The sequence below is a fragment of the Antechinus flavipes genome, chromosome 1 (assembly GCF_016432865.1).
Source record: "Antechinus flavipes isolate AdamAnt ecotype Samford, QLD, Australia chromosome 1, AdamAnt_v2, whole genome shotgun sequence".
Taxonomy (NCBI): domain Eukaryota; kingdom Metazoa; phylum Chordata; class Mammalia; order Dasyuromorphia; family Dasyuridae; genus Antechinus; species Antechinus flavipes.
The window spans coordinates 697,615,620-698,159,430 of NC_067398.1; the positions used below are offsets into that span (position 1 = coordinate 697,615,620).

At 38.9% G+C, this 543,811-nt stretch overlaps 4 protein-coding genes across 8 annotated transcripts; 3 read left to right on the forward strand and 1 right to left on the reverse strand.

Annotated features, from left to right (window-relative positions):
- Positions 1–51,168: 51,168 nt before the first annotated feature.
- RPH3A (rabphilin 3A) lies at positions 51,169–399,057 on the forward strand. Of its 5 annotated transcripts, none has more exons than XM_051972819.1 (21): positions 51,169–51,263; positions 271,073–271,168; positions 294,014–294,157; positions 324,743–324,872; positions 325,331–325,417; positions 334,138–334,303; positions 334,919–334,951; positions 339,313–339,351; positions 340,680–340,850; positions 347,819–347,902; positions 349,722–349,802; positions 351,010–351,258; positions 357,047–357,126; positions 366,398–366,472; positions 369,375–369,484; positions 374,595–374,721; positions 383,487–383,543; positions 386,088–386,242; positions 394,103–394,184; positions 395,080–395,176; positions 395,618–399,057. In XM_051972819.1, the coding sequence occupies exons 2-21, from the start codon at positions 271,092–271,094 to the stop codon at positions 395,746–395,748; spliced, it is 2,175 nt and encodes a 724-aa protein (XP_051828779.1). In that variant the 5' UTR covers positions 51,169–51,263; positions 271,073–271,091; the 3' UTR covers positions 395,749–399,057. The 5 variants fall into 5 exon arrangements, with proteins under 5 accessions (XP_051828779.1, XP_051828781.1, XP_051828778.1 ...); XM_051972821.1 differs by lacking the exon at positions 51,169–51,263 and adding an exon at positions 180,265–180,283; XM_051972818.1 differs by lacking the exon at positions 51,169–51,263 and adding an exon at positions 222,558–222,835.
- A 2,125-nt stretch (positions 399,058–401,182) lies between these two features.
- OAS1 (2'-5'-oligoadenylate synthetase 1) lies at positions 401,183–425,753 on the reverse strand. Its single transcript, XM_051975969.1, is given in 8 exon segments — positions 401,183–404,409; positions 405,241–405,394; positions 407,104–407,333; positions 409,192–409,370; positions 415,810–416,098; positions 416,356–416,414; positions 416,417–416,586; positions 425,698–425,753. Coding segments are annotated over 8 exon segments (1,191 nt in total). The 3' UTR covers positions 401,183–404,355.
- A 1,155-nt stretch (positions 425,754–426,908) lies between these two features.
- Positions 426,909–475,593, forward strand: OAS3 (2'-5'-oligoadenylate synthetase 3). The gene is given in 22 exon segments (XM_051975979.1): positions 426,909–427,163; positions 427,398–427,686; positions 428,882–429,057; positions 429,443–429,672; positions 430,736–430,889; positions 441,199–441,732; positions 443,329–443,611; positions 445,104–445,312; positions 445,892–446,106; positions 446,597–446,750; positions 447,845–448,035; positions 448,038–448,209; positions 449,931–450,213; positions 453,798–453,973; positions 455,373–455,620; positions 457,120–457,264; positions 457,814–457,987; positions 468,587–468,869; positions 471,848–472,023; positions 472,786–473,024; positions 473,572–473,719; positions 474,116–475,593. Coding segments are annotated over 22 exon segments (4,689 nt in total). The 5' UTR covers positions 426,909–426,965; the 3' UTR covers positions 474,128–475,593.
- Positions 475,594–486,739: 11,146 nt separating this feature from the next.
- Positions 486,740–520,303, forward strand: OAS2 (2'-5'-oligoadenylate synthetase 2). The gene is made up of 11 exons (XM_051975984.1): positions 486,740–487,343; positions 491,238–491,469; positions 495,324–495,514; positions 497,066–497,301; positions 498,570–498,723; positions 500,218–500,391; positions 501,589–501,901; positions 503,905–504,086; positions 515,334–515,572; positions 516,803–516,956; positions 518,472–520,303. The coding sequence occupies exons 1-11, from the start codon at positions 487,065–487,067 to the stop codon at positions 518,559–518,561; spliced, it is 2,244 nt and encodes a 747-aa protein (XP_051831944.1). The 5' UTR covers positions 486,740–487,064; the 3' UTR covers positions 518,562–520,303.
- The last annotated feature ends 23,508 nt before the right edge of the window (positions 520,304–543,811 follow it).

Genomic DNA, 543,811 nt, shown 5'->3' on the forward strand with positions numbered 1-543,811 from the left:
GACAAAAGAATTCTATGCATCCTTAGGCCAGGGATGGAGAGAAGGACTGGACCTGTGACTACAATAATATAGGGAACTCCTGCATAAAGAAACTCCTTCCACAAATGTAGGTTTAACCTTCTCTGAAATATAATAGCTAACATTTATATAATACTAGCTATTAAATATTTTAGAATTATAGATAAACATTACATTTTATTTATAGATAATATACATTATATATTATAGAATTATATCATAAATAGTACACATTATGTATTGTAGAATTATAGATATAGATTATATAATTTGATATCACACATTATCAAATTCTATAATGTGATGCTTCTTACATATTATATAATTCAGCTTGCAAAAATACTTTACAAATGTTATCTTTATTTATCTACGTGATAATTCTAGGACAAAGTGCTATTCTAATCCCAATTTTACAGATAAGGAAACTGAGACTCAGAGAGGTTAAGAGTGTCTTGACTCAAGTTGCATAACAGAAAAAATGTCTGAGGCAGAATTTGAACTTCCTGGCTCCAAGTCCAGTGCTCTTCCCACCTGCTGCTTCTTAGAAAGTTGTCTAGACTTGAAAGTTTAGGGACTTGCCCAGGATCACCTAGCCATTCTGTGTCAGAGGAAGATCTTGAATACTGATCTTTCTGTCTTGGAGACCAATTCATTATCCACTACAACATGACCAGTCTTATTTTACAGCCCTTACTGACGGGATCTTTTATTTTATTTGTATAAGCTCCCAGGGTATCCTTCTACCAGTACAGGTCAATATTTGCTCTTCTACTGATGGTGTAATGGAGTTGCCTTGAGCCTGTAGGTTCAGCCATACTAAGTCACACAGCCACTTGGGAAGCATGGAGTGGATAGAGAGCTTTGGAGATCCAAAGTGGCTCCATCCAAGATGGCTCCATTCAAGGTTGCTCTGTCCACTTCTTCCTGTTGCTTATCACTTGAGAGCCATTCTAGTTATCTGGTCCTGACCCTTCTTTGGGTCAAATGTCCTTAGTTCCGACAATCAGTCCCCCATATAGCATACTCTTGGGGACTTCTAGAATGCTGATCGCATTCCTCTGGAGGCTCTTCAGCTTGTCCATATCTTCCAAAAACGTGTTCCCCAAAACAGAATCCCCCATCTGGGATATCGCTAGGAGAATGTACAGACTGTTTCCTTCTTAGGTCTTTTCAAATGTGTCTTAGTGGAATTTTAACTTTATTCCCCCTGCCCTTTTCTGTCATACTTCTGAGTTTTATTGAACTTGGAGTCTATTCAACCAGATGGATTATAGTTTAACCATCATGCCCCATCTTGTACAGGTGATATTTTTTAACTCAAGCAAAAGATCTTATATATGTTATTGTATTTGATTGAACTCCCTGGATTAGCCTATCAACAAGACGTTTTTGCATCCTACTTGTTTTGTGCCATAGGCAGCTTTGATAAATGGATCTTCTATGCACTGAACCAAGTCATTGATAAAAACATTAAAGAGCATATGGCACGCACAGAACCTTTTGGCGTTCCATTGGAGACCTTCCAAACTGAAATCAAACCACCAGCGAATGACTGCTTCTTTGGTCATTCCACTAGTTCTTAACCTAGCTAATCATACCATTGTTTAATTTACATCTCTCATTTTCTTCTAGGATATGATGGGGGATGTTTTCCCCAAAATGCTTTCCTATAATTTATATAAATTAAATTTACAGCATTCTCATAATCCAGCAATCTTATAGCTCTGTGAGAAAAGAAAATGAGTTACTCTGGCATGAGCTGTTCAATTTTTAAATTAAACTATTTATTAAAACCTTAATATTGAGCAGCAATACAACTAATTAAACTTGCTTAGCAACTATTTACATTGACATTATTTAATTTTAACTCATAAAATGTCATAACTTTCTAGCCACTCCTTTAAGCTTCCAAGATTTTATTTGAACTCATTCATTTGCATTCACTTTTCCACTGGCGTGGTTACTGCGTGCTCTAGCCTTCAGATTCTGCTTTTGTCCTTTTATATTACATTTATTTTCTTTGTATATACTATCAGAGAGCAGAAAGGCATTTCAGAGTCCATTTAACTTAACCCTATCCTTTTACAAATGAAAAAGGAAGTGAGAAAGCATTGAAAGAAGAGAGCTCAGAGAGGGAGAAGAGAGGAGGAAGAGGGGAATAGGGAAAAGAGAAGAGGGAGGGAAAGAGAGAAGGAGAAAGAGAGTGGGAGAAAAATGAGGGGGGAGAGACAGAGACAGAGAGACAGAGACAGAGAGAGACAGAGAGACAGAGAGACAGAGACAGAGAGACAGAGAGACAGAGAGAGAGAGAAAGAGACAAAGAGACAGAGAGAGAGACAGAGACAGAGAAACAGAGAGAGAGACAAAGAGACAGAGAGAGAGAGACAAAGAGAGAGAGAGAGACAAAGAGACAGAGAGAGAGACAGAGAAAGAGAGAGACAGAAAGACAGAGAGAGAGAGACAGAGAGAGACAGAGCTAGACAGAGAGACAGAGAGAGACAAAGAGACAGAGAGAGACAGAGAGACAAAGAGAGAGAGAGAGAGAGAGACAGAGAGAGAGAGACAGAGAGAGACAGAGATAGACAGAGAGAGAGACAGAGAGAGAGAGACAAAGAGACACAGAAAGACAGAGAGAGAGACACAAAGAGACAGAGAGAGAGACAGAGACACAGAGAGAGAGACAAAGAGACAGAGAGAGAGACAGAGAGAGAGAGAGACAAAGAGAGATAGAAAGAGAGGGAGACAAAGAGAGAGACAGAGAGAGAGAGAAAGACAAAGAGAGACGGAAAGAGAGGAAGACAAAGAGAGAGACAGACAAAGAGAGATAGAAAGAGAGGGAGACAAAGAGAGAGACAGAGAGAGAGAGAAAGACAAAGAGAGATGGAAAGAGAGGGAGACAAAGAGAGAGACAGAGAGACAGAGAGAGAGAAAGAGAAAGAGAGAGAGAGCGAGAGACACAGAGAGAGAGACAGAGACAGAAAGAGAGAGAGAGACAGAGAGAGAGAGAGAGAGAAATTTGCTCAAGGCTAATCCCCACACAGGTATAGTAAGAGGATTGGAACCCAGGTCCTTTTGACTCAGAAGCAGTGCTTCCTATAGAGAGGCATTGGGTAGCAATTGCATCACAGTGATACATTTCATTTTGCCAATTCTCCTACGGTCAGATATTTAAGTTGCTTCCAAGTTTTAAAAATTGCGTATAAAGCTCTCAGTGGAAAACTTTGGAGAGACAACCCTTTTGTTGGTTGTTTTGTTATTTGCTGTTCTTTCCCCTTATTTGCAACATTGGAGCAACTTTTGCTTTTCTCCATTACAGTACTTGTCTCATTTTCTGTTGTGATGACCATGTATTTAAAATCAGCTGGAGTCAGGAATTTATGTTAAGGAGAAAATCTTCAATCTTTATTCTTTTTGAGGTGAAGGGGGATTGTGATAGCAATATGGGCAGCTGAGACAGGAAGCCAGCCAGCAGAGGTGAAGGGGGATTGCAGGTGAAGAGAGGTCGCGATAGCAATGCGAGTAGCTGTGTCAAGACGCCAGCCAGAAGTCTCTCTTTCCATTCCCCTGCCTCCACCCACCAAAATCGTCATTTCCTATACAACACATCAGGACTTGCACAAAGAGTGGGTGGGGGCCATTCTTTCTCCAAGCTTATATATTAATAGAGTATGGTCCAATTACTATTTAGCCTCACGTGCTTGGGATCTCAGTGCATCAACTCGAGCCTCAGCCCATTATACTCTGTATCTTGTAATAATCATTGACAGTGGAGATGCAGCCAAGATAATGGATCATGAGGGCAAATTAAAACCTGGCTGCCCCCACACCTGTTTCTGCAATGATCTAAGAGTGGTGAATGGGAAATTAAAAGAGATCATTTTTCTAGCCTAATATCACAAATTTGACTCACAGGCAAAGTTATCAATGCAGGTTCTAGGGAACGGGGATACAGAAACATCACAGGTACCCAGTATTCAGAGCTCCAAGAGAGATCAATAGAGTAGAGCAAAAAATAAATAAAACATTATAGTAGAATGAAGAAGAATTGATTCAGAAAAACAGAGTAAAATAATACATAAGGAAAAAAAAACTTAATGAGGATTAATGGACCTTCCAAGAATTTCTGATGAAAAATTTGGTACTTGGTGGAAACTTTGAAGAATAAAAACTGAAGTAAAGAGAAAGCAAAAAGATGAATACAAATGAGCAATTAGAAATGACTTCATAAGGATGAAATGTTTGCATTGTGCTCAGGAAGGCCGGGGTCAGAGGATATGGGGGAATGATACAAACTTCTAAGCTTCATGATGTCAGCAGGGATTAGAGAGGGAATCAAAATGTGGGTTGTGGAAGTGATTTTTGTTATATTTTGATGTTCATAAAGGAGAAAGGAAAGGAGAGAAAAAAGAGGAATGAGAGGGGACAGCTCACATCATCAGTGTCACAAGTAGGAGTCTATACAAATGAGGAAGGAGTGGGGGGGGGCTAGAATAATTTGAACATTACTTTGATGCAGAATGAAATGAGTAGAATCAGGAGAAAAATTTATATTATAACAACAACACTGTGAAAGTGAGCAATTTGAAAACTGTGATCAAAATAGGAGCAGCCAAGATTCCAGAAACCTGATGAAGGGGAATGCTTCCTATCTCCTAGCCCGGCTGGTAATGAATTAGATATGCAAAGTGAGACCTACATTTTTGGAGGTGGCCAGATTCTGCAAGTTTTCTTTTTCTCATGTGTGGTGTGAGATAGGGGAAAGGAAAGGTGGATACTTGTTAATTGAAAAAAAATCTAATTAAAAAAAATCCCAACAATGGATCCTTGACAGTGGCGTAACAATCCCATCAGCCATTTTTTTTTCTCCTGGTGCCGTGGAGGTGGTTCCTTTGGACCTGGAGACTTGAAGTCATCAGGAGCAATTGGGTACTCCCATACTGTTTTCATACTTGTCTTGGGTATTGATTCCTCATTAGAAATGTTTGTTATGCCATTTCCAGTTCAAAGATCTTTCAACTTTGAAAGGAAAATAAAAAGCAAAAGGATTGAACAGCCAGTGACTTGGATCCAATTCTATAAACTATGATTTATTAGCTGTATGATTATGAACAAATCACTTGACCCTAATAGGACCCAATGTTCCCTACTTTATAGGATTATTTTCAGACTCAAATGAGATAATCATTCAGATCTTAAACTTAACTCTACATGCCTCAGTTTCTTCAGCTATAAAATGAGTTGGAGAAGGAAATGAGAAGCCACTCTATTATCTCTGCCAAGAAAATCCAAATGGGGTTATAAAGAACCAGGCAGGATTGGAAAATGACTGAATGACGACTTCTAGTGCACTGAAAAAATTATTCACCAGTTTCTGTTGCCTTTTTTATGTGATTTCTTAAATAAAATGCCAATGTCTTTGCAAACTTTAAAGCACTATATAAATGCTAGCTATTATTATTAACTTTTTCCTGGGCCTCAGTTTCCTTATATGTCAAGAGGGTATTTATTTTTATTGTGTCATTTTTAATTAATTTGTTCAATCAACAAAAATCTGCCTATTTCTTTCTTTCTGACTTCTCTACTAATTGAGAAAGAAAAACATACCCATTACTAACATATATAGTTTAATTCTGCAAGGCAAATTCCTACATTGATCATGACCTCCCCAAATGTGTCATTCTACACTTTGACTCCCTCACTTCTCTGTTAGGAGATGGAGAGCATGTTTCATTATGATTCTTCTGGGATCATGGCTGGTCATTTCAACATTCTAGAACAGGGGTCCTGAAACTTTTTAAATAGGGGGCCAGTTCACTGTCCCTCAGACTGTTGGAGGGCCGGACTATAGTAAAAACAAAAACTTTGTTTTGGGGTTTTTAAATAAAGAAACTTCATAGCCCTGGGTGAGGGGGAACAATGTCCACAGCTGCTGCATCTGGCCCGTGGGCCATAGTTTGAGGACCCCTGTCTAGAGCCTTTTAAGACTGTTTGTCTTCACTGTGTTGTCTTCTTCCCTCCCTCACTTCCTTCCTTCCTTCCTTCCTTTTTTCCTTCCTTCCTTCCTTCCTTCCTTCCTTCCTTCCTTCCTTCCTTCCTTCCTTCCTTCTTCCTTCCTTCCTTCCTTCCTTCCTTCCTTTCTTCCTTCCTTCCTTCCTTCCTTCCTTCTTTCCTTCCTTCCTTCCTTCTTTCTTTCTTCTTTCCTTCCTTCCTCCTCCTTTTCCTCCTCCTTCTTCTCCTCCCTCTGTTCCCCCCCCCCTTCCCAAGTGAAAATGTCCTCATGTATATTAAGAACCATCATATATGAAGACTCAGCTTTGTTTTGCTCAACCTCAGAGGACAGAAGACAGGACCAGGAGAAATGGTGGGAGGCCCATAGTTAAGTGGTATAGTGGATAGAGCACTAGTACTGAAGTCAGAAGGACCTGAGTTCAAATCTAGATAAGCTGTGTGACATTAGGCAAGTCATTTAACCCCAATTGCCCCAAAAAAGGAAGGGAAGGAGGGAGGGAAGGAGGAAGGGAGGAAGGAAAGAAAGAAAACAGGGGATGGAGAGAGGAGAAGGTGCTTTTTCCTGAGTCATAGCACTGGCTTCTGAATAGCTCCTGAAAAATGCGACCTGGCAGTTGTCCTGCCTGGGGCTCGGTTGGCTGATCCATGGAGGAGCAGCTGGCAGAGTGTCAGCGCTTTTCCAAGTCTCTACCTCCGGTGCTTCCCACTTCAGGGAACAGTCAGTTTTTGTCAGTCTCAGAGGTCTTGCGTGAGTCTTCCGAGTGCCCAGCTAGAATGTTCGGTGGGAAGAACCAGTGGTTATCATCACACCCCCTCTACGTGCATCATGGTAGCTAGAGGCTTCTTGGGAAGGGCAAGAAGAAGTTCTTACGCCAAGGAAGGGAGCTAGGAGTAGAGGCTAAAATGGAGTCTGCAGAAATGGATGAGGCAGAAGTCCTGAACCTTTAAGAAGATGTAAGGAAGATAGAGGCCCAGGTATGCACACTGTGGACACTTAGGACGTGGTCCAAATTAGGATAAAGTCAAGTGTCTGGTAGAATGTAAGCTCCTTGAGAGCAGGGACTATTACCTTTGTATCCCCTAGTACAATGGCAGTAGCAAGAGCCCCAGACTTGGAGTCAGGAAGACTTGAGTCCAAATCCAGTCTCAGACATTTACTAGCTCTGTGACCTTGTATGCCTCAGTTTACTCATTTGTAAATACATACACACATAGGCACATATATGAGTTATCCTGGAAAGAATTCAATTGAATTGAAGTGGTGGGAGAGTCTGTGCATTATAATGAGTAGTCATGAATCTTCATTCTCAGATATTTAGTAATTGTTTAGCCTAATTGGTCTCCCAGCCTTAAGTCTCTTCTTACTCGAATCCCTCTTCCATTGAGCTGCTAAAGTGATTTTTCTTTTCTTCCTTCCTTTTCCTACCCCCCCTTCCTTTTTTGGGGACAATTGGGGTTAAATGACTTGCCTAGAGTCACACAGGTAGTCTCAGGTCCTTCTGACTTCAGGACTGGTGCTCTACACTGTACCATGCGTGTCCCAAATAGATTTTTCTCTGTGTAACTATCCTATTCAAGAAGCTCCAGTGGCTTCTCAGATTAAATACAAAATTTGACTTTTAAAGGCATTCACAACCAGATCCTTCCTATCTTCCCAGAATTCTCACACTATTTCTTTTCATGTACTTTGTCATTCAAGTCATAAAGTCCCTCTTGTTCTTCCTTGGACAAGACCAGCTGTGGGTTTCTCCCATCCTTGTAAAGCTCTTCTTCAAGCCTGCCTTCAGGATCGCAGAACTGGAGAATATTAAGGTACCTCAGGGACCATCCGGTTCAAACCATCCCTGAAAGTCATCTACTACAACATATGTGACAAATTGTCATCCAAGTCCCTGCTAGACGGTCGCTAGTGAGGGAGAGCTCATCACCATCCAGGGTAGCTAATCTATTCCTCATTGGAGCATCTCTCTTTGGTGGGAAGATTTTCCTGGCATCCAGCTTCTTTTTGCTCTTGTTTCATCTTTCATCTGCTACTCCTGATTGTATCCTCTGGGACCCAGCAGAATAAGTGTAATGCTTATCTGGATGAGCATGATGCCTTTTTCATATGAAAGCCCTTCAGATACTTGAACATAGGACCTCCTAGTACCTTCTTCTCCAGGCTCAAGATCCTAATTTCCTTTAACTGAACCTGGGGCATGGACTGGAGGTCCTTCACCAACCTGGTTGGTCCATAATTCAATGAGTAGTAATTGTTAGAGATTGTACTCATACCTCTGTTGACTGCAAATTTATTGCACTTGATTTCATTGTTTATAAAATATCAAGATGCACACAATACCACTGATGGAGAAAGATACTTTCTTTGCCCATGTCTTTTTCTTTCCATTCTTTTGTTTATTGATTTGCAATAACTTTCTCCAAATGATCTGACCTTCTCCAAGTGAGCAGTCCACACAGTAGTACCAATTGGTGATACCCATTTCACAAGGAATGCAAATTTTGTTCAATATTTTTTATAAAAACAAAACTTTTTTTTTAGCAAAATCTCATTTTCCTTTTTAAAAATTTCACTTATTTTTCCATTTTCCTTATAAAACAGCCATTTCATTAGCATCTCTTATTCCTTCAACCAAAAGCAAAGGGTGCTCCAGGATTTATCTCTATTTTATTGGGCACCTCGTGTGGGGACAAACCTAGAGTTTTGCACAGAGCGGTTACTTAAGAAATGTTTCTTGAATTGCTCACTAAATACTTAACAATGATATCTATCAGGATGTCAAAAATTTCTTGGTGTCTCATTTTTAGTTTAATTTAGAAAAAACCTAAACAATATATGTGATTAATTCAAATAGACAACTCCTTAGAAGTTCTCTGTCATCCCATCCTGAGTTTCCTCAAGATTCCCTTTGGGTATCTGTGCAATTAATCATTGGAGGAGCTAAGTGACAACTCTTATGCAATAATTTGGGGTAAATTAAATCCAATCAGTCATAGAGCCACCTGCTCCAGCTATCAGAAACTGATCAGATCCAAACTCCATGATGGTAAAAATGGGGATAGCATGATGAGGGAGGTCCGGCTCCATCTGGAGGGTTGTTTATTTCTGGGCACCATGGATTATGGGTACTGGTATGCTGGGGAGAGAGTGGCCCTAAGAGGGAAATTATGAGTTCATGTTTTCAGAGGATTGGTTAAAGGAACTGGGAGTATTTAGCAGGAAGAAGACTGGGGAAGGGAGAATAATTATGAGAGTTGTCTTCAAAAATTTGAAGAGTTTTTATCTAAGGGATAAGCCTTAATCTTCTTGGAGCCAGAGTAAGGTAGCAAGAATAATGGAAGTTGATGGGAGTGGAGTGGGAGTGTTGGGAAATGGCAAGGATACAATTTAGGCTAGACAGAAAAAGTGAGTCCCCATCACTGGAGATGGTCAGGCAGAGGCTGCATGACTCTGCTTTGTGTGCATTATAGAGGGGATTCTGGATCTGTCACAAATTCAATCAGATGGTCTCAGAAGTCTTTTCTATCTCTGAATATCAGAGAGAATCAAATGGACTTTTCTCTGGGGACTTCAAAGGAGTGATTTGGTAAAATGGGACCACTTGGACTTTGATAATATGATCTTATTTTGGATTCTTTTTGTCATTCTTTGTATTTCCAGCCATTAGGACATAGTAGGTACTTAATAAATGCTTGTTGTTTTGACCTGAATTTGCCACTGACAAGCTGGATGAACTGGGTCATTTTTTTCCTTCTTTGCCTTTGTTTCCCCAGTTATTAAAATGGAAGTAGCCTTGCTATATTATCCTCACTCTGGCATTTAAAGTTCTCCTGCCATCTGGCTCCCACCTACTTTTCTAGCTTTCTTTTATATTACTCCCCCTCACAAAATCTCTTGATTAAACTGGTCTCCATATATGATGTTCTATTTCCCATTTCCATGTCTTTGTCCAAGATGCCTTCCGTGTCTGGGATCCACGTGCTCCTCAACTCCATCTTTAGCCATCTCCAATGAAAGGCTGTTCTTCATCTATCTAATTATTAAACAGTTTCTCCCTCTTAAAATGCAAGAGAATAGTTAGCATTTACACAGCCGCTAGGTGGTGTCATAATGCACAGAGCTCTGGAATCAGAAAAATTAATCTTTAATTCAAATCTGGTCTCAGATACTTACTAGCTATGTGATCCTGGACAAGTCAACTTACCTCAGTTTTTTCATCTGTAAAATGAGCTTGAGAAGAAATAGCAAGCCACTCCAGTATCTTTGCCAAGAAAACCTCACAAAAAGCTGGACACAATTGATCAATAATAGGTGTTTATATTGTGTTTTTAGGTTTGCAAAGCACTTTATAAATATCTACTATCCACCCTGGAGATAAGTGCCATTAGTTCCATTTTATTGATAGGGAAATTGAGGAAAACAGAAGTTAAGTGACATTTGTAAAATGGAAATAACAACAGCACTTACCTCCAGCCTTGGAGATGGGGAAACCGAGGCAAGTAGCTTCTAAATCTCCAAGGCTGGATTTGTATTCTGATTTATCCTGACTCTAGGTCCAACACTACCCACTGTGCAAACTACTTGCCTCTGCTTTGTATCTATTTAGTTGTATATATAGTATTCCCCCAATAAAATGTAAGCTCTTTGAGGACAAGGATCGTCTTTCATTTTGTCCACGTATCCCCAGCTACTTAATAAACGTTTGTTTCATCAAATGAAAAGTTTTAGGATTCTGTAACCCATTCTTCAGAGACCAGTTTTGATATTTAGAGATAATTTCAACCAAGGAAAACACTGAGTTATTAATAAACGGTTTGCAGTAAAGTGGGAAGAGAGACTTTGGAACTCTTCAATTGAAAAAGCTACTGTTGATGGCTTCCAAAATAAGCCCCTATTTAGCATTCCATTCAGCTCATTTGCAAATTAAGAGAAGCATTGTTTTAAAAATAATTGAATCTAATTTTGTACATTTGGTATATGGGTCTCCACTGACTTAAAATCCTTATTTTTTGTGATGCTCTGAATACAGAGTAATCTCTTTCACTGAATGTCTGCTGTTTTAAATAATCTTCAAGAGGAAGTGTAGGTTTAAGGAAGATAAAATCATGCTGGGTTAGAGGTGTGGAGGGGATGGCATTTGTCTTTTTGGATTAAAATGCAAATAAAAAATAAAATTTGTTATACACAAAAGACTGAAGTCCTTGGTTATTCTGAGATATATCACGTCTAGGCATTAAATCATGAAATCGTAGCAGCATGCTACAATGGAAATGGATGTAGAGCTCCAAGGACCTGAGTTTGAATTCCAGCTCTGTCACTTACGAGCTGTGTGATTTTAAAGACATCACCTGATCTCTCTGGGCCCCCATGTTATCATTTGTCAAATGAGGGAAGGTGACTACTTGGGCTTCTAAAGTCTTTTCCAGCTCCAAATATGTGATTCTCTATGAATCTTGGACTTGGCAATGACCACAGATGTCTTCTGAACCACTTTTATCTGAAGTTCCCAGAATCCATTCAATTATTGGTCATTGGATGTGGTGACATATGCCTGTAGTCTCTGTTACAGAGACTATATCAGACTATGAATGCCTTGAGATTGAGGATTTTTTTTGGGGGGGTATCACCAGCTTTTGGAATAGGGCTTAGCTTAATAAAGTGTTAGTTGATTGAGTGATCCACTGAATGGGGAGCTGGATTACTTGATCCCAAGAGCTCTGAATTGGCTAAAGGCAATCAGGTGTCTACATATATGTATATATATTCATACACACAAATGCATTTGTATTTTGGAGTTTTCAAATACAGATTAGATTTTATACACATATCTATGCATGTGCACACACATGCAGAATCTAACCTCCATTTGCAAATTTCAAAGTCAAGGGTTCTTCATTTTTTGGGGGTCATGGCTTTTTGGCAGTCTGGTGAAATCTATGTATCTCTTCTCGGAACCATAGTTTGTTGCATATCAATTTAAGGAAATGTTTTTAACTAGAGGTTAATAAAAATAAAGATGTAATTTCCCTTAATCCAATTCATAGACCTCCCCTGAAACTTATCCTCTCTGGGTCCATGAATCCCAGATTAGGAGCCCATCACCTCCCAAGGTAACCCATTCCACTCTACCCATCCTCGAATTGTTAAATAGCTTTTCTTTCTATACCTTTCTGCAGCTTTGTACACCCTCCTCCCCTTCCCCTGCCATAGATATTTGTTCTGACTTCTAGGGACCAAAGAGAATAAGTCTCATCCCTGTGTTATGATAATCCTTCAACCCTTGAAGAAATCTGTTATTTCTTTTCTTCTCCACATTAAACACCCCCAATTCCTTTACTTGATTCTCTTTTGGTATGAATCTGAGATTCTCCACCATCTTGGTATCTTCTTAGATATTCTCCCATTAGTATTTTTCCTAAATTGTGGGATTCAATACAATACTTCCAATGTGGTCTGATCAGTTCAGATTAGAGTGGGAGTGGGATCATCACCTTCCCAGTTCCCTATAATATATCTCTTTTCATGAAATCTAAGGTCAAGTTTTTTTTTTTTTTTTTTTGGTTGTTGTTGTTGTTCTCCCTATCATGGTCTTGATTTATATAGATCCTATAATTTATGTGTGGTACCCAGAACTGAAATGGATAGGGACTGTTCCTGTGACTTCATTGGTTTGGGGAACTGTCCAATGAAGGGGAACTGTCCAATGAAGACTCCTTTTCTACCATGTGACTTCATTGGTTTGGGGAGCTGTCCAATGAAGAACCCTTTTCTACCATGTGACTCATTGGTTTGGGGAACTGTCCAATGAAGAACCCTTTTCAACCAATGTTATTTGACACCTTCTTTGCAACTTAGTTTTAGAGACATGCATAACTGATACATGTGAAAGATGGTACTTGAACTCTGGGACTGGTCTTCTATCTACCATACACTACCAATTTGCCTCTGTAAATCATTATTTTAGATTTATTCCTTTTCATGTTTTGAGCCATGTTCCTTGATGATTAGAAAGCTGGCCTTTTGTTCTTCCAGATTTATTTTGTTATTTTTTCTAGGTCAGTAAAATAGTTTCAGTCTGATTGGCATAGCACTAAATAAATAGATTAGTTTGGGTAGTATTGTCATCCTTATTATATTTGCTCGACCTCTCCAAGAGCACTTGATATTTTTCTAATTGTTTAGATCTGACTTTATTTGCAGGCAAAGTGTTTTGTAGTTTTGCTCATATAATTGAGCTCTTTTCTATTTTCCTCTTGTTCTCGTGTCTTGTGCTGCCTCTGAAACTTAGGCTAGACCTCCAGCTTCACCTCTCATCTCTATCCACTCAGGCCCTCTCTTCCTTCAAGACTGACCCAACTCAGATGTCCCTATTTCCTTTTTTCTTTTTAATTAATGCTTTTTATTTTTCAAAACATATACATGGATAATTCTGTGACACTGATCTTTGCAAAACCTTGTGTTCCAGTTCCCCCCTCCTTCGTCCACCCCTCCTCTAGGTGGCAAGTATTCCAATATATGTTAAACATGGTAGAAATATATGTTAAATTCATTATATGTATACATATTCATACAATTATCTTGCTGCACAAAAAAATCAAATCAAAACAGAAAAAATGAGAAAGAAAATAAAATGCAAGCAAACAATAACAAAAAGAGTGAAAATGCTATGTTGTGAACCACACTCAGTTCCCACAGCCATCTCTCTGGGTGTAGATGGCTCTCTTCATCACAAGATCATTAGAACTGGTCTAAATCATCTCAGTGATATCCCTATTTCCATCATCATTCCACCATATTGTCAGCCCAGATGAGAATCCTTGTGGTCTTATCAGTCAGTCCATTGGATTTGTTAAGCACCTACTATGTGCCAAGCACTGTGCTAGGTACTGGGGACCTAGATATCCAAAGTGACACACCTCCTGCTCTTAAGAAGACCATATTCCAACAAAGTCCTTTTTTTTTTCCCCTGGAGCTCTCCTTTGACCTATCACCTTTGACTGTATTATATTAATGTCTGTATATGTAATATCCACTCATTAGAAAGCAGTGGTTGTATAACAGCCATCTTTGTAACCTTGATGACTGTATATAGGTATATGAGACACTTAATGTTTATTGAATTTGAATTGGTTCATTCAACTAACATTTATTAAATGCCTTCTAAATACAGTACTTTGTGCCTGCAGCTGAGGGAGCGATTGAGATGAATTTGATGCAGTCTCTGCCTTCAAGGAGATGATAATATAGTATCTTGACATAGAATTGACAGGGTTTACTCAGGTAATGGTGAGGAGAGAGGCCGGGTGCTGGAATATTGCAATAAGATCTATGTTTCTATCCCATGATTCTCACTAGCTCAGAGACCCCGGGGAAAGATTATAATCTCTTTGAACCTCATTTTCCTCATTTGGAAAATGGGGACCCTAATAGCTCCCCAACTCAAGAGTTACTGAGTGAATCAAATAAAAACATATATATCAAACGCTTTGCAAATTTTAAAAGTGCTGTGTAAAGCTAGCCATTATCATCGAGGAAGGGATGAATTAGGGGGATGTTAGTAATCTTCTCATTAAGGCAATTTCAGGAGAAAATAGCCCTCCAAATATTGAAATGAAGCTTTCAGGTCACGGAACACGCATGCATGCATATGTAATAAGTGAGCCAGAATGACCATATGGTGTACGGTGTGAGGGAAAGTAAACTGGCTATAGTGGCCCCCAGCTTTGCCACTGGCAGGCTGTGTGACCTTGGCCAAGTACATTCCCTTCTCTGCCCGGCACATTAGAGATGCCTAATAAATGTTTATCGACTGAGTCTCTGTGCATCAATTTCTTTCTCTCTAAAATGAGGGGATTAGATTAGTAGCTTCCATAGTCCTCTTGGTTCCAGCAGTCTCTATTTTAAGGTCCCTCCCAGCTTTGACATTCTCTGTTTTAAGACTCATCCTAATTTGGCATTCCATGTTCCAAGGGCCCCAGCTTTAACATTTTCCTTTCTAAGGTCCCTCCTAGCTCTGACATTTCTGTTCTGAGGCTCTTCCCAAGTAGATCTCTCTCTTTTCTAAGTCTCCCCCCACCCCCAGTCCTGTTCTTTCCACTCCAGTTCTGCCATTCTATGATTCTTGGCTTTCATTATTCAGGAATACTTGAAGTGTCTACACATTGGGCTTTGCTGAACCCAGGACACTGAATCCTTTCCCTTCTTTGTTTGGGAGGAGATAGTTGTGGGGACAGGTGAATGGGGACATTGAGATGGGGGTTGGTTGGTGATAGAGTATCATGGACCTCTGGGATAGGAAACACACACACACAAACAGAGGGGGGGAGAGAGAGAGAGAGAGAAAGAGAGAAAGAGAGAGAGGGAGAGTCAGACAGAGACACAGAAAGAGGTTATGAGAGAAAGGGAGAGACAGGGAGAGAGAAAGAGAGGGAAGAAAGGATGGAGGGAAGGAGGGAGAGAGACAGAAAGAGACAGAGATGGAGAAAAAGAAAGAATGAGAGACAGAGATAGAAATAAAAAGACAGAGACAGAAAGATTGAGAAAGAGACAGAGAGAAACAGAGAGAAATTGGGAGAGACAGAGATAGAGAGACAAAGAGACAGAGATGGAAGTAGAGACAAAGAGACAGAGGAAGGAAGGGAGAGAGAAATATAGAGACAGAGAGAGAGAGAAAGAGAGAGACAGAGGGAGAGAGACAGACACAGAGACAAAGAAAAAGAGACAGAGACAGAGACAGAGATACAAAGAGACAGGCAGAGATGGAGACAGAGACAAAGAGACAGAGGAAGGAAGGGAGAGAGAAATATAGAGACAGAGAAAGAGAGACAGACAGAGAGAAAGACAGAGACAGAGACAAAGAAAAAAAGAGACAGAGACAGAGGGATTAAGAGACAGAGATAGAGACAAAAAGACACAGAGACAGATTGAGAGAAAGACAGAGACAGAGAAATTGAGAGAGCCAGAGATGGAGACAGAGACAAAAAGAAACAGAAACAGAGAGACAGAGACAAAGAGACAGAGGGAAAGAGAGGGAGAGAGAGAGGAGAAAGAGAGAGAGAGAGAGAAAGAGAAAGAGAGAGACAGAAGAGAGAGAGAAATAGAGGGAAAGAGCAGGAGGGAAAGAGACAGAGATAGAAATAAAAAGACAGAGACAGAAAGATTGAGAAAGAGACAGAGAGAAACAGAGAGAAATTGGGAGAGACAGAGATAGAGAGACAAAGAGACAGAGATGGAAGTAGAGACAAAGAGACAGAGGAAGGAAGAGAGAGAAAGAGATAGAGACACACAGAGAAACAGAGAGAGAGGCAGAGACAGAAACAGAGAGAGGAGGGAGGAAGAGAAAGAGAGATACAGAGACACAGAGAGAGAGAGAGACAGAGAAAAAGGAGGGAGAGGGAGAGAGAAAGGGAGGGAGAGTTCTCCTCCCTATGTTAAGGGATAATGATCTTTTAATAACCCAGCTAAATAGCATCACACAGAGTGTGTGATTGTCCTTAACTGAGTAATCTTAGCCCTCTTTCTTAAAGGACCAACTGCGCCCATTCGTCTTTTCCTCCTCATGACAACCCGGGCAGCTGCACAGTGTTATGTATTTTAAATAAAGCGTTTAAAATCTCTCAGAATTTAGCAACAATCACCATGGATACCAATCACTGAAATCCTTTGTTACCATGGCAACATCTCTCCCCCCCCCTCCCATCTTGCCTGTTTACCCTGCAACTGACACATTGGTTATAGTGAATGATGGGAAAGAATTTGAAAGCAACTTCGAAGAGCAAGGAAGCATGAAATTCCTTGTTGGAAATAGGTATTTTTCCATTATGGTAATAAGTATATTCCACTATTTTAGGGTAGTCAGCATATACATGACTAAGATAAGGGTGGGTTGATGAATTCAAGGCAAAACAATCCATTCTATAACAAGTTGCATGTGATTTGAAACAGCATCTTTTATTGAATTGAGAATGTGGCCAATAAGTGTTGGATGTAAACATGTCGAAACCCCAGGATCATCAACCTAAAGCTAAACACAGCAGTCATTTTAGTCACAGAATTACAGGGTCTCAGCTCTAGAACAATCCCTTCATTGGACATATGAAGCAACTGATACCCAGAGAAGTGAGGGACTTATCCAAGATCACAAAAGTAGAAAGTAGAGGATCTGGGATCTGGACCCAGTTATTGTAAATATCCATTCGAAAGCCAGCATTTTCACCACCGAAATAAAATCTGCCTAAAGAGGTCATCTGAATTAGCCACAGCAATGACCAAATTGTGGTCAGTATGAATTAAGAAACAGCAAAGGAAAGAAAGAAAAGGAGAGAAAAGGAATAGAAAAGAAAAGAAAAAATGGAAGGCAAGAAAAGGAAAAGAAAAAAGGGAAGGCAAGAAAAGGAAAAGAAAAAAGGGAAGGAAAGGAAAGGAAAAGAAAAAAGGGAAAGAAAGGAAAGGAAAATAAGGGAAAAAAAGGGAAGGAAAGGAAAAGAAACAGAAAAGGAAAGGCTGAAAGGACTAAGGAATGGAAAAAAGAGGAAAGGAAAAGAAAAGAAAAAAGGAAAGGAAAGAAAAAGGAAAAGGACATAAAGGAGAGGAAGAGGGAAGGAGAAGAGAGGAGAGGAAGGGAGAGGAGAAGAACCAAATATTTATTAAATAGTGATTGTGCTAAGCAGTTTAGAAATATCTCATTTGAGCCTCACAACAATCTTGGGTGATCTGTATCGCTGATGCAGAATAAGCCTGGCCACATCTTTTCATCCTGATGTCTCTCATCCATTCAAGGCACTAAAAACTGGAAAAGGAGATAGAATCAGCAATCAGGAAGCCCTTGGTTGTAACCTCAACTAGCTGTGTAGCCATGAACAAGTCACTTAACCTTTCAAATGCACTCATCCATAAAATGGGGAGAAAAGTGTTTGTATTTACTGTACAAGGTTGTCCTGAGGCTTAAATGGGATCTTGCCTGTAAAGTGCTTTTCCATTGTTAAAGTATAATATTCTACTGTGCTATACTAATATTCTCTCTCTCTCTCTCTCTCTCTCTCTCTCTCTCTCTCTCTCTCTGTCTCTCTGTTTCTATGTCTCTCTGTCTCTTTCTTTCTGTCTCTCTCTCTCTCTGTCTCTCTGTTTCTATGTCTCTCTGTCTCTTTCTTTCTGTCTCTCTCTCTCTGTCTCTCTGTTTCTATGTCTTTCTGTCTGTCTGTCTGTCTGTCTGTCTCTCTGTCTCTCTCTCTCGTATATTAGTATATATACGATACTACTACTATTACTAACATCTCGAAGGCACTGACGTAGCATTCAATCTGTCTTCTACTTACTTTTGTCAATGCAGCTATATGACCAGGCAGTAAGAGAGTACAGTGGATAAAACACTGGACTTGGAAGTAGGAAGATGAGCTTGAATCCTGCCTCAGACACTTATAATTGGGAGACTCTGGGAAAATCACTGTTGTTCATTTATTTTCATTGTGTTTGACTTTTTGTGACCCCATTTGGGGTTTTCTTGACAGAAATACTGGACTGGTTTGCCATTTCCTTTTCCAGCTTATTTTACAAATGAGGAAACTGAGCCAAACAGTAAAATGACTAACCCAGGATCACATTATTATAAGTATCTGAGGTCATATTTGAACTTGGGGTGATAAGTCTTCCTAATATCAGGCTGGCGCTCAGTCTACTGCTCCACCTAGCTGTCCAAGTTTCAGTCTCAGTTTTCTCTGTGAATGTGGATAATAATAGCATCTATCTATCTTAGAAGTTTGTTGTATATATTGGATTACTTGCCATCGGGGGGGGGGGGGGGAAGAAGGGAAGGGGAAAGTTGGAACAGAAGTGATTGCAAGGGACAATGTTGAAAAATTATCCATGCATATGTTTTGGAAATAAAAAGTTATAATAATTTTTAAAATTAATTTAAAAATTCTTTTTGAAAAGAACTCTTGACATTGCTGAAATCATAGATTCAATTTAAAAATAAACAAATATAAACCAAAAAAAAAAAGAAGTTTGTTGTAAGGATCAAATAAGATAACATATGAGTAGCTTTGCAAACAGTTAAGTACTACACAAATCCTGGTTGTTATTATTATATCTTTTAAAGCATTACCTTGTCTTTTGCCTTTCTTTATATACTGAAGCACTTAAGCAGTAGCAGCTAGTAAGTGATTCATAAATGTTTATTCATTGATATATTTTTTCTTTTTTTATTATAGCTTTTTATTGACAGAACATATGCATGGGTAATTTTTCAATATTATTCCTTGCACTCACTTCTGTTCCAACTTTTCCCTTCCTTCCCTCCACCTCCTCCCCTAGATGGCAGGCAGTCTCATACATGTTAAATATGTTAAAGTATAGCTAAAATACAATATATGTGTACATATTTATACAGTTCTCTTGTTACACAAGAATTGGATTCAGAAGATAAAAATAACCTGGGAAGAAAAACAAAAATGCAACTAGTCCACATTCATTTCCCAGTGTTCCTTCTCTGGGTGTAGCTGCTTCTGTCCATCATTGATCAGTTGAAACTGAATTGATTCTTCTCATTGTCTCATTCTAATTTATATCCACTTCCTTCAGAACACATCCTCATACAGTATTGTTGTTGAAGTGTATAATTATTCATTGCTATTAAGAGAGTTATTGAGGATAGTGAAATTGACATTTATTATGATTAATTAGAACAATAAACAATAATGATGGAGGAGCAGCCACGGCAAAGCAGATGGTGGGCTGACTTCAAGTTGGAGAAGACTGGGTTCAAGTGCTGACAGGTACACATCCTGACTGCGTGGTCCTAGGCAAGTCACACAATCTCTCACTGCCTCTGGCCAAAACTTTAAGACTGTAAGTTGCAGCAAAGATATAAACTTGCATTGATGAAGCAAGTCTGGTCACTGGGAACTCCTTAAACTGCAGAAAAATGGACATTTTGAAAGTGCCCTTGAAGTGCAAAGAATTTTAGGGGTGTAACCCTGATCTCTGGTCTCCACTTCCTCGATAGCAAACCTTTCACCCCTTCCCTAGGGTTTCTGGTCCCTTTCTGGGGGACTGGAGTCAGAGGGTATTTAAGTTCTGTCATTGGCTTTTAGGTTTCACTGATGTTGTTTCCCCAAACTTAGATTTACCCACTAACAATCAAATTGACTTTTACAAAGTCCCCCACTTTTACACTTACTCCCCAACATATGAGACGTAATCCCCTCTCTTCCCTTGCCACCACTTCAGTCTCTGGGGTCAGGGAAGGGAATTGGTTTGGTTCAGATGTTAGCTCAGTCCTGTAAAGCACACAATCCCAAGTTCTAAGTCTAAACACTGCCCCAGTCTCAGGTACCTGCCAGAGTCTCAGGTACCCAGGCTTCTCCCGGCTTCCACACCCGGCTGGCTGGCTATACCATTCTTCCTATAATCCTGATTCCAAGGTTATCATGGCTTAAACTTCTAGTCTGCTAGGAATCACAGCTGGCATCTGAAATGGAGGGGAAAAAACTAGAAACAAATCTCTGTAAGCCCATTTCTTGGAGCCAGGGTGAAATGGGGAGGAGGGAGGAGAAAGTTATTCCCACTCGGAGGGGATAAATCCCCATAATGGGGGTCAACTGTGGTCTTTATTTTTGGGGTCACAGCAGGAGAGAACTCACAGGAAAGAAAGAGATCATCCTAATCTGGAGGTTTTTTAAAAGATGCAAACTGTTCTAGTTAAGAAGCTAACTAAAGGAGGCTATTCCCAACCATGTGGTAAGCAAACAGAGGATGCAAGGTGCCTCCATATAAGGTGATCTAGCTGTGCCCGGACAAGCCACTTACACATGTATTAGGTTGCTTGAATCTCACAATAACTCTGTGAGGTAAGTACCACACCACCACCACTATTCTTCTATTTCTTCTTCCTCCTCCTCCTCTTCCTCCTCCTCCTCCTCCTCCTCCTCTTTCTTCTTCTTCTTCTTCTTCTTCTTCTTCTTCTTCTTCTTCTTCTTCTTCTTCTTCTTCTTCTTCTTCTTCTTCTTCTTCTTCTTCTTCTTCTTCTTCTTCTTCTTCTTCTATTGCTACTAATACTGCTACTACTATTAGTACCACTACTACCACCATCACCGTTCTATTACTATTATGACTATTACCACCACCACCACCACTATCATTAGTACTATCATTACTACAACAGTACAACTGTAACTACTACTATACTATTAGGATTCCTCTTCCTTCTCCTCCTCTTCCTTTTCCTCTTCTTCCTCCTCCTCCTGTTACGACTAGACCACTTTTACCACTTGGCCGATGAAGAAACCAAGGTAAAGGACAAAAGTGATTTGGCTATTCTCACACTCATAATAAACTAGAAGCGGGATTTCAACCCAGGTTTCATCTGACTTCTAATCCAGCCCATTGCCGGAGAGTTATACAAAGGGTTTTAGGCAGGAGTGGAATCAGCTCAAAAGGTCTAGAGAGAGTCGATTATTAAATTTTCAGCATGAGCATTTTCACCTCATAAATAGCAAATGCTACTAACCAGGGCTTGACTTTTGTTGATTGTCTAGACTTAAGTGATGAAAATGGAAAGTAAGGGGCAGCTAGATGGCACAGTGGATAGAGCACTGGCCCTGAAGTCAGGAGGACTTGAGTTCAAATTTGGTCTCAGATACAATACTTCCTAGTTGTATGACTCTGGGCAAGTCACTTAACATTTGCCTCAGGGGAAAAAAAAAAGTAAACTTAAGGGGTGTGTCCTTCATAGATTTCTTTCCCTTTCAGAAAGGTGACTGTCAAACATTTACCAGCATATCCCTGACTTAGGGTTGTGTTCTTTCCCACTGTTTTCTGGACTTTATATAGAGGAAAAAGTTAGCTGGCCACCAGTTTGTCTTGGTAACTGTTGGTAGCTCTGATAATAATAATAGCTAACATTTAAACAATTATTCCTCCCACATCTTGACTTTTCCCATTATGGTCTTGATATATCATAGGTCAACATAATAAATTAAATGGGAATTTTTGGGAGTTTTGTGGAAGCTGCAGATAACTTTAAAAAACCAGAAAATAATACAGAAAAAGTTTAGAAACTTAGAAATGTATAAAATATGACAGTGGTATTGTGACCCATGTTACAAAATATAGTTAACCCATATTTTACAATAAGGTACTTATAAACACCCCATAAAAGAAAAAAAATCAGATTTCTTATCTAGTACAAAGGGAGGGTCCAAAATTTTTATGTGATTTTTCTAGATTGTGGGGTTGATGCTGTGATATGGAAGGGATAACTGTATATTATTTAAGGTTCACAAAATATGATCTCATTTGCTCCAATGTAACATTGGACATTAGGTAACATGAATGTGTTCTAATAACCAAAAAGCTCCTTGGGAGCAGGGACTTGTTCTGTATTCCCCCTAGGGCAGACTGACCTTTCTATAGCACTTCAAGGTTTGCAAAATTCTTTACCAAAATTATTTCATTTGAGCCTCACAGCAACCTCATGAGGTAAATATTACAGATCATATTCTTGCCATTTTATGGTTGAGTAAACTGAGATCCAAAGAAATTAAACGACTTGCTGGTAGTCACACATATGATGAATTTCAGTGGCAAAATTACAACTTAGATCTACTTTTTCTTTTTATTATATATATATATGTATATATATACATATATATATATTATTATTATTATGTCAGACCACCTCTTTAGCTCTAAAAGTCCACTCTGGTCCTTCTACCTTTGACCTCAATATTTCTGCTCCCCAAACATCCAAAGTCTTGAAAGGAAACCTTGAAAACATTTTCAGACTTTTTTGCCTTGATAAATGCCCTTTCTACATGGTATACTCAACTTGAAGAGACTTTGAAAAATTGGGACTGGCACATCTTAATGAAATGCCCTTCAAAATCTTGTATAGGGAAGGATATCTTTCCTCAATCTTTTCTCCATAGTTCAATGGTCAAATGTTAATTCTGTCATTTTTGACAGATTCCAGCCTTCATTAAGCTGGTCAGTGAAGAAACCAGACAGTGGTTCCAAATAAATCTTGAGATGTGAGAGTAAGGGGCAGTTTGACACTTAGGACTGAAGCCAAGAAAGAGAGAATGGGCAGTGGGATAAGATGGAGTATAAAGACAAAAATATAGCCTTTAAAATTATTATCCTTTAAAAATCATTATTTCCTCCAGTGCTCAGGAGACTATCCTTTACAAAATAGGTCCTTAGTAATAAATATTTGATGAACGAATTAGTGATTCTTGCTTTGATAATTTAGAAAAGTCATGAATGCCATCTTCTTGAAGGCAGGAACCATTTCCCTTCTTTCCTTCCTTCTTTTCTTCTTCCTTCTCTTCCTCCCTCCCTCCCTTCATTCTTTTCCTTCTCCTTTCTTCCTTCCCTCCCTTTCTCCTTCAGGAAACTGAGGCTTAGAAAGCTGAATATTTTTCATTTGATCCTCACCACCCTTGAGGTATTGCTATTTTTACTCTCGTTTCACAGTTGAGAAAAACTAAGGAAGAGAATAAGGGGCTTTCCTAAGGTGACACAGATAGTAAAGTGTCTGAAGTTGGATTTGAATTCAGATCATCCTGACCAGCTCCAGTGCCATCCTCTGTGCCATCCGCTGAGACAGAGACAAACTAGAAGACTATTGCAATAGTACAGATATAAATAACAGATGTGAAATTTGAACTCGCATCCTCCTAACTTCAAGTCTAGCACTCAGATCCCTTACTGAATATAAACTTCTCAAGGGTAGGAATTATCTGATTTTCATTTTCGTATATAATACTGTAACGCTAGCAAAGTGGCCAATAATCAGGGAGATAAGTCTCAGAGACAGCTAAGTGGTGCCATAGTGTACAGAGTGCCAGTCCATCAATCATGGCGTCCCTGATAGAATGTAAGCTCCATGGGGGCAAGGATCGTATCATTTCTGTTTTTGTTTTACAGAACTTAAAAGAGTGTTTGTCCCAAACTGAATAAGTGCCTTTTGATTGATAGAATACACAGCCAAGCCGTGTTAGCAATCCAGATTTTTAATAAAAAGTTTCCACAGCAAGGCCGATGACAGTTTCTGGGATTTGACTGTGGAGTTGGGTTGAAAGCTGGCTTCTGAACTGACATATGGAGCTGACAGTTTCCACCAACCCAGCAAGGTGGGTCCTGCTGCTTGTTTCTATATAAATTCTTGAGGATGAAATGCTTTAGGTCTCCTATCCCCGGATTTGCCCCACCTGGATCTTTCCCCCAAATCCCTCCTGATCATGGAAAGTGAACAGATCATAATTCTATGAAAAGAACTTGGTTCAGAAAAGGATCAGGAAACCGGGCTTTGAATCACATCCTGGCGATGTGACCATGGGCAAACCGTGTCCTTTCTCCTGGCCTCTGCTTCCAGATTTGCAAAACGAAAGGCCTAAAGGCCTATATCTATGGGGATCCAAAACAGAAAGGTCCCATATATCCCAGCATCGTCAGTAGGGACCTGTAAAAATAGTTGTCTTGAGATAACAGGAATGGGTTGCTATGTTTTTTTGAAAGAATTCAGATTCACTGATTTTCTTGAGCAGCAAGAGAATTGTATAAATATGTACACATATGTTAGATTTAACATATATTTTGACGTTTGACATATATTGGATATTACTTGCCATCTAGGAGAGGGGAAAATTTGGAACACAAGGTTTTGCAAGGATCAATGTTGAAAAATTATCCATACAAATGTGGATTTTTTTTTGTACTTTTAAGTATTTTTCCTTTTTTATTTTTAAAGCTTTTTATTTTCAAAACATATGCATACCCGTATGCATATGTTTTGAAAATAAAAAGCTTTAATAAACAAAGAAAGAATTCAGATTCAGACTGTCTTCAAACCAAGCAAATGAATTTATTTGGAATAGTGCACCCAATGGGCTCTTCTCCTTAAGGAAGGCAGCAGTCCAGCTGGGGAGAAAATGGTTCCTTTATAGAGCAAGAGTGCCTAGGATTGGCTGATGAAAAAGGCAGCAAGCCACTGATCAAAAGGACTATGAAATTTCTCAGGGGTATTACTTTTCTCCTTTAAGAAGGGGAAGGGATCACAATGCTAATTATATATTTATAAACCTAAGATCACTAAAAAGTTGGCTCTGCACACGTACCATTTTGGGGAAATTCTTTCTGTGGTTTTGTGGCCAATATCCTAGTTAAGCTATATAGCCACTGGCCAGATCATTTCCCTGTTTTTTTTTTTTTTTTTGAGGGGGGATTTATTTTATTTATTTTTAAAAATAAATTTTTTATGAATCATTTTGGGAGAGAAAAATCAGAACAAAAGGGGAAAATTATGGAAGAGGGGAAAAAAACAGTAAAAAGAAATAAACATAGCATGTGATGATTTACACTCAATCTCCATAGTTCTTTTTCTGGATGCAGATTCTATTCAAAGTTCATTGAGATTGCCTTGGATCTGTGCTCTTTATGTAGGGACTGTATGTTTTATCAGTCACAGCAGAAAGACTTTGGTTAGTCTCAACAACTGTTTTAATATATTTTGTTTTTACATTAACTACACTTTCCCCAATATTATATTGCTTTCCTATCCCTCTTCTAGAGAGTTGTTCCTTATAATTAAGAAGAAAAAAGAGGGGGAAATCTATCTAGCAAAGCTAACCAATCCATTGACCAAAGAACAGATGAACAAGTTGTTACATGAATGTAATTAGATATTGTTGTATCTTAAGAAATGATGAATATGATGATTTCAGAGAAGCATGGGGAAACTTATATGGACTGATGCAAAGCAAAGTAAACAGAATCAGGAAAACTTTACACACACACACACACACACACACACCCCCAATAATTTAAATGAAATGAAACAACAGAAAGCTGAAACTGAAAACATTATAATTATTATGATCAAGCTTGTCTCTGGAGAGACCCCCCCCCCCCCATTAATTTTCTCTCTGTCTCTGTTTATCTGTCTTTCTGTCTCTGTTTATCTGTCTCTCTCTGTCTCTGTCTCTCTCTGTCTATCTGTCTGTCTTTCCCTCTCAGAAGAAGTGGGGACTATGGGTATGGAATATTGCACATACTATCATACTTGGTGTTGGTTTATTTTCTGAACTGTTCTTCTTTGTTATAAGGAGCGACTTGATGGGTGGATTGGGAGAAGAGATATATTCAGAAATGAAGAAGATAGAAACACAAAAGTTATAAATAAAAAGGACTGAATAGTGCTGTATTCCCAGACTCCCAGGGTATAGACTCTGAAGAATAGTGGAAATCGGAATAGAAAAAAGAACCTTTCCTGTAATTGCCTCCCAATGGCACTGATGTAGATAATAGATAGAAAAGCATATATTAAATGTTTACTGTTTACCAAGTACTGAGCATACAAAGACAAATAGTGCCTCCCCCTAGTTGTTATATTCTTCTGGAGAGGAGGATACAACATATCTTTGAGCAAATAAATACAAAATAAAACAATTCAAGGATACAGTAGAAATGACTGATGGGTGTGGGTGCATATCCTTCAGCATGTATATAAATGAGAATTAGGAAAAGCCTTATGAAGGAAGTAGTACTTGAGCTCTGCTTTGCTGTAAGTATGGCTCCTATGAGATGAAGTTGAGGGGGCAAGGTAACCATGAGCATATTGTTCTACCTCTCTAAGTCTCATTTTTCTCATTTGAAAAAAAATAGGGCATAACCAGTAGTATGATGAGTAAATATTTAACAGTCAGCTCTGGAATGGTGGTGATAGTGAGGAAACACTTTAAAAAAAAAAGAAACATCTGACCTATTTTTTCTTTTTTTATTTATTTAGTATTTTATTTTTCCCATTTATATGTGAAAACAATTTTTAACATTCATTTTTTAAAACTTTAAGCTCCAGATTCTCTCCTTTCCTCCCCTTTCCCTCTGCCCAATTCGATACAGGTTATACATGTGTAGTGATACAAACCAGTTCCATAATAGTCATGTTGTGAAAGAAAAAAAATAGATCAAAAAAGAAAAAAAGTCAAGAAAAATAAAAAAAGTGTGGTTCAATCTTTATTCAGACACCACCATCAGTTCTTTTTCTGGGAATGGATAACATTTTTCATCATAAGTAGGAAACACTTTGAGTTTTCATTTTTAACATTTTCTCCCATCACTTTCTAAAGTCTAGACAATCAACAAAACATTTGATTTGTAGCATTTGCTAATTTCTGAGATGTAAATGCTCACACCAAACATTTAACACTTAGCTCTCCCATGCCAGCTCCATTATATTTCTGGACCAATAACTATAGTAGCAACCTCACAAGGTTATTTTGAAGTTCAAATGAGTTAAACATGCAATATGTTTTGTAAATTGTAAAGTACTATATAAATGCTAGCTAGCATTGTTATTTGAGGGACTTTGCTGGCTCCTCTTTGGTGCGCTTTAAAAAATGGACCTGATCAACAAACAAACATTTCAATGTGCAAAGAAAATTATAATTGGATTATAAATATACATATAAATAAATATATATTTATGTAAATACAAATAGATTGTGCATGAAACTGTAAACCTTTGTTGCACATAGTTTTTTTTTTAAACAAATATTAAATTTAACAAGGTAGCAAAAAAAATTAACCCGTTTTTGTGCTCTTCTGATTTCCTTGTTTTTTTTTTTTTTTTTGGGGGGGGGTGATGAGGCAATCAGGGTCATACTACTAATAAGCATCAAGTGTTAAACTTAGATCCTCCTGACTCCAAGGTGCATACTTCACTACCTAGTTTGCCCCTGTTTTATTTTTTTTTTAAGCAAAAAATATTGCTCTTTTTTTTCTGTTTTTTTTTTTCTTTTGCATTTCCATTACTATCCCTGGTGACATTTTTTTTTCAGGCACATGTGTCCTCACAGATAAATCTATCTGAATTCTAGAAATGTCAGGGGTTTCATCATCTCTGCTTTGATCTTTTTTTTTTTCTTTAATAAAGGGGGCTTCCAAGCCTTCAGGAAATGCACTGAATTCTATCAGCTCAAGTGTCAGGGACAAGTTTGACTTCAATTAGGACTCTTAGAGCTCAGCAGGTTACCCAGCAGCACTCATTTGGTGAAAGCTCCCATGAGGGGCAGAGAAAGATGAAATTGGGCTCCTTATGTAACACATATACAAGATGGCTTTCTGGTCCAAGGGTCAGGATGGAGAAAGGTTTTGAGTGGAAAAACTCTTAACTACAGCGATTTGGAACTCATCCAGCTAACATCCAATAACAGCTGCTCTGACCCAAGAGAGGTGATCTGGAGCATCTGAGGAGTTGGTCAGTTCTTTTGTGCAGGAAATTTGCTTCTGAACACAGCAGATTCTGTTGAATTTAGACAGTAATGATGCTCCTTTTAAAGAACAGACTGAAACTTTCATGCTGCAGCATTGCTATAATATTGAACATTTTTTTTTTTTGTTTAAATTGAACAATCGAACCCTTTGGCCCAGCCATCCCAGTGACCCAAACTTTGACCCTCTTCCCCAGGTAAAAACCAAAAGAAGGATCTTATATACATCCAAATAGTTATGAGTCCTTTTTTTTTTTTTTTGGTAGTAGCAAAGGAAAAGAAATCAAATCAGGGCCCTCCAATTGGGGGTTGGTTGAACAAATTAGTATATGTGAATATTGAGTTTGAATGCTTGGTATTACCAATGGAATGCTGGTTATACAAAAGTATATATACATATAAAAAGTATACATAAAATATATTATATATGCATTATGTATATATGTGTATTATAGATTATACATCATATATATGTATTACACACATATATATATACATATACATATACTATATGTGTGTTATATGTAATGTGTTATATATAATATAAATTATTTATATTATATATAAATTATATTACATATAATATAATTTATATTATATATAAAACATAATTATATACTTATATATAATATAATACACACCCACACCCACACACATATATATCCACATATAAAGAGTAATTGGAAGGTAATCTTAGCATCTGAGAGAGGAAAAACTATCCCACAGCAAGTGGTATATGAGCTGTTTTAAAGGAAAGAAGGGATTCTAAGAGGCAAAGATAAGGTGGGGAAGTAGTTAAGACATGGGAATCAGCCGGTGTCAAGGCATGAAAACAGGAGTTAGATGGCTTTGTAAAAAGAACAGCAAGGAAGCTCTTATGACTTAAAGAGGGCATAGAGGAAAGTAAAAGATAATGGTGGTGGTAAGGACTCACTTTTTTTTTTAAATGAAACATCTTGCCCAGGGACTCTTTTTATCTTTAATTTAGTTAATTTATTTTTAATTCTTTTTATTTTTTTCTTATCTATTTCACATTTTATTTTTTCCAGTTATATGTAGAAAGCAAAATTATTTAGCATTCATTTTAAAACTTTCAGTTCCAAATTGTCTCCCTTCCTCCCTCCACTCCCTCATTAAGAAGATGAACAATTTAATATATTATGTAAGAAAAAATTACATGAAGAATTCAGAAAAATATAGAAAGCCTTATATGAACTGATTCAGGGTGATATGAGCAAAGCCAGGGAAATAACATAAACTATATTTTTTTGTTGTTCCTGTCATTCAATTGTTTCACTCGTGTCTGACTCTTTATGACCCCATTAAGGTTTTCTTGGTGAAGATATGGGCTGATTTGCTACTTATTTCTTCAGATCATTTTACAGGTGAGTAAACTGAGGCAAACAGGATTAAGTGACTTGCCCAGCGCGCTGTGCACTATGGCGCCACCTAGCATCCAAAGCTATGATTACAGCATGTAAATGGAAAGACAAAAATAATGAATTTGAACATTGTGTAATCAGAATCTCTTTGAAGAAGAGATGAGAAAATACCTTAGTATTCCTTTATTTTTGAGGTGGGGAATGAGTTATGAATGTGGACCACTGATTAGACCAATAGACAGTTATCCTGTGGGTTAATTTTGCTGAATGGATTCTTAATCTTTTTGCTTTTTGGTTATAAGGGATAACGTCTAAGTAATGGGAAAAAATCCTATTTCTCAAGCACTTTAAGATAAAAAGACTTTCGCAGACAGATAGAATACGTACGAAGTGATTGCTATCTCCCAAGCTATGGTGATCCATATAAGCAAATAAGACAGTGTTTGCTTCTTTGAAGTTTATATTCTAATTGAGAGAGAAAACCTGTGAAGAGGAGCTGAAAAGTGAGGTTCAAAGAGAAGATAGTTAGATGGGGGCAAAGCATCTGGTTCAGAGAGTGAGTCAAGCCATGAGAAACATCTGTTGTACCTGCCAGTATCCAGCTGTGTCCAGGAAATCCCTTCTCGCAAGAACATGTGTAGCTGTAATGTGCCTTTATCCCCAGACAGTCATGGGCAATTTCCAGAGTGCAGATGCAGGGAGGTTCAGGCAATGACAGGCTTTCATTATGACCATCCTGTGGGAAATGAGCATAAGAATTATGAACCCCATTATTCAGAAGAGAAAACAGAGACTCAAATGAGTTATCTATCGTGCACAGCCAGTAAATTCTAGAGAGGTTTTGAACTCAGGTCCAGAACTCTTTCCACTGCATTATTCCACCACTAACTATTCTCCTAGGGCCTTCTCAGCTCAACATTCTATGATTTGGCACACATCTATTAAGGGTACCAAATGAAATATTATTTCTAAAGCACTGAGCATGGTGTCTGGCATATAGTAGATGAGAGAGAGAGGGAGGGAGACTGACAGACAGAGACAGACAAACAGACAGAGAAAAAGAAACAGAGACAGAGAGAGAGAGAAAAAGAGATGGAAAGAGACAGAAAGAGACAAAGACAAACACAAGGATAGAGAGATGGAGATGGAGAGAAAGATATAGAAACAGAGAGACAAAAGCCAAATAGGCCCTGCCCTCAAGGAGCTTATTTATTAATTGTTAATATGCTACAAGTTATTAGGAGATCATAGATTTAGAACTGGTCATCTAGTGTAGGCCCATAATTTTATAGAAGAGAAACTGAGACCTAGAAAGATGAAGTATTCAGAGTTGGTCAGTGAGACAATCAATACAAATTATTAAGCATTTGCTATGATTCAGGCATTATTCTAAGCTCTGGGAGTATAAAAGAGTAAAAATCAGTCCTCATCCTCAAGGAACTCACATTCTATTGGAAAAGATAACAAGCATATTGGGATATATATATATATATATATATATATATATATATATATATATATATATATAAAACATGAAAAGTATACACATATATATGTATATAAAGAGTTGGTGGAAGGTAATCTTAATATCTGAGAGAGGGAAAACCTTCCCATAGGAGGTGGTGTATGGGCTGAGTTTTAAAGGAAGGAAGGAATTCTAAGAGGCAAAGCTAAGGTAGAGAAGCAGTTTGGGCATGGGGATCAGCCAGTGATAGATGGCCTTGTAAAAAGAACAGCAAAAAAGCTTTTGTGCCAAACATGGAAGAAAGTAAAGGGTAAAGAAATAAGAAATGGAGAAAGGCTGTGAAAAACTTTGAAGTGCCAAAGAAAATACCTTGCATTTATTTCTGAAGGTATCAGAGAACCACTGGAGTTTATTGAGTAGTGACATGGTAGGAGCCAACTTTTGGGAAAATCCCCTTGGTATCTGTGTGAGATGGATTGGAGGAGAGAATACTTGAGTCAAGGAGATAAATTGTAATAGTGCAGATGAGAGATGTTAAGGCTTGAGGGAGAAATGGGAAGGTCTGACAACTGACTGGATATATGGGATGAGATCCAATGGGGAGTCAAGGATGTTTCTGGGTAGACACAGCGAAGTTCAGAAGAGCAAAGGATTAAACTGAAAGTGAATGAGTTCTATTTTGGGCCTTTTGAATTTGAGACATTCATTTGGGATATCCAAGAAGCAGTTGATAATGTGGGACTGCAGCTTAGTAAAGGGTCTAGGACTGGGTATATAAATCTGTAAATAATCTGCATCAAAGGGATCATCGAATCCAAAGGAACAATGAGCTCACCAAGTGAGCGAATATATAAAGAAAAGTGAAAAGAACCTAAGAAGAGCCTGCTGTTTAACATGTATAATATGAAAATCCAGCGAAGGATACCTAGAAAAAGCAACTCGATTGGTAAAAGGAGAAACAAGAGTGAGCAGCACCATAAAAATCCAGAGATAATGAGTATCTAGAAGGAAATGGAGAACAATCATATGCTGCAGAGATATAACAATAATAGCTTTTGATAGCTAACATTTATGTAGCATCTACTATCTACCAGTCACTGTGCTAAGCACTTTGCAATTATCTCGTTTGATCCTCATTACAGCCCCAGGAGGTAGGTTCTATTATTACCCCCAATTTACAGATGAGAAAACTGAGGCAAACAAAGGTCTAAGTAACTTGCTCGACACCACACAACTAGTAAGTTCCTGAGGTTAGATTTAAGTTTAGGGTTTCTTGATGCCCAGTCCAGTATTTTTATCCATTATGCCACCTAGCTGCCCTGGATTTAAAAAGGATTTTAGAGACTGAGAAAAGGTCATTATATTTGGCTAGAGCAGTTTCAGTTGAATGTTAAAGTTGGAAGACAGATTGCTGAACATTTAGAAGAGAGAGGAGACATGGAGGCACCAAGTATAGATGACTTTTTCAAGGAATTTAAGTGAGAAAGGAAGATGAGATGTCTAATAATAGATAGTAGGGCTCCAGGATCAAGTAGTTTCTTTTTTTTTAAGACAGGGTATACAAGGATGTATTTCTAGGCAGCAGAGAAATAACCAGTGAAAAGAGAAAGATTTAAGAGAGAGTTGGGATGATGGTCAGGGCAATCTGTTGGAGGAGATCAGAGAGAATGAGATAAAGGGCATAAGTAGAAGATTTGTTCTTGGCAAGAAGGGCCCACCTTTTCATCCAAAACAGAAGCAAAAGAAGAGATTGTGGGTAATGATTTCCTTGGTATAAATTTGTAAGTGCATCCAATAAACCTGGTTTTATGGTTTCTTCCAATTCTGTTCTGCCTCATATGAATAAGAAAAAAAGGCAAATGGCAAGAGTAATTGGGTATTGACTTTTCAAGACAAGTCAATAAGGGATTCAAGAGTAAATGAAAGTGTGAAAGGAATGAATGGCTTATATCTTTACTAACTCGTTTCTAGGACAGCCTGCTAGGAGAGTACCTCCCTTTTCATGGCATCTTCTCTTTAATGGCTTTTCCTTCTGGTTAACAGTGCCAGCTTGCCATGGGGATACTACTGCCTTATGTCATCTTTCTCTTTGTTATAGGTAACTATTTTAGGGTGCTAATTCCCTGTTAGTGTTAGTCTACCAATCATTGGTCATAATCCTCTTCTCCTACTAACCCCTTTTGGGGCTAATTTGCTAAGTTTCTTTATGGATTTAACTTGCCAGTCAATGGTGTATTCTCACTTCTTAGCAAATTTAATAGGTTCTTCCTGATTAATTGTGAGTTTTACTAGGGAATTTGTCTTTACTCTTATTAATTGTATTTTTTTTTGGTTGAAGCAATTGGGATTAAGTGACTTACCCAGGTTCACATAGTCAAGTGTCTGAGGTTGGATTTGAACTCTGGTGTTCCTGATTCCAGGACTGATGCTCTATCCACTGTGCCATCTAACTGCCTCTTCCCTTTCTTAATTATTAAAACCGCTTCCCTTGCTAACTCCTGTGAGCTAGTCATATAATAAAATATCAAAACTTTAAAGAAAAGAATTGAAAAAATGAAGGGTTAAGTGTGGAAAAAGAAAAAAAATGTAACTTCAATAGGGGGAAAAATCAGAGGTGGAAGGACTTAAGGTCCACCTTGGATAGAGAACAATGGGATCAGAGATTGTAAGCCACAGGTAAAAATGGGAAGATAAATGGTAATGATCAGATAGAGAAATGGAAGTGGAATATTTTTGGGTGATGGTAAGATCAAAGCTAAGACCATCCTGTGTGTAGAAAAGGTGGAATGGAGAAGTGGGTCATGGGAATTGAGTAGATTAAAGAAATATTTGAAACATGCATTTGAGGGACACACACACACACACACACACACACACACACACACACACACACTGAAGCCCCCTATTGTGAAGGCAGAAATTGGAATGGAAAACTATTAATATAACTCTGAATTTGTTGAGGAAGGAAGGAAAATAAACTGGAGGTTGGTAGATAAGCACCAGTAGGATTTGCATTAGGTAATGAGTTTGGATTGTGTGAATCTCAAAGGAAAAGAAATTGTAGAGTGGTCATGAGTGAGAGATAGAGAAAGACAAATAGACAGAGAGAGACAGAGACAGAGAGACAGAGTTAAAAAAATACAGAGACAAAAAACAGATGGACAGAGAGACACACGCAGAGACAGACAGATACACAGATAGAGACACAAGAAGAGCCAGAGTCAGAGCTAGAGTCAGAGACAGAGACAGACAGATACACAGAGCAGAGACAAACAGACAGATACACAGAGAGATAGAGACTCAGAAAGAGAGGAGAAAGACACACACACACACACACACACACACACACACACACACACACGATAGAGAATCTAGAAGTGGCAAGGGGAAGCAAGGTATTCCTGGCAGATAGTTCCAGGGAAATGGGAATTACACCATTTATTTCAGCAACACTGGAAGAGCAAGGTAGAAGTGTGACTTCTGACTTTTTCTTTTCAATAAACATTTAACAGATCTTTTAAATAATAATACAACATTTAACAGATAACAGAGCTGCCAAACGTGACACCTCAAAACAGTTCATTCTTCTCATTTTCCAGATGTGGAAACTGAGGCTCAGAGATGGAAAAGGGACTCATTTTGAGTTACATAAACTGCATATGCACAGTTTGTTCCAATGAGCTGCTAAGAGACTGCTGGATAATTTGCCTGAAAGCTCAGTGTTTGTGCCCTGATATTTTATAAATATATGTACTGGAATAAGGAATTCATGCATAACTCAAAATGGAAACTTAATGTGACATTTTATTTTCAAGCAATTGGTAAGAGGCTATTTACAAACTATAAAGAATAATGTATAAATAAAAATTTTCTAAAAAAAAAAAAAAAGGAGAAACACCTACAGTTGGCAATAACTAAGGTCGGAAGAAATAAAAACACATTCTTAGTTTTACTGAAACCTTTAGAAATTCTGAAAGAATGGAGCTGAGAAAAATCAGGAGGAGGACTGTGTGTGGGAGAGGCCACTGTCAATTTGCTTTCAGCTAAAAATTTAAATTCTTGTTAAATAAGCCAACAAGTTGGCTTCCAAACCGTACTATTAATAGGAAAGTTCCCTTAAAAAGTATTTCAGTGTAAACAGGTTTTTTCCCCCTCAACAAAATCTTCCTCCACCATGCTGGGACCTCAGACATAGCAAATTTAGACCATAAGGAGAAAAACAGCAAAATAATTTTCAAATCAGGAAAATGTTACTAAGTAGGAGAGTATGGATGGGACCTTGAGATTATCTAGGTCAATCCCCTCATTTTACAAATGGGAAAACTGAGGCTCAGAGAGGAGAATGAACTTATCCAAGCTCACACAGATAGTTAAATAGCTAGGTTCTTTTACTCTAAACCTAAGAGCTGGAGTTGAATCTTTGCTCTCTGATTTACTCAAGAGCTGAGTAATTTGGGCAACTTATCTTATTTCCCTGGATAGTGTTTTCTCATTTGTTGTTCTGCTGCTGTGAGTCTGTGATTTATATGTTGTTTTACTTCCTGGGTCAGGTGAAGATTGAAATTCAAATACTGAATGCGAAATGAGGGAAGAAGAAAAAAGAAATGTACATGTTCACTATTATATATCATATGTAATTTATATTACACATTTAAAAGGAATAGTAAATTGCACATAACAGATTTGCAGTTTCATGTGCAATCTTTTTATTATACTGTGTTATGGAAATGCTTGTTTTATTCCATAAAATAAAACAAATGTGGGGAAAAAAGAAATTCAAATGGTGGTACACTAATTCTGGAAAATGGCAGATAAAAGCTCTCTAACTTAAAGCATCACTTTCTTTCCCTGAGACAATGTTTAGGAGGTGTTGCCATGATATATAAGCTGGTAAATCTAAGACTGACTCATGGAGTTACTTTGGTTGAGTCACTTCATTTTTTGTGTGTGTGCCTAATCTCTAACAAAGGAATAAATTTTTTGGGTCTGATTCAGAGTTGTGAGGCTCAAATGAAATAATTTATGTAGAAGTATTTTTCACAAATCTAAAGTATTATTATTGTTATTATTACTACACTTGTTATTAAAAATAAATGTGATTTCTTTAAAACCGTTTCAATTTTTTGAGCTGATATGTGACCTATAAGTGGGAGTCACAGAATTTGCGTTGGAAGGAACCTCAGAGTCTGCTTAGTCTAATTTGCATGCAGACAAGAAATCCTTTACAGCATCATTGAAAATTGGTCATGCAGGTGTGGTTTAAAGACATCCAGTGAAATGGAACCCACTACCTTCTCCCAGGCATGACATTACACTTTGGGACTACTCTACTTGTTAGGAAAATTTCCCCAAGATCCAAATCTAAATTTGTCTTTCTGTAACTTCTATTACTTCTAGCTCTGCCTTCTAAGGCCAAAAAAGAACAATTCATCTTTCCTATGAATATCTTTCAAATCAAGATATCCAACTATCCATTTATCCATCCATTCGTCTATTATCTATCTATCTATCTATCTATCTATCTATCAGCAGTTAGATGGCACAATGGATAGAGCCCTAAGATTGAAGTCAGGGATACTTGAGTTCATATCCAAACTCAGATTTACTTACTAGTTGTGTGTCTTTACTTATTTAAGAAGTAATAAACTACTTTGTTCATTTATTTTTGGCTGAGGCAATTGGGGGTAAGTGACTTGTCCAGAATCACACATCTAGGAAGTGTTAAGTATCTGAGGTCAAATTTGAACTCAGATCCTCCTGACTTCAGGTCTGGTGCTCTATCCATTGTGCCACCTAGCTGCCCCAAACTGAAATTTATTGAGCAGGGAAGTATAGGGAGTGTCTTGATCATACCTGTTCTTTTTTCCCCATTTCCATATAAGTCATCTTGTGAAAGAAAACATAGACTTCTCCCCTTCCAAAAAAACCCTCAAGAAAAATAAAATGCTTAAATTTGTATTCAGACACAATCAATTCTTTCTGATATAGGGATTGGGAAAAACTTCATGGAGAAGGTGGTGCTTATGCTAAATTTTAAAGAAAACTAGGGATTCCCAGGAGCAGAAATGAGGAGAGAGATATCCCTGACATGCACTGTAGTCATTTGAATGGCACAGAATCGGCAAGGAATTGGAAATTGGGAAATTGTTACCCATCAATTGAGGAATGATTGTACAAGCTGTGAAATATAATGGAATACTATAGTGCAATAAGAAATGGTGAGCAGGCAGATTTCAGAAAAACCTGGAAAGACTTACATGAACCTATGCTGAGCGAAGCGAGCAGAACCAGGAGAACAATGACCACAGTAAAAGCAACATTGTGCGATGATCCACTATGATGGATTTTTTTTTCTATGTTGATCTAGGACATTTCCAATAGACTTATAATGGAAAATGCTATCCACATCCACGATGGAGAGATGAAAGCCTATTTTCACTCTTTCTGTTTTTTCTTTCTTGTGATTTTTCCCTTTTGTTCTAATTTTTCTTTCATAACATAACTAATATGGAAATATTTAAAATAATTTTACTTGTATAAACTATGTAAGATTGCTTGCTATCTTGGGGAGGGGAGAGGAATGGAAGAAAGGGAGACAAATTTGGAACTCAAAATCTTACAAAAATGAATGTTGAAAACTGTACATGTAAATGGAAAAAATTAAAATATTAGGAAGTAAAAAAAAAATTTAAAAAGCAAGGCACAGAATCAGGAGAAGGGATATCATATTTAAGGACCAGTAAAGAGATAAGTATCGTTACAGAGTTCAATTTAATTCAATTTAATATACATTTATTAAGTTCCAGGCACCATGCTAAGCACTGGGGTTATAAATAAAAAGATAATCTTGGTCTTCATAGAACTTACAATGGAATAGATAACACGGGAAGCTGAAAAAGGTGGTAGGGGTAGAACCAGGGGGCACTATATACCAGATCATGATGTACTTTTTGTAGAATATAAACTTAGCAAAATTGAATTTTCAGGTTAATAAAACCCTTAGCTATTTTTCGGATGAGGTCATTTCTTTACACCTACTCCATCTTTTCTTCATGGAATTGACTTTTTGAACTTGACTTTACATTTATCCTTATTAACAATTGGATTTGGTTATACCCCCACAACTCAATAAACCTAAGTGACTCCTTATGACCTGCAAGATCAAATATAAAATTGTTTGGTTTTTAGAGCTCTTCCTAATCTGACCCCTTCCTACCTATTGGTCTTTTTACATATTATTCCCTTTCATTTACCCTATGATCCAAAAGTCTAACCTATTGAAATCTTGTTGGATGCTGAACAGAGGTATGATGTTAAGTATTTAACAACCAGCTCTCTTTTAAAGGTTGTTTGTTGGATATATTTTTAAAAAGATTAATCTGCCTTATTTATATTACCTCACCACTTTAAAAAGTCTAAAAAACCACCAAATGACTAAATTGAGCCTTGATTCATAGTCCCTGTCAATTTCCAAGATGGAAGTGAAAATTTACTGATAAAACTATGAGCTGGAAAGTTGTGAATCTACTCTCACTAGCCAGTTCAAATTGGTTTCAGTGCTCCTCATCTTGACTTCTTAACAATTTTGAGAAAGTTATACTATTCAACAGTAATCCATCTGTTTTTTGTTGTTGTTCAGTTTCAGTTGAATTCCGTGCTTCATGACCCTATTTGGAGTTTTCTTGACAAAAGTACTGGAGTGGTTTGCCATTTTCTTCTCCAGTGTGTCCTCCTTTTATAGATGAGGACACAAGTGAGACAAATGGGCTTAAGTGACTTATCCAGGGTCACATAGCTAATAAATGTCTGAGGTGAGATTTGAGTTCAGATCTTTCTGACTCCAGGCCTGGTGACTTATTACTTCATCACCTAGCTGCCTCTTTATTCAAATCATTGATTTAAATGGTAATTAATTGGATAAAATCAGATGGCATCCTTAAAAAGCTTTCAATGATTTGACTGGTACTGGAAAGTTTGTTTACCTTAAAGTGCACTGATTTTTAAAAAAAGCATTTATTAAGCATATCCTTATTATGTGCCCAGCTGTACTAAACACTATATAAATATCCCATTTGACACTCATAACCATCATAGGAGGTAAATGCTATTATTATTATCCCCATTTTATAGATAAAGAAACTGAGACATATAGAAATTGAGTGACTTTCCCAAAATCACACAGTTAATGAGTGTCTGGGGCCAGATTTGAACTCAGATTTTCATAACTTTAGGCACAGAGTTTTATCCACTGTGTCACTTAGGTAGTTCTGTTCTCTTAATAATTACAATTTTAAACCAGGATTGTGTATAAAAAGAATTTCTTTTTTTTGGGGGGGGGTTATTTTTTTAAAATTAAGGCTTTTTATTTTCAAAACATATGCATAGATAATTTTCAACATTCATCATTGCAAAACCTTGTGTTCCTAATTTTTTTCTTTCCCTTACCCCTATCCTCTCCCTCTGATGGCAAATAATCCAACACATGTTAAACATGTGCAATTCTGTTATACATATTTCTACCGTTATCATGCTGCACAAGAAAAATCAGAACAAAAAGGAAAAAAATGAGGAAAAAAAACCAAAATGTAAGCAAACAACAACAAAAAAATGAAAATACCATGCCATGATCCACACTCAGTCCCCACAATCCTCTCTCTGGGTACAGATGGCTCTCTTCATCAAAAGATCATTGGAATTTGCCCGAATCACCTTGCAAATGGTAGTACTTTGAAAATGGAAGTTTACTGGGAAGAATTATATGAACTGAATCAAAGTGAAGGGAGCAGAACCAGGAGAACATTGTATAAAGCAACAGCAACATTGTAACAATGACTATGAAAGACTTAAATAGTAGCATCAAGACAACCATCCAAGACAATTCCAAATGACTTATAAAAAATGCCATCTACCTTCAGAGAGAGGACTAGTGAAATGAGTGCAGAATGAAGCCTCCTTTTTTACTTTCTTTTTTGTTTTGCAACATAGCTAATATGGAAATATGTTTTGCATAATTTCTATGATTGATATCACCTTTCTTTCCTTTTCAATGAATGGAGAGGGGGAAGAGAATTCAGAGCTCAAAATTTTAAAAAATAATGTTAAATATAAATAAATACTAAATTTATCTTTTAAAAAAAGAAAATGAGATTTAAAAAACTAATCATCATCATTACAAATATTCCTCTGGGAAAAGCAAAGAGGTAACAGAAAGGACAAGTCAGGAAGTCAAGAAGAGCTTGTTGCCATCTATTGCTCAATAACTCCAAGGGCTTCCTATTTATTACCTCCAGGATCAAAGGTTTGGCATTTAAAGCCTTTAGCATCCTGGCCCTTTCTCTTCCAGTCCAGATTTATTCCTTCCCATACACTCTACAGTCCAGCCACAGGATCCTCCTTCCTGTTCCTCATACACAACATTCCATCTCTTCTCTCTCCATCCTTTCATTGGTTGTGCCCCCTGCTGAGAATACCTCCTCCCACCTCCTCTTCTTAGCATCCTTCAAGACTCAAATCCTACCATCTGCAAGAGGCTTTTCCAGATTCCTCTTTCCTCCTTCTAATGCCTTATTCTCTCATCTTACCTTCTCTTTATTCATTATCTTGTTTATAACTATTTAAATGTTTTTCCTTCATTAGATCTCAAACTCCTTAACAGTAGAGGTAGTTTTTGTATTTTTTTTTTTTTTTGGTCTCCCCAGTGCTTAGCACATTTTATTTTACTATTCAGTTGTTCAGTGCTATAGTGGATGACCTCATCTTGGTAAAGATACTGGAATGGTTTGCCATTTCCTTCTCTGGCTCATTTTACATATGAGGAAACTGAGGCAAACAGGATAAAGTGGCTTGCCTAAAGGTCTTATAACTAGTAAGTGTCTGAAATCAAATTTGAACTCACATCCTCCTGATTTCAAGTTCTGATATTCTACCCAGTGTATCACTTAGCTGTCTCCAATAAATTTGTTCCTACTAGCATATAATAGGAACTTAATCAATGCTTATTGACTGATTTACCAGATGGGAGTTCAAATGCTACTTCATATACTTACTAGTTATTCTATCTTGATTAAGTCAAGTCAAATCACTTACCATCTCTTAGCTTCAGGTTCCACAACTATAAAAAAACGGGGGGGGGGGAGGTTGATAATAGTTTTAATACTTAACTCACTGGGTCATTGTATGAATCAAAGGAGATAATATAGATTAAGATCACTGAAAATCTTAAGCATATACAGTTTCCCAAAAAATCTTAGTGAAATTTTAAGCTACAAAAGCTTAAAAAAGAGATTATATATATTACATAATGATATATAATTTATCAAATATTATCTATATCTAGATGTAAACATATTTGGGGAAGGGGTTGGAATATATATGTATATATTTGGGTAGAGTGCTTAGATCAGTTCTTTCCACCAATATCCAGAGTTCCTAGTGAGGAGCTTCCTGCACTAATGCAGATAGCGCTTACACTTCAATTTATTGTCCTAAATCAAAAGGTCTTTACTTGAGTTTAGTAACTTGTTTACATTTTTTAATAACTATATTTCATTATAAGTGATTTTCTTTGTAACCCTATGTGTGTAAAGACTTTATTCTAAAGAAGACATTATTAGTTTCATTAGGTTGTCAAAGTGTCCATGACAACAAAAAAGTCATAAACACTAGGGCTAAAGTAAAGGTTTGCTCGGGTGACTAAGAAGTTAAGTGACTTGTTCAAGGTTACTGCTACTATTTCTGCTGCCACTACTACTGATTCTTCTTTTTCTTCTTCCTCCTCCACTTCTTTTTCCTCTTCCACTTCTTTTTCCTCCTCTTCTTTCTCCTTCTTCTGCTGCTACTACAGTTACTACTACTACTGTTTTTCTACTATTGCTGCTGCTGCTTCTGCTACTACCACTACTGATACTACTGTTATTGCTATTGCTGCTGTACTATTGCTATTTCTACTACAGCTGCTACTATTAGTATTACTATTGTGCTAAGCACCGACAATATAAAGAAAGAAAACTTTTAATTTTTTTCTCAGTAGTATTTCATTTTTCCAAATACACATAAAAGTTTTTAACATTCATTTCTATAAGACTTTGTGTTCCAATTTTTCCCCCTCCCTCCCTTACCTCTCCCCTCCTCAAGACAGCAAGCAATTTGATATAGCTTAAATATGTACAACCCTTTTAAATATAGTTTTATATTTATCATATTTTGCAAGAAAAAATCAGACCAAAAGGGAAAAACCATGACAAAGAAAAAGTAAACGACCAAAAAAGGTGAAAATATTATGCTTTGATAGATATTTAGACTCTGGATGCAGATGGCATTTTCCATCCCAAGTCTACTGGAATTGTCTTGAATCATTGTATTTTTGAGAAGACAAGCCTGTCACAGTTGATCATGCCATAATCTTGCTGTTATTGTGTACAATGTTCTCTTGGTTCTGCTCACTCCATTCAGCATCAGTTCATGTAAGTCTTTCCAGGCCTTTCTGAAATAAGCCTGTTCATCATCAAAGAAAGAAAAACCAGTCCCTACTGTGAAGGAGAGCACACTCTAATGGAGGAGCTAAGCTATACAAATTAGAAATAAACATTATGTTTATATGTGTTGTTTAACATTAATTGGATCACTTGCCGACTGGGGGAGGGGTTCGGGGGAAGGAGATGGAAAAAAGTAGAACACAGGAACATAGGGATGAATGTCGAAAAATTTCCATGTATATATATTAAAAAATTTAAAAAACCTATAATTTAAAAAATAAATGTTTATGTGTATGTGTGTATGAGTGTGTATGTATAGAGTAAATTGCAGCAGAAGATGGAATTTTAGCTGAGACTTGACTGAAGCCAGAAAAGCTAAGATGCAGAGGTGAGTATTTCTAGGCATTGGGGGGAACCAGTGAAAATTTCTGGAGTGAGGAGGTGGAGTGTCTTCTGTGAGGAGCAGTGCTATTGGACAGCTGAGTTTATGGGGGTGAAGAGGGTATGAGAAGACTAGAAATGTACAAAGGGACCAGATTCTTTTCTCCTATAATTTGTAAATTATGAAAAAAAGCAACTTAGTAAGACAAAACATTTTTGTTCTGGTTCTTTCACACCAAGTTATCTCTCATTACTATTTAAAGCTTGTTTAGGGTTCCTGGAAGATGAAATGTATTGCTTCCTGGAAGTAAACTGTTCAGTGACCCTCTATTAATAAACATCAAGTACTTAACTGTACTGGTAGAGAGTTTCCTGTTCTGGGAGTCTCTGTCAGTGAAACCAGAGGTCCAGTCCTAAATAAAAATATAAAATGAGAAATAGACAACAGAAATGCCATTATCACCAATTATAATAATTCCATCCAAAAGTTAAACCAATGTAAATTGTTGTTCATCCTTTATTTATTTTATTTTATTTTTTTGCTGTTAAGTAACTTGCCTAGAGTCACACAGCTAAGAAGTGTTAAGTGTAGCCAGATTTGAACTCAGGTCCTCCTGACTTTAGGAATGGTGCTTTATCTACTGGGCCACCTAATTGCCCCTATTTTCTTTTTTTTTTTTAAATAAAGCTTTTTATTTTCAAAACACATTCATAGATAGTTTTCAATATTCATCCTTGCAAAACCTTGTGTTCTAAATTTTTTTCTCTCCCTTTCCCCCACTCCCCTAGATGGCAAGTGATCCAATATATGTTAAACATGTGCAATTCTTCTATACGTATTTTCACAATTATCGTGCTGCACAAGAAAAATCAAATCAAAAAGGGAAAAAAATGAGAAAGAAAACAAAATGCAAGCAAATAACAAAGAGAGTGAAAATACTATGTTATGATCCATACTAATTCCCACAATTCTCTCTCTGTGTGCAGATGGCTCTCTCCATCACAAGACCATGGGAACTACCCCGAATCATCTAGCTATTGGAAAGAGCCACATCCATCAGAATTGATGTACTTTATTTTCAAAGAGGACCAAAGATAGTGTCTTGATTTTCACCATCAATTGATTTGTGATACAGATTTGCACAAAATCTACAGCCTCACTCCCTCTTCCAGAGTCAATCATCAAAGTCCAGTAGCAAGACAAAAGTCATGATGATTGGTAATGGTCTAGGTTGTAGTGGCTGACCTAGGTGTCTTTTATGTTTGAATTTGTGCATAGACTCCATGGCATCTGCTTCTGCTACCTTCAGGGCTATTGGAACAAATTGTTCTCATCTGCTCATCCTGATGGGGGAAATTTTCATATGGTTGGAATAGACAACCCTGTTGGTTATTCAACTTGGTTTAGCCCATCTTCGGAAATGGGTTTCCTGGGATATGGTAATTAATTGCTATAAGATAGTGCAGAAAAAGAAGTAGATGGGCCCCAAGCTGAAAGGAGAAGGAGAATGGGGCAGCATCGTTCTTGGAAAATCACAGAACATTTTTTTTTTTTTTTCTGTTCCCAAGCTTTCTCTAGTAGCAAAGGTTAACTTTTCAACCTGAATATTTTATCAATTTTTCTATATGACCTTAAGTCCAGGCACATCACTGCTTCCCAAGAAGTAAAATTGAACCTTCTACATAAGGTGATGGAAAACATGCAGTGGATATAAGCAGACTTCAATAAGTAATCAATGGGTAGCTCTGAAGAAGTCCATGAATATAAGATGTCAACAAATCATGGCGGAAAAAAAACGGGATAGTCAGCTGGGGAAAGGGTGAATTGACAGGTGGATGGACCAATAATTTCACAGGCTTCACGATGTGAGGGGAAAAGCTTTCTATATCGTGGGCAGGCAGATTTCCAGTGTCAAACTTCTAGGAGAACATGGATGAGAATCAAACAGGATAGATGGGCAAAGAGTCTGCATCATCAATGGGAATTCCTGAATCATCTGTATATTTGAACATTTGATATGCAGCTCTTTGCATTAAGGATAATTCACTCAACTAATTCATGTTAAGATGTTAATAACTTAGATGAGAATTGTAGCTGACATTTTATATAGTGCCTTAGATTATTTCTTTGGTTTGCAAACTGAAGACCCTACAGATAAGGGGTGGTGTGTTGTCTAGGCTGATGTTGGCCATTGGAAGGTCATCTTTCTCTCAATGTTTCTTCTGATCAGTGGAACATGGATATGAGGACTTCCTCTGAAGTGTGGATTGAAATGTACACTTAACGTTTTACCCCATTTAAGTGATCCTCATATCCTCATCTAAATCTTTACAGGTATTGTAGAGTCTCCTTTGTCCTTTGACATTCCAAGATTACGTAATACTTGGGCTGTTGGGTAGTGCAACAGATAGTAACAGACTGCTGTCAAAGTGATTTGCAAATCCCAAAGCAATATATAAATATTAGTTATTGTTGTTAAATCAATTTTTTAAAAGTTTCTATGCCCAACTGGTCCATTTCTTATTGCTGCCATATATCTATAACTTTTGTGTTGCTGCCTGCTTTTGATTTGTCCCAGATTACATATACCCCTGAGAGATAGCGTTGACCAGTGGATAAAGGGCTGGCCACTGGGGGATGAAGACCTGTCTTCAGGTCCTGCCTCTGACACAATCTGGGACTATGATTTTGAGCCCCTCTCAATGTCCCAAGCAACTTTCTAAGCCGCAAGGGTCCTCAAACTTTTTAAATAGGGGGCCAGTTCACTGTCCCTCAGACTGTTGGAGGGCCAGACTATAGTAAAAACAAAAACTTTGTTTTGTGGGCCCTTAAATAAAGAAACTTCATAGCTCTGGGGGAGGGGGATAAGCTGCTGTATCTGGCCCACACTGTAATTTGAGGACCCCTGAAGGCTATGTGTAATGTCTGGACTAGCTCTCTGGAGGGGCTCAGGATCAGTTAGAGTCAGGATCAGTCAAAGTCTTTGGTCTTTAGGAGGAGAAGTGAAGGAGGCAGGCATGCTACCACATGGCTCCTCAAAGATGGTACCTGGACTCTGGAGTCTGGAGCCTGAAGTCTTTCCTGCTGAGCGTGCTGTGGCAGAGAGACTCTGACTCTCTCCCTTAGCCCTCCAATCCTTCCTTATGATTATCTCACCACAACACATTCAGCAGATGCCAATTGTGAGGAGAGCCATCACATCACCTTATGTTTATAGAACCATTATCTCACATTGAGTAAGTACTTAGCCTTAAATATTTTGCTGTCTTAGATTCCAGTACACCTTTTCAGAGTTCCAGCCCTATATAGCTATGGACATATATCTAAATATCTAAAGATCAGTTTCAGATCATTGCAATAAGATAAATGTATAAATAATTCAAGTCACAAGAACTTTTGGATTTCCCAGTGCATCTAAATGTTATGCTTACACTACACTGCAGTCTTATTAAGTGTGCAATAGTGTTATATCTAAAAAATGTATATACCTTAATTTGAAACTTTTTCAGCCATGTTTGACTCTTTATGATCTGAAGGTTTCTTGGCAAAGATATTAGAGCGGTTAGCCATTTCCTTTTTCAGCTCATTTTACAGATGAGGAAACTGAGGCAAACAGGATGAAGTGACTTGCTCAGATTTCAAACAGCTAGGAAGTGTCTGAGGCCAGATTTGAACTCAGGAAGATGAATCTTCCCGGCTCCAGTCCCAATACTCAATCCACTGTGCCATCTAGTATTTGAAGTACTAGAAAGTGCTTTATAGTTAAAAATGCATCACCTGAGCTTTCAGTGAGTCCTAATCTTTTTCCTGGTGGAGGATCTTGCTTTGATGCTGATGGCTACTGACCGATCAGAATGGTGGTTGTTGAAAGTTGGGACTGTTCAAATAAAACAACAATGAGATTTGCCAAATAGATTGACTTTTTCATGAAAGATTTCTCTGTAGCATGTGATGCTGGCTTATGTTATTGTACCCACAGTAGAAATTCTTTCAAAATTGGAATCAATTTTCTCAAACCCTGCCTCTGCTTTATCAACTAAATTGATGTAATATTCTTCATATTGTTATGTCTCAGGGAATAGGGAGGCCCAAGGAGAGGGAGAAAGATGGGGCAAGGCTGCACAGTGGAGCAGTCAGAACATATATAACATTTATTGCTCAAGTTGCCATTTCGTATGGGTCAAGTTCCTGATGCCCCAAAACAATTAATAATAATAACATCAAAGATCACTGAGCATAGATTACCAAAACATATAATAATAATGAAAAAGTTTGAAATATTGAGAGAATTGCCAAAATGAGAAAGAAATACAATGAGAGCTCGTGTTGTTGGAAAAATGGCGCCATAGATTTGATCAACACAGAGTTGTCACAAGTCTTTAATTTGTTTTCTTTTTAAAGCAATATCTGGGAAGTGCTATGAAGCAAAGAACAATAAAGCAAGGTGTACTAGTGTATCTACTATATACCTTGTACCTTGTGAGAAGCCAACTTCAAGCCCTAAAACTCTTTGCAAATGTCCGTAATTATTATAATGCTTATAAATTGCAGGGAAGTTACTGATCTGCTTTAGAGAAAGGATCTTCCCTCAAATTTTTTGGGTTACAATTCACCATTCTTGAATGAAAAAAAGGAAGAGCATCATGTACCTTTCCTTACTTAGCTGTATGACTTTGGACTCTGGGTTTTAATTTCCTCACCTGTGCATTTATGCTTCACAAGTTTGATTCTTCAGAAATTGTTGAAATTTCACAATTTGCGACTGATCAGCATTGACTGAAGATTATGGCTGTTGTGGCTTTGGTTTCAGGAAGCATAGACCTAGTCAACTAGTCCATTGCCATTTATCAAGCAGCTATTATGTACTAGGGACAGGGCTAAGTATTGGGGATAGACAAGAGTTCCTGTTCTCAAGGAGCTCACAGGCTCATGGGGAGAAAACATGCAAATAGCCAGGAATAAACAAAATAAATCAAGGGTAGCCTCAGAAGAAAGGCACAAAGATTAAGGAGACCTGGAAATGTAGAAGGTGGGATTTTAACTGACACTTAAAGAAAGCCAAAGAAGTCAGGGAGGGAGAGCTTTCCAGGCATGTGGGAAGCCAGAGAAAATTTCCAGAGCCAGAAATGGAGGGTTTTGTTTGAGGAATAGTCAGGAGGCCAATGTTGCTGGGGGGAAGAATTCCTGGCAAAGAGTAAATTATAAGAACACCAGAGGAATGTGTGTGTGTGTGTGTGTGTGTGTGTGTGTGTGTGTGTGTGTGTGTGTGTGTAAATTAAGGGGTAGGTGATGAATCTTGGCAGAAATAGACAGACTATTGGGACTGAAATTAGGAAGACTTGAGTTCAAATCTAGTCTTAGATACTTCCTAGATATGTGACCTTGGGCAAGTCACTTCATTCTGTTTGCCTCAGTTTCCTCATCTGTAAAATGAGATGAAAAAGGAAATGGCTAACCGCTCTGGTATCTTTGCCAAGAAAACCCCAAAGGGTTCACAAGGAATTGGTCACAATTGAAAAATTACTAATCAACTACACAATGAAAGGTTTGGAATGCCAAACTAAAGGTTTCATATCCTGGGGAAAATAAGGAGACACTGAAATTTATTGAATAGTGGGACTAAGATGGTTCAAGATGGGCTTTAGGACAATCCAAACCTGGAAGGGATCCTAGAAGTCATTTTGTAACTCTTTCATTTTACAGAGGAGGAAAAATGAGACCCATTAGAGGTTAGGTTACACACAGGTAGGAAGGGGCAGAGTAGGGATGTACACTCAGTCTCTGGCCCCAGAATCACTGGACCATTTGGAAATTTGAGATCATTGAAAGTATACTCAGAATTTATCAATGCAATTCAGCGTTGGTATCTAGGTTATCAGTCTCCTCAGAGCCTTTTCTGTCTCTTCTCTTCCCCTTGGATCTTAGAACTAGACCTAAACTTTGAATAATAATAATAACTCACACTTACAAAAATCTTTAACATTTGAAAACAATTAAAACATGTTTTCTTATACCAGCCTCATGACAATTCATGAAGTAGGTGCTACTCCTGGGTCTATTTGCCTGATGAGGAAACTGAGTCTGAGAAAGGTGATTCATTCACATTGACACAGCTAATCAGTGTCCAAGCTAGGGTTGGAAGTCGAGTACACCATCATCCATGAGGCATTGTTTGCCCAGTACAGAACACAGTGAAACTTAATTTCTGTGATTTGGAGAGAATCCTGTTCATAGCCCAAGGTTTCCCTCACTTCTTTTTTGAGAGATCAAGTTTTTAAAGTTCTCTGAAGGACTTGTCATATAATACCTTCTGTGAAATACCTTTGGGGCTGGGTTTAGCAATCTGCTATCATAATTTGGTTACAAATCGTAATTAAGTGATGTAAATCCCAGCTCTGTTATTTACTAACTATGAGATTTGGGTCACTTCATATGAGCCTCAATGTCTTTAATCTGTAAAATGGAATGGGTAAAGAAAGTCTGTAGACAGCCTCCAAAGTGGCTTCCAATTTTCAATCCTATGATTGAGAATCTATCTTAATTTTGTGACCCTGGTGAAGGGGATAAGTATAACTTTATTTTCATGCAAGAAGAGTTTTTTAGGACCCATAAGACATTTTGAAAATTAAAATAATTTGAGTCAGGTGGTAAGCCCTGATCCCTAGAAACACTGGTAGAGTGTATTGAGGAAGGAGAGGGAAAAGGTCCTTGGGAAAGGACCTTTAATGAGACTAACACTTCTCTCCTAGTTATTTTTTCTCTCTCTTGCCAACCCTTCCCTCTTCTGTCCTCTCCTGAATTTTTTTCTTTCCCTTTCTTCCTTTTTTACCAAAACCAAAAAACAAAGTATGAACCACTTGCTTCCATCACCCCCCTCTTTTTAATCTTGAGTTAATTTCCTTGAAGGGAGATTAGTGCCACTGATCACCTGAAATTCTTTAGATGTGGAAGCAGGGTTCTGTATGAAACTTGCTCTTTCACTAAGGAAAAGCATTCTCCAGACCTCTCAGAGCCATTGGGTTTTCCACTCAATTTGGACAATAATAGTTCCAGAAGGCACTTTTAATTTATTTGGGGAGTTTGCCTTGGGGAACGGAAGGAAGTTTGTGCACAAGATACTGGGGAGAGTTTTGGGGTAGGGATTACAAGGTTGGCGGAAACCTGAAATTCATTCTTAATGAAGGAAATCTGAACCCTTCACATCTGGCTAAGGTGTGTGTGGGGGATCTAATTACTCAACAGATTCAAAGTGACTATTGGTGATGGTGGGAGGAAGGACAGGAGTTGTGATTCGTCCCTAGATCTGGAAAGAAATTCCCAGCAGAGATTAAGTGACTTGGGATGAATAGGTGGTGAGTGGGAATGTTTGGATTTGAAGTCAGGACTTCTGATCCCAAATCTTGGGTCCTTGATTGGCAACTGACCTAGAGAGGTCCCTTTATTCCTAATTTGGGGGGAGGGGCTCCATGTCAGTTTGGAATCGAGATGGCGTCCTCATTAACCCTATGCGAGCCTCTGATCTTTGTGTAAGGGGAGAGGAGTTAGAGTTTAGAGCCTGGGATCTAAATCTCTCATTAAGGTGTTTTTTTTTTTTTTTTTTTTTTTTGGTTTTGTTTTGTTTTGTTTTTGTTTTTAAACTGGGATGCTAGTGGGGGCCTTTCTGTGCCTGGGATTTAGATACATATCATTAACCCTTTGCTTGCCTTCGTCCCCTGCTGGGGTTGAGGGTGTGCTTACAGCATCTCAGCTCTAAGGACTCATATCTCTCATTAACCCTTTGCTGGACTCAGCTTTCAGATGGGGGCGGGGTATTCGTTCCCCTGAGCTACCTGTGCCTTGTTGGCTCTGGATTGTCCTCTGGGTTCACTCAGGAGGACAGAGACTGGGGGTGGGGATTTCTGCGGGCTCTCCAGAAGAAGACTCTGGACACTGGAGTGGGTTGGGGCACACGGGGACCTCCACAGCACCCCGACCCCCTTTCTCTGGCTCCGAGAACCCCTCCGAGAGCAACAAGTGCCTTCTGCTGGGAGGCTGAGGCCGTCCTTGCCCCGGAGCCAGTGGCCGCGGGTACCATTTGGCCGGCGGGGGGGCGGGATCCCAGGGCCACTGGTGGGGAACTACTTTGGGGGCGGAGCGGGTCCGGGGTTGGGGAGGGGGGGAGCTCGGGAGGCTGCCATGGACGCAGCTGCGGAGAGGCGGGCGGCCGGCCAGACCAGCAGCTAGAGGAGCTGGACGCCGCGGGCGGAGCCCAGCCTGGGAGCAGGGTAAGCGGCCGGCCAGGTGCGCGGGGGGCGGGAGCGACCGCAGCTCGAGGTACCGAGGCAATCGGGGAAGGGGGCGCCCTGGGATGCCCGGGACTCCTGGGTCTCTGCCGCGCCGAGGGAGCATTTGCGGCTGAGGGAGGATGGTGGGTTTGATTCGGAACTCCAATTCCCTTCCCTTCCTTAGCCTGCCCTAGCTTCTTGTTCCCGGCCGTGGCCGGCCCGGGGCGGAGGCAGTCTGTCCTCGAGATCTGGGGGCTGGAGGGGGATTTATGGTCCTCCCGAGGGAGGGGCGGAGAGAGGGGAGCTCCCGGTCCCGGCCCCAGATCCCCGAACAACCCCCGCCCCACCTTCGAGCCCAGGTCCGTCCCGCAGTGCGGCCCGGCAGGGGGAGGCGTCCTCCCTCAGCAGAGGCACAGGTGGCCGGGAGCAGCGCAGCGCCCGGGAGCCGCAGCCTCCTGTTTCCCTTCCCTCCCCCTCCTTCTTCCTCCCTCCTCCCCCGAAATTTCCCAGTCTGAACTGGGGAGGGAGACCCTCGAGGATATTTGCATTCTAGACTCTGGTCATTCTCTTTATCGGTCCCTTTTGTGCGGTCAGTTCCCTTCCTCTCCGGGCCTCAGTTTCCCCCTCTGAAAAGTGAAGAGGTTGGATCAGTTGACCGATGAGGTCCTTTCCAGTGTCAAATCCCTTGCTCTTCCCTAGGCTTCTCCGAGGGGTCCTTCATCATCCCTCCAGGCTGTCCTCTGAATTTCAGACACTATTTTGGGGATGTTAGGGAGCCCTTTCCCCCCCTGGACTCCTGAAGGTCAGGAGAGAAATGACATCCTTACTTAGCAACGTCCTGGTGGAGATGAGAGAGCAAGATCTGAAAGTCTGTACAAGCTTTGATGGCGCTGATGCTGGAGAGCATTTGGCATAGGGTTGAGATTTCCCAGGCTTTTGCAGGTACCAAGCTTCCTGGGGTCCCCAGGGTCTCTCTGGGATCCTTCACAGGAACAGGCTTGCTTCTTATGTTCAGCCGCCCCTTATAACCACACTGAGTGGTTTGGCATAATGAGAATGATTATTGGGGCCAGAGTGGGCCCCAAGTGGTTTCATGGCCATGTTTCTCCATCAGGGCAATAAGTAGCTGGCTGGAGAGTGGCTTCCAAGGGTCTGGACCCAATGAAGCAATAGCTGGGTGAAGTGGACTCAGATCAGCCTATGGCAGGATTCGATTTCTTAGTGGGCCCTAGCAACTCTCAAATCAATAACGCCAAAGTCCACACTGGCCAGATCTTTTTTGGGGGCCCTGAGGAGTCATCTCAAGATCCCAGATTGTTGGAGCTCAGGGAGAATTTGGTTATGATTCTACTCCAGTTCCCTTCTTTGACTGAGGAAGAAACTCAGTTCCAAATGGGAACTCTCAACTGATGAAACGTCTCTACCAATTGCAGCTTAATAGTCTTCAAGAGAGGTCTTAAGCACTTGCCCAGAACCACAGAGCACACGAGTCAGAGTCAAGACTTGAATTCAGCTCTTCTTAACTCCAAGAGCAATTCACACTTTCTCCAAATCTGAGCATACTGCTTTAAAATGCATTGGAAAGCCTCATGGAATAAGTATCATACTCTTTGGAGGTCCTTGGCTTGCAATCTAGAAATCATAACTAAGTTTCCTCAAAGGTTCATGGGAACATAGACAGAGCTAGAAGAGGTTTGGAAGACATCCATTCCAACTTCCTCATTTTACAGATGAGGAAACTGAGGCTCATGGAGAGAAAAAAGTCCCAAAGGTTGTCCCAAGGTAGAGGGTTTTTTTTTTGAAGAGAATGGACTTTGTCAAATATAGACTGACCCATGAACTTGACTTTGCTGGCAGTATTTTTGAAAGGCCAGCTAGGGGGTACCTTAGTACATAGAGCACCAGCCCTGAAATCAGGAAGATGAGTGTTCCTGAGTTCAAATCTGGTCCCAGACACTTACTAGCTATATGACCTTGGGCAAGGCCCTTAACCCTACTTGCCTTAGTTTCCTTATCTGAAAAAAGAGAACTGGAGAAGGAAATGGCAAACCACTCCAGTGTCTTTACCAAGAAATCTCCAACTGGGATCATGAAGAGTCTGCTATGAATGAACAATAATAACATCAATATTCCTGAATGTATTATTGATAGTTAATATCAATTATTTAAAAAGGTAAGCTGTGATCACATGGCTTCATCAAGGACAGCTTTCAAGCTAGCATCCCCTCCTCCTTTTGTGAATGAGTTATTTGACTGGCAGATTAAGAGAATGTTGTAGATGGTTTTCTCAGATGTTAGTGAGCCATTTGATTATCTCTAATTGCTCTTGGGGAATAAACTAGAGAATCATGACCCAGATGACAGTGAGATCAGGTAGATTTGGACCTGATTGAATGACTGACCCCAAAGTGGAGTCAATATATTTGATTCTCACTTGGGAGTGGATCTCTAGTGGAATACCCTAAGAGTTTATATTGAACTGTATGGTGTTTAGCATTATTAGCAATGGTATGGATGTTAATGAAGCATTATAGTGTAGGGGGGAATAGAATACAAAATATGGAGTTACATCTGTATTCAAATCCACCCTCTGACATTTATTAACTCGGTGACTTTGAGCAAATCATCTACTTTCTTTTAGAACAGTTTCTTGATCTGTAAAATGGGGATAATAATGGTCTTCTGACTAATTAGATCTTCTAGGGGTTGGTGTACATAAAGTGCTTTGCAAACGAATATATAAATGTTATTTGTTATTAAATACACCAAACTATGAATAGAACAGAAGATAGGATCCCAAAGAATCTTGATAGGCTAGAAAGAGAATTAGGTTGAATTGGATAAAAGTAAAGTCTTGAACTTGAGCATGAAAAAATCTGTCACATATGTATATGTTGTTAGAGACATGGAATTTCAGCAGTCCCAAAAGGATCTGTTGGTATTAATGGACCTACAAGCTAAATATGAACCAGAAGTGTGATATGGCAGCCAGAAAAGAGAGTATGATGTGGGTTGCATTGGATGGTTCTAGCTGCCAGGGTTATTGATGATCAGACTGCCCTCTATCCTTGTTAGATCTCCTGTGGAATCTTTTGTAGCTCTCACCATAGTTTAAAGAAGGATATTGAAAGCCTGGAGAGCGTCCAAAGGAGGGAAATCAGGAACGTGAAGGGCCTCGGATCTACTTCATATGAGGATGGGTTGAAGGAATTGGAGATGCTTAGTCAGTGACTATACCCATTGATACAGGGGAGGCCCTTAATAAATGCTTATCGATTGACTGATATTTCCTCAAATCCTTGAAGGACTTGATCTTGTTCTACTTGATTCCAAAGGGCTTAACCAACCAAGAGCATGAGTGGAAGAGCCAGATTGGAGCTCGATGAGGGGGAAATCTTCCCTATTCTGAGAGCTGTCCCAGAGTACCCTGGGCTGCCCACAGAGGTAGGGAGCTTCCTGTCACTGGAGGACTTCCAGCAGAGGCTTGATCACCATTTTTTGGCCAGGCAGTAGAGAGGATTCTTGGTCAGTGACATGGCCTCAAAGTTCCCTTTAAACTCAGAGATTCTGGGATTTCTCTCTTGGCCAAATGTTTTCAAGAAGTAGGTTTGGGATGAAAGCTTACTCATTTTTAGGCCCAGAACTATACAGATTCCAGGTTAGATTTTTGGGGAAGGGGACAGAAATAGAGGAGACTATTTAGAAATATCAAGGTAGCCTCTGATCAAGTGGTCTAGGAGCAGGTGCCTTTCAGAATCTGATGAGAACCTTCTGACCTTCTGTACCCTCTCTGAAAGTTAAGGAGTTTCATTTATCTTTTCCTTCTACAGGTATGAAATATTGCCTTAGTGTTGAGGGAGAGAGGAAAGTGGCCCCTGTGGCACAATCTTAAGCCTTGTGCCTTGTAGCAGGTTATTATGTTGCTGTAACTTGGTTTCCCCTCTGATATGACTCCATTGTGTGTGTGTGTGTGTGTGTGTGTGTGTGTGTGTGTGTGTGTATTTTACAAATGGGGAGATTGAATTAGATTATCTTGCCATCTCCTATTCTAAGGCCCTTCCAAGCTCTACCATTCTATGCCTTTCAGATCATTTTCAGCTTTATGATCCTCTGGTTCCCCATTTTGTCAGTTGTAACTTGGATTTATTTTTTTAAACAATATTTCAGCACTTACTATGTGCCCAGGCCTGGTTCTAGGTACTGGGGTTGTAATGCAGAGAGAAAAAATGCCCTCAAGAAGCTTGTGCTCTATGGCCAGCATTTATTTATTTTTTATTAATATGGAAAAAAATCAGGAGTAAAAGCTTTCTCATTACTGTAAGTCTTTTACAGAGGAAAGGAAAACCATTTAGCTTCTGCAAGACTCATATTTGCCCAGATTGTGGGCGTTGAGGTGGAAGCATTTAAGATCTGGGTAGGGGATTGTTCTTCTGCCCTCTCCAAAGGATGAAAATAAGAACTAGTATTTGCCCAGTGCTTTAGTGCTTCACATGCACCATTTTATTAAAGATAGCTATACTTCAATACCAACAATGGTCATAACAACTTATATTTGTAGAGTAATTTATTATATCTTAGCAGGTCTGAGCATTATAACTTGGTGAATTAGATGGAGTGGGGGGTATTGTTATTATTCCTATTTTTCAAAGGAGGAAACCAAAATTCAGAGAGGTTACAAAATTGACTCAAGGTCACAGAGTCAGTGGGTAGGAAAAAAAAGAACTTAAATTTAGATCCTCTCTCCCTAATTCCAGTAGAATGAGTGTTCCAATACAGTGCAAAGGATGCCCTTTCAGAATGTTGCCTCCATGGTTGCAGAAATACTGGAGTGGTTTGCTATTTCCTTTATTTTACAGATGTGGAAACTGAGTCAAATAGGCTTAAATAACTTGCTCAGGGTCACCCAGCTAGATAGTGTCTCAGGCCAGAATTGAACCAATGCTCTGTGCTCTATGTCACCGCCTAGCGGCCCCTTAAGGGATAATTAGCTTCTTAAACAAATAATGGTACCTTGGATAGAGCACTGACTGTGGAAACAGATACCTTTGGCAAGCCTCAATCTCTCTGAATCTGTTTGCTCTTCTATAAAATGAAGGGGAATCATAGGATCATAGCTTTAGAACTGGAAGGGACCTTCAACTCCACTGAATCCAATTGAATCCATTGCCATCTTCTTTTCTAGTTCATTTTCCAGCTGAGGAAACAGACCCAGAGAGTCACACAGTTAAGTATCTGAGGTGGGATTTGAACTTGGGTCTTCCTCACTTTTACTGCAGCACTTGATGTGCCCCTGAGGATCCTTCCAGCCCAGAGCCCATGATTTTAATATGCAAACACCACTTAGAAGGATAAAGCCTCTCAGTCCCTTCATCAGCTTTCCTCTGATACATGCTCACAGGAGCAAGGTGATCCTGGGCCCTTGCCAGGCTGCTCTCCCATTATTGCAAGTGCTCTCACTCTGATGAATTGATAGAAGCTCAAGTTTGGAAGGGATATCAAAAGCCATCTAGCTCAAGCCACGCCTGATTTGAATTCAGGAAGGTTCGGCAAAACAAGGCTTCAAATCCTACCTGATATCTACAGGCAGCTAGATGTGGTTCATGGATAGAGCACTGGGCTTGGCGTAGTGAATAACTATATTAAAATCCTGCCTTGGCTCCTTATGAACTGATGTGATCCTGGTCAAGTCACATCTCTTCATGCCTCAGTTTCCTCATCTGTAAAATGAAGATAACAATAGCATCTCACTCCTAGGGGTATTGTGAAGATAAAATGAGGTAACATTTGTAAAGTGCTTTGAAAACCTTAAAATTATAAGATACATACAAATTATATATATATTAAAGTGATAGCCTGTAAGTTTTATATATATATATAATATATATATATATATATACACATACACATACATACATACGTGTGTGTGTGTGTGTGTGTGTAAATGTATATTAGGAGTATAAAGACAAAATCAAAATAGTCAACTTGGGTTCAGGAAGAATTGAGTTCAAATGTCACCTCTTTCACTCGCTACGTGAAATACTTGGGCAAGTCATTTAAGCACTGCCTCAGTTTCAGCTGTAAAATGAGGACATTAATAAAAGGAAACATCTCCCAGGGTTGTTGTGAAGATCCAAATGACATAATATTTGTAATATACTTAACATTATGTAATATGACTGACCCATAATAGGTGCTTTTTGTTTATTCAGTCATATTCAGACTTTGTCTAATCCCATCTTAGGTAAAGATACTGGAGTGGTTTGCCATCTTCTTCTCCAGTAGATTCATGTTGTTAGGTAACCAAAATTTAAGTGACTTGGCCAAGGTCACCTATTTAGGCTGGATTGGAGCTCAGATTTTCTTGACTTCAGATTCAGATTCAGACTTCTTGAATTCACATTCAGATCTATCCACTAAGCCACTAGCAGCCTTATGTAGGTGCTATATGAATGCTATGATTGTATTTAGTTATATACAAGCTGTGTAAAAATAGATAAGATACGAGGGTAGTTTGCTCACCACCTTTGTAGCTGGGGTAAGTAGAAAGGACTTGTGTCAAAGGGAACACTTGGAGAGAGTTTTCAATCCAACTAGAGATTCAAACTGTGGCATTCATTGCATTTCATTCAATGCAGGTATGGGAAATAGTGAGTGCAAAGCGTCAGACTGGAGACTGAGAGTCAGATAAGAGGGATAGTTGGTGTTTAGTTGTTTTCAGTCATTTCCAACTCTTTGGGATCCCATTTAGGTGATGGTGGTTGTTTTTGGAAGAGAGAGTGGTTTGGCATTTCCTTCTCTAACTCATTTAACAAATGAAGAAATTGAGGCAAATAGAGTTAAGTGACTGACCCAGAGTCACAGGGCTAGTGACTGAGGTCAAATTTGAAATCAGGTCTTCTTGGCTGGGGCTCAGCTGTCTATGCACTGCGCCACCTAGCTGCCCCAAGAACAGTAAGAGGGGCTCTATTCTCTGGATCTTCATGACATTGTTCTCTCTTGTTTCTCCTTCTCTTCCTTTCCTTTGCTTTGCTTTTTTTGCTGCATGAATTAATTTTTTAAAAGAATTTATATTTTCAAAACACATGCATAGACAGTTTTCAACATTCACCCTTGCAAAACCTTGTGTTCCATTTTTTTCTCCCTCCTTTTCTCTACCCCTTTCCCTAGCAATCAATCCAATATACATTAAACGTGAAATTCTTTTATATGTATTTCCATAATTATCATGCTGTACAAGAAAAATCAGATCAAAAGGGAAAAAAGAGAAAGAAAGCAAAATGCAAGCAAACAACAACAACAAAAAGTAAAAATACTATGTTGTGATGTACCCTCAGTTCCCACAATCCTCTCTCTGGGTGTAGAATGGCTCTATCCGTCATTGGAACTGGCCTGAATTACCTTGCTGTTGAAAAGATCCACGTCCATCAGAATTGATCAATGTATAATCTTGCTGTTGCTGTGTACAATGATCTCCTGGTCCTGCTCATTTCACACAGCATCAGTTCGTGTAAGTCCCTCCAGGCCTTTCTGAAATCATCCTGTAACTTTTTATAGAACATTCATATGCCATAACTTATTCAGCCATTCTCCAATGATGGGGATCCACTCAGTTTCCAGTTCTTTGCCACTACAAAAAGGGCTGCCACAAACATTTTTGCACATGTTGGTCCTTTTCCCTTTTTTATGATCTCTTTGGGATATAGACCTAGTATGGGTCACTGGTGGATCAAAGAATATGCAGTTTGATGGCCCTTTGGGCATAGTCCATGTTGCTTTCCAGAATGGACCATTTCTTTTCAATGGCTTTTCCTCTGTCATCATCCATATCACACATACTCTCTATTCCCCAATTCTGGGTATTCTCCAAGAGTTGGTCTAGGTCCTGGCTAGACTATATTGAGTGGCTCAGAAGAAAGTAGCTTTTAATAAGATTTGAATAAGGTTCACAAGTAAGCCTGAGTCCAGGTTGCAAAAGGCTTGTTGCACCAAATAAAGGACTTGACATTTGGTGGTAGAGGTAATAAGGAGTTTAGACTTGAAATTGGAGGGCTTGCTGGGAAGGTATTGTAGAAGTCCCAATTTGACACAGTGAAGTCTTGAGCTAGGTAGTAGCTGTGTGAGTAGAAAGAAAGGGGATATGCGTAAGAAATGGAATGGAAAAGACCAATTAGCATGTAATTGGATTGTGGGGTAAGGGAAAGTGCGGGGCCTAGGATGGCACTGAGGTTGGGTACCCGAAATAGGAAGTTTGTGGGAGGGGCAGAAAAGGTGATTTAAGAGGCAGTGTGATAATGACCCAAAAAACACCGACTTTGGAATTAGAATCCGAGTTCCAATTGTAACCCTGGTGATTACTACCTATATGATCCTGCCCAAGTCACTTGCCCTCTTGGTTTCCTCTTCTGTTAAATGGGAGGGTTAGATTAAAAGCTTCTGAAGCTTTTCAGAGGCTTTTCAAGTTTTTGTTCCATGATCCATTGTCTTATTTTTAACAAGTTGACTTTGCAATACTTATGGGATATCCAGTTTGAAATATCCAATTGCCAATTGACAAATGCAGATCTGGAGCCCAGGAGTGAAATGAAGGCTAGCTAGATATTCTGGGAATCACTCATGTAGAGACAATAGTTGAACCCTTGGATGCTGATGAGGTCACCACATGAAAGAGTTTAAATAAAGGAAAGTACCCAGGACTAACCCTTGTGGAATACCTAGAAGTAGGGAGTATGTGTGATATGGATGATGATAGAGCAAAAGTGATTGAGAAGGATCTAAGAGGGAAGAGGAAGAGAAGAAATGAGAGAGAGAGAGAGAGAGAGAGAGAGAGAGAGAGAGAGAGAGAGAGAGAGAGAGAGAGAGAGAGAGAGAGAATGAATGAATATGAATGAGAATATGTGTCATGAAGACCTAGAGAAGAGTATATTATTGAGGAGAGGATGGTTAATAATGCCAGTAGTGTAGACTAGCTCTGACAGATGAATTTCCACTATATCTTCCATATCATGTCCCAGTTGTTTCCTTCACTGTCACTTCCATTTTGTCATGACTCCCATCTCCCTTCACCTCTGCTCTGATAAGTGAACTTTAGTATGATTTTTGCCTAGAACTTCTCTTTCCAGACTTATTAGCATTTTCCTCTCACCCACCCTCTTGCTGTTTTCTCTCCCTTTTCCCATTTCTGCCTTTGCAAAGGCTATCCCCTATATCTGCCATGTCTCCCACTTGAAATTCCTAGTTTTCTTTTTTATGAAATTCAATTCCATTCCTATCTTCTACCTGAAGCCTTTTCTTGTCTCTCTGATTGGGCAAAAATTAGGGACAGGGCGTAGAAATGATTTCATAAACAGCAGTGACCACTTCAGACAAGTCTTCAGATCCAGGTGTTGTGAGGGAACGTGTGTTTTCTCACCTCTGGTGTTGAATTTCCCCTTGACTGAAGCTATTAGAACTATAGAGCTGAGGTGCTGAAGTGTGCTTCATTGCTCTTGAAAGCTGTGATCTCACCTCTGTTGAAAGGACTAAGGTTTCTGGGAGGTGGGAAAAGTCAGTCCTTTTTATAGGTTTTCGATTCAATCACAAACCACTTGCACCTTGGGAGCCTTGAAATTATCTGTGTGAGCCTCTCATCTCTGGAGGATAAGCCTTTTCTTGGCCCAGGTAATGTGGTTGACTGCAAAGGGCTCTGGGGACGGCATCAGAAGCTTTGAGTTTAAATCACCATTCTTGACACTGATTTCCCACTGGACCTTGAGCACTGGATAATTTCATATGGGATTATAGAGTGAGATCTGGAAGGGAACTTAGAGACCATCTAAACGCCCTCATTCTATAGAGGAAGAAACTGAAGCTCAGAGATCAATTACTCAATACATGAGCATTTATTAAGCACCTCCTATGTACAAGACACTGGACTAGGTAGTAGGGATATCAAAAAAAAAAAAAAGGCCAAAAACAATTCCTGTTTTCAAGGAGCTCACTTTCTAGTAGAGAAAAAAACAAGAAAACAACTCTACAAATAAGACTGATACAGACTAAATTGTATATAATCAACAGAGGGAATCGGAGATTAGAAGGACTCCCCCTGCTGTTTGAGGTCTTTTCTGTCCAGCAGCAGTGTTTCTTGAGTTCCCCATGGGACTATATATGGACACATCTCCTTGAAGGCAAAAATATGGATTTTTGTCTTTGTATATCTGGTGCCAACTATAAAAATCCAGGAATTGAGACTTAGCATAGACTTAGTGTCCATCTAATCTAATCTACACCTGAAAGAAATCCTGTTTAATAGGCTTTGATAAGCCCAGCTTTGGCTTAAAGACCTCCAAGGAGGAGATGCTCATCACTACTTGAGGAAGCCCATTTCACTACAGAAAATTTCTCATTAGGGAGCTTTCCTCACCTGCTCCCCCCAATTTAACCTAAATTGGGCTCTTTGAACTCTTTGTTAACACAGGATCTGGAGCAGAATAGTTGTGTCCTTCAGTCATTTCTGAGCCCATTTGGGGTTTCTAGGCAAAGGTACCAGAGTTTTTTTACTGCTTCGTTCTCCCACTTGTTTTTGCCCACTTGAGGCAAACAAGGTTAAGTGACTTGTCCAAGATCACATAGCTAATAAGTATCTGAGCTTAGATTTGATCCCAAAGGGATGAATCTTCCTGACTTCAAGCTCAGTGCTCTATCCACTGCCCCAGAATAAGGGCTTGTTAATTAAGTGATCAAAAATAACTTGGCAATGGACCTTTATTATGGTAGCTTGGCTGGTTCTTAAGTAGTCAGACTCTTTTTCACTGCAGGTGGAGTAGATAGTATTGAGTCTGAAGGTCTTCGTTCACCGTAGGAGTTTATTAGTTATACGGTCCTGGGTAAGGCACTTCTCTGTGTTTCATTTTTTCTCTTATGTAAAATTGGGATGGCAGGAGCACCTACCTCAGAGGATTGTTGTGAAGATCAAAAGAGAGACTACATTCATAGCACTTGACAAATTTTAAAACTCTTAATGTTAGCTATCATTCTTCTCAATCCCACTGATGAGAGGGACTTTAGCATTCACACAATTCCAACCAGATGTGGATGAGAACGTTCTCTGGAATATTCTTAACAAGCAGACATCTGGTCTCTATCATTCCACTTCTCCTTCTGTCTTGCCTTACTCTTTGTTCACACTGTGACCCATCAGTCCCCGAACCCCTCAGTTCTCTCCCAAATCATCTCTCTTGCACTTTTTCCTTTTCCATTTCCTTTTTTCCAACTTGAGCCTTTGGTGAACTAATTCAGTTCTATTGTTCTCTTTTATTGAATCTCTAGCCTTATTATCATATCACCAATTGTGCCCTACTAAGCCGTGAATAATATCTACCATCACTAGCTTTGCTCCTACACAGATGCCTTTAACTGAGGAAGAAAATCATGCAAATCGTTCTGATTGGACTCACTACAAATTCATGTTATGCAACCTTAATTGGGCTCTCACTGCTTACAGGCAATTTTTCTGCACCTCTTTCATCAACTCACTATCGTGCTCTCCACATTGACTTTTCCAAATCTTTTCATCCTTCCTCAATCATGTCTCCTTCTCCTTTTTTTTATATGAAGAAGGTGGTCCTTCTCCTTGCCAAGACTCACAATTCCAGAAGCACAAATGATTCCATTGCCTTCTTTCTTCTGCAATGGATCGCCTCTTCTCATTCCCATTTAATCACTTATTTTCAACCTCTGTCCATTGCCTCTTTTTTGCTGTCTGCAAACATGAGCATTTCTCTCCCAACTTACTTGATTCTTTTACCACTAATATCACCAGTATCTCTCCTATCTTTTGTGGCTAAACTCCTTGAAAAAGCCTCCTATAACTGATGCTTCCATATCATCTCCTCTCAATCTGACTTCAGACCTCATCATTCCATTGAAACTACTCTCTCCAAAGTTATCTGTGATCTCTCAGTGGTCAAATCCAATGGCCTTTTCTTAACCCTCATTCTCCTTGCTTTCTCTTCTGCCTTTGATACTATCAATCATCCTTATTTTCTTTAGGTTTCGGGACACCATTCTTTCCTGATTGTCCTCCTACTTATGACTCCTCTTTCTCTTCTAGATCATACCCTCTAACTGTAATTGTCCCTCAAGGTTTTGTCCTGGGCCTTGGTCATGTCATCATAATCCTTCTGGCTTGAAATTGTAGTTCTGTTTGACAGGAAGTGGGTTCATATCCCATCTCTGATGATATTAGAAAGTGACTTTACCTCCCTGGTCTTCAATGTCCTCATCTGTAAAATGAGGGTATAGACTAAGATTAGTGATTGAAAGGACTCCCTATAACGACTTGTTGATTTAGAAAACCACAAGTTAACATCTATATAATTGTTTTTAATTTATTTTGCTAAACATTTCCCAATTATATTTTAATCTGGCTCAGACCACTGGGAGGTAATTGATACCTCTGATCTCTGAGGGTCCCTTTCAAGTTCAGAACTATGATCCTAAGAATAGCTCATGTTTCTGTAGTGCTCTAAGATTTGTAAAGTTTATGTAAATTATTTCATTTATCCCTTACAGCATCTCTGGGAGATAAATATCTTGATTTGACAAATGAAGGAACTAAGTCTCAGAGAGGTGAGAGTAATGAAAAGTCATAGTTGTCAGAGTTTTAGGAAAGAGGCCTGACTAATCTCTCTCCCTCCCTCCCTTCTTTTTGTTTTCTTATGGAAATATTTTCAGTCCTGAGAAAATTGTGTTTACCCAAAAAATCAGGTAACATCTATTTTTCATTTGAGTCTGCTGAAGGGAGGGGAGTTGGAGACCTCTTTGAAGCAGCTCAACAAAGATAGATTTTTATTAGTACATTCCAGCAGATTTATTTACAAGATATGTGATTTGACAAAAACTATTAAAATTTCAATCCTCTTGAAGCATTTCCTAATGGACTAGGATGGCAAGTGATAGAAGCAGGTTTTCTTCAAATGAATGACATTGACTTTCCAGTGACCTTTTCTTAGGACTTCATCCATCCCGTGACATAGCAACATGGAGACGGCTGCAACCCAAGCTCTTTGGGGAGCCACCTCTGCTGATGAGAAAGGACCACAGCAGTTAAATTAGAGTTAAGAAAGGGTTCTTTTCTTATTGACTCTTCCTTCTTGGAGGCTCACACACGGGCTGCATTTAATATGTGTTAATTGACTTGAATTAGAAAGAAGTTGTTTGAGGAACTACTTTGCACTAGAGACCCACGTGTATCCAAGTTGATGGAAGGGCTCAGGTGAGCTAAAGTCAGAATGAGTTCCAAACATCAGGAGTTCCATGCGTATGTGTGGGATGGGGAAGAGAGAGAGGGAGAGGAGAAGGAGAAGGAGAAGGAGAGGAGGAGAGAGGAGTAGGGGAGAAGGAGAGAGAAAATAGGGAGAGAATAGGGAAGAGAGAGAGAGAGAATTTCCTTTTTCCCTCCTTCCCTCCTTCCCTTATTTCTTGCCTTCCTCCCTTCTTTCCTCCCTTCCTCTCTTCCTTTCTTCCTTCCTTCCAGTTCTTAGGTCCCTCCTAGCTCTGACAATCTATTTCTCCAATCTTCAACCTTTAAATTTTTGTTGTTGTGTCTGACTTTTTGTGACCCTAGTTGGGGTTTTCTTGGCAAAGATCCTTCTTCAGCTCATTTTACAGATGAGGAAACTGAGTCAGAAAGGGTCAAGTGACTTGCTTGACACACAGCTACTAAATGTCTGAGTTCAGCTCTGAACACGGGTAATTGAGTCTTCCTGATTGCAAGCCCAATGCTTTATCCACTTCTGCCACTTAGCTGCTTCTGAAAATTTAGGATTTTCTAGAAAAAGGAACCTCGTTAGAACCCTCTTATTGCTTTTGTAGGAACAAGTAGATGCCTGCAGTCATGGAAGTAGGACTGCAGGTATCACTGTTATGTAGTAGGAAACCCCTGGCCTCTGTACATTTCTGGGAAATGTTAGGATTACTTTAAAAATAGGCTTCCTAATTAGTCATTCTTGTTTTGTTTTTAACTGGTCTTCAAGGCAGTTGAAGAAATTCTCAGGCGGAGGGAGTGAATAAAAGTGTGAATTACCCCAGGTGGGCAATTATCATCAGAGCTTTGTATAATGATAATGAGACAGGGCCTAGACTATTTGATGTTTTCCCACACCGTGAGATCCACTAATTAACCATCCCCAGGTGAAGATCTTCTATGGGTTGGACTAGGATTATTTTGAATTCTCAAAGGAAATGCTGGCCAGGAGATGAGCTTGAGGGAAAGTCAGTGACTTGTCTTTCCTATGAAATCCCACCATCTTCTAACATTGGCCATCTTACTGTTGTCCCATGCGTGATATCCCATGTTCTATCTCCATGCCTTTGCACAGGCTGACCCCCTGTCTGGAGCACCAATCCTTATCAACTCTGCTTCGTGGATAAGCTTGGTTCTTTTTCACTGTTCGCCTCAAGTACTGTCTTCTATATCAGACTTTTCCTGATTCCCCGATTGTCATTTTTCCCTTATTGCAAAAAAAAAATTGCTTTGTATTTTTTGATATTTAATTATGTGTCCTTGTTCCATTTCCAATCCCCTCTTCCCTCTAGTAGCATTTAATTCTTTCAGAAAAGCACTTGCTTCTCTTACCTAATAGAGTGCCCGACATCCACAAGGCCTTTTGAATGATGTAAAAAAGCACTGACTTGGACCTTTCAGCATTTCATGATGAAGTAGAAGACACTAGGTGGAATAGTGGATAGAGTATTGGGCCTAGAGGTAGAGAGATCTGGTTCAAATCTAACCTTGGATATAATTTTCCCATGTGATCTTGGGTAAGTCACTTCCTCAACTGTAAAATGGGGCTAATCAAATTCCCTGAGTTGTGAGAATCAAATGAGATGATATTTATAAAATGCCTAGTATGATGCCTGGCACATAGTAGGTGCTTTATAAATGTTGAGAGCATCTTGTCCAAAACTCTTATTTTCAGATGAGGAAATTAAGTCCAGAGAAGAATAATGATGATGATGCTATTGACCTGAATGTCTGCCAAGTATGTTTCAAATATTATGCCATCTGAGTCTCACAATAGCCCTGGGAAAGGGGGTGGGAGATTATTAAAAGTATTTTACAGATGAGAAAATGGAAACTTAGTGAGATTAAGTGACTTTCTCAGGAGTGACACAGTAAATATAAAGAGAGGGAAGACTGGAAAAGAAAAGGAGTGATCTGGCCAGTCTTGGAGCTTGGACCAGAACCGGCATCTTCTATCATTCAGTCTAATGCTCCTTCCCCTACACCACTGGGTTGCCCATTTTAATGAAGGCTTTCTCTGAAATCTCAATATCTTACACCCGCTTTCTGGGTACGTATGTGTGTGTTTGGCTTCTCAGGGAGGGTTTCGTGGGAGAGAGATTATATGAGCTGGGCTTCAAAGAATAAATATTTTAGACAAGCAGAGTGATAGGAAGAGGCACGGAAGCCACTGAGATGTTTGGAGGAAAATAGAAATGGATAAGCTGAATGAGACCTTAAAACACAGCTCGATCATTCTTGCACAGTATGATAAATGTGGAAATATGTTTAAAAGAATTGTACATGTTAAACCTATATTGTATTGCTTACTGGCTAGGGGAAGGGGAGGAGAGAAGGGAAGGAGAAAAGGTTTTGCCAGGGTGAATGTTGAAAACTCCTTGCAAGTGTTTTGAAAATAAAAAGCTGTTATTAAAAATTAAAAACGCACGGAGAAATCAGAAGTGAGAGAGACCCAAGAGCAGAGAAGTTCAGAGCGGGGAGAGGCCTGAGAACATGAAATGTCAAAGATTAATGGTACCTTAGAGATGAGAGCAGCATATGGCAGAATAAACTTTAAACTTGGATATAAAATTGTTGTTCAGTCATTTTTTCAGTTGTATCTGACTCGTTGTTGTGACCCTGTTTGGGGTTTTTTGACAGAAAAACTGGAGTGGTTTGGTATTATTTTCCCCCAATTCATCTTACAGATGAGGAAATTAAGGCAAGTAGGGTCAAGTGCTTTGCTCAGGGTCACATAGCTACTAAATGTCTGAGACTGGATTTGAATTCATAAAGATGAATCTTCTTGACTCCAGACTTGGTACTCTATTCATTGTGCCACTTAGGAAACTAGTTCAAATAGTGGTTCTGGTACTTGCTATGAATGCTTTGTATGAATTCATCTCTCTGGGCCTTCATTTTTCTGTCTGAAAAATAAGAAAGCTGGCTTAAGTGATTCTTCTCAGCTCTGACATCCCCTGTTCTAAGACCCCTCCCAGCTCTGACATCCCCTGTTCTAAGATCCCTCCCAGCTCTGACATCCCCTGTTCTAAGACCCCTCCCAGCTCTGACATCCCCTGTTCTAAGACTCCTCTTTTCATCTCTAACATTTTCTATTCTACGTTTCTCCCCCAGCTTTGCCAGTCTGCGAGCTGAGTCATATTTTCCATGTGGTTTTGGATTAGCTGTACCTGGCAACTCCAAATCCCCTCTGCAGGTCTAAGGTTTTTGGCTGCCCTCCCTCTCCAGAGTTTAATTTGATTTCTTCTTGAATTGAAGCTAGAAGGGAGAACTTGGTGGTGGCTCTGCACTGAATGCGAGCTCAACAAATATTTGTGTACTGAATAAAGGGGTGGAAATGATCCTTTTGCACATATCATTAAATGAGTGGGATTATGCAAATGGTGGTAAAGAGCTCTGTGCCCAGATCTATTATTTAGGACATACAGGCCCTGTTCCCTCTCTTTATCTTCCTCAATCTCCTAGTTTCTGTTAATAAAATGATCACAAATAGATCTTGGGTATTATATTGGGAGGTTGGTACCGGCTTTGTCTAGGGCCCTGGAGAGCAGTTTCTGCTCTGTAGGATGGACAGAATGCATTCACTTTAAAAATACATTCAAGGATTGTTCTCAGATCTTCCCCAATTTACTTGAACTAGTGGTATCTTCCATTATATTACAGAACTGGGTGGGGCTGCATAAGTGGGCCCTAGCCACCTTTCTACTTGTATCCAACTGGCTAATCGTGGGAAATGTAGTTGCTTTAGAATCAGAAGGTCTGAGTTTGAAGGCCTCTTCCAATATCTTTTTCTGTGTCATCATGGGCAAATCATTTTACTTCTCTGGGCCTCAGTTTCCTTCTCTGTAAAACCACTAATTTAGTGGGTATGACTTTTTTTTTTTCTGAGGCAATTGGAGTTAAGTGACTTGCCTAAGGTCACACAGCTGGGAAGTGTTACGTGTCTGAGGTCAAATTTGAACTCAGATCCTCCTGACTTCAGGCTGGTGCTCTATCCACTGCACCAGCTAGCTGCCCCAGTGGGCATCACCTTTGGTAAATTATCCCACTGCTTTGGATTCCAGTTTCCTCATCTGTTAAATGATAAGAAATAAACTTGATTAATGCTTAATCCTGGCATCCTTTAATACAAATATTTGTTACAAGTAACCTGAGTAAGGCTGAAGTCTAAGTTGGGTTTGACCTTATTAAAATTTTTTTTAAATAGTACCTTTTTATTTTCAAAATATGTGCAAAGATAGTTTTCAACATTCACTCTTTCAAACCTTGTCCCTTAGACAGCAAGTAATCCAAGATATGTTAAACACGTACAATTCTTCTATACATATTTTCACAATTATTGTGCTGCATGAGAAAGATCAGATCAAAAAGGAAAAAAATGAGAAAAAACAAAATGCAAGCAAACAACAACAAAAACAGTGAAAATGCTATGTTGTAAACCATACTCAGTTCCTTTAGTCTCTCTCTGGGTCTAGGTGGCTTCTTCATCACAAGATCATTGGAACTGGCCTGAATCATCTTGTTGAGAAGAGCCACGTCCATCAGAATTGATCATTGTATAATCTTGTTGCCATGTATAATGATCTCCTGGTTCTGCTCATTTCACTCAGCATCACTTCGTGTCTCTTTGGGCCTCTTTGTATTCATCCTGCTGGTCGTTTCTTACAGAACAATAATATTCTATAACATTCATAATCAGCCATTCTCCAACTGATGAGCATCCGCTCAGTTTCCAGTTTCTGGCCACTACAAAAAGGCTGCCACAAACATTTTTGTACATGGGAGTCCCTTTCCCTCCTTAATGATCTCTTTGGAATACAAACCCAAAGAAATGCTGCTGGATCAAAGGGGATGCACAGTTCGATAGCCCTTTGGGCATAATTCTAAATTGCTCTCCAGAATGGCTGGATCAGTTCACAACAACATATATTATTATTATTATTATTTTTTTTTACATAGCTTTTTATTTGCAAGTTATATGCGTGGGTAATTTTGCAGCATTGACAATTGCCAAACCTTTGTTTGTTCCAATTTTTCCCCCTCCTTCCCTCTCCCCTCTCCCCCAGATGTCAGGTTGACCAATACATGTTAAATATATTAGAGTATAAGTTAAATACAATATATGTATACATGTTCAAACAGTTATTTTGCTGTACAAAAAGGATCAGACTCTGAAATAGTTTACAATTAGCCTGTGAAGGAAATAAAAAATGCAGGCGGACAAAAATAGAGGGATTGGGAATTCTATGTAGTGGTTCATAGTCATCTCCCAGAGTTCTTTCACTAGGTGTAGCTGGTTCAGTTCATTACTGCTCTATTGGAACTGATTTGTTCATCTCATTGCTGGAGATGGCCACGTCCATCAGAATTGATCATCATATGGTATTGTTACAACAACATATTTGTGATGAAAACAACATCAGTGGTTTCTGGAGTCAGAAGACTTGAGTTCCAATTCTACTTCTGTGACCATGGGCAAATGATTTCTGTCACCAGAGCCTCAGTTTCCTTCATTTGTAAAAGGAGCAAATGTGTGTCTGAGATGCTTTCCAACTCTAAATCAATGACCTTTTAACCTTTCTGGGTCTCAGTTTCCTTTCTGTAAAATGAAAGTTGTACTAGATATCCTCTGAGGTACCTCCCAGTTCAAACTTGATGACATTACGTGGGTCCTTTGCCTCAACTCTTACATTCTGGTAAAGGATCAAAGTTGTGTTTTATCTACTGAACTGTGCCAAGAGCAGGGTAAATTTTGAGCCCGGGTTCCCATAGTTCTCTTGTTATAGACAGTGTATTGATTGTGTCCTTGGATTTACGCACTTAACTATTTATTTTATTTTATTTTTAAGTGCTTTTCCACTTGGCTAAATCACTGGCAATGATCTTTAGTCCCTTCAGGAACATGGAGATCAGCAGAGCTCTGGGTTTAATTTGAGAACTCAGCTCTCTGTTGGACAGTCACTGATCTCTTCCTATTTGGGTTTTTTATGTCTTGGAACAATAGCAGTAATAATGATAATAGGGTTAGAGAATGGATTCTTGATTTTACTGGGACATGGGATTTCTGATTGATGACAGATATTCCCTCTATCAAAGCAAGTTCATATCCTCTTTGCAATTTGTAATTTTGGAGAATTGCCCAGGGCACTCAAAGGTAAAGTAATAATAATAACACTAATTTTTATTTATATAGTGCTTACTATATATCAAGTACGTGCTAATTATTTTCTAAATATGATCTCATTTGCTCCTCAAAACAACCCCAGGAGGTTAAGTGCTATTTATTCTTATTTTGTAATTAAGGAAACTAAGGCAAATAGAGGTTAAGTATCTTGATCAGGATCATACACTAATAACTGTCTGAGACTGAATTTGAATTCATTTCTTCTTGACTTCAGCCCCAGTGGTCTATGCGTCATACCACCTAGCTGTTTAAATTGCCCCGGATCATACTATAAGATAGTAGTCAATGGAGCCAGTTCTTTTTGACTCTGAGACCACTCTCTAGTCACTAAGCCCTGATGTCTCTATGATGATGAAGAGGAGGAGGATGACAATAAACTTTTTTGGGGAGTATTGATCTGTGATTTTATTTTTGTAGAGAATATCAAGCTAGAAAACTGCCTCTAACTTACATGAACTGGTGCTAAGTGAAATGAGCAGAACCAGGAGATCATCATACATGACAACAACAAGATTATATGATGAGCAATTCTGATGGATGTAATTTTTCTCAATAAGATGATTCAGGCCAGTTCCAATGATCTTGTGATGAACAGAGCCATCTATACCCAGGGAGAGGACTGTGGGAACTGAGTGTGGATCACAACGTAACATTTTCACTCTTTTTGTTGTTTTTTCCTTGCATTTTATTTTCTTTCTCATTTTTTTCCTTTTTGATCTTATTTTACTTGTGCAGCAAGATAATTCTATAAATATGTATGCAGATATTGGATTTAACATATATATATATTTTTTACCATGTTTATTTGCCATCTAGGGGGGAGATGGGAGAAGTGGGGGACAAATTGGGACATAAGGTTTTGCAAGGATCAATGTTGAAAAATCATCCATGCATATGTTTTGAAAATAAAAAGCTTTAATTAAAAAAAAACCTGCCTCTATAGTGCAGGTGAAAAATTCCTTTGCATTTTATGATCATATTCCAATGATTGGAGCCCACTTTCTGCTTCTTTGAATTCTTTGGGTCCCTTCAAAGCTCAACTCAAATGCAATTTTCTAAACGAAGTCTTTTCTGACTCCTCCCTCCTCTCATCAGTGTTTACCTCCCTTTAATTTATCCTGACTATATTTTGTGTGTGTGTGTGTGTGTGTGTGTGTGTGTGTGTGTGTGTGTGAGAGTGAGATATGGACATGCTGTCTCTTTTGAGGTAATGTAAACTCCTTGAGAGCTGATGATTTTCCTTTTTTAATACTCTGCTTGATATCCAGTGAATTCCATGTTGATGATGAGGGTAAAATGGAAGCAGGAGGGGCAATATGGGATAGTGGCAAGAGAGCTGGCTAGAGGCAGGAGGATCTGCATTCATTATTTTGTTGTTGTTTATTCTTTTTTTCTTGAAGAGGATCATCGCATCAGGGAGGTGACACCATGGCATGTAAATGAATTGGATTTAAGTGAGGGAGGATGTGCAAAGTTACCTACTTCACTTTCTCCTCTGGAATCATCTGGATCTAGGGGCCAGATATAGATCAAGATGATTGGAGATGGCCCTGGATGCAGGGGGAGGCTTTGGTGTTTTTTGGGTGTGATCCTGTTAATCCCTTCACCTTGGTAGGTCACTTCACTTTTCAGTGCTCTAGGCAACTGAATATAAATCTCAGATGAGTTTCTGATCTCTTTTCTTTGTCTTCAAAGGAAAAAAAACTTAAGTCAGACTCTTGGGGAGAGCTCCCTTTGTCCCATTATCCCTCATCTTGGAAAAAACCCTCAAAACAAATTCTATTTTGGCAGGATCTAAACAATCCTTCACTTCTATAACAGCTTTGTGAGGCTAGCAGGCAGTTATCATCATTATCGTCATAGTCATCGCCTCCAGCACCACCGCCATCATCATTAATGTAGCCTGACTGTCTAAAATAGTCCCCCTGCTCCAGCCTGCACTCACAGATGTGTAGCTTGAGTCCCAAGGTGATGACTACCTTCAGCTTCTAGGAGTCCCCATATTGGTCCATCCTTCCAAAATGCTAAGTGACAAGTCCCCGCTGACGTGGTTAGCTCCTAGCAAATGCTTTTACCCAGATGATATAACTACAAAATATAAATCTGGGGTGTTCTACCTCACTAATTTGTACAGCGTCTGAGGGAAAAGTACTTATAGACTTGCAACTCACTACATTAGGTACTTTAGTGCCCATGATTCCTTCCAGCCCTTCTTAGCTCTTGGGCCATAAAGAAACAGACAACAATCTGGTTTTGATTCAAGGAAAAGACTTTTCTGATCCCTGATGTTGTGGCGTAGTCTTTTCAGTCATGTATGACTCTTTGTGACCTCATTTGCAATTTTCTTGGCAAAGATACTGAAGTAGTTTGCCATTTCCTCCTCCAGCTCATTTTACAGATGAGGAAACTGAGACAAATAGGGTTAACGTGGCCCATGGTCCCGAAGCAAGTGTCTGAGGCTGGATTTGAATTCATGAAGATGAGTCTTCCTGACTCCAAGCCTGGCACTCTATCCACTGTATCCTGATAATCCAATCCATACTTGCCCAAGGATCTCTTCTACAACAATCTCCATAAGTTACTTAACTATCCAGGCTCTGTTTCAAGATCTCTAATGACAGGAAACTCATCCCTTCTCAAAACAGCTCATTCTGCTTTGGACTAGATTTTATTATTAGGTTTTTTTCCCTAACATCCCTACTCAGTTTCTCTCTTTATGACTCCTGAGCATTGTTCTTAGTTCTCCTCTCTGGGACCAAGAGGAGAAATCTAATCCCAAATCCAAGTGACAACTATTCAAATACTTGAAATAGCTATCATGTTCCCCACGAAGGCTTCTTTTCTCTAGGTTAATCATCTCCTATTCCTTCAGTTGATCCTCATGGGGTACAATCTGTAGGTACCTGACTGCTCCAGTTGCCTTATTTTGGAAACTCTCAGGTTTATCAAGGTTCTTCCTAAGTAACCGAATTCTGTCCAGAATTATAGAATCCACAGCTTGAAAGGTCCTTAAAGTCAAACTCTTTCACATTACACAGGACCAATCTGTAGTTTAAAGAGATTATGTGACTTGTCCAAGGTCACAGAGATAATATTGGATAAAGAATTAAAACCAAGGTCCTCTTGTTTTCTCGGGAAGAACTATATAACACTATACTTAACTCTTTATAATAAAGACTAAAATAGATCAAGACAGTAAATGCCATATGGGGAGAGACTTCTGAAGGTGGGGGAGGGGGATGGGGGAGATGTCTGGGGGGATGGGTGTCAACTTCCTAGAACAAGAGGAATGTGTGCTAGAATATGACTTTGTCCCCAGAGGCACACCATTTCTTTTTTTAAATTTCTTTTTCTTTTTTAAAAATTAATTTTTTAAGCATATTATTTCTTGGGGGAAAAAGGATGCTGAAGGAATCCAATAATTGCTTTAGCTGCAAAGAAAAATAAAATAACAAGAGAAAAAAAGCCAGCCTTCTTCCCACATTGGCCTCTTAGACTTAGCATGTAATTAGAATGGTTCCTATGTTCTATTAATTGCAGCCATTGTGATTTTTGAGATCTGAGGGTTAATTGGTAATATGGGTGTCTAACAGCATCCTGCCAGATATTTCAGCTTACATTAATTAACCTCCTGGTTCTGGGGCCCAGACATGAATCATCTGTCTTCCTCGAGTCCCCTTCCCCACCAGGATCTTTTTGCATCTCCTTTGGAATCAATTCTGATGTTTTATCCAAGTAGACATGAAAAGTGTGACAGAGCATAATCGAGTTGATAGAGCATGATAGAGTTCTTTGGTCAATCCAAAGTCTCCTTTTCTTAATTAGACGAGGATAACAGACCCATGTTTTTCATCAGAATTCTCCTTCTGTAAAGGTTCTGAAGGCTACTAGGTCTTAGTCAATGCAGAGGCTGTGTAGTTAGTAGCAAGAACACTGGTTTTAGTGTGAGAGAGACTGTATTTGAATTCCAGATCTTATCTCTGTGATATTAGATGAATCATTTAACTCATTTGGATCTATGTAAAATGAGGGGGTTTAGACTGGATGGCCTTCCTTTCTTCCCTCCTTCCTTTCTCCCTCCCTTCCTCCCTCTCTCCCTTCCTTCCATCTCCCTCCTTCCCTCCCTCTCTTCCTCCTTCCTTCCCTCCCTCCCTCTCTTCCTCCTTCCTTTCCTCCCTCCCTCTCTTATTCCTTCCTTCCCTCTCTTATTCCTTCCTTCCCTTTCTTATTCCTTCCTTCCTTCTTTCCTCCCTCCCTCCCTCTCTTCCTCTCTTCCTTCCTTCCTTCCTCCCTCCCTCCCTCCCTTCCTCCCTTCTTCCCTTCTTCCCTCCTTCTCTCCTTTTTTCATTCCTTTCCTTCTTTCCTCTCTTCTTCCCTTCCTTCCTCTCTCTCCGAGTCTCTGTCTCTTTCTTTATCTCATCTATTTCTCTATAAGAGGAATGACATTGAGGAGCTAGCAAGTGTTCAGATAAGGGCGACCAGAATTCTGAAAGTCTATACCATAGGAGGATTGGGTGAGGAAACTGAGGAAGCTTAGTATGTGGAATGGGAGCTTTGGATTCATTGGCTCCCAAGGTTCCTTCCAGGTATAAATCTATGATCCTTTGGGAAGACTCTGGTGGAAGGGGAACAACATGAGATCAGTCTGTCATACTGAAGAAGGGCTGGCTTTGTCCTCCAGCTTGGCCCGCAGAGGGTAGAATTAAGAGCAAAAGAGGGGAGGCAAAGCTCACTCAAATGTGTGTGTGGAGGAAGACTGACCATTACAGCTCTCTTTATCCAGTCTCTATGGGAGGATCCCCTTCACTAGGGGAAAAAACTCCTAAGAAGTTCTTAGGAGAACCTGGATGGCCACTTTTAAAGAGGACTCTTGTCTAGATACAGACAAATTTCCTTCCTGCTCATCTATCAGGTTCTCCACAGACATTTTGAGAAGGCATTCACTGCGTCCTCTATCTTCTTTGCCTAGGAGAATTTTAAGAAATTGTCCTCCAGAATTAAGAAAAGAACAGGGAAATGGGAAGTCTGTTTTTGCATACTGGGAGAGCTTAATATGAGTGTGCCCATAATTACCTTCTGAACCATTTGGAGGACATGTTAAAAATGAACAGTGGCGTTTCCACCAGTGCTTAGAGCCATCTAATGTAGTTGCCTGCAATTTCCAAAGCTTGTAACAAAGTGTGGCTAAAAGCAAAAGAAAACCACTCATCCTTTGAAAGTGCTGCTTAATTACCTGCTTACCTGAATTTGAGTGCTGGATGGCTTTTTTCTGCTTCTGCATCCTTGATTCTCAAGGCTAAAGTAGGTCTGTTGTGGAACTGGGCATGAAACTTCCACATCATTCTCTAGTTGGATGAGCAGTAAGGACAGCTGTTATTTCTAATTGCTTTTCAAATGAAGCTACTGAAGTCCAGAGAAGAGAAGGGTCATAGGGAAGGTCTGCTCTCCTGATAAGGTGAGTCCTGGTCAGGATCCATATTAAATAATAATAATGATAATAATAGTGGGCATTTATATAGAATTTTAAGATTTACAAAGTGCTTTAAAATATTAGCTCATTTGATCCTTACAACAGTCTTGGGAGGGAGGTGCTATTATTATCCCCATTTTATGATTGGGGAAACTGAGACACAAAGAGGCTAAGTGACTTGGCCAGGGTCACACAGCTAGTAAGTGGGGGAGGCTAGGTTTGACTCGGGCCTTCTAGACTCCAGGGCATGTTGCTCTGAGCACTCTGGGGCCACCAGAGGAGGAGCTCCAGTCATGCTTACTTCATGACCCTCTTAGTTCATCCTCTGTACTTTCCCACCTCCTCATCAGACTTGTCTCCACTGGACTGCTCCTCCCCTTCCAGATCTTGTTTATTTTTTGTCTTCTTCTAAATAAGCTTTCTGGGAGGGACTGGTTTGATATTTTTGTATTTGCATCCCCAGTATTTTGCACAGTGTTCAACTTTTAGTAAGGTCTTAATTAATGTGCTCTTAGTCTTTCTGTCACTCCCTTTCTTAATCCCTTCCCTTCCCCTCCTCCCTCCTTTCCCCCCTCCCTCCCTCCTTCCCTCCATCCCTTCCTTCCTTCCTTCCTTCCTTCCTTCCTTCCTTCCTTCCTTCCTTCCTTCCTTCCTTCCTTCCTTCCTTTCATTCTTTTCCTTCCTTTCCTTCCCTTCCTCTCCTTCTTCTTCTTTCCTTTCTCTTTCCTTTCTTTCTCTCTCTCCAAGTCTCTGTCTCTTTCTTTAATTTATCTATTTGTCTATAAGTATTTATATTCCAGGCACTTTGCTTAGCACTAACATACAAAGAAAGGCAAAGCCATGATCCCTGACCTCAAGGAACTTACGCTTATCCCCAACACTGAATTTTCCTGGCTTCTTTTGAGGTTCACCTCAAGTCCCAACTACCGCAGAGATCCCAGCACCTTCAGATGTAAGGCTACTTTCTATCAACTCTGGATGTATCTTGTATGTTCTATTTAGATTTAGCATTCCCTCCTTTGCCTGTCTCTCCCCTAAGTAAATATGAAGGCAGGAACAGTTTCTTCATTTTTGTCTTTATATCCTCAGCCCCAACACTGTGTGTAGCAGTAGGTGCTTATTAAGTGCTTTTAAGATGAATGAATGGATTGATGTCCATGAAATATGAAAATTGGAAGTAGGCATTTTGTATGTTCTGGGGAACATCCTTTGTATAAGATTCATGGAAAAATAAGGGCAAGAATTATGTAGGAGGAAAGGGTAAAGAGGGATTGTGATTTGTACCCTTTGGGAGAACCTAGCAACATTCTGTGACGGCAACTTTTAGTCTCCCCACTCTTTTTTTTTTTTTAACAGATGAGGAAACTGAGGCTCAGAACAATTATAAGATTAAGTTCTAGATTAAAAATAAATTATGAATTCTAACACTAGAGACCATCTAGTCCAAGTGATTTGGCCAAGATCATGCAGTAATAAGCATCAGAAATTCGCTGATTCCAGAGTCAGTGCATTTCCTTTAATACTTGTCAGAAATAGGATTTGATCCCAGGGCTTCCTGAGTGCAAAGTACCAACTCCACCATGTATACTTTAAGAACTTTGGGTAATCTGAACTTGTGTGCAAAGGCTTGGTGCAAGTAGCCTTCAGAAAGGTATCTTTGTTCCCCATTGTTAATTAGAGTGCTGTTCTTTGTACAGGTCCATTATCAGCAGGGTACTCATTGCAAATTTTTGCCTCTGGCGGGATCTGCATCTATTTATCCATAATCTTGATTTTGTCTCTTTGTGACCAATGGCCTCAGTGTCTATGACAGCTGGTCAAGGTTCATGGAGCACATTTGTGATTCTAGAATAGAGGAAGCTCCCAGACCCACCACAGGGATCGAACCGGTAAACTTACTCTCATTAGCTCCATGCTTCAATCCCTCAAAACTTGTTTAAGTCTCTGAAGGGTTAGACCACTCAGAAGTTGATTTGAAGGAGAGAAAGCCTGTGTATGCAGTGCTGAATGAGGCTCCATGTGTCTTCTCTTTTGTATTGCCCTGGAATACATGACCATGTTTGTTACATACACTGCCGTGGGAACTGCAAAGATCACGCCTCTCTTTAAAACAATGGGCTGGCATTTTCCCTCCTAGTGTCCATTACATAACTAATGTCCTCTTCGAATGTCTGTAGGACTCTCTAGTGGAAGAAGATTTCGTTTTGTTCCCCAGAGGGGAAAACTAGAAGTAGTGACTGAATTACAAAAGATCAAGTTAGGACTCAAGTCAGGAAAACCAATCTAACAATGAGACTGACTCATTTCCCTTCCCTTGGAGGTGTTCAAAGGACTGGGGTACCATTTGTCAGGCGTTCCTTTCAAGTAGGAGTTAGACTAGATGGCCAGCAAAGTCAATTCTCGTTTTCAGGTTCTGTGATTCTTTGATCCTTACATGGGATTCTTTTCTCTAGAGGAGAAGAGGAGAAAAGAGATGGAGGAAGGGTGGTAAAAGGGAAAGGAGAGGGGAAGGGAAGGGAAGGACAGGGGAGGAGAGGGAAACAGAAAAAAGAGGGAAGGAAGAGAGGGGAGAGGGGAGAAACAGAGAGATTGAGAAAGAGAAGGGGGAAGAGAAGAGAGGAGAGGGAGCTAGGAAAGGGGGAAAAGGGGGATGAGGAAGGGGGAGACTTTTAAGTTCTCTTTCAGATCTAGATCTATGATCTAAGACCTCTTGTCTTCAGTTTCCTTCTTTGTAAAATGAAGGGGTTGGCGTTGATGGCCCCACAGGGTTTCTGCCAGCTATCAAACTATGGTTCAATGATGGTAATTGCTAAGGATAGTTAAACAGGCAGCCTCCTAATGCTTTTTGGTCTATGGCCTGGGTGGAAATGGAGCTGAGGATGGATGGATGTCTTGAAGCATTCCCCGCCTGTCCAAAGTGCCTGGAAGCCTTTTGGATGCCCCTGGCCTGATACTTCTGTGGTCAGCTGGAGGGTTTTTTTTATTTATCTTTTTAAAGCTGTGATGGAACCCAGAGGGAAGGTACAGCAGAGAAGATGATTCAGCTTTGGGGATCATGGGAATGGAGAAAGGCAATGCTGCTCTCCCCTTTCCATACTTGAAGAACACACGTTCCTTCAGCATAATAGAGAGCATCGAGCTGTCTGCATGAGACAAACAACCACCTGCCTGAAAACACCTTCCTTTCTTTCAGGGTCATCTTCCTAGATTCCCAAAGCAATTTGCAAGAGTTAAACTCCCCGTTGAAGAGATGCTAAAAGAAAGTCTTTTTTGCTTCCATGTGATGTTAGAGCCTATCTTTATAGGAATAGGGATTTAGAGCTACGAGGGGATACTAAGACCATCTAGCCCAACTGCCTTATTTTACAGAAAAGGAAACTGAGGCTAGATAGGTAGCTTACCCAAAGGTCACCCAGCTGAGAAGTAGCAGGAATAGAATTTGAATCCAAGCCTTTGCCTCCAAATCCAATGCTCTTTCAACAGTATCTAGCGCTGAGCTATAGAATCTTAGAGCTGCAGCAGACCTTGGAGAATCACTAGTCCAACCCTCCCTTTTTTTTTTTTTTTTTTAAAGAGGAGGCTCAGACAAATGAAGTGATTTGCCCATGGTCACACTGCTAGTGAGTATCTGGGGCCATATTTGACCTTCTTGATTCCAGACCCAGTGATCTATTCACTGCAGATCTTATAATGTTGAAAAACACTGTAACAATCAGCAACACATTAAAGTGGCTTAGATTGCATCTGGAGATATTTAAAGTATTCCCTAAAGGTCTTCAAGCAAAGGCTGGGTCCCTAGGTGAACTTATTGTAGAGAGGATTCTTGCTCAGACAGGGGCTGGACTGAAGGGAGTTTTCTTCCCACTCTGAGATGCTGAGATTCCTTGATGGTAGAATGACCTTAAAGAGCCTGTTCAGAATCCAAAGGCTTTGTACACGGGCAGGGGGTTGGATTAGATGGCCTTCCAAGTTTTCAGAGTCTAGGAAAGTGGCACTTGCATGCCTCCCTGAATCTACCAAGTAGGTCTCTGAGAGGTTGACAAGCTTAATATACCATGTGTCAAGTTATAGTTCGATTTTGGGAGTTTTGGGAGAAGTGAAGTCCTGTGGAAAGCAGCTTGCTACTCCTTGGGGGCAGTCAATCACCATAAGCCCACGTTTATTGCCAAACACTAACATTTGTGTCTTGGTTCATGAACCTCAGACTTATTTTTAGTGGGTTTGAATTGATTTTTAAAAAAATGTTAGCTTTAAAGAAACACAAAAGTACTGTTATTAAAAATCATAGTAACTTTTATACACATATACATGTAACATATATATGGATATATAAACATACACACAATGTACATGTATATACACAATGCATATTAATATACACATATACACATATAGGCATATACATATAGGTATATATGTATATGTTATATATATATATCTTCAACTGAGTGGTACAGTGGATAGAGTACTGAATTTGGAGTCAGAAATACCCAAAATCATATCTTGCTTCAGAGGTATATTTGCTATCTAAATAATGTAGACCATGTGTGTGTATGTTTGTGTGTGTGTGTGTGTGTGTGTGTGTGTATACACACACACGTACACATCCATATGTCTATCTATCTATATATAGCTATATATATATCTTCAGCTGAGTGGTACAGTGGATAAAGTACTGAATTTGGAGTCAGAAATACCCAAAATCACATCTTGTTTCAGAAGCTTATTTGCTGTCTTAATCATTTAGCCTCTTCCAGTCTCAGTTTCTTCATCTGTGAAATGGGGATAATAATAGCACCTACTTCCCAGAGTTGTTCTGAGGATCAAATAAGATAACATATATAAAATATTTTCCCTGTCTTAAAGTGTTATAGAAATGCTAGTTATAATAATAATAATAATAATAATAATAATAATAATAATTAGTAGTAGTGCCAAAAGCCCTGGACTTGGAATCAGGAGAGAGAAGGGTTTAAAGTCTACCTTTGACACTTCTTAACTATGGGACTCGGGTCACTTCATCTCTCCAAACTCTCTTCTATACAATGAAGCTAATAACAGTTGCATCTCACAGCCTTTTTGTGAGTTTCACATGAAAAAGTCTGTGTAGTATCCTTTGAAATCAATCAGTTTATTAAGAAGCTTTTATTGTGTATCTTCCGTGTGCCAGACACTGTGCTAAGTGCTGAAGACACACAAAGAAATATGATAACATGATTCCTGCCCTCGGAGAAATTATTTTAGAGAAGCAACCTATGTATAAGTAAATATAACATGTATACAAAGTAGATATAAGATGCCTCGGGGGTGGGGGAAGAAGGGAGGGAGCAAATCAGGAGAGAAGAAAGAGGTAAAGAAGTACCAGATATTGAGCTGAGCATTTTCAGGAATCTGAGGATGCTAAGAATTGGAGAGGAGAGGAGAGTCCTGATTCAGTCTGTCAGTGAGTGAACCAATCAGCATTTATCACGTGCTACAGTGTGTCAGGCGTTGTGCTAAGTGCAGGGATACAAAGAAAGGCAAAAAGGCAATCCCTTCCCTATCCCAGTGAGGGAAACAACATGCAAATGTGGAACTATGTGTAACTATGCTCTAGAAAGAATAAAGAGGTAAGGAATAGAGGAAAGACACTAGAATTAAAGAGGACAGAGAAAGACTTCCCGGAGAAGGTAGGATTTTAGCAAAGACTTGAAGGAAGACGAGGATGTCGGGTGATAGAAATGAGGAGAATGTTACTGGCCTAGGGGACAGATCCAAAAGGAGTCACTGTGTCAATGCTCAGTGTGCTGCCTAAATGTCAGCTGTTACTGTTATTGAGAGGCAACCTTGGACTCAATAAACTTGGGGGTCAAGCTCCATCTCCCACATGTACTGATTGTATAACCAGATAAGTGTCTACAACTAAGTTAAGTTACAAACAAGTTGTTCTGTATCCATGGGGAATTTCCATCTTGGGAGCTGTTCATAATGGTAAATATTGGGAATTCTTTGCAATAATAATATCACTTGAAGTGATTCAAGCTGATTCAATAGATTGTGATGGAAAATGTCATCTGTAGCCAGAGAGAACTATGAAGACTGAATGAGGGGCAAAGCATAGTATTTTCACTTTTTTTTTTGGTTGTTATTTGCTTGCTTATTTTCCCCCCTTTGGATCTGATTTTTCTTGTGCGGCAAGATGAATATGGAAATGTGTTTAGAAAGATTGCACATGTTTAACCTATATCTGATTGCTTGTAGTCTTGGGGAGGGAGAAGGGGGAAGGGAGGGAGAAAAATTTGGAATACTAGGTTTTACAAAGATGAATGTTGAAAACTATCTTTGCATGTATATGGAAAAATAAAATAATACTAAAAATAAAAAAAATAATGAAATTACTTAAGGGTTTCCTCACAAAAGCTCATGGAAGGAGGCAGTATGAGACATCCCCATTTTGTAAAGAAGGAAACCAAGGTTGAGTCCAAGAAATTGGTTTCAGGCTACCCAGCTCTAAATGAAGGGGAGCCAGGAGTTTATTTGGGGTTCAAATGAATGTCTTCCAATCCAATATGGCTTTTTTTTCATTGCCACATAATGCTTCATCAGGAAGAAAGGAAAAAAAAATGAGTGTTAATGAAGTTAGCAAACTGTAGCAGAGAGGAGTATTTCTGCTTTTTAATTCAGGTGAATGTACATCTGGCGCCATGCCCAATACAGCAGGTTTCCTCAGCATCTTGTTTGTTCCAGTCTTTCTACTTCTGCAGTATTCCTTCATTCTTGGAATCATAATTGAATCAGCACTGAAACCCTCCCCCCCAACCTCCCAATGTGGGGGTGAGGGAGCCCCACTCAGAAAAAAATATAACCCCAACCTCCTTCTGTATCAACCCACACCCTGCTTTAAATAGACAGCCAAGTCTATTGAATATCTCCAGTTTGTCCAAATATTGTTTGGGGGTGGCGGCGGTGGGCTTTCAGCTTGGAAGGACTCCAGTACTTCTAATTGCAGGCTTTGCGAGGCTTTCAGGATTGGGCTGGGCTTGTGTTCTTCCCAGTACCAGAGTTTGGAAAAAAAAATCCCCATCAGCATAATTGGAGATCTGTGTACTGTTGTCCCAAGCTTCTATGAAAGCAGAGGTCTAATTGGTGTGGGAATCAGGGCAGAAAGCTCATAAAAGGAAAAAGAAAAGAGAGCGATAGGGAAGGCAAGAGAGGAGGGAAAGGGAAAGAGGAGGGTGAGAGGGAGGAGGAAAGAGAAAATGAGGGAGGGAGGAAGAGGGGGGAGAAAAGGGAAGGGAAAAAAGGAAGGAGAGAGAAGGAGGATTAAGATTGGGAGAGAGAAGGATAGAAGGAGGAAGAGGAAGAGAAAAAAGGAAAGAGACAGAGAGAGAGGGAGAGGGAGAGGAAGAGGGGGGAGAAAAGGGAAGGGAAAAAAGGAAGGAGAGAGAAGGAGGATTAAGATTGGGAGAGAGAAGGATAGAAGGAGGAAGAGGAAGAGAAAAAAGGAAAGAGACAGAGAGAGAGAGGGAGGGAGGGGGGAGAGAGAGAAAGAGAGAGAGACAGAGAGAGAGAGAGAGAGAGAGAGGAGAGAGAGAGAGAGAGAGAGAGAGAGAGAGAGAGAGAAGGAAGAAAGGAGGGAGAGAGGGAGAGGAAGAGAGAGGGAGGGAGGGAGGAAGAGAGGAAGAGGGAGAGGGGAAGATTGCATTTTTCTGCCCCTCAGTAAGTTTCTAGCACTTTGTTCATGTGCCATTGAGTTCCTTTACTGGGCAGGGGCCCTCCTTCTGGTTAAGTTCCAATTCTCTGTGTTGTCTTTGAGCCCAGATCTTGTCAGGGAAGTAGGAGAGTGGGACTTTTCTACTTATACACAGAAATTTTAGTTATCTGGGGAAGAACCCCCCCCCCCCCCCCATTGTTCAGACATCCACCTTATGCTTGAGGGGAATATAAAGGAGATTTATCAGTACCTTTGGCTTGCTGTCAAGCTTCAGCTTTCTCTTTTCTTCTAATGATTTTAATAATAATGATTAATAATAATACTTCTCATGTCTATAAGACCCTTTAAGGCTTACAAAACACATTATAAGGAGGGAGAACTACTGGAAGTTGGCATTTTTCTCTCCCTTTCTTTCCCTCCTTTCCTCTCTTCTCCTCTCTCTGTCTCCTTTTCTCTTTTTCTCTATCTCTATTTCTCTGTCTCTCTCTGCTTCTCTCTCTCATCTCTCTGTCTTCCTTCCTCCCTCCTCACCTCACACTCTCCCTCTCCCTTTCTTTTCTGTCATTGTCTCTCAGTTTCTCTGTCCCTTGTGATTATTATATTGTAAGTCATCTGTAAATGGTGCATTATTATGGGCACTTAATATATAAAGAAACTGGTACCCTGAAAAGTGAGGTGACTTACCCAGGGTCATTTACCTGTAAGTATCTGAGCCAGGATTGGAAGTTGTTGATGGCAAGAAGTCTTGCCCAAGGGACTCATCATAAAAGTTTGGCATTCCTGCGGGTCAGAGCCCATCCAGTGTTCACCCTCCCCTGGGGCTAAGGATGTTTTCATTGCTACGGGAGAAGAAACTTAGAACAAAGCAGCCCTACTTTGTCATGCACAAGCTGCTGCTGCTTGTGTGACAAGGCCTTGTCCTGCTCTTTCTGAGGTCAGCCACATGGACTCTCTAGGCCTGAAGCCACAGCCTCAGGTCCTTCCTGGCATCCCCTTCTCTAGTTTTGGCATTTCTCTTTGGACACTGGGCCGGTAGGAGATGGGATCTCCATGGCAACAACACCAGGGGGCATTGTGGCCAGCAAGAGATGATGTTCAGATGCACACATATACACAGAAAGAGAGACAAATAGAGACATGAAAAGAAAGAGAAAGAGAGGGAAAGAGAGAGAAGGAGGGGAAGAGAGGGAGAGGGAGAGGAAAGGGAGAGAGAAAGAGAGAGAAATAGAAAGAAAAGGACAGTACATAAGACACATATACAGACATGAAGACACTCCCACATACACATAAGAGGGAGAATCATAGGATACACAGAGCTGACAGAAAGGAGAGAGGGCCAGCCTCCAATGCTTCTCTCTCTAAGACCCACTTGATCCCATGAGAATCATTTCTTGGTCTGCAACAGATATCTTAAGCCAGAAATTAGGGCAAAATCAGGCAGCTTGGAAGCTTTTCTCTGGAGCCTTCTCCTTTCTCTCTTCTGATTCCCTCTCCCTCCTTCAGGCCTCCTACATTATCTCATTTGATCCTTACAGTTATCCCCACTACAAGTGCAATGGGTATCATCCTCATTTTCATTTTGTTGTTGTTCAGTCATTTCTCAATCGGGTTCGATGTCTTGTGCTTACATTTGGCATTTTCTTGGCAAAGATACTGAAGATTTCCTTCCCCTTCTCATTTGACAGATGAGGAAGCACACAAGGTGAAGTGATCTGCCCAGGGTCACATAGCTAGTAAGTGTCCAAGGCTGGATTTGAACTCAGGAAGAGGAGTCTTTCTGATTCCAGCCATGACGTTCAGTGCATCATGGCGCCACCTAGCTGTCCCAACTTAGGATAATGGAAATCTGTCCATAGAGAGTCAGCCAGAGATGTTGGCCAGAATTTTACTGAAAATTGAAAATATTAAATGAGAATTACAGATGAGGAAACTGAGGCATACAGGTTAAGTGACTTGCCCAGTGTTGGAGCTAGTAAGATTTGGAGGCCAGATTTGAACTCAGGAAGATAAGTTTTCCTGATTCCAATCATGGCACTCTATGTACTATGGGGCCACCTAGTGCCCCCATTTTCATTTTAGGGAGGAGGGAAGGTGCTTACAATCATGATTTGCTCATCATCACAGAGCTGGTTGAAGTCAGAAGCAGAATTAAAACTTTCTGACTCTAATGCAGTGCTTTGTGATGATAAGATACCTTTTGGCAGGATATAGGAAGGAAGGAAATAAGTATCTATTAAGCCCTTCTTACATGCTAGGCACTATGCCGGTGACTCCCAACAGCTTGGAAGGCAAATGATATGATGATCCCCATTTTAGAATTGAGGGAATTGAAGCAGACAGAGGGGAAGTGACTTGCCCAGAATCACACACATGGCAAGTATATGAGGCTGATTTGAAGTGACTTTGTCTTATGGTTCTTCCCACTGCTCCATCTATCCATTACAAGAATATAATGAATGGAGCACTGGATTGAGATTCAGAAGATCTGTATCTGAATCCAGAGGACACTTGAATTTCTTGGGACAAGACTCTTTGGCTCAGTTTCCTTATCTGTAAAAAAAGTGGTTGAACCATATAATCTCTAAAGGCCCCTTCATTTATTTATTTACCCATTTGCTTATTCATTTACCTATTCATTCATTCATTCACTTATTCATCCATTTATTTATTTATTTTGCTATTCATTTGTTTATTTATTTACTTCCTTATTCATTTATTCACCTATCCATTTATTTATTTATTTATTTGTTTTGCTGAGGCAATTGGGATTAAGTGACTTGCCCAGGGTCACACAGGTAAGAAGTGTTAAGTGTCTGAGGTCACATTTGAACTTGGGTCCTCCTTACTTCAAGGCTGGTGCTCTATCCACTGTATCACCGAGCTGCCCCAGAGTCCCCTTTATTTATAAATCTTATGATTCTTTCTTTATTCTTCTTCTAGACTCTGAAGTGCCATGAGGACAGACTCTACTTTATTAAAATGGGCATCTTCCCCAGTACTCTACCCATAATAGGTACTTAACAAGTCATTGTTAACGAAAAGTTAATAGTAAATCTAATAATTTAAGGTCAGAAGAATAGTTTATATATATTATCCCTTTTGATTCTCAAAATAATGCCATGAGGTAAGTTAATATTATCCCCATTTTACATATGAAGAAACTGAGGTGAAGAATTTAATCTGGGTCACATGACTAGTAGAGTCTGAGGTAGGTTTCAAATAAAAATCTTCCCAATTTCAAATCCAGTTCTTGTTTATCTTTGTTTCATCCTTTTTTTCTCCCCCCCTCAAGGAGGCACAAGAGCTCAAGACAGAAACCCCTATTTTTTTCTCTGAGGTAATCATAGTTAAGTGACTTGCCTCAAGTCACATAGCTAGTACATGTCTGAAGCTAAATTTGAACTCAGGTCTTCCTCACTCCACTGAATCCATTGTACTATCTAGCTTCCCCTAACCACCAAATCGGAGTAGTTGCTCAGTCTAACATCCTGTAAGCCTTTTGTTCATGACCTATGAAGACTGAGAAAAGTTGTCTAACATGGAGAAGATTTAGTGGTAGGATAATACTCTATGACCAAGTGGATTTTATACCAGGAATATAGGGCTGCTTCAACATCAAGAAAACTATCAGCATAATAAATCAACAACAAACCTAGCAGAAATCATACAGTTATCTCAATAGATAACAGAAAAAGCATTTGACAAAATACAGCACATGTTCCTAATAAAAACACTAGAGAGCATAGGAATGAATGGAGTTTTCCTTAAAATGATAAATAGCATCTATCTAAAATCATCAGCAAATATTATATATAATGGGGATAAACTAGGAGCATTCCCAGTAAAGTCAGGGGTGAAACACTTGGTGGAGATGGAGGCAAGAGAGAGAGAACCAAATGACTGTATCTTAGTGTTTGAAAGGCTGTGACCTAGACAAGAGATTAGCTCAATTCTTCTTTGTCCCAGAGCACAGAACTAGGAGGAATGGGTGCAAGTTTCATTTCTGCTTAGTGAAAGGAAATGCTTCCTAACAATTAGAGCTAACTCTCAGTAGAGTCCTTCATGAAGGAGGGAATGGCTGTCTCCTGACTGGAGCTCTTCATGAAGTAGGGAATGGCTGTCTCCTGACTGGCATCCTTCATGAAGGAGGGAATGGCTACCCATTGTCTCTTGGTAAAGGAGATAAGGTTGGGGTTGAACTGGATGGCTTTCTGAGAATGTGTTTTTGCCAATAAAGTTGCATATAATTAAGACTTGTAAAGCTTGAGCACCCAGCTGTTGGCTCTGACCTAATTAATCTCAGACACCTTGGGGTGTCTTAGTCTTCCAAAATGACAGCTCAGTCCTTCATTTGGCCAATAGGGGTCAAATGCTGGAGCCTGGTATCTGCGGCACAAATTCAAGCCATTTTTTTCTTTGTGTTCAGCTAGATGTTTGGGAGCTTCCCGTTATATGTGGGGCAACAAAATGACTATATGCAGTAGAACTGCCAGGAATATGAAGGAAACAAGAAATAATCCCTACTCTCGAGGAGCTTACTTTCTGATGTATGTTGGGGGGCATGGTGGAGAGAGGGTATAATGTATAAAGAAAGGAGGGAGAAGTAATGACTGATGAAATCAGGAGAGGTTTCCTGGGGGAGGTGGTCCATGAGTTGAGCCTCCAAGAAAGACATCATCTTGGTTCTTGAATCAAATTCACTAACATATATTGATGACCTACAACGTATAAGGAACTTACACTGAATATGACCAAAACAAAACTAATTATCTTTATTGACAGATTATCTCATATCTGGAGGCCTGCAGATAGATGTTAGTTGACTTGTGCTTGGACCTATAATGCCAGGTATAGGATCACATGGGATCACACACACTTGTTTGTATGTATATGTACATATATATGTGTATGGATATAAATACATACTCATATGTATATATTTATATGCACATATATAATATTCTCCTACATATATATGCACACATATTCTATGCATATATAAATGTATCTATTGTCTGTATATATAAATACATATTACATAAATGTAAAATCCATGCCTGAAATGCCCTTCCTCCTCACTTCTGTGGCAGAGAATCCCCAGTTTCCTTCAAATTATAGCTCCCTGTCAGGGATTCTTAACCTGGGATGCATGAACTTAAAAAAATAATTGGTTTGTATTTTCAGGTCCAAATTGTTTTCCTCCTTCTTCTCTTCCCACTCCCATTGAGAAGACAAGAAATATGAAGTCCATTATAGATAAGAAACATGCAAAACATATTTCCACATGAGCCATGCTACAAAAAAGGAAAACAAAACAAAATAAGAAAAATAAAGTAAAAATAAAATGCTCCATTCTGCCCTGAATTCATTAGTTCTTTCTCTCTCTCTGGAGGTAGGTAGCATTTTTCATCGTGAGTCCTTTGGAATTACTTGAAGGTAAAAACATTTTTGAAAACCATATTTCAGCATAATTGGTTTCCTTTGTAATCCTATGTACGTTACTTTGTGCATGTAAAATATTCTGAAAAGAGGTCCACAGATTTCACCAGACTGCCAAATGAATCTATGAAACAAATAGATAAAAAAAAACAATCTCTGGTGTACATGAAACCTTTTTTTTTTTTTTTTGAATCTTCAACAGCTAGGACCTTTTCCCATTCCCATTATTTTATATATTTTGTATTGTATTATACTGTATGTGTAGGTGGACCAGTAAATAAAGCACTGGACCTGGAGTCAGGAAAATGAGTCTTCCTTAGTTCAAATTGGCCCCAGAAACTGATTAGCTCTGTGATCCTGGGCAAATCACTTCACTATGTTTGCCTCAGTTTCCTCATCTTTAAAACGAATGAGGGAAGGAAATGGCAAACTGCTCCAGTATCTATTCCAAGGTAATCCAAATGAGACATAACTGAAACCAACAACTGAACAACAACAATTGTTTCTCTGATAGAATAGAAGCTCCTTGAGGGCAGAGGCTGTTTCCTTTTTTTGGTGTTTGGATCCCCAGAGCACGATTGGGGCTAACAATATAATAACTTTCCAGTAAGTTTCCCTGCCTCTAGTCTCCTTCCACTCAATCCAATAAGCAATGAGCTTGTTGATTCATTGACTAGAGTGGGATCTAGGGTACCTTCCGACACTGGGCATCTATAAATTATTGTTGCTGTTGAACTTGGGCATTTGTAATATTGAGAATAACATGGATTTAAGATTTGGAAGACTTTAGAGAGAAGGGTTAGGGGAGGGGTGAAGGGCAGGAACACAAAGCCGAGGTGGGCAGGGCATAGTGTGGGAGAAGGGACTACTCTGATTGAAAGCTAGGAAGATTAAACTAGATAAGACAAGGCTCACGGAACAGTAAAGGGAGGACCACCCTAGATCGTGCTCCCCTTTGGCCATCTCTTCCCCTCCTTGATTTGGCCTGATACCTCACTCCTAACAAAGTTTCTCTGCAGATTGTTCCAGTGTTTGAGGATAAAGGGAAATTGTGCTGAGCATTCTCATCTGGCAAAACAAATCATAAATAATGGAAGTGCCCAATCAGATACCAAGTGGGAACCCGGAGACATTTATCGACTGTGCATTGATCTATAAGGCAGAGATTTTTTTAATACTCATTAATAAATGCTGGTCTAGCTGCTCTTGGATCCTGATACGCATCATATTTCATCTCTTTGTGGGAAAATCTTTGCTTTTCTTCCTTTAAGGAATCAACTACCTTCTCTGGGCCTAAGATTAACATCACCCCAGCAGTGAGAGAGGGCTGGACGTCCAGAATCTTAGGTTGGAAGGGACATCAGTAGCCATCTAGTTCGAACCATAAATGAATAAAAATGCTCTCACCAACATCTGATGAGTAACTTTTGTTTGAAGACTTCAAACACTAGGATACTAGACTCTGAAGTCAGGACACTTGGCTTTAATTACTTATTGGGGGCAGCTAGGTGGCGCCATAATGGATAGATAGTTGGATCTGGAGGCAAATTTGACTTCAAACACTTGTTGTGTGATTCTGAGCAAGTCTCATCTCTGTTTCAAGTTTCTTCTTCAGTAAAATGGGGATAATAATAGCACCTACCTTCCAAGATTGTGAGGATCAAATGAGGTAATAATTGTCAAGTGCTTAGTGGAGTTCCTGGAAAATGGCGAGTGCTGTATAAATGTTAGCTATTCTCCTTTTCCTTCTCCTTCCTCTCCTCTTCCTCTTCTTTATGACCCTAAATAAATAATTTAAATTTTCTGGACCTCAGTTTCCTTAATTATAAAACAAGATAATAGGATTTGATGATCTTTATATCTCCTCCCAGAGCTAAACTTATGATTCTAAAAAGATCAACTCTGTTAATTTCAGGCTGGGTGACCCCAGATAAATCATGTCTGTTCCTAGACCTCAGTCTCCTCATCTGTAAAATCTGCTTTAAAAAAATGGGCATTTCCTTTCAGGGTCTTCTCAGCCTTCAATCTGGGATCTGACGACTTCCTGAGGCAGCCTACTGGATAATTCTAATTGTTTAAAAGTTTTTCCTGGCTTTCTGCCTCCTCTACTCATCTTTTCCAGTTTTGCCCTCTGGAGCTAAGTGGAATAAATCAAATCCCTCTTCCAGGTTGACAGCCCTTTAAATCCTTCAAGACGGCAATCTTCTCCAGGCTAAACCACTCCAGTATCTTCCACGGGTTCTCAGAGGGCCTTATCTTGAGGCCCTTAGTCATGCCAGCTGCCCTCCTCCACACACTCTTCACAACTCTAAATCTTTTCAAAAATGAAACATCCAGCACTAGATACAAGACTCCAGGGGAGGTCTGACACTTCATGGAGAAATATAAATATCCATTTCATTTCATAGATTCGAGCTGGAAGGAGCCTTCAGGCTTCTCCGGCCCTGCCTCTTCATTTTACAATACCAGTTATCAAGCAGCACCAGGCTAATCTCTCTTCCACACGACAACCCTTCAAATGCTTGAAGTCAACTCTCACGTCCTTCCTTCCCGAGTCATCTCTTTTCGACTTCTTTTAAATGATTATTCCAGGTGATTTTAGAATGTGGATTTTTGTAGCCGCCTACCATTTTAAGCTTTTGCTTTTGAATTTTCAAAATGAGCCCTTTTTTGGATTCACCTCATATTTTCTCTCTACCTAGACTCTATCTTACATCTTCTGTTGAGATTATAAACTCATTGAGCAGAGTTCTTTGGGAGATACATACCACCCATGTCTTATTAGTTGTAATAATAGTGATTATTAGAAGCAAATTTGTAATTACTGACAAGTAGTGCTAGTACTTATTAACAATAATAAGGTACAGTAGGTGGTGTAGTAGATTAGAGTACTGGGTTTGGAGTCAGGAGGCCCTGAGTTGAAATCTATTTTCAGACACTGACAAACTGTGTGACCCTGGACAAGTCATTTAGCCTTGTCAGTCTCAGTTTTCTCATGTGTAAAATGAGCTGGAAAAGGAAATGGCAAATCACTCTAGTATCTTTATCATAATAAACCCCAAATGGATCATGAAAAGTCAGATAGAACTTAAACAACTGAACATCAACCTCTACAAAAATAATAATAGCTAACATTTATATTGCATCTACTTTGTGCCAGATACTTAATAAATATTATCTCGTTTGATCCTCACAACAGCCCTTGAGGTAGAAGCTCTTCCCCCTTCTCTCCAATAATTCCATTCCCATAATTCTCTTTAACCTTTTATCTTTCCCTGTAGTCAAGTCAGTTACTCAATATACATTTATTAAGAAATTACTATATGTCAAACACTCTGCTAAAGACAGGGAATGTGAACAAAGGCAAAAAGAGAGAGTGTGTGACCTCAAGGCTCTTATAATTTTTTTTGGTGGTGTTATTTATATTAAAAAATTCCCATTTTAACTTAAATTTTTTAAAATTTTATTTTTTAAAAAATTTCAAAAACATATGCATTGATAATTTTTCAACATCAATCCTTGTAAAACCTTGTGTTCCAATTCTCCCTCTTTCCCCCTACTCCCTCCCCTAGATGGCAAGTAATCCAAAATATATTAAACATGGGAAAAATATGTTAAATTCAATATATGCATAAATCCAAATCAGTTATCTTGTTGCACAAGAAAAATCAAATCAAAAAGAAAAAAATAAGAAAAAAAGAAAGCAAACAACAACAGAAAGAATGAAAATGCTATGTTGCGATCCACAATCAGTTCCCACAGTCCTCTTTCTACATTCAGATGTCTCTCTCCATCACAAGACCATTAAAATTGACCTGGATCATCTCACTGTTGAAGAGAGCCATGTCCATCAGAATTGATTATCATATAGTCTTGTTGTATTGTGTACAATGATCTCCTGGTTCTCATTTCACCCAGCATCAGCTCACGTAAGTCTCTCCAGGCCTCTATGTAATCATCCTGCTGGTTGTTTCTTATAGAACAATAATATTCCATAATATTCATATATCATAACTTGTTGAGCCATTCTCCAACTGATGGGCATCTACTCAGTTTCCAGTTTCCTTCCATTACCAAAAGGGCTGCAACAAACATTTTTGCATATATGGGTCCTTTTCCCAAGGAACTTATAATCTAAGAGGGGAAGACAACATATACAAGGAAGCTGAAAAAGGAGTGTTGGAAGTTGGAATTGGTGGCTCCATTGTCCAATCAGAGAGGAAGAGGATGGTGATAGAGTACCAAGGCTGATGGAGAGGGGGAGGACAGTCAGAGAAGTCCCACAGAAATATAGCCAAGTGAGATAAGGAATAAAAGTTTCTGGATCATACTCCCTTTGAGCAGCTCATGCCATTTCCATGAATGGTAGATTACTGACTCAATGATAATTTAATTTTATGACTTAACCAAACCAATTGGCAAAAACTAACCCAGATACCAACTTAATCTGACATTGATACTATGTTTCCACAGCATCTTTGAAATGAAAGAAGGCTGGTGCCTTTTCTCATTTCTTTTCTTGGGTCAAGCTTGGTCATTATAATTATAATCTTCAATTTCTTTTAGAATTATTTAAAAATTAATATTTATCTTTTCTCTACCCCACTTCTCATTTTCGTTTTTCTTTTCTTTTTCTTTTCTTTGGCAATTGGGGTTAAGTGACTTGCCTGGGGTCACACAGCTAGAGAGTGTTAAGTGTCTGAGACCAGATTTGAACTCAGGTCCTCCTGACTTCAGAGTTGATGCTCTATCTACTGTGCCATCTAGCTTTCCTACCACTTCTTATTTTCCTTGAAAAGAACAAAACAAAAATATTTGCAACAAATATTTGTAGTTAAACAAAACAAATCCCCATCTTAGCTATGTTCAAAATTAATTTCAGTCTATATCTTAAGTCATCTCTTGGTCAGGAGGCAAAGATTGTGGATTATTATTATTTTTTGGAAGAAATTGGGTTAAGTATCACACTGCTAGTAAGTTTCTGAGATAGGATTTGTTCTTCTGGAAACTTCTGATCCCAGGGCTGGTGTGCTATTTACTCTGCTACCTAGTTTCCCCAGGGAGTATGGATTATTAACAATTTTCTGAAATCATGGCTGGTCATCTCATTGATCAGGGTTCTCAAGTTTTTCAAATTTACTCATTTTAAAAATATCATTAATAATATATAAATTGTGCTCCAGGTTCAGCTCACAGAACAGCACCTCCATATTGGTCTTTCTATTTTCTCTACTTTGATCCCTTTGGACATTTCTTACATCTCAAGAGTATTCCATTCCATTTATATATCATAAGTCATTCAGCTATTCCCCTTAGCTTCCAATTCTTTGCCACCATAACAAGAATTGCTATAGATATTTTTGGTACACATGGATCCTTTCCCCTCTTTTTTGATCTCTTTGGGGATGTAAACCTAAGACTAGTGTTAATGTTTCAAAAATTTAGTAACATCTGTTATATCACATTTCTTTGATGAAAGTCACATTTTCAAGCTACATAAGGAAATTATTTAAATTGATAAGAAAAAGAACCATTCCTGTTTGACAAGTGGTCAAAGTGAAAAATGATCAGTTTTCAGTTTTTTTCCCATTTATATTATCATTATTATATTTATTATTTTCCCTGTTCTATTGACTTCTATCTGTATCTAGTCATATAAGTCTTCCCCTGCTTCTCTGAATTCTTCATTTCTTACAGCAGAGTAATTTTCCATTACAGTCATGTATCACAACTTGTTTCCATAAAATATTCCATTATATTTCTGGTTCACAACTTGTTTTGACATTCCCCAATTTATGAGTAGTTAGTTCATTTCCAGTTCTTGGCAACCCCCAAATATTGCAGCTCTCTTTTTATCATATGGTGCTTTTTGAGCTCTGGATTTTTTCATTCCTCTTCCTATTTTGCTGGGGGATAGAATGAGGGAATTGCATTTGAAAGTAAGATGTGCAATCATTTGCCTGGGAAAGCACAGGCTTGGTGCAGTCTAATTAGGGTGCTGCTCTGCTTTCTGGGCACCCAGAATCCTCACTCTATAAATTTGATAATAAAATATGATAAAGGTTTTGCTGAATCTCAAGGCTAGAATTTGCAATTGGAAAAGCAAATGTAAAAAAAAATGACTGACATTTGATTTTTGCTTCTCTGTCCCAGTCTATGTTTCCATTCTCTTCGATGGAAAACTATCTGGAAAAGGCACACACCGATTGCTAGCTTAGCTTTTGAAAGACTAGGATGTCAGAGCTAGGTAGGATCTTTTAACTTCCTCATTTTATATATAAAGAGCTGAGGTCCAGAGGTGAGAAGTGACTCCTGTAAGGTCACACAGTGACTTAGTGGAGAGCTGGGACTCAAACTCAGGTGTTTGGACTGCAAAGCCATCCCATTTTCCAGTGTGCTATACTGCTTGCTTATCTGATGACAATGGGAGTGTCTGAAGACAGTGTGGGGCAGTGGAGAGTTGAGAGTTGAACCCTGACTTTACCACTTACCTGTGTGATTTGGGACAACTCTTTTAAGCTCACTAGGTCTCAGTTTCTTTATCTGTAATGTGTTGGAGAGGGATTGGACTATCTGACTTTTGAGGTCCCAGTTCCAAATTTGTGATATGGTTCCCAGTACCTGAATGACCTGAATAGAAGAAAGGAAATAAGCTTTTAAAGCACTTACTATATTCCAGGCACTGTGTTTTACACATATTATTCTCATCTGATCCTTATAACAATCCTATATGCCGTGGTCAGAGTTGCCATTAGGATAGAACCCTGAACTTGGACTCAGGAAAACTTAGTTTTGAATCCTGACTCAGATATTTACTATGTGCATAACCCTGTGCAAGTGACTTAACTTCTTTGGACTCAGTTTTCCCAAACATAAAATGGGAACATTAATAACACTCACCTTACAAGGTTGTTATGAAGAAATGAGAGACCATATGTAAAGTGCTTTGCAAACTTTAAAGTATGTAATAAATGCCAACTACTACTAATAAAATCAATCATGTTTAATAATAATTACATTTAAATGTATTTTATAAACAATAACTATTATTTATAAATAATGTAGAATATTATTTATATTTATAAATGTATTTCTATTTATAAATTCTATTTATATTCTATTTATAGAATTTATTTTTTTCTATATTCTTTTATTTATTCTATATCATTTGAAAGAAAGCACTTTACAGATATTATTTCATCTTTTCTTCAGACAACCCAGAGAGGTGGGTGTTTGTTATTATTTCCATTTTACAATCAGAGAAACTGAGGCAGATAGCAGTTAAATGACTTGCCCAGAATCACACAGTTATTAAATGTCTGAGGCCAGATGAAAGACCTGAAGACCTCCTTCTAGTGGTGGGATTTTCTACTAATGAAGATTTGAAACTTAAGCTTTTTAGAGGGTTGCCTAAGTCAACCTTTCAGTTTTATTAAAATTAGGACTTAAAATCAGATCTTTAAAATTCTGAGGTCGATTCTCTGTGTACTATACCGTACTATTTATAATTCTTAATTCATGTTAAAAAAGACTTTTAGATTGGATTGTTGATCTCTGGCAAGTGGTAGGAAGCAGTCAAGTGCACTATATTTTTCCAAAGTGGGGAAAATGAGCACTATGCTAATAAACAAGTCTCTTTATGAGTTATTAATATTAAAATTAGGTCATCAATATTTTGTATTTTTGATAGCCTTGGGGGGAAAAAAACCTTTGTCGAAGCCCTTCCACATCTGTTATGTTATTTATTTTTACAACATCCCTGCAAGGTCCCACAGCTAGCAAAACCAGGACTCACACAGAAACTCAGAACTGGAATGGGTGTCAGGGGCCATTTTCCAGCCATTCTCTACAGAAATATTTCCACTACAACATATCCAACAAATCGACAATCTGCTTCCGGATCATGAGTGAGATGCTCTCTTTTACCATCCAAGGTAGTTCACAAACAGCTCTCCTTGTGAGGAAGTTTTGTGTTTGTTGTTGCTGCTCTTGCTGCTACAGGAAGCCAAAATTTGCTCCGGAAACTTTCTTTGATTAGTCTCAGTTTTGCCTTCTGGGGCCAAGTAGAACAAATCTCATTCATTTCCCATAGGATAGCCTAAATACTTGAATACGGGTATTATGTGTCCTCCCCCTTCCCTTTGTGCCCCAATCCTTCTCTTCTCTGGGATAAACATCCCCATTTGTCTCAATCAATTCTCATATGACATGACTTTGAGGCCTTTCAGTATCTTGGTCGTTCTCCCCTGAACACTTCCAATTTATTAACAATTAATTTAACAAAACTAGAACCCAGGTCTTCTGACACCCAATGCAATGTTCTTTTCCCTGTACCAATCTACCTTTTTTATTGCAAATCCAGGATTTGTTGAAGTATTAGGATTACCATGTTGAACTGAGGTGCATTTTGAAGTCATAAAAAAGGGAGAAATCAGTACCTAGATATCACTATAAAGGTTTACATAGATTGGAGTTCTTCAAACTGTGTGTTTGATGCCATATTGGATATTATGGATTCAATGATGAAAAGTAACTTAGTTGGGGCAGCTAGGTGGTGCAGTGGATAGAGCACCAGCCCTGAAGTCAAGAGGACTTGCGTTCAAATATGACCTCAGATACTTAACACTTCCTAGCTGTGTGACCCTGGGCAAGTTACTTAACCCCAATTGCCTCAGCAAAACAAAAAGCCCTAAACTGAAAAGTAACTTAGTCCTTACCCTCAAGGGAGCTTATATTCTACTAATTGTGAGGATATGACACTTTTATGGGATAAGTATAATATATTGATGGGGATTGAGAAATCCAAGCAAAATACCCTAGGGAAATTTGAGCAGAAAGTCTTACAACTAGGTCAGAGCAACTAGAAACTTGTAGGACATTGAAATTTAAAGCATCTTTATCTATTTCGCCCAAATAATTTATTTTATATTTGGAATTAATTGTTTTTTAAATGTTTGGTAGAATTTACTTCTAAATCTATTAAGTTCTGCATTTTTTCCCTTAGGGGGCTCATTTATAGGTTGTTCAATTTCTTCTTCTTTTTAAATAAGGTTATTTAAATACTTTTCTTTGTCTTTTGTTGATCTGGGAAATTTATATTTTTGTAAATATTTATTTATTTATTTTGTATTGTCAGGTTGTTTTTGACATATTGTTGAGCAAAATAGCTCCCAATAATTGCTTTAATTTCATCTTCATTTATGATGCATTGGGTTGAATGTAATTTTTTATTGCATTATGGCCTGCATTTTATTGCGTTTGCTATTAAATAACAAATTATTAAATTAAAATGTTAATTAATTTATGAATTTGTGTCCTTTTACACGTTTTGTGAAGGTGCCTTGCACAACTCAGAACAAGTATACTTCTTTGCATTACCATTCAAAATTCTACAAAGATTTATGATATCTATCTTTTCTAAAATTCAGTTCTACTTTTAAATTTTCTTCTTGTTTATTTTATGGTTACATTTATCTAAGTTTGAGAAAGATAAATTGAAGTCCCACCAGTTTTACTGTTTACTTTCTCCTGTAACTCATTTAACTTTTTCTTCAAGCATTTGGATGCTATGTCATTTGGTGCTTATATGTTGAGAATTGAAATTAATTCATTATCGGTGGTTTCTTTTTTAGCAAATGTCATTTCCCTGATCCTCTCTTTTAGTTAAGTTGGTTTCTGTTTTTGCTTTGTCTGAGATAATGATTGATACTCTTTTTTTGTTTTATTTTTGCTTCAGCTAAAAAATAATAGATTTTGTTCCAGCCCTTTATTTTAACATTGTGAGTATCTTTCAAATGTGTTTCTTGTAAACAACATATTATTGGATTCTTGTTTCATTCCATCATACCATCTTCTTCTACTTAATCTTTTATCTCTTTTATCACTATCCCCCTTTCTCGTAACCCCTTTCTTTCCTACTTCCCTATCAGATAATATGAATTTTTATATCCATCTTCTCTCTGTATTTCTATCTCTGTGCTAGTCTCTCTGTTGCTCTCATTCTCACTCTCTCTCCTTTCATCCGTTAGCCAGTACATATGAGGATGAAGTTCAAATCTTGTCTCCCCTTTCCCTTTCATTGTAGCAACTCTTTATTATACATTCTTCATTGCACAATTCTTTTATATAAAACAATTCCCCCAATTCTTCTTCTCAATTCCCCCTTCTCCAAGAACGTCTTATTCTCCTTTCTATTTTTGAGATCATCCCAACATAATAGACTCAAACTCATACTCTTTGTATAAGTAGACTTCTTCTGACTGTCCTAATAATGATAAAGTTCTTATGTATCCCCTTTTCATCTAGGAGGTAAAAGTTTAATATTATTAAATCCTTTGTTTTTTCTCATTAATATTTGCTTTTTTATATTTTACTTCAGTCTAGTGTTTGAATGTCAAGTTTTCTTTTTAGCTCTAACATTTTCATTAGGAATGCTTGAAGGTCCTCTATTTCATTAAATTACCATTCTTCTGCCCCCTGTAGGTTTGCTGGGTAGCTTTTTAAAATTATAATCCCAGTTCCTTTGCTTCCCAGAATATCATATTACAAGCTTTCTACTCCTTTATAGTGATAACTGCTAAATTCTGTATGATCCTAACTGTGGCTTTATGTGATTAGAACTCTTTCTTCCTGGGTGTTTTCAGTATTTTATCCTTGATTCAGTAGTTCCAGAACTTGGCCATGGTATTCCTGGGAGTTTTCATTTTGGAGTTTGTTTTAGGAAGCAGTTGGTAGATTCTGTTAATTTCTACTTTGGCTTCTGGTTCTAAGATATTCATAAAGTTTTCCTTTATAATTGAAAAAAATTATCAGGAATAATTCTTAAGGTATTTATCCTTCACTTGTAGTTAAGGTCAGTTGTTTTTCCTCTGAGATATTTCAAATTTTCTATTTTTTTCAGTCTTTTGACTTTATTTTATTCTTGATATCTAATGAAAACATGAGCTTCCGTTTGACCAATTCTAATTTTTAAGGATTTATTTTCTTCATGATTTTTAAGAAGTTATTTTCTTTAGTATTTTTTGTTCTTCTTTCACCAATCTATCAATTTTCTTTTCATAATTCCCTTGTACATATTTCATTTCTCTCCCCAATTTTCTTTACTCTTCTTATTTGATTTTAAAAATTTTTTATTTTTTTATTATAGCTTTTTATTTACAAGATACCTGCATGGGTAATTTTTCAGCATTAACCCTTGCAAAACCTTCTGGTCCAACTTTCCTCCTCCTTCCCCTCACCTTCTCCCCCAGATGGCAGGTAGATCAATATATGTTAAATATGTTAAAGTATATGTTAAATATAATATATGTGTACATATCCATACAGTTATTTTGCTGCACAAGAAGAATCAGACTTTGAAATAATGTAAAATTAACCTGAGAAGGAAATCAAAAATGCAAGCAGACAAAAACAGAGGGATTGGAAATGCTATGTAGTAGTTCACACTCATTTCCCAGAGTTCTTTTGCTGGGTGTAGATGGTTCTCTTCATTGTTGAACAATTGGAACTGATTTGGTTCATCTCATTGTTGAAGAGAGCCACATCCATCAGAATTGATCCTCGTATAGTATTGTTGTTGAAGTATATAATGATCTCCTGGTCCTGCTCATTTCACTCAGCTTCAGTTCATGTAAGTCATCCTGTTGATTATTTCTTACAGAACAATAATATTCCATAACATTCATATACCACAACTTATTCAGCCATTCTCAACCTGATGGGCATCTACTCAGTTTCCAGTTTTTGGCCACTACAAAGATAGCTGCCACAAACATTCTTGCACATACAGGTCCCCTTCTGTTCTTTAAGATCTCTTTGAGGTATAAGCCCAGTAGTAATACTGCTGGATCAAACAATATGCACAGTTTGATAACTTTTTGAGCCTAGTTCCAAATTGCTTTCCAGAATGGCTGGATGTATTCACAATTCCACCAAAAATGTATCAGTATCCCAGTTTTCCCACATCCCCTTCAACATTTATTATTATCTTTCCTGTCATCCCAGCCTCTTATTTGATTTTTAAAACTATATTTTTGCTTGCTCTCTCTAAAAAAAAGCTCTTTTAGCTATTCTTCTTGGACTTATGTCCAATCTTCATCTTTCTTTGAGACTTTGAGTCTTTGTCTTCTTTTGAGTTTGTGATTTGAGCTTCCTTGTCATCCTAAGAGCTTGTTATGGTTAGGTTCTTTTTTTGTTTGCTCATTTCCCAGCCTACAATCGGCTCACCTCTGACTGGGAGATAACTGGCTTGAGTTTCAGTTTTTTATATTCTGCTGCTGCTTTCATGGTTAGGTCTGAGAATCTAAATTTTCCTTGCTTCCAAAGTGTTATGAATTGGAGAAAGATCTGGTTGCTGCCCTCCTGATCTTCATGCTGGTCCTTATTCATAGAAGACCCCTGCTCCCTCTCAATCACAACTGCTCCTCTCCACTTTGGTGCTGTGACCTGGAACTAGATAATAAGTGAAAAAGTTCCAAAGTGCATGCACCCAGCGCTAGCACAGAGGTACCCTGAATTTTCCTTTTAAACAGGTATTGAGTCTCCTTATCATCCTTGGGTCCTTGGTGCTTCCAGTGCCACCACTCCTGCTGCCTCTAAGACCCACAACTGTTGCTGCTTCCCCTAATCCAAACTTTCAGCCAACTCCTATCCCAGTGTCCCACAGATCTCTCTTTCTGTCTTGCTAAATCGCCCTGCATTGGAAAAATCACTCCCCATGACTTTGTTGGCTTTTTTGCTCAGAATTCAGTCAGATGCATTTTTAAATGTTGTTATAGAAAAGTGTGTTGGGAGAGCTTGGCAAGAATACTGATCTCTCTCCACCATTCTGGCTACCTTCCCCTCCCCTGCTTTGATTCGAGGGCACATTTTGTGCTGCTTACCTCAGTGCTAAAATAGCTAGCTTGTTCCTGCATCCCAGGAACTCTTAGCTTAATCTCAGGCTGAGCCAGGAGGGATATGGGTACAAAATATGAGAAAATATTTCTGTCTCTGATATGTCAAAGCTGAATATAAATGATGATCCATTCTCTTTGTGCTTTTTCAGTTCTCTCTTTCAAACAGTGGAATGGATGATCCCAGAGGGCCCTTTCTCTTCAGAGCTTAGCAAAGTACTGGGCCAGGAGGAGATAATAAATGCTCAGATTTGGCAGATTGGTTGCATCTTTAAAATGGGGACATTTTTTCTCTTCTAATAATTTCTTTGATCATGGAAATATTGTGAGCATTGCTTGAAAAAATTCTGGGAAGCTGTTTTGAGTTTCTAATCCTACTTTTGATATGTTCTTCATAATAATTTGGGCACTTCCATCAGCCTGTGCTTTTTTTTTTTGCCTGGAAAACTACTTTAAGGTCAGCAAATTTCACAAATCTTTTCTCATTTGAAATCATCAGCAAATTATTTCTAGGATCTTTAAAAATGTTTTGTTTTTCTTTCTTTTGACCCTGACCTCGGATTTCATTAGCTGGTGTTCATTGGTGTATTCCTGATAAAGAAACTCCTCTTGAAACATACCTGCTCTGTGACTTAGTTTTTAAGGGAGTTGACTAGCTTGCAGTGTTATTACTAAAGAGGTAGCCTCAGAGCCAGGAAGATCTGGATTCGAGTTTCATTTCTGATCTACTGGCTATGTGACCTGATATACTGGTTGTGGAGGTAGAATTGCCAAGACTTGGAAACTGAGGAAATATGGGGGAGAGGTGAAGGAGAGTGGAAATCACAACATAAGACACAGTAACTTGGAGTACTAGATCTAGAATCTGGGAAAGTTGAATTTAAATCTTGCTATAGATAGTTACCAGATTTTTGATCCTGGGCAAGTAAGTCACAACCTCTGCCTTAGTTTTCTCACCTGTGAAACAGAGCTAACTTCTCAGTGTATCCCAACACTTTTCCAAGACCAAAGTATGGCAAAGATAGCAGTCTGCCTTAGTAGAAGAAGTTTTCATTTGTGATGAAGTCATAGATAGTGATCTTCCTCCCCCAAAGTCAAAATAATATATTATTATAATTATTAATGGAGCATAACTGAAAGATTGCTCGCCTGGGAGTCCAGGTGCCTGGGTGATAGTCGGTTCAGTGAATAGAATATTAGACTTGGAGTCAGAAAAACCAAATTCTGCCTTAAATGCTTACCAGTTCTGTGACTTTGAATGAATCTCTTGACTTATTGATACTTCAGTTTTCTTCCTGGAAAAAGAAGGTAATACTAGTTCCTACTTCCCAGGGTTGTTGTGAGGATTGAATGAGATAATATTTGTAAAGAATTTTGCAAATATTAATGTACTCTATAAACACTACTATTATTATAGTATATATAAATAAAACTATTTTTATTTTTATTATATATATAAAATATTATGTATATAACTATATATTTGTAAAAATAGTATTATGGTAGAATTTAGAAGTAGTAGTTATAGTTATTATTAGTAGTAGTTTTTTTTTTTTTTTTTTTTTTACTATTTAGCTGTGGGATCTTTGTGGTAACCTCTCTAAACCTCATTTTTTCCCATCTGTAAAAGGAAGGGCTGAGTTCTTCTCTGCTCTTTCACTTTTTGACTGCTCTGCACCTAATATCCACCCATTCACTTCTGGGAACAGGTTAAGTTTGACATTGCCCTGCATCGGGTTATGTAATACCTCTTCTCTCCAGTAGGGCTTAAATGTTCCCTCAGGTTCACAAAATAATCCAATACTCTCAACAGCCAACTGTATCTTTGTTAGTCAGATGACTATCATATCTGGCGTCTATTTTGGATTTTCTGGGTGCTTGGAAATAGGTTTTTAGGAAGGTTTTCTGGATCTGGCACACCCTAAGTGGCTTTTTTTGGAATGGATGCTGATGTTGGATTCTTGAGCTGGCAGAGAGCTAATGGGCAGAGCACTAATCAAATTGAGGTACCGTTTCCTAGAAGTTCACGGACTAGAATCGGGTATAAAGCACTTCAAAACAAAGTAATATAGTATATAGGGTATTAAAACTTGGAGGCGGGAAGATTTGGGTTCAAATTCTGCCCTTAGAAATTGCCTTAGCTCTGGTAACCCTGAATAGAGGGTCAGACCTTTCTGGGCCTCAGTTTCCTTATTGGTAAAATGAGGAGGTTGGATTCACTGAAGTTTCTTCCAGTCCTAAAACTATATTTCAGTGATCTGAATCCGACTTGAATGCTACCTTCTACATGAAGCCTTTTGTGATTTTTCTCTAGCACCTAACGTTCCCTCTCTTTCTCATTATGTGTGATGCCTTTTGCTCATACCTGATAGGTGCTTAATAAGTCAACTAAATGGCACAAGGGATGAAGTTCTGGACCTGGAGTCAGGACAACTAGAGTTCAAATCCAGTTTCAGATACTAACTAGTTGTGTGACCCTGGGCAAGCCACCTAATCTCTGCCTGTTTCCCCATCCCTATCTATAGGGATAAGTTTCCTTCACAGGGTTGTTGGGAGGATTGAGTGAACTATTTGTACAGTGCTTTGTAAACTTAAAAGCATTATACAAATGCCGGTTGATGTTGTTGCTGATTGACTGATTGGTTAGAATGCTATTCTTGGGAGATTCTACTTCCCCAACACAGCTGAAGCCTTAGAATCAAGCCTTAGAGCTGAATCACATCTGGTTGTGATTTCAGAGATCTGCAAAACATCTTGGTGAATTGTCAGGAGATTACAATAATAGCTTCTGGTGTGTCTGATTCACAAGCTAGGGGATGATGTCTGCTCTGGGAATAAATTTGTCATTTGAATGAAATTTTGCAGAGAAGGTGCCCACCCACATGGGTGAATGGAGTTTTCTAACCAGAATGTTGCTTATGCGATGAAATTATAGTTCCAGTTCCTTCCTAGCAGGAGGCAGTTTGTAGTTTAACACTCCTCCCCCTGAGGGTACTAGGGATCCCTTGAATGGAAACTTACTCTGGGGAGAGAGATGCCAAAAATCAATCAAAGAGCAGAGAAATTGGACACTTGAAGTCCAGTGAGGAAGTTGTTGCATTGGTCTAGATAAAAGTGGATATAAGTCTGAACTAGGGACGACAATGTGTGAGTAGAGAGGAGGGTGTGGATTTGAGACATCTGATGTTGTGGAGGTAGAATTGCCAAGACTTGGGAACTGAGTAATTATGGGGAAGGGGTGAAGGAGAATGAAAGTCACAAGATAAGACACAGTGGCCTGAAATACTAGACCTGAAATCTGGGAGAAATGAGTTTAAATCTTGCTGTAGATATTTACCAGCTTTTTGATCCTGGGCAAGTAAGTCACAACCTCTGCCTTAGTTTTCTCATCTGTGACATAGAGCTAACTAGGACTTACCTTCCAGGATTGTCATGAGGAGAAAAGGAGAAAATATATATGTAAAGAACTTTTTAAACCTTACAATGTTATATAAATGTTACCTATGATAGTTATAATTCTGAGAGTATGAAACTGAGTAACTAAAAGCTCCCTCAAAAGAAAATTAGGGAAATTAGGAAAATGGTGGGTTTAAAATGGAAGATAATGGCTTCCTTTTGGACAGTTTCAATGTGACATGTCTATAGAACACACGAATAATGATGTCTAATAGGCAATTGGTGATTGGTGACTGGAGCTTGAGAGAGAAATGAGAATTATCTATGTAGAGATGATAATTGAATTCATGGACACTGATGTCATTATCTTGAGTTAAAGTATAGGAAGAGAACAGGACCCAAGACAGCCTTGGGGAACTCTGATTGTTAAGGAGATATAGAATGACCTAGCAAAGGAGAACAAATAAGAACAGTTAGAGAAGTTGGAAGAAAGTCAGAAGAAAACAGTGTCATAAAGATGAAGAAAGAGAAGAAGGTTGTCAATGATGTCAAATTGCAGAGAAATTAAAAAAGGACAGCTCTTAGACAAAAGATAATCTGATTTCCAGTTAGGTACTGGTAACCTTCAGGCATTGTTTGGATCAGATTACAAAGGACTGGAAAATGAGTTGAAGATTAGGAAGTAGATGTGATGGGTGAACACAATATACCCACCCCTTTTCAGGGAAAAGAGAGAGCTGGAGAATTTCTTGATTATCCAAAAGAGGAGAGATATAGGATAATAGTATGAGAGGTTCAAGTGGAGAGTTTTTTTTAAAAGATGGGAGAGACCTGGGGATATTTGGAGGCAACAAAAAAAGGATTCTGTAGATAAGGAGACTGATGATGAGAGAGATGGTAAAGATGAGTAAGAAGGAAAGTTCTAGGGGAGGATGATATAAAATCTATAAACTGTCTTTAACAAGGCAAAAGACTAGGTTTTTTCTGTGACAGCAAAAAAGAGCTTAGAGAATGATGCTGATGTGATTGGTTGTATAAATAATACTCCATACTTGTCACTCCCCCAACTTTTCTAATAAAACAAAGGAAGAATTTCCTTATCTTTTCTCTGGCGCTCAAATGGGTCTTTACAATTACTCAATATGCAGCTCCATTTTATGTATTTTTAAAAGACTAAGTAGGGACTGCTAGGAGGCACAGTGGATAGAGCACCAGCCCTGCAGTCAGGAGGACTGGAGTTTAATTCTGGCCTTAGATGCTTAACACTTCCTAGTTGTGTGACCCTGGGCAAGTCACTTAACCCCAATTGCCTCAGCAAAAAAAACAAGTTGCTCTAGCTATCATGTATTCTGTTTTCTTTATCTTGGATCAGTTATAAAAATCTTCCAGTTCTTCTTGGATCTGAAATTCTTCTCTGAAGTCATCATTTCTTATTATGTAATAAGTCATCTACATTGATACATCACAGACTGTTTAGCGATTGCTTAAGCAATGGCCACACGTTGTGTTTGAGCTGGAACATTGTGACAGTGTCTCAGGGGCAGAATATGAAAGGAATCCAGGCTGTTGGTTTATTGGGAGAAGGGAGCGAAGGCCTCCTCACCAATGGAATCAAGGTCTCGACATATTTAGGTAACCATGCTCACTATTTTGGGCTCTGAATAAAGAGCTAACACAAGTGATTTTGATGCCCTGGGCAAGCAAGACAAATCATTTCCTCAAACCAGCTAATTCATAATGTGAAAACAACATGAGTTAACTCAAGAAGCTTGTTATGTCTTAGGTACTGTGTTAAGTGTTGGCAATACAAAGAAAGGTAAAAAATGGCTGTTCCCTTCAAGAAGCTTATAGTCTAATGGGATAAACAATATGTCAATATTTGCAAGAAGCAATTTAGATTTATTCTGCAAGAAGCAGAATTAGTTACTGTAGTGGCTACTGAAAGATTGCAGATACTAAATTGGTACCCTGTAAATTTCATCTCTGGGACAAAGTCCTTATTGTCTTGCCTTAGTTACATTTTTGGGGCTAGGTTAACCAGTCTCACAGGTTATTCGTTTGCTGGCCCCTCAGATGGTGGGTCTCAATATCCCTTCCTCCCCCACACACATCAATGCTTTTTCCTGACTTGAGAGTATTTTATTTTCTTATAACTTTATTGAAAATAGGAACATTGTAACCAGGAGATGGAAGGAAGAGGGAAAGGTGGCAATCTTGTGCAGGGTGAAAGCCAGCCAAGCAGCCAGCCCTGCTTCTTAATTCCCTGCACACATTGTTCCTGGGAACTCAGCACAGAGCCTGAGAGCATAGTGTTATCAACATGTCACTGCAGATGAGCTAGGGCTTCATCAAACTTTAATCAGGATCTTTTAGAAAAGCTAATTTTGTGAAGTTTAGACTTCCTGAGATGCACAACAAATTGTACTGTGGTCCCCAAGTGGCAAAATTGAAAAAAAAGTCATTTTCAAAATAAAAAAATGCAATTCACTGTTCACTGTGGTTCTCAAAGTACATGGAAAGTGCTTACAAATCATTTCTGATGTTTGGACTTCTTTTAGTATTCAGACTTGGATCATGGGCTTATAAATGTTGAGATGGAAGGAGCCATTGAACTAAATGCTTTCATTTTACAGATGTGGAAACTGAGGCCCGGAAAGCATTCCCTCTTTGTTGACCTGTTCTGCAATCACATCGTTAGTAACATGTCTTTTTAGTGAAGCACAAACTCAGGTAGGCTTTATGGTGGTGGGAAAACTTGGAGTAGGTGAATAGTTAATGTCTGTTTTCCAAGGCCCAATCTTGATAAATGCAGATAGGATTTTAGATTCAGAGATCTATAACTGAAAGGAGTTTCAGAGGCATCTCAGATAGAGAGGAATAAAGACACAGGAGTATAAAATGACATATCCAAGGTCACTCAGATAATGTTTGGAATCTGAATCCACGTCCTGTGACGGCAGAGTGAATGTTCTTCCCAATGCGCCAGTGGAAGTTGTAACTGTCATTATCTTGAATTGGAGCCTCAATTATATGTTTAATAACATTGACACAAGCTCAATCAGGTTCACGTTCATTTCATAATCTTTGTCATGATTCATGAGCTTTGGGGATTTTATTTTTTACTCTTGTAAAGTAATTTGATGTGAAGGATAGAATTTGAGTTACTTTCAAAATGTAACTTTGAAATAAACAGCAGGTGATTTGCTGCCTGTTGTTAATAATGATGGTAACTGACATTTATATAACATAGTTTGGTTTGCAAAGCATTTTACATCCTTTATCTTATTTGAGCCACAACGGTCCTGGGAGGTAGAAAGAAAGGAAAGAAGGAAGGAAGAAGGGAAGGAAAGAAGGAAGGAGGGAAAGGAACTAAGGAAGAAAAAAAAGAAGGGGAGAGGGAAATAAGAAAGGATGAAGGAAAAAAAGAGAAGAGAAAGGGGAAAGGAGGAAAGGAAGGAGGGAAGACAGGGAGAAATGAAGGAAAGGAAAAAGAAGGGAGGAAGGAAGTTTAGGAGGGAGAGAGGGAAGGGACAAAGGAAAGGAAAGAAAAAGGAGAGAAGGAAGGAAGAAGAGACAAAGAAAGGAAAGAGGGAATGAAGGAAAGACGGGGATGGAGGGAAGAGACAAAGGAAGGGAAGGCAGAAAGAAGAAAGAGACAAATGAAGGAAGGAAGGTGAAAGAAAGGAAGGTAGGAAGAAAAGGGAAGAGAAGGGATGGGAAGGATGAAGAGAAGGAGAAAAGGAAGGAAGAAAGGAAGAAATGAAACAGGAAGAAAGAAAGGGTGGTAGAGAGGGAGGGAAGAAGAAAGAAAAAAAATTCTTGGAATCTTAGAATGTCTAATAATACTATACTAGGAACAAGAGACATGGATAAAAAAAAATGACTGAGGTTTAGAGAGTTATAAGATAGCTAGATTATCCAGTGGATAAGGGCACTTGAACATGGAGTCAGCTAGACCTGAATCCAAATGTGACCTCAGATACTTATTAGTTGTGTGACTCTGGACAAATCACTCAGCCTGTCAGTCTTTCTCATCTGTTAAATGGGGATAATAACAGTTTTAGTTCTCAGGGTTGCTCTGAGGATAAATTTGTATTTTTTTCAGACTTTAAAGCACTTTGTAAATGCTGTTATGATTATTATTTTTATTATCACTCAGGATCACACATGAAGTATCAAAAGCAGAATTTGGACTCAGATTTTACAGAATCTAAGTCCAGTGCTCTATCCACTGAATCATACTACCTCTCTCTGTCTGTCTCTCTCTCTTTCCTCCCAATATTCATAAGCTCACAGATCTGGTAATTAGAAATAACTGAATCCAATCTTCCAATTTTACGGAGGTGGAAACTGAGGCCCAGGGAAGTTAAAAGACCTGGCCAAAGTCACACAAGTGGTAAGTGACAGAGCTGGCATCTGAACCTGGGACCTCTGGTTCCAAGTCTAGTGCCTTTCCATCATGCTGCACTGCTTTTTACTGAAGTCCATGAAAAAGTGCCAATTTACCAAAAGACTATGTTGCTTTCACATTCTTTGGGGGCATAATTACCCATAGATCTTTTCTGTGGTTAACTTTTTTATATTTTGAGATTCTGAGCAAAAAAGAAAAGGCAACACTAAAGGGGGAGCCTGCCAAGTGGCACTTGTTATCTGTATGACAGCGATGGAGCAGGGACATTAATCAAAATATTTATTTGTTTGGGGAGTGACACCGGCTTTGAAATATAGCAGAAGGTGGAGAGGAAGCCTCTTGGACCTGAAAGCCTTGTGTTGACTTAACCTTCCCCTTTTGTGCCTCATTGCCCACCCAATACATTTTTCAAAGGATGGGATGGTTTAGATGGAAATCCATCAAACCAATTTAGGGGGAGAGCAACATTTCTATAGTTTGGATTAATTAGAGAATAATGAGGGTTATTGATGGGGTGGAAATGAAATGGAATATTTGAGACACACAATCATCAGTTAACAAGCATTTACTAACTAAGCACTTATTGTGTGCTAGGAACTGGGCTAGGTGCTGGAGAAACCCAGAAAAGTAGGTTGGATTCTTTGAGTGTCAAAACACAAGAGTTTGCTTTTGATCCTGGAGGAAATAATGAACAACTAGCATTAATCGAGCAGCGAATTCAGATTTGTGGTCAGATTTGTGTTTAGGGAATATACTACTTTGGAAACTAAATGGGGAATGGATTAGAGAAGAGAGGACTCATGTGGGGGCTATGGCAATAGTCTTGGAGAAAGACACTGAGGACTTATATTAGGGTGATGCCCCAATAATGATAATTCATTTTTGTCTAGTAATTTAGACATGGTCAGAAACTGGTTGTGATCTGCACTGGTGGATGGCTTTCTAGCTTGAGAGTCACTCCATGCAAGAAAAATCTAGTCATATCCTCTTATTTCTCTTGCAGTTGGCTCACAGCAATCCCTTGAATTGTAAGTGCTCTTTCCCCCATTTTATAGCTCATGAGCCTGAGGCTATGAGAATGTAAATGCCTTGTTCATGGTCATACAGCTTGCAAGTTCAAAGGTAGAATTTTGATGCAGGTTCTTGTACAATTTAGCTTTATGGATTACAAAATGCTGTATCTTATTTTTGCTCTACAGAAGTGAAATAGTACAAATATTACCATTCTATAGATGAGAAAACTAAAAGTTAATTGACTTACTCATAGTTTGTAGTAGTCTGTGATTCACATCTAGTTCTCCCAGCTCCAGGGACCACACTTTTATCACTCCCAGGAGATAGATTTCTCTAGTGACTCAAGAACCTTCCATCTGTAGGAAGTTTCAGAAGCAGAAAGATTCTAGGGATTTCTTTCTTTCTCCTTCCTTCTTTTCTTTCTTTCTCCCCTTTTTCATTCTTTCCCATCCTTTCCCTTTCTTGCCATGACTGGAAGTAAAGAGACAATTCAGACACCTCACTCCACCACCATTGGATTTTCTTTGATGTTTCTCCCCATTTCCACCTGGGTTATTTCCCTCCCTCCCATCTTTCCCCATGATGATAGCCCTCCATTTCTGGGGTTCTACATCTTGCTGTCAGACTTCCTACAACTCAGAACTCTGGTGCTTAAGAGATCCACCAACCTTCCCAGCAGCAGAACTCACAGACACACATGATTGGTCGGGACAGAAATTTCACAGGATCATAAGGTTTGAGTGGGGAGAGACCCCTTGAGGAGAATTGAGAAAGACCGCCAAGGGCAGACATACCTTGGAAGCTACAAAGAGGCAGATTTAGAATGAGTAGCAGGTGGAAGTTCCTGATAATGAATGAGCTGTCCAGGATGCACCAGGCTACTTCAGGGTGGTAGTAGACCACCTGTTATCGGAAGTCTTTAAGCAGAGCCTTTTGGCAGTAGAGGGCAAATTGGTCCCAGGAGTCCTAGCTATCCCCTGAGATTCTAGAATTAGAGAACATTTACTACAGTCTTATTTTGTAGAGAAAATAGCAATAAAGGGAATGGGAAATTAAATAATGGGTTAAATGACAGATGTAGGAATCTACAGATGGGGGAGAGTCTCTGGGTACAATCAATCAACCAGGAAGCATTTAAAAGCCTACTATGTGCAAGGCACTCTGCTAAGTAAGGGGATACAAAAAAGATAAGAGATAACCCCTGTCCTCGTGGATCTTATGATCTATTGGAGGTTATTACATCTAGTGGAGGACGATGGAGGACAGTACATTCTGGTATAATTGTGCCCCTTAACCCCTGTGGTTTTATTCACTAGTATGGAAAGCTCATGCTAAACCTAACACATGTTATAGACTTCACTTGATTTATGGTCATCAATGGCTCATCCATGGATGGCAGAGAGAGAGTCTCAGATTTGGGATCCGAATGTTGGATTCAAATTTCTGCTCTGTCATCCCAAGCTGAAGGCAAGTCACTCCCCTTGTTTGGGACTTAATTAACGCATCTGTAAAATGGAACAGTTAGGTGGCATAATGGCTAGAGCTCTGGATCTGAAGTCAGGAAAATCTGAACTCAAATCTGACCTCAGACAATTATTAGCTAGATGATCCTGAACAAGTCACGTAACCGTTGCTTTGCTTTTCAACTGTAAAATGGGGAGAATAATATCTATTTCCCAGGGTTGTTGTGAGCATCAAATGAGATAATATTTGTAAGGGTTTTAGAAATCTGAAAGTGCTTTATAAATGCTATTATTACTATTACTATTATTATTATTATTATTACTCAACAATTTAGCAGAGAGAGACATGAAGGAGTTTGTAATAGAAAGTTTCTGGTCAGGTAGATTTGAGTTTGAATCTCATCTCTGATGCTTTTTTAGGTATATGACTTTGGGAAAAACTACTTTCCACTTCTAAACCTCAGTTTCCCTATTTATAAAATGGGTCATGGTGAGAAAAGTTTAAAAAAAAACTTGTAAAGGTACTAAATTATTATATTATTATTATTCTAGTACTCTATCTTTCCCAAGAACACATTGCCTGAGATACCTCCAATCCTAGAGTCTCATTCTCAGGGGAAGAATATTCCCATCATGGAAATTTTTTCAGCCCTTCTGGTTTTTGAGTAATGCACAAGATTGGTTTTCTGGCTGGGAAATTGAAGCTGAATATTTACCCTCTCTTCCTCTATCACTGTTTGGTTATTGGGATGAGGCTGGATGAGAGCCCTGTGTCTACAACGTCAATAACACTCTGTTCTCTCGCCCAGCAGTGATGGAAAAGTTCACATCTATTTCCTTTTGATGAGAACCATAATATTGAGAGGCTGATGCCTCTGATGTTTTCCCATTTTAATTCGCTTTAGAAGATGATAGGATTAGAGGTTTAGAACCTGAAGGAATCTTAGAAACCATTGGGCCAATTCATTTTTTTTTTTTTGGCAGATGAAAAATCTAAAGCCATAGAGGCAACCGATGTCCCCCCAGGCCACATGGGGAGTAAGTGACAGAACTCTGCTCCTTTCCCTTGAAAGCCAATGATTCTTTCCATACAGCAATCCGAAGTATCCTTTCAGTAATTTAATGAGGTTTTATGGAGCTCATCCTCTGGTTGACATAAAGTTATGGGAAGTCAGCAAGAGAAGCACCTAATAGTGTCTCAGCTAGCGTTAAGATTTGTGGGTCAGCTCTGGAACTTTGTTCTGGAACCTCTCTGCAGAACCACTGGAGGGGAGAGGAAGGCAACAGAAGGGAAGGACACTTTGGGGGAAGGGAAAAGATCTTTTGGTCTTTGCATAAAGGGGGAAGAGTTTAAAAGTAGAATAGTAAAGCATTAATGGAACCAAGGAACATGGAAAATGAGTTCTATACTTTGTGTTGGGGGCAGCTAAGTAGCACCAGGGTGCATAAAACACTGGTTGGAGTCAGGAAGACCTGAATTCAAATTTGACCCTGGCCAAGTCACTTAACCTTCCTTGAATCCATCTTCTCATTTGCAAAATGATTTGGAGAAGAAAATGATAAACCACTCTAGTGTCTTTGCCAAGAAAACCCCCAAATAGAGTCACAAAGAGTTGGACCGAGTCAGACATGACTGAAAGGACTGAGCAACAAATACTTTGTGTCAGAGGACCTTGGATAAGTCACTTATTTAACAAGATAGAGATAGGGATATTCTTAGGGATAGAGATGACCACTTTGCACAGTGGATAGAGCCCCTGGACTTAGAGTCAGGAAGATCAGAGTTTAAAGCATGACTTAGATCCTTATTAACTGTGGGACCTTAGACAAAACCACACCCTTTCAGCCTTTGTTTCCTCATTTGGAACGTGGGGATAATGATAGCATTTACTTCATAAAGTTACGAGATGACGTATGAAAAGTACTTGTGAATCTTAAGAAGCCATGGAAATGTTAGCTATTATTATTATCGTCATAGAGTACAGTACTTGGAGTCAGGAAAGCTCGGGTTCAAATTCCATTTCTGAAATTTACTAGCTTTGAGACCTTGGACAAGTCCCATAATTTCTCCAAGCCTCATTTCTCTTTTCTCTAAAATGTGGACTGTGATATCTGCAGCATCCATCATGTTAAAATTTACGAATTAAATTGCTTTGAAAACTCTAAAACACCATATAACTGTCACTTAACATTTAACAACAGTCATGAAGCCTCCAGTGGTAGAGCACTGTTCTTTCTGGGCACTGGAAGAGATACTCGTAAGATAATATGTAAAGTACTTTGCAGACCTTTAAGTCTTCTATCAATGCTCTCATCATCACTGTCATCATCATTATTAATAACATAATTATAAGTAATTGTATTATTAATATTGATATCATTAATAGTTTAATATTACAAAATTAATCACAATTATTAATATTTAATATCACAAAATTTAATATCAATTTTACAAATTAATTAATATTAAAATTATTATTATTAATATTACAAAATTTAGTTAAGACACGGTCCCTTCTCTTTCTGAACTCACAGCCTAGTAGGAGAGCTATGAAGCCAACAGAGAGTTATAATGCACATTACATGATAACTGCATTTAGAGTTGGAGGTCTGAGGGAGAAGGTTGTTATGGTTGGAACTTGAAACTTTCAGAGCCTCAGTTTTCTTACCTGTAAAATGGGAAGAGAAAGAGGGGAATAGTGCAAAAGAGAATGAATTTGAATCTGAATTTGCATCTTGACTCAGATACTTAATGGGTCCACAATGGCACAATAAGACTGATGGAGTCCTACCTCACTGGGCTTCGGGAAGGAAATGTCTTTATTTCCTTAGTGAAATTAATGTATAATGTATGAAAGAAGGCATTGGTCTGGGAAAGAAGAAACCTGGGTTCCAACATTGATTATTTTTTAAACCAACTCACTGTTTATAACATGGACAAATCTCTTAAGTTCTGTCTCCAAAGATGATTGCTTTTCTTTCTGTTAAAAAAAAGATCTGTGATTACGTTCAAAATTATATACATAATCTCTATAAACAGCCTATAAAGTCATGTCCAATTCTCTGTGTCCACAAGGGCGAATCTTTTTCATAATATTATGAAGATATTTTCTTTTCCAATATGGTAAATTTCAAGAGATACAGAGCATATCGGCAAAAGCTCTTTGGAGGAGGATCTGCCACAGTTTTGAGACCCAAAAGACTGAGAAGGGCTGCCGTCTGCTATCAGTCTTGAGGGATGGTTAGAGTACCTGAGAAAGCGAGAGTCCAAATCAAAGGAATTGGTAACAAAAACCAAAAGCACCGGGTCACCCCCTTCTTGCCAATCTTTCCCCTCCCTGTCTTGTTATGGATTGGACTGCAGAGATGGTTTGTATGTACCCAGAATGCCCCCACATCTCAGCACCTGCCCCTCTTGGCTGGCGAGTTCTCTCCCTCTTCTCCACTGTGGAACAAAGCACTTAGTGTGCTGGGGGATGCTTATGTAAGCCTTTTCCCCCTCCCCCCATCCTCCTCTCCGCTCTCCCTTTTTCCCTCCTCCCCTGGCAGGGCCTTTTGGATGACTAGCCAATAAAATGCCCTAAGAAAAAAATGAGCAAGTCAGTCTTCCCTCAAGATTTGTTGTTTATCATCTCATTGATCAGGGGGTAAAATCCATTCTCTGACAGGTGCCATTGGTGCTGGGGTCAGTGTTTTCATAGATCATGTCCTCCTTAAGATGGCTTTGGGATGATAGGATCTTAGAACTGGAAGGCATCTCAGAGATCATCCCTTTCACTAGACTTTATTATTTTTAAACATAAATTTTGAATGATGCATTTGTTGATGTCTTTTGTTTCTTAAGTTAGGGCTCTTTCCCAGTACCCTTCTTCCCTCCTGCCGCTTCCTCATTTTCTCTGGAATGGCGAGCCGTTCTTCCCCTTTGCATGCTCTTTTCATTTACAGTATGGTAGAGACTCTGCATGTCATTGCTTAATTTTTGGCTTTCTTTCCATCCAATTCCTCAGTTTATACAGGTTAATAAAATTAAATGCCCGAAGAGGACAGAAGTGGGGGGGTGGGTTCTGGACTAAGTTTACTCAGGTACAGTATGGTAGGCAAAAATGCTGGATCAGGAAACAAAGGTCCTGGGTTCAAATCCATAACTGATCTGTAATACTACTTTTGTGACTTGGGGCAAGAGATTTTTGCTTTAACCTCATTGTGTCAGTCTATAGATGGATCAGCAGTACGAACTAATCAACTAAGCAGGCTATGCATTCATCTCGAGTGATTTAATAAAGTTTAGTTGTCATTTATTATATTTATATTGAGCCCATCAGCAAATTGGTGGGATGTAGAGAGGGCAGTGGACAGAAAACTGAGGAGAAAATCAGGAACTCAGATCCCACAGTGGAAGGAAGCTACAGGGAATCAGATTTGGGCTCTATTTCAGGAAAATCTGGTTAATGATGACTAAGGGACAGACTGTCTCAGGAGTTCATTCTCAAGGAGGTCTGCTGCTCACACAGAGCAGCAGAGATGCTACAGAGAGATTCTCGAGTTCTGACTCTTCTACTTACCAGTAGTGTAGTGGTCAGTTGTTTCAGTCATGTCCAATTCTCTGTGACCCTACTTGGGATTTTCTTGGCAGAGATAATGGAACAGTTTGCCATTTCCTTCTCCAGCTCATTTTACTGATGAGAAAATTGAGGCAAATGGGGTTGAGTGACTTGCCCAGGGTCACTTAACTATTAAGTGCCTAAGGCTGGATTTGATATCATGAAAATGAGCTTCCTGATTCCACATCCAGTGCATTATTCATTTTGTCACTTTGCTGTCCCTGAAATTAGTTGTGCATCATTGACTAACTCATTTCCCTTCTCTGGACCTCAGTTTCCCCCTCTTTAAAATCATGGGATTAGATTAAATATATTGTAGGATCACTTCTAGCTATAGAATTTTGATCCTATGATGTGTTTCTTTGGAATCCTCATTAATGTAATGCAATTTGGGATTTTCTAGACAAAGATACTAGAGTGATTTGCCATTTCCTTCTCCAGCTCATTTTACAGATGGGGAAACTGAGACAAACAAGGTGTCACAGTTAGTGACAGGGTCACACAGTTAGTGTCTGAGGTCAATTTGAACTCGGGCTCCACAATGAGCTGCTCTCCCACAATGGGTCAGCTAGATGCTAGTGACTGAATGATGAACCAGAGATTAGGAAGACCCAAGTTCAAATTCATCTTCAGATATTTACTATGTGACTTTGTGACAGACCTCTTTCTGCCTTAGTTTCCTTAACTGTAAAGTAGGATATAAAGCAGCATTTATTCTTGAAAGGTTGTTGTGAGGTTCAAATGAGATAATAATTGGAAAGTGCTTAACCCAGTACTTGGTACATAGTAAGTACTTAATAAACATTTCCCCCCTTGCCCTCTTTCCTATTTCTAAAGAACAAAATCTTTCTTTCTTTTTACATTTCCTTTGACTATGGCAATATCATTCTTCTTCTAGCTTCCCAGACTTAAGACCCAGGAATTATCTTCTACTCACCCTCTCTCCTTCCTGCATATCCAATCAGTTGCCCAGGTTTGTCAGACTATTGCAATGGACTCATTGCAGTAGATTAGTTAGCTGGTCTGTTTGCCTTAAGGCTCTCTCCACTCTAGTCTTCCATTCAGTTATCAAATTTATCTTCTTAAAAGTGCAATTCTGACCCTTTCAACCCCCTCTTCGACTATCAACTCTGGCCTCAGACACTAACTGTGTGATCCTGGACAAATCATTTCCCCCAGTTTACCTCAATTTCCCCACCTGTAAAATGAGTTGGAGAAGGAAATGGAAAACCACTTTAGTATCTTTGCCTAGAAAACCCCAAAAGAGGTCATGAAGAGTTGGAGTTGAGTGAAATTTGACTAAAAAACAGCAAAAAATCTCAGCTCAGCAATTTACTACCTATCTGGACTTAGAGAAATTACTTAACTTCCATGTTCCTCAGTTTATTTATCTGAAAAGTGAGATAGTTTGGCTGAGGCCCCCTTGGGGAATGGATTCATTGAATTAGAGGTAGATGGGACCTCAAAAGATCACTTGGTCTGTGTCCTTTTTTTCAGACAGACCATTTTATAGATAAGGAAATTCTAACTTAGAGTAGAGGTTTAGAATATGATGGGGGTAGGAGAGGAGTAGATTTTGGGATCATAAATAGAATTGGAGGAAACTTTAGAGATCAAATGGTTCAATTCACTCATTTTACAGATGAAGAAACTGAGGCCCAGAGAGTTGTCATTCCTCTAAGTCACACAGGCATCATGTTTTGGAGGCAAGGATTTGAACTCAGGTTCTTTCACTTCAGAGATGCTCTCTCTACTTTCTCACACTGGCTCTTATTCTTCCTTCTTTTTTAAAATCATGACTTTTCATTTTCAAAATACATGCAAAGATAGTTTTCAACATGAATCTTTGTAAAATCTTGTGTTCCATTTTCTTCCTCCTTTCTTTCCACTCCCACCCCTAGGCAGCAAGTAATCCAATATAGGTTAAAAATGTCCATTTCTTCTAAACATATTTCCACATTTAACATGCTGCATAAGAAAAATCAAGTCAAAAAAGAAAAAAACGATAAAGAAAAAATTAGTAAACAAACAACAACAAAAAGGAGAAAATACCATGTTGTGATCCATACTCAGTTCCCATAGTTCTCTTTCTGGATGTAGATGTCTCTCTCCATCACAAATCTATTGGAACTGGCCTGAATCACCTCACTATTGGAAAGAGCCACATCCATCAGAGCTGATCATCCATAATCTTGTTGCCATGTACAATGATCTCCTGGTTCCTGTAAGTCTCTCCAGGCCTTTCTGAAATCATCCTGCTGACTTTACAGCACAATAATATTCCCTTACATTCATATCCCATAACTTATTAGCCATTCTCAGCTGATGGGCATCCACTCAGTTTCCAGTTCCTTGCCACTACACAAAGGGCTGCCACAAACATTTTTGCCCATGTGGATCCTTTTCCCTTTTTAATGATCTCTTTGCAATACAGACCCAATGGAAACACTGCTGGATCAAAGAGTACTCAAACTTTGACAGCCCTTTGGGTATAGTTCCAAATTGCTCCCCAGAATGTATATCTCCTCCTTGAGTAGACTCAACACTATGTAAAATTTCAATGACAATCATATCGGTTACAATTTCTCTATTGCTTAGAGATAAGTGAAATGCTTCTTTCTCACAGATTCTATGAGAGAAGTGGGAAAATGGTATTTTTCAAATTCTACATTTGTGGAAATTGAGACCAAGAGAAGTAGATTGATGCCTGAGGCCAAACAGCTAGTTTGGGACAGACCTGGGACTTAAGTTACAGCCCCAACTGTCCTTTCAGTTCCTCCATATTGCCTTTCAAATGAATGTACCAAATTCTCTTGGGGACAATTATGGGGATTTTGAAATGTTTTTCTTTATCAAGATTGATAACTGGTCTCACAGCGGATATTTGAATACACAAAGCCCCAAACGAAACACTACCCAAACCTTCATAAAGAAACAATCAGGATGCATTCTGGGTAGGCAACCAAATGGTGTCGCCATTAGAAAAGTGAGAAAGGTGCAGAGTTATGTTTGAGCATCTTTGGTACAGTTGGAAGAGAACTCCTCTTCCACTTGGTTCTTAAGATATTGGCCAAGTCAATCCATCATTAGCTTCAGTTACCTTATCTGGAAAATGGAGAGGCAAGGATAGATGGCCTTTTAGATCTCTTCTATGTCTAAGCTTATGCACATCAAAGAAAAAATCACCTCCCTATTCATGAGGTAGACAAAATTACTTTCCTTTTGGTTGAATCTTTATGTACCATTATATCTTAGTGTGGAAAGGATATGAAGTTTTTGAAAGGTGCTCAGTTTTCTCTTAAAGTTATTTATATTTCACTAGTTCATTGGCTCCAAGAATGAGCAAAGGGGTGATGTTTATGGGGGAAGCTGCCTTGAAGAATTAGAAAGAGCCAACTGGATCTGTAGGTGGCCAGACAAGCAGACAGACATCTATTCAGGTGTCAATTCTGCCCCTTCCTAGATCTGCGACCTTGAGCAGATTGGTTCATCCCATTTGTAAACATGCCAGATATTCTAATGTTTTCTTACTTCTGGCCCCAGTCTGAAGAGGATGAGGATGGATGCAAGGATCATTCTTCTGGCACAGTTACTCAGGTGATTAGAGGCATTTTCTTTGTCATCTTTAGTGATGCTGACCTAACTGGATGTAGCTTGCAGGGGATGATTGGGATCCTGTGAATAGTCCCCTTTGATGAGCTAGCTGAAAAGGCTTAAGCTCACTGCATATTATTTGGGAGCTGGGGAGGCTTTCATTACATTGCCAATAGACATGAAAGCACTAAATACATTTCTCTTCTTTGTCATGAAGGTAAAATTGAGAGGATTCAAGAAAAAAAATAACAATATGAAGGGGGGAAAATTTAAAACTGAGTGGGTCTGAATATGTTCAATTGATGGCAATTGGACTAATATGAAGTCCTCCTAGTGGGGAGGACTTAAAAAAATTAATTGATAGTTTCATTAGGTTTATTCCCAAATGCATCACTCCACAACATTTCTACCCAAGGAGCTTTAACTAGTACCGAAGACTTAAAAAGAAAGAGGAAAAAGTGACAAAACCAATTAAACCACTGATTTCATCCAACAGTCTACAGACTATATACCATACACATAGCTGTTGCCCTTGCCCTTACCCTATCTCCCTGATGACAGGAAGTACTTTTTCTCTACTCTTTTTAGAACCATGCTTGAGTCAAATAAATACATAGAATTTAGATACATTTTAAATACTACTTATATTTACATGGTTATCATCACTGTATATGTTATTTTCCTAATGTTGCTTACCTCATTCTGTATCAGTTAATTTAAATTTTGTGTATTTTCCTGAATCATTTATATTTGTCAATTTTTAATAGTACATTACTAGTCCATTTCATTTGATTTTCCCAGCTTGTCAGCCATTATCCAATCAATGAGTGTCTAGTTTTTGGCTATCACAATGGAATCTTCTTAGAAAACATGGCGTAATTTCTAAGTTACCTGGACCACATAATGTCAGAGCTATGAGAGCCTCTTTAGAAGAGAGAATGTCACAGCTGGAAAGCAGCTGAGCATATAGATTGTCAAACTCAGAAAGATCTTAAAACATAGAAAGTAAGTTCTAGGAAAGTTCTTAAAATAGGAAATGTGAGAGCTGGAAGAAGTCGAAGAACAGTGTCAGCAATGGGAGGGAACCTTAGAACTGAGAATATCAGATCTGAATATTTGTACCAAAATTGCTGCTGGGTTTGGAGTCGGGAGAGCTGGAGTCAAATTTCTTTGTAGACATTTACTCTCTTTTATACAAGCTGTGTGACTTTGGATAAGTAATTTAACCTTAAAGAGCCTCCATTTCCTCTCTCCTCTGCATAGTTAACACAATAATACCTATATTGTTTATTATGAGGAGAAATTTGAAAATCATGATAGAAATCTTGGTTATTATTAGAATTGAATACCTTAGTTCTGGACAGACCCTTAGAGATCATGCAGTGCAATGGGAAGTTCTGAAAGCAGTAGTTTGTGGTGCCAGCCCCTTTTCAGTGTTGCAAGCATTGGCTTTATTCCTTTTTTCTTTTTTTTTATAAAGGTTTTTATTTTTCAAAACATATATATGGATAATTCTTCAATATTAATCCTTGCAAAACCTTGTGTAGCAGTTTTCTCCACTTCCTCCACACCCTCCCCTAGATGACAAGTAGTCCAATATTTGTTAAACATGGTAGCAGTATATGATTATTTTTTGCCCTGAGGCAATTTGGGTTAAGTGACTTGCCCAGGGTCACACAGCTAGGAAGTGTTAAGTGTCTGAGACCAGATTTGAACTCAGGTCCTCCTGACTTCAGGGCTGGGGCTCTAGCCACTACTCCACCTAGCTGCCCTGCAGTATATGTTAAATCCAATATTTGCATACATATTTATACAATTATCTTGCTGCAGAAGAAAAAGCAAATCAAACCAAAAAAAAAAAAAAAGAAAATAAAATGCAAGCAAACAACCAAAAGAGTGAAAATTCTATGTTGTGATCCACACTCATTTCCCACAGTCCTCCTTCTGGGTGGATATGATTTTCTTCATCACAAGACCATTGGAATTGGTCTGAATCACCTCACTGTTGAAAAGAGCCAGCTCCATCAGAGTTGATCATTGTATAATCTTGTTGTTGCCGTGTACAATGTTCTCTTAGTTCTACTCACTTCTCTTGGAATCAGTTCCTGTAAGTCTCTCCAGGCTTTTCTAAAATCATCCTGCTGATCATTTCTTTTAGAACAACAATATTCCATAACATCCATATACTATAACTTATTCAGCCATTTCCCAACTGATGGCAGCCACTTGGTTTCCAGTTTCTTGATTGGCTTTATTCCAACCTGATGATTCAGACTTAAATTTTTCCTGAACTGTTAACTCAACTTCATGACACTTTCTTGATCTGCAAACAAATACTTTAATGCTTAAGGATTTTTGGCCTTTTAAAGGAACCTGGTGGTGAATTCTTTTATAAAGAGAAGAATTCTTTTGCAATACAAAGCGTCACCTGATTTAACTTTCTAAAAGGTTATATATACATGGACATATACATATATAAATGAACATAGTGTATATTTGTACATATTTGTGTATATACTATTTTTTTCAACATTGCATATAATCTTATACCATAGCCCAATTCACTGAGAGGCAGTATTTTGTAAGGAATAATTGCTTGATTTGGACTCAGGAAGATTTGTGATCTTCAGGATCGATTCTTTAGGAAGATACTGCATAGTTAGCAGTGATTTAACCTTCCTATACCTTGTTCCACAATTCTGTACAAAGGGGCTTAATATTACCCATAGAACCCACTTTGCAAGGCTATTGGGTTATGTGTATGTGCTTTGTGGATACATGTTTATTTTTTATCAACCCATTCATTGGAAGACATTGGGGTAGAATAGGTGGGTTATTGATTTGTGCCAGTCTAGAGGCACATTTATTTTTGGGTAACTAGGTGGCACAGTGGATAGAGCTTTGGTCCTCGAGTCAAATCCAGATTTAAACTCTTACTAGCTGAGTTCTAACCCAGCCACAAATACTAGCTATGTATGTAGCTTACCCTGGGTAAATCTTTTTAACCCCATTTGCCTCAGTTTCCTCATCTGTAAAATGAGCTGGATTAGTAAATGGCAAACTATTCCAAGAAAGTCCCTTAAAAGCTCAGACATGACAGAACAACAACAACAATAATAACAAAGAAGCATCTTGGTGCAATGAAAAATAGTGTTGAATTTGGCATCACAAGACCTGAGTTCAAATCTAGTCTTTGCCTCAGTCTGTAAAATGTTAGATAAATCCCTTAATTTCTTTGGGCCTCAGTTTCCTAATCTGTAAAAAGAGGTGAGTGGATCGATGACTTCTAAGGTCTCTTTTAATGCTAACCTCATCTTTCTTGGTCTCGATTGCTTCATCTATAAAATGGCTTAAAATGAGAGGACTGGACTCAGTGACCCTCCCAGTTCCTGATTTCTCTCTCAGCCACTGATGTTCCTCCTTGAGCCAGAGAAGCAAAGAGATGCTCTCTCTTGTGAACGAGGGGACGGAAGACTTCGGATTCTTTTGCTTTTCTTGGGCTCGGCAGATGCTCTGAGAGAGGCTGCAGTTCCAATCTAGGTCACTATTGTGCTCCCCTACAGACAGAAAATGGAAGCTGAACCTCCCAGGTGCTGTTAAGTGCATTCTAAGGAGATGGGGAGGAGGAGCCTGCAGGGAGATGGAGATGGGCTTGCTCTGGTCCCCATTCTCCCCTCCCTCTTGCTGCCCCCCCTCCCTTGTCAGACTGGTTACCTCATAGCTTCCACTTCATCTTGCAGAATTCATTTCCCAGCAAGAACGCATTGTCACGGTCCCCGTGGCTCCTCATCAGCAATCCCTTTGTCTTCATTTTTGCCTCGCACCATACCTCCTGTTGATTCTGGCTTCGATTTAAAAGCTCTCACCTCCTAATGCAGAGAGCAGATAACCTGTAAACAATATTCAGCTAATCCCCTTCACAGCAGGGATCTGAGGGGGGGAGGAGGGAATGGCCACTGAGGAGGGAAGTAGTCTTGGAACCTCTGGGCAGAATAAGAAATCAAACTCTGCAGAGCTTGCTGGCTCCCATGAAATGGCCAAGCCCCCCCTGCATCCAGGTGCAACCAAAAGAGCAAAGGACTTTCTATCAGAGGGTGTGGATGTGACTGTTGCAGCTGTTACTTACTAGAGCTCTTGGGCAGCAGGGATTCTTTTTATCTTTCTTTATATCCTAGAACTTAACAGCATCTGGCACCTGGTAGGTGCTTAATAAATGCTTGTTGATTGGTATTTTCTGTTACTTAGTTTCTCCATCTATAAATTGGATATTAAAATAGATGGGTTCTAAGTTAACTTTCTGCTATAAATCTCTAAGACTGATAAAAATTTGGAACTCTTGAGTGACCCTTCAGCAACTGAACTCATCAAGACTGGGAGGGACAGCTAATGTGTTGGATGACAGCTAGTATTCAAATGCAAGGAAGTATTTATTAAACGCCTACTGTAGTGAGAAGAAAAGGAGAAATAAGTGCCTGCTATGTGCTAGACATTGTCCTAAGCACTTTATATATATTAACTCATTTGATCCTCACAATCTTTGCAAACTGGGGGCTGTTATCCCCATTGAAGAAACTGAGGTTGAGAATGGTTAAGTGACTTGTCCAGGCCCACACACCTAATAAGTGTCTGAGGCAGAATGTGAACTCAAGGTCAGCCACTCTATATACTGTTTCATTTATCTATTTGGTTCCCTTTCCCTTTCTCTTTTCCCTCTCTTCCCTCCTACATGAGGATGGATTGAAGAAACTGGGGAGGTTGAGCCTGGAGAAAAATAGCTCTATGAGAGCAGGATGGCTACCTTTGCAAGGGTGTTACGATTGGTTCTTCTTGTCCATGGTAGAAGTCTGCAGAGGTGGATTTCAGCTTGATGTAATGAAGTTCCTAACAATGAGTGCTGTTCCCAAATGTCATGGGCTTCTTTGGTGGGTCTGAAGATCTCCAAGGAAAGGTTAAATGAATATCTATTGGTCAATTGGTGTATCACCCGGCATTTTATTAAATATTGTGGGCCATACTCTGTACTTAAGCTTTGAGAATACATTATTTTGTTCAGTTGTTTCAGTCATGTCCTACTCTTTGTGGCTCCCTTTGGGGTTTTCTTAGCAGAGGTAATGGAATGGTTTGACATTTTCCTTCTCAGTTCATTTTACAGATGAAGAAACTGAGACAAACAGGGTTAAGTGACTTGGGAATTTGAGAAAAGACAAAAAGACAGCCCCTGCCCTCAAGAAGCCTATATTCTAACAGAAGAGCCAACATACAAATAACTAGGTTATATAAAAGTTCTAAATAAAGTAGATGGAAAGCACTCTTAGAGAGGAAGGCATTAGAACCCGAGGGATCCAAGAAAAAACCTCCTACAAAATGTAAGAATTAAGCTAAGTCTTTAAAAAAAATTTCTCAATAGTATTTTATCTTTCCAATACATGTAAAGATAGTTTTCAACATTCATTTTTGGAAGACTTTGTGTTCCAAATTTTTCTCCCTTTATCCCTTACCTCCCTTTTTACACATATTTCCCTATTTGTCATGTGCAAGAAAAATGGACCAAAAAGGAAAAAAAAACACATGAGAAAGAAAAAAACAAATGTGTACAGACTATGTATATATTCCTTCCCCTCCTTATTCACTATTTCTGATCAGACTACAATTGGCAGGGGTTGGGCTTCCAGGATGTTGAGCCTAAGGACATTGGTAGGATTTCAACCTCTTATTCCTATTTATGTTGTTGTTGGTGACTGTGTGGATGACACTTGCTGGCTACCCTTGGGTTTGGTCTGAGTCAGGTTAATAGATCAGTTCCCACTCAGGTTCTTAGTCTTTGCTGTCTCTGCTTGGGACTGGCTTCACTCCCCACCAGACAGCCTAAGAGGGACACGTGTGTATTTCTAGAGTGGGGCACATCTACAGGGAGGCTGGTGGAGAAGAGGAGAGGTGGGTGGGTTCCGAAGTTTGCCAGATCTCTCCCCTTTCTGTACTTGCCATCTAGGCCTGCCTGGCCACACGTGGCCCAACTAGCACCCATTTAGCAAGGATGCTTAAAATAGGACATGATCATCCTGTCTCTCTCCTTTCACAGCCAAACTCCTAGAAAAAAGCTGTCTACGTTTCTTGCCTCCACTTCATTGCCTCCCACTCACTTTTCAACCCCTTGCAATCTGGCTTCAGACCTCACCACTAGGCTGATAGCTGTTCTCTCCAGAGTTACCAGTGATCTTTTAATTGCCAAATCCAGTGGAATTTTTCCCTCTGGTCTCATCTTGACCTTTCAGGAATATTTGACACCGTGGTACCTTTTTCCTTTGGTTAGCTGAGTAGTACAGTGGATATAGCTTGGGATATGGTCAGGTAGACCCGAGTTCAAATCCAGCCTCAGAGACTTCCTTACTTCTATCATTCTAGGCAAATTACTTTAACCTGAAGCCTCAGTTTCCTCAACTGTAAAAAGAGGATAATAATAGCAGCTTCCAGTGTTGAGAGGATCACATGAGAATAATATTTGTAAAGTGCTTAGCACAGTGCCTGGGACATGCTAGTTGATTAAGAAAAGCTTGTTTCCTTCCCTCCCATCTCTTTCTCTTGTCAAATTGCTAACATTTCTCTCTTTGCTTCTCCTCTTACCTTTCTGACCAGTTCTTAGTCTTCTTTGTAAGATTATCATCCATGTCTCTCCCTCTAATAATGGGTGTGTTCCAAGGTTCCGTCATGGATCCTTTTCTTTTTCTCTGTGTTCCTTTTCTTGATAACCTCATTTGCTCTCAAGATTCAATGACAATCTCTATGCTAATGACTCTTAGATCTGTATCTGTAGCCTCTTGTCTCTCCTAAGCTCCACTCTTCCATTTCTACCTATTAGATATTTCCATCTAGAAGTCTGTGTAGTATTTTAAATTCAACAAAACAGAAGTCATTATCTCAAATGAACACTCAATCATAAAGCATTTATTAAGCACATGTTGTATGTCCAATAACCGTGCTGTAATTGGGGATACAAGGAAAAAAGTGACATGGCCCCTGCCCTCAAGGAGCTTCTACTCTATTAGATTACATTCACAGTTCTCCTCCTCCAAGTTTTCATATTTGTTGGGGATACCATTGTTTCTTGTCACCCAGATTTTCAATCTCAGGGCCATATCTGACTTTTTCTTCTCCCTTCTCTAACGGGAGTTGCTGTTGTTGGTGAGTCATTTCAGTTTGAGCTGACTTTTCGTGATCTCATTTGGCGTTTTCTTGTCAGTGAGACTGAAGGAGTTTGCTATTTCCTTCTGCAGCTCATTTTACAGATGAGAAAATTGAGGCAAAAATGGTTAAGTGACTTGCTCAGTGTCACTTAGCTACTAAGTGTCTGAGGCTGGATTTGAGCTCATAAAGATGAGTCTTCTTGATTTCAAGCCCAGCATTTTGTACACTATAAAACCATGTAGCTGTAATGACCGCGTATTTAAAGTCAGCCGGAGTCAGGAATTCAGGTTAAGGGGAAAATCTTCAATATTTATTGAAGCGAAGAGGTGAATAAAGATTGCTATAGCAAATATAGGCAAGAAAGATTGCGATAGCAAATATAGGCAGTTGCGACAGGAAGCCAGCTAAGAGAGAGCGACGCGAGCCGAGGCAACCATGGAGGCAACTGTGTCGGCAACTGTGGCAATGGCCGTCCCAAAGGTCTCTCCTCCCCTTCCATCTCCACTCCCCTGCCTCCACCCACCAAAATCGTCATTTCCTATACAACACATCAGGACTTGCACAAAGAGTGGGTGGGGGCCATTCTCTCTCCAAGCTTATCTATTAATAGAGTATGGTCCAATTACTATTTAGCCTCATGTGCTTGGGACCTCAGTGCATCAACTCAAGCCTCAGCCCATTACATGTAGCATTGTTTATTTCTGTCTCTACAGAATCTCTCTCATCTACCTGGACTGTTGTTATAATTTTGACCTCTGATCTTGTCTCTGTTCAGTTTATCTTATACATATTTACCAAATAGTCTTCCTCAAAATACCAGTGTGAACATGGCACTCAAATGCTCAAGAAGCTTCAGTGGCTCCCAGTATCCAATAACCTACAGATAGTGCATTGAGGATAAAATATGAATTTCTTTTGATCTCTATTTCTTCCAATCTCTGCAGCCATTTCTATTACCTATCTATCTGTTGATCTATCTCTCCATTTGTCTTATCTATTTGTGTATTACCATCTATTCATCTATTATCTGCTTATCTATTTATCTACTTCTCTCTCTCTATATATCCAACTATCATCTGTTGATCTCTATTTCTTCCAATCTCTGCAGCCATTTCTATTTCTATTACCTATCTCTCTGTTGATCTATCTCTCCTTTTGTCTTATCTATTTGTGTATTACCATCTATTCATCTATTATCTGCTTATCTATTTATCTACTTCTCTCTCTATATATATCCAACTATCATCTGTTGATCTCTATTTCTTCCAATCTCTGCAGCCATTTCTATTTCTATTACCTATCTCTCTGTTGATCTATCTCTCCTTTTGTCTTATCTATTTGTGTATTTCCATCTATTCATCTATTATCTGTTTATCTATTTACCTACTTCTCTCTCATCTATATATCCAACTATCATCTGTTGATCTCTATTTCTTCCAATCTCTGCAGCCATTTCTATTTCTATTACCTATCTATCTGTTGATCTATCTCTCCATCTGTCTTATCTATTTGTGTATTTCCATCTATTCATCTATTATCTGTTTATCTATTTACCTACTTCTCTCTCATCTATATATCCAACTATCATCTGTTGATCTCTATTTCTTCCAATCTCTGCAGCCATTTCTATTTCTATTATCTATCTAATCTAAGCTATTAATAGGAGAGTGATGACTAGTAATCAAGAAGGTCTGAGTTCAGATCTTCCCTCAGATACCCACTAGCTGTATGGGTCTGGTTAAGTCACTTTACCTCTTAACCCTTCAGCTTCAATTTCCTTATCTATAAAATGGAGATAATAACACCACTCACTCATAGGATTCTTATGAGAACCAAAGAAAATTACACGTGTAAAGTGCTTTGCAAACCTTTGCTATATAAATGCCAGCTATTCTCTCTCCGGTGACTCTGTCTCTGTCTGTCTCTCCCTATCTTCTTGTCTGTTTAACTTTTGAATCGGGGCTAGGGTTTTGCGATGTTCTTCCTGCCCCGATCCTTGAAAGACACCCAAGTATATGCCCCTGGAGTGAGGAATGATGCCAAGTCTCCAGTAAGGTGGCCCATGCTAACCATCTTGGCAGAGTGTTGTAGCTGGTGAAGTGTAACTCCCTCCCAGGGGCATATCTCGTTTTAGTTCTTACCATCTGAGCCACTGAATCAGGACCAGGTTATCTCCACTGAGAGAAAATCTCTTCTCTATTCTAGATGGTTTTAAAAAACCTCAAAGCAAATCAAGAATAACTTGGAACTTTGTCCTAACCAGAATTCTGGGTCACTGGGCAAGTTTAACATAGGAGTCTTTCAATTCCTTTGTCTTTGTCAATAGTGACATAAGGAAAGACAGGCCCTATTCCTCTCTTAAAAGTTTGGGACTCACTTTATAGATGTGATCTTCTCTGATCCAAACTACAAATCTGTGATTTAGTTATCCGTCAATCATATATATATATATATATAGTCCTTTAGAATGTCTTTTTTCATTTTTGTATCTGCAACACTCAACACAGTATCTGGTACATAGTAATCACTTAATAGATGCTTGTTGATGGCACTGGGATATGAAAGCAAAAATAAAACATTCCCTGACCCCAAGAAGCTTAGGCTATATTAGGAAAACAACTACTTATATAACTAGATTTTACACACACACACACACATATACACACACACACACAAAATTTCAATAAGGGACACTAATGATTGGAACGGATCAGAAATGGACTCATTTAGAAGATAGCTTTTGAACTGAGTTATGAAAGAAGCTAAGGATTCTGGGAGGGAGAGGTAAGAAGCTTGGGGGACAGGTCATACAAAGATATGGAAATGGAAGCTTGCATATAATGAAGTAGGAATAGCAAGTTCCTAGTCAAAATCTGGCCCCAGACTCCTATCCATGGGTAAATCACTTAACCTCTGCCTCGGTTTCCTCATCTGTAAAATGGTTTAATAACATTGTGTACCTCTCAGGGTTGTGAAGATAAAGTGAGATAATATTTGTAAAGCACTTCATGGACCTTAAAAATTTATAAATGCTAGTTGTAATGATCATAATGATAATGGTCAATTTTTCTGAAATATAATAACTATAAATACCCTAACTTTACAGACCAGAAAACTGAGGCTCAAAGGTTAAGGGACTTGGTCAGCCAGTATCTGGTAACTATCTGAGGAATCTAGAGTTTACCTTAAATTTAGTATACTTATCCACCATAACACACAACCCCATAGTTATTACTACCATAGACAGATATTGTTTGAATAGCATTTCTCACCTTTAGCCTTTATTACTCGCTATGGGATTTGGAACAAATCATTTTGCTTTTCTGGGCCTTAAATTCTTTTCAAATAAAATGAGGGGATTATCCAAGTTGATCTCGAAGATCCCTTTTTTTATGACTTCAGATCCAGTGCCCTATCCACTGAGTCACCCAGCTGCCAATTGTTGGATATTATTCTTTCTTCGACAGGCAGGGTAGTGTAGTGCACAGAGTGTTAGATTTCGACTCAGAAGGACCTGGGTTCAAGTCTTGCCTTTGACATGTGGTGGTTGTGTGGACAAGTTAGACTAGCTAGTCTCAGATACTTTCTAGCTCTAGATCTCTGTTCCCTCCGCTTCCCAGATTTCCTTACTCAGAAGGCAATTTCCTCTAGTCCTCTAGGCATCTCTCTAAGATTAGAAGGTACCAATCTACACCAGTGGAGGGCTGTTCCACAGCAGGAAGTCCTTTAGTCCTGACTGGAATCACAGGTCCATGATTCCTTTCTTTTCTCTCTTCTCTCCATTTTTTCTCTAAGGAGTAGGAACATGAATAGGATTCTAAGGCATCGCTCTAGTTGGTCGATGAAGGAAATTCAGGGTAACTGAAATGAATATTTCCTGTCTTGGAAATATCTTCAATAGGTTGTAAATTCCTTGAGGAAAGGAAACTTTTTTTTAAATCAAGGCACATAGTAGATGCTTAATCAATATTTACTGAAATGTTTGCAAATATATAAGAACAAGCTAGCATCCAAATCCACTTCTGCCTCCTGGATGGGGCGGGGTGGAGGTGTCTTTCTATTATCTCTTGATCTCAAGAGAAATGTTTTGGACTTTGTGTGAGATGGTAGAATCCCAAGCCTGACTTTCCTCCTCCTCCTCCCCCTGATGCTTTCAGGGAGAGGGTTTCTTAATTGGTTGGGTATGACCTGTCTCCAAAGATCAGTATCTGAATAAGAACTTCCATTCCAATGCGTTGGGGATCAGAGATTTTATTTATGGGGTCCCCTGTGACAGAGTTGCTACAGCAGATAAATCCAATAACGGACAGAAAGTTATAAGGCTGAGTTGTTAAAAATTCACATTCTTCCTCTGGTCGATTTCCTTTCTGGTCTATTTTGAACATCAGATGAAAAGTCCAAGTTAGTTTTTTTTTTTTTTTTTGGCTTGGCCACAGTAATCTCTGAATGCAGAATCCTGAGAGGAAAAATCCCCAGGTGCAGTTGTTCTCTACCTGGAAAGGGATGGCATTTCCTGAGGTTGGCAGAGCTGAGACTTTCTTCCTCCCTTTCATCTCAGAGTTAGAACCACTAGTCAGGCTCCATGCGGCAGAAACCTGATTATAATAATGATGGATAACATTTACCAAGCTCTTTAAGTTTGCAAAGTACTTCACAGGCATCGTTAAAAATATCTTAACAGATAATCCTTGGAGGTAAGCATGCCTTGGAGGTATTGTTATCCCCATTTCATAAATGAGGAAACTGAGGCTTAGAAAGATTTATAGGATTGTATGTCCAGAAGTCATTTAATCTAACTATCTCAAATTAAAGATCTGTCAATCTTTGCTTGACTGTCTACAGGGAGGAGAAACCGCCTAAGGGAGAGGAAAAGGGGAAGAGAACAAACATTTTAACATCCATAAGGTAACATTTCTAAAGCTAGAAGGGAACTCAGAAGCTATTTTCATTTGATAGAAAGAAAATTGAGACTCATTTAGGACAAGTGACTTGGCCATGATCACACAGTTTATCAATGGTGGGGTTGAAATTCAGATGTGTTTGACTTCAAGTAGAGCCCTTAATTCTTTATGTCACTAGAATCTGCTACTTCCCAGACATACGAAATCACCTTTTTTTCCCCCAGTTTGGATCTTGGAGACCTGGAAAGGACCCTAGAGACCATCTGGCCTTGAGTAGGAATGCCTTTATAACATCTCTGCCAAGCAGACAGCCTCTGCCAACCTTTCCTTGAACCTCTACAGTGAGGAAGAGCCCACTGGGGTGCAGGTGAAGAGAACAAACATTGATTAGGTGCCAGGCACTGTGCTAAGTAAGCAATTTGACAAATATTTATCTCATTTGATATTACTACTTCTTGAGGCAGCTTGTTCCACTTTTGGAAAGCTCAGAATAAATTAGGGAGATGGCACCTAGATGGCACCAAGGATAGAATGCCAGACATGGAGACAGGAAGACTCATCTTCCTGAGTTTGAATCTGGTCTCAGACATTTACTGGCTATGTGACCCTGGGAAAGTCACTGAACCCTAGTTACCTCAGTTTCCTTATCTGTCAGATGAACTGGAGAAGAAAATGGCAAACTACTCCAATATTTCTGCCAAGAAAATTCGAAATAGGATCCCAAAGAGTCATACATGACAGAAAAACGACTGAATAACAAACAATAATATTTTTTTAAACCAATCCAACAATCCTTTTTCTTACATAAAATCCAAATTCGCCTCTTTTCAACTTAGCCCTCTAGGACCAACAGAACATGTCTAATCTATCTTTTGTGTGACAACCCTTCAAATCCTAGAAGACAGCTCTCATAGCTCTCCAAAGGTTTCTTCTCCAGATTATAAATATACCTAGTTATTTCAACAGATCATTGGCAAAGTTTCCCATTCCCATCTGTAACAGGAAGCCTGGTTTGCACCTACAGGGCCCAGTTGACCTCAATACTTGTCTCAACCAGTTTATTTAGTCTTTGTGACTTTGCACAGGTCACTTCTTTCTAAGGCCTCAGTTTCCTCAACTGTAAAATGAGGAATAAATGGCAATCTGATGCGAAAAGGGGCAATGGACAAAGTATCAAATGTTTTAAGTTACAGATGTTAAGACCCCATGTAAAAATCAGCCGTTGTGATGACGGTGACTTGATAGCAGAGGTCGCCTTTTTTTTATACTTGTATCCCCAGTGCTTAATAAATGTTTATTGACTATTGATTGTGATTATTTAGCCAGATAGAGGATGAGTACTGCTTCTGGAATGTCCTTTGTAGATGCAGTGAGACACATCGGAAAGTCTCGGCTCAGTAATCAGAGAATCTGCATTCAAATCCTACTCTGATGCTTACTGCCTAGAGCCTCTGATTCTGGGTCTCATTTTCCTTATTTATAAAATTGAAGTGGGGAATGGAATAGATGGCATTAAGCTCCCTTCCAGCTCTAGTTATGTGATTTTAAGATGCAGTGAGATGAACTAGATAAACTAGATTTGATTCTAAGGGCCTGGGTTCAAATTCTAAGTCTTTGGAATGACCTCGACTAAATAATCTGACTTCTCCAGCTCCCAGTTTCCTCATTAGTTAAATGAAGATATTGGCCCAGATGACTTTTCAAGTCTAGAAAGATGATATGAGTTTTCTGAGGACCTTTACTGAGAGAGTAAAGGTGCTGGCCAAGGTGCTGAAGTAATGGGTGGGGTCAGGGCAGAAAGGAGGGGGAAGGGAAGGAGGAAGGAAGAGGAGAAGAGCAGGCTGCAGTCCCTCCTCGCCCTTGTCCAGGCTAGAGTCCACCCACCCCAGTCCTCCAGTGTTTTCTCCAGTCCCTCCCAGATCTGTTTTGTCATATTCTCCAGTCGGGTAATTGCCACTGCGGGGTGATTTGTCCTCTTTATTAGACTCTCTTTACAAGCAAATTAGGAGGAGTTTCCGAGGCTCTTACTTTTTGCAAAATCTGGTGCAGAACCTCGGGGGGAGTCAAGCAGCCGGAAAGACAGTAATTACTCCCAGCCAAGGAACGCCCTGGCTGGCTAATGCTGAAATATTGGAGCAAACTTCAGAAACAGCTTGTTTTCTGGTCTACTCCTGAGTGAACAAGGGAAAGGCTCAGCTCGTCTGCCCTTAAGATGGGAAGACTGGTTCAGCCCTAGGCTGGGAGCTCTGCTAATGAGCCCTAGTACTTTACAAATATCACAAATATATATATTTAAAATACTCATTTCTCTCATCTCTCTGTCTCTCTCTCCCTCCTTTCATATTTTTCTCTCTTTCCCTCCCCTCTTCCTCCTATTTCTGTTTCTTCTCCTATCTGTCTCTTCTTCCCCATCCCCTGTCCCACAATGACACAGCTTAGAGGTATAGGAAGATAAATGCAATAATCCTGGTCACTGTCATCATTATTGTCATTTAAATGGCCAGGGCAAACTGTGATTATGTCACTATAACAGGCAGAATTTTTATGGCTTTTATTTGGAAATTGTCACTGATTTAATGTGAGAGAGAGTGTAGCATAGTGGATAGGGTACTGGATATAGAATCAACTCAATGCAATTCTACTGATCTCCTTTCAATAAATTCAATTTAATTCAATTCAATTTCTTTTAAATTCATTCAACTAAATAATAATTTATTAGGCAACTATTATGTTAAAATGAAATATCATCACAGAAATTCAGCATTTATTAAGTGTCTGCTATGTGCTGGGCACCGTGCCAAATGCTGGCGATACAAAGAAGGACCAAAAACACTATCCCTGCCCACTAGGCATTTACAGTCTGATGAGGATGACTGATAAAGGTACAAACAAGACATATAATTGAAAAAGATGGGGGTATTCATGTGATATGAATGAAGGATAAACATTCACAACAATCCATTGCCAGCCTTAGGATGTTAAGAGAAAGTAAGGGAAGCATTTACTTAGGAGAAGACAGAGTTGCACAGGACAAGTAGGTCTGCATGGGTTGCAATCTGTATCACTGGAGGGAATGTTCACACCCATGAGATCACCAATCTATTGGGAGTATTGCAGGTTAATCACATGATATATAATTACTAGATGCTTACTATGTGCTAGGACACATAGGGATGGTTAGGTAGTGCAGTGGCTAGAGTGCTAGGCCAAGAGTCGGGAGGACCCAAGTTCAAATTTGACCTCAAATAATATCGAAGTGACCTAGGTGACCTTGAGTGTTTGCTTCATTTCCCTCATATGTCAACTGAACAGAAGGAAATGGAAAACCACGCAGTATCTTTGCCAAGAAAATCTAAAATGGGGTCACAAGGGGACGTGACTAAACAATAACAACGCATACCATTATTAGATAAGAAGGAATTGATCCACAGTTAATTTTATGGAAGGAAGACCCAGGTTTGAGTAGTACTTCTCTGATACCTCCTCACTCTGTGAGCAGGGGAGGCTTCCACTTTTTCAGCCTCAGGTACTTCATATGTAAGCAGAGAGTAATAATACTTTTAGATTCTCTTTTCCAGAGTTTTTGTGAAGCTCATATGAGCAATTGTCTATAAAGTGCTTTGCAAACTTTCAAGGATTATGTAAATGTGAGCTATTATTATTTCTTATCAATATCCCTAAGGTTTTAGGGTCTGTTCTGGAACAACCACAAATCAATTGGGATTTGGCTTGGCAGGGACTTAGGGAGCACAGAAAAGAAAATCAAAATCAAAATTTATAAAGTTTGGAGTGAGCTTAGAGAACATTAACTATAACAACAGGACCATAAATATTATCTTGTTTTATGCACATCTATCCTCAATTCTGAGAAATAAGTATTATCATTAGCCCCATTTTACAGATGAGGAAATTGAGGTAACAGAGAGATTGAGTACCTTGTCTATGGTCACTGAATTAGTAAGTACTTGAGGTTGGATTTGAACTCAGGTCTTCTTGACTCCACTTCTTTCTCTAGCCACTGAGCTATCAAACTGCCTTATTTAGTTCTTCCCCTAGACACAGAGTATCTTGTGTATAGGAGATGCTTAATAAAGATCCATTGGTAAAAATAATGTCAAGACAAGTAAGTAAACCTTTGTAAAACCTCTATTATGTGCAAAGTTTGGTGTCAAGCAATGGGAATGAAAAGAAAGGCAAAAGCAGATCTCAGCTTCAAGGAGCTCATGCTCTAATCTAGAAAACAGCATGTAAAATTCTAGGTACAGAGATAACATGTAAGGTAATCTCGGAGTACAACCAGTATCAATCAGTGAACAAACATTGCTTGCCTAGTAGTATGTGCCATCTCTAAGCATCAGGGGTACAGAAAGAGGCAAAAGATAGTCCCTGATCTCAAGGAGCTGACAATCTAAGCAGGCAATTATATACAGGATAAATTATATACAAGATAAAGCAAATTATATAATAAATATAAATAGGATAAATTAGGAATAATCAACAAAGGAAAGGCACTAGAGTTAAGAAGACTTGGGAAACACATCCTGTAAAAGAAGAGATTTTTGTTGGACTTAAAGAAAACCTGGGGCATCAATAGGAAAAGCTGAGGACAGAGAATGTTCCAGGCATGAGGGCAAGCCAGAGAAAATTCTTGGAGCTGAGAGATAGAGTGTCTTGTTTATGAAATAGCCAGGAAGCCAGTGTGACTGGATCGAAGAGTACTTGGAGGGGAACAAAGAACATCAGCGGCTGCCAACTCATATTTCTATGGCATATTAGTGCCTTCTTCCCAACACCCCAGGTTGATAGTAAAAGCATCATTATTTCCATTTTCCAGATGAGAAATAGTGAACTAGTGAAACCACTAAGCTTCTGTTGGCCACAGTTTGCTCCTTTGTAAAATGAGAAGATTGAACTTGATGGCCCTTGAGATCTTTTCAAGTTCTGAATTTATGATAATTATTTTTCATATCCTATGATCATTAGATCATAGAAAAATTGTTGAATTTGAAGTCAAAGGACTTGGATTCAAATTTCTTCTTTATCATTGTGTTGGCTTCAGGCAAATCATTTCACCTTTTTGGCCCCACTTTCCTGATCTATAGAATGAAGGCATGGTAGGAGATGATAACTTCTGAGATTTCTTCCTGCTTGAAATCTATAACCCTGTGATTAGAACTCAAGTTTCTGGACTCTTAGACCAACCCACTTTCTACTTTACTATTTCACCCATTCTGAGGAGCAAGAATATGATAAATGAATCAGAACAGCAGCCTCCTGGTAAGTCTTCTCTTGGGAAGTACTGTCCTGGTGAGGTCAGAGCCTTTTCTGGATTTACTGATTTGTATTTCAGCACCTTGGAGAGCTCTAGCCCTTGGCTCCCTTGTTCTTTCCCTATAAAGAAAGCCCCATTTGGTTTTAACCTCTCTGGGCCCACTCTGGGCTCTGGATTCATAACTGATGAATCTTCTCCATATTTGATCTTGTCTGAGACCCCAGAACACTTCTCTACAGCCATTTTCACTGCTGGGAGGCACATTGGTTGCCCCTCCTCAAACCCTTTTCTCCTTTAACTCTGGAACTAGTAATCACATCAACACCAGCATTACTAGAAAAGTCAGTCATTTGGGGCTCCACAGATTATCTCAGTAACTTTTCTAAATTTGATTCCTCTGTTGCCACTACTCCCTCATCCCCCCCCCCCCAGCCATATGCATTGTTTCCTTGTTAGAATATAAGTTTCTTAAGATCAATTACTAGTTTGCTTTTGCTTTTTCTATCACCAGACTTAACACGGTGTATGGTACATAATAATCATTCAATGAATGCTTTTCCATTTACTCATTCACCCATTATTCTAACTTGGAAAAGAAACTTAGCCTTCCACAACTTAGTTCTTGTATGCCTAAGGGGATGTGCCCCTCGAATAACAGGTCATGGACGGATGGAAGACTTACTTCCCAGCTCATTGCTGTTTTCCCTGCCTGCTATTACCGATGGCTTACCCTGCTATACCCCTCTAAGGAAATGATTTCCTCATACTCCATGCACCAGAAGTGCTGGCCGCCCCTTTGTCTAGGACAAACTCTTTTATTTGTAAATGGATTCCTACTCCCACTTTTTCTATGTCTCACTGTGCATCCCATCCTCCACACCCATTTTTAGCCCAGAGAAGAGAAGATGTAGGTAGGAAATAATAGCTGTGTTCAAATATTTGAAGGGTTGTCATGTGGAAGAGGGATTAGCCTTGTTCTACTTGGCCCCTGAGGGCAGAACTAGAAGTGATTGGGGAAACTGCAAAGTAGAAAATTTAGGCCTGATGTCAGAAAAAAAAACAAAACAAAACTTCCTGGTAGTGAAGACTTTCCTAAAGTGGCAATGAACTAGCTTCAGAGGTGGTAAGCTTCCCGTCTCTGAAGGTCTTCAAGGGGAGGCTGGATCTCACTTATGAAGGATGTTGAAGGGCGATCCTTGTTGAGGTACAGTTGAACTGGTTGGTAGTTGTGGAATCTGCCAATGCTGTGATTCTAGGGCTCAGACCCATTGAATCCCAGCTCATTCTTCACTGTTGACTGGTGCTCTCCAGGCAGTCATTATCTTGTATCATCATTTGCAAGCCAAATGAAGACAGAGCGGGTGTCAGTTACTTTCTATACTGGCAGTCAAAGGCTTTGGGCCTTCTTCAAAGACACACATCTAAGCTGCAACATCCCTAATGGGGACCTATCATCTGATTTGCCTTTCTTCCTTTCCTTCTTCTCTCCCTTTTTTCCCTCCATCCTTTCTTTTTTTCTTCCCTTCCTTCCTCTCTCTATATCTCCCTTCTTTTCCTTCCTCCATCCCTTCCTTTTTTCCTCCCTCCCTTTTTCTCTCTCTCCCTCCTCCCTTTTATCTCTCCTTTCCTTCTTCCCTCCCATTCTTCCTCCCTTCCTCCCTCTCTCTCTTATTTCCTCCTTCCCTCCCTCTCTCCCTCCCTTTCTTGCTCCCCCATCTCTCCTCTCCTCCCTCCCTGTTTTTCCTCCCTTCCTGTCCTTCCTTTTTTTCTGTCCTTCTTTACCCTTGGCATACTGAAAATTTCCTTGTTTTTCCAGGTCCAGGTCAAATTCTGGGTGTCTTCTAAAAAGTCTGCCTTGGTGTCCCCTTGAAAATGATCACTGTTTTCTTGGACCTTGCACTTTCTATTTCTCATGCTGACCTAGTGTGCTATTATTGTACATAGCTCTAGTGAACTTGATGGAGGATAGTACTGAATCCTATCTTGTTCCCTGACATCCTTCATCTTATCCCCAGGAAGCTATAACCTGGCTGAGGTCAGAGATGATAATGTAGTGATTAGAGAATCAAACTTCAAGTCTCAATTGTGTCACTTACTTTGAGTGTTATCTTACCATGCATGCATCTCCATTCATCTTACCACATTTTGTTTCTTTATCCATAAAGCAAGGCTAGATGGGTGCATCAAATGATCTCTTGATGTTCCTTAATTTTTATGCCTTCTCTCTCTTGATTATTTTCATTTTCCTCCATATATAGTTTATTTATACATAGTCATTTGTATTTTTTGGAAGACTCATTTCCCTGAATTCAAATCCAGCCTCACACACTTTCTAGCTGTGTGATCCTAGGCAAGTCACTTTACCCTGTTTGCCTCAATTTCCTCATCTGTAAAATGAGCTGGAGAAGGACACAACAAACTATTGTAGTATCTCTTGCCAAGAAAACCAAAAATGGGGTCACAAAGACTCAGACATGCCTGAAATGATTGAACAATTAGCTCCTTGAGAGCAGACTGTCTTTTACCATTTTTGTGTGTATTTCCAATGCTTAAGTACAATGCCCAGGATTGCATGTAACAAATGCTTATTGACTCTTCTAGCTTCAGATCCCAGTTTTCCAATTTCATTTGCAAAATGATGGAATAGAACTAGATGATCTCAAAATTTCCTCACAATCTTGACATCCCCTGTTCTAAGACTCCTCCCAGATCTGACATTTCCCATTTTAAGGTCCTTTCCAGCTCTGACATTCTCTGTTCAGAGGCCCCTCCCAGCTCTGGTGTTCCTTGTTCTCAGGTCCCTCCCAACTCTGACATCCCCTGTTCTAAGAACCCTTCCAGTTTTGACATCTTCTCTTCTAAGATCTCTCCCTGCTTTGACATTCTCTGTTCTAAGATAACTTCTAGCTGTAACACTTCTATAAAAGTTCTATGATAGTTCCCTGATACAGCATTCATTTTCTAGGGTTCTTTCCATGTTTGACCCTCTTTGTCAGCTGAGTGGATGCTGCCAAGCAGTGAAAAGAATACTAGGCTTGGTGTCAGGAAGACTGGATTAGAATCTTGCCTCTGCCACTTTTACCTAGGTGATCATGGCAAGCCATTCTGGACTTCAGTTTCCTTTTCTATAAAATTGGAGGATTAGATTGAGGTCCCTTTCAGTCTCAAGGAAGCATGATAGAGCTCTGAGTTCAAATTCACTTCAGATATTTATTAGCTTTGTATCTAGAGGCAACTCACTTAATGTCAGGTTTTTCAATTTTAAAATAGAAGTAATAGCAGCATCTCCTTCCTAGGGTTGTTGTAAGGATCAAATGAGATAATATTTATTAAAAAGTGATTACCACAGTTCCTGGAACATAGTAGGTGCTATATAAAAACTTATTACCTTTTCTTTCCCTTCCCCAAGTCTATGATTCTATGATTTTATGTTATCTTCTGTGACCTATCTTTCTATCTCCCCTAGTTTAGAACACTGGGCTCTGCACATAGTAGGTACTCAAGCAGTGAGTGTTAAACGAATGATTAGATAGGAGGCTGCCTCCTCCCTCTTAATACTTGGAGGGAGTCCAGACTGTTGGGGGGACACAATATTGCTGGCAGGGTCCCTAATGCTAGAGGTGGGTAGAATGGCCTCTGGATCATTAGGACTTCAAGCCTCCCATGCCACGGAGTCCCATCTGGAGGCTGGATTCTGCAGCAGCTGCTGGAAACAGCTGCTTCTCTGAGATTTCGTTTGCTTACCCCTCGAGGTTTTTGTAACAAGATGGATAATTGACACCCATCAGATTCTTGTGGTGCTGAGGTCTAAGTGAACCACACAAGGAGTGATGAAAGGCGATTTTGAATGCTATCTTGTCAATAAAAGCCTATCCCTTCCCCCAGTAATGCTACTGAATCCATACTAAGCTTTGAAAGGAAGCAGAGTAAGGAGACAATTCAGATATATTCAATATGATTTGGCAATGACTTAGACAGAAAACTTTTTCTTAGTCCATACCTACTACGTGGAACATTCTCTAGTCTAAGCTCTCTCCTAGCTCTGACATCCCCTGTTCTAAGGTTCCTTCCGTCTCTGACATCCCCTCTTCTAAGGCCTTTCCCTACTCTGACATCCCCTGTTCTAAGATACCTTCTAGTTGCAACACTTCCACATGAGTCCTGTGATATTTCCCTGATCCAACATTTATTTTCTAGGGTACCTTCCATGTTTGACCCTGAGTGGATGCTGCTAAGCAGTGAAAAGAATACTAGACTTGATATCAGAATCTTGGTATTAGAATCGTGCTCCTGCCACTTCCTACCTATGTGACTGTGGCAAGTCACTCCTCTGTCAAATTAGCTAATTGGGTTGAGGTCCCTTTCAGTCTCGAGGCAGCATGGATAGAGCTCTAAGTTCAAATACAGCCTCAGACACTTACCAGCTTTGTGTCCACAGACAAATTACTTAATGTCACTTTTTTCAATTATAAAATGAAGATAATAATGTAGCACCTCTTTCCTAAGGTTGTTGTGATGATCATATAAGATTTGTTAAAAAGCGATTACCCCAGTTTCTGGAACATAGTAGGTGTTATATAAAAACCTGTTCCTTTCTATGTGAAACATTGTCTGTTTTAATGTTCTCCCTAGTTCTGAGGTTATCTGTTTGGAGATTCCTCCTAGGTCTAATATTCTGTATTTCAAGATCTCTCCCAGCTCTGACACTCTCTATTCTTTGATCCTTTGTGCCTCTTGATATTTTTCTATGTTCTAAACTTCCTTTTGGCTCTGACATTTTCTATTTTAAGTCTTTTGCACTTACTCAAATGACTCTCTAACATTTACTATTGTTACTCTTTGATAGACAATTTATAGGACTGGTCCATCTATATATCTATTTATTCATTCCTTTTTCTTATCATTCTATCATTTCTCTCTCTCTCTCTTGCTCTCTCTCACTCTCTTTCTTGCTCTTGCTCTCTCCCTCTCTCCCTCTTTCCCCCCTCTCTTGCTCTCTTCCCCTCTCTCTATTTCTGTCTCTATTTCTCTGTCTCTCTGTGCCTGTTTCTCTCTGTCTCCCATTTCTCTCTTTCTTGAACAAATAAAGAAAGTGGACAATGTGCTGGTCCCAGGACTGAATAGGAAGAAAGCAGGCTTCAGGAAATACCAGAGTCCTTTTCATCATTTTAACTTTTCTCCCGATACCAGGGCTAGTCTTTTACAGAATGGTTGTCTGCTATATGACTATGTTCTATATATCTAGGAGTTGTAAAATATTGCATTCTCCAAAGAACTGAAGTTCTCCCATGACCAAGAGGTCATAGAGAGGCACATGCTGGATGTGAGGAATTTGCACCACATCTCAAATGAGATCAGGAGAAGCATTGTAATGGATGCCAGTAGAGAAAGGTGTGGAAAAAATGGGTCATCAATGTAGTGAGATCACAGGTTGACCAGTGGAGAGATCACTTTCATGATCCATTGGTATCTATACAATGTCAAGAGAGCAGATGGAGGACTCTCAGCACTCTAATAGACCCTCATAGTGGTTTTTTAGAAGGACATGGAGGAGATAGGCTAGTAATGGATGAATTGCAATTTATATATTTGGAGGGAGTGCCCAAACCAATGAGGTCAAAAATCCACATTAGTCTATTGGTAACTGAGAAAAAGATTCCATACAAGTGGCTGGAGGATCCTAAAATTACATAGGGCAAGAAGCTTTAGAGATGCACCTGCTCCAGTGTTTTCTTTTTACTTCTGTGGTATAGAAATGGAAAGTAATTTGTTCTGTAGTGTGATTTTGAGAGAGGGAGAGGGATTGGAGATTAGAAAGGACCCCAATGGTCCTTACCCAAGCAAGTGATCATGCAGATTCTTCTTTGGAAAAGCCAGGGGGAACTCGCTTTCCGGAGAGACCATCTTTGTTGATGCATTTTGTTTTTTCTTTCTCTTCACAATTATTTCACTTTATGCCCTTCCCTTGAATTCACCATTTTAACAGTAAAAAAGTTAAGTAAAATCTATCCAAGTTTTTGCATTTGATAGGGTCTCTTACTTGGAACAATTCCCTTCTCCAGCTCTTTAATAAAGGAAGTGGAAGAAGTTGGTTTCATTAGTCGATTTCATGGTCAGTTTCAAACTCCAGGGATTCATGGTCAGTTTCATTGTTGCTCCTTCTAAGGCAAGATTGACAGTTGTCATTAATCTGAGTGAGGGTGCATTTTAGTGCTATTTTCTGGATATGATCATCAAATGGCTTGTTCTCTTAGGTTTACTTTTTCCAAATTCTATATCAATTCATACAAGTATTTCCATGCCTCCATGAACCTTCCATGTTTTTTTCTTCTTCTGAATGACATCCTGTATAATGGTTCTCGTTTGGACAGTATTGCAGTCTCCTCACATCCACCTTTCTCCATGACCTCCTGGCTGATCCTCAACTTCACTTCTTTGGAGAATACAATGTTCCACAACTCCCAGCCACGTGGAACACATTATCTAGCATATAGTCATTCCATAGAAGACAGGTTTTGGTATCAGAAAGAAAATTAAGATCATTTGTCACTTCTTAGAATATAATGATTTTTTCATTACGTTTACATGGCACCATTTATTCAGCCACTTATTCATATCTTAAAAAAAATCAGAATTGGTCAGGGAGTTTCTTGTGTAGCCACGTCAGTTTCTTTAGACAACTCCCTCTTTCCCTCTTCATCAGCATATGCCCTCCTTCCTATATACAGAGAAAGACATTTCTCATCTACCCTCAGTCACTCTGACCATTATCCTGCTATGCTGCTGCTGCACTGCACCCTCCATTTGGCAATCTAGTGTCTGCATTGGGGCTTTAGGGGATTCCTCAGGGGACTAGGAGACTGCTAGATGGTGCAGTGGATAGAGTTATGGGTCCAGAATCAGGAAGACCTGATTTCAAATCTGACCCCAGATATTTGTTATATATGTGATCGTAAGTGTATCTCTTAGCCTTGAGATAGTATAAAATGGGGATAAGTACAGCATCTACATAACAGGGTTGTTTGAGTTCCTCAAACAAGTACCTGCTATGTGTCAAGCTCTGTGTTAAGTGCTTTATAAATATTATCTCATTTGATTATTACAACAACCTTGTGATGGAGATGCTGTTATTATTCCTCTTTTGCAATTGAGAAAACTGAGACAAACAGAGTTCAAGTGATTTGCCAAATAACAGAGCTACTAAGTATCTGAGCCTGGATTTGAATTCAAGTTTTATCTAACTATCCACTACCAATTAGGTAGTGGCATTTAGCAAATGTTCCTTTCATTTTCTTCCCCTCCCCCACCAATCCCTCTTCTCTTCCCCTCCTAGTGAAAACAAACCATATTTAGGCACTTGGAGGGAGACCTAACATGATGCACTGTAGTCATGGTACTATCCCATCCATTCTCTGCCTCAGTCCTCAGTTTTCTGACTGGTGACAGCTCACCAGATTTAGGCACCCTTAACAATAATACATCCCAACTATGTTCTTATTAGGTACTAGATACTAAGGAAAGTGGTGTACTTTCAGTTAGGAAGACCTAAAGTTTTAGGAAGATAAATATTTACCAAGCAGGTGATCTTGAGTGAGTGGGATTATTCTTATCTGTAAAGTGGACATAATAATAGGATTGCTATGAGGATTAAATGAATTAAGTAACCTATGTGAAGGGCTTCACCAAACTTATAGTACTATATAAATGGCAGTTACTATCATTACATTGCAGTTATTGTTGTTATTATTATTATTACATACCTTGGAGAAGATATGCAAATCAATTGCCTTATTACTCCACTTACTGTTTTTGTGACTTCTTAGATCAAAACCCCATTCTCACTATCAGCACCATTCTCTTGTATATGTTGTTTTCTATTAGAATGTAAGCACTTTGGAATTGTGAACTGATCCAATAATTCTGGAGAGCCATTTGGAACTATGCCCAAAGAGCTATCAAACTGTGCATGTCCTTTGATCCCCCAGTGTCTCTACTAGGTCTGTATTCTAAAGAAATCATAAAAAGGGAAAAAGGCTTTTTTTGTAGTGGCAAAAACTGGAAAACTGAGCAGATGTCCCATCAGTTGGGGAATGGCTAAATAAATTATGGCATGTGATTGTTATAGAATATTATTGTTCTATTAGAAATTATCAGCAGGATGATTTCAGAAAGGCCTAGAGAGATTTACAGGAACTGATACTAAGTGAGGTGAATAGAATCAAGAGAAAATTGTACACAGCAATAACAAGATTATGTGATGATCAATTCTGATGGACGTGGCTCTTTTCAATAATGAAGTGATCCAGTTCCAATAGACTTGAGTTGCAGAGAGCCAACTGCATCCAGAGAGAGGACCATGGAGATTGAATGTGGATCACAACATAGAATTTTTCAGTTCTTTTGTTGTTGTTTGCTTGCTTGCTTTTTGTTTTCTTTCTCACGTTTTCCTTTTTGATCTGATTTTTCTTGTGCAGCATGATAATTGTGGAAATATGTATAGAAGAACTGCACATGTTTAACATTCTGGATTACTTGCTATATAGGGAAGAGGGAAGGTAGGGATGGAGGGAGAAAAATTTGGAAAGCAAGGTTTTGCAAGGGTGAATGTTGGAAGCTATCTTTTCATGTGTTTTGAAAATAAAAAGCTATTATTAAAATTTTTTTAAAAGATAAAAAAACACTTTGAGAACAGAGGCTTCCTTTTTGTATTTGTATCCTCAGTGCTCAGTATAATACTTGGTATATAATAAGATCTTAATAAATCCTTATTCATTCATTATTTTATTAATCCATTTCTTTTTTTTCCAATATAATAATTGCAACTATTTTGGAGGATTGTTGTGAGATGTTATTTGTAAAGCACAGTATCTGGTACATACTAGAGGGTATATAAATGTTTATTCTGTCTCTTCCCTCTCTTACATAACTGCTTATTATCATACAGCTAATAAACAAAGGAGAACAGAATATGAATTTAAGTTTTCTTGACTCGAAACCCAGCATTTCAGCTAATGTATCCCTCTTTCTCTCAGCAAATAAGTGATTGTATTATCTCCTATAACATTGTGCTTGTTGGTATAACATAGGCTCTGAACTCATGACCTCAGTTTTCTCATCTGTAAAATGACCCAAAAGAGGAAATAGTAAATTTCTCCTGTATTTTTGTTTTAAAAAAAAAACCCAAATTGGGTCATAAAGGGCTGGATATGACTCAAAAACGACTGATCAATAACAAAGATAAAATGTATAGTAGGATAAGGACTAAACCTGTGAACTCATTGCTATAAAGCAAAGCTTCTTAAAGTGTGAGTTGAACCCCAGAGGGGACTATGTAACTGAATGTGGGCATCATGAAATGATGATTTCTTATCAGTAAATATTTGATTTGTATATATATTTTATATCCCTATATACCTAGAGTCGTATAAAAATTTCTCAGGCAAAAAGGAGTTGCAAATGAAAAAAGTTGTGTAGAAACTCCCATTGCCAATGAAAATCATTTCCTTCTTTGTAATCAATTGTTTAGACTTCTGACAAGTGGTGACAGAGGATCACAATGCTAATAAGTGGGAGAATCAAGATTTGATTACAGATTATTGGTTTTGAAACCAGCTTTCTCTCTCTCTCTCTTCCCCCCAACCCCACTCTTTGGGATCCCAGTACATATGATATGACACAAAGCCAGCTAGCTTTGATTTCCCATCCAACATCAGGCCATCTTCTCATCTGCCTGCCACAACTGTCTATTCCTCTCCATCTGAACTAGAAACCTCCACCTAGATCTGAAGCCTAGACTTCTCAGTCACTTAGTATTCAGTACTTAGTTCTGGATAAAATAGAATATGAGTCCAGTCTAGTTTATGCTTTTGCTTCACATCCCATTCACCTAAGCCATCTTGCCATCAGCTTACCACAGACCATGGATGCCCCCCACCTTCCCCAGAACAAAACATTGCCAGTCATTGCTTCCCTATATGTGTTGTTTTCCCTATTAAGATGTCAGCTATTATTTTTAAAAAATATTTGCATCTTCAACCCTTAGCATAATGTCTGGTACATAGTGAATATTTAATAAATATTTTTTCATTCATTCACTAAAGATCATAGATCTAGATATCTCAAATATATAGAAAACATGTGGGCTATTTGGGGAGGGAAAGGAAATAAGCATTTATCAAATATCTACTAAGTGCCATACACTGTACTAAGTACTTTCTAAGTTTTTTTCTCATTTGATAGGTTGCAATTGACCACCTATAATTATTTTTCCCTTTTCAAGGGCACAAAGATATCTTTTATCAGTGGTGATGATAATTCTGTGACTATGTAAAACACTTTGCACAGAATTATCTAGTTCAGTGGTTCTGAAACTTTTATTTTAAGAAACTTTATACTATTAAAATTATTGAGGATCTGTCCAAAGAGTTTTGTTTATGTAGGTTATATTTATAGATGTTTACCACATTAGAAATAAGAACTAATTTTGAATTTGTAGATCCTCTGAAAGGGATTCAGAGACCCCCCGCCCCCACTTTCCCCTCTAGGATTTTTTGGACCACTTTTTGAGAATCACTGGTCTTGTTCATCCCTCTCATTTTATAGATGAGGAACCCGAGGCTCAAGGATATGTAATGTTTTCATAATGTAACACAGGGAGAAAGTAGCAGTGTTCTTTCCATGTCATTGTATCAATTCCATGAGATACTTATTACATTAGATGGAGAATATCATTTCCATTTTACAGCAGGGAAAACTGAGACATACTCTGTCAAGTGATTTTTATCCGTGTTGGCTAATCCACAACAGAGCCAAAACAGAATCCTGAACCTCTACCCCTATTTCCACTACCTGTCACTCTTCTCTCTCTCTTCCTAACTCCACATTCATAGACTAAGCCCCATATTATGGAGTAGAGGATATGTCTATGCTGATCTGTTACCATAGGCTGTTGTGCTTTCCCTAGTTACTCTAATCTTAAGCATTTTCCAGCAATTTTGAATCTGAAGATTAAAACTCACCCTGGTACGTGTTGGCAGATGACATTTTCCCTATTCGATTCATAGAATAAAATCCACTTAAGAAGCTTGATCAAAGATAAGATAAGTGAATGAAATTCATTTTTAGAATAGACTGAAAAATGAAAGGCACAAAATTACTCACCTCTAGTGAGTGCTGTGTGTCCCCTATGCCCCATCCACAATGTCACCATTCAGAGGAGTGAGGTGACAGCAGGAGGTAGAGCAGAACATACTTCTTTAAAAAACATCTTCAGTCTAGAGATTCAAAAGCAAATCAGATAAGATCTGAGACCCAAAGGTCAGGGTTTCCTGGAAGGTTTCCCTACTGTGGAATAATATGGAGAAACCTAGTGGGAAGTACCTTAGATATTGGAACTCAGATCTGGAAGGGACCTTTAGGCCATCCATAAGACTATAGGTTTAGAACTACAAGTCACCCTCAAGGTGGGCTAATATACTTTTACAGTATACATATGGGCTAATGTACTTTTACAGATAAAGAAATTGAGGCCCATAGAGGTGAAGTCATTGGTACCACAATTAGCCATATATGACACAGAACCAAAGATATGGAGCAGAAAGGGCCTTTAGCTGTTATTAAATCCAAATTTCTCATTTTGAAGACGAGGAAATTGAGGTCTGTAGAGGTGAGGTCATTGACACTGTCATTAGCCATATATGACACAGAACCAAAGATGTAGAGTAGTAAGAGACTTTAGGTATTATCTAATCCAACATTCTCATTTTGCAGATGAGGGAACTGAGGCACAGATAAAGCCCACCTTATACAGAACTCAAGAAGCAGAGCTGGGATTCAAACTTCTGATTATACACTTAGTACTCTTGCCACTATACTATGCTTTTTATTTAGTTCAACTTGAAACACATATTAAAATACCTACGATATGCCAGGAACTATGCTAACACTGGAGATAAAAAAACAAAAAAAAATCTTGCCTTCAGAAAACTTATTTCCTTTGGTGGAGATGGGGAAGAAAAATCCATATGGACACAAGTTTATGGACAATAATGCCAGGGAATTTTGAAGAGAAAGTGAGGATGACCAACAAGATGGCTTGAAAAAGTCACACTAAGAGGGGCACTGGAACTGTGGTTTTGATGCAACTAGGCATTCTAAAAGGTGTGGATAACCTGGGTATGGGCCATATTGTACTATTCAAAATAAGTAAATAAACCAGTACATTTCCTGGTGAGAAAATTGATTTCTGGAAGAAGAAAATATTAGGTTGTAATCTTAAGTAAAGAGGTAAAAGAAGAATGTGTTTTTAGGGGATGAGGATGACTTTTCTTATCTCATTTAGATGAGAAGCCTGAGATCCCATGTGAGAGAGAGCCTTTCTTTTTTTGTAACCTGCTTTTCTTCAATCTCTTTTGCTCTAATATTGTTTAAACCTGACCTTTTATAATAGAGTTGGTTTCCTCTGGTGTGGAGATAATGCACTGGCCTTCTCCTGTCCAGGGCAGTTATTAAGACACTGTGTAGCATCCACGACTAGATTTATCTGTCCCCCAGGCTGGGATTAAATAGCATGTGGTTGACAAGCTTGAGTGGAAAATATCCTAAGAGCTCATAGGAAAACTTAAATGAATAAAAACAGGTCAATAATGACAGAATCAAGGAAATGTTGCAGGCAATTATAGATGACTTTTGTCCGTTGGTTACTGTTTGGCAGCTGCCCTTTGTCAGCCTGGGGAGGAAGAGGAGTGCCATGTTTGGCTCCTATCCAGTGCTTAAAAATAACTGGAAATTTTATTTTCACTCCAAGGCCAACTTTCGTTTTCTCTGAATTTTCATTTTTATTTTAGCCCATGGCCCAGTGTAATTTTATGACCCTGAAGATAGGATTCATTTTTAGGTCAAAGTGGTTATGAGACCTAGAAATTGAAGAAACTGAATTTCAGATACTCGGAGTTGGAGGGGCCCTCTGTTTATCTATTCTGACTCATACTTGGTCACGAGCCCCCTCTATACTTTTCCTGACAAATGATTCTCTGGCTTTCCCTTGGAAGATAGGGAAGTTAGGCATGTCCCAAGATAGCCCATTTTACTTTTGAATAGGTCTAATTATTAGGAAGATTTTCCTTGCAAAGAATGAAATTAGCCTTTTTCCATCCTTTATCCCCTGGCTTTTGGTTCTGTTGTGTGGGGACAAAAAGATCATCACTCTTAGACTTTAAATTTGGAAAATATCTTTTTAAAATTTATTTATTTAAAACTTAAAAATGAAATAGGAAAGAAAAAATAATACCATGTGCACAGCAGAATATAAGATTCAAAATATGAAACTAAATTTCTATTTCAGGAAAGCCTATTGTGTTCAGAGCTGTCCATCTTTTCTTTGCTTCCTTGTATGTTTTCTTTTGTTCTCTGCTGTGCACTTGGGAAGAATTTTTGACATTTTCCCTGATATACCTCACAAAGCACTTTAATAATTCTTGAATGCCCTTATTATAGATGAGGCCCTATTAGACTGTAAGCTTAGTGAAGACAGGGACTGCAAGGAGACAGCTAGAAGAAAAGATACGATTGGAGTAGCTTAAAGTCTTTCACATGAAAAAAGATTAGGATTCTCTCCCCATGCCCATCTTGGTCTCAGAGAGAAAAACTAGGAAGAAAAAGTGAGGTTCCAAAGAAAAGGTTGAACATTTAGACTTGATGTTAGATAAACTTTTTAAGAATTGGAGCCATCTTCAAATATAATCAGACTTGGAAAGGAATGAGTTTCTCCTTATTAGAGATTTTTATTTTAATTTTTTCACTGGTGGCTTTTATTCCAAGGCTAGAGCACCATTAGTTAAAATTGTTTTTAGAGGGAATTAAATTTTTTTCTTATTTTATTTTCATTCCAAATTCTATCCTCCATTCTCTTATCCTCCATCTATTAAGAAGACAACATGTGATCCTGGGCAAGTCACTTTATCCCGGTTGCCTCAGCAAAAAAGACAAGAAAATAAAGTCCATTACAAATATGTAAACTCCTGCATTAGTTATGTCCAAAAGAAAAAAAGGAAGAAAGGAATGTAGGAAGGAAGAAAGGAAGAAAAATGAAAGAAAGAGAAAGGAAGGAAAAAAGAAAAGAAAGAGAACAAGAATAGAAGGAAGAAAAAAAGGAAGAAAGGAAGAGTGGGAAAAATGAAGGGAGGGGAAAAAGGAAGGGAGAAATTAAGGAAGAAAGGAAGATAGAAAAAATAGAAGGAAGGAAGGGACAGAGGGAGGGAGAAGAAAAGAAAGAAAGGAAGAAAGGAGGGAGAGAAAGAGGGAGGAAGGGAAGGAAAAAGGAAGGAAGGAAAGGAGGAAGGGAGGGAGAAGGAAAGAAGGAAGGAGGAAGAGAGGGAGGGAGGAAGGAAGGAAGGGAAGAAGGATAAATATGTTTTGATCTGAGCTCTGATCTGGTGTTTGAGAAGTTCATCATTTCTCTGCCTGGAGGTAGGAGCATTTTCCATCATGAATTCTTTGAATTGTAGTTGGTCATTTCATCAATCAGTTCTTAAATCTTTTAAAGTTGTTTGTTTTCACAGTGTCATCATTACTGCACAAATCATTCTCCTGGTTCTGTTTACTTCACTTCTCATCAGTCTTCCAAAGTTTTACTGAAACCATTCTTATCACCTTATACATTGATTTAGCAAAATGGTAATGTGCTGCTGAACCTGTCCCTGCAGGGTTGTGAGGGAAGTGAACATTTAAAAATGCTATATATGAATATAGAATATTCTTGTGTGATTTGCTCTGAGGTCTTTTTCATCTCTTAACATGGTGGGAATCCATGACAGGGATTCTAGTGTGTTAGAGGTTAGTGGCTTGTCTGAACTCCAGGAGAAGATTGTTTAAGAGACAAAGTAGAATTTGATGGGATTTCATTGAACTGGAGGGAATTTAAGAATTATAGATTCAGAGGTGGGATGAACCTTATACATCATCTCTTCCATATTTTCCATCATCTCTTCTATGTTCTTAAGCCCCCTCTCATTCATTATATAGGATATGGCATTCATAGGATCTTTGGACCAGAGATCTCAAGCAGGAAGGAACCTCTTAAGCCAGCTGGTTCAACTCCCTCATTTCATATATGAGGAAACTGAGACCTATCGAGGGAAATTGACTTGTATGAGGTCACATAGGTAAAAACATCAAGTCCTTCCAAGTCTAATGTTCCTTTCCTTAAGGTTCTTACCACTCTGATATCCTCAGTTCTAAACTCCCTTCCACCTCTGACATTTCCTGTTCCAAGGCCCCTTCCAGCTCTGACATCCTTTATTCTAAGGATCTTCTCAGTTTTGACCTTCTCTGTCCCTCCCAGCCCTGACATCCCCTGTTCTAAGGCCCCTCCCGGTTCTGACATCCCCTGTTCTAAGGTTCCTTCCAACTCTGACAATCTCCTGTTCTAAGACCCCCAGTCCTGACATTCTTTGTTCTAAAGCCCCCTTTTCAGCTCTGACATTCCTCTTTGTTCCCCTTTCCCTCCAAGATCTGACATTCTTAGTTCTAAGTATCCTCCCATTTTTAACATTCCCTGTTCTAAGATCTCTGTGCTCTGACATTATGAACTACAAGATCTTATGTCAGCTGGGGCAGTCTTATATTCTGCTTTTCTTCCCATTCCCTTTTCTTTTTTTAAGAAGAAGATTAGACCCCAGCTTGTATCACGCTCTTACTTCTGCCCCCAGAGCTGAGACAATAAGCACAGCTTCAAAGATGCCATAAACAGGAAGGGGCCTCTGATATCCAGGGGGGTTATCTGGCAAAGAGCACGGGAAGACAGACCTCAGCCTCTCCTCCTTGGGCTGTAAAGATGCAGGGCCTGGGGCAGGCCCAAGCTTCCTGGCTCACAAGTAGTCCAGGAGGATGGAGGATGTGCCGGTAATCAGAAATGAGTTGTTTTTGCCTGGGAGGAAGGGGACACGCAGGACAAGGGGAAAGAGGGGATGTCACTTGGGAGAAAAGTTGGATGGCATTAACCGGCACCGATGTCCCCTGAATACCAACGACGCTGGGCTTGTGTCTGGAAAAGTTTAGAGGACGAACGTGGAGGCCGGGAGAACTTGGCAGACTTTCAGCAGAATTCGTCCTGCCTGTGGATGGAGAGAAGCAGAGTGGGGAATTTCTGGGCCTCAAGCAGATTCCCAGAATTGAACCTCATGCCTTCTTTCCCGGCAACATCTGGCTCTTTTCCTCAATTAATGAGTAAAGTGTGGGGAAAGTGAGACCCCCCTCCCCACTCCTGATTTCTTTGTCCAAAGCTTAGCCAGAAAATAAAGATCAGACTGGTCAGTGAAACTAATTGGTAAACATATGTAATTACAATTATCGCTATTTATTATCATCATATGTTATCTCATTTAATCCTCACAAACCTGGGATGGAGGCCTATTATCATCCCCATTTTATAGATGAGGAAACTGAGGCAAACAGTGCCCAGGATCACACAGCTGAGATTTGATTTTAGCTCTTTCTGACTCCAAGACCCATGCTTTATCCAGCTAGCTACCAGCTAATAATAGCTAACATTTATATAGTGCTTGCATTGTACTAAATGCTTTACAAATAGAAGGTAAGCTCCCTGTGAGTGATGATGATCATTCCTTGTTTTTTTATTCCCAATGTGTTTTGTGCATACTAGATACTTAATCAATATTTGTTGGTTGACTGACTGATTGAACCAATGGACGAAAGAGAAAGGATTTTGAACCTTGTTTTTTTTCGAACTCTAAGACTGAGTCTCTAGTAACTGTACCCCATTACCTCTCATGGCCTGATAATACCCTATATTATTTTTAATTTTATTTTAATATTTTTGCAGATGAAGAAATGAGGTCTTGAAAACAGGAAGTGTGGGAGATACACTCCTAAAATAATAGCTCTAGAGCCAGCCCTCAGAAGCGGCGTACAACCTCTTCATCTGAAACTCAGATCCAGGGGCTAAGTATTTAATAACTTGTCCCCTCCCATACTCCATTAGATCGGAAGCTCCTTGAGAGCAGGGCTGGAGTCTTTGTATCTTCAGAAATGGTTATAGGCCCTTGCTGAGGGGAGGATTTAATAAATATTTCATGGGATTAAATTATATTTCCATCATCTTCTACAGGTTCCAGAAGTGAGAGGACAACAAATGTCCATCATTTACAATAGCCTGGGCTAATCAGTAACAGGTTATCTAGAGAAGCCCCTTGAAGTCCAACTAGGGGCATTTGTTGAGAATGTGACCTTGTGCTGGGAGCTGAACGTATAGAACTCAATATTCTTACAGTCAGGAATCCTACCTCAGATACTTGGGACCAGAAAGTCATGGGATTCTAGGTCTAGAAGATAGAAATTAGAGAAGGAAGGGCCCTCTTGTTGTATAGTTGGGGGAACTGAGGACTGTTGAAATAAATTGAACAGTGCAAAATCACACAGTGTTAAAGGCAGAATTTGAATCCAGGACCCTTCTTCAAAACTGGTATTCTAGGAGTGGGGGGAAGGAGGGGAAAAGTTGGAACAGAAGGTTTTGCAAGGGTCAATGCTGAAAAATTACCCATGCATATATCTTGTAAATAAAAAGCTATTAAAAAAAACACCACACATCAGCTATATCTTAGAATGCACAAAACAAAACAAAACAAACAAACAAACTGGTATTCTATTCACTAGATCACAAGCTTGTGGTCCCATACAAATTACTTAATAGATTCAGATTCTCCATCTGTTGAATTGGGATAAAAATAACTTACTTACAGAGCATTGATAGGAGATCAAAGGAGATAATTTAATAAGGAGCTATGCAAAAATCTGTGAACTTTAAAGTACTATAGAAAGGTTAGGTTATATTATATTACCATATATAGTTATTGAAAAGACAGCAGAGCAAAGGGGATAGAGAGTTAGCTTCTAAATCAGGGAAACTTGAGTTCAAACTCAGCCTCTGACTCATACTGAGTGACATCGGGTGAGATGCAGAACCTCTCAACATTCTCGACAATTCTTCATGTTGCAGAAAAGTTGCTGACTTTTATTAGCGGAGGGAATTTTTTCACCTGGGATTCCTTTCTCCAACAGGGGTCTTTAAATTTTTTTGGTGTCATGGATGGACCCCTTTGGTGAAATTCTGGGTCCCCATTCAGAATGTTAATTTAAAAATTCATCATTGAAGTAAATTATCAATTTCAATTTGAGTTTAGTGAAAAATGAGGATGTATTTTTTTCTTTTTAAATTCAGGTTCATGAATCCTTTGAATGTGATCTACAGATCATAGGTTAAAAACCCTGCCTATATATTGGTGAAATTATGGGCACAATCCCTATGCTTATAACAACAACAACAACATGATCACTTATTATTTTTGTTAATATTATTATTGGAACCATAATACCTGAATTTGAAGTCACCTGCTGGTGATTGCCTGCATGACTCTGGCCAAGTCATTTTGACTATATGGGTTCCAATTTCTTGGTCTGTAACCTGAATGGGTTGGATTCTGAGATTATTTTCTTCTCAAAATCCTGTGTTACATAGACTCTGGTCTTGGGGAACTTACCGGTTATATAAAGAGACAATTCACAGACACAGTACCAGGCAATCAATCAGAGGACGCAGTGTGGATGGGACCAAGTGTGGACTATAAGTAAAATGAGAAAATTCTTCTGTGGGTTCACGGAACTAGGGGATGGACTTCTGAGGTCACTGAGTCGACCTTCCTCTTGTTGCATGCAGGAAACAGAGCCCAAGAGGGAAAGTAACTTGTGACACAAGTGAATAACTGTCAGAGCCTGGATTCAACTGTAGACCATCTTCCTAAATCTCTTCTCAGGGGGTGGACGGCTTTTCTGGTTATTTAGTGGACTGTCGCAGGTACCAGCTGGAACCAGGACTGGTGCCAGGGATTGATTGGGACTGAGGGATCTGAAAACCCTCTGTGAAAATCCTGGCAGAGTCTGGGTTGGCTGGAACATGCCGGGGAGGAGGCAATGATTTTCTCTTGAGCTTACCTTGACAGCAGCATTAGAATTTGAACACTGGCACAGGTTCTTTCCCACCTCAACTAAGTCAGTGTATGATAATTTCCTGATTATGTATTTACTTGGCCCGGCTAACTCCCTTCTAGGTCTCTGTATCATTAGGGAAATGCTTAAGCTGCTTAGTTTTCTTTTTTCTTCCCCTTTTTTCCCTCTTGTAATAAGTATCAGAATAATATAACATGTAGACAGAATGGATTAGAATAAAGAGACCTAAGCTTGACATCTGGCGTTAACACAATAGTTTTGTGACTCTTGGGGAATTCACTTGGACAAGTATTTATTAAATATTTACTGTATTAAAGGCAATGCAACAAACATTCATTAAATACCTATTGTATTTGAGGCAATTCAACCACATTTATTAAACACTGTATTTGAGACAGTTCAATGAGTATTATATACTTACTGTGTTCAAGGCAATATAATAAGCAATTATTAAACACTTATTGTATTCAGGATAATTCAATAAGCTTTTATTATACACTGCATTCAAGACAATGCAACAGACATTTATTAATTACCTATTATATTCAAGGCAATGCAATGAGCATTTATTAACTACCTACTATATTCAAGGCAATGCAATGAGCATTTATAAGATACTTTCTGTATTCAAGGCAATGTAACAAAAATTTATTAAATGCTTGTTGTATTCAAGGCCTCGAGAAAGAGAGTGTGGAGAAATAGAGAGCTGGCCTAAGAATAATGAAAACCTGAGTTCAAATGCCTCCTGTGTCACATATTGTCTAAATACCTTTGGCAATTACCTAAAACCATAAATTTCACAGAAGATACCAAACTGTACTGGTAGAAAGTTTTCGAAATGAGAATTCCATATCCTGATGAAAGCACATGTCCATTCCTCTCCCATCCCCATGTGCCACTTCCTGTACCAGGCAGTAGGGATTCTAAGATAGAAATAAAAGTACCTGTCTTCAAGGGGTCTGTACTTTATTGGAAGCATACAACATTTATAGAGTCAATTAGAGCAGAAAGAAAGCACTAATGGTGGGGGGGGGCAGGAAGGAGAGGACATCAAGAAAGGCTTCCAAAGAAGTTGACATTTGAAGTGAATCCTAAAAGATGCTAAATATTTTAAGAGGCAGATATGAAGAGGGAGAACATTCTAGGTCTGGAGACCAGTCTGTGATAGGTTCCAGAATAAGAAATGGTTGATTTGATTGGAGTAGACAGTGCAGTGGAGCAATAGGAATACATTTAGAAAAGTGCTCTGGAGCCAGATGAGAGAGGCTTTCTACACTAAGTCCTGTTCTAATACCTGCTTTAGAAATTTTTGTAGAAAGAATAAATAAAAGAATTAATAGTACCATAGAAATAGAGCTAAGATTATTAAAGCATCTTTGGATGTTTGTAAAGTCTAACAATCTCTTTGAATCTTAATTTCTTCATCTATAAAGTGGATACAGTACTACTTATATTACCTACTTTGGCTATGGGCAAAAATTTTTATGAAACACTAGACATATTTTTACTGTTATTATTGACAATCAACCGTGGCTCTTTCCAGTGATACAGTTTGAATTCTCTCTCTCTCTCTCTGTCTCTCTGTCTCTCTCTCTTTCTCTCTCTCTCTCTCTCTGTCTCGGTCTCTGTCTCTCTGTCTCTCTCTCTCTGTCTCTCTGTGTCTCTCTGTGTCTCTCTGTCTCTGTCTCTCTCTCTCTGACTGTATTTTTTAGTTTTTTGGTGAGTCAATCAGGATTACATGATTTGCCCAAGGTTACACAGCTAGTATGTATCTGAGGCCAGGTTCTCCTGATTCCAAGGCCAGTGTTCTATCTACTGCACCACCTAGCTTCCTAAAAAACATTTATTTATTTGTTTATTCATCCATCCATCTATTTATTTATCTATCTGTTTGTTCATTTATGACAATCTTTAAGGTTATGTAGGGGATGAAAAATCCATCCACTTTAGCCAACCTGATGATCATCCTCTCCAAAATGATTTGAACTTTGTCCTTGAATTGCAGACATATTATCCATAATATAAGCCTGAAGACAGTATCTTCAGTTTAGTATCATTGTAAAGTGGAAAAGTCACCACCTGTGGAGTCAGAGGAACTGGATTCAAATTTCATCTTTTATACTACTACAACCTGTGTGATTGTAGGCAAATAACATAACTTCCCTGAATCTCAGTTTTCTTATCTGTAAAATCAAAGGGTTGATCTATGAGGACCCTTATAGCTCTAGACCTAGAACCCCATGATCCTCCATAGTTTTTGCTTGACTGATTAGCTTTTTAAACCTGATGTAACCTCCACACAAAAAAGGAGTCATTGTATAAGGATTTTGGTTGGGATGAGAATAACAACAGCAAATAAGTTCTAGAACAAGCAACCATCATTCTACAGAGCAACAATGAAAACTGATGATAGGCACACATCATCTGATTTATTGAATGTAGCTGAGCACAAATGGAATGTATGAAATGGCTAAGATCCAGGAGTATAACCACCTATGGGTGACATCTGAAAGAAATCAATCAACAATATTGTGCTCAAGAAGCATGGAAAAATGTCAGAGTTGTGAATTTGTTTGCAGAAATGGAAGCATTCATGATAGAGGTTCAGGACTAGGTCACAACCACTAGGGAAAAAAAAAAACCAGAAGTTTTATCCTTAAGGGGCCAGGATTAATGATTGTGGCAGGATTATGCAAGCAAAAGCTAGAAAGTATGCAAAATATCACCAGAGGATGTAAAAACGTCTTACCTACTAAACACCTGAAACAAAATGCCCCTGTGATCAGAATATATATCCAAAGCTGACTATCCTTCATAAATGGACAGATGATGAAAACTTACCTTACAAAAAGACACTAAAACATGTTTGAAAATTTAACAAATAAAACTGTACTAGACCAGAATATTAGTACAGATAAAATCATTGCCAACCATTTTCTACACATAGCATTTATATTCAAATGCTTCAACATGTTTGGGATCTCATTGATTGGACAATTCTTCCCAGGAATTCAGGTCAAGACCCATTCACGCTTGCCTATCCTGGGAAATTCTTGTCCAAGTCTCCCGTAAGTTTCTACAGGGGATCCAATAAATATGCTGGAGACCTTCCTTACACTTGATATCTTCAAGCTAATGATGGTTGTCCATCTGTCATCACTGGCTCTTGCCATTTGACCAACCCATCTTCTCTTCCTACCACATAATTCCTTGGTGATTTCCTTTATTTCTGTATTTCTTTGATGTTCCTCTTTAGTCTGCTCATGTTTACTATGCATCATGCATCTTCCCATTGGCCTCTTTGTGAATGTAGGATCACGAATTTAGAGATGGAGGCGATCCAACCTTCTCAGTATACAAATGAGGTAACTGAGGCCCAGGGTTACACAGCTAGTATGTGAAACAGGATTTAAATTCTGGTCTTCCTGACTCGAAACCCAGAATGCTATCTATTGCATCACATTAATTTTTAATTCTTTGGAGACTCTTGTACCTAGTGCAGGTATTGATAATGACTTGTTGAATTGATCTGAATATATATATATATATATATATATGTTAAATACAGACAGTATGGTGCAAAGGAAAGGGAATCAAACTTGGAGTCAGGAGATATGGATTCAAATCCTATTTTTTCCCTTTCTTGTCCAAGTCTCCCATAAGTTTCTACAGGAAATCCAATAAATATGCTAGAGACCTTCCTTACACTTGATATCTTTAAGCTAATGATGGCTGTCCATCTGTCATTTTTGGGGGTGGGGAGAGGTTAATTCCTTGACTTTTTCTGACCTTCATTTTCTCTTTTAAAAATATACTTGTATTATCTTCCTCCTGGAGTCATTGTGAGGAATATGCAAACTCTAAAGTGCTTGATGTCAACTGTGAGCTACTAAGAACATATAATGGGGAAAGAAAGAAAAATAATGGGGAGAGGACCTGGGCTTATGATTTCATTGGCATAGCAAACTTCTGGGTGAAGAAGCTCTTTCCAGTCAATACAGCTTGACACCTTCTCTTCAACTTAGAGAGTTTCTTAGAGAACTGAGGGGTTAAGTGACTTGTCCAAGGTCATACAGCCAGAATGTGTCAGAGGCAGACTTAGAATCCAAGTCTTCATGGCTTCAAGATCTGCTCTATTGACAAAATCATATTACTTTTTATATTATCATTATATGACATGCTAATAATAATTTCTATTTGTTAGCTTGGTAGTTTGATGGACAGAACCCTAGACTTGAAGTCAAGAAATCCTGAGTTCAAATCCAGTCACAGATACTAGCTATATGAGTCTAGACTAGACAGTTTCCTCATATATAAAATGAGGTTAATTCCTAAGGTTGTTGTAAGAACCAGGTAATATATGTAAAGTGCTTCACAAAACTTAAAGCAATATATAAAAAGCTATTGTTATAACTGATGTTATTGTAAGTGACATCTTCAGAGAGCTTTAAGATTTACCAAGTGTGTTCCATAAAACATCACTGATCTTTTGATCCTTGTGACAATCATGAGAGATTGGGAAGGGAATAAATATTTACTAAGCACCAATAAGGGGTCATGCACTGTGCTTAGCATTTTACAATTATCTCGTATGATAAACACCATGAATGCTATCACTCCCATTTTACAGATGAAGAAACTGCTATAGAAAGGTATTGGATAATGATGAAAAAAGCACAGTCCCTGCACTCTGGGAGTTTCCCTTCTAGTAGCCCTGAAACAAATACCAAGAACAAATTTCTCTTGGAAAAGAAACACCAAGAAAGCAGGAGAAATGTCATATGACTCTCTTTCTCCTGGTTTCCTGATATGCGTCCCATTATTTGGCAGCAGTGGAGTTTTGGCATAAGTTAATGGCAGCCCAGGCAAACAGAAGGAAATGGCCCAGTCCTCTGTGTTCTGCAGCAAGGCTCTCACTAGATTCTAATAGGCAGCCTTGCTTTTTGCTTGACTTCAGATTGATGGAGGGACAACATCCTTTCTTTTTGCCTCTTTGTGGGGATGGTCTGTTGCTACCTGGTAATGGAAAATGCAAATAGAAGTGTGTGTGTGTGTGTGTGTGTGTGTGTGTGTGTGTGTGTGTGTGTAAAATATAAATCTTTTCATTTTTTATGTGATTTTTCTCTTACCTCCTTGTTTTTCTCTGTTACTATTTCTGTTTCTGATTTTCTCCTTTCCTCTCTTCTCTCTGTCTCTTTCTTCTCTCTTTCTTTTTCTCTCTCTCCTTCTTTTCCACTCTTCTCCCTTTCCATCTGTTTCAACCTATGCCTCTGTCTATTTCTTTGTCTCTCTTTCTGTCTCTACTTCTATTCCTTTGTATATGTCTGTTTTTGTCTCAATGTATCTATACTCATTTACTTTTCTCCTTCTCTCTCTCCTTCCTTTTCTTCCTTCCCTCCATTCCTTCTCTTCCTTTCCTTCCCTCCCTCCCTTTTTTCCTCCCTCCCTCCCTTCCTTCCTCCTTCTTTCTTTCCTTTCTTCCTTCTTTCCTTTTCTATTTTCTCCATCTCTCTCTCCTCCTCCCCTCCTCCACTACCTCTCCCTCCCTGTAACCATTTATCTGTCCCTTCCCATATATCTGTATTCATCTCTCTTTCTGCTTCTTCCTTCCTAGCCCTTCCCTCCCTCATTTAGTTTCATTGTTTTTCTTGAAACAATTCAAGATTGGAATGATTCAAATTTGGGGTAAAAAAATCCTTCTTTTTGGTTCTTTAATTAGTGATTCTAGGGATTTGCTGGCATGGTTATATTTGCATGAGTTAGGGCAACTTCTTACCTTGGGGAAGCAGCTTATACATAAGGGTGATGATGAGGAGGGAAAGAGGAGGGCCTGTCGACTTTGGTCAAGTGTTTGAAAGGATTCACAGTAAAAGCCACACTTCATGTTTAAAAGAATACAACTGTTTTTCAAGTTGACTCCTTCACCCAACTTTGCCATCTGCCCCTCAAAAGTTTATTTCTACATATAATTTTAGAAAATATCTTTATTGAAGCCAGTTTGATAATGTGTTTCACAACATATGTAGTTTGGTAGAATAATATCCATCACTATGAAGGAAATACCATATTTGTGAATAAAGAGCTCCTTCAAGGCAAGGTTCAAATCTGATGTGGCCTTAGATATGTTACTTTACTTCTCTGGGATCCAGTTTCCTCATCCTTGTGAAAAGATTGAAATGGACTGGATGGCTTCTGAAATTTCTTTGAGTTCTAGGATGATCCTTAGTGGGGAAGACTGGGGTGGATTTTTCTTCCATTTTTAGTTCTTGCCACAAGACTTGTTTTGGTTATAAAAACAGCAATGACACTCCCCTTCCCCCCCCCCAAAAAAAAAAAAAATCAACCCTTAAAAAATTTCTTCCCTTTCCTTTTCTATCAAAAGGTCAATTCCTATCTGGGTTTTTGGATTCAGTGCTGGGTATCATGTGTCATGAAAGACATTGGTAAATTACAGAATAAGTAAGATGACTTGATGGGGATGGACCTTGAGTTAATGCCTTTATGGAAGCTCCTTGAGGACAGGCACTGTCTCATTTTGTTTCTTCAGCACCTAGCATAGTGTTTGGAACACAGTAGGCCCTTAATAAATGCTTGCTTGCTTGATTAAAGGAACTAAAGATTTTAGCTTAGAGAAAAGAAGCCTTAAGAGATTGGAGGGAGCAGGTGGAGATATTCTAGACATCTCCAGGTACTTGACAAGTTTGTTTACTTGGCCTTAGAGGGCAAGCAAAGGGGAGAAATTGCAGAGAAGCCAGTTTGGCTCGGATGTCAGGAAGAATTTCCCGACAATCAGAGCTGTCCAGGGGTGAGATGAGGTCTTTAAAGAGGGAATAGGTTATGTCTTCCCGGAGGTCTTAAAGCAGAACACTGAATGATGCTTTGTTATAATCACCCACAGTTAAGCACAGTGTCTGGCACATAGTAGGTGCTTAATAAATGCCTGTTGATTTTACTTGTTGGATATGGTTCAGAAGACATTTCTTGGTGAGGTATCTTATTTGATATTCCCCGAAGTCCCTTCCAAACTCCAGGATTCTAAGTCTAACATCTCTCTGCTTGTGTGTTTTTGGTGGGAGGAGGGTGAAGTCTTAGGAAGAGTGGAGATGATTAAATTCTACCTGAGTTCCAGGCTAGTGCTGAGAGTTTAGTAAAAGTTAATCAAAGCAAACATCTGAACACAATACCGGACTCCATGGACTCAGATGGCTTTGGATGCCATATTACAGAGGGCAGGCTGTGTCTGCCGTGTACGTTGTTGAGGGTTTCTGGGACATAGCGGCAATTCGATCAATATTAGTCACAGCTGCTGAGCGAACTGGGTAATAGCTTACATTGCAAGGAAAACATTTATTCAACAAACACTGGGGGGATAGTGGGGCTAGCTGTCTTAAGACTGGGCTCTGACACTGACTAACTGGATGACTTATTAGCCAATTCCTTAACCTTGGTGAGCCTCAGTTTCCTCTTCTATAAAAGAAAAGGCTGAATTGTATTTGTTCAGAGATGAATAGAATACTAATGCTGAGTGTGTAAGAGTACCAATCTATGTCATCAAAAGAGAAAGAACAATATTCACCTGGAGGAGATTTCAAGAAGGAGCTAAGGCTTGCTTAGGAGATCAGGGAGTGAAGTACATGCATTTCAGTTAGAGGGAATAATTTGGTCTTAAATCTGTCCCACTTCTGATACTTACTGTGAGATGATGAGAGACTTATTCTACTTGTCTCAGCCTCATTTTCCTTATCTGCAAAATGGGAGTAACAATATTTTCACTACTTACTTTGCTGAGTTTTTGTGAGGAAAATGTCTTGGGAATAATAATAGCAACTAACACTTACAAAGTGCTTGAAAGTCTGTTAAAGCACTTTGTAGATATTATCTTATTGGAGCACCATAGCAACCTGTAAAGGACTAAGAGTATTACTACTCTCATTTTACAAATAAGGAAATGGAGGCCCAGACAACATAAATGACTTTCTCAGAGTCACAGCTAATATTGGGTAGGATTTGAATCCAGGATTTCCTGACTGGAACTTCAAATAGTACTAATTATGAGAGCAGAATAAGTTATTCTCCCAGGGTAAACTGGGTATTTGAACTTCCAGCTATCTTCCTAAGAAATACCTTCTTCCTTTTACTTCATCAGGAATCGATCAGTTTTAGAACTGGAAAAAAACTTGGAAGATATTTAGTATGACCCTCTCATTTCACAGATAATAAAATTGAAGCCTTAGAGGATGATTTATTCAAGGGCCTACAGATAGAGAGGATTCCAAATTAGCTCTTCTGATTTCGCTGGAGCTATAGTCCACTGAACTATAGTGCCTTTCATTGGATTTGGGAGGAGTTAATGCCCCAACTTTGTTGGAAGTGCTTTACTCACCCAAGAGATCTGGCCCCTGGACAAAGAATAATAAAAGCTAATTTTACATAGCTCTTTAAAGAAGGGGGATCATTTTACATACATTATCCCACTAGAAACTTATAACAGTTCTGCAAAAATATCTACAGATATTTTGCAGATATAGAAACTGCTATTCTGAAAGATCAGGTGATTTGCCCTAATGCAATATTTTCCATCCTCAAAATACCTTGTCTTAGTTTTGTGTGTGTATTTATGTGTGTGTATATACATATATATGTGTATCTTTATATATGTATGTGTGTGTGTACACACATATGTGTATTTACAACTATCATATGAAACACTTTCTCTTCACCCACAAGACATTAGCCTCGTTGGTCAACAGAAATTTATTAAGCACTTAATATCAGCCAGGTCTGTGATAAGGGCTGGGAAACAAGGAAGTTAAAAACCAATCCCTGCTCCCAAGAAACTCATAGTTTAATGACAGAGACAATATATAAATAACTGGGTATGTAAAAATATATATAGGATGAACTAGGGGCAGCCAGATGGTGCAGTGGATAGAGTGTCCCGTCAGGAGTCAGAAAGATCTGAATTCAAAACTGACCTTTAACCTGTTTGCCTCAGTTTCCTCATCTGTAAAATGAGTTGGAGAAAGAAATGGTAAACTGCTTCAATATATTTGCCAAGAAAATCTCAAAAGAGATCATGAAGAGTCAACTGAAAACAACTAAATAGCAAAGCTAGAGATATCCTCAGAGGTAAGGCACTGAGATTAAGGAGGACTTGGAAGGGCTACTTATGGAAGATGGCATTTGAAGTGAGTTTTGAAGTAACTCATCACATCTTTCCTGCACTCTTGCAATAGCTTCTTAATTGATCTTCTTTGTTTCAAGTCTTTCCACAGTTACATAAGTGATTTTCTAAAAGTATAGATCTGACTCTTCTCAATAACCTCCAGTGATTCCCCATTAGCTCTAGGATCCCATATAAATTGCTCTGGTGCTTAAAGATCTTTACAACTGATTTTGTCCTTCCCTATCCAGTTTGCTTACATTTTCATCTTCTCCATATTCAGTTGTGTTGGTTTACTAGCCAACCCTCACACAAAACTCTCTCTCTCTCTCATCTCCATGCCTTAGCATGGGCTGCAATCTCTATCCATGCTTGAAAAAGATGCTCTTTCTTCTTGTTTCTGCCTCTTAGAATTCTTGTTTTTCTTCAAGACTCAGAGTAAACATTGCCTTTTACATGATGTCTTTCCTGTATTCTTAGCTGTTAGAGCCCTCCCCTTTCTGCTTATCTTCATTTACTCTGCATATGTCTTGTATATACCTTTGTATATTCATGTATTTTGGATGGAAAGCAAACTCCTCAAGAGCAAATACTGTTTTGCATGTCTAGTGCTTAGCATAATTATCTCTTTAATATTCTTTAGTAAATTCCTTCTTGGGAAACATGGTGAAAAATTATTTAAATTATTATCTGCCATCTGTGAACATAGTAGGTATTTAATAAATGCTTGTTAATTGATTGCTGAAGGTGTCTGAAGAATGATTTAAAACTGGCTCCTCTTGATTCCATATCTGGAGCTCTAGTCACTATATCATAGAACCTCTTTAAGGAAAGGAAATAAATTGTAAAAGGATCGATGGGAAAATAGAGAGTAGCAATATCTCAGCATATCAATATTTCAGGCAGTGAAAGACAGATGGAAGGACAGATTGAGACTCTACAAGACACTAGGGAATATATTTGTTAACACTACTATATTTAGTTAGAGTTAAATATTTTTTAAATGTTGGTCTAACACATGTAAACAAAATAGTCTTTAAAAAGTTTAAAAAATGAAACAAAGCAAAAATGAAATAGATCGGCATATTTTAATATGCCCTACAATAGTCTGCAAATTACAATTCTATAATGATTTTTAAAAGATGGAACGATGCACCTTAATTTAGCATTCTCAATGCTTTGGCAAGTGCTGCTGGTCTCGGTAATGTTTCTATGAGATGAAGGCGTCAGTAAGGTAAATACAGCAAAGAAATGGTTCTATTAGTTGTTGCCACCTCTTAACAGCTGTGACTGCATGGAGTGAATGGACAATGGCAGGGAGGTGGTGCAGCTTTTAAATACTGTTGAGGAGGAATTCTTATCCCTGTTTTCTTGCTTTTTTCAAATGCTCACATGGATAATCTGAGCTCCCATTAGGCCTGAGGGTAGTAGAAGCAGCTCTGGTTCTTGCTTCAGAAAACTTGAGTTTGAATATCCCCTCTGACCTTTATTTTGTTTATGTCCTTGGACAAATCAGTTTTCCAGGGCCTCAGTTTCCCCATCTATAAAGTATGTGTGGAGGTGGTAGTATTGGACTACCTGGTCATTGAAGTCTCTGCAGGCTGTAGAGCTATATTCTTTTAACAGTGTTTTCCCTTTTTTGACCCATTACCTCCTGCCAAATGAAGGACTTGTTGATCTTAGAGGTCCCTTCCAGCTTTTATTCCCATGTTTTTATGATTCTAAATGTGAGGCAGCACGCTGTGAAAGAACTCTAAGTTTAAAGTCGAAGGACCTTGTTTGGAATCCCAGTCCTGACACTTGCTAACTTCAGGACCTTGGATAGATCACTTCCCTTTTCTGAATCTCCATTTTCTTCATCTTTACAAATAGAATCTTCCTCAGTTCTAGAGCTTTCACTCTGTTCATAGTTTCGTCCATTTAAAAAATTTATCCTGTTTATATCTTGTTTGTATAGATTTGTTTGTGCGTTGTCTCCCCCATTAGATTATGAACTCCTTGAGGGAAGGAACTGTCTTTTGCCTTTCTTTGTATCCCTACTATGCTTAGTGTGCTCTTAGCATATAGTAGGGATTTAAAATACTTACGATCGACTCACCAACTGACTGAGTACCATATGCTCTATAGACCTCACAGGCTTATTGTAGGGACTAAATGAGTTAATGATTTTAAGTCATTTAAGAAAATAAAGCAATTTATTAACATTGTGCAGTGGAAAGAGAAAAGAGAGGGAGGGAGAGAAAGAAGGAAAGATGGAAGAAAGATTAGTTTCTGCTTTCAACGTCAATCTGGTAAATGTAGGGAGAAGTTTCATAAGAGCTTAAGATTCTCAGAATTGGAGGGCAGTGTGGTGTAGTAGAAAGAATACTGGCATGGGAGCCAGAGGACTTAGGATCAACTTCCACATAGAATAAAAACTTCATCTCTGTATCTTACTTTCTTTACCTGTAAAATGAGTAATTGTACTAGCTGGCACCTGAGGTTAATTCTTACTCTAGATTTGAGATCCTATAAGGCCCTACCCAGCATTGACAGAATATATTCAAAGGTCCCTTCCAGCTTAGACAGTTATGTTAGGCAGCTTTCAGAACTTTAATGTTCTCTGTCCTAATGTCATTTCCAGCTTTATTGTTCTATGTCCTAACATCCATTCCAGCTTTAATGTTCTATGTCCTAACATCTTTCCTAGCTTTAACAAAATTCTATGTCCTAATGCCCTTTCTAGTTTTAATATTCTGTGCACTAACATCCTTTCCAGTTTTAAGATCCCTTCCAGTTCTTATATTCTATGTCCTTCTAACTCTGACGTTCTAAGTTTCTTTCCAGTTCTAATAATCTAGGTGCAGAGGTTTCTTCCATTTCTTACTGCTATGCTTCTATTATTATATATACAGTGTCAGAATAGATTTTTATGGAGTTCTAGTTTCAGAGATAATGCTTTCCTCCTGCCTGACTTTTTCCAGATAACAAGTACTCTGCCACCAGATGATACAAAGAAGTGGCCTTCTCACTCATTTCTTTCTCCCAGGTCACCTTTAAAATCAGGACGCTAAGAAAGTGGTGGGTGGAGAGTGGGAAGTACTGCAGAGCCTATGGGGGTAGAGCCATTAGAGACTAGTCAAGGTGTCTGCTACCCAAATGGAAGGATGGTTTAGTGGGTACATCGGCATCTCAAATCATTCTAATTTACTGGCCTTTATCGGGCTGCAACAACCCTCTTGATAATAATTCTAACAGCAGTTGTACCGCATGGCCATAAAACATCAACCTTCTCTGCAATCTCTTCCAAGAATATAGTATAGCAGCATTACAGAACAGCTCCTGGCCAATCATTAATTCCCTTGAAATGCACTGTATCAGGAAGGATAGTGTTATCAAGTGTCAGATCCTGGGGAGGTGGCATGGGGTAGGAAAAATGGAATTGACTTTGGAAGGTGAAAATCTGGGTTGGAGGTCTGGCTTAAACATGTTCTAGCTGTGTGACTTGGTGAATGTTGGATCCCCTTCCTCAGCCTCAGTTTTCTCATCCATCCACTGGGGATAATAATAAGCATTACCTCCTTCACAAGGCTGTCACATAGTAAATGCTTTGTTAACTGTATAATTTACACATTGTTTAAAATTTTTTTTCCATCACTTTTGTCTCCAAATATGCCCTGCCTTCCCCTACCCTTCCCAATGAGCTATCCCTTGAAACAGAAGGAAAAACAAATCAAGTCAGCAAAATTTCCCTGAGTGATACAGTATATATAATGTGTGAACCCATAGTCTCCCATGTCTCTTCAAAGGTGCATTTTCTTACCTCTTTTCTGGGGCTCAGTGATTATAATTACATACGAATCATATATCTCTATAGAACTTTAAGATTTACAAAGTACTGTCTTTATGATAACCTTATGAAGTAGGAAATACATATATTATGTTCCTATTTTCCAGATGAGAAAAACTGAGGCACTGAAAGGATAAATGAGTTACCTAGGATCATATAGCTACTAAGGATCTGAATTTGAATTCAGGTCTTCCTGATTCCATGTACAATGTTTTTTCCTCTATATCATAGTCTTTCTTTTACTTGCAGAATCTGAGGAATGTGCATATGTGTCTGAGCTAAGATTAACAGGAAGTTGAGTCTAAAAGGATCCTTCTCTGCAATGAACTCCTTGTATATTAAACAGTGAGAGAGTGGCAATTGTTCTGTTCCTCTTATAATGTATGCTAACTAAATGCCAACCACGGACAATATATATGCTATTAAACAGTGGTTGAATGTCAGTGATTGTCACACAATTTCTTCTTATTTTATTTATGAAATATCTGTCTTTGAAATCTTAATCAAATGTGTATTCTGAACCTTCATAGCAAAATGCTAATTAGAAAGAGATGCCTTTATTTCTTGTATTTTCTTCCTTTTCCTCTCTTCACTTTTCTTTCCCTCCTTCCCCTTTTCTTCTTTTTCCTTCCTTAACCTTCTCCATTCTCATATTCCTTTTCCTGTATCTTCCTTCGTTCCTTCCTTTGTTCCTTCTTTCCTTCCTTTGTTCCTTTATTCGTTTGTTTGTTCATTCCTTCCTTCCTTCCTTCCTTTTCCTTTTTCCTCCTCCTCTTCAGAAGTGCTCATTAGGGTCACCAAGTATTCCAGGTCTTCTTCTTCATAGCTACCCTCTTCCCTGATTTCTGGTTAGATTATCTGGCCTGAACCATTTGGAGTTTTGTTCCTTGGAAGATTTTCTAATTAAGTCTTCTAGAAGAGTGACATTTCATTATGGCGAGAGCTTCATTTTAAGCTCCAAGGACAACAGACATTTTATTCAAGCCAATGCAGTCTCTGTATTTCTTTCTGTCTCCCTTTTGCTCAGTGAGATGGGAATGGGGAAAAATATTTCCAAAAGAGATGTGTACCTTTTGTGTCTTTACTTAATTACTAAGGTAGGTGTCCATTGAATGATAAGCATTTCCAAGCCCTCCTCATTTATTTCACTAGTGTTGAATCAGATAAACAAGTCCGATTAAACATCCTTTCTAACTCCTTATCAGCATCACCATGTCTCCTTTAATAATGACCTTCTGACCAATTCCCAATCACATGCCCATGTACTTTACAACCTGACCTCTCCCAACAGCTGATGAATCTGTAGGTCTGCTGCAGACCTACAGGAATATTGTGAAGGGAGTGAGAAGCCATTGCCCTAAAGCATGAAGTGACTCTTTGCCTCTCCTGCCCTATAATCAATTAGCCATTGCCAATTAGCAAGAGATAAGCTAAAGAGTGTCCTTGAGTTCATGTTCTCAGTTTCCCTTGCTGCAGAATAAAAAAGCTTTGGCAGAAAACTGCTATTTGTTCTTCTAACTATGCATTGAAGGAACTGGAAATGTTTAGCCTGGAACTGAGAGGTTTTAGAACGGGATATGGTAGATATTTGTAGAGTGGAAAGAGGTTTTAGAGATCATCCTTGCTCCTTGGACTGTACACTGGTCTGTTCTGTACCATGCTTTGTTTGGCTCTTAGTGACTCAGATTCTTCTATAGAATGGATATAATAATCCCTGCCTCCCTCATAAGGAGTGCTTTGGAAAGAGTGAAATATTATTCAAGAGAAGAATGGGTTGCCTTGGGCAGAAGTGTATCCACCCTCACTGGAGAATCCAAGTGCAGACTGGTTGACCATTTGTTGTACAGGGGATTATTTTGATCAGCTACTATGTGGCCTCTAAGGCACCAGTGTGGTAGAGTGGAACTGGATTTGGAGTCCAGATCTTTTGCTTCCCAGTTATGAGTAAGTCACTTCCCTCTATTCCCAACTTCGGTTTTCTCCTCTGTGAAATGAATATGTTGGACCAGATGATCTCTGAAGTTCTTTATAGCTCAAAATCCCATGATTCTGTCTCTTCTAGTACTTTCATCTTGATCTCCATGTATTTGAAACCATTAAAATTCTGAGGTTCTGGATTTCTCCAGTTCTCTTAAGAGTGAATGTTGCCAATATTAAAATTATTTTCAAAAACCTGGGGAAATGCCATACCTCCTAGGAAAAAACCTTCTGGATTCAGGTGGAGAATTGAGGGGGGGGCGGAAAGCAAGGGGGCATCCAGCCCTAGATTGCTTTTATTGTTTTAGTAGGACTGAGAGAATGGGGATTTAGCTTCAAGAAACCATGAGAAAAAACAAGGTCTGAACACAGAGAAGAGATCAGAATAGAATTCAGGGAATTAGTTGTGTGTGGAGGTATAATCTGATTAACTTTCAGGAAGAGGATCTGATTTTATGACCAGGAAGAGAATTTGGATATAGTCAATCCAATTCTCATTTTATATATGGAAAAATGGAGGCTTGGGTTAGAAGGTTAGAAAATCTATGTAGGTTGCTAGGTGAAACAGTGAGTAGAAGACTGGGCCAGGAGTCAAGTAGACCTTTGGATTCAAATTTAGGCTCAGATGCTGTGTGATCCTGAGCAAATTATTTAACTTCTTTTTGCCTCATTTTTCCTATCTGTAAAATGAGGATAATAATAGCACCTACCTAGCAAAGAATTGGAAAAGGAGTGGATGCCCACCGATTGGGGAATGGCTGAACAAGCTGTGATACATGAAGGTAGTGGAATATTATTGTTCTATAAAAATGATGGATAAGCTTCTTATAGAAAAGCCTGGAAAGATTTACATGAACTGATGCTGAACAAAACAAGCAGAACCAGGAATACACTGTACACAAATAACAACAAGAATCTGTGATCTATGACAGGCTTGGTTCTTCTCAGCAGTTCAGTGATCCGAAGCAATCCCAATAGACTTTGGACAGAAAGTGCCATCTGCACTGAGAAAAAGATCTAAGGAGACTGAATGTAAATCAACACATGCTATGTTCACTTCTTTTTTCTATTTTTTTAAAAATCTCTCCCAGGGTTTTTCCCTTGTGCTCTGATTTTGCTCTCCCAATATGATTCATAAAGTAATGGGTTGTAAAAATAAATAAACTTAAAAAAAATAATAGTACCCACCTCAAAGGTAAGTTGTTTTGGGGATTAAATGTGATAATGTTTGAAAAGCACTTTGCAAACCTTAAGATGCTATATAAATATTAAATACTAGTATTATCCAAGGTCACATAGTACCAAGTTGCAGAACTGTGGCTGAAATCCCTATTCTCTGACTCTCTTCACCATATTGTTGTTTCTTTCTGCTTAGAGAAGTTGCAAAGGTTTCCAGAGACTTGTACTGGTATCCTCAAATATGCTGTGAAATTAATTGAAAAGGAAAGGAAATTTTTAAACCCGTAGGGAGAAAAACAGGGGTCCAGAGTCTTCAGGGTCTCTTAAATTTTTTTATAAGCCTCCAGGGTGATTTGGAATGGAATTCAGTCCCAGTCTTCATTACTGCCTTGGTAAAGCTGAAAAGTTCCTTGCAGATAATGATGACATTAAATGCCTTAGGGGCCAGGGCTTGGTGGTATGTTGTGGTACTGCCAATCAGACTTAGAATTTCACATGGAGGGCCATCAGATGTCATTGCTTTGCCAATGGAAGTTAATTGCTTTTTGGATAGGTGCCTACAGAGTCCGCGATGGCAAATGACAGCTTGAATTTGAGATGTTGGTGATGAAAATTCTGGGGTAGTTGGATGAATGAGAGACCACAATGGAGATAGTCAGACCGGTGATCTTAGAGGATCAAATGAGATAATAATTGTACAGTTTTTAGCACAATGCCTGTAGGGCACAAAGTAAGTGCTATATAAATGTTAGTTATCATCATCATCGCCATCATCATCACCCTCACTGAGCTTTACTGTATGTTAACAGGAGCTGAAAAGGAACTTTAGTCCAACCTCTTCATCTTATAGAGGAAGAAACTGAGGCTCAGAAAAATGAAAGGGCTTACTCAGAGCCACTTTGCTAATATTAGACTTTTCCATCACAAGATCCTAACTTTTGAACTGGACAAGACTTCAGTCCATCCTCATTGTACAGATGGGGAAAATAAGTGAGAAAAATAAAGCAATTTGGCCAAGATCATCTGGGCTAGAGCTGAGATCTGAACTGAGAGCTTCTGACTTTATATCCAATATCATTTTAGTACCTGTGACTTCATTGAATTTCTCCAGAACAACCATGAAGTTGATGGACTAACTCAACCAGAAGTAGTCACTTAATATTCCTAGATTTCAGTTTCAAATGAATAAAATGAATAGGTTGAACTAGATTATGTCTAAGGTCCTTTCTAGTTCTAGATTTTAGGGTCCTTTAATCTTGAAATACTTTAACTTCTCTGGGCCTCAGTTTCCCTAGCTGTAAAATTAGAAGGTTAGGGCAGCTAGGGAGCATCACAGTGCAGAAAGTGCTTGACCTGGGGTCAGGAAGACTTCTCTTCCTGAATTCAAATCCTGCCTCAATTTGTATCAATTTGGAATACTCAATTGAGTATTCCAATGGCCTCCATCAAATTTCTCCCTATTCCAATCTCCATGCAGGTGAAGGATACAAGTAGACTTTGCACAAAAGAATTTTCTTACAGATCTGACCGTGTCCTTCCTCTTTTTAATATACCACAATGGCTCTCAATTCTGTACAAAATCAAATACACTCTCCTCTGTTCTTGTTTTTAAAAATATGTGCATTTTCTATGCATTGTGATAACATACATTTCCAGCTTCATCACACATAAAATCCTTTCACAGCACATGACAGCCAAAACGGCCTTCTCTTGGTTCTTCGGGTTAGTGGGAACTTGGGTTAATCTCTGGGAATAATTGTGGTTATTGTGGCCACAGCTGATCTGCCCTCTGCTTCTTAGCTTAGTCTGCTTGGAATATTATTTAAATTATAAAAGGCTTAGGGAGCAATGAAGGATTTGAAGGAGAAGGTTGTCAGAAATATTTTCCTGAGCTCAAATGGCCTGTGGGTCACTTCTTTCAATTCTGGCTCACTGACTGCAAAAAGGAAAATTATGTTTTATAGTTTTCACTCATGTATAATGTATTTTAAAATTTCAATTATTAAAGTAGTTTTAATTGAATTTTATGTTGCAGACTGCCTATTCTGAGATTTTTTGAGGAGAAAAAACCCCAAACATAGAACCTACTGAACCGAGCCACATTTAAGCTTAGCTCACACTACTTCCCTACTGCTGCCTATTGCCTATTTCCGCACTTTTGCGTGAAATGTATTCTCTCCTCACCTCTGCCTCATAGATTTCCCATCTTTCTAGATACAGTTCAAGGACCACCTCCTATACAAAGTTTTTCCTCACAATAATGATAACTAGCATTCATATAGCACTTCATGGTTTATAAAGTGCCTTACAAATTTTATCTCATTTAATCCTCACAACAATCCAGGAAGATAGGTGCTATTATTATTCCCATTTTATAGTTGGTAAAATTGAGGCAAACAACACATAAATTATTTTTCCAAGATTGCATGGCTATGAACTTTCTGAAGCAAGATTTGAACTCACGCTTTCCTGATTCCAGGCACATTATTTTGACATCTAGCTGCCTTAATTTATATTCCTCCCAATATTACCTTGCATCTATTTTTCATTTCTTCTCTATCTATTCATATAGGTACAGGTTGTTTCATTTAATAAAATGGAAGTTCCTTGAAGTCAAGGAAGGTTTCACTTTTGTTCTTATAGTCTCATAAAGCACACAGTAGGCATTCAATAAGTGCTTGTTGATTGAAGGAGAAAATTGCTCAGTATTTGAAAGAATGAAGAATGTATGTTGAAACCATTCTATAATCCAATTTCCGTAGCAGAATGACTTATTCCTCCCAATATGTGTTTGTTGACAGATTAAGGTAATTGCAGAATGGAGCCAGCTTTGCTCATATTATATGTTTAATTGTGCTGAGAGCAGTTTATATTTCTCTTGTGCCTTTCAAACCAGAGGATCGTTATATGCTTGGGTAATCAAATGGGGATGTTTGGGATTTCATAAAAAAATCATTCTCTGAGAAAAGGGCATTATAGATAGAAAATGGAAACATTAAGGGGAAAATAGAACATAAAGAGAAATTAGAATATCCCAAAGCTATTTTTGTAGAAGAAACTGACTTGCCAAGCTCTGATATATACATGTATAAAATTTAAAAGGGATAAATGTAAAATCTTCTGCTTTGGTTCAAAAAATCAATCTTACATCCAGAGGAAGGCTACCAGAATATTGAATGACATTGAGATGATGCTTAAGAAGATCTGTTTCCTGGTGATTTGGGAATGAAAAAAAATAGGAGGGATGGGATAGATATCTTTTTAAAAGTCTCTCTTGGAGAGAGATTAGACTGGTTCTTGTTAAGGTGGTTGGTTGGGGAAAATCTTCCCTAAGAACTAGATAAAAATTAAATGATGCTTTCTTGGGAGGGTGTTAGTTTTCTCCTGTTGGAGGTCATTGAGTAGGGGATGAAGGACCACTTGAGGATTTTGTGGAGGCCATTATTTTTTTCTTTAAAAATTGTTAACAATAGCTTTTTATTTTCAAAACACATGCAAAGATAGTGCTCAATATTTATCCTTGTATAACCTTGTATTCCACATTTTCTCCTTCCCTCTGTCCCATTCTCTCCCTTAGACAGTAAGTAATTCAATATATGTTAAACATGTACAATTCTTTGCAACACATTTCCTCAATTATCAGGCTGCATAAAAAGTCACATCAAAAAGGAAAAAAAAAGAGAAAAAATCAAAAGAACAACAAAAAGGTGAAAATATTATATTGTGATCCATATTCAGTCCCCACAATGCTCTTTCTGAATGCAGATGGCTCTCTCCATCACAAGTCTATCAGAATTAACCTGAATCACCTCATTGTTGAAAAGAGCCGCGTCTATCAGATTGATCATTGCATAATCTTGTTGTTGCTGTGTACAATGTTCTCCTGGTTCTAGATACTTTACTTAACATCAGTTCTTCTAAGTCTCCCCAGGCCTTTCTGAAATCATCCTGCTTATTGTTTCTTATAAAGCAATAATATTCATAACATTCATATACCATAACTTATTCAGTCGTTCCCCGACTGATGGGCATCCACTCAGTTTCCAATTCCTTGCCACTACAAAAAGGGCTGCTGCAAACATTTTTGCACATGTGAGTCTTTTCTCACTTTTTATGACTTTTTTTTTTTGGATACAGACCTAGTAGAGACACTGCTAGAGCAAAGGTTATGCACAGTTTGAAAGCCCTTTGGGCATAGTTCCAAATTGCTCTCCAGAATGGTTGGATCAGTTCACAACTCCACCAACAAAGCATTAGTCTTCAATTTCCCCTCATCTGGAGGCAATTATTTTGAGGAATATGTTGAACTATTCCCTCAAACTCTGAAATTCAGTACAAAGGAGCCTTCAATTCTCTTTGGGGTGGGCAGCTCTCTGTATGACTCTGAATTATCGTTAAGTCATTGATGAACATGGGTGGAAGAAATTTCCATGTTAAGGAGTCCCTCAGGATACACAAGTCTGGGTTAAAAATAAATATGTCGGTTATTATTTTCAATGGAGATATTTTAGAAAGGCAGATTTTGGCTTAATTTAAGGAAGAGTTCCTAGCAAGAATTTTTTTTTTTAACATGGAATGGACTGCTTCAGGAGGTGGTGAGTGATTGATCCCTTGTGATCCTTAAGCTTGGTTGGATGAATGACTTCTTGTTGGAAACTCTATGTATGGGAGTTTTTTTTTTTTTATAAATTTTATTTTATTTAATAATAACTTCACATTGACAGAATCCATGCCAGGATAATTTCTACACGACATTATCCCTTGCAATCACTTATGTTTCGTTTTTTCCCCTCCCTCCCTCCTCCCCCCCCCCCCCAGGATGGCAAGCAGTCCTATATATGCTAAACATGTTGCAGTATATCCTAGATACAATACATATTTGCAGAACCGAACAGTTCTCTTGTTGCACAGGGAGAATTGGATTCAGAAGGTAATAACTCGGGAAGAAAATCAAAAATGCAAATAGTTCACATTCATTTCCCAGTATTCCTTCTTTGGGTGTAGCTGTTTCTGTCCATCATTTCTCCAATGAAACTCAGTTAAGTCTCTTTGTCAGAGAAATCCACTTCCATCAGAATACATCCTCATACAATATCATTGTCGAAGTGTATAATGATCTCCTGGTTCTGCTCATCTCACTTAGCATCAGTCCATGTAGGTCTCTCCAAGCCTCTCTGTATTCATCCTGCTGGTCATTCCTTACAGAGCAATAATATTCCATAACATTCATATACCACAATTTACCCAGCCATTCTCCAATTGATGGGCATCCATTCATTTTCCAGTTTCTAGCCACTACAAACAGGGCTGCTACAAACATTTTGGCACATACAGGTCCCCTTCCCTTTTTTAGTATCTCTTTGGGGTATAAGCCCAATAGAAACACTGATGGATCAAAGGGTATGCACAGTTTGATAACTTTTTGGGCATAATTCCAGATTGCTCTCCAGAATGGCTGGATTCGTTCACAACTCCACCAACAATGCATCAGTGTCCCTGTTTTCCCGCATCCCCTCCAACATTCATCATTATTATTTCCTGTCATCTTAGCCAATCTGACAGGTGTGTAGTGATATCTCAGAGTTGTCTTAATTTGCATTTCTCTGATCAATAGTGATTTGGAACACTCTTTCATGTGAGTGGTAATAGTTTCAATTTCTTCATCTGAAAATTGTCTGTTCATATCCTTTGACCATTTATCAATTGGAGAATGGCTTGATTTTTTATAAATTTGAGTCAGTTCTCTATATATTTTGGAAATGAGGCCTTTATCAGAACCTTTAATTGTAAAGATGTTTTCCCAGTTTGTTACTTCCCTACTAATCTTGTTTGCATTCGTTCTGTTTGTACAAAGGCTTTTTAATTTGATATAATCAAAATTTTCTATTTTGTGATCGGTAATGGTCTCTAGTTCATCTTTGGTCACAAATTTCTTTCTCCTCCACAAGTCTGAGAGATAAACTATCCTATGTTCCTCTAATTTATTTATAATCTCGTTCTTTATGCCTAGGTCATGGACCCATTTTGATCTTATCTTGGTATGTGGTGTTAAGTGTGGGTCCTTGCCTAATTTCTGCCATACTAATTTCCAGTTATCCCAGCAGTTTTTATCAAATAATGAAATCTTATGGGAGTTTTTTTTTAACAAGTACAGCTGCACTTATAGATATCATCTATAGATATATACAGATATAGATGATATACAGATACACTTCTAGATACAGATATAGATGATATATTATATATACATGGTATTGTTTGTTCAGCTTGGAGATTCTGGAGTTATATAACTTCATTATAGCTGGTACTCTCATCTTTCTCTTCTCCAAATCTGGCTACGAAGGGGGTGCAGTGAAGAGAGCACTGGGTCTGGAGTCTGGAAGATCTGAGTTCAAATCCTGGCTCAGACCCTTAAATAGCTTTATGACCCTAGGCAAGTCACTTAATTCCTAATTGCCTCAGTTTCTTCAAATGTAAATTGGGGATGGCAATAGTACTTATTTTCAGAGTTATTATGAAGATCAAATCAGGAAGAGTTGAATTCAAATCCTGCCTTTGATATTTTCTACTTGTGTGACCCTGTCTTCCTCAGTTTCCTCAATTGTAAATTGGGGATAACAACAATAGTTATCTCCCAAGGTTGTTGAGAGGATCAAATGAGATCATACTTTTAAAGCATTTTTAATGCTTTGTCATTGTCATTGTCATTATCTTTCTTTCTTTCTTTTTCTTTTTCCTTAGGCAATTAGGGTTAAGTGACTTGCCCAGGGTCACACAGCTAGGACGTATTAAGTGTCTGAGACCACATTTGAACTCAGGTCCTTCTAACTTCAAGGCTCGTGCTCTCTCTACTGCAGCAGCTAGCTGCCCCTTATTGTTATTTTTCAGTTTTTTTTCAATCATGTCTTAACTCTTTATGACCCTGTTTGGGGTTTTCTTGACAAAGATACTGGAGTGGTTTGTAATTTCCTTTTCTGACTCATTTTCCAGAAGAGGAAACTGAATAAAACAGGATTAAATAACATGTCCAGAGTCACCCAGCTAGAAGGAATCTGAGGTAAGATTTGAATTCAAGTCCTTTTTTATTGTATTCATCCTTTATTCTTTCTTTTTTAAAATAACAGCCTTTTATTTTCAAAATATATGCAAAGATAGTTTTCAACATTCACTCTTGCAAAATCTTGTGTTCCAATTTTTTCTCCCTCCTTTCCCTCCACCTGTTTTTTTTTTCTGCCAAAGTTTTTTACCTTTTTTCTTGAAATACAAACCTAAAAACTGACTCTGGGATTTGGCTCAGGGAGAGTCAAAGATTCTCTCCCTCCCCTCTCCAAGTCCACCCTTGTCCTTTTCACTTCATAAACACTTATTCAGTCCTGCTTTTCTATGATGCTCATTTCCTATGAGTCCTAAAGCAAATCACTTTATTTTCACAGACCTTAATTTCCCCTTATATGAAATAAGAAGTTTTGATAAACTGGTTTCTGAGGTTCTTTTCTGTATTCAATCTAAAATCCCATACAAGACACCTTTATAGACATTGGGGATACAAACAACAATGACCGCTACTGGTCTCTGTTCTCTAAGAATTTATATTTTACTGGCAGTGTAAGAAGTATACAACATGAACACAGAAAATGACTATAGGGAAAAATATGTATATGTCCAAGGAAATAAAACTTACATAGAAAATAAATTGGAGATAATGGAAGACCCAGCCCTAGCATCTGAGGGGGATGGGGTTAAGATCACAAAAGACCTCATGGAGTCCTCCAGGTTAGAGCAGAAGGTCTCAACCCTTTCTTCCAAGCTACTGTTTTCAATGTACCACAAAATTAAGAGAATATTTTCCTGGCTTTTCTGTGTCAGAATCAGTCTTGCTTGCACAATCCTCTTTGTGCCCATTTTGCAGATGAGATAACTGAGGCTGGGGAGCAGAGGGGAAAAAGGGAGAATTATCTCATGGTCTTTTTGAAGATTCCTGGTCCTCACAACATAGCATTTTCACTCTCTCTATTGTTATTTGCTTATATTTTCTTTTCTTTTTCAGTTTTTCTTTTTCTTCTTTCTTGATCTGATTTTTTTCTTGTGTAGAAAGATAACTATAGAAATATGTGTACATATATTGGATTTAACTTGTATTTTAACATATTTAACATGTATTGGACTACCTGTCAGCTAGGGGAGGGAGTGGGGAGAAGGAGGGGAAAATTTTTTTTGTTTTGTATTTATTTTTTTTGTAGGGGCCAATGTTGAAAAAATGAATATGTTTTGTAAATAAAAAGCTTTTAAAATTTTTTTAAAAGAGAAAATTCCTGGTCCTGGAGTCCCTAACCTATTCCCTCAGGTCCTTGACTTTGGCCAGTTTTCTCCTAATAGATGTAAACCAGCTAGAAGGATTGGATGACCCTCTCCTAAGAGTAAAATTAAATTTCTTATTAAAAATTAAGTAGCTGTAGGTTCTGTATTCAGCCACCAGTCCCATTTCACTTGGTCCTTCTTGTTAAGAATTGGGTTCTGGGCAAATATATTATAATGCAACTCCTAAACCAAGGCATCTCTTGGACCTTGCAATGGAAGATCAAATCATCAGGACACTGTGGGGTCACAGGAGGCCCTCTTCTCCCAAAAACCCATGTGCAAAAATAATTACAATAATTTGGCCCCCAAAGCTATAAATTTGCTTTTCACCTAAGCACCAGTTCCCTAAGACAAATGTCAATATAACAGACTGTTTGCTAATTTTAGACTGCTTGCAGACTGTCTTGCAGATATTTCATTCATACTCAGTACAGGAGGGACTTTGGCATCTGTCTGTATCAAAATCAGGAATGAAAAATACTGACCACTGCCCCCTTAGGAGCCTAAACTCTAACCTAAACCTGTCTAGGAAATAGACATCATATTCTAATTAATCAAAACATACTTGTGAGTCATATGTCAATCATCGTTGATCAATTCAATTCCATTCAATTACTGCCTCTTACAATTATTACTTTCCTTAAAAGCCCAGAAGGCTTTTTTTTCTGGTATTCCAGTGCCTCCTCCACTGAAATGATCTTGTATTTATTTTGTCATCCAGTCACACTGACCTTCTTGCTGTTCCTTGAATATGATGTCCCATCTCCCAACTTCAAGTGTTTCCAATGGCTGTCTTCATGTCCACAATTTTTTCCTTACTCATCTCTACTTTCTGGTTTGCTGGGTTCCTTCAAGATTCAACTAAAATCCTTGCTTCTGCAAGAAACTTTTCCCAGATCTTCTTAGTCTTCTTAGCCCTTGTTCTAAAGCTAACATCAATTTAGGCTGCTTTCATCTTGTTTGTATGTAGTTGATTGCATATTGTGTCTGCCCATTAGATTGTGAGCTCCTTGAGGACTGGGTCCCTCTTTAGCTTTGCTTTTCATCCCCAGACTTTAGTATAGTGCCAGGCATATAGTAGGTACTTAACAAATGCTTGTTCATTAATTGGCTATAATTTTTAGTCTCATTCTGTTTGCTCTCAGAGGGCAGAATCAAGACATTGGATAGAAGCTACAAAGACCTCAATTTAGGATAAATGTCAGGACAAACCTGATCCCAGTATGGATACCTTGGAATGGCTTGGGACCCCCTAGCCAGACCTTAAGAAAAGATTGAATGGGGGAATCCCACTTCTCAGGGATGTTATAAAAGATTCTTGCCCATATTTTGTCTGGACTGGTTGGCCCTGGTTTCCATTTCTGTCTCTGAGTTCTTGCGAATTTCATCTAGACAGCCATGCTCCCAAAGACATCTTTCTTGTGGGAGATTTCCCCTCTACTTTATTTTCTATTTAAAAAAAATTCAGCCTGTATCCTGAATAAAGCAACATACAGAAGCATGTCCTGAAGTTCATATAACTTTCTTACTAATGGGACCAAATCCTAACTTTCTAGTTTAAATATCTAGCTAACTGGTCTTCTGAGTTCCAGCTCTCCCTGTTCAAGAAGACATGGAACATGTCTTTAACATATTGTCTCTCTTCAGGAATATACACAGAAAAACGAACAATTAGAGCTGGCCTTCTCCATAATAAATAAATTAAGCAAACTTATTTGAGAAATAGTGAGCTGCCCTCTCTAGAAACATGGGCAGAGACATTATGGAGGAGATTCCTGCATTGGGAAGAAGGTCAGGTCAGATTCAATTAATTTCATTTCTACAATATTCAGTATATATTTTTTAAATTATTAAGCATTTACTTTTCTTCTTCCCTCCTTTCCCCCCTATGGTGGCGGTGAGGAGAAAAACCCTTCTAATAAATAAATATGATTAGGTAAAACAAATTTTTTCATTGGTTACGTCCAAAAAAAAAGTGTTTTATTTTGTAAATCAGTCCATTATGTCTCTGTCAGAAGATGGACACTGGTGTTCTGGAATCATAGTTGATCATCTCAAGTTCTTAAATCTTTCAACATTCAACAGACATTTATTAAGCATTGACTGTTTTAAGATGTTACATTATGTCTTGAGGAAAAAATATTTAATACAATTCCTACACTCAAGAAGCTTACAGTTTAATCTGAGAAGAAATTTAAGGATGAGGATATATTATGTACAAAAATTAAATATATGATACAAAGTAATATATAGTAGGGGAAAAGTAGATGGTAAAAGTGATGCTAATTTGAAAAAATAAAAGAAATAGAGGAAACTATGTTCTTATTTTTGGAGGGGGAGACTACTTTTAACTTGGACTGGGGATTGGGACAGTTTTCATGGAGTAGCTGGCACCTAAGTGAGGCCTCAAAGGAAGGGAAAGGTTTTCTTTAAATGGACAGAAATGGAAGGCTGAATGTATTCCAAACTTGGAAGACTTTGTGGGTAAAGATATGGAGATGGGAGAGAGCAGGATGAATAGAAGAATAGTCTGGATGGCTTTATTTCTTCCATTGCAAAGTATCTAGGATTCTAAGATTTCAGAATTCTAAGGTTATAAGAATCTTAAACTTAGGATTCTATGGCTCTAGAATTCAAAGTTTATAGTTTCACCAGGTTTTGTAATTCTATATTTTTGGTTTTCTTATTTTAAGGATCTAGAATAGTTTGTGTTAGGGTTTAGGATTCTAAGACTCAAGAATTCTAAGATTATAGGATTTTTAGGTTCTAGAATCCTCTATTTCTAGAATGCTAAGGCACTAAGATTCTGATGATCAAGAACTAAAATGTTTATAGGCTCATTGGGTTCTATAGTTCTAGAATTCTATGTTTGTGATATTTCTAAACTTGGGGATTCTAAGGATCTAGAATACCAAGATTCTAGGATTAAAAGGAGATTGTGAGCTTCTAAAGTTCTAGAATCCAGTGATTCCAGAAGCCTACATTTTCAGGATTCCAGGATGATAGAGTTCTAAGATTCCAGGATTTTAAGGTTCTATTGTTGTAAGATCAGGGGTTTATTTTCAGGTCTTGGATTTTTTTTAGTAGGAACATTTCTGCTTAATTCTGCGTTCAGTTTGTATTTTTTCCATGCTCAGGGACCAAAGGATCAGACGTCTCAGCAGTGTTTATTTTAAGCTGAATGACACCAATTTGTTCAGCTGTCTACGCTAGACCACCGTAGGAGGGGGTTGGGAAAGAAGTTATATTACTATGAGCGATTTTCAAGAACCTTCGATGTTGTCTTCACAAGCTTGGGCTGGTTCCAGGCAACTGTGAGAATCAGGCCATCAGCTTTGCCATCAGTATTCTTGATACGTAGCCCATCGCACGTTGCTATGTTCTGTGGGATGGCTTTGGAATTAACAGCTGTGCATCTCCCTGGGAGTTGGGCTTTGATGTTGGAAAAAGTGTCCCTTTCCTTTGGGGATGGAGAGATCATCAGGATCCTCTGTAAGTACCCTGCAGGTTTATAAGCTCTCCTGGGGAGCTCAGCAAAGGCATTTAAATTTTTTCCAATGCCAAGCAGACACACGCTTCACTTTCATAAAAGGCTGTAATAAGCAACAAGCAACTGAAGTTGGTGGGGGTGTTGGTGGAGGGAGTGCAGATAGGAGAGTGAATAAATTAGATCAAAATATATTTCAGAGGTGAGGCAGGGAGGTGGAACTGCCAAAAAATGGAATTACCTTGTCTGAGATTGCCTGTCCAAGGTGACAGTGAGACGTTCCTGTCCCTGGGAACGAGAACTTGGAATCGCAACAACTCTGGAACTAAAAGGGATCTTTGAGAGAATAGGAACAGAGAACTAGAGGTGAAAGATACCTCAGTTATTCAGACCCATCTCCTCCTGAGGTCCAGAGAAGTTAAGGATCACTCAGTAAGTTAGTGGCAGTCAATCGAGTGGAATATAAGCTCTTTAAGGGCATAGATTGTTTTTTCATTTATATCTTTATGTCTGTCCCTAGCACCTAGGACAGTGCTTCGTATGTTGTAAGTTTTAATAAATGTTTATTGAATTATTGAATTGAAACGGGAAAATCCAGGTCTCCAGTCCTATCCTCTTTCTATGACATTTCAATGCCATTTCTGTAGGAACAACAAAGAGAATCATTTCTCTGTTTAGTGGGAGCACTCAAGGATCAGAGACTGAGGCAGAACAGGAGATCAGTCTAGAACATCCTCAGGAAGACATAAGTTTGAATCCTGTATCAGATACTTGCTAGCTGTATCATCCTGGACAAGTCAGTTAACCTATCTCAGTCTCAGTTTTCTCATCAGAAAAATGGAGACAATAATAGCATGGGTCTTAGAGAGTTGTGATAATGTTAAATAGTTTTCAAACCTTAATGATTCATATTTGATAGCTTTTTAAAATTAAGAGCCTTATTCTATGTCACTCCCATAAGCCTCCCCATCCAAGATTGAGTTCCTAGAATGAAGTAGACCTTAGAAGGCTTCTCTTTAAAAAGTCAGGGAAAGGCCTAGTTCTTGTATCTTATGAATCTGCTGTACAAAAATTTCTCTGATGCCAGAGGTTCTTAACCTTTTCTGTATCCTCACACAATCTGTTAATGCCTATGGATCCCTTCTTGGATGCATAAATATAATATACTTAGAATTATAAGGGAAAACAATTATATTTAAGTATAGTTCTTTTTTTTTCCTCCAAATGCATGGCTTTTAGCTTAAAACTTTATGCTCTAAATCCTTACTGAAGGTTTTAAAAACTCATTCATTTATCTATTTATTTAACTTTATCTTTCTACTTATTTATTTATCTATCTTTTTATTGAGAAGAGTAGGACAAATGACAAAAAGAAATAGGAAAAAAATGCTCTGTGACACTAATCTCGGCTCTGATTGCACATGATAAATACTTAGAAAAGGTTTCTTAGCTGAAAGAAATCAGTCTAGTACATAGTGGGTATTTATGTAATGGTTATTGATTAATTGGTTGATGGGAGAGTGAAATGGAAAGGCAGCTGCAGTGGAAATGCTAGCTATCTGGTTGGGGACATAAGCCAGACATTTGTATATATTTTATATAGAATGATCAGATCATAGATTTAGAGCTGAAAGGGTATTGAACCAACCCCCTTCATTTTACAGATGAGGAAACTGAGGCAGAGAGGTGAAATTGCCTAAGGTAATAATTAGTAAATATTTGAGGGAGGAATGGAATTTATGTCTTCCCCACACCCATTTCAGTTCTCTATCTACTATGCCCTACAGCTTCTTGTGTAAAAATATATGTATTTTACGTATATATACATATATATGTATATATAAACATATATACATATGTGTGTATGTATGTTTGTGTGTGCATGTATGAATGGGATATAAGCCTTCTAGAGCAGGAGCTACTTCCTTTTTTTGTATGTCTAGAAACTAGTGTACATAGTAGATATTTAATAAATAAATAAACATTTATTTATTAAAAAAATAAATGCTTGTTATGTTGGATCTATGTATTACTGTTGTGTCTCCCAACAGAATGTAAGCCTCTTGAGGGCAGGGCCTGTTTCTTTCCTATTTTTGTATCCTCAGCATCTAGCAAAGTAGGCATTTAATAAATATTCATTGATTGATGGTACCACATTATTTAGCCACTGTTGCAAAGGACTCTTGGTCAGGATCATTAGTGATTTTTCTCCATTTGAGACCAGCCTCATGCAAGTGGCTGGGTCTCCCTTCCATCTCTGTCTCCTACTTTCTTCCCCACCATGGGCATGTCTGGCCACCCCAAACCCCAGGGGCTGTGTACCAAAGATCAGGAAATGTCTCTGTGCATCTGAGGCCCCAGGTCCGGCTGCTTTCATGTCTCCATTTTATGTATCCCTTTAGTGGCAGAGGCTGAGTTGCTTTGACCACTAGAAAGCCTCTTGTTCGATGGCTTGATTGAATTTAACAGGAGAGAGAGGAGGAGGAGGACAAGAAGGGAGGGAGTGTTTCCTCACGAAGGAGATAGACGTGGCTTGAGTTGACTTTTTGGTTTGGTAATGATGCAAATATTTGAGCTGTTAAAACATTAAAGCCTCCTGATATTTCTATGCTGCATAAGGGGTGACCTTAATTGAGAGGGTAGCAAGTGTACGCTGAGTTAAAATTCAGGCTGAAGATTTGAAATCACCTGGCTCCTCCTTTCACCACTCACAGAGTAGCAATGTGGATAGAGTGCTGAACCTGGCAGCAGGAAATTAGTTCAAATCTTGCCTCAGCACTCACTATGTCACCTTAAGCAAATCACATAAACTCTGGGTCTCAGTTTCTTCCTTGATAAAATGGGGATAATAAAAGCACCTACCTCCCATGGATGTTGTGAGACTCAAATGAGATAATAATTGTAAAGCTCTTAACATGATTGGTATACAGTAGACACTTTGTAAATCTTAGACATGATGATGATAATGATGGATTCTTACACTAGAATGTAAGCTTCTTGAGGACAGGGATTATTTTGGTTTTGACTCTGTTTCCTTCTCCACCTAAACTGGCCTTCTCTGTGCTCATTGAACACATCCCTTCATATCTCATCTCCATACCTTAGCCCTAGCTTGTGTCCATACTTGGGATGCGTTCCACTCTGCCTTCAATTTCATAGAATCATTCTCTCCCTTCAAGACACAGCTTATGCTCCATCTTCTGTATGAAGCCTTTTCCTTACTCTTCCAACCACTGGTACCTTTCCCAGCTCTGATCTTTCTTGATCTAAGATACCTCCCAATTCTGACATTCCATATTCTAAGACCCCTTCCAGTTCTGACTTTCCATGATCCCATCCCATACATCCCAACTCAGATTTTCCATGTTCTTAGGTCCCTCCCAGTTCTGACTTTCCATGACCTAAGACACATCCTAACTCGGATTTTCCATGTTCTCAGGTCCCTTCCAGTTTTGACTTTCTATGATCTAAGGATCCTCCTAGCTCTGACATTCTATGCTCTAAAGTTCTTCCCAGATCTAACATTCTGTATTCTAAAGTGCCTCCAAATGCTGACTTTCTCTTCTCTAAAGGCCTTCTTAGGTCTTTGAAATTTTTTTGATTCTTCAGCACCAGAAAGGAAATCTTTTCCTTTATATAGCAGAACCTAGAAGAGGATTTTATATGAAACTGGGAATCTCCTTTTCTCCCACTTGCTTTTTAAAGAAGGTAATGTCACAATTACACATGTTACTTTTAAAATAGTCCTTCCTGTTCTGTACTTCCTTCTCTTTCCTTCTGTGCACTTAAAAAGTTTTTATGACTCTATTTTGGGGAGTATCATTATTTCTAATCCTTCTTTCACTCACCCCTGCCCCCAATTTAAAACCCAGAGAGGCAGAGAAACTCTTTGAACAGATAAATGTAGCTAAGCAAAAGGAATCTATTCAGTGGCCTCGTCTAGAAATGTGTGGCTCATTCTGCACCTTGAGCAGATCATCTTTTTCTCAGGAGGTGGGCAGCCTGCTTCATTGCCTCTGGAATCATGGCTGGTCATTACCTGGGACAGAGTTCATGAATTTTCCAAAGTTGCTTTTCTTTATAATGCCCTTGCCCTTACATAGATTATTTTCCTAATTTGGTTCTTCTCTCTCAGCCTTAGTTCCTGCTACTCAGGATCTTCTGAAATAGTCTTTCATAATTTTTAATGGAACAAATATATTCCATTAAATTTATATACCTAAGTTTGTTCAGCAATTCTCCATTTATTGGCTATCCCAGTTCTGATGTTCTGTTCTAAAATTTCCCCAAAACTTTGACATTCAGTATTCTAAGACCCTTCTCAGCTTTGACATTTCCTGTTCTAAAGTTGAAATCTCCTGTTCTAACTTGTTCTCTTCCAGCCCTGACATTCTCTAAGATTCCACCGCTTCTGATATTCCCTGTTCTAAGCATCCCCTCACTTCAGACATTCCCTGTTCTAAGGCCTTCCTACTCCTGATATTCCCTTTTCCAAGGCCCCCCCCCACTTTGGACAGTCCCTGTTCTAAGGCCTCTCCCAGTTCTGACACTCGATGTTTTTAATTCCCTTTGAGCCCTGACATTCTGATTTCTAATATTCTGTGCTCCAATATCTCTTGTAGCTTTCTAACACCGTGATTCATAGTACAAAGCAGCTCTTCAGAGCCCAAACACTATTTCAAAGGTAGGAGTCTATTCAGCTTGTGAATTTCCCCAACATTAAGCGGTATACACTATTTTTCCTGATAAAAATCAGTGATTTGTGAATACTGAATCCAGGCGTGGACAGGTTATATGACAATTAATTAAATCAGTAAATAAGTTATTATAATGCAAATCCCATTAACAGGAGAGAAATGGAAGATTAAATCTTTTAGCAATGAACTTAAAAATTAATGGGAGCAATCTTTTGAGGAAGGCCCTCTTTTCATCTCCTCAACAAGAATAATAGTTTGGTTAGAGAGAATGCCACCAGAAGAGAATAAATTAAGCCTTTAACTCTCCAAGGGTGGAAAATACATTTTTAAAGAAGCTTTCCATTTAGTGGAGCTGCTGTTTCTAGCCAACTGCATCCAGATGCCCATGTCTTCAGGAGTCTCTCAATGGGATGCTTTCTTCTCTGGTCTAATTTGTGATCCTGATTCTGGTATCTGGGTATGCAGAGTGGCAGATGAGGGATGAGAGCCCCTCCCTCCATTCTCATTGACAATGAAAGACTAGACTCTGGAGATGGGAAATGCTTTTCATCTTGCCAGAGAGAAGGGACACTGGGCTGGCTGGCAGCATCCTAGATGAATATGTATCAGGACCCGAGCCTAATTAAAAATGATAATAATCATTCATGTGGTCCTTTATGGCTCACCAAAGGCTTTCTCTATATTATCTCATTGAATAATAATAACACATGTTTTTAATAGCACTTTAAAGTTTAAAAAGTACTTTATACATATTATCTTCTTCAAGATTCTCAGAGCATTTAGACGAGACAATGGCCAGATCCCCAGCCTTGGTGTCGGGAAGATCTTCGTGCCACAGACACTTATTAGCTCTGAACTCTGGGTAAATCATGTATTCTCTCTCTGATTTTCTCCTCTGTCATAAAAATAGTAGCAAGAATTTATAGAGTGCTTTAAGGTTTCCCAAATTCTTTACAAATGTTATCTTTTTGATCTTCACAACAACCTTGGGAGGGAGGGACTATTATGAGCCCCATTTTACAGATTAAAAAACCGTGACTAAAATTGTTGCAGAATCACATAATTATTAAATTTCTGAGGTAGGAAAACTCAGGTTTTCCAGACTCCAACTCCAGTGCTGTGACTATAGCACTACCCAACTGTAGGATAGAGGCTTGGACTCAAAGGCTTCTAAAAGGACCAAATGAAAAAAAAAGTATATAGTAAAGAACAAAAGAAAACTTAGAAGGAAGCACCAAAAAGCTTGGTAGCTTTGAAAACAATGTGTAGGTAAAACAAAACAACATCAGTGTGTAATAAATGTCTCATTTTATAAAAAAATGGAAACAGTGAAAGGAACATTTATAGTTTTATATTGAATCCTCTATATTCTGCTGGATACATAGAAATATTCTTTTTTTCTCATTTTGCGTTGAAGTTTAAAATGAATATAGAAAGTATCAAATGAAATAATATTTTAAAGTGTTTTGTAAATTTTAAAATGTTATATAAATTCTGATTAGTAATATTGTTATTACAGAGAAGGAAACCATGTAAGAGAGTTAAGTGAACTACCCAGAGTGACAGAGTTAGTGTCTGAAGTGGGATTTGAACTCAGTTCTTTTTGACTTTAAGGCAAGGATGCTAGCCACTGATCATTCTAATTCTAAATTTACAGTTCCCATGAAGAAGGTATTATAAATATATAGCATGGAATCCTTTGATCATAGGTGTACAATTGGAAAGGACCTTGAGGGATTATCTAAATCCAATCCTTCTATTTTACAGATTAGGAAAACTGAGGCTCAGATTGGTAAAGTAACTAGCCTGAGATTAGTGGTGTTCTTTCTACTGCAGATGAGGAAACCAAGGGTTGGGGGAGCCATGCTAATGAGGTTTTAGAGTCTCAGGGGCTGGATTCAAATCCTGTCCCCCTCTCTTTATCAACAGTGTGACCATAGGTCAGTTATGGACCTTACTGCCCTCATTTGTAGAATCAAAATTTTGAATTATATGATTTCTAAGATCTTTATGGTCATGAATATCAGAGGTAGGTCTTAATCCCAGATCTGCTTTGAAGTCCATTGCTCTTTCTAACACACTACCAAGGCAATGCCATTCCTGCCCTCATGAAGCATTTGTTCTAAAGGACCCTAGTAGACAAATACCATTTTTTTTTACAAATTAGGAGCCAGGAATGTCTTTCTAGGAGGCACAGTGTTACAGATGAAGAATTGGAAATGATCTTGGAGGATATCTGTTCAAACCCCCCTTCCTCATTTTATAGATGAGACAACTGAGACCCAGAAAGGTAAAACAATGACTTATCTACAGCCAGAAGGATAGGAAATGGGAAGAATTATATTTGAAACTAGGTCCTCTAGTTCTAACATATTTTATGACTCTTCTATTTTCTTTCCAATCTTAATTTTCCTTTTGACATTGATGACAGATAAAAGACAGTGAAAAAAGAAAAGGAAAACATTCTGATTTAAAACTGTTTTCTTTCCTTGCCAGTTCTGACCTGGGACTTGGATCCTATCACTACTCAATGCAGCTAAGTAGAGATGTAACTAGGACAGAGCCATGGAGTCTCTGTCCCAGGGTGCTGGAATTTAGAAGTTAGTGACAATATTTACTTTCCTTTCTCAGGTAGAAACAGCTGAGCTTCTCATCTATTTAGTAAGAATAATTGATTAAACCCTGAATCTACCAGATGGATCTTTTTCTCTCATGGGGCAGCCCCCTTCTCCAGCAGGAGTCACCTCAGCATTGTTTTTTTTTTTTTTTTTGGCTCTTCATTCATGGGAGCCAGTGGCTCAGAGTCTATATCTTTCCATTATGTGACAGTGCCTTTCTTCTCCTATTCTAAGGCCTATCTCTAAAACTCCCCATCTCATGAAAGTTTCATTTATCTTTACACAGTTTATTTCAGGATAACTTTCCCACCTGTTGCTTCAGGCAACCAAATGGTCAGTTAGAACTCTTGCAACTAAGTGATAGGGCTTGGAGAAACTCGGTTAAGAAGTCCAAGAAATATGGAGAATTCTCTATCTTTCACAGGGCTGAATGTTAATGCTGGGTGGGCAGTATTTTTGCAAAAAAACAAAAACAAAAACCAAAAACTCAAAGCTCTTGGGTTTTCTAAAATAACATCACAGATTTTCAGAATCAGAATTTCCTGATGATCAGAATAAAGTGGGATATCTGTCCTCTACTTGTTTGTTTAGAACATTTTAGATTTTCGATCAATCAATGAATAAACATTTATCAAGCACCTACTTTGTGTCAGGTACTTTGCTAAGTAAACAGGGGGGATATGCGTATAAAATGAAATGCACTGTTGGTGGAACCTGATCCAACCGTTCTGGGGAAAAAATTGGAACTATAACTCCAAAGCTATTAAGTTGAGCACACTCTTTGACCCGGTGGTGCTACCATTGGGTCTCTACCCCAAAGTGATCAAAGAAAGAGAGAAAGGACCCATTTGTACATAAATATTTATAACAACTCTTTTTATGATGGCAAAAAATTGAAAACTGAAGGGCTACTCATTAATTAGGAAATGATTGAACAAGTATGTGAATGTGATGGCGTGCTATTGTGCTGTAAGAAATAATGAAGGAGATGGCTTCAGAAAAAACCTGAGAAGACTTATTATGAACTGATTCAAACTAGGAGAACAATGTATACAATAACAACAGTAGTGTAAAGATGATCAACTTTGAGAAACTTAGAAACTTTGATCAACACAATGACCAACAACAGTTCCAAAGGACTCACAATGAAAAATCTATCCACCTCCAGATAGGGGATTGATGAACTCAGAGGGAAGATTCAATTATATTTTTTGTCTTTATTTCTTTTTCTTTTTAAAAAAGATATGACTAATGCAGAAATTTGTTTTGCATGACTACACATATTTGATGGATTTAATTTTTTCTTGCCTTCTCAATGGGTGGGGGGAGAAGAGAAAAATTTTTTACAAATGAAAGTAATATAAAATTAAATAAAAAACCAAACCTTCCTCTCCCCTTTTCCCTCTTAGCTTCTCTCTCTCCCTCTCTCCCTCTCTCCCTCTCTCCCTCTCTCCCTCTCTCCCTCTCCCTCTCTCCCTCTCTCCCTCTCCTCTCTGTCTCTGTCTCTCTCTTTCTGTCTCTGTCTCTCCCTCTGTCACCTCTGTCTCTCTCTCTCTCTCTCTCTGTTTCTCTCTCTGTGTCTCCCTCCCTTCCTTCCTCCCTTTCCCTTCCTCTTTCTCTACCTCCTTTCTTCCCTCCCTCCTCAAATACCCAAATGAATTTGTGATTTTAATAATTTGGAAATTCACTCAGTGATGCAGTGATACCTACTCAACTCCTGCCTATCTTTTCTCTAAGTTCATGATGAATGTCTTTCCTCCTTTTATATTATGAGGGTGCCAAAAACACCCTTTGCCTATCCACTTATCATCCCTTGCTCTCAATACTTACTAGCCTATTTTCTCTCCCAGTATAGAATTCACTTATGACACTTTTAATTTTTGCTCTTTTTTAGACTTCTTCATTGAGTTATATGTTGCAGCCCACTTACACTTACCACGTGTCTCTCCATTGTCCTTTACTTGATAATACATTTTTAATTCTTTGGAAATGGCTGCATTCCACATGTTTCTGCCAAATAGTCAACGTTTAAAAAGATGGACCTTTGCTTTTGTGAGATTCTTGGGTTTGTTTTAAAGACTCCATCATTTCCCAAAGGCAAGTTAGGTCTCTTTCTCTAGTTCAATTTTGGGACTAATTCCCATTTATATTATCTGACATCCTTTCCATTTGATCTTCTCTGAAGTCCAACCTATAATCATCATCATCATCATCATCATCCTTAGCCTCCTCCGCCTCCTTCTCATGAATTATAGTGATAATTATGACATTCCCAGAGCAAGTTGGCTGCTGGGTAGTTTTCTTCTCACCAAAGTCCTCTGAGTATTACAGTTTGGCTTCTTCCTGAAACCATTTGTCTTCCCTCTCCCTGATCTAGCTGTTACTTACATCGGCAAAAGGTGTCCTTGTGGAACAATTATGAGATGCACAAGGAAATGGCTTGGTCTCCCTTTGAAGTGAAATCTTTATAGGAAAAAAAGACACAAAGAACCCCCCAGTGAATTCTCTGTAATGAAATTAGTTTTCTAAAACAGATGTGGAAGCTAATTTGTACATTGCTGTCAGCTGGAAGGTTTTCGAATGAATTACTTTGCTAGCCTAGTTGAGAATTTACCACATTACACCTAGAATTGCATCCCTGAATCAAGAATAATAAGAATGAGTGATGGGCATGGCCACTTTAAAATTTGTAAGGTACTTTAAGGGGGAGAAGAAAGAATAGAATAAATATTTATATAGTACCGACTCTGTGCTAGGCATTATGCTAAGCACTTTATAACAACAAGCCTATAAATAATATAGAAATTATTATCCAGTAATTATGCTGCTAATTATCATCTAGTCTGTACAGTGATTAGAGCACAAGGCCTGGAGTCAAGATGGTTTGAGTTCAAATCCAGCCTTACTGGTTATGTGATCCTTAGCAAGTCATCTTGATATCTGCCTTAGTTTCTTCATCTATAAAATGGAGATAATTATAGCACTTATCTTCCAAGGTTATTGTAAGGATGAAATGAGATATTTGTAAAGTGCTTTGCCAACCTTGAAGTGACATATATACATACATACATACATATATATATATGTGTGTGTGTGTATATATGTGTATATATATATATATATATATATATATATATATGCTGGTGATTATTAATCATTATCCCTATTTTATACATGAGACCTTATTTAATATGACTAACTCCAGATCACAAAGCTAGTGAGTATTGGAGGTGGGACTTTTTTGTTGTCAAGTCCAACACTTTATCCTCTTGGTACCAGACCACGATGCTAATCTTATTTCAGGTATTTCTTTGCCCACACCCTCAAGTTCTGGGCAAGAAGTCTGTCTCCTAAGCGAGACACTCACCTCTCTGAGCTTCATTTCCTAGGGCAACAGAATAGAAAAAGCATTGGACTTGTAGTCAGTGGACCCAGTTTTGAATTCCATCTTTGTTGGGGAAGTCTCTTTGCTTTTCTGGATCTTGGTTTTCTCATTTGCAAAACAAAGCAGATGGATTAAATTGGGGCTTCTTGAACTTTTTCCAATTAAGACCCCTTTTCATCCTAGAAATTTTTATGCAATCCAAGATAATAGAGACATATAAAATAAGTATACAAGTCAAACATCTATTGATAATAAATCATAATTTCATGACTCCACATTCAGTTACATGATCCCACAGTTTAAGAGGCTTTGAACTAAATGATGTTTGAGAATCTCTCCATCTCCAAGTACAATGATTTATAAAGTTTATACTGATGTTACTCCTTGAACCATATTCCTTACAGTATCACTATGAGGAAAGGGTGTTCTAACTCATTACTGAGATGTAGGCATGCTCAGAAAGCAGCCAGATATTGGTGGAAAGAGGTCAGGGCTTGAAATCATGAGACTTTGGTTTCAGTTTATTCTCTATCATCCACTCACTATCATTACCATTTTTTGGATCTCAGTTTTCTTCCCTCATTAGTGAGATGAAGAGATTTGACTAGATGATTTCTAAGATTTCTCCAAAATTTAACTCTGTACTTTCTAAGATCTCTTCTACCTTTAGAATACTACATTGAAAAATTCTATCTTCTAACATTGTATGTTCTTAATATCCTTCCAGCTCAACATCAAATATTCTAGGGACCCCTCCTGCTTCTAAAATTCTATATACTAATGTTTCTTCCACTTCTAACATTCTTTTATGTTCAAAGGGTTCTTCTAAAACTAACATTCTTTGTTTTAAGGTCCTTTGTACCTTGAACATTTTATTTTCTATCACTTTTTCTACTTTTAACATTGTATATTCTATCGTTGAGTTGTCTTTGAAGATAGTGGCTTCCTCTTCATAAATAAAGTCTATCAAGCTAAAGATAAACCACTAATTGTTAGATACATGAGCGTAGGATTTATTTTCATTATGGTTTAAACTAAATAGCCAACTCTCAAATTCTAGAATATGAGGACTCTAAAGTTTCTTTTCCTTTGGAATTATCTATTCTAATATTTTGCATCAGTATTCTAGAGTTCAAGGATACCTTCCAACTCTGATTTCATCTGTTCTAAGGACTCTTTCATTTGAAGAAATGCTCTGGGATTGGGGTGTTGTCCTTTTGTTGTATTCCCGAGAACTTAACACTGTGCCTGGCACATAGTAAATAATAAATGCATGTTGAATGTTGACTTACTTTTCCAATTTCTACTGAATCTGGCTTTCTAGAGCCTCAGAGAAGGATTTTAGGAGTGAGTGAGTGAGGGAGGGAGGCAGAAAGAGAGAGAAGGAGAGAGAGAGGGAGAGAGAGAGAGAGAGAGAGAGAGAGAGACAGAGACAGAGAGACAGAGAGAGAGAGAGAGAAAGAGAGGGAAAGAGAGAGAGAGAGAGAGAGAGAGAATGTGTGTGTGTGTATGTGTGTGTGTGTGTAAAGTACAATCACTTATTGTCCCTATCTATTCCCATAGCAATATCAATTAACCAATCAAGACTTAATTAGCTTCTAGAAATGAGTATTTATCAAGGTATATATTGTTTTATTTTTATGAATGCAGGAAAGATTTATTTTACATTCTTGCAAGAATGACTGCCTAGGTGAATAGACACCTTTGAAAGTCCAAAGACAGAATCTTATTTCCTATTCTGAAGTACAAGTCCCTCTCCTGATTCCCATTAATTGGATGTTACAGAAGTTACATGACATCAATCTCCACAAGATGGTATATTGTAAGAAGAGTTGGTACAAGACAATTTTTTTCAAACTGGGGCATGCTCTCCTATAAATACAAATCAAGCCCAGAGGAAAATGGGGTCAAGCTTAGAGCAAATGTAGCAAAGGTAATAACTCCCATATCCTGGGAGAACTTTTGCTGGAATTCTTTCTTTCCCATTCAACCTTTCTGTAGCCCCTTTCCTAGATATCAAGTAATCCAATATATTTAAACATGTGCAATTCTTCTATACATATTTCTACAATTATCATGCTGCACAAGAAAAATAAGATCAAAAAAGGAAAAAATAAGAAAGAAAACAAAAGCAAACAAACAACATCAAAAAGGTAAAAGTACTATGTTGTGATCCACACTCACTCCACATAGTCCCTGCTTTGGATGTGATGGCTCTCTGCATCACAAGTCTATTGGAATCACCTCGATGTTGAAAAGAGCCATACCATCAGTATTGATCATCACAAAATCTTGTTGTTGCTGTGTACAATGTTCTCTTGGTTCTAATTACTTCATTTAGCAACATTTCACATAAATCTCTTCAGGTCTTTCTGAAATCAACTTGCTGATTGTTTCTTATAAAACAATATTTCATTACATTCATATACCATAACTTATTCAGCCATTCCCCAGTTGATGGGCATCCACTCAGTTTCCCTGTCACCACAAAAGGACTTCTACAAACATTTTTGTACATGTAGATGCTTTCCCGCTTTTTATGATCTCTTTGTTATATAGACATAATAGAGATATCACTGGGTCAATTGCTCTCCAGAATGGTTGAATCAGTTCACAAGTCCACTAACAATGTATCAGTATCCCAATTTTCCCACATCCCTTCCAACATTTATCATTATCTTTTCCTGTCATCTTAGCCAGTTTGAGAGGTAGTGGTACCTCAGAGTTGTCTTAATTTACATTTCTCTGATCGATAGGAAGCACTGAGAGATTAAGTGATACAGATAGTAAATATCTGAAACATGATTTGAGGCTAGGTCTTTTCGACTACAGATCTAGTGCCTTTGGGATAGCTTGGTAGCAAAGCGAATAAAGAGATGGGCTTACATGAGAAAGATCTAAGTTCAAATCCAGTCTCAGACATTTGCTGACTGTGTGTCACTTAATCTCTGTCTGCCTCAGTTTCCTCAATGATAAAATGGGAACAATAATAGCATCTACCTTCTAGGGTTGTGGTGAGGATCAAATCAAGTGATATTTGTAAAGTGCTTAACATGACACCTAGAACATAGCAGGCACCTAATAAATGCTTGTTACCCTTCCCATGGGACAGCTAGGTAATACAGTGGATGGATTGCTAGGTACAGAGTCAAGAAAACTCATCTTAGGAAGTTGAAATCTGACTTTAGATACTTATCAGCTGTGTGAATCTGGGCAAGTCACTTTTTTTTTTAAATTTTATTTTATTTAATAATAACTTTGTATTGACAGAATCCATGCCAGGATAATTTTTATACAACATTATCCCTTGCAATCGTTTATGTTTTGTTTTTTCCCCTCCCTCCCTCCACCCCCCCCCAAGATGTGGGCAAGTCACTTAACACATTTGCCTCAATTTCCTCAAATATAAAATGAACTAGAGAAGGAAGTGGTAAACCATTTTAATATCTTTGCTAAGAAAATCCCAAATGGGCTCATGAAGAGTGGCTATGATTGAAATGACTTAACAACAACTCCTTTCCTTTTCTTCCCTTTCCTATACAATATAGCCTCCCTGCTTCAAAATCCAGTTTTTTTTCATGTACTACCTATGTGATCATGGGCAAGTTATTTGCTTTGCTTGTGCCTTGTTTTCTTCCTCTCCTAAATGAGGGAATTGGACTGGATCTCCTTGGTCTATTGTGACTCCAAATCCATAATCATTCTAAGATCTATCTGGAAGTAGGGTGAAAAGCCTAAGATTGAATGATGAATACCAGAGTATCTGCAAAATTCTTTCCCCTGGAGAATTAGTTTTTAATTAGCCACACATAACTTTAAAATATTCCTCCTGTCATTTTCTAACTTAGAAACTTATTTTTAAATTTACTGGATGATAGAACATATTTTGAACTAGGGAATCAAATGAGTTTCCAGTTGTTACTTAGAATGCTTTAATCCCCAGAAGAGAGAGATAGATTAAAGAATGTGTCAGGTTGTTTTCTTTGAAGCTTAATGTTGACAGCCCTCTTTTCCCCGAGTTGGTGTTCCTTTGCAGGTGCCCGATGAGGAAGACCTCCTATCCCTCATCACAGTGTTCAGTGTCTCTGGGGATGCTGGAACAGCTCAGGGACCCAAGAGGTTGAAGGATAGAAAAGGAATGTTGGAAGGGAAAAACCAATTAATGAGCCTGCTTTAGAAAGGAAGGGAACTAGGAAGATGCTGAGCCAAGGAAACGGACAAAGGATGTTACCACAAAGGAATCGGCCTTCTTGTTCAAAAACATAAATAGAGATAGCACCCTTTTTCCTCCTTAATCAAAATGGCAAGGAGCCAAGAAGGACCCGCAAGCTTTCTCTGGGACCTGAGGCAAGCTCACAGCTGGCTTCAGCCTCTGGAAGGCTTTTCTAGCTAAGATGAAATAAAATGTAAGTGAGATGAGATAAGATGGGGAGGGGGTGGAATTCTCCTACCTAGTTGTGGTGTGGGGAGGTAATGTTGCCCAGTGAAAGAGCACTAATTCCTGGACCTGAGTTTATAGCCTACCTCTTTCAATGATTATCTGGATGATATTGAATAAACCATTTAACTTCCTTGAGCATCATTTTTCTCATATGGCACTCTTTTCTAGCTCCAAGTCTGTGGTTGTATGGGCTAATGGACTTCTAGCCACTACCTCCAAACCATTTTACCTGTTTTCCAGCCATCATTCTGTTCTCTTTCCTTTAGGGGAGACATTTACTGAATACTTACTTTGTCCTAGGCACTATGCTAAGATCAGAAACACAAATGCAAGGCATTTCTGCCCTCAAAGAGTTTGTAGTTATATGCTATCCCTCCTCACTAATGTTTTGTTTCTGAGTACCCCTCCCTTAACCAGCCATTTCTTCTATCACCCCTCCTCTCTTCTCTTACCCATTTCTCTTATTGTTTCTGTCCTCCCTTCTATCTAACTCCTTCCTTTTCCTTTCTCCTCCTACTTCCTTATAGCCAACTATTTATGTTATTCCCTTTTAGAGCCAAAACTGATAAGATTAAGCTTCAGACAATGTTCATACTCCTCCTTTCTTTCTCTCTACTGTAACAGGTCTTTTGTCCCTCTAGATGTGACCTAATTTATCCCATTTTATCTCCCCATTTCTTCTTCTCCTCATACACTTTCCCCAACCTTAACGTCTTTTTCTTTAAATATCACCACTTCAGAGTCAACTTATAGCCACATCCTCTGCCTGTACATATGCCCTCTCTAACTACCCTAATAAAGTATACAGTTCTTAAAATTACAAGTATCATTTTCTCATGTAGGTAAGTAAACAATTCAACCTTTAAGTAATATGTTTTTTTTTTCCTTTCCTATTTACCTTTCTATGCTTCTTTTGAGTCTTGTATTTAATTTTCTGTTTAGTTCTGTTTATTTTTTCAATAGAAATGATTCAAAGTCCCCTGCTTCATTGAAAGTCTATGTGTCTCCTTCCCTGAAAGATGATGCTTAATCTCTGGGTAGTTGATTCTTGGTTGTAATCCAAGATCCTTTGTTTTCCAGAATATGGTATTCCAGGCCCTCCAGTAGAAATGGCTAAATCTTGGGTGATCCTGACTGGCTCCTCAATACTTGAAAACTTTTTTTCTGTCAGCCTACAGATTTTTATCTTGAGATTATAGTGCTAGAGTTTTGCAATAATATTTCATGGAGTTTTCCTTTCAAGATCTCTTTTAGGAGGTGAATGATAGATTCTTTCAATGACTATTTTGCTTCTGATTCTAGTGTATCAGGACAATTTTTCTTTATGATCTCTTGAAAAATACTATCCAGGCTCCTTTTCTTAGTCATGACTTTCAGATAATCCAATAATTATTAAATTATCTCTCCTGGATCTATTTTCCAAATCAGCTATTTTTCCAATAGGCTATTTTATATTTTCTTCCATTTTTTCATTTTTTAAAAAAGTTTGGTTGACTGATTGATAGTCATTAGCTTCCATTTCCCCAGTTTTATTTTTCAACGTGTGATTTTCTTCAGTTAACTTTTGTGTTTTCTTTTCCATTTGATTAATTCTACTTTTACAGGTATTGTTTTCTTCAGATTTTTTTTTTATCTTTGATCAATTGTGATTTTTAAGAAAATGCTTTCCTTTTTTAAATTGTTGACTCTTTCTTACATACCTTTCATTTCTTTCCCCAATTTTTATTCTTCTTCTCTTATTTGATTTTTAAAATCTTTTATGAGCTCTTCCAAGAAGGCTCTTTGGGCTTGAGACCAATGCATATCCCCTTTTGAGGTTTTGCATGTGGGTATTTTGTCCTCTTCTCAGTTGGTTTTTGGTCTTTTCTGTAACTATAGTAGATTTTTGTGATTAAGATTCTTTTCTGTTTTGTGTTCATTTCCTTCCTTCCTTCCTTCCTTCCTTCCTTCCTTCCTTCCTTCCTTCCTTCCTTCCTTCCTTCCTTCCTTCCTTCCTTCCTTCCTTCCTTCCTTCTTTTCATCTTTCCTTTTAATTTTATAATCTTTATTTTTTTTTTGAACAGGAACGAGTGTCAATATAATGTAAAATTTTATAATCTTTAAAGTTGATCTCTGCTCTTGAGGCATGAAGGCATTGTTTCAAACTTCGTGTGCCACTTGGAGCCTTGGCTTGAGCACAGGGGTAGCTTGTATTTGGTGACTTGCTCAGAGAGTGAATGCAGCCTGACCTAGTTTTGTTGGTTTGTTTCCTGTTGTTGCTTGATTTCCTGGACTGGCAATTTAACTCCTGGCTGAGACTGGAAATTGCCTAACCTGTCTGCTATGCTTCTGTTTTACTGAGCCAGGACAGAGGGTTTCAGTTGCTGATCTGCTGTGATTAAGACATATCCACTGTCTTTCCTGAACATCATCTGAGCTGGGCTGCACACTGCTTTCACCTTAGTGAGAATGACCTTTTTTGAAGTCCTTCCAATCTATCTTGAGTTGGAAACTTGTTTAATTGCATCTCTTTTTAAGCTCTGTCATTTCAGACTCTGTTCCAAGCCTTGGTTTCATATGGTTTTTGAGGGAAACTGGGAGAGCTTCCTGGCTTTACTTTACCATCTTGGCTCCTAGCCATTTTGGCTTCTAGTGGTGGTCAAGCTTATGTTGTAAAGGGGAATGAAAGCACATAAAGGGATGCTAAAAAGTTGGATAAGAAAAGAGGATAGAATGATGGTTGGAAACTCATTCATGAATTGGATTAAGACAATTTCACAAAGTTATCAGCCTCATTTTCTCCTCTGGAGTTATTGAAATCCAGTGGCAAGACAAAAGTTAAGTTGACTGGCAATGGTCTAGGATCAATGAATGATCTTGGCGTTTTTGATGTCTGACCAAGCTCTAAGCACTCCACTGGACATACTACAGCTGCCCTCCTAGTCATTGAAACAATTTGTTCCCATCCACCCATTCCATTAAGGAAAGTCTTCACATGCTTGGGGTAGACACCCTTCTAACTCACCAATGGGTTTGCGCTCCAACCTTATTTAGCTCTATTTGCTGAGACAGTTTTACTAGGATGTGGTCACTGTGCATGCTATATTTTCTTGGAGTCATGGGTGAGAGTTGAATGAAGACAGACACAAAAAATGAATAAATAGTCCTGAAAAGGGCTCTGTGCCCCTCTCACCAGAGGTGCTAGTACTCCTTGAGCACCCCATCCACTCCACTAAATCTGTAAGAGCTTACAGAGGGGAAATTGAACTTTATTAACTGGAATAGTCATAGAGAAGGTAAGATATAATCTGAGCCATAAAAGTAGGGCAGGATTTAGACAAGAACAACAGAATAATGAATGCCTTTCAGTAATCATAATAATTGCCAACACTCAGATAGCACCTATTATGTGCCGGCTATTGTGCTAAGCACGTTATAATTCTTATATCATTTTATCCTCATAACAACACTAGCAAGTAAATATTATTATTGTTTCCATTTTTTCCCCACAGATGAGGAAAATTGAGACAAACAGATATATGTGTATTGCCCAGGGAGGCAGAATTAGTCAATGTATGCAGCCATATTTGAACTTAGACCTTCCTGATTCCAGGCACTCTGGTGCAATTTAGCTGCTATAATAAGAAGGAATAGCATGAGTGAAACTGTAGCCAGGGTTGTGCAATTCATGGCATAGTTGAGCAGATTAGCTGAAACTTTGGGGGACAATGGGAAATTAAACTAAATGGTTAGGATAAGTGTAGACTGTAGCTAGAAAAAGGTATAGTGGATCATATTCTAGGCTTGGAGTCCGAAAGACCTAAATTAAAATGTGACTCACTTGACCATTCTTTGCCTCAGTTTCTTCATCTCTAAAATGGGGATAATAATTGCACTCAGCTCTTAGGGTTGTGAGGATTAAATAATATAACTGCAAAGCACTTAACACAGTGCTTGGCACATGGTAAATATTATAAACATATTATTTATTATCATTAGATTATGAAGGAATGCTGAGACATTTTATATGTAATGACAGAGGCTATGCAGACATGGATTGCTTAGTTGCCATCTGCATTGATGGGGAAAACTAAGTACCTCATCACAAATAAGTCACATATATATTTGAATTATTGTTCAGTCATTTCAGCCATGTCTAACTCTTTGTGATCTTATTTGGAGCCTTCTTGATTAATATACTGGAGTGGTTTGCCATTTTCTTCTCCAGCTCATTTTGTAGATGAGGAAATTGAGGTCAACAAGATTAAATTTCTTGCCCGTGGTCCCATAGCTAGTAAATGTTTGAGACTGGATCTGAACTCAAGTTTCCCTGACTTCTGATTTGGTGTTCTATTTACTACATCACCTAGTATATGGGATATTCAGGGAGAACTAGCATGTCTAGTATATAGAACCTTTTTCAGGGCTGCTCATCCAACTTTGGTCACTTAATTCTTACCTGTGACTCCAAGAAGCTGTGGCAATGGTAGTAGCCATACATGCTAAAACTGTCTTGGCAGATGGGGCTAAACAAATTTGAGGATGATGCATAGGTCCCAAACCTGTTGCTCAAATAGGGGGATATCTAACCCAAGCACGAGAAGACTTATCCCAGAAGAATAGATTGATGAGAACACTTTGTTCCAATGGCCGTAACATTGGAACAAATGTTCCAATGAGTTTGGAACATTTCATGTTCAAACATTTTCAAAAGTTCAAATGAGTTTGGTCAGACACAAACAACTTAAGATCATCTATTAAGATCAGGCTATTGCCCTTAGTCTTGAGTTCTGTCTTGCTACTCAACTGATGACCTTGGAGGAGAGTAAAGCTGATGACTTAGTGTGACACTGCCTCAGTTAAATTCAGTTCACATATCAGGAAAGACATCACTCTGGTGATGTCATTGGTCTCCTTCGAAGATGAAGGACAAGCAACAATTATAATGAGGTGTAATTTTCTTTGAAAGAAAATATCAGTTAGCTGATTTTTGTCATTTACAGGAGCATAGATTTAGACCTTAGAGGTCATTGAATCTGACTCCCTCGCTTGTCCATCTCCACCTCACTTAAAGATAAGGAAACATTGATCAAGATAGAAAAAGCAATCTGCCCAAGATCACAGATTGAGTTAAATGGCAAAATGGCAGACTGGGATTCAGACTCAGTTCCTTCTACTCCAAAGCTTTAACTTTTTCCTGGGGTAAAAAAGATGTGAGTTCAAATCTGTCCTCATTTACTAGATACATAACCTTGGGCAAGTCACTTGACTTCTTTCTGCCTCAGTTTCCTCAAGTATAAATTGGAGATTATAATAGCATCAACCTTTCACAGTTGATTCAAAGATCAAATAAAATAATACTTATAAAGAATTTATAAATCTTAGAAACAAATAAATGCTAATTATGTAATAATAATAATTGTTAATATTATTATTAATACACCATGATGTTCCATTGAAAGTTAACTCATGTTTTGAAGAAGGACAGAAAGACCCCAAGAAAAACTTCCATTTATTTATTCAAGGAAGATCTGATTTACTGGTTGATGTCTATTAGAACTGGAAGAGATTTTGGAGATTGTCTAGTGTGATAGTTTCATTTTACAGATGAAAAAACAGAAGATTTGACTACATGGAAGATTGAGTGACTTCTCTCAATCTAGCACTGTTGAGACTAAAACCCAATTAATGTGCCATGCAGGGATACACTGAAGGATCTGGGGAGGTTTATCCTAGAGAGAAGTCTTAGGGAAGAACCTAACAGTTAATCTCCAAACATTTAGGCTATCGCTTAAAAGAGAAATTAGACTTGATTTATTTCATCCCAGAACTAAGTTCAATGGGCAAAAGTTCCAGGGGAATATTTAGGCTTAAAGGAAGCAATGAACAATCATTTCTTAAGTACCTGTCATATGTCAGATCCTGTGCTGGGCCCTGGGGCTACAAAATGAAAAGTTCTTGCCCTCAAGAAACTTCCAGTCTATTTGGGGAAGAAAGCATATACATACACAAATAAATACAAAGTGATTTTGAGGGTAAAGTGGAATCAGGGAAGGTTTCTTATAGAGGATGACTATTGAACTAAAGTGAGAGAAAACCCTATAACAACCGGAGCTATGTGAAAGTGGATTGAGTTTTCTTGGAAGATAATGGGATTCTCTCCCTGGAAGTCTTCCAGAAAGCCTGGATAATGATTTGGGGGACCATGTAGGAGAGAGGATTATTGGAGTGGTATGGATTAACTCAAATGGCCCTGAGATCACTTCTGATTCAGAGTTTTCCCATAACCTGAATCTCTCAATTCTCTTAGTCCAATGCTCCTTTCATGCTGTCTCCTAATGTTAATCATGATGTCAGAGAATAATGTTAATGGTTTTACTGCCCCCCTCCCACCATAAGGGAAAAGATTAGGGCAATGTTGCTTCTCTGTATGTGTGTGTGTATGTGTGGATGCATATACATTCTGCCTTCTAATTTTAAGTGAGAATCTACGAGATTTTGTGAGTGAGATTCTTGAGAGATTCTATATTGGAACACAGTGATGACTCAGCGTTCTTCCCTTGTGCTGCAGTCACTGAATTGTACCAGGAGTTTCCAGACTGGCATAGTTGGTTTAGGCTTTAGTTGACATCTCTGTTTACTAATAAACTGAAGGGGTGAGCAAGGCAGTCTTGAGCTGGAGGAATAGGGGGTGATAATCTTCAGGAAAGTCGTTTATTGCAATTTCAACTCTTACCTGGCATTTTCAAAAGGAAATGGGGGAAAAAGTTGGCTTTGGGGCCTTCCCCAATTCACCCAAGTTTGGGGGAGAATAGCAGAAGAGTCTTCTGGGTAGGGAGCCTCATGGTCAAACCTAAACCAGAGAGGCAACCAAGGAAAAGGAAATCATCATTTAAGGTCTACTCTGAAACTCAAGAACTGCCAGAGAGAATGTGTTTATGATTCATCAACAACAAAAAAAATTCAGACAGATTTCCTTCTCTCTTATTTTTAGCAGCAAGCTGTCTAGGTACTCTGAAGAATGGAAATGTGATATATTTAGAAAATCTAATTGTGGGCTTGTTGTCTTTCTTTGGAAAGAAGCTTAGGGTTCCATTGCTCTTTAAATATTTCTTTTCTTCTTTAATCTTGCTGTGTCTCAGGTGATAGTCCCTTTGGGGGTACATGGTGTTTACTAGTGATCCAACCTATTTCATTTTCCTGTTGTCCTTGCCAGGCTGGCTTTCTAAGGACTCCATCTGAGCACAAGGATTCTTAAGGCTGGAGGGGACCTGAGAATGTGCAATATAAGAGCTGGGAGGGAACTGAGAACTTGCAATGTCAGAATCCAGAGTTTCAAAGCTCTAAGGATCCCTATAACACAGAATCTCAGGAGCTGCTGAGAGACTTTTAATCTGCCCCCTTCCCAACTTTTCAGTTTTCTTGTACTTTACTCCATTCAATGCTTTCTACAATTCAGTACTATTGGCCCTTTTGCTTTTCCTTGCACAAGATAATCCATCTCTCATCTATGTACTTTCCCTTCTGGCTGCTTCCTCATACCCAGAAGGCTTTTCTTCCTTAACTCTATCTCCTTATTTCCCTGAACATGCCTCTCAAGTCCTACCTTCTTTTTCAAGAAGCCTTTTCTGGTCCCTACTCAACTTCTAATACCTTCTCTCAGATTATATTCCATCTACTCTATATATATGTTGTTGCTGTTTCATTGTTTTCAAATTGTGTCCAATCCTGTGATTCCATTTGGGGTTTTATTGGCAAAGTTACCAGAGTGATTTGCCATTTCCTTCTTCAGCTCATTTAACAGATAAGGAAACTGAGGAAAACAAGATCAACTTACTCAGGGTCATCCAGTTAGTAAGTGTCTGAGGCTGGATTTGAACTCAGTGGCACTCTATCCATTTTGCACCTAACTGCCTGCCTCCCTGTCCATACATCTATATCTATATATACATATACATACACACATCTATGCATATATATACATGCATAACATACACATATATATATAAATATAAATAAATGTACATACATATACATGTCTGCATATATGTGTATGTATAAAGGTGTATATACAAATACACACACACACACACACACACACACACACACATGCTTTGACCTTATTGTCCCAGGGCTAGATCTTTCACATTTCCCCATCCTCAGGATTCTCTAGTAATCTGAAGAAATTAGGAAGTCTCCCTCTATTTTTGTCATCCAGTTGTGTCCCCATGTTTTACAGGTCCAGTGACTATAAGATCTAGTTCCTTGTAATCCAATTAATATCCAATTAACTTTTACAAAAGGTATTTACTTAACTGCTAGAGCAAGAACAAATGTACCAACATTTGCTCCAACCCTTCAGAAGCATGATTTCGTCTTAATTTTGGAGGTCAGAGTTGGGATTAGGCTCACAGCTTTGTTCAGTTTCCACATAATATTAGTCCTCGCCAAGTTCCCGTACAAAGTCAGTACTGATGCTGGTTTGTGCCGAGCTGGAGGACTGGGTCATTTGTTCTTTAGATCTTGCTACTGAGCTGGCTGCAATAACTAGCCTGGATTTATGGATTCCTAGATCCTCCTGGCTCAAGCTCCTGGGACAGATTGGAGACTCCATTTCCATCCCTAGAACCAGAAAAGAATAAATAAGAATAAACGAACACCCAAGATTCTTCCTTGGAGCCACATGGCCTTAGAAGGAGAAGGAGGCCCTGAGACCTACGGGTCTTTTCCACATAGCCTAAGTAAGCAAATCACTTCCTCTTTTAGACTCTAATGCGAATGCTGCAAAAGGAGAATGCTGCAAACATCTAGCTCAGTGCTGACTCAGACCATTTGAGAGATTCCAAGTGTTCCTGCCATGCAGCCAATGAAAGCATTCTTCCCAGCCATGTGATAGATCAGTGCCTTCAGTCTCCCAGAATTAATCCCCTAGCATCTTACACATGAGCAATGCTTTCTTAAGTGGTTTGGGCATTCACCAGACTCATTGTGCTCCCCCTTCCATAACCTATTATATGTAAGTAGTTATTTACAAGCCGTCTCTCCAATTAAACTATGACCCCCTTGAAGGCATGGATGGTGTGTATCTATGTTTGTGTGTGTGTATGAGAGAGACAGAGAGTCTCTCCAATTAAACTATGACCTCCTTGAAGGCATGGATGGTGTGTGTGTGTGTGTGAGAGATAGAGACAGAGACACAGAGAGAGAGAGAGATCCCTAGTGCATAGAATAGTGCTAGGTACAGTGCTCAGTAAATGCCTATTGCAGTAATAAATGCATTTATTGGACAAGGCATTTCAGAGTTGGGAAGACATTGAGAAATAAACCTTTCCCATGCCTATATTTGTGAGACTTTACCTAAAATCTCCCCTATGTTGGGCACCTGAGTCCCCTGCCTACCCTCTATATTCTGTAGTTTATTTTTTTTTTCCTCCTCCTCAGCTCCTGGAGTTAAAACCTTCTTCTTCCTTAGTCTGAGGATCTCTAAGCTATCATCATTTTTTTTGCTGTGGAATCAGTTCTAATCTGCCCACATTGTTCCTTTTCTTGTCATCAGGCCTCCTTTCTGACTAGTCTTGGTTAATCCAGATCAAATATCTCATCATCCCTCTGGATTCATGTTTTACTGCTTGGTAGTGCCTATTGCTGACCTTAAAGGAGCTTTCCAGAAGAATTGGATGGGTCACTCAATGATGGAAGCATTTTTATTTAATGTATTTAAGGGATGGTCCTAAGGCTTAACTGGAGATATCCAAAGGATCATGGGAGAAGCAGGGCAATGAGGAAAACTGCTAGGACTGAACCAATCTCCTTGTCCAAACTAGAGCTGCTCACCATCCCTCCATATGGATCAGGAATGAGATCTCCAAAGCAAGAAGGACTACAAACAGGAAAAGGGCTAGACAGTCTCTTGAGGCATAAACTGTGGCTTCCTGTGACCTCTGGGATCACATTTAAATTCTTCCATTTGCCCCTTGAAAATCTTTACAACCTGGCCCCTTCCTGCCTTTCCAGATTTCCTACAGTTTACTCCCTTTCCCATATTGTCTTGCTGCTCTTCCTATAGAACTCTTCATCTCTCATCTCTTTGTCTTTGCCTTGGCTGTCCCTCATGCCTGGAATGTTCTCCCTTCTCACCTTTGCCTCAGCTTTCCTAACTTCCTTCAATTACTCATTTTCCCTCTGCCCCTCCCATCCCTTCTGCTAATATCTCCTGTCTTATTTATTTCTTGAACTATGTATCTTATAGGAATCTATGTAAATACTTTGAATCTATATAAATACTTTGTATCTATATATGCTTTGTACCTATGTATACTTTGTACCTGTGTATACTTTGTATCTCTGTGTATACTTTCTAGCTATGTTTACTCTGTATCTATGTGTATACTTTGTATCTATATGGATAATCAGGATCCTTTGTACTCTGGATACTTTGTATCTAAGCCTATCCTTTGTATCTATATGTGTGTATACTTTGTATCTTTGCATATACTTTGTATCTATCTGTCTGTCTGTCTGTCTGTCTATCCTTTGTATCTATGTATAAACATGTTGTCTGCCATTGAAATGCATGCTCTTTGAGGGCAGGGACTGTCTCTGTTTTTTGTCTGTTACCTCAGAGGTTAGTCCAGTGCCTAGCCCACACAAGGCACTAACTGACTGAGAGAATCCAGTCATGGATGTGAAGGAATAGGAAAGAAAGAAAAGAAACCTACACTGCACTAAGCACTTTACTAATGAGATCTCATTAAATTCTCACAACAACTATTAGAGGTAGGTGCTGCTCTTATCCCCATTTTACAGATGGGGAAACTGAGGCATGCAGAGCTTAAAGTAATTAGTTTGCTCAAATGTAAATGACTGAGGCTGACTCCAAACCCAGCTCTCTGTCAGAATTGGGTTATCTAGCTGCCTCTGTTCTTTAAGGCTCATAAAGCATTCACATATATTATCTCATTTGATGCTGGGATATAGAGGGTTCTAGAAGAAGAGTAGACAGAAGAAGGGGCAGACACAGGGCAGAAATGATCCGTGGACAGAGAAAGATGTGTCTAGAAATCTCAGACCACACTGTGTCTACCAAGAAAGCAAGTGCTTCTCACGTATGGGGAGGGTGGAGGGACATAGGTGGATTTCCTGAATGCTACCATATTCCAGGCAGAACCCTGCCTCAGTCCACAGGCCCATTTCATTTGCCCTGGAGGAAGCTGCTAAGCCAGAGGGATGAATCTTCCTCTAATAATGGGACTGTCAGGTAGCAACATTAATTCTTAAGGAGAAGGGAGGCCTTTCCTAAATGTCTTTCAGATTACCATCTTCAGGCTGAGCCAGAACTGCAGAAGACCTCAGGGACCTGCAATTTCGGAAGAAAGAGACATTGAAAATCAGAATGGCGAGGAGGAGGGGATTGGGGGAGGCAAGGGAAATAGTCTAGAGAGAGAGGCATTGATAGAAAGTTGGACTTAGAAAGTTAGGAACAGCTAAGTTCAAATCCTGCCTTTGATATTTACCAACTGTTCGAGTTGAGACAAATCACTTAATGGCTGTGATCCTCAGTTTCCCCACCTTTTAAGTAGAGAGGCTAACAACCCCTCTCACACAGGCCTTTTGTGAGGATCAAGGGACCCGCTGTAAGCAAAACACTCTGCAAATTGTAAAAGTGCTAGAGGAATGTCAGCCATTGACTCTGTCGCAGTGATGGCCCCAGTGATCCTGCCTCTGGCATGTCGGTCCCAGGCAGGGAAAGGAGGGAGGGCATATCCCCCCTCTGCAGCTCGAGGCCCCAGGTGGTGGCTGCTGAATGCTATCTTGGCCTGTCAGAAACTTTGGAAAAGGGCATGGGGGGAGTTTAAAAGCCTGTTGGGGGTTTCTTGGAGGATCTGAGCTCTGCATGTGCCTGAGAAAGAGGCAAGGCCTGGAGCCCAGAGATAGGTAGAGGGGCTTTTCTGTGTCCAATGATTCTCATTCTCTCTTTTTCTCCCTCTCTCCTTTTCTCTCCCTCTCTTTCTTGTTTTCTCCCTCTCCATCTCTTTTTCCATCTCTCTCTCCCTCTCCTTCTCTCTCTTGCAACACACACACACACACACACACACACACACACACACACACACACATGCACGCACACATACAGTCTCTGTCTCTTTGTCTCTGTATATCTCGTTATCTGTCTCTATCTTTCCCCCTTCCTTTCTCCTCTCCCTCTTCTTCTCCCCCTCTCTCTGTCCACCCCTTTCTTTCTCTCTCCATTTCACTCTTGCTTTTGTTCTCTGTTTCTGTCTCTCTCTGTCTCTGTCTCTCTCTCTCACTGTCTCACTCTCTCTGTATCTCTGTTTCTCCAACTCTGTCTTCTCTATTCCTTTCTCCCTTTATCTTTTAGAAATGACAGAATGTCAGGGCTAGGAGGGACTTTAGAACAAGGGATGTCAGAGATGGTTTAAAGTTTGGCATTAACTAGCATTTTTCATCTAGTTTTACAAGAGCATCTTAAATGTGAAAGACAAGAGGTGAGACAATGAACACAGAGCTGACCTTAGAATCAAGAGATCTGGGTTCAAGTTCTTCCTGTAACAAATACTGACTGTGTGACCCTGGTGGAGTGGTGGTGGTCATGCCATTTCTCCCCTGGCTATTCTCCTAGACTACGAGATGCAGAGCAATTGGTAGTGAACATGTTCTCATCATAAAATCCTTTGTCATTGAACCCACAGGTCTAGTCCTGACCCCTATGAGTATGTATGCACATGTATATTATATGTTTAGGGATGTGGACATGCATGTGTATAGGTATAGGTAAGTATATTGTGTATATATACACATGTATGTCTGTATGCATGTGTGTATATGTGTGTATTTATGTATATCTAGAGACTGTCCTAAAATTCTTGGTCCAGTTTTAAGCTTTTATGCTTTAATGCAATATTTATAAAACATTTATACAAACCCTAAGTCCTTATGTGAATGCTCACTATTATTATTACTGCTTTGATAGCTCAAAGTTACACTAAGAATTTTGGGATACCTTCTATGTGTACACACATATGTATTCACACACATGTATATGTATGTGTGTGTACACACACATATACGCACATATAGTTCAATGAAACCAAAACTAGGGGAACTTTATACAGATTATTAATTTATTCGGTTCTGCTTTCTTTAAGATATGTGTCAAATAGCTCGTGGCAAGAAATTGATTTTTTATTACTTCTTTAAATAATAATGATAGTGATACTAGCATTTATATTATGCTTATTATATGCCAGGTACTGAGCTAAGTGTTTTACAATTATTGTCTCATTTGGTTCTCACAAGAACCCTGAGAAGTAGATGCTATTATTATGCCTGTTTTACAGATATTAAACTGAGGCAGACAGGTTAAATGACTTACCCAGAATCACACAGCTAGTAACTTTCTGTGACTGGATTTGAACTCAGATCTTCCCGACTCCAGCCTACTATCTCCACCATGCTTTTGTATATTTCCTTCATTGTTTATTTTTATCGATGGTTATTAAGTTTGTGAAAGGCAGCATGATTTGATAGTCTTAATGCTGGCCCTAGAGGAAGGAAGACCCAAGTTTGAATGCTTTCTCTAACATTTATTAGCTAAGTAAGGAAAGTCAGCTTTAGGCAACTAACTTTCTAAGGCTTTTCTGTTAATCGATGGAGGATTACAATCTGGATGGGCATAGGACACCCCTATTTTGAGCATATTTGGCTCCTCAAATTCTAAGAAGACTTTAAAGATAAGCCATATAATACCTAGCCATATAATAAATGTCCACCTTACATTTGATGATTGGCCAAAAACACTCCTTCAAGAAAGGCATCTTGGCATAGTGGGTAAAACTTTGACCTTGGAGCCAGGAAAACCTGATTTAGATCTTACTTTGGATACTATGTGACCTTGGGTATATCATTTCATCACTGTCTGCCTCAGTTTCCTCATCTGGAAAAGGAGGGAAATAGTACTTAGCTCCTAGGATTGATCCTAGATAGGATCAAATTAATTTTTGCATACCTAAATCACTGTCAATGCTATAATTATTGTTATTATCTGCATAATAGTTTAATTTCTCTTAGTCTTAACTACTTCATCTGTAAAATGGGGATAATCCTAGCATCTACCTCCCAGAGTTGCTGTGAGCATCATATTAAGCAATTTATATAAACTGTTTCGCAAACTTTAAAGTACTAAGTTAATTTAAAGAATATTTTATATTATCACAGTTATTAGTGGAAAGAGTTCTGAATTTGAAGTCAGAGGGGTTTGCTATAAATCCTAACTCTGTGACTTATTGTGTGATGGATGTTAAGCAAGTCATTTAACTTCTCTGGATTTCAGTTTCCCCAATTGTAAAGTAAGACAGTTAGACTAGATTGCCACTTAGATCCCTTCTGGTCCTAGTTTTATTTTTCTGACCTTTTAATATTAATTTCAGAAATATTTTAAAGCATTTGTTATGTACAAGGCCCTGGAGAGCTAAAGAGAATAAAGAGAATGATCCCTGCCCTCAAGGAGCTTACAGTCAGATGAGTAGAGTAGGGGAGTACTTGTTGATTTAATTTGTCTTTGAAAGTTTTTCTTTTCTCCAACATTCCCTGAATAATGCTGTCTATGAAGCAGCCCTTTCTCTTGCCTGGAGACAACTAAGGGTCTTTCCCATTGGGAAGGAGCCGACTGAGCTCACCTCCTGGCCTTGGACCCTTACAGTCCATCTTCTCTCTTGCTCCCCATCTGTTTGCTCCATTTCCTGGCCCAGCCTCTTCTTGATCCTCTGATTATTTCTTTTCTTTTCCTCCCCTCTCATGTCATGATGATGAAATATCCAGGAAGGTTTTAAAAGAGGGGGAGGGAATGGCAGAGAGAATGGGCTGACATCTTTAGTCAGCTCTCTCCTCTCCTCTACAAGTCCTCCTCCTTTCAATCTGATTCAGAGAAATTGGTCTCAAAGTCTCTGATGGAAACCCCAGGGGCAGAAGCTCAGGAAGTAGCTCCTAGAGTGCAGTGTGGAGGGAGGAGACAGCTTTAGCACTCTTAGTGGTAAGTCGAGAAAGGCAGAACTCTGCCAGACTGTCCTGTTTTGCCCTGGGCACTGGATCAAATAAGGGGGTGTGATCATTTGGAAAAGAGGAAAACCTTTTTGGAGGATCTGTGTTATGGTATAAGAAATTTGTGGAGAGCTGGGTTTGTATCACATCTACCATTTATTTCCTGTGTGATGCTGAGCAAGTCATTTAACTTTCCGAGTGGGCCCGTTTGCTAGTGTGTAAAACGAGGGGATAGATTATATTCCTTAACTACTAACTTTATAGAATATTAAATACTTAGAAAGCAAACACTGCTTCATTTCTCTTCTCAAGAAGGGGCAGGTCGGTGGTGCTGTGGATAGAGCCTTGAGCTGGGAATTAGGAAAACCTGACCCCAAATATGTAATCAGATGCTTACTAACTGTGTGACCCATGGCAAATCACTTTATCTTGAGTTTTTGCCTCAGTTTCCTCCTGATAAAATGGGCTGGAGAAGGAAATGGGAAAGCACTCTAGTACCTCTGCAAAAACAAAAACAAAAACAAAAACAAAACTTCTCAAACAACAAAATAACCCAAATGGGATAATAAAGAGTCAGACATGATTGAAAATGACTGAACAATTTCCAAGACATCACAGCCAGACATGTAGTAGATGGACACTCCATCCTTGGTGCTTGATTCATTCTTTCTCTCAAGGACTTTGTTCATTCAGAAAGCATTTATTGTGTTTTTTTTGGGGGGGATAGTTACAAAATCTAGATAAGGTCTGATCTCTATCCTCATGGAACAGTCTAGTAGATGGATGAATGCTATGGCCAGTCCCTTCCAATTCTCAAATGCTTTGATTCTGTGCCTTATGTGTTTGCCAATCTATTGTAAGGTTACTAGGAACCACTCTTTGGCCTGGTGGTGCCCCATGGTTCCATCTCTTATTTTTCTGTTGAAAAATCTCAATTTCCCCCTAAGAATTCTGTCTTCCAGGCAAGAAGAAGGGAATAAAGTGAGCAATGGGGGCTTTATTTTGATTAAATGTAAGTGGTGCATAATGGACAGAATGCTGGACTTGGAGTCAAGAAGGACTGGTTTTGAATCTAACCTTTGATTTTTATTTTCTATGTAACAGCTGCTCTGTGTGGCAGCTGCTCCAGACAATTACCTTCAATTTATCTCAATTTAAGAACAAAGGAACATTTTTTTAAAATTAAGATTAAGATAAAGGAGGAACTTCCTCAAAATCAGAGCTACCTCCAAGTATGGACTGCCTCAGGAAGTAATGAGTTCCTGGATGATTTGGACTAGATGTCTCTCAAACTCTAAGATCTGTGACTCTGTGAAGTACAAAGTTAGGAAAGTTTATTCTATATGGGTGGAAAGAATCTTCCACCCTGGGAATCCTTACAGGGACAAATATCCATTTTCGTCCCATTAGTACCTATAAGAATTTAGGGAAGAGTCCAACAAAGGGCACAGCATGAAACGTTCTACAATACTTCTAGTTGGTATCATGTTATGATTCCCCTGAGAGTTATGGTTACAATAGGTTCACAGGCATCAGCTCATCAAGTCCAACTCCCCCATTTTATATACTAGGAAGCTGAAACCTCAAAAGGGAAATGACTTATTCATATAGATCAAAGCATCATAGATTTCGAATTGGAAGAGATGTTGGATGTCCACTGAGTCCAATTTGTTCAGTTTTACAGATGAATAAACTGAGACCTGGGGAAGAGAAATGACTTACACAATGCAATACAGGCATGATTACAAGATCATAGCTTTAGAGCTAGAAGGAGCTCTCCTTCCCCTTTTCCTTTCCCTAAAGAAAATGAAGTTAACATAGCAACACAGATTTTCTCTGGGCTGTGCAGGTAGTAAATAGCAGAGCTGGGACTTGAGCTAATCCTTTGACTCAGTCCCAGAATCCCATCCCTCATGGGGTGTCATCCATGTGACATGATCATAAGATTTAGAGCAGAAAAATACCTTATAGCTTACCAAATCCAACCTTCTCATTTTACAGGTGGGGAAAATAAGTCCCCAAAAGGTAAAAGAACATTCCCAGGATCCCATAGTTGATAAGGAGCAGAACCAAGGTGTGAACCCTAAATCAAACCCTCTGTCTGTGACATCATTGGAAGGACAGTGAAAAGGAAGCCAAATTTGGAGTCAATGGACTTTTGTTCAAATCTCATCTGGTTGGTCTTAGACAAGTCTCTTAACCTCTGAATATTTAAAAAATTCAACATTATTGTTGGCCAGGAAGTCTGACAGGTTCTTCTGTGGTCTTCTTTTCTCTAATGTCAGTGAAGAGGAAAATGTAGAACTGAGCAACAAAGCATTGGAGCCTTTCACTCTCTAATTCAACTTGCAAAAGCTGGTCCATCTATTTCAGGATCTCTTCCTCTCTTTCCATCATTTGGAAGGTTCAAGCTGACACATGGGATCTGGTATCCAGAGTTGGGGAACTGGCCAGTGCACCTGACCAACACTAGTCCAGGTGAAGAAAGGGAGCATTAAGGAAGCAGATGATGTGAATGGGATTCCCTCCTTTCTAGTTCCTATTGTGTTAGCAAGTGTGTCTTGGGTCCCTTACATAGACTGCTGAAGCCCATGGGCCTCTTCTCAGAATTTTTTGAAGTCCTCTATTTCATTGAATTTCCCCTTTCCCCTTGAATGATTACATTCAGTTTTGCTAGGTATGATTCTTGTTTATAATCCTAACTCCATTGCTCTCTTGAATATCATATTCCAAGTCCCCCAGTCCTTTAATATAGAAGCTGCTAAATATTATGCTATTTTGACTGTGGCTCCATTATACTTGAATTGTTTCTTTCTGAATTTTTGCAATATTTTGTCATTGAACTAGGAATTCCAGAATTTGTCTATAATATTCCTGGGAGTTTTCATTTTAGGATCTCTTTCAGGAGATGATTAGTGGATTCGATCTATTTTACCCTCTGGTTCTAGAATATCAGGACAGTTTTCCTTGATAATTTCTTGAAAGATGATGTCTAGGCTATGTGTCTATATGTCTATGTTTTGATCATGGTGTTCAGGTATACCAAGAATTTTAAACTTATTTCTCCTGGATCTATTTTCCAGATCAGTTGTTTCCTCAATGATATATTTAAAATAGTTTTTTTCTTTTTTTGTTCTTTTGGTTTTGTTTTTATTGTTTCTTGATTTCCCATAATGTCATTATTTGCTCAATTCTAATTTTCAAGGAACTATTTTCCTCAGAAAGCTTTTGCATCTCCTTTATCAATTGGCCTATTTTGCTTTTTAAGGCATTCTTCTCATTAGCATTTTGAATTTCCTTTTGTATTACTCTCAATTCTCTTCCCATTTTTTCCTTCTCTCTTATTTGATTTTCAAAATCCCCTTTGAGCTCTTCCATTCTTATTTTTTTCTTGGAGGCTTTGGATACAGGAAAATATTGTTATCTTCTTCTGAGTGTATGTTTTAATTTTCCTTGTCACCATAGTAACTTTTTATGGTCAGAATCTTTTTCTGTTGTTTACTCATTTTCCTAGCCTATTACTAGATTTTTAACTCTTTGTTAAAGTAGAGATTCATTTCCAGAGTAGAAGATACATTGTCCCAAGCTGTTTTCAGAGATTTTTCCAGGGATCTGACCACAAGAACTCTTTTCTGCTTGGGAACTGTGAGGAGTGTCCCTGATCCACTGTAGCTGTAAGTTCTAGTGTGCTAACACAATACAGTCCTTTCTCAGTATTAGCAAAGAGACCTCCTGTGAGCTGAGAGCCATGGAAGCCACTGCCGCCAATACTGTCCATGCTTACTCTTGTTTTTCTGGTTTCCCAAGGTCCTTTCAACTCTACTGACAGATTTTTCCTCCTGATCTTCCAAGACACCTTTCTTGGTGTCTCTGGGCTGAGAAGTCTAGAAACCTCAAGAACTGCCTCTGATTCAGAGATTGGAAGTGTATTCTTGCTTTGCTGGTTTTGGGGCTGAGTCTGAGGCCAGGGTCAGAGTCAGGGTTGTGCTAGCATGGCCTGCATGAGAGCTGTGGGCTGGAGTCCCTACCATGATGCCACAGACCTTTCCTGCTGTCCTTTTAAATTTTAGACTGAAAAATGTTCCATTCCATCTTTTTGTATGTGGTGAGGCTTTAAAATCAGTTTAGAGTTATTATTGGAAGGAATTTGGAGCAGTTTGGGGAAGAGTTCATTGGGTCTCTGCCTTTACTCTGCTATCTTGGCTCTACCTCCCAGAATTTGTAAATGCATAAAATAAAACATATAAAATCACAAAAGAACCCAACCATAGTCATCAAAATATTTATAAAAAAATTAACTTTACAGACCTCAAGTTAAGAACCTCTCTTTTGGAGGTTAGCATTTATAGATGGTGGTTGAAAGAGATGGTTAGCATGGGATCCCTTCCCTAGAACAGGATAAACATATTGCTAGGATGTCAAGTCAAGAGGAAGAGTTTCAAGTTGGCCTGTATGGAAGAAGGAACGTATTGGCTAAGTTTTGGGTAAGAGTCCCAGAATCTCAGAACTATAGAGAGAAAAGGCCCTGAGAACAAAGATGTCAGAGTTTGGAGAGATGTTAGAGCAGAAAATGTCAGAGCAAAGAATGGGATTGTGGATCGTAGTTAAAATATAGAATGTTGGAACTGGTCAAGACCTGTTGGGCCTTAGAATACAGGATATTAGATCTAGGAAGGACCTTAGAACCTGAAGTGCCAGAGCTAGGAGGGACCTTAAAACATGGAATATTTAGGACCCTTGGAACTTTAGAATGTCACAGCTGAGGAGGAGGAAGGCATTCAGCTCTCATCTTTCAGAAGAGGTAGCTGGTTTAGACTCTCTTTTAACCTTTTTCAGATTTAGATCCTAGAACACTAAATGTTACCACCAGGGTACCTTTTTCTGTTCAATCATTTCTGTCATGCCCGACTTTCCCTGACTGCATTTGGGGTTTGCTTGGCAGAAATACTGGAGTGGTTTGCCATTTCCTTCTCCAGCTCATTTTATAGATGAGAAAACTGAGATAAACAGGGTTAAGTTATTTCCTAGAGTCACCCAGCTAGTAAATACCTGAGACTGAATTTGAACTCAGGAAGATGAACATTATTGATTCTAGGCTGGCATTCTATCCACTGCATTACCTAATGGCCCAATCCAGCTAGCTCCCTGATATGACAGACGAATGAACTGAACCTCAGAAAAGGAAAATGGCTTACTGATAATGATCAGGATTAAAGTAGCCCCTGTGCCTTCTGACTTCCAGGCAAATGGGCTTTGTACCAAATTTTGACACATGTTGGGGAAAGAGTTGAACATGGCCCCAGCTACCCTGAAAGCCCAGTTACCCTTGCTATCAGGTTGCCCACCATACCTACTTTAGCTCTTAAAAATCTTTTAAAGAAGGTAGTCCCTTTTAGCTCTGTGTAGCAGTTGGAAACACATATAGAACTTGATCTAATTATCCACTTAATCCATTGCATCATGCTCCTCTCCTATGGCACAGAAGTCAGTGTTGGGGTTACAAAGAAAAAAATCAGATCATTCCTGCCTTCCAGGAGCTTATGTTCAACAGAGGGAATACCCATTGAAGTAGATACAAAATATATAAAGATAAAACACAGGTTGCCCCAGTGGTATGATTCCCCCTTCCATGATAGCTGCCCAAGGATATTCAAGGTCAAGGACCACTGGGAGCTACATCTGTCCACCAGTTGCCAGCTTTTTCAACTTAGTCATTTCCCTCCATGGTCTGTAGGATTTAGATTCATAGATGCCTCATGAATTTAGAGGTGAAAGGGATCTAAATGGCCATTTTATACTCCCTCCTATAGCAGAAGAGGAATCGAGACATTAAATGTTTTGGCTAAGAGCAGAGCTGAGATTTAAATTCAAGTCTTCTGATACCCAAATCAGGTCTCTTTCCACTGTGCCATATGGCCTTGCCTGAGCTGCTTGGCCAAGTCTAGTAAGTTTCAACAAATCAGTTGAAACTTGTCCCAGTCTCTTGACTTCTGGTTCCTTGAATCCCCTCAGACATTTAATACATGTGTGAGCATAGGGCCTAGAGAGGTAGTATAATGTTGGTGGCTGGGTTTAAATCCCAGCTTGGCCATTTGAAACTTACTTGATCTTGATTAAGTCTTTCCCCTATTAGGGGTCTCAGCTTCTTTATCTGTCAAATGAAGGGACTGAGCCAGATAACCTTGAATGTCCCTTCTAAACCTGCGAGCCTATAACTGAAGTTCCCCAAGAAGAATTTAGAGACTAGGAAACATTTTCACTCCTGCCATCTTTATACCTAAAGCTGGTCGTGGTCTTCTTGAATTTGCCTGCTACCCAAAGGATTTAGCTCCTGGCACGGGGGTCCTCCAAAGAAAGAGCAGGATTTTCAGAGCTATTCTCCATTGTGAACCATTTATCCAGCCTGACTCTGCATCTTCTCGCTGCGCATTGTGAAATCAGAGAAGGCGAGCTATCTGAGGGCAGAGATCTGTGGCTACCTGGAGAGCAGCAGAAATCCAGCCTCAGAAGGGGGGATGTTTCATAGAAAGAAAGCAAACCACTTGTGTCTGAACATAGACTCAGTGAGGGAGAGAGGGTGGGGGGGTCTTTCCAACTCCCTCTTTTGAGGGGAGGAGAACAGCAGTTTGGCTCAGCAAAGGGGGAGCGTGGGGACTCTGCTGATTGCTACCAAGGTACAGTAACACTGAGCTGGGCGGCAGGGACTAATATTAGAATGACTGGGTGGTGGTAGGCAGGCATTCACCCTTCTGTGTGCATGTGGGAGCATGAAGCCTCATTTCAACCCCGACCTCCCCTTTCTCTCTTCATCTGTTCACACTCTCTCCTCTCCAGCTCTAACCACTGAGTATGGTCTCCATTGCTCCAAGGGTTCTAGCCTTTTGGTTTCCTTAATTTCCAATATTTAGGCTTTTGAGCATGAAGTTCATTCCCCCCTCCTCCTATTTTACATATGGGGAAATTGAGGTCTGGAGGAGGGAAGGGATTTACCCAGAGTCACTTGAGGAGCAGGTGGCAAGCCGGGATTTGAACCCAGACCCTCCCCACTTTGGACTTCAGACTCAGATCTCTTTCAATCACATCACACTGTGGCTCTTTCTTTTTTTGGGGGGGGGATGCTACTGCATTCTGCCAACTGTGACCGTGTGCCTTCGTTTGTGCTCTGCCCGGGATCTGTGTGTGGCTCCCCCCACCCGGCTCCCCAGCCCCAGCCCCACCTCCACCCCCTCCTTTCCCAGGCATCTTGCAAATAAATCACGGGTGGTAGACAGGCTTGCCTCACCCTGCGGGGGGGGGGAATTGCTGGTCCACATCTTGGCTGTTTGCACAGAGCTCTGCAGCAGCGGCAGCGGCAGCCCCAGCTTTGGGCACTGGGACGCTATTTATTTGCCTGCTCCCGGCAGTCCCGGAGAGTTGCCTGTGTGAGCGAGAGAGCAAGAGGGAAGGGAGAGGACAGAGTGAGCCAGAAAGGCAGAGGCAGAAGGCTGCTTGGCTGTGCTGAGGGCAACCAGAGGGAGCATTTCTCTTCTTGATCCCGTCTCTGACAGCTGTGCCGACTTTTCCATCGCCACCAGCCAGAGATGTAGAGTAGTGTTTCCTTTTTTTTTTCTTTTGGGTCCTGCATGTCTCGGGGGTAAGGAAGGGGGGATGGGGTTGGCTTGATTTGGAGGAGAGTATAAAGGGACCCCTCCTGAAGCTCCAAGCTGTTAAGGGAGTGATAAGGACACAGCCTCTTCCTTAAGGCAGAGGGGTGGGCAGGTGTTGGCTGGAGACTGGGGGTCACATCCCACCTTCGGTCCTCCGTGCCTAGGTAGCTATCCTTCCTCTCTGCGGGGTAGTGGGCTGGCTTGGAGCGGAGCGGAGGTGGGCAATGGGGCAGGAGGGTTGAAAGGGGGGCGTGGGGTGCATGTGTGTCTGTGTTGATCATGTCTCTTTTAACACATCTGCAGTGTTTTATCACCTGAGAGGCAATGAGAGCCCCGGGGAGATTACTGCCTGCTGTCCGAGGAGATGGGGTGATTTCCTCATGGCTAAATATAAATATATATGTATATGTATATATACATGGCCATACATATACATGTATCTATGTATACTCAAAATAAGCTGTTAAAAGTAAAAGGCAGTTCTCTTAATGCGATGAATGAATTAAATGGTTGGGTGGTGGAGCTGGGAAGTGTAGAGTGAGAGCTATAGACTTTGGTTAGCATGAGAAATGAGAAGATAACCAGAACCCATATAACTAGCTGCTTAACCCTTGCCTGGGTACGTGAGCTCAGCTCGGGAGCCCGTCCTAGGGATAGCCCTATGGGTAAGTTTGTTCAGGATGCTATTTGTGCTATTTGCTAGCAGATGCATGAGGTACCTCTCTTGGTGACCAGTGTCCAGATAGACTGCAGAGGAACTGGATAATGAATGTTCCAGGTTCTGCTTGCTCAGCTCTGGGTTAGCCTTTTCACATAGTGGGTAGGGAGCTTTGGGAGAGTGGTGCTGTCCAAGGTTCTGCTGTGGAGGGAAAGGGGCTTGGGTCAGAGCCCAGATAAGGTTCCAGCCTCTGCCTTCAGATCGGTTTCTCTAGCTTCGATTCTTTCCCTGACCCTCAGAGACATGGCTGGGATCCCAGTGGTGCAGGTTGCACCAGCCTGATTGAGAGAGAGGTTGTGGTCTCCTATAACGGAATCTGAGAATCCCAAATTTAATCTTTAAAAAGAAAAAAAAAGATGCTATTGGCATGAATCTGTGCTGCTTTGAAGCTGGGATTTTATTGTTATTGTTGTTGCTTGTTTCCACCCAACTAATAATTTCAGTCTTTTGAAATGAATGTCCTTTTTAAAAGTGTTTTAGGAATCATCTCAGAGGGTACTTCACCTCTACCTTTCAGCTTTCTACTTTGGTCTTTGTGGGCTGAAGGAACAGAATACTCAACTCTGATGGATGTGAAATGAAGACTATTCATGTGCCTGGTCTTCGTTAATTTTATTCATATCTAAAGCACATTAAAATGCCCAATTTCTAGGATTTGCCATTGTATAGGAAGCTTAGGAAGGCAAATGTTCTTACGGAAAAGGAAAGTGTGGTCTTGTGGTTAGTGCTGAAGATGGAAAATTAGAGCTCCTGGCTCCTATTCTTGACCTCATCAGTGACTTGTTGAGTGACTATGAGATGGCAGTCATAGAGTTTGAGTTGTAAAATCTCCTATCTCTTTCATTTCCCCCTTCTTCCCCTCTATTTTTATCCCCCTGTTCTTGGGGTGGCTAAGCTCCAAAAGGACCTCATCTCCCTCTGTCCCTCCCCCTCACCCAGTTTAAATTGGTGCAGTGTGGTGCATTGGGGAGAGAAGAAATCAAAGAGGCTGCACTGTGTATATGAAGAGAAGTGTCCAAAGACTTAGGGAAACTAGATTCCAGTCTTGGCTTTGCCATTTACTCCCTGCTGGGCTTTAGACAAGTGGGTTCTCTTCCTAGGGCCTCACTGACCCCTGTATACTGGGGATTGGAGGAAATGAGTTTTAGAAATCCTTTCTAGTTTGGATATTCTGAGATTGATTGCAGGGCATATGAGGAAAAGACAGGAACATTTGAGGAGAAGGTCTGGGTGAATCCCAACGCCTCCATGTGCTGCTTCTTTATTCTCACTGCTTCACACACGCCCCAACCCACTTTTCTGGGCTGGAGAGTTAGAATCTGGATGCCATCTCCAGGGTGCTGGTTTACAGATGTTCCATTTGGTCTTTGTCAAATTGCGTGTGTGTTTCTGTATCTGTGTACACATATGTGCACTCATACACTCCCATGTCCAGCATGGAGAACTTGGGATTTCTAATACGAATGATATAGACATATGGACATTTTCTTTGCTCTTTAAATCTTTCAACTGGGGAAATGGGCACAAAATTAGGCAATCTAATAAATGGCAACAAGGCAACAAAAAAGTGAAAATGGTTTATTCCTGTTTAACAGCTGTAGCTTTAACCTAGGATAAAAATAAACTCTAGTTTTGTACACTGGTGGGATGGAGTTGATGAATTTAAATGATTCAATTGACACCGAGAATTGAGAGTTTCGATGGTGCTATAAACAGAGACTTAGGAATTGGTGACTATCACCACACACCTTTCTTATGCATTCTGATGTCAATGAAATACTTATTTTCTCCCCTATCTTCTTGAAGCCATCAGAATTCCCCAACCTCTGGTGGCTGTAGTGAATAACTTAGCCATACAGAATTTCTCCCCCTCTTAGATAGTGCTCCTGCCTGATTCAGAAAGGATCAAGTGGGGAAAAGGGCACAAAGTAGTCCAGTGGAAAGAGTGATCTATTAGCCTCAGAGGGCTTGGGTTCAAATCGTGTTTTTGCTACTGTGTGACAATTGGGTTAATCACTTTACATTTCTAGCTCTTGGTTTTCTCCTTCATAAAATGTAGGGTTAGACTAGTTGATCTTTAAGGTCTCTTCCAGCTCTGACATGCACTGTTCTATGTCAAGTAGTCTAAAATTCTTTCTAGATTTAACATTTTATATTTTAAGGTCTCTTCTGGCTCTCAATCTTTGGTCCTATAGTTCCTTGTTGTAGATGCTATTCTTGTTCAGGTGTAGTTTGATCTAGATGCTCTCATGTCCATCTTCCAAATACACAATTCCATGATTCTATGCTCCTGTCATCACTGTCTCTAAATATCTGAAGGACTGTCATGGGATGAGTAGGTAGATTTATTTTATATGAGTCCAAAGAGAAGGGTTTGGATCAAAGAAGAAAAGTTAATTGAGAGGTGGATAGATAGACACCTGCTCAATACAAGGAAGACTCTCCTATCTGCTAGAGCTGTCCATTGGCTGCATTGGAAAGTGAAAGCATTTAAGCAGTTCCTGGATGACCACTTGTGGGATCTGGTAAAGGGAACTGACTCATACTTCAGGTGGGGGCTGAATCGCCTAAGAATATTTTCTGTCTCTGAAGCTATCTTTGTAATGTTGGATAAGTCATTTAAACTCCTCATCTGTGAAAAAAGAATTGGCATTATGTTTGCTTCTCACTCTATCAGAGCCCTCTGATCCAGTGAATGGCTTGGCCAAGACATTCTACAATGCAGAGAAGTGCCATCATTTGGGCAGTGGTGGAACAATCAAGGAAGGCTTCGTGGGGGAGGTATGACTTGAATCAACTTTATAGGATTGGTTGGGGCTGGATAGATGAAAAAGAAAATAGGAGAGCCTTCCTCATAGGGTAACAGTGTGAGAAAAGGTGTGGAAGCAGAAAAGTTAAAGCAGAAAATTCAGATATGGATACAGTGGACAAAAAGGGTTACTGGAAAATAACAACTAGTAGCTTCAACAACAATGACGTCGTTAATGGTTTCCTTGTCACATCACCAACTGCTGCTCCAAAATTTTATTGCTGTAATCTACTTGGACAATTGGCCCTGTGCTGTTGTAATGGCTTTATATTAGATTATCTGAATTTTAAAATAAAACGACAAACTGTTGTTGCACTATACTTGGCTGAGTACCAGTGGAATTATACCAGATTGATTTGAGTTACAGAAATAAAGTAATATTACCTAGTACTAACAATGATATCAATGATAGTAACAACAGCGACAATGATATGTTGGATTCTCTTAAAAGAGAACATAAGAGGATGGAGAGAGTGTTGGACTTGGAGACAAAAGATCTGAATTTGACCCCCAGTTCAGGTGTATATAACAAATCAAGTTCCTTTCTGTGAACTGCAATTTTGCCCCCCCCCCCCATGAAATGACAATAATAATACTTGGCTTAATCCTTTCATGGGAGTTCTTTGTAAATCTGGAAGTACCATTAGTTATTATGATTATTCTTTCTATAAGTATGGATTGTGTAATTCATCTCTGGGCCTTGAAATAAGACTTTACCTGAAACAATCCTAGTTAATGGATCAATTCATCTCAGAATTGATTCCAGAAGGATCAAAGGAGGAATGTAGCCAATGAAAAATGTGGCAGCAATCTTTAAAAACTTTTGTAAAGAGGATGGGAGGGGAGAGAATTTGGAGGTCTGGACTCTAGGTAATAATAATAATAAGCTCTGCAACTTAGCAATTATATAAATGGGTAATTTGATTCAAGGAATGTTCATTGGGTACCTGCAATATGCAGAGCACTGTGCTATGTATGGGGGATGAGAATACAGAATTTATATAAAACTCAGCCCATTCTCTCAGGGAATCTACAAGGATAGAGTATAGTGCAAAGAGTTTTACATTTCTAGTATTTACTATTGATGTGGCTATGAGTAAGTCACAACCATTCCGAGAACTACTTGTATCTTCAATAGAGAAAGTCTGTTTTTTTTTTTTTAAATAAAAGGATGGGGTTGGGAGTCAGAACTGGGAGTTCTGCCATTCCCTGTTCTAAGGCCCCTCACACTTTTGACATTGCATGTCCTAAGGGTGGTCTCAGCTCTGACATTCCCTATTCTAAGATCCCTCCCACTACTCAAATTCTCCATTCTAAAGGCTCACCTGGCTCCATGCTCTTGTTTCTTCCCAGTTCTGATATAATCTGTTTCTTAGTCATTGAGAGAGTCCCATAGCCCCCTCTCCCCATGGAGACCTGTTCGCAGTTCCCCAGACCACCAAGCTGAACAGATGCCTGGGAGAATTTGGCAGCATATCGGTGTGGTGCAGAGAGCAGAAGTCTGCAGTGGCTCGATGGGCTCCGAGAAGTAATTGTATTGCTGTATTAGACTCAGTGATATCGGGCCTGCTTGGATTACATTGTACTGGGGCTTTGCCAACAACCGAAGGCTGAGCAATCAGAGGTAACACCGGAGCTGGCCTGTTTTTTTTTTTCTCCCCTTCCTTACAATTAATTCACAGGAGGAAACTCATCTGACAGCTCCACAATGATAGGTCTGGGAAGGATTTATTTGGGGGGAAAACTCATCACATCTCACCAACATAATCCTCCATACAGGATAATTCAGCTACCACACCCCTCCCCCTCCACACACCCCCACTTAATAGAAAGGAACCTGCAGAGTGACAGGCATCTTGTGAATGAAAACAGCTTTGGATTCATGCCGTGTTATTTGAGGACATTTGAATACCAGCACCTGGCTCCCTGGCAGAGTCTATAGCTCAAAAAGGGGGAGGGGGAGAGATTTCAGAAAGTTGATTCAGATTTTTGACAAAAGATAATGCCCAAAGGCAGCTCGCTCGCTCTCTCTCTCTCTCTCTCTCTCTCTCTTTCTCTCTCTCTCTCTCTTTCGGTCTCTGTCTCTCGGTCTCCCCTCCCACTCTCGGTCTCTGTCTCTCTTTCCCTCTCTCTCCCTCTCCCCTCTGTCTCTCCCACACACAACCCCTATATTTGTAATCTTACATGCATTGAAACAAAAATAATCTAGGGGAGAAGGCACTCCCAAATCCTTGAGACTCCAGAGGGCTTGGAGACCTTTCCAAATGTAGTTTGAGTACAATGAGCTCAGAGGCTAGAGGATAGACACCATAACTTCTGGAGATCATCTCATACCTTTGCATCCCATGAGTCTTTGGGAAATGAAGGATTTCCCTGTAGCATTTCCCTGCCAAAATCCTACCTTCTAGAGAAAGCATTTCTTAATTCTCCTTAATATTAGTGCCTTCTCACTATTAATTATCTTCAACTTAACCTGTATATATCTAGTTTTTACATAATTCTTTGCTTGTGGTTTCAGTAGATTGTAAGCTCCTTGAGGGCAGGAACCATCTTTTGCCTTTCTTTTTATCTCAGAATTTAATACAGTACTAAGCACATAGTAGGTACTGAATTAATGCTAGTTGGCGTGGAACAGACCATTGGCTATATTCTAATAAGCAGTATAGCACAGGCTATAGTAAGAATACCAGCTTCAAATCGTGTCCCTCCTATTTACTTTCTGGGTTAGTTGTCAGTCAACAAACATTTATTAATACTTTACTGTGACACTGTGCTAAGCATTGGACATACAGAGAAAGGCAAAAGAGTAGACTTCAAAAAGTCTCTTGCCTCCTCTAAGCCATCTCATAATTCCAAATCAAAAGTTACTTTACTCCTCTAAGTCTCAGTTTTTTCTATAAGCCCCAGCTTTTTCTTTAAAATTTTTTTAAATAATAGTTCTTTATTTTCAAAATATTTACAGCCTCAGTTCTTCCTTCCTTCCTTCTTTCCCTTCTTCCTTCCTTCCTTCGAAATTGGGGTTAAGTGACTTGCCCAGGGTCATACAGCCAGGAAATGTTAAGTGTCTGAAACTAGATTTGAACTCAGGTCTTCCTGATTTAAGGGCTGGTGCTCTATCAACTGTGCCACCTAGCTGCCCCAGCTTCAGTTTTTTCAACTGTAAAATGGGGATAATTGTTGTAACATCTATCTCCCAGATATGTTATGAAACATAAGAAATAATGGATTTAAAACAGTTTGAAAACTTAAAGCAAACATAAAACAAATTTAAAAGTAAATATTGTTATTATTATTATTACTTCTTTTACAATTGCTAAGAATGTAGGTAGTTAGTTAGTTAGAATATTTAGAGGGATATAATCCATTCTGGCAACAGACTCAAATAAATCAACAAGCATGGATTGAGCTCCACTATGTGTGAAACACAGTGCTAGATTGTGGGGATGCAGACAAAAATGAAACTGCTCCTACTTTCAAGGAGCTTACATATGATCAGGGGAGACAACCTATATATATATATTCCAATTCTCTACTCTCATCTGTCCCTTGAATTTTCAAGAATTGGCTCTCAAAGTGCTGAATGAGATGTCTTCTAGAAGAATACATTCATAATAATAATACCATTTATATATAATAATATATTATAATGTAAGAACATAATACATAATAATAATAGTATTTATATTAATCATGCTAAGTGCTAAGCACTTTACAAACATTACCTCATTTGATCTTTCAACAACCCTGGAAGCTATGTGCTATTATAATTTCCATTTTACAGTTGAACAGCTGAAGCAAACTCAGGTCACTTGCCCAAGGTCACATAATTATTGACTGAGGCTGGATTTGATTCCATATCCAGTGTTCTATTAACTGTGCTACCCAGCTGCCTAGCTCTGTTTCTACATGCCATGATTGATGGTGAGAATGGGGAAGAAGCGAGAAAATCCTCCGCTTCTCCCCAAAGGTGATGACTGGGCTCTTCCTTGGCTGTTGGCTCCAACTAGACTAATTTTATGTGTAATGCTTAAGCTGACTCTTTAAGGATGTAAAAAGCAGAGGGGAGGAGGGAGTGCATTCTATGCATGGATCACTGCAGAGGCACCTTATAAAGGAGATGGAGCTTCCTATAGGAACAACTGCAATAAGATTAGTTTGTTTGTGTTCTAGAAATTCCATGCACGTGTCCAGGAATTCATGTCATTGGTCACAAGCGGGGCCTGAATGAGAGTATGGGTGGTGGAGTATAATTCCATCCCCACTACTGTGCAATTAATCCAGCAAGAACATCCCAACAAAGAGTAACCTTACCTTTGAGGATTCTATGGGAACCAGGGACGCCGTAAATGAGAATTTCAGAAGTCAGAGAATGTCCCACGAGTGGTAGAAGCAACAGTATATTGTGGAAAGAACATTGAATTTGTAGTCAGAAGACTTGGGTTTGAATCTCACCTTTGCCACTTAATGTCTTTGTGACCATTAACAAAGCACTTGATGTCTCTGGGTCTCAATTTCAACCTCCACAGAATTAAGAGATGAGACTAAAGTCTCCTGCAGCTCAATATCTGTGGCATTTTAGGGAGAGGTTTGCATTAGGAATGGAGGTGTCAGCATGAGGAAAAATGCCAATTGAATAAGGCCGTCCTTCCTAGAAATCCAGCCCTTGTCCCATTAGAGAGAGAGGGAGGTTTCATGTGAGTTCTATTTTCCAGCAAGAGTCAATGCTAAGTTCATCTGTCTGCCAGGAATTAGAATCCCAGAGATTCCACCCCTCCCTCCCCCCCCCTCCCTCTCCCCTCCACTCTCAGCAGTGAAGGTGGAAACAGGGATGAATATCTTGCTATTGCAGGCTCCCAGCCAGCCAGGTCCTTCTCCAAGAGCCAAAGGTTAGTGACTCGTAACAAAGGCTGGTTGGATCCCCTGGCCGAGGTGCTGAGCTGGGACCTTGATGCTGATGATGAAGGGCCGTTTTATTTTTATTATGCCAGCTAAAAATAAATTCAGCCAGAAAGTACATGGCCTCTTGACTAATAGCCAAATTAGGGACTAGTATTCTTGGATCTAGGAATGCTCAGTGTGGATTCTTTACTTTGCTACAGCATCTGGAAGCTCCTGGAAGTCAAAGACTCATTTCGTGGTCTCTGGATCCACAGGGCAGTGCCTGCCATATAGTAGGGATTGAAAAAATGACATTTTTATTTCTGTCTTTCAGTCTTTTCCCGATCTAGTTGGGTCAAATGAGATAATATTTGTAAAGCACATAGCAGAGTGCCAGGCACATAGTAGGCCCTATGGAAATGCTTATTTTCTCTTCTTCTCCTTTCCCCTCTGCTTCCCCACTTCCTTTTGTCAGACAGATAAGTAAGCAAGAGCATTTGATACAAAAACCTTTTCTGATAATGTATACAACATGCTGTCCTAGTTGTCCCCCCTCTCTGCTAAGAGGAGGGACATAGGTTTCATTATTTCTTCTCTAAGATCCTCTCTGGTTTTAATAGGCACTTAAATGGAAATGAACTGAATGAAATTGAACTTTGTGCCCCTGAATGAGAGACACTGGAGAAATGGAGAGGTGGTTAAAGTGACTTAATTGCATTTTAAAACCTTTCTTCCTTCCTTCTTTCTTTCTTTCTTTCTTTCTTTCTTTCTTTCTTTCTTTCTTTCTTTCTTTCTTTCTTTCTTTCTTTCTTTCTTTCTTTCTTTCTTTCTTTCTTTCTTTCTTTCTTTCTTCTCTCTCTCTCTCTCTCTCTCTCTTTCTTTTTCTTTCTTTCTTCTCTCTCTTCCTTCCCTCCATCCATCATCTATCTCCATTCCTTCTTTCTTCTCTCCCTTCCCTTCTTTCTTCTTTCTTTATTCCCTCTCTTCCTCCCTCTCTCCCTACTTCCTTTCTTCTTTTTCTCCCTTCCTTCTTCACTCCCTCTCATCCTCTCTTCCTCCTTTGTCTCTTCTTTCCCAACCTGTGTTGGTTTTCTTCCCTCCTTAGGCAGCATAGGATTCACCATATTGATGTCAGGCTTAGTTCAAACTTTGCTGATGTATATAGCCCATTAAAGCCCAGAAATCCTAAACTCAAGTAGCCATCAACCATGGTCTTCATCGTACCAGGGACTGAAGATATGCACCACCATGTCCAAATAAAGTTGATATTTTAAATATCACTTTATAATGTTATGGCTCCTAAAATTTTACAAAGTCGTGGGCCTCCTTTTTTCAGAAAACTGTGAATAAGCCTGCCAAGTGATGACCAAGTTATTACTTAGTTGTTTTTCAGTCATGTCCAACTCTTCCTGAACCTTTTTGGAGTTTTCTTGACAAAGATACTGGAATGGTTTGTTATTTCCTTCTCCAGCTTATATTACAGATGAGGAAACTGAGGCAAACAAGGTTAAATGACTTGTCCAGGGTCACATAGCTGATAAGTGTCTAAGGCCAGATTTAAACTCAGGTATTCCTGACTCCAGGCTTAGTATTCTATCCACTGTACCACCTAGCTGTCCTGAACAACAATAACACCAACTACTACCACTACTATTACTATAAACTATTACTACTACTACAGCAACATCAACAAAATCAAAGTCTGTGGAGAGATGACAGAGAGTTTATGGTAAATTATTGAGATAAATGTAGAGAACAGAGCTGTAGTTAGAAGTGAAAATAGTTTTACTTCCTGTAATCCAATAACCTTGTGAGGTCATATTATCAGGCTATTTGTACTACTATACACATGCTTTTCTATCCATTTCATAGCTGAGGAAATTGAGGTTTGGAGGGGGTGATATGCCTTTATATTTCTAATAAGGATTAAAGCTGGATTTTGGGTTTGAACCTGGATCCTTCATTTCTCTTTCTGTTATATTATTGTAAGTTTTCTCCACTTAGCTGGGTCCATTCCACGGGGGCTGAGCTGTGGAGTTGACATTGACATGGTTGGTAGTATAAAGCTCTAGGGCAATGTGTGGTCTTCTGTTGGACTGATGACCAGATACGGGGAGCAGAGAATAGAGAGAAGAAGTCCAGAGGAAAAGGTGATGCCAAATGAGATTGTCACCAGAATGGGAATTTCAGTTCCAGGAAGGACAACTGTTCTCAGCTGTAACCATAGCCTTGCGCCACTGTATTTACCTCAATGGATTGCAATTAACTCTCAGTCCTCCTTTGGAAGACTTACTCACATTCTTCTGGAAGAAAAGGCCCATGACTTTTCCCCGTATATCTTTAAAAATTTTAAATCTAAGTTCAATCAACAAAAATGAATTAAAACCATGGTATTATATAAAGCTTTATAATCAAAGCTATTTACAAAATTATAAAGCTTTATAATCAAAGCTATTTACAAAATTATTTAATAAAACCATCACCCAAAATCCCATTTGCTTCATAGTCCCTTTGTGACCTTTTCCCTATCTATGTTTTTAGTTTTAGTTTTGTTGTTTTTTATTTCATTTTTGTTTGCGCTCGACTCTCTTCCTATCTCTACCTCACCCACTTCCCACTCTCTAGTACATCAATTACAGCATATCACAGACAGTTTATGAAAGTGAGAAAAGCACACAGTGTTATTTGGTCAACACAATTTTGGTAAGTCCTTACGAGGTACGAGGAACTATAACAAGTTGACAATACAACAACAGCTGGCTTTTAAATAACACTTTTTAAGGATTGTAAAGAGCTTTATAAATATTATCTCATTTCAGCAGCATAACAACTCTGGGAAGTAAATGCTATGATTACTTCCAATTTACAGATAAAGGAAACCGAGGGAGATAGAGGTTGTCCAGGGACACAGGAAAACTAGTTAAGAATGACTGGAACCCAGGTCATCTGATTTTCAGTTCAGTGTTCTTTCCATTACACTAAATTTTCTTGGATTTCTCCCAGCTTTGCATTCCTCCTTCTAAGGAGGTTTCATGTTTCTGCAATTAGTTTCTTTAAAAAGGCAATTGTTATGTGTTGATATGTGAATTCACATTATATCTGAAAAATTACCTCTACTATGTCCACTGTCCCTCCCCTCCCCCATATGAATAATGATAAATCAACTGTATTTTGGTATGCTCAGAGTCACAGAAGTATAGAATTTTAATGAGATCTCAGTGACCATCAAGTCTAATCCATATCTCAAAAAGAGTCCTTCACTATAACATACTCAACATATAATTACTCAGCTTTTTCTTGAAAAACCTCCATTTAGAGGGAGCCCTTTTTGCTTCTAACACTTATTACTTGTCTGACTTTGGGCAAGTAACTTTCTGGGCCTTAGTTTTCTCATTGTAAAATGAAGGATGTCAGACCTGATGACTCTCTGGGTTCCTTCTAACTTTCTATATTTCTATTGCCTCCTGAGGGATCCCATTATTTTTTGAATAGGTCTAATTAGTGGGAAAATTTCCCTCATATCAAAGCCTTAATCTGCTTTTTGTATCTTCCAATATTCCTCCTAGTTCTGCCCTTTGGGACTAAGAAGAATATATCTCCATATACCAGCTCTTCAGTTACCTGAATACATATCTCAGGTCTCCCCTTTTCTCCAATCTCCTCTTCTATGTAAGGTGGGGGTAAAGTGCAGCCTCTTTACCATTGTCTGGTATTTTATAACTGCTCTGCTCCATCCGTCTATCTTGCAAAGCTGTTGTGAGGTTCAAATGAAGCAATATTAGTAAAGTGTTTAGCATGTGCCTGGAATACAGTTACTAAATAAATGTTTATTTTCTTATAGAAGAGACTCTCTCTCTCTCTCTCTCTCTCTCTCTCTCTCTCTCTCTCTCTCTCTCTCTCTCTTGCTCTCTCTCTCTCTCTTCTCTCTCTCTCTCTCTCTCTCTCTCTCTCTCTCTCTCTTGCTCTCTCTCTCTCTTGCTCTCTCTCTCTCTCTCTGCAGCTCTCTCTTCCTTCTCCTCTTTCTATCCTTCTGTTATCTATCATATCTTTCTTCCTTTTTCTATTCTTCTGTTTGTATGATAAATCTATGTATCTACTTATTTATCTGTCTCATCAACACATTAGCCTTTCAATGGAGCCTATGGCTTGTTCTGGAGTACTAGCACCTCTGGTATGAAGATTTGCTTAACCTTTCAAGACTACTCATCCATTTTTGGTGTTCACTAGTCACTCAACTCTTACCTGTGTCTCAAAGAAGCCATAGCATGCACAATGGCCATACCCTAGTGAAAGCACCTCAGCAGACAAGCTAAAACAGCTAACCAACTGATAATCTTCAAATCCAGTGGTGAATTAGGAAGATGATCTATCTCAAGTATCTGAGGACTTCTCCTGGTAGAATAGAATGAGGACAGTTTGTTCCAATGGCCAGAAAAGTAGCTCAAGCAAATGCTATGGAGAACTTAGAGTTTGGTCACACATCAGAAAGACCAAGGTAATCCACTGCATCCTGGACCACTGGCAATCATCTTGACTTTTGTCTTGCCACTGGACTTTGATGGTTTTGGAAGAGAGATCATGACTGACAACTTTATGCAACTCTTCCTTGCTTAAATCCAATTCACATACAAATCAAGACATCAGCTGTAATCTCATTAGTTCTCTTAAAAAATGAACTGATGAACAATAACAACCCAACACATATTTTACTTTAGCTTTCACTGGGAGTGGGATGGGGAGGAAGAATATGGACAAAATCCCTCAATGTGGCAAACTCTACTAATGGTTCATAAGCCATTTTGAGTAAGTAATGATGAAGTCCTTTGCAATGAAAAGTCTTTGGGATGATGGTACATCTGGATCTTCCATGATATAAGTTCATCTTCTATTATCACTGCCAGACAGATGCTATGGCATATTAACTTTTTAATTCCACCTTTCTATCTTGCTGGACAGCTCCACATGGATGTAATTGACATTTACTAGATATATAAGTCCCTGAACTCTGAGCTATTGTTTTCATCTGTAGCCTGCTGTAGGGATAAAGAGTTGTTCCTTCAGTCAGGAAGACTGAAGTTCAAGTTCTACCACTAGCATACACTAGCTGTATGACCATAAATCAGTGTGGTCTTGAGAAATTCCTGGGGACCTAAGATGCTAAATCAAAGAGGACACATTAACGAGCAACAGGGCATGGAGTTTCCATGTATGGGAGAGGTGCCATTGACTTGGAAGTCAGGCAATTTGAGTTTCAATTCCAGCTTGACCATTTATTTTTTAATAATTTTGAGAAAGTCACTGTAGACCTCAGTTTCCTCTTCTGTAAAAAGAAGGTATTTGATTAGATGAGAAACAGCTGAATTTTCAGGCATCTGACGTGGGTTTGAGTCCTGATTCTGCTTCTTAATCACTGTGTGACCTTGGATAAGAACTTTATCATTCCTCTGTTTCCTTATTTCTATAGTAGAAGAGCTGAATTAGATAACTTCTAAGGTCTACCCCAACTCTTCTTTCCCAGAAATGATCTTTAAGTTCTTTCTCATTTTTTAAACTTTTATTGGTCTTTCCCATTTTTACATAATCTTCATTTCCAGTATGTCCCTTTTCTTCCTTGAGAGTTATCCCTTAGAGCAAAAAAGAAAAAGAAAAAAAACCACTTTACCAAAAATAACCAACATCTCAACCAAGTCTGGCACTATCTATGGTGCTTCATACTGAGGATTGGCCCCCTCTACAAAAAAGGGGGGCAAGAGAAGGAAGTGGTTTTTATTTCTGTTCTTCAGAGCCAAATTTGCTCATCATAATCTCACAAATTTAGTGTCTATTTTCTCTAAAGCAATTTAGAAATGTGTTATCATGATAGACATGTATGTGTATATATTATGCCTATATATTGTTTGTATGGATTTGTGTGTGTCCATGGGTATGATGTATCCTTCTATTCTCCTCTCCCTGTTTTCCATGCCCACATGCCATGATTGGATATCTCCCTTCTCAAGAAGCCCCCTGTGCTTGATCAGGGGGTTGGCTGGTAGGAATGAGTCTCTTTGCTAAATCCTGTCTCCAGAGCTGGGCTTGATCCCTTCTGTCCCCGGACATTCTAATCACAGATGGAACAGAAAATTTCTGTTGGCTCAGAATGAATGGAAAAAATGGAACACTTGGCAAAGGGAAGGAGGTGGGAGAATAAGAAGGCACAGAGTTGCTTGTACTCAACAGCAGGATCTGAGGGGCCTGAAGCACCAGGAAGGGCCAGGCCCTCGGGGAGGAAGCTGTGCAAGAAGCAGCAAACTGAGCAGGGCTCCAAGGCTGCCTGAGGCTGCCTTAGCAGTGAATGAGGGAAGGGAGCTGTAATCCCCAGTGAATTCATGTGGCTAGTTATTATTACTTTATGAAGCTGGGAGGAGACTTAGAACGCAGAATCTAAAATTTGGGAAAATCATCAGATCATAGAGTGTCAGAATTGGAGGAAGAGTTGAACATCAGGATTGAGAAGGATCTTGGAACACAAAATATCAGGAGTGAGAAGGTTCTTAGAACGTAGAATGCCAGAACTAACAGGGGCCTTAGAATGGGGAATGCTAGAGCTGATAATGACCTTAGAACAGGGAATGCCAGAGGTGGGAGAGATCTTAGAACAGGGGCTGTCAGAACTGAAAAGGGCCTTGGAATACGGAGTGCCAGGGCTGGGAGAGACCTTGCAACAGAAAGTGCCAGTGCTGGAAGGGGCCTTAAAACAAAGGATGATAGAGTTGACAAGGGTCCGAGAAAAGGGAAAGTCAGAGGTAAGGATACTTTCTTCCCTTCTCTTGGTCTCAGTTTCCTAGCTGTAAAATACAATATAAACTCCAACCAGAATCACTTTTAAGATATGAGTTGAATTAAATTCTTCTAGAAATTGAGGCTATTTTTCTTAATTCCTCCACCCCTCCCTCCATTCATTCTTTGTTCTCTCCACTTGGGGTGCAATGACTTGCCCTGTGGATTTCCATTCTCATCTCTTTCTGCCCTTATACAGTCTCTTCTCTAGTTCAGACCCTATCACTTCTTATATAGATTTCTGCAAGCCACTGTTTCTTTCCTTTCCTACCTAGTTTCTTTCCTCTCCCCTTCTCCTCCCATTCATCCTCCAGACAATGATCCAAACTGACCTAATAGAAATCCTCTCTCTTCCTTTTTCTCTTGTACCTCTCTAACCTCCCAACTTGGGATAGAGCCGGACATGTCTTGATCAATGGGCTTAGGAAACAGGAAACCAGTGGAGAGAAAGCTATGGAGAACAGAAAGAATTGGACCTAACTTCAAATACCACCTATTAAGTAGATTTACTACCTTGTGATCTTGGACATGTCGTCTTACCTGTCTTTATCTGTAAAAGGATGGGGTTAGACTAGATAATCTTGGAAGTCCTTTACAACTCTAAATCTGTGGGATCAACCCATTCTGATGGTGATGGTAGTAGTGATGATAGTGGTGATGGGAGTGCTTATAATGGTGCTGATGATAATAGTGGTGGGACAGTTCAGTTAATGAATCTAAGTTGACTTTCTAACATGACTATAGTTTGAATCTTTATACCAGGTCTTTTCTGAGTCATGGTAGTCTCAGATCTAATGAGATAATATTTGTCAAATGCTTAACACAAGCATATAATAGGTGCTTAATAAATGTTTGCCCCCTCCACCTATCCCCTCTTTACTTTGATCTGGTTAACTTTATAGACCTATTTAGAATTGTGTTTTTAAATGCATTAAGTAAAAGATAGAGAATTTCAAAGGGAACTAATTATGATGAAAGAGTGATTCAATTATACACATATATACATATACATACACTTACATACATAAATACCTAACTTGTTGCAGAGCATTTGGAGCTCGAATTGGTCTGATCAGCCACCACTGGACACACTAATGATTCTAACATAGCAGTGTTATTTTGATCTTCTTCAAGACTGAAAGACAACAACCGACCAATCAACCTTTATTTAAAGTTCCAGGACTTTAGAGTAAGACCCTCTGCTTGCACAGATTGTGTGTCTGTAGTGGCTATGCTTATGGTAAATATTCAAAAGAGAATTTGAAGTTTCAAATCCAGAAAGGATTTCAAGGATTCTCTACTCCAACCCCATCATTTTTAAGAGGAGGAAACTGAGACTCTCAAAGGGGAAGGGAGTGATCAATAAATGGCCTTACCTTCAGTAGCTTTTCTATTTTGAATCCTGAGCTGTGAATTCCCCAGGATGGCCTCGGTGCTTTTTTGCTAGAGAGAAATTCATGCTGCAGTGGCCTTGAGAATAGCATCTGGAGTCCAAGGACCTGGTTTCAAATCCTGGCTCTTATAGTTACTACTTTTGTGACTTGGGGTTAAATTATTTCCCCTTTCTGGGTCTCCATTCCCTCTCTTCAATGAGGAGGTTGGACTAGAGCATGAGTTTTTGTTTAAAAAAAACATTCTGATAATTATATTTTAATATCATCGGTTTCCTTTGTGATACCACGAGCTTTACTTTAGGCATTCAAATTCTGGGACGGGGTCTGCTGGATTGCCCAAAGGGTCTTGGCCAAATATACAAAAGGTAAAGAATCGGACCCAGAGAATCCTTATGGTCTTTTCCAGCTTGGAATCTATGACCCATTGGGAACACAAGCTGGGAAGAAGCCAAGTTGAGGGCTGGGCCAGCAGGCAAGGGAGCTCTCTATACTCTCCTCCCTGGATTCTTTCTCACCTTTCCCTAAATCATGCTGCAGCTAGCACTGTTCCTGGTGCCAATCCACTCGTCTTTTGGGTCCACTGGCAAATTTCACCCATGAGGACATTGCTATTGTGTTCAATTATTTCTGTATCTGACTCTTCATCATGATCCCATGGATCAGAGCCCACCAGGCCCTCTATCCTCCATTATCTGCTGATCTCTGTCATTGCTTCCATGATACTCTCTATCCATCTCACTCTCTGCCATTCCCTTTTCCTTTTCCCTTCAGTCCTTCCCCACAACATGGTCTTTTCCAATGAGTCCAAAATATTTAAATTTCAACTTCAGTATTTGACCTTCTAGTGAACAGTCTGAATTAATTAATGATTGGCCATGTCCAAACAGCCCCTGCACTTTTGGGGAGGGAGAAACTTGTAAAGGGAAGGGGAGGAGAAGGGAATAAGCAAGTATTGAGTGCCTAATATATGCCAGGTACTGTGCTAAATGCTTTTTACAGATATTTCATTTGATCTTCACAACAAGCCTGAGAAGGTGATGTATTATTATCCCCATTTTACAGCTGGGAAAACTTAAACAGGCTGAAATGAAGTGAGTCGCTTAGAATCACATAGTTAATAAGCATCTGAGGCTGGATTTGAACTCAGTTTCAGGCCTGGGACTGTATTTACTGAGCAACCTAATTGCCTTGTAGGCAAACAGGTCAAGTCACTTGCTCAGGGTCACACAACTAGTAAGTGTCTGAGGCTGGATTTGAATTCAGATTTTCCTGAGTCCAGATCCAACTCTCTATCTGCTAAGATGCTGTCTCTGGGGAAAAAAAAGACACCCTCCCTTGGGGATGACTATTTTGTCATTAGCCAAAGGACCCATTTAGAAAAGTTGGCCTGAAGTAGGTGAGCAAATACAGCATGGAGAAGGTCTCTGCCAACTTCATTCTTCCAGGGTTTTTATATTTTCTCTCTCAAAAGATAAAGGGCTAGCAGGAGTCCTCAAACTTTTAAAATAAGGGGCCAGTTCACTGTCCCTCAGAATGTTGGAGGGCCGGACTGTAGTAAAAACAAAATTTTTGTTTTGTGGGTCTTTAAATAAAGAAACTTCGTAGCCCTAGGTGAGGGGAATAAACGTCCTCAGCTGCCATATCTGACCCACGGGCCGTAATTTGAGGATCCCTGATTAGGTCTGGACTCAGGAAAAACTCAGTTCAAAAGTAGCCTCCAATACTTATTAGCTGTATAACTCTAGGTAAGTCATTTCATTTTAGGCTGCCTCAGTTTCTCCAACTATAAAATGGGGATAATAATAGCACCTACCTCTCAGAGTTGTAAGATAGTATCTATATACAAAGGCTAGTTATTATTAATAGCAGTATCCCAGTCACTTAATAAATGCTCACTTGGTTGTCCCTCCCCATCCTGCATAGTCAGGCAATCTCACAGTCAGTTTATGCTTGGACCAGTCATTTCAAGCCACACACAGTATGGGACCTGGCTCTAGAGCTGGAAGGGTCTTCATATGCCTCCTAGTCCTAGCCCCCTATTTTACAGATGAGGAAACTGAGACCTGGACAGGTAGGATTATTTGCTGAAGATCCCACAGGTAGTACAAGGAAGAGATGTCATTCGAACTCAGGGTCTCTGACTCCAGAGTGCTCATTGAGTTATTTTAAAATAATCTATACATGCAAACAGGGGCGACAAGCTGGTCGGTCCAGAGGTGCTCTGCCGCCCCGTGATCTTATCCTGGCAATGGAGGCAATGATGGAAAAAGGGAAGATCTTTCTGCAAAGCCCACACCACCCCCACCTTTTCCACCTGATTAATCGCATTAAGCTTTTGTCAATAGCAAGATCCCCTGGGCCCCCGGCTGTAGCAGCTGCTGGAGGTGGCAGACTTACTCAGTATTTAAGAAAGCTGCATTGCAGGGCTGAGCGGCCTGGACCAGGGAGCACAGACCCTCGCGATCAGTCAGCTGCCAGCCAGGCAAAGGTGGATAGATGCAGAGAACAGAAGCAGAAAGCTCTGGAGTCTGGGAAGCAGCTGAGACTTAGAGCTGGTCTCTAATGCTGGCTCTGCCCAAATCCGAATGGGGTGACCTTGGGTAAATGGCTCTACCTTTCTAAATCTCAGTTTCTCCACCTGTAAAGTGGGGAGAACAATCAGGGAGGTGCAGTGAAAGTTGAATAGAATTGGGAGATAGAAAACTTGTCTCTTCTATTTACTAACTGATGAGACATCTGGTCATTTTGTGCCTCAGTTTCCTGATATGAAAATTAGTCCCTTCCTATCCTGCATCTATGGTCTTGTGGACTTAATAATGGTGCTGCTTTCCATTTATATTAATAGCACTTAAGGCTGACAAATTGCTTTCACATGTTAAGTCTTCGTCTCTTCCAGCTACTCCTGCTGATGGATGGAGAAGGGATTTTTATCCTCAAGGCCATATTATTACCCCCATTTTGTAGCTGAGGAAACTGAAGTCCAGTGAAATAAAAATGTCTCACCCAGAATCACACAGGCAAGGGGAAGAATTGGGATTTGAACTAGTGGTGGCAAATGGGAAGGAATTAGCATTTGTATAACACCCACAATGTTCTGCAAGGTATCCACTTAGCTATTATCTCCAGTTTGCTTTTGAGGAAACTGAGGCAAACAAGTTAGGTGAGTTGCCCAGTGTCCCATAGTTAGTATCTGAGTCAGGATTCCCCAAACTCTATCCACTGTGCCTTTCTCATCCCTTTTAGCATGTTCAATTGTTTTTCAGTCATACCCAACTCCTTTGGGGTTTTCTTGGCAGAGATACTGGAATGGTTTTCCATTTCCTTCTCCAGCTGATTTTACAGATGAGGAAACTGAGGCGCACAGAGCAAAGTGATCTGTCCAGGGTCACAGAGTCAGGAAGGATTCATTTTACCAATATGTTATTAGTTTTTGGCCCAGATTTATGATCTCATTTGTGTAGGAAATTTCTAACGAGAAAACTACCGCCCCCAACCAATGTAATTGTTCTGTGATTTGTTGTCTTAGAACAGATATTCTTAACCATTTTTGTATCAAGAACTCTTCTGTCAGTCTGGTGCACCCTCCTCTAAAATGATATTCTTAAATGCATAAAATAACATGCATAGGGTTCCATAGGAAATCAGTAATATTGAACTAAAGATGGATTTTTCCCTTATTCAAGTTCATTGATCCCTTGAAATCTATCCATACAGGTGACAAATCTGGTCTCAGATACATTACTAATTGTGTAACCTGAGACAAACCAATCCATTGCTATTTGCCTCAGTTTTCCCAAATGTAAACTAAGGATAATAATTGTACTTGTCTTCCAGGGTTGTTGTGGGGATCAAAGAAGATAATATTTATAAATGCTTAGCACAGTGCCTGGCACATAGTAAGCACTTAATAAATAATTCACTTCTTTTCTTAGAAAGTTACCTTGGGCACTCAGAAATTAATTTGTCTTGAATTGCATAGAGAGTATATGTATCAGAGGCAAGATTTGAACTCAGATTTTCCTGATTCTGAGCCTGATTCTCTATTAACTACACTGCATTGCCTTTGTAATGAATGATGATGATAAATATTGGTCAAATCAGATTAAAACTCTTCCACAAACGGGTTTCTTTCCTGTGGCCATCCTCTGGCCTATCAAAATCTTGCCTTTTTTATTTAAACGTTTCCCTTACTTCTGAGTCACATTCTCTGGGCTTCAGGCGTGGGAGACAATTGAATGAAAAAGCAGAAAAGATGGAATATTGTGGGAGAGAGGGAGAGACTTCACTTCTTTCCTTTCTTTTTTAAAATACAGGGTGACTTTACAAAGCTAGTGAGGGCTCAGGCTCAGCCGCTTGGTAAAGTGGGAAGTGTAGGTCTGATTGATTTGGGAACTCGAACGGGCTTTCTCATCCCTTTCAAGATGTTCAGTTATTTTTCAATCATGCCCAACTCTTCATGAATCCATTTGGGGTTTTCTTGGCAAAGATTATGGAGTGGGTTGCCATTTCCTTCTCTAGCTCATATTATAGATGAGGAAACTGGGGTACACAGGGTGAAGTGACTTTCCCAGGGTCATACATCTAGCCAATGTCTGAAGCTGGATTTTTATTCAGGTCTTCCTCTAGTATCATTGTGTCACTTAGTCACCCCAATCTCATCCTTTATATAGGGAAAATAAGGAGCTAAAGAAACTAGATTTTCTGTGTGCCTCCTTGTCCCCTAAACCCTGCCTCTGTCAGTTCTCTGCAGCCTTCTACCTTGCTTTTTTCTGATCTCAGCTTCCTTCCTCTTCTACTTCCTTCCTTCCTTCCTTCCTTCCTTCCTTCCTTCCTTCCTTCCTTCCTTCCTTCCTTCCTTCCTTCCTTCCTTCCTTCCTTCCTTCTACCCTTCCTCTCTCTCTCTCTCTCTCTGTCTCTGTCTCTCTTTCTCTCTGTCTTGCCACCTATTTATATATCTATCTTTCCACCCATCCTATATCCTTCTATTTCAGTGTAAACTTCTTGACATCCCTCCATTCTTGGAATAGTCTCTCTAGTCACCTCCACTTCTGACTTCCTTCAAAATTCAACTCAAATCCCACTTTCTGCAGGAGGCCTCTCCAGGTCTCAGTGAAATTACTTTCCAAACACCCATATGTAGGTGTACATAATTATTTCATATTGTTTTCCTCATTATTCTGAGAGCTCCTTGAAGGCAGGAACTGTATTTTTTTTTGCCTTTCTCTGTATTCCCACAACTCAGAAACAGTATCTGACACATAATAAACACTATATTCTAGTTATGTAAACCTAGGCAAGTTAATGAAACCCTCAGTGCTCTAGCAGTAACACTAGCATGGTTCTAAGACTCAGTTGCAGCAAAGGTATCCAGTTACCCCGGAGTTCCTGAGTGTGCTTTATATCAGTGAAATCACCCTGTCCCTATTCCTAGCCCTTGTCAATGGTTGAAATGAATGGAATTTTTCCTTCTTGACACCCTTTTACCCAAGAGAAGTCCCACTATGAAAACTGAGACATCATCACAGATTTAGAGCCGGAAGGAGCTGCCTCATTTTACCTCCAGACCAACCCCAGACAGGGAAACTGAAGGCTGTGGAAGGTAAATGACTTGACTGAGATCACACAGATAAAGAGTACCAAAGGCAAGATTTGAACCTAGGCCTTCTGATTCGAGAACCAGGATTCTTTCCCCTCTACCAAGGACACATAAGTAGTAAGCCTCAAAGCATAGAGCTTAGCTTAGCTTTCCAGCAAAGCTAATGCTCTTACCATTAGACCAGACTGTCTCTTTGTCTGGGGATGAACCAGCCTGTGAATCTGGAAAATTAAGCTAATGATTCTGGTTGGGGATGAGCAGTTCCCAGCCGAGATTCCCCCTCCCCGACCACACGGACACCTCCTTACAAATCACTGGCATCTACCACAGAGATGCTGAGTCCCAGGCTCTGGCTTGGCGCGTGGTGCAATGGGAAGGAAGGCATTTGGAAGACAGCTGGCTGTCCAGCCTTGATCCATTACCTGGTGGGGCTCCAGAATGGTGCAGTGCTCAAGAATTCCAGTAAGTTTCCATCTTCGACCTATGAATTCCCAAACCTGTGTATCCCACCAACCATATACACACACCCCAGCAGCTCTCAAGTGCAGCATCTTTCCAACCCCACCCCCACCTCTGCCTCTCTCAGAGTGGCTGAAAGGCACCCTAATTTTTTTTGCTCTGTTTCCTCTAGCATAAAATACGCACTTCTGCTTGATGTTTAAAACCCTTTACCACATGGCTCCAGATTATTCTTCTAATTAGTCCATCTCTAACCTCTGTACTTTTGCCTCCACTGTCTTTTGTTGCCTAATCCTGCCAAAGGTTAGGCTAGTATCTCTGCTTCCTTTCTCCTCTCATTCCCATTGCCTCAGTGGGACTTGGTCTAGCCTTGTGCAGTAATTTCATATCCCTTCTATGGAAGGGGTAGGAATTGAGAAGATCCTAAGAGGAACATGAGAAACACAAGGCAGCATGACAGAGTGGATAGATCAAGTTGGCAAAATTTAGGTTTAAGTCCCGACTTTGACATCCAGAAACACTATGTGGCATAGTGCAAAGAGTGCTGGGACTGAGTTCAAATACACCTTTACTTTCAAGCTGTGTGACTTTGGATAAGTCCTTTTACCTCAGTTTTCATCATTTGTCATCATTACCTCAAAATTCATCAATTTTCAACATGGAAATAATGATAGCACTTACCTTGGAGAATCGTCGTAAAGACCCAATGAGACAATATTTGCAAAAAGTGCTTAGCCTGATGCCTTGCACATAGGAGGCACTATTTAAATGTTTATTTTATTCTCCTGCATAATTTTGCCTCTTAGTAAAGAAGTTCCCATAATGCTAAAGATTTGACTGAGTCCCTTTGAGGCCAAAGGATTGGGAAAGGATGAAAATGATCATACTAGAATAATGTCCAACAGGCTTCAGCCCTTTGGCAGTTACAGGGTTAAGGGAATTGCCACCCGGTGAAATGCTGACTCTTGGGGTGAGAGTTTGTATTGTGGGATGATGGGATTGTAGATTTACAATGTTAGAGACCTCAGAGTCCGACTAATCTAATGCCCTCATTTTCTAGCTGGGAAGCTAAAGCTAATCAAAGTCCCCAAGGTCACTCCATCAGAACTGGAGCTGGGGGCAGGAAGGAGAGAGACGGAGTTTTTCTTTTCCTCAACTTTTTCTTCCCTATTAGTGTAGAGACAAGACAGAAATGGGTAGAGTTGAGGTAGCATTTGGGGGCACAAGGGGTAGGAAATTTCAGATCCACTCAAGGGTCCCATCTTTGCCTCCAAATAACCATTGCCTACAGTGTAGTCTTCATCTATACTGATACTAATGGGTAGAAGTGGGGAAAGGGATGGGTTAAGGCCTGAGGGAAATGGAAGACTGGATGGATGGCAGGAGGAACAGAAATCCCATATCCTGAAAATCTATTATTTATGGGAGTGAAGTTGCTTTCTTCTAGAACATCTCAAATTTCTTGGAATCAACCTGCAGAAGAGCTGGCCTTGGCCTGAATTCAGAATATGGGTTCTCTTCCTATTACCAGAAAAAGAAGCCTACTATAGTGGGGAAAGTACTGAACTGGCAGGCATGGGGACATGAGTTCAAGTTCTGGCTATGTGTAACCTTAACATTTATGAACCTCAATTTCCCCACATGTGAAATAAAAGACTTGGAGTCCCTTTTAGCACTATATAAGACAGCTAGGTAGCACATTGATTGGAATCAGAATGATCTAAGATCCAGCCTCAGACACTTTTCTAGCTGTGTGATCCTAAGCAAATCTCTTTGCCTTAGGTGCCTCATCTGTTAAATGGAACTAGTTTCTTCCCAGGGTTGCTGTGAGAATAAAGTTACATATTATTTGTAAAGTGCTTTGCAAATTCTGAAATGCTGTACAAAAGCTAGCTTCTATTATTATTACAAAGAGGGAGAGAAGCTGAGGTTTAATTATTTGTTCAATAAGTGTCTGAGACAAGATCAATTGAGATAATATACGTAAAGCCCTTTGTGATTTGAATGCCATATAAATGCTAGCCATTAATATTATTATTATTATCATTATTATTATAATAGTAATTATTATGATTCTAACTTGCTTAGTCATCGTGAGTTGGAACAGTTTAGTTAGTGTAGTAGAATAGAACAGCAGGGCTGTAAAGGAAGGGAAAAAAAACAAACATTTATTAATTACCTACTATATGCCAGGCATGGTGCTAAGCACTTTCTAATTATTATCTTAGTTTATCTTCATAATAACTCTGGGAGGTAGGTGCTATTATCCCCTATTTTATATATGAAGAAACTGAGGCAGACAGAAGTAAAGTCATGTGTCCCAGGTGACACAGTTAGAAGTGATTGAGGATAGATTTAAAAAAATTTTTTTATTAAAGCTTTTTATTTACAAAGCATATGCATGGGTAATTTTTCAACATTGACCCTTAGAAAACTTTCTGTTCCAATTTTTTCTCTTTCTCCTTCACCCCCTCCCTTAGATGGCAGGTAGTCCAAAACATGTTAAATATGTGAAATATATGTTAAATCCAATATATGTATACGTATTTATACAATTATCTTGCTCCATAAGAAAAATTGGATCTAGAAAGAAAAAAAAAACCTGAGAAGGAAAACAAAATGCAAGTAAACATCAACAGAAAGCATGAAAATGTTATATTGTGTTCCACACTCTGTTCCCACAGGCCTCTTTCCTCTGATGTATATGGCTTTCTTCATCATTGAATAGTTGGAACTGGTTTGAATTATGTGAATTTAAAAAAATTTATTAAAGCTTTTTATTTACAAAGCATATGCATAAGTAATTTTTCCAACATTGACCTTTGCATAATCTTTTGTTGTAAATTTTCCCCTCTGCCCCCCATCCCCTCCCCTAGCTGGCAGGTAGTTCAATACATGTTAAATATGTTGAAATACATGTTAGATCCAATATATGTATACATATTTATACAGTTATCTTGTTGCACAAGAAAAATCAGATCAAGAAGTAAGAAAAAGAAAAACTGAGAAAGAAAACAAAATGCAAGCAAATAACAATAGAGATAGTGAAAATGCTGTTCACATGGTTCTCTCTCTGGGTTGTAGATGGCTCTCTTCCTCACTGAACAAGAAGAACTGGTATAAATCATCTCAATGCTGAAGAGAGCCATGGTTATCAGAATTCATCATCATATAGTCTTGTTATTGCCATGTACAACAATCTCCTGGTTCTGCTCATTTCACTTTGCATGAGTTCCTGTAGGTCTTTCCAGGCTTTTCTGAAATAATCCTGCTGGTCAATTTTTTTATTATAGCTTTTTATTTACAAGATATATGCATGGGTAATTTTTCAGCATGGACAGTTGCAAAACCTTTTGTTCCAATTTTTCTCCTCTTTTCCCCTACCCTTCCCTCAGATGGCAGGTAGACCAATACATGTTAAATATGTTAAAGTATATGTTAAATAAAATATATGTATACAAGTCCATACAGTTATTTTGCTGCACAAAAAGATTCGGACTCTGAAATAGTGTACAATTAGCCTGTGAAGGAAATCAAAAATGCAGATGGACAAAAATAAAGGGAGTAGTAGTGTTGTGGTTGTGGATCATGTAGTGGTTGATACTCATCTTCCAGAGTTCTTTCCCTGGGGTAGCTGGTTCAATTGATCACTGCTAACTTGCTTAGTCATCGTGAGTTGGAACAGTCTAGTTAGTGTAGTAGAATAGAACAGCAGGGATGGAAAGGAAGGGAAAAAAAACAAACATTTATTAATTACCTACTATGTGCCAGGCATGGTGCTAAGCACTTTCTAATTATTATCTTAGTTTATCTTCACAATAAGTTTGGGAGGCAGGTGCTATTATGATCCCTATTTTATATATGAAGAAACTGAGGCAGACAGAAGTAAAGTCATGTGTCCCAGGTGACACAATTAGAAGTGATTGAGGATAGATTTTTTTAAAAATTGAACTAATTTGGTTCATTTGTTGAAGAGGGCCATGTCCATCAGCATTGATCATCACATAGTATTGTTGAAGTATATAATGGATCTCCTAGTCCTGCTCATTTCACTCAGCATCAGTTCATGTAAGTCTCTCTAGACCTTTCTGAAATCATCCTGCTGGTCATTTCTTACAGAACAATAATATTCCATAGCATTCATATACCATAGTTTATTCAGCCATTCTTCAAGTGATGGGCATCCACTTAGTTTCCAGTTTCTGGCCACTACAAAGAGGACTGCCACAAATATTTTTGCACATACAGGGAAAGGTCCTTCTTAAAGATCTCTTTGGGATATAAGCCCAGTAATAGCTGCTGGGTCAAAGGGTATGCACAGTTTGATAACTTTTTGAGCATAGTTCCAAATTGCTCTCCAGAATGATTGGATTCGTTCACAATTCCACCAACAATGTATCAGTGTCCCAGTTTTCCCACATCCCTCCAACATGCCACATTATTTTTTTCCTGTCATTCTAGCCAATCTGACAGGTGAATAGTGGTATCTCAGAGTTGTCTTAATTTGCATTTCTCTTATTAATAATGTCTTAGAGCATCTTTTCATATGGCTAGAAATAGTTACAATTTCTTCATCTGAGAATTGTCTGTTCATATCCTTTGACCATTTATCAATTGGAGAATGGCTTGATTTCTTATAAATTAGAGTCAATTCTCTACATATTTTAGAAATGAGGCCTTTATCAGAACCCTTGACTGTAAAAATGTTTTCCCAGTTTATTGCTGCCCTTCTAATCTTGTCTGCATTAGTTTTGTTTATACAAAAACTTTCTTATTATAATAACTTTTTATTGACAGAACCCATGCCAGAGTAATTTTTTACAACATTATCCCTTGCACTCACTTCTGTTCCAATTTTTCCCCTCTTTTCCTCCACCGCCTCCCCTAGATGGCAATATATATTAAATATGTCACAGTATATCCTGGATACCATATATGTGTATGCAAAACCGAACAGTTCTCTTGTTGTACAGGGAGAATTGGATTCAGAAGATAGAAATAATTCAGGAAGAAAAACAAAAATGCAAACAGTTTACATTCATTTCCCAGTGTTTTTTCTTTGGGTATAGCTGCTTCTGTCCATCATTGATCAACTGAAACTGAGTTAGGTCTTCTCTTTGTAAAGAAATCTACTTCCTTCAGAATACATCCTCATACAGTATTGTTGTTGAGGTATATAATGATCTCCTGGTTCTGCTCATTTCACTTAGCATCAGTTCATGTAAGTCTCTCCAAGCCTCTCTGTATTCATCCTGTTAGTCATTTCTTACAGAACAATAATATTCCATAACATTCATATACCACAATTTACCCAACCATTCTCCAATTGATGGGCATCCATTCATTTTCCTGTTTCTAGCCACTACAAACAGGGATGTCACAAACATTTTGGCACATACAGGTCCCTTTCCCTTCTTTTATATCTCTTTGGGGTATAAGCCCAGTAGTAGCACTGCTGAATCAAGGGGTATGCACAGTTTGATAACTTTTTGGGCATAATTCCAGATTGCTCTCCAGAATGGTTGGATTCATTCACAACTCCACCAACAATATATCAGTGTCCCAGTTTTCCCGCTTCCCCTCCAACATTCATCATTATTTTTTCCTGTCATCTTAGCCAATCTGACAGGTGGTATCTCAGAGTTGTCTTAATTTGCATTTCTCTGATCAATAGTGATTTGGAACACTCTTTCATATGAGTGGTAATAGTTTCAATTTCATCTTCTGAAAATTGTCTGTTCATATCCTTTGACCATTTATCAATTGGAGAATGGCTTGATTTCTTATAAATTAGAGTCAGTTCTCTATATATTTTGGAAATGAGGCCTTTATCAGAACCTTTAACTGTGAAGATGTTTTCCCAGTTTGTTGCTTCCCTTCTAATCTTGTTTGCATTAGTTTTGTTAGAAAAAACTTTTTAACTTAATATAATAGAAATTATATATTTTGTGTTCTATAATGATTTCTAGTTCTTCTTTGATCACAAATTCCTTCCTCCTCCACAAATCTGAGAGGTAAGCTATTCTATGTTCTTCCCATTTGTTTAAAGTATTATTCTTTATGTCTGGATAATGAACCCATTTCAACCTTATCTGGGTATACAGTGTTAGGTATGGGTCTATGCCTACTTTCTGCCATACTAGTTTCCAATTTTTCCAGCAGTTTTTTGTCAAATAGTGAATTCTTATCCCAAAAGGTGGGGTCTTTGGGTTTGTCAAATACTAGATTGTTATAGTCAGTGGCTATTTTGTTTTGTGAACCTAACCTATTCCACTGTACAGCTTCTCTATTTCTTAGTCAGTACGAAATGGTTACTGCTGCTTTGTAATATAGTTTTAGATTTGGTACAGCTAGGCTGCCTTCATTTGCTTTTCTATTCATTAATTCCTTTGAAATTCTTGAACTTTTGTTCTTGCAGATGAATTTTGTTGTTATTTTTTCTAGGTCAGTAAAATACTTTCTTGGGAGTTTAATTGGTATAGCACTAAATAAATAGATTAGGGAGTATTGTCATCTTTATTATATTTGCTCGACCTATCCATGAGCACTTGATATTTTTCCAGTTGCTTAGATCTGATTTTATTTGTGTGGAAAGTGTTTTGTAATTTTGCTTGTATAGTTCCTGACTTTCCCTTGGCAGATAAATTCTCAAATATTTTATGTTATCAACAGTTATTTTAAATGGAATTTTCCTTTATATCTCTTGCTGTTGGATTTTGTTAGTGAAGTATGAAATACTGAGGATTTATGTGGATTTATTTTGTATCCTACAACTTTGCTAAAGTTGTAGTTATTTCTAATAGCTTTTTAGTTGATTCTCTGGGGTTCTCTAAATATGCCATCATATCATCTGCAAATAATGATAATTTGGTTTCCTCATTACCTACTCTAATTCCTTTAATCTCTTTTTTTCCTCTAATTACCAAGGCTAGCATTTCTAATGCAATATTGAATAGCAATGGTGATAATCGGCAACCTTATTTCACCCCTGATTTATTGGGAATGGTTCTACTTTATTCCCATTACATATGATGCTTACTGATGGTTTTAACTAGATGTTACTGATTATTTTAAAGAAAAGTCCATTTATTCCTATACTCTCTAGTGTTTTTAATAAGAATGGGTATTGGATTTATCAAATGCTTTTCTTTTGCATCTATTGAGATAATCATATGGTTTTTGTTAATTTGGCTATTGATATAGTCAATTATGCTAATAGTTTTCCTAATATTGAATCAGCCCTGCATTACTGGTATAAATGCTACTTGGTCATAGTGTATTATCCTGGGGATGATTATCTGCAATCTCTTTGCTAATTTTTTTTTTTGCATCAATATTGATTAGAGAGGCTGGTCTATAATTTTCTTTCTGTTTTCGCCCTACCTGGTTTAGGTATCAGTATATGTCTGTGTCATAAAAGGAATTTGGTAGGATGAATCATCTGATTGTTGAAGAGAGCCACATTCATCAGAATTGATCATCATATAGTCTTGTTATTGCTGTGTATAATGATCTCCTGGTTCTGCTCATTTCACTTAGCATCATCAGTTCATGTAAGTTTCTCCAGGCCTCTCTGAAATAATCCTGGTGGTCGTTTCTTATAGGACAATAATATTCCAAAACATTCATATGCCATAATTTATTCAGCCATTCTCCAATTGATGGACATCCATTCGGTTTCCAGTTTCTTACCACTAGAAAAAGGGCTGCCACAAACATTTTTTGCACATGTGGGTCCCTTTCCCTGCTTTAAGATCTCTTTGGGATATAAGCCCAGTAGAAACACTGCTGATCAAAGGGTATGCACAGTTTGATAACTTTTTTAGCATAGTTACAAATTGTTCTCCAGAATGGTTGACTTCATTTACAATTCTACCAACAATGTATCAGTGTCCCAGTTTTCCCACATCCCCTCCAACATTTATCATTATCTTTTCTTATCATCCTAGCCAGTCTGACAGGTGTGTAGTGGTATTTCAGAGTTGTCTTAATTTGCATTTCTCTGATCAATAGTGGTTTGGAGCACCTTTTCATATGACTAGAAATAGTTTCAATTTCTTCATCTAAAAATTGTTCATATCCTTTGATCATTTATCAATTGGAGAATGGCTTGAATTCTTATAAATGTGAGTCAATTCTCTACATATTTTGGAAATGAGGTCTTTATCAGAACTTTTGAATGTAAAAATGTTTTCCCAATTTATTGCTTCCCTTCTAATCTTGTCTGTATTAGTTTTGTTTGTACAAGACTTTTTAAATTTAAAATAATCAAAATTATCTATTTTGTGACCAATAATGATCTCTAGTTCTTCTTTGCTAACAAATTCCTTCCTTTGAGGATAGATTTGAACTCAGGTTCAAACTGAGATGACTCCAAAGACAGTACTCTTAGCCACTTAGCTTTGGGATTCTTAGCTGTTGAGTTCTGACATTAATTTACAGAGTGATCCTCAGAGGGAATCACTTTCCTTCCCTGAGACTATTTTCTATTTCATATCATAAAATGGTTGAATAGTCCCTCTGACAGTCTATAAGATATTACATTTTCTATTTTTATGTCAGATATAGAAATTCAATTCACTTGCAAGTATTTATTAAGAACTTACCATGTTCAAGAAATTGTGCTAGGCCCTGAGGATACAAGGGCAAATAATATATTTGCTGTGACTATACATATGTTTTACATAGTCATCATCTCCCTCAGTTGAAAGGACTGAGGGGAAGAATACCAAAGTCTTCCCAATACCTTCCTTTATAGAGAGCAGAAATTGGACATTTTGGCTCACTCCCCTGGACATCTGCTAAGTTTCACTTCCACAGAACAAGATACTACCATATCAGGTCTGCCTAGGTTTCCTGCTCTGCTCCACCTTTCCTATCTCCTTTTGTGTGCTGTCTCCTCTATTAGACTGTAAGCTCTTTGAGAACAGGAACTCTCTCTCTTTTTTTATTTATGGTATCCCCATAGCATAAGCACAATACTTGTCACATAGTAGGTGCTTAATACTTGTTTATTGGATTGGACTTAGTAGATACATAGCATCGATCATATATATGTCAGTACAAGGTTATTTTAGGAAAAAGAGAACTCTAAAAACTGGACAGACTCAAGAAAGGCATTTGATAGAAGGTAGATGTGGGAGTCAACCCTTCAAAGTAGATGAAACAATCATCAATAGGCATTTAGAAAATATCAACTTTGTGCCAGGCACGATGCCAGACCCTAGGAAAACAAAGACAAAAAATGAAACAATTTAGCCTTAAAGAAGCTTGCATTCTTTTTGGGAAAGCAACACACATATATACAGAATTAATAGAAAAGAAATAAGTTGCAAATACTAGATAGACAAATACAGGATAATTCGGGAGGACACTAGAAGTTAGAGGGAGTCAGGAAAGACTTTATGTAGAAAGTAGTACTTGAGTTAATTCTTGAAGGAAGTGAGTGCATTCCAGGCAGAAGGGATGACCCCTGGAAAAGCACATAGGCAGGAGAGGGGATGAATAATTTGAGTCTTCAAAGTGGCTGCCCAGGGGATTTTTTGACTGAATCTAAAGATAATAATGTGAAATAAGTCTGAAAACTGAATGGAGCAAAATTGTAAAAGGCTCTAAATAACAGAGGTGGCGTTGGTGGGTGGTGGTGCTAGTGTTAAGGCAGATAGGAGATGAACTCAGGAAGATTGAAGGAAGGGGACTCTTTGGGAGGTTTTAAAGATGAAGAAGGTGGGAAGATTTCCTGACTTTGAGGGCCCACCTTCTGGATAGGTTTTCAGACACAGGTCTTTAGGGTCTGGTTGGTGTCACCTGGAGAGCTCCTGGTCAGTGTTCTATGCCTATATTCTGAAACTCAAAATTATTTTCTCCCCTTCCTTTCCTTATATCTTTTCCTTCCTCCATGGTTTTTGTCCCTGAGGTTTTGGGTTTTGTTTTCTGCTCCCAAGATTCCACTGAAATTAAAACTCAATTTTCTTTCAGAACTGTCACTTATAAACACTAGGATTGGGTGAGACCTTTAAGCATAGAATGTCAAAACTCAGAGGGTCTTTTGAACATGTAATATCAGAGCTTGGAAGAAGTGTAGAAGAGAAATTGTCTGAAGTAGAAGGAGCCTTAGAATAAGAAATATCAGAACGTAGAGAGCTTTAGAACAGGAAATGTCAGAATTTGGAGGTTCTTAGAACAGGGAATGTCAGAGGTGGATGGGGAGAATCTGAGTTGAAAGAAACCTTAAAACATGGAAATAAGGGTTCAGTACCCTTAGAAAAAAGGACAGCAAAGCTGACGGGGAACCTTAAAACAGAGAATGGTGGCAAAGGACACAATCTTAAGGTTTTATTTGATCTGTCATCTACATTTTATAACTGAGGAACTCAGAGGGAAGGTGATTTGCTCAAAGTCACATAGCTAATTAGTAGCAGAACTGGGACTGGATCCAGGCCCCAATCTTTGACCCTACTGCTGTCTCCTTTACCCTACAAGAATTTTGGCCAGTGGGTATTCTTCCACTTATCTTCAGGTAAGGTATTTTTGTAATGAATTAAAACCTGTGCTCTGATTTTACCCAAATGGGAGTGTCTTCTTGGGGGCAGATAGATGAACCAGCTGCCTTCTGATGGTAGTTTTGAGATATAAGGTAGCATGATTTCAGTGACTGGAACTGAGCTGACTGTTACTGAGTTTTAATAGGGATGGATGTTCTGAAGTCCAAGGCTTGAATGACATCCAGAAACCGTTAAGCTTAATGACTTATTTCAATACCCTAAAGAACCCTGATCACATTTTCTTGTAGGGGACCAGAGAATATAAATCACTTGTTCTACCCTCACCCCCACCCCAAACCATTCACTACCCAGGAACAGTCGCTGAGATAAGGTTAGCTGTAACAGACACAAAAACAAGTTTTTCCTTTATCAGAGGAACCAGGCTCTTTGTTTAGGAGGTAATTGATTTGATTGTTCAGTGAGCCCTGGAGAGATGGGAGCTGTCTTGGCAATGTCCCTGCTGTGCCCCCAGTTGCTGAGATAGGGAGGGCCTCAGGCTGACTCTGCAGAGCTCAGCCAGGCTCTGGATTGTTGAGAACTATGGGAGTATTTATGCTGCCCCTTCCTCAGAGTGGCCTTTTTTCCCAGAAAGAATTAAGAATCTTTATAATTTAATGGAAACAGAGATGAATCTGAAGTCAAGAGGGAAGTTGGATTCAAATTCTCTGATGCTTGTATTTGCTTGTCTCTTCTGAGATTTCCTTTCTTCACTGGCAAAATGGAAATGAGAGGCAGGAAGGCATGGTAGGAGAGGGGGCGGCTTTGGTGTTGGGAGTCAAGCAATCAGCAGCTGGGGATGCAAAGAAAAACAAAAAACAGTCCCTGTCCTCAAAGGGCCTCCATCCAAAGGGAAATAAAATGTGTGCATATCTCAGAGGGGAAGCACTAGCAGCTTAGGGGGGAATGGGAAAAGATCTCCTGCATCTTGATGTTATTGTTGGTGGTGGTGGTCCTTCCTCCTTGAAGAGGACCAATGACATCATGGTGATGTCTTGATTTACTCATAAACTGGATTAATTGAGGCAGAGTTGCACAAAGTTGCAGAGTCATTGAAATCCAGTGACAAGACAAAATTCAGGATGACCAGCGATGGCTCAGGATGCAGTAGATGACCATGGCTTTGCTAAAATTAAGGCCACAGTTTGTCTGAGGCGATGCTGCATTGTGAAGGGAGCCAGGGAGTCTCAGAGGCATAAGTGAGGAGGGGGAGTATTTGGGGAATTGAAGACAGACTTCCTGAGGAAGATGGAGAGTGATGTGTCAGGAACAGTAAAGAGGCAAGTATGATTGTACTGTAGAATATGGAGAACATTAGCAATATAGGAATATAGCAATAAGAATATAGGGGGTGAGAGTAGAGTAGCAATATAGGAAGAGACTAGCTTGGGAGGGACTTTAAATGACAGAAGTTTATGTTTAATTCTAAAGGTAATAGGGAATCATTGGAATTTTATGAGGAGAGAATATTGATGACATGGTCAGACTTTCATGGTCAGAATTTAGGAGCTTAGTGGAGATTGGAGTGGACAGGAAGAGAGCCATTATTTATTAAATTCGGAGGGTGACATGGTCAGAACCAAAGTAGACCTGGATTGTATTGATCCTATCCAATGAATGTTTATTAAGTACCATTGTATGCCAGGGGCTGTGCTAAATGCTGGGGATACAATTAATAAAAAGGAAAGACAGACTCTGCTCACAAGGAATTTACAATTTAATGTAAAGGGACAGCACACAAAAGAAGGCAGGAAAAGGGGGTTCTGGGAGGTACATGACTCAGGGGCCTCTTGTTCTGTGGAGTTGAAACCAGAGAAAGAAGCATAAAGAAAGTAGAGTGAACTGAGGGTCCAGTATCTGTCCTTTCTAAAGGAAGGCATTGGCTACCTTTTAGAGAAGTGGCTGAGGGAAAGAGTGTCAATCAGTGTTAGTGTTAGCAGTGTGGTGGTGAGATTAGAATCGATGAGCTTAACCTGGAAGGGGCAACTTGTTCGATGGAGTCAAAACCAGGCAGATCAATGAATGAGAAGTGCAGGATCTCTGACCCAAATTGGTTATGAAGTATGGTCAAGTCACTTAACTTCATAATATCCCAGTTAAGGCTATTAGTCAGAGTTACAAGCAACTCCCTTCCTTTCAAGGCATCATGATACAATAGAAAGAATGTTCAGCCTGGGATTAAAAGGTCTGGTTTCTAGGTATTGTTTTGATACTTAACTATATTTGTGACAAGTTACTTAATCTCTGTTCCTAGAGTTCTTCACCTATAAAATGAGAGTATTGGGCTCAATGGTCAATATTAGATTTATGATCATATGCTTCATTAAGGCTGCGCATTTTACATGAAGACTCTCAGGATATTCCAATTAAAAAAATTCCTTCAGTCAAAATTTGACTCCTTAAATTTCTAATTATTTATGTCATTCAAAAAATAATGAACTTGGGGGAAACCAGATGGTGCAGTACATAGAGCCCCGGCCCTGGAATCAGTAGGACATAAGTTGAAATTTGGCCTCCGACACTCAATATTTTCAAGCTGTGTGATCTTGGGCAAGTCATGTAATGCCATTTGCCTCACCAAAAATAATAACAGTGTACTTGGACCCTATCATGGATATTGACTCCTATGACAAGCAAACGACACATTAAGGATGTAGTATGTTGGCACTTATGGATGAATTTAGGAAGCACACACCATTCTCTTTGTGTGGATGAAGTGGAAACCGGTGCATATATCAAATTAGAAGCAGGAAAAATAATTAAAATTTAAGTTGAAGGCTAGAATATATAATTTTACTGGACTATTGAACTTAAGTTCAACAAAAATATGATAACTTGAGTTCATTAATTCCATTAAAAAAGGACTTAGTGACAGCAAAATTCAGACCTTCTTTGATTGGAGAAGTTTCTACAATTAGCATTCTCTATTTTCCCAGGAATAAAAGGTTCAAGGTCCAAGGAATAAAAGCAAACGCTGATTGTACTATCTGTGGTACTCACTTTTCTGGGTTGTCGTAAGACTTAAATGAGATCCTGGATAGAAAGTGCCTTATAAATCTTTGAATACAATATATTATTAGCTATTAATATTGAGGCGTGGTTGAGTCCTTAATTTTTTTGATATAGATGATTGAGAGTTGACGGTGTTTACTTCTGTGGTGGTGGATATTCTTACCTACCAAAAATGTAGCATGAATTCTTTGGTAGCTCCTACTTCATAGGGGTCAATGGCTGATACTTCCCAGAATGCTAGATAAGGTTTGCTGTAGACTTCTGGGTAGGCTGTCAAACACTACAAATTGCAATTTGATCTTTGGTCTTGCTAGAGGACTGTAGTATGGAAAGGGCACTGAATCTATAATTGGAGGATTTGGGTTCAACTCCTCTGTTTGATTATTGTCTCTTGTAATGTTCTTCTCTAAAATGTGATGTTCTCTGGGATCAGGTTTCTTGGGGGGCTTCTGAGAGCAGCCTTGGTTTCAGTTCAGAGTAATCACTCCAAATGCAGCCAGGGATTCAAGTTCAAATCCTTTATTGTCTCTTCCAAAATCTTATCTCCTACACTTGGGGCTAGGCTAATTTTCTTAGAGGCCTCTCTCCTTGATTCCTGCTGCTAGTCCTCTGCCAGCTTCAGCTTCTCTTCCTCCGAATGTGTTCGGCCAGCACAAAGGTGGAAGTTGGAATGAATCTGACTCCGCCTTCGAGAGTGGGCTTGTGGGCTTCTGTGTCTGGCCCAGAGAGCTTCTTCTTGCTTATATGCTGTGCACTGAGTATAGTTCAATCATTACATCACTAGGAAACCATTATTTGTTGTAGGATTAAATCAATGCTAAATTAGATTTAACCATTGTCTCCTCAATTCCATTTAATACCTTGTTTCAAGTTCTGGCCCATAACATGTCCTTGTAGGATCGGATCAATCATACTGAACCATGCTAAATTAGATAATTATTGTCTCTATCAATTCCACTGTCTTAGTACCTTGTAAGAATTCTAACAGTCTCTGTGACCTTGGATAAGTCATGTAATTTCCTTTATTTTCAAGTTTCTTGTCTGAAACATGAGAGTATTAGGTTTAGATAGCCTCTGAGATCACTACCAACTCCAGAACTATGGTCCTATATTTCAACATAGACTTCTCAATATCTCAGACTCTCCAGTCTTTTCCTCATAGTGTCATAGACATAAAGCTAGAGTGGCTTACCTAACACAACTCTACACATTTTACAGATGAAGAAACTGAGACTTCTCAAAATTTTGTGGTTTTCTCAAGGTTACACAGGGCATGAGTGGCAGAGCCATGTGTTGTACCCAATTCCACTGGCTCCTAATCATCTCCTTTACATCACTACATTACCTCTTTCTTCTTTCTACTTCCTCAACTATAATGCCTTCTGAAAACATGTCACTTTCTAAAAAGCACATTAGTTTAAAGCGGGCATATAGATCTTTTCTCCTTAATGGAAAAGCCAAACCAGGCTTTTACAAATAAAAAGGAAGCAGAAAAATCCTTTATTGTAATTAATGCCAGCTCTCTCAGTCTAGCTTTTAATGCTTCCACCTCATTTATCTTATTAAGTATTTAGTTTTTTCTTTTAATTAGTTTTGTTTATTGTCACTGAGTTTTAATTGCCTGTACAGTGTTTGAAATGCTTTATGGAGGTCACATAACTACAGTCTCTTGGTCTTTTCTGTGGTTCAGCTGAAGCTGGTTCATCAATGCCAATCAATCAAAGATACTAATTAATTGTTTATATGTAGCAGACACTGTGTTAGGCACCCAGGGATATAGAGACTGAAATGAACTCATATCTTCTCTCAAAGAGCTTGTATTTTGCTGAGGTATCCAGATTTGAAAAGGCTCCTAATGTTCTTTAAATGATTCAGAGAACTCTGGCTGAAGGGGAGGGGACTTACTGGGACATTCCAAAGTAAGAAGTCTGGAGGCAGGGGGCAGGCTGAACTAGTAAATTCAGTAAGAAATAGGAACATCGGGGGCTTTATGTCTAAGTATTTCAACCATCCTCTCTTGAAAAGGAGAGAAAAGGGGGAGCACAGAGTGGGAGATAAAGCTGGCAATCTGTGATGTCAATGAAGCTTGATTTGAGTTCCCATCCCCTCTCTAAGGTTCTCTCCTTCTCCCTGTAGGTAGTTGTCCTCACACATGTGAAACAATAGGGTTAAGCTCGATAACTCCCAAGATTCTTTCCAGCTCTAATAAGATGAATCCTCACACACTGTAGGTGCACTGCTCCACTCCACCCTGAACGATATTTTATATGATAAACTTTATTTCATCAATTTAATTTAATTCAGCTAATATTTATTAAATTTCTTTCCATGTGTCAGACAACCTGAAATAGTGGATAGGGGGGAGTCAGCCTCAGAGGCAGGAAGGCTTGGTTTAAGTCTTAACTCTGACACAAATGGGCTGTATGGCCCTGGGGCATGTTGGGGCAGGTCATAATCTTTTATTGCTCACAGAAAGTGCCAGCTCAAATTAGTACATCGAATTTCTTCACCTAGAAGTTTCTTAAACCGATAAAATCACAGGTCTAGTTTCTATTTCTATTTGCTAAGAACTGAAGTTACAAAGATAAAAGTGATATTCAATGTATTATTTTGTTTGATGGTACTGATTTTTCCTCTTTTTCTTTTTCTTTTGTTACATGGGATAAGTCTCTGGGATGGGGATAGGGAAAGATACTGAGAGAAACTATGATGACATATAAAAGAAAAACATTAATAAAAACAAATTTTAAAAAAGCAAACTTAACTATCCTAAAGATAAAAGTAAAACAGTCCCCAACTTCAAAGATCTTACATTTTATTTGGGAATAACAATTTGTATTTGGAACATTAAAAATAAAATATTTGCAAGGCAGTTTCTAAGTGGAGGGTACTAAAAATGGAAGAAGATTTAGGGATGAGCAGAATAAAATCATAGAATTTAGACCTTAGAAGGGCCATAAAGATCAGTGCCAACAAGATCCCAGAAATGTGTAGTGGAAATAGCACCTGAGTGTCAGGAGACCTGGGTTTAGATTTTAGAGTATTGAATTTAGACTTGGAAGGGACTTTTGAGGTTGTCTGGTCCAATAGTCTCATTTTACAGATGAAGAAACAACTGAAACTCAAGGAAAAAGGATGACTGGACTAAAACCACAAATATAGTAATTAGCAAGATCAGACTTCAAACCCAGGTCTCCAACTCCAAATCCAGCAGTCTTGTGTCTTATCTCTGCTCTGGTACTTACCAGCAGAGGTACTTGCCTCTGGGCCTTTGCTCTCTGAGCCTCAGTTTCATCTTCTTAATATACATTAAGATAATGTTGTATACTTTTATCATCTATCTGAGAGGACTGTTGTGAAAAAAAGCCCTCTCTGAACCTTAAAGATCACAAATCACCTCCTTAGCTCCCTCCTCCTTTCTTTTAACCAGTTGTGGTTCTGGAAAACAATAATAAATTATTATTTGAATAATCTTTGAATAATTTCAATAATAATTTGAGTAAATTATTATTATTTGAAAAAGGATATGTCTTTCTCCCTTTCTGGCCTAAACCAGGTAAGGGGTGTCAAATCCTTAATACTAATGGTTTCAATCAGGTGCTGAAAGAACCTTTGGGTTTCTTAGATGGTTAAAGGGGCTAAGAACCTCTTGGCACGTATCTGAGATTTGTTTTTATAATAAACAGTTTTAGTGCCTTGCATGAATTGGAGTCGGAGGGATGTGAAAGGGTGATGACAAGGGGCTGACCTCATCTCATCCAAACATTATTATGTAGTCGATACAAAAAAGTGAAATTCAACCAGTCAGCACCACGGAGAGCACCCACCACCAGCAACTTGGATCGTTACAAAGAACTGGAGAGTAGCTCTTATCTTTGGAGGATCATCTGCTGCAATTTATAAAGCACTTTCTATAGGCCAGGCCCTGTCTTAAGCACTGAATAACATCAAGATCCTTTTCATCTCTAAGTATTTTATACTATGACCTACTACTATTTTATCCTGGGATGGTAAGCTTTATTCTTATTCATTCTTCCTGCATGAATGAATCCAATCAGAAGAGCAGTGAATTCAGAAGATATACATGTGAATTCTGACTCAGTTACTATGTACTTTAATGTGATCATTTCTGTTCTTTTGGTATTGCTTCCTCACATGTGAAACAATAGGGTTAAGCTAGATAACTCCCAAGATTCTTTCCAGCTCTAATAAGATGAATCTTTGTTATTAGAAATCTCTTAAAATCTCTCCCAGAACCTAAGACTGAGTTTTTCTCATGGTGGCAGGTACCTCCAGAAGAGGCAGAAGTTTGGTTTAAGTGATGGAAAAATGTTCTTGAAGCTGTGGGGCTTAGGTTCAGGTTGTACCTCTGATACATCAGGACTGTAGAATCCTGGGTAGGTCATGCCATTTCTCAGTGTTTTGGGCAATTCCCTAAGATTATAAATTGCAGAACATTTATTGGTCCTTATAATTGAAGTAGTGTTCTCATCAGGAGTTCCTTGAAACAATGAAATTATACCTCTGGATGAAGAAATAAATGTGTATCTAGTGAATACGGATCAAATAAGATTCTTATAGCTTGTGTCCTTCCTTCTCAAAGAGTTCCAAAATGACAATACTGTGTTAGTTAAGGTACATTGGGTCTCATAGGGGCTGAACAGACCAACACCAGCTCAGAAGGTGGTATCAGAGGTTGGGCATAAGTAGTGCATATGAGTATGCAGGGCAGAAATACATCTAAACTTGCACATCTCATTCTTCATTTGAGCTATTGAAGCATAGGAAACTGACTTTCAAAGAGTTGTTAAACACCTTTCCAAAAGGTCATGTAGGAATCAAATGGCAGAGGTTAGATTTGAACCTAGATCTCCTGAGTCCAAAAGCAATGCAGTTCCACTGCATAATAGTAAAATGGTGCATCATATAAAGCAAATTTCTACATTTTGCAACTGGAATCCTGACCATTCCCACAAGCACTATGGGCAACAATCTTAAATAATATAGATGGAAAGTTAACACCTGTACTCTCCTCCCCATCTCCCTTGAACCTAAATGTCTATTTCTTGGACTGAGATGGGATATTTTCCAGTCAAACAGGAGGGAGAGCTGACTTTCACTGGAGTGCTCATTGAACAGGAGTTACTGGACTTTGGCCAAGGAAAATACAACCTCAGACAACCAGGTGTATTCCTTTCAGATGACCCTCCTGTGGTCTGTCATAAAGTTAGCCCAGCCTGCAGAAAGAATACAGCTGTCTGCTGCATGGTGAAATTTTCCTGGGCTATTATGGCTGGGAGTAAGAAAAAAGGAGATGGGACTCTTTGGGAGCTTTTGCAACTAGTGGCTGCAGGTTGTGCTGGGAAGTATTTAACTTTCTCAAAATGAGTTTGGAGATACTAAGGATCTGGAGTTCCAGTTATGGCTTCTAAGCTTCCCACAGAGTACAGTGTCTTTCTTCTTGCAGTCCTGCTGTTCCCTTAAGTGCAGTACAAAACCTTCAGCAGAACAACCTCAGTGAATAAGATTTAAATGCCTGCCACTCCTGAGGAAAGTAAATGGGCTTTAATTAGGGTTTTTCCAGTGGAAACAATCATCATTCCATGGACTCAAAGGTTAGGAGCTAAGGAGAAATGCAAATGAATGTGGATATGGTCATTTGAGAAGGGGCCAAAAGAGCAAAGTTAGCTCTGGTGAAATCATAGAATTAGAGCTGGAAGGGGTCTTTGAGCTTGTGTAATCTACTCCTTGCCTCATTTCCCAACTTTTAAAAATAAATTACTAGTGTAATATGCAATCTCCTTATGGGCAGAAGCTAGACAATTTTGGCTTTATATTCCCAGTGGTTAACATAGTACCTGTTCATTCATTCATTCTTGGATTCAACTCAATACTCTGACCTGTCAGAGGCAGCTAGTTTGGGCAGTGGATAGAGGGATGGGTCTGGAGTCAGGAAAGCTGGAGTTAAAATCTGGACTTAGGTACTTATTAGCTATGTGACCCCGGGCAAGTAACTTGATCCTGTTTGCTTCAGTTTTATCAATTGTAAAATTGATCTAATAATAGCATTTCCCTCCCAGGGATGATGGAGGATCAAATTGAGATAATTTTTGTAAAGTGCTTCCCATAGTCACTGGCACATAGTAGGTGCTTTATAAATCTTTATTCCCCTGTCAAGTCATTTACTGTGTTATCTATGCCTATGTCTTTAAGCTCCTAATTTAAGCCTTTATCCAAGTCATTTGAGGGGGAGGGTTGGCTTGGTTTGGTTTGATTGGATCTGTGGTGCAGGGAATAACTTCCCTACTCCTATAGATTGACAATTTAGAGAATTACCTAGAGCAGAGCTTCTTGAATTTTTTCCACTTCTGACCCCTTTTCACCTCTGAAATTTTTACTTGAGTCTTGGTGTATAGGTATATAAAACAGGTATACAAATCAAATCTTTACTGATATTAAATCATAATTTCATGACTCCCAATTCAGTTATGCAATCCATATGTGGTCCTGACCCGTAGTTTAAGAAGTTTGGCCTAGGGCCCTGGTGGGTTTTGTGGCTGAGACAGGTCCACCCAGCCAGTATAGAATGGAAGCAGAGCTCAAGCCCAGCTCTGCAAAATGTTTAACAGCTGAAGGCATTCCCTGATGCTTCCTCTTGCCTTATTGACATAGAACCATCAGCTGCTACTCATTGAATTCAACCATCCCAGCAGTTATGAACCCATTTAATTATAACATTGTCTAATCCATATTCCTCAATATTCTCCATAAAGATAATATGATTTTATAAAGGAGTTTTGCTAAAAAAAAACTAAGTAAATTTTATATACAAGTAAATTATATGTACAACATTCTCCTTACCTACTAATTTAGATGTCAGAAAAGAAAATGAGCTTAGATCTGCTTGAAGCTATGCTGGGTTTTTTGGTGGGGAGAGGAGAAAATCAGAGTTAAGCGACTTGTCCAGGATCATACAACTACTAAATGTCTGAAGCTGGATTTGAATTCATGTCTTCGTGACTCCAAGGTTGGTACATTGTGCCACCCGGCTGCCCCCATACTAGCTTTTAACAATTATTTCTTCCCTTCCACATATTTGCCAACTATTGCCTTGTGGACACGTTCTAGAGGTTTTTGAGGAATCAAGTCAAGTATATTGAGCTAGACAGGGAGTTCCACTGCAACTTGACATAGTGATTCTTAAAGTGGCACACCATACAAAATCAAGAAAAAATGGCCACAAAGTCTATGGGGAAAATGGAGTTAGGGGCATGATACCCAAAAACTTCACCAGTGACACATTAAAAAAAGATGACCTAATAAAAATATAACAGTTTTATACATGTTAAATAGTTTTTTTTAAAAATCCATTAATAGGGAAATGATGAGCAGGATGCTCTTGGGGAAAAAACCCTGGAAAGTCTTCTGTGAACTCAAACAAAATGAAATGTACTGTCTACAAAATAATAAGAATGTTCTGGGATGACCAGCTGTAAATGACTTTGCTCTTCTCAGCAGTACAGTGATCCACAACTGTGCTGAAGGACTGAGGATGAAAAATCCTATCCATACCCAGAGAAGAAACTCAATGTCTTTGAAAACAGACTGAATCATTCTCTATCTCTGTCACTCTCTCCTCTTCCTCTCTCTCTCTCTCTCTCTCTCTCTCTCTCTCTCTCTCTCTCTCTCTCTCTCTCTCTCTCTCTCTCCTCTCAACTCTATTTTTCTTAAGGTTTTTCGTTAGGGTGGGAGATCTATGTTTTCTTTCATGACGTGGCTTTTATGGAAATGTTTTGTGTAACTTCATATGTGGTTTCTTAGTGAGCTTGGGGGTGGGAATAAGGGAGAGAATCTGGAACTCAAAAATTTTTAAAATGTATGAAAACTGTTTTAAATATAAATGGGGAAATACTAAATAAATAAATAAGATTTTTAAAATAAAAAAACAAAAAATGAAAAATCCAAAAACATTACAACAAAGGGTGGTCACATTGGAGGCCTTGAACTGCTATTGTCATTGCTACTTAGGGAGGACTAATGATGTCATGATCTTGGGGTCAAGATACAGTGGGCTTGATTGTGGCTACTTAATCCAGCCCAAGCTCAGAAGGTTCTCCCACAGGACAGGCACATTAATCCATTTGAACTTTTGGGATGAAGGCATCTCTAGATTTGCTCATCTAACATGTCCTGTGTGCTATTTTGTGCATATATTGCATGGGCAGTTTGGACCAGGGCCCAAACCAGTTGAAACTCCGAGTCTTGAAAAAAGTCAACATCAGAAGGAAAGGACAGCATGAATAGGCCTTTCTCCTTTTCCAGCTCCTATTGCACCAGAAGACATAATACCTATTCGCTTCTCTTTGACCAAGACCTAAAGTTTGCTTGTAGAAATAGGCATTTGTAGAGGCAGCCTGGGAGTTATTGTGAAATGATGCTATTTTCTCCATTCTCACTGTTTCTCATGAAAGAAATTTTGCAGATGCAAACTTAAAACTTGACTCATGCTCAAAGTATTCCCCAATATACCAGTCATTTTGGAGCAAATTTGCATTTTGGAAACATGCAACATAACAGAACTGACTGCAAACTCTTCCTTTTTTAAAAATCAGTACAACACCCTCCATTTTTTTTTTTTTTACAGATGAGCAAATTGAGTCTTGGAAAGGTTTGCTCAAGGCTCCACAATTAGTAAGTGGTGCAGCCAGGACTGAAACTTTCTGACTCCAAGCACAACAGCCCAATTTAATTTAGCTCAACAAGCACTTATTAAGCATCTATTATATTCAAGTCACTGTGCTAGGAAATGGGACTGGATACAGAAAATAATTTTAAAAAGAACCATTCCCTGCTCTCAAGTAAATTACTTACATTCTGCTGGGGCATTACACATATAAAAAGATAAGAAAATGAGGCATAATTTGCAGAAGGAGAATAGACTGACAACTGAGAAGTTCTTTGTAGGAGGTGGCACCTGAATAGAATCTTAAAGGAAAAGAAGGATTTGAAGGCTCTGAGATTAGGAGGGAGAGCATTTCAGGTAGGTGAGATAACCTAAGCAAAGATGTGGGCAGGAGATGGAATGCTGAGTTTAGGAAATTGAAAGTAAGCCAGTTGGGTTGGAATGTTGAGCGTGTAAAGGGAAATAATACAAAATAAATCTGGAAAGTCAGCCATTGTAAACCTTCGAATGCCAAGAGGAAGAGTCTGTTTTTTATCCCAGAGGCAATAGGTAGCCATTAAGAATTCTTGAGCAGAGGAGTAATGATTAAACCTGTGTTTTAGGAAGATTAGATTGGCAGCTGTGTAAATCAATTAGAGAAGAGAGGATTTAGAAAGCTGGAGTCCAATTTAGAAATTATTGCAGCAATCCAGGTGAGAAGTGATAAAGATCTAAGTTAAAATGGTGGCCATATGGACAGAAAGAAGAACATAAATGTGGGTATCTCAATGGGTCATATTAGGTATACTCAGCAGGTACTATTTGTTTATAATTGCATTAGCTAGTATTATGTTTTTAGATTTGAAAAATTCTTTTACAAGTAGTGAATCATTTTATTTTCAAAATAATCCTGGGAGATAAGTGATATTATTATCCCCATTTTACAGAAGAGGAAACTGAGACAGATCAAGTTACATAACTTGCTGAAGATCATATATCTAGGAAGTGTTTATCCCTTTTGAGAGATGGAGTATCCAAAGTATAGAGTGGATGAACAAATGCCTCAAGCTTGTTAAAAGCAGAATTGGATCTGGGCTACATATCTGAGTACTTTATCTAAACAGAACAATACTGAGAGCTCAGGAGTTTTCCTTAACTCTCAGCCCAACTGTTCACATTTGCTTATGGACAAGCTACCTAATCTGGAAAGATTTCCACAATTATAAAAATAATGCAGATTGCCCCTAGCATTTTCCAAATGTTGAAATGAACATCTGTATCTTTATCACTAAATGAGCTGGTATTTTATGTTAAAGGTAACAGGGGACCAAATTAGGTCCTTGAGCATAGGAGTAACATGGACTGAACACAGGGCCAACCATGTGAGGGCCTTGGAGAGTCTCCAGAGGCAAATGTAGCTATTTTTTTTAGGGTCTGTGGTACCCAAAGCCTAGCATATGCACTACCCATTCAGAGGAGCTTAGAATGGAGCCTTGTGTGTAGGAGAGATGCTGGGATGCTTTCCTAGTTGGGCAGGGTTCTGTGGAGATGGGGCCTCTGTGGAGATGGGGCCTCTGGGAGTCTTTCTGAGCTCTGCCAGAGGTGCTTGATTTCTACTGCAAACTGGAAGCAAGGCAGTTATATATAGAGGCTCAAATCAGAAAACAATCTTGGCAACCTGATCTTGATTCATTGCAGGGTCCCTCAGCTCTCAGTTTCTCCAGAGATGGGAGGAGACACCAGGGGCCAGGAGGAGTCTTTTTCTTTTATCTCCAGAGAAAATGAGATGCTGAGATTCATTTCACCAGATTTTAATCACTATAGAAGAAACTCTTCTAACTTGCTATCAATCATATGCAGCTGAATCCATCTTCCTAAAGCACTTCTTTGATTGCTCCCCTCTCTCTCAAGGGTCCTCAAACTATGGCCTGCAGACCAGATGCGGCAGCTGAGGACGTTTATCCCCCTCCCCCAGGGCTATGAAGTTTCTTTATTTAAAGGCCCACAAAACAAAGTTCTTGTTTTTACTACAGTCTGGCCCTCCAACAGTCTGAGGGACAGTGAACTGGCCCCCTATTTAAAAAGTTTGAGGACACCTGTAAGAAAGCTCAGAGTTTTATATTAGCCCCACCCCCATAGACCTTGTAATTAAGGCAAACTGTGGGCTACTTACTTTTCCCAAGTACATCTTGTCCTTCCTTTCCTCTAAACTTTTTCTTACACTACCATGCCATTATGGAATGCCCTCCTTATCTCCTTTTATTATCCCCCTTCCTCATTTCCACTTGTTGAATTTTTACATGTCCTTCAAGGCTCAGATTCCTCCAAAAAACTTCCTCCGATCTTCCATCTCCCGAAGGGAATCTTTCCTCCCCTTAAAGCCCAAGCACACTCTATGGCAATTAGCTTTTTTTTGTCATTTCCTTGATGAACTCCAAATAGAACACTTTTTCAACCAATGCAGATCTCCAGCTATTCCGAAAATTATAATCTTAGGAAGCTGCCTCGAGTGCTAAGAAAGTCAAGTGACCCACATTCATTATGCCCGTAGATGATAAAGGTCAGACTTGAGCCAGGTCCTACTGGGACAGTTAGGGTCAGCTCTCTCCACTAAACCAAGTGTTTTCATCATTTTACATATCCTAACTTTGATCGGAGTAATTATTTTATCTCCTCATTGTCTGAAAGCCCCATAAGGGCACTATTAGTGCCTTATTTCCTTAATAGAATTTAAACTCCTTGAGGGAAGGGCAGGCTTACTTTTTTATACTTGTATTTCCCAGTGTCTAACCTAGTTCCTTGCACATTGTTGTTGCTGTTGCTATTCAGTCTTATCTGATTGTAAACTCATGGATCATAGCAGGCCCTTCTATCTTCCATTATCTCCCCAAATCTAAATTCGTGTTAGTTGTTTCCATGATTCTCTCTACCCATGTCATCCTCTTCTCCTTTTGCCTTCAATCTTTCCTAACATCAGCGTCTTTTTCCGATGAGTCCCGTTTTCTCGTATGTAGCCAAAGTATTTAACCTTCCACTCTCAATATTTGCCTTTCCCAAGAATAATCTGAATTAATTTAAGTGTTGACTGATTTGATCTCTGTCTTATACATGTTTGGTGCTTAATTAATATTTGTTGAATTGAATTCTACTTTTTTGTATAAGCAAAAATCCATACGTGTCTAGTAAATACTTGCTGAGTAAATGAGTGAGTGAATGAATAAAAAGAAAGGAATGAGTGAATGAATAATTTCATGAGTGATTACTTATTTTTCTCATGTTATTTCTTTCAGAAAGCCCTAGCATCTGGCTATGACAGACACAGTACTTAGCAACAGTTCTGATCGCTGGATGTGCCCCAATGATAGATCCATGGCTCTCCGCACAAGGTAAGCAATTGTTTATTCTTGGTTATGATTGGGGGAGGGGGCATAGATTTTAAAAAAGAAATAAAGATTATCTTCTCCAGAGCAAGACTCTTCAAAGTAGGAAGACTTTTTGCAGTGATAAGTGAATCCTAATTTCATGCTAGTTGTATGGCTTTAAAATGTATTTCAGTTCACTATCAGGGTCCTAAATTTTAATCCTGGAATTTCAGTAAAAAGAGAGATCAGTAGAAGGAAAAAAAAAAAACTACTGCACTGAGAGTCTGGATACTTGGCTTCCAGTCTTGCTAAGTTACTTCTTGTTAAACTGGAGGGTTTCCCTAGAGTCTAGGAGTGGGCAATGAAGATAGTGAAGGATCTCAGTTCAGTCATTTCAATCATGATTCCTTTTGGGGTTTTCTTGATGAGGATATTGAAGTGATTTGCCATTTCCTTCTCCAGTTCATTCTACAGATGAAGAAACTTAGGTAAATAGTATTAAGTGACTTGCCCAGGATCATACAACTGTAGTAAGTGTCTAAAGCCAGATTTCACTCATCTTCGTGACTCCTGACCCAGCTTTCTATCTACTGCACTTCCCAGCTGCCCTTGTATTATATAAGGATTGGTTTGGGCTTCTAGGAATGTTTAGCTTAGAGAAGAGAAGGGTTGGGATGGTGGCAAGGGTACTTGATAACTATCTTCAAGTATTTGAAGAGCTATTTCATGGAAGAAGAATGAAATTTGTTGCATTCAGCCCATTCAGAGAGCAGAACTGGAAATAATAGGTAGAAGTTGAAGAGAAGCAAATTTAGGCTTGATGTGTGAAAAGTTTCCTAACAATGAGTTATCCGGAGTGAAATGGCTCCCTTGGCAGGTGTTAGGTTCCTTTTCCCTGGAGGTCTTGTTGAAAATTCTATAGAGAAATAAATTTCAGATAATAATTGGAATAAAGGATCTTTGAAGAACCTTTCAACCCTGAGATTGTGTGCTAGTCGTTGACTTTGAAACTTGTTTGCTGATTAAGCCAGGCAAGTCATTCTCTCATTCTGGATTTCAGTTAATTCTCCCATAAAATGAAAAAAGGTTAAGCTAGCAGATGATGATGATGATGATTAACAACAACAATAATGATAATCACATGAAGTAGCTATGATCCAAGAGTATAGTCAAAAAACTCTGCAAAGGTGACATTCCCATGAACTCGACCAATGATATTTTGATAAAAAATCAAACAAATGGACCAACCAAGCATGTTTGTTTATAGAAATGGAAGGATTAGGGCAGCTATATGGCTGCCTATCAAAGTGGATCGCACACTAGCCGTGAAGTCAGGAGGACCTGAGTTCAAATCTGGGCTCTGACACTTAAGACTTCCTAATTGTGTGACTCTGGGCAAGTCACTTGACCCCAATTGACTCAGCAGAGGAAAAAAAAAGAAATGGAAGGGTTTATGATACCAAATTAGGATGAGATTGTTGCCACAAGAAATTACAGATAGATACCTAGATTTATTGGTTATTCCATATTATGCAGGAAAACAATAGAAATTATATTACGTGACTACTGGATACCAAATGTCTAACAAGATATATCCTGGTGGCTAGGATCATATGCCAGAAGTTCAATAACTTTCTTTCATAAACCAAACAGACGAGAAATCCATGTTCTGCAATTAATACCTTCAAAATATGTTTGAGAATTAAAGAGATGAACTGTACCAGGTCAAGAGCCTCAATATCTGTAAATCTGTTATCCAGACACAACAAATTGACCGACAACTGTTGAAACATATCAAATAATCATAATCTCCAGGCAACATAGAAAGAAAGTATCTCAAAATATAGAACTCTGGGAAACTGGAAGTATGATTAAGATGAAGTACATATCTTTCCTCTTGGTTTTTTTGCTGCTGGAGTTTTCCTAAGGAGGTTTTCAGTAAGTCTGCAGAAGATGAGTATAACAATCTAACGCTTTCATTCAGTTACAGAAAGCAGTTATTTTTTCTGCCTTTGCAAAAGTCCGTAGAGTATTCAATATAAAAGAATGATAACAGGATAGAAGCTTATCCCAGGATCATTTATATCTGAGCCCAATGGAAAATAGATGAGGTTGAGATAATAACAACAGTAATAATAAATCAAAGACACATTGAAACAGGACGAGGTATATGTCATCCCTAGCATCCTCTGCTACTGAAGCAGTCCCAAAAATGCTTTCAGTGATCCTACAAAAGACAATCTTACCTCCCAACACTTTTAATGAAATGAATATATGAATAAAGCATTTATTCAGTGCTTACTAATGGCAAAGCATTGAAGATTCAAATAGAAAAGTCAGATAGCCCTTGTTTTCAGGGAGCTCGCAATATAATTAGAGAGATGACACATATGGCAGGTTTTAGCTATAAATCAGATGGAAAAATCCCATGGTCCTTAGGATGCAGGGACAAAGCTCTTCTTTAATGTCATTTCCACTGATAAAATCCTAGCAGCTTCTGACAAGATCCATTTACCAAGATCAAGGACTTTAGTGATAAGAACTTTTTTTTTTTTTCTGGATCTCTAGTGGTTGTGGCCAATGCAACTATGGGAACAGTGGCAAGGCTGCATCTCCATAGGAGCTGCTTTCTAGGGTGATAACTGAGAACACTGGGCTAGATGCATTGTGATTCGCAAGACTCTTGGCTTTAGGATCATGAGTTTCATCCATTAGAATCTGAGAGAAGATCTGATTGTAGTGATGAAGAAGAGAGGATCCTTCCTCAATAATCACTTTGTTGATGTACCAAATTTTTAATTAAAATATCAATGTACATATACATATAGGATATATACACATAGAATTGTACACATATACATATAGAATTATATGCATACATATTATATATATACATAGATATATATCTTTTATATATCTATGTATCTATATATCTATATATCTATATCTATAACTATCTATCTATATATCTATATCTTTTAAAAATCCAGTTTGAAGAGAGAAGAAAACTGGAAACCAAAATGATCTTATGATCTTGTGGTCCACATCAAATTACAGGTAATAAATTGCCATGGAAAAGAACATCATCTCAAAAATAAATGGCTTAGAAAACCAAGATGTCCTTCTATAATGAAACACACATTCAAGTGAATAGAGTATTAGATCGCTGGCACGCTATAATCTATGTCACATAGCACAAAATGAAGCAAACAGAAGGACATCTCTCTGTAGTATTCTGCATAACACTAAATTAAAGGATGATAGCAGGATAACAATTTTTTCTGGGTGTGTTTCTATATGAATTGCTTCAAAAAATATGGAAGTAAAATAATAATACTAATGAAAACAACAACAATAATGCTATCTGACATTTCGTTGGTATTTTAGGGCTTACAAAGTGCTTTACAAATATCTCATTTGATCTGTACGGTAACCTGGAAGGTAGGTGCTAATATGCTCATTTTTCAGATGAAGGAACACAGAGAGATTGAGTGACATGTCTCCAGTCACACAGCTAATAAGTATTGGAGTCAGAGTATGAATCCAGTATGATTCTGCCTTTCTATTTTGATTAGGTCTTGTTAAAAGAAGCTTTCTTCCAGGGCTGTTAGAAGGTGCACTGGTTAGAACACCAGCCCTGAAGTCAGGAGGACCTGAGTTCAAATCTGGTCAGAGACATTTAATACTTCCTAGCTGTGTAACCCTGGGAAAGTCATTTAACCCCAATTATCTTAGCAAAAAAAAAAACAAATTAAATAAAAACAAAAGTAAGCTTCTCTCTGAAAACAAAGTAGGTTCCTGGAGCCTGCAATGGGGTTCAATATAACGTTAAGATAACATCTTACCAACTGAAAAAATGACCATTAAATTAAATGACCAACTGTTCAAAGGGCAAACAGGATTAAAGATGGATTTACTTTAATAAATGCCAGACAAGTAAAATCCCATACTTCAGGATTGTGTTTAGCCAATATGAAACCCAACAATTGCTTTCCATTTATATTGAGATAATTCAAACAGTCCACGACTAACTTCATGAATATGTTCCTGGGAGCCTACTGAACATCTTGACATTCTAAATTTCTCCAGTCACTCTTGATTGCCATTGCTTTTTCATCAGATATTAAAATTATTTTTCAATAGATGCTAATGGCTAAATAATAGCTATTATGTATGACGCCAGAGTTGGTGCAGTAGTAATGGATAATGCAGACATTTCTAATGTCTTTTTCAAGTGAATTGAGAAACTCAGATTTAATTAACATCCAGCGGAACAGACTTGCAACTTATACAATTACCAAGTGTCTTCATTTCTCTGCTGCTTTTGATCCAGCACTTTGACCTCCTGATCATTCCTGAAACTGATGGCTAAGGGCATGCAGAATCCCAGAATCACAGCATTGGAAGGTCCCTCAGACATCGTCTAATTCGACCCATTCCTATACAAGATTTGCCACAACACCACCCCCAATAAGGGATCCTTCAGCCTTTGTTCAGAGGACTCCAGTGGGAGAGCCATTCCTAGATAGTCCTTCCCATTCATGACTCATTTTCATTTTCAATGGATTGAAAGCTTAGATTTGCTTCTTTGTATTTACTATATGTTGTTTCTGGTTTTGCCTGGTGGAACCAAATGGAAGAAACCTATTTCCTTTTCCACAAGATAAGCCTACAATTTGAAGACTACTCTTGTATTCCTTCTCCCCCCAGTCCTCTCCAGGCTAAGTATTTCTACATGTGGCTCATTCTTAACTTCCTTGACCAAGTTGTTGGTTGTATTCCTTTGAGTATTCTCTAGCTAAGTGGTACAGTAGATAGAGCACTAAGTTCAAATCTGATTTTAGAAGCTTATTAGATGCGTGACTCTGGGCAATTCATTTAATTGTTCTTTGCCTCAGTTTCCTTTGCTGTAAAATGGGGAAAATAATAGTACCCATCATCCAGGGGTTTTATGAGGATCAAGTAAAATAACATTTGTAAAGCATTTAACATGATGCCTGGCACATAGTAGGTGCTATATGAATGCTGGATCCTGTTTTTGCTGGTTATTGGTTTATCAGCGTTGACAATAAGTGTGATACAGTGGTTAGAGATACAGATTTGTATCCCTATCTGTACCAAATCTGTATTGATGGATATGTATTTAAATCCCATTACTGACTTTTATTTCCCATATCACTTTGGACAAGTCATTTGTCTCCTCTGACTTTTTTCTTCTTTTGTAAAATAGAGGTGTTATAATTGGTAGTGTCCAAAGTCTCCTAAAACTCTGAATAAATGATCCTGTGATCGTTTCCAAAGTTCCTCTCCCAAAGTGAACATAATACTTTAGAAGTGGTCTAGGGCATGGTAAAATAGCCTTTTTTTCAATTCTATCTTTGTTTCCCTAGATTTCTTCAAAACTCAATTTAAATCTTTCTTTTTATACAAGCCTTTTTTCACTTTCACTACCATTAGTACCTTTCCTCTGAGATTACATTCGATTTGCACTGTATACAGTTTGCAAGAACAATCATGTCTATGGTTTCTCTCCCATTAGAGTGTAATCCTCTTGAGGTCAGAGACTAGGGATTGCCTTTCTTTATATCTCTGATATTTAGCACACATAATGGTCTTGGCAAATAATAAGCTCTCAATTAATTCTTGTTGATTGATTGGCTCTCATTTCTTTATTGCTGGAAGTTAGCTAACCCTTTCCCAGAAGAGGGAAGACATAATGCAAATAGAATGGTATATCCAGGTTATGCTGGTTCTGGAAACAAAGGGACTTTCCCCTAGCTATAAGACAATCATCTGGTCCATTACTATACCCTAGAAAATTACACCCAAAACTTTGATGTTCCCTGTTGTGCATTGGTAACAAGAATGTGGTTCATCTCTAGGAAGTCTCTGGGCTTGTTCTGTTCCCAAATTATAAAATCACAGAGTATAAGAGCTAGAAGATTATTTTAGACATTATGTATTTCACTCAACATAGATTGGAAAATGAGAATCAGAGCAAGTAAAGAACTTGCTCATGGACATAGCATTAGAGAATAATAGAACTAAGACTGGACCTGAGATCTCCTCACTCCTAGTCAAATCATTTTTTCATTTTATGGGACAGCTACCCTCTATCTTTAGAGTATGGAGTAAATGAATTGGGGACCCATCAGAATTAGATTATTTCTATATTTTACTAAAACTACCAGTCAACTGCTCACTGCAAAATGCTCAAATGAATTATTGAACGAAATTGATGAACTTGGCAAGAATGATGCATTATTTGAATGAGCCAGCTGAAAAGTTTCAGTAAGACCAGTCGACATACCTATATAAATATTGTCTTGTTTCTGGTTCAGTAAGAAGGAAATAGGTCATTATAAGTTGTACTTTGTGGTTACTGTCATTAACCAGCATAACTATTTGAAGATATTACTGTTTCATTTCTTTCTCTAACCTCATTTCTTGTTTTTTGTTCTTTTCTCTCTTTTCTTGGCTTTCCCACAGTGAAAAGGAGCAGTAAGTATTCTGTGACATTTACCTTTTTACTGACTGTCTTTTGCCTGTTTTTTTTTTTTTTTTGATCAGTGTGATGAGGTACTGCAGAGAGAAGACAGTGATCAGGAAATAAGCACTTGTGAGGGAAAAGAGATATTAGAAAAAGTTTCTAGGGACTCAAAGCATTTAGAAAAGTTTCAAAAGATTTGGCAGCTTCTTCCAAATCCAAGGAAGGAGGCAGATGTGGGATGTGGCGGTGGGCTTAAGATTTAGTCCTTGATATTAATTTGGCCATAATTGGCAGCAAGTCTCTGATCCCTTGATTTCTTTAGCTTCATGCCAGGAAAGCTGCCTTAGATAAAATAAATACCAAGTAGAATAATTTCTCTTGGTAATAACAGAATGATGGGCATACACCTTACAATGCAATATGCTGAGCACATAATTTCCATTCTAGCACAAAAGGTTATCTTGATTTCCAGTGGAAATGATTTTGAAGCAAAGGGCAGATGTGGATGAAGGGTCTGTTTGAATGACCGAAACTAGGAAAATGAAATCATCTTTACATACACTTTTAAAAATGCAGTCTCCATAGTTATTAATTCTGGTTGGACAAAGCATCAGTTTATTTACCTGGTTCTCAGGGGATTGGACTATATATCTTCTGAAGACATTTCCTACTTCCAAATCTCTGATCTCATACTCAGGGATGATGATGATGGAAATTCATTTGGATTCAGTTTACACGTATTATGCACCTACTATATGCCAGTGCTTATTATATGCACACATATATTAAACACCTATTTTATACACAAATATATTAAGCGCCTACTATATACAATATGTAGTAAGCACATATAATAGGTGCTTACTGCATATTGAATATGTATCAGGCCTTGTGGTATTATGGTAAAAGCACTAGACTTTGAGTTAAATGACTGGGATTTGGTCCCAGTTTCCTTTACTTGTTTCCTGTTTTATCTCTCTAAGTTCTAGTATCCTTATCTGCAATAAGGGAATTGATTCTTGATTTCTTTCAGAATTCAGCTCAAATACTACTTTCTGTAGGAGGTGTCAAGTTGATGGGATCATCTTAATTGATGGGATCTTCTTAGTTGTACATATATAGTATATATATATATGATTTTTTCCATCAGAAGACTTGGGTTGAAATATCAGTTCTGCCCCTAACTATGAATGATCTATTTAGAGAATCCATCATCCATGAATTACATATTCCATGTGTAGCTTTGTTGAACTTCTCCAATTAAGTCAGGCTCCCCTGAGTCAAACATACTATTTAGCTTCCTTTTGTTTTATACCTCATTAGATTGTAAGTTCCTCAAGGGCTGGGAGAATCTCTATAGTTTTTCATTTTCATTTATAACTCCTGTGCTTAGCATAAGATCTGGCACACAGTAAGCACTTAATGCATGTTTAGTGACTGACTGATTAGAAAGAATGCCAGAATTGGAATCAAGAGGACCTGAGATTGAATCTTGCCTCTGAAGCTTAGTAGCCTTGCAAATCTGAGCAAGTCCTTTATTTTCTCTGAGTTTCAATCTCTTTTATCTGGAAAGTAGGGTTAATAATAGTATATACCTCACAGTGTTATTGGAAAGATCAAATGATCCCTGGACAGTAATCTCTGGTGACTCTGTATGACCTCCAAAATAAAATATACATGTAAAAACAAGTTAAATGATAAAGTTCTTTATAAAAAAGAAAGACCAAATGAGATCAATTTGCACACCTTAAAAATAGAAACTGGACCTGTCATTTCATTAGTATGGAGAACTCCAAAGTTGCTAAGGCTGTCTTTATCAATTCAGGTCAATGCCTTTTTTATCCACCACACAGGTTGCCTGTGAATTATTATTCTAATACATGTGGATTTTTTTTATTTAAAGTAGTCCATACATTTAAGATTTTATTCATGGAGTGATGGATTTTCTAAATAGATCATTCAAAGATAGTGACAGAACTGGTATTTAAGTCTAAGTCTTCTAATTTTAAATTCATTATGCCATCTTGCTTCTCCTGTCTGAAAGAGCTAGAGGCATTGATGTGAGAGAAGGGGTTAAAGATAATGGCTGGGTTGGCTTAGGTTTGTGAAAGATTACTGAAACTAAGGATGACCCAAAGCAGTCCTGATCCCAGCCTGTGTTTGTTCCTTGTGTTATTCCATTGGAGTGTAGGAGTTTGGGGAGAACCCTCCACCCCACTTCATCCCCAATGCATGAAGAGTAGCTTGGAGGAGGTACCAGCTTCAGATCTTTCAAGCCTTTTCTAGGAGACAGTCCATTAGAAACCTGCTTCACCATCCAGGAGAAATTCCAGTGCAGGAAGACAAAAAAGAGACAAAAGTCAAATAGTCCCTGATCTCAAGGAGCTTGTATTGTATTGGGGGATACAACATGTGCAGAGCTAAGTATGTTCAAAATAATGTGAGAGAAAGAGAAGGTGGGAGGAAAGGAGAGAGAAAGAGACAGAGAAACAAAGAAGAGAGAGATGGAGACAGAGGGACAGCTAGAAGAGACAGAGTCAAAGACAGAGATAGAGACAGAGACTGACAGAAAGATAGAGAAACACACACACACACACACACACAGAGATGGAAATGGAAAGACAGAGACACAAAGAGAGACAGAGAGAGAAAGAGACAGGCAGAACGACAGAGGCAGAGACAAAGAAAAACAGAGAGAAATAGAGAGACAAAAACAGAGGCAGACACACAGAAAGAAGCAGAGACAAAGAGAGACAGAGAGAGCCAGAGCCAGAGCCAAAGAGATAGAAATAGAGAGAGACAGAGACAGTCAGAGACATAGACTGACAAGCACAGAGACAGAAAGAGGCAGAGAGACACACACAGAGAGAAATAGACAAAAAGACAGGGGGAAGGGAGGGAGGGAAGGAAGGATGAAGAGAGAAGGGGGGAGAGAGGAGGGAGGGAAAGAGAAGAGAGGAATGATGTGATGGGAGTGGGGAAAAGCTGGGAAGGGAAAGGGGAAAGGGGAGGAGAGAGAGCAGAGAGGGCGTACTAATACTTGGAGAGGTAATGAAGAGAATCCTTCAATGAACTGGATTTTAATAGGTGGGGAAAAGAAGGGAGTGCATTTCAGGCACAAGAAAGGCTATAAAGGCTTATTTATGGAAGAGGGAATATTTCATTTAGATGGACTTAATTTAGTCCTACAGTAATATAGTAATTTTTCCGCTGCTGGGAATGTAGGTATTTCCATATAAGTGAGTTTTCCAGATGCTTGAAAAGACAAAACTTTTTTTTAACTGAAACACTTCTCATGAAAATCCATTTAAAATATCCACATTGTTGTTAAATATTGTTAAAATATTCATATTTAAAAATTCATAGTGTTGTCTTTTCATACCCACAATATTGAACACAATTTAATCTGTCCCTACTGCCTTGAGGTGATCATTGTGACCATCCAGTGCTTGCACAGCCCGTTCTCACACAGTTAATGAGTTTCAGAGGCAGGACCTAAATCCATGTCTTTCTAACCTCAAGACCAACTTCTGTCCATTATTCTATTCTATCTCTATGTGGTTTTTACATGTCTCCAATGTAGCCTAGTGGAAACAACATCGAGCTTGGAGTCGGGACCCCCAAGGTCAAGTTTTAGCCCTGCAGTTTATAGATTACATGATCCTGGATGCAGCTTTTAACATTTCTGGGCTCTCATTTCCTCAACTGCAAAATGGGGATAATAATATTTGTCCTAGCTACCTCACTGGATAATGAAGAGAATGATTTTTTTGTGTGCAAACTTTTTAATGCTATAGGACTAAGAATCATTATTATCTATAGGAACACTCTTTAGGATCCACGGAAGTGAGGAGGGTGATTTTCCCCTATACTAAATGGCCCCATCTCACATCACACTTGGACTGCTGTGGTTTTTGAGTTCTCATGTCAGCTTTTTATAATTTTTCTGTCTCTTTCCTCTATGTTATCTCAAATGAGATAGTACAGTCAATCCTCAACTTTCAAAGAAGTAATCTTTCCAGAAAATGGTACAAAAGTAAAAAACATGAATGGAAAATGGGGGTTGGACTTTCATGATAACAAAAAACTCCACTCTGCATACGATTCTGTATATCTCTATGTTTGTCTGTCTCTGTGTCTCTCCATCTCTTTTTGTCTTTGTCTCTGGCTCTCTCTGCCTCTCTTTGTCTCTATCTCTTTCTGTGTCTTTGCCTCTGTTTTTGTCTTTCTCTGTCTGTCCCTTTCTCTTTATATCTTTATAAATTCTGATCATTTGAAATTTTCTAATCATGAAATAACCCATAAAATGCAGCACACAAAATAAAATTCATAACACTCAAAACAATTTTTCTCACTAGTATTTCCCAGTATTCTGTGACCTTTTGTGCTAACAACACAATTAAAAAAAACCTACCATTGATTGCAGATAATATTCACTTTTCATAACACATAAAATCTACAGTACTAAATACTTTTCTTCTTTTTCAGGATATAACAAATTGGCCACTGGTTAACCCCAAACTTGTGGGCAACAGCAGCTCTATTCATTCTGGCAGGAAGTTTATCTAGCACTTTTATTTTCTCACTAAATCATTTCACTGACTTTATACACTTGGTTTTAGAGCCCAAAGGACTTGTGATATTCTTTGGGGATAAAATTGCAACACAAAGCTTGTTTTAAAAGCAAATAATTAAAATAAGCAATGGGTGCATGGGGAACCCTTTATTCTAGGATGAACAAGACCAGTGAAACACCTCATAGAGGCAAAACTTACACATATGCCTCTTATTTTTTCCCCCTTTATTTTGAACAGTCACATACATTAGTGACCATCATAAAAGTGAAAATGAAGTTACTAAGGAAAATCACAGGTATGTTTGAAGTAATAAAAGTTAAAGTGAATGCTAAGGATTGACTGTATTGTAAAGTCATATTTTATAAAGTTTACAAAGACATAATATTTGGAAAGTATTCAGTTCTTATAAAATACTTAGCATTATCTGACAAATTTTTTCTTTCTTTCTTAATTAATTAATTATTTTCAGGACTGTCAACGAGATCTCTTGTGGTACACTAACTCTAAATTCCTGTTCCTAAACTGCTGCACCTAATATGCTGTGGGCTGGAAAAGTAGATGACCAAGCCTTATTAGAATTATGCCCCATACATATAGGATGCTGAAGTAATTGTAGCTGAATGGATGAAGTAAAATAAGAGTAAATGGTATCTGAGGGAGGGGGCCTCTGATTCAAGGGCATGAGCATCTGCAAATGAATTTTGTAACATTTGTCAAATGGTTGTGATTTGGACAGAAGGATTAGGTTTATTGTTCTGCAAGGCCCTGGAAGGCAGGACAAGCACATATAAGTCAGAAGGTGGGGTTAAAATCCCAATCCTGCCACTTAGCTAGCTGTGTGACCTTGAGCAACTCAGCCATTCTGAGCTTCATTTTCTGTATCAGTAAAAATGACTAGATGATGTTACAAGGCTCATGCAACTCTAAATTTTCTGATCCCAAGATCCACTGGGAGAAATAGAGGCAGATTTGCGGAAAAAAATTCCTAAGGAATTACTAATCCTAAGGATTACTAAGGACAATCTGATTAGGTGGCGAGTTTCTTGTCAGAAAAGGGATCTTAACAAGAACTGTATGAAAACTTATTGAGTATATAAAAGAGAAGATTATTTCTTCAGGTAGGTCAATGAGTTAACAGTATTGTATGTCAGCTCTTCCAAAGCAAATATACTTTGAAGCTATTTTAAGAAAATACTACCATGTAGTAGTATATACCATATTAGGGAGAGAATAATCATTCTATCCTTTGTACAGTCAGACTACATCTGATGTGTTATGGCAGCTTTATGGAAAATGGATTAGATAGAGGATACACTTGAGGGAGTCTATTGGGGAATAAGAGTCTATTGCAGTTGTCCAGTTCAGAAGTGATGATGCTTGAAATAGAATTAGAGAGAAAAGGGCCAGAAGCAAGATAAGTTGTAGAAACAGAACTAACATAACTTGGGAATTATTTGGATGGATATGTGAATAAGAGAAAGTGGGTAGTAGGAAATGCTTTAAGATTATGAGCCTTGGGGAACATAAAGATGCTGATACTCAATAGAAAAAGGAAAGTTTAGAAAGAGGAGAAAGTAATACGTTTTGCTTTTGATATGTTGATTTTGAAACGCTTTGGAGATATCAATTTAAAATGTCCAAAAGGCAATTAGAGATGTGGGACTGAAGCTCAGGGGAGCTACTAGGGCTGAATATATTCTGGGAATCATCTCTGTAGAGATGAAAATTGAACTCATGGGAATTGATGAGGTCACTAGGAGAAAGGCAATGTAAACAATGCATATGTAGGTTTTTAGTATTTATATGTACACACATATTGATTATAGACATGTATATATACACACACACATATATAATGCATTGGGGAGGGGGTATACCTGTAATTTTATTGGTTTGGATAACTCCCTCTACCAATATAGATTAGCAACTTCTGCAAATTATAATCATAGAGAGTTGCCTAGATCACTGAAAAGTTGCATGATTTGTCCAGGGACACAGTCAGTAAGAAATATGTCAGAGGTGCACTTTCACTCAGGTTTTCCTTCCTTGGAGTTTGCTCATTAATCGACTTCCCCACTTGTGTTGGCAAAAAATGAAGCATGAGATAGTGAGTAAAGGACAAGCCTGGAATTCAAGAAAATGAAGTTAATTCTTCCCTCTGATTTTTACTCGAGGCATGCTCTTGGGGAAGTCACTTACCTTTGTGGTGACCTAGGCAACTGCCCAAGGATATAAATGACAAAGAATATGCTAATCTATATGAAAGAGAAAAATTTTACACAGAAAATTCCTTATGTCAATTAAGTCATTGGTCTCAATATTTTCCCCTTTCCATCTTCTTATACCTGGAAGAAAAAGTTTGTAGAGGACTTTATTTTCTTTTTTTCCCTTCTATAATATTTTCCATTTATTGTGCTGTACAAGAAAAACCAGAACAAAAAGGGAAAAATAAGAAAAAAATAAGCAAAAAACAAAGAAGGTGAAAATAATATTTTCTGATCCACTTTCAGTCCCCATCATCCTCTCTCTGGATGCATCACAAGTCTATTGGAATTGGCCTGAATCACCTCATTATTGAAAAGAACCATGGAGGACTTTACTTTCATGAAATCATTTGACTCTCACAGCAGACCCACAAAGTTAAATATTGTTGCTATTATGCTGTCCATTTTATAGGTGAGAAAACTGAGGTTTAGCAATATAAAATGACTGCTACATAGTCACACAATTGATATCAGAGGTAGATAATGAAACTAGGTCTTCCTAACCCCAAGTTTAACATACTATCCACTACTCACTTGAAGCCATCTGTTTAGGAAACAATTAGGAATGACTGATTGTAAGCTGGAAGCTCCATTTTATTTCTCTTCTCCCCAGCTACCCACTTAAAGATACCAGTTTGATCCTGAGCAGTGGTACAGTCAAGACCAAATTAGTTCTGTTTTATCCTCAAGTGAACAGAGTCTGGCTTTTATATCCTACTGGATCATTAATTTGGGCTAAACAGGCTTCATTACCACAACGCCTTCCATCCATGGTGTCAGAGTGACATTTGGGGGTTGGCAAAAGTCTCTCCAAGATGTTATCTGTGTAAGCCTTCCCTGTTTAATTTCACAAAGGGCTGTTGAATCCACCATGGACGACAGCATGACGTCTAAAGTGGAAGCAGATGCCCTCTTTGTAGGATGTATCCATTTCTTTCTTCTTCTCCATCAACCCCTAGGAGATGAATCTGTTTATTTTATCTGGGAACAAGATGTAGCAGATTGTGCTGAGAGCCACTCTGCTGAAATCACTGCAGGTGGGAGTAGCCTTCCGAGACCGCCGGAGCCAAATCCCTCCATCTCCTGCTGAAGATGCAGTTGTTTATGTCTTTAAAATTCTGAGGAGCAAGCGGGCTCTTTCTTTACCACCCCATCATTTCATCATTTGCTTTCTCCTAATCAAGCTGATCTATTGTGGTCCTCGAACTACTGATAATTGGATGTTTGGGAGGGATAGTCAAAGTCAGAAGCTAATGAAATTTACACAAGGGACATGGTCTGTGTTGTAGAGGCGTGTACAACAGGAGGAACATTGGGAGGGTGAGGGGACCAGTATGATGTATAGATTTCTGCCCCACAAGAGAGGAGCTGATATGTTCACTTCTTTTTTCTGTTATTTTCTCTCCCATGGTTTTTCCCTTTTGTTCTGATTTTTCTCTCCAGCATGATTCATAAAGCAATGGGTATTAAAAAATGAAATAAAAAAGAAAGGAAAAAAATTAAAAAAAATAAAGGAGCTGAGTGTGAAATGAAAATCAGTCATCATGAGAATAAATGGAATAGACAAATACTTAGGATTATAAAATGATAAATGTAAATCTACAAAGTACCTTAAAGACCATTTAGTTTACTTCTCTCAATTTACAGAAGAAGAAACTGAGGATAAGGGAGATTTCATGATCATAAATCAAGAACCAGAAGATACTTTAGAGATGAGCTAGCTTTACACTCTCATTTTACAGAACAGGAAACTGAGGCCCAAGAAAATTGATTTGCCCAATGTCACACTGAAAATATAAGGCAACTGGGATTTAGACCCAAATCTTCCTATCAAACTTAGTAGACTTCCCATGTCACTATGGTTGAACATTCATGCAATAAATTTCTTTTATCTTATCTAGTGGCAGCTAATGGTATGGTGCTGGGCTTGGAATCAGGAGGAGTTGAGTACAAATCTAGTCTTAGATACTTACTAGTTGGGTGACTCTAGGCAAAACATTTAACTTCTGTTTGTCTCAGTTTTCTCAACTGTGAAATAAGGATAACAGTTTTTACATTGCAGGTTTATTGTGAAAATCAAATGAGATTTGTAAAAAGCATTTAGCACAATAGCTGGCACATAGTAGGCACTATAGAAATGCTTATTCTCTTTCTTTGATTCTTAGAAAGCCTGACATGGTACATACATATATGTGTTCACATTCACTAAACGGCCTTCATTTAATCAAATATCATTTATTCATATGATGGCTTTCAGAACCCAAAGAACCAAGGTGTTGTGATGACTCCTATCACTGTGGTTTGCTTGCCCTAGTGTAGAATAATGGCTAGAATGCTGGACTTGGAGTAAGGAAGCACCAAATTCAAATCTTGCCTCAAGACACTAACTAGCTGTGTGACTTTGCAAGTCACTTAATTTCAGCCTCAATGGCGTCATCTGTAGCCTTGAGGTAAGGAGTTTTTTGAAGGTCAAATGAAACTAAGTATATAAAGCAAAATATACATGTCAGATATTAGAATTAGTATTTTTTTGGTTGAGTCAGTTGGGGTTAAGTGACTTGCCCAAGGTCACATAACTAGGAGGTTTTACAGAATTGCTTTTTATCATCATCATCATCTTCAGCATTAGTGATCAATCAAACAGCAAGAAGTTATTGAGATCATTTTGCATGCTAAGTGTCTGTTCTATCTCTGACATTTACCAGCTGTGTGTCTTTGGGAAAGATGCTTAATTTCTCATTGATCTTAGCAATTTTTTAAAACTGTAAATTGCAAAGGACCTGTACTGGTAAAAATTGGTAAAAATGACTTTCCTTATCTGGAGTTTCCTACACTATTGAAATTACAAGTTCAAATCCCTATCCCCATATAACTGTGTTCAGGGAACTATGCTAAGCTCTGGAGTTACAAAGAAAAGCAGAAACAGTCCCTAATCTCAAGATATTTGCAGTTCTAATGGGAAAAATAGCATATAACCAAGTATATGCAAGTCCTGGAGTCAGGAAGTCATTTTTAGGAGGCCAGCCTCAGGCACTTGCTAGCTACATGACCCTGGGAAGTCACCTAACTCTATTTGCCTCAGTTTCCTCATCTGTAAAATGAGTTGGGGAAAGCAAATAGCAAACTACCCCAATATCTTTGCCAAGAAAACTCCAAATGGGGTAAGCAACCTCAGAGGAGAGGATATTAATAGCTTGAGGTTGTGAATAGGAAGTTTCCTGCAGAAGGTGGGGTTTGAGCCGAGTCTTAAAGGCAGCAAAGAGAAACAAAGAGTAAAGCAAAGGAACAGAAATAATGAGGGAGAGAATTCCAGGCCTGGGGGATCAGCCTGTGTAAAGATGTAGAGATGAGAAGTGAAATCTAATGTGCAGGTGATGAACTGAACCAGCTACACTCAGCAAAAGAATTCTGGGAGATGACTATGAACCACTACATAGAATTCCCAATCCCTCTCTTTTTGTCCGCCTGCATTATGGATTTCCTTAACAGGTTAATTGTACACTATTTCAAAGTCTGATTCTTTTTGTGCAGCAAAATAACTGTATGGACATGTATTTAACATATATTTTTAACATATTTAACATGTATTGTTCTACCTGCCATCTGGGGAAGGGGGTGGGGGGAAGGAGGGGAAAAATGGGGGGAAAAAAGCTTTTGCAATTGTCAATGCTGAAAAATTACCCATGCATATATCTTGTAAATAAAAAGCTATAATAAAAATTAAAAAAAGAAATCTAATGTGAAAGAAACAACAAATAGGTCTATATAAGGAAATTACAGAATACATGGAAAAAATGAATAGTGCTACAGGAATGGGGAATAAGGGGAAGAAAAAGGGCCAGGCTTTAAGTTCCAAGTATATTTTATATTTGAGTTTATATTTGATCCTGCCGAGAATAGGGAGCTATCAAAGTTCATTGAATAAGGGTGTGACATAGGCTGATTTATCCTTGCCCAGAATCTGAGGATTATAGAGTAATGCTTTTTTGTTCATTTATTCACTCATGCTATTTATTCCAAATTACCTAGGTAGAGATATCCTGTTTAAGGGCTTATTGAAAATTCCCACGAGAGCCAGGAGTTTGCTTTTCTTAGAAGAGTTTTCTGAGTGGCTTTCAAGGAGAACTGGAAAGATCAGATGTGCTCTTTGCCCCTAAATTCCAGGCACCTGCTGAGATTTCAGTGCTTCAGTTGCAGTTTGGTATTTGTGGGGTTATAGGAGGAATAATTGTCCTGGAAAATAATTTTTCCGATTCTTTTGGACCTCTAAAAATGCCATGAGAGATTAGCGTTCAGTTCCTTGAAAATACTCTCAGCTTATGCTTCTTGGCTCCTTCCTTTGAACACTAAGACTATAATGCATGTAGGCCTAAGTACTGCATTTCACAAGCAAATCTCTCATAGGTTGAATCTCACAAAGATTCCTGTGGAGAACAGACAAGGTACTTCCATTTTTCAAAACAACTCGCACAAAGCAACAGCCTTGACCTTGAGTCTACCTTCCTTTAATTCTGGTTCTGTCACACACTGGGGCTCCATCAATGTACCCCAAGTCCAGATCTGTCTGTTGCCAATCTGGCGGTATCAGAAAACTAGAGGAAACCAGATAATTGGCTGAGAGACCTTCCAGCTCCAGAGCTATGATTCTTGTAGAGAGCCACTGGAATTTGTAGAACAGGGAGGTGGTGACATGATCAGACTTGCACTTTGAGAAAATACCCCTTTGGAAGGATGCACTAAAGTGGGGAGAGATTCAAGGTAAGTTAGGTTGGGCAAACATTACTTTCTGTGTGTGGTACTGTAACATAGTGAATAGAATCCTAGACTTAGATTCAGGAAATCCTTCATGCAAATATTGCCTCTAGTTTTCTTTTGGCTATGTGGCCTTGGGTGAATCATTTAACTCTTGTGAGCTATAAATGGGAAAAGGGATTTGACTAGAACAGTGGTATCAAACTCAAAGAGAAAAAGGGGCCACATATTTGCTTAATTTTAAGATGTAATGTTATTTATGTTGTATTGTATTTTTATTTATTTTGTTAAAGGTTTCCCAATTGCATTTTAATTTGGTACTGGCTGTACTAAACCCATAGGGCCCATTTGTGATACTCTGAACTAGGTGAACTCTGAGGTAATATCCTTTCAGCTCCATTTCTTTACATGGTCTATACATGGGCACCAAAGCTTTCCTAATTGCACCTCCAATTTTCAGACAAGTCATTGTCTATCTCTTGTGAACTTCAGGTTCCTCTTTAAAATAGGGGACTCAGATGATCATCGTTGTCCTTTCCAGATTTGTGATTTTAAGATTCAGTGATTTTAAACAGAAATATCACTGATATTTTTGGTGGCTGAGGCAAGCAGCACAAAATATGCTCTCAAGTCAACTTTTTAATACAAATCCAGTTATTCTGGATAATATTATTCAGTTAATAATTCAGATAATAATGTTCAATTATTATATCCCATAATACTGTTTTCAGTGCAGAGGGCAGTGTGGTGGGGAAGCTAGTGCTTCTGCTGCTGGAGAAAGAAAGTCAATTATTCTTGCTTACTAAATCCTCAGCTCAATTGTTTCTCTGCTGCTGAAAGATTGAAAATACTTCCAGCATCCTTTAAATTTAGGTACCCTGTTATAAAGCCCCAGTCTCCCTGTTCTAGTTACCATTCTGATCCTAAGATTTGTGAAGTCTAGCATACCCCTTTAATTTTCTTCCTTCAAAAATATGAATAACCGATTTTTACAATTCTGCTTGTCACATCAAGTTAATAATAACAGTTGGCATTTATATAGCACTTTAAAACTTGCCATATGCTATATATATATTTATATAAAATTTCATCTGATCTTTGTAAATGCAGTTATTGACAGATGAAGAAACTGAGACCTAGAGATATCAAGTGACTTGTCCATTGCCACATGGCTTGTAAGGACATGAGAAAATGTCAGAAAACCAATCTTTTCTTTTGGGGGGAATATGGTTGCAGCCTTAAAGGAACTGATGCAAAGTACTGATGATTATCAGAAGTTGTGCTTGTGATTTAATGTAACTCAAAATTGGGGACCTCATCAGGGTACCCTCTTCCTCCCTTCTCTCTGTCCCTTCCTTCTCCCTCTCTCCCATTCTTTCCTTCCCTCCCTTCCTCTTTTTCTTCCTTCGTTCCTCCTTCCTTCTCTTTCTCCTTTTCTCCTTCTCTCTATTTCTTCCTCCTTCTGTCTTTCTTTCTCTCTCCCTCTCTTCTGCCTTTCTCTTTTTCTTTCTCTCTCCTCTTCCTCCCTCTCTCCTTTTCTTCCTCTTATTCCTCTCTCTTTCCCTCTCTCTTCTTCCTTTTTCTCCCTCCCACTCTCTCCCTCCCTCTCTCCCTATCTCTTTCCCTCTCTCCTTCCCCTCTCTTTCTTCCTTCCTCCTTCCTCCTCTACAGTGTGTACAAAGAGCAAGAACATATCCAATGCAAACGTATGACCCATACTTAACTGGGAATATATTTTCCCTTTCTACCCACCCAAAATTTGTTCCTTTCCCAACCTCGCACCCTCTGATTTTTTCATATTTAAATGTTTTCTTTGGTATGTGATTTTTTTTTCATTTTATTTTGGGCTTGGGGGAGGGGGAGATTCAATTTAATTCGTTCTGATTCTAAGCCCAAAATTTTAGCCACAGAAATCTTGCTTGCCTTGTCTACCTTAGCAAGTAGTTTTGAGTCAATTGCAAAAAAAAAAAAGTATCAAACACTTTTAAAACCATAAGTATAACATAATACTGTGTGAGTTGAATTTGTTATTGCCATCATTATTCCAGGTGTGATTGTTAGTGAGAATCCAAGGCTTTGTTCCTGGCCATATGGACCCTCCTATCATCACCACCACCTATCACTAATTCCCTCTAATCCGAATCTCTATTAGGTGAAAAGGATTTTGTTGGAAAAACGGATCTCATGATTTTGCTGTTTGCTTTTGGAATGAGAACAGGGGAATCAATGGGAAGTAGTGAGTCCCACAGAGGTAGATTGGAGATGTTTTGGAACACAGATTTTGCTGTTTATCTACTGTGTCTTCTGTGGCCAGGGAATTAGGTTTAGAGAAATGCATGATGCCCTTGAGTTTCTGCCTATCTGCTAGAGAGGGAAATTATGGGAATATGTGGGTGTTCTATGGGACCTTCTTGTTTGCTTGGTACATAGGTTTAGATCTGGGCATCTAGTGGAAACTGTAAGTCATTTTTGCAATGATACCCATTTGAGTTCTTGTGAAGTGGCAGGGAAGGAAAAATTTAGATGTTATAGCTCTGGGTCATGCTGATTAGCCAGAGGACTGGGGATGAATGTGATTTTATTAATGGGAGAATGGCGCATGAGGAAATCAAGAAATTCTTCTGGTTTATTCAATGTTGCTTAGATCCTGAGTAGGTTGAGAGTTTTGGGCATGGGGCTTTACAAAGGCTATGGGTAAACTGGAGAAAGGCTAGATGTAAAAAGTATAATCAAAATGATAGAAAGTAGATCCTAGAAAGAGTAGGTGCCTTGTAGCTTGGGGGGAGTCTAGGTTTTTCAGCATTCATTCATTCAGTCAGTCTTTACCACATTTGACTTTTTCTTTTTTTTTTTTTTCACTGTTTTGGGGTTGAAGATGAGCATCCACACCTGTGTGTTTTAATTAGTGAAAGGAATTCCCACAGAGGAACTCCCTCAGAGACTTATTAGCTGTGTGAACCTGGGAAGGTCAATTAACTTCTCTGTTCTTCAGTTTTTTTCTTCTGCAAAATGAGAGTGTTGACTGAGATGATTTCTATGGTCCCTTAGATTCCAGATCTAAGATCCTGGAATTCTGTGATCCATCTAGGGCAGCGATCCAGTGATTTCAAAACAATCAATGTATAGATTTTTAGAAGTTCTGTGAACTCAGATGGAAAAATGACATCTTTACTTCAAGATTGGCTTTCTTTATAATCTTATACAGTTTATTTTATGCACTTAAAGACATTATTGTGAATAGGGATCCGCTGACTTCACCAAACCTCTGAAGGAGTCCACTGCATCGCAAAGGTTAAGAATCTCATATCTGGAGGATTTCTGTGTGTCCTGATCTGTTTTTACCTGTCTAGGACATCAGTCTATTTCTTTACACCAGGGAGGAGGGGGAGACAATGTGTGAATGAGGCTGGGAGGGGTAGAGAGAGAATAGGAGAGGGGACATGACTTTCAGTTCCGAACTTCAAGTGTCAAAAGGCAATTTCATGCCTGCTGACACAATTTGGAGGAGCAGAAATAATAGATGCTGACAGCTAATGGGACTGGAGCTCTTACAGAAGAGCTATTTACTGATTGGATTTAATTTTTTCCCCTTTAATGGAGGCAAAGCTCTCTAGTGGTCTAACAATGCTTGGAATCAATCTCATACCTCTCCCTGTGATAATGAAACTCTCTGTTTAGTCAGTGAACCATATCATAAAATATCTTATTAATCATCTTGCTTATAGCTTATCAGAGCATTGAGTTTTTCATTTTTTTGATTATTTTAACATTCATTATCTCATTTGAGCTTCCCCATAACCTTATAAAGTAAGTGAGACAGGGATTATTGTGACCATTGTACAGATTAGGAGACCAAGATGCAGACAAGAGAAGAGACTACCCTGTGGATCCCAATAAATCTTGTGAGAGAGCCATAGAAAGATTATGTCCACTGTGCAGATGACAAAACTGAAGTGCAACAATGGGAATCTGATTTGCCTACATGGTCACAGGGAGTGAGGGTCAAAGCTAGGAATATAATTTAGTTTTTCTGACTTTTAAACTAGTATTTTTTTTTTACCATACTATCAAATAATGTTATTTATATTCATAACAATTTCATATTAAAAACAAATTACTTTATCTACCTGTGCCATAGTTTGCAAAAAATTAAAAATAAAATTATAATAAATGGGTAGGATTTCGTCCTAAGACCACTTCTACCTAAACCTCAATAAAAGGTGAGAATGAGATAATTTTAATAATAATGATAAATCATATTTATATAGGATTTTATGGTCTGTAAAGTCACTTTTATATAGTTGATCTCTATTGTATATTAGGTACTATACATTAACTTTTCTCAGGTCAAGTCAACAAGTCAGGGACTATGTTAATCACTGGAAATATAAAGACAAGCGCCCCCTCCCCACCTTAATAATGTCAAGATTTCAGGGGCAAATCCTATCCATATCTCCATTTAATAGATAAGAAAAATAGCTAGGCTGAAGTCTAACACCTTAAGGTGCTCAAACTATGTAAACAAATAAATGAATGAATAGATAAATGAATAAGTGAATTAATAAATACATGTAAAATCTCATTTGTGCCTTGCAATTATCTTTTGGCAGAGGTATTACAGGCATTATTATTACTATTTTATAGGCAAGGAAACTGAGACTTAGATACATGTTCTAATCAGTCATTTCCCTCAGAATAATTTCAATTTGGACCTTCCCTATAAAGATTTGTCTCCATCTGTTCAGTTTTTCTTTGCACCATCACAGGGTTTGCATTTGTATTTCAGGCTCCCAACGGGATGGTCCGTCCGCCCTGACCAACCCGAAAGACCACGAAAAAATGAAGAGCTCACAGATGAGGAGAAAGAGATTATCAACAGAGTGATTGCTCGAGCTGAGAAAATGGAAGAAATGGAGCAGGAGCGCATTGGGTAAGACGGTGATATTTCCATCAAATCCTTCATACCTTGAGTTGTGAAAACAAGCCCATAGCAGGTTCAGAGCTGGAGCACCTGCTCCATAACTAGGGGAAATTTAGACTTTGGGAAGAAAATACTACAGAAGCTTTGGATTTGGGAGGTTGCTCAATAACAAATCAATAAGCATTAATTAATTAAGTGTGTCTATATGTCAAATACTATGCTAAGCACTGGACATATAAAGAAAAACTTCAAGGAGATTGAAGTTTAAGTGTGTGTGTGTCGGGGAACTGCATGCAAACAACTAAGTACCAACAAGATAGACATAGGATAAATTATAGGGAATCTTCAGAGGAAAAGTGTTCGTTTTAAGAGGTAAAGATTTCTTATAGAAGGTGGAATTTTAGGTGGTACTTGAGAAGGAAGCAAGGGAAAGCAGAAGGGAGAGACAAAGAGGAAAAACATTCCAGGCATGGAAGACAAGATATCAAATACCCAGAATTGGGAGATGGACTATAATTGCTCAAGAAACAGCAGGGAGGTGTCACTGGGTCATAAAGTAAGAGAAGGAGAGTAAGATCTAAGAAGACTGGAAGGTTAGGAAGAGATCAAGTAATAAAGAGCTTTAAAAGTCAAATAAAGAATTACCTAGAGGTAATAGGGAGCCACTGGGGTTTATTGACTGGGAGCATGATATGTGTCTTTGGAAGAGCAACTTAATAACTAAGTGGAAAGTAGATTGGAGTGGAAGACTAAAGGAAGGAGAAAGGGTATCTTTGATTGGAAAGTTCCTTTAAGTGATTTAAAGTGGGAAAGTAAAGTGTAGCAAAAAAGTCACATATATGGAAATTCGAAGATCCCCATCTCCTATCTGTGTGATGACAATTCCCAGGGTTCAAGAATTCCAACTTTAGTGTCTGCAAACCACTTTTTTCTCAGCTTCAGTATCTTCATCTGTAAAATGAAAATGTTGGACTAGATAGTAGCTGAGCCTATGACATTTTATTTCTTAAGATCCACATCATTTCTAACTTTCTGTGTTTGGAGGGTCCTCCCAGCAGAAATTCTCTGTTCTAAGGTTCCTTTCAGCTCTGACATTCCATGTTCTAAGGTCCCTTTCAGCTCTGACATTCCCTGATCTAAGACCCCTTCCAGCATAGAAATTTTCTGTCCTAAGGGCCTCCCAACTTTAATGTTCTATGTTTTAAGGGCTTTCCCAGCTCTGATGTTCTGTGTTCTAATAACTCTGAAATTATGTGATTCAGTTTATTGTTTTCTTAATCCAATGATGTAATATAATCATGGTTTCTGCCATCTATGGAAACTAACTGCTTTCACAGGAGTCTGGTTTTGGATATTGTTTCCTTCTAATGAGCTTGTAAGATATGAAGGAGACTCCAGACTCTCAAAGACTCTAACCATGATAGAAAAACTTTTTGTTCAGGTTTTTGGGTAGGCATTGTGCCTGGTGCCCAAGGACCCAATCCAACTGAACTCAGAGAGATCCTATAACAGATTGGCTACCAGTGGAATAATTTTTCCAACCAACTACCTCTCAAAGTTTATTAACTCTGGACTTCAGTTTCTATTTGAGGAGGGCGTACCTAGAGCCAGAAAATCCCAGACCCTTGAAATAATGATAATAGTGAAATAGTTACCATTTACCTAGTGATTTAGGATTTGCAAAGGTCTCTGCAAATTTTATTTCATTGGAAATGTACAATCCTGAGAGAAGTGCTTTAGTTCAGGGCTTCTTAAGCTTTTTCCATTTGCAATCTGTTTTTGCCTAAGAAATTTGTTTGTGACCCCAAATATACAGATAGAAAAAAATAAATCATAATTTTATGACCCTTACATTCAGTTACAGAATCCCACATGAGGTAGGTAATATTGTAATTAGCACCAGGTTTCTGTAACTTAAAAAGTGATTGTCTTCAGCTTTAATATGTAAAGTCTTTGACAGCAGAGACTGTTGATTTTTTTCCTTTGTATCCTTAGTGCCTGCCACATTTGGTGGGTGCAGAATCAGATGTATGACATCACTGGCACAGGGAACTTCTAGCATGGAAATTCCCTCCATCAATGCAGATCCTCATCTGCTCAGCTACTTATTTTAGAGCTCACCTAGGGCACTGGCGAGTTAAGTGATTTGCCCAGGTTTACAAAACTAGTATTTCTTTCTTTTTTAAAAAAACAATAGCTTTTTGTTTAAAGATAGTTTTCATCATTCACTCTTGCAAAACCTTATGTTCTTCATTTTTCTCCTTCCCTTTCTTGTACCCCACTTCCCCAGACAGCAAACAATCTAATATATGTTAAACATGTGCAATTCTTCTAAGTATATTTCCACAGTCATCATGCTGCACAAGAAAAATCAGATAAAAATGAGAAAGAAAACAAAAAGAGAGCAAACAACAACAAAAAGAGTGAGACTGTTATGTTGGGATCCACAGTCAGCCCCCACACTTCTCTTTCTGACTGCAGATAGCTCTCTCTCCAATACAAATCTATTTTGAATTGATCTGAATCATCCCATTATTGAAAAGAGCCACGTCCATCAGAATTGATCATCGTATAGTCTTCTTGTTGCCGTGTACAATGTTCTCCTGGTTCTACTCATTTTACTTAGCATCAGTTCATGTGAGTCTCTTCAGGTCTTTCTGAAATCATCCTGCTGATCAAAATATGTCTGAGATGATATTTGAACCTAGGTGTTCTCAACTCTAAAGATGGCTTCCTAGTTATGACATCATTCTGTTTCTTGCCTGTCTCAGAGTAGACATTTAAAAATGCCTATTTAATTTATTGTCAGATTGTGACCTTATTAATAGTTAACAGAGCACTTTGGGATTGTCAGTGTTTTATTCATCTTATCCTCACAACAATACCAGGAAGCAGGTGGTGTTACCTCTATTTTACAGATGAAGAAATCAAAACTGAGAGACATTCACAATTTGTCAATGATTATTAGCTAGTAAACATAGGGGCCAGGATTCAAACCCAGAACTTCTTTGACTTTAAATCCATTGTGCTTTCCATGATGGCACCTCCTTAAGCTCATAGATCTAGAGTTGAAAAGAACTTTAGAAATAGACTTATTACCATACTAGAAGAGTATGGTCATGATGATGATGATGTCATTGATAATTAACATTTTTATACCAACTACTAATGTGCAAGCAGGGCAGCTAGATAGAGCACTGGGCTTGGAAGCAGAAAGACTTGTCTTGATGAATTCAAATGTGACCTCAGACATTTGCTAACTATATGATCCTAGGTAAGTCACTTCACCCTCTTTGCCTCAGTTTCCTCATCTGTCAAATGAGCTAGAGAAGGAAATACAAACTGCTCTAGTATACCTGCCAAGAAAACCCCAAATGGGGTCACAAAGAGTCAGAAATCAGTAAACAACGACTGAACAACAACAAAACTTTGCAAACCTTAAAGCATTATATACATGCTACTTATGATGGTGATGATGATCTTATATCTAGTCTAACCCTTTACTTTCCAGAAGAGGAAACTGAGGTTCAAGATGAAACTCCACTAATGATATATGGGTGTTCAGCTGAAAGTAAGGAAGGTCAGAGAAATGGAAAACACTAGAAACCTTTCATTTGACTAATTCCAACCAACCACTGCTGGCTCAATCGTCAGAGACATAGTGGGACCTTGCCCAAGTTGTGGTATTTGGAGAAAGGAGGGACAAGTGAATGTAGAAGATGGGGAGTGACTGGGAGGAAAAGGGGTACATGGGGAGGATGAGCAAGATTGGGCATCTCTTTTGCTTTCATCTCATTGACTAAATCTCCCCTCCTGGGATGCTTGCCTTTGTTCCACCTGCTGGCGAGTTTTGTCTCGTGAATATAAATTGGTGGCAGCTAAGCTGGCCAGCTGCTGGGGCTGGCAGAGCTTACTTAGCCATACACTCATTTTCAGCTTATCTCTCCATACCCAGACATCTGTCCCCAAGCACCGTCCCTATTCAGCACCGGTGGGGTTCCTTGGACAGAAAATTATGTTATTCACCAAGATGGAAGGAATACTTTTGATTTCTCCTCATCTGACTCATGTATGCCCAGCAGTCAGCCAACCCAAAGAGATTATGGAACCAATAGAAAAGGACAAACCTGCTACAAATATTCCCTCCTCATCCTGGATTCTCCCCTTATCCCCTAGCTAGGTTAAACTGATTTCTGATATTTGAATTGGGAAGAAGCTAAGTGATGCAATAGACAGAGGACAGGGCTTCAGAAAGACCTGGCTTCAAAAACCTAGCCTCAGACAATGGTGGTCCCCCCAGGCAAGACACTGAACTTCTAATTGCCTCAGTTTTCTTATCTGTAAAATTGGAATAATTATGCGACCTACCTTCTAGGGTTGCTGACAGGATCAAAGGAAATAATAACTGTCAAGCACATGGAAGGTGTTTAATAAATGCTTATTCCTTTCTTGCACTATTTCTACCCTCAAAACCCTTTGGCAAAAGCCAGGTGACAAAGCAGCAGGTGTGGATGCACTGGGAGCTGTCATTACAGCCCTGCACATGGGCAGCCTGGGGCATAAGGTTGTCTTCTCACGGAAGCAGCAGAGGGATTCAGCAGCACCTTTTATGGATCACACTGTTCACCTCTATGTGTGAGGAAGGGGCTAGAAAAGGTCCCCTAAAAATTGTGCTGCCCAGCATGGCGTGCCCTCATCAGAGAAGGTGCTGTCTAAGCAACACAGAATTGAATTAGCTCAGAAGAAACACAAGTTGCATGAGTTTAGAGAGCCCATCACAAATGTTCATAGGGACTCTTTGTGCCAACCTGTGACAAGGCATTCTGAGCTCATACAAGTCAGGTCACTCCCAGTCAGACACGTTGTGACTCTATTCTAACACAGTGATTTCATGTTGGTCTTCTTTGAAAATGGACACCAACCAACCACCAAACTGGAAAGGATTCATGTGCAGGCTGGAAGATGGGCCACGTGTCCATCAGCTGAGAACCAGCCTCTCTAGTTCTGGAAGTGCTCATTAACATGACAGCTTCAGGAAGATGAATTTTTCCAGCCACAAAAGTCCTCAATAACTGTCTGAGATATGGCAAAGGGGTCACAATCTACTTCAGTAAAGCACACACAAGAACTCCAAGTGAATGTTAACAACACATTTCTAAATGGAGACCCTTGGGACCTGCTTTAATAAAGAGTCAGCAAGCATTTATTAAGGTGTTATTATATGTACCAGGCTAGGGATTTAAGAACAAAAAATCTCAAAACCTCCATGCAGCCCCCATGCAGCAAACATTTCAATAGGGGAAGACAGCACCTAGATAATTAGAAATGTGCAAGATCTATGCAGAGTTTGTCAAGATTGTCTAGAAGGTTTGAAAGCATTAGAAGCTGGAGGCAGGAAGTGGGGAAATTGGGAAAGGCTCCTCAGTAGGAGGAGTTGAACCTGAATCTTGACGAAAGCAAGGGATGGGACCCCTTTATGACCAACACTTGGTGGCCCTATATTAGTACTTTCATAAAACAATGGGCTAATTTCCTTAAAAACAATGACTTTTCTTAAGAAAGTTTGGCATAACTCCTTGTCTCCAAATTGTTTCATCACTTCCTTCACTGGGGACAATGGAAAGATAAACTTCAATCCAGAAACAGTGTGTTATAGAAGAAAGAGCTCTGGACCTGAAGTCAGGAGACCTGGCTCTGATTCTGCTTCTGTCTCTCTGACCGATTATGAGCCTTAGTTTCTCCACGTGTAAAATAGAGACCAAATCTCACAATCTCAGGGAATATGTTCTGCTTTTGGATAGGTCCCATTGTTTGATGTTTTCCTTACATTAGACCTAAATTTGCTTCTCTGAAACTTCGGCCTATAGTTCCCAGTTTTATCCTTTGGGGCCAAACTGAACAAGGCTAATACTTCTTCTACGTGACTATCCTTTAAATACTTGAAAACAGATACTCCTCTCTTACCCTTCACTTATGTCTTTTCTTCTCCAGATATAGTGCTTTTAAAGTCAGAAATCAATAAACAATGACTGAACAACAACAAAACTTTGCAAACTTTAAAGCATTATAATAATGCTACTTATGATGATGATGATGATCTTATATCTAGTCTAACTTTACTTTTCAGAAGAGGAAACTGAGGTCCAAGATGAGACACCACTAATGACACATGGGTATTCAGTGGAAAATAAGGAAGGTCAGAGAAATGGAAAACATGAGAAACCTTTTGTTCTTGTTGTTGTTGAATCATTCAGTTGTGTCCACCTCTTCAGGATTCCAGGGATTGCAACATATCAAGCCCTTCTGTCCATTGTCTTCTGAGGTCTGTCTGAGCTCATATTTTTTGCTTCCATGACATTTTATTCTCTGCTGTCCCCTTCTTTTGTTTTTAATCTTTCCCAACATGAGGATCTTGGATTATTGTGATGTTAAATGATTTGCCTTGGATTTGAACAGATATCTTTCTTTGAAATTTTTTGTACCCCAGTACTGCTTTTCTCATTCTTTTGCTGACTTCTAAGGGATTCTTGACCACAGTAATGATCACCTGAATTAAATTCACCCATTCCCATCCATTTAACTTCACTGACATCCAAGATGTCAGTGTTTAATTTTTCCATCTCTTATATCCATATCCAACTTACCTTGCTCCTGATTTTTCATTCCAAGTTCCTATGAAATATTAATCTTTACAGTATCAGACTTTCTTTTTGTCACTAGATGTAACTGCCGCTGAGCTTCCTTTGGCTTTGACCCATTTGCTTCATTAGTACTGGAACTATTTGAAGTTGTTCTCTGCTCTTCCTCAGTAACCCATTGGATACTTTCTGACCTGAGGGCCTTATCTTCCAATGTCATATCTTTTATCACTTTGAAACTGTCCAATGGATTTTCTTGGCAAAGATACTAGTTTCTTCTCAAGAGGATCCCTTTTTGTCAAAACTTTCCACTATGACCTGTCTGTCAGGTAATAACACAGCATAATTCTCAATTTCATTGAACTATACAAGTCCCTCTCCATGACAACATGGTGATTCAGGAGGGAAAGAATTGTTGCTCCAATCAATTATGTCAAAGTCCTTCAGCATCCTTGCTGCTTTCCTTTGGATGCTCCCAATTTCTATTCTAAAATATGGTGCCCAGGATCAGATATATGATCAGAAACCACCACTTTATTATGGAAAAGTATGTTTCTCTCTTTTAAAAAATTCATTTTGGACCTAAATATATAAAGACACACAGAAAAGAGCATTTTCATGTATATAGCACAACATAAAAAGAGGATTCACTATAAAACCATGAATTTATATGTCATACTGTTGACTTTTTTTTGAAAAGCTATAAAATATTACACATTATTTTCAAAGCTATTCTGCTTTCTATGCTTCCTTCTAAATTTTCTATTATTCTCTGCTAAGCACTTTTTATTCTTTTTCCCTCCCTTCCCACCCTGCCCTAGAGATGGCTACAATAGACACAAATGTGTGTGTGTGTGTGTGTGTGTGTGTGTGTGTGTATGTATAGAAACATTGGCTACACATTTATTTATTAGTTCTTTTTCTACAGGCAGATAGCATCTTCCTTAACAGGTCCCTTGTAATTGACTTGAATATTTATAACGCTCAATATAATTTAGTTGCTCAAAATTGTTCTTAAAACAATATTGCTATAACTATGTACAATGTTCTTTTGGTTCTGCTCATTTCAGTCTTCATTATTTCATGCTAGTTTTTTGGCCTGTTTTTTCCTAAAATCAATGAGCTCATCATTTCTTATAGCACAGTAGTATTCCCTCATGATAGTATACCACAACTTGTTTAGCCATTCCCTAACTGAATGGACATCCCCACAATTTCCAATTCTTTGCCACCACAAAGAGAACTGTAAATATTTTAGGATATACAATTTTTTCTTCTTTTTTCTCTATCATCTTGAGGAAAAGACCTAATAATGTTATTGTTGGGTCAAAGTTTTGGTCTCTAAAATGATTGGATTAATTCACAGTTTCACTAACAGTGAATTAGCATCTCTCTTAATTCAGTCTCACATTAGCTTTTTTGGTTGTCATATTATACCATTGACACTTCTTGAGCTCAGGGTCTACTAAAACCCCCATCTCTTCTTCAGATAGACTCTTTGCCACATTTCTTTCATTTTATCATTATATCATATCATTTATCATATAGGTATTTATGATAATAAATGATAAATGATATTTATCATAAAGATATAGAAATAAAAATAAGTCAACCCTTATAAAAATTTAATTTTAGCCCAATATATCCTAGCTGATCAAGTGCTTTTAGTGATCTCAAGCTTATTTCTGAAACAATGGCCTATATTTTTGATTCCAGATCCTGAATCAATAATATATTGTTATTTTTTTTCTTCCTGAGAGGGTTGAGGTGATACCAAAGCTGTGACAAATAACTAAACCCCTAGAATTCAGAATTATCATCTTCCTGTCAGTCCTTTTACTTTTCCTAGTGTGGAATTTTATCCTATCCAGGAAACTGCCTTATGAACTGAGGTCAAACTGGCCTGTTGGAATATATTAACATGAGTTGAAGCAAGGTGATTCAGGCCAATTCCAATGGTTTTGTGATGGAGAGAGCCATCTGCACCCAGAGAGAGGACTTTGGGGACTAAGTGTGGATCACAATATAGCATTTTCACTTTTTGTTGTTGTTTGCTTGCATTTTGTTTTCTTTCTCTTCCTCCCCCCACCCTACTTCTCTTTTTGATCTGATTTTTCCTGTGCAACATGACAATTATGGAAAAATATATAGAGAATAATTACATATGTTTAACATATATTGGATTACTTGCCATCTAGGGGAGGAAGTGGGGAGAAGGGAGGGAAAAATTTTGCAACACAAGGTTTTGCAAAAGTGAACGTTGAAAATTATCTATGCATATGTTTGAAAATAGAAAACTTTTAATAAATAAAATACAAACAATTACAAAGGAAACTATTAAAAACTGCTTCCTGCTGGGCTTCCTGGAAAAAAAGGCTATCTGCCCTGGGGAAAAGGTTAGAGTAGGCAATTTTCTGGTCAAGATTCCAGTTTGATGTGCCTATGTGAGATGGATAACCCATTGAGCTAGTCAACTAGTACATATATCTTGGGAGGACACTGCAGAAGAGGAATGATCTGAGTCCAGAAATGACCAGGAGGAAGCATAGGGATAAATTACCTTTGGGAGATTGGAGTCTTTTTAATGACTCCAAACTTTTCCCTGAAACAAAGGTCCCCAATTTTGATAACCAGGGTTCTTCATTATAAACCATAATCGCACATCATAGGACACTCCAGTATGAAAAATTATAGTTATGGATTGACCAAAAATCATGAGCAGGCTGTCATAATTTACAAACAAGTCATTGATCAACTGCATTTATTAAGCACTTATCAGTGCCACGCATTGTAGAGATACAAACATGTATACAAAAGAAATAATGCTTGCCCTCAAGGAGCTTATATTCTATCTAGGGAGATCATATAGTTATCTAAGAATAGGGTTTTCATTTATCAGGTCATTTGATCTTCGCAACAGTCCTGAGAGGTAGGGGTTAGTATTAGTCTCATTTTGAAGATAAGAAAACTAAGACAGACATGGGTGAATTAACTTGCCTAGAGCCACACAGTTAGTAAAGAGCTGATGCAGGATTGGAACTTAGATCTTCCTGACTCTCAGGAAGTCCAATTTATCTCCTATACTGTGACTTCTTAATCTTTTTCCACTTATGACCCTTTTTTGCCTGAGAAATTTTTAGATGATCCTGGGTATTTAGGCATATAAATCATTTACTGATAATAAATCATAATTTCATGACCCCCTCATTCCATTACAAGATCCCATCTGGGTTTGAAAACCATAGTTTTAGAAGCTGGGCACTATACCACTTAATGGTAATGTTAAGAGGGCTCAAGGAAGACCCATCTCCCATTTCAACACTCATCCAGGCCTAATCCCAGTTCAATATGTAGCTCTCTCCATCATGGAGACATTTTTGAAGACATGAATGATACTTGCACAAAGCAGGAAGACATAGATGGGTTGCAATCAACATTGCTGGAGGGGATTATCCACATCAATTAGATCACAGGCCCATCCAACTATCAAAGCATCAAAGTCCCAATATGAGTTGTCCAGGGGCTTTGATGGAAGCAGTCACCAGAATTACTTAAGGTAGTTCATTCCTCCCAATTAAGAAAGAAAAAAAGGAAGGATGAGAGAAAGGAAAGGAAGGAAGGGAGATAAGAAGGAAGGAAAGAAAAGAAAGAAAGAAAAAGAAAAAGTGAAGAAAAAGAGAAAGAAAGAAAGAGAAAAAGAAAGGGAAGAAAGAGAAAGAAAGAAAAAGAAAAGGAAAGAAAGAGAGGAAGAAAAGAAAAGAAAGGAAACATCTCGGTTTCTATTCCTTTTCATACGTCCTTGGGATCTGGGGAGGAGATCAGAGCAGATGATGATGAAAGGGAAGTTTCAGAAGAGTCACATCAGACAAGAGCAAGGTATCTGGCAAGATTGATGATGGGATTGCAGCCACTAGCTCCCAAGTCACCTCAGTCTTGGATTGCCAAAGGGAGAGAGATGCCTCATGATGCTGTCCTGCCCTCTCCCAGAACATTTTTCCCAGGTGCCTTTTGAGTTTTTCCTGGCTGCTCCATCAGCCTTTCTGAAGGATTTGGCCTCGGATTTCTCTTCTTGGCATCTGCTCACTATTCTTATTGGTAACAGTCAGTGCTATAGGAGCCTCCCATTTGGATAATAGAAAGTAGAAAAACAAAGGAGAGAAGGGATGTGCATTGGAAGGAACATGGCCTGGGATGCAGATTTGACTTTGAATTTACTATTCACTCATCATATAACTGTGAGCAAGTTGTTTTCCCTTCCTTCAATAAAGTAAAGAGATAAAATAAGAGCAGGAGGTTTTGTTTTGGTGAGGCATTTGGGGTTAAGTGTCTTAAGCGTCACACAGCTAATAAAGGTTAACTATTTCCTGCTGCATTTGAACTCGGGTCCTCCTGACTTCAGGGCCAGTTCTCTATCCACTGTACCATCTAGCTGCTCAAGAGCAGGACTTCTGAACCTCTTTTTGTGTTCTTGGCAGATTGGTGCAGCCCACAGAGACTTCAGAACAAGGTTTTTAAATGTGTAAAATAAATCCAAATATTGCAAAAGGACACTAATTTTATTGCAGTAAACTTCAAATGAGTGGGAAGGGAGAAGAAGAGGGAAAGAATTTAGAACAGTGACTAAAATAAAAATAGAATTTAATTTCTTTTCTTTTTTAATGATTTTTTTATTTTTAAAACATATGCAAGGATAATTTTTCAACAGTGACCCTTGAAAACTTTGTGTTCCAGTTCCCCCCCTTCCCCCACCCCCTCCCCTACATGGCATGTAATCCAATATATGCTAAACATGGCAAAAATATATGTTAAATCCAAAATAGGTATACATATTTATACAATTATCTTGCTGCATAAGAAAAATCAGATCAAAAAAATGAGAAAGAAAATAAAATTCAAGCAAGCCACAATAAAAAGAGTGAAAATGTTATGTTGTAATCCATCCTCAGTTCCCACAGTCTTCTCTCTAGGTGTAAATGGTTCTCATCATCACAAGAGCATTGGAACAAGCCTGAATCATCTCATTGTTGAAAAGTGCCATGTCCATCAGAATTGATCATTATATAATCTTCTTGTTGCCGTGTACAATGATCTCCTGGTTCTGCTCACTTCACTTAGCTTCAGTTCATCTAAGTCTCCCCAGGCCTCTCTGAAATCATCCTGCTGATTGTTTATTATAGAACAATAATATTCTATAACATTCATATACCATAATTTATTCAGCCATTCTCCAATTGATGAATATCCATTCAGCTTACAGTTTCTTGGTATTACAAAAAGGGCTACCACAAACATTTTGGCATATGTGGGTCCCTTTCCCTCTTTTAAGATTTCTTTGGGATATAAGCCCAGTAGAAACACTGCTGGATCAAAGGGTATGCAAAGTTTGATAACCTTTTGGGCATAGTTTCAAATTGCTCTGCAGAATGGATCTGTTCACAATTCCATCAACAATGTATTAGTGTTCCGTTTTTCCCATATCCCCTCCAACATTCGTCATTATATTTTTCTGTCATCTTAGTCAATATGAGAGGTTTGTAGTGATACCTCAAAGTTGTCTTACTTTGCATTTCTCTGATCAATAGTGATTTAGAACACCTTTTCATATGACTAGATACGGGTTCAATTTCTTCATCTGAAAATTGTCCATATCCTTTGACCATTTATCAATTGGAGAATGGCTTGAATTCTTATAAATTTGAGTCAATTATTTTTATTTTTTTATTATTAGAAATGAAGCCTTTATCAGAACCCTTTTATTGCTTCCCTTCTAATCTTGTGTGCATTCGTTTTGTTTGTACAAAAACTTTTTAACTTAACATAATCAAAATTATCTATTTTGTGTTCAATAATGAACTCTAGTTCTTCTTTGGTCACAAATTTCTGCCTTCTTCACAGATCTGAGAGGTAAACTATCCTATGTTATTCTAATTTGCTTATAATATCACTCTTTATGTCTAAATTGTGAACCCATTTCGACCTTATCTTGGTATGTGGTGTTAGGCATGGATCAATAGCTACTTTTGCCATACTAGTTTCCAATTTTTCCAGCAGTTTTTGTCAAACACTGAGTTCTTATCCAAAAGCTGACATCTTTGGATTTGTCAAACACTAGATTGATATAGTTATTAACCATTTTATCCTGTGAACCTAACCTATTCCACTGATCTATTATTCTATTTCTTAGTCAGTACCAAATGGTTTTGATGACCACAAATTTATAATACAATTTTAGGTGGGGCACAACACAGTCACCTTCATTTGCATTTTTTTCATTAATTCCCTTGAAATTCTTGACCTTTGCTTCTTCCAGATGAATTTTGTTGTTATTTTTTTTAGATCTGTAAAATAATTTTTTGGGAATTTGATTGATATGGCACTAAATAAGTAGATTAATTTAGATAATATTGTCATTTTTACTATATTAGTTTGGCCCACCCATGAGCACTTGATATTTTTCCAGTTGATTATGTGGAAAGTGTTTTGTAATTGTGTTCATATAGTTCCTGACTTTGTCTTGACAGATGGACTCCCAAATAATTTATACTATCATTGTTTATTTTAAATGGAATTTCTCTTTGTATCTTTTGCTTGGACTTTGTTGGTAATAGAAAAATGCTGATGATTTTTGTGGATTTATTTTGTATCCTGCAACTCTGCTAAAGTTGCGAATTGTTTCTAGTAATTTTTTAGTTGATTCTCTAGGGTTCTCAAAGTATATTATCATATCATCTGCAAAGAGTGATAATTTGGTTTCCTCATTACCTACTTGAATTCTTTTAATCTCTTTTTCTTCTCTTATTATCAAAGCTAATGTTTCTAATACAATATTGAACAGTAATGGTGATCGTGGGCAAACTTGTTTCACCCTTGATCTTATTGGGAATGGTTCTAGTTTGTTCCCATTACATATGATGCTTGCTGATAGATGCTACTGATCATTTTAAGGAAAAAATCTATAAAAATAGAATTTAAAAAGAAAAGAAATAATTATCAAAATTCTCATAAAAATAAAAGGCCCTTAGACCTCACAAAAAGGATCCCTGATAATAGTTGTAATTATTTGTTTTCCAGTTGTAGTATTCTATGATTTCAGCCCTTGCACAGTTATGTAGATTATGATGGGAGATGTACATTTATGTACTGTGTCCACTGTACTTCCTTGGAAAACTCTCAAAGTAACTGTCTGTCTTATCCCCCAATCCAAGAAGACCCCAAGAGTTTTATTATCAGGTTTACTTTATTCTCCCCCCAAAGTCCTTTAGTTCTTATACCAATATTTAGACTAATCTAACTTGTGTTGATTTACTTTGTTTTAAGCCTGGGTCTCCCTATCTCTCAAAGTGCATTGGCCACTCATGGATCCAACCCCAATCCAGATCAGCATGGAAGTTTTTATCTGTCCCATTTCTCATCTGGGTCACTTCAGCCCTCCTTGGCAGCCTGGTGGCCTCCTAATGGGGCACTATATTGATTCCAGGCAATGCAGATACCTGATTGTTTTTAGTTTTTCTGCAACTCAAAATTCCCAAACTCAAATGATCTGCTATCCTCAGTCTCTTTAGAACCAGGCACTGCAGCTTGACTAAGACTTTCAATGTAGTACAGGTTTTATTCAACCTAACAAAAATTACAGAATGGTCTCAAGTCTTCCTTACTTCAGACCTAGAATGTTACAAACTACTCCACCTACCTGCCTTAAAAAATTAATAAATTTAGAACATACAGTCCAAATACTATATTCAAATGCATTGATTCATAAGCACAAGTAGGATAGTTTGTACCAAGAGGCAAGAGATGAAGGATAGAGAGAAATATATTTCCTTTTGAAAGGTTGCACCATCTACCTGCAGGACTCTTGTAGGATTTCAAAGCTATAGAGGACCTAAGAGCAGGATGTCAAGGATCCTATCATTAGTGAAATCCCTTTCATTTGAGAATCTGTGCTCTTTTCAAGTGTGAAATACTCAAGGAGATGGACAGAATGGTCTCATGATCTTTTCCAGTTCTGATATTCTGAGATCTCAATGTCTTCTCAGCTCTGAAATTCTGTTCTAAGGTCCCCTCTCAGATTTGACATTCTCTATGATTGAATGTAAGATTAATCAATCAGTCAATACTTATTAAGAGTCTCCCACATAATAGGCATTATAATAAGTGCTAGGGATACACACACACACACACACACACACACACACACACACACACGATAGCCATGTCATTCAAGGAGCTTACACACTCTAATTGGGGAGAGAGCATGCAAGCAAATATATACAGAGAAAGGATAAATAGGAAACAATTAACAGGTGCAAGATGCTAGAATAACGAAGAAGGGTTATGGGGAAAGTTTCCTGTAGAAGATGGGATTTTAGTTGAGACTTAAAAGAAGTCAGAAAGGTCAGAGCAGAGGAGAGAGAATATTCTAGATGTGGAGGATGGCCAGAAAGCATGACCAAAACCAAGGGAGGAAGTGTTTTGACATTCAGGAGGCCAATGTCCCTGGATCCAAGAATTTATATCAGAGAGTAAGATATAAGAAGACTGGAAAAGTAGAAGGGGGCTATGTTATAAAGGCCTTTGAATGAAAAACAGAGCATTTTATATTTGCTCCCAGAGGCAATTAATAACCACTGAAGTTTGTTGAGTAATGGGGTGACACTATTGAACTTTGTTTTAGGAAAATCATTTTAGTAGCTGAATAGAGAAGGGATTGGTATGGAGAAAGACTTAAGGAAGGTAGACCCACAAGGAGTCTGTTGAATATGAAAAATGGGAGTTAATTTTTTTGGTGGGGATAAGGAGTAGGATGTGAGAGTGCACCAGCAGCTGAGGAATCAGCAAAGCTCTGAGGGAAAAGGTGTTTTCTGAGCATCAACTTATCCTCTTCCTCCTCCCATTCCCCTCCCACTGGGGACCCACCTTGTCAAATGACTATAATGAAAGTAATTGTGCATCCTGTTCACAAAAGGACAGGTAGACCAGAAAGCTTTTTCCGTTCAGGGTCAGTTCCTTCTATGCACGTGATTTTTCAGAAATAATCTGGTGACAGATGGTGAAAAAATCAAGCAAAATTAAGTCATTAACCTTAGTGACCAGCCACAGAGGCAGAGCTGAGAGTCAGAGAGACACTTGGAGACTGGAGCATTTCCTTCATCCCCTTCTCTATTTTGGTCTAAAATGGAAGAAGACGTGAAAAGAAGAAAAAGGATTTTGCTTGGACCTTAATTTAGTTGAATTATAGGGACTTCCTCATGAAAGGCTCAAGGGTATAGAAAGGGCCCTGTATTCAGGGACTGACACTAATTAATTATGATCTTGGATAAGTCACATTAACTGATGATTTGGCATGAATTCAAGGCTTTTCTTTGTCTTGCTTATCTCCTTAAGAATGCGCTGAATTTTACCAGTGTCCTTGCAAAAATGAATGACCCAGAGCTAAACCCCAGGATTCCACACAAGGTTTGAACAGGGCAGATGATAGCAGAATTATTAATTTATTAGGCCAAGTAAGACATACGCTCTTTAAATACAGGACAATTTTGTTTTGGTTAGGCAGTAGGCCTACTGTATTAAGCTCCTACTGTATACCAGACATTGTGCTAAGCACTGAGTGTATAAAAAAGGCAAAAAAGATGGTCCCTGCCTTCAAGGACCTTACAATCTAATGGTAGAGACAGTATGCAAACAACCAGATACATATAAGATATGTCCAGTGGAAATGGAGCAATCTTAGAGGGAAAGAACCAAAGGGGGAGGACTGGGAAAAGCTTCTTGTAGAAAGTGGGATTTGAACTCAATCACAGGAATATTAGAGGAAGAGTATTAAAGGCCCAATGGGATGGTCAGTGCTAGGATGCAAGAGTAACAGAAAGTAGATAGATTACATCAAGTGGAGTGAAATGTAAAAATACTAGAGAAGTAGGATGGCCACAGGTTATAACGAACTTTGAATGCCAAAGAGAGCATTGTATTTTTTATTCTGAAGGTAATACACAACCACTGGCATTTGTTAAATAGACAGATGATAAGACACTCTTTCAGATGTCAAACAGGATGTTTGGCTCATAATAGGTGCTTAATAAATATTTATTAAATGTGGAAATAAATTGAATAAACTATGCTTCTCTTTTTTACTTTTGAAATATATGTAAAAACACACATAATTTTCCCAATTTATGTTAAAAACCATTTTTGAACATTTGAAAAAAATTTTGAGTTCCAAATTCTGTCCCTCTTTTCCTCCCATCCCCTCTCCCCCTTCCCTGAGCCAGCTAGCAAACATACAGATTATACAGGTGCAAACATATAAAACATCTCCACATTAGTCTTTTTATATAAGACTTGAATAAAAGAAAACAAATGAAAGAAAGTGAAAACCTCATGCTTCATCTGTATTTAAACAATACCAGTTCTTTCTCTGGAAGCCAATAGTCCCTTTCTTGCCTTCTGTCTATTAGTTAACTGATTCCAAATTTCCTAAGCTTTTCCATCCCTGCATCAGGATCATGGAGAGTGCACATCCCCTCCCCCCATCCCCTCTTCCTTTGACACCTTTGACACCTAAATAGCAGTGATAACCTCAAGAGGAGTTGGCTGGGACGGAAGGCTGAGGCAGGGCAGGGGAGAGGAGGATGACAGGAATGAGCAATAGCAACAATTAATGAGTCTGTAATTCATTACCAATGACCTCAGTCATCTGGGTTTATGACATAGCAGGACAGTGTTTTCAGAATTATTTCCCCAAATTGACTTGGTGTGAAGGTTGTAAATTCAATTCTTTTCAAAGGTGGTATTTCTTCACAGCAAGGGCTATGAAGATGTGTGTGTGAGAGAGACAGACAGACAGACAAAGAGAAAGAGGAGAGGGTCTAGTTTAGAGAGAAATTGAGAGTTTTAGAGATTGTGAGAGAATGAGAGAGAGAGAGAGAGAGAGAGAGAGAGAGAGAGAGAGAGAGAGAGAGAGACAGACAGACAGACAGACAGACAGACAGACAGACAGACATGAGAGATGTGAGAGATAGACACAGGGACATAGAGAGACAGATACTGACAGAGAAAGGAGAGAGAAAGAGAGACACACACAGAGAGAAAAATAGAGACAGACAGAAACAAAGAAAAGGCAAGAAAGGGAGCAAGAGAGATAGAAGAACTCAAAGAGGGAGACAGAGACACACACACACACACAGACAGAAAGTCAGAGAGAGTCAGAGACAGAGAAACAGAAAGACAGAGACAAAAAGAAAGAGAGACAGAGAGAGACAGAGAGAGACAGAGAGACAGAGAGAGAGAGAGAGAGAGAGAAGAGAGAGAGAGAGAGAGAGAGAGAGAAAGGGGGAGAGAGAGAGAGAAAGAGAGAGAAAGGGGGAGGGAGGGAGAGAATGAGGACTTAACTTTTGAATGAATCATCACAGCATCAGTATCCAAATTTAATCTCACCTGCCTCAGTGCAATGGTTCTGTCTGAAGGGGAAGCCCAGGAATTCCAAACATTTCCCTTGGTGATTCATCAGGCAAAGCATGAAATTATTTTGCCTTTGCAAGTCTAGGGTTTTTGACTCAGGGTTCTCCTTTGTGCCATAAATAACATGCTCCTCAGAACTGTTTTTATTTCATGTATGAGAATAAAAAATTATTGATGTATTTCATTAAAAAAAAGTCATCATTTCCCAATATCTGCCCTCCCCCCATAAGATAACTCTCCAATATCGGGGAAAAAATGTGAAATCCAAACCAATCTGCACAGAGACCATACTACCATCATGGCACTAGTTCTTTACAATTTGCCAGGGAATTAACATATATTATCTCATCTGATGCTGGGAGATTATTACTATTTCAATTATCATGATATAGATGAGGAAATTGAAGTTCATTTGACTTGTCCAGAGTCACACAGTTAGTAAGTTTCTGAGGTGGGAGTTGAACACAGATCTCTCTGGCTTCAGGTCTAGCTCAGTCTTCTATCTGCCGATTTTTCTGTGTCTCTGTCTCTCTCTTTGTCTGTTTCTGTTTCTGTCTCTCTTTCTCTTTTGCTTTCTCTCTGCCTGTTTCTATATCTTTCTTTTTGTCTCTCTGCCTCTCTCTCTTTCTCTCTCTCTGCCCGTCTCTGTCTTTCTCTTTGTCTCTCTGTCTTTTTTCTTCCTTATGATGAAGGAAGAGGTCCCATTGAGAGAGCCACAATGTCATCCTGGGCAGGGGATGGAACAGGGCATTGTGGGTGCACAGAAGATGCCCTTCTGCCCTAGATGGGTAATTAGCCACCTCCTTCTGTGCCCAACAAACCTGATGAATTTATGTGCTGTCATGCCAAAGGCTGATTACCAATCATTAACCTAATTGAGTGTATAAACATATAGATAGATGGCTTCTGTGTGCACAGCATCCAGACTGTCCAATTAATTGAGCCTGTCATTTAAGAGGGCTGCATGGATTTGACATACAAAGCAAACACAATGCTGGAGGAACATGATCCCGTTCAGGACCAAGGTAAACTTACCTCTTGAAGAACCAGTCTGTTTTCCTGTGTAGTTCCTGATATCCAGATAATAGTGGCTAAGTTACCATGTACCAGGCTCTCTGCTAAGTGATTTACAATTATTACCTATTTGAGCCTCACAAGAGCCTTGAGGGTAGCTGCTATTATGACTCATTTTATAGTTGAGGAAACTGAAGCAGACAGAGGTGAAGTGACATGAGGGTCATACAGCTAATGTGCCGGATTGAATTCAGGTGCTCCTGACTTTGGTCCTCACTCTCACTCTATTGTACCATGAGATGCCAGCTACCTATCCTTTTGCTGACCAACCTTAGCCAGGGTGAACTTAACATTTTCATCATGCAAGTCTCATGCCTAATGCAAGAACTTCTCTCCTTTATTCTTTCCTTGGTCTCTGCCTCAAGCTCCAGGCTCAAGGAGATGATCCTGTTTTTCTGTATAGCTCTAATTGAGGATATAATCATATATGAGCTAAAAGAACCTTTAAAGATCATTTAATCCAGCTGTTTCATTTTCTAGCTTTTTCTTTTTCTTTCTGTATCTTGAGTGACCTAGGAAGCGAACTCCAGGTTGGGATTCAAGAAATCTGGATTTTAATGCTAGACATTGATATTGTCTTGCTGTGACTATTTAAATGACTTCCTCTGGCTTTTAATTTTCTTCTCTGTAAAATGAAAATAATAGATGAATGATCTCCCTATAATTACTCCAACTTCTGACATTCTTGAGTCTTAGATCCCTCTCTGCTCTAATATTCTAGGTCCTGAAATCCCTCCCTGTCTTGCTATTCTGTGATTCTATAAATCCCATGCCCAGGTCAGGTATCGTCTTCCTTTGTACGACCTATTTCATGATCACGAGAACCTCCCACCTCATAACTTACACTCCAGAATCCAGGCCTGATCAAGAGAAATGGAAGATGATTAAATCAGGCTGTTGTTAGTGGGGTGCCAGCTGCCTCAGATCCTTCACCAGTGAAAGTGTATTGCTTCAGAAATAATTATCAAGTTCATTTCTTTTACAAGAGAAATGTGTTAGCTAAATGCTATTGACCTGAAGAGAGAAATAGTAAGAATCCTGGGGAATAAGAGACTTTTTATTCATTCTGCTGATAAGACAAACTAAGTTGGCTTTGGACATTTGAAATTTCCTTTTAAATTCCTTTGGAAGAAAGGGCATTTATTCAAGGAAAAAGTGGAATAGAATCTTCTTATTAAGTCAAAATTACAGCATAAGTCAGGTCAATATTAAGTGTTTAAATTCCAATAGACTTGGGATGAAAGGCCCATCCACATCCAGAGAGAGAACTATGGAGACTGAATGTGGATCAAAGCATTGGATTTTCGCCTTTTTGTTATTGTTTGCTTGTTTTTTTTTCCTTTCTAGTGTTTTTTCCCTTTTGATCTGATTATTCTTGCATAGCATGATGAATATGGAAATATGTTTAGAAGAATTGTACATGTTTAACCTGCATTAGATTGCTTGCTGTCTTGGAGGCAGGGAAGGGGAGAAGGAGAAAAATTTGGAACAAAAGATTTTGCAAAGATGAATGTTGAAAATTATCTTTGCATATATTTGGAAAAATTAAATATTATTAAAATAAAAATTAAAAATAAGATAAAAACAAAAAATCAAGTGATTAATATGTGAAAAAAGACAAAATACAATTCCCACCCTCAGGGAGCTCACATTCTATTGAGGGAAATGTATATATGAGGTAACATGATACAAGACAGGGGAGGGAGAAAAGGGTATTAGATTTTTTGAGTTGGCAGTTTTTGTTGTTCAGTCATTTTTTCATTGTGTCTGACTTTTTGTTACCTCAATTGGGATTTTTTTTTTGGCTGAGGAAACTGGGTTTAAGTGATTTGCCCAGGGTCACACAGCCAGGAAGTGTTAAGTATCTGAGAGAAGATTTGAACCCAGGTCCTCTTGACTTCAGGGCTGGTGCTTATTCAGTACACCAACTAGTTGCCTCTCCCAATTGGGATTTTCTTGACAAAGATACTAGATGGGTTTACATTTCCTTCTCTAGCTCATTTTATAGATGAGGAAACTGAGGCAAACAATGTGAAGTGACTTCCCCAAGATCACACAGCTAGTAAGAGTTTCAGGGCAGATTTGGACTCAGGAAGATGAGTATTCCTGATTCTCTCTGCATTGTAGCATCTGTAGTGGCCTTGGAGTCAGAGGAGCCAGGTTCAGATCCTAATTCTCTCACTCCTTGTGGGGGTCAACCTTTTATCCTCTGTGAACTTGCAGTTCCTCAAATATAAAATGAGACAGATGGCTTCAAAGAGTCCTTCTAACCCAAAATCTGTGATCCCATTCTCAGTAATGTGTTGATACCTGATCGTGGCCACTATGAATCTCTCCATTGCTGCCTCAGTTTCCATTCTTAGGAGTTTATGAGGCTGCATGACTAACAGACATATCAACTGGGGTTGAAAAGATGGGCCTTTACTTTATTACCCTGACCCTTTATTTTCTCTTCTCAGACTCTGGAGTTTGACTAAAGGGGTACTGAGGTTCCCTCCATATCTGGATCTCAGAGCCCATATTTCTCTAGACTCCTCTGGTTTCATTTAATAGATATTAAGTGGCCCAAAGGCAGGAACACTCAGATAATGATCTTAAACCTAGGTTTTAAATATCAACACTGGCTGCCTATGATGAAGCTAATGAGGTGGCCCCAGGACAATCCATGTCTTAATCGTATCTTCTGGTTTTATATATATATTTTTTAAAATACTAAAAGAAGCAGACTTCTAGGTTGGTTTATAACTTAACTTGAATGAAAGAACCAGCTGGTGAGTAAAAAGATTGGGTTGGGATTAAAGCATATGAGAAGATTTCCATTTCAAACATTATATGACTTAGGGCTGGGGAGGGAATTTTCTGCTCTTCACGAGGCAGGTAAGCATCTGTTGGCTGGGTGTTGGCGGGGTTCATGGGATCTGCAGGAGACATGGGGGCGGGATTAGAGAGATCAAAGGTAAATCAGTCATAGTCCTGCCCACAGCAGACATCCTCTGCCCTTAGGCCTGTAAGCCTCTTCTTACATCCTTACATCCCATTTCCCTGGCCAATAGTTACATAAAAGCATATAAAGACTAGATACAACTTGACTACAAGACAGTTAGGGAAGGAGGGAGACCATTAGCAGTTGGGTGTAGGGAGAGCAGAAAGGCTTTAATGGAAAAGGTGGTACTTAAATTAAGTTTTAAAGCCAGAAGTCATAATAGGCAAAAGTGAGGGAAGAAGTACATCCTAGGCAGAGGGCTCAGCCAATGCAGATTCATGGTCATGGAAAATGGAATATCGTATGTGAGAATAAGCAAATAGGCCGGTATGGCTGTACTGGAGTGTGTAATAAAAGGGGGATGTGTGCAAAGACTGGAAAGGTAGAAAGAGTCCAGGTTGTGAAGAACTTTAAATGACAGACAAGTTTATATTTTAACTTAGAGGTAATAGGGAGCCTCTGCAATATATTGAGTATGAGGGATGATTTGATCATATCTATATTTTAGAAAAATCACTTTGGCAGTCATGTTGAAGATAGATTGGACACAGAGGTGGAAGGGATCTTAAAGATAACATTAGTTCAACCCCTTCCTTTTACATATGAGGAACTATGGCAGCCACTGTAACAGATAAGAACACTAGGCTCGGAGTCAGAAAGACCCTGCCTCATTTGACATAATTGCCTCAGTGTGACCAAAATCAACAAAACTCCAGTTTTTTCCCATACTAATTCTATATATTCTTGGTTTGCTAAGCTAAGGCAGAATTATTAAATTCTATGGTGACAGGGCTTCTGAAGGAAAATCTGAGGCAGTTCTAACGAGCTCAGATCAAACCAGATCCCAGTTGGGTGATCAGACGCATGTTGTTAAGGGATGACTATGTACTTCAGGCAGACAGCTGCCAAGGGAGAGAAGCCGAGCTCCGCCAAGGCTTTCCGACAGATGTTAGAAACCCCAGAAATGCTTTCTCTGGAAAGCTAGGCAGCAAACAAAGACCTGAATTACAAGGATGTTTCAAAGACAAAAAGAGGACCAAGACATTGTAGAGAGAATAGGTGTGAAGGGGAAGCCACAAGGAGATCCAGGTTCATTAAATCTTACTGGGCGAGGAAATACAGCATCTGAGGCTGCACGTTCCATGCTTTAAATAATAAAAATGTGCTACAAAAATATCAACAAAAGCCAAATGCCACCTTAGACAATTGCTTAACTTACCTGGGTCTGTTTCCTTATTTATGGAGCAAGGGGGTTGGAACTGCTAACCTCACAGCTTCTGTTACATGGAGCCCTCAGTGGCAGAAGCTGCTAATTATCCGATTGCAAATCCAGGATTCTTTCCATTGCATATCTCTCTGGGCCCAGGTCTGTCTTCTGAGACCAAGCAGAATGCTTCCAAATCTCCATTCATGTGATAAGCCTGTAGAGAATTCAGTTAATTAATGGGCATTTATTAAGCATCAATTCTTTGCCAGGCACTAAAATTACAGAGGAGGTCACTAGGTGGCACTGCAGGGGATACAGCTCCAGGTCCGGAATTGGGAAGACAGCTTCTTGGTTCAAATCCAGCCTCAGGTGCTTCCCAGCTATGTGACTCTAGACAAGTCACTTAATCCTGTTTACCTCAGTTTCCTCATCTGTAAAATGAGCTGGAGAAGGAAATGCCTAATCACTTTAGTTTCCTTGCCAAGAAAATGCTAAATATGGTTATGGTGAGTCAGATGGGATTAAAATGACTAAACAACTACAACAAATACAAAGAATGGAACAATCCTCTCTCTCTCTCTCTTCTCTCTCTCTCTCTCTCTCTCTCTCTCTCTCTCTCTCTCTCTCTCTCTGTCTCTCTCTAATTCACTAAGGAGTAACATCTCTCTTGGATTCTAGATCAAAGTTCAAACTTCTTCTGTACTGGGAAATTCACAAAATAAATAGGTAACTGTTCCTTTTTTAAAGCTGGATTCCTTGGTTAAGGCACTTAGCAAATCCAAGTGTTGACTGAGTCCAGTTCTCTCGTGTGAGACTGAAATTCAAATACACTTGTACAACTGCTGCCACTGTGACATTTACTCCTCCTAAGGGTTTCATGAAAGCAAAGTGCTCCAGTCACTTTATCACTATGCTAATTGTTCTCCTCTGGCCTCTCATAGCAAATAGTATAACATAGTTAAAGATGCTTTAATGCTATTTTTTCAAGATAGAAAACTCTGAGTCTCCAATACCAGAACTTTTTAAAAATCTCACTTGTTCCAAGATGTAGCCTCAAACCTCCCCCTACTACCCCCCTCCCCATACATACTGAATGGGATAGTGACAAGGGATCCAAGTTAATTTGGGGTAAGAGTGCCACTGTAGGGGTGACTAACTTCAGAACTGGGATTAGGTTTGTATTTGGAAGTCTCATCATTGTCATCAGAACTCTTAAAGTCCAGAATTTAAGGACCAATCAGAGAGGGAACAGCAAGCATTTATTATGTTTCTTCTGTGTGCCAGGCACTGTACTAAGTGCAAAATAGCAAAGGACAATGGTAATGATAAATTTGAGTCATTTTCACAAATTGTCTCATGCTAGAGAGGATAGTAAATTGACCTTTGATTCAGGAGGACTTAGATTTAACTCATACCATTGACATGCAAGTGCTATCTCCTCCTCTAGTCTCCTAAGGTTGACCTTTCTCTTCAGATTTCATATGATGCCTTGTTCTATTTCTCTCTACAACACTTATCATGTACCTAATTATTATGTAATTTTGTAGAAGATAGCTTTGTGCATTTATCCTTCCCCCACGGCCAAACCTTTGCCAAGGCTCTCCTTGATACCTAGAATTCTCTTACCTCTCAGAATCCCTAAGTCCACTTAGGACTGAGTTCTGGGGCTATCTCCTTTAAGATGCTTTTTAAAATGTCAATTATTAGCCCTCCCTGAAAGATTACTCTGTTTAATTTGAGTGCATTTTGTATTGATCTAATTGTGTACCTGTTTATTTCACCCCCAAGTAGATTGTAAGCTTCTTGAGGGCAGGGATTCTTTTATGTTGTCTTTTTATCCACCCCCTAGCACACAGTAGGTACTTAACAACTAAGGTTCATTGAACTGAATTAAATTACATCCAATCCCCTATTTGATTTCAGGTTCCATGAGGAGCCATCCCACCTTTCCTAAATTCTGTATCTCCCTTAGTAGACAGCACAAGGTTTTGTATTCAAAAGGTGCTCAATAAGTGTCTTGTGTATTACATCAATAGAGGTAAGTTATATTCCATATCCAGGGTATAAGAAGACTGAGCAATGTGTAAAGTATATTAGAGAAGGCAGTATGGTAAGGGGTGCTAAGGTAGTGGTCTTGGAGTCAGGAAGTAGTTACCACTACACTGGGCTTCAACTTTCTTTTGTAAAAAGTGAGGGATTTGAAATCAGTGACCTAATATATCTTCTGTCTCTAAATCTATGATCCTGTGGACATTTTTAGAAAGACATTTCTCTCATTTGATTTTTTAAGCTTTCATTTTGGGGGAAGAGCTAAACTTGAGTTTTCTGGAAAATTCCCTGATTTTTTTGGGTCATCAAAATGCCATTGTGCTTGTGTTGAGTTCATTGTATCAGTCAACACCCACACAAAGTAAAGATTTTTCCTTAAGAGGGTGTCTTGCAAACTGGAAATTGAGTGAATGCCCATCAGTTGGAGAATGGATGAATAAATTATGGTATATGAATGTTATGGATTATGTATATATTATATATATTCACTTTCTATAAGAAATGAGCAGCAGAGAGAGATCTGGAGAGACTTACATGAACTGATGTTGAGTGAAGTGAGTAGAACCAGGAGATTGTTGTACATGGCAACAAGAAGATTTTATGATGATCAATTCTGATGGATGTGGCTCTTTTCAACAGTGAGGTGATTCAGATAAGTTCCAATGTTCTCATGATGGAGAGAGCCCCAGAGAGAGAACTTGAATATGAATCACAACATAGTATTTTCACTTTTGTTGTTTGCTTGCATTTTGTGTTTTTTCTCATTTTTTCCCTTTTTGATCTGATTTTTCTTATGCAGCATGATAATGGTGGAAATATGTATGGAAGAATAGCACATGTTTAATATATATTGAATTGCTTGCCATCTAGGGGAGGGAGTGAAGGGAAAGAACACAAGATTTTGCAAGGGTGAATGTTGAAAACTATCTATGCATGTGTTTTGAAAAGGGAAAAAAAAAACCCTTAAAAATTACAAGAATTAAAAAAAAAGAGGATGCCTTGTCTCCCTTCCTCCCCCTTGAGGAAGTCTCCAGTCTGGCTCAGTTGGGAGAATGACTCCTCCATTTCCCTCCTGGTTTCCTCAGCCTAAGCTTTTGTCTGGTATACGTGGGGAGGAGGAGAAGAGAGGGAAGCAGAGGGATCCCAGAGTTCTTGGTATTCAAAGCACCGGGGCGAGAGGAAAATGTAGTATCTGTGCCCTAGTTCTGAAAATAAGCATTCTTGGGCAGCAGGAACTGTCCAGGTCTTTGCAATCTCTGGACCTGACACAAAGAAGGAAGGAGATCTCTCAAGCCTGAAGCTGGCAGGAGCATGGGGCAGGGGGTGGCTGGATGAGACCAAGAGAAGGGGCGGAAGCCTGCTGTCGGCTCTCCCGAGGGCTCGCTAGATCTCCCCGTCTTAAATGATTTTGTCAGATCTGGGTCACAGCCCATCCTAAAGGCCCATGGGCCTGTGATTCAAAGATTGCCTCAAGCGGCCGCATGTCTCTTCTGACAGGCAGAAGAAAGGAAAAAAAAACTCGGTTTCTGAATTTGTCCTATTTTCAACATTTGATGTTACACTGATTTCAGGGGTGGGGATGGGTTCCGGGAATGGCTGGGAGAAGGACTGGGCATGTTGGCAGTGAGAGAGACTCTCCTTCAATTTTTATTTTATATTGTTAAATATGGATTGTTATTACTTCCACATCCATTACTAATTCCTTAATTGGAAATACCCATCAGTAGATGTCTGTTTGGAGTCTGACTGGGATGGGGAGGGGGAAGTTCAATATCTCAAAAAACCCCATCATCTCTATAAGTATCAATGTGTTAATCTGTAAAATGGGACCATTTTGTATTTGTTCCCCAGCCCTTAGCTCAGTGTTTGGTATATAATAGACACTTAAAAAATTCTTGCTGATTGATTGATTATGTTTTCCCCGGCTACCTTACGGGAATATTCATTCATTCCTTCATTCAGCAAACACTTATAAAATATCTACCATATACTACATGCTAGAGATACAAAGACATAAGTCACTTATTTTTGGTGGAATGGGAGACAGCATATAATAGATAAGTAATTGCCAAATATGTACACACTTAAGGGGTAAAGTCAGATTAAAATCATTGGGAATGCAATCAGAATAGACCTTGTGAAGGAAATGGGATATGAAAGGCAACTAGGTGGCACAATGAATAGGGGTCAGTAAACCTTGAGTTCAAATCTGTATCATATGCTTGACATTTACTAGCTGTATGACTCTGGGCAAGTTACTTAACCCTGATTGCCTCACAAAACAAACAAACAAGCAAAAAAGGAAATGACATGTGAGCTGATGCTTAAAGGAAGCTAGTGATCCTAAGAAGCAGAGGTGAGGCATTCTGTGCCTGGGTATAGGGCACAGGTATAGTGCTCTGCAAAGGTATAAAGGTGGAAGATACAATTTCATGTACAGGTAATAAGTAAATAAGCTAGTTTGGTTGTGGTATAAAATGTGTGAAAGAGAATAAGGTATAATAAACCTGAAAAGATAAATTGGTACCATGTTGTCAAAGGCTCTAAATGATCAATATAGGAAGATAGGATAGGGACAACTAGGTGGCACTGTGGGTAGAAAAAAGGGCACTAGCCTTGGAGTTAGGAGGATCTGAGGTCAAAGAAATCTCAGATACTTTTTAACTGTGTAACTATGGGCAAGTCACTTAACCTTGATCATCCCCCAAACAAAAACAACTACAAAAAGAAGTATAAAAGGAGAAGAAAAAAGATACAGAATCCTGGTGGACTTCCATGGTTATTGGAAATGCCATGAATGAAGAACCAGCAAACAGACTGAATATACTGTTATACCACAGTTCTCTTTAACTGTCCTGACTCAGTTTCCCTGCACTAGTTTCTCTTGTCTCAGTTTCTTTAACTGTTCTGTGTCAATCCCCTAAGCTGTAAATCTCCCTCTGGTCCATTAAGACTAAGGACCAATTATTCTAAGGTTATAAATTGTTAGCCCAAGCAAGATAAACAAGAGAGTAGACCTCCTGACTCTTTTCTGTCCTCAAGAATTTACAATATCCCTCTAAAATATTCCAAGATATCTCTGTGTATTCAGACATCCTGTCTCTGGGTTTTTTAAGGATTTATGGCCTCCCCCATCCTGACAGCTTCTTACCTCTTCCTTTGTTTAGAGAAAAGGTATTTAAGAAGTTGGGATTCTTCCATTCATTGCTGGAGGATGGCGGCTGGATGCTGGACGCTGGATTCTTTGAGATGACAGTATCCTCCAGCCCTGGGACCAACATGGATTCCTTGGTCCCAGTATATCTTTATCTCTGTCTGACTGGATAATTTGAGACAAGAGTCCTGTCCAGTCAATCTTACTCTCCCATTAATAAAATATTAAAAACTTTCTAATTTCTCTCCTGCCTCAGTTTCTCCGGCATTACAATACAAGGAAAAAAAATTCAACATGTAGTATCAAAGATCACAGAGAGATTAAGAAGGGTCAGGTTTACTTGCTGTCTTGGAGGTGGGGGAGGAGAGGGAGAAAAATTTGGAAGACAAGGTTTTATAAAGATGAATGTTGAAAACTCTTTGCATGTATATGGAAAAATAAAATACTATTAAAAAAAGAAAGGTGAGGTCTGAGGAAATACTATTAGATTTGGTAATTAAGAGATCATTGGTAATTTTGGTGAGAGCATTCTCAGTTGAATGGTAAGGTTGGAAGCCAGGCTGTACAGATTTAAGAGGAAAGCAAGAAAGAATACTTATTTATTTTTGGGGGTTTTTTCATGCATCCAAAAACAATAGGAAAGATCACTTATTTATTTTTTTTGGAGGCAATTGGAGTTAAGTGCCTTCTCCAAGGTCTCACAGCTAATAAGTATCTGAATTTGAACTCAGGTCCTCCTGACTTCAGGATTGGTGTTCTACCCATTGCACCACCTTGCTGAAGGACACTTATTATTGTACATAGTTTTATCATAGAGGTTAGTCACAGAAAGGAGAATAATATGGGACGATAAATGAATATGGAAGGATGCATCAAGTGAGGGTCTTTTGAGGATGGAGGAGTCATGGATATGTTTGTGGGCAGTAGTGGGGCAACTAGCAGACAGGGAGAAATCAAAGATAAGAAGGAGGATTGGTAGTAAGACAATTTGCTATAACAGCCAAAAGCTCATTATGGTAGAGACATAAAACTGGAGCTCAGCAAAGTATAGTGGAAAGATGTGGATTCAAATCTTGGCTCTTAATCTTTCCATTTGTAGAATCTGAGGCAAAATGTCAAATTTCTGTGGGCCTCAGTTTCCTCATCTGTACAATGAGGATTTGGACAAAGTGACCTCCAAGAGTCATTATAGATCCATATCTATTACCCCACAATCTCATTTTAAAAGTATCTAGACTTGCAAGTTGCCAGCATAGGGATAACGTTAAACAGAAAAGGCACAATTTTATTTTAACATAGTTTACCAGTGGCTGAAATTATGACCTCAATTAAGGTCCTTTTCTGATCCCTTCTTGTAGCATGTGTTCTCAAAGCTACTCCAATCTCAAAAAGTGTCAAATAGAGGCATGTGAACAGATTTGATGCTGCCCCCAAATCAGCCTTTCTAGGTTCAGAAAAACTGACTGTTAGGTTAACTCCAGGGTCATGTATTTTGAGCCATGGCAACTTTCAAAGGCTGCCTGCAAACTTTCTATAGGACTGTGATTTGTACAAGTAGAGAAAACAAATTAATGAAAGCAAGCATACAAGTACTGATTAAAAAAAAACCCAAATAGGGTAAATGTGATTGTGTGTATGCATTGGGCTTAGGGCCAGGGTAAATTAATTTTAGAACGCTGAGGCTCATTTGAGTGTATTTTGGTAAGATAATGGGTAGCTTGTTCCCCCAGAAAATCCAGTCCCAGATCCTGTAGAAGCACTGGCCCCCTGAAAAGAGATGAAACATGGACCCTAGGAAAGGGATGGAAATGTAGGGATACCAAGGACAGTTATATGCATCATAGAGTCAGCACAAGACCTCCAGATGCAGGGATAGCAGCCTAGAGTATCACCATAGGGAACTAATTGTCCATGTCTCCCAATCCGCCACCATGTTGTGTCCTCGAGGCAAAACTCTCATTGCCCATTCTAGTTAGGACCTCACTGGATGTACATAGTTTTTAGTCCCTGTGAATACTCTCTCCCATTTCAGGCGGCTGGTGGATCGATTGGAGAACATGCGTAAGAACGTGGCTGGAGATGGGGTAAACCGCTGCATCCTGTGTGGGGAACAGCTGGGAATTCTGGGCTCCTCCTGTGTAGTGTGTGAAGACTGCAAGAAGGTAACTCCTTCCTCTTCCTTCTCTGCTGAGCTCCTGGGTCTGGTTGACCCAAGGAAAAGCAATAGGGCTCTTCAGGACAGAGTCCTGTGATGATTCCACTGTCCATTCTGTCCATCTTTCATAGGTCTTTCATAGGAGCATGAGATTGTCTTGGCCACAGACAGCTATTCTAAGCCTACATTTTATAGATAATCTGACTACAACTCAGAGAGTTTAAATAATTTATCCCAGATCACACAAGTAATAAATGGAGCTAGGATTCAATTCCAGAGCCTCCGCCTCAAATAGAAGTGCTCTTCCCACCAGCTCTTTGCTTCCATCAGGACTTAAATGGCACAGAGATGACACATGCATTCCTTTTTCCTTTCTCCTCCTCCCCATCCCATCTCCACCAGGCCCATTCTCCAATCCCTGACTTTTACAAACCTAACCCAGGTTCTGTCTGGCTTTGCCCCCAGAATGTCTGCACTAAGTGTGGAGTGGAGACCTCCAACAATCGCCCACATTCCATCTGGCTTTGCAAGATTTGCAGTGAGCAGAGAGAGGTGAGTGATTTGCTTCGACTCCAGCCTTGGGGCGCCCAACCTGCTCTGATCCACTTCCCTAATTCCCGAGGAAGGGGAAAGGAGAGAAAAAATATAAAGTTCACTTCCATTCTCTAGGTTTTCATATCAAAACCCCAATTCCCCTGAGTCCCGGTGACCTGAGGTATTGGAATCAATAAGAAGATGTATCCGAGGCTGGATATCAGTCAGCCTCCACATATGAGTTTAGCTGTTCACACAGCATTCCCACATCTGGAGTTACTCTTTAATCTTGGGCATCACATTTTGCCTGTTGCTTTCTCCCTCAGAATGAGTTCCTTTAGGAAAGGGCTTGTTTTTCCTCCCCCCCCCCCCATTGCTTAGCTCAGGGCCTGGAACACAGCAGGTGCTAAATAAATGCTTGTTGTTGTTGGTCTGACATTTTAGTAAAGACATTGAAAAACAGAGTGTTCAGGAAAAGAGAATATTCTCAATGAGAATAGAGACCCTGATTCTGTGTCACAGGAGAAGTAAAGGAAGGAACTTAAAATATTTAGCCTGGAAAAGAGAATTCTCAGGGGGTGATAAGATAGTTTTATTTGAGTCTTAAGAAAGAGTGATTAGCCTTGATCTACTTGGCCCCATGGCAGGACTAGGAGCCATGAGAGATCTGAAAGAATGACTATATAGGTTGAAGCAGGAGTGGGGAAGGAAATTTGTTCATGTGTGGGTTGGACCACATGGCCTCTAAGGTCCAACCTTCCATTTCCAAAATCCTGCAATTTTGTAAGATAGCTAAAGGGTGATTAGGAGGGTTTACTGAAGAAGCAGCTGACCTCCTTTTCCTTCTTTGTCTTTTATCTTTCCTTCTTTCCCTCTTCTTTCTCCCTACAATCCCTCCTAGTCTTCCTATATTCCTCTTTCTTTCCTTCTCCTTCCTCCCTCCCTTCCTCCCTCCCTTCCCTCCCTTCCCCTCTCCCTCCTTCCCTTCCCTCCCTCTTTCCTTCCCTTCCCTTCCCTCCCTCCCTCCTCCTTCCTTCCTTCCTTCTTTTTTTCCTTTCTTCCTTCCTTCCTTTCTTTCTCTCTCTCCCTCTCATCCTCTCTTTCTCCCTCTCTCCCACCTTTCCTCCCTTCCTCCCTCCCTTCCTTCCTTCCTTGCTTCCTTCCTTCCTCTTCTTGTCTTTCTATCTCCTCTAGCCTCGTATAATGTTTTCTCTTCAGTTATTGCTCTGTCTCTGTGTGTGTGTCTCTGTCTGTCTGTCTCCCCCCTTCCTTTCTCCTCTTCTCTTCCCTCCCTTACCCCTTCCCCTTCTTCTTTTCTTCTCCCTTCTTTCTCTCTTTCCCACTTTCTCATGTTATCTCTTGGCTGTTTCTTTATTTCTCTGTCCTGCTTTCCTCTCTTTTGCTGTCTACCAGTCTTTCTTCCTCTTCTTCCTTTCTAAGTTCTGAAATATAGATTTTTATTTAGCTGTTTCAAAATAATTCAATCAATCAACAAAAAATTATTAAGTACCCATATTTGTAAGATACTGTCAGCAGGAGAGAGTAGGAGAAATGGAGGGAGAACAAGGGAGAGTAGGAGAGAACAGGGGAAAGGGGGAAGAAGCAAACACTAGAGTGCCTTTTTCTTCTTTTCACTGTAGCTGACCTTCCTGCTCCTCCCTGTCCCTATGTGCTAGGACACTGACAAATGTGCCTCAGTGAACACAAAAGTAATTCCCTCCATGATTAACTAGTGGTTTTCAGTCTCCATTTGAAGACTTCTTCCTTCTTGGAGAACTTCCAATCATAGCTGACATATACGTTGTTGTCTTTTATTCTCAAAGAGAACCAAAATCAAGTTACTATGTTGGGATCAAGGCACAATGTGCCTGATAGTGGCTAACCATACCGATGTGGGCTCAGAAGGCTCCACCAAAGGCCAGGCACACAATCACTTGTCAAATAAGCTATAGAGAAAAATCCTTTTATGCAGGAGGAACCAGTTGGCTACTGAAGTCCCTTCTACTTCTCAAATTCTGTGATTCTCTGGCCTCCATCCCTCTCCCCTGATGGGTGACAAAGCCACAAACGACCCAGAGTCAGAAAATGATCTGATTCCCCTATAGCTTGATCCTCTTGGAGGGCTAGGGGCTTTGGTGGGAGACATCATGGGGCCCAGAAGAGGAGAGAGGGAGCCAAATCCTACATGCTGGCTCAGAAAGACTTCTACTTTAAAGGAATCACAGAATTAGGGACAGTTAGATGGTACAATAGATAGAGCACTGGCCCTGAAGTCAAGGTAATGTGATTTCAGATATGACCTTAGGCACTTAACACTGCTTAGCTGTGGGGCTGGGCAAATCACTTAACCCCAATGGCCTGACCAAAAATAATATTTTATATATATATACATATATGTATATGTATATATATGTATATATGTGTACATATATAATATATAATATCATCTCTCTCTCGCATATATATATGTCACAAATTTGAGAGTTGTAAGCTGACCTCAGCAGCCATTTAGTCTAACCTAGATATGAAAGGAGCCCCCTGGCATAAAATACCTGACATTGAATTCACATATATATAATTTTAAACTTAAATACAAAATGAGAAAAAAATCCCAACACAGCAGACCATGGGAAAGGATTCAAAATAAAACAATAAATTCCCATTTCCAGAAAACCTATATAATAAATCCTACATATTGTTTTTAAAGCTGTCTAGCTTTTCCTTGCTTACTTGTTAGGTTTTTTTTTTTTTAATATGGGGACAGCTTTCACTGTTAAGAACTTTTCTGTGATATTAAGCATAAATACAACTTTTACCCACTGCTCCTGATTCTTCCTTTTGGGATCATAAAGAGCAAAACCAATTTTTCTCCATTCGCCAGCCCTTCAGATAGTGGAGATAGCTCTCATGTCTTTTCTTCTCCACTTTCTTCAGTCAATCCTCACCTGACATGGAATCAAGGCTCCTTGACGTCCTGACTGCCCCACTCTAGACACATTTGCCAGTTTGTCAATGTCCTTATTAAGCCATGGCTTACAGACTTGAACAAAGAAATCCAGATAAGATCTGATGAGGGAATAACATAATGGAATAATCGCATCCCTGGAAACTCTGTCTCTCTTAATGTAACCCAAGTTTCCTTAGCTTTTTTGACTGCCACATTATACTATTGATCCATATGGAGCTTGTAGTCCACTAAGATCCTCATATATTTTTCCCCACCACCACTGCTGTCTAACCACGCTTCTGCTATCTTGTTTTTATGGAGTTGATTTATACATTTGTGCTTGTCCAATTTTGTGATATCTCTCCCATCTTACAGTTTTAAAAATATCATTGGCAGTGGCTCAGGAACTATGTTTGCTAGTTCTTTCAGGACCCAAGGATATAGTAATAATAAAATAGTCAAATTTTAGAGATATTGCAGTTTCAGTTCCAGACCACTGCAATAAAATGACTATTGCAATATAGTGAATCACATGAAGTTTTTGGTTTCCCAGTGCATATAAAAGTTATGTTTATTTGGATGGAAAATGCTATCTACAACCAGAAAGAGAACTATGGAGACTGAATACGGATCAAGCATACTATTTTCACTTTTTTTTCCTTTCTGTTTTTTTCCTCATAGTTTTTTTTCCCTTTTATTCTGATTTTTCTTTCCTAACATGTCTCACATGAAAATATATACATATACATACATACATACATACATATATAAAGAATATCCATGAATAACTTTAAAACATTAAATTAAATTTTTAAAAGAACAAAAAAAGTTATGTTTATATTATACTGGAGTCTATTAAATGTGCAATAGTATTATGTCTAAAAATGTATATACCTTAATTTTAAAAATACTCTATTGCTAAAAAAAATTAAATATCATCTGAGCCTTCAGTGACTTGTAATCTTTTTGCTGCTGGAAGGTCTTGCCTTTTTGATGACTGCTGACTGAACAGGGTGTTGGTAGCTGAAGGTTGTGTTGAAGGTTGTGGCAATTTCTTAAAATAAGACAACATGAAGTTTGGCCCATTGATTGACTCTTTCTTAAACTTGAACACTCAGAAACTATTGTAAGGTAATTAATTGGTCTCATTTCAATGTTGTTATGTCTCAATGAATAAAGAGGCCTGAGTGAGGGAGAGACAAAAATAACAGGTTGGTGGAGCACTCAGAACACATAGCACATTTATTGATTAAGTTTGCCCATATTATATGAGCACAGTTTAGGGAGCCCCAAAACAATTACCATTGATTAATATCAAAGGTCGCTGATCACAGATCACCAAAACAGATATAATAATCATGAAAAAGTTTAAAATATTGCTAGAATTACCAAAATGTGACACAGAGACATGATGTGAGCACACGCTGCTGGGAAACCGGCGTGAGAGAACGCAGGATTTCTACAATCCTTCAAATTGTAAAACATGTAATATTTGTGTAGTACAACAAAACGAGAATATATCTGTAATAGCTAATGTTTATATGCCAGACATTGTATTATGTGCCCTACGATTAGTATTTCATTTAATTCTCACAACAGCTGTGCTGTTATTAATTCCATCCTCTTTTTACAGGTGAAGAAACTGAGGCAGGCAGAGGGGTTTTTTGGTGGTCTTTTTTTTAAGTTATAAGCCCAGAGTCATCCAGCTAGTAACTGTCTGAGGCTAGATTTGAACTCAGATCTTCCTGATTCCAGGACTAGTACTCTATTCACTGAACCACCTAATATAGTATATCTGGGTCATAGTATAATATAGTATGTCTCCCTCTGTCTTTCTCACTGTGTGTGTCTTTCTCTTCCTCTCTTCTCCTAATATAGTATATCTGGGTCAGTACATTTAGGCAGCTAAAAATTCTCTTAGTTTCTCTACATCAATTCCCTTTTAGCCATTTTTGTTATATCACTTCCAGTACAAAGGTTATCTTTTTTGGTAAAAAGCTAAGAAAGTTTCATTTTATTGTCTTTACCTTCCCATTCTAGCCTCAGCTCAATCTCAGTTTTAGCATTTCTGATGCCATTTTTACATAATCATGTGCCATTTATCTCCTGGTACCTGATCTTCTTTCTATCTTATATAGATTTTTTTTTAAATCTAAGCTGAGGGGCAGCTAGGTGGAGCAGGTATTATGTTTCCCCCTTCCTCAAAGGAAATGTTTTCCTTTATCTTCAGAATTCCATTTTTGAGCAACTCATATTTCTCTTGGGATAACTTGCCCTGTAGATAGAATTTTATTCTATAAGATCCTACTTTTCATTTTTCTAAACTCTTTGAAATCTGCTTTTTTTTTTATAAAATAGGATGCACATCAGACTATATCTAGATTTCTTTTGCTCTTTGCAAACTCAAGGAGGGAGTGATTACTTCCCCTTTCCTTACTCTAGGGTTCCCATAATTATCATTCAACAATACATTCCTCCCTCCTGAAGAAAATCATCTCCCAGTCAAATTAAATCAAGAAGTCCAGAATAAAGTTTCCTTCACTTTTTGAAGAATGAAATTATCAGTAAGTCGAGTCCTTAAATTATTAAACTGTTCTGTTCTGTTTTGGGGAGGGAGGAAGGAAAGAGGAGAGAGAGAAGAGAGAAAGAGAAAGACACACACAGTGAGAAAGACAGAGGGAGACAGAGATGGACAGAGACAGAGACAGACAAAGACAGAGAGACACAGGGAAAGAAGAGACAGAGGCAGAGAGAGAGGGAGGGGGGAGAGACTGCAACAGAGACAGATAGACCAAGAAACAGAGAGACAGAAGTAGAGAAAGAGAGGGGGGGGGAAAGAGGGAAGGAAGGAAGAAGAGAGAGAGAGAGAGAGAGAGAGAGAGAGAGAGAGAGAGAGAGAGAGAGAGAGAGAGAGAGAAGAAAAAAGAAAGACAGACAAACACAGAGAGAGACAGAGAGATAGAGACAGAGATATACACAGAGACAGAAATACCCAGAGAGACAGAGACAGATACAGGAGACAGACACAAACAGACACAGAGAAGACAGTCAGAGACAGAGAAAGACAGAGACAGAGAAAAAGAGAGCAGAGACAGAGAAAGAGAGAGAGAGAGAATCAGAGCTACACATACACACAGAACACTCCAAGTTATGTCTAGATAATTAAAGTGTGATAGTTCAGCAAAAAAAAAAATGTACACTCCAGCTCTCCTATTTTGTTGTTGTTCTGTAATGTCCAACTCTGTGACTCCATTTAGAGTTTTCTTGGCAAAGATGCTGGAGTGGTTGGTCATTTTTTCCCAGTTCATTTTATGGATGAGGCAGACAGGGTGAAATGACTTGCCCAGAGTCACACAGCTAATCAGTGTCTGAGGTTGTATTTGAACTGTCTTCTTGACTCCAGACCAGGCATTCTATCTACTGGGCCACCTAGCAGCCATAGCTACTGCAATTAAAGATCTACATGAGCATCATACTGAGTAGAGATTGTGGAATCTAAGCAAAATCACAGTGAGTCATCTTCCCTACCCAAGAGCATAAGTTCAGCCCAAACTGTCTTTGGTGAAAGGGTAGATTGCAAATTCAGATTAAGCCAGTGGCCTCTCAATAGGGTCATAGTGCTGCTTCTTTGCAGGATTGATGACTCAGTCTTGGGGTTGAGAACAGGGATAATCATCCTTCCAGCTAGTTAATGGAGATCCAGGCCAGTAACTGTCTACTGAAGCTCTGTGTTGAGAGGCAAGTCTTTCTGACACTGAAACACAAATAAGTGTCCAAAAAGGTAGTGATCCAGATCAGGCCCTCGACCAATCCATATAAAAGAAAGCCTCCTGAGAACTTGCAGTCTTCTGACCTAAATTGGCCCTGGAAGCCCTAAAGAGCTTGGAACTCAGTGCTTAGACAACATAACATCAGGATTCCCGATGAGTCAGGCCAAGAGCACACAAGCTCATGGCAGTCTTGCCATAAGTGTGTACTCTAGCTTAACAGACATGAAGTCCCGGTATTAGGAGTAAGGCTAGAAAATGAGTAAACAAAAAAGAAAGAACAATTAGGGAGCCAGGCATGCCAGAATGCAAACCAAGAAAAGAAAAAGAAAAACAAAACACCCACAAGAAAAGCCTTAAAGAAAAACACAACTTGGCTATAAATTTGGTGAGAATTACTAGAAGTCAGAAATATGGCCTCAGACATTTACTAATTCTGTAACCCTGTGCAAGTAACTTAACTCTCATTTGCTTCAGGTTCCTTGTCTGTAAAATGGCGATAATAATAGCTCTTGCCTCTCAGGGTTGTTGTGAAGATCAAATGAGATTATATTATGAAGTGCTTATTGTAGTGCCTGGCACACAGAAGACACTACATAAATAGTATCCATTAGTATTGTTAAGATGATAATATAGATAATTGAAGGCCCCCATCACTGCTCTATCCTGCCTTTGTTCTAGGCTTGTTATGTTTTTCTGCCTCCTCATCTATTTCTTCTTTTTTCAATTACCAAGGAAAAAACATAAACCATAAAAGAAACCAAACAAAACCCAAATATGTTTCTTCCTCTGTTGCCTTTCAGTCAAATATTCTCTATCATGCTTTCTTCTCCTAATTTGTGGATTTCCTCACTTGATATACTATATTGACATATAATACCACACTACCTCCCTTTCCTTGTTTCCATGGTTCTAGGGAAGTTCCAGGGAATGGATGGATGGATGGATGGATAGATGGATAGATAGATAGATAGATAGATAGATAGATAGACAGACAGACAGGCAGGCAGACAGACAGACAGACAGACAGACAGACAGATAGATAGATAGATAGATAGAATAGACAGATAAATAGATGTATGGATAAGTAGTACATAAATAGGATGTATAGATGAATAGATAGACAGGATTGACAGATAGATAGACAGACAGATAGATAGATATGCATTGATATATGTATGTATATTCACACACACAAACATACCTACACAAAAGTTTTTAAATAAGGTACTGTGCCCATTCAGAGCCACAGCATAATCATGAGTTTCATCCCCACCAAATTGTACCGATAATTATGAAGTCGTATTTATCTCCTTACATTAGGCCCTCAAATTCCTTTTATTTATTCTCTAAACTTGGGACATATGTGTATAAACATTTCAGCTCACAGATTTTATTGCTAGTTCCTTTCTTGGATTTGTCTTCCTTCATTATAGCTACTCTCTATAGTATCTAGCTTAAAGAATATATAGAAATAGGTTTCTACCTTTTTATGGTCAAAACTTTTGATTAGATTTGCAAAACACCCCCAAAATAAAGTCTTACTCCCCATTTGTTAGATGTGCTTCACCTCTAGTCAGGGATCTCTGGTGGTCCAGAAGTCCAAATCCCATTCTCAACTATTTACACGTGTATTATGTATATATGTATATGTTCATACACACACACATTCTGCAGATCACCTGGCAAGATAAGATACCAGACCCTGTGATCCTTTCTCCAACTAAACTGCCAAGCGTTCCAACTCTACTGCAGAGGGCACGACTGGCCATATTGTTCGAATGCCAAATGTACACTTGCCTTAAAGATTATATACATGTGTGTATATATTAAGTGGAAGAGATTTCTCTTGTGTATATGTGCATTATCTAGGTATGTGCATACATGTGTATAACCCACCTGTACATGTCTGTGCAAATGCACACATGTTTCTATTTAAAAGTAAATAGGAAAAATGCTAGAGTCCCATTTCCAGGCTGAGCTGGGTCTCCACCTCCTGCAGATAAGTGTCTTTTTCTCTTCAGGTTTGGAAGCGCTCCGGGGCATGGTTCTTCAAGGGCTTCCCCAAACAAGTGCTCCCTCAGCCCATGCCGGTGAAGAAATCCAAGCCCCAGCAGCCGCTCACCGAGCCCAGCTCCTCAGCGCCACCCACCCAGGAACCCAAGCACCATCCCCGAGCGACTGGCCGAGGTAGGACGGAGGGGAGGGCAGCTGTGTGCCTTGGGTCAAATTCCTCCATCGTAGGACTAGAAACTGTGACAGAGAGTTCAGGTTTCTTCTTCTGGGAAGAAATAGATCAGTGCTTTGAACAGGAACTGACTTGGCTCTTAATCACAACCTTATCTAGTCCTTGAGCTCGTTAGTTATCATTCCAAATGGCTGGTACCTATTTCCAGAGTTCAACTTTTGGGGAAATGGGGCTTTAGTCAGTGTAGAAGAAGATCACAAAGTACTAAGAAAGCACAGAAGGTAGAGGTCCTTTAGGGTCCAAGGAAGTCATCATGGAGGAAGTGAAGGATGGATGAAGCAACTGGGGTTAAGTGATGAAGGATGGATAATTTTTTTTTTTTTTGGCTGAGGCAATTGGGGTTAAGTGACTTGCCCAGGGTCACACAGCCAGGAAGTGTTAAGTAACTGAGATCAGATTTGAACTCAGGTCCCTGACTTCAGGGCTGGTGCTCTATCCACTGCATCACCTAGCTGCCCCTGGATGAAACTTTAATAAATGGAAATGGGAAGAGATAGGCAGGGCATTTCAGGTGTACTGGGAAAGCACAGAATTGCTTATCTCTTTATATTTCTTAGGCCCAGGAGAGGCTGGCCTCCCTGGAGAACATGGTAAGGGAATGGGGACTGCCCCCATGCATGTAGTCTACCCTCTTATCCATTGCTCTGCTCCCAAAGGGCTCCTGGCTATGCTGTAACATCCTAAGAGTCCTTGGCTTTTTAGATTCCTGGGTACCCCAAAGCTTCTCCCTCAAATTCTTTCCATCCTCTCCTTGAGCCTTGAGTCTGCAGGGGATCCTTGCCTCTCCTTACTTTCTTTCCTGCAAAGACAGTAGATTAATAACAAGATTCTCCATGGCTGCCACATAGGATTGGATGGCTGTGCTCTGGGCGTGGTTTGGCTGATGTTCTCCTTTAGCAAATACAGCGAGCTCTAGATTGACCAAGGCTTTGCTGGGAACTAGGTCCAAAGCGCATATTCTTTGATCTAGCAACACCACTGATAGGTCTGTATCCCCAAAGAGATTAAAAAGCAAAAAAGAACCAATAGGGACAAAAATACTCAGAGCAGCTCTTTTCTGGGGGCAAAGAATTGGAAGTCGAGGGGACGCCCATCCATTGGGGAACGCTGAATGGATTATTGTATGTGATTATGACAGCTCACTATTATGCTATAAGACATGCTGAGCAGGATGCTCTCAGAAAAAACCTGGAAAGCCTTCCATGAGCTGATACAAAGTGAAATGTACTACGTACAAAATAACAGCTATATTGGAGGATGATCTGCTCTGAATGACTTGGCTATTCTTAGCAATGCAATGATCCAAGACAACTCTGAAGGATTTATGATAAAAATGATCCCCATATCCAAAGAAAGAAATGATTGTGCCTGAATACATGGTGAAGCATTTTTTAAGCTGTATTTTTCTTGAAGTTTTTTTGGAGTGTAGAGGGTGGGAGTTGGTCTGTTTTCTTTCACAACATGACTTTTATAGAAATGTTTTGCATAATTACACATGTATAACCTATATCAAATTGCTTGCCTTCTCGATGAAGACAGGGATCTATTTATCTCCTTACGTTAGGACCTCCAATTCCTCTTATTTATTCTCTAAATGTGGGACATATGTATATAAACATTTCAGATCACAGATTTTGGATCTGTCTTTCTTCATTATAGAGGGGAGAGAAAAAGAAAAACAATATGAAACTCAAAGTTTTTAAAACATATGTTAAAATTGTTTTTATATGTGGGGGAAAATTAAAAATATTTTTAAATGAATTTTTTTAAAGTGCTTAGTACAGTGATTGGTACATACTAGGATCTATATGAATTTTTATATATAATATATAAATATATTTTACTTATATATATTCCCTTCCCTTTTCTCACTACTTTCCCCTAATCCACACTGGAAGAGGAACTTCCCTCAATGGGATCTCCCTATATCAATGAATCACAAGTCTGAAGTGCGATCCCAAAACACTTTGCAAATATAAAAATGCCATATAAATGTCAGGTATCATTTGTGTCCACTCTATGAATTCCCCATATCTTTTTCATATAGCTCTTCCTTGTGTTGCTCATCTTTTCACCAATGAATTCAGTTCAATTCACCTAGAAAATAAGGGCCATCCTTTACATATAAAGGTAATGCTACTGACCCATTGTTACTAAGAAGTGCACTTGGAATTAAATAATTTTAACAGGTTTTATTAAGCACCGGCTGTGTGCCAGGCCCTGAAAATACAGACAAAATCAAAATTGTCTTTGCCCTCAAGGATTCTGGGATTTACTGGAATCCTTTGACTTGGTGGTCCTCCTTCTGGGAAACAGATGGGAGGTAGTCGGGTTAAGGAAGTAAAGGACAGGGTTTGCTACTTATTGTCCTTTGGGCCTCAGAGGATATGCTTTGTGGACCTTAACCCATAGTCCCAGGCTAGCTGAAAATGTCTCTGAGGCTCTGTCCATCACAGACCAATGCTGGTGATCTCAGTGAATTAAATCCTATTGCAATGAGACTAAGCTTGAAAGTTCAGTCTTGGTAATTGGGTCCTTCTCTCTAGGCCCACAGAGACCAGACATCTCACAGATGAATACTCTCAGGTACTAGGTTATGGGGCTGAGTGGGACTGGCCCAGGGTGAGCTTATCAATATTCCTATAGAGATAAATGCTCCCGGGCATTAGTGCTTCCTTTTGCATCAAGTATTTGAAAAACTCTTGCACTTCCCTTAGTCTCCATTCCTCCATATCTTTTTTTAATACTTAACTGGGAAATAGGATAAGGAGGGAAAACTAAGTGCACAGAATTATGTGAACAAAGACATGGGACTGGGGAGACTCCAGAGGAAAACTTTTCACTACCAGAATTGCTTATCTCTTCACATTTTTTAAACCCAGGAGAAGTTTGCCTCCCTGGAGAACACAGTAAGGAAATGGAGATTGTTCCCATGTAAGCATTTCCAACCCCATGCTCCATATTCTGCTCCTTTCCCTTTAGTCCCCCTCCAAAAGATTGTAATTTTTTTAAGGGCAGGAGCCCTTTTGGTTTTGTACTTGTATTCTTTTATTCTAGCATAGGATCTGGCATATAATAGATGTTAATAAATGTCTTTTGAAATTATTTAATTCCAAGAGCACTTCCAATCGATAATGGATCATCCATACCATCCTTGTGTGTAAAGGCCTGCCAATTTTTTTTGTAATGTGCTAAAGAGTGGTTAAAAATAAGGACTCAAATTTATAGCACACTTGACTTTTACCAAGTGCTTTCCCCTGTAACAACCCTGTGAGGTTACTAAGACAAGGATTCTAATCAAGAGTGCCTATCATGTACCCTGTGACCCAGAAGTGTTTCTACTGGGCTTTTATCCCAAAGAGATCTTAAAGAAGGGAAAGGGCCCCACATGTGCAAAAATGTTTGTGGCAGCCCTTTTTGTAGTGGTAAGAAACTGGAAACTGAGTGGAGAATGGCTGAATAAGTTATGGTATATGAGTGTTATGGAATATTATTGTTCTGTAAGAAATGACCAGCAGGATGATTTCAGAAAGGCCTGGAGAGACTTACAAGAATTGATGCTGAGTGAAATGAGCAGGACCAGGAGATCATTATACCCTCCAACAATAAAATTATACGATGATCAATTCTGATGGACGAGGCTCTCTTCAACAATGAGATGATTCAAACCAGTTCCAATTGTTCAGTGATGAAAAGAGCCATCTACACCCAGAGAGAGGACTGTGGGAAATGAGTGTGGTTCACAACATAGCATTTTCACTCTTTTCATTGCTGTTTGCTTGCATTTTATTCTGCTTCCTTTTTTTTTTTTTTTTACTGGTTTGATTTGATTTTTCACAAGCAGCACAATAATTGTATAAATATGTATGCATATTTTGGATTTAACACATATTTCTAAAAATAGAGTGACTATCACATACAAGATGTTGGGGTACAAGGACAAATGGTCCTTTCCCTCAAGAAGCTAACTGTTGTATATTATCAGAGGACATGGGATCCAAATTCTATCCCTGAAGTTGGCCATCTGTGTGATCTTAAGCAAAAAGAAGAACTAATATTTATGTAGTACTTTAACATTTTTAAAGCATTTTACAAATATTATCTCATTTTATCCCCACAACAATTCTGGGAGATAGTTGGTTGATGGGTTGGTTGCAATCTTTCCTTCTTGAAGAAAACCAAAATAACATCAGTATGTTAAAGTTAACTTACAGTATGTCTGGCTATGGCTGATCAGACCAGTAGGAGCTCAGAATGTTCTGTCGTAGGTTAGACACTAATAATCCCTATGAACATTTGAGATGACTTCTCTAACTTTGCACATCTCACATTTCTTCTGAGCTAATCCAATTCTGCTTTGCTCACAGAGCATAGCACATTCTCTGATAAATAGCTAACATTATTAACTAACATCGCTCTGATGAGGGCATGCCATTTTAGATAGTCCTGTGCCAGTGTCTCCCATGTCATACAACCAATTTTTCAAATTCTTCAAAGAGATTTTGAGAGTTTTCTTATATTACTTTTTCTATCATCTTGTGAACACTTATCCTATTTGTGTTTATAATAATCTTTTTGGCATGTGTACAATTGGCACTTGAACAGTGTGTCCAGTCCAGTGGACTGGAAAGTAACAATAACAACAATAATTAATATTTGTATAGTGCCTTGGAGAAGGAAATGGTAAACTTGCCAAGAAAATCCCAAATGGAGTCACAGTCAGACATAACTGAAAGGACTTAACAATAACAATAACAAATATAGTACCTACTATGTGCTTGTCAAGATTTGAACCGGCCCTTCCTCACTCAGGATCAAGCGTTTTCCCATAATAAGCATGTTTCCCCTGCTTTGGGACAAATAGAAACCTTATCACTTCTCCTCTCATGTCATGTGGCCATCCTGTACCACCAGGGTAAAAAACGACTGTCTTCTCCTTCCTTTTCCCCAGGTGATGCCGAGGACAAGAGGGGCATGGGCCAGAAATCAGGTTTGTTCCCTGGCGGGAGATGGCTTTGATTAGACTAGAAAGTGATCCAGAGTCCTGAGTCCTGGCTCTCCCAGGCTGGGCGATACCCTTCTCTAGGACCGAGGGTCCATCGGAGGAGGAAAACAAAGCTCACAGCTTTTCTTAGTCTTCTTGTTCCTTGTCCAGCTATGGTTTGGGGCTCTTTGTACATCCCTGAGGTGTTCCCCAAATAGCTGGTGATGTTTCAGAACTGGTGTTTGTTGTAGTTGTTTTTCAATCGTGTTATTCTTGACCCTTATACCTGGGATTTGTGTGGTCCTGTGAACCCCATAAGAGACTTCCAAGTCAGGCAGCCCCAATCCATAAGGAGAAGGGCAGCATCCCTCATGTTCTAACAATCTAGCAGCATATTATACCACTTACCAATAGGAAATAAATTCTTCCATCATTTCCAAACTAGCTCCTTCCTCCAGTTTGTGCCTGTTGGCTCAGTGGTCAATCGCTGATTTAGAGACGGTTCTGAAAGGTCTTTCTGCTAATCTGGGAGGCACCGTACCCATCTCAGGACAGTCTGAGGTCCCCGATCAGACTCCTAGAGCCATTGTGTATTGTCAAAGCCAGTAGATTTCTTAGATCTCTCCAGACCAAATTCTCCTTTTGAAAAATGGGAGAACTGAGTCCTTGAGAAGGGACGTATCCAAAGTCCAAGGTCACATGGTACATTAGTAGCAAAGCCAAGAAATGGACTTAGATCTCCTGATACCTCACTTAGGGGTTTTTCAACTGCCTGGAGGAAATTGAGGCCCAGAAAGGTATCACAAAATAAAAGCTGAAAAGCTGGAAAAGATCCTAGAAGCCAACTAGTCATTTTATAGGTGGGGAAACTGAGGCCCAGAGAAGCTAATTGGCTTGCTCATAGTTACTCAGATAATCAGTGGCAGATGTGGGATTTGAACCCAGGTCACCTGCCAAGGTTATAGAGGACCTTAAATGTTAGGCAAAGGAGTTTATATTTTATCCTGGAGGCAGTAAGGAGTCACTGAAGTTTTTTGAGTAGGAGAAAGATATGGTCAGACTTGCCTCTTTGGAAGCATACTGTGGCAGCTCTATGAAGATGGACTAGAAAGGAAAGAGACTAAAAACAGAGAGACCTTTATTCTTCTCCCCCCTTCCTTCTTTCCTCCCTCCCTCTCTTCTTTCCTTCCTTCCTTCCTTCCTTCCTTCCTTCCTTCCTTCCTTCCTTCCTTCCTTCCTTCCTTTCTTCCTTCCTTCCTTGTTTCCTTCCTTCCTTGTTTCCTTCCTTCCTTCTGAATTTTTCCCTTTTTTTAAACAAATGCTTTGCCTTTCAGGTCCTGAGCCTGCACCTGCTCCTGGCAGAGGCAGTTATGGCCCCCCAGTGCGCCGGGCTTCGGAGGCTCGTATGAGTTCCAGTGGAAATGACTACACAGGCAGAGATTCGGAAGGTCGGGACTATGGCCCAGGTGGGGCTGCTGGGGGTGACACCGGTCGGAGTCCGGCAGGTAATGAAGTGGAGGTTGGGTTTTCAGCCCAAACCAGACTCTTCGAGAAGGCAAACTTGACACAGGATATGAAAGGAACTGAAAGGAAGGGACAGCTATGGGCTATTAGGATGATGGTAAGAGCAGGGGGGAAGAAAGGAATCATTCCAAGATCAAAGCTGGAAGGGACCTTAGAGGTTGTTAAGTCAAACTCCTTCACCTTAAAGGTGAGGAAACTGAGGCAGACATAAGTTAAGTGACTTGCCCAGGGTCACAAGGCTGGTATCTGAGACAGGATCATTTTGGTGTGAGGTAATGGATAGAGGGTTGGCCACTTGGGTTTATTCCTGCTTCTGACACATACTGGCTGTGAGATCCTAAATAAGTCATTGACCCTTTTGTTGCTTCTTAAATTGTGGATCATGACCCCATATGGGATCTTATAACTGAATTGAAGATCATGAAATCATAATTTCTTACCTGTAAATATTTGGTTTGTGTACCTATTTTATGTACCTGTAAACCTGGGGTCGTGTAAAAATTTCTCAGGCAAAAAGGAGTCGTGAGTGGAAAAAGTTTCAGAAGCCCTTCCCTGGAAGTGTCATTTGGAAGGATTTCCTTGCCAGGGAGCTCCTCGTACCAGTGAAATCAGAAGTTCTGTCCATACCTTTCCATTTTCGAGGTGAAGGAACTGGTTTTCGGAGAGAGGAAGTTGACTTCTCTAAAATCACACAGAGAGTGAGAGAGAGAGGTCACTTCCCTTTTCTGGGCACTCATTTTTCTGATCTGGAAAATGAAAGGAGTGGCCCAAACAGCCTCCTAAGTCTCTTTTAGTGCCAGCTGTGATCCTGGGTGGGATTTGAATGGCTCCCAATGGAGGGCTCTTTGTGTGTTATGGAAAAGAAACTTCAATGACTCCTTACGGCCTCTAGGATAAAATGTAAACTCTTTTGCCTGGCATTTAAGATCCTCTACAACCTTGGCAGGTGACTTAGGTTCAAATCCCAACATTGCCATTTATTATTGAGTGACTAAGAGCAAGCCAATGAACGTCTCTGGGCCTCAGTTTCTCCATCTATAAAATGACTAGGTGGCCTCTAGGGTCCTTTCCAGCTTTCATGCTCATCCTTATCATCCCTAAGGGTAAGCACAAGTACAGTGAGTAGAAATTGCAGGAGCAGATTTGAATGAGGTATTAGAAAAAACCAAACATACAAAGTTGCTAAGAATTGTTTTTTGAGAGCTGTCCCAAAGTGGCCCAGGCTGCCCGTAGGGGCTGTCCCCCTTCCTGGAGGTCTCCAAGCAGAGACTGGATGGCCACTTATTGCCGATGTCACAGAGAGACTAGTTTCAGAAGGATGGGGGACCTTCAGGGTCCCTCCCAACTTAGCAATTCTAGGATAAGGCCCCGGGTGGCGTGAGGATGGAGTGAGCGATGTCCCTCTGGAGAGAAATCGCGAACGAGCGCTCACTCAGGCCCCATTTTGAAAGATGCTGAGGGGACGGTTTTATTTGGCTGCAGCTCTCCCCCACTGGCCAGCAGCCCAGCTGTCTGCGATTCCTGGGCTGTGCCTGGAATATTTAAGGGGAGGCTGCTGGCAATAACAATCACGTAATCCTCTTGTCCCAGCCAGATGGAGGATTAGCTTTCTTTTCTCTGGGCTAACATCAAAGTGAGAGGTTGAATATTAAGACTCAGGATCAGACCTCCAGCCTTCTGGTCTTTCGCTCGATACCTGAAATCACGCCTTGCCTGCTTATCGCATCAGCTCCTGCCCCTTCTTAGCAACAGATTGCTCCGATAATCTCACATCCCGGCCACCCTCACTCCCCTTCTTCCTATAAGACTTAGCTTCAAGACATTTATTTTTGTTTTTGAACAATAAGGAAGGGTCCCTCTCCCCCATAACAAACACAGAGCAGGGTGGTTTTTCTTTCACATCCTCAAGAAAAGAATATTTCTGAGCTCGGTGAGCTGGAAGGAGAGCTGGATATGAAGTCAGAGGACCTTTGTTCTAAGCATCGTCCTGCTAATTAATGTGTGACTTTGGGCAAGTCACTTCCCAGGCCAGATGACCTTTGGATGACTTTGAAAATAGGACCCTGTGAACACTTAGAACAGCAGCCCTGACCAAGTTGCTTGTCTCTGGGGCTCAGTTTCCTCATTCAGAAAAATGCAGAGGTTTGGAGATGTATGGTTCCCTGGGTAGAATACTGGAATTAGAGTTGGAGGAGCTGGATTCAAATCCTGTATCTGTTAGTTATTTGTTGTGTGACCTTGAGCAGAGTTGAAGGAGCTGGATCCTGCAAATGTCCCTTATTTGCTTGTGTATCCTTTAAATTCTCTCAACTTCTCAACCTCAGATAATATCTTGTATGTTCTAATACAGGTAGAAGAGGCAGCAGATAAAGTGCTGGGTTCATCTTCCTGAGTTCAAATGCAGCCTCAGATATTTACTAGATATGTGATCCTGAACGAGTCACTTATCCCTATTTGCCTCAGTTTCCTCATCTGTAAAATGAGCTAGAAAAGGAAATGACAAACCCCTCCAGTATCTCTGCCAAGAAAACCCCAAATGGGGTCACAGAGAGGTGGAAATAACTGGACAATAATCCACATAAGAAACATACAAAGCACTGAGGGAGAGATTATTGGATTTAGGGCGGGGAGTCCCTGGTCTTCATCTAATCCAGCCCCTTCTTTTTCCAAGACCAATAGGTGTGAAGTGGCTTGTCCAAGACCATACATATAATTTGTCACCACTTTTAGCTCTCTGAGCACTCTGCCCTTTGGCCCCTCACAATAAATAGAAGACACCTGAGCAGGGTCAAAAGTCCTAGATTAGAATTCTACTCCCCTCCACCTTACTCCAAGACTTCAGTCATCACTTGCCCTTTCTCGGTTTCAGGATCTTTCTCTGTAAAATCAGACCCTTTCTAAGATCTCTTCTTCAGAATGAAGGAATCAGGGAAGTCTGCAAGGAGGCAGTGCTACTTGGAATGAGTTTAGGCTGAATTTAGACAAAATTTGAATGAGGCTAGGTTGATTGTAGAGGAGAAGGCGCTCAGAAAGAAGGAAGCATGAGCAAAGGCAAGGAAGTGGGGAACTATGGGGCATGTTCTGGGAACAGGTAGCTCAGTGTGAATGGAATAAGAGTACAATGAACCAGGCTAACCGACTGTCAGTCGAGGGAACCAAGAACATGCAAAAAATATGCTAGCTGTCTTCAAGGACATCTGGTTAGAGTTTTAAACCTGAAAGGGAATTCAGATGTCATCGACTCTAATCACCTTCTCTTGGTTTACAGATGAGGAAACTGAGGCTCAGACAAAAATGAAGCGACTTTACACAGAATCATATAGCTAAGAAGTCTCTGAGGAAGGATTCAGGGCTAGGTCTGCCTGGCTCAAGGCTCAGTGCTCTCCCAACCATAGCACACTGCCTCTTACCCCTTCAGGAAAGGATATCAAAGGGATATCAATTAACCAATAAGTCAGTATTGGTTAAACACCTGCTAGGTGGCAGATGTTGTGCTGGGCCCTAGGAAGACAAAGACAAAAATAAAATACAGTCCTTCCTTATTGTCTAGCAAAGCACACAACATGAGTGTATGTAAAAATGGGTAGATAGACAGACAGATAGATAAATAGTGAATGTATGCATATATAGATACATAGATGGTGGATGGATGGATATATAACATAGATGGATGGTGGTTGGATGGATGTATAGATATATGGATAGATGAATGGATGGATGGATAGATAAATAGATGGATGGATAATTAGGTAGAGGGAATAGATAGATGGATAGATAGATAAATGGCATTTATTAAGCACTTACTATATACCTGCACTATGCTAAGTACTAGGAAATACAAATACAAGTAAGTGGGGGCAGCTAGACAATTGGATAGATAGATAAATGGAGCGCTGGCCTTGGATTCAGGAGAACCTGAGTTCAAATGTGGTCTCAGACACTTCCTAGCTATGGGATCCTGGATAAGTCACCTAATCTTCATTGCCTCCCCTCCCCAACGCAAGCAAGATAGTCCCCACTTTCAAGCCTTTCATTATAATAAGGAAAGTAATATGTAAAAGGCAGGGTAGAAATTGGGTTGAAGTTGTGGGGAAAGGATTGTAGAGAAAAAGAGAAGTAAAAGCATAGTTGAAGGGCTCTCCTGACCTAGTGGTCCAGGTAGACCAGTTACCATACTTGTCATATAGGCAAAATTTTAAGCGATATTTTTTCATGATACCAGATGTCAGTGTGAGGGTAGAAATTTTGCCAAGGCAGATTCTGACTCCACGTGTGGCATAATGGCTTCACAATAAACTGTCCCAAAGTGAAATGGGCAGCCCACGGAGACATATAGATTTCTTATCACTGGAGGTTTGGGAATATGGTGGAAGGCTTTTCTGGTCGGGCATACATTGAACTACGCAGCCCCTGGCATCGCTTATAGCCCTGGTCTTCTGGGACTCTGTGATCCCAGCTACCTGGCAGAAAATCCCCAGAATGATGTAATTACAACTCTTTTACTCCTGTCAGAAAGAGCTGACTCACTTTGTTATAAAAGGCTTAGTCACACCTGGTGGCCTGCGGATGCTAATGAATCAGGGTAATCCCCGGTCTAAATATATTTGAAGAGGCTATGGATGAGTTATAATTTTGGAACCAACCCCAGTCGTGAGAGAGCCCTCGTCACCGGTGGTATCTGCCCAAAAAAACTCAGGCTACAGAACTTTAGGTTTCCCCATGAATCTACGTCTTGATATTTCAACACAGGAGACAAAAAAAAGGTCTTAACCTTACTTGGACCTCTTGAAATAAGGCCGGTAACTATGGAAGCCCAGTGCCCTTGGGATGCTCATTCCTGCTGTTATCTGGTTCAGAATGTGGCCTGGGTGGGAGAAGCTGGAGAAGATGTGAACAAAGGCCAGGACTGGGGGAAGGAGAAACCAAAGGGAAGAGCAGAATGGAATCAGCTGAAGAATTCTCCCAGTGAGAGATTACCACATGTTTATTAAGAGATCCACAATGCATTTCTTAAGCACCTGCTCCAAGCCAAGAATGGTATTATGCACTGGGGGATACAGATACAAAGAGAACCATGTCTAAAGGGGAAGATGATGCACATGGATAGAAGGATAGACAAAATATACAAAATCAATGTAATGATTGGCAGGGGTGGGGAGGGAGGAAGGAGAAGCATTGATAGCTGAAGGGATGAGAAGGACTCTCATTCAGAAATAGAGAGGATCCTGATTGGATCCAGAGGGCATGGATTTGAATCCTGACCCTGCAACTTATTGAATCACTAAGTCATTTCATGTAATAACAATATTCAAAGATCAAGATTTTAGGGCTGGATAAAACATTCAAAGCCATCCAGTCCAATACTCTCATTTTATAGATGGAGAAACTGAGACCTACAGAAATAAATAAATTGACCTGTCCAGGGTCATATACCTAGAAAGAATCTGAGCTGGTTCTCAAACTCATCTTCCTAACTCCAAGTCCATCAGTTTGTGCAATTGTATTATATTACCTACTAGTCCCATTACTAGCATGTGAAAGGCAGTGTGGCAGAGTGGATAGAGATCTGGTCAGAATGACCAAGGTTTGAGTCTCACCTCTGGCATGTACTGACTGTGTGACCCTGAGCCATGCTCATAACCTCCAAATGCTGCCAGGAAATCCACAAAGCACTGTTTTCCTCACCTGGAATTCCCCTGTACCGATGAAATCATAGGGCTGGACCAAAAACCAAAGTAGGCAAAATATTCTTGTGTAGACAAAGTACTTCTCCCTCTCTGGGTCTCAGTTTACTTATCTTTAAAGTTTTTTGGGGGGGTGACAGGATGGCCTCTGAGGTCCCTTTTGGCACTAAATCTATTATCTTTGTCATTCTTGGGTGACAGTAATACAAAGACAAAAAAAATACAAAGAAAATAATAGAAAGAAAGAAAGAAAAACAGTCCTTGCCCTCATCGAGAGATTGGGATGTTGACATATATGAAATAGGGGCAGTGGACAGACAGAGACAGAGAGAAAGAGAGATATATATAGAGAGAGAGCGAGAGGGAAAGAGAGCGAGAGAGAGCGAGAGAGAGAGAGAGAGAGAGAGAGAGAGAGAGAGAGAGAGAGAGAGAGAGAGAGAAAGCCCTTGTGTAAAGGGCATAAAAAGAGTATCCATAAGAAGTGGCACTTGAACAAATTTTGAAGGTACCTAAGTTAGAGGAGACAAAGGAGAGGGCATGAATGCTACTTAGTCATGGGGGGTAGACTGTGCAAAGACACATAAATGAGAGATGGAATGCTGTGTTTAGGGAACAATATGTCAGTTTAGCTGGGATATAGTTTCATGAAGAGCAATGATAAAATAAAGTCTGGAAAAGGGATGATGGAGCCAGATTTGAAGGGCTTTGAATAACAGAGAATTTTGTTTTATACTAGAGGTAATTGGGAGCTATTGAATATTTATGAATTAGTGTGGTCACATCAATGTGTGCATTAGAAAGATTTCTTTGGCATGTATGCCAGTGAATCAAAGGATTTGAAAGGAGAAGGATCAGTACCGGGAGTGAAAAATGTTATTGTCTTGTTGAATTTTATTCTGGTCAGACCTCTGCAGAAAAACTGTACCTATATTTAAGGGGGATGCTGGCAGATTGTAATGTGCTCACTGAGGAAAGCAAATATGCAGGATAGAAAGGGGCCTCAGTTTCCCCCTCCCCATATTGTAAAGAAGTTGAACTCAAGTCTCTAAATTCTTGAGTTTTGAAGACTTAGGATTCCCTAGTCATTGATCCTTTCAGACAGAGAAATCAGAAAAGTAGTGCTAGAAACAAGCATTTTGAATGGATAGAACATGGGTAGGAAAAATGGAAACTCCAATCCAAGACTGTCCAGCTTCTTGAGGTTTTGTGGCTTTGTTGACCTGTGCTTGGAATGGTAATGATGTTTTTTCCTTCATCCCTTTCAGGTTTGAGACGGGCCAACTCAGTTCAGGCTTCCAGACCCTCCCAAGCGCCCAGCCAAAGTGCCGCGGCTCAGCCTGGTCCCCCAGGTAAGCCTCCATCCATCTATCAGATCCACCCCTTCCTCCCTTCTTCCACATGTTTTTGTGAGTTATAGACAGCTTCAATCCAAGTGATGAGAAGGTACCAAAGAGCTTTGAAAACATTTAGGGGAGGAGGGGTTTTATATGTCAAGAAGTGGATAATACACAGGAATATGCTTGTAAATGTTTAATCGGTATCTTTTAAGCTGTAAACCAACACATTTTAAAGTTTAATCTGCATTAACAACCCCAGTCTAAACAATCAATAACTTAATAAAGCCATGTCCTGCCTGGTGGTGATTGCTGAAGTCCAAGATATAAATGCCTCCACAGATAATCTAACCATCAGCTCTCTGGTATGAGATGGCTCCCAGAATTCCCTTAATGCTACACATAGGAAGCGTCTGTCCTTTCCAAAGATAATAGTTGATGAAGAGGTAATATATAGCCCAGCCCTCTGCTTGTCACTGAGGAGGTTACAGAGGAGCATCCTTGCCCTCATCTGCTTCCACTCTAGTTACAGTTAAACTTATGAAAAATGACATTTGCTACTATAAGGCTTGCAAAACACTCTATAAATTTGATTTCTCTTGAGTCCTACAGAGGGGCCCATGAAGCAGATCCAACAGATGTCATTATCTCCTTTTTAAAGATGAGGAAATCAAGATTTGGAATGAAAAGATAATTTGCCCATCGTTACAGACCTAGCAAATGTCAGAAGCAGAATTTGAATCCATGCTCCCTGAATCTAGGTCCGGGAGTTCCCTATCATGACACCTATAAGAGGTTTGAATGATTTTTGGGAAACCTCTGTAGGTTTTTTCCTTTGTCCATAAGAAGAGAACGTTGAACCTTAGGGACCATCTAGCCCAACCTGTACCTGAACAGTATTCCCTTCTCCAGTAGTCCATCCAGCCTTGATCTGAAGACCTCCAAAGATTAGCTCATCTATATCCAAGATCCCTTCTAGCCCAGTTACCTATAACTCTGTTCACAATTCTGTACACAAATATAAACAGAATTGAACAAGATGGCAGATATGGAATAAAAGCACGGTCCTGTGGGCAGAGTGTCCCATGGTGCAATAGAAGCGGTACTAGATTAGAATGCAAGGACTCAAATTTGAATCCTGGTTTTGACACTTACTATCTGTGTGAGCTTGGACAAGTCACTTCTCTTACCTGAACCTTAGTTTTCTCATCTATAAGATGAGAATATTAAACTGGATGGCCTCTAACATCCCTGCTACCTCTAAATCTAAGATTTCATAAGCTCCCTGGGGCTGAGGAAGGTGAAGGAGAGCAACCAGAAATATTCCAGTAGCTCACACCAGTGATTTCATTCACTTTTCATTAAATTTCATTAAATTTTTTTAGTTTGCACAAATCTGTTTTTCTCCCTCCAGTCCTTACCCATTGGAAAAATAGAAAGAAAAACAAACCCCTTGTAACATATACATATATATACATATGTACACACACATATATAGAGAGATTGTTTTATATATATATTTATATTTTATATTTTATTTATTTATATATTATATATTACACATATTATTATATTTTATATAATATATATTATTTTATGTATAATATTATATAATCCATTATGTATATAAATAAAATATAATAATATAACATATGTGATATGTTATTATATTATTCCATGTTATATATATAAAATCAAGTGAAAGAAAATCCTGTCATGACAGTGAGATGGCCATAAACAGCTAAAACTGTGGAGTTTTCAAAGATAAAACATAGAACATATAAACATGTCTGGTTATTGTTGCTGTTTCTATAATCGTCTCACCGACTGATAGGGCCCCCGGGAGCCAGCAGACCAGGAGCAGGACCAGGAGCAGGACCAGGTGCAACTGGCAGATATCCAGATCAAAGACCAGGTAACTCTCCACAGTTTCAGCCTTCCCTATCCTTACAATTTGTTCGTTTTTTCTAGACAGAGGGTGCCTGCTGGGAAGCAGTATCCCACCTCCCTTTCTCGAATCTTCAAGTTAAGGGCTGGAAAGACCACATATTAATTAATCAACAAGCATTTATTCAGCACCTTCTGTGTGCTAGGGATGTAAAGACTAAAATGAAACCATTTCTGCCTTCAAGGAAAGTATCATTCATAGATCAATGAATACAGAATATATTGTATCATTCTTGTTTATGGAACAATGAAAATGGAGGAGGTGAGTTTAGATCCCACTTCTGGCATCACCTTTGTGACCTTCAGCAAGTCATGTGACATTTTTCATGCATTTATTATGTGAAGTTGAATATTTTAGTTCTTTGTATCTGTGGTTTAACCCCAGATAGGAATTTCCTTTTCTGCCCACTAGTCCCCTGTATGTGTTGTCTTGTCCAGTTAAAATCTAACCTTTTTGAAGAAAGGATATTTTATATTTATATTTACATATAATAATATAAATATATTCATATATAATAAAATATATTATAAATAACATATAATATATAAAATATTTTAATTTTATACTCATAGCATGGTGTTTGGCTTAGAGTAAATACTTACTAAATTATTTTTTAAAAAATCATTCATTCAGAAAAGCTAAGTGGTGCAATGGGTAAAGCATCAGTCCTAAGTTCAAATGTGGTCTCAGAAACTTAACACTTCCTAACTGTGTGATTCTGGGCAAGTCACTTAACTCCAATTACCTCAGCAAGAAAAAAAAAATCATTTATTCATCTTCCTTCCAGCCCATAATCAACCCATAAATAATTATTAAGTGCTTATTATGTTCAAGGCACTATGCAAAACACCGGGGCAAAGAGGCAAAAGACAATCCCTTCCCTTAAGGAGCTTCCTATCTAATGAGCAATAAGCAAACACTTATGTAGAAACAAGCAAACAAGCTTTGTAAAGGATAAATAGGAGATAATTAACAGAGAGAAGACACTAGAATTAAGAAGGGAAGAAGAAGGGATTTTAGTTGGGATTCAAAGGAAGGCTGATTGAAACTGGGGATTTTGTTTCATATAAGCATTCTACAACTCAGGGTTCTGTTTAATAAATGTTTGTTGAATAAGTGACTGAAATCCCATGTTTCTAAAGCCATTCACCATCCTTGCTTTTTCTTCTTCCAGCTCAAGGGGATCTGGCCCAAGGGGAGCCTGGCTACTCATCAGCGGCGGCCGTTCCCCGGGATGACCGAGCAGGGGACACAGGGGGTTACCCCCCAGCTGGAGTCAAGGAAGATCGGGCAGCACGAAGATCAGGAGCCTACTCCCAGGCAGCTGCTGCTCCCCAGCCTGCTGCTGTCCCGGCCCGGCAGCAGCAGCCACCCCCGGATGAGGATGAAGAAGAGGCAAACAGCTATGATTCTGATGAAGCCAGTAGGTGACGTTTGAGCTTATCTGGGAGAACTATTCTGGTTAACCCCAGAAGGCTGAAGTAGAAGCCATAGGTGGGAGTTATAGAGAGAAAGATTTTAAGCTTTGTGAAAAGAAAAAAAAAAACTTTGTAATTTGGTTCTGTTTTTGGATTTCACTGGTGCGGGGAACTCCCTCCAGTGATGCAAATCACCACTTGTTCTGCAATTTATCATCTCAGCTGACTAGGACATTAAAGGGTTAAGTGACTTTGCCCAAAGACTTGCCCTGTCCCTCCCACCCCCAGGAAGTGAGGAGAATTGTGCCAGAGCTCTGTCTACTATGCCATCCTGCCTCCTATGAATTAGACCAGGGGTCCTCAAACTTTTTAAATAGGGGGCCAGTTCACTGTCTCTCAGACTGTTGGAGGACCGGACTATAGTAAAAACAAAAACTTTCTTTTGTGGGCCTTTAAATAAAGAAACTTCATAGCCCTGGGGGAGGGAGATAATCGTCCTCAGCTGCTGCATCTGGCCCACTGGCTGTAGTTTGAGGACCCCTGGATTAGACTAACCAAAAATGAAATAGGTTGTCTGGGAAGGGGTAGGTGCCCCTTTGCTGGACATCTTCAAGGTTAGATTACCATTTGCCAGCAGTGAATTGCAGAAGGAAATTCTCGTTCCGGTAAAAGTTGAATTAGATGGCCTCTAAATTCTATTTCAACTCTGAGAGACTGTTATTCAGAGATTCTTATTTTAGGAGGCAGAAAAGCATAGTGAGAAATGTTAGCTCTGAGATCTGAGGCCCTGGATTCAAATGGCAGTGCTACTCTTTAAAAGCAGAATGACTGTTGACTGACTACTTGAGTCTACATATTGGATAGGTTTGTGAAATGGAGGGGGACTTTGAAACTGATGACCTGTGAGGTCCCTTCCAGCCTTGTCTCTTTCATTGTATGGTATAGAGCTGGAAGGTACCTTAGATACCATCCAAGCCAACCTTTGGTATTTGACAGATAAGGAAACTGAGGCTCAGAAACAAGAAATTCTCTGCCCCACATAGTACAGTGTAGTTTATTCAAAAGTATAAGGGAAAATGAATGAGTATGTGTGAAAATGTCTAGGTTTGGGTCTGTAGTTCTGAGAGAACAATACTGCATCAAATAACTCACAGCATGGGACTTTTAAGCTCAATCAAAGCATTGCTTTTTATTTATGTCAGGGGGGGGGAAGGAGGGAAGGAGGGAGGAAAGGAGGGAGGACAGACGGACACTAAATAGAGGGAAGGTGGAAGGGAGAAAGACAGATTGAAGGAGACACACACACAGACCGACAGAGACAGAGACCAACAGACAGAGAGAGACAGAATTATTCAATACAAATTGGAATTCTGGTAGAAAACAGCACAAAGCTAAAAAAAAAAAAAACATTTATACTCTTTGAAGGGAAAGAAAAACTTAGATAAGATTAATGGAGGCATATTAATAATAGTATGGTTTACAAAAAGTGTTTTACAAATATACAAATATTATCTCATCTTACTTCTAAGTACTCTAAGAAAAGAGACAGACAGAGATGAAGACAGAAACAGAGGAAATGAGAGACAGAAAAAGAAAACAAGAGAAGTAGAAAGACGGGGAGGAAGAGAGAGAAATAGAACTTAGATGTAGGTAAGATGGGGTAGCTAGTGGCACCATATTTCATAGAGCAGTGGGCCTGAAATCAAGATGACTTATTTTCCTGAGTTCAAGTCTGACCTCAGCAATTTACTAGTGTGATCGTGACATGCAACACTGTTTGCCTCAGTTTTCTCATCTGTAAAATGAGTTAGTATTTCTTCCTAGAAAACCCCAAATGATCCCATTAATCCCATTTGTTGTGATTATACAACAGTAGAAAAAGGTACATTGTGTACTGTATTTTTTTCCCCAGAGACAAAGAGAACATAGGGATCCATGTGTTATATGCATGGAAGGATACATGTCTGAGTTGATTTAGGTCTGAGTTTGTGGGCCTCAGTAGGCAGCCATTTCTGGGGTGAGCTTGTGGGAAGGCTTGATGAAGGCTTGCCTTGCCATCCAGGGCAGAAGTGGGGACACCATCTCTTTGAAAGGATGGGAATTTCCAACTAGGGTTCGACAAGACTCCTGCCACATCCCCAGACCTAAGTGCTTTTAATGGCTGCTAAATAAGTAATAGAGCAGGGCATGGTGCCCAGGAAGTAACTTGGCTTATCAACTGTAAATAATAGACTGGCACAAAAAATTCACTTTTGGAGATGATGAATTATTCAATTTCCCAGGGAGGTGGCTTCTCTGGGAAAACTTATTACAATCTTTAAAGAAAGCTAATTACCACATTAGGGCCACAAAGCTTGAGATACAACTGGGAAGGAGTGTGTGAGGAGCATGGGGAGAAGTCTGAAGGGAAATTAGGAAGAATCAGAAAACCAGGTTCTAGCATTGCTTTCAGAAGAAGAAAGGGAAGAAAGAAGGAAGGAAGAAAAAAGGAAGCAAGGAAGGAAAGAAGGAAGGAAGGGAAGGAGGGCAGAAAAAGGAAAGGAAAGGGAAAGGGAGAGGAAGAAACAAATGAACTAATGGAAAATGCAGTTTAATATCTACTACATGTTAGCACTGTGCTAAGGTACACACAAAGACAGTCCCTGCCTTTAAGTAGTTTACATTCTTATGATTCTTGGGGTATGGAGTGGGAAGTAGGTAAACAAGACATTTTGGGGAGTGGAGGCTGGAGAAGGGTTCTCTATTTAGGCTGTCCCAGACATTGCATGTGAAGAAAGAGGGAACTGATTGTCAAGTTCTTTCCAATAGCAAAGGTCATATAGGTTTGATGATTGGGTCCAGTTGGGGTTGGGAGAATAGCAGAGATACTGCAAGTATGAATTTGCAGATAGCCAGCTGAGATGTAAAGAAGAGCCTGGGGCTAGCTACGTAGAGTGGATTAGGTCCTTACCCACTGATTAAGATAGCTCGACTTCATGGTGGTATTTTTACCTCTGTCTCCCTAGCACAGGGCTAGTCACAGAGTAAGTGCTTAATCCACGTTTGACAAATGAATGAATGATAAAGATATGAAGGCTCAAGAGGGGATTGAAGAGAATTTTTTTGAAAACTTTCTTGCTTTCTCCCTGAAGATTGGGGAAAAATGAGATTTTTTTAACATCTCTTGTTGGATTTTCCACAACTTTCAGAAACTGAAATATATACATATTCTGAGAATTCCAAGCTGCATGTAGTATTTCTTTATTGTAGTTATATGGCAGTGGTTCTCAAACTTTTGTTTTTAGTATCTTTATCCTATTAAAAATTATTGAGATCTCTCCAAAGAGTTTTTGTTTATTTGGATTATATTTATAGACATTTACCATATTGGAAATAAAAACTATTTTTGAATTTATAGACCCTCTAAAAGGGTTTCAGAGATCCCCAGGATTCTCTAGACCATACTTTGAGAACCACTGTTATATGGTATAGGAGACGGCATGCTGAATTCTGAATCAGAAGTCCATATTTGAATCCCCCTCCAATACTAGCTGTGTGACTGTGGGCAGTCATTTAAGGTCTCTGAGTTTTAAGTTCCTCATTAGTGTATAAGGTATGTGCTACCCATATAAAACATGGATATCCACATGAATTGGCTAAATGGAGCTAATGGGAGCTACTTCTGGCTTCTTGTCCACCTCTCTTCAAGGGAAACTTGGATTCCTACCTTCATGGGAACAGAAGAAGAGGCCATGAGCCTGGCCTTTGTCCTCTCTTTTCTGAAAGAATTAAGATTATATCTTTCTGTCCTTGTAAATATCACTGGGTTAAGAACACGATTGGTTCAGGAACAAAAGTCACTGGTGCCCATGGTCACTATCCATTAAAGGAGGAAGGTTACCCCAAGCTTACATTTACTAACATATCCCCTCCTTACAGACACTAGTTAAATATAAGAGCATTTCAAATAGTAAATAGTTTTCTTTTTCAGTCTTATCTAAGCTGAATTCAAATGTAGCCCCTAGCACTTACTATGTGATATGGGCAAATCACTTAACTCCTCTCTCTTCACTAGATTATAAGTTCCTTAAATCAAAGACTGTTGGACCTCTTTTTGTGTCCCCATAGTTAGCATTGTGCCTGGCAAAAATAGGTGATTAATAACTACTAATTAGTTGATTGTCTCAGTTTATAAAATCATTAAAATTGGATAACAATAGCATCCACTTCTCAGGGATTTGATGAAATGAGATAATATTTACAAAGTGTTATACAAATGTTAGGTTCTTGTGGGGAAGATCTAAGCACATCTAGGAAAATAATGGGGTAGAAATAACACTTTGGTTTAGAAAGTTCCTGGAATTCTAGAGTGGGCTCTCTAGAGTATAGATTGACCTGTCCCATCCAGGAACAACAGAAAAGTTGATTTAATCATGGCTTGTAATTCCAGAAATGAGAGTCTGTGAGGAAGTTGGCCTGAGGGAAAGAAGTGAAATGAGGCATTTTGGGACAGTCTTGAAATAATATTCCCAAGAGGCAGTCTCCAGTTGGGACCCAGAGTGGAAGTGCTTGATTTTTTCTCTGTAACTGTAATTCCTAGGACAGTGAATGTTTGGTGGGTCTGTGGTTCAAAGTGTCATAGAAAGACCAACAGGTTTATGGCAAAATGGCGAAATGGAGACTCTAAGTATCACTACAAGAGGAAAACAAATACAGTAAAAAACATTCCATGAGCTAGAGTTAAGTGTGGTTTTTGTGGAAGAAGGTGAATCTTGAGCTGGGTCTTAATTATTGTTACAATTTTACAGTTTACAGAGCACTTTACTATATGTTTGAGCCTCAGAATTCAGTAGATTATGTAGGGTAGAGACTCCAGAAACTTTGGAGAAGGAAAGGGAGCTCCCCAAGATTTCACAGCTAGAACCAGAGAACTGGATTTGACAAGGAAGACCTGAGTTCAATTCTTGCCTCTAGTCCTTACCATGAATAAGTAACTTCCATCTCAATTTCTACATCTGTAAAATGAGAATAATGACAGCTGGGTAGATAGAGTGCTTGGCTTAGAGTGAGGTAAAGTTATCTTCCTAAAATCAGGTGCCAGACACAAGTATGTGAACCTTGCAAAGTCAATTACCTCTGTTTGCCTCAGTTTCTTTATCTGTAAAAGTGATCTCGGGGAGGAAGTGGCAAACCGCTTCAATATCTCTGCAAGATAACCTCATGAAGAGTTGGTCAAAGTACTTAACAACACAATGTGATATATACAAAGTGCTTTGTAAACCTTAAAGTGCTATATAAACGCCAGTCATTATTTCCACACTGTTTTTGTTTAAGAAAGGACAACTATGACTATGTTTTTAATAGGTTAAATATGTATAGCCCCTAATACACTGCTTGGAACATAGTAGGTGCTTTATAGATAGCTAATGATTAATCAATACAGGGCATGAACAGGTAGCTGTGGTAGAATTTAGAGATGACCTTGGCAGACATCCAGTTCATAAGTAAATGGAAGCTCAGAGAGTCACATAGATATTAAGTAGCTGAGCTGGGATTCAAACCTTGAACATTATTCTTCAAATAGACTCTTGACTTCTGCCCAGTCTCACAGCCTCATCCAAACAAATGCTATTCACGTGAAATCCTTTTCCTTCTTCCTTATACCCAGTATGATGAAGACTGTTTGCAAATGTGTTAACATGTTATGTCTGTGATCTAAAATGTCAGAAGGGAATTGGATGAGTGTGGCTCATTTTTTTCTCCCTAGGTTGGTTGTTTCTCTTCTTCTGATTCTTATCTCTTCTTCCCCATCAGCTACCCTGGGAGCTTTGGAGTTCAGTCTTCTTTATGATCAAAACAACAGCTCCCTGCAATGCACCATTATCAAGGCCAAGGTAAGCCCCTTCCTCTACCTCACTGAACTCCTAGGTGGTACTGGATAGGCAGAGGTCTATAGTTACAGTGATTATTGTTTCTCTTCCTTTTCATCATATAACTTGTATTCGTTTTATATTTCCTTTTTATATATTTTGTATCCATTTCAACATAGATATATTGTTTCCTCTGATAGAATGTAGGCTCATGGAATCATGAAATCAGATGATCTGAGAACTAGAAGGGCGCTCAGTAGTCATTTGACCTAACCTGTGCACAAAAAGAATCCCTAGGGGGCAGGAGCTATTTAGTTTTGCTTTTGTAGCCTCAGCACTTAGCTCAGTGCCTCTGCACAGTGCTGGTGCTGAATCAATATGTATTGATCAATTAATTGATAGTGTTTTGATATTTGAGTGAATCTATAATTTCATTCACTTGGATATTGCTCTGAAGGAAACAGATTGCTACCTATAGGTAAATATGCAAAGCATTTGGCAATTCTCAAAGTGATATAGAAATACTAGTTCTCTTCCTTTTCCTTCTCCCTTTCCCACTTCTTTCTTTTGTAATTATTTTTATCTTTATTAGCACTATCATCAATTCACGTCTTCCCATCTTGTGATTCTTGAACATATGCTTACATTGATTCTTTGTAGTAGAATCCACCCAGGATGACAAAAAGCTTCCTCTGAACTCTTTAATAACCATATGGCTTAAAAGCCCTTGAAGATACCTAATAAAGGCTGCTAAGTTGAATTTAATCAATGTTTGGAATGCTTAGTTTCCTAAGAATTAAAGCATCGGGTCAACCAGAGGACAATGGAGAAACACATAATGGACAGGAGTAAACCGCGGCATACTTCTTGTTGTTCAGTCATTATTTTCCCCAGTCACGATCCCATTGGGGATTTTCTTGGCAAAGATACTGCATCGGTTTGCCACTTCCTTTTCCAGCTTATTTTTACAGATGAGGAAACTGAGGTAAACAGGGTTAAATGACTTGCCAGGATCATACAACTAGTATGTGTCTAGGACTGGATTTGAACTCAGGGAGATAAACCCAGTACCTCATGTGCTGCACCTCCTACTTGTATTAGAGTATAAAGGATATTATCAAATAAGTATGTGACTAAGAAGGGAGGTAGGTTAGTCCAATAACACAAGCAAAGAATGATTAACGGGCATTGCATGTGTTCCACTGATAACCAAGTGATTTCAAAGGATAAAGGGAAGATTTTCCCAGTATTTTGGATGGCTCCTCAATAGAAGGTAGAACATGGGAAGACATTGCCAAGAGGGGCCCAGAAGAGAAGGTGTGGATGGGATATGACCTGCAATATATCAAAATATCAGTCTTAACATATACCTAATGCAGGATTAAAAGTCAGGAATAGATTTAGAAGGCATTCAGATCCAAACTCTTAAAAATTTAATGAAAAACATGGCTTATTATCCCAAGGTCGCTACAAAAAAGAACACTTACTGATCAGAAGGAAGAATATTGATAAATGTACTTGAAATACACACTATGCATGGTAAAAATTTGCAGAAATATTTTTGTAGCAGGTAATATGTCACTGGATTTGTCAAATAGTCGGTCAACAAGCATTTATTAAGCACTTAGTATGTTCCAGGCACTATATTTTGCATCGGGGATACAAAGATAGACAGCAGACAGTTCCCCATTAAGGAACTCACAATGTAATGTAACTGAAAATGGTTTACTGAAAACAGAACTTAGGAAACAACTAAGATCTAAGAGTAGAATCAAAAGGCCCTCTATGAGCAACAGTCCTGTGAACTTAACCAATTATAACTATATTAACTACTTTATACTAATTAATTATTAGCAATGTAGCATCAAACAGTTGTTTGCATTTATTTACAGAAATATAAAGATTTATATATTTATAAATATAAAAGATTTATATATTTATAAAAGTGAATCAAGATCAGATCACTGCCACAAGAAATTATTAAAAGGTTTTCTTTTAAAAGCCTCAATTTATTTACCTATGAAGATCATGCAATGAAATGATAAGTGTGTCCATATCCCAGCAGATTGCAAAAAAAAAAAAAAACACCAAAAAATCAGCATTTACTAGAATTCTGTACCAGAAATGCGCAAAACTAAAATCAGGAAGACAAATACCCAGATATCCTTGATAAGTCAATAATTAAACTATATGGGAACTTGAAGATCTTTAAAGACAGAAATGTTGCTCACAACTACCTAGACATAATATCGATTTATGAACTTTTAAGAACACTACAGAAAATACAGACTGCTAGGTGATAACAGAATATGGGACCTGGAGTCAGAAAGACATGGATTTAAATCTTACTAGCTGTGAGGTCTTGGGCAAGTCATTTAACCCTTTTTACCTCAATTTCTTCATCTGTAAAATGAGCTGAGAAAAAAAATGGCAAACCATTCCAGTATCTCTACCAAGAAAACCCCAAATGGGGTTACAAAGAGTCAGATACAACATAACAATATTTTTATTAGACATCACTATGTTCATAATCATCAGACTATATAGAATGAAAAGTACTATAGTGGATACAGTAGTGGAAATGGAGTCAAGAAGATCTGAATTCAAATCTTCCCTCAGACATTTACTCTTGTGACCTACTTTGAAGTTTAATAATCAGCATTATTAAATTTCCTCCATCACTTTCTTATGTTTAGGCAATCAAAAATACAATAAATCAAGCCCTGATTTGAAGTGTTTGCTGATTTCTGAGTGTAAAAACTTACACTGAAAACATAACTGCTCTCACAGACCAACATGCATTGACTCCTTACTGATTGTAATTGGAAGGAAGCTTTTCCTGAAATCAGTCCTAAATCAGTCTTGGCAATTTCCACATTCTGTTTCTAGCCCTGCCCTCTGGGGTCAAATAGAAAAAGTTTAATCTTTCTTCCCTCTGGCAGGCCTTCAAATACTTGTCTTCAAGGTTTCTTTCTCCAGGTTAAACATCCTTTTTTCTTATATCACGCACTGAAGACCTTTTGCCATTCTAGGTACTTTCTTCTGGATGTCAAATACTTTTTTATATAAAAATCAAAAGATAAATACAGCAGATGCTTGCTTAAAGACAACTTAATGATATACTAATAGATCACTGGACTTAGGATCTGAATTCAAATCCTGCCTCAGATGTTGACTAGCAGTGTGACCCTTTAATTTAAATGCTATCTGAAGCACTTTCCTCACATGTAAAATGAAATTAACATTCGTACCTCCCTACTAGAGTTGCTGTGAGAATCCAGTGGGGTGTGATGTGTAAATATATATGTTTTGAAAACTTTAAGGTGATATATAAGTGCTGATTACTATAATTGTTAGCCAATAGAATCATGACTACTGTGTTCATAGCTCATGTAAGAAAATGCTGGGCACTTTCTAAACGTCTTTCTTCACAATAACACAAAGAGGTAGGCAGAGTGGGTGATATTATCAAGATTTTACAGCTAAGGAAACTGAGGCTGAAAGAAGTCTATAGAATCATGACTGCTGTGTTCAGAGCTCACGTAAGAAAATGCTGGGCAGTTTCTAAAGGTCTTTCTTCATAATAACACAAAGAGGTGGGCAGAGTGGGTGATATTATCCACATTTTACAGCTAAGGAAACTGAGGCTTAAAATGGTCTTTTGGTTTGCTCATTCTCACATGATCAGTTAACTGCAGATGTTGGCTAGAAGCCAGTTCTTCTGACTCCCACCTAGCTCATTGCTCTTCCCTGTATGACACACTATTTCCCTCATTAACTTTCTCTACAGGAAGTGATGGGTCTGCAGCTTATAGACAGGGGTTAATAGGCAGCTGGCCCTGTTATCTCCTCTTTCATTTCCCACCTGAAGGCAGCTTGGTGACATGATGGGGATTTGACGGCCCAGGCAGTGAATGACCAAATTGAATTACTTTGTGGGAGTATTTCTCCAGGGGATGTGCTGGGAGAAAGAGACGCTGGGCTGCTCAGTGTCAGAGCAGGGAGGCTTAACTTAGCCTGGGCCGCCCCCGGCATGAGCCCGGGGGACCTGAAGCAAGTGATATCCAGCTCAGCAAGCTCGGCTCTGATCAGACCTTTGGAAAAGGATTTAGCAGAGACTTGGCATGGCTGTAATTAGCCTCCCTACATCTGGATGATGGATTTGCTACAGTTATTTCTCCGTGGTGTCAGCCTGGGAGCCGGAGCTGCTGATTGAACCTGCCAGCCTCTGAGCTGGTTATATCTCCCTGGGTACCAATGACAGTTGGGGTAATTAACTTGGACTCCTGAGAGGTCAGGAAGGTTAAGAGCCATGGGAATGGGGGCTCTGCCCTCCCCATTGGTCTCCCCAAGAGACCCAAGGTTCAGAACTCTTCTTGATCACATCTAGACAGCTCTCAGTTTTCACTAGAGAAGGGTGTTAACAGATTGGTTGGGCTTTCTTTTCTGGTCTGTACCAGCCACTTTTCTGTTTGTCACCTTGAGATGTCCTTGGGTTGTTAGTAGCTTTCCAGTATGGTTAAGATGAACAGCTAGCCTTTACTTCTCTGTGTATGACATCTGTTTGTAGCTGAAGTTCAATTTGATAAGCATTTATTAAGCACCTTCTATGTACCAGGTATTGTGGTAAGTTCTAAGAATATAAAAAGAGTATATAATATAAAATAGAGTATGGCATATAAATATAAAAAAGACCCTATCCTCAAGGAGCTTACAATCTAGTGGGAGAGATAGTGTGAGCAAATATACATACATACACACACACACACACACACACACACACACACATATAAAGTTATATATAGAATAAATAGGAAATAGGAAAAATTTATAAATGCTTATTGGTTGGCTGACAACTTTTTTGAGACTCAGTTACTTCATCCGTAAAATGAGAGGGGTAGATTAGATGATGGCCTTTGGAGTTTCTTCAGTTCTAGATCGATGAGCCTATTATCCCATTAGTTTTTCACAGTAACATGATAAGGTTCTTCCAAGCTCTAGATTAATGAGCCCATTATCCTATAAGCCTCTTGCAGTAGCATGATAGGGTTCCTTCAAGCTCTAGATCGATGAGTCTATTATCCTAAGAGCCTCTCACAATAGCAGAATGTTTTCAATCCTGTGAAATCACATCAAGGCCCCTTTCTCCTCTGCCTCATTTTGATTTGATCCAATAATTCAACATTGGTTAAGCATCCAGTGTTTGCTGAGTCCACTGAGTTCATCCCTGGGAACACAAATTAAAAAGCGAATCCTTCCTTGCCCTCAAGAGTTTGTGTTCTAATGAGGAGAGAGAGCATAAATACAGATGAGTATAATCTGGCAGGGAAGATTGCATCTGGCAATGTGGAGAATGGAAAATAAAATTGAGTGGACAGGAGAACTAGTAGTGGTGATATTCCCAGCTCCTCCCTAATGGAAGGGTTTTTTTCTCTAGTTAATATCTCTCTACCAGGATCTTTAGGGCTTGTATTTTCTATTTAAATACTCCTCTGGATGAAACCAAAGGGAAGGTGAGGAGAGAGAATAAAATGAATAGTCTTTTTCTTGCTGTTATAATCAATATATAAATCAATAAATCAATATATATATAAATCAATAAAATTTCTTTTGTTCATCTTGAGCCCCTAGCTGGTGTTCTCAGCAAATTGTGATTTTATATAAAAAATATTTCAGTATAAACTCTTTGATACACATCACTATCCATTGTGCTCCTTGGCTTTATTTAATCCCCAAGGAGACACACATTCACACACACACACACACACACACACACACACACACACACACACACTCATTAAAATGAGTCACTATGAGATAGTACAGATAGATAAGTAGATAGACAGAATCTTTATTTAGCCTATACTATATACCAGGTACTAAGTCAAGTGCTGAAAAGACAAATACAACCAAGGTATTTTAATGAGGGAAGACAACACACAAAGGGGACTGGAGGTAGGATGATTTGCATTATGTTGTGAGACCCTTGGGTGATAGTGTGAAAGTCATGTTCCAGAGAAAAATCAGACTAAAGCTTACTTATCAGAACCTGGCATCCTAAGAGTAGAGTCCAAGGCTCCATCTGGGGAGGGAGGAAGGTAAGAATGATGGAAAGATTGCAAACAATGTGGTGTGGAGGTGGCTGGGAAACCAATTTAGAGAAACCAGTTTCTTTAAGTTAAAAAAAAGTAAAAACAGAAAGGAAAACAAATAAGGATTTGGAGATGCTGTATGTGCTCTCTTAGAAAAGCATCAGTCAACATGAAACAAAGAATACAAAAGTACCAATTGCTTCCAGCTTGTTTCTCAGTCACAAGGATGGCTATGGCCATTTGGCGTGTTTCAGAGTTCATTTACCATCTTTTCCCTTTTATCTCTGCATTCTCTCTCCTGCCAGGTTTCTTATTGGTCATCAGCAATGACAGCGGCATATGAAGCATGTCTCCCTTTCACGTTTCTCATTCTTCTTGACTTTGTGAAGTCACCCATCTTTTCCTCTTTCCCCTCCTTTGAAAATTGGGAAGGACCAAGTCCTACTGAGGCTCAGAAAATGGACACTGGACATTGGTTTCTAATATCCCACTGCAGTAATGTAGGGTGGGAAGTTCAAGGAATAAAGGAGAGACATGAGCAATGTTTTCTTGGAATATTTAAGAAGAGAAAGAGCATGGATAATTTGGGGGTGGGTTGAGACTTCCTGGAGGAAGTAATACCTGAGCAGAGCCTTGAAAGAAAAGACTTCTAAAAGGCAGAGAAGAGGAAGGATTGAATTTTAGATGAGCAGGAACAGCCTTAAGAATGTGTGGAGGTGGGGAATAACAGGTACAATTTCAAGAATATTCAATGATCTAATTCAGTTGGACTTTTGAGGGCATGAAGGGGATTAATGTGAAATAAGGTTTGAGAAGTGGTTTAGAATCAGACTACGGAGGAAAACAAATGCCAAGTTTATAAGTTCTTATTTTATTGTAGAGGCAAGTGGAAGCAACTGAAGGTTTGTGAGCTGAATAGTGATTTGGTTGGACTTGGGACTTTGGAAGGTAATTTTGATACCCCTGATGTGGATGGTAGAGGGGAGAGGCAGAGGGCAAAAGCTCTCCTATCAGAAAGTGGTATATGAGATGAGTGTTGAAGGGAAATAGGGCAGAAGTGTGGAAAGAACACTTTCCAGGCATGGAATCAAACATGGAGGCAGGGGATGTCATGTGAGATATAGCAGGAAGGTCATAGAATGAAGGGAAGTAAGGTAAATAAGTACTCCTTGAATGGTGCAGACAAGAGGCAATGGAGAATCAATTAGAGTGGTGGTTATATGAGTAAAAGGAGAAATATAAGAAATATTGCAGAAATTTCTGGGTAAGGGGGGGGGCTGTATTGCTGGATTCTGTTATTGCTCTTCACAGAACTCCATCCCTCCATCACCCTCTGCTCCTAAGAGTGAAAGACTTCCTTGAAAGATCTATACCTCTGATATCTCCGCCTCCTTGTCACGGGCTACCCAAGAGCTAGGCTGCATGAAGGATGGGAAAAGAGGGAGCTGCCCTCACCCCACCTCTCCCTTCTGCTGCCTATTTCCCCTTTAGACTCAGCAAAGCTGGATTTGTATTCTGGTTCAGCCCCTAATTCACTGTGTGCTCTCAAGAAAATCCTTTTCCCTCTATGGATCCCACTTTTGTCATCTCCCTCTTGCAGATAACAGCACCTCCCCTGCTTCCCACATGTGCACAATTGGCAGACAACTAAATGGATGCAAATAGATTTTGAGAAATTAAATGTCGGGAAGGATTAATAAATAAATTATATGTGAAGGCTTGGTGTGTTCCTATGTCATACTGAAGCTCCTGACTGCTTTGGGGTCTGTTATGACTTATTCCTTTCATTTTAAGGTCTTTCTGTTGCTTCTCATGTGGGATGCCCCTTTTCTTTCCCCATGCTTTCATACAGTTGGTTCCATCATACCTGAAAAGCACTCCTTCCTCTGTCCTTCAGAATTAGTTCTTGTTTTCTTTAAAGTTCAGTGTAAGCACCACCTTCTATACCTTTTCTGATCCTCCAGCTTCTACTGCCTTCCCCATCATCACCACTATCACCATTATCACCTCCATCACTATCATCATCATCATCATCATCATTATCAAGCATGAATTAACATCTGTATAGCACTATCCATAAGTCACTGTTAAACTCTTTATAATTATTACTTCATTTGATTCTTATAACAACCCTGATAGGCTGGTGTTACTGTTATTCCCATTTTACAGATGCTATTGTTCACAGGTGGTATTGTTATTCCCATTTTACAGATACTATTGTTTACAGCTGCCATTGTTATTCCCATTTTACAGATGCTATTGTTTACAGGTTTCATTGTTATTCCTATTTTACAGATGCTGTTGTTTACAGCTGCCATTGTTATTCCCATTTTACAAATGTTGTTGTTTACAGGTGCCATTGTTATTCCCATTTTACAGATGCTATTGTTATTTCCATTTTACAAGACAGAGGTTAAGTGATTTGCCCAGGATCACACAGCTAGTGTGGGTAGGATTTGAGTTTTGCCTTGCTGCCTCTAAGCCCAGTGCTCTAACCATTGCTCCATTTAGCTGCCTGAAAAAAATTAGCTTATATTTATTTTGTATATACTTTTCTATGTACTTGTGGCATATATTGTTTCCCCCAGTAAGATGTCCTTGAGGACACGGACTATTCTATTTTTTTAAATCTTTGTATTTCCATCTCCCTGAAGCAGCTAGGTGGTATGGTGGATAGCTCACTGGGCTTGGAGTTAGGAAGATTCATCTTCTTGAGTTCAAATCCAGCCTCAGACAAAAAAAGTCTGAATAGTAGTAGACATCTATTAGCTGTGTGACCCTGACCAAGACACTTCACTTTGCCTCAGTTTCCTCATCTGTAAAATTATCTGAAGAAGGAAATGGCAGATCACTCTAGTACCTTTGTCAAGAAAACCCCAAGTGATGTTGTGAAGCATCAGACACAACTGAAAAATGGTTGAACAGAAACAAAAATCTTCAAGTCCTAGGACAGCCTGGCCTGTATTAGACACATAATCGATGCATGATGATTGGATGATAAACTTACCCTAGAATCATAGCATTAGAACCAAAAGGGACCTTAAAGTCCAACTAGTCCAACCCTTTACAGACGAGGAGACTGAGGCTGGAAAAGTGAAATGATTCGGTCACGGTCTCACAAGTGACAAATAGCCGAGCCTGGAACCATACACTGGTCTTCCTGTCCCGACTGCAGCACTCATACTGGCTTGTTTCTTTTTCAGGGATTAAAGCCGATGGACTCCAACGGCCTGGCTGATCCCTATGTTAAGCTGCACCTTCTGCCTGGCGCCAGCAAGGTAACATATTGCCGGGGGCCTCTCTACATCTCCCCAGCAGATGGGCCCTGGAAGCAGCCCAAGGCTACGCTACTAGAGAGCCTGAAAATAGCTCCTCGTTCCCAGAAATAATGCCATGGGGCAAGATGGTAAAGCCCCCTCGAGTGAGAGAGACTGAACTAAGCTTCACCCTTTCCAAAAAGAGAGGCTGGGTTACCTCACCTGGTTCTCAGTCCAGAAACATGACCCTAGTGGGGAAACTGGGAGAGGTGGGGGGAGGGAGGAGGTTTAGCTCGAGAGTGGGTCCCTGTTTTCTATACTCACGGTTTAACTGGGGAAATTGAGCTAACTGTCACTCTGGCCTTGCAAAAAATCTTCTCAGATCTGCCTGCTGCCTATGGTCTCCTTAGGGACTCAGCCCTCATGTTGGGACTGGGAGACAGATTTGATACTTAATGGAATTGAAACAGAGAACCTCAATCAGAAGGGACCTCGAGAGCCATCTAGTCCTCAAACTAGAGAAGTGCAATGAACAAAAAAGCAAAGCAGTGGTTCTGGAGTCCGAGGATCTGGATTTGAATCTCTCCTCTGGTGATTAATACCTATGTGGCCATAAGCAAATTTCTTTACTTGCCTGGTCCTCAGTTTCCCCATTTGCAAAATGAAGGTTTTGGACCAAATGGCCTCTCAGGGACCTTCCTGATATTAAACTCCTATGAGCTTTTTGCTTGAAGATTTCCATTGGGGAGGAACCTATTACTTTCCAAGGCATCCATTTCCACTTTGTGATGGTTCTAGTGGCTAAGAAATGGTTCATTGCACATTCCACCTACTGCTCCTGGCACTGGGGCCAGGAAGAACTAGGTTAATACCTCTCATGTAGGATGGTTCTTCAAATATTTGAGGATAATTATCATGTAAGGATAATTATCATGGGAGGCAGCATGATAAAGTGGAAAGATAACCGACTCTGGAAGCATAGGATCTGGATTCAACTCCCATCTCTAATAACCATGACTTGTATGATTTTGGGTAAATCATTTAATTTCTATTAACCTCAGTTTCTTCATCTGCAAAGTGAGGGGATTGACTAGATGACCAAGTCCCTTTTAGCGCTAACTCTTCTAAGTCCTCTTTTCTAAAGACTAAATAACCCATGGTCTTTCTTTTCTCTCTCTCTCTTTTTAATTTATTTTTAAGTTACATTGCTTTATAAATCATGTTGAAAGAGAAAAAATCAAAGCAAAGGGGGAAAAACATGGAAGAGATTAAAAAAAAACAGAAAAAAAGAAGTGAACATAGCAGGTGTTAATTTAAATTCAGTCCCCTTAGTTGTTTTTCTGGATGCAGGTGAATTTTCTGTCCAAAGTCTATTGGAATTGCTTTGAATCACTGAACCACTGAGAAGAACCAAGTCTTTCATGGTTGATCATCTTACTGTTATTGTGTCAATATATTCCTGGTTCTGCTTGTTTCACTCAGCATCCGTATATGTAAATCTTTCCAGGGCCTTTCTAAAATCAGCTTGTTAATCATTTTTACAGAACAATAATATTCCCTTGCCTTCATATTCCACAACTTATTTTCCATTACTGATGGGCATCTATTCAATTTCCAATTCTTTGCTACCACACTTTTTGCACATGGAGATCCCTTTTCTGCCTTTATGATTTCCTTGGGATACAGACCCAGTAATGGCACATCCCCTCCAATAATTATCATTATCTTTTCCTGTCATCTTTTCCAATATGAGAGGTATGTGGTAGTATCTCAATTTGCATTTCTCTAATTAATAGTGATTTAGAGTTTTTTCAATATAACTATAGATGACTTTAATTTCATCATCTGAAAATTGTTCATATCCTTTGGCCATTTATCAATGGACTTGTATTCTTATAAATTGACACAGTTCTTTATATATTTTAGAAATGAGACCTTTATCAGAAATACTGGCTGTAAAGAATTTTTCCCAGCTTTATACTTCCCTTTTAATCTTGTTTCTCTTGATTTTCTTTGTGCAAAACCTTTTTAACTTAATGTAATCAAAGTTGTCCTACATGTCTTAAATGGAAAAGATTAAATACCTTTCATAAAGTTCTCTAGTTTTAGTTTGGTCATAAATCCCATTCTTCTCCAAAGATCTGATTGGTAAATTCTCCCTAATCTATGACCTTTCAATCCATCCCATATATCATAACTTATAGGCCTTCACCATCTTCCTCCCAGAAGAATGATACACTAAACTCTCTGTATGACTGTCATCAAATTGATTCACTTCCTTGAACCTAAGTTTCCTCATCTGTAAAACAGAAATGTCAACCCTTGCATTATCTACTTTCCTTGGAGATGTATAAATTTAGAGCCATCTCCATTCTAAATGTTCCCATGGACTAGTTGTGTCTGACTTATGATGGAGCCTTCAAAGCTCATATTGGTCTGACCAATCACAGCTTTATACTTTGTTCCTTGACCCCTGATATAGTGATGTCATTTTGGACCTCTCAAGAAAAAAGAAAGACCAACCAAGTAATGTACCTCCCAGGGCTTTGAAGTGGAACTACTTTCTAGACATTAAAATGATCTTTAAAAGTGGGTTGTTATTGTTGGAGAATCTTAGGTTAGTTTCGTAAAGTCTCCTTTAATCTAAACCTCTTTTCACAGAGCGGTAAACTGAGGTTTATGATTATAAAATCATTTGCTCATAGGAAAAGGTGTAGACAAAATTAGCATCAGAATCCTGCTTTGCAGACATCCTATACAGAGTTCTTTGCTTGGGAGGATGGAGTAAGTTAGTGGGGAATAGAATTTCTTTGAGAAGATATTGGGAGCATCCCAATTTTTTTGGAGAACTTCCAGAAGAGCTGGATTCCATGATCTGACTCCACACTGAGTTAAATGTTCATGTTTTTCTCTTCAATCCTAGTCCAACAAGTTACGGACAAAAACTCTAAGGAATACACGAAATCCCATCTGGAACGAAACCCTGGTCTATCATGGCATTACTGATGAGGACATGCAAAGGAAGACCCTGAGGTAGGTGGGGAAAGAAGTGGAGGAGGTGAGGAAAGAGAAAGGAGGACGCTGGGGAAGAGAGGAAAAGTTGAATTGGGATCATTTGGGATGAGCATCAGGGCTGGGCTGAGGTCTTCTTGGGTCAGAGACAGCCAAGTCGCCCAAGTTTGAAATGTGAATGTCAGACCAGATTCTTCCCTTTCCCTCACTCCTTATATCCACCCAGTTGCTGATCCTTTTTGATTCTTTTTCCCTCCCCTTCTCTTTCCTACATCTATTCCCTCCCTCCCGTCACACATAACTATCACCGTAATTCAGGCCACATAACCTCTTGTCTGGATCATTGCAATAGCCTCCAGATTGGTCTGCTTCCATTCTCTCCCTCATTCTCCAGTCATCTTCCATGCATCTGCCAAAATTGCCTTCCTAATGCACGTTTCTCTCTTGCTCAAGATTCTTAAATGGCTCCCTATTCCCCCTGAATATTATACAGCCTAGAATTGGAAGCTCTCTCATGTCTGAAAATCATTATTCTTAAATTTATTTCATATTGCTTTTCTTTCTGTATTATGCAGAGTGGTATAGTGAATAGAAGGCTAGTTTCAGGGTCAAAAAACCTGAATTCAGGTCTAATACATATTGTCTACTGTGGCTCCTGTTATAGAGAAAAAAGTTTGAGAGTCAATTTCTGGGTAATCATTTGATTAATGATGGTTAGTGGGTAATTAATAAAAGAATGGTCATTTGGCTATCTCTCATAAGTCACATAACTGGCTTACGTGCCCTTGGAAGAGTAGGTGTTCCTAAAAGAATAATTCTGATTGGTTAAACAATAGAAGACTAAATACTGTGATGAGAAATGGATTTATTCTAATGAGGACCTGAGGGATATGACTGATGTCTCAATCTTGAACTAGGAGATTTATCTCTGCCCAGATTATCCCATTCTTAGGCCATCTAAACCAAGATTTTAAAAACTTTTCCCTCCTTTTTGCTGAGGAAATGTTTATACGATTCTGTCTAGAATCTAAACTGAGGTATTTCTGGCAGCATTTGCACATGCAAAATGCCCATGTTGTATGTTCAGAACCAAGGCTGCAGTGAAGTTGTCCAACATAGACAAGCACTGCCAGAAATAACTCGAATTCATTATACATTTGATTTTGAATTAATTGGTGATCATTGCCTTCAGAAACCCTTTATTGTTTTACAAGTCCCACTTTCAGTTATTTGCCCCCATGTGGATTCCTTGACCCACAGTTTAAGAAGCTTTGATCTAAACAAAAGGGAGAATCTGCTTCCACTCAGACTTGCATGACTAAAACACAATGAGCTGGAATTTACCTAGACCAAATCTCTTTACCTTTTGATCAGATGTAAATTTTCTGTTGGGTAAATCTCACTCTAATAATGTTACTCTAGTAATGTTGATCACTTTCTAATAATGACATTTCATCTCATTATTAGCCCTGTACTTCAAAGATTGGCTGAATAATCTTCAGGGGCTGATTTCTTAATGAAGAAATCAAAAGGCAAAAAAAAAAATCCTTAGTCCTAATTCAATAATTGGTTACTAATATAAGAGAAAAAAAATCATTTCTCTTATTCTGGACAAATCACTTAATTTCTCAGTGCCTCAGGCCACCCTTTAATACTGTAAGTTGCAGTATGGTTGATGATCTATATAGTTAGAGGGAGTTTTCCTCACTGGGAGTTCTCTATACTAATGAATCCCTCATCCAATTCCCTCTACCTCCTTCCTTCCAAAGCCAAAAAAAAACCAAACTATAAATATTCTACATTCTAAATGGTCTACTAGAGGGACTTTCCTGATACCTCTGGTTCTTAGTAATCCCTCCATCCTCATATTATCTCCAATTCACTTTGTAGAAATGCTCTATCCCTTTATTAGAAGGCAAGCTTTTTGAGGGCAGTTACCTTTTGGCCTTTATGTCCCCAATACCTAACACAGTACCTACTATATAGTAAGCTCTTAACACAATTTGGAGGGAGGACTTACCCAGAGTCATATAGCTAGTAAGTGTCTGAGTTCAGACACATGAAGTCATGTCTTCCTGATTCGCAGGCCAGTATTCTATCCATTGTGCCATCTAATAGTCCCTTAATACATTTTTTCAATAACATAAAGAACAAGTTCAATTCAAATAGAATCAATCCAGGAGGGCTTCTTAGAGAAGGCAAAATTTTCAAAAAGGTATTTAGGCAGGAAAGAGATATAACTACATTAATTATTGATCAACCTTCTGATTGATTTGATTAATTGCTGAGAATAAAAATCAGAAGAGAAATAATTGATTGTGTGACTTTGAATATGGCCAAAACCTTAGGTTTCCAACTAAAGTACTTAAGGTTGACTTTGGATATGATCAAAATCTAATTTCCATTGTCTCTTCTAACTTCCAGTCAACCCTGCCACCAAGAAATAGTTTTATTTTTACTGTTTACATTTCTGAAAGTTCATATTAGTTGGTTAACCCAACAACTATTTTTTTTTGGTAGAATGTAAACTCCTTGATTGTTTTATTTTATTCCCTTAATAAATTTTTAAAAATTGAATTGCTGAGGCAAGCATAGAAACATGTCTGCCATCCTTGCTACTGGGGAGGATGAGGCTGGTGGCTCACTTGAGCTCAGGAGTTCTGAGCTGCAGGGAAACTGAAGTCAATCAGATGTTCTCTTCAGTCTGACCCCATAAGATGGGTCACAAGGCTACCTGAGGAGGATCAAACCAGTCTAACTCAGAAAAAGAGCAGGTCAAAGCTTATAAGCCTATCATCAGTGAGGCTGATCCCAGGAATGGCTGCTGCACTTCCAGCTTGGGCAGAATATAGAGACCCAGTTTTAACTTTTACAAAATTAATTGTTAATTAAACTTAAATAATGGATTGTCCATGGTTATACAGGGAGTAATTAGCCAGTTTATGAATTTAATTACCTTTTATTATCTCTGTCTGATCTAGTCAGTGCTAGGGGAAGTGGAGAACTGTAACGACCGCGCTAGCACCCAGACATCCCAGAATCAGCCGGAGTCAGGATAAGCAAAAGTCCTTAGTCTTTATTCTTGGTCTTTAGACACAAGGATTGAACAGGATGGAAGCAGAATGTCTGCGACCACCTTCTCCTTTGTCTACTGCCAAAGAGTGACTCTGGCTGGTCTTACTCCACCTCCTAGTCCCTCCTACAATCCTCTGCATACACCAATCATTGAGCCAGCAGAGGATAGTGGGAAGGGCCATTTTCCAAGCATATGCCCATAGAGTATTGTCCAGTCGGTAGTTAGCCTCAAGTGCTCGGCAGTCCTGACCTCAATGCATCAACTCAATAGTTTCAGCCCTCTACAGAGAACATTGTAGAAAGAGTGATGAATTGGGAATCAAGAAGACTTGAGTTCAAATTTTAACACTGCTACCTTCTACTGATAGAATCCAACTCTCTGTGCTTGTTTTCTCTTCTACAAAATGAGAAGGGGGTAGCTAGATGGAACAGTGAAGAGAATACTGACCGTGGAGTCAGGAAAATCTGCATTCAGATTTAGCCTCAGACACTTAATATTCACTAGTTGTGTGACCCTAGTCACACTAGTCAAGACACTTTTTTATTATAGCTTTTTATTTATAAGATATGTGCATGGGTAATTCTTCAGCATTGACAATTGCCAAACCTTTTGTTCCAACTTTTCCCCTCCTTCCCCCCACCCCCTCCCCCAGATGGCAATTTGACCAATGCATGTTAAATATATTAGAGTATAAGTTAAATACAATATATGTATACATGTCCATACAGTTATTTTGCTGTACAAAAAGAATTGGATTCTGAAATAGTGTACAATTAGCCTGTGAAGGAAATCAAAAATGCAGGCGGACAAAAATACAGGGATTGGGAATTCTATGTAGTGGTTCATACTCATTTCCCAAACTTCTTTCACTGGATGTAGCTGGTTCAGTTCATTATTGCTCTATTGGAGCTGATTTAGTTCATCTCATTGTTGAAGAGGGCCACGTCCATCAGAATTGATCATCATATAGTATTGCTGTTGAAGTGTATAATGATCTCCTGGTCCTGATCATTCCTAGTCAAGACACTTAATCTCAACCACCTTGCCAAAAGAAAAACAACTCAACAACAAACAAACAAAGCAAAATGAGAGGAGTTAGACTAATTCAGGAATGTCAACCTAAAATAAAAACAGGAACCACTAAACTATACATAAGGTTTTCCTGCAAGAGACATTTTGATTTAGAAAGCCACATATTAATATTATCTGTGTTCAATCTTGTTTTTATTTATTGTTTTTTGTTTGATTTGTTTTATTATTTTTGGTTTAGTTTTATTTATTGATAGCTTTGTTTATTTTGTTATTTTATTGAGTCATTTGTTTATTTATATTTTAATCTAGTTCTGCCTCATTTGGGCCAGCTTTCTCTTTGACATCTTTGGACTAGATGACTTATTAATAATCTCTTCTAACTCTAAGTATATAATCCCATTATCTTTTTCTACTCATCAAGACATATAAAGAACCAACTTTGCAGCCAGGAAGAACTGTGTTCAAATTCCACTCTGATATATATTAACAGTGTGATCTGGAAAAAGGCACTTGGTCTCTTAATGCTCCAGGAAGTTTTAGGCAAAGATGGTCCCAATCTGCTTTTGTAAAGGGAATTTCCTCCCAAGAGAATTCCCTATCATTATGAAATAAAAAATTCAGTCCTTATTCCTATCCTTATCTTATTTCATCTGAATAACAAGTAGAACAGTGGAAAGAATATAGACTGGGAATCTGAGCAAATCACTTTCCCTTTGTGGGCCTCAGTGTCCCTATCTGTAAATTGAGGATATTAGTATCTATCCTTTTATTCCATAAGGTGGTTGTGAATCATAAATGCTACAATTTATATAAAGTGCTTTGTGACAAGAAAGCTCCATGGAAATGTCACTTATTATTTACCAGACCGCCAGTACCTTGAAGGCAGGCATTGTACCTTATTTCAAACTTCCTTCCTGAGCTCCCAGCACAGAGCATCAAACAGAGCTTGCTTGATTAATTTTTGTCAGTCTATTGGATGATTTCTATTCTTCTTCTTATTTGTTATTATCATTCTTATCTCAGGATTTCTGTCTGCGATGAAGACAAATTTGGCCACAACGAATTCATTGGGGAAACCCGATTCTCCCTGAAGAAACTGAAACCTAATCAGAAGAAGAATTTCAACATCTGCCTGGAACGGGTCATCCCTGTGAGCTAATTAGTTCAGTTCATTCACCAAACATTGATTACCCATTGCTTATTATTTTTCTTCTACCTCCCATACTGTGCTGGGCCCTGGGGATAGAGTCAAAAAAGAAATAGTCCCTGTCCTCAAGAAGCTTATGTTCTATAAAAGGAAGCACTATGTCTGCAGAGAAGTAAATATGAAATAATTTTAGGAAGAGAGTATGAATCATATGGAAGAGTAATGAAAATGAACCTTGAAGGGAACTAAGGATTCTGACAGGTAGAGATAATGGAAAGAACTTGTGCAAAGGTGTGGAGGTGGGAGATGGAATACTACACAGATACATACATATATGTATATATACATACACATACATATACACACAAAGCATATATGTTATATATGACCATATACATGTATGTATATCAAATAACAATTAAGCACCAGATAGAAGGTACAAAAGGCTGAGATTTGGGAGGAAAGAAGGAAAGCACATGGTTATCTATCAAAAACAGTCACAGGAGGTTTAAAGAATTGATATAATAACAATCACAGCTGGATAGCCTAGTGCAAAGCTTCTAAAGCTGTGGGTCATGACCTTCTATGGGCTCATATAACTGAATGTGAGGACTGTAAAATTTTGATTTATTATCAAGAAATATTTGATTTTAATATCTATTTTATATATCTACGTATCTGGGATCGTGTAAAAATTTCTCAAGCAAAAAGGGATGGCAAGTAGAAAAAGTTTAAAAAGTTCTATGGCTATAACACTGGTCTTGGAGTCACAAGGACCTGAGTTCAAATTCTACCTCAGACATTGTGACTCTGGCTAAGTCACTTAACTTCTGCCTGTCTCAGTTTCTTCATCTGTAAAATGAGGATAAAATCCTGGCCTCCCAGGATTGCCGTGAGGATCAAATGAGATTATATTTGTAAATTATTTTGCAAAATTTAAAATGCTATATAAATGCTGGCTGTTATTATTATCGCTAATAATAATAACAGTAATTTTGTTTTTTTTAATTTTTTATTTCCTGAGGCAATTGGGGTTAAGTGACTTGCCCAGGGTCACACAGCTAGGAAATGTTAAGTGTCTGAGACCAGATTTGAACTCAGATCCTCCCAACTTCAGGGCTACTGCTCTATCCACTGTGCTACCTAGCTGCCCCTTTTAATAATTAAACATTTTTTAATAACAGTAATTTTGTGCTAGATTTGTAATTTCATTGGGAAGTCCCAGATGAGGAATTACCCCCTCCCCCACCAAAACAGGTGGACTCCCTCTCTGTACTTTATAGTAATCATAAGAATGGTATAGAACTGAGCACTGAGAAGGGAAGTGCCTACAATATACCAGACACTGGGCTAAGCATTTCAAAAACACAAATGTCCTCAAGGAGCTTATATGCTATTTCCTACACCTTCACAATTTCCCAAGCCCTTCAGTGACCATGATCATTCTATATGATGCTTTCAAGAAGAGCCCAGGTGATTGATCACTGGTTGAAGCTGTTGATGAAGGGGTGTTTGGTCATGTGGAGATTAAGGTGCTTTCCAACTCTGACATTTCATGATTCTAATAGTAATTAAAGCTAATAACTGTATAGCATTTTAAGATTTGCAAAGAGTTTGTAAATATTATTTTATTTGATTATTGTAGCAAATGTGGGTATGGCTATTATTATCACTCCCATTTCAGAGATGAGGATATTTAGGCTGAAAGAGTTTAAGTGTCTTGGCCAGAGTTATATACTAGTAAGTGTCTGAGGCAGGGTTCAACCTCAAATCTTTTCAATACCGAATTCAATGATTTATCTTGATGACTGGTTCTGTAATGCCATGATTTCATTTGGTTTATTTCCCCCATTTTACAGATTTAAAAAAATGAGGGTTCAAATGACAACATGTGCTTCCCTAAATCTTACAGCTAGTAAGAGGCAGAGACAGGATTTGATTCCAGATTTCTCTTAATTTGAAATCTTGCTCCCTTGAAACTAATTCTTCTGACTCCTGTTGCAGGATTCTCAACAGAAGGCCAGGGAGAATCTGCATAGTAAAATGAGACAGTCTATGCTAAGGGTCAAATGAGCAAATGAGGATCAGAAAAGTCCAGAAGCAGTCTGGGAAAATTTCATTCATTCATTCATTGTCAACAAGTGTTTATTAAATGCTTTCTCTAAATATTCTCTGAGTACCTACAATGATCAAAGCTGAGCTTGAGGAGATGCAAAAATATGTCAAGCCCACTCCCTTCTTTCAAGTTCCCCACAGGCTCACAGGAGAGTTAGTCAATCAACCAACACTTACTAAGTACCTACTATGTGCAGAGAACCATGCTTAGAACTAGGGGATACACAAAGCTTAGCTAAGACCCAGTCTTTGGAATCTTGAAACTTACTGTACAATAAGGGGCAAAGAGACCAATGCAAAGGATGATGATGATTGAGGATGACAATATCATAGAATTAGCACTGGAAGGGACCCCGGTGGCTATCGAATTCAACTCCTTGGTTTTACAAATTAGGAAACCGAGGCCCAGAGAGATAAGAGAATACACTCCTACAGCAAGTGACCACAGCAGATTTCAAATTCAGGCTTCAGGGTGTAAAGCCAGGATTCTTTCTACTCTGGCTCAATCATGTGGTGATTTTAGGTTTGCAAAGCATTTTATGTCAAGTACTTCATCTGACACTCACATCTGTCCTTTGAAGGACTTTTTGAGTGGAGGCACATTTGTGTCTACATGTTATTATAGAAGTGAGTAGACTGAGGCTCAGAGATAAGGAACTGGCCCAGAGGCCCACAGTTGGAAATATCAGTTAGGATTCCATCTCAGCTCGCTTTTGGTTCCAAGCCTATGTCTCTTTCCACCATGTCATAGGACATAGACCGTGATACAGGTACAAGCAAAATGATTTTTAGTGTCAGTTGAACAAGTTAGGCTTGAAGGAAGAGAGATCTAGGCAGAAACAGAAAGAGAGAGTTTACAGAATTTCCAGAAGGGAATGAATGGTGCTAGAAAAGGCATGAAGATGGGGAAGAATAAACAGAACCCTGGGGAGAGATTTAAGAGGGAAGAGACAACACTCTAGTAGTTCCTCCTTAATTCCTGCTCTTTGCTCCTCCTGTTGACTAATAAGAGGAACCTTAGAGAACCTTCAGAAATGAGAAGTTGTACTTAGGACTCGGAGCTGGGAAAAGTATAGAACAGGGAATGTCAGGGCTAGAAGGGGCCTTAGAACAGCGAATGTCAGGGCTGGGACAGTTAACTGAATTCTTGAGTTGGATAAGATATCAAACCTTCCAAATTTATCATTTGACAGATGAGAAAACTGAGGCTCAGAGAGGGGAAGTAGTCTGTCCCAAGTCACCTAGTTTATGACTGCCCCTGGACTGGAATCCCTTTCACCCAGGCTGATGGCTCTTTCTGTCCCCTCCCTACTTTACAGCTGGCAGTGTATCCCTTTTCAGGAAGTAGGTATGGGGAGGCTTGGGGGAGCAGGGATCCTGCAGCAGCAGGAGCAGCAGCATCTCACCATATGGTCTACCAGCGAAGGATTAGCTTCATGCTACATGAGGTTTTTATAATACAGGTGAACAGAATGATCCACAAGAAGGATGATCACAGTAGGGAATAATATTAAACACCAGAGTCCTCAAAGTCAGTCTCTTCCATGAGCCTTGGGGAATTATATGTTCCCATGTGGGTCTTCACAGGATAATTAGTAGTTTGCTGGCTCTTTCTAGTATAATTGCATTCTCTTCATCAGAGAAATCACTTCCCTAGAAGCTGCTCTCTGATCAAGTTCTTCCTGCTTTAGAAAGAAAGCAAGAGGGCAGGAGCAGGGTGGGAGGAGGTTTGTCCCATTCTTCAGGAAGCTCCAGTAGTAGCTGGTGCACTAGCACTCCCCTTCTCCTCCCCCCAGATTCTCCCTGTAATGGGGAATAATTGCTTCCTTCAGCACACTCCCAATTGTCTTGATCATGTACTAGAAGACCATTAGTCAGACCAGGGTCCCCAAATGGACTACTCCCTAGAGGCTGGAGACAGTGTGGTGCTGTGGCTAGTACTCTGGACTTACCACCAGGAAGACTAGGATTCAGATCTCATTAAAGAAATTTACTAGTGGCTCCTAGTACTTGCCTTATAGGTTGGTGATAGATTGAGAGCTGGGAGGCATATTAGGGATCATATAACATAAACTCCTATTTTACAGATGAGGAAACGAAGAGGAAAAGTGACTTGTCATATGGAAAGAAAATGGCAGAATCAGAATTTGAACCTGGCTCCCTCTGATTCCAAATCCAGTTCTTTTTTCATTTTATAATATGGTTGTAAAAATTACAAGAGGAAAAAAAATAAAAAGACTTGATAAATCTTAAAGCACTCTATAAATGTCAGCACTATACAAATGTTATGTTATTACTACTGTTATTATAACAGAGGTCCCATCTTCGGCGGGGAGGATTGAAACCCACAAAATACTTCGGAATTTGCCATGAGAGAACTGACCCAAACTGAAACATTAACCCCAAAGTCAGACCCTTCATCTTGCTCTTAGATGTCTTAGATGCTTACAGAGGAAGGTTATATTTTGAGGAGGATCAGTCTGATAATCAAATAATTCAATCCTACCATGTGCCAGGCACTGTGCTAAATGTTGGGGATATAATTTTTTTTAAAGGCAGTTCTTGAATGATGGGAAAAACCTGGACAATCCTCCAAGAAGTGAAGCAAAGTGAAATGCACTGTGTACAAAGTCATGGCAATGTTGTGGGCTGATCAGCTGTGAATGACTTTTCTCAGTATACAATGATCCCACAACTATTCTGAAGGACTTATGATGAAAAATCCTATTCAGTCCCAGAGAAAGAACTTAATTGTGTCTGAATACAGATTGAAACATTCTCATTCTCTCTCTCTCTCTCAACATTATTTTTCTTGAGGGCTTTTTTGGAGGGAGATTGATATTTCCTTTCACAACATGACTTTTATAGAAATGTTTTGTTTAACTTCACACGTGCTTTCTTAATGGGGACTGGGGGAGAGTATAAGTGAGAGAATCTGAAACTCAAAGTTAAAAAAAAAACAAATGTAAAAAAATTGTTTTAAATGTAATGGGAAAACCAAAAATATTTAAAAAGAAAAAAGAGATCCTCAAGGAGCTTGCAGTCTAATGAGGGGAGGGGACAACATAGAAAAGGGGGCAGGATAACTAACTGAGAGGTGGGAGGAGAACAGGGTATACTGAGTTCAAAAGCATCTTGTTCTATGGAGTTTAAACCAGGCAGAGCAATAGATGCAAAAAGGAATAAGCTAAAAGGTCCAGTTTCTGCTGTAATGCCGGAGAAACTGAGGCAGGAGAGAGATTAGAGAGTTTTTAAATATTTTATTAATGGAAGAGTAAGATTGACTGGGCAGGACTCTCATCTCAAATTATCCAGTCAGACAGAGATAAAGATATACTGGGACCAAGGAATCAATGTTGGTCCCAGGGCTGGAGGAGACTATCATTCCAAAGAATCCAGCGTCCAGCATACAGCTGCCAGCCGCCATCCTCCAGCAATGAATGGAGGAACCCCAACTTCTTAAATACCTTTTCTCTGAACAAAGGAAGGGGTGAGAAGCGCAGGAAAACTGTCAGGATGGAAGAGGCCATAAACCCAAAAAAATCTAGAGACAGGATGTCTGAATTACACAGAGATAAAGATGTCAGTGAAATAGCTTGGAATATTTTAGAGGGATATTGTAAATTCTTGAGGACAGAAAAGAGTCAGGAGGTCTACTCTCTTGTTTATCTTGCTTGGGCTAACAATTTATAACCTTAGAGTAATCGGTCCTTAGTCTTAATGGACCAGAGGGAGATTTACAGCTTAGGGGATTGACACAGAACAGTTAAAGAAACTGAGACAAGGGAAACTAGTTCAGGGAAACTGAGTCAGGACAGTTAAAGAGAAGTATGGTATAACACTGCCCTCTATAGAGAAAAGCATTGGGGAGGAGTTTCAGTCAAAGAAAGCTAGGGGATTATTAGACCCTGTAAAAGGACATTTATATTTAGGTAGAGAAATTGGTCTTATCAGTCCTTAAGAAAGTAGTCCATAGTCTTCCTCCTCCACAACTGACCAGAAGTGACTTTTCAGCTGCTGAAAGGGGCATCTACTTCTAGGCAAATACCTCCGCTGCTAAATGCCATGACTGATGGGAAGGAGAAAGAGGGAGAGAAATTCCCCTCGGCCCAAGGGTCTCCTTCAGAGGGAAAGGAGTGCCCTCCATAACCAATTGTTGAATGACTTTTTTATATCTGTCTGAGGGGCATAACGGTGACTAGTGACTGGTTGTGACCTGAGTAGCCTCAAGAGCCTCCATTCAATGGCCAGGACCAAAAAGCTTCTCAGGGTGATGAAGGAATTTCTCCCTACCTTATTATGAGGTTGTTGGAAAACTCCTTAAGGGAGATAAGGGAAATCATAGGATAATTATTGTTTAAAAACCGCATTGGAAATACAATTGGCCAAAGTCACACATTTAACAAGAGACAGAGCCCTGGCTGGAATCCAGTATCCAACTCCATAGTTCACCATTAAAGCCAGTCGATAGCTCTTAGCAAACATTTATTAAGTGCATATTATATGCTCAGTACTGGGACTACAGGTCCTTGTTCTCCATGAGCACACATTTTAATGGGAGAGACACATGTAAACAATTAGATTATCCAAGTTGTTGTTCAGTTGTGTCTAATTCTTTATGCCCATTTGAGGTTTCCTTGGAAATGATCCTGGAGTGACTTGCCATTTCCTTCTCTGGCTCACTTTACAGATAGGAAAACTGAGGCAAACAGGGTGACGCCCAGGATCACACGGTTAGAAAGTTTTTGATTTGAACTCAGATCTTCCTGACTTCAGGGCTGATGCTCTATCCATTGAGCCACCTAGCTTCCCAGAGATTATCAGCGTAGATGAGAGGTAACCTCAGAGGAAAGGCACCAGCATTTGGGAGACAAGGCAAAGAGATGAGAGGGAGACCAGGAGAGACCTCTTGCATGTGGTAGAATTTGAGCCAGTGAAGCTGGAAGGCAAAGGTGAGGAGAGCATGGGACACATACAGTAAGAAAGTAGGCAACAGAACTGGGAGGAGAGTCACATGCCAAGAATTATAGGAAGTCACCAGGGAGCATTTCATTGTCAGGTCGGATGACCCTTTCTGAAACCTTATTCTTAATAAGAATTTCTCTGCAGCATTTGACATTGTCTTGATTTCCCATGGTGGGGAGGAAGGGTGGATGGGAGTAGGACTGCTTAAGAAAGACCAAGTGTATTTTCTCCAGCTGTACTTTTCCTCATCTGCCCTCTGCTGGAGTTGCTAGTGAACAGCAAAGTGAATAAAAAAAAAAAATAATTAATAAAAAATGAAAGGAAGAATCAGAAACCTAGAATGTCATAGCCAGGAAAGACCTCAAAGGCCAGTAAGCCCAACTGCCCTCATTTTTCAGAGAAGGAAACTGAGGCTCTGTGAAGGGGAGAGTGACTTATTGAAGGTCATATATCTCCAGAAGGGAATGAGCTTTCATTTCAGCTCCTTCATGTAAATAGAACTCGTTTCCTTCTTTGTCCTAATATCTCCTGTGCCTGGACCATGTTTTTGTTATTCAGCCCTGTCCAACTGCCTGTTGGCCCATTTGGGGTTTTCTTGGCAATGAAATAGGAGTGGTTTGTCATTTCCTTCTCCAGCTTATTTTACAGATGAGGAAACTGAGGCAGACTGGGTGAAGTGACTTGCCCAGGCTCACATAGCTAGTAAGTATCTGAGGACAGATTTTATAATTCAGGTCTTCCTGATTCCAGACCTGGGATTCTAGCTACTGTGCCACTGTAAGTATTTGTTGATTGATTATATAGTCCAGCATACAGCACAGTGCCTGACACATGCAAGTGCTTAATAAGTGTTTGCCCATTGGTTATATCTAGGTCTGACTCCAGTTTCTGGGGTCTTTCACTATCCAGATTTTGGGCTCATAAATAATAATAGACTTTTCTGTCACACCTCAGGGTTTGCCAAGTGATTTACACACATTATCTCATTTGAGACTCACATAAGTCCTGGGAAGTAGTTAGATGCTAAAAAGTCATTATCCCCATTTTACAGCTAAAGAAACTGAGCCTCCAAGATTTGAAGCAGTTTGCCTTTGGTTGCACAGCTAAGGCTTTCTTTTGCTGATTTTCCTCCCTTTAAAAGTGTATTTTGTCTAGGTTTTGAATATATGCTGTATCCGTCCCCAGCCTCCATCCCTAGGAGAAGACAAGTTCCTTGAGGGAAGGAATTGTGTGTCTGTATTTCTAGCACCTAGCTCTGGTTTGATACATAGTAGGAGCTTAATGAATGTCTAAGATTTTGAATTACAGGAATGAGGTTTAAATTCAAATCTTCCTGAATTTCATCCAATACTCTGTGTGCTAGCACTCATGCTAAATTTCTGCTACTCTTTATAAACAATCTTCATGCACTAAATTATTTCTTTCTTCCTTCTTCTTTCCCTCTTCCCTCCCTTCCTTCCCTCTTCTGTCCTTCCTTCCCTCCTTCCTTCCCTCCCTTCCTTCTTTCCTCCCTCCCTCCCTCCATTTCCTCCCTCCCTTACTCTTTCCCTCCCTCCCTTCTTCCCATCTTCTTTCCCTCCCTCCTTCCCTCTCCTCCTCCCTTCCCTCCCTCCCTCCCTCTCTTCCTTCCTTCCTCCCTCCCTCCTTCTCTTCCTTCTTTCCTTCCTTCTCCCCTGTTCTCTCCTAAGATGAAGCGAGCTGGGACCACAGGATCAGCCAGAGGCATGGCACTCTATGAAGAAGAGGTACGTTAACACCCTGGGATTGATGATACCAAGCTGACCCTGTCATTCTGTCTGTCTGCCCCTCATCCTTATGTGCCCCCATTCAATCTAGGACAGGGTTCTAACCTGTTGTTCTTCCCCCCTCCCATCTGCACACATTACCAGTCTGATCCCTACAACAATTGCTCAGTCTTGGGATTTGTGGCCTAAGATGGGGTGGGATGGAGCATGTAGTACCACTGATGGCTATCTTTACACTAATCTACAGCTAATCTAGAATCACTCAGTTACTCATGTGAACGTGTTCAGAAAACATGGGCATGGGAAGCCATCAATTTGTTTTAAAAGGTTTTTTTCAATTATTATATTTCAATATAACTGTTTCCTTTGTAATCTTATGTATTTTATTTGTGCATTTAAAACCATTATCCTGAACAGGGGACCTTAAGCTTCAAAAGACTGCCTAGGGGAGCACAAAAAGAATCAAGAAATTTTTCTCTAGTTCCATTCCCTCATTTTAAACAACCTTTCTTCTAAAAATTCCATCTTAATTGTATAGATGCCTTTTATTTTATATCATATTTATGTTATAATTTTGAATATATCTTTCTCCCATCAGTCACCCTATAAGATATCCCTTCTAACCAAATTTAGAAACAAAGGAAGGAAGGAAGGAAGGAAGGAGGAAGGAAGGAAGGAAGGAAGGAAGGAAGGAAGGAGGGAGAAGGAAGAGAAAAAGGAAATAAAGAAAGAAGGAAGGAAGGGAAAGAAAGGAAGAAAAGGAAAGGAAGGAAAGAAGAAAAAGAGAGATAGGATGGAGAGAGGGAGGAAGGAAAGAAGGAAGAAAGGAAGAAAAAAGTAATGAAAAAAGAAAAGAAAAGAGAGAAGGAAAGAAGGAAGAAAGGAGGGAAGGAAGAAAGAAGAGAGAAGGAAGGAGGAAGAAAAAGAAATAGTTTATTGAAAGTAACACATGACAGTATATTCATTTCAAACCTTTAATTTTACAGGTAAGTAAATCAGAGAGGGAAAATAACTTGCCCAGGCATACAGCAATAGGTATCTATGGTGGGATTTGCTCCTAGTCCTTCATGACTGCAAGTTTAGCACCCTATTTAAATACCTGCTATCTTTCCCAGTGTCTAAGCTCACAGGTCCCTCTTGAACTCACAGGATTATAGCTTTAGAATTGAAAGAGACTTTAAGTGAAAGCTACCTGGCCCTATATAGAACTATATAGTTCTATTCACTATATAGATGAAGAAGCTGAGGTCCAGAAAAACTAAACTAAAACTTGCCCAAAGATCAACAGATGATAAATGTAGAGCTAAGAATCCAGGAAAGGGAAGCACCAGCTGAGAATCTCAGGCTTACCTCATTACAATGTGAGCTCCTTAAAAAAACAAACAAATAAATAAATAAAATTAAAATGAAAAACAAAACAAAACAATGTGAGCTCCTCGAAAGCAGGTACTGTTTTTGCCTCTCCTTTGTGTTCCCAAGGCTTGGCACAGAGGCAGTTTGGATCCTCTCTAGCCAAATCCAATACCTTTCACTATACCCACCCACATTGCTTTCCTCTGTTTCCTTGTGTCACTCCTTCCAATAATGTAGCAATCACTTCCATGCTGCCCTTACAACCTCCAGAGAATAGTGTTGGCTCTCCACAGTTTCACCTCCTTCTGAGGGGAGGGTTCCCAATAATGGAGAAGTTCTGGCACTGGACCATCCACACTATTTTGCCAGGTTTTTCCTATGACCCGGGGCATGAATTTATATTAGTTGAGTGAGTTCATGGTTCAGCCTCTGGCTTAGGTTAAGATCTAGCGTGGACTTAAGGTTAGGGTTCAATCTATAGAGCTAGTCGGGGTGTTGGTCAATGGCTCAGCTTATAGCTCAGAAATATTAGATCCCTCTGGGAAAAGCATCAGTCTTAGTTGGGCTTAAGGCTAAATCTGGAGCCACAGTTCAGATTTATTCAGGGGTAGGGGTAATGGGTCAATCTGTGGTCAAGTTGAGAATTGGGTTTGGGCCCAGGGTTAGGGGAGAGAGTGACATTGGGATCTGGCCAACTGTACTGTAGGAGATGTGAAACCATGCCTTAAATCTGAGCTGATGCTAGCCCATTGTTCCTCCTTATCCTCACACACACGTGAACACATACACATGTGCACACACATGTGTACATATTACTATTCTGATTTCCACAACAACTGCCTGGCCTTGGGATCTATGGCCAAGGATGAGGCAGTATGGGATAGTTTAACTAATCTGCCACTTGATTGCTCCCCTTAACAAGCATTCTATTTAGACTTACTGGGCCAATTCGTTATAGCCATCAACAAATATTTATGAAGTTCTCTCCACATGGGAAGCCTTGTGTTACCACTTGGGATAAAAAAACAAGACAAAAACATTTTCTCCCCTTAAGAAGCTCACAGCTGAATGGGATAAGCTAGTGGTTCTCATAATAGGTCTCCTTCTCCTTGAGATGATGCTTATTTATGCTATCTGTCCATTCTATCACTCCATAGCCCCTTACCCAGGCTTTTCTGCCTCATTTTTTAGCAGGTGGAACGTGTAGGTGACATTGAGGAACGTGGCAAGATCCTAGTGTCCCTCATGTACAGCACCCAACAAGGAGGCCTCATTGTGGGTATTGTGCGCTGTGTCCACCTGGCTGCAATGGATGCTAATGGCTACTCTGACCCCTTCGTCAAACTGTGAGTCACTGGCCTGGGGTTGGGAAAAAGAAATAGAAGGAGAGATAGATAGTGATCAGAAGCTTAGCATCTAGACAGGGAGCAAGATAAAAGATCAGCTAGATTGGGTTGCCAGTTGCCCACCATTTCCAAGATGTCAGATTCTACTTCCTTAATTTGAAGTGAAGGGTCAAAACTGGCCTGATGTTGCTGATTCCATAGAATATGAAAGTAGAAAATGAATTAATTAACCACACAATTCATTCTGTCCATCATGAGAATCCTTACTACAACAAACCCAACAAGTGGCTAACCAGCCGTGACTGGAAGCTCTCCAAAGAGGGAATATCCAGTACCACTCAGATCATCCTATTCTTCTTTTAGATAGCTCTCATTGGTAGAAATTTTTTCTCTAACACAAAGTCCAGATTGGCCTCTTTTTGACTTTCACTCATTGCTCCTGGCTTTGCCTTCTGGGCTAAGTTTTTTTCAACTACATCCATGGACTCAAGACCCTTCAACATCCTGATTCCACCTTTTGAAGGATGAAATTATTATTAGAGCACAGCTTTTGACAAACACTCCAGGCATCTGGATAATAGATATCTTCCATCATTACTGCATCCTGTGCCAGATTTGTGATCTGTTTCCTGAACTCTTCTTCTTCTATTTCCTCTTTTTGTCCTGGTGGTCCATAGAACATGCTGATGAAGACATTACTTTTGTTTTTTCCTCTACTGATCTTTACACTTGACCCCTTCCATACTTCCCTCTTCTGATTTCTGGATTTTCTCACATGATTATGCCTTCTTTAAAATAAAAATTCTTAGTATCATTTTATTTTTATATCACTTTCTTTCCCAATATCTCCTCATCCCTTGCAACCAGAGATTCTTCCCCATAACAAGGAAGAAAAGAAAAAGAGAAAAAGATGGCTCAGCAAAATTAATGAAGTACAACAATCAAATCTGATAATATATGCAATGTTCCCTACATGTATTCCCTCATCTTTGCAAAGAAGGAAATGGGTCACAGTCTTAGATCTCTTAGATCTCTTCTTTGGGGTATAACTGATAACAGGTAAACTTTACACAGCACCTACTACATACCTGGTATGTAGCTATATTAAGCACTTTCTAATTATTATTTCATTTGATCCACAATATACCTGTGAAGTAGGTGCAATTATTATCATCATTTTACAGATAAAGAAACTGAGGCAGATGGAGGTTAACATAATCACACAGCTAGCAAGTGTCTGAGGCTGAAGATTTGAACATATCTTCTCAATATAAAATGCTCTCTTGGATAGGTGAGGGATACCTATCCAGAACCACATTCTAGACATGGGCTTCATTCTGCCACAGTTTAGTAATACTTTGGGGTTAACTTTGCCCCCTTACATGAAATTTGAACGTTTCTTTATAAACATTTAAAATTAGGGATTTTACCACTGCCTTTCTTCTTGGATTTTGTTTCCTGTGAACTTCTGAATGTCTCTCTCTCTGTTCTTTTTGATTCTAACTGCCCTTTATGTTACTGACTTAGTGGATATACTTAGTGGTTTATACCCTCTGGGAGCTGCCTCCTTTGTATGCCCAGGGCACAGTTCTTAAAGCTTGGCTGTGACCCAGATTCAGGATATTCTTGAAGGTCCAATATCCTCCATCTTTTAGTCCATGAGTCCCCATAGGTGGGAAGTAGCTCAAAGCAACAGTATTTCCTGAGAAGACATTGTGATAATAGCAGATACTAAATATCCTTCCACCTATCCCAGGACATACTCTTCCAGAGTTACATATTATCAGTCAACAAACATGTAGAGCCCACTAGTACAGAACCACACAGGCTCTGGTGTAATACAGATGAGTAACTGACCAGGAGTCAGAAAGATCTGAGTTCCAGTGTAGCTTCGGATACTTATTAGCTATTTGAATTTGGGCAAATTAGAGTAACAAAGTAGTCAACATTTCTATGGCATTTTAAGGTTTACAGAGCCCTTTAATAAACCTCATTTGATCCTTTTAACAACTCTGGGAGGTGGATGCTATTATCCCCCCCACCCATTTTTTAATGAGGAAACTGAGATTAAGTGATTTTTCCAGGTTCTCATAGCTAGTGTCTGATGATGGTGGATTTGACTTCAGAATTTACTTATTCCAAGTATAGTACTCTAGCCACTGTTCCACCTACACTCTTCTCGATTTCTCTTTTCAGTTTCATTGATAAGTTGAAAGAGGTGGACTCAATATGGTCTTTGAGTTCCTTTTCAGCTCCAAATCATATGTGGTGGCAGTCACTCCCATCTCCAGGATGGAGGTGCCGATATCCCTTCCTTTCTCTCAGGGATGCTCATGCTGTTCCCCCTGAAGAGAAGAGGAGAGACATTTCTTCTCCAACTTTTCCCCCAGAGTTGAAAAATGATTCCCTCTCAAGGACTGGGTTCTTTTTTAAATAACTGACTCTCTTGACTCAACAGAGCTGTATTCCTATTTTATTTGACTCATAAAAGGATGTGTCTTGTTCCTTAAAGGGACCATCAGTGATGTGGCTGATCCTTGGTTATCTGCTCCTAGTTCTATCTATTATTTTGGGGGAACTTCTCATATCTTACAAAGAAATAACAGTATAGGCCTCAATACATGTCACTGCAAAATTTCCCTATGCTCTCTCCACTGACTCAAATGCAGATGATCTGATTTTATTTTTTATAAAGCTTTTTATTTTCCAAAACATGCATAGGTAATTTTCAACATTCACCCCTGCAAAATCTTGTGCTCCAATTTTTTTCTCCCTCCCTTTCCTCCACCTTCTCCCCCAGATGGCAAGCAAACCAATATATATTAAGCATATGATGCTCTGACTTTAAATCAAAGCTTTCCATGAATCCCTCTGCCCTTGCCATCTATCATGCCTTCTAACCCTTAAAATGACATATAAGTGGGAGTTATCATCATACCCAGGCTTCATCTCTGAAAAATAGACCATCATTTGTGGTTTTTCTCAGCTATTAGCCCTTAATGAGAATTAATTAATATAGCATCTCCAGTTCAGTGATGAGCTAGATACTGGAGATTAAAATGACTGTTTTTTCCAATTGCCATGAAAGAAATGACCTCATTTGGGTGCTGAATTGTGTTTCTCTAAATGCCAGCTATGGACAACTTGATTTTAATAATCTTTCTCTTCCCCAATTGCTCTGGAAATGTTTGCGTTTACATGACCACCTCTGAAATAAAAGCTGTGGCTGCAATATTAATCAGCTTCCAGGAATATTTAAGATGTGGTTAAGGAAAGAGAGGGTACTCTGTGATTTGTCAGAATTTGTCTTTATACAGTTGCTTCTAATCATTTGGAGAACACTTTATATTTATATCAAAATCATTTCTAGAAATAACTCATCCCCAGCACCAAACCCTCCCTGCTATCAAAGGAAAACAGTTAAATAAAAGCAATTGATCAAAATGGCCACATCTGATAGTGTATGCAACACACTGGTCCGGTGTTTCCTCATCTTCCTTCCTTCCTTCCTTCCTTCCTTCCTTCCTTCCTTCCTTCCTTTCTCCCTCCTTCCTTCCTTCCCTCCCTCCCTCCCCCCCTGTCTCTTTTTCTCTCTCCCTCACTCCCTCCCCCTCTTTCTTTCTTTCTTTCTTTCTTTCTTTCTTTCTTTCTTTCTTTCTTTCTTTCTTTCTTTCTTTCTTTCTTTCTTTCTTTCTTTCTTTCTTTCTTTCTTTCTTTTTTCTTTCTTTCTTTCTTTCTTTCTTTCTTTCTTTCTTTCTTTCTTTCTTTCTTTCTTTCTTTCTTTCTTTCTTTCTTTCTTTCTCTTCCTTCCTTTCCTTTTTGTCATGGGTCCCTTCAGAAATTTAGTTGAGCCTGAGGACTCCTCAGAAGAATGTTTTTTAAGTGATGAGGGAGTCATACAATATTGACTCTGCAATCAGAAGACCTGAGTCTGTCAATAACTATTTATTACTGTGCTAAGTGCTGAGGATACAAAAAAAGGAGTTCACATTCTAATGGGGAAGACAACACGTGAACAAGTATGTGTATGTAAGATATTTACAGGATAATTGGGAGGTAATCCCAGAGGGAAGGGAAGGTGGAAAATCAAGGAAGATTTCCTATAGAAGGTAAAATTTTAGCTGAGAACTGAAGGAAGCCAGGAAAACCAAGAAGTAGAGGCAAGGAACAAATGGCCTTTCTTAGATGTTCTTTCAAGTTTGAAAGAAACTTGTATCTTTTTAAACTTACATTGATCCTGGGAGGGAGAAGTGCTACAAGCATCAATATCCCCATTTTATAGATGAGGAAAATGAAGACCTGAGGATTTAAACACTCATTCACAGTTACACAGGCAGTAATCAATTACTCATTCAACAAACCTTTTGGGCCAGACAGTCAATCATTCAGTGATCCTTTTGGCTGGGTACTGCATGCCAGATCCCAAGAATAGAAATACAAAGGTTATATATACCAAAGAAACAACATTTTAAACATATGGGAGAAATATGCTTAATCAATTCCCAGTTATGGTGGAACAATGCTTAGAACTGGGGAGAATGAGGAGAGATTCCTAGAAGGAAGTCATAGAGTAAACTGAGGAGCTGGGGCACAGAAAGGCTGAGGACAGTGTTCTAATCATAAAGGACAGCCTGTGATCAGAATGAAAAATGGGATATAGCAGAGGTTTTTGGAGTCCCTGAATAGATTTCAGAGGACATGGGAGAAAAATCACATTTCCTCTCTCCCTCTCTCCTCCCCCCCCCCCCACCTCTCTTTTGGTTCTCATTGTAATTCTATGTACTTTACTTCTTTATTTTCTATACTTAAAAAACATTCTTCTGAGGAGCCCTTGGGCTCAACTGAATTTCTGAAGGGGCCCATGACAGAAAGAAAAGGAAAGAAGGAAGGAAGGAAGGAAGGAAGGAAAGAAGGAAGGAAGGAAGGAAGGAAGGAAGGAAGGAGAGAGAGAAACAGAGAGAGAGAGAGAGAGAGAGAGAGAGAGAGAGAGAGAGAGAGAGAGAAAGAGAGAGAGAGAGAGAAACAGACACTAGCAATTTCTGGAATATAGGGAAAAAAACAAATAGTGCAATTTTATTTGGAACATAGAGTATGTAAGGAAGATTGAAATTACTCTGGAAAGATAGGCCAGGGCTTAACTCTGAAGGGCTTTGAAGGCCAAACTAGGGAAATAACATTTTATCCAAAATACAAGAGGGAACCCAAAACATTTACTGAATAGGGAAGTTATGTGGTCAGATCTAGACCATAAAAATATCCACTTGGAGACCATATAGAAGATAGAATGGTACCAGATGCAGATATGAATTAGGCTATGACAGTGGTCCAGGTGACTGGTTTTCTAAGTCAATATGCTCCCTATAGGGACCACCATGTATAGTTTCTTTATGAGTTTGACAACACTGGTTTAAGTCATTGATTATATCTATAGGACTGTGTTCTTTAGGAAGAATTTTGATATGTTGAAGAATGCCAACCGTGGTCAATGGCCTCAATACATTGCCATATAAGGACCACTTGGAGGAACTTGGGATGGTTAGCCTGGAGAGGAAAAGGCTCAGAAGCCATAGAAACCATCTTCAAGTACTTGAAAGGCTGTCCTATGAAAGAGGGCTTAGCTTCATCTTGCTTAACCTCAGAGGGACTAGAAAGACAAACTTTTCTATGATTAGAGCTATCTCAAAGATTTAGGTAATGATAGGCTCCCTATAGTTCCCCAAGCTAAGGCTGGTAGACCACTTTTTAAAAAAATATTTATTTTGATTACATATAGTTTTATGAATTGTGTTGGGAGAAAAAATCAGAGCAAAAGGAAAAAAATATAGGAGAGATTAAACAGAAAAAAAAAAAGAAGTGAACATAGCATGTGTTGATTTACATTCAATCTCCTTAGTTATCTTTCTGTCCAAAGTCTCTTGGGATTGCTTTGGATCACTGAACTACTGAAAAGAACCAAGCCTTTCATAGTTGATCATACATTCTTGCTATTACTGTGTACAATGTATTCCTGATTCTGTTTGTTTCACTCAGCATCAGTTCATGTAGATCTTTCCAGGTCTTTCTAAAATCCACTTGTTCATCATTTTTTATAGAACAATTATATTCCATTACCTTCATAAACCACAGCTTGTTCAGCCATTCCCCAAAGGATGGCCATCTATTCATTTTCCAATTCTTTGCTACCACAAAAAGACCTGCTACAAACATCTTTGCACATGTGGGTCTTTTCCCTCCTTTATGATTTCCTTGGGATACAGACTCAGTAATGGCACTGCTGGTCAAAGGACATGCACAGTTTTAGAGTCCTTTATGCATGCTTGGGAGACTACTTGGTAAGGGTACTATAAAAGGAGATTCATTTTTCTATTGTGATTGTGATCTATTAGATTGATTTCACTGGCTTCTTCCAAATGCCAGCTAACGTCTATCTTCTGCAAAAAAATACTTTCCCACTGAGTGACTGCCCATAAGTTGGGGAATGGCTGAACAAATTATGGTATATGAATGTTATGGAATATTATTGTTCTGTAGAAATGATAAGCAGGATGATTTCAGAAAGATTGGACAGACTTACATGAACTGATGCTGAGTGAAATGAGCAGAACCAGGAGATCATTGTACAGGGCAACAACAAGATTATATGATGATCAATTCTGATGGACATTCCTCTTTTCAACTATGAGATGATTCAGGCCACTTCCAATGATTTTATGATGAAGAGAGTCATCTACACCCAGAGAGACGACTGTGGGAACTGAGTGTGGATCATAACATAGCATTTTCACTCTTTTAATTGTTGTTTGCTTGTTTTTTGTTTTCATTCTCATTTTTTCCTTTTTGATTTGCTTTTTCTAGTACAGCAAGATAATTGTATAAATATATGTGCATGTGTTGTATTTAATGTATATCTCTGCCATGTTTAACATATATTGGATTACTTGTCATCTAGGTGAGGGGGTTGGGGAAGGAGAGGGGAAATTGGAACACAAGGTTTTGCAAGGGTTAATGTTGAAAAATTATCTATGTATATGTTTTCAAAATGAAAAAAAAACTTTAATAAAAAACACTTTCCCCAGACCCCTCCCCCATTAATATTAGTGCCTTCTCTCTGTTGATTATCTCCCACTTATCCTACACACATCTTCTTTCTTTGTACATAGTGTTTGCATATTGTTTCCTCCATTAGAGTAGAAGCTATTTGAGGGCAGGGACTAACTTTTGTCTTTTTTTCTATCTCCGATATCTGGCACATAGCAGATACTTAACAAATGCTAGTTGACTGACAGTAGTCCTTCCACTTGTGACATTCTGATTTTTAAATCTAACCTCCATTCACCACATCCCCTATTCCTAGCTTCCAGAAATAGTCTGACTGGAAACCAGCTTTTTATCTGGGAAGACTTGGCTTCAAATGTCATCTCTAATGTATTGGTTGGAAAATGTGGGCAAGTCACTTCATTTCCTGATGTTTACTCCTTTTTCTTGGAGTCTTTACTCATTCTTACCAGAGACCCCCCATTGGCAGACTTCTCCATTTTTCTATGTATTTATTGGTCAGGTTGCAATTCAGTTCTTCTTGACATGCTCCCCATTCCTGTATAACTCCCATGCTTTTATTCCCTGATTTCCCTCTAGAAGAAAACCTGCTTTAGGATGACAGTGGTATACAAGTTCCGGCACTGGCTTATGGTTAGCGTGTGGTGGACTACCAGCAGGGGAGATGCGAATCTGCCCTGATGAGCAAAGTTTCTTACTGAGAATTTCCTCCAGTGATAAAACCAGAGCCAGCCCCAAACCAAAAACCCAAAAAAGCAACAACAATCAGACCCCTGTGCTCATGTACTGCCTGTTGCCCCACAGCTGGCTGAAACCAGACATGGGGAAGAAAGCCAAGCACAAGACGCAGATCAAAAAAAAGACTTTGAACCCCGAGTTTAATGAGGTAAGTGCCCTCCAGAGATGCTGTTGGGTGAAAGCATGGAGAAAAGGTTAAACAAAATGAATTAAATGAGGCAGGTCTGCTATATGGGCCATCTCAGAGTTTGCTATCTGAGCTGAAAGGAAATTAATCTCTCCTACTACAGATGAGAAATGTGGTCCACAGTAGTAAAGGGACTTGGCCAATGTGATATGGGTTGAGTCAGGGTCTTCTGTCCAATTTCTGGTTCTATTCATTCTCAGTAGAAGCAACTACAAAGTGCACAAGCACATTTCATTAGTGTGGGTGCCCAGAAAGACAGAGCTAGACAGAGATACAGTGACAGAGAGAAATACAGCAACAGAGGCAGAGAAAAACAGAGACAAACAGAGACAAACAGAGAGAAAGAGACAGAGACAGAGAAACACAGACACAGAGAGAAAGAGATAAACAGAGAAGGATGAATGGAGAAATAAAAATGACAGGGACAAATAGAGCTAAAGATGATATATTTAGAAATGATATAGACAGAAATGGATGGCGATGATAAGTTAAAAATAGACACTGAGAGATAGAAAGCTATAATAAAGGAGTAACTAGATGGTGCAGTGGATAGACCACTGGCCTTTAAGTCAAGAGGACCTGAGTTCAAATCTAGCCTCAGACACTTAACACTTACTACCTGACCCTGGGCAGGTCACTTAACTTCAATTGTCTCTCAAAAAAGAGAACAGAAGAAGTATTTGTTGAAAGAAGATTTGAATTGGGATAGAAATAGCAGGTGAGAAGCCCTTTTCAGTTTCCTGTTTTTGATGACTTGGGCTCATTTTGGGCTATTTTTGTCTTTTCTTTCTTAAAGATAGAAAGGATGTGCCTCCAGTCTCAATGATATTGTTGTTTTCTCTCAATTCCTTTTCAGGAGTTTTTCTATGATATAAAACATAGTGATTTGGCCAAGAAGTCACTGGACATCTCTGTCTGGGATTATGACATTGGCAAGTCCAATGATTATATTGGTGAGTATAAAAATTGCCATTTGAACTGAGAGGAGGAGACCTGGAGATTACATGGGCAATTTTATTCTTTCTCATTTAACTTGAAAAAGGGTCAAAGGGAAGGAACTAGGTCCAAGGACTTCTCATTTGGGGAGACCTGATTTATTACAATGCTTAAAATAAGCCTAGCTGCTGCATTCGACAACTCCAACAAAAGATTTAGATTGACAAGAAGATCCAGATTATCCTAGATCCCAGAACCCCTTCCCACCATGGCCACTGACCTCCCCAACAGCCTAGATCACAATGTGAGGAAAGTAGGGGTTGTGACTTACTGGGATGAGGATCTCATCAATTAGTATCTCTTTGCAAAGGAAGAAGTCTTTGGTTCTGAATGAGAGTCCTCCCCTTGCTGCTAAGAGATTCCCCTCTCCCTAACCTTCTCGTGTTTCCCTGCTCTAGGTGGCTGCCAGCTTGGTATCACCGCCAAAGGGGAGCGCTTGAAACACTGGTACGAGTGTCTAAAGAACAAGGACAAGAAGATTGAACGCTGGCACAACCTACAGAATGAAAACCATGTCTCGAGCGACTAAAATGGGGTCCATGGGCCCCATCCTCCCACCTTGCCTATTCCTTAGCTTCTCCCTTTGTCCCCCAGTTCTACCCCTACTGAATCCCCAAACTCCTTACTCCAGACTTGCATCTAGGTCCATCTGTCTGGCTGATACAGTCTCTTCTGGCTCCCTCTGCTATGTGCACTGACTCCAGAAAGCTGCCTTAGCCTTCTTTTCCCTTACCTGAAACCTACCTTTGAGGTCTCTTTCTCCCTTCTTAAATATAAGGGGATATATGCTCACTCTTTACCTGTCTCTTTTTTCCCCTTTCCTCTCTCAATTCTCTTCCATTTTTCTTCTTCCTCTTTTTCTTTATTACTGTTTCTCTTTCAAGCTATCTCCATCTTTCTTATTTTGTCTTTTTCCCATCCTTTTTCCTTTTTTTCCCTTGTTCTTTCTTCTTCTCTCCCTCTTGCTTTATATTTTCCTCTATCTTCTCTCTTCCACTTTTCTGCTTTACCTCTCTTTTTCTCTTTCTTTAACTCATTTTCTTTCTTTCTCCCTTCCTTCTTGCTCTCTATATATCTTTCCCTATCTTTTCCTCCCTTTTTCTTTTCACTTTCTCTTTCACTCTGTCCCCTTCTCTTTTTTATCATTCTTTCTCTTTCTCTCTTCCCCTATTTTTCTTTCCCTCTTGTCCCTGCTTTACAAAGTTCCCCAATAATCTCAAAGCTAACAATTTGGGCTAGTGTGCCCTCTGTGGGCTCCACACCCACTGACTAGGAATCAGTGCTCCATAAACTTCTAGCCTCCCTGAGCCAGAATTTAGGAACTTAATTTGGATGTTGGGATGAGGGAAAAATCTGGGAGGGGAGGGATGCTGAAGGGGGTTAGCGAGAGTTATGTCAGTTCCATTACTACAAATTTATTTATATGCAAGTCATAGTGGATAAGTAGGGGGAAAGCATCTCCACTGTAGAGAACTATACCCAGATGATGTCTTCTTGTGATGTACATAGTCACACACTGAACTTTATGTTATAGTGTTTAGAATGTGATAAATCTTGGTGTGTCCATTCACCAAGCAACATGCAAAAAATTGACATGAGAGTTTAGGTACAACTACACACACACACACACACACACACACACACACACACACACACACATGTCTAGCTGATTTAGGTGTTTAAAAACTAGATGTGAATTATCTTGATCTCGTTGAAACTCACATACGCGGTAAAAGTCCTGTTTCCTTCTTTTGGAGGCAGACTTTCAAAAAAGAGGCCAGACCTTAGTAATTTTCCTCAAGAGGCCTCCTCTGTCTTTGTTTCTCTGTGTCTCTTCCCTCACTCCACCTCTTCCCTTCTCCTTCTCCAGGGGGGATAAAGTCAGAGATGCTCTCCTTAAAAGGTATCGTGGGTCTTACTTTACCCTATATCTCTGTCTTTGCCTCTCTGTGTGTCTCCTTCCTCATTCCACCTCTTCCCTTCTCCCTCTCCAGGGGGAATAAAGTCAGAGATGCTCTCCTTAAAAGGTATCGTGAGTCTCACTTTACCCCATACCTCTGTCTTTGCCAGATCAACACAAACAGGACCACAAACAGGAATTCACTCTAAGAAATTCTGGGAAATGCTGGTGATCTTACATGGAGTCCTGTTGCACATGTCAAGCAAACAACATTTTCTTCCTAGTTTCAGGGCAGGGTCTCTTCTGGATCCTCAAATCTCTGCTCCCCCTTTTTATTAAGTCAAAAGGAGCAGTTGAAACTTGAGCAGAAGTCAGCTTTCTCTGAATCTGTGCTCACTGCTGGGGATGGGAGAGAGACTGGTACAGGACCTACGGCCTGGAGGATTCTCAGGCTACCAGTCCATTGGGTACACTCCCCACTGCCTCTTCTTCCACACAGTCAATCCAAGTCTCTTTTGATGTTGTTTGTCTGCCATTCTTGAAGATTCCTGGGACATCAAGGAAGTGATATCATGACATGCAACTGAATTGGATTGGAGGGAAGGAGGGAGGGTTCTGCCGAACTACCAGCTTCACTTTCTCATCCAGAACCATCTGGGTCTCATGGCCAGTTATAGATCAGGATGACTGGAGATGACCCTGGATGTGATGGGAGACCTTGGCTTTTTGAAGTCTCGGTTTGACTGAGGCAATTACCCATTCAGTGATTAAGGCTAGGTAAGAAAAGAGGCAAAGAATGGCCTTTAAAAAAAACAAATTAAGAAAATCAGTCTGGGAGAGGAGGATCCTCAGGAATTCTGGCCAAAGCAGAAATTATTTACACATACTCTGAGCCAATCAGGGCCCAAACAATGACCAAGTGGGGCTTGGCTTGGTACCTACTGTTGGCCAATCAGTGAAAGTCTGAATAATGTGGGTTTAGGGTGTGGTCCTAGCTGTAAACCCCAAGACATTTTGTAAAGTTTCAGTGATCAAAATGTACATTTTTTTCTGGGGAGAACACCTGAAGAAAGGCAAAAAAAAAAAAAAAAGTCTCTGTAACCAGGAGACAAATGAATGACCTTATCTATTCTGTCATCTTGTTTACTAAGGCTGCTGGAAGGAACACACACAACCCTCAAAGAGGGAAGGCTTTGGTATCAGAGGATGCACAAATGCCTTCATCTGTTGTTATTATTACTGGCATTGTACTTTTTGCCTCCTCTCCCACCTCTCTGCGCTTTAGAGTATTGATGGCAGAAACACAGCCCTGGAGTTTAGGAGAGGATATGATTTGATGGCTGGGTTCGGGGAAGAGGAGATAGTAGGGTAGGTTTCTCCTATCAAGGGGTGTGTCTTCCAATCCTGTGGTCATCCCTTTATGCTTCTTTCCACCTCTCCTCCCACCTGGAGACTCTAGAAAGATTAATCTAACTCATGCTTTTTAAAACCATCCCCTTCACTCCCTAGGATCAGCGTCTTTCAGGAAAATCATTTCTTGTCAGAGACCCACTGGCAACCATCGCCATTCCTTTGTGTAGGTATGGGGTAGGCTGCAATTCAGCAAGCTGGCTGGTAGATGGCTATCACTGTTGCACTTCTTCCAGGCACGCTCCTCCTATACAACGCCGTGACCGGCCGTTCCTACTCCCTGGTTCTCCTCTAGAAGAAAGCATGTCTTACCTGGGGGTGGCAGCAGTGCATACACTCCCATCTGAGCTGGCATTGGCCTTCTAGTTAGCATGTGGTGATCTCCCAGCACACCTGCTGGGTGGCAAGCTCTTTCCAGCAGATGTACTCCCCTGGCGTAGAGTCCTAGCGTCTTCCATTGCATGCAGACTTGGCCATATCCTCTATTTGTGATAATGTATCTAAAATAAAGTAGGATTCTCCGGGAAACAGTGTTTGGTTTTTCTGTCGCTCACTGGGGAAAATGAGGGAGTTGAGTTAGATGTTCTCTAAGGCTCCTCTCAATACTGACATTCTTTGTTCTAAGGCCCTCCCAGCTCTGACATCCCCTGTTCTAAGGCTCCTCCCACCTCTGACATTCCCTGTTCTAAGATGCCCCAGCCCTGACATTCTTTGTTCTAAGCCCCCTCCCAGCTCTGACATTCCCTATTCTAAGATGCCCCAGCCCTGACATTCTTTGTTCTAAGCCCCCTCCCAGCTCTGACATTCTCTATTCTGAGGCCCCTCCTAGCTCTGACATCCCTGTTCCCAAACCCCTCCCAGCTCTGACAACCTTGTTTTAAGACCCCTCCCAGCTCTGATATTTCCTATTCTAAAGCCCCTCCCAGCTCTGACATTCCCTGTTTTAAGGTCCTCCCAGCCCTGACATGCATCCCTGAGGTACCTTCTATACAGAGGGTTTGCTAACCAATGCTCTTAGGGACAATAAGATAAAAACAGCATGAAAGTGAACTTAAATACAGTATGCTTAAATAAGCCTGGGAAGACATGAACAAGATACCCTCGAAGGCCTTTTTCAAGTCTTAAGAATCCATGAAGAATGAGTTTTAGGAAGATTTCTCATTATTTCTCAAAATCTCTCTGAAGAACTTTGAAATCAATAGTGAAACATGGGAGATGCTGGCCAAGGACCCCTTAGCATAGCACAGTCACATCAAAGAAGGCACTGTGCTCTACGGGCAAAGCAGAACTGTGGTAGCTTGAAGGAAACATGAGTTACACAACCACTCCAAATGTTCGTATGGACCCTCTGTGCTCGACCCGTGGTAGAGCCTTCGGAACTCACGTTGGTATGATCCAAGCAGATCAAACATAACTTTGCCTTAGTTTCCACACTTGAGGTCAATTCTAAGCTTAATGTTTGGGACAATTTTCCTTTTCTAGTTTTGTATCCTTAGCACCTACATATCAGGATTTGCCAACCATTCTCTCCAGATAGGTTCCAGATACTATGAAAAATGACCTCTCCCACTGTCACCCCAAGACAAAATTTAATAGACAGGTATGCACAGTTTGACTCTACCCCTGTCTTGTCACAGGGTGAGAAATATAACCCTGGTAAGCCATTCCACCTAGGGATTTCCTAGGGACTAATGGGAGACCATAGGAGAGGAAGTTCTGGGCCACTGTCCTTCTCTCCCTCCTGCTCCATTAAAGGGTTCATTAAAGGTTAAATCTGGATCCAAGCAGATAAACTGCAGTTAAGTTCTGGGAGGACCTGACCATTTCAAAGAAAGGAACACTTTTCTGCAGTTAAGTCTGGGCTGCTGCCGGTCATCTTGACATATGTTTTGCCACTGGACTCCAAAGAGTCCAGTAAAAATGATGCCTTTGAACCTCTCTGCCTCATTTAAATCCAACTCATACGCAAGTCAAGACATCATCCTCCAGATGTTATTGGTCCTCTTTGAGAACAAAGGATGATCAATAGCTATAAGCTTGATTAGGTGCTTATTGATCTCCACCTTAGAGCCTTGTGGAAAATTCCTTAAAGCTTTAGGTCTTTGTTCTTATGATTTCCCCAAAAGGTGAAGTAGAAAGGCACTGGTACAATGTAAATCAGGTATAGGACAACCCCTGCATAGATTTATACATAAAATGCTCTTTAAAAAAATATAGAACAACTTTAAAAGTTGGAAGATTAATTGCTCATGGATAAATCATGCAAAAAAAATTAAATAGTAATACTACCAAAAATAATTTACATTTTTAATTCTGCCAATTGAACTATCAACTTCACAGAATTTGATAAAAATAATAACAAAATTCATATGGAGAAATAAGAGATTTAGAACATCAAGGGAAATAATGAAATAGAGATGAAGGGTTATAGCCCTTACAGATTTCAAACTCTGTTATAAAGTAAAAGTCATCAAAGCTACATAGTATTGGTTAAAAAAAAAGAGAGAGAAATAGGACAATTGAATGGATTAGAGAAAGATGAATAATAAACAATGGAACTCATTGTTGCTCTATATATTAGAAAGCGCATTATTTGTGAAAGAACTCCCTGTTTGACAAAAACTACTTGAGGATTGGAAAATAGTCTGACAGAAATAAGGCTTAGAGCAGCATTTTATGCCACATTGAATAATAAGCCCAAAGGAGATATTTGACTTCAATACTGAAGACAATACCAAAAAAGCCTAGAAGAGAAATAAATCATATACCTTTTACAGCTATAGGTAGGAAATGAATCATTTATTTATTTTTGGTTACATTTTGAGCTCTGAGCTATCTCCCTCGTTCTTCCCAATCCCACACTAGAGAAGGTCAACATTTGTCATATATATTTCTTCTGGAGGTAGATAGTATTTTCTTTTATAGCTCCTTTGTAGTTGATTTGCATAGTCATATTATTCAAAATAGTTTAGTCATTCACACCTACTCTTCAAACATTATCACTGTTATACATCACTGTATATACAGTGTTGTCTTAGTTCTTCACATTTTACTATTCGTTATCTCATGCAAGTCTTTTTATATTAATCTAAAAGCAGTCTGTTCACCATTTCTCATAACACTGTAGTAATTTATCATAGTCACATACGACAACTTATTCAGCCACCTGAATCACCTTGAGAAACAGATCAAATAGTGTTATGGGGCATGATTTTAGATTATTTTCCAAAATGTCTATAAAAATTTTCCCCAAATTTTCTTCTTTCTTTCTAATCTTGGCTACATTGGTTTTATGTGTACGAAAACTTTTTGAAATTTTAATGTAGTCAAAATTTTATATTTTTCATTTCATAATTTTTTCTAGCTCTTGATTAATAAGTTCTTCTTTCCCTAAATCTAATAGGTAATCAGTCCCCAGTTCTTCTAATTTATTTATGATATCTTCCTTTATGTCTTGGTCACATATCCACTGTGACCTTATCTTGGTAAATGGTATAAGACATTTGACCACATCTAGTTTCTTCCATGCTGCTATCCACTTTTCCCAATTTTTTTTTAACCAATGGTGAATGCTTATCTCTAAAACTTAAATCTTTACATTTATTAAACACAAAGTTACTATAATAATTTTCTAATGTGTATTGTATATCCACTCCATTCCACTGATCTACATTTCTATTTCTTAGCTAGTACCAAATAGTTTTGATAATTATCACTTTAAAGTAGTTTGAGATCTGATATTGTTAGACCTCTTTTCTTTGCATTTTTTCACTAATTTCTCTGATATTTTTGCTCTTTTGCTTCCAAATGAATTTTGTTATTTTTCTAGCTCCATAAAATAGTTTGTTTTAATTGAGAGGATACTGATTTATGTAGAATTGTCATTTGTATTATGTTGATTCAGCCCACCCATGAACAATTAATATTTTTCCAATTATTTAAACCTGGCTTTATTTGCATAAAAGTATTTTATAATTATGTTCATATAGTTCCTGGGTTTGTCCCAGAAGGCATATTCCAGGCATTCTATATTGTCTATGATTATTTTAAATAAGAAATATCTTACTGGCTCATTGTTGGTGATATATAAGAAATCCTGATGATTTATGTAGGTTTATTTTATATTTCACTTCTTTCCTAACATTAATTGCTTCAATTAAATTTTTAGTTGAATTTGTAGAATTTTACAAGCATACCATCATAGCATCTGCAAAAAAGGGATAGTTTTGTTAGTTAATTGCTCATTCTAATTCCTTCCATTTGTCTTTTCTTATAACTAGTATTAGCATTTTTGGTACAATATTGAATAATACTGGTGATAATGGATATTCTTGTTTCACTCCTGATCTTACCAATAATGCTTCTAGATCATCTTCATTACAAATTGTACTTGCAAATGGTGTTAGACAGATACTACTTATCATTTTTAAGGAAAACTTCATTTATTCCTATGCTCTCTAATGCTTTTAATAGCAAATTAATGTTGTATTTTATCAAAATATTTTTCTGCATCTACTGAGATAATCACATAATTTTTATTTTCTTTTACTGATGTGATCAGTTATCTGATAGTTTTCCAAATATTGAATTACCCCTGTATTCTTTGTATAAATCCTTTTTGGTCATAGTGATATTTTTGTGATATATTGCTATTATATCTTTTGCATCAATATTAGAGAAATTGGTCTCTGGTGGTGGTTTTTTTTTTTTTTTTTTTTTAGTTTTCACTTTTTCTGGGTTAGGTATCAGCACCATACTTATGTCATAAAAATAATTTCATAAGACTCCTTTGTTGCCTATTTTCCCAAATGATTGATATGGTATTGGAATTGACTGTTCTGTAAATGTTTGAAAGAAGGAGCTCATTGATGGCTTGTTTCATTTCTTTTTCTAAGATGAATTTGTTTATGCATTCTATTTTCTTTTCTGTTAATCTAGCCAATTCATATTTTTATAAAAATCCATCCATTATGCTTAAATTGCCAGATTAATTGGCATATAATTGGCCAACATAACTCCTAATGATTGCTTTAGTTTTCTCTTCATTAGTGGTGAAATCACTCTTTTCATTTTTGATACTGGTTATTGGATTTTCTTCCTTTTAAAAAAATCAAGTATTAACATATGGTTTATCATATTCACTTTTTCATAAAACAAACTACTAGTGACATTTATTAGTTCAATAGTTTTCTTACTTTCAATTTTATTAATCTCTCCTTTGATTTTCAGTATTTTGATTCTGGTATTTATTTGGGGATTTTAATGTTGTTTTTCTAATTTTTGTTACATGCCCAGGAGATGAATTCTTTAAAAAAAAAAACATGCAATTCTTCTATACATATTTCTACAATTATCATGCTACACACACACACACACAAAAAAAAAAAAGATCAAAAAAGATTAAAATGAGAAAGAAAACAAAGCACAAGGAAACAACAAAAACAAAAAAGTGAAAATACTATATCGTACTCTACACCCAGCTCCCCAGTCCTCTTTCTGGGTGCAGATGGTTCTCTCCATCAAAAGACCATTGGAACTGGCCTTAATCGCCTCACTGTAGAAAAGTCCCACCTACATATCTGTCACTTCTGAAGTCTTCTCTCTTTCTCCAAGGGTTTCTCCTCAAACAAAGTTTGGAACTACATATGTCTCTCATGAAGAAAGAAGGAAGAACGTGTGCCTCCTGATGTCCATGTTGCATCCTCACTGGCATTCTCTCCACCAATCCAAAAACACATTTCAGAGGCAGAAAATAACACTGGTCTGTTCTAAACAGGGGATGATTGCAGGGCCTTAAGCATTGCAAATAAAGTAGGATTCATTCTGCTACGGATTGTACATGAGGTTCAAGTCTTTGCTGGCTTCCAGAGTTTGCTCCACCTGAAACCAGAAGATTGGGACATTTGTATTAGAGATGCTGTTGATCTTGACAAAGAAGGTTGGGGAAGGGGGAAAGGGACTCACTGAACAATTGTCCCTCTGGGCTCTGGCAATGAACTGGTCAAGTCGGGTGGAGAGATGCCCAGGCTGAGAGTAGGGAGACCTGAACTCTAGCCCCACTTCTCTCACTGACTGGCAACAAGATTTTACTCCCTGACATTAACCTTCCCTGGACTCAATTGCCCAAACTATCAATTGGGGTTAGTATAAGCTTGCCAGGGCTCAGCATTGTGACACTGAAAATTCAAAACAAAAGGCTAGGTGATGTTCTGATGAAGTTGAGGTCACTAAGAGGTCCTAGAAAGTGAATACCCAAGGTCCTCAGGGGGAAATGGTACCCAGTGGCAGGAGGACACTGGTTCTGAGGGCCAACCCCTCCCCCCATTTCTCTCTGTCTCTATCTCTCTCTGTTTTTCTATCTCTGTCTCTATCTTTGTCTCTGTCTCTTTGCTCTGTGTCACATTTAAGGACTCTGTAAAAGGTGTTCATCTTTGAGGTGGACCAGACAGAAACCATGTTGGGGTCTAGTTTAGGGTTACAAATGTGGATAAAACACTTTTGAACTCTTGCCCCAGAATAGATTTTTTTACCTTCCAACTTCACATGACAATGACTCTGGGACCAGGGAGTAGGAGGGGTACTGTGCAGGGATGAAGGCTGCCTGAGTCCTTGGGGACCCTTCCTGGGCATGTCACCCATACATGTATGTATGTCACACATACATACAACATACACACAGAAATGGTGAGAGGAGAAGGCTTTCTCACTCACCGGTATTCTCCATGGCTGAACCCAACTGCCATCACAGTTTTGCAAGCAGGAAGCAGATGACCATAGTTGAGCTTTTTGAGCCAGCTTGTCCCAGCGCCATCTGCTTCCACCCCCTACATCATTAGTTGGGTCAGCTGGGTCTAGGATCACTGGCCTGAAGTGAACAATAAAGAGTTGAGGTTAAGGAAGAAATTCCTCTCAAGTTGCCAAACCCAAGAAGAGATTTGCTCCAGGAAGACATTTACCCCTCTCTAGATGTGCTTGGCACATAGTAGGAGCTTAATAAATGTTTAATGATTGATGGATGGGCATAAAGGTATGTTGGGGAGATATGTAGAGTAGAATCCCCAATGAATATGGTTTCCTGGCTTTTCCAGCATACCTGTCTCTCCTACCTCAATCCAGTGTGCACATTTGTGTTCAAAAGCTGTGACTATCACAGGGGCAATGAATGAGCTTATAATTTCACTGGTACAGGGAAAGCCCAGGTAAGAAAATTCCCTCTACCAATGCAGGTCAGCAACATCTGATATTCTCCATGTCCTGGACATCTTTGGAGCCTGGGGATGATGTATAGACTCCTCCCCAGAAGAACAGCTTTAAATGCATAAAATAAAATACATCTGATCACAAATGAAACTTATTCTGCTGAATTATCATTAACAACAATACAGGTGTCACAAAGTGCAGTTTAAGAGTAGCTTGAAACTAATTCAAAACCTGTGTTAAAACACACATGCCCATTCACATATGTGTAGATCTACTTGTATACACAACTATATACACATATATTACTCACATATGTGTACATACTTGTGTATACAACCGTACACACACAAACACACATACACATACACACACACACACACAGTTGCTCTCTCACACACAAGTCCCCATGTTCCCCATGTAAAGAACCTCTGTTTTAGAACTTCCCACAGCACTGACTTGCTCAATGCCCCGCAGCCAGGTGAGTCAAAGGCAGGCCTGGAGGGCTGACACTCTATCCACTAATCCACTTGCCCCTCCTAGACTATTACAATTATATTAACAGTTGACTGTTCCATAACTCGTTGTAGTTTATTATATAGCATTACATCTGATCCAGCCTTTCAACTCAGGAAAAGCAGGGAGTATCACCCCCATTTTACAGAGTAGGAAGCTGAGGCCCAGGAAAAGGGGGAATGATGGGATTAAGACTAAATCCCAGGGAGTTCCTGTAACTAAAAAAGAGAGCCTGAGGTTTTGTCACAAAGGTATAGAAAACTAGATATCAGTGTGAACAGTAGAATTGTAATCGTAGAAATAGCTGAGCTTAGCCCTGAATAAGATGGGAAAGGGAGCTTGATTCTCAGAAAGGCCTGGGTTTGAGTTGTGCTTTGAATATTTAAGTATGAGAAAATTCCATTAGCTCGCTGTGCCTCAGTTTTCCCATGTGTAAAATTAAGTGGTTGGATTTGATTGTCTCTAAAGCACTTTCCAGGATACTGCACGCCATACTAGGATCTCCCCTCCACTACCTCTTTCATATAGCTTGTCCTAGACACAAACATGACAACTGAAATCCCTCAGTCCTGGTGTCCTGACTTTGAGTCTGGCACTTTCTTCACAACAGCACAAAGTCTCTGAGAAATCATCGAAATTGAGACACAAGATTTCCAGAAGAAAATCAAATAGCCTTGGATATGTTACAGGTCATCCCAACGTGTTCCTTAGAGTTAAATTTTCCTTGTAAACACTGATACCTCTGAAATCAGCAAAAGCTACAAACCAAGGTGTGATTTGTGATTTTTGATTCGGGAGACTAGAGTTATTAGCTGGGAAGCTTTGCTGATCCCCAGGCTAAGGGGCCCCTATCTCTGGTACCTGTGCTTCTGGAGCTGACAACAAAGATAACTGGCAATGGTCTCATTTTGAGTGTCATAGTTGATGGTCCAATAGATCATGAGCTCTTGGTACTTCTGGATCAGATACAGGACTGTCTGGAAGCCACGAGCTGTGGAGAAATTAATTTCCTGGCTCCCATGTTCCCAGGCATAGATAGTCAGAAGCTCCAGAGCATACTGAGGAGGGAGTGAATCCATTTTCTCCTGGCACTGAGAAGGAAGAAGAAATAATTGAGAATGATGGAAATAGCAAGTGATGCAATATAAGCTGGATGAGACCACAGTGATTCAAGAATCTCCTTCAAGAATCATGCTGACTAAGTGGGCACTCAGCTGTGACTTGGAAAGGGTCAGGAATGGAGAGCCCCTATCCCTGGGGACAATTCTACTTCGGCACAAACCTTATTGGTAGGAAGTTTTTCCCTATGATGAATCGAGTTCACTTGCTGTTCTTTGCACAAGATTCCCTATAATATTCTCCCTTCTCATCTTTACCTCCTGGCTTCCTTCAAGTTCCAGCTAAAATCCCATTTCCCACAAGAAGCCTTTCCTGCTACCCCTTAATACAATTGTCTTTTCTCTATTGACTGTCTCCAATTTATCTTATCTATATCTTGCTTATGCTATGGTTTGCATATTGTCTCCCCCATTAGATTCTATGCTTTTTGAGGGCAGGGGCTACCTTTTGCCTTTCTTTGTGTCCCCAGAACTTAGCATAATGCCTGGCACATAGTAAATGCTTAATAAAAACTCGTCAACTTGACTTGCCTTCCCTATAACCTCTGCCCATTGCTCCATATTCTACCTTGTGGTGCCCAGAATAGGTCTAATCTGTATTGTCTAAGACAATCCTTTAATATTTGGAAAGCAGCTGTCATCACCATGAGTTTTTCCCTTCTATGACCTAAGTATGGTCTGGAGGGCCCTCCCAAGGATACTTCCATCTTATAAGTAGCAATAATAACAAACTATATTGCAGAGTATCAGAAAATTCTGTAAGTTGGCATATAATTTTTCATCTGAGCCTTCCAAGAATAGAGTAAGGGATATGAGTATCATTATCCCAATTCTACAAATACAGAAATTGAAACTTAGAGAGTTTGTGACTTTCTTAGGATTACAGAGCCAGAATATGGCAAAAGTGGGATCTGAACCTAAGTATTTCCAGCTTAAGCCAAGCAGTTCACTATATTCCATAGTCTCACTACCTTCCTAAAATGGGACACCAAGAAGTAGAAAATATAATCTTTAAAATGTGTTCTGATCTACATGCCCAAATCTAGCTTCTTTCTCTTTGAAGGGAAACCTAGATGAAACTTGTCCCAACCAAGGTATTAGAGACCATCCATTCCAATCTATATCATTTAAGGGGGATCAGAGAAGACTGCCTATAGAAAGTGGGATTTTAGCTGACATTCAAAGGAGAGCAAAATCAAAGAAGTCAAGAAATATAGGAAGGGTCCTAATGATAAAAGAATGAACAGAATATTTTATATTTGTTCCTGGATGTTATGTGGAATTAAAGTCTATAAGGGATGATCATGTAGTCAGAGGTACACTTTGAAAAGAGCCTTCTGAACCTGGAAATATTTACACAAACTGATGCCAAATGAAACAACAGAACCAGGAATACATTGTACACAATAACAGCAAGATCAAGTATGGCAAACTTGATTCTTCTCAGCGGTTCAGTGATCCAAGGCAATCCTAATAAAGTTTGGATAGAAAATGCCATCTGCATCCAGAGAGAGAACTGTGGAGACTGAATGTAAATCAATACGTGCTGTGTTCATTTTTTTTTCTTTTTCTTCTGATTTTTCTCTCCCAACATGATTCATAGGGAAATGTGTTTTTAAAAATGTACATGGATAACCAGAAAAAAAAACATAATAAAAAAGAGCCTTTTGATAGCTGAGACAAAGATGGATTAGAGGCAGGGAGGTCAATGAGGAGACCATTGGGATTGCCCAGAGAGTAGAAAGGCTCAGGGATCAGCATAGGGGGAAAGCAATGATGAGGCTGTGGGAGGCCCTGAGATCCCACCCTGGGTAACCAAGATGATTCCTACCATTTTGTACCAGTGTTTCACCAATCGGATCAGATTTTTGAGTTTGTTGCAACGCTGGCTGAAGAACTGATTTTGTAGTTCTGTGAAGCAGATGAAGAATTCTCCCCCTGCCTGGGATTCCCTTATGAGATCAATGTAGATGTGCGGGTCAGGTTTCTTTAAATCTCTGTTTATTTCACCTGTTGGGGAAAATCAAATCATTTCAGCCAGTGGTTTTTTTTTTTTTTTTGTTTGTTTTTTTGTTTTTTTTTAGTACTTGTTCTGTGCTGGGTTCAGGTGAGGAAAGGGGCAGAAGTCAGGTCTCATCCTGGACATGTTCCTTCATTTAAAAAGCACTGTTTTTACAATAGACCTGAGAAGTAAATAATGATCAAGGTCCTTATTTTAGTGATAAGGAAACTGAGTCTCTGAGACATGGGTTGATTTGTTCCGGAGGTCATGCAGTGTCTAGGGCAGGATTCAAACCATACTCCCAGATAATCAGTCCTTGCTTTGTCTCTGCTACACTTCCTCTCACATACATGTAAAAATAAGGTGAGACCATCTGTGATAAGTGTAGGGGAGGGAGGGATCAGGCTGGTCTGTGGCAAGAGAGCAGTATCAGGGCAGTCTTCACAGAAAAACTCAAGCTGGGTTGAATTTGGACAGGAGGAAAGCATTTTAGAGAGGGAAGGGCTTCAATGAAGCTATATAAATAGAGATGGGTAAGATGTGGTCATGAGGGACTGGAAAAAAATGTCAGGTGGCAGCAAAGAGCATCATAGCTTAGAGAAGATTTCTTTGGATTTAGGAATAGGAAGAACTGGGTTCCAACTTTTCTGCTGCTTCTTCCAGTGAAGATGGGCAGTGACAGCCTCTCTGAACCCCCATTCTTTCTTCTGAGAAAAATGGATTAATAAAGTGCATAAGAGCTACCTCACAGCTTGGGGATCACCCGTGATAGAAGGTCTCTAAATCAGTTGGAAATATTTGTCTTATTATGGCTCTTTTCTTTTGTTATTAAAGCTTTTGATTTACAAAGCATATGCATGGATGATTTTTCAATATTGACCCTTGCAAAACCTTCTGTTCCAAATTATCCCCTCCTTCATCCTACTCCATCCCCTAGATGGCAGGTAATCTAATACATGTTAAGTATATTAAAATATATGTTAAATCCAATATATGTATACATAGTTATACAGTTATCTTGCTGCACAAGAAAAATTGGATCAAGAAGGAAAAAAACTGAGAAATAAAACAAAATGCAAGCAAACAACAATAGAGAGAGTGAAAACGCTATGTAGTGGTCCATACTCAGTTCTTGTGGCTCTTTTCAACAAAAAGATAATTCAGTTCCAATGATCTTATGATAAAGAGAGCCATATACACCCAGAGAGAGGACTATGGGAACTGAGCATGGATCACAACATAGCATTTTTACTCTTTTGTTGTGGTTTGCTTGAATTTTATTTTCTTTCTCATTTTTTTTTCCTTTTCGATCTGATTTTTCTTTTGCAGCAAGAGAATTGTATAAATATGTATCCCTATATTGATTTAACATATATTTTTTTTACCACGTTTAACATATATTGGGTTATTTGCCATCTAAAGGAAGGTATGGAGGGAAAAGGAAAAAATTGGAACATAAGGTTTTGCAAGGGTCAGTGTTGAAAAATTATCCTTGCATATGTTTTGAAAATAAAAAGCTTCAACAAAAAACATCTAAAATTTTAAAAAGATATATTTGTCTTATATAAAATATCAGTTATTAGTCAGTTGATCAATAAGCAGGAACTGGGCTAAATCCGAGGGGCATAAAGAAAGACAAATATACCATCTTTGCCCTTAAGGAGCTCATATTCAAAAGGAAGAAACAACATGCAAATAGTATGCAAAGGAACATAGTGTGTGTGTGTGTGTGTGTGTGTGTGTGTGTGTGTGTGTGTTTATATAAATAGGAAGTAATCTCAGGGAAGAGACTTGGAGGAAGGAGACCTCTTGCAGAAGGTGAGGTTTGATTTGATGCTTTTAAAAAAAAATCTCTTCGATGTATTATTACATCCCAAAAGAGTGAGAGAGAAAGACAGAGGCCAAATTATGATTCTTGTGACACCTTATCGACCCTTGGAGTTTTCCAAACAATTATTTTAGAAGGGGTATTGGATTTCAGATAGAGCAAATTTTTTTTTGGACACACCTTTAAGAGTGAAACAGTAAGAATTCACTACTCTAAATCTAGTTCTATATGCTTGTCCTTTTGAGTTCTACAAAATGGGAGGTCATTTTGAATCCCCATTAATCATAGCATTAGGTGATAAGGATTTGGAGCTGGGAAGGAGCTTAGAGATCATTTAGTCCAGCCCTTTGGTTTTACAGGAGAGAAAACTAAGGCATTAAAAGGGTAAAAAGACTTACTCAATGTCAAAAAATAGCAAATGACAGGGCTATGATTAAGGGGAGAGCAACCAAGTTCTTGCTATTAAGTCTCTAAGACTTTGAGAGTTCCCATTATACTGTTCCAGCAAGTGCTTCTGCTCTGTAGTGGAAGCCATCCTCAGTGTGACCCCATTCAGGGTGAACTCTCCCCAGAGGCAGCAGAATCCAGATCTCTGCCCTGTGTTCCTCCCCTCCTGACATTTCCTAGGAAGCTCTGGATCCAGGATGCCCATCCAGTACAGCCATATTGTTCCAGAGTCATCTCCAGTATCTTGAATTAACACCTTCTTCCTCCAGTCTGGACTCTGATTTGCAGGCTCTAACTTCCTGGATCTCACAGGACTCAATGTCTCTATAATGTTGGACTTTGATCGGCCTAACTACCTGCCTTGTTCAATGTTTTTCCCAGCCTCACTCTGCTGGTAATGAGCATGTCCCCAGCCACTTCCCCATCCCGATTCCTGATTCTGAATGCCCAATTGTCAGAGTGGGAAGTCCAATCTTTATTTCCCACTTCTCCATCTTGTCTCTTGTTCCACATTCCTCAAATATTCCCACTCCCTCCTCCCAAAGTCTATATCCACCTTCCTGTGTTTCATTGTACTTTTTGCTCCACTGGTAATAAATTTTCTTCTTAAACCTTCCTACTTTCCGTAACTCTCTCTGAGACCATCGGCTTTCTCTGGAAGATACACATCCCTGGCCACCCAATCAGCTTTGGTTTCATTCATGTCTCCCAACTATCCACTCACAACTCTTTCCTCATCATTGTTATTTCTAGATTTTCCCATTACCATCATCACTCAGTACCACCATCATCTCTTCCCTAGAGGTTCATTCAATTCAAAATATATCACCGAGTCACAATTCCGGTAGTTATTATCTGCTGACTCCCCAAACACCCTCAATCCTTTCTCAGTGAATTCAATGCTTCATTCACTGTGTCACCTTCATCGTGCTATTGTCCATCCCAATTCCTGTCTTCACACCAGAGGACTTGAACATACAAACTGATAGTCTTTCAAAAACTCTGCCCCATTTTTACTCATTTTACTAATTTTCTATTCATTTTACTCATTCTACTCATTTTCAGTGACCTCGTCCTTCTCTCTCTGGCAGCTAGGTGACACAATGGCTAGAACACCAAGCCTGAGTCAGGAAGACCTGAGTTCAAATTAGTCTTATCCTGAGTTGGCTTTGTCCCCCACCACATGATCTCAGGCCTTATATCCACTATCCTTCTCCAATTGCCAACTAATTCTTCAGCATATTTTCTTGGGACATTCTTCTTCTCCCTGATGCTTACAATCCTGGTCTCAGCCTCCATGTGTCCCCAAACCAATGCCCATGTGCTTCCACCTCACCCAATCCATTCTCCTGTACCAGCATCCTCCTGAACCACCATCCCTTCCACATCACTTGCCCAGGCCCCAAAATTGCTCATTACCTCTGAGTCATCATCATTTCTTTCTGATAATTCTTGTTCTCTTCAAGGAAGCATAGACACTCACAAAGGACTTAGAAACCCTCTAGATCAATCTATTTATTTTTTTAAAATAGCTTTTTGTTTTCAAAATATATGCAAAGATAGTTTTTTCCAATCACTCTTGCAAAACTTTGTGTTCCCAATTTTAACCCAATCTATTTCTGTCAAAGAATTCCCTCCCTAATATTTCCACACATCTCAACTGAGTTCTGTTTATCTTCCTCATTCTCTTTTTTTGCCTCCCATGGAAACTTAAACTTGGTTCCTGAGTATGGCTAGCTGAGTTTTTATCTTATCTTGGCCAGAAACAGACCTCAATAGCATCTCCATAGCATGTTAGCAAAGTCCATCCCACTTTCAAATGTTATCTTTGTGTGTTGTCTTCCTTTATTAGAATGTAAACTACCCGCCCTGAAATCCGGAGGACCTGAATACAAATCTGGCCTCAGACATTTAACACTTTCTAACTGTGTGAACCTGGGCAAGTCATTAAGCCACAATTGCATAAGCCAAAAAAAAAAAAAAGAATGTAAACTACTTGAAATCAGGAACTGTTTCTTATATTTGTCTTTGTATGAATTTGTGACACACAACAGATGATTTATTTATCTATCTACCTATCATTGGTAATCACAAAACCTTTGTTTAAAGACTTCTAATGATTGTAAATAAAAAGCTTTAATAAAAAAAAAAAAACTTAAAAAAACCCCAAAGACTTCTAATGATTGTAAAGAAAAAGCTTTAATAAAAAACTTCAAAAACCCCCAAAGACTTCTAGTGAGGCAGCCCATTCAACATTTAAATAACTCTGATTATTAAGAAGATTTTTCTGATATCCTACTTCCTCCCTCTGGGGCCAATAAATACCATCCTAATCATGTTAACCCATTAAACTATCAAATACTTGCAGGTTCTTAACCATACCTCCTGATCCATCTCATCTCAAGGCTGCAATCTCATCACATGACCTATGTATACTGTGTTGTCTTCTCACTATCCTGGTCACTCATAGTTTTAGGTATCTTCTGTCTGTCTCCTACACTACACTAGCCCTAATCTGAAAAAGAAACAAAAACTCTAATATGAAATTCCAGAAAAGAGAAACTACAATTTGAAACAGAAGCTCCACAGTTCTTGGATGTGGTCCAACAGGGAAAACTCTGATCTCATCAGCTCCCATGGATACAGTTAAACATGTCTATACTTGATGAGGACAATGCAGCCTCGTCCAGAAGAGCATCTCTATTCCCTGGGAAAAATCTGTTACCACACATTATGCACCTTTTGGATGCAAAACCTACATTCCCTGGAAAAGACTCCTTTCCCACACCCTATCTCAAGTATGTTCCTTTTCGGATGCAAAACCTAAATTGTTTGGTTTCTGTATAAGAGTAAGCCCTGAGAAACTGTCTCTTGGCAATTCTTTGACATTGCCCACTAAGAGAACATCTTGGTGTCTCTCTCTTTAATAAAGTGCCTTTTCTCATCACAGCCTTTTGTGTAGCGTTTCTCAGCTGGGAACCCACCCAAAATTGGTGTTATGGAGAACTAGGAGACCAACCCATTTTCCTGCCATGATCCATACCTCATCATACTGATGATTCTCAAAGTTATTAATTCATCCCTAACTCCTCTACTGATCTATATAGACTCCCATCTTCAACTGACTTCCAGACAAATCAACCTGGAAGTCCCATAGACATCTTAAACTCAACATTTCCAAAACTGATGTCATTATCTCTCCTCCCAAACAGTCTCCTTTCCCACTATCATCGCTATCATCCCAGTCATTCAGGCTTAAAATCTAAGTGTCAGTTCCCTTTCCTAGCTCTCTCTCTCATCCCTTAACCCATAGTAACATGTCCTAAAAGCCATATGATTTTACCTTTGCAACATTTCTCCTGTATGTCCCTTCCTTTACTCTGACAGACACTTCAATCAGCCTAGTATCGTCCCTCCAGACCTCATACTTGGACTATTGCAATAGCCTGCTGGTTGGCTTCCCTTCCACAGGTTTCTCTTCACTTTATGCCATTTTCTCCCCTGCCCCCTCTCCCCCAATCTAGCAAACTGATCTCTAATCTAAATCTATACAGTAGACTTCAGGGAAAGTCTATCTCTTATAGGATCAAACATAAAGTCCTCTGTTTGACAGTCTTTTAATAGTCCCCCCATCCATGTACTGTATGATATTTACTGCTTCTCAAACAAGACAGCCCACCTCCTAACTTCAAGTATTTTTTTCTGACTGGATCCCATGCCTAAAATATTCTCCCTTCTCATCTCTGCTTCCAGGCCTCCCTGTTTTCCTTCAAATACCAACTGAAAACTCATCTTGTACAGGAAACCTTTCCCATTATTCTTTAATTCTAATGCCTTCCCTCTATTGGTTATCTCCAATTTTCCCCGTATATAGCATGTCTGTGATGTAGACTTGTTTGTTTGTATGCTGTCTCCTTGATTAGTCTGTAAGCCTCTGGGGAGGAACTGATTTTTACCTTTCTTTGTACTGCCAGAGTCTGACACAATATCTGGCACCTAGTAAGTACTTAATAAATAAATAAATAAATAAATAAATATATATAGACTGACCATTGATAGAAATCAACTGAAGTTGAGGTAAAGAGAAAGGGACTGGACAGGATCTATTCTTCTAGAAAGATCTCCTCATGCTACACTGGGGAGACCCAGAAGTCAGTTTGGGGGCTTCTCACCTAGAACATCAAAGGCTGGAAGTACATGGAAGTCCATCCACTGACTTATATTATTGGACTTCATGGAGAAGCTGAGAACTTGAGGATTGGTTGGCTTATTGACGTTGAATTTTACTGCAAATGTCCACTCTTGCTCAAGCTCACATTCTTCCAACTGTGTCTTGATTTCCTCAATGAACTCTCCTCGGTGGTCTATCTGGTCCTGGTAGCTTCGGAGCCCGCTGAGAAATACTACGAGATTTATCTTGGAGCCATCTCTCAGGGGTGTGCTTTTGCCAGATGAACCTCCCTGCATGGAGCAGAAACTGAGTTGTGAGCCTATTCCTGAAGGAAGAGTTTCTTTATTACAGGAAAGGAGGAGGGAACCAACTGCCCCCTCCCTGCACATCCCTCTGCTCTGATCAGCCCCCTGTTCCCAACCTGACTTCTAAGGAGCTCAACTCCCAAGGATGCTTCCCCCCTGCTTGGGGTTTCTCTTTCTCCTGAACCTTCTCTCCCAGTCCAGATTTTCAGATCAACAGAAAAAGAAATCAGTCCCAGTCTCACCCTCACAATCTTGGTGATCCGAACGGACTTCCAGCTGTCTCTGAAACATCTGTCCTTTAGAAGTTGGAGATGGTGTGGATGGCACTGCGGACTTCTGTCTGGAAAGTGGTGTCGGGCGAGAGATGCGTCTTGATGTAGCTGTCCAGGTCGCTGGCCCGGATGTCCCAGAGATTCATGGTGCCCCCGAGAGCCTGCAAGGAGAGAGTGAGGGAATCAAAGATCAGCGCCCAGCTGGCTGAGAGTTATGCTGCTCTGTCCCTCTGCCTCTCCCTTAGCTCCGCCCCAGGACCCTCCTCCCTAAGAGAGCTCCGCCTCCGGGATTACTTTCATTTTCCTGACAAGTGCTAAAACCCTGGGCTGTAACTCCCCTTTTTGAAAATAATAACCCCTCTTACTTCCGGCTGAAGCGTTCTTTTGTAACTTAGAAAAAAATAAGGAAAAGCAATCCGATCAAAAACAAACAACAAAAAACTTTTTGACACCGAGGAGAAATTCTGCCCTATTCTTCCTCTCTGTCAGAAGAGGGTGGAGATGCCTCATAAGCAGTTCCTGAGAACCAGCCAGTGGTTTTCTATCGTTTGCGTCTCATTGAAAATGCTGTTTTCTGGTTTTCCTAAAAAAAAAAAAAATAGCTCATCTCCAGGTGCTGGTCAGTTCCTGCTTCTTGGGGACCTTCTTGCTGTCCTTATTTGGCTGAACTGTGACTCTGGGAGGCAGTCTGAGCAGGAAATCAGGCACTGTGTAAGCACTAATGAAGACATCTCATTTGAGCCTCATAACAATCCTTCGCAGGAATAGTAATTCCTATCATTATTTTACAGGTGAGGAGGCTCAGACAAACAGATTAAAGTTAAGAGGTTAAATGACTGGATTAGGAACACTGTTGGGAAGTGTCTGAAATCACATACCCCTGAACACATTCTCTATACTACTTGGAATTAACCTCTTTAAATTACTATGGTCTTGTAAAGTCGCTGCATTTTTCCTTGTTATGAGAGAGTATCATTTGGCTTAATGGTGGTGGTAGTGATATTTCGGAAGGAAGGAAGGAAGGAAGGAAGGAAGGAAGGAAGGAAGGAAGGAAGGAAGGAAGGAAGGAATGAAGGAAGGAAGGAAGGAAGGAAGGAAGGAAGGAAGGAAGGAAGGAAGGAAGGAAGGGGGAAGGGGGAAGGGGGAAAGGGGAAAGGAAGGGGAAGGGGGAAGGAGGAAAGGAAGGGGGAAGGAGGAAGGAGAAAAGGAAGGAGGAAGGAGGAAAGGAAGGGAGAAGGGGGAAGGAGGAAAGGAAGGGGGAAAGAGGAAAGGAAGGGGGAAGGAAGGAAGAAGGAAGGAAGGAGAGAAGGAAGGGGGAAGGAAGGAAGGGAGAAGGAAGGGGGAAGGAAGGGGTTCAGAAATGGTGAGGGAACACCATTTTAATAAAAAAAGCTGGAGAGATCGCTAGAAGCAAAGCAAAGTTTATTATACATTCTCCTGAGGGCATCCCACCCATTGAGCAGACAATCTAAGGGAGGAACCCCGTCAGGGGCAGAGTCAACACTTTTAATCCCTAAAAGTAAGGAAGAATTTTATATTCTTTTTAATATTCTATTCTATACTGTACACAACAACAAGAAGATTATATGATGATCAACCGTGATGGAGTTGATTCTTTGCAGCAATGAGGTGATTCAGGCCAGTTCTAATAGACTTGTGATGGAGAGAGCCCTCTGCTTCCACAGAGAGGACCTCGGGGACTGAATGTGGATCACAACATAATATTTTCACCTTTTGTTGTTGTTTGCTTGCTTGTTTTTTCCTCTAATTCTTTTTTTTTCCTTTTGGATCTGGTTTTTCTTGTGTAGCATGATAAATATGGAAATATGTTTAGAAGAATTGCATGTTTAATCTATATTGGATCATATGCTGTCTATGGGAAGAGGAAGGTGGAGAGAGAGGTAGAAAAATATGGGAGCACAAGGTTTTGCAAGGGTGAATATTGAAAACTATCTTTGCATGCATTTTGAAAAATAAAAAGCTACTATAAAAAATTCTGTTCTATCTTTATTCAGTATCCATTAATCTACATACCTTAATCCCATCTCTATTAATCTTCTTTACCTTTCTATGGCCTGCTCTTATCCTATTCCCTCACCCTCTTATTTCTTTATAAATTTAGAAAACTTTTATCCCCTTCCAAATGTATATGTTGTTCTCTTTCACCTAGATCTAATATGAATAGAGTTCCCTCTAAAAATCCTTTACTTTTTCTTTTATCCCATCCATATTCCCTTACCTTTTTTTCTTTCTGAATTTAGATGACTCTATGCCACCTAGATATGTATGCATTGTTCCTTCTTTAAGCCATTCCCCAGTGAGATTCCGGAACTACCAGTCCTCCTCCTCTAATTCCTTCTGTTCTATTTTTTTTTTTATTCTTTATATTTTGTTTCATTATTTCTTGGTCTCTTATAATTTTGTTGGTTTTCCCCTTGATTAATTCTAATTTTCAAGGAGTTGTTTTCTTCCTTAAGATTCTGGATCTCTCAACTCTGAGGTACTACTATACACTTCCCAGATTGTTTAAGATGACAAGAAAAGATAATGATGAATATTGGAGGAGATGTGGAAAAACTGGGACACTAATACATTGTTGGTGGAGTTATGAACTGATCCAACCATTCTGGAGAGCAATTTGGAACTATGCCCAAAGGGCTATCAAACTGTGCATATTCTTTGATCCAGCAGTATCTCTACTGGGTCTGTATTCCAAACAAATCATAAAAGAAGGAAAGGGATCCACATGTGCAAAGATGTTTGTGGTAGCCCTTTTTGTAGTGGCAAAAAACTGGAAACTGAGTGGATGCCCATCAGTTGGGGAATGACTGAATAAATTATGATATATGAATGTTATGGAATATTATTGTTCTATAAGGATCAGCAGGATGATTTCAGAAAGGCCTGGAGAGACTTAGAGGAACTGATATTAAGTGAAGTGAGTAGAACCAAAAGAATATTGTACACAACAACAAGATTATGTGATGATCAACTTTAAGAATGTGGCACTTCTCAACAATGAGATGATTCAGACCAGTTCCAATGGTCTTGTGATAAAGAAAGCTATGTGCACCTAGAGCAAGCATTGTAGGAATTGAGCGTGGATCACAACGTAGCATCTTCACTTTTTGTTGTTATTTGCTTGCATTTTGTTTTCTTTCTCTTTTTCTTTTTTCTTTCTTTTTTTTTTTTTTTTTACTTTTTGATCTGATTTTCCTTGTGCAGCATGATAATTGTGGAAATATGTATAGAAGAATTGCACATGTTTAATATATATTGGATCACTTTCCATCTTGGGGAGAAGATGGGGGAAGAGAGGGAGAAAAAATGTAACACAAGGTTTTGCAAGGGTGAATATTGAGAATTATCTATGCATATGTTTTGAAAATTAAAAGCTTTAATAAAAACTTTTTTAAAAAGAAAAAAAATTAAATTAAAAAAAGATTCTGGATTGCCTTTTTAGTTAGTTGACTTTTTATCATCTTGTTTTTCTTGAATTTTTCTTATTTAAAAAAAATTCCTCAATCTTTCTTATTTCATTTTTTAATTCTTTTGTTTTTTTACTTCTATGAATTATTTTGGGGCAAATGACCATTTGACATTACTCTTTGGGGTAGGATAAGTTTTTCTGCTTCAGTATCCTCCTCTGAAAATGAACTCCCATCTCCCTGTTCCCATAGTAATTACCTATGGTTGAGTTCTTTCGCCTTTGCTTGCATATTTAAAAAAAATTATAGCAACTTGTTTTTGTATTGACTTCTAAGTTTTCCTTTAATTCTTCCCTCTGGCCTGGAACAAAACAAAAAACAATACCCTCCTGTAAGTGCCCACAGCCAACAGTGTCCCTGCCCCACTGCTTCTGCATACTGAGGGTGTGCTGGTTTCTCCTCCTCCTCCTCCTGCTCCATTTTCTCTTCCCTCTTCTTCTTCATAGTAGCAGTAGTTCTGTTTGATTTCAGGTATGTCATAGGAATTGTATATCAGGATGTCACAGCCAGGTTCAAAATTGGCCAGATGGAAAAATTTCTTATTTACTAAGATGGAGATGGATCAAGAGAATATTTCCTTCCCTTTTGCAATGTCATTCTCTTAGCTTTCCCAGGACAGACCTTCTCCTGTGGCAGTCCTCAGACTGCAGAGGTACGTGGCATTTCCCTTGAATGATGAACAGCAGTCTTATGCAGGGGTCATACATTTATACCTGGATTCAAGACTTAGAATAGCAGCAAACTGAAGTCCCAAGAGGCTCTTTCTAAAACAGCAAAATTTCATTAACTACAGTTCAGGGCTCGATGATGTTTTTTCAAATTGCCATCTAGAATTTTCAACTTTTCACAAATTTCACTTATTTATAACTATCATCCCTCTCACTGTTCTGCAGATAAAACCCAAAAGAGAACATCAGGTCATTTCTAGAATACAAGGGTGAAATTCCCCCAACAGAGTCTATGTAGGTGAATGAATCCCATCTGATTAAAATTCTCTGGTGAATGAGAGCTGTGGCTTTAGAACTAGGGAATAGTTCTTCCTTAATCAAGGACTAACTTGTGCACAATAAAAATCTTTTTTCTGTAAATGCTCAAAGAGCCTCACAAGTTAGCAGATTGGCCACCATGAGTATGATTTGAAGGTGAGCTGATTAAAAGCTGCATAAGTTGAATAAATGGCTGTCACTTTTGTTTAATTAAATCTATTATCCTTTGTGTATTGCAGTGACCTCTGTCCTTATGAATTAAAAACCATATTGCTGATAGATGTTCTGGGAAGGACTGGTTTACCTTCCTCTGTCACTCAGACCCAAAAGATCTTTTTGCCTTGTATTGCTGTTTCTACTTCTTTACCACAAGTATGTACACAGTGAAGACTGAACCTACTGAAGAGTAGGTTCAAAATAATGGCATTAAAAGATACAGTGACAAGAGTTTCCAGATGATCCCCAAATCCATCCACTTTACTATTTACTATAATTTACTATTTATTTTGGGTGGGAGAGGCCCTATTTTCTCAAATGGCAGAGTAGCAAAATTTCACAAATTTCATCCATTTACAACTATCATCCTCTTTCTGCAGATAAAGCCAAAGGGAGCCCCTGTCAACTGGGCATCCTAAGAAATTTCATAAATATAATCTCCTAAGATGATTTTACCATATTTCTTTCTCCCAACAACGTCATTTACTCTCATCATTTTCTAGTTTTTTTAATATAATAAATATATTTTAAAATATAAATTTTAAATAGTTATATAATGAATATATTTATAAAAGTATTCAGATCTAAAAGAGGAAGAATTGTTTTAACAGTTTCTCTTAGCCTTCTTGTATTTAAAACATAATAATAACAATTTAAATTTCAAACTTATCAATTCATAGAAAGTCATTTATCTTGATATCCTTGGCATTTTCATGCAAATCATAGTAGTTTATGTAGTTCCCACCATGTGCCAGGCTTTTTCTATGTCTAAAAAAAGTTGCTTAAACTTGTTTTTAATAATACTTTAAGATACTTAGTTTGTAATTTCTTATGTTAATCTTCCCTGCCATTAGAAAAAGTGCCAGGAAATGGGGTAGCATTTTGTTCGATTATATTGTGTCTGAAAGCTACAGTGCTCATCCTTTACACAAGCCAAATACTATGTTAAGCACCTCACAACTATGTGCTTTTCCCAACAACCCTGGGAGAGAGTTATAAATATTTATTATTCCCCTTGTTTGTACAAGGACTGATTAGATTTTCTAATTTACTAAATTACAATATTTTTAAACATCAATTTTGACAACTTCATTTGCACAAGATATCATCATTTTTAGCTGGCTTGTATTAAAAAAACTTCATGGAAATACTCCCAACTTCCCATTATTGATTTTTATTTCTTTGAATTATCTCCAAACCCAAATCAATTTCTTTAGATTTTCTAAATTACTAATCACTTACCATAACTATTTAGACTAGAACAAAGAGATAATTCTTTCTCTGATGACAATTAATTACCAGGTACTTTATGAGACATATTTTTAGCTTTATATTGATTGGGGAAGGAAGACATGCAGCAACTGTCAAAGCGGCATTGCTTTAAAAAACAATTCCTAATTTTTTTCTATTCCTTTTGGACTAAGAACTTCGCTGAAATTTCTTTTTTTAAATTAAAAAAAAATTGTTCTTTTTTTGCACTTTTTTTTTACTTTACTTTATTCTTCCTCTCACCTTTTCATCCCTCTCCCACTTTCCCCAAGTAGACCATGTTAAACGCAGATATATATTTAATAGATATTTCAACTATACATGCACACATGTACATATACATATGCTGCTCCCCCATATATATGTACATTCACACTCATTCATAGACACACACATATACATATATCTATATATACACACATATATTTACATAGTCTCAAACACACATATACATATGCATTTTCCCATATGTAAGTAAACATGTGAAACAATATTAATATGGATGACACATAATGTAGATTTCTCTCTTGATAGAACCTTTAAGTTTGACTTTCTCTAAAATCAATGATTACTAGCTGTACTTTTTTTTCCTAATAAATTTGACTCTTGATCCTGTTGTAATGCTTGTGTGTTTCTCTTCTTTCCTAACCTTGCTACTAATTCTTCTACTTTAATTTTGTTCCTTAACTTGCCTTGCTATTACTTTACTTCCCTACCCACCGATCCCTTTCTTGGTTCCTCCCCCATCCTTTCTATCCTCCTCCCATCTCTTCCCTCTTATTTCTTTATAGATTTTGGAGGGTGTTATAACCTTCATGGTATACATGTAGTGTTACCTATTTAACCCATTCCTAATATGAGTAGGTTTTCAGAACTACAAGCCCTCTCTTCCTCTATGAATGTCTCTGCAACTATTCTTCCTTTGCACTTCTTTTGTATAAATCTTTCTTTTAAGCTACCCAATTGGATGTCAATCTTAAACATATGGTTTCCATGCGAAAAACATAGACAATTTGTGCATGTTGAGTTTGGGATTAGTTGAAAGAAAGTCCTGAAAATATGCAAGTTCATTGAATGTCAATTTTTTTCATATTATGGATAATTTTGCTGGATATGATATTTTTAGCCACAGCCTAGTTCTTTTGATTACTGATATATATGATTCCAGGATTTGGATAAGTCCTGTGCAATTCTTACGTCAAGGTTCTTTTTTGGGGGTCACAGCTTTCAGGTAATCCAATTATTCTCATATTTTCTTTTCTTGATCTGTTCTCCAGATGTTTTTCTTATAAAAGGTTATACATCATATATTGCATTTAACTTATACTTTAACGTATTTAACATGTATTGGTCAACCTGCCATCTGGGGGAAGGGGTGGGGGGAAGGAGGGAAAAAGTTGGAACAAAAAGATTTGCAACTGTCAATGCTGAAAAATTACTTATGTATATATCTTATAAATAAAAAGCTATAATAATAATAAAAAAGTTTAAAAAAAGTTATACCTTCTGTTCTATTTTTTCATTCTTTACATTCTGTTTTGTTATTTCTTTATCTCTTATAGTTTCACTGGCTTCCCTTTGCCCAATTCTATTTTTCAAGGAGTTATTTGCATCTTTAAGATTCTATATGCCCTTTTCTAGTTGGTTAACTTTTTCCTTCATAATCTTCTTGTGTTTTTTGGCATTTTTTTTTTAATTTTTAGTTTTTCCTCAATGTCTCTAATTTTATTTTTAAATTATTTTTTTAGTTCTTCTATTATACATTCTTTTAGGTAGAAGCTTTTTTTTTTTTACTTCAGTGCCCTCCTCAGAAGATGAACCCCAGTTTTCCCTATACTCATAGTAAATTTTTATGGTTGGTTTTTTTTTTGCTTGTTCATTTTCTTAAAATGAGAAGTATTAATATAAACTCCACTGATCACGGGATAAAGGATGGTGCCTCTAGCTTCATTGCAGCTCACCCCTTTGCTCTGGAACCCCAAATCAAAAGCTCCACACTCCTGCAAGTCCTTGCAGCTGGCAGTGCTTCTGCCTCACTGACTTCAGTACTTCCTGCGTTCTGGTTCCTTCTCACCCAGGATGGAATTTCAGCAGCACAGCTGGACCTGTCATTCCTAATCAGTCAAGGTTCCCTCTGTCTTCCCAGACTCAGACCCCCCCACCTTCTCACTCAATCCAGGAAGTGAAAGTTTCTGTGGTTCCTGTTGAAGCTCCAGCCAAACCCAACTATTTCTGGGGGTCTTCACCTTGAAGCTAAGCGTTTCTTTGGAGGTAGCTCAGAGGTGTTTGACTTCTTACCAGTTAATCCCTTGCGTGGGGTTTTTCTTCAAATCTTGGGCTGTGCCATGAGGACTCCAGTTCTGCTTCAACTCTTCTTGATTTTTCACCTATTTTTATATAAAAGACTGCACCTATTTTTAAATAAGCAAATTGATGCATTTTATGTTTCCACGCTAGTTTTTTTTTTTTTTTAATACAAACTTCCCCACCCAAAGAAACTCTTTTATAATAAGGCAAAATGCAGTTCTCATACCCCTTAGTGCTCCTTACAAGACCATGGCACAGTTTGAAGAGATTACTTCAAGATAGTACAGACTTATAGATGATCTCCTTTGCATATGGGTAGCTGCAGGGCTCAGTGGATACTCAGCAAGACATGAGTTCCTTTGGCTAAGGGTGCCCTAAGAGTGCCCTTGGCCAAGTCATTTAATCTGTTTGCCTCAATTTCCTCACTTGTAAAATAATGATAAGAATAATACTGACCTCAAAGATTGGTTATGAGGCTCAAATGAGATATTTCTTAGTACTTACACACTGCTTGGTGCATGGTATATACCATCTAGATGTTAATTTCCTACCCAGGATGCCTCTCAGAGTTACAGTTCAGCCAAATAGAGCCTCCCATGAGCATAGACTCCTGGAACTGGTCTCCAAGAGGGCAGGCGCTGACCAGTACAGTACTGAGCTGATTTTAGGGGAACCAGAAAACAACATCTTCATTAAAATCTGGATGACAGAAAAGTCAATGATGGTTCTTGGGAACTGCTTATGAGACATCTCTCTCCCCTTCTAGCAGAGAGGAGGAATAGGGCAGAATTTCTCCTCATTGTCAGAAAGGTTTGTTTGTTTGTTTGTTTGTTTGTTTTTGTTTTTTGTTTTTGTTTTTGTTTTTGTTTTTGTTTTTTTTTTTGTTTTGGTAGGGTTGTTTTTTCTTATTGTTTTGTGACAAAAGAGGGTTCCATCTGGAAGTAAGGGGGTTAATTATTTCCAGAAACACTAGAATCCAGACCAGGATCCTTCCCCAACTCAAAGCCTAGCTCACTAAGAGCTCAGCTACTCACTTCCTCAATCACTTTGCTTCACCCGAGGACACTCCTCCGTCAGGGAACTCCACCTCGATCAGTTTCATGTTCCGGAACAGGGCTGGGTTCTGGGCTGCCTCCTAATCTTTACCTGTCATTCCCTCTCCCCCCCCCCACTTTTTTTTTTTTTAATCTTAATAGTATTTCTTTTTTTTTCAATTACATACAAATATAGTTTTCAGCCTTTATTTTTGGAACCTTTTGAGTTCCAAATTTTTCTCTTCCCCTTCCCCAAGCAGCAAGCAGTCCAGTATCGGACTGCTTTACACATAAAATATATTTCCTAATTAGTCTTGTTGTGAAAAAAGAATCAGAATAAAAGGGGAAAACCATTAAAAAGAAAAAAAAAACACAACAAAAAAGTGAAAGTAGTATGCTTCAATCTGCATCCAGATGCCATAGTTCTTTTTCTGGATGTAGATGGCATTTTCCATCACAAATCTTTTGAATTTTCCTTGCATCATTGTATAGTCGGAAAGGACTAAGTCTGTCACAGATGATCATCGCACAATGTTGCTGTTACTGTGTATGTTGCTCTCCTGGTTCTGCTCCCTTTACTCAGCATTAGTTCATGCAACTCCAGATTTTTCTGAAATCTGCCTGCTCATCATTTCTTATAGGAAAACAGTATTCGCTCATGTTCATATAACACAGCTCGGTTCAGCCATTCCCCAATTGATGAGTATCTCCTTAATTTCCAATTCTTTGCCATCACAAATATATATGTGTGTGTGTGTATACATACAAATACATATATATGTATGTGTATATATGTATGTATGTATGTTACATACATATACGTGTGGGTCCTTTTCCTCTTTTTACGCTATCTTTGGCAAACAGACGCACTAGTGCCAAAAGATATGTACAGTTTGGCAGTCATAGCTCCAAATTGCTCTTCAGAACGTATCATTATTTTTTAAACCAACAAAGGGCCAAGTCACTGCATTTTGTCTTGTTACAAAAGAATCCCATTGGGGGTGGGAGGGTGGGGGTGATATTATTTCTTCAATTAAAAAAAAAAGACTAGTTTGTAAACACAACGTGCTTCAATTAAACTTATTTTAAAACAGCTGCAGTTTTAGTGTAGCTGCAGAAACACTCTCTCGGTCCAGCCCTGCTCAGGAAAATGAAACTGACCAGAGAGGCGGAGCTCCTTTAGGGAGGAGGGTCCTGGGGCGGAGCTAAGGGAGAGGCAGACTCCCAGCCAGCCGGACCCTGAGCTCTAATTCTCTCTTTCTCTCTCTCTCTCTCTCTCCATGGAGGTTCTCGGGGGTACCATGAATCTCTGGGACACCCGGGCCAAGTATCTGGACAAGTACATCGAAGACCATCTCTTGCCTGATACCACTTTCAAGAAACAGATCGGAGAGGCTATCCACATCATCGCCTCCTTCCTAAAGGAGAGGTGTTTCCAGGAGAAAAAGAAGTTAGTTCGGGTGTCTAAGGTTGTGAAGGTGAGTTCTTCTCCCTGCTGATAGGAGAGTCTGGGCAGGGGAAGAAGGCTCCGGAAAGAGAGGAGCCCCGCAAGGGGAGGACCCTTGGGGACTTAGAATAGGCTTAGAAAGTGGCCCTGAGCAGAGCAGAGGGATGAACGGGGAGGAGGCAGCTGGTTTTCCGTGTCCCCTCCTCCCGTCTTGTGGCCGTGGAGCTGTTCCTTCAGGGATAATTGTAGTTTCTACTCCATTCAGGGAGGGTCATCAGGGAAAGGCACAGCCTTGAAAGGCCGCTCCGATGCAGACCTGGTCGTATTTCTCAGAAATCTCCAAAGCTACCAGGACCAGATAGAGCGCCGAGGAGAGTTCATTGAAGAAATCAGGAAACAGTTGGAAGAATGTAAGCGTGAGAAAGAATGGAAGTTTGACGTAAAATTTGAGGTCAACAAATGGAGCAATCCTCGAGTTCTCGGCTTCACCATGAGGTCGACCAACCAAGAACAGTGGGTGGAATTTGATGTGCTTCCAGCCTTTGATGTTCTCGGTGAGAAGCCCCCAACCCCAGCTCAGTCAGGAAACCCTCCTACTAGAGGGACGGAGCCTGCCCAGTCCCCTTCTCCCAGCCCCACCTCAGTAAAACTTCCCCCGCCGCCCAATACCCAGTCTCTGTTTTTGTCTCCAGGAGGGAAAAGATCACTAGATTCAGCATCAAAAAGGAGAGCTTCAAATTCCACCTCTGCCGTTTATTGACTTCACATCCTGCCTTTCTCTGGCTGGGTAGAGTGGGATTAAATTAAGGTTCCTAGATAGGCAGCTGGGTAGTACAGTGGTTTAAGCCGCCTGAAGTAAGGGAGATCTGAGTTCAGATCCAGACTGAGACACTTGCTGTATCTGTGTGACCCTGGGCAAGTTACTTACACTACGTATGCTTCAGTTTACTCATCTGTAAAATGAAGGTCATCATATCATCTACCTCTATAGGGTTGTTATGAAGTTCTCTTTGTTTTAAAGTTCTTTGTTATAAAGTTCTCATGAGATCACATTATAAACAGACACCTAAGAGATTGGCAGATAGCAAACAGCAAGCGTGCCCAGACTTGCAGCTAGATACACCAAAACAACAGCCCAAACTGCCCATTTATCTCCATTTTCAATGTTCCTCTTCTGTTCTAGTCGGGTTGGTTACTTCATTGATCCATGAACAAATCATAACCATTCCCATCTATAAACCCAAGTTCAGACCATATCCTGATTTTTAGCCCTTATTGATTTCTGAGGTAGCTATGTTCATATGGGCTTCTGTCCTCTATTTGATTGAACAAAACCAAGAGCTAATAGTCTACTGGATTGTCACTTATGACTTTCAAAGTGTGACCACTGGAAAGTTCTTGTGTTTCCTGCTGAATAAATCCAGGTATCAGAAAGGTAACACCTCCTTTCTACTTCATTTATCCATATTCTACTCATCCTTCAAGGCCCAGGTCTCATCCTGTCCCTCTATGCAGCCTCCAGACCACAGTGATCTTTCTTCCCTGAGTTTCTCCAGGATACACTCTCTGGGCCCAGTATTGTCAGCCATATGTTCCTTTTTCTACTTGCAAAGTCTTGACAGACAGGATTGGCCTTTTGCCCTTATCTCTAGCCCCTACACCCTATCCCCACTCCCTTAAACATAGTGTTCAGAATAAAGCTGCTGCTAATTAAATAACTGACTGAACTGAGTTTGTTTCCCTTCACAGGCCAGGTGACTGAAGACTACAGACCTGATCCTCAGGTCTACATCAGACTTATAAATGGAGGCTGGAATGGGGGAGAATTCTCCACCTGCTTCACAGAACTCCAGAGGCGTTTCCTCAAACAGCGCTGCACCAAGCTCAAAAGTCTGATCCGATTGGTGAAACACTGGTACAAAATGGTAAGAATCTTCTGTGGTCACCCAGGAGGAAAACACCTGAAGGCACCGAGTGATTATTCCACTCATTGGTTGTGTGACCTAAGTCCCCTAGCCCCTTCCTTGGTTGTATGATGAAGGAGCTGGGCTACATGGCTTCCTCATGCCTGGAGAGAGGGAGCAATATTATCATGATGGACTATTTCATTCCATTAATCAAAAGAATTTAGAAGGTAACTACCATATGCCCTTGGCAATATCAGTACAAGAAAAAAAAAATCAATTCCTACTCTCAAGTAACTTACATTCTCTTAGGGGAGACATGCGGACATATATGATTGTGCCAGAGATGCAGAGTTATTGATCAAGGCTTAGGGTGCATTTCTAATTATTTTTTCTTCCTTCTCAGTGCAAAGAGAATATGCAGTCTCTCCCCCCTCAGTATGCATTGGAACTCCTGACTGTCTATGCCTGGGAGCGTGGAAGCAAGTTAAATGATTTCTCCACAGCTGAAGGCTTTCTGACAGTCCTAACCCTTATCAAGAAGTACCAAGAGCTTATGATCTACTGGACTGTCAACTATGATATTCATAATGAGATCATTGCAGATCACCTTTGTCTCCAGCTGAAGAATGACAGGTATGGGAGTCAGCTTCCAAACTTATACCTCCAGTCTCCTGACTCTCCATCAACAAAACCATAAATCAAGTCCTGATTTTTAGCCCTTACTGATTTCTGAGGTAGCTATGTTCATATGGGCTTCTGTCCTCTATTTGATTGAACAAAACCAAGAGCTAATAGTCTACTGGATTGTCAATTATGACTTTCAAAGTGTGACCATTGGAAAGTTCTTGTGTTTCCTGCTGAATAAATCCAGGTATCAGAAAGGATTGAAATCAACAAATCTGGCAAGCTGATGGCTCTGGTCCCCTGATCCTTTCTGCCTTGACTCAGACCATCCCCTTACAAACAGAAAGCTAAGTTTATTGCTGAGCTTCTGAATCATGACCTAACGCCCATAAAATGATTTCATGTGGAAGTGGAATGTCAGAGTGACATCATGATATAGTATCAGACATCTAGGAGGGCTCATTTGCTATGCAAAATGTTTTCCTTTTGCTGCTCTCTTAAATCCCACCATTCAAGCTTTATTCCTTTGGTTAAAGAATCCTCTCCCGGTTCCTTAAAGATCCCTTGTTGGTTTTAATCCAATTATACACATATTTACTGGATTCCTATGGAAATTTGAAAAATGATCAGGATTCACTATATATATATATATATATATATGATACTTTTCAATGGTTATTGTGTGATCTGTGTCTCCCCAGAACTTCCTCTGTCATAAGATCATGTCCTTAACTACTGCCAACATGAAAATTGAGTCTTCCAGGGAAATTGGTCTCCAGTGGTCTGTTTCCCTAATCCCCCTACTCATTAACTGAATGACTCTGGGCAAGATTTCTCTCCAGTCTTTGGTCCTCCTCTGTGGGACCCTTCATAGAGCCTGTTAAAAAAATAATGGTGATCCAGAAGGCTTTTGAACTACAAAACATTATGGAAATGCCCACTATTGATAGCACTATATTCTAAGTTTCTTGAAGGATTTGAAGAAGGGCATTCCTGGAGCAAATGTGTTCTTGGTTTTATTGACCTGGGAGGAATCTCTGAATTAGTCTCACCTCTTTGTTCTACCCCTCAGGCCAGTGATCCTGGACCCAGCTGATCCAACTGGTGATGTAGGGGGTGGAAAGAAATGGTCCTGGAACCAGCTGGCACAAGAAGCTCACCGATGGTCAACTGCTCCCTGCTTTCAAAACTGGGATGGGAGCTTTGTGCAGCCATGGAAAGTGCCAGTGAGTAAAAACCTTCTCGGGAGTGTGTACGTGTGTGTGTGTGTGTGTGTGTGTGTGTGTGTGTGTATTGAGTATACATGTGACACCCCCATGGACTCAGGCATCCTTTGCCTCTGCACAATATCCTCCCCCAGACTAATGGTCATCTGAAGTGGGAATCTGGAAGTCTATCCCTAAGGGCCTGATTGGTCAAACTCTGACCATCTTAAGGCACCATGAGAAAAGCACTTCCCATGGTCTGAGATTTAAAAGAGTTCAGGGGTATACTCCTTGATTCCACATCTGCCACGTCAAACTGACCCCCATAATAGTTATCCCCTCTCCCCCCATTTTCGGTCCACCCCAAGGAAGACCACTTTCTTTTTGCTCATTTTTTTGGAGAGGCAATTGGGGTTAAGTGACTTGCACAGGGTCACACAGCTAGTAGTAAGTATTATGTATCTGAGATCACATTTGAACTCAGGTCCTCCTGACTCCAGGGCTGCTGCTGTATCTACTGAACTTCAGAAGACCACTTTCAATGGAGCCTTTAAATTAAGCAGTAGAGTTGAGATGAGAGAGACAGACAGATAGAAGCAGCAGAGAAAAAGAGAGAGACATACAGAGAGAGACAGAGAAGAGAAGAGCAGAGAAGAGAAGAGAAGAGAAGAGAAGAGAAGAGAAGAGAAGAGAAGAGAAGAGAAGAGAAGAGACAGAGAGACACAAAGAGACAGAGACTGGGGTGGGGGAAAGAAGAAAAAGAAGAAAAGTGGGAAAGAGAAGAAGGGAAAGGCAGAGGGAGAAAGTGTCTTGGCCTCCAGAATGGAACAGTTTACTTCCACTCTGTATCAACTCCCATAGTGCACCCTGGGGTGGCCACTTCTCAGAACCTGTTAATGAAGTCAACTTCATTAGAAGATCACATAGCTTTTTATTTTCACAATCATAATGCTGAGCCCTTTTGAGCTCATACTATTCCATTTCATAGATATGGTTATTGAAATTCAGGGAAGAGCAATGTCTAGAATAAGGTAAAAAAATCCAGTTAATGGCAGAACCAATAATGAATTCCCAGCCCTTGTTCCCACAATGTCTTCTCTAAAAACTCTAAAAGAAAGAAAGAGGGGAAATGAGTTAGCCCGGAATCTACTCAAAATTACCCATCTAGCTGATGAATGTACAGTAATAAAAGCTACATATCTATCAATGGAATGGGGAGCGATTAAAACCTCTTCTCTGTTGCTCCTTATTTGTCTCCTATAAAATATCCATCCTAACTTATTTGTCTTTTTGTAAAAGCTCTTACTTGAATGAGGGGTGGAGATTCATGTTGTGAAGCTTCTGTAACATCCAATTAATGGGAGATCGGGGAGGAACTTGTGCCTCAGGATAGGAAATAAAAAGCTGCCTTTGGAGAGTTTCAAAGGTGTGTCTACTAACCTAGGCACCCATTCTTACAAGAACGTAAAATAAATATTTCCTGTATTAAAAAACCCTCTTATTTGTCTCCTTCCCTAAAATATGATCTTCTTTATCTTCCTTTTTTTAAAATTTACAACCTTGTAGGCTGTTAGCCTGCTAAGTAAGCCTTCCCTTTAGAGACTAGCCCATCAGCTATGGCTTAAACTCTTTTATGACTTTAAGAGAATTCTTTCAAACTGCTAACCATGACTCTCACACATTTCATCAGGACTTGGATGTAATTTTCCTAGCACAATTGAGATATTTTCAATGACTCTTTGTGACCCTTTTTAGGATTTTCTTGCCATTTCTTTCACCAACTCACTTTATAGATGAGGAAATCGAGGCAAACAGGATGAAGTGACTTGCCCAGAGCCATTCAGCTAGCAAGCATCTAAGATCAAATTTGAATTCAGGATCCTTGACTCCAGGCTGAATAGGCAAACTCTCCAAGATAAATGACTGTATTTTCTTTTCAGGTGGAGCAGACCCTGCAGGAAAGCAAGGGCATCTTGCTACGTTGTCAGTCATAAGAGGCTTTCTCCATTCATGATCCAGAGTGCAACTATTACATCCAAGAAGTCTCCTGGTCTGGAGGAACCCATTATCTGAGTCTGTTCCCCCTATTCCCTGGCTGTTGATGACCTCAAAGAGAGAACAGGAAGCATTGTATGAGAGTGCTATTAAAGTGCCTCCCAACTCTCAAATTGAAGGAGATTAGAGGCTTGTGTGCCTCTATCAATACAATCATTTTTATCAGAAGCTATTGGAGGGATGATTTATATAAGTGAATAAGGATAGGACAAGCAGAAAGGGGGACCTTCTGAATCGGGACGTGTGGTGCTATGATATTGTAATCCCTAGACTATGCTCAGCTAGAAATTCAAGCCGCCTCTGATTTCCCCTATCTATATCTCATTCGTGTGTAGTTATTAGCATGTTGTCTCCCCTGGTTTAAAAAAAAAAAGATCATTTTTCTATTGTATTAAAAATTAATTATTGAATTAAGACTATGATTTTTCTCCTTTTTGACTTCTTTATCCAGAAATTAGCCAGTGTGGAAAATCTGTCTCAAAGACTTACCCAGGAAAAGAAATTCTAAGTTTGGATTAACAGGTGGATTTTTGCTTATTGTGTTTAGTTCGACAGGTCTGGGAAAATGTGGGTTCTTCCATTTGTCAAACAGATGATATGGAAATCGATAGGGCTAAGTCACATATGCTAGAAATTATTGTAATATAGCCCATCTCCTATTTTAATTGTTAATTGTTAACCAGTGAAATGAATGCAAACTGTTTGCATTTTTGTTTTTCTTCCTGAGTTATTTTTACCTTCTGAATCCAATTCTTCCTGTGCATCAAGAGCTGTTTAGTTCTGCACACATATATTCTATTTAGGATATACTGTGATATATTTAACATGTATAGGACTGCTTGCCATCTGGGGGGTGGGGGGAGGGAAGGAGGGAAAAAGTCAGAACAGAAGTGAGTGCAAGGGATAATGTTGTAAAAAATTATCCAGGCATGGGTTCTGTCAATAAAAAGTTACAATTATAAAAAAAAATTGTTAACCAGTTAGAATTGATTGCCACTCTTAGAGTTACCTGTTTTTCTATGGACATATAAACTGTGAACCCTTTGCCATAAGAGGTCTTTGGCTTTTGAAAGTATCATTTGCCTCTTTTATTAAAAACATGCTAATCTTATTAATAAAATGAATTAAATAAAATAAAAAATAAAATTAATAAAATGAAAATAATTATGTCTCTTCTAAACATCACAGTTTATATGGGTAGATGCCTCTCAGCTGGAGAAAGACTGAATAAGTTATGGTATATGAATGTTATGGAATATTATTGTTCTGTAAGAAATGACCAGCAGGATGATTTCAGAAAGGCCTAGAGAAACTTATATGAATTAAAGCTAAGTGAAGTGAGTAGAATCAAGGGAACATTGTACATAGCAACAAGATTATATATGATCAATTCTGATGGTTGTGGGTCTTTCCAACAATGAGATGATTCCAAGTCTTCTGATGGAGAAAACCATCTATAGCCAGAGAGAGGATTGTGGGAACTGAGTGTGAACCAAAACATAACATTTGTTGTTTGTTTGCATTTTGTTTTCTTTCTCATTTTTCCCCTTTTTGGTCTGATTTTTCTTGTGCAGAATGATTATTATATAAATATGTATACATATGTTGGATTTAACATATGTTTTAACATGTTTAAAATGTATTGGATTACTTGCCATCTGGTGGGTGGGGGGAAAGGAGGGGAAATTCGGAACTTATGAAGGCTGCCCATTCATGGATTCCCATATAATCCCCCCAGAGCTGTCTAGACTCCATCATTTAGTGATCAACCTTGCATGAATTTGCAAGGGTCAATGTGGAAAAAAATTATCTATGCATATGTTTTCAAAATAAAAAGCTTAAAAAAATAAACATCACAATTTAACAGACTGTGAGCTTCTTGAGATCAGAAACTATTTTTTTTCTTTCTTTGTTCATATTTCCACATTTAGCACAATAGCTGGTACATAGTAGGGACTTAATAGTTGCTTGTTGAACAATTGATATCTGATCTAAAGAATACTATTAGACAGTAGGCAGCTAGAACACTATGGTATTTTTGTCTCAAGCATAATGTTAAATCTTTGCACTAGTGATACAGCACCTGGAGGCCAAACAGCATCAAAAGAGATGGCCAGTGAGTTCATCTCACTCTTTGGGCACTGCTGCAGCAGCCCATTTACATGGTATCTCATTACATGGCAAGGGGAAGTCAGGCACTTCCTGGGACAATCAGGAATCCTTGATCTGTATGTGATGAGGTCTTGGGTTACTAGGTGAGATTGCCAGAGAGAGCCTGAAGCACTGATAAAATGACTCTGAGACAAATGGGAAGGGCATTGTTGGGGATCAGTTTAACCTTATAGAACCACTCTCTGTGGAGGCTGTGGGTAATCCCATCTTGCTATGTACAGTCAGAAATCCAAGAAATCCCTAAGATTAAATTTCCCTTATAAGTCTGTCCATGGCCCGTGCCATCATTGTTGAACCCCCTTTGAGTTATAACCTGCCTCATTGTGTCTTTCCCCTTTCCACTCCCTCATGTCAGGTGATGTCTCTCCGCTCATCCCCCATCATATCTCATGATGTCTTTCTCTTTCTTATAGATAACTAACTTTTTAGGGTACTAAATCCCTTTATGGATTTAGCCTGCCAGTTAAGGGTATGCTCCCATGGAGCATGGAGTATTCCCTTTCTCCTGGTTAATTGTGAGTTCCTCTAGGAACTTGTGTTTTCCATTGTTAATTGTTAAAACTCCTTTCCTTACTAACTCTCTCCCAACTCTAGTTCATATTTTCCATTCCTGGTGTCTATCGTACTTCTCCATTTTGTTTACAACTTCTTCTCATAAATAAATCTACCTTTTGCCAAAGAGAATAGCCATTGTGAATTCTTCAGATGACCGAACCCCAACATTTGGTGGACTAGGAATTGCTACCCTCAACATTATTTAATGCTGAAATTGCTCTCCCCTGAACACATCATATGTGCCAATGACTTACTAAGTAAAGATGATTTTTTTTCTTCATTACTAGTGTCCCGCCATTTTGAGAACTGGTTTTGGAACAGCTGCAGGAAGCCTCTCACAACAATAGTAAATGCTTAGTGTAGTTTGCCACATTGTTCTCCCAAGGTATCAGTTTCCTTGTTGATAAAATGGGGTGCCTACTTCAGTAAATAACTGCAAAGACCTGTGAAGGTTGCCCATTCATAGGTTCCCATATAATCCCTCCAGAGCTGTCATCGTGCTCTAGACTCAATCATGCAGTGATGTGTCCCCTTGAACTCAGGTAGACTAGTCCTTGGGCAACAAATAGCCATGTTGCATGCTTGGAGGCTTTCCAGGTTAAAGGGACTCATCAGATCTGGGGTTTTATTGAGATGATTTTCAAAAGTCCAGGGTTATCTCCACACACCAATGGAGAAGCGATGAGAAGAAGATTGTAGCAGAAAAAAACAGGACAAATAATTATTAAAAAGGAAAATACACGCCTGGTACATGCCCCCTTCTCCTTTGTGTCTTTGAGAATACTTGGGTTGCTCCAAAGCTCTATTTTCTTTCCTCTTCCTCCAAGCTGCTTTTTCTGCCCTTCCTAGCTGTTCATGCTCCACCCCACCCCCTCTTCAAATGATCATGTTTTTATGTCCAAGATTCTTATTCTTTTATCGCGTCCTGGACTCCTTTGGTCAGTTGGGTGAAGCCTCTGGTCTCTTTCTCAGAATTATAATTTAAAATATGCAAAATAAAATATGTAGGATTTCAAAGGAAACCAATTATATTCAAAAACATGTAATTGGAATCTGAGACATATATAGAGTGTCTGGAATGATGGCTCTCTATGAGTAAAACTTATTTCTAGGAGAATCATGATGACACATAAAGAAAATTTCTTGGAGCAATTGGATCTGTGGTAGACATTCTGTGTATAAGTACACATATGATAAGGCAGTTAGGAGGCACCATTGGGCATGGAGCACTGGTTTTAGAATCAGGAAGGTTCATCTTTCTGAGTTCAAATGCAGCCTCAGATTCTTGCTAGCTATGTGATCCTGGACAAGTCACTTTGTCCTGTTTGCCTCAGTTTCCTCACATGTAAAGTGAGCTGGAGAAGCAAATGGCAAACCAGTCCTGAATCTTTGCCAAGAAAATCCCATAATGGGCTCATGAAGAGTCAGACATGTGAAATGACCCAACAATAATAATCATGTGATAAAAAGGAGTTTCTTTAATTATAGTCATTTAAAAGCACCTGCCAACTATAATCTCAATATTCTTTGGGGGAGCCTGAGGACCAATAAAAAGACTGGAGTCTATCACATCATGAGTTAGAATAGTCTAGAAGACTTCTCATCAGTCCATCACTCCAAAGTTTGGTTTTGCATTACAAACACTGATTCCTTGAGGTACAAGGGATCCCAGCCCAAGGGAGGTGGAGACAAGGAATCATCCAGCATTAATGTCACTTCTGGATACAAAGTTGGTGGAATCAATAGTATGTAGGAACTGAGCCAAATTGAACCTACTCTACTGACATGGTAGAGAGGAGAATATGGCCCAGAGATGCTGGGGGAAATGTTCGTATGTTTATTCTGGCTATCTTTTCATAAATATCCTTTTATAAAATAGTTAATATTTTATAAATATTAATATCTAATAAATAATAACAAACATTAATAATAATAATAACTAATCAATATCAAATAGTTAAATGAGACACCAATCACAAGTTGTTAACAATGGAGGAATAGAGCCAATGATGGCTCAAGCTGAGAGCAGTCAAGAAAATACACCCCAAACTCTTAAGGGTGCCCTGGAAGACAGAGTGGATATAGCTTCTTTGGCCCTGAGACAATAAGGTCAGAGTGTACATACATTACATACAGTTATCAAAATACTGTTTTAAATTTTCATAGCCCCCGAGGTTAGAAACCTCTGGTCTATGTGTTGCTATATGCATTCTCTTCAACTTGTATTTACTTCTCAGTGTACATGTTGTAAAACACCTTTTCTGACCCTATTCCCCTCGGTCCCCCCAATATAAACTCATTGAAGGTTGAGACAGCTTTTAAATTATCTTATTCTCTTCTTCACTTAGCAAAATGTCTGTCTCATAATAGGTGCTTAATAAGTGCTGTTCAGATCAGCATTCAGATCATTGGATAGGTTTGATTAACTGTCAGATGTGTAAGGAAGAAATACGACTGATTAACATTGATTAAGGGAGGATTGGTTTTACAACTACTAGCACCTGGAGACGTTATCCTTTGACATTTAGGACTACTAGGTTTAGAATAGGGGTATTAAATCTTTGTGTATCATGGACCCCTTTAACAGTTTGGTAAGATGACAACTTAAAATAATAGATCACAAAGGAAATCAACTATAGTGAAATAGATAAAAACAATTTCATCCCATTCCCATCATTTGTTGTTCAACTCTTCATAACCCTTGTGGGTCATTTCCTTGACAAAGGATACTAGAGGAGTTTTGCCATTTTCTTCTTCAGCTCATTTTATAGATGAGGAAACTGGGGCAAATAGAGTTGACTTGCCCAGGGTCACACATCTAGGAAGTATCTTAAACTATATTTGAGCTCAGGTGTTCCTGATTCTGGGCCTTTCTCACCATTCACTGAGCCACTGTAGCTGTCCCCTCATTTAAATAGTATTACTCTGATTAGTTTTGTGTAGACTACTTTTTGATTTTCTTCTAATAATCTCCTTAGGATAGAAAAAAATTAATCATAGGAATCTAGGTCAAAGGGTATGAAGATTTTTTTTTAACTTTTATTGTATAATATCCATATCCATACATACACAAATACATACATACATTTCTATGTATACATAGATAAGTCTGCAAGACTCACCTCTGTGAGTTCAAATCTGATCTCAGTTTTCCCATCTGCAAAATGAGTTGGAGAAGGAAATGGCAAACTGCTCCGTTTTCTTTGCCAAGAAAACCCCAAATGGGATCACAAAGAGTCAGGTAAACAATAACCACAAAAATCTAAAATGAGGGGGTTGGACTGTATGGTCCCTTTTAGTTGTAAATCTATGATCCTATGAATCACAAATAGTGAATAGGGGAACTTGTTTTCGCACAGACAGGAAACGTCTTATACATACGTACGTATATATACACATACACACACATGTATATTTGTGTATATATAATTCCTCCAATTACATGTCAAAACAAGTTTTAACATTTGTTTTCTTTTCAAATTTTGAGTTCCAAATTCTATCCCTTTGTCCTTTCCTCCCCTTCCCACTTCCTGAGACAGTAAGTAATTAGATATAGGTTATACTTGTACAATCTATTTTATTAAGAGAAATGAGTGTACCTTGATCCAGAGAAGATCAGGAAAAAATGAATCTTTCTCCTGGGGGGAGGGGGAATTGTTTTGATTATTTTGACTGCTTCCCCCCCTTTTTTCTTTTTTATCTTTTATTTTTAGACTGGATGGCTCACTAAGTAGGTGAGAAAGGGAGATGAATATGGTATAAAAACAAAACACATAAAAAATTACAGAGAAGGTGGTACAGTGCTTAGAGTGATGGACCTGAAGTAAAGAAGAAATGAGTTCAAATCTTTACTCACACAGTTACTTGCTGTGTGATGAGCCACTTAGCCTCTGCCTAACTTAGTTTCTTCATCTATAAAATAGGAATAATAATAGCTCCTACTTCTCAGAGTCGTTTTGAGAATCAAGTGAGACAATATTCTTAAAATGCTTTGCAAACCATAAAGCACTATATAATTGTTAGCTATTATCATTATTATTAATAATTTAGTATATATTAGTTTAACATAATTAGTATATTAATTATATATAATACATTACTATAATTAATTGATGTATTAATAATTATTAATAATTTGTAGAGGGCTGAAACTCTTGAGTCAATGCACTGAGGTCAGGATGGCCAAACACTTGAGGCTCACTACCGATTGGACAATACTCTATGGGCATATGCTTGGAAAATGGCCTTCCTACTATCCTGTGCTGGCTCGATGATTGGTGTATACAGAGGATTGTAGGAGGGACTAGGGGGTGGAATAAGACTAGCCAGGGTCACTTTTGGGGTGGATGAGGAAGAAGGAGGTTGCAGAAGATCCCCTTCACTTCTTCCCCTAAAGACCAAACTTTTTTTTATCCTGACTCTGGCTGATTCTAAGGTGTCCTGGATGCTAGTGCGGTCATCACAATAATTAACAAATTATTCATTAATAATCATTGATTCAAATGATTAACAATTAATTTAATAATTTTAGATAATTATATAATAATCTATAATTTGTTAATAAATTATAACAATTGCTGAGAAAGCGTTTAACATAATTAGTATATTAATTATATATAATAGATTAGATGAGATGTCATAGAGATATAACAGTCAAGAATTGGAACATCCCATCCAGATCTTGCTAATAGTACACTCTTGTAAATCTTTCCCTTAAGGTTTTTTTTTTCTTGCCAACCAACTGGGGTTAAGTGACTTGTCTAGGGTCACACAGCTAGAAAAATGCTAAGTGTCTGAGGCCACATTTGAAATCAGGTCCCCTTGATTCCAGGATCAGTACTCTATCCACTGCACCATCTAGCTGTCCCTTTTCTTTAAGCTTTGCAAAGCACTGTGCAGGTATTCTCTCATTTGATACTTTTTGCAACCCTAAGAGGCAGGTACTATTATTATCCTTCTTTTACAGATGAGGAAACTGAGGCCGATTCAGGTTAAGTGGTTCACTCAAGGTCACACAAATTATAAGAATCTGAGGCAAGATTTGTACCTCCGGTCTATCTTGGCCCATGGTCTTTCCACTGTGTCCTACTTATCAGAGTGAAATATACAAAACCAAGATATAAGATAGCTGCTAAATACAATAATATGGATGAAAACCCTAAAAGGCGGCCAATTTCTGATTGATTACAGTGATCAGTCCTGGTTCCAAAAGACGGGGACTCGAGCTCACCCCCTCCTCAGCTGGGAGAGGAGGATTTCGGGTGTCCTGTCAAGACTCTGCCTTTATCAGCTGGTTGGGTTTTTCCTGAGGGCTCAGTGGCTGTGCTCTCTCACATTCAGGGGCTGGGGACCTGCAGGAGTTGGGCCAGAGCTGGAAGGGGAGAAGGGTTAGAGTTTCGCCCAGAGGGAAAGGAGAGCAGGAGTAATGGAGAGTTCCGGAAGGACTCAGGCAGAAAGATAACTCGAAAGTAAGAGATGAGTAGAATTTAAGAAGGTACAATTTCCTTCAAGCCGCAGATGTGCCGGGAAAGGGAGAGCCCAGTGACGTTGGTGGCGTTCCCCCCCCTCTCTAAGACCCTTTCCTAGGAAACGTAGTGCTTTCGGTTTTGTTTTCTCTCCCTTCCCTTCCTCCCAGCCTCTCCCTCCCGGCTCCAGCCTTCCTGCTCTTTCCGCCCGCACCAGCCAGTTCTGCCCCTCAGAGGAAACGAAACTAGCCTTCAGGGCCGGGAGCCGTCCTTCCCTGCCAGCCAATGGGAGTCGAGAACGCCTTAGGCACTCGCTCACCTGTGGGGGAGCGAACCGAAAGGGAGTCTGGCCGCGATCTGCGAGAGGGGCGATTCCGAAGCCCACCGCGGTCCGGGAAGCTCAGGCCTGTCTCAGAACGCTGCGCGCGGAAAGCCGAGCCATGGGTCTGGCCCGGACGCCCGCCAGGGACCTGGACAAGTTTGTCCAGGAGGATCTCCTGCCGCACAGAGACTTCCTGGATCAGCTGAGCCAGGCGGTGAACACCATTTGCAAGGTGCTGCGGGAGAAGTGCTTCCAGAACTCCGCTTCCAAGGTCCGGGTGACGAAAGTCCTGAAGGTGAGTGGGGGGAGGTTCTTTGCGGAGCCCAAGGCAGTGGGGGATCGGGGGCAAGAGCGCATGATCCCGGAGATCCTCGGAGGCTGGGGAGTCTCAGGGCACAGCCGATCAACAGACAGGCAGTTCTTAAAGTGCCTACTATGCACCAGTAGTAGACACTGAAGATAATTATTGAAGGAAACATCAAAATAGAGAAAAATTTAAAAGCAATGAGGGATATGGGAGGGGAGCAACACTACCACTGGGGAGAGAGCAGGAAAGGCCTCCAAGAGGAGGTGGTGTGGGATTTGAATACAGAGCCTGGCACATAGAAGGTGTTTAATAAAAATTTATTGAATGAAATTGGAAAAAAAAAAAACCCACAATCCAGCTGTTTTCAGTGACAACTTTCCAGGAACGAGACAGGCTCAAGCCATTGTGGACACAGACAGAAAGGGGATTTAAGGTCAGTTACCTTAATTCTGGAAAGGTAACGTGGACCAGGTCTGGGAAGGACTTTACCTTCACGGAGATCCGGGCACAGCTGGTTTTCTGCCCAGGAGGATGCCGGAGATTCCAGCGGGTAACTTTGTGACAGACTCGAGGCAATGGGGACTCCTGAAGCTTCTGCAGCAGGGGGATGACAGGTCACTTTGTCAGCTGTGTGGGGAATAGACTGGAGAGGGCAGAGTTTTGAGGCAGAGAGACCAGTTTGAGGGACTTTAGAACAGTCCAGGCAAGAAATGATGAGGGACTGAACTAGAGGGGTAAAACACTGAACTATGGGATACAGGTGGGGAAATGTCACAGAGATGGAATTGGCAAGTCTCAACAGCTGATTCGATATGGCGGAGAGAGGAAATGAGAGACACAATCCTTTCCATGGACCGGCAGAAAGAGCTCTGGACCTGGGACCCAGGAGCCCTGGATTCTGTTCTTGGATCTGAAGCACAGAATACTTGCACTAGAAGGGTGCTTAGAGATCATTTAGGCCAATTCTTCCTTTGATGGCCTAATAAATTGACATGCAAAGAAGTTCCCCAAGTACATAATGACAAGGCCAGGGATTAGGACCTAGAGTCACTGATCAAATCACTTCCCCAATCTGGGACTCAGTTTCCCCAGCTGTAAAACAGGGATGATATTGCCTGCCTGCCTCAAAAGAATTGAAGTTAGAACCATTTTGAAAACAACCTTTTACTACACAGATGCCAGAACCAGGCAGCATAGCATCCAGGGTACCATGACAACATGGCAATAAGTTCTGAAACTTATTGCTTCTATGAAAAGAATCACTGCTCCTCTCTGACCTTTGGTTTCTTCATCTATATGAGAAGAGAAGTTGGGTTAGATCATAAGATTATAAATTTAGAACAGAAAGAGACCTTAGAGTCATGTAATTCATCTCCCTCACTTTAAAGAATGGGAAATTCAGTCCAGAACAGAGAAGTGGATTGTCCAAAGTCACAGAGATGGCAGAGCCAAAGGAGATTTGAATCCACTTCTATTATTTCCAAATCTAACACTTTACTCAGTAAACCACACTGCCTCTCAAGAATCCCCTCCAACTTTGCAGAGATCCAAAATCCCAACATACTAGTCTTGTCTCCCTCTCAGGGTGGCTCCTATGGTCGGGGTACAGTCCTGAGAGGTGGCTCCGATGCGGATCTCGTTGTGTTCCTCAGTTGCTTCAAGACCTTTGCTGACCAAGGGGCCTGGCAGCCAGAGAGCTTCACGGAGATCCGGGCACAGCTGGAAGCCTGCTGGCAGAACCCTCCCCAGAGCTTGAACCTCCAGTTCCCTACCCAGGAGGATGCTCGAGCTTTGAGATTCCAACTCGTGTCAGAGACACTCCACAACTGTATGGACGTGTCCCTGAGGCCTGCCTTCGATGCCCTGGGTGAGTCTAGTCTTAGAAGGGTGGCAAAATTGGGACTATAGACTCCTTAGAGAGGAAATCTGGCCACCTTCTACTTCTTCTATGACCTGGACCTTCATTAGCTGGCATCATGTGCAATAAATAGCTAGAATTAGAATTTGTAAAGTGTTTTACACATGTAACTCCTTTGGTTCTCACAACGATCCTTGGAGATGGGATCTATTATCTCCATTTTATAGATAAGACACCGGAAGCACAGAGGTAAAATGATTTGTTCAAAGTCGCACAGCTCATAAGTCACATGAGTCAGCATTAGAACTCAGGTCTTCCCCACTCCATGATCCACTCTCTTTCTATGGCATCACCTCGTTGCCTAATGAAACGGCTCGAGTAAGTCCCCCCTCTCTCATTCTATTGTGTGAAACAGTGGAAAGAACTTCAGGTACATTTCCAGGAGAAAAAGACATCTCATCCCAGAGATGAGACCTTGCTCTGGATTGGTCCCCTAACTTGCTCTCCAGGATTGGGTCCCTAGGTGATGTTACCTCTGTGGACAGCTACTCCTACTCCTGGATTCTCCTTTTACTAAAAATGGGATAGTAAGGATAGTTGGTACAAGATACTCCCCAGCCTCCAACCCCAATATACACAATGTCTTTAGGAAGAGAGAAGGGTCATAAAGCATACATTTAGCACATGGGGCAAAGGCAATTCAATATTTCTGGGCCGGGAGTATTCAGAATATCTTTATCTCTGTAGGGGTCTCACAAAGCTCTGCTTGGGTACATCATCTCTGCTGGGTGGGCCGTTCAGCTGGACTTCCAGGGGCTGCTCCTTTCCTAAGTCTATAACTAAACTCTCTTTTCTGCTCCAAGGCTCATATTCCTTAAAGCTACTTCCCCACTCTACTTAATCATATTTTTTCAGGTTCAACATCTGTGTATCTCTCTGTATTTTCTCCAAATTGGCCTACTTATTGTCCTTCATTCTCAAAAAGGACAATAGGAGGGGGATGTCTTGACATGTGAGTGAATTAAGTTTAACTGAGGCAGGGCTGTGTAAAATCATCAGCCTGACTTGTAGCTTTGGGGCAGATCCCCTGGACCACTCACAAGATATTTCCTCTGTAATGTCACAGGTTGTTTTAAGCATCCAGTGGCTAAGCCCCTAGGATCCTTGAGCTGATTTAAGGGACTTACTCTGATTGTATTTGGGGATTTCTGTGATTTCATCAACCAAGCTGGGAAAGTTTTGCCATGTAAGTACCCTTTGTGTCCTGGGACAGATCCCCAATGTTGGATCTCAGTAACCTCATCTATAAAATAAGAGCCTAGAAGAAAGTTCCCCAGCTTTAAGGTTTCAGATTTCTAGAGAGTCTTCTTTGAAGGCTTCAGACAGGCCATTCTTCCCATATGGACTCAACCCATTGTGACTAGAATCCATGACCTCTCAGGTGTATTCCCAGCACTGGGCAGGACATGAGATGGAGCAATCTAGTGTCATTTCCTTATAGGACAGCTCAGATCGGACTCCAAGCCCAGTCCCCAGATCTATGCAGACCTTATTAGCTGTGGCTCCCCAGCCGGTACGTACACTGCCTGTTTCACCGATCTGAGGAGGCACTTTGTCAACACTCGCCCTTGCAAGCTGAAGAATTTGATCCTCCTGGTCAAACACTGGTACCTTCTGGTGGGTGAGAACAGCCCCCCCCTCTCGTCCCCTGTTGTCCCTTTCTGTATGGTCCCCGCCACCCTGGAAGGTCTGTCTGCACTGGATACCTTCTAGAGCCAGATCTCTCTCTAATGAGGTTACCAGCTCCCTTGAGGGAGGAGTTGATGATTTTTTCTTTCTGTGGTCCCAGGCTCTGTCAGCCTACCTATCTCCCAAATCTTCCCTCTATCTCTGTCCATTCCTTTTTTTGTAATCCAGTCCCTTCTATGATCCTGTCCTTCACCTAACCCTAATGCTGACCTGTACTGGTCTCTAATCCTGATTTTATTGCAGTATAGCCCATCTACTTGTAGGGAATGGGGAGGGGGGAAGGCCTTCATATGTTTGAAGAGAGAATTGACATTGGAATATGGGACTATGGACTAAGATCCAACTGATTTCCCAATTAGGAGCAGTAAAATTTGTTGGATTTCAGAAAATAAAAGTCAAGGAGGCCTTTATGGAGAAGGGCAGATAAGCTGGTCCATTAGCAGCAAAACCCTGTATATTCTGCTAAAGATTCCATAACCCCTCTTGATTTTGGTTATGCAGGTGACTGAGGCTCATCAAAAAAAACTTCAATCAACAAAGGCTTCTCTGCCCCCAGTCTATGCCCTGGAGCTCCTAACCATCTATGCCTGGGAAAAGGGGTGTGGGAAAGCAAAGTTCAACATTGCTGAAGGCTTCAGAACAGTGCTGGGGCTAATTCAGAAATACCAGGAGCTCTGTATTTATTGGGAGGTCAACTATAGCTTTGAGGATGAAGCTGTTGGGGCCTTCCTAAGAAACCAGCTCAAGAAACCCAGGTACCCATCATGCTCACTCTCCTATAGAAAACAATTGTGTGAGATTCAATGTTCTCTGGAACCCCTTCCCCCTGAAATCTAAGATTCTCCTTTGGCTTGGGGTCTTCAGTGGGGAAGGCTTCTTTCTTTCTTTTTTTTTAATTAAAGCTTTTTATTTTCAAAATGTATGCATTGATAATTTTAAACATTCACCCTTGCAAAATCTTGTATTTCAAATTTTTCCCTCCCCAAGAGAGCAAGTAATCCAGTATATGTTAAACATGTGCAATTCCTCTATACAAATTTCCACAATTATCTGAAAAATCAGATCAAGAAGGAAGAAATGAGAAAGAACACAAAAAGCAAGCAAACAACAAGAAAAAGAGTGAGAATGCTCTGTTGTGATCCACACTCAATCCCCACAGTGCTCTCTCTATGACAAGACCATTGGAACTTTGAAGGCTTCTTTTTTTCTGCTGATCTGACCTCCTCTATCCCTTGGGAATTACAGGCCTGTGATCTTGGACCCCGCTGATCCAACCTGGGATGTAGGACATAGGGATGGCCAGAACTGGGACCTGCTGGCCCAGGAAGCTAAGTCCTGCTTGTCTTATCCCTGTTTCGTACAAGGAGATGGCTCCCCGGTACAACCCTGGTGTGCTCTGGTGAGTTCAAAAGTGTGAGAGAGCCACTGTGAGCTACAGAGATCACTTCTGTACACAATACTTCCTTGTTTTTATTCATTTAATTAGAATGTGTTAAACACCTAATACATTGGCTTTTGAGGAGTCAAAGATTAAAAAAAAAAAAAAACCAAAATAAAACAAACAAACAAACAAAAAAACCAGCCAGCCTCCAAGGAACTAAAATTAAACTGTCTTGTGAAAAAAAAGTATACATAGAAAAGACAAAATAAAGATAAGATAATTTTGAGGAGGAGGATGCTGGCATCTGTGGAGATTAGGGAAGTGGCCATTGATTGACCTGAGAAGCAAAGGAAATGGGGCATCCAAGAAGAGGGAAAGAGAGTGTGTTTCAATTGGCTTGAGAGACCCTATATATACAAAGGCTGAGGGGGAAAATGGAGCATCTGTACAATAAAGAACATGGAAATGAGCTTGCCTAATGCCTGAGGACTAGAACAAAGATCTCCCCCAAAGGGATGAGTCTGAGTCATTTTCGCTCGTTTTTATTGATTTATACAGTATTTAAACAGGTATCTTTTAGTTTAAGCTGATTTTCTGAATGAGAAAATGACTCCCAAAAAGGGAAGGGACTTGTTAGACCCACTGATTTTGCAAAGCCAGGAGTCACACCCAGGGCTCTTGCTTTGTATGTGGGGGTCTGTTGGCGGGGGGAGCACAGTAGATATCAAAGTCTGGCTCTATACAAAGTGTTCTTTTGAAAACTGAGTTTCAGTCAATGCAAATGAGAGAGGGAGTATTCAAGTAATCATGTAGCCAAGAAGATGGAGGTAGAAGAGAACAGTCAGAGCTCTATCTTTGCTAAAGAGGAGAACAGAAGGAAAGACCACCAGCATAAATAGAGTTAGATTGTAAAAGGCCTTGAATGCCATAAAAGAGAACTTGGATCTTATTTCTAGAAATATTTCTATTTCTTGGCAAGTACACAAATGGGAGAATGTTGTTAACTCAGCTCTTTGACTCTAGAAGCCAGTGCAAACTGAGAATAGCTTGGGGAGAGTGTGCAGAGATAAAAAAAATAAATCTGAGAAAGACTTTTCTTTGTGGACTTTTAGGGTCTTCTAGCTCCAAGAACAGAAAGTAAAGTAGGAGATCATGTGGAGAAGGAAAATGGGGTGCCAAGAATAATGGCAGCTGTGCAAACACCATCCCTAAAAGTCCAGGATCCTCAAATGGAGAGACATCCAAGCAGAAGCCTGGCCCTGGGAGGACTATCAAAAGTGCCGATCCCAACAGGACAGACATAGATCTCTACCACATCCCAGCCAAAGACCTGGACAAGTTCATACAGGACGTTCTCCAACCAGATGCAGGTTTCCAGGAGCAGATGGGAAAAGTCACAGACATGATCTTCAAGTGCCTCCGGGAAAAGTGCTTCCGAGCATCTTCTCCCACCATTCGGGTGCTGAGGGCCAGTAAGGTGAAAAGGCCATGAGAAAGGGAGGGAAGGATGCACAGGAGGAAGAAGTCCTTGTTCTGTCTACTTTGAGGGGAACCCTTTACAAGCCAACCAGAGGGACAGTGAGAGAGATGGACAGAGATAGAGACAGAGACATACACAGAGACAGAGAGGGAGAAAAACAGAGACAGATTCACACAAAGAGAAACAAAGAGACAGACATAAAAGACACACAGACACAGATAGACATACAGAGACAGGGACAGAAAGGGAGAGAAAAACATAGAGACACACAGAGACATACAGAGAGATAAACAGAGACAGAGAGGAAGAGAAACAGACAGATTCACACAAAGAGAAATAAAGACAGAGAGAGAGACACATACAGACACAGACAGATATACAGAGATAGAGAGGGAGAGAAAGACATAGAAACAGAGACAGAGGGAGAGAGAGAGAGACAGAGACAGAGACAGAATCAGAGGAAGAGGCAGAGACAGAGACAGAGAACATTATATAATGGGGCAGCTAGAGGTACCAGAGTGCATGGTGTACTATACCTGAAGCTAAGAAAACTCATTCTCCTGAGTTCAAATCCAGCCTCAGACACTTACTAACTGTGTGACCCTGAACAAGTCACTTCATCCTGTTTGCCTAAGTTTCCTCATCTATAAAATGAGCTGGAGATTTAAACTATTCTAGCATCTTGATCAAGAAAACCCCAAATGGGGTGATGAAGGATCAGACATGATTTAAAAATTGCCATTAACAAGCTTTGCTCTTATATGAGATTCTGGCCTCGTGCAGCCCACTAGACGGCAATTTTTGGACACTTTGAGTATTGCTCACCAGTATTCTTAGTTCTCTTCTGGCTCTAATGATCTCTTTCTTGGACAAGACCTCTGATTTTATTAGTATAGGAATCCTCTCGGGGAGGGAATTTCCTCTTCTAATTCCTCATCTTAGAAAACCACCTAGAATGGGACTTCTGAAACTCTTTCTACTCACAATCCCCTTGTGCCCAAGAAATTTTTATGTGGGGACAGCTAGGTGGTGCAGTGAAAGTTGGGAAGACATGAATTCAAATCCTGCCTCAGACACTTAACACTTTTTAGCTGTGTAATCTGGGCAAGTCATTTAACCCCAATTACCAGTAAAAGAAAAAAAAAGACAGAGAAAGACAAATTTTTGCATGGCCCCGGGTATAAATCACAATTTCAAGACCCTCACATTCAGTTGTGGGACCCCATAGCAAACTACAATCCATAGTTTAAGAAGCTGGGACCTAAAACACTGAGGGATTAAGGGACTTGCCCAGGATGGAAGAGCCAGAAGGTGTCCAGAGCTTGAACCCTGCTTTTCCTTATTCCGAGACCAGCCTTCCAGCTGTTTCCCTGCTCCAGAGATCACTCCAAACTGTCATATTTTGAGGATGGCCCTGATTCTGGACTGGACCAGACTAGGACCCAAATGGAAGGAGGCTATAGCTGTGGGCTGCCCTAGAGGACCAAGGGAGGGGAATGGACCAGATGAACTTGTTCCCAAAAAAAATAGTAGCTGCCTACTCAGTGCCAGCTCTCTAGGGGAAATCATTCATGAGTTCGGAGCTCAAGAAGCCAAGAGACGGCTGTTTAGTGGATCTTTCTCCCTTCTCTAATTGATTTGGGGGCCTTCTAGATAGGCGTCTACATGAGGGCTCTAAGTTTGGGGAAATTACAGGGCTGCTCTTGTCTCCCCCTCAGGGTGGCTCCTACGGCCGGGGCACGGTCCTGAGAGGAGGCTCTGATGCGGACCTCGTCGTGTTCCTCAGTTGCTTCAAGGCCTTTGCCGACCAAGGGGCCTGGCAGCCAGAGAGCTTCACGGAGATCCGGGCGCAGCTGGAAGCCTGCTGGCAGAACCCTCCCCAGAGCTTGAGCCTCCAGTTCTCTGCCCAAGAGGATGCTCGAGCTTTGAGATTCCGACTCGTGTCGGCGACACTCCTCAACTGGATGGATGTGTCCCTGAGGCCTGCCTTCGACGCATTGGGTGAGTGTATGGAGAGTAGAGGTAGAAACCTCCAAGGGAACCAAACAGGAAACTGCTGCGTCTGAACTCTGGAGCTCTCTATAAATGTCCCCTTTTCTCCTCCACTGGAGTTAAATTAAGGGGGACTGCTATATTTTATTAGGTAAATTTGGTAAATCAATTCAGGCTCTGTGTTCTCTTATGTATAATAGTCACAATCATTGCAATTAGTTATGTAATACTTTTCAAATTACATTACATATATTCTCATTTGATCATAGAATATAAGGGCTGAGAATGGCTTTAGAATGCTAAATAGCTGAGCTGGGAAGGGTCTGAGAACAGGGAATGTCAGAGCTGGGAGGGACTTTAGAACAGAGAATGTCAGAGATGGAAGAAGTCTTAGAACTGAGAATGTCAGAGCTGGAAGAAGTCTTAGAACTGAGAATATCAGAGCTGAGAGGGGCCTTAGAACTGAGAATGTCAGAATTGGGAGGGGCCTTAGAACACAGATTATTTTCAATTAGGTCATCTTTTGTTTCAATTCCTACCTATCCATTGGTCCTTGTAAGGATGTTATCTCAGGCAAACTGAGGCCAGGAAAGGACCTTAATTTTAAAAGGGCAAGGTCACCCAGTGGATCTTGGTAATTGCCAGTCACCCTGAATTTTATCTGGCCATTTCACCCTGAAGACTCTGGAGGAGAGAGGGAGGCTAAGGAAATCATGCAGCTCTCGCTAACTTCCTTAAATCCAGTTCATGCACAACTCAAGACATCATTGTTTCTCACTGGTCCTCTTTGAGAAGGAAGGATAAAGGCAATGCCTTTGGAGATGTCTTATATTTAATTAATTATTGGATTAGGACCAAACTTTCCCCTCTTTCCTCTTCATCCACAAATGAACCAATGCAGGAAAACTTTCTTAAAGATTTACCCAGGCCAAGATCTAATCAGAAAGTAAAAGAAATTCTAAGTTTAGGATAATGGGTGTATTCCTGCTTGTTTCATTTGCTCATATAGATCTTGAGAAAGTGTGGGTTCTCCCTAACATCAAGACACATGATATGGAAATTGATGTCTCTGACCAAGATTTGAATGACCTAATTTATGTACCACAACTAGCCATTCTCCCATTTGAATAACCAATCAGAAATGATCACACATCCTTCAAGAACATCTCCTATTCGAAGGTGTCACATATAAGCCGTGACACCTTATATATAAGATGTGACACCAGGAGTATTTGGTCTAAGAGAGACAACCAAATGACTATCCTTTTATTAATAACTTGCTGACCTTATTAATAAAATTATTAAATTACCCAGAAACTATGTCTCTAGAACTTTTTAATCACCACAGGGAACATCTAGTCAAAGAGAGGAAATTGCTTAATTATCACTGAATTGTACATTTCTATAATTCATTTAACTATTCAAAACTCTTTTTTGTGCACTACGGCAACATATTTATGCCATTTGATCCTCACAATTTCTATCACAACAGGGAATTGATATATTAATGAGCATGAGAAATGAAGACTTCATATTTCTTGACTATTGGCCAAGGATAGAGATGGGAAATAGTAGTTTCCCAACAGATTGCCCTCCGTGTTTATCTGTCCAATGAACCTTCATACCAAATGCCTTTCCTTCATCAAATTTATCAGTTATCTTATAGTAACCAACTCCTCTGTGCTCTCCCAACACCTTTGTCCCATAACTTCTCTGTGGCTCTCTTCTCCAAGGCAAGCTGGAAGGCAGAAGTTGGGCAGAGCTGAGCAATCCTAAATAGAACCTTGAGATAATTCTCAGAATCACAAAAGTTGAGTTAGAGACAGTAGGGACATCAGTGGACATGTACTCTCACCCATATATCCTGAGAATCCTCACTACAGCACACCTAACAAATGGTCATCAAGCCTTGGCTCCAAGCTCTCCAAAGATGATGTAGTCTTAGCCCTTCAGACTCCCTGTTCTACAGTGACTCAGCTCTTGCTGTTGAAAGGATTGACCTTTTTGCAGTTCCTCCTATTGCTGCTGGCTCTGCCATTTGGGGCCAGCTGGAATGAATCCATTGTCCATAGGATAATCCTTCAAATACTTGGAGACGGCTGTCATTTTCCTGATCTTCCACTCCCAGATATCTTCTCTCCAGGCTAATCATGACCAGTTTCATTAATAGATTTTCATATATCATAGATTCAAGGCCTTTTATCATTCTGATTGCTCAATTCTGGTCACTCAACTCAGTGTCTGGCACATAATAGATGCTTAATAAATGATAATTGACTGACTGAAGTCCAACCTAACATCCCTCTTTAACTATGGTCCTCAGAATGTAACTTGGTATTCCAGACAAAGGTAGAGTACAGTGGAGTGCCAATTTCCTATTCCTGGAAGCTAGGTCCCTTTGAATACAGCCCCAAATCAATTTGTTTTGAGGATGGACACATCACACTCCTGATTCCTGTCCATTAAAACTTCCAACTCTTTTTTAGAATTGCCAGATAACCAGGTTTCTCCCCTTCTTGTATTTGTGAAACTGCCTTCTTGCGTCAATATATCAGATTATGCTTATTGAATTTCATCCTTTAAAGATTTAATTTTAATTTATTTTTATTCTGAATTTATCAAACACCAAATGAAGAATTTATGTAGTGCAGTGAATAGGTCATAGCACTAGGAATCAAGAAGACATGAATTTAAATCCCATCTTGGATCCTGGGCAAGTCACTTAAAACACTGAAATTGTGCCTCAATTTTCTCATCTATAAAACGGGGCTTATAATAATAGTATCTATTTCCCAGGATTGTCATGAGAATCAAATGAGTTAACATGTATAAAGAGCTTTGTAAACTTTAAAGTGTTATATCAATGCTGACTACTATTATAATTCATAATAAATAAAATGGGCTCTCCGGAGCTTAATGGAATAGAAAAGGGTTATACAAAAAACCCTATCTCTCTGTTATGTGAAACTTGCTTGTCTTTTTTTAAGAATATGATTCTGACTTTTATATTATTAGCTTCAGCCCAGTTCTTGTAGCCTTTCTAGATCCTTAGAGATCTTAGATCTGCCATCCTGTGTGTTAGCTCTTAAAGACATTCCTGATAGAACACATCTACACATTTGATGAACTGACCAACTCTTCCTTTATTCAACTGACTGATAAAAATTCCAGAACTCTTCCCAGTCTGCAATAGAATTAGATCTGGACTTATGAGGCTATGCTATGCTGCCTCCCTTTGATCATAGAACAGAGCCTCAGAATCTCTTTGTCCATCTGTGGATTGATCTTTCCTTGGACTATTAACAAGATGGTACTGTGAAAGAAACATTGGATTTAGGGACAAATCACTTCTGATCTGTGAAAGGAAGGAATCCTAATAGATAATCTCTAAGATCTCTTCTAGCTCTAGCAGCCTTTTTTCTCACACCTTCCCTATTGGTCCTCTGATTAGGAGCAAGGTGAAGGTGGATAGGACAGTCTATTGGCCCAGAGTTGGGAAATTGACTTCTCTATGTCTTTGGAGTCTCCACCCTAAGAGAGAAAGCCAGGTTAATTTGTGGCAAAGAGGAAATGTGTGCGTTATTTCTTCACAGGGCCCCTCAATCCTGGCTCCAAACCTAGACCTCAGGTCTACATAGACCTCATAAGCAATGGCTCTCCAGCAGGCACCTACTCCGAGTGTTTTACTGAACTCCAGAGGGATTTTGTCAACAATCGCCCCTCTAAGCTAAAGAATCTCATCCTTCTAGTGAAACACTGGTACCAGCAGGTGAGACCTGTGACATATTAGCACTGTGACAAACAATCCCTGTAATTTGACCTATTAGAATCAAATCTCTGAACTGTTTTCTTTCTTTTTTTTAAAAAAGGGAAAGGCTTTCATTTATCCCCATTACAGATAGTGCTTGTTGTCAGTTTTAGATACAGACTATTTATTATTTTAAGGAAATTATATTTATTCCTCTGCTTTCTAGCATTTTAATAAAAATGGGCATTACATTTTGTCAAAAAATGCATCTATCAAAATAATTGTGATTTTTGTTGTTTTATTATGAATGTAGTCAATCATGTTTACAATTTTCCTATATTGAACTTAATATTGAATCGAACCTAATTGAACCTAATTCCCTATCCTGGGGAAAAAAAACCCATTCTGGTCATAGTATATGATCTTCATGATATATTGCTGTAATGTCCTTGCTAGTATTTTATTTAAATGTTTTGCATTGATATCCATTAGGGAAATTTGTCTACGCTTTACTCCTCTGTTTTGACTTTCTCTGTTTTAGGTATCAGGATTATATTTGTGTCACAGAAGAAATTTGGTAGTACTTCTTTAGCTATGTTTCAAACAGTTTGTGTGGTATAGAAATTATTTGTTCTTTAAGTATTTAGTAGGATTTGCTCATAAATCCATTAGGTCCTTAGTTATTATTATTTTCTTTAAAAAAAAGTTTAGGGTTTATTCTTTTTCTTTTCTAAGATTGGATTATTTAAGCATTTTATTTCCTATCATGTTAATCTGGACAATTGATATTTTTGTAAATATTAATCTTTTTTTTTAAGATTGTCAGTTTTATTGGCATAGACAAAATCACTCCTATTAATTGTTTTTATTTCATCTTTACTGGTTGTGAAATCACTTTTTTCATTTTTAATGCTGATAATTTGGTTTTCTTCTTTCTTATTTTAATCAACTTAGCCAGTGACTTATCTTTTTTGTTGTTGAATTTTGTCTCCTTTCCTACACCCCAAAAAACAAGATAAAAAACAAAACCAGCTCCTTCCTTTATTAGTTCAATAGTTTTTTTACTTTCAATTTTGTTCATTTCTCCTTTGATTTTTAGGACTTCTAATTTCTAAAATTATAAGTACTGATAGATATAATCCATATAAATAGCAGCTTTTGGAGAGTCCTCAATAATTTTTAAATGTTCACAGGGATCCTGAGAAGAGAATGCCCACTGATATAAAATATCAACTTTGATCCTCATAACAATGCTGTGAGGGGGCATATCAGGTTTTGTTCCCATTTTATTTATAAATTTTACTTCTTCAACTATGATATAAGCTCCTAAGAACAGGAATTCTTTTCTGTTACCTGTAGTACCCAACATGGGATGAGCTGTAAAAACATGTGAATTAATTGACTAATTTTGGTTCAATAGGTTACATCTCAGGACAAGGTAGGACAAGATGATGAGTGTTTGCCCCCAGTCTATGCCCTGGAACTCTTGACTATTTATGCCTGGGAGCGAGCAGGCAAGAAAAACAAATTCCACATGGCTGAAGGCTTCCTAACAGTCCTGGGCCTAATCCGGGACTACCAGCAACTCTGCATCTATTGGACAATCAACTATGACTTTGAAGATAAGACTATCAGGAAGTGCCTACAAAAACAGCTGCAGAAGCCCAGGTACCAAGTCTTCTATCTCCTACTTCCCAGGACTCCTCACTTTACTCCCCCAGAGTTGAAGGCCATGTCTGCCAAGAACCCAGAATTTCTGCTATATGGCAAAGGCAAGTCAGAATTAGGCAGTATTGTGAAGAAAGCAAGGTTGTTTTAAGGCAATGGAGAAGAGTGATTAGCTACCCCTTTATATAGTGTTTTAAGGCTTATAAAATGCTTTCCATATATTTTCTTTTCTTTTTTTAATTTTTTTTATTTTTTTGCTGAGGCAATTGGGGTTAAGTGACTTGCCCAGGGTCACACAGCTAGACAGTGTATGAGACCAGATTTGAACTCAGGTCCTCCTGACTTCAGGGATGGTGCTCTATCCACTGCGCCACCTAGCTGCCCCCATATATTTTCTCATTTGATCCTCATGCAACCGTATCAAATAGATGCCATTATTCCCCTTTTACAGATAAAGGTTAAGGGATTTGTCCCGGATCACACAACTTTTCTAAGGTAGAATTTTTAAATTTTAACTTAAAACATTTTTAAAATAATAATTAACTTTTTGTTTTTAAAATAGATGCAAAGATAATTTTCAACATTCACTTTTGCAAAACCTTGTGTCTAAATTTTTCTCCCACTCTTTCCCCTAGACAGCAAGTAATCCAGTATATGTTAAACATGTGCAATTCTTCTATACGTATTTCCACAATTATCATGCTGTACAAGAAAAATCAGATCAAAAAGGAAAAAAATAAGAAAGAAAAACAAACAAATAAACAAAAACAACAATAACAAAGATGAAAATACTATGGTGTGATCCACATTCAGTCCCCATAGTCCTCTCTCTGGATGTGGATTGCTCTTTCCATCACTAGACTATTGGAATTGCCCTGATGACCTTATTGTTGAAAAGAGCCAAGTCTATCACAGTTGATCAGCACATAATCTTCTTGTTACTGTGTACAATGTTCTCTTGTTTCTATTTACTTCACTTAGCATCAGTTTATTTAAATCTCTCTAGACCTTCCTGAAATCATCGTTCTGGTCATTTCTTATGGAAAAATTATATTCCACTAAGGCAGAATTTCAATTCAGGTCTCCCTGACCTCAAATTCATCAATTTTTCCACTGTGACAATGAGCTGTACTTCTCAAAGTCTTTCTCAAGGGATGTTCTGACTGGGGTCAATTATATTCCTAGTTCAGACCTTAACCCCTTCTGTTATGGGGAGTGCCTGATCTTTACTTTGGGGACGCTGTTCCATCAGTGAGTTTTAGCGGCTCATCCTGACTATTTTGAGCACCTTGGGGATGAATTCTGGAAGCAGTTTTCTTTCAGGAATGAGCAGATGATGTCCAACTTAGCTATTTCTTTTGCAGTCCATATTGTCCCAACCACCCCCATCTCATATTCCTTATTTTTGTCCTTCCCTCCAGCCTGCCCTCTCCCTACCTACTTAGTCCCATGGTGGGGAAGACTTCCCCTTCATTTATTCTCTCTACTTCAAACCGCAGGCCCCTGATCTTGGACCCAGCTGACCCAACCTGGAATGTGGGCCAGGGAAATTGGGAGAGGCTAGCCCGGGAAGCTGAAACCTGTGGGCGTCCGCCTTGCTTTGTAAATGGAGATGGTTCTCCAGTGCAGCCATGGGACGTGATGGTAAGAGGAAGGACCTCTTCGAGGAATGGGAAGACTATGCTTTCTGCCCCAAACATTGCTATCCTGATGACATCAGTTCTAATGGAGTGGTTCTGGGGGGGACTGGGTAAGCCATATATTCTGGTTGCCATTTTGCAAGAGAGAAAACAAAATCTCAGAAGGGCCCAGTATCCCTAAGTTCCCAAATCCCCAGATCAACACTGAAGAGAGACAGAGTCTTGGATGGTTTTGTTTGGTGCTGGTAGAAGGTAAATTGGGCTGCCTGGCTGTATTTGAGCTTTAGTTGTTTTTCATTTGTAGAAATCCTCCATCCACCCTTTCATCTCAGCCCTAGATCAAAGTACAGGTCAGCACGATATAGTGCTAAGAGCCCTAGCTCTGAAGTCAGAAGACCTGAGTTCAAATCCTCATGTTTGATTTTGGGTGACTCCATTCACTTTTTTGAGTTTCAGTTTTGCCATCTATCAAAATAAAGAGCTCAGTCGGCTTCTGCAGTTCTTTCCAGCTCCAAGTCTCCAGGTCTTTGATCCCTGGTGTCTTTTCCTGCAGCCAGCCCTGCTTCAACAGACTCCTTCCTGGCAGCTGGACAGCTTCATCAGCAAATTCCTCCAGCCCAACCGAGAATTCCTGGACCAGGTGAGCAGAGCTGTGGACATCATCTGTTCGTTCCTGAAAGAAAACTGCTTCCGGAATTCATCCACCAAGGTGCTCAAAATAGTCAAGGTGAGCCACTCACAGATGGAATAGGATCCCCAAAGTAAGGATCGGGCACTCCCCATAACAGAAGGGGTTAGGGCTAAACTAAGAATACAGATGGTCCCAGTCAGTTCATCGGGGAGTTATAAGGGGAAAGAAGAGAAGAAGCTTTTATTAAATATCTGCTGTGTTCCAGGCACTGAACTAGGTAAGAACTTCACAAATATTCTCACATTAATTCTGGGAGGTAGATGCTAAGATTATTCTCATTTTACAGATGAAGAAATGGAAGCACACAGAGATGAAGTGACAAATAAAGAGACTAGATAACTTCTTTGAATGAGGAGGGATGAACCAAGGATAAGAGTAGATTGACCAACTCTTCTAATTTACTGGGAGACTTCCTAGGAATCGCAGAGTTATTCTCCTCCACCCTTGCCCTACTCCATCATGCTCCTGGGTCAAGTTGTTTTCCTTTAATGGATACCAGGGCACGGTGGGAAGTCAAGTTACCAAGTGGCCATGTCTAGACAGTGAACCACCTTCAAGGTCCCAGAAGAGATATAAAGTTCAGCTTTGATCCAGAGATGGGATAACTCCCAAGATCACTGAGGTCAGAACCAAGTACTGGGAGGAGAACCTTAGGGAATAGTGAAAAAGTCCTGGAGTTAAGCTGGTGTGGGTTAAAATCCTTCCTCTGAAGTTTACTAGCTATGTGATCTGGGATGAGTCATTTAAAATCTTAATCTTTCTTAATCTGTCAAATAAAGAGTATGAGACATAGTTTCTGGATGATTTATTAATTTTATTAATAAGGCCAGCAAATTATTAATGAAAAGATGATCATTTAGCCATCTTTCCTGGACTAAAGACCCTCATAATGGCAGTTTATGTAGATGTTCCCTGGCATTTTGGCACTCTTGGACTGAGAGATTAACTCTATAGCAAGATCACCCCCCAGCTTTGAGCAATCTATTCAAAGATTTATGGCCCACTCAAGCATGAGCAGAACTCAAGAGCTATCCTTCCAGGTTGGGTCTTTTTTTATTTTATTATTTTTTTAAAATAACTTTTTATTGATAGAACCCATGCCAGGGTAATTTTTTTTACAACATTATCCCTTGCACTTACTTCTGTTCCAATTTTTCCCCTCCCTCCCTCCACCCCTTCCCCCAGATGGCAAGCAGTCCTTTACATGTTGAATGGGTTACAATATATCCTAGATACAATATATGTGTGCAGAACCAAACAGTTTTCTTGTTGCACAGGGAGAATTGAATTCAGAAGGTAGAAATAACCCGGGAAGAAAAACAAAAATGCAAGCAGTTTATATTCATTTCCCAGTGTTCTTTCTCTGGGTGTAGCTGCTTCTGTCCATCTTTGATCAATTAAGGCTCTCTTTATCGAAGAGATCCACTTCCATCAGAATATATCCTCAAACAGTATCGTTGTTGAGGTATATAATGATCTCCTGGTTCTGCTCATTTCACTCAGCATCAGTTCATGTAAGTCTCGCTAGTCCTCTCTGTATTCATCCTGCTGGTCATTCCTTACAGAACAATAATATTCCATAACATTCATATACCACAATTTACTCAACCATTCTCCAATTGATGGGCATCCATTCATTTTCCAGCTTCTAGCCACTACAAACAGGGCTACCACAAACATTTTGGCACATACAGGTCCCTTTCCTTTCTTTAGTATCTCTTTGGGGTATAAGCCCAGGAGAAACACTGCTTGATCAAAGGGTATGCACAGTTTGATAACTTTTTGAGCATAGCTCCAAATTGCTCTCCAGAATGGCTGGATGTGTTCACAATTCCACCAACAATGTATCAATGTCCCTGTTTTCCCACATCCCCTCCAACATTCCCCATTATCTTTCCCTGTCATTCTAGCCAATCTGACAGGTATGTAGTGGTATCTCAGAGTTGTCTTACTTTGCATTTCTCTAATTAATAATGATTTGGAATATATTTTCATATGTCTATAAATAGTTTCAATTTCTTTGTCTGAGAATTGTCTGTTCATATCCTTTGACCATTTATCAATTGGAGAATGGTTTGATTTCTTATAGATTAGAGTCAATTCTCTATATATTTTGGAAATGAGGCCTTTATCAGAACCTTTGATTGTAAAAATGTTTTCCCAGTTTATTGTTTCCCTTCTAATCTTGTTTGCATTTGTTTTGTTTGTACAAAAACTTTTCAATTTGATATAATCAAAATTTTCTATGTTGTGGTCAATAGTGATCTCTAGTTCTTCTTTGGTCATAAATTCCTCCCTCTTCCACAGGTCTGACAGGTAAACTATCCTATGCTCTTCCAATTTATTTATAATCTCATTCTTTATGCCTAGGTCATGAACCCATTTTGACCTTATCTTGGTGTATCCAGGTTGGGTCTTAGTCCAATTTCATTATCAGTAATTTCCTTTGAGAGATTAAGCTTTAAAAATCAGGACTTTAAAAAAAGAGGAGAACTCTGGATCTCCCCAAGTCATTGGTTATTAATAATCATTTCTCTTAGGAGGTGGTGTAAAAGGTCTCTTCCAGGACATCTGAATAGCATAAAGAATTGCATAGGGGTTGGATCAGGGGAAAACAGAATAGTCCCCAGAAGATAGGGCTCATACCAGTACCTCCTGCTAAAGTACTTAGACCTTACCCCAACCTCTTCTTTACAGACTCCAAAAAATCCATCCTTCTAGGAAGCCTTCCTTGACTCTGGAGTCACCTAACCTGAGTTCAGATCCAACATTTTCCACTTTTGTGGCCTTAGGTATCATTTTACTTCCTGGGCCTAGGTTTCTCTCCCAGTAAAATGAGATAGACAGGCTAGAATGATTTCTGGGGTTTCTTCCATTTCTAGATCTGTGAACCTGTGATTTACTCACAGCCTTTGTCTATATTTTTCTATGGCACTCATACAGGGCTGAGCCGGATCCAGCTCATACCAGCTCTGAGAATTGATTGTTCAATTTTTTGTGTGATCATTTACTCTTTGGAAATCAGCAAACACTGCAACTCAGAGCTTAATTTATTGTTTTATTGAGTGTCTAGACTTAAGAAAGTAATGGACAAAACGTTGATAATGCAGGTGAAATTTTTTTATTTAATAGTATTTTATTTTTCAATTACATTTAAAAATCATTCATTCGTTTATGTAAGATTTTTGAGTTCCAAATTTTTTCTCCCTCTCTCCCTTACCTGCCTCTCCCCAAGAAGTAAAAACTCGGATGTAGGTAAATACATATAGTCATTTTAAACATATTTCCATAGTGGTCATGTGAAAGAAAAACAAAAGGGGAAAATTACGAGAAAGAAAAAAACAAACAAAAAGGGTGAAAATAGTATGCTTTGATCCAAATTCAGTCCTATTAGTTCTTCCTCTGGATGTGGATGGCATTTTCCACCCCAAGTCTATTGGAATTGTCTTGGATCACTATTTTGCTGAGGGGAGCTAAGCCCATTACAGTTGATTAACGTACAATCTTGTTGTTACTGTGTACAATGTTGTCCTGGTTTAATGCAGGTCAAATTTTTAAAAAGTGTTGGGGGTTAATTGTTTTGTGAGAAAGAGGGAAGCCAGTTAAATATTTTCTAGCACTCTCTTGTCACATCCTTGTCTGCTTGACGTAATTATAGGAGAACCTGTCTTAAGGTATCACAATTGAAAGAAAGATGTTAATATTGTGATTACAGTTTCTATTATGCAACTCTATCTTTCTAGGACAAGGCCTTGCCTGGTAAATGTTAAATAAATAGATCAAAGTAAATTCAAAATCTAGACAGACCAGGGTCAGTCAAAAAAAGTTCAACCATATGGGGGTCAGAACAACAGGATCACCTGATGTGAAACTAATAAAGGGTCTGGGATCTTGTTGTTATAAAGTCCTTTAAACATCTCACTTTATCTCATTAGATTTTTTGCATCAACCTTAGCTGGGAGGCAGAGTAGGATTCATTATCTCCATTTTACAGAAGTGGAAACCGAGACAGAGAGCATTTTAGTGACTTGCCCAAGGTCATATAACTAGTAAGTTGAATGAGCCATTCCAGAAGTCAGATCTACTCTATATCTAGTGCTCCTTCCTTTAATGTAGGGTGGGAGTAGAATCAGCAGATTTTTAAAATCTTAATCTAGAATCTATGCCTTTATGGAGAGCTTTGACAAAGAGTCAGAAGTAAGGTAGGGTGATCAGGGCTATGTCCCAGGACAGAAAATTTGAAGAGCTGCTTTAGTCCTTATTCTCCATCACAAAAAAAAAAGGTAAGGTACATCCTGATATGGGGAGGCCCTGTGAAATATGGGGGGAAGGGGAAATGAAGGCTTCTACTGAGTAAGCTTGATTGTGTGACTCACATAGTATCTCACAGGAGTTCCTTGGCTGGAGCAACATTGGTAAACTACTGGGTACTTCCTCACCCAGAAAGAGTACCACAACTTAAGGACCAGAGGCAGGCTGGAAAATGAGCCCTCCTCCCACTATTTGAACTGCAAAGAGTGAAAAGATGTAGGGCCCTTCAGATTGTTAAGGGAGAAATATTTCCTTTTATGTGATAGATTCTGGCTGTCAAAATAAATCTATCACAAATGAAGAAATTATAGAGGTAAAAATCTAGATTTTCTTATACTTAAGCACAAACTCAGAAGCAGAAAAGTAACACTGGATCCAAATCTGGATTTTTATAGAGAATATTACATCAAAGAGACAAAGAATAATTTACTTTTATATATTGCAATCTCATATATTCTTTTAGGCTTAAAAAGTTTAATAGATAGTAAGTGAAAGTTTAAATGAAAGCAAAAAAAGATTCATATCCCATGTTTCCTTTAAAGTCATAAAGAACATATTTCAACAGAATCATAACATCAACTATCTCATAGGGAAACAAACCTAAACAGTTTCCATAGGTAAATTAACTACATGTAGGTGGCTACGTGTATGGATGTGCATGGATCACCAGGCCTGAAGTCAGAAAGATGTAAGTTTTAATATGGACTCAGACACTTATTAGTTGAGTGACTCTGCAAAAGTCTCAGTTTTCTCATCTGTAAAGTGAAATGGAGAAGGAAATAAAAAAGCAGTCCAGCATCTTTGCCAAGAAAACCACAAATGGGGTAATGAAGAGTTGGATATGACCAAATAACACTTAGAGGGTTTATTAGATAGCTATATGGCTACAGGAGAATCCTTCATATCAGGAGATGACATGTCCTACATGTTAGAAGAATCCTTCTATTAATGACTAACTCATTTTGGGAAGCTCAAAGTCTCTTGATTCTTATTTAAGGAATATCTACAAGTCTCCCAGTAATTCTGTCATTTCATTAGTCATGTTTTTAGCCACATGAGAGAGGCTTTCAGCTAACCAAAAGTTGCAATAAGAATAGCTCTAAGCCTTGAATAACTAGCTCCAATAAAAGAAATATAAAAACTTTCATAATAGTTTATGGAATTGTCATAACAGGAAGGGCTAAGACTTAGGAAAGAAGCTAGCACTATAGTTTCCTTTAAAGGCTAAAGTGTCCTGTGTACACCTGTGCCTCCCCATCTCCTGGACCTCTCTTTTTATTGATGGTTTGCTCTCATTGGCTTTTCCAACTTTCCTGCCAAGGAGAACGCTGGGAATCGTGAGTAGGTATTGGACCAGGACTCAACTAGAGACCCCTCCTCCAAGCTCAAGTGCTTGTTTTGAGATCAGAGGTAGCTCTTCTGAAAAAGCTGGTGTCCTCAAGGAAAGCCAAATTTCTCCAGCCTGTCTGGGAAAAGGAGTGGACTGATTGTTAAAACATCCGAGTTCTAGGTCCCTTTGCAACACAAATAGTAGGCTTCTGTTTCAAGAATAATAATAAGAATAATAGTAATAACTAGCATTTATATAGCACTTTAATCTTTCCAAAGCACTTTACAAATATTATCTCACTAAAGAAGGGAAAGGGACCTGTATGTGCCAAAATGTTTGTGGTAGCCCTGTTTGTAGTGGCTAGAAGCTGGAAAATGAATGGATGCCCATCAATTGGAGAATGGTTGAGTAAATTGTAGTATATGAGCATTGTGGAATATTATTGTTCTGTAAGAAATGACCAGCAGGATGAATACAGAGAGGACTGGTGAGACTTACATAAACTGATCCTGAGTGAAATGAGCAGAACCAGGAGATCATTATATACCTCAACAACGATACTGTATGAGGATGTATTCTGATGGAAGTAGATCTCTTCGATAAAGAGATCTCACTCAGTTTCAATTGATCAAGGATGGACAGAAGCAGCTACATCCAAAGAAAGAACATTGGGAAATAAACTGCTTGCATGTTTGTTTTTCTTCCCGGTTATTTATACCTTCTGAATCCAATTCTCCCTGTGCAACAAGAGAACTGTTCGGTTCTGCACACATATATTGTATCCAGGATATACTGTAACCTATTTAACATGTATAGGACTGCTTGCCATCTCGGGGAGGGGGTGGAGGGAGGGAGGGGAAAAATCGGAACAGAAGTGAGTGCAAGGGATAATGTTGTAAAAAATTACCCTGGCATGCATTCTGTCAATAAAAAGTTATTTTAAAAAGAGAGAGAGAGAGAAAGAGAGAGAGAGAGAGAGAGAGAGAATATACACCCCACCGTAAAAAAAAAAAAATTAAAAAAGAAATAAATATTATCTCATTTGATTCTTATAGCAACTCTAGGAGGTAGGTACTATTAGTATGTCCATTTTATCATTGAGCAAACTGAGATGGACAGCAGTGAAGTAAGGAACACAGCCTTGATCGCTCTGCCTTAGTTCTGGCTCTGTGTCAAAACTAGATTTCCCTATTCCCCGTATAGGTATAGACTCTAGATTAAAGGAAAAGAAATCTGCTGATTCCTCCCTTGCCCATGGTCACACAGCTAGTAAACCTAAAGAGGGCAGAGCACTGGCCCTGGAGTCAGGAGGACCTGAGTTCAAGTCCAGTCTCAGACACTTATCACTTCCTAGTTGTGTAACCCTGGACAAGTCATTTAACCCCAATTACCTCCCAAAAATAAATAAATAAATAAGATTTAGTAAGCATCTGAGGGAGGATTTGAATTCGGGTCTGACTCTAAGTACAGTACTTTATCCACTTCCTCACAGAGGATCTTCTGTAAAACAAGACGTTGGATAAATGTACCAGTCTCTGAGACTATCAGAATTGAGTTCCACTTAAATATTCCATCTCAGCTTGATTCCAATTTCAGTAAAAGTAGAAAGACTCTGGACAAGACATTTCCCTTTCTAGAGCTTTTCTAAAATAAACAAAACAAAACAAAATTTTATAATCAACTTTTTTTTTTTAATTTAATTTTATTTAATAATAACTTTGTATTGACAGAATCCATGCCAGGGTAATTTTTTACAACATTATCCCTTGCACTCGCTTATGTTTCGTTTTTTCCCCTCCCTCCCTCCACCCCCCCCAAGATGGCAAGCAGTCCTTTATATGTTAAATATATTGCAGTATATCCTAGATATAATACATATTTGAAGAACCAAACAGTTCTCCTGTTGCACAGGGAGAATTGGATTCAGAAGGTAAAAATAACTCGGGAAGAAAATCAAAAATGCAAATAGTTCACATTCGTTTCCCAGTGTTCCTTCTTTGAGTGTAGCTGTTTCTGTCCATCATTTATCCATTGAAACTCAGTTAGGTCTCTTTGTCATAGAAATCCACTTCCATCAGAATACATCCTCATACAATATTGTTGTCGAAGTGTATAATGATCTCCTGGTTCTGCTCATCTCACTTAGCATCAGTCCATGTAGGTCTCTCCAAGCCTCTCTGTATTCATCCTGTTGGTCATTTCTTACAGAACAATAATATTCCATAACATTCATATACCACAATTTACCCAGCCATTCTGCAATTGATGGGCATCCATTCATTTTCCAGTTTCTAGCCACTACAAACAGGGCTGCTACAAACATTTTGGTACATACAGGTCCCTTTCCTTTTTTTAGTATCTCTTTGGGGTATAAGCCCAATAGAAACACTGCTGGATCAAAGGGTATGCACAGTTTGATAACTTTTTGGGCATAATTCCAGATTGCTCTCCAGAATGGTTGGATTCGTTCACAACTCCACCAACAATGCATCAGTGTCCCCGTTTTCCCGCATCCCCTCCAACATTCATCATTATTTTTTCCTGTCATCTTAGCCAATCTGACAGGTGTGTAGTGATATCTCAGAGTTGTCTTAATTTGCATTTCTCTGATCAATAGTGATTTGGAATACTCTTTCATGTGAGTGGTAATAGTTTCAATTTCATCATCTGAAAATTGTCTGTTCATATCCTTTGACCATTTAGCAATTGGAGAATGGCTTGATTTTTTATAAATTTGAGTCAGTTCTCTATATATTTTGGAAATGAGGCCTTTATCAGAACCTTTAATTGTAAAGATGTTTTCCCAGTTTGTTGCTTCCCTACTAATCTTGTTTGCATTCGTTCTGTTTGTACAAAGGCTTTTTAATTTGATATAATCAAAATTTTCTATTTTGTGATCAGTAATGGTCTCTAGTTCATCTTTGGTCACAAATTTGTTTCTCCTCCACAAGTCTGAGAGATAAACTATCCTATGTTCTTCTAATTTATTTATAATCTCGTTCTTTATGCCTAGATCATGGACCCATTTTGATCTTATCTTGGTATATGGTGTTAAGTGTGGGTCCTTGCCTAATTTCTGCCATACTAATTTCCAGTTATCCCAGCAGTTTTTATCAAATAATGAAATCTTATCCCAAAAGTTAGAATCTTTGGGTTTGTCAAACACTAGATTGCTATAGTTGACTATTCTGTCTTGTGAACCTAACCTTTTCCACTGATCAACTAATCTATTTCTTAGCCAATATCAAATGGTTTTGGTGACTGATAATCAACTTTTATATTGATTCTGCAACATGAACATTTTCTTTATCAATTTCTTTTTTAAAAAAGAATAACTTTTTATTTCCAAAATACATGCAAAGATAGTTTTCAACATTCACTTGAAAAGTCTTGTGTTCCTAATTTTTTTCTTTCTCTTCCCCATATCCCCTCCCTTGTTGATTATCACATAATCTTGTCATTGCTGTGTACAATGTTTTTCTCTTGGTTCTACTCACTTTTCTTAGGATCAATTAATGTAAGTCTCTCCAAGCCTCTCTGAAATCATCCTGCTGACTTTCATATAGAATAATAACATTTCATAACATTCATGTACCATAACTTATTTAGCCATTCTCCATCTGATGGGCATTCACTCAGTTTCTAATTCCTTGCCACTACAAAGAGGGCTGCTACAAACATTTTTGCAAATGTGAGTCCTTTGCCTTTTTTTTTTTTTATCATCTCTTTGGAATACAGATCCAATAGAGACACTGCTGGGTCAAAAGGTAGGCACAGTCTGATAATCCTTTGGGCATAGCTCCAAATTGCTCTCCAGAAAGGTTGGATAAATTCACAACTCCACTAACAATGTATTAGTGTCCCAGTTTTTCTACATCCCCTCCAAATATTTATCATTATCTTTTCCTATTAATTTGCCAATCTGAGAGGTATGTAGTTGTACCTCAGAGATGTCTTAATTTGCATTTCTTTAATCAAATATCTGCACCCAAAGAGAAGACTGTGGGAACTGAGTACGGATCACAACATAGTATTTTCACTCTTTTTGTGGTTGTTTGCTTGCATTTTGTTTTCTTTCTCATTTTTTTTCCTTTTTGATTTTTCTTGTGCAGCATGATATTTGTGGAAATGTGTATAGAAGAATTGCACATGTTTAACATATGTTGGATTACATATACCTTGGGGAAGGGGGAGAGGGAAGGAAGAAATTTTGGAATACAAGGTTTTACAAGGATGAATGTTGAAAATTACCCATGCATATATTTTAAAAATAAAAAAAATTTAAAAAGAATTTAAAAATAAAAATAAATAATGCTTAACTACTAACAAAAAAAAAGAAGAAGAAGAAATGAGGCCATTATCAGAATCCTTGGATGTAAACTTCGTCCCACTTCCCCAGTTTTCTGCTTCCCTTCTCATCTTGGCTGCATTGATTTTGTTTGTACAAACTTTTTTTTAAATTTAATATAATCCGAATTATGCATTTTGCATTTCATAATGCTTTTTAGTTCTTCTTTGGCAATAAATTCTTTCCTTCTCCACAGATCTGAGAAGTAGACTATCCCTTATTCTCCTAATTTGCTTACAGTATCACCTGTATCTCTAAACCATGAACCCATCGACCTTATCTTGCTATAAAGTTCCATCAATTTCTTAAGTCCAGAATACAAACAAAATGAACCAAATACTAATTTCTCACTTCAATTTCTGAATTCTAAATGCTTACTGAAAATTTAACAATGGCCTTTCACAGGTTGTGCAAGCCAGCTCCAGCACACAACTGATATTAGGAAACTAATAAATGATCTCTCTCCCCATGTTTTGATCTAAGATCTCAGTCCCTGGAGGCCATTATTCCAGGTTTTCTGTCCCCGCTGTGGGGCTTTGTAAACTCCCTACCAACTGTAGTTGTCTTTTGCCCACATGGCTCCAGCGGTGATCTAAGCTTGAGATCTGACATTTTCTCTTTTTCCTATGCCTCTTCCCCCATTCAGGGAGGCTCCTCTGCCAAGGGTACTGCCCTGCGAGGCCGATCTGATGCAGACCTCATAGTGTTCCTCAGCTGTTTTTGTGGATTCTCAGACCAAGGGACCAACCGGGCCGAAATCATCACAGAAATCCGAACCCAGCTGGAAGCGTGCAGGCAGGAAAAGCAGTTTGATGTGAAGTTTGAGATCTCCAAGTGGGAGAATCCCCGGGTACTCAGCTTCACCTTGACATCCAGGACTCTGGATCACAGCATAGACTTCGACGTGCTTCCTGCTTTTAATGCTTTGGGTGAGCTGCTTTTAAAATAGAGGAGGACATATCTCTCAGTCCTAATTTTCCTCATGAACTGGGCTCACTGCTAAGGGTTCTCACTTCTTGCATGGCCCCTAATCCTTCTTTGCCCACCAATGAATCCTGCCCAGATCTCTAAGAACTGGTCTGTTGCTTGTCTATTTTCAAATGTATTTCGAGATAGTAATTCAGTCCTAGTATTGCTATGATTTAGGACTAATGTCACTTCTTCAAATTAAGCAATTGAACCTTGCAGCCAGGAATTTTTTTCCCTTCCCCACTTCCTGAGGTTTCTCATGTGGACTTTCTCCCTTTCTTTCCCTCTCTTCTTCCCTCTCCCTCTCTGGTCATCTCAATGGAGCAAAAAAGCTGAAATATCTAGCTTCAAATCCTTCCTGAACCACTGAAGGATCCTGCAAAGATCTTTTAACTTTTCTAAACCTCAGTTTTCTAATCTATAAAATGGAACTTGTAATATCACCAAGATTATCATCAGGACCACATAAGATACACACACACACGTATCCACACAAATATACACACATTATATATATGCATACATGTATGGAGACAGAGTGACAGACAGATCAATAGACCATATCTTCTCCATTCACACTGGTAGATTAGATCCCCAGAGGGCAGCTGACTATTGCTTTCTCAAGAGTCTAGGAAAACTCCTGAGACTAGATGTCTAGTAAGTACCATTATTCATAAGGTCCTACTAGTAGTGTTTCCATCTACCAATCAGCCAATGATGTCAACTTGTCATCCTGAGAAAGTATAGAAAAAACAGCCTGTATGAAACATTTTCCCCAAACTTGGGGCATGTTCCCCACTGGATATGAAAGATCCCTTGAAGAAAGTGGGCTCAGTCTTAAAAGTATATAAGTATTAAGGTACATATGCCTTATAAGGAAGCATAGTGATACATCACATGAGCTGACTTTGCGAGTCCTTTTCTTCCACTGAGGAGAGCTCATTAAGGTCCCTGTGGGTGCAATTTCTTCTATTGGGCCCTGAGAATCAGTACGTTTCTCTCTGATTGAGGGGGTCACATACCCTGAAATTGTTTCTTTCCTCAGATGGTTATTCTTCTGGGTCCACCTGTGTACTTCTGTATTTTCATCATTTCACTAAAATTGTTCTCCCCAATATTACCAGTGATCTCTAAGTTGCTAAATCTAATGGTCTTCATTCAGTCTGCCTTCTTTTTGATCTTTTTGCAGCCTTTGCCACCATTGATCACTTTCTTCCATATTCTCAGGATATGCCTTTCTTCTGGTTCTCCTCCTCTTGCTTCAATTTAGTTTCCTTTGCTAAATCATGCCCTCTTTCCATATGTGTCCCACAGGGGCCCTCCTCTCTTCTTCTTTTATATTATTTCACTTATTGATCTCTTCAGCTGCTAGGGATTTAATTATCACTCTGGATGGATGGTTTTCAAATCTACCTGTCTTTCTCAAATCTTTCTTCTCACTCTAATTTTGTATCTCCAACTACTTTTCAGATATCTCAAATTGGATATCCAGAAGTCCTCTTAAACTGAACTTGTCCAAAACCAAACTCATGATCTATCCCCCAAACCCTTTCTCACTCCAATTTCCCTAATACTATGAAGGACAACATCACCCTTCAAGCCCCTCAGGCTCAAAATCTAGATGTTATCCTTGAATCCTCACTATCTTTTACCCCTCACAATCAATCTGTTGATTTTAATTTTGCAGCATTTCTACCATATCTTCTTCTTTTCTCTAACCCTTCCATTAGTTTGGTCATTATTTCATGTCCGGACTACTGCAATAGCCTGCTGATAGGCCTGCCTTCCTCAATCTCTCACCACTCCAATCCATCCTCCATTCAACCACAAAGTGATTTTCCTAAAGCCAGGGTCTGACTATGTCACCTCCACCACCCCCCAAATCTTCACTTAATAAACTCCAGTGGCTCCCTATTGCTTTCAGGAACAAATATGACCTAGCCCCTCTTATCTTTTCACTCTTCTTATACCTTACTCCCCAACATATATCCTTTGATTCAGGACACCAGCCTCCTTGCTGTTCCTTGAACATGACACTTCATCTCTCTGCTCCAGGCATTTTTACCTGTTAACTTCTCCCTCTTCATTTTTGCTTCCTGTAAATTTCTACTAAAATCTCATCTTTTACAGGAAGTTTCCCCCAGCACTCCCTTAATTCCACTGCTTTGTTTCCATTTTCTGTTTATCCTGTCTGTAGCTTGCTTTGTATATATTTGTTTGCTTATTGTCTCCCTCATTAGACTATGAGCTCCTTGAGTGTCATGACTCTCCTTTACCTGTTTTTGTAGCCCCATTGGTACACAATACCTGGTACATAGTAAGTGCTTAATAAATGTTTTTTGCCTTACTGACCAATATCTGTATCCAGGTTTGTCCTCAGTATGTTCTTTGTACCCAGTTACTGTCCAGTCTCTCCAATAGTATTGTCAATTGTGAAAGGGGAGAATGTAACCTCTAGTTACACTGGGATCACCCCTCTTTCTCTTTGATGCCCTCTGCTGCAAGTGTAGAGTTCTGCCTTCTCAAGGCTCTATGATGCTCTAAACTGTCCTTGATGTACTGATGAATGACCTTAGAACCCAGTTAGGGAAGATAATCTAAAACAACATTTACTCAACTTACTAAATGGTGAGGCCTAAAGTTTTCCAGATGAGACACATCTTCAATTTTGCTTTTATATCATCCAAGAATTTCCATAAAAACCCAAACCTAGGGGCAGCTAGGTGGCATAGTGGATAGAGCATTAGCCCTGAAGTCAGAAGGACCTGAGTTCAAATCTGCCCTCAGACACTTAACACTTTATGTCGTGGGACCTTGGGCAAGACACTTAACACCAATTGCCTCAGGAAAACAAACCCAAACCCACATCTACATCTTATGCAGTGGTGAACTTAATGCACTGGTAAATGAGGTATGTTTTCTTTCTCCCTCATTTTAGGCCAACTAAGCTCAGGCACAAAGCCTAAGCCTCAGGTGTATATTGATCTCATTGACAGCTACAATAATGGAGGCGAATTCTCCTCCTGCTTCACGGAACTGCAGCGGGATTTTGTTATCTCTCGTCCTACCAAGCTGAAGAGTCTGATCCGCCTGGTAAAGCACTGGTACAAACAGGTAAAGCCCCTGCATTCTTCAGGGCTGAGTCTCCAAAGATTGTCCCTTGAGTGTGTTTCATGTTCTCTGCCAACTGGGACTTCCTATGGTACATGTTTACTTCCAACTATGAAGTTCCATGTTCTAAAAATCTTTCTATATCAGAAATTCCATGTTCTGAAGCCCCTCTCAGTTCTGACATTCCCTATTCTAAGAACCTTCCTGACTATGACCTTTTCTGTTCTGAGACCCCTCCCAGCTCTGACATTCCATGTTCTAAGTACCCTACCAGGTCTGATATTCTATATTGCAATGTTCTTTCTACATCTGACATTCCCCGTTCTAAAGTTTAGTGGAAGGGAAAGCAGGAACAGGAATCCAATGACTTCTTCTCAGAAGCAGGAAGCAGCTGTGCTCCAACTTCCAGATCACGCCCAATCAGTTCTGGATGTTATATATCTGTTCTTCCTCAGTCACAACCATGTACAGAATCATAAGAACTTTAGTTCACCAAAACCTTGGCCATCATCATGTCCTACTCCTCCATTTTGTAGAATTGGAAACCAGGGTCTCACAAAGATGAATGTCTTGCCCAAGGCCACATAAGTAACAAATAGAATCAGCATTCAGATCCAGGCCTTCTGACTCCAAATCCCATGCTCTTTGCAACCAGCTGCTCTACCAACACTATAAACCAAGCCCAATTCCTCTTGAGGGATGGAGGGGGAAGTGGAGAAGGCAGTGACTTTTTTGCCCATTGCCCTTTCTGTTTTCTTCCCCCAGTGTGTGAGAGTTCCCAAAGGAAGAGGAGCACTCCCTCCACAGTATGCACTAGAACTCTTGACCATTTATGCCTGGGAACAGGGGAATGGAACAACCCAGTTCAATATGGCTGAAGGTTTCAGGACAGTCCTGGAACTGGTCCAGAATTACAAGAACCTCTGTATCCATTGGACGATCAATTATGACCATGAGAATGAGATCATCAAGAATTTCCTAATTCAGCAACTCCGGAAACCCAGGTTCTGATCCTTTTTTTTCTCCCCTTCCTGTATGGTATTTACTCCCATTATTCATCCCTCAAGTCAATACTAGAAGCAACTTGTGTTAAGTGCTGGATCTTTAAGGGAAGGAAAAAGAGAACAAGAATTTATTAATCCCTACTCCGTACCAGGCAGGGTACTAATTGCTTTACAAATACTATCTCTTTTTTATTCTCACGACAAATATAAGTATCCCCTTCCTCCACTTCTCTTCCATGTGTTTCTGACTGGACAAAATTTTGAGTTCTTTAGCACCCAAAGGACAAGGGGTAAGGATACAGGTCTCTATTTGTGAGGCAGAAGAGGAATGGACCAGAGATCTGTGTTTAGGAATCTCAGGATCACATATTTGGGGTTTAATGGAACCTTCAAAGCTCTCTGGTCTAACTCTTTGATTTTCTAAATGAGGAAACTAAGATCCAGGAGTGGGGTAAGGAATTAGTCTGACATAGGAAATGGGCGTGGGTAATTCATATATATACAGTTAGCTAAAACTAAGAAAAAATCTCTTGAATGGGACCCATAGGCCAATCATCCTGGATCCTGCTGACCCAACTGGGAATCTTGGCCATGGCACCCGCTGGGACCTATTGGCAAAAGAAGCTGCTAACTATGCAAATTCTGTATGCTGTGCAAACACATCTGGGGACTTTGTCCAGCCCTGGGCATTGAAGGTGAGAAAAATCTGTAGTGGCTAAGAATTAGGGGAGGGGTTTGGAATCTCCTGAGGTCATGTGATGATAGCTCTGGCAAGGAAGTAAAAACCCAGAAAATGTCCAGAGCTGAACAAATCAGAAAAAAGGAAGAGAAAAGGATATACCTTTTGAATCTAGATAATCCTTCCTTATCCACAAATGATAATGTGACCAACTATCAGAACTGAGTCCTGCTGGTTTCCATTCACAGTTGCCTGTGGTCACTTGATGGTACCTTCTGTGTTTTGGTTTTTCCAACAGTCCAATGGGAAATCTCCTATTTGCTTTTCAATATTTCCCACAGAGGTTTAGGGTGCAATGATACTTGTGTAAACTGATGCCAGTACCAAAGAGATGACCTTTATGTCCCCTTAGGTCTCTTCATGAATCTGGAATATCCTGACTCTGAACCCTAAACTCTTCATCATATGAACTGCCTGCCTATCATCTCTTCTGCAGAGCTGGGATGCAAGAATATCTGCCAGATGTGTGTACATTGGCTTCCTTGAGGGATTCCCTTCTATGTATAAAACCCCTATCCATAAAGTGGGGACACAATAATATTCATAGCATCTATCTTGGGCAGCTAAGTGGCACTCTGGATAGAGTACATTTAGGATATGAATTCAGGAAGATCTACATTAAAATCTAGCCTCAGATTCCAGTTATGTGACCCTGGACAAGTCACTTAACCCTGTTTGCCTTAGTTTCCTCTTCTATAAAATGAGTTGGAAAAGGAAAGGACAAACCTTTTCATTGCCCTTTCCTTCTCCAGCTCAATTTGCCCAAGTATCTTTGCCAAGAATACCCCAAACATGGTCATGGAGAATTGAACAGAGTGAAGGATCTGAACAATCAAAAGCATTGATCTCATAAGGTTGTTGTGAAGTTTAAATGAGATCAAGTCTGTAAAGGGCTTTGCCCACCTTGAAAAGCTAGATTAATGTCACAGAATGTTTGGGCTAAGAGGAGCCTTAGAATACAGAATATCACAAGAGAGGAAAGGACCCACCTGTGTAAAAATATTTGGAGTAGTAGTCCTTTTTGTAGTGACAAGGAACTGGAAATTGAATGGATGGGGAATGGCTGAATAAGTGATGGTATATGAATGTAATGAAATATTGTTCTGTAAGAAATGATGAGCAGGCTGATTTCAGAAAAGCCTGGACTTAGATGAACTGATGCTGAGTGAAGTAAGCAGAAGCAAGAGAACATTGTACCCAGCAACAAGATTATGTGATGATCAACTATGATAGACTTATACATTGAGCCAAGACAATTCCAACAGACTTTGGATAGAAAATGCCATCCGCATCCAGAGAGAAATGTGGATCGAAGCACACTATTTTCACCTTTTTTTGTTTGATTTTTTTATACTTGTTTTTCTCTTTTGTTGTGATTTTTCTTTTACAACATGACTAAAATGGAAATATGTTGAAAATGATTGTACATGTATAACCTATATCAGATTGTTTGTTGTCTTAGGGATAGGGAAAAGAAGGGAGGGAGGGAGAAAAAGAATTTGCAACATAAAATCTTACCAAAAAAAAAGAATGTTGAAAACTACCTTTACAAGTAATTGGCATTGGACAGCTAGATGAGCAGTGGTCCTGAAGTCAGGAAAATCTAAGTTCAAATCCTGCCTCACACACTTAATACTTATTAGCTATGTGACCCTGGGCAAGTCTCTTAACCCCAGTTGCCTCCCAAAAACAAAACAACAAAAACTAAACGAAATATATGTAATTGGAAAAATAAAATACTATTGAGAATTTAAAAATAAAGTGAAAAATAAAAAGAATATAGAATGTCAAAAGGAGAAAGGAATTTGCAAAATAAATAAATTTTGTTGATATGCTTTGCTTTCATTGACTAGAATTTTCTCTTTTTATCCTTTCCCTATCCACAAAAGTGTCCCTATCTACAAAAAAATTAAAGGGAGGGAAAGAAAAAAGGAAGGAGGGGAAAAGAGAGGGAGGAAGGAAGGAAAAAAGAAAGAGAAAGGGAGGAGGGAGAGAGAGAAGGAGAAAGAAAGGAAGAAAAGAAGAAAGGAAGGAAAGAAGGGAGGGAGGAAAGGAGGAAGACTGGAAGGAAAGAAAGAAATGAATTTTTATTGATATCTTTTGTTTTTGTATTCCCTAGATTTCCCCTGTATCTCTATCTTTCCCTTTCCAGAGAAGCATTCTTTATGATGAAGACTGTTTTGTTCTCTTCCTTGAACAAAACAAAATAAAACAAAACCAAACCTCGTCTATGTCAGAAAGTTCAGGTCTATTATGCAATGTTGCACATTTGTGGACTTTAATCTCTGAAAAGGAGCTGTGAGGGAAGTGTGTTATCATACCTCTTCTTTAAGGTATAGCTTGCTCTTAATAGTTTTGAAACTTATTTTTTATTCTTTTATAGTGATTATTTTTTCTATTTGTATTGTTGTTGTCGCTGTACATATATTGCTTTTTTTGCTTTTCACCAGTTCATATAGGTCTTTTCGCTTCTCTTTATTTATCATATTTGTTTCTTAAAACCCATTATATTCAAGTACCATGATTTGTTTCACTATTCCTCAATCAATGGGTATCTATTCTATTTCTAGCCTTTTTTGCTACTATAGAGAGCTCCTACATATATTTCGGATCAGATTGAGACTTTCTTCTTGTCAATGGTCTCTTTTGAATATAAGCCTAGTAGAGAAGTCTATGAGTAAAGAGGAATGGACATCTCAGTCACTTTCTTTGCATACTTTCAAATTGCCTTCTGGAATGGTTGTATCAATTCACTTTTGCACTAACATCTTATTAGTGTGCCTGGCTTTGTTTCCACAACTCCTAGGAGGAAATACAGGACATTAGGATGCTAGTGCTAATGCTAATAAGAACCTTAAAGATCATAAAGAAACTGAAATCCTAAGGTAACTTGCCCAATCTCACATCATTTTCTTCCCACATCTACTCCTCACAAGATTTGCCAAGAGCACCATCCATTTCCCATTCCTTAATGCTCAAAACTTCAGAGTGGTCATTGCCTCTTTTCTATCCTTTCTTCCCTGTGACCAACAAAAGAAACATCAAGTCAACACTAGCCTTCCTAAAGCTCAGTGTTCATAGAATGCTCTTTTGTTTAAAAAAAAAAAAAACTTCAATGGCTACATATTAACTATAGGATGCAGTCAAAATTCCTTGACATTCAAGTCCTTTGAAAATTTGGTTCTAAGGAAATAGAAACTGAGTGGATACCCATCAGTTGGGAAATATTCCATAATATTCATAAATCATAATATATGCATGTTATGGAATATTATTGTTCTATAAGAAATGATCAGCAAGCTGATTTCAGAAAGGTCTGGAGAGATTTATGTGAATTGATGCTGAGTGAAGTGAGCAGAACCAGGAGATCATTATACATGGCAACAGCAAGATTATAGGATGATCAATTCAGATGGACATGGCTCTTTTCAACAATGAGGTGATTCAGGCCAGTCCAACAGGCTTGTGATGGATAGAGCCATCTGCACCCAGAGAAAGAGGACTGTGGGAACTGACTGTGGATCACAACATAGTATTTTCACCTTTTTTGTTTTTACATTGCCTAGATTTCCCCTGTATCTCTATCTTTCCCTCCCCAGAGAAGAACTCTTTATGATAAAGACTGTTTTTACAAGGAAGAGAACAAAACAACATTTTCTTTCTCATTTTCCCCCTTTGTGATCTGATTTTTATTGTGCAGCATGATATTTGTGCAAATATATATATATAGAAGAATTGCACATGGTTAACATATATTGGATTACTTATTGTCTAGGGGAGGGGGTGGGGGAAGGGAGAGAGAAAAATTCAGAACACAGGGTTTTGCAAGGGTGAATGTTGAAAACTATCTTTGTAGGTTTTTGAAAATAAAGGCTATCATTAAGACAAAGAAATAAATAAAATTCAAATCCCTCCAAAAAATATGCAAAAAAGCAAAAGAAAGAAAAGAGAGAGAGAGAGAGAGAGAGAGAGAGAGAGAGAGAGAGAGAGAGAGAGAGAGAGAGAGAGAGAAAGAGAGAGAGAAGGTCGAAGAGGTAGGAGGAAAGAAAAGGAAGAAAAAGAAAGGAAGGAAGGAAAGAAGGAAGAAAGAAAGAAATCTGGCTCTACTTATCATTCTCTGTTTCTCTGTTTTCCTTTTTCATCTTTTTTCTCTAAACCTCTGTCTCCCTTTCATTCTGCCCTTGTCTTTTTCTCCCTTTCCTTTCTCCTGTCTTCATCTTCTCTTCTCTCCTCTTCTCTTGTCTCTTTTCCCTTCTTTCTGTATCTCTCTCTCTCTCCTTCCATTCTCTCTCTCCTACCTAAAGGTGTTTATATCTTCTTTTTCCTTAGGAAAAAAAGCACTTCCCTTCACTCTACCAACTTCTTAATCTATTATCCTCGATTTTTCTTTCAGGATTATAATCCTAGAAAAAGAATAGTTTACACTCATTGCCTCTATTTTTTCAGTCTCTTGCAAAATGACAGCAAATCCCTACACTCTAACAAAACTGCTACCTCAAAGGTTGCCAGTGACCTCCTAGGATATAGATGCTCAGGTTTCTTCAAGATTTTGTTCATTTCCTGTCTCTCTTCCTCCAGCAGTCCCATTTAAACTATACCTATCTTGTACATATTTGTGTGCATATTGTCTTCCTTGTTACAATGTGAACATCTCTTGGGCAGGGACCATAATTTTACCTTAATTTATGTATCCAGTTTCTGATACATAGTAAGTACTTCATAAATGCTTGTTGACTTAATTAGACCCTTGATTCCCTAATACCATTTACTTCCTCATATATTAACTTTTATTATTATTTAACTTTTGATATACATATCTGGTTTCGCCAAATATACTATCAGCCTTGAGGCAAAGGACCATGTCTTTCCTGTGTTTTTCCAGAGAACCCATCCCAGAAGTGATCACTCAGTCATTCAGCTTTTGCTTGAAGCCCTCTACTGTGGGAAACCCCACTTTCCTGAAACAGCTCATCCTTCTTCTGGATAGTTCTAAATTTGTTGAAGAATGAGACATCAAAGGACAACAAACTCCAATTTGTCTATATGAAATTTCCACTCATTGTTCCAATCCTGAATTTTGGAGATAGACAAACCGCAATTGAAGGTGATTTGCTCAAAGTCAAAGAATGAGATCGAGGATCTAATTAAGGCATTTTCTTCATGTCACTGAATTGAGAGGTCTATATGTATAGAGATATAGTCAGAAAAAGAGTAGATTCAAGAATATGGGTCTCAGTTTCAGTCTTGATACTTAATCAGATTTGCAATCAAACAGTTGCTGGCAGATAGGGATAATGGGTTTAGCGTGAGGAAGACTCATCTTCCTGAGTTCAAATCTGGTCTCAGACCCTGTGTGACCCTGAACAAGTCACTTTGCTCCATTTGCCTCAGTTTCCTCATCTATAAAATGAGCTGGAGAAGGAAATGCCAAAGCATTCCAGTATCTCTGCCAAGAAAATCCAAATAGAGTTACAAATAGTTGAACACAACTGAAAAATGACTGAAATCTACATAAGAAAGAGTAAACTTTTCCTCCTTGAACCCAGAAGGTAGATCTATGAACAATGAAGAAAAGATTTAAAAACAAAAATCCACAAATATAAAACACATTCTTTACCATTAGATTCTTCCCAAGGAGTAGATGACTTTGGAATCAAATATCAAATCCTCTGTTTGACTTTTAAAGCACTTCATAACCCTGCCCCATCCTACTTTTCACTCTTCCTATCTTTCCCAGTCTTCTTATACTCATTCTCTTCCCTCTGATGTGGGGACACTGATCTCTTTTCTACTCCTTACAAAAAATCCTCCCTCTCCCTTTCAATAGTTGTCCCCCCTGCCCCCAATTGCATCCCACTCATGTCCATCTTCTGGTTTCCCTGACTTCCTATAAGTTTTAGCCCAAATCTACCTTCTGCATGACGTCTAACTCCCTTTAATACCTGTGACTTCTCCCTGAGATTATTTCTACTTTATTGTATGTATGCATATGTGTATGGACATCGGTGTATATATTTATTTATATGTCTACATATGTATAGATGTGCATGGTGTGTATATATGTGAATACCTGCACATATGTGTATATATGAATAGGTGTATATTGTAAATATGTATATATTGCACATATATGTGTATATTGTTATATATTACATAATTATATGTATATATTAATGTGTGCTATGTATATATGTTTATATGTCTATATAATGTGTACATGTGAGTGTATAGGTGTGTACATGTGTGTATATGGGTTATGGTTTTATGTGTGCACGTGTGTATATACATATGTATATATGTGAATATGAATATATCTTGCATACATGCATATTCATAAGTATTTATTGTGTCCATATAAGTATATATTGTGTATGTATATGTGTAATTATATGTACATATCTCTGTATATGTGTATACATGTGTATGTATTTGTGTATACATTTATGTGTGTGAGTAGTATAGTATATACACTACTATGTGTAATGCACTGTACATGTAAGTGTATATGTGCATGCAGGTATATATGCACATACACACGGCGTACATACACAGATACAAATACACATATGTATATATACACATGAAAACACATATGTCTTGTGTGTCCCTGATTATTTGCATTGTTGTCTCCCCTATTAGATTTTGAGCTCCTGGAAGCAGCACTTGCCTCATGCTTTCTTGGCTCTCTAAAGCTTAGCACACAGTGCCTGACTAAGTAATAAAGGCTTGTTGCTTGGACTGGGGACCTTAGTGGAAACTAAATATAAGGAATTATATTTAAAATAAGAAATAACAACATTTGCTCTAGAATCCTTAAATTTTTCACCGTAGAAGGCACCTTCTTGTCCCAAATCATCATTTTAAAAAGTCCCCTTGGAACAAACCGTTCAAGCAGTCATTCCTTGAAGATCCTACTGAAGACAACTTTAAATGACATGATTCTCCCTGGGCATACTTTGCTCAATGGATGGAGTGTCAGGTCTGGAATCATGAATACCTGGCTTCAAATCTGACCCCAGATACTAGCTGCGTGACCTCAGGCAAGTCACTTAGCCCTGTTTGCCTCATTTTAAATGAGCTGAAGAATGAAAGGGCAAACTACTCCAGTATTATTGCCAAGAAAACCCCAAATGGGGTCACAAAAAGTCAGATGTGACTGAAGTAACTGAACAGCAACAATTTACACCAATTATGATCTTCATCATATTTTATATAACCTACAGTTACATTCCATGGGGAGGTAGCTAGGCAAAGCATAGAATTTTGGTCTTAGAGTCAGCAAGATTTGACTTTAAATTTTGCTTCTGATACTTTGCTATTTGACCCTGGAAAAGTAACTTCTACTGCCTTTGGCATTTCCTTAGATTGTACCCTAAAGGGTTATAATATTATTGGTGTAGGGAGTTTGCAGCCTGAGACTTCCAAACATCCTTGGAATATTTGTATATTATTCAATGATTTGTAGCCAGCAGCATGATTAGAAAAAAAATTGACGTTAAAATGATGAGCTTAGAGACCATTAAAAGCACTGAACAATTTCCCAAATGCATTTTCATCTGCCTTCATCTCATCTATTTTTAGCCTATTTCAGTGTCCATCTACACTGTCATTCTAAAATATGTGTACTGATGGATCTGGGTAACCTGGGCAATAGTTACTGTTCATCCACTTGATTTTTTTCTGTGTGAATAGTTAAGCCAAACTCTTGAGTGATAGTTAAGCCAAACTCATCCAATGATTTCTGTAGGTTCCAGGACTTGCTGCAGTCATCCATTTGGAGGATGCAAAGAAACAACATGACCGATATAAGAGCAGAAGTGGGAGGAGAAGTGTTTGGTTAGTATTAGTTTGTCATAAAATGATCTGAAGATTTTAGAAAACTAATCTGTAGAGGGCTGAAACTATTGAGTTGATACACTGAGGTCAGGACTGCCGAGCACTTGAGGCTAACTACTGATTGGACAATACTCTATAAGAATATGCTTGGAAAATGGCCCTTTCCACTATCCTGTGCTGGCTCAATGATTGGTGTATACAGAGGATTGTAGGAGGGACTAGGTGGGGTGGAGTAAGACTAGCCAGAGTCACTCTTTGACAGTAGACAACAGAGAAGGCGGTTGCAGAGATTCTGCTTCCATCCTGTTCAATCCTGCATCTAAGGATAAGAAAGAATGAAGACTAAGGACTTTTGCTTATCCTGACTCCAGCTGATTCGGAGGTATCTGGGGTGCTAGCACAGTCGGCACACTAATCCAAAAAAGTCAATGAGGTACTGGGTTATACATTGCTTCCAAGACCATTCAAAGTATTATATTCATTTCTAGACACCACAATTTTAAAAAGACATTGATAATGTGGAGAGGCTCAAAAAGAGAGCAATCAGAATAGTGAAAATCCTTTAAACAGTGTTCAATGAGAGTTGGTTGAAGAAAGTAGAGATGTTTAGCCTGGAGAAGACTCACTGTGGGGTAAGAGCTCTCTTCAAGTATTTTAAGATATAATACACAAAGGAGGGATTAGATTTGTCTTATTTGAGGAGATGTGAGAAAACTGGGACACTAATGCATTGTTAGTGGAGTTGTAAACTGATCCAGTCATTCTGGAGAGCAATTTGGAACTATGCCCAAAGAGCTATAAAACTGTGCATACAAGAGATAATAAAAGAGGGGAAAGAACCCATATGTTCAAAAATGTCTGTAGCAGCTTTCTTTGTAATGGCAAAGAATTGGAAAATAACCGGATGCCTATCAATTAGAGAATGGCTGAATAAGATATGGTATATGAATATAATAGAATGTTATTAGTGTATAAGAAATGACAAACAGACTGATTTCAGAAAAGCCTGGGAAGACTTCCATGACCTGATGCTGACTGAAAGGAGCAGAACCAGGAAAACATTGTATACAGCAACAGCAAGATCATATGATGTAGGACTTAGCTCTTCTCAGCAAGTAAGTGATCCAAGGAAATTCTCATAAACTTTGAATAGAAATGCCATCCACATCCAGAGACCAAACTATGGAGACTGAACGTGAATCAGAATATATTTTCTTTTCTTTAAAATTTTATTTTTACAAAATAAGAAAAAACCAGAATAGAAAAAAGAAAGAGAGAAAAGGGGAAAACAAAACAGAACATTATCATGTGCTCAGGAGAATATCAAGGAAAATTCAAAATATCTAATGATAAATTTCCATTTCAAAAAAGCACATATAACAATAGAAGAAATTATATTCAAGAGTGCCCATCTTTTCTTTGCTTCTTTGTGGGTTGTTCTTCTGTTCTCTGCTGTGCACTTTTTTTTTACTTTATTCTCTTTCACCTCTCCCAAGCAAGCTATAGTTAAGCACAGCTATATTTACAATGGTTGTTATTTGGTTGGTTGTTGTCCTTCATTTCTGAAGAGGATCAAAATGACATCGCTATGTTAGAATCGAGTTATAGTGTGTCTGATTGGGACCGATCAGACCGATACGAGCTTGGAATGCTCTGCCACGGCTTGGACACAAATAGTCCATATGAACATTTGTGGTGGCTTCTCTAATTTTGTGTATTTCATATTTCCTTTGGGCTAATTCAATTCTGCTTTGCTCATAAAGCACAGCATCTTCTCTGGGTGGTCCTGTACCAGTGTCTCCCATGTTATACAATTGATTCTAAGGTTCTTAAGAGAAACCTTGAGAGTGTCCTTGTATTGTTTTTCCTGACCACCTTGTGAGAGTTCTTCCCTCCCCAATGCCTCTGTGTCTATTCTTCTTTTGTACCTCATTTATAACACAATGACTATTTTTACCTTTTCCTAGATGGTTTTGCTTTTTAGCATTAGATCATACTCAACTCTACCCCAGTCTTTCTTTTAATTATCCAATTTCTGATGTCAATCTTAAACATATGATATACATTTCCATGTTTAAAAAAAACTATTTGTCTATGTTAAGTTCTTTGGAATTAATCTTTTATTATATATTAAATTTTCTCTTGAGTCTGTGTTTGAAAGAAAAGTTCTGAAAATCTGCAAGTTTGTTGAATGTCCATTTTTCATTTAATATCAGGAATAATTTTGCTGGAGATATTTTCACTATAGGCTGAGGTTTTTTGATTGCCAGTATATATGATTCCAGAACCTGGGGTCTTTTATTGTGGCTGCTGATCCATACAATTCTATTTGTAGCTCTAGCATATTTGAATTGTTTTTTTTCTTGTTTCTTGCAAAATTTTCTCTTTGATTTAGGGGTTTTGATATTTGACAATAATATTTCTATGTGTTTTCACAAAGGATCTCTTTGGATAATTAGTGGAATTTTTTTCTATTTCTACTTTTCCCTTATATTCTATCACTCCAGGACAATTTTCTTGGATTATTTCTTGCATTATTGTATCAAGGTTCTTTTTTTGGTCACAGCCTTCAGATAGTCAATTATTCTTAAATTTTCTCTTCTTGATATGTTCTCCAGATCTGTTGCTTTTCTTAAAAATGTTTTACATCTTGTTCTATTTTGTTTTGTTATTTCTTGATCTCTCATAGCTTCACTGGCTTCCCTTTGCCCAATTCTAGTTTTCAAAGAATTATTTTCATCTTTAAGACTCCGTGTCTCCTTTTCTAGTTGGTTAACTTTTTTTCATAGCCTTTTTGTTTTTCTTGGATGGTTTTTATTTTATTTCTTTAGTTTCTCTTCAATGTTTCTCATTTGATTTTTGAATTCTTTTTTGAGTTCTATAAATTCTCTCTGGGCATGGTGCCATTTCACATTACTCTTTGGGGTAGAAGAAGCTTTTTAAACTAAAGTGTCCTCTGAAGATGAACTCCAATCTTCCACATTCCCACTTTCTATGGTTGGTTTGCCCATTCATTTAAAAAAAAAAAAAAAGGTAAGTATTAGTGTAAACTCCTCTAATTGTGGAGTGGGAAAAGGGTGCCTGTAGCTTAACTTCAGTTCCCCCCTCTGCCCTGGAATTCCAAACTACAAGCTCCACCTTCCTGCAAGTGACCAGAGCCTGCAGCATTCCTGTCCCACTGACTCAGCATTCACAGGGTGTGCTGGAACTTGAGGGTTCCCCATTGAAATTTCTAGCCTAGAGGTGTTTGCAGTTCACTCGGCTTAATCCCTATCCTGAAAGGTCTTCTTTGGATCTTCCCCTGTGGTCCCAAGAGGACTACAATTCTGCTCCAAGTCTAGTTTTAATCAATCTATGCTTGCCCTGAGATGCAAATGTATTCTGTTTGTTGGGGAAATCTCAGTGCTTGAAATTTACTAACCTATTCCACCACCTTCCCAGAATCCTCCCCTAAAGCATACTATTTCACCTTTTTTCCTTTTATTGTTTTCCTTTCTCATGATTTTTCCCTTTTGTCTTTATTTCTCGTTCCCAACATGCTTCATATGGAAATTGTTAAAATGAATGTACACATATATCTATATCAAATTGCTTGCTAATGTGGTGGGGGAAGTAAGGAGAGGAGGGAGATGAAAATTTTGGAACTCAAAATCTTACAAAAATGAATATTAAATTGGAAAATTCGAAATATAATCATTGGAAAATAATATACATTTTAAAAAAAGATTTGTCCTATTTGGCCAGGAAACTGTAGAAGAGCTACAATTAATTAGCTTAAGTGTAAAGTTAATACATTGAATGAAGAAGGAGGAATAATGTTAAGATATTTTTGGAGTTGGTTCTCTAACCTTTCCTTGGAGCCTGCTGAGAATCTAGATCAGTTCATTCAGAATAAGTTGCAACCCCCCAAAAACAGAAGTGATGAGTAGAGGTCCCAATGTCAAGAAAAAACTTTCTAATGATTAATATAATCCTAAAGTGGAATAGTTCCCTGGCCTTGGAAGTATTCAAACAGACATCGCAGAATGAATGGAGGTTCCTCTCTAAGTCTCAAATTCTGGGCTTCTGTGAGGAATCCCTCTATGTTAAACTTGCATGAAAACAGCAGATACCTTTTCAAACATTTGTCTTCCTATATTAAGCTTTATTTAATGATCAGGAAGCAGCAACATGATACCATAATGTTTAACTTGAAGTCAGGAAGATTCATCCAGAGTTCAAATCTGGCATCAGTCACTTTCTCGCTGTGTGATCTTGGGCAAGTCAGTTAACCCTGTTTACCTTAGTTCTCTTGTCTGTATGCCCTGGAGAAGGGCATGGCAAACCAATGCAGTATTTCTTCCAAGAAAATCTCAAATAAGGTCACAAAGAGTCGGGCATGACTGCAAGGACCGAAAAACATCTGAGGGGACAGTTGCCAAGTTTTAGTTTCTTTGGATGTTAAGCTTCAAGTCAACTGTTCTTTTTCATCCACACCAAGAAGCTTCTTAATTCTTCTTTGCTTTCTGTCATCAGAATGGAATCCTCTGCATATTTATGTTTCTCCTAGTTACCTTAATTCCAGTTTTTGGCTTGTCCAGCCTGGCATTTTGCACGATGTAATCTGTATAAAAGTTAAATAAATAAAGACGACTTCATGGGCTATCTCCTCATCCTAAGGGTCTTCTAGCAGAAACTGGACAATGGATCACCCGAATGTTGCAGAGGGAACCGTGTCTGTAGTTACAGTTTAGAAAAAAATAAAGGATCTCTGAGGTTCCTTTCCATTCTGAGTTTCTGTGATTTTTGTAAACATTCCATTCTTAGGCTTCCTGGGCTGAGAACTCTTTATACTATACTGGGACATCTCTCAGGGAAACACCACGACTGATTAGGGAGCAAGGATACACACCTTCAGAGGAAATAGAATAAAAATTCAGATCTTTCCTGTATAAAATTAAAAGGTTAGATTTTAAATTTATCACTTAAAATCCCTCCTAACTCTGACATTTTAATTTCTAAAGTCTCTCCCAGATCCAATATTTCCTGTTCTATAGCCCCTTCCAGCCCTGACATCTCCTGTTCTGTGCCTCCTTCCAGCCCTGACACACTATGCTACCGATTCTGTCTTTAATAGCATCATTTTTGTTTTGTTTTGTTTTGTTTTACTGAGGCCATTGGGGTTAAGTGACTTGCTCAGGGTCACACAGCTAGGAAGAATAGCTGTATTTTTAAAGGAAGTTAAAAAGCATCCAGATAGAAACTGAAATCTGAGGAGAGACTGAAGAAAGCTTTCAGAAGAAACCAATCTAATTGGAGGCAGAGAAGCCAGGGGTGGAGTTTCTGGTGAAGAAACACCTGCTCTTCAGAATCGAAACTTAAAAACTTTAGGTTCTCTTTTTAAGCTGAATAAATACCTGCCAGAGGAATCATCTACAAGCTAGCTTAATTGTAAAGTTAATACATTGAATGAAAAAGGAGGAATAATGTTAAGATATTTTTGGAATTGGTTCACTAACCTTTACTTGAAGCCTGCTGAGAATCTAGATCAGTTCATTCAGAATAATTTGCAACCTCCAAAAAAGGAACTGGAGCAAATTGAGGAGAGAATTAACACCATCTGTGAGTTCTTGGAGAAACAGCAGTCACCGAGTCAAGTGAAGGGTATAGTTCTGGTAAGTCCTGGAAGGGAGAGGGGAAAAAAAGAGGGAAAGGGAAAAAAAAAGAAGAAGAAAAGAAAAAGTGGGAGGGGAGGGAGAGGGAAAGAAGGAGATAGGGGAGAAAGAATATGAGAGAAAACATGTACAAAATAAATATATACAAAATAAAAATAAATTAATTTGAGATGGGGATTTGGAGTAGTGGAGGTCCTCAAATATCCTCACCTCTGGGGGGCAGAAAAGCACCATCCACTCTGATGACAGAAAATGAAGAAGAAAGGAATATGCTGCAAAAGGTGGGATTTAATCTAGGTTTTGAAGACAGGGATTATCAGAGGTGGAGGTAAGGAAGGAAAGTGTACCAGGCATGAGCACAGCCTGTGCAGACACAAAGTTGGGGGACTAAATGTCATCTTTAAGGTACAGCAAGAAAGTCAGTTTGACTAGACCATAAAGTGCTTAGAGGAGAATGATGTATAACCCTCTGAAAATGTAGGTTGAAACTAAGTGATAAAGAGCTTTAAAGGCTAGGATTTGTACTTGATCTTTGAGCTAATAGGGAACCACTGAAGTTTATTGAACAAAAAATGATATGATCAATAAGACCTATGCTTAAGAAATGTTTCTTTGGAAGTTGGGGAGAATGGTTTGGAGGGGATAGAAGCCTGAGTTATGAAGATATTTAGAAGACTCCAGTAACAATCCAGAGGAGAGGCAAGGAGAGAGGGTCACATGGGAGCCACAAAGTTGAAAAAAAATTAAATCTATATTAAGTTACAAAAAGCTTTCGGTTGGCTTCTAATTTTTCCCCACCTCAATCCATCCTCCATTCAGCTTTGAAGCCCTTTTCAAGCTTTCCATTTCTGGTGTCCTCTTGAGTCTTCTAACTCTCACCTGGGGCAAGAAATTGGAGCTTGTACAGTGGCCATGTCCCAATAAAACATTTTAGCAGATCAGCTAAACCGGGATCTTGTTGGTGAGTTAGGGGGATGTCTATCCTAAGGAGTGAAGATTTTCCAAGGTGGAATGGGTGAATGAAAACACTTTGTTTCAATAGCCAAAAAAGTGGCTGAAGCAGGCACTTGGTTACTGATGAAAGATGCCAAGTTCATCCATTGCAGGTTAAATCATCACCAGTTATCTTGTTTCTGTCTTACTTTTAAATAGTGATGACTCTGTAATGACTTCATGCAACTCTGCCTCCCTCATTTAAATCCAATTTAAGCATGAATTAAAAGACATCCCTATAGCATTTGATCATTTCCACCTTTCTCAAAGTCCTGAGGTAACAAGAACGTGATGAAGTGACAGATAGGGATACATAGGGAGCTGTAGTCACAACTTTGCACACAGGCATCCCAGGCTATAGGGTTGTTTTCTCGATGGAGGCAGCAGTGGGATTTGACAGCCCCTTGGGTAACTGAGCAGCCTTTAAGAATCCTCTCCTGGTATCAGGAAGGCGCTAGGAAAGGTGCCCTAAAAATTGTGTGCTTATGTATTCCCTGGCTTGATAATTTCAAAGATCCCATCCTGCAGTAGAAACACATGCTACACACATTCATTCTCTCTCTCTCTCTCTCTCTCTCTCTCTCTCTCTCTCTCTCTCTCTCTCTCTCTCTCTCTCTGTCTCTCTCTCTCTCTCTCTCTTCTCTCTCTCTCTCTCTGTCTCTGTCTCTCTCTCTCTCTGTCTCTCTCTCTCTCTCTCTCTGTCTCTCTCTCTCTCTCTCTCTCTGTGTCTCTCTCTCTTCTGTCTCTCTTCTACAAAGATGATTCCACTCACCATCAGCACATGAAATGTGTGCATACTTTTGACAACATAAAATCCTATAGACCTGAAGCTCTTGTGAGAGAACTAAGCAAATATCACATCCAGATAGCAACCCTGAATAAAACAAGCCCAGTTTACTGAAGTCAGAGCTGGACACGCCTTTTCCTGAAGTGACCACAATGAAGGGGAGCACCATGAAGCTGGGACTGGTTTTGCAATCAAAACTCGTCTAGTCAACAAACTTGTATGCCTAAGGAGTGAATGGCAGGTGAGTTAATGACTCATGACAATGTGACTGCAGGAAAATGTGTCTCTGCTACGACAAACCTTGATGAGGTCAAAGAAAAAAATTATGAAAACCTTGAGATCCTAATCATCAATGTTCCAAAAGAGAACAAGCTAATAATTCTGAGTGACTTTAATGCTAGAGTAACTCAGACTACCAGACATGACAGGGAATCCTTGGAAGGAAACAGCAACAGCAAGGATCACTTTCTACTGAAGAATTGTACATCTCATGATCTTCTAATCACCAGCACTGTCTTCTGTTTACCTAAATGCAAAGGGTGGGTGCTTATTACCATTCTTAGAGTTCTAGAATATACCTTAGAGAATTGGTTACTGGCATTTTAATTCTTTTCTCCCCTTTGGCAAAAGATAGATTTATTTAGTGGAAGACATTACAGACAAAATGAAGGGAAACAATAGACACTAGGAATAGTAAGTATGAAATAGAGTTGGGACAGAATAAAGTTAGACTAACCAGAGTTAGCCAAAATAAGGAGAAAGGCATTATTAAAGGGAAGGCACTTAGTCCTGAATAGAATTTAGCCTAATATTTTAATTCATGAGCCTCCACCAGAGTGCCTTTTTTCCCCTGAGGCAATTGGGGTTGTCACTTGCCTAGGGTCACACAGCTAGGAAGTATTAAATATCTAAGGTCAGATTTGAACTCGGGTCCTCCTGACTTCGGAGCCAGCACTCTATCCTGTGCCATCTAGCTGCCCCTTAGAATACTTCTTACTGATAGTCAGCCAGTAGCTTCAGATGGAACAATTGGTAGAATTCTCATTTTTATTATGTTAGCTCAGTCTACCCATGAGCAATTGATATTTTTCAAATTGTTTAGATATGACTTTGTGTGAAAAGTATTTTGTAATTGTGTGCATGTAGTTTCTGGCTTTGTCTTGGCAGATATACTCTCAAATATTTTATATTGTCTGCAATTATTTTATATGGGATTTCTTTGTCTATTTCTTGCTGCCGGGCTTTATTGGCAACAGAAACGTTGATGATATATGTATGTTTATTTTATATCCTGCAATTTTGCTAAGTTGTTAATGGCTTTAAGTAGTTTTTCGTTGGCTTGATGGGTATAAGGCTGGGCCTGGAGTCAAGAAGACCTGTATTTGACTCTGGCATTAGACACTTACTAGCTGTGTGACACTGAGCAAGTCACTTTACCTTGTTGTCTCAGTTTCCTCATCTGTAAAATGAGCTGGAGAAGAAAATGGCAAACCACTCCAGTGTCTGTCAAGAAACCCCAAATGAGTTCATGGAAGAGTTGGACGTGGCTGAAAAGCAACTAAATACCAATGTCCTTCAGGGCTCCACCCAGGTGCCACCTCTTACCACAGCCTTCTCCAATTAAATTGGATTTTAGCTGTTCTCTCTCTCTTCAAGTTACCTTAATTCTATTTGCTTCTACAAGCCTCCTAAGTGGTATGGTATTATGGTGGAGAGAACCTTGGATCTGGAGTCAAGAAGACCTGAGTTTAAATCTAACCTTAGACACCAACTGTAGGGCTATATAACTTAGCCTTAGTTTCAGATAAAACAAGGAAATAACAGTGGAGTTCTTATACAGATTAAATGAGATATTTTTAAAGGCTCAGATACACTATAGATATTTAATACATGCTTATTTTCTTCCCCAACCCCAACATGTTGAATAGAGTGTAAGATCTTTGAGATAGTTTAGTGTTTGTCTTTGAATCCCTCAGAGTCTAAAAATCTAAGAACCTTTAGTGACATGAACTGTTATTATTTGTTTTCTAGGACAATCAAAGGGAGTTGGGACTCTAGGGTAAGACTACAAACTCTGGTGTGGGACAACCCAAAGACAGCTGGGATAGCTGGTTATTCTTGTCTGGAAGTTCCTCTCTTAGGCTGTGTCATGAGTGATGGAAAAGGAGGGAGGGGTATTTCTGGAGTCTTCTCTTCCATTGTAGGGTGGATCCTATGGCAGAAACACTGTTCTCAACGGCCACTCTGATGGCACCATTGTCATCTTCTTCAGTGAACGTTTTGCAGAGGCCCATATGAAGCAGATGTTTATAAGGGACTTTAATCTGAGAAGAACAATGGAGAAGTTCAAGATAGTAAATGAAAAACTCCAGCTGGAGTTGAGAGAGTCTGAGCTAACCATTACCTTTGACATTCTTCCTATCTTCAGTACTTTGGGTAAGTGCTCCCTGGAGAGGTACCAAGTCAGCAGGTGATATAGGACATTGGCAGTAAGAGGGGGACTGAAGGAGTAAAGTTGGGTCTTTGCTGGAGGATACCCAAGAAAATCAAGGATCATTCTCCCCATTTTACAGATCAGGAAACTAAAGTTAAGAGGGGCATACTTGTCCAAAGTCACACATTGAGCTATTTGTCAGATCAATATTAGAACCCTTTTTGTTTCTTATAAGAAAAGTTTATACTTATATTTATTATATAAAATATAATTTTAAGATACAATTACTTAATTTTTAAACCATTTCAATGCAAAGTAACTAAAAGTAACCTAGTCAGTCAATCAGTAAACATTTATTAAGTGCCTACTATGTATCTGGCTAGCGAGGCAAAAGGTGATAACTTTTCACAATTAAGTAGGGGATCAATAAGCAAACAACGATTTTCCAAAAAAAAACTATATTTAAAATAAATAAAAATAATTAATTAAGAGAAGACCCTAGAATTAAAAGGAGTTGGGAAAGGCTTCTTAAACTTTTCTTATTTGTGACCCCTTTTTGCCTGAGAAATTTTTACATGACCCCAAGTACATAAGTATATAAAATATAGATTATGTAAATAAGCTTTCCAGTTAAACATTTACTGACAATAAATCATAATTTCATGATCCCCACATTCAGTTTTGTGACCGAAGTTTAAGAAGCTTTCTAGAAGGTGGGATTTTAGTTGAAAAGAGTCATTTACTTTCATTTCCTAAATCAAACTGACTTCTGCTTGAATCTCTAGGACCATAAATTTAGAACTAGAAGTGACCTTTGATATCATTTATATTTTACAAATGAGGAAATTGAGTTGAGAAGTACATAATCACACGTAGTCAAGGACAGAAACAAAGTTTAAACCTGTAACTTCCAAGTTCTTACCATTCTACACTTCCGTCTTTCTCTGCTTTAACTTAGGATCTGCCTGGTCCACAGACTGCTCAAAAGATAGATATGATGTCTCATTTCCTTCTTTCTGCCTGCTTCTATCTTTCTCCCTGAGTAATGACTATTTCCCATATAGCCTGAGGCTCCTCTACTTTCTGACATCTCTGGAATAGACTCTAAGGGAAAAAAACATAGAGCAAGCTACTGCTTTTAGATGACCATTTGAATTTATTTATAATTTGAAACACAAGGTTTTGCAAGGGAAAATTAGTGAAAACTATCTTTGTCTATATTTTGAAAATAAAAATTTATTACTTTAAAAAATTAAATATACTATCAAATTTTAAACATACGTTTATTTATAGTTAGTGGAGCTCACCTTTCCAAAACAGAAAAACCAGAGTTTAAAGTTGGTCATTTATATTAACAAAATTTATTCCTGGCTCAGAGTTCTAGATATGTGCTTACCAATCCTTGGGGCAGCCCTTGAGATAATTCATTCTCTGGTTCTTTAGGATGAAACTCAAATTTCACTCTGGGAAAGTTGGGAATAGTTTGTATCTAGGTCTCCCCAGGACATGGATTTTTTTTTAAAAAGTGGAGGAAGGGGCATCAGATCCTATATAGTCATTCAAGGTAAAATGCAAGAGTCAAAATTATAAGGAATCCACCCAGAAATGAAGATTTTAGAAAATTTTAGAATTTTATAAATTTTACAACATTTTGCAATTTTAGAAAATATTTCCTAACAATGAGAATTTCCTAATAATATCCAAAAGTGGAATGGTTAGGGAGAGAATGAGTTCCCCATTATTCTTCACTGGAAAGCTGGATTTTATAGAGGGACTACTGCCCAGTGTTAGCTATCTTCTGAGATCCCTTCCAACATCGAGAGCCTATGAGTTTGTATAAGAGTAAATATTTAGTTCTTCAAGTGATAGTTGTTTTTATATAGTTGAACTCTATCCTACTTTTTTAGACCTTAGATTTCCTATCCATCCCTCAAGGCAACTTCTAAATTTCCCTGTGATAATTGTTATCACTTGATAGTTTGGGTTTATAAGACTAGATAGATCCTTGTTTAGGATCTATTAAAAGACCCTGTAAAGAGCCTTGTTTCTTCTTGACTTCTGTGTCTACATTTTGGGTAGATATCACAAGGGGAAGAGCAGTGTCAAGCTAGAGCTCTGCAACCTTTAATATCTTACTTCCACGGATCTGGTTAAGAACACCGTCTAGCACATAATTCTATTTCATCCTGATTATTAAAACATCAAACTGCTAAAATCACAAAGTTTACCAATGCACTAATTTAATTATTAAATAATCATATTTTATATATAAATAAATAATTTTATTTATTATATATAATAATATAATATTATTATTATTATATGATAATGAAATACATACATACATACACACACACACACACACACACACACACACACATATACTAATTATATTATAGCAATTAAACTGGTTGGTTGTTGTCTTTCGTTCTCAAAGAAGACCAAAATGATATGATTGTGTTACAATCAAATTTCAAGGTGTCCAACTGGCTGGTCAGACCAATATGAGCTTGGAATGACCTGCTACACATTGAGGACAAATAGGCCATTTGGGGTGGATTCTTTAAATCTGTATTTCTAGATATATTTTGTATTTCTTTTGGGCAACTTCAGTTCTGCTCTGCTCATAGAGCACAGCACCAGCTTTGGCCATGTATGCCATGTTGGTAGTCCCTTGTCAGCATTTCCTATATGATGAAATCAATTCCAAAGTTCTTCAGAGAGACCTTGAGAGTGTCCTTGTAACACTTCTTCTGCCACCATAAGTGAGTTTTTCATAAAATAATTTTTAGGCAAACATACATTTGGCATTTAAAACAATGTGGCCATCCCATCAGAGGGAGAAATCAAGAGAGGGAATTAAGATGGCTAAAACAGAACTAACAGGATAAAGGGCAGCTAGATGGCACAAAGGATAGAGCACTAAGCCTGGAGTCAGGAAGACTCATCTTTCTGAGTTCAAATATGGCCTCAGATACTTTCTAGCTGTATGATGCCGGGCAAGTAACTGCACTCTCTTTGCCTCAGTTTCCTTATCTATAAAATGAGCTGGAGAAGGAGATGGCAAATCACTCTAGTATCTTGACCAAGAAAATCTCAATTGGGTTCATTAAAGAATCAAACATGATTGAGATAACTGAACTGAATCTTGGGGCTCATCCTCCTGAATTCAAATCCAGTCTCAAATACTTACTAGCTGTGTAATCCTAGGCAGGTGATTTTACCGTGTTTGCCTCAGTTTTTTTCATCTATAAAACAAACTGGAGAAGGAGTTTGCAAACCACTTCAGTACCTCTGCCAAGAAATCCCTAAATAAGATCATGAAGAATTTGATAGAACTGACACTACCAAGCAAAGTATTTCTACAACATTTTAAGTTTTTCAAAGAACCTTAAAAATATTTGATTTTATCCACACATTAACCCAGGGAGGGAGGTGCTATTATTATTCCCATTTTATAGATGAAGAAACTGAGACAAACAAAACTTAAGTGCTCAGAGCCATGCAATGAGTAAGTGTGTAAGACTGAATTTGAATTCAGGTCTTTCTGATTTCAGACTCAGAGCTGTATCCACCATGCTACCTACCTGGCTTCCACCTGCTTTTTCAGAATTATTTCACATTATTCTCCTTTATAAACTTGACATTCTGGCCAATTTGGACTAATAGTTACTCCCCAAATTCAGCATGCTTTCTTCCATCTCCTTGCTTTTGCACTGATTCTTAAAGGCCTTTAAATGCTAGATTGAGAAATCTGTATTTTTTCTGGGGAGAATAGGGAGCCACTGAAGTTTTCTCTGCTGGAGGTTTGTCTTGGTGGAGTGGCCTGAGATTTCATGTATTCTCTCCTATCTAGTTGAACCAAGTGGATGGCAGACCTCAAGGGATAATAAACCAAGCATCGACACTTACCAGAAATGGATACATCCAGGGAAATCTGCTTTTGAATCGCCATTCTGTTTCACAGAACTGCAAAGGAGATTTTTCAGCAATCTCCCCCCAAAACTGAAGGACCTAATACTCTTGGTGAAGCACTGGTATCAGCAGGTACTATCCATGCTGGGCTCTGCAGGGTTTTAAAGCTCAAGTGGATCTGCTTTTAATTCCTTGTAATCAGAGTGGAGAACAGTTTCCTTCATAGTATACAATTCTTAAGATAAAAATGTCTAATTTGGCTCAAATAATAACAAGGTTTACTTGGACCTTACTGCTTTGAATAGGGTTTTAGCCCACTGGAGCTCAATATGGGCAATAGGGTAATACAGCAATCAATAAATAGTTGATTCGAGTCTATAGTAGAAAAAGCATATTGTCCAGGAATAAAGCAGGGATAGCCAGCTGTATTCTGCCATCATTAAACCATACATGAAGAGTTCTGTTATTTATTTTATTATTTTTCTATTTATTTATTATTTATTTTATTAATTTATTATATTTTAGAAAGAACATGAAGAAACCATTTTTTGGTGTGTTCCCAGACCTGTGTCTGATACACAGTATGCACCTAATAAGTACTTTTGTTGATTTGGCTTGAGAGTAACGAAGATAGTAAGGGATCTCAAATAAATGACAATAGTTGCTATTTTTAAGTATTTGAGGACCTATCATTTAGAAAGCTAGCCAGTTCTGGCCACCAGAGGGCAAAACTGAGAGCCCTGGGTTAGATTGGTTGAGCTAATCAGGACTGAAGGAAAAGGAAATTTTCCTAATAATTAGATCCATCCAGAATGGTAATAGGATCCTCCCCATATTTAAGGTTTTCAAGCAATTCAAATCTATTTAGTTCAAGTCAATGAATAGCCAACCTTCATATCACTACAGTTTACAAAGTACGTAAAATACACATCTTCATTTGATGATCTTCACTGATTTGATGATCTGCTCTGGGAGGGAGGTGCTGTTATTTTCCTCATTTTACAACTGAAGGTGAGAGAGACTAAGTCTATTGCCCAGGGTGACATAGTTAATAAATACCTGAGATCACATCTGAATTCAGATCTTTCTGACGCTATCCACTGCACCATCCAGCGACATGTTCTTAAATATTTACTAGCTGCCAAACACAGTTAGGCATGGGAGATATAAAGGCAGAAATTATAACCCTTCCAAGCCTCAGAAGTTTCCAGTCTATGAGGGAGACAGCAAATTTATAGACAAACAAATTCTAAGTAATTTGGGGGAGGAAAAAGAATTGACATCTGAGGGCATTGGAAGAGTTCAACGGCTCTTTATCAGGTATCAGGACCAGTGCAGATGTGGATAGTTCCATGATGACATCATTTTATTGATGTGGGAGCTTATAAAGTCTCACTAACCAGAGCTCAGAGAATTCAACTCAAGGAAAAGTTGAGAGCCCCTGCTCAGAACCCACGCGTTGTCTGTAACTGAAGGAAATGGAGTCCCTGAAAGTCTGTCTCACCCAATGGAAACAGCTGGTAGACTGACCTCTCCGCTGTTCTGAGAGTGTTACCTTCAGGTGTGGAATATATTCTCCTAGTGATAGGCCCGGGTGATTGCAGGTAGTCTGACATAAGGACTTGGGGGTGGGGAAGGGCCCTCCAGTTCCTCACTGATTGTCTTCATATCCCCCTTCTGCAGTGTCAAAAGCAGCTGAAGCAAGACTCCTTTCCCCTACAATATGCTCTGGAACTGCTGACAGTCTATGCTTGGGAGCAGGGAAGTGGAGAAGATGATTTCAACATAGCTGAAGGCATCCTAACAGTCCTGGAGCTGATCACAAAGTACAAGGAGCTCTGTATCTACTGGACAGTCAATTATGACTTTGAGGATGAGACCATTAGGAATTATTTGCAGTCCCAACTCCGAAAAGACAGGTACTAATTCTTCACCATCCTGCTTCCCTTGATTTGTGAAAAAGGATAAAAAAATTCTGAGGGGCAGCTCGGTGGTGCAGTGGATAGAGCACCAGCTCTGAAGTCAGGAGGATCTGAGTTCAAATCTGCCCTCACTTTCTAGTTTGTGACCCTGGATAAGTCACTTGACTCCAATTGCCTCAGAAAGAAAAAAAAATTCTGAGCAGATACCTAATCCATTGAAGACTTTCCATGACCCCATCTAGAATTAGGAGACTCTGGTTATCTTAGGAACAAATCAAAATCAGACCCTCAGAATTTCAGAACCAGAAAAAGCCTTACAAAATAATAATGCTAACAGTCATATAGCAACTTGAGACCTCCAAAGGGCTTTGCCTACATTACCTTAGTAAATACTCAAGCAGACCCTGATTTGAGAGTAATAGACCACAGGTATCAGAAAAGGCTGTACTGGGTAATAACTAGGATGCTTGTGTAAGGATCAGGAGAGAATTAGATTCCAACCACTATCAACCTATTTCTTCATCTACAAAATGAAGACAATAGCATCTACCACATAGGGTTGTTGTAAAGCTCCAGAAAAATAATGTTTGGAAAACACTTTGCAAATGATAAATTGCTATATAAAAATAAACAGTGCATTATGCCATTTATTATTATGCCATTTTAGAGAGAGGAAATTGAGGTTAGGAAACATAGGTGAATTGTCCAAGGTCACAGTGTTAGTCAGTGTCAAAGGCAGGATTAGAATCCATTTCTCTCCTAATTCCAATTAGAGCACACTCATTTCTATTATACTATGATGCCCCTTAGAGATCAGTTAGAGTAGCCCCTCATTTTAGAGAGAAGGCAATTGAATTGGAAAGAACTTATCTAAGGTCACATAGCATGACATCTCTAGGACTAGAATCTAGATGTCTCAGTTCCTGATAATTTTGGGGGGAGAAAAGTAGTGGAAGGAAAGAAAAAAAAGACAATATTGCTTTTGTACACAGGATTGTAGACCAAGGATTGGGAAGAATCTCAGAAGCTATCTAGTCCAATCTGCTAATTTTCCAGATGAAGAAGTTGAGGCACAAGGTCACATAGATAGTGTTAGAGATGGAATCTGAACCTAGATTTTCACACAGATTAGTCAGTCAGAGCCATACATGTCTCCTGAAACCCAGAGAAAAGCCTTCCTCTGTTCTCCTCCAATACTTGCACACTTCAAGGATCACCACATCTCCTGAGAAAGTTCATCTCTGATTCCTTTGCATGATTTCTAGGCCAATCATCCTAGATCCAGCAGACCCAACCAGAAATGTTGGTGAAAGTGATCCTAACCTCTGGAAACATCTGGCTGAAGAAGCAAAAACCTGGTCAACTTCCTCAGCTTTTAAGAAAGAGAATTCTTCATCTTGGAAGCCCTGGGATATACTGGTGTGTGTGTGTGTGTGTGTGTGTGTGTGTGTGTGTGTGTGATGTGTGTGTGTGTGTGTATATATGTGTATGTGTGAGAGAGAGAGAGACAGACAGACAGACAGACACAGAAATAGAGAGTGACACATGGAGAAAAACAGAGACAGAAAAAGAGATGGAGGGGGAGAGAAACAGACAGAGAAAGGGAGACAGAGAGAAAGACAGAGGCAGAGAGAGATGGAGGAAGAGGGGCAAGAGACAGAGAGAGTCAGAGATAGAGACAGAGAGAAAGACAGAAAATAGAGAAATAAAGAGAGAAACAAAGACAGAAAAAGACACAGATAGAGACAAAGAGAAGAGAGAGTTGGGAAAAGGAGAGAACCAGAGAGACCAAGACAGAGTGAGAGACAGAGAGAGGGATGGAGAGAGAGAAAGAGGGAGACAGAGACAGAGACAGAGAGAGAGAGAGAGAGAACATTCCAAATAGGTCTTAACATTTGTTCACAGCAATAACCTAATCCCTTTTTTGACATATTTGGCAGATTACTGACTTCTATCACAGAACCTAGCCATGAGCTTCTTGCTCTCTCTCTCGGTCATATCTCTTGGTCCCTTTCTCCTAATTCAGACTTCCTCTGGTATTCCTAACCCTTACTCTTCCAACTACTTCAAAAAACTTTACCTTAATGTCTTCGATCAATCTAATCATGGTTTTGTCCCAGAAATCTAATTCAATTTTCTTTGCAAATGGATTGCTCTTTCTAGTTTATGATCTATCACTCATGCTAATCCACATCCCTACCACTCTGTTGCAAAACTTGGCTTAGATAATTGAGGCTAGCTACCAGGGGAAAAATCACTTTGTCTCTATTTTCTTTAAATTTCCTATTTATTTCCTATACCTTGTGTTTTAAAGACTGGGTTTGGGGCTTGGAAGGCAAAAGCTATTTTGGTAATTCTATTTTTTTGTAAGTATGTCTTGGGTTGGAGAAATGACTCCTTTTACCTCATAATCCCAATGCTTAGCACATTGTCCAGCACATAATAGGAATTAATCTATCAAGAGGCATTTATCAAATACCTAGCATGTGCTAGGAACTGTCCTAGGTGCTAGAAATATAAGCCCTTTAAAATACTTTTTTATTTATATTTTGGAAAAAGGAGATAATTTAATTCAGATTTCCATGAAATTAAGGCAAACCTTAAATTCTCTAGCAAACCTTCCCTAACTAGCCAGTCTAACCCTTAACCCTATAAACACTTTTAAAAGCCTCCTACAATTCTTATTTTTCCTTCCTAAGATTACTTGATACTTGAAGATGAGGAGGGATATACCACAATATTGTATAGGATTTTTGGTTTCCCTTATTGGTGTCTGTATGCATTCATTCATCATGTTTCCTCCATCAGACTGTAAATTCCCCAAGAATAAAAACTATTCCTCCAAATTTTTTAGGTCAGAGAAGTTATCAGATAACATAGTGGCTTATTTCATCTATCTGTTCTCTTCCCCAGCCAGCATCTCTTTATGTAACTCGAGGCCATATGCTTGATAAATTCATCTATGATTTTCTCCAACCTAAACAAGAATCCCTGGAACAGATTAAAGAAGCTGTGAACACCATCTTTAAGTTCCTGACAGAAAAATGCTTCAAAGATTCAACCACGACTGTTAAGAAAGTTGTGATGGTGAGCCTTGTTCTCCTAGTCCCACTCTTTAGGAAATGGTTCGTTCTTTTTTTTTCTTCCTTTTCTTTCATATTCTCAGAGAGACTTACCTCCCACGCACAATCCCAAATTACTGTCTTTTCTCTCCACTGTTATATGTACCTCCACTCATGCCCCTCAACATTCTGGTTCTGGAGATAGAATTAGAATATATATATATATATATTTCTCCTCATTACCAGTCTCATCTTTGTTTCCATTACTTAGCAACCTCTCTTCCTCTAAAGGTCCTCCTATTAAAAGTTTCTACCCAATCCAGGTCTTGGTTGATATTGTATCCTGGTATCCTGACATTGTATCCTTTTCCAAAGAAGTTAGCACCCACTTCTCCTTAGCTTCTTATTTACTACTCATCTATTCTGTTAAAATGTAAGCTTCTTGAAAATAGGGATTCATTTTTTTTTTTGCATTTATAACCCCAGGGCTAGCACAATGACTGGCACATAGTTGTTTTAATTTACATTTTAAAAATTAATCAAGTATATATTAGGCAGCTATAATGTACTTGGAATAATACTAGGCTCTGCAAAGTAGAAGTACAAATGAAATCATCTCTACTAAAAGGGAATCTATATTCTAATTAAAGAAACAAGCACATATATATGTACAACATAAATATAGTTAATAAATGTACATATATTTATGTATGCAAAGTTAACCAAATGGCAAGTAGTTTGAAAAGGAAGGTACTACCAATTAGAAGTCTTCATGCAAAAAAAAAATAGTGCTCTGCAAATGGTGTCTAGAGAGCTAATCCAGAAGTGCATGGGATGATGAGGAAGCTAATGGAAACTTAGACTGCATGGAGAGATGCACAGTGTTCATTACCAGGACAATGATAATCCCCCTGGGATTTTTTCTTAGTTAGGCCACATTTGGACCATTAGGCCATATCTGACCATTTATCAGATGTACTATAGAATAGAATTCTTGTTCAGGTATGGTTGGACAGAAAGACCTTTACAGGTCAGTCTTAGGATACTGATTTAAAAGGAACCTACCATTAGAAGGAACCAACCTGCTTATTTTACAGTTCAGGAAACTGAGGCCCAGAAATATTAAGGGATTTGCCTGAGGTGACATAGGAAATAAGAAATAGAATGCCTTTCAATTCTGGATCACGAAGAAAGATGATCTATTACTTTTCTTTCCCATTAGGCTGGATCTATTGCCAAAGGCACAGCCCTGAAAAGCATCTCAGACCCTGAATGGAACCTGTATCCAAGAGGCTCTGATGCAGACTTGGTTGTCTTTCTTAACTGCTTCCAAAACTATAATGATCAAATTGCCAGCAGGGCCACGATCATCAAGGAAATTCAAAAGCAGCTAGAATACTGTCCTCTGAAGGATTTTGAAATAGAGTTTGAGGTTACAAAATGGAAGAATCCACGAGTGCTGAGCTTCACCCTGAAATCCAAACTTCTTAACCGGTGCCAAGAATTTGATTTGCTGCCAGCCTTTGATGCCTTAGGTGAGACCTTCCTTCCCTGGCCTTGGCTTGTAGGAAAGAAAGATAGGATTACTGGGAGGAATGGAATAGACAGAGACACAGAGAGATAGAGACAGAGAGATAAGAGAGATACAGAGACAGAGAGAGAGAGATGGAGAAAGATGGGGAGAAACAGAGAGAGAGAGAGAGAGAGATCACAATGCTTTTAACAATATGTTTCCCTTTAAGGACAAAGGCGTCAAGATAGTACTTATACTATACTTATAGGGTGATTTTACTAATGATACCTTCATATTTAGTAGTATAATAAACTCTAGAAATTCATATATATATACATATATATATACATAAAATAGTAAATAATATTTGCTAATTCCATGACTTCTTTTTAATTGTCTTACCCTTAGTAAAATTTTCCTCTAATATCTGTGTCCTCTCAAGAAACTCTGGAGTTCTTTCAGAGTTCCTTCAGGAACCTCTGATATACTATGCTCTAGAATGCTTGGGTTTTCCAGATTTACCAGATCAGGGCAAGAGCCAGGAAAGTCAGAAAATGTTCCCAAAATATTCCTTATCCCTTAAGGTTATGTTCCATTAACATTAGACACCCAACCCACAGACCAGCAGGAAGATCTAGACCAGCTTCTTAAACTGTGGATCTTGATCTTATATGGGGCCTTAAAACTGAATGTGGCAGTTGCAAATTTTTTATTTATTATCAGTAAATATTTGATTTGTATACCTATTTTATATACCTATATGCCCAAGGTCACATAAAAATTACTTGAGCAAAACGGGGAAATTTAAAATGTGAAAATTTAAAAAGGCCTGATCTAGGCTATCAATACTTTGTCCCCAAAAAGGCTCTATGAGCTCTTCCAGGGCAGGAACCCCTTCTTAGAGTTGGGTATTAGGAGTATCAAACAAAATGTTGGCCATCCAGAGAGCTCAATAAATAACTGATGATTTCCCTTTCCATTCCCTCCCTTCCCCACTTCTTTCCTTCCCTTCTCTTCCTTTCTCTTCTCTTTCTCTTCCCTTTCTCTCCTGTTTTCTTTCCCTTCCCTTTCTCTCCTACTTCCCTTCCATATCTTTCTTGATAACTGTATTAACTTCCATGGGCTTAATTATTATTTCTCAGGTTGCTCCCATTCTAAGGAAGGAAATAACTATATAAAAACGTGATATATAATTGAAGATAATCAAAAAAGGGAAGCAAATAAGACTTTAAAGAAGTCAAGAAAATTAAGAGGTAGAGATGAGAGCAAGAATTCCAGGCAGAGGAAACAGCCAATTAAGAGACAGAGTATCTTATTTAAGGAATAGTTTGAAAGCCATCATCACTGTATCACACAGTACATTTGGGGATGATGAGTTGTTATTAATAACAGCACCTATATTTGCATAGTCTTCCATTAAAAGCTACTCCATTAAAGGCTTCAATATGGGTTAGAATTGACCCTCTATTGGAGCACTGGGCTGTTATTTGAAGAAAGCTATAGTTCTAAAATAGATAACATTAGTTTTGACAATTTTTAGCAAGATGGAAAATCCTTAATTGTGGGCTACATTTTATACAAATTAGCTCATTTAGGCCTAGAGAAGCTTGAGCCCAGATGAGCTACAGCGTGTTGAAATTTTCAACCACAGCAATTCTCAAAGATCACCTATCAAATTGTATAGGGGTTGCACCTCCATCATTGGAGGAGATATCCACACTAATGAAATTACTACTTCTTAAAGTATATTTAGGTGGAATTCATACTTTTCAAATTATTTTTATATGTATTCTCTCATAACTTAGAAAAAAATCATTATTTATATATATATAAAATCTTGGTGATTTTACTTACTAAACAAAATACATATTCTTGTCTTCCAGAGCATCTTAAAGCTAAGATTAAGTCTATGAGGTTTTGGCTACCTGTGTCTAATACCAATTCAAAATCTGTAGTACTAGAATGTTATGCAAAAGTTCTTTGAAAACTATACAGTAACTTTTATTATCATTTTCTCCATGATAGGTCCACAGGTTTCAAAGTCTAAACCAGACCCTGAGATTTATATCAACCTCATCAAATCATCCAAATGCAACAGTGGGAGTGAATTCTCTACCTGTTTCACAGAATTGCAAAGAAACTTCATCAGACCTCGTACTACCAAGCTTAAGAGTCTTATACGCTTGATGAAGCACTGGTACAAACAGGTACATTTCTTAAAATAGCCCTTATCGTTTTCATGTTATGGTACCAATGAGATTCATAATTTACTGTTGATGATGTATTTTTAGATTGTATTTACAATTTACAAAGAGCTCTTTTTACAGCAACCTTGTGGGACAAATAATACAAACATTATGACCTCCATTTTATAGATTAAGGACACTGAGGATCAGGGAGATGAAATGAGTTATCTACAGTTTGTGTCAGAAGTTGATTCAAACGCAGATATCTTGGATCCAAGTCTATCAATCTTTCTGCTTCAGCACAAAAATACCTGCTTGTTAATCGGTGCCACTAGGTGCCACAGGCTCTTTCAACATGTGGCTGTAGAAAAAAGACAAAGCAATCAATTTGGGAGTACTCAGGTGCTTTTGCCCTATATTTTTACTTCCAAGCATCTTTAAAGGATCCCAGAGGTGTAAGTCATACCTAAAATTTGGTTCTGCCACTTTTCTGCCACCTAATTTATTCCAGTGAACATTTATCAAGCTCTTACTATGTAGAAGGTCTTGTGCTATAAATAAGACAATCTTTGATCTCAAGATGACTAGGTTCTACTGATATTGATAGTGATGAAGTCCTATGATGTGAATATGATTAAGCAAACACAAATTAGCAAGAAATCATTTCAAGGGGATAAGAGTGATCATCCCTAGGTATCTTGAGACAATGGGCTATGGTTTTATAAGGTTCAGTATAGAATAAAGAGTATTTTGACCTAATATGCGCAATGGCCTGGAAAAAGACAGAGAGGTGGGTAGTGTGAGGACCAAATAATCCCATTTGACTAGACTGGAGAGTTCATGAAAAATAGCAATTATATATAAGGTGTATATAAGGAAAGAAGGTGAAATCCTGATTGTGTTTTCTCAAAAGGAAAAAGTTTGCATTAAACATTTCCATTCTTCAATTGAACCCCATAGGTGCCAGAAGAAAGGGAAACTCGGTCTTGTTTTGAAAATAAGTATGAGATCTTAAAAGAAATGTTCCCAAACTTCTCAAGTGCATAGTCACAATGATATTAAGAAGTTAACTTTTCCCAAAGCAAGTCAAATAAGAATGAAATAATCCCTTTTAAAAGTCATTTGGGGAGTCAAGATGGTAGAGTGAAAAATTACCACTGCCAAATATCCCCAAACACTTACAAAGTGACCACAAAAAACACAAAACACAATTTTCAGTGGGAAAGCCAACAAAAAGTCACAGTAAGTAATGTTTCTAGTCCAGGATATCTTGGGAAAGTAAAAAAAAAAAAGAGGTCTACAAAAACTGGGGTAAGGGGATGACCAGGAAGATGACATGATGAACTGGAACAGGCAATAGGCTTTGGAGCCAAGGTATATTAAGGAGACTGACCACTTGGTCATCAAGAGATTCTAAGGGACTCCTGTGCTAAAACTAATAGTAGGGGCAGGTACCATTTGGCAGTTCTGTCATCTATTATCCAGTTCCAGGTCTCGGTTCTAAAGTAGAGAGGAGTAATTACAGTAATGAGAAAATAGAGGTCATACATATAAACCAGGAGAGCAGTGGCCAGATCTCTCTCTGGATCATACAATATTTAAAGAATCAAAACCCTACAGGTCTTCAGATCAAGTTGCAAAAGCAGCAGAAAGAAAAAAAATATAAATTCTGGTTGGTAATTTTCCTCATCCCACCTCAGCAGAGCCCAACTCTAACATAAGTTCAAAGTTAAGAAAAGAATGAGCTAACAGTGAATCTGACCATAAAAAGCTATAGTGGTGACAGAGAAACTCAAGATACAAATTCAGAAAAGGACAATAATTTGAAAATATCTATAAGCAAAGCCTCAAAGAAAAATAAGATTGAACACAAGGCCAACAAGAATTCCTAAAAGAGCTAAAGAAAGCAAAAAAAAATTTAGAAATCAAATAAGAGGGATAGAGGAAAAATGAGGGAAAATGAAAACATTGCAATAAAATTATGAAAAAGGTTAAAAAGAGAAGGTAAATACCAAAAAATAGAACTGAGAAAAATGCACAGCAATCATTACTGTGAATATGAATGGAATGATCTCATTCACAAAATGGAAGAGGATAGAATGGATTAGAAACTAGAATCCAATAATATGTTGTTTACAGGAGAAAAGTTGTTAGAGGAGAATCTTATGATGCATCACTTGATTTTTTTAATGGCAGGTAAAACAATAGTTTTCCCAGACAAAGCAAAAGCAAAAATCAACTTAATTAAAAGAGATAACTAGAAAAATTACATTTTTCTTTAAAAAAGTATCATAAATTATTAATGACTATCAATAGTCATCATATATTCACCAAATAACAAGGCAGCCAAATTCTTGAAGGAAAAGTTAAAGAAGTTACAGGAAGTAATAGATAGTAAATCTATACTAGTAGGGAACTCAAATAATCCCTTGCCAGACCCAGATAAATTCAATCATAAAATGAATAAGAAAAAAAGTTAAGGACATGAATAAAATTTTAGAAAAATTGGATATGATAGACTTCTGGAAAATATTGAATGGGAATAGAAAACATCATATCTATTTCACAGCTATGTATGACATCTTCACAAAAACTGACCATGTATTATAGAATAAAAATTTCAAAAACAAATGAAAAAAGCAGAAATATTAAATCCATCCATTTTAGATCACAATGAAATAAAGATTCAATAAAGGACCTTTAAAGTACAAACTAAGAATTAATAGGAAACTATGAGATCTAATCCTAAGAACAAATGGATCTACAAACAAATATAAGCAATTGATAATTTCATTAAAGATAATGACAATGAAACAACATATCAAAATTTGTAAGATTCAGCCAAAACAATACGTTGGGGAAATTTTGCAACTTGAAACATACATCAATAAAAAAGAGAGAGAAATAAAGAGCAGATCAATGAATTGAGATGCAACTAAAAAGAGCCTAGAAAAACAAACAAAAAAAAATTCAATTCCCATTTACACAACAAAATAGAAATACTAAAAACTAAATAATAATAAATTGAATAATAAAATTGAAAGTTAAGAAATCTTTAATAAATAAAACTGGAAACTGGTTTTATGGGGAAAAGAAAACAAGACAGATAAACTATTGGCTAATTTGATTTATAAAAATAAAGAAGAAAGCCAAATTGTCAATATCAAAAATGAAAAGAGTTAAGACACAGCTAATAACGATGAAATTAAAGCAATTGTTGGGAGCTATTTTGTTCAACTTCATTCTGATAAAGCTGACAATTTAAATAAAAGGCTTGAATATTTACAAAAATATAAACATAATTCATCATATTAATATTATCAGCCATGTTATTGACTGATATTGACCATATTAAAAACAAAAACAACAAATATGATTTGACCAGAGGAATAAATATAGAACTAGCTTTTGACAGAATACAACACTCATTCCTATTAAAAACATTAGAACAAAACTTCTTAAACTCTGGGTTACATAACTGAATGTAGAAGTCCACAAATCATGATTTATTATCAGTAAATTTTTATTTGTATATATATTTTATATACCTATCTACCCAGGGCCACATAGAAATTTCTCAGGTGGAAAGTGGTTGCAAATGAAAAAAGTTTAAGAAGACTTGTACTAGAAAGAATAAGAATAAATAGAAATTTCATTAAAATGATAGGTAGTATCAATCTAAAACCAACCAACAACAAGCATTATCTATCATGGGAATAAATTAGAAGCCTCTAATAAAATAAAGGATGAAGCAATTATGTTTATTAGCACTGTAATTATTCAGTATTGTATTAAAAATAATAGATATCATAGTACATCAAGAAAAAATTAAAAGAATAAGCATGGGCAATGGACAAACAAAATTATCACTTTGGCGAATGATATGATGGTATTCTTAAAGACTCAACAGAAAGATTAGCTTAAACACTTAACAACATTGACAAATTTGCAGAATATAAAATAAACCCATTCAAATAATCAGCATTTATATGTAAAACCAACAAAATACAGCAAGAAAAGTTAATTAAAAAAAGAAATTCTATTAAAAATAACTGCAAACAGTATAAAATACTTGGGAGTCTACCTGCCAAGACATACAGAGAAACTGTATGAATACAATTACAAAACATTCTTTATGAAAATAGAGATTTAAACAATTAGAAAAATATTAATTATTCATGGATACACTAACCCAAAATAATAAAAATTACAATGCTATCTAAATTAATATACTCATTCAATGCCATATAGATTGAACTCCCAAAGAATTATTTATACAATTAGAAAAAAATTAACAAAATTCATCTGGAAAAACAAAAGATCAAGAATATCAAGGAAATCAATGAAAAAAAAGAGAGAAGGGAGACTAGCAATAGCAGATCTCATTCTATATTACAAAGTGGTAAACATCATAACAGTTTGGTACTGAAAATAGATCGGTTGAACAATGGAATAGATTAGGTACACAAGATACAGAAGCAAATTAGCACTGTAACCTAATGTTTGATAAACCCAAAGATGTCAGCTACTAGGGTAAGAACTTAATATGTGACAAAAACTTCTTGGAAAAGTAAAATGTAGCCTGGCAGAAACTAGGGATAGATCAACATCTCACATCATATACCAAGATAAACTCAAAATGGATACATGATTTAGACATTAAGAATAATAGAAACAAAGTAAGGAGTCTAGAAGAAATTTACTTTAAGATAGATGGATAAAGGAAGAATTCATGACCAAACATGAGATAGAGAGGTTCATACTAGGTAAAATAGAAATTTTCGATTATATAAAATGTAAAAGTTTTTGTACAAACAAAACCAATGCATCTAAAATTAGAAATGAAAAAGAAAACGGGGCGTGAAGTGGGATTGTTACAGAAAGTTTTTCTGATAAAGGTCTCATTTCTCAAATATACACGGAACTGAACCATATTTTTTCTTTTTGGTTTAAAATTTAAATACAACATAGGAAAAAGAAAAAATAAACATTGCCGTGTGCATAGCAGATCCTGAGACAATTCAAAATATGAGACACTAAATTTCCATTTCAAGAAAACCTATATAATAAATACAACACATTATGTTCAGGGCTGTCTATCTTTTCTTTGCTTCCTGTAGGCTTTCTTCTGTTCTTTGCTGTGTACTTTTAACTTTATTCTTTTTCCTCCTTTCCTCCCTATCCCATTCTTCCCAAGACAATTAAGCATGGATATATATCTATATTTATGTACACATACAAATAGACATGTATATATACATATACATAGGTATTTATATCCCTCTATATATAGATTAATATACATCTATGTAAAACTGTACTGTGCTTGTTAGTTCTGTCTCTCTGAAGGTGGCTAACATCATCCTTCATAGGTCCAAGTTTTTCCATATTTTTCTAAATCCACCAACTCATCATTTCTTACACCACAGCAATATTCCAACCTTGTACTATCTAGTTATTTTAAATATTCTAGAACAATATTGATTACCAACATGGCTTACATATAGTGTAGTTTCCCTATTTTTTCCTTTGATTAAATTTATTTTAACTGAGATAAATAACCACCCCTACTTTTTTTCTAATAATTTTTACTCCTGATCATTGTAATTATGTTTTGTGTATCTTTTATTTCTTATCTCTGATGCCTTTTTTGCTTTATTTGTACCCACTACTCTGCCTTTCTATTACTTAACGTATGCCAGAATCTTTCCCCTCTCCTCTTCCCCGCCATTCCTTCCCTCTTTATTACATTCTTATTAACCTATACACATTCTTCTATCCCTTCCTATTCCCTACCACTCATTTCTTTATAAATTTAGAAGATATAGATAGATAGAAATGTATTGTTTCTTCTTTTAACCCATTCCAGTCACATTTCTGATGCGAGTAGGATTCCAGAACAACCAGCTCTCCTCTCCTACCTAATTCCACTTTTTCAACTCTTACTCTCAAAACTCCTTTGTATAGCATAATTATTCTTTGTACTTTTTCCTACACAGTTTTGCTTTTTAGAATCACATCACACTTAGTGCTACCCCAATCTTTCTTTCAAACTATGCAATTACTAATGACAATCCTAGGCATATGACTTAAATTTCCACGTACAAAATATAAACAGTTTGTCCTTATTGAGTTCCTTGTAATTAGTCTTTGATATTTACTTTTTATTTCTCTTGAATCTTATACATTGAATTTTTTATTAAATTTGGGGGAGGTTTGCAACAAAATTCTGAAAGTCTGACATTTTATTGATTAGACCATTTTTTCATTCAAGATTATGCTTCAATTTGCTAGGTATGATATTTTTTTACCAAGACCTGCAGTCTTTTAATGTAGCCACTGCTGGGTCTTTTGTGATTCTAATTGTGGTTCTATTGTATTTGAATTGATTTTTTTCTTGTTCTTCATAATATTTTCTCCTTCATCTAGGGCTTTCCTGTAGGATATTCCTATAGATTTTCTTCATAGGATCTCTACTGTGAATTTTTTTTTCTATTTCTACTCTTGTTTTTTTTTTCCCTCTGAGGCAATTGGGGTTAAGTGGCTTGCCTAGGATCACACAGTTAGGAATTATTAAGTGTCTGAGATCTGATTTGAACCCAGGTCCTCTTGATTTCAGGGCTGGTGTTCAATCCACTGCACCACCTAACTGCTCCTTTACTCTTGTTCTAACATTTCAGGACAATTTTCTTTTTTTATGTATTACTGTATCAAGATTCTTTTTTTGATCATAGCCAGATCAATAGTCTTATATTTTCTCTTCTTGATCTCTTTTCAAGATCTGTTATTTTCTTATAAGTTATTTCAAATTCTATTCTATTTTCCTATTCTTTATATGTTGTTTCATTAATTCCAACTCTCTTATAACTTCACTGCCTTCCCTGTGCCCAATTTTAGTTTTTAAGGAGTTTGAACAAAATCTATTTAAAAAAGAATAAGAAAAATTAAGCATTATTCCCCAACTAATGAATAGTCAAAGGATATGAACAGACAGTTTTTTGAAGAAGAAATCAAAGCTATCAATAGTCATGTGGGAAAAAATGCTGTAACTAGCAATCAGACAAATACACATTAAAATAACTCTGAAGTGCCACTTCATATCCATCAGACTGACTAAAAAAAGGAAAATGACAAATGCTAGAGGGCATGTGGGAAAATAAGTACATCAGTGCTTTGTTGGTGGGGCTGTGAACTATCAAACCATTCTGTATTTGGAACTATGCCCAAAGTGCTATAAAACTGTGCATACTATTTGCCCCTGAATACCTCTAATAGGTCCACACCCCAAAGAGATCAAAGGAAAATGAAAAGAGAAGATATGTACAAAGCTATTTATGATAGTTCTTTTATGGAGGCAAAGAAATAGAAAACAAGATGATATCCATCAATTGGGGAATGGTTAAACAAATAATGGTATATGACTGTGATGGAATTCTGTTGGGCCATAAGAAATGATGAAGAAGATGATTTCAGAAAAATTTGGAGATATTTATATGAGCTTATGCAAATTGAAGTGAGCAGAACTAGAAGAACAATGTATACGATAACAGCAATATTGTAACAATAACCAATTGTGAATTGGTCAAATATAATCATCCATGACAATTCCAAAGGACTTAAAATGAAAAACACTATCCATAGCCATAGACTCTGAGTGTAATTTGTAATATATATCTTTATCTTTATTTTTTTTCATTACATGACTAACATGACAATGTTTTCATGACTTTATATTTATATAATGAATATTGTATTTCCTGCTTTATTAATTAGGAAGAGGGGGTAGAGGGAAGGAGGTAATCTGAAACTGAAAGTAAAAATGAAAAAAAAATTAATTGAAAAGGAGTTTGGGGTATACTGGGGGAAGTCCTAAGATAGGGCATAGAAGGGAAGAGTATAATATGGGGCATTAGAATAAATGCAGAGCTTTGCATTTGATATTTAGCATACTATTCCCAAACTTCTCATAGCTTTCAGTTATGCTCTCCTCTTTTGTCCCAGGCCTAACTGAAGAGATGGTCATTCTCCTTGTAAAGGATAACCCTTTCCACCTGTGTCCTTGATTTGATCCTCTCCCTTCTCCTCTTTTCTCTTTCATCCCTCTCTCTTCTATCTTTCAGTCTATCTCTCTCCCCCTCATTTCTCTTCATCTCTCTCTTCTCCTTTTTTTCTTTTTTATTTCTCTAATGTATACAAACATTTCCATGTTCCTCTTTACCTTGCCATCCTCTCATTCTACAGTTCTTTACTCCTCCCTAGTCATTTCACAGCTCAACTCCTGGAAAAAGTCATTATTACTTGCTTATCACTCCTCAATCCATTGGAATGAGACTTCTAATGCCATTATTTTACTGAAAATATTCTTAAAACTCACCAAAGATGTTTTATTGTTAAAATCATCATCCTTTTCTTGTCCTTCATCCACTTTTGACATTTTTCAATTTTGTTTACCTCTGCCAACCCCATTCTCTTGTACATTCTTCCCTACTTTATTCCATAATACTGTTCCCTCCTGATTTTCCTCCAATCTGCCCAATTATTCCTTCTTAATCTCTATTGATCATTTATCATCCCCTTCCTGTTCCCTAAATATGTGCCATCCTCCATACTCCGTCCTATTCCTTCTCCTCTTCTTCACTTGATAAGTTCAGTTATCATCTCTCTACAAATGACTCTTACCTAAATGTCAATACTATCTCCAATCACCTTGAAATCACCTATATGTTTCACTAAAACCTCAAACTCAATACATCCCCAAATAAATTTATCATCTTCCCCATTACCACCTCAATATTTCTGTTAATGACCCCATTATCTTCCTGACGATCCAGATTTCACAGTTCAGAACAAATCAACCAAACTTTCCCTTCTCCTTCATGAAATTTCTATGAAATTTCTCTAATTGATTCCCTTCTCTATATTCACATAGCCACTGTGCTCATTTGGTTTTCGTCACCTCTTGGCAATATAATTATAATAGCCTCCTAACTGTTTTTTCTGACTCCTTTCCCCATTATAATTCATTCATCTTCACCTGTCAAAATAATCTCACTGATGTATATGTCCATATTATTCCTCTGATCAAAAACAAGCTCCACATTTCTGATATATTATAATATATAAACTTCTCTTGTGCCTGAAGATTCTCCTCAATCTGATTCTAATCTAGTTTAGCAGTCTGTTTATATTATTCTTCTTGCATTCTTCCTGTAAAACTGTCATTTGACAATTAAGCAAACCGGAGGTACCACTACACACCTCTTATGTTGGCTAAGATGACAGGAAAAAATAATGATAAATATTGGAGGGGAGGTGGGAAAACTGGGACACTAGTACATTATTGGTGGAGTTGTGAATTGATCCAATCTTTCTGGAGAGCAATTTGGAACTATGCCCAAAAACCTATCAAACTGTACATACCCTCTGATCTAGCAGTGTCTCTACTGGATCCATATCCCAAAGAAATCATAAAAAAGGGGAAAGAACCCACATGTGCAAAAATGTTTATAGCAACCCTTTTTGTAGTGGCAAGCAACTGGAAACTGAGTGGATGCCCATCAGTTGGAGAATGACTGAATAAGTTATGGTATATGTATATTATAATATACTATTATTCTATATGAAACAATCAGCGGTATGATTTTGGAAAGGCCTGGAGAAACTTACATTAATTGATACTAAGTAAAGTGAGTAGAGAAGAGAAAAACATTGTACATAGCAACAATAAGATTGTGATGATCAACTATGATACACTTGGCTCTTTTCAACAGTGAGATGATTCAGGCCAGTTCCAATGGTCTTGTGATGAAGAGAGCCATCTGTACGCAGAGAAAGGATTGTGGGAACTGATTGTGGATCACAACATAGTATTTTCACTTTTTGTTGTTGTTTTCTTGCTCTTTTTTTTTCTTTTTTGATTTGATTTTTCTTGTTCAGCATGATAATTGTAGAAATATGTGTAGAAGTTGATGTTTAACATATATTTTATTATTTGCTATCTAGGGGAGGGAAAAAGAGGAAGGGAGGGGAAAATTGGGAAGATGTTGCTAGGGCAGATGTTGAAAATTATCTGTGCATATATTTTGATAATAAAAAGCTTTAATAAAGAATTAAACTGGCCTTTGAGCTGAGTCTTAAAGGAAGCCAGAGATTATAAAAGGCTGAGATAAGAAGGGGGAACTTTCTAGCACTCTCTGTATAAATACAGGTATAAATAAATTGATAGTAATACATATTTAGTTTATTGCAGAAGAAGGTTTGGGAGAAATATGGACGTTAGCCCATCTTACTATTAGTTTCCCCCTACAGATTAGCATTGCGTCCAGCTGGTTCTCAAATGTTTTTGTTAGAACATCCAGATCCCCATCAACTGGGAAAAAGCTGAACAACATGTGGTATATGAATGCAAAGGAATATTATGATGAGTGAGTGAAATCAGAAAAACCTAGAAAGACTTAAATAAACTGATACCGAATGAAGTGAGCAGTCCCAAGAAAACATCGTACACAGTAACACTGGGTGATCATCAGCTATGATTGACTTAGCTCTTCTCAGCAATACAATGGTGCAAACAATCCCAAGAGATTCATGATGGAAAATATTATCCATATCCAGAGAAAGAACTGATAGAGTGTGAATGGAAATCAAAGCATACTGTTTTTACTTTTTTGTTTTCTTTTCATGGTTTTTCCTTTTTGTCTTATTTATTCTTTCACAACATGATTAATGTGGAAGTATGAATTCTTTCACAACATGATTATATTTGTATAACCTAAATCAGGTTGCTTGCTGTTTGGGGGATGGGGAGGGAAAGGAGGGAAGGAAAAAAAATTAGAAGTCAAAATCTTTTAAAAACTGAATGTTGAAAATTATCTCTACATATAAATGGGGAAAAAATGAAATACTGTTAATTTTTTTAAAAGAAAGATCATCCAGCATAGCACCACTTTTTCCCTAGAGAGCTTTTCTCAATTTTACTTAATTAACACGAGAGACCGAATATCTATTTCTTTGCTTATCTTATCCCAGGTTGTACAGAGGAACACATCTGTACTTCCTGTTAGCAGCTGAATATCTGGAAATACACACTTCTCAAACAGAAGAGAAGACACCCATCCCTCAAAGCTGGATCTTGTATTTTAGTACATGGGTTGGCCTTCTGTACCCTAATTCTGCCAGATATAGCTCGAGCTGTTATATCGCAATGATAGGATTGAGTAGTTTGGTTATTTCTTTTCTATTGTTTCTATTTTCTTTCTTGGCCCATAGTGTCACAAGAAATTGAAAAAGAAAGGGTCTCTCCCTCCAAAGTATGCTGTGGAACTTCTGACAGTCTATGCCTGGGAGCAAGGTAGTGGGATGCATGATTTTAACACGGCTGAAGGCTTCCTGACAGTTCTGAAATTAATTATGCAGTACAAAGAGCTCTGTATCTATTGGACAGTCAACTATGATTTTCAAAATGAAATCATCAGGAATTTCCTATTATCTCAACTCAACAATTCCAGGTACCCATTACAAAGAAACCCATTTTTCTTTCCTGATCCCTAAACCCAATGTCAGTAACTCAGACTCCCAAGCCCTTTGAGGTGATGACAGCCATGTGAGGTTGAAATAAAAAAAAATAGGAGTAGTCCAGATAAGGGGAAGCCAATGCAACCTCAGAAAGGCAGGCTCCAAGAATACTCAGTATGGATTATACAGAATAAAATCAGCATAGTGTGAACAAGGGAATTAGGTGGATAAGGGGGACCTGGTATTCTCTACCCATCTCTCTGGGCCAGAAATTACACCAAGTTTAGATTCAGAGGAGACCTGAGGGACCTCAGGCCACAAGGAGGAAAGCTAAAGACCTATCTTCTAAGAACCAGCATTTTGTAGGTGCTACAAAATTATTCAGATTAACCTCATTATTCCACAGTTCTACCTTTCTTTCCATCAGAGTAAAAGGAAATAGAGTAGAATAAGATGGGAATTAAGAGATGAAAAAGAAATGAAGAAGACAAAAACATGCCACTGATTTCCCACTCCTACATTCCGAGCATTAATATATTGAGTTTATTTAGATTTCTCTAAATTTTATTAACATTTATTAATTTTTATTAACTTTTATTGTATTAATAGTATTTTTAGAAATCTGTAGTTCTTCTTACCTTCAAAACCTTTCAACTTCTCTATTTCTGTTTAAGGTGTTGCTGTCCTTCCTGTCCAACAGGGTCATAAACTCAGCATTATCATGGATTCCTCTCACATACATCCAATCTGTTGCCAAATCTTGCAGTGTCTCTCTCTACAGCATGTCTTATGTCTAATTCCTCTTCTTTCCTCACATAGCTACCACTTCGTTGGCTTTCACCTGGTTTATTTTAAGAGCCTCCAAATTGGTTTCCCTCACAGTGAGTCCATCTCTATGTGCTACTGGAGTGATTTTCTTAACTCCAGATTGGATGGTGTTACAATCCAACTCACTAAACTTTTCTAAAGCCATAGTCTCACCATGTCATTTCTCCACTCCATAAATTATTATTAACTTTAGGATTAAATACAAACTTCTTTGCATGGCAATTAAAGTCCTTTGCAATCTAACTTGAGCCTATATTTTTAGCCTTACTATATATTTTTCCCTTTCATGACCTGAGTAGATAAAAGGAAACTTTTTCCATGTGATCATAACCTTTCAGTTACATAGTAGGTACTTAACAAATGATTGCTGATTGATTAATTTATTGGCTGTTTAGGCCTGTGATCCTGGATCCAGCCGATCCCACTGGAGATGTTGGTGGAGGAGATCGCTGGTGCTGGCACCTCTTGGCCCATGAAGCTGAAATTTGGTCATCTTCTCTCTGCTTCAAGAGCGGGGACTTTAGTCCTGTAACGCCCTGGCAAGTGCCGGTGAGAACTTTTGCCTTACTGGGAAAGTGCCCTAGTAATACCATGTATTACTGTCACGTTTGTGATACTCCTTATATACCCAAGCACACAATTCAGGCAGGCAAGGACTGGAGATATAATTGTTATTTCCATTTTTAAAAGATAGAAAAAATAACAGCCAAGAAGTAGAATAACTTGCTCATGACCACACAAATATGTGTCAAAGGCAGAATTAGAATCCATATATCTCCTGCCTCCATATTTAGAGCTTTTTATTATAGCACATTTGTCTTTGACCAGAGGTCTCGACATATTTGTCATTCAAAGCCCTTCATAAACATTTTCGACTCATTTCCCAGATTCCTCCACCTTCCTTCTTGTTGAATACTCTTCCATCTAATGACACTGACCTCCTGGCTGTTCTATAAACAAGACACTCCATTTCTCATCTCCAGTATTGCATCTAGTTGCCCCCCAAGCCTGGAACACTTTCCCTCTTTATCTCTACCTACTGACCTCCTTGGTTTTCTTTCTTTCTTCTTTTTTTTTCTTTTTGCTGAGGCAATGGGGTTAAATGACTTGCCCAGGGTCACACAGCTAAGAAGTGTTAAGTGTCTGAGACTAGATTTGAACTCAGGTCCTCCTGACTGCAGGGCTGGTGCTCTATCCACTGTGCCGCCTAGCTGGCCCCTTGGCTTTTTTTAAGATCCAATTAAACCTCCTATAGGAAGGCTTTTCCGACCTCTCTTAATTCCAGTGGCTTCTCTTTGTTAGTGATTTCTTTTCTATCTTGGATATAACTTTACATATATTTGTATGCATATCATCTTTCCCATTAGATTATAAGTACCTTGTCTCTTATTTCTATTTAGCTCAGTGCCTAGCACATTGCAAGTGCATAATAAATGTTTATTGAATTGAATTGAAGTGATTTTCAGGAACTCTTCACAGGTTAGCATTTTATCTCTTTGAAGTTATTCTTGGCCTAGCTAGATATTGCAATGAATAGGGCACTGCTCCTGGATTTAGGAGGACCTGAGTTCAAATTTAACTTCAGACACTTAATACTTACTAGCTATATGATCCTGGGCAAGTCATTTAACCCAATTGCCTCACCAAAAAAAAAAAAAAAAACCCAAAACCTGATGTTATTCTTTTTTTAGAGTTTAACTTCCATCCCTTTCAAGGAAAATCTGTTTATTTAACCAGCTATTCAGATGAGACGCAATACCTATCCATAAGCCAAAAAGACCTTCTCTAATCTAGTGTAATTATCTCCATTTTCCATTGGTCTTGGGAAATCTCTACCCATTCTAAATAGGGGTGTTTACCTCACACAAAATTTACCACATTCTAAAATGGAAAATGCCTTAGATCTATATTTGAGGACATCTATTGAAACGTGGTTGGTTTAACTGTCAGTAAATCTTGGGGACTCAGTTTCCTCTTTTATAAAATAATGGGGCCAAACTGGTTTGTCCTTTTCATCATTCTCTATGATCCTAATTCTAAGACAAGTATCTGCTTTTTTTCCAGACGGTCCAGACTCCAGGAAGCAGTGGACTTAGACTTTTTCCCACTGTAAAGCCAATATTCAGCAGTACAGGAAGAATGTTTGCATATTAATGCTGAAGCCACTTTGAAGATGATCAGATGTCATCTAGAGCTTGTCCCTCGTCACTTAATTTTCAAAAAAAATCTAAGGATACTTTAATATCTCATGATACTTTATCAAATCAAATGTACTCATTTTCAGTCCTCGTAGTATGAGATAATATTCAACATCTACTACTCAAAATTCTCCTATGGCTTTGGTGACTTTCCTTATTCTCCATCTATTTCCCTCATTATTCATGTCACCTTTATAGACCTTTTTCTTCCTCCTTCCTTCCTTTTTTCTGCTTTATTGGTGAGGATCTTCCTCAAGACTCTGTTCTTCATCATCTGGTATTTTCTCTTGACACTCAAAGCCTTTCCTAAATATATCATCTATCCATGGTAGCCTTTACACTCTTTGCTTTTGCTCCTGCTGTTTTATTTGCTAGTAGAGGACAGGATGGGATGGGATAAGATGGAATGGATGGGATAGAATAGGATAAGATGAGGTAGAACAGTGTGGGATAGCATGGGATAAGGTGAGATGACCATTTTAAGTAACTAAAAGGATATAATCACATGGAAATAGGATTGAATTTTATTTGTTTGGGCCATGAAGGAAGGACTATGCCAAATGGGTGGAAGTTGCAAGAGGCAAATGGACATTGCGATACAAACAGAACCCATACAATCAAAATTACAAGGAAAAGAGAAAGCCAGGGAAAATATTTGCAACAAATATCTCTTATAAAGGCCTCAAATTTCTCAAATATATAGAGAACTGAGTTAAATTTGTAAAACTACAAGTCAGTCCCCAATTGATAAATGATCAAAGGATATCAACAGTCAGTTGTCAGACAAAGAATTCCAAGCTATCTATAGTCATATGAAAATGCTCTAAATCACAGTTGATTAGAGAAATGCACATTAAAACAACTCTAAGGTACCATCTCACATCTATCAGATTCATTAATATGATTTTTTAAAAGTATATTGGATGTTGGAGAAGATGTGGTTAAATTGGGACATGGATGTATTGTTGGTGAAGTTGTGAATTGATCCAAACATTCTGAACAGCTATTTGGAACTATGCCTAAAAGGCTATAAAAATATACATATCCTTTGATACAGTCATAGCACTGCTAAATCTATATCCCAGAGACATCCCTTTCCTCTCCCCCAAAAAGGGAAAAAAATTCATACAAAAAGATTTATAACTGCTCTTTTTTGTGGTGACTAAGAATTGGAAATGAAAGGGATGTCCATCATTCGGGGAATGGCTAAACAAACTGTGGTATGTGATTATAATAGAATATTATTGTGCTATAAAAAAATGACAAGCAAAATGAGTTCAGAAAAATCCAGAAAGATTTACATGAACTAATACATAGTGAAATGAATAGAACCAGGAAAATGTTGTACACAGGAACAGCAATATTGTTCAATAAAAGGTCTAAATGACTTAGCTATTCTCAACAATATAATGATCCAAGACAACCCCAAGGTACAAATGATAAAGCATACTATCTGCCTCCAGAGAAATAAGTTATATTGATTATAACTAAAAGCACTCTATTTTTTATTTTCTTCTCTTTTGAGTCTTCTTGTATAAAATGACTAATAAGGAAATATTTTACAAAATTGAACAAGTATAACCTATATATGATTATTTACTATCTTGGGCCGGGGGCTGTATGAAGGAAGGGAGAGAGAGAATTTGGAGCTTGGAACTTTCAATAAAATTGTTTTTTAAAAAAGAAAAAAATAGAAAATCTTAATTAGTTTGCTTGTTCATTATTTTAATGCAAATTTTGCTGATCACTTTCATAAGCTAACATTAAGTAAACTATGAATCTCCTTTTTTTTAATGAGTCCCTCAACATCTTTGACCCTTGGATTTCTTCATCTGTAAAATGGGGATATTAGCACCTATTTCAAGGGGCTTTTGCAAGGATCAAAGGAAATGATATATGTAAAGCAATTTATATACTTTAAAACACTATACTGGCACGATGATGATGATGATGATGATGATGATGATGATGATGATGATGATGATGCAGCAGCAGCAGCAGAAAGTTTTTGTTCCAGGGCTTAGTGTACTGAACTTGGAATCAGGAATACCTGCGTTCAAATCTGACTTCAAATGCATACTAGCTATGTGAGCCCAGGCAAGTCAGTTAATCTCACTTTGTGTGCCTCAGTTTCATCCTCTGTAAAATGGGGTTAATAGTAGCATCTGTCTTCCAGGGTTACTGTGATGGTTAAAGGAGATAATATTTATAAAGTACTTTGCAACCTTAATATGTTCTATGAATGTTAGCTATTATTAGCAACAACTGCATTATGTGATGGGGCCGCTAGGTGGTGCCACAGTGGATAGAGTGGACTAAGAATCAGGAAAACTAATCTTCATGGTTCAAATCCAGCCCCAGACACTTACTAGATTTGTGACTCTGGGAAATTCATTTCATTTTGTTTACCTCAGTTTCCTCATCCGTAAAGTGAGCTGGAGAAGAAAATGGCAAAGGACATTAGTATTTTTGCAAAGAAAATCCCAAATGTCATGAAGAGCCAGACGATATTGAAGAAAAATTATATGACAGGATTTTCCCAAGGTTCTGCATGGCAAAACTATTCCACATGTTTCCTGTACTCTCAGGACCTCAATGTGATAACAACCCATTCTCTACCAGAAAGGACCAAGTCCAGGGAAGAATAACAAGAGTTCAAATATCTACTGCATTTCACAAAATATTTTCATCATGAAATATTATGCTCATTATCATATCCACTTCTGAATGAGAAAACCATTGTCAAAGAGGCTGAATGACCTGTAATCACTCCTCTGACTGCAATATTGAATCTCCCAGCTCTAAATCTTATATTCTTTCAGTAATGCTTCTCACAGGCAACAGCCAATTTTCACAAGGAAAATATCAGACTCATAGCCTTTGACTGAATGATTTCACTGATGCCCTCAGGTTATTAATAAAACTTGAAATAAAAACCCATCTGGACAAAAAATATACATGACAACTTTATCTGTAATAATAAAAAAACTGGAAGCAACCTATATATATATACTGTGGCTTGAGATATTGACTAATAATAATAATAGAAAATCATTTGAAAACTAAGAATCCAGAACATGAAAACAAACCTCTATGTTTTTGCAACCAAAGTCCTTTACTTTGCAAAATTTCTATAGGCTTAAAGAGGATTCATTTTGGACCCATACTCAACTCAAATCAGTATTTAACAGTTTGGTATGATTCCATAAGGGGTAATGATAGCAATTATTTCACCATACTCATCTAATAATACATTTAGTTAGTCAGCTAATATTAGGTGTAAGAATAAACAATCTATCAACACACATTTTATATAAATCACATAGGAATAACTAGATAGAATAGGTTCTTATGGAAGAGCCCCTATAACAGGCCTAAAACTTTAATAAAATGTTCACTACTTGTTAATTAGTTAAGAAGCTCACTTGTGCAATCACAATAATGCTGACAAAGATATCTCCATCCTATTTTACTCAGATTCTGTATCCAAACCCAGCATGGATGAGATGCCATGCTTCTTTGGGAAATCCCCTGACTTATTTTTGTACCTCCAGACCACTCCCTCTTATTCAACATGAGCAGGTAATCTTCTTATCATCACTTAGTAGTGGAGATGCCCCATATGCTATCACATGTTAAACCATTTGAAGTAAAATTAGACCTCCTCATCAAACAAGTGAAGGAGGAAAACTTCTGCCATCTCCCCACAACTCAAAATATGTTAGCGGAAAAACCGCTGATTGCATTCCCAAACAAAACATGTGTGGATTCACTGGAAAAATTGCAAAAGGAGTTCCAATTTAGATTTAAAGAGCTTCATCTTCATGAACAGGACATATAGCTTTTCCATAACTCATTTTCTATTGACATTGAAAACGTGGATACAATTTACCAAATGGAACTGGCTGAACTGCAGAATTGTGACTCTCTGAAAGATGCCTTCAAGTCAAGCAGCCTTCATAATTTCTATGTATCTCTCCCCTCTGAGACATATCCTCATCTTAGGAACCATACACTCAAAATGGCAACCATCTTTGGCAGCACTTATGTCTGTGAACAGACATTTTCTAGAATGAAACATTTGAAATCTCCAACCAGATCAAGACTAACGGATGCACACTTGCATCACTTGTTATGACTAGCAGTGACAAATATGGAACCAGACACTGACCATCTCATTAGCCAAAAGCAGGCCCATAGTTCCCATTGAAATATTTGTTGATTTAACTTTACTTCATTTTAAATATTGTATTTGTTCCCATTTTGTTTCTTCACTTCAAAATAAGATATATGCAACGTGCATAGGAATTTGTTCATAGTTTTTGTTTTTACTATAGTTTGGCCCTCAACAGTCTGAGGGGACAGTGAACTGGCCCCCTATTTAAAAAGTTTGAGGACCCCTGCCTTAACACATAATAAATATTTAATAAATGTTTGTTCATTACTAATCAAATATTCCAGGGCAGTACGATGGCACAATGGATACCAGGCCTAGAGTCAGGAAGATATCTTCCTGAGTTCAAATACAGTCTCAGACAATTACTAGTTGTGTGATTTTTGGGCAAGTCATTTTACCTGTTTGCCTTAGTTTCCTCATCTGTAAAATGAGCTGGAGTAGGAAATGGCAAATCACTCCAGTATCTTTGTCAAGAAAACCCCAATTGGGGTCATGAAGCATCAGACACAACTAAAAAAATAAGACTGAGCACATGAGATGGCGTTGAGGAGAGAATGCATCCCAGGTACCTCGGAGGGCCAGTGCAAAGACACAGAAAGGGGAAATTGAGTATTGTTTGTTAGGAACAAAAAGAAGTCCTTTTGTCTATATCACAGAATGCAAGAGGAAGAGTACTACTTCAATGAAGTCTCCCACATAAATTGGGGACAGATTATGAAAGAATTTAAAAGCTAAAGGGAGGAGTTTGTATTTAATTCTAGAGGCAACAGAAAATCATTGAAATTTATTGAGAAGAAGTCAGATCTTCATTAGGGAAAAATCACTTTGGCAGCTGTGTGAAGGATAGACTAGAATAGGGAAAGACTTGAGGAAAGGAGACCAATCAGGAAACAGTTAGGTCATCTAGACAAGAGAGGAGGAGGGTAAGGTAGCTATGTGAAGAGAGAGTAGGGCCAGATTCAAGAAATACAGGTGAAGTGAAATAAAAGCAAGATTTGGTAACTGATTGGACATTGGGATGAGGGAGAGTAAGGAGTCCTATCACACCAAGGTTAAAACCCTAGAAAATGGACTAATGATGGTACCTTTAACTGGAATTACACAGCTCATAAATGACAAGGGTAAAAATTCATTAGTTCATTCAATCAATTCAGATTTGTCTATTTTAAGGACCTAATTTTACAGAGATAGAAATTGAGGTCTATGGAAGTGAAGTGACTCAATGTCACATAGTAGCCTTTGGATCTTGTTGTTCTGATTGGCAACTGCCTTTTTTCATGAAAGCCCAACTACCATGTTTCACTTCAATCTCTCGACATCCTTACTATAGCTTCTCCAGTGAACTTTCTATCACATAAGCACCCTTTGCCCTCCTTAAAATCTGAAACTATAAACCATGATCAGATAAATGTAAGTCCTTTGCATAGTGCATACCGTGTTTCCCCGATAATAAGACCTATCCCGAAAATAAGCCCTCCCTTTACTGTGTAAGATGCCTCTAAAATAAGCCCTCCCCTGAAAATAATCCCTATTGAGATTGCTACTGTAATGAAGGTGATCCCCTGCACTACACACTATATCACGGTGCCCTCTGTATGCATTGTCCTCCCCCTGCCTCTGTGAAACGCACGCCGCGCTCTGAGCTGCATCCAATCAGAGCTGCAGCAGTGAGCGCGTCATCTTGTTCTTCCCCAGTGATTTGCTTGCTGGCGCCATTGAGAGCAGTGCCAGGGAGGAGAGCTGAGGCAGGACAACATAAAAACCTGGTATGTAAGTGGGAGTGAGGGGGCATGATGGAGGATAAAAGGGGCACTCAGGGAGCATTGCTATCAATGTTCATTAAAATAAGCCCTCCCCTGAAAATAAGCCCTCTGGTGGTTTTTTCTGTCCAAAAAAAATTGAATAAGACAGTGTCTTATTATCGGGGAAACACGGTAGTACACAATAGGTATTTGCTAAATGTTTAAATAGGTAGTTAAGTAGGTGGACATGGGCTCAGGAAGACCCAACCTCCTGAGTTCAAATTCAGCCTCACCTCTTACTAGTTGTGTGACTGTTTAAGTCACTTAACCCTGTTTGCCTCAGTTCCTCATCTGTAAAATGAGCTGGAGAAAGAAATAGCAACCCAGTTTGGTAATGGTAAACTTTCTTTGCCAAAAAATTCCAAATGGGATCACAAAGAGTCAGATGAATAACAAGAAATACTTAATCTCTTCCCTTCTTTCTTTTCCCCTTCCCAGTCAAGGTTCCTGTATTGGATATGTCAACCAATCCCTTTATGACCCTGCTCCCAATCCTGTTAACTTCCTGCATCCCAAAGTTCCCCTCCCTGTATGAATTATCTACTTCCTTTGGAATTTGAACTCCTTAAAGGTAAGGACTATATTTATCTTGATATTTCTATCCCCAATACTTGGTATAGTTTTTGACACTATTAATTACTTAATTGCTTTGTCATCCATTTACTCAAATCAGAGGTGAAAACCCTGCTATCTCAATATTCTAATTCCAATTCCATGATTTAAATACTCATGGTTTGCATTTTTATTCTGCCTTAGATAAAAATAACTAAATAGAAGCTGGGTTACAATAGAAAGTTCATTGACTTTCTACTTCCATCTTCTGTGGGAGAAGATTGTGGTAAAGGGAGAAGAAAAAAGAAGGACCTGTGCCAATTAAGAAGGAAAATTAAAAATCCTACCTATTATTTGGAGGAGTTTAGACTAGTGAATTTCAGCAGGAAAATTTTAGAGAAATTTCCTAGAAATTGAAGAAAATTTGAAGAAAAATCAAGAGGAACAGAATCTAAAATAACTAAAAGAAGCATAAAACGTTCAATATAGATTCAGAAGTAGAATCAGAAGAGAAACACTTTAGGAGGAAAAGGAGAGAAGGTAGCTAACAAGATCAAACAAAGTAGTGTATGGAATGGAAAGATGAGATGAAGAACTTAGAGGAATGTGAATGCTTTTTCTTTATTTTATTTTCATTAGTTCTGTATCTCCCTATGACCTATGTGTAGGCCTCTATTTACTTAAACCTAAGCCTAAGTATTTACTTAACTTAAACTGATGACATTTATCAATGTTTGACATTATTTAGCCTATTAGTTTAAACACTGTCAGCTTAGTTATCTGCTGATTTGTGGTTTCCTAAAAAGCAGGTAATTTCAGGGAAACTGAAACATTCCATTGCCATCTTTTTTTTGGCAGTGATATCCATTTAGGGGGCCCCATGCTTCTTAAAGTTTTCTAATTTGTGGTGTAATCTCTTGTAACAAAAACCTACCAAAAACGATATGGCCCTTGGGCCATCCTGTTGTGAGTCCCTTTGTCTCTCATGGCCGGACTGCCCTGCCACTCATGAGTTGCTATAATAAACAACCTTTTCTGCTTTCTACTTGGAGTGAATTCTGAGTAGTCATTTTGGGTAGGAGTCTTTTCCCTCTCACACAGTAAGAAAAGGTGATTGGAACAATCATTCTGCTAGAATGGATTGGTGGGTAGGGCAAATGAAAGAAGTAGGAGATTGAAACAAGTAGGAAGAGAGGTAGAGTATGGCTGTGGAGTTGTCCAGATTAATGAAAGGAAGTTGAATGGTTGTCAAGTTATCAAGAGTTGATAATTGACTGGAGAAGTGTTAACCAAGTATAAAGAATTGAGGTGTATAGGAAAGTAATTCTCCTCTTCCAGAGAGAGGCTGGGAAAATCTCGACTGGAATGAAAACTAGGGGAAATTGTGCTATTTTGCATACAAATTCCCATGTTTCTATTTCTGTCACAGTCTAGTGATGCTTCTCTATGTTCCAAGTATAGTCCAATCTCCATGCTGAAGGAGAGGGTGAAGGGACTGAAGAATACCTCTCCACTCTCTGAGCTGTACAAGATAACACAATGTTCCCCCAAGGAAGGAGACAACAGTGACTTCTAACACAATGTTCTCCAAAGAGGGAAACAATAGATACTTCTGACACAATATTCCCAATAGAAGGAAACAATATACACTTTGATGACAAAAAGCTGAGGGAGAGAGATCTGAGCAGGATAGTAGGACAATTAACTTTCGTCAGGATGTTGGCAAGTTGAACAATGTTAGAGAGGAGAAAGGGAAGAAAAAGAACATCTGAATCTTTTCCTGAAGAGCTGGGAGTTAGGTGCTCTGCTTGTCCTCCATGGTGCCTGCAGAAGCAGACAGGTGAAAGGCCATCTATAAGGGTCAGTAGAATAATGAAAGTGGAGCAGGAGGAGGAGGAGGTAGCATTCATGTGATGCTGCAAAGGTTTATAAAGCACTTGGCTTGTAAATGGAGGAAAAAAAACTCTGACCTTCCATTCAAAGACTTAATTCCCAGTCAGTCAAAAAATCATGTCAAGAAGCATTTATCAAAGACTTACTATATGAGTCAGGCACTGAGCTAAGCACTAGGAATACAAATACAAACAGAAAAATAGTTCCTGCCCTCAAGGAGCTTATATTCTAAGGAAGGAAAACAACATATAAAAGGAAATTGAAGAGGGTTGAAAGTGGGAGAGGGGGAAGAAGATGTCATTTTGCAAGATAATAGAGAAAGCACAGAAAAATCAAGAGGGAAATGAAGATATAGATGGTTATCCTGGGAAGGGGGAAGAGAGAGGGAAGAAGACCTTCTTGAATGAAAAGAATGGAAGGTTTTAGAAGGAATCAACCAAAAAGAGGGAGAGGCCATTGGGTTAGACAATGTGAGTACTTCTAATGTGAATACTTGCAATGTGAGAAGTCCCAGTGGTATATTGGGTTTTCTGGGTATAGAGACTGCTATAGCATGGTAGAGGAAAAAATCCAAATGGTCAAGAGCGGAGCCTAGAAAGGAAGGAATAACATTTCACATTCATTTCCTGTCTTCTCACCCTGAGAACTACAAATCCCAGAATTCTGTGGCCAATGTTTTGTATGTGTGGGTGTGGCAACTGGGGTTGAGTGACTTGACCAGGATCACACAGGTAGTAAGTGTTAAGTATCTGAGGTTGGATTTGAACTTCTCTTATTCACTGAGCCATTTAGCTGCTCCTCAAGAGGTTGTTACAAACACAATTACCAATCATGACTTCATAGAACTCATGATGAAGCATGCTACCCATCCTGAAAGAGAAGTGATGAATTCAAAGTGCACATTAAGACATTTGGGTTTTATGTATTGGTCTACCTGCCATCTAGGGAAGGGGGTCGGGGAAGGAGGGGAAACGTTGGAACAGAAGATTTTGCAAGGGTCAATGTTGAAAAATTACCCATGCATATGTCTTGTAAATAAAAAGCTATAATAATATAAAAAAAAAGAAGAAAAGACATTTGCGTTTTTCTTTTTTTAAACAAAGGCAATAGGATTTGTTTTGCTTAATTATACTTTATAACAAGGGTTTTGCTTTTCTTTCTTGAACTGCGGGTCATGGGAGAGTGGAGGGGATTAAAATAAAATTTAATTTAAAAATAATTTATTTATGGGTATCTTGTAGATAAATAAATCAATCAAAAACCACAAAATTAAATTACTTTGTGTCAGTTGCTAAACACTGAGGAAACAAAAACCAAAAAAAAATGAAGTTGATCTTCAGAAGTCATTACTCTCCAGTGGTTTCATAAGGATGGGGTCAGCAAGTAACCAGGAGTCCAGAGATAAAGCAAAAAGGTCTCTAGTTGGCTAGCCAGGTAAACACTCTTATACAGCATCTCTACCAATCATAGGGGAAATGCTTTTTTATATATACTCCACTTTTAGGCAATATTATATGGACTAAGCAAGAATCATTTAAACTAATCACAATAAAAGTCAACTTTAACATGCCAGCTGGATGTCAGAATGGGGTGTAGACACAGTTTATCTTGGGGACATTTTTCCAGAACATCAAAAGAACAGGATGTATATTTTTCCAACTTATGGAATATAAAACAATAAGTCATATCCACAGCTGTGATCTATAATCAAATTTTACCATATCCCTGACCATAAGGATCTTTCATTCAAATGGAGGAGTGTCACATAAATAAATCATATACAACATACATACAGAATATGAAAGGAAAACTTAGAGAAGAAAAACACTAACAGGGAATATGTGGGAGTGAAAGGGAAGGAGTAGGAAAGGTCTTCAGAAGATGACATTTCAACAGAATTATGATGGAAACCAAGGAAGGATGCTAAGAAGTGGAGAGGAGAAGGAAAGAATTCTAGTCCTGGACAGGCAGACTTTTCTTTTTTTGCTGAAGCAATTGGGGTTAAGTAACTTTCCAGGGTCACACAGCTAGGAAGTATTAACTGTCTGAGGCCAGATCTGAACTCAGGGTCTCCTGACTTCAGGGATGGCACCATTTGGGTTATTCTTAGAAAATGTAATTCAGGACAGAGTCTAGGACTGGCTATAGAGATTGAGGAAACACATCTATAAAGATGATCATTGAATCAATGGGACCTGATAAGATCACAAGTCAGAGGTCATAGGGAAACATGGAGAAAGATCCAGCAAAGTAGTCAAATTGGGAGGAGAATAAGGAAAGAATAAGAATCCAGAAAGGAGGGAGTAAACTGGAGGAAAAGATGGGGTCAATAGTATCAAGTGCTGCAGAGAAGTCAAGATGGATGAGGATTAGGAAAAGGCTGTTCTATTTGGCAGTGAGAGATAACTGGAAACTTTGATAAGAGCTGTTTCATTTGAATAATGTCAGAAACGGAGTTGAAAAGAGTTTGGAAAACAGAAAGAAGAATGGAAGCTCCATATATATAAATGGTTTTTTCATAGGGTTAAGCTGAGAAAGGAAGGCAAGATTTAAGACAATGTTATAATGAGGACAATAACATTTGAAGATAATGAGATATAATGGAAAATATTGAATCAAATGATAAGATTTAGGATGGGGGAAATTTGTTTGATGGAAGAGATTGGAATGGTATGTCTTTTTCTTCCTGTTGAAAACAGTTTGAAATTATTTTGGAATTCTTGGAATTAACTAGGAATTCTTGAATAGAATTTATTTATAAATCTCTGTGGTCTTTATCTCTCTCCCAGGCTGCATTACTGACTCACCTGCATACAGCTTTGACTACCATGCCATAGAAACGTCTTCATTCTAGAAATTCACTGTTATCCCTCCCACCTCTTGAGGCAAACTATGTCTTCATTCTTATGGATTTTTTCCATCCTCCAATTATCCCTTTCAGCTTTCTTTTACCTGTAGTCTTCCCTCTTTAGAGTGTAAACCCTTTCTGCCTAACGATTATATCCCCAGGACTTAAAACAGTAAATGATTGTTGGTTGACTGATCTTACATTATTTTTTTCTTTTGGCAGTTCATTTAGTACTTATTGAATTTATTTTTCTGATATTAGGGTTATTTAAGCATCCAGAAGCATTAAGTTTATACTTTTGGTAAGTATTTATCTCTCCTCTAAGTTACAAGTTTTGTTAGCATATAATTGAACAAATTAATTTCTAACAATTTCCTCTCTTCTTCAATTGTTGAATGTTTCTTTTTATGTCAACAATATGATTTTCTCTTTTTAAAAATCAGTGACTAATTTTATTATTTCATCTTTTCCCTCCAAATTCCACTTCTAGTCTTATTTATCAATTGAGTGGTCTTTTGCGTTCAGGTTGGAAAAACTCATATGAGTAAAGTAAGAAGACCAGGAACATGCTTTTATAAATATTAAGATTATAAATGTAAACAACTTTGATCAATATATAATGTGAAGACAAAAGGTCACCTCATCACACAAAATTTCCTATCTTTATGGGAAAGAAAGAAACAGGGATTTTGCTAATCTACCTGAACATATTCTTCAATGATTAACAACCCCCCTAGCCCATTACATACTCTTCACCCCTATGATTTTGAACCCCTCTATTGTCTTCATTCTCCTTATATTTCTAATTCCAATTTTGAGGCAAGGCACAAAACCTCTCTGAAGCTCCATTTCCTCATCTACAAAATGGGTCACAGAATGAGCAGAATCAGGAGGTCATTGTACACAGCAAAAACAAGGTTGTACAATGATCAATTCTGATGGATGAGGCTCTCTTCAACAATGAGACGATTCAACTCAGTTCCAATAATCTTGTGATGATGACAGCCATCTACACCGGAGAGAGGCCTGTGGGAACCAAGTGTGGATCACAACATAGCATTTTCACTTTTTTGTTGTTGTTTGCTTACATTTTATTTTCTATCTCATTTTTTTTTCTATTTGATTTGATTTTCCTTGTGTAGCAAGATAATTGTATAAATATGTATGCATATGTTGGATTCAACATATATTTCTACCATGTTTAACATATATTGGATTACTTGACAACTAGAGGAAGGGTGGGGAAAGAGGGGGAATAATTGGAACCCAAGGTCTTGCAAGGATTAATGTTGAAAAATTGTCCAGGCATATGTTTTGAAAATAAAAAAAGTGTTAATAAAAAAATTAAATGGGTCACAGATTTAGAGCCAGAAGGAACTTCTTTTTTTTCTTCTGGCTCAAATTTGTGAAATGTTTGATGATGTTTGAAGCTACCCTCCCCAAGAGGCCGTCACTCCCTTAACATTCAAACATCTCAAAACACTTTGGTTTTTTTTTTCAAGTTTTTACTGTATTCATCATTTGACCAATCAAATATTTATTAATAACTAGAGAGCCAGTCTTAGAGTCCAGAAGACCTGGTACCTTTCTGAGTCTGCCACACACTGGTTTTATAACTCTGAGTGGCTCATTTAATCTTTTGAACTGGTGCTTTAATGTTGAAATCTTAGGTCTGATTCTCCACACCAAAAAAATTCTTAGGTACTATTGATAATAGAATAATTTCAGCCAGAGTCTTCCTCTAATGCCACCTTGAGGCCTGGAAGTGACTCTAGGGACCTAAAAGGCTGTGGAAACAGATCACAAGTTTTAACAGTTCTTGGCAGACTAGAGTTCAAGTACAGCCTTGATGATAGCACATCTCTGATCCAAAGATTAGACTTAACTAGGTCCATACAGGCATATTACCATAAGGTTGCAGTGGTTCACTTGTGTCTGACTCTTATGACCCCATCCCAGGTTTGTTTGTTTTTGGTAAAGATACTGGAATGGTCTGACATTTCCTTCTCTATTTCATTTTACAAACAAGGAAACTGAGGCAAACATGGTTACATGATTTGCCCAGAGTCACATACTAAGTATCCAGTCTAGTATCTGAGACTGGATTTGACCTCAAGAAGATGAGTCTTAAATAAATCAATATAATAAATCTTATTTGTAGGACTAAAATGAGATTCCAAGCATAGCGCTCTATCCACTGCACTACCTAGCTACCCCACCATAAGGTTAGCCTCAGTTGATGTAGTGTTTTGTGGTTGGGGGGAAGAATGAAAGTGGAGAAAGAGTGGAGTTGACCATGACAACATCATGACACTATCTACTAAAGAACAGGGAATTTTATGATCTTATTGGGTAGTCCAGTATTTACACCCAAAGAATCATGGATCCTTGAGATACTGAGGCAAATTATAAGGTTATAGCTCTAGAGTCAGAAAGGAATTTGGAGTCTTCTAGTTCACCTCTCTCATTTTATAGCTCAAACCATTGCATGACTTTAGGCATCAGTTTGACTATCTAATGCCAAAGAATCCAGAATGAATCAGAGAACAGATTTTACACACATTCCACCCACAGGTGATGAGAATATGTGTCTTTCACGGTTTAACTAGTTGATTTATATATTACATGAATCAAAGAAAAAATATGGCTGCTCATTATATAAAGAATAAAGGATTCTTGTTAAAGAGAATGTTTATCATTAACTATAAGAGACAGATAAGGGATGTATCCTTTAGCTTATTTTACTAAATCAAAAATACCTGACAGACTAAATGAGGGAGGGAGATATCCCAGACACCGAAACCTTCCATTTCTAGCAATTAAGTCTTTCTTGTACTATAGCAAGGCTATCCTCCATATATTACATGAGGATGTTTTTGTATGGTTCAGAGGCAGAATAGACATCTCTAGCCTGTACTATCCTTTAAACCACCTTTCTCTAAGAGAGATTTTATTCCCTGTCAGGAGAAAACAGGAGGTTGGAGCAAAATGTTAACTATTTGGATCTCCTCAGAGAAAGGGGGTACTAGGCAAGAATTATATCTCTCTGTCTCCTTTAATATTTTTAATCTGGGAGTGTGGTTTGCAGTGTCAAATTAAATCTCTGATGGCTGTTCATTATTCAGAAAAGGAAGATGTAAGCTTCATATAAGAAGCTTGGCTCCTTTCCACCAAATATCACTTCCATGATGAATACACATCACGGTGGTGGTGGTGGTTGTGTCATTTTTCAGTCATGTCTCCCTCTTGGTGACTCCATTTAGGGTTTTCTTGGCAAAGATAGTGGGGTAGTTTACCATTTTCTTCTCCAACTCATTTGACAGAAGAAACTGAGGAAAATAGGGGTAAGTGACTTTGCTCAGAGTTACACAGCTACCAAGCATCTGAGACCACATTTGAACTCAGGAAGATGAGTCTTCTTGACTCCAAGCATGGCATTCTATCCAACACACCATCTTGCTGCCCAAAACACATATGCCAAGTAGCAAACAAACCCATTTATCCAAGACAATGGCAAAACACAAATCAGAGAAAGTATACACAGGAGGATATATATCAGACAATGCAGAGTGAAGGAGCTTTCCTGTTGAAGCAAAATAACTCATTTCAACCAAGAGAGAGAGTCCTAGATCTCACCCTAGAAGGAATCCCCCCAAAGTCTCTAGCATAGCAAGCTGGGATAGTGAAATGATGAAGGCTGCTAGTTCTTCTCAGGAGGACCTCATCCCAGAATCTTATTTTCCCTTCTGCAGACTGAAGGGGTTAGTAGCATCCATCTTCTCTCTCAAAAATAGAAACCATAAGTACTTGAATCCACTGCTAGGTCAAAAGAGATCCAAGATCTTGAAGAGTTGAAAGACATTTGAAATAAGCAAATAAATTGAATCTTCTCTCTTCTCTCCAACTCCACCATACCCCTCACATACCCACCACTAACCTCCATCAAAGAGAGACTCTCATAACACTAGACTCTGGGGCTTAAATTATAATACCAATTAAAGGAGCAAAGAAAGATTGAAGAAAACCAGCATTATCAGTAGTTCTAAAGTTTGTACATGGGTCATATACAACAAAATGGAGAATACAAAATAAAATGGAGTCAGTTACATTCTCTCAGAAATTCAACAAAAATTAAACCAAAAATTCTCTCACAACAGGGAATGGAGTAAGAGATGATAGATTCCTCTTCTTTGGCTGTCTGCAAGCAGAAGATAAATGATTATTTGTCAGGTACCTCATAACAGAGATTTGACATGAATTGGTCTGGATGGCCTATGAGGTCCCTTCCAGTCCTTAGATTCCAATGCTTCTATGATTCTGTGGCTTAGATCATAGAATCAAAGATTAAGAGTTGGAATGGATCTTTTAGTCCAGAGGTATCACACTCACATCCCTAAACAGATTAAACACTAATTGGAATGTGCTTAACGAAATAAATAAAAATGTAATACAATAATGTGAATATGAGGCTCATCAGGATCCCTCACTGATCTAGACCTATCCCTTCTTTCTACAAAGGAAAAAAACTACAGCTCAGAGACATTCAGTGTCTTGTCCATGTCAGAGATGGTACTAAGAGCTAGAAATAGGTAAAAATAGTCCCTGTCCTCCAAGAACTTACATTGGAATGGAGGAATAAGTGGCAGTAGTTAGATTAAAATTGTGGTCTTATAATTCTAAGTTCAAAAACCATTCCATGAACTCTCTAAATGTTTTTAATTTTTTTCTAATTTAAATTTTTGTTTTTATTCCAAATTCTCTTCATTTCTTCACCCCTCCCCAACAATTGAGGAGGCAAGAAATAGACCCATTATACACGATGTCATTAAAAAAACATATTTCTACATTAGCCATATTCTTTAAAAAAAAAAAAAAGAAAAGAAAGAAAAAAGTAAGAAAAAATAAAGAAAAAATATGTCTCAAAATGCACTCTGAGTCTGGCAGTTCTATATCTGGAGGTGGATAACATTTTTCATCGTGAGTCCTTTGAAACTGTTATGGATCATTTTCCTGATCAGAGTTGCTAAGTCTTTCACAGTTACTTATCTTTACAATATTGCTATTACTGTCTCCATTGCTCTCCTAGTTCAGATAAGTTTATAAAAGTTTTTGTAGGTTTTTCTGAAACCATCCCCTTCATCACTTCTTAGAGCAAATAATAATGGAATATCATAGTCATATATCATAACTCGTTCAGTCATTCCCCAACAGAATAACATTTCCTCAATTTCCAATGCTTTGCTACTGCAAAAAGAGTTGCTATAAATATTTTTGGACATCTGAGTTCTTTTACTTTGATCTCTTTGGGATACAGATCTTGTAGCGGTCATCAACCGGTCAAAGGGTAAGTACAGTTTTAAAGCCCTCTGAGCATAGCTCCAAATTTTTCACCAGAATGGTTGAACCAGTTCATAGCTCCACCAATAGCTCCACTATCTCCCCAAGCATTTGTCATTTTCATTTTCTATTAATCTGATGGGTATTCGATAATGTCTCAATGTTGTTTTAGTTTGCATTTCTTTGGTTAGTAGTGACTCAGAACATATTTCTTTCTTTGAAAACAGACTATTCATATCCTTTAACCACTTATCATTGGAGAATGGCTATTCTTTTAATAAACTTGGTTCAGTCTATATATATAAAAAATGAGACTTGTTAGAAGAATTACAATAAAAATGTTTCCCTCTTCCTGTTTTTCTTTTAATTTTGGATGCATTGGATTTGTTTGTGTAAAAACTTTAATTTTATGTAATTAAATTACCTGTTTTACCTCCTGTGGCCCTCTCTGAATCTTATTTGTTCATTATTTTTTCTTCTATTCACAAATTTGACAAATTTTTTTTCTGTGCTTCTCTAAATTGCTTATAATATCATCCTTTGTGTTAACTCATGTACTCATTTTAAGCTTATCTTAGTATATGATGCCAGATGTTGGTCCATGCCTACTTTCTACCAGACTACTTTCCAGTTTTCTCAGTAAGTTTTTTTTTTTTGTCACATAGTGCGTTCTTGTCCCAACAGCATGGATCTTTGGAGTAATCAAAATTAGGTTATTGTGGAGGCAGCTAGTTGGGGCAGTGGATAGAGAAGCAGCCCTGCAGTCAGGAGGACCTGATTTCAAATCTGGTCTGGGACACTTAGCATTTCCTAGCTATGTGACCCTGGGCAAGTCACTTAACCCCAGTTGCCTCAGCAATAAATAAAATTGCTTTTTAAAAAATTAGGTTATTGTGCTCATTTGCTTCTATATATTGTATGATTTATTTTATTAGTCAACCACTCTTTTTCTGAAATGTTACCAAGCTATTTTGATTATTATTGCTTTGTTCTATAGTTTGGTACTGCCCCAAATGTTTTTGATGATCCTCCCCATGCCCAAAGCATCTCTGTGAAACAAAGGTTCAGTTCATTCATATCAATATTCTTCCAATGATACTGTATGGTATATCATGACAATGGAATACCACTGTCTCCAAAGGAATAAACTGATATATCCCCCAGAGAGTAATGAAGTGACAAATAATAGACATGAGTAGATTACAACATATTACCAAAGCAGTATTATGTAGCAGAGAAAGCATAAAGGATATCACCAGAAAGATACATCCCGAATAAAGGAGTTGGAGAAGGCATGTAGCAAAGATCTGGGATGTTCACCTGCCTGTGTCATTGGTATCTACATGAAGAGCAGAGAGCTTCTTAGCCACATTTATATCCTAGATGCACTGGGCAGTCTGGTACACACTAGGAGTCTCTTTTCAGAATGTTTTTAAATTTGTAAGATAAAATGTGATTATATTAAAATGAATAAGATGACAAAAGGAAGTCAATTATGTTGAAAGTTAGTTATCAAATATATCTAAAAACAAACTGATGGCCTCCAGCTTAAGTATTCCTAAAATAGATAAAAGTCTGAAATGTTTTGAGTAGAACCTTGATGTATTTAATGGGAAACATGGATCAGAATTACATAGTATCAGAAGACGTGAAGTCAGAAAAAAAATGGGATTTATCATAAGTATCATCATTGTGATTCATTCCTTGTAACTAAATGGACAGGGCAGCTAGGTGGTGCAGTGGATAGAGCACCAGCCCTAAAGTCAGGAGGACCTGAATTCAAATCTAGCCTCAGACACTTAATACTGCCTAGCTGTGTGACTCTGGGCAAGTCACTTAACCCCAATTGTCTCAGCAAATAATAATAATAAAATAATGCTATTAGAAGAGGAAAGGAGAAAAACAAAATATTGTGCAGAACTTAAGAATTGTAACAGAACCTCAGAAGTCACCTATTTAACTCCCTCATTTGACAAGAAATTGGGTCCAGAGGAAAATGACTCATCCAAGAGATCACAAAGGGAAAATATCCCCTAAACAAATAAGTAAATATGAAATATGTACAAAGGTATATAAACTATCTTTAAGGACTGAGAGAATATTAATGAAATCAAGTGAAATAAATTAGGATGGTCTGAAAATTTGAAGTGCTATGTAAAGGTGACAGGTTGCTGCCATTACCATGTGACATCATTGTCACTATGGCATTTTTATCATCCTTGTAGTACAATATTGTCATCATGATGGTGATGATCTTCATCGTGCTGAGACATCACTGTCACTGAGCTGTCATCATTCTGTCATTTTGTTATTGTGGAGTCACCATCCCTTGGACTTTGAAGGGCAGCTAGATGGCACGGTGCACAGAGCCCTGGGCTTAGAATCAAGAAGACTCATCTTCATGAATTCAAATACACTCTTGGGCACTCACTAGTTTGTGACCCTGAGTAAGTCACTTAACCCCGTTTGCCACAGTTCCTCAGCTATAAAATGAGCTTGAGAAGAAAATAGTAAATCACTTCAGTATTTCTGCCAAGAAAACTCCAAATGGGGTCACAGAGAGTCTGAAAGGACTGAATGATAACAATAATCATCATTGCTTCTTCCTCCTGGATCACTGCCTTGTCCAGGCTCATGGAAACATGGCTGTGCCATGCAGGATTACCCAAGATAGAGAGAGACCTGACGAAAGTTCTGACAAAAGATGATCCACAAGAAAGGAAATGATAAATAATTCCAGTATCCTTGCCAAGAAAATCTAATGGATGATGATCCTGAAATGCTCCTTGGGGGTCACGAAGAGAAGGAACGTGACTGACTAGTCATCATCATAGTGTTTGTTATCATTGAGTTATTGTTTATGTTGTTAAAGAAGACTCCAGAGATCCCCGAGGGGAGAGCTCCTCCAGCATCAGAGGAACTAGGTTTGAATTACATGCTACTGATAACATTTTGAGCATCTAAAAGGATGCTCATAAGGAAGTTGAGAACAGAGAGTATTCATGGTTCAGTGCAGTCCATCCTCTTGTCAGCAATATAACCCCAAAACTTAACCTATTGCTTGGTGATTGGGGACATCAGTGATATCACTGAGGGATGGTACCTTTTCCTAAGACTACAAACCACCAATGAGAAGCTCCTTGAAAGAATACTTTCGAGGAGCAAACACTGGCAGAAATTCCATCTGTCCTATGTGAAAGAAGAAGGAAGTCTAGAACCCAGGGACAAAACAGAAATAGCCTCCTCACGGTAGTGCTGAGTAAAATCCCAACACATTTTCTTTCATTTTCTGGAATAAGGATATGGCTTCTGCGTCTGAGGACTGCCCCCCTGGCCAGCTGCCTGGGGAAATCTCCCAGCCAGTGTTCTCTTTCTCCTGACACCATCTCCATTCCCTCTTGGTGCCACAGGTAAGGCAGATGGTTTTCCTGATGTTCTCAGCCAAGGCTACAAGTTCTAGGGGGGGAAATCATTCTAAGAATTTTAAAAGAGGAAAAATTTTTAATCTAGTCGTGGCTTTCCTGTTAGCTCTCACAGGAGTCTTAGTCTATCCATCTCATCTATTATCTACCTTTCTATGCCTGGAGGGAATAATGTTATCCCTCTCATTATCACCCTCCTAATCACCTACAATAGGTGTAGGAGGGGAATTAAGGCTTGAAAGAAACTACTTCCCCATTCCCCACTCCCTACACACACACACACAACACACAACACATACACACACACACACACACACAACACACACACACACACACACACCTGTTGCCAGAACTGACTTAGGATGGAGCTCTCAGATATGCTGTTCAATGAGAGAGGTTAGAATATAAGGAAACTCTATGACAGCTTCTGCTTTAATAGGCAGGGAGGCCTCCACATTCACTGCATTCCTTGCATTACACAGTAAGTAAATTCCCAGAAAGCTGAGATATGAATATTAGTCTTAAGAGCTGGCCAGTTTCAGGCAAGTAATCTCCCTCTTTCTGGAGACTATTTTTCTTTTTCTGTAAAATAAGAGGCCTAGACTAGATTGTCTGAAGGAACAAAGAAGGCTAAATTAAGTCAAAAGACCTAGTTCTGGCACTACCTAGCTGATAATTTATTTTTCCTCCTTTTGCCTTTGTTTTCTCATCTATTAAACAAGAGGATTGATCTAGATAGTCTCTGAGATTCATTTCAGCCCTGATATCCCCTGTTCTAAGACTCCTCCCAAGGCATGACATTCTCTGTTCCAAGGTCCTTCCAGCTCTGACATTCCCTGTTCTAAGGCTTCTCTCACCCCTGGAAATCCATGTTCCAAAGTTCCTCCCACATCTGATATTCCTTGTTCTAAGGTCCCTCCTAGCTCTGACATTCCCTGTTCTAAGGCCTCTCCAAGTCCTGACATTCCCCATTCTAAGGCTTCTCCCAACTCTGACATCCCCTATTCTAAGGCCCCTCCTAGCCCTGACATCCCTTATTCCCTTATCCCATCTCTGATGTCCCTCATTTGAAGGCCCTGCCCCAGCTCTGACATCCCCTGTCCTAAGACCCATCCCAGCTCTAAAGTACTATAACCTTTGCCCACCATTACTAAAACAACCACAGCAAAGCAAAGAATGGCCACCAGAGGGAGCCATGTCTTTGGTTCCATTTGATTCTCCAGCTCCCAGCTGAGAACAGGCATTTTCCCTGGAGGAGCGAAAGGAGGACCATCCCAGAGAAGGAGGTTACCTGGGTTCCCTGTCTCCAGCCCAACCCAGTTTTCCCCAGCACCCTGCAATTCATAATGAGGACCAAAAAAGAACTTTTAAAAACCTCTTCCTCCTTCTGTTCCCTCCTCCCCCATTGTCCCCCCCCCAGTCTCTCCCTACCACCCCCTCCTTCCCAGTCACTTGAAAAGTAAAAGATTCCAAGAGAATAATCCTAACAAACAGCTCACTTTGGTTTCAAAAACAACCATTTGTCCGCCTGCTCCTCCTCCTGCTTTTCCTAGTTCTGTTCCTACCAGCACTGATTCACCTCATTCCCTCTCATTGCAGCCTTGGTTTATCTCTGCCTTTCCCCTCACTGCCCCCAAGATAAGTCTGCTGGCATCTACCTATCCCTGTCTGAAAGTCCCCTCTGCCATCACCCTGTGCCGTCTCATTCCCACTTGTCCGGACTATTGCACCAGCTTCTTTCTCTTCTCCCTCTAATCCTTCCCCTTCTCAACCAGCCCATTAGACTAAAAGCTCTTTGAGGTCAAGAAGCGTGTTTTCTGGTGTGTATGTCCCCAACATTGAGCACAGTGCCTAGCACATAGCAAGTCCTTAATAAATGCTGATCCACCAATTGACTAATGGATAGTAGAACGGCCTTCATTATACAAAGAGCCAGCTTTCCATTCCTCTGCTGGACATTCAAGGCCCCTTGAAACCTTATACCCCCAGCCATAATACCCTATATGCCAGCCAAAGTAGACTATGCTCTGACCCTCTCAATGTGCATTGTGCTTTCCTTCCTCCACATACATAGCTCAAGCAGTCTCCTGTGCCTGTAATGCCTTCCCTGCCTCTCCTTCCCTGTTGAATTTTAGCCAGCCTTTAAAGCCCAACTGAAATACTTCTTCCTCCAAGAAATACTCTCCAGTTGCCCTCTTAGAGGCCCTCAAATTTCACAAATGTCCTCAATCATTTATTCAGTTAATCAACACGTTTGCTAAAAGGCAACATGGGGTCATGGAGTGGCCAAAGTCAAATGATCTGGGGTCAAGTCCTACAACTTATACCTAAAGGCTTGTGACTCTGTGAAAGTCACTTATGCCATTAGGTATCTCTCTAAGATTGAAAAGTGTAAAACAGGTGGCCAGTTAAATGCACCTTGTGCCCATTCTGCATAGACATAGGCATGCGGTCTTCCTCAAAAGAGAAGAAGCTCCGTGGGGTCCATTTCATCCTTTGTTTGCTCAGTACATGGCACAATGTCTAACAACTAGAGAAAGAGAGAGACAGACAGAGAAACAGAAACAGAAAAAGACAGACACAGAGAGAGGAGGAGGACGAGGAAGATGATGAAGAAGAAGAGGAGGAAGAAGAAGAAGAGGAAGAAGAAGAGGAGGAAGAAGAGGGAAGGAGAAGGAGGAAGGAGGAGGAGCAGGAAGAGGAGGAGGAAGAAAAGGGGAAGGGGAGGTAAGGAAAGGGATGTGAGGGAAGGGAAGGAGATGGAAGAGAAGAGACAGAAAGAAAGAGAAATTAAGGGGAAAGGAGAGAAACACACAGAAAGAAACAGAGACAGACAGAGGGGTGGGGCAGGCAGAATGCTCTCAAATTTATTAAGGTAAAGTGCTAAGAACATCAATTCAAATAAGCAAGTCAGTCCTTATTCCCTATAAGAGCCTACTTTGTAAGGGGGAATACAACATAAAATGAGAATACGGAACAGGATTGAAAAGAGGGTATCTGAATAGGAACTGGGGACGTTGGCAGAAGAAGTCTGATCAGAGAGTGTCTTCTAGGCAGCTAAAGCATGGCTAGAGCCCTTTCCAAAATAATGATTTAAATAAGTGAGTCACCAGTCAGAAGACTGGGGTCGTGGAGAAAGGATTCTCCAAGACAGAAATTAATTAGTAAATGCTTGCAGATTGAATGACTGTTTGGTAGAGGAAGTCTCCTCACCAGGAGTTACTCAGGACAACTAGGTGGCACAGCAGTGGATAGAGGGCTGTGATTGGAGTCAGGAAGACATCTTCTGAGTTCAAATCTGGTCTCAGATACTTACTAGCTGTGTAACCCTGATCAAGTTGCTTCACCCTATTTGCCTCAGTTTCCTCACCTGTAAAATTATTTGGAGAAGGAAATGGGAGACCACTCCAGTACCTTTGCCAAAAAAAATCCTAAATGCTTTCAGAAAGAGTTGGATGCTAGAGAAATAATTGAATAAGTCATTGTCTATAACCCATTTGCAAAATGAAGGGATTGGACTCTATCAAAGCTTCTTAAACTGTTTACCACAATCCCATCTGGAGCCATGTAACTGAATGTGGGGATAATGAAATTATGATCTATTATCAGTAAATGTTTGGTTTGTATACCTATTTGTTTTATATACCTATTATATCCAGGGTAGCATAAAAATTTCTCAGGAGAAAAGGGACAGTGAATGGAAAAAGTCTAAGCCCTATACTTTAAGGAGAAAAGAGCTGGTCTTGTTATTCAAGACAAGGATCTTGCTCATGATCAAGAGTTGGTCAATGAATGATACCTCCCTACCTCACCCCCCCAGGCATCAGTTTCCCCAATAGTCTTAGAAAGCAGCAGGAAGGAAAACACTGCCATTGGAAATAGTATTTATCCTGAAACTCACAGACTGTTGCTCTTTGGAAGACCTAAAGTGATATTACAATGTAAAAACACACGAGGGCACTCTATTCAACCAGCAATAAAGGGAAAAGTTTCAACTATTAATTAGGTTTTCACATTTTGTAGGGAAAGAGGAGCTTTATTCACTTTTTGTTTATGGTGGTGAATGCAGATTCCTGCTTCTAGGGATATTGGCCACTCTGGGCCCCTATCATTAGGTCGACCATTAAACATTTATTAAATACTTACTGCATGGATGAATACAGAGAGGACTGGCGAGACTTACATGAACTGATGCTAAGTGAAATGAACAGAACCAGGAGATCATTATACACTTCGACAACGATATTGTATGAGGACGTATTTTGATGGAAGTGGATTTCTTTGACAAAGAGACCTAACTGAGTTTCAATTGATAAATGACGGACAAAAGCAGCTACACCCAAAGAAAGAACACTGGGAAACGAATGTGAACTATCTGCATTTTTGTTTTTCTTCCCGGGTTATTTCTACCTTCTGAATCCAATTCTCCCTGTGCAACAAGAGAACTGTTCGGTTCTGCAAACATATATTGTATCTAGGATATACTGCAACATATCCAACATATAAAGGACTGCTTGCCATCTAGGGGAGGGGGTGGAGGGAGGGAGGGGAAAAAATTGGAATAGAAACGAGTGCAAAGGATAATGTTGTAAAAAAAATTACCCTGGCATGGATTCTGTCAATATAAAGTAATTATTAAATAAAAATAAAAAAAAATACTTACTGCATGCTTGGAAACTTATTAAATGCTAATTGATTGGTTGATTTGCCGGCACTGTACTAAGAGCTGGGGACAGAAAGAAAAAAGTGAGACAGTCTATGCCCTTCAGAAGGAACATCCAAGAAAGCCCTTCAGAACAGCTGCACTATAGCAGAAAGAACCTAGTTTTGGATTCAAATCCTGCCTTCAACTTTTAGGCAGATTTTGAGCTGGGTCTTTCTGGAAGGGTTAGAGTTAAATAAAGGGATTAACTAAAAGTTTGGCAGAGAAATGGGAAAGAATGTTATAAAGTCGAGAGACACATGGATTCGAGTCTTGCCTTGTTCAGTGAGTGACCTCAGCTCCCATCGATCATCAGTTTCCTTTTATAAAATGGGGTTAATAATCCCTATGGCACTTGTGAGAACTGAGTAATACCGGTAAAACGTCTGGTAGAACAGCATGCGAGCTAAGTTTCAGCTGTGTTTGTTAACTACCTCTGTGACTCTGGGAGTGTTAGTTAAGGCTGGGTAGTA

What these genes read in the sequence shown, in the direction of transcription:
- RPH3A (XM_051972819.1), top strand. Translation starts at nt 271,092, where the DNA reads ATGACAGACACAGTACTTAGCAACAGTTCTGATCGCTGGATGTGCCCC. An exon ending in TCCCCGAGCGACTGGCCGAG is followed by an intron (nt 334,304 to 334,918) that starts GTAGGACGGAGG and finishes TATATTTCTTAG; the next exon opens with GCCCAGGAGAGGCTGGCCTC. An exon ending in TGGCACTCTATGAAGAAGAG is followed by an intron (nt 383,544 to 386,087) that starts GTACGTTAACAC and finishes CTCATTTTTTAG; the next exon opens with CAGGTGGAACGTGTAGGTGA.
- OAS2 (XM_051975984.1), top strand. Translation starts at nt 487,065, where the DNA reads ATGTTAAGATATTTTTGGAATTGGTTCACTAACCTTTACTTGAAGCCT. An exon ending in TGAAGCACTGGTACAAACAG is followed by an intron (nt 504,087 to 515,333) that starts GTACATTTCTTA and finishes CTTGGCCCATAG; the next exon opens with TGTCACAAGAAATTGAAAAA. An exon ending in TCTCAACTCAACAATTCCAG is followed by an intron (nt 515,573 to 516,802) that starts GTACCCATTACA and finishes TTGGCTGTTTAG; the next exon opens with GCCTGTGATCCTGGATCCAG.